Source organism: Salvelinus alpinus, chromosome 5, assembly GCF_045679555.1.
Source record: "Salvelinus alpinus chromosome 5, SLU_Salpinus.1, whole genome shotgun sequence".
NCBI classification, from domain to species: Eukaryota; Metazoa; Chordata; class Actinopteri; order Salmoniformes; family Salmonidae; genus Salvelinus; species Salvelinus alpinus.
In genome coordinates, this window is record NC_092090.1 from 29264951 (window position 1) to 29828876 (window position 563926).

The 563926-nt window shown below is 43.2% G+C and overlaps 16 protein-coding genes, 4 long non-coding RNA genes and 8 other non-coding genes across 58 annotated transcripts in view; 10 read left to right on the forward strand and 18 right to left on the reverse strand.

Moving 5' to 3' along the window:
* The window catches only part of LOC139575860 (enhancer of mRNA-decapping protein 3-like), a 25153-nt gene extending 3396 nt beyond the window's left edge, over positions 1-21757 (reverse strand). The window contains exons 1-7 of the mRNA XM_071401236.1: positions 21629-21757; positions 19279-19453; positions 18830-19023; positions 12621-12989; positions 6128-6281; positions 1305-1522; positions 1-58 (exon numbers count right to left, since the gene is read on the reverse strand). The exon at positions 1-58 is cut by the window's left edge and continues 3396 nt beyond it. Coding sequence (XP_071257337.1) covers positions 1-58; positions 1305-1522; positions 6128-6281; positions 12621-12989; positions 18830-19023; positions 19279-19442 — 1157 coding nt within the window. The 5' untranslated portion in view covers positions 19443-19453; positions 21629-21757. The remainder of the gene's footprint in view (positions 59-1304; positions 1523-6127; positions 6282-12620; positions 12990-18829; positions 19024-19278; positions 19454-21628) is intronic.
* On the reverse strand, positions 1598-6114 carry LOC139575862 (uncharacterized). Its single transcript, XR_011675021.1, has 2 exons — positions 4692-6114; positions 1598-3215 (listed from the first exon to the last, which is right to left on the reverse strand). It is a non-coding gene; the product is annotated as an uncharacterized lncRNA (long non-coding RNA).
* Positions 21758-22111: 354 nt separating the features above from the next.
* On the reverse strand, positions 22112-26090 carry LOC139575863 (cytochrome P450 1A1-like). Its single transcript, XM_071401242.1, has 7 exons — positions 25954-26090; positions 24506-25378; positions 24276-24402; positions 24071-24160; positions 23768-23891; positions 23554-23640; positions 22112-23418 (listed from the first exon to the last, which is right to left on the reverse strand). Exons 2-7 carry the CDS (start codon positions 25343-25345, stop codon positions 23118-23120), a joined length of 1569 nt encoding a protein of 522 aa, XP_071257343.1. The 5' UTR covers positions 25346-25378; positions 25954-26090; the 3' UTR covers positions 22112-23117.
* A 5332-nt stretch (positions 26091-31422) lies between these two features.
* Positions 31423-39876, forward strand: LOC139575865 (uncharacterized). The gene is made up of 5 exons (XR_011675023.1): positions 31423-32367; positions 37139-37204; positions 38054-38112; positions 38252-38370; positions 38874-39876. It is a non-coding gene; the product is annotated as an uncharacterized lncRNA (long non-coding RNA).
* Positions 32537-35560, reverse strand: LOC139575864 (uncharacterized). The gene is made up of 2 exons (XR_011675022.1): positions 35411-35560; positions 32537-35267 (listed from the first exon to the last, which is right to left on the reverse strand). It is a non-coding gene; the product is annotated as an uncharacterized lncRNA (long non-coding RNA).
* A 17709-nt stretch (positions 39877-57585) lies between the features above and the next one.
* LOC139575866 (collagen and calcium-binding EGF domain-containing protein 1-like) lies at positions 57586-78353 on the reverse strand. Its single transcript, XM_071401244.1, has 11 exons — positions 77999-78353; positions 76700-76780; positions 61908-61960; positions 61422-61553; positions 61083-61220; positions 60703-60836; positions 60374-60494; positions 60080-60219; positions 59870-59905; positions 59614-59649; positions 57586-59405 (listed from the first exon to the last, which is right to left on the reverse strand). Exons 1-11 carry the CDS (start codon positions 78118-78120, stop codon positions 59217-59219), a joined length of 1182 nt encoding a protein of 393 aa, XP_071257345.1. The 5' UTR covers positions 78121-78353; the 3' UTR covers positions 57586-59216.
* Positions 78354-81014: 2661 nt separating this feature from the next.
* Positions 81015-87284, reverse strand: LOC139575867 (uncharacterized). The gene is made up of 2 exons (XR_011675024.1): positions 84936-87284; positions 81015-83831 (listed from the first exon to the last, which is right to left on the reverse strand). It is a non-coding gene; the product is annotated as an uncharacterized lncRNA (long non-coding RNA).
* Positions 87285-89651: 2367 nt separating this feature from the next.
* On the reverse strand, positions 89652-118966 carry LOC139575869 (switch-associated protein 70-like). The gene is made up of 12 exons (XM_071401248.1): positions 118588-118966; positions 116992-117132; positions 115010-115183; positions 114641-114868; positions 114228-114374; positions 112731-112839; positions 112334-112515; positions 93587-93694; positions 93076-93242; positions 90912-91110; positions 90383-90479; positions 89652-90218 (listed from the first exon to the last, which is right to left on the reverse strand). The coding sequence occupies exons 1-12, from the start codon at positions 118684-118686 to the stop codon at positions 90100-90102; spliced, it is 1770 nt and encodes a 589-aa protein (XP_071257349.1). The 5' UTR covers positions 118687-118966; the 3' UTR covers positions 89652-90099.
* A 313-nt stretch (positions 118967-119279) lies between these two features.
* LOC139575868 (wee1-like protein kinase 1-A) lies at positions 119280-124525 on the reverse strand. Of its 5 annotated transcripts, none has more exons than XR_011675026.1 (10): positions 123473-124525; positions 122983-123200; positions 122407-122473; positions 122121-122293; positions 121738-122006; positions 121556-121645; positions 121362-121447; positions 121113-121280; positions 120741-120857; positions 119280-120418 (listed from the first exon to the last, which is right to left on the reverse strand). XR_011675026.1 is itself a non-coding variant. In XM_071401246.1 (10 exons), exons 1-10 carry the CDS (start codon positions 123935-123937, stop codon positions 120361-120363), a joined length of 1740 nt encoding a protein of 579 aa, XP_071257347.1. In that variant the 5' UTR covers positions 123938-124525; the 3' UTR covers positions 119280-120360. The 5 variants fall into 5 exon arrangements, 3 of the variants coding, with proteins under 3 accessions (XP_071257347.1, XP_071257346.1, XP_071257348.1); XM_071401246.1 differs by having other exon boundaries at positions 120741-120886; XM_071401245.1 differs by having other exon boundaries at positions 119280-120514; positions 120741-120886; positions 123473-124523.
* Positions 124526-128965: 4440 nt separating this feature from the next.
* On the reverse strand, positions 128966-143141 carry LOC139575872 (zinc finger protein 143-like). Of its 8 annotated transcripts, none has more exons than XM_071401256.1 (16): positions 142716-143141; positions 141778-141890; positions 141559-141648; positions 141231-141314; positions 140952-141077; positions 140270-140463; positions 140082-140147; positions 139893-140006; positions 139697-139772; positions 139334-139459; positions 138963-139142; positions 138623-138850; positions 137703-137836; positions 131083-131238; positions 130715-130849; positions 128966-129448 (listed from the first exon to the last, which is right to left on the reverse strand). In XM_071401256.1, exons 2-16 carry the CDS (start codon positions 141881-141883, stop codon positions 129368-129370), a joined length of 1896 nt encoding a protein of 631 aa, XP_071257357.1. In that variant the 5' UTR covers positions 141884-141890; positions 142716-143141; the 3' UTR covers positions 128966-129367. The 8 variants fall into 8 exon arrangements, with proteins under 8 accessions (XP_071257357.1, XP_071257354.1, XP_071257359.1 ...); XM_071401253.1 differs by having other exon boundaries at positions 141231-141326; positions 142716-143140; XM_071401258.1 differs by having other exon boundaries at positions 130715-130816; positions 142716-143139.
* Positions 143142-143620: 479 nt separating this feature from the next.
* Positions 143621-160148, reverse strand: LOC139575870 (importin-7). The gene is made up of 24 exons (XM_071401249.1): positions 159948-160148; positions 156792-156873; positions 152939-153092; positions 152655-152813; positions 152358-152514; positions 151895-151984; positions 151618-151712; positions 151178-151262; positions 150783-151017; positions 150525-150601; positions 149372-149488; positions 149066-149155; positions 148659-148824; positions 148341-148501; positions 148000-148128; positions 147322-147388; positions 147021-147146; positions 146821-146918; positions 146625-146720; positions 146262-146482; positions 145928-146136; positions 145368-145574; positions 144810-144926; positions 143621-144680 (listed from the first exon to the last, which is right to left on the reverse strand). The coding sequence occupies exons 1-24, from the start codon at positions 160029-160031 to the stop codon at positions 144580-144582; spliced, it is 3123 nt and encodes a 1040-aa protein (XP_071257350.1). The 5' UTR covers positions 160032-160148; the 3' UTR covers positions 143621-144579.
* On the reverse strand, positions 145062-145207 carry LOC139577387 (small nucleolar RNA SNORD15). Its single transcript, XR_011675278.1, has one exon. It is a non-coding gene; the product is annotated as a small nucleolar RNA SNORD15 (small nucleolar RNA).
* LOC139577389 (small nucleolar RNA SNORA23) lies at positions 149690-149867 on the reverse strand. Its single transcript, XR_011675280.1, has one exon. It is a non-coding gene; the product is annotated as a small nucleolar RNA SNORA23 (small nucleolar RNA).
* Positions 160149-160526: 378 nt separating the features above from the next.
* LOC139575874 (transmembrane protein 41B-like) lies at positions 160527-173516 on the forward strand. The gene is made up of 7 exons (XM_071401259.1): positions 160527-160844; positions 161701-161818; positions 162385-162513; positions 166940-167033; positions 167161-167265; positions 167455-167593; positions 168925-173516. Exons 1-7 carry the CDS (start codon positions 160742-160744, stop codon positions 169092-169094), a joined length of 858 nt encoding a protein of 285 aa, XP_071257360.1. The 5' UTR covers positions 160527-160741; the 3' UTR covers positions 169095-173516.
* Positions 173517-173726: 210 nt separating this feature from the next.
* Positions 173727-242404, forward strand: LOC139575875 (DENN domain-containing protein 5A-like). Of its 4 annotated transcripts, XM_071401260.1 has the most exons (24): positions 173727-173999; positions 215634-215702; positions 216635-216744; positions 216901-217600; positions 221130-221317; positions 222651-222965; positions 224262-224477; positions 224709-224943; positions 225654-225804; positions 225944-226037; positions 227375-227506; positions 227789-227941; positions 228082-228169; positions 228251-228335; positions 228543-228614; positions 232679-232807; positions 233500-233621; positions 233861-234006; positions 234113-234231; positions 235983-236164; positions 236500-236582; positions 236821-236944; positions 237064-237232; positions 240839-242404. In XM_071401260.1, exons 1-24 carry the CDS (start codon positions 173900-173902, stop codon positions 241020-241022), a joined length of 3966 nt encoding a protein of 1321 aa, XP_071257361.1. In that variant the 5' UTR covers positions 173727-173899; the 3' UTR covers positions 241023-242404. The 4 variants fall into 4 exon arrangements, with proteins under 4 accessions (XP_071257361.1, XP_071257362.1, XP_071257363.1 ...); XM_071401261.1 differs by lacking the exon at positions 215634-215702; XM_071401262.1 differs by lacking the exon at positions 228543-228614 and having other exon boundaries at positions 173728-173999.
* LOC139577374 (U7 small nuclear RNA) lies at positions 187301-187355 on the reverse strand. Its single transcript, XR_011675265.1, has one exon. It is a non-coding gene; the product is annotated as a U7 small nuclear RNA (small nuclear RNA).
* Positions 191280-191334, reverse strand: LOC139577375 (U7 small nuclear RNA). Its single transcript, XR_011675266.1, has one exon. It is a non-coding gene; the product is annotated as a U7 small nuclear RNA (small nuclear RNA).
* On the reverse strand, positions 195261-195315 carry LOC139577376 (U7 small nuclear RNA). Its single transcript, XR_011675267.1, has one exon. It is a non-coding gene; the product is annotated as a U7 small nuclear RNA (small nuclear RNA).
* On the reverse strand, positions 199227-199281 carry LOC139577377 (U7 small nuclear RNA). Its single transcript, XR_011675268.1, has one exon. It is a non-coding gene; the product is annotated as a U7 small nuclear RNA (small nuclear RNA).
* LOC139577378 (U7 small nuclear RNA) lies at positions 203206-203260 on the reverse strand. The gene has a single exon (XR_011675269.1). It is a non-coding gene; the product is annotated as a U7 small nuclear RNA (small nuclear RNA).
* Positions 207183-207237, reverse strand: LOC139577379 (U7 small nuclear RNA). The gene has a single exon (XR_011675270.1). It is a non-coding gene; the product is annotated as a U7 small nuclear RNA (small nuclear RNA).
* Positions 242405-242806: 402 nt separating the features above from the next.
* LOC139575877 (SIN3-HDAC complex-associated factor-like) lies at positions 242807-248027 on the forward strand. 2 transcript variants are annotated; one of them, XM_071401264.1, is made up of 6 exons: positions 242807-242993; positions 244233-244377; positions 244760-244859; positions 244966-245080; positions 245285-245429; positions 245575-248027. In XM_071401264.1, exons 2-6 carry the CDS (start codon positions 244250-244252, stop codon positions 245765-245767), a joined length of 681 nt encoding a protein of 226 aa, XP_071257365.1. In that variant the 5' UTR covers positions 242807-242993; positions 244233-244249; the 3' UTR covers positions 245768-248027. The 2 variants fall into 2 exon arrangements, with proteins under 2 accessions (XP_071257365.1, XP_071257366.1); XM_071401265.1 differs by lacking the exon at positions 242807-242993 and adding an exon at positions 243034-243267.
* A 1874-nt stretch (positions 248028-249901) lies between these two features.
* Positions 249902-271709, forward strand: scube2 (signal peptide, CUB domain, EGF-like 2). Of its 3 annotated transcripts, none has more exons than XM_071401267.1 (23): positions 249902-250092; positions 250662-250778; positions 251042-251167; positions 251469-251603; positions 254015-254140; positions 254253-254369; positions 255127-255216; positions 255837-255953; positions 257136-257258; positions 258852-258968; positions 259261-259383; positions 259782-259898; positions 260172-260261; positions 260473-260595; positions 261587-261757; positions 262121-262324; positions 267309-267479; positions 268255-268422; positions 268716-268877; positions 269039-269236; positions 269690-269842; positions 270052-270131; positions 270321-271709. In XM_071401267.1, the coding sequence occupies exons 1-23, from the start codon at positions 250005-250007 to the stop codon at positions 270465-270467; spliced, it is 3063 nt and encodes a 1020-aa protein (XP_071257368.1). In that variant the 5' UTR covers positions 249902-250004; the 3' UTR covers positions 270468-271709. The 3 variants fall into 3 exon arrangements, with proteins under 3 accessions (XP_071257368.1, XP_071257367.1, XP_071257370.1); XM_071401266.1 differs by having other exon boundaries at positions 249903-250092; positions 262118-262324; XM_071401269.1 differs by lacking the exons at positions 259782-259898; positions 260172-260261; positions 260473-260595; positions 261587-261757 and having other exon boundaries at positions 249903-250092; positions 262118-262324.
* Positions 271710-272516: 807 nt separating this feature from the next.
* Positions 272517-276854, forward strand: LOC139575880 (transmembrane protein 9B-like). Its single transcript, XM_071401276.1, has 5 exons — positions 272517-273320; positions 273649-273740; positions 274112-274220; positions 274930-275061; positions 275345-276854. Exons 1-5 carry the CDS (start codon positions 273093-273095, stop codon positions 275498-275500), a joined length of 717 nt encoding a protein of 238 aa, XP_071257377.1. The 5' UTR covers positions 272517-273092; the 3' UTR covers positions 275501-276854.
* Positions 276855-277108: 254 nt separating this feature from the next.
* LOC139575879 (DENN domain-containing protein 2B-like) lies at positions 277109-354593 on the forward strand. Of its 6 annotated transcripts, none has more exons than XM_071401270.1 (21): positions 277109-278358; positions 298946-299044; positions 308837-310135; positions 312688-312839; positions 323770-323888; positions 324386-324604; positions 325034-325130; positions 325293-325337; positions 325733-325768; positions 326299-326483; positions 329195-329304; positions 329755-329824; positions 331161-331238; positions 337487-337627; positions 337790-337938; positions 347146-347323; positions 350782-350823; positions 350949-351060; positions 351494-351733; positions 353243-353329; positions 354020-354593. In XM_071401270.1, exons 1-21 carry the CDS (start codon positions 278336-278338, stop codon positions 354052-354054), a joined length of 3516 nt encoding a protein of 1171 aa, XP_071257371.1. In that variant the 5' UTR covers positions 277109-278335; the 3' UTR covers positions 354055-354593. The 6 variants fall into 6 exon arrangements, with proteins under 6 accessions (XP_071257371.1, XP_071257374.1, XP_071257372.1 ...); XM_071401273.1 differs by having other exon boundaries at positions 277109-277470; XM_071401272.1 differs by lacking the exon at positions 277109-278358 and adding an exon at positions 284020-284191.
* A 2281-nt stretch (positions 354594-356874) lies between these two features.
* Positions 356875-380252, forward strand: LOC139575881 (tripartite motif-containing protein 66-like). 5 transcript variants are annotated; one of them, XM_071401279.1, is made up of 18 exons: positions 356875-357139; positions 366243-366359; positions 367259-367472; positions 369821-369950; positions 370245-370361; positions 370678-370792; positions 371096-371242; positions 371422-371539; positions 371694-372520; positions 374398-374613; positions 375257-375407; positions 375885-375963; positions 376061-376250; positions 376497-377434; positions 377688-377820; positions 378004-378078; positions 378179-378331; positions 378546-380252. In XM_071401279.1, the coding sequence occupies exons 2-18, from the start codon at positions 366258-366260 to the stop codon at positions 378780-378782; spliced, it is 3942 nt and encodes a 1313-aa protein (XP_071257380.1). In that variant the 5' UTR covers positions 356875-357139; positions 366243-366257; the 3' UTR covers positions 378783-380252. The 5 variants fall into 5 exon arrangements, with proteins under 5 accessions (XP_071257380.1, XP_071257381.1, XP_071257379.1 ...); XM_071401280.1 differs by having other exon boundaries at positions 356876-357139; positions 366246-366359; XM_071401278.1 differs by lacking the exon at positions 356875-357139 and adding an exon at positions 357645-357929.
* A 6833-nt stretch (positions 380253-387085) lies between these two features.
* Positions 387086-394902, forward strand: LOC139575882 (ras-related and estrogen-regulated growth inhibitor-like protein). 2 transcript variants are annotated; one of them, XM_071401283.1, is made up of 5 exons: positions 387086-387252; positions 387973-388029; positions 388683-388756; positions 391426-391574; positions 392493-394902. In XM_071401283.1, exons 1-5 carry the CDS (start codon positions 387201-387203, stop codon positions 392785-392787), a joined length of 627 nt encoding a protein of 208 aa, XP_071257384.1. In that variant the 5' UTR covers positions 387086-387200; the 3' UTR covers positions 392788-394902. The 2 variants fall into 2 exon arrangements, with proteins under 2 accessions (XP_071257384.1, XP_071257385.1); XM_071401284.1 differs by lacking the exon at positions 387973-388029.
* Positions 394903-395699: 797 nt separating this feature from the next.
* On the forward strand, positions 395700-434070 carry LOC139575024 (serine/threonine-protein kinase 33-like). Of its 4 annotated transcripts, none has more exons than XM_071399937.1 (14): positions 395700-395834; positions 419383-419439; positions 421917-422061; positions 422584-422697; positions 422832-422936; positions 423084-423222; positions 425718-425803; positions 426648-426735; positions 426825-426900; positions 428399-428511; positions 428698-428783; positions 428976-429359; positions 429727-429825; positions 432968-434070. In XM_071399937.1, exons 3-14 carry the CDS (start codon positions 421939-421941, stop codon positions 433193-433195), a joined length of 1641 nt encoding a protein of 546 aa, XP_071256038.1. In that variant the 5' UTR covers positions 395700-395834; positions 419383-419439; positions 421917-421938; the 3' UTR covers positions 433196-434070. The 4 variants fall into 4 exon arrangements, with proteins under 4 accessions (XP_071256038.1, XP_071256037.1, XP_071256039.1 ...); XM_071399936.1 differs by having other exon boundaries at positions 432978-434070; XM_071399938.1 differs by having other exon boundaries at positions 419383-419435.
* The last annotated feature ends 129856 nt before the right edge of the window (positions 434071-563926 follow it).

Consider the following 563926-nt stretch of genomic DNA (forward strand, 5'->3'; position numbering starts at 1 on the left):
CCGTTCTCATGGCAGTCCAGACAGTTGATGACCAGGTCCACTGGGCTGACCGGCAGGTCTGGGAGGAGAGAGAGGGACAGAGATCAGGGTTTGAACTGAAAGCTTCTGAGTAGCTAGACCTCCAGCAGAGGGCAACATCGTTTCAGTGTACCGCTGTTAAAAGCAGACAAGCAGCACAGATTTTAGTGTCTAGCTAATTTTGCCTTATGTGTCTAACTATAGTGAATGGAAATATAAATGCAACATGTAAAGTGTTGGTCCCATGTTTCATGAGCTGAAAAAAAAGATTCCAGAAATGTTCCATATGCAAAAAAGCTTATTTATCTCAAATTTTGAGCACACATTTGTTTACATCCCCGTTAGATTGCATTTCTCCTTTGCCAAGAAAATCCATCCACCTGACAGGTGTGGCATATCAAGAAGCTTATTAAACAGCATGATCATTACACAGCTGCACCTTGTGCTGGGGACAATAAAAGGCCACTAAAATGTTGTCACACAACACAATGCCACAGATGTCAAGTTGAGGGAATGTGCTATTGGCATGCTCACTGCAGGAATGTCCACCAGAGCTGTTAACAGAGAATGTAATGTTAATCTCTCTACTATAAACTGCCTCAAATATGTTTTAGTGAATCTGGCATGTGGACGAGTTGTTTGCTGATGTCAACGTTGTAAACAGAATGCTTCATGGTGGCGGTGGGCTTATGATATGGGCAGACATAAGCTACGGACAACGAACACAACAGCATTTTATCGATGGCAATTGGAATGTCCAGAGTTACCGTGACAAGATACTGAGTCCCATTGTCGTGCCATTCATCCGCCGCCATCACCTCATGTTTCAGCATGATAATGCACAGTCCCATGTCCCAAGGATCTGTACACAATTCCTGGAAGCTGAAAATGCCCCACTTCTTCCATGGCCTGCATACCAGACAGGTCACCCATGTTTGGGATGCTCCGGACCAGTCATATGAAATCCATAGATTAGGGCCTAATGAAGTTATTTCAATGAACTGATTGATTTATATAAACTGAAAAATCTTTTAAATTGTTGCATGTTGTATTTATATATTTGTTCAGTATACAAGAGGGAAGTGTCTACTCTAGATTAGAAAACAATGGTCTTTTTATACAGCTCATGCTAACAAAAGAACACACTACAAGGAAGTCGATTCACCATCTTCACAATCTACAGTCCATTTACCTTTCCATCTACAGTCTCATCACATCTAATGATTTCAAAAGCTGATAATATCTGTGAACAGAGAACAAATCTGTTAGTCAGGATAAGTCGGTACCTTTGATGCTGGCCACCTGCTTGCCGCTGGTCTTGCTGTAGAGGGCGAGCTCGTTGGTGATGGACTCCTGCATCTTGACGAAGTTGGGAAGGAAGAGGATGACCTCCACCTCGTGGTTGGCCAGGTGCCGTCCACAGCTGATGCCCTGGGCCCCCTGGACATGGGGGCCACACAGCAGGGCCACCGTGGGACGCTGGTGATTATTCTTAGGTGTCAGCCTGGGGACATCCAAGAGACATATGTGATTTGTTTGTTGTCTTAATTTGATTTCTCTTATAATTCTTATATTCTTAATACAAATTGTACAAGCCAAGGCCTGGGATATGCGATTACTGGTGGATTAGACAAACTTTATTGTCCTCATTGAGATAATTAATTGTGCAGAATACAATCATGACTGATCTGAACATCATGATCTGCAGTTTCCACACACAGCAAACAAAGGAGCATTATCATCACCTCAGGACTGCATGGGTAATACACTGGTTGTTGTGCAAGGGTTTCCCTTTCTTATAAAAACACAACTCTTCAACTACAGCATAAAAACCAGAGGAAGCCTTTATCTGCAATCATTGTAATCAAGGTCAGTGGAGCATTGTGTCCTATGTCGATCATAAACACCTCACACGTTCAATAGGCTGCTACACCTTTCCATGCAAAGTATTGGCTTTTCTGTCATGATTAACTGCTAAAGCCACTGTCTATTCATCATAAATATGGCGTTTGCATTGACTCCTTCACACGCACAAAGACAAAAGCCTTAAGCAGAGGGGAAATTGGAAGATTCACAGCCTGTCAGACATTCTTGACTTAACAGGGAGAATGATTTTTAAATACACTAGATGACAAACAGGGGGGCGCTGTTTTGAAGCCACCGCGCTTCCATTTTGATGCTCCCCAACCATTGTAAATTTAAAAAAAATGTAATGTCTTTGCAACTCTGCCTAGAAGGCCAGCATCCCCGAGTCGCCACTTCACTGTTGACGTTGAGCCTGGTGTTTTGAGGGTACTATTTTTGCTCTAGGGAACTCAACTAGTCTAAAGGCGGGCAGTTTTATTGCTTCTTTAATCAGAACAACAGTTTTCAGCTGTGCTAACATAATTGCAAAAGGGTTTTCTAATGATTAATTAGCCTTTTAAAATTATAAACTTGGATTAGCTAACACAACGTGCCATTGGAACACAGGAGTGATGGTTGCTGATAATGGGCCTCTGTAGGCCAATGTAGTATTCCATAAAAAATCTGCCGTTTCCAGCTACAATAGTCATTTACAACATTAACAATGTCTACACTGTATTTCTGATCAACTTGATGTTATTTTAATGGACAACATTTTTTGCTTTTCTTTCAAAAACAAGGACATTTCTAAGTGACCCCACACTTTTGAATATCCAGGAAAACAGAAGTTAAGTAAATAATTCTAAAACCATTCCAAAAATACAATAATGATGCCAATTTGCTAGATAAAGAATGCACAAATATTGTTTCTCACACAAGTTTATTGTTGCCCACACAAACATCCCTTATTTATATATGTTTGGTTGTAGGCCCAACTCTTTCAACAACATTTCTGAGTACATTTCTGAGTACTCCATAGGTTTTCACTTCCCGGGAATGACCAATTCTGACAAAACGGATAGCTCAGGTCCTTCCCTGCTCAAAGCTGTGCTAACTGCATCCTGTGTCGCATGTCGACGTCTCCTCAAAGTTGTAGCAGGTCATCCGTTGTTGGTGGTGGCACTTCAGGGAGTCTTGGATCATCTGATCTCAGTATCATTCCCCTTGGTAGCCCCAATCAAGAGCCCAGTGTTCTCAACACTGCTCTCTGAAGTTCTGGGCTGTAGTCCTGTGCAGTTTTCAATGTGTAGACACTCCACCTTCAAGACTTGTTATTGTAGAGTCTCCTTTAGCTGAATGATAGAATAATATTTGGTGAGTATTTTGTCTATGGATTTTCATTACCATCAGTACATAACTGTAGCGTGCAACTACAGGCTACAAAACTCTAGATCATCTTTACTCCACACACAAAAACACCTACAATGCCCTCCCTCGCCCTCCCTTCAGCAAATCAGACCATAACTATATCCTCCTGCTTCCTGCTTAAAATATTTTTTGCAAGACCTGCCACATCCAACGAGCGTCAGAGCCGGTGTAGTAGGATTCGATCTTCGTCCTGTATTGACAATTTACCTGTTTGATGATTCGCCAGAGGGCGTAGAGGGATTTCTTATAAACTTCAGGGTTAGTGTACCGCTCCTGGAAAGCGGCAGCTCTAGCCTTTAGCTCAGTGCGGATGTTGCCTGTAATCCTTGGCTTCTAGCTGGATATGTACGTACAGTCACTGTGGGGACGTCATCATCAATGCACTTAATGAAGCCGGTGACTGATGTGGTAAACTCCTCAATGTCATCGGATGAGTCCCGGAACCTATTCCAGTCCAAAGTGCTGGCGAAACAGTCCTGTAGCTTAGCATCCGCTTCATCTGTGCACTTTTGTACTGAGCGGCCTCTGTGCACTGGTACTTCGTGTTTGAGTTCTTGCATGTCAGCAGGAATCAGGAGGATAGAGTTATGATCAGATTTGACAAATGGAAGGCGAGGAAGAGCTTTGTATGCGTCTTGGTGTCTGGAGTAAATGGTGATTTCGAGTTTTGCGCCTCTAGTTGCACATGTGATTGGTAGAAATGAGGTAAGATGGCAACTCCCATCCTCGGGGGCCTGATTGGTTTCACACTTTCCTCCAGCCCTATAATAATCACACCGGATTCAACAAATTGTATTCTAAAATAAGGACCATGATTAGTTGATTATTGGAGTCAGTTGAGTCAGCTGGGGTTGGGGCAAAAGTGTGTCACCAATCAAGACCCCGAGGACTGGAGTTGCCCAACCCTGACCTAGATAGACAACCAATAAAACATTTCCTATCAATCCCAATTTGAAATATGATTTGACCATTTCACAACTATGAAAGAATTGCCTTTGATAACCATCAATCTTAGATATTCAGAGTAAATACATTAATTGGAGAAGTAGGCTATTAGACAGAATGAGGACTTCATGTTTCCAGTCATTTCATGTAATGTCATGTTACAGTCTTATACACTCAATACATGTGTATATTTTGGGCTGTCTGTTTACATCTCAGCCAGACAGCTCAAACGGGAAATAACATAGTAACATCTCTATGTAGTAGGATAATGTTGGACTATAATGTCATCAATAATCAAAGTAAATCCTGCGCAGTTCATTTTCCTAAACAGCTTAGCTAGATAGATGCATAGCATTAAAATATGTTACTTTGTTATTACTGTTCTTAGCTAGCTAGGGGAAACAAAATTATGGAACAGACATGGTCAAAAATATTTAGCTAAAGTCTATGCTTACCGATCTGATTCTGCTCCAATACTCAACAATGGTGGGGCTGGAAACAGGCTTGCTAGGTGTTGATGTCGATTTATTCCTTTCATGACTTAAAAATTATATTTCAGGTTCAAAGATATTTTTGAGAGCTTTGACGTCAAGCAATGAAGTCCAGTTCAGATAGAACAGCCAACAGGAGACAAAACTAGCTAGTTTTAGATTGTTGTGTTGTACAACAGCTGACTAAAGACAGGGCATTCAGATCAAGAAGAAGAGACGTGAAGTTGACACCGTTTCGTCAGTGAATCTTGGAAAATCCAGCCGACGACATGACAGGTTCTAAAACTAGACCCTTCAGATCAAACAAACCGTTGCATTGTGTCTCAACTTGTGTATCTGAAATGAACTTTATGATCATGGCTACTCCGTGCCAGTAGAGTAGTGTGTGAAATAGCTAGCTAGCTAATATCACAGCGTGACTTTCAGACCACAGAAATATAACACAAGGTCAAGTGACGTTATACACATAAATTAGGTAGCTAGTTAGGACTAACTAGTGAAGCTAAATGTTATATTCAAATGAAAAAATAAAAAATGTCAAGGTCAGCAAATAAGCTGCACAAGCTAATACAAACTATTGGATGTGTGGCTTGACAACAATCAAAACAAGCAAACCAAAATAAACACTTGCATACATATTTACAACTAAATATCAAAACCATAATTTCACTTTATATCTAGAAAGATGTATTATCTACCTAGCAATGTCTTACATTTTCAGCAGAAAAAATGCAAACTGTGTCAGTTTTAAATCGCTTCAGCTCTCATTGTTCTCTCCACTAAGTGAACGCAAATCCGAGGTTTACTCTAGTCTTGGCCCGGGCTCTATCATTTTTCCTTTTCTCCTTCAGGCAGGCTAAAGGTGCAATATTGATATGATTGCATCACATTGGATGACCACTAGCGACTTATTCAAGCTTTTGAAAAAATAAAAATAAAATCCATTCATTCCTATGGAGGATTGCTTCTTCTGAGGACAGCCAATATGTCCGACCGGTGGCTTCAAAACCTCTCATCGGCCAATACATAGCATCCGGAATCCAGAGTTTAATTGATCAGTGCCTTACAGGGAGGTTAATTGCCTGTTTAAAACACCTTACTACAGTATATCACCACGGCAACAATACAAGAAACTATGAAAAATTGACAAAAATAGGAGGACAAAGGCATGTTCGTATAACCCTGGGTCGTGTTCATTAGGGCACACCGTAGCAAAACGCCTTGGAACTGAAAACAAAAACGAACACTTCTTATCGGGCAAGTTCAGATATTGTAGTACCTCCCCATTTCGAACCATTTTCTTTAGTTTCGTGCCTATTGAACACAACTCTGGTATCAATAAAGCCTGTTGCATGTGATGTGATGTTACCACAGTAGAGGACGCCCACCCAGCCACTCACCGGTTGGGGCCCCCCAGTAGAGTGAGGGCCATCTGGCTGGCACACACACCAGTCATCTCCAGCCTCCGCTCCAGAGACAGGCCATGCCGCTCCGCTGAGGCCAGAAGACACTTGTGAAGCTCGTAGGACACACTGGGGACAACCAGGCCAGAGTCTACAGTCAGAGGAGCGAGAGAGACAACAGGGGAAAATAAACATGTATTAGTTGTTATTGTGCTAGATTATAATATATGTAGCTATGAGAAGAGAGAGATTGGAAGTTTTAAAAAAGTTCCAGATTTTCCCCAAAAATATATGGAAATGGTACTAAAAATAGAACTGAAACGCAGTGTGACTAGACATAATCAAAAGGAACTACATGGCCTATTTCACCAACAGCATGAACTTTCATGATGAGGACACACGTATATACACACACACACACACACACACACACAGGAACTCAACGAGTAGAAGTTCTTGAATAAGCAGAACATCCCCTCACGCGAGGAGCCAGTTCCCTTGGGAAAGCCTCTTCCCTTGACCTGATCTCTTTCCAATCACGGAGGGAAGATTCCCTCCTTCCTCTCTCATTTGTCACTGTTGTCCGCCGCAACAAAGAGAGTGTCATATTTTGTAAAGGGCTGCCAAACATGAGGATGCAAACTGAACTGCCTCTCCTAGCTATCCCCTGCGGTCTTCTGGAGGGGCTGGGTTCACACGCTCCAGCTCATCCCTGCTGAGCTCCCTCAGCATCCCCATAACCAGAGCTTTTGGCTGAGAAAGACAACGGCGGCAGCCCCCCGGTCTCACACACACTACCGCCACACCTCACAGAGGACTCCACCAAAACATAAGGGTACCATGACAAAGGGGAAACTTGAAAACAGGTGGTTAAATGTGTACTTGTTGGTACACCCATGTGCCAATGAAGATGGCTAGTGTATGTGGGAGTGTTGCAGCTTGACTTCTTGAGTGAATACTCAGTTCCAGGACCACCCACACACACACACTCATTCAAGGTTTTTCTTTATTTGTACTATTTTCTACATTGTAGAATAATAGTGGAGATATCAAAACTATGAATTAGCAAACATTTCTAAAAACCTGTTTTTGCTTTGTCATTGTGGGGTATTGTGTGTAGACTGATGAGGGGAAAAATATATTTGATCCGTTTTAGAATAAGGCTGTAACGTAACAAAATGTGGAAAAAGTCAGTTTACATACACCTTAGCCAAATATATTTGAACTCAGTTTCTCACAATTCCTGACATTTAATCCCAGTAAAAACACTGTCTTAGGTCAGTTAGGATCACCACTTTATATTAAGAATGTGAAATGTCAGAATAATAGTAGAGAGAATTATTCATTTCAGCTTTTATTTCTTTCATCACATTCCCAGTGGGTCAGAACTTTACATACAATCAATTAGTATTTGGTAGCATTGCCTTTTAAATTGTTTAACTTGGGTCAAACGTTTCAGGTAGCCTTCCAACAATAAGTTGGGTGAATTTTGGCCCATTCCTCCTGGCAGAGCTGGTGTAACTGAGTCAGGTTTGTAGGCCTCCTTGCTCACACATGCTTTTTCAGTTCTGCCCACAAATGTTCTATAGGATTGAGGTCAGGGCTTTGTGATGACCACTCCAATACCTTGACTTTGTTGTCCTTAAGCCATTTTGCCACAACTTTGGAAATATGCGTGGGGTCATTGTCCATTTGGAAGACCCATTTGCGACCAAGCTTTAACTTCCTGACTGATGTCTTGAGATGTTGCTTCAATATATCCACATAATTTCCTTCATCATGATGCCATCTATTTTGTGAAGTGCGCCAGTCCCTCCTGCAGCAAAGCACCCGCACAACATGATGCTCCCACCCCTGTGCTTCACGGTTGGGATGGTGTTCTTCAGCTTGTAAGCCTCCCCCTTTTTCCTCCAAACATGATGGTCATTATGGCCAAACAGTTGTATTTTTGTTTCATCAGACCAAAGGACATTTCTCCAAAAGGTACTATCTTTGTCCCCATGTGCAGTTGCAAACCGTAGTCTGGTATTTTTATGGCAGTTTTGGAGCCGTGGCTTCTTCCTTGCTGAACAGCCTTTCAGGTTATGTCGATATAGGACTCGTTTTACTGTGGAAATAGATACTTTTGTACCTGTTTCCTCCAGCATCTTCACAACGTCCTTTGCTGTTGTTCTGGGATTGATTTGCACTTTCCCACCAAAGTACGTTCATCTCTAGGAGACAGAACGCGTCTCCTTCCTGAGCGGTATGATGGCTGCGTGGTCCCATGGTGTTTAAACTTGCGTACTATTGTTTGTACAGATGAACGTGGTACCTTCAGGCGTGTGGAAATTGCTCCCAAGGATGAACCAGACGTGTGGAGGTTTACAAAAAATTTGAGGTATTGGGCTGATTTCTTTTGATTTTCCCATGATGTCAAGCAAAGAGGCACTGAGTTTGAAGGTAGGCCTTGAAATACATCCACAGGTACACCTCCAACTGACTCAAATTATGTCAATTAGCCTGTTAGAAACTTCTAACGCCGTGACATCATTTTCTGGAATTTTCCAAGCTGTTTAAAGGCACAATCAACTTAGTATGTAAACTTCTGACCCACTGGAATTGTGATACAGGGAATTATAAGTGAAATAATCTGTCTGTAAACAATTGTTGGAAAAATTACTTGTGTCATGCACAAAGTAGATGTCCTAACCGGCTTGCAAAAACTACAGTTTGTTTACAATAAATTTGTGGAGTGGTTGAAAAACAAGTTTTAATGACTCCAATCTAAGTGTATGTAAACTTCCGACTTCAACTGTATATCTATCTCTCTACTCCTCAGGTCTGTGTGTCAACACAGTAGAGGATATCTCGGAAAGACCAGCCCAGGGAACATGGTTCCTAGGTACTGCCACAACCATGTCATTGTTCTGGTAGATGCTCACGGAACCCTTTAAAGAGCCCTGTGCTAATCTCTACCTTTAGCCCATGGCACATTAGACTAGAGAGCAATCAAAGACTAGCTGGAGGGGCTGCGCGGCTCAATATCCCTTTGATAGTGAAGCAGGTAAGACCTTAACAGGCTGTTCCAAAGCGCTGGCCTGGCATTTGAGTGCTCAGCATGGCCTCCCTCCTCATGTATTATGTGCATGCAGGCACGCATGCAGCTATCAGAAACACACAGGCATATCACTCAAGGCAGAACACACGCAGTGTGACATGCAAGTAAACACACACCTGCAAACAGCAGATAGATGGATGTCGTGCCTGGGTGAAATTAACCTTATCTCTTCCCTGTTCGTATCTCCACATCCCTCCCACTGTTCCAGTACAAGGACAGGTAATATGTTACAGTTTGGTGGGAGAAACCCAGTCTACTCTGCTGCACCGTTCCTCGGACAATCACGTGAGCGATAAGCACACAGCAAAGTTAACTGCTCCTTGTCATGCAACCTGCCACTGAGGAGAGGGAAAGGGAGAGGTGGGAGTTGCACTATGATCTAATTGCTTTTTGACCATCCCCCCAGCTAGGTGTGTTTGTAAGAAATTCCCCTGCTACAGCCCCCCACCCCGATCCTGTGTACTCTCTCACACACACACGCACAATGCTCAACCTGCTCAACTGGGTAGCCAGGAGCACGCAGCGGCAGTAAAATAAAGTTAAGTTGAGCGATTTGGCAGGTCATGTTTCGGAGGACGCACGACTCGACCTTCGCCTCTCCCGAGCCCGTTGGGGAGTTGCAGCGATGAGACAAGATTGAAATTGGGGAGAAAAAATGTAAATAAAAGTTCCATTTGCTCTCATGCCACTGGACCAGGGGAATCAATAGTTGTGAATAACACTTGTCCTCAGCTCTCGCTCCCTCTTCTGTCACTCTCTCCATCAAAGGTAGTTTACAGGGCAGTGATTTGATTTGTTCTGTGGCTTTAATGTGTTTACAGTGAAGAGATTTGAGTACATGTGTAGCAGTGGATGCTGCTGAGGGGAGGAAGGCTCATAATAATGGCTGGAATGGAGCAAACAGAATGTGTTCGATGTTGTTGATACCTTTCCACTTTTTCGATTCCAGCCATTACCACGTGCCCGTCCTCCCCAATTAAGGTGCCAACGTGTAGATGAGGAGTGGTTTAACACACATAGGAATTAGCAAAGGAGAGTAGACCTGTGCCTTTTCCACCGAAACGGAATAATAAGGCCAATGATGCACCACATAATAGCCCTTACAGACTTGTCTACGTGCAGACAGACAATATGTTATCCCAACGCCAAACATTTGTTTTCCTAGCCCCTTTTCTGTTGTCTCATGTTGTTGATTTAAATGTTTACAGTGGATAGGAATGGATTCAGGTGAGAGCAGCCTGGAGTAGGGTAAGGGTTTGTTCCACATGTAGTGTGGTTGCATCCCAAATGGCACCCTATTCCCTATGGGCCCTTAGCAAAAGTAGTGCACTATATAGGGAATGGGGTGCCATTTGAGTGGTAATCTGTGTGTGACTATGAGAGGTGCTGTTTATGTAAAGCTCAGAGCGGTCTGATAATTACAAGGTACAGAGGATGGGGCTTAGCATGACAGCATTCAGGCAGAGGTAGCAGACCTGCCCAGCCCGTTCGGTAAAAAGAGAAAAGCGTCCACATTCAGCTCCCAGTTCTCAGCACCAGGGGCAAGGCTTTTAATGGCCGCCTGGCCCGCATTGTCATCATAGTCACCGCACTGCTGCCGCCATGATAACGCTGGCTGGTGGCCATGTTAGGCTACTTAGAAAAAAGTGCCAATGTCATAACCCTTTCTAAGAACTGTTGCAAATTTCACATACCTGTATGTCGGTACAGTATGTACTGTAGTGTAGCGGGCTATTTGAGGCTAGGGCTCACATTCATGTAGTGAGTCATTTCATGTAGTGATTTAAGTTATCCAGCGAGGTGTATCAGTGTAGTATCTTTGTCTGGGAGTATTTAGTCAGCTGGCAACAGAAGCACAACACTCCTATCTCCATGGGTGCAGAGAATGCATTCTATGACTAATAACGGTGGTATTGGCATCGCTATCCTTTTTCCCTAATGAGAGAGCGAGCATGTGCGTGTGTGTGTGTGAGCGTGTGTGTTCTTGTGTTCCACTTAGACCTATATCACTTTAGGCCAACACCAGAAACCAGATTTGACTGGTACTGATCCCCTATCCCTACAGAGTAGTGATTGGTCCAGCAGAGCCAGAGTGATAGGTGTTGCTCTTCTTGTCACACCTTGGAATCCAGGCCAGGGGCCTAGCATAGTGTGCCATTCACTTATCTCCTGTATGAAACCAATTATGTAACACACTTATAAAGAGTGTTGTTGAGGTGTGGGAGAGCGGCTCCTCTTCCCAGAGACGGACTGGGACTGCATGGTGTGGTGGGGCAGTGAGCTCAAAGCTCAAAAGTCACCTGCTGCCTCAATCAAAAGAGTAACCAGAGTTGGATCCCAGCCAGCCCAGCACATTGCGGAAGTGGGAGGTGGCCCTCTCTGGCCAATAGGAGACAGTCAAACCCACACCCAGCAAAGCGTTTCAGTGTTGCGTCAAAGAAGCACAAGAGGTAGGCCTACATTAGACCCACACTGTCACTCTGAGAACTTATACTATTTCTGTCTAAAGTCAACACTGACATGGAGGGGGAATTCAACTAGTTTCCAAAGTAAACACTACAATCATTTTCACCGGTCCGCAAGACACGCATGCAACAGAAAACATCCTGAGGGTAGAACTTGTTGTGTCGGTCATCAATTCTTTTAATTTTCACCAGATACAGAGAGTCAAAAAATATATATTTTTAATGGTAATTCCCCATTCTCTGGTTGAATGGGTCACCAATCTACAGAGGTTTTCCCATCTTTGAGCTACATGAAAAACATTTGAGTATCTTAAAGGAGAGAAAAACAAACAAGAGTCTGTATGGACAGAGAAGAATAGCTCATTAGAGCTGTGTGTGTGTGTACGGTGGGTGTGTCACTCCTTAGGGAGAAGCCAGCAGTGATTACTGAGAGGGAGAGGCTCAGCCTCTTCACCGCACGCTGCACACGGGCTGGGCTGTGACCGGAACCTATATCTCTCCCCCATCACATCTCCAGCCTGATGGGCTTCACTGAGAATACCGACACTGTTGTAATTCCTCACAGTTGCGTCCTATTAGTTTTTTTGTTTTTTTTCTTGCTTGTTGGTTTAAGGCCTATTTTAGAGCTGTACACAATGTCCTGTCTCTCCACTAGTCTGGCTCGCTTAGCCAAACCAATGGGTCTACTGTAGCCTCAATAGATCCAGTGGCTGAGGTGAGAGACACTCAGGGCCTAAGGGCACTGGCAGGCAGGCCTCTGGAAGTGAATGTGTGATGACAGATGTGAATGGAGAGTGCTCTATCTGTCTAACCCTCAGGGCAGCAGGTAAGTGGATGTGTGATATATATGTGAATGGAGGAGGGTGCTCTCTCTCTCTCTGTGAATGAATCCAATGGAGGGTGTTGTGTTCTCTCTCTCTCTTACCAGTGCAGTACTCCTTGCCCCCGTGTTGTGGGACCGTGATCTGCCGGTAGACGACTGGTTTGACCTCCAGGATGTTCTCGTCGTGACGGTAACGTGTGGGTGTACCGCGTTCGCCACCGGGCGTACCACGGGAACGTGCCCCATTGCAATCTGTGCCGTCAATCTGCGAGAACACGGCTGCCTTGTCGAACAGTGCCAGGTTCGCCTCAAAGTCAAAGTCTGTGTCCAGACCCTCGTCCATGTCAGCACCAAAACACTCGTCGTCCCTGAGCCTCATCTGCCCTCCACCTCCTCCTACTCCGTTCTTCACTCCGTTCTTCTTCGGCGTGGCCTGGTTTGGCCCTCGGTTACTAGATGATGCTGGAGGACCTGAAGAACATAAATCAAGACATTAGAAGGACGATTTATTCCGATTTCTTTTTACAGTACATATATTTATCTAACCTTTATTTAACTAGGCAAGTCAGTTAAGAACAAATTCTTATTTACAATGACGGCCTAGGAACAGTGGGTTAACTGCCTTGTTCAGGGGCAGAACGACAGATGTTAACCTTGTCAGCTCAGAGATTCAATGTAGCAACCTTTCGGTTACTGGCCCAACGCTCTAACCACCAGGCTACCTGCCACCCCTATAGCCTGACTAGCAATTATGGTGCACAAGCCCAAAATCCCAGTTAAGAGGGTAATATTTCAGACTGGAGACCATTAATCTCTGTCAGGACTCCAGTTTGCTCTCTATGGCGTCCTCAATACTGATCTTATCCTATGGCTGTATCAGGAGCCACAGTTATATAACAAGCAACATCAATAGCACATTAATAACACAGGCTAGTAGTTTTCTATCAACACACAATCCTCAACACACAACGTTTAGATACATGCATGGCGCACTAACAAATCAAAAAGAACCAACTGGAACAAAAAATAACTGGAAAAACCGGGTGTTCAACCCTCACCGTGATGAGGTCTCACGCTAACCTAGAGAGAAAGAGAGAGGCACAGCCGCACGCAAGTGTCACTTTGACAGCTAGGTACTTTAGGCTATCACGCAAGATACACACCAAGACTCTCAGTCAAGTCACGTACACACTACTGTTGTCACAATGGCGTTGTCACCCGATCACACCGACTGATCTGAGACCTGCTACTATATCAATGTGTTTGACAATGGAGGGGAGTGAGGGACTGCTTAAAAAAAAAATCTGTTCATATGTGTGCATTAGCTTTTCAACATAGGCAAACATTTTACAATGATGTATAATTACCTACAGTATAATTACCTACAGGTCTATTGTAAATCTCAGTGAATCAGATGCCTGAATGCACTGGGCAATGCTCCAAGTCAAGCAGAGAATAATGAACACCAAGTTAGTACTAGTGTCTGATAGAATTGATGTGAAAATGTGGAGAGGTGTAAGAATATTAGGTTCAATAAAGGCTGAGATATTTGAACAAAACATGAACTTGAGCCATGTGAAAAATCATTGACTGAAACTACACGGTGAACTACATTTCAAAGAATGATTAAACATGACCCATATTTAAGTTACACACATTACAAGCAAATGTTGGCAAATACTCTTACAGAAAAATGAATCACTATGACACCGCTGAGATAAACACACAGGAGCTAAACTGGAGTGAGTGACAGCGTGTGAGGCTTGTCAACATGTTGCTGTGTTGTGTGGAGGGAAATGTGTTCACATGCAAGGTAAGAAGACTGACAAAAGGAAAACAATGTCAGCCGCAACAACTCCCTCTGTGTGTGTGTGACAGTCCAATTTTTGTATTTAACCTTTATTTAACTAGGCAAGTCAGTTAAGAACAAATTCTTATTTTCAATGACGGCCTAGGAACAGTGGGTTAACTGCCTTGTTCAGGGGCAGAACGACAGATTTTTACCTTGTCAGCTCGGGGATTCAATCTTGCAACCTTTTGGTTACTGGCCCAACGCTCTAACCATTAGGCTACCTGCCGCCCCAATCAAGAACAGGAAGGAAGAGCTTTACTGTACACTTAATGTATGTACCAGGGGCACAGGAAAAACAAAGGACTAAGCTGATAGCATGTATAGGAACATTTTTATATGCAAAAACTAAATTAAAAAGCTATTTTTCCCCCCAATTATACTCTTAACAAGGTCTGTTTGGATCCAAGATAATCCACTCGATTTGCAGAGGACTATGCATCCTTCATTTCATTCCTACATTCCCATCCTAAATCTCCCAGCAAGATTAATGTCAGATAATTAGAAATCATTTGTATAGCCCATGATCTTGTATAAGTAGTCCGTAACCCCACCTCCCTTTCGTTCTATGGCCCCCTGCTAAGGGGCTGTTTAGGGGCATGGCATTGCGTGTGAAAGGGTCAGCCCAACCCTTGCCACTCAGCACTTTGGTCTCATGCAATTTGTGCATTAGCTCCCTTGGCTGTTGGCCCAAGAATCTGGAGATTAAAATAAAAAATCCAAAAGGTAAACAGTGCTTCCACAATTGATATGGCCTGGCCCCTTCCAAGCGCACTGCCACTGGGACAACATGGCTTCCTGTGTGGGGGGGTCCTGTGCTGAGCAGGAGAGAGGGAGGGAGAGGAGACGGAGAACAGAAGGGCACTAAGGCACGTAAGCCAGGCCTTGCATAACCTCCTCTTTAGGAGCAGACACAGCGAGGGGGGAATGTTTATTGATCTTAGTCACACACGTATTGTAAAGAGGAACTTTGGTACAAGCCTTTAGCACGCTATGGGAATCTGGGGAAGTCACAGCATTGCAAACAGTGCCTGGCTGCTTCCACGCTCAGTAAGTAGTAACCTGGTGACACCATAGACTAGAGGAAAGGACACCGGTTCACCAGACAGACAGAAATAAACTAGACTGATTAAGCAGACTACTACGTAGTAGTTATTTTAAAAGGGTTGCTGCTTTATGGGTTGTGGTTATTATACCTGGCAGAAATGATTAAAAAAGTATTCTCATAGTACATCAGAGGTTAATAATTTACTAAAACATGTGCCAAAACACTGCAGAGATTTGTGTGTCTGATAAACAGAAATAACAGAGCAGGGACCAAACAAAAGAAACAGAAGCCCTTAATGTATGAACATGCCGGTCAGGTAAAACATTGTGTAACCTTTCCCTTCCTACCCACAGAGCCTAGGTGTCTCTCAGAAAAGACAAGTGCATAAATGCTACTATGATCAAAAACAGAAAAAATGCCAGGTGAAGCAATGTGTTGGCTTGGCTTCAATGACTGCTGACAAACTGTGCAGAGCCTAGAGATTAGGGAGTGGATTTACATGTGACACTGATACTTGTAGTTTCACATTTCCTCCTGTCACTGAATAAGGAAAAGATCAACAATGAGAACTTTCTGCTCTATAATCACAGTCAGATAGCGGGAAATATGTTCATGACTGTGCTTAAACTGTCTTATGTAAACATGTCATAATTGAGAAATAGCCTCGTTCCCAATGTGACAATGTGTTGAGTGTACTTTCTAAATGGGACTAACTGTTGACACCAAATTCAATGAGTAAACACATGAAGGGGCTAAATACAGTGCAGGTCAAATGTATTAGCCTACATCTAGCACTCATAAGCAACAGAGGCAGAGATAAAAAGTTATGTAGTCATTGAGTGTGATGGTTAAATAAAAAGGTTAAATAAATGGTGTAAGATTCTAATGCAATACATAGCGCATTCAGAAAGTACTCAGACCCCTTAACTTTTCCCACATTTTGTTACGTTACTAGGGCTGTGGCGGTCACGAAATTTCATCAACCAGTGATTGTCAAGCAAGTAACTGGTCGGTCTCATGGTAATTGACCATTAATTAAACACATTTGGCATCTCCTGGCTTCCACCCACAGCCTACAAGCCACCAATGCAGACCTTTGGAACATCTATATTACAAAAGGTCTAATAAATTCATGTAATATAGCATACACCATCACAATAAATATATTATTTATTTTAGACAGGTCTAAAGAAGCATGATATGAAGAAAATGTAGTCTATTTCAGAAGAACAGAATAGCACACTGAGTTGTCCTTATGTTAGGCCTTGATCTGGCTATGCCAAATAGCTGTGGACTACACTAGTTAATTTAGCAACTAGATTTGCTTAGAATTCTGTGGCATTATTTTATAGTATGAAGAATACAATTGAACAAAGTATAAATATAAATATTTTCTCCAAACAATTTGAGGGAGTGCGCACATGCAGTTATTCTGTGTTGAGCGGTTAACAAAGCAATAGTTATTCCTATATGCTTAATTTAGAGTTATTAAATGTAACTTTAGTTGTTCTACAAACGTTGGGCTATATGTTTAGATTTTTAATACATTGTAAGACTGCATGATGCGACAAGGAGTAGGCATAACGAACAGCAAAAGCACGAGCCTATGTCAATCTACTATCCCCCATAGTACAAAAGTCAACCTATTCTATTCTGTGTGAGAAATAAATATAGTAAGCGAGTCTATAGGCCTAGCATACAGAAAGCTGATGGGATCCTCCTCTTTTAAGTAGAGGCCATCACTCTGTTTTCTCACGCAATTGCATAGCCTATCAAAATGTTGCGCAACATGAGCTCATGGCCTCTAATGAAGTGTTTGATTGGATTTTCGAATACATTTGCATCGATGTCAGAGTGATTAGAGGGACAATAAAGTGCTGAGTACCAGGTAGTTAGCAAGTTTGGTAGGCTACTAATGACCATCAGCAGCATTAGAGCTTGGAGAAGCCTAATTACCATGACTCGTGAACGTCGGTGTGACGGTAATACGGTCACCGCAACAGCCATATATGTTACAGCCTTATTCTAAAATGGATAACATAATTTGTTTTCATCATCAATCTACACACAATACCCCATAACGACAAAGCAAAAACTATTTTTTTGCACATTATAAATAAAAAACTGAAATATACCATTTACATAAGTATTCAGACCCTTTACTCACCGATTACCAATTACAGCCTCAAGTCTTCTTGGGTATGACGCTACAAGCTTGGTACACCTGTATTTGGGGAGTTTCTTCCATTCTTCTCTGCAGATCCTCTAAAGCTCTGTCAGGTTGGATGGGGAGCATTGCTGCACAGCTATTTTCAGGTCTCTCCAGTGATGTTTGATCGGGTTCAAGTCCAGGCTCTGGCTGGGCCATTCAAGAACATTCAGAGACTTGTCTCGAAGCCACTCCTGCGTTGTCTTGGCTGTGTGCTTAGGGTCGTTGGAAGGTGAACATGCACCCCAGTCTGAGGTCCTGAGTGCTCTGGAGCAGGTTTTCTTCCAAGATTTGTCTGTACTTTGCTCTGTTCATCTTTTCCTCAATCCTGACTAGTCTCCCAGTCACTGACGCGGAAAAACATGCTTCACCGTAGGGATGGTGCCAGGTTTCCTCTAGAAGTGACGATTGAAATTCAGGCCAAAGAGTTCACTCTTGGTTTCTTCAGGCCAGAGAGTTTTGTTTCTCATGGTCTGAGTCCTTTATGTGCCTTTTGGCAAACTCCTAGCGGGCTGTCATGTGCCTTTTACTGAGGAGTGGCTTCCGTCTGGCCACTCTACCATAAAGGCCTGATTGGTGGAGTGCTGCAGAGATGGTTGTCCTTCTGGAGGTTTCTCCCATCTCCACAGAGGAACTCTGGAGCTCTATCAGAGTGACCATCGGGCTCTTGGTCACCTCCCTGACCAAGGCCCTTCACCGATTGCTCAGTTTAGACGGTGGGGAGATCAATGGAAACAGGATGCACCGGAGCTCAATTTCGAGTCTCATAGCAAAGGGTCTGAATACTTAAAAAAAGGTATCTGTTTTTTATTTTTAATACATTTGCAAAAATTTCTAAAAACCTGTTTTTGCTTTGGCATTATGGGGTATTGTGTCTAGATTGATGAGGAAAATTTTGATTTTAATACATTTTATAATAAGGCTGTAACGTAACAAAATGTGTAAAAAGTCAAGGGGTATGAATACTTTCCAATTGCACTGTACATAAGAAGGCAGGCTGTGGCCATTGTAGAACACACTGAAGAAGCCCATGGCCTATTCAAATGCACTCAGTGTGGCTTCTGGAGAACTGCTGATAGAAGATGGTGTTCCACTACCACTGTATAAAAAGTCCCCCAGTACCTGAATGTTACCTGGTTGCAAGGCATCGGGGCCTTGCAACCAGTTTGAAAAATAAAACTCCCAAACTAGTCCTCTCATCTCACCTTTGCGTAAAATGGTAATAGGAGCGGTGGTGGAATGGGTGTTGTTGGCAGGGTAACCACCTCTGCTATTCTGACCACTCTGCCCTGAAGATTTGACGCCTGGATCAGACAAGACCCCCTGTCCAGCACTGGCTCTGCTGCCACCACTTTGAGTTTGGATATCCAGGAATTTGAGCTCTTTGATGTCCATAGCACTGCACAGAATGTACACATTTACATGTTAGACATGTTAACAGCAAATTGCTTAAAACAAATAAGTAGGCCCCTATGTATAGTGAAATAACTAGAGCAATGCACATAATGTAACTAGTATGTCTGTAGCCTGAGTCTCAGATCTGTTTGTGCCGTCTTGCCAAATGCCATCTCCTATGTCATTGTCACCGCAAATTATTTCCTGAAATCTGTGACGCAGGCTAATCTTTCTGTACTTCACCATGTGAAAGCCTTACCTGAAGGTGACCTCAGGGACAGGGCACCTGACCCCATTGTGGAAAGGTTGTCTAAGAGAGATGGTCTGACTAGTCTGGTCCACAGATGACACTTCTCCCTGGTACATGCCCAGGGTTGGTCCACAGTTTATTGACACCAGACTGCCCAACCAGTCTGCAGCCATTCTCTCTGGATCTAGGCATATATGGAAGACAGAAAACAACTTCACAAATACGTCACAGCTTTCTGATCAATGTGACATTTATGGTGTAAAACTGTTCTGTTTGAGCTACAAAACAAGTTGGATGATATGTATAAAGTGAAAGCAGAGGGAGCCTTTGTCAGATCTAGGAAGAAGTGGCTAGAGGGTGAACAAAATGAATCTTATTTTTTCAGGTTAGAAAAATACCACTCTAAAAAGAATACAATTCAACAATTAAATATTAATCTATCTAAATTAATCTAACTTTAGTTGCAACTTCTACAGGAATTTATATAGTTCTAAGTATTGTGAGGATTCTTCAACTCTTTTCTTTGACTCTCTGGGGGATGTGAAATTAATTGGGGAGGCTGAGAGGGAACAGTGTGATGACCCTATTATAGTTGAAGAGATCATTTATTCTAATGAACACCTTCAAAATAATTAGTCTCCTGGGATTGATGGTATATCTGCTGAGGTTTACAAAACTTTTTCTCAACAGTTGGCCCCATTTCTGTTGGAGGTCTTTTCTGAAAGCATTACAAATAATTCTCTCTCTCCCAGTTTGACTCAAGGTCTGATTACATTAATACCTAAGCCCAAAAAAGACTTACTACTACTCAATAATTGGCATCCAATCTGTCTGCTCAATTATGACTACAAAATATTAGCCTCTATACTTGCAAAAAGAATGAAGGAAGTATTGGACTCAATTAAAGAAGAGACCCAATCTGGCTTCATGAGGAATAGACATATCTAATAATATCCGACTGGTGTTAGACCTTATTGACCATTCTGATTTAATCTTCGAAGATCGTTTTATTGTCGTCTTAGACTTTTAGAAAGCCTTTGATATAGTGGAACTGAGTTTATATTTCTCGCCCTTGAGAAATTTTGTTTTGGGGAAATATTTTGTAATACTATTATTACTCTTTATATGAATAAGAACAGTTCAATTAAATTAAAGCATGGCACTTCTCCTAGATTTGAAAAGAGGAATTAGGCAAGGTTGCCCAATTTCACCTTACCTCTTCCTGCTTGCAACCCAACTTCTTACAAGAGCTGTTAAACCAGCAATATAAAAGGGATCTCTATTGCTGATAGAGATATTATCATAAGTCAACTTGCAGATGACAGAACCCTCTTTTTGAAAGATGCTGACCAGATTCCTAGAGCAGTCGACGTGATAAATATATTTTCCAAAGCATCTGGTCTTTGCCTAAACCTTAATAAGTGTGAATTGTTTGCTGTTAAAGTCTGTGTGATACCCTCTATACGCAATATTCCAGTCAAGGAAAAAGTAACATACCTTGGGATTACCATATCTAAGGATCAACAGGAAATATGCTCATTACATTTTAAACCTATTATTGAGAAAAAAAGAAAAGAAACTTGAACCATTGGTTGCAGAGGGATTTATCCTTGAAAGCTCCGAGTATTGCTTTCTAAAGCTGAAGGTATCGCCAGACTTTCTTATGCAGCCCAGTCCCTATATCTTGACAACAAAATAGGTAAAGCGGTTGACCAGGTGCTTTTCAACTTCATCTGGAAAAATCGTACACATTATATTAGGAAATCTGTCGTTATGAACTCATATGAATATGGTGGTCTCAATTGTTTTGATTTTACTACTTTTGAATAATACTTTTAAAGTAAATTGGGCACAAAAAAATTACAACTATCGGTGTAAAACAGTCTAAGGACTTAGTTACAGGTCTAAAATATGAGTTCCATTGGCTATACAATTGGCTAACAGCGGGGGTTAACCACAGCCCTTTGTAAATTACTACTAGCTACCTAACGTTAACTGGCTACTCACTCATCACTTACCTACTCTGGCAATTACGTCGTTAGCTAGCTAACTAGGAAACAAGCTGGCAATGTAGCTGTCAAATACCCTAGTTAGCCATCACTGTGTTAAATCGGTATCTAGTTAGCTAACCAAATAACGCAACTAGCTAGCTGTTCCATTCGAAAAGATGGCTAGCTAACGCTACCTAGCTAACTAAATAGCTAGCTACTGCCAAATTGCTGTGAACGCTAACGTTAACTAGATAACGTTAGCGTAGCTAAATCAGAGATCATGGCTAACGTCGGTTATTAATATATGCATCCTCTCCACCCTTTTGTTATTCATTAAACACTGTCAGGTAAAATTAAAAATTATATACCTTGTTTTTGTGTATGATATAGTTTTTTTGTGATGAGTTTGCTAACAACACTTTCTGAACTCGAAGAATTTGTGTTGTTTCCTGGTCACAACGTCACTTCCTTCGCTTTCCCCACCTGCGTTCATTGATTGTTTATGCAGGGGGCACCAATGAGGCCACATGATAAAAAGTTAAGGCATTATTTACAATGCCAACAAAGGTTGTTTTAAATCATTGCACCAATGGCAAGTTTATAGCTTATTTACTCATGAAAACGTGCTCAGTTTGTGTGCTGATTGTTTTGTAGTAGAAGTCCAAGTCTTGTACACAGGTAAGTGATGATATCCAACCCTATCTTATCTAGTAGTGTTACAGATTTACTCTGATCAGCCAAATACCGACGTCCTCTCCTAATGATTGGCCTGTGCATATTAGCTTGTGAATGCATGCATGGGTTGCCAATGAGATAGGCCAACACACTCAAGAAAAGAGAGCACAAGTTCATTGATTTTCAGCTTTTATTTCAGTAGCTACCTAGATAGCTACCAACAACACAATGCATCGTGTATACAGTTGGGGTTTTAGTTTACAAGAGTCCTTCGTTACATTATAAAATGTTGACATTTATAACACAGTCAGTAATACATACGTATTTTGGTATCCTGATAGTCATACAAAGCCACCACAATATATACACATTTTAGGCACATTTCAAAAAAGGACTTTCCAAAATACATCTAGGCTTAAAAATGTACACAAACAATCAATCACATGTTGGTGGGATACAAATGTCCACATTTCACTGATTTATTCAGTGGAATAAAAATATCTAGCTTAGAATTGGGAGGATACATCCATTCAACTCTGTCTGTGACCACCTGAACAATAACTCAAAAGTACGAGAACAGGCACTTTATCATGTAGATTGTAACATTTTTGCCTCAAAATTCTGTAGCAAAAAATTATACCCAAACATGGAACTAAAAAACAATGCCCTTTAAAACCCCACCATGGGTTTATGTGTATGTTTTATAGATTGATCCTCTTTAAAGCGATCTGATACAGTATATGAGCTGTGATCAAGGCAAGAGGAGCAGTAAAACACGATGACGTAGACAAAAAGGCAGCTAAACAGCTATAGTCTCTCCTGATATCTCCTGAAGCAACACCTGACAAACTCTAGTAGGCCCTGTGGTATGCTGGTCATAGAAACTAATCAACTCTATGAGTTTGTGAAGGTCCTTTATCCAATACAACACTTGTTTGGAATCCCCCTACATACCATTTCAGATTATAATTTTATCGATTTCAAATTGTCTACAATTTGACTCAGTTTTCCTTCACTGTTAATTCTCCTATGAATCAAAAGAGGTGTCAAGCCCAGTCTTTCCTAGAGAGAAAATGTACCCTCTGGCTTTTAAATCTGAACTCAGCTCATGCCATCAAGTATGTAGGGCTAACTATAAATCAGTTATTGTGATGTTGAGAATCATAAATGTGACCATAGCCCTCACTCCTCCTGCCCCCATGGCCGCAGGCTAGCCTTCAGCTGACAGCGCTTGTGCTTCATGGTGAGGCCGTACTCTGGGGTCATGTCCAGTGGGTGCCCAGGTTTCTCCTGGAAGCGCAGCCTTTGGAGCAGGATAGCCAAGAAGAGGTAGACCTCGTTGCGACCGATGGCCTCACCGATGCAGCGGCGCTTGCCCATGCCAAATACGAGCACCTTCTCCCCCTCCAGCTTGTTAAGTTCTGTGCCATCAGCACTCAGGAAACGGTCAGGGTTGAATAAAGAAGGCTCCTTCCACAGCTCCCTGAAGAGCACAGAGGTAACAATTTACATTAGGTTTGTGTTATACCTGTGTAGTAACACGGTAATTACTACAGTAACAACACTGTTGTTGCATAGTAATAGGGTTGAGAAGTTTTAGTTTAAAAATACTACTCACGGGTCATGGTTGACCTGCCACTGGTTGATAAAGACACAGGTGTCCTTGGGAATGAAGTAGCCATTGAGGGATGTATCCTTGATCGTGCTAAAAAAATATTGACAATACCAGTCAGACCATGCCATATGTGTCTATAATGTGTAACTGATATTGTAAATGTCTGTTTGGCTAATATTGTAAATTTGTGTTTTGAGCAGGTGCAAGTGCAACTCACCAGTGTGGGATGGTGAACGGCAGGAAGGAAGAGTGCCGGAAGATCTCCAGGATGAAGGCTTCCAGCAGAGGTAAGTTGGTTTTGTCTGAGAGACGGGGAGTGCGATTCATTCCCACCTTTTCCGCTGTTGGAAGGACAATAGAGAACATTGGATATCAAAAAAGAATGGGATGGGTAGTGACAGGTCAGTAATCATGACTCCATAGAATTACATATAGAACTGATTTATAGGATCTCTCTGTGGATGACTAATTTAATTTAGGGAACAGAACTATCGTTTAAAACCAGCAAGGTTCAACTTACTCAGTTCCTGATACAGTCTTTCCTGGATCTCTGGGTAAGCCACAAGGTACACAACAGCCCATGACAGAGCTGTGCTGATGGTGTCAAAACCTTGAGAGGGAGACAGAAGCCGCATTGCATAATTAAAACATCTTACAAATGTAAAATGTTTTCAATGATATGGAGTGACTCAGCATAACTGTTGCGTTATTTTTACTCAACTCACCTGCCCCAAACAGATCATTGACAATGCCCACAATCTTCTCATCAGAAACCTGGATGTTGGCGTTCTCATCTAGTTTCCTGTCCTCACAGTGGTCAATGAGGGAGTCAGTGATGTCACGGATGTTGTCCTGAAAACAGAACAATGTACAATCAGTATCACAGACAACAAATAGATCAAACATGGAATGAAACATGTAACATTTTTGAAACATGATGCAATGTATTATTTACCTTGTCATAGCTTTCATAGTGCTCACTGACAATCTTCTGCACAAAGGTGTTGAAACGGTCATTGATATCCATAAACCTTTTCATGGTGCGGTTGGGCAGGTAACGAAGGATGGGAATGAAGTCTGCAGGGTTGCCGCTGCCCACCACCTGTCCAAACTCATCACTCAAGTTCACCAAGCCCAACAGCTCCTGGTCATCATGGCTGTAGCGCCGGCCGAAGCACATTCCACAGATGACGTTGGCCACCGATACGACAATATGGCGGAAGGGGTCAAAGCTGCCACTGACATCCATGACGGAGGTCAGCTGTTTTACCAAGTACTCTCCCTCCTTGCAGACGTGCTCCTCCAGGGCACAGGAGTACTCTGGGGTCGATCCCTCCAGGGTGGCGAAAGAACGGAGGGCGCTCATAGCTAGCTTGCGGCGGGCGCGCCACACCCCAGCCTTGTCGGTGCTGAAGGCCAAGCTCTTGCCGTCGTTGATGAACTTGAAGCTGTATAGATCGGGCCTCCCGGCGAAGTCTTCCCCTTGCTTGATAAGAGCCTGGCGGACTGTCTCGCTGCCACTCAGAACAACCACAGGCCGCATCCCTATTTGGATCTGGAAGACTGAGCCGTAGCGCTCGCTCATGGCAGTCAGGCTGAGGTGAGGGTTGTTGTGCACCTCCAGCACATTCCCGATGATGGGCAGGGGCTTTGGTCCTGGGAGCCGTTTTAGTCCCTCTGGGATCTCTGTGTGCTTGTACTTCATGAGCATGTACACCAGGCATAGTGATACTATGGCAACCAGCCCCTCAGACACAGAGACTGAGCCGATAATGGGTAGTATCATGAGAACCATTTTTATATGTTTTTTTAGTGGCTTCTGCACAATCTGTAAGGAGAGGTACATGTTTTAGTGATTAATAGTGAGCGAGAAATATACTCCAGCTGAGTAATGAACATTGCTCGAAAACATTGTTCAAAAATTGCATTGGGGTAATTACGCACGAGTGATCCCATACTGACTGCATGCTTTACGCATACAGGCCCATGTACTTTACGCATGTTGCACTCACACTTTTCACGCTTTTGCAAGCCACCCTACTCTACCAGTCTTGTACCATTAAACATAGGCTACATAAAAGGCTGTATAGTATAAAAAATGTTTTAAAGCCCTTAACTGTTACATTGCCTACACGTACGTAGATTTTTTTCGAATAGATTATACTAAAAAGAAGACTCAAGAATAAATGGTACAAGATAACAGTATATAATGCATTTTGTAGCTTGTTATATTGTAAAAAATAAACTTTAAAAAACAGTACTACTATTATGTGCAAACTAGTTAATAAATGTTATTTTGACACTTCATTCACAACAAAAAGACACCTGCTATTCCAACATACGTTTACTTGTTCTTAAGTTAAATGTAAATATATTACATGCAAAATTTGTCATTTTTATTACCTTCCGTTATGAGCCAAATGAGCCGTCTTGCAGGAAGATCGAAGAAGTTTGCAGGTGAGGTTATATTTATAGAAAGCTTTTTCTCTTGCTATAAGAGAACTCCGTTTCTCAGTACTTAAAAGTAAGAATGGGAATTTCTTTTATAGAGCGCTTCTCAGCTCCATTGGCTGATGTCTGAGTGACGTAACCTATCTCCCTCTCTTGGCTTGCCAGCAGCAGCGGCTGTCTGAAGGAGAGGTGTAATAAAATATCAAGCGGAAACATCAATGAGTAGTGTATATATATATATATACAGTTGAAGTCGGAAGTTTACATACACTTAGGTTGGAGTCATTAAAACTCGTTTTTCAACCTCTCCACAAATTTCTTGTTAACAAACTATAGTTTTGGCAAGTCGGTTAAGGCATCTACTTTGTGCATGACACAAGTAATTTTTCCGAAAATTGTTTACAAACAGATTATTTGATTTATAATTCACTGTATCACAATTCCAGTGGGTCAGAAGTGTACATACACTAAATTGACTGTGCTTTTAAACAGCTTGAACAATTCCAGAAAATTATGTCATGGTTTTAGAAGCTTCTGATAGGCTAATTTACATAATTTGAGTCAATTGGAGGTGTACCTGTGGATGTATTTCAAGGTCTACCTTCAAACTCAGTGCCTCTTTGCTTGACATCATGGGAAAATCAAAAGAAATCAGCCCAAGACCTCAGAAAAGAAATTGGAGACCTCCACAAGTCTGGCTCATCCTTGGAAGCAATTTCCAAATGCCTGAAGGTACTATGTTCATCTTTACAAACAATAGTACAGAAGTATAAACACCATGGGACCACGCAGCCGTCATACCGCTCAGGAAGGAGACGCATTCTGTCTCCTAGAGATGAACGTACTTTGGTGCGAAAAGTGCAAATCAATCCCAGAACAACAGCAAAGGACCTTGTGAAGATGCTGGAGGAAACAGGTACAAAAGTATCTATTTCCACAGTAAAACGAGTCCTATATCGACATAACCTGAAAGGCCGCTCAGCAAGGAAGAAGCCACTGCTCCAAAACCGCATAAAAAAGCCAGACTACGGTTTGCAACTGCACATGGGGACAAAGATCATACTTTTTGGAGAAATGTCCTCTGTTCTGATGAAACAAAAATAGAACTGTTTGGCCATAATGACCATCGTTATGTTTGGAGGATAAAGGAGGAGGCTTGCAAGCTGAAGAACACCATCCTAAACGTGAATCACGGTTGTGGCAGCATCATGTTGTGTGGGTGCTTTGCTGCAGGAGGGACTGGTGCACTTCACAAAATAGATGGCATCATGAGGAAAGAAAATTATGTGGATATATTGAAGCAACATCTCAAGACATCAGTCAGGAAGTTAAAGCTTGTTCACAAATGGGTCTTCCAAATGGACAATGACCCCAAGCATACTTCCAAAGTTTTGGCAAAATGGCTTAAGGACAACAAAGTCAAGGTATTGGAGTGGCCATCACAAAGCCCTGACCTCAATCCCATAGAAAATGTGTGTGCAGAACTGAAAAAGCATGTGCGAGCAAGGAGGCCTACAAACCTGACTCAGTTACACTAGCTCTGTCAGGAGGAATGGGCCAAAATTCACCAAACTTATTGTGGGAAGCTTGTGGAAGGCTACCCGAAACGTTTGAAACAAGTTAAACAATTTAAAGGCAATGCTACCAAATACTAATTGAGTGTATGTAAAATTCTGACCCACTGGGAATGTGATGAAAGAAATAAAAGCTGAAATTAATAATTCTCTCTACTATTATTCTGACATTTCACATTCTTAAAATAAAGTGGTGATCCTAACTGACCTAAGACAGGGAATGTTTACTAGGTTTAAATGTCAGGAATTGTGAAAAACTGAGTTTAAATGTATTTGGCTGAGGTGTATGTAAACTTCCGACTTCAACTGTATATATATATATATATAATGTAAGCTTGCCTTTACTATAAAAAGAAACGTCTAAGGAGTAAGATATTTTTTTCTATGAGTGCATGCTTTCTCTGATATATCAGTGATGGGCCCTATTGAAAAAATATATACATACAATTTCATATAGTTTGTTATAAAAACATTTTAGAATGTCTAACCATAGAGAAATTCAATAGACTGCATGTTTAATTCTCGAACAAGTCATTCTCAGTAGGCTATTCCACGTTCATATGACTTTAAAACATGTATTTTTATTTTTACATTCTTAGATTTGATTTTAGGTTTATATCAGAATGATTGGATGAGAATCTTTTCAGATGTTCATTAGCCTGTTGGAGGGAGTTATAAAACACACTATACAGAAGAAGCCAGTCAGGTAAGAGGAATACAGGACCCATTGATTTGTGGAATGATCACCAATGATATTTGCAATTGAAGTAGAGCATGTTAAATGTGTTATTGTGTAATAACAATACAATAATACAATCAGCCTAACTTTTAATCATAATATATCATCATAATCATTAGCACAACCATGTAGATGTAGACCTATAATCACTATCATACCTATTCATCATACTACACATCTTACTTATAATGTTATAGATGTGGTAATTATATTTGTTTTTTTTGTTTTATTTATTTGTTTAGGTCTAAATATTTATATGTATTTTATTTGTTATTTTTTTCATTAATGTTAGGGTATTGGGCCTAATATTGCAGGCTATGGTAGGCAGTAGGCTAATAAGCCATATTGAAAAAAGGCAATTCATCCACTCCTTATCAACATGTTATGAACTATTTATCTTAAAAGTATATGGAACATATGAATGAAAACAATTATATAAAGCACATTGTATAAGGATGACAGTACTTTGGGCCTGATCCAAATATTTATTCTCAATGATCTATTGAACATGAACTCTTCCACAACTAATTTAAGGACACAAGCTTAATCACTTTGGGCCCACAATATTTTCAAAAATAAATTTACCATCAGTGTCTAATCTGTTTCCAGTGGTATTCCTTTTTACATGTTATTATTAGCAAACATCAACATTTCCTCTTTAAATACTTGTTACATAAATTAATTAACAGGACATTGTTACGCATTAGTTATTAAGTCATAAACCCTTTGGCAATCTTTCCTTTAGGCCTACTCATTGCAACAGATTTCGATAGCGTGCAAAGGTGTAGCCTATCCCAAGCGGGAGAACGTACAGCCCCGAAGTACTTTTAATCAAGAGACTCATCTTTGACAGTTTGTTAAATCTCACTCAACCTGTCAACAGTATAACGGTGGTGCATATAAGGACAATGGGAAGACGTGTGTGTCTTATTAACTTATAGGACACAAATGTAGCCTACCTATCAAGTATGTCATGGAGGATAAAACATTCGATTGTGATAAGAGACTATATTGTCTTGTCTGCTTGTGTAAGCTATCCAAAGTGTTTGACTTCGGATCCCTGTTTGATCAATATCCCAATTGGAACTTACTCAAAGGTAAGTTATATGTATTAAGACCTAGAATAGAGTCTTCTAGACCTCAGCATCTACAACACACCATTCTGAACGGAGTCTGTTTTGAAACAAGTCGTGATAAAAACTGGCAAATGCCATCGCGTGCGTGTACCTGTTAGCACTCGAGTTAAAGATTGGCCAAGTTGCGTGAGAGCGTTTTGGCCAAGCCCTCGCCTCCCCCAGCCCTTGGTTAAGGATGCTGGGGTGTGGGGGTGGGGGAGTATTCTGTCAGCACTGCAGGGGTGAAAGGGTGAATGAGTTCATTACCCTTACAGTCTCTCTTCTTTTAGGAAATGTACATCCTATTCCAGATAGCCCACTGACAGTGAATATATATCGACTCTGCACAGCAATACGAGGGATTTCCAACATAGTTGGACCATGGACTGAAACATTCTCAGCGGTAATGAGCCTATCGACTGAAAAGGACCTATATAGATTGCATATAAGCACCATTGATATAGAACGCTTTATGGTTATGGACAACATGCACACAATCTGTTCTTCAGAATTAAATTATCTAATTTCAACAACGTATGTTGGATGCATATACGACTTTCCTGTTAACCAGCATCATATTAGGCTGGCTGTTAGCCAATATGCTTTGATTGATAAACAAAACTTGTTGCTGAGAAATCTCACTCGACTAAATCCTAACTTACTATCCACGTGCGTAATTAGACATTTAACCAAATCTCCTATCAGTGCAGGATTTACGCGCAGACATGCGTTTTTATGCACGCATATCTCTATCATTGGGGCCACAATGACCTGTCCACATACAAATAAACACGCTGAAATGGTTTACCATTGGCTTGTAGGCATACGCCATAGAAAAGGCAAGGATGTTTTAATTAAGTTTTTATTGAAGACAATTATGGTTAATTAGGATATATTTTAAGCATTCACTGATCTCTTTGTTGTTTTATTTTAGTTGTTTTCTATATCATAATTTTCAACAGGTAAATGGCTTTATATTAATTGTCTTTTGTCTACTTGACAATATGCCTCTGTATTTTGTCTTGCGGTATGCCTGTATTTCAACTTCCAAGACCTAATGTGTTAAACATTCGGTTCGGGGTTAACTGTAGGACTGTATTATTCACAATGAGTTAACTTTATTGCTCAATTTAAATAATTAGCATAATTCAACTTGAAGATATCTCAAGACATTTAAGTGCACATTTCAGTGTACGAATGTGTGGCTATTAGACAGCGTCGCCGTTAGTTTCCTAAATAGTTAAACATTTGGATGATCATTCCTGGAATCCTGGATTACAACTAGTAGGCAACCCAAAATGTGCAGACTTTGAGGAAAGTGAAGTGTCACTCCAAAGCCAAGATAAAAGACGCCAACGTGTAATTGAAATTGTGAAAAACAATAGACTAATTTGCCACTGCTTGAGGCATATGAACACTATAATAATATAGAGAGACGCTCTTAATCGCTTTTTTCCCCCCGAGATAGGCCTACACACCGTATTATTGCCATGGTCAATATGATGGATAATGCCAGTCGCTGGGCTTTCGCCCACCCGCCGCCCGCCTGTGCGCCTCAGCGCTACCTCCCTGCTCCTGCAGTTCGCGTGAGAAAGCGGAGCTCCCGCACGGAGGGGTGGGCTTGGTCTTCGGGACAATCCTAAATCTGCTTGGTCAGTCACGCGAAGGCAGCAGCCCCTGGAAAGACACAAGGGTCTTAAACGCTGCAGAACAAAGAGCGCAGGACGTGAGACTTTTTCTTGGTCACGGAGGTGCACATATTCGCGCGCTATAGCTTCTGTAAATGCGAGGATCTTGGGCTTTGGAGTCATGCGATCTACCACTCAGGCTTCACGCAGGCATGTAACTGGCTGGCTGAAGTCAACTGCCTAAATCCACCAAATACCAATTGACTTGCATAGTCACGGTAATGTCAACCATGGCAGGTACCTTCGCGTATGAACTTGGAAACCATTTTATGACATTTCGAAGAGCTGCTTAAAAACAAAGTAAAGTTCTCCAAATGAGATTGTTCACTGGTACAGCATGACACAGTCCAAGGCTGATTTATTAAGCATAAACATAAAGTATATAATCACACTAAGCATTACGCACAGCGTTGTGAGAGGAGAGGGAGACGATAGCGTGAGAGGCCATGGGACGGACATTCCATACAGGTCCAGCATTTAACGTAAACATCAGGATCACACTCGTTTGAAATAGGCTTCTGTTCATATGGCTATGGTCTAACACGCCACTCCCTGCTCAGCATTAGTGACTTGCTCAATGACCTCCAACAGTTTGTATGACCTCTCGTTGCAACGCAGGTTCGGTTATCTAACAATCACAGTTGCAAATACATGGAATTAAATTCAAATATATTTTTTTGGGTCACATACACATATTTATGTTATTGCGGTTGTAGCGAGATGCTTGTGTTCCTAGCTCCAACAGTGCAGTAGTATCTAACAATTCACAACAATACACATAAATCTAAAAGTAAAATAATGGAATTAAGAAATATATAAATATTCGATCAAGCAATGTCGGAGTGGCATTGACTAAAATACAGTAGAATATAATACAGTATATCCTGTACATATGAGATGAGTAAAGCAGTATGTAAACATTATTTAAACATTATTAAAGTGACTAGTGTTCTATTATTAAAGTGGCCAGTGATTCCAAGTCTATAGGGCAGCCATTGAGGACAATAACGTGACAAATATCAATAGGAAATGTTCAAGTAGTCTGTTATTTAGTCACGTTAGGGTCACACACATACATCCATGATGTCCATTTACAGAGCTCACATCATAACCAAAACACTGTTTAGCCCACAGCAAATTGAAATTCCCTTGAAGAATCTCCCTTTCTGAGTAATGACTGTAAAGGCAGCTGAAGTCTTCAGTCCTTTGGCACGCAACAACCAAACACCTGTCACACACCTTCAAACCAGGTATGTGTGTGTGTGAGTGTGAGGGAATTTTTCGTGAGTGGGTTTGCATCTGTGTGAGGGCGTGTTGTTGTGTGTGCATGAGGGCAGGAGTTTGTTATTGAGGAGGTCAACTAACCCCTGTACATAGACTGGTAGTTAGAGCAATTAACCACTCAGGTGACAGGTCAGATTGGTGCACTCATCTCTGTCTTTTATTCTAGTCTGACAGAACAGACAGAACAGTCTGTGCTACCAGAGGATTGGAAGTGTCTTCTTTGAACTCTCAGGAAAATAAAACATGCATGAACAGAGTCAGGAGAGAGCGACAATATCACCATTGTTCATACACGCAATGCCAAAGCACACAACACTTATTTATTAACATGTTATTACTGTTTATACTATGTTATTACTGTGTTTTATTACCATGTTATTACTGTGTTATTACCACTTGTTATTACCAATTCTATTGAGTAATGTTAACCATTAGGGCAGTACTTCAAATTTATTTATAAAGCCCTTCTTACATCAGCTGATATCTCAAAGTGCTGTACAGAAACCCAGCCTAAAACCCCAAACAGCAAGCAATGCAGGTGTAGAAGCACGGTGGCTAGGAAAAACTCCCTAGAAAGGCCAGAACCTAGGAAGAAACCTAGAGAGGAACCAGGCTATGAGGGGTGGCCAGTCCTCTTCTGGCTGTGCCGGGTGGAGATTATAACAGAACATGGCCAAGATGTTCAAATGTTCATAGATGACCAGCAGGGTCAAATAATAATCATCACAGTGGTTGTCGTGGGTGCAACGGGTCAGCACCTCGGGAGCAAATGTCAGTTGGCTTTTCATACCCGATCATTCAGAGTATCTCTACCGCTCCTGCTGTCTCTAGAGAGTTGAAAACAGCAGGTCTGGGACAGGTAGCACGTCCGGTGAACAGGTCAGGGTTCCATAGCCGCAGGCAGAACAGTTGAAACTGGAGCAGCAGCACGGCTAGGTGGACTGGGGACAGTAAGGAGTCATCAGGCCAGGTAGTCCTGAGGCATGGTCCTAGGGCTCAGGTCCTCCGAGAGAGAGAAAGAAAGAATTAGAGAGAGCATACTTAAATTCACACAGGACACCGGATAAGACAGGAGAAATACTCCAGATATAACAAACTGACCCTAGCCCCCCGACACATAAACTACTGCACCATAAATACTGGAGGCTGAGACAGGAGGGGTCGGGAGACACTGTGGCCCCGTCCGACGACGCCCGTACTTGTTACCCTGAAAAAGCTAACGACATCTCCTACTATGCAGATGTTTTAGGTTTTAGGGACGATCATCTGGGTTTGCCTCCGTCTTTCCTTTTGACTTGAAGATAGCCCAAACCCTAAGAAGGAAGAATGTGTAGTCTTTTTAAGTGCAGGGAGTGATGCATTGATCAGTGTGAAATCAGCCGTGTGGCTAAGTTGGTAGAGCATGGCACTTGCAACGCAAGAGTTGTGGGTTCAATTCCCCTGGGGACCAATGCAAAAAAATAAAAAACAAGTACAAAAAATGTATGCACTTACTACTGTAAGTCACTCTCGTTAAACTAGGACAACCATCTCAGTAACAGGTGCAATAAGTAGAAATACTAACAGATTGGATTAGTTCATGAAAATGTATGTTATTAATCAACACAGTAGCATAAGATTAATCAACCAATAAATGTGCATGCCAAAACACAGACATTGAAACAAACAATTCTGAAAAATCAACCTGCAATACAGCATGCTGGGAAATATGATAATGATGGGTGTGGTTTTGAGTGTTTTACTCCTCACAGATAGAAATGACATAATCACACTTAACTCTGTTTATTCATACCAACACAGGGTTCTTTTACACCACTGAGTGTTGAATGTAACTCCTGAATCCACTCGAAATGTTACACTGAAAAATCAACACTAGGTAAAACTGGCCAATTTGCTGTGTACCATACTATACATTGCTGGTTCACTCATACTCCCTTCTATTCTCCTACTTTCTGCTCAATAAATTCACAGAAAATACTCATTTGAAAACCAGAAATCATGGCAAAGATATCAACTATGTCAGTACTGTATATGTAAAATGATTAAGGGAATACCAGATACAGTACATGCATAAATATTCCCATATACAGTTAAAACTATTCTCACAGCTATCTTTTAAAACTTAGCTGATTACTCAAACTCCTGATGTTAAAGTTTAAACTCTGAGGTAAACATTATTGCTCAGGCACAATTTAAAATAAAGATAGAAAAAATACAATAAAATAGCTTCTACAGATTCAGAAGGGTTCTATGTAGAACACTTCTTGCTTTCCAAAGAATCACCAAAGAACCCTTTCTTCCAAAATCGGCTCTTAGGATGAAAACTGTTCTAGGTTGAACTCTTTGCCTAACAAAGAACTCTTCTCTTCCAAAAAGGGTTCATTCTTCAGATAAAAAGGGTTCTTGGTAGAACCCTATCCATCTACAAATAACCCCTTTGGAACTTTTTTTCTAAGAATTTAGGTCATGACACTACTCATGAATGTGTGACTGTGACCTCATACAAACCCCCTCTGGCTTGAGTAAGTCAACACGCAATCACTTACACTATACACAAACTGTAATTGAGCAACATTCTGTCTCGCTCGCTCCCGCGACCGGCTCGAAGTGCACACACAGGAATGCTGGGGTTCGGAACAGGGAGAGGAGGGGTCCGGTCCCCATATTGTATCACCTTCCCCTCACTGATTGGTGTGAACACCACATTAGTAACTGAGCGAACAGTCCCGGTCTCTCTTTGTCCATAAGCAAGCCAAAGTTAAAAATACTCACCGGGAAAAACAATAGTTGCGTGCGGAAATATCTCGGTCATCCATCTTTCTGTCACGCACGAAGCTGCCATGCGCCTTTTTTACGCTGAGTCAAACTGGGAGCGAAAAAATAAGAGGACATATCATAAAGAAATGAAAATATGAAACGCGTGTACAAAGACAAACATACAACCACATAATGAAAGAAGATATGGATATGCTTGACACGCAAAACGAGCCATGCGTGAAACAAATTAACCTCGTCTGCCCCGCTCCAATTCTCTCAGCGGGCTTCGCAGGCTACAGAGCGGGTTGACAGCACATTTACGGGTTAATCATTGTGCCACAGACCCGGCATTGCGTGCAGACTGTGTTTGCTCTGGCTGTGCCAAGGGTCGCGAGGTTGTGTACAGAGAGAGCAGGGGAGGCATCAGCCAACCTCGCGGGTCACCCCTTTTATCAAAACAGTCACCGACCGTTTTTTGGGAAGCACGCTACTGTTGTGTAAATAGAAAAGTTTGCAGAGATTGGCCAGACTCAAATGTGGATTTCTTCTATAGAAACTAGTGCATCACAATGCATATTTCAATCCGTGTTTGGCCATAAAACAAACTGACATTAAAAATTGACCAGAACATCGTAAGATATTGAAGTAGGCCTACAGAAAGATCTCCCTACATTCTTCAATTGTGTTTCATTGTGTTTTTTGTATAAATAGCAAAAAAAAGGGATATTTCTAATAAACAAATAGATTAACTAATGTTAGAAGCACAAATGCTCAATATGCCTAATATTTGTAGTATTAGGCCTACACTTTAAGTGTTAATATTTGTCAAGGTCTCTGACATGTGCAGATTTACTCTCACAAAAAAATGCATTCTTGCTTTGCCAAAAGAGTGATACTACAGAGACAGGATGGTCAAAACAAGCTGTTGTCTGAGTTGTTTCATCTTGTGTGCATTCTGTTAGTCTGTGGGACGGTGTGTGGAAGAGAGAGTGTTGTGTTGTGGCCAGGCATCTATCTGCACCATGCAGTGTTTTTCTTGGACAGCACAGAAGACTTATCCCCAGGGCCCTGTTGAGTAATGGACTGAACCCGGTTCAAGCACAACAATACCTTTCACCCTACTGAGACAGGATGTCTGACACCACTGGCTACTGAATGGGTGGATGTGTGCGAGCAGCCTACACACTCATACACGTGTGTTATCACTGCAATGACTGTTGGGTGACTCGCAATGTTGTTGTAGATTAATCTCTGCACCCACAACCAAATAAGTCACGAGAGACTAGGTCTAGCTCTACTTGTCAAAGGGATCAATCAGTAATGATGTGTGCTATGGAACATTTCCTATAGCAAGAGGCAGCGGTATCAAAGTGACGAAGTCCATCATTAAGGCCATCATCACGCAGTCAGTCTTCTGAGTCATTGCATGTGGTTTAATAGTATTGTGTATTGTGTCAGAACCCCTGACATCCGTTATACTGTGGCTGGGGCTGCAGCTTTCCTCTATGGGTCCCCCAACACCAGCTCTGAGGATGTGACCACAGGGTGAGCAGCTATAGATTGCAGTAACGTTAGATATAGGAGGAGTCCTGACAATAGTCCTGACTGTTATCATCAGTAATATGAGTTTATTGTTTTACTGATTCTTTTCTAACTTCACACAAACGTTTTGTGATAGTTTTTCACTGCTTTCCGGTTACCGCTTGTAAAATTCAACACTCATTTTGCCCCTCACTCACACCTCTCGGTTTCATATGTTTCTGATCCAAAGTTTTCTCATAACCGCTGTGGTTTGTGGTCCTTCGCTCGACTTACTCCGTATAACTTGTTGTGAACAAACAAGGTATAACAGCACGCAATATGTTTATAGGTTCAGCTTTAGCATTCATTGAACTTAAATTCCATTTAAATTTACCATTGTAACCCATGTAAATGTGACACACACACATCATGACATCACATCTTCTTTTCCACATTTAGCCTTTGTAGGAGGCGCAATGTGGGAGATCTGTGTGTGAGGATGTAAGAGGGAAATTAACTGAAAAGGTAAATATCTTCTTTGCGTGAGGAGGCCTGGTCTCTCAGGTACTACCCACCATATGTAGTGCTGAAAGTCATTGTGTGCTAAGGCTTTATCTTTTAATCAGTTGTGTTCACCATCAGTTAATTGTTTGTGCATGCCAAGACTCAGACACATTGGATTCATTACACGCAGAGGGAAAATAGAAGCTTGATGACCTGATAGGTGCTAATGCTGTGTGTGATTACTACAAAGCTACACACGTCTGGACAATCATGTGGTTTACTTGGGAAGGGTTTCTGTGACAATATTCCTGATCTCAACTGATCACGTGCATGTTGGGTCGGCACTTTCTTTTTTTCTTTCTGTGTATGCTCAGATTATTATAATTTTTTTGCATAATTGTGTGAGAGAAAAAATGATTGGGAGAGAGACAAAGAGAGAGATAAAGACAGAGAGAGATTGTGAGAGAGAGTGATGTTGACTGCAGTGCAGTCGCTGTCCTGCCTGTGCTGTGTGAAGGAGAAGCTATAATCCGGTGGCCTGTGAGCCTCTACTGCCCCACACAGCAGGAGATTAAAGATGCTGGCTGTGATAAGGAACCACTAAGGAGACACAGCACCGCAGATCACGACCTCTGGGGGTACCATGCCACAAGGCCAATGGTACACATGGCGATGGAGCAATATCCTGCCTTTACTGAGTGTTTGTGTGTGTGTGTGTGTTTATGTATGGTAGCTGATGTATGTATGTGTATGCGTGTGAGAGGGAGGGAGTGACAGTCAGGAAGTGAGAAACAGATAGACTCCCTGCTTTGGTGTGCTTGTGTATGCCCATGGGTGTTACCTGTCCTGAATAAACAACTGTCCCCGCAGGGCCCTGGTGTTCCCCATCCACCCACCCCACCTCAGCTCTCTGACTCAGGGGCTACAAGGCAAGCATCCCAAACAGAAAAACAACCTCCACCTCCTCCTCCTCCAGTAGCTTATACAGTAACATATACAGGGAGGCAACGTTATGTTTGTCTGTCTAACTAACTGCTTGGCACCATCCCCTCACTTTACCCCCTGCAGGCCTCCTGCTCCTGAGAGGAGATGAATACACTCAGTCAAACCAGTGTTCTCTGTCCTGGCCCTGTATCAACCCGCTGAAGAATGGCAGCAAATCAGTAGTTTGATTATGTAAAGTAAAAGTAAGTATTGTTGTTATGTTTAGTTAGTTAACGACTGACTGAGGGATGGGCCGTATGGAGGAACATGATAGGTGCAGGGCAGAGCGTACCCCTTTATAATGGTTACAGGGCAGAGTAAACCCCCTTTAAATACACTGTAGTATAGATATGTGATTAGGTATCTATTGTGATGGAGTAGAAAGCCCCTGGACTCTCAGTTCTCAGATGTTGCCTTCCAGTGTCCCATCAAACTGGGCTACAAATCAATCTGCCAACAGCCCTATTACTTTGTCTGTCAGGTGTGAACAGTTTATTCCCATTTGATTCTCAGCCAGCTCCCAACCGCCACCTACCAAATAAAAGCAGCTGTAATTATAACACTTGCAAAAAAATAAATGCCCATGTGCTACTGTTCAGCCTCAGCTTGCCTGGGGATAATGTGACATTTGTTTTTGCTTTCTTCTCTCTCTCTCTTCCCACCCTCTCTCCCTTTACCCCCCCCCCCCCCCTCTCTCTCTCTCCAGCCACAGGAGGGGCATGCATGGTACGCAGGCACGTAGTAGTGTTAAATCCTGCATGCAGGACAAGATGGTACAGGAGATAAGGGCAGGAAATATCAGAGTGGCATGCACAGACATACCCCTCTCTGTTCTCAGTGTTCTCTGCTTGTTTTCGCTTTTGTCAGATTTTATGAGGGTTGCCAGATTGGAGTAAAATGCTGATTTTGCATTTTTTTTGGTGGTATTGATGAAGGTATTTGATTGGGGAATGGGGATACATTTTCATGATGGCAAATTAATTCATCAATAAATGTGGGGAAACAGAAGACCTGCAAAAAAAATCTATTTGGTTTAAATTCCCCTGGTGCAACTGCATGGTATTTCCAACTATAACGAGTCTGGACTATGATCAATTAACCCATATTAATGCAGTTAAACAGGTTCATGTAAAATAATGAATTATGTTGGCTTACACTTATGGCACTTCCAAGGCCGTTTCATGATGATTATTATGGTCGTGTTAATCATGTAGGCTATTGTAACACGACATATGCCAGCATTGTAGGCCTATTGCCTCTGCTCAGAGATTTCACTCAGATTTCACTCTCATCCGCTACATTGGTGGCAGCGTTGGGATCACATCCAACTCTTGTCTACTTATGTGATCTAGCAGTGGGAAGCATTCTGTTTTTCAACATTGTGTTGGGTGTAATTACATTGATATATCTAGTGAACAATGGATAAGCAACAATGGGTGTGACGGATAGAAGTAGTCACTACAGGTGTGATCAAGCCTTACATCACAGTTGCCTGAAGCTGAATGATAAGTGCTCTGCTCTGACCAGTTATTCAGAAGAACATCCTCTGTGACTGTCTCATTTACCAGTGTGGACCCAAAACAAACACATTCTACACATTCACAAAGGACCTGTTTAAATTGTTACTACAACCATGGTGTTCTGTTGTTACTGAAGCATATACGTCTAATAACCTGACAATGATCCACATCATATGGGTAGACAAATAATGTAAGTGTGTTATACTTTTTTTAGGATGCAAACCAATAATATGAATCACTGTTGATCCATCCTGTTCTGATCTAATGAGATGGATGTAGGATTTTCTACGGCCTAGAATCGAGGCCTTTTCCAGTCATGAAGGACAAAGCTAGGCCCCTCTTGGTTCTCATTGGCGAAGACTGAAGTCAAGTTAGGGCAGTTGTGGAAAAAGTACCCAATTGTCACACTTGAGTAAAAGTAGTGGTGGATGGAGAGAAGAGTGGTGGGGGGAGAAGAAAGGGGTAGAGGGAGAGAAGAGTGGTGGAGGGAGAGGAGAGGGATGGAAGGAGAGGAGAGTGGTCAAGGGAGAAGAGAGTGGTGGAGGGAAAGGAGAGTGATGGAGGGAGAGGAGAGTGGTGGAGGGAGAGTGGTGGAGGGAGAGCAGAGTGGTCAAGGGAGAGGAGAGTGGTGGAGGGAGAGGAGAGTGGTCAAGGGAGAGGATAGTGTTGGAGGGAGAGGAGAGTGGTCAAGGGAGAGGATAGTGTTGGAGGGAGAGGAGAGTGGTCAAGGGAGAGGAGAGTGGTGGAGGGAGAGGATAATGTTGGAGGGAGAGGAGAGGAGAGTGTTGGAGGGAGAGGATAGTGTTGGAGGGAGAGGAGAGTGGTCAAGGGAGAGGAGAGTGGTGGAGGGAGAGGAGAGTGGTCAAGGGAGAGGAGAGTGGTGGAGGGAGAGGATAGTGTTGGAGGGGGAGGAGAGGAGAGTGGTGGAGGGAGAGGATAGTGTTGGAGGGAGAGGAGAGTGGTCAAGGGAGAGGAGAGTGGTGGAGGGAGAGGAGAGTGGTCAAGGGAGAGGAGAGTGGTGGAGGGAGAGGAGAGTGGTCAAGGGAGAGGAGAGTGGTGGAGGGAGAGGAGAGTGGTCAAGGGAGATGATAGTGTTGGAGGGAGAGGAGAGTGGTCAAGGGAGAGGATAGTGTTGGAGGGAGAGGAGAGTGGTCAAGGGAGAGGAGAGTGGTGGAGGGAGAGGATAGTGTTGGAGGGAGAGGAGAGGAGAGTGTTGGAGGGAGAGGATAGTGTTGGAGGGAGAGGAGAGTGGTCAAGGGAGAGGAGAGTGGTGGAGGGAGAGGAGAGTGGTCAAGGGAGAGGAGAGTGGTGGAGGGAGAGGATAGTGTTGGAGGGGGAGGAGAGGAGAGTGGTGGAGGGAGAGGATAGTGTTGGAGGGAGAGGAGAGTGGTCAAGGGAGAGGAGAGTGGTGGAGGGAGAGGAGAGTGGTCAAGGGAGAGGAGAGTGGTGGAGGGAGAGGAGAGTGGTCAAGGGAGAGGATAGTGTTGGAGGGAGAGGAGAGTGGTCAAGGGGGAGGAGAGTGGTCAAGGGAGAGGAGAGTGGTGGAGGGAGAGGAGAGTGGTCAAGGGAGAGGAGAGTGGTGGAGGGAGAGGATAGTGTTGGAGGGGGAGGAGAGGAGAGTGGTGGAGGGAGAGGATAGTGTTGGAGGGAGAGGAGAGTGGTCAAGGGAGAGGATAGTGTTGGAGGGAGAGGAGAGTGGTGGAGGGAGAGGAGAGTGGTCAAGGGAGAGGAGAGTGGTGAAAGGAGAGGAGAGTGGTCAAGGGAGAGGATAGTGGTGGAGGGAGAGGAGAGTGGTCAAGGGAGAGGAGAGTGGTGAAAGGAGAGGAGACAGGAGGAAGAAAGATAAGAAGATGAAACACATGCATTGGTGGGAAACTGACAATATCCATCTCTCCCCTTGTTAACTTCATGTGGACCAGCTTGTTTAGTGTATACAGGGAGGGAGAAAGAGAGAGAGAGAGAGAGAGTGAGTAAATGGACAGGTATGCTACATTACATGATGATTCCTCTAGCATGAGTAATAGCCAGGACAATGACTAACACTGCCATTGAACAGTCCACAAAATAATGCTTAGCTGTGACTAATGTTAAGCTGTGGTATACGGTAGCCCATAAAAGAGATGGAAGTGAGTTAAATTATAGTGATTATGATGATAATAATAATCAAGCGATTCCGATGTGATACAGGACTTGTGGATTTCCAGGTTAGGAGGAGGGATACAAGAGGCGATCAGTATTTCAGCTGATACCGCCTTCTTGTTATTTGTTTCTACTTTGAATATTACAGCATCAGGTGTAGTAGTAATGGGCGATTCCCAAAATATTTTTGGTATCTCAGATTGTTTTGGCAATACTCAGTAACTATTTGGGAGGACGGATGTAAAACATGCTTTCTGCATTTGTATCACAAACCATTTTCTTGAAAATCATGATGAAATTGGCAATTTTAGGCCCTCTAAGCTCAAGACCAAGATATTGTCTGTATTATGTACTGTACAGTTCACAGATCATAGGGTCTTACAGGAGGCATGTATAGGTCTAAAAAGGGCCTGAAATGGCCACTTTCATCATGATTTTCTAAAAATGGTTTGTGATATAAATGTAAAAAGTATTTCAAACATCCTTCCTCCCAAATAAGTTTTTATGTGAGAATTGCCAGAACAATCTGAGAAGAACCAAAAATATTTTCTGCTCCCGCTGGCATGGAATCGCCCTAAAATGGTTTTACAGGATGTAATGCAACACAATCCCCCATTAAACGTATGGTACCTTGACTTATGTCAGTGTTTCTTACTGTCATCTGCAGAAACTCAATGATGTTTCATGCCTTCAGGCTTGTAAATCATACCTGACACATAGTACAGAAATGCTCCTGATATGCACCATTTTGTCTGTGTTATGCTCTTTTGTCAATGTAGTTACTCAGACTTGGAATGTGTGTGGTCTGTGTTCCAATTTACAAGTGCTTCAAAGTCAGTACTGACTAAACAACCTCAGGGAGACTCCCATTCACTGAAGAGGCTAACTTACTACGGTGGTTGGGTTCATCTCAGGGACAGGGAATTGTGTGAAGCTACAAGTTCATGTTCATGTCCAGCAGATAGGAGAGAAGAGAGAGGGAAGAGGCTGACAAGCTTTAGATAGTGTTTACTGTGTTCAGAATTGCTCCACACGCCCCTCCCTACCTCCTTTTCCCTACCTCTCTCTCTCTACCTCTCTCTCTGTCACCCTCTCTCTTTGTCACCCTCTCTCTCTCTCTCACACACACACACGCACACATGCACACACGCACGCATGCACACGCATGCATGCACACACGCACACACAGACACACACACACACACATAAACACACACTCACAAACGTACCAACCCACACACACCATTGCCTGCTTAAAGCTTGCCTGCAACCCAGGAACGTGCTGTCTTGAGCGAGCATCTTGGAGCTGCTTCTTACGCCACTGTATCACCTATCCATCATTACACGTACCTCAGAGGGCAGGAGAGTGCATGTGAGGGAGAGAGAGACGGAAAGAGAGAGAGAGGGAAGAAGGGTGCATGTTCAGGGGGAGAGAATGTGTTTAAGTGTGTGTGTTTCCAAGAAATATCAGATAAAGATCTCCTATATTGTGTGACGCTTCATTGATCTCAATGCAACCTGAGATAGCCTCCACATCAGGATGAAGTGGAAGTGCTCGTGAATTCTGGAAATGTATCTCAGATGAAAGTCAACATGAAAGGTTTACAGTCACTCACATAGAAGCTTCTGACATTTTTCTAAGTGTGTGTGTGAATCAATGTTGTTTCCACGTCATTTCAACCAAAAAAGATCTATCTGATGATGTTGAATCATCGTGGAAAACTGATTGAATTTGAAAAAAGTCAGCAAAGTAAGGGAATTTCATCTTTTTTTCACCCAACTTTTAACTTAAATCCAAAGACCTGGTGAATTTGACAACTCAAAGTGAAGTTGACAAACTAGACGTTGAACAATTCCCTGTCCCTGTGCCCATTGGGAGGCTTGTTCTTTGGTTGGTCTATTGCCATCGGTCTATTCCCATAGTCTATAACATTTGAGCATCTCTGCTTAACGAGCAGCTCTGAATAATATACTGTATATATTTTAGAAAGGTGTTATTTATTGCCCATGCTCGCCCATTTATAATTGGCATAGTGGATGACTCCTTGATGTTTGATTGGACCTGCATTATGGCTGGTTGTTTCATGGCATCTTAACAGATTTTCTGGCTGTGTTTGCAGGTGCTTGTGAAACCCCCATTCACCTGAGTCCCAGGTGTGTGTGTGATCCACCGCACAAAGTTATGTAACCTAGCTATGTGTACTGAGAGAGGAAGACTCAGTGAAAATACTTGGGAACGTCGCAGCAGCACTCACAGACTTTAATTACATCCTCTAGTGTCTTTGTCACTGGGTCTTTTATGAGCACAGCAGGTTTGTGTTGTCACTACTACTATTATTATTCAGGGTGGAGTGGTTGAGTTTCTTCTTTATGAGTGTACTGTATTTTCTTAGACTCCCTACTCCTCCTTCCCTCCTTCCCTCCCTCTCTCACAGGAGGTTGGTAGCACCTTAATTGGGGAGGACGGGCACTGGGAATGGCTGGAGCGGAATGGGTGGAAAGGTATCAACAACATCAAACACAAAGTTTCCATGTATTTGATGCCATTCCATTCGCTCCGTTCCAGCCATTATAATGAGCCGTCCTCCCCTCAGCAGCCTCCACTGACCTCTGTCTATGTCAATCGTTATGTCAACCCCTTTATGAAATAGCTAAATGCCACAGATCACACCAACATCTTGAGACAAAATGTTTCTCTGTTGCTAAACCATTAAACATTTGACAGAGCTTCAGTTTGATGAGTGTGTATTTATTTACTTTTTTTGCCAGGAGGGAAGTGAAATTCCCAGATCAAAATAGTGAGGAAATGTCCCAATGTCCCCAGGGGGTTTAGTTATATCAAAGAGAGACTAGATGAAACGCCACCAGAGGCTGTTGTCCTGCCAACATTTCCATGATGGCTAATAAATCAAAATGCCTTTCAACTGTCTCTCAATAATTTTTATGTGAGCTTTGCTGTTCTCCCTGAGCCTGATCCCCACCTCACCTCCAGTCTCCATGCACCTGCTGATAGACGTCACACTCCAAACACACAGAAGGGAAAACAGATTTACCAACAAGCTTCAATAGAGGACCGACTACACACACTGTTGTTGGAGGCTCTGTTTTCCTCCTCTGTTTTCACCTCTAGCTTTTATCTGGCTGTTGTTTTCCTTCTCGCTCACTGGTTCATGTGCTCCATTGACATCACAGCAGCAACTTATGTGTTAGTTTTACCCAAACAATCTGCAAGTTGTGTTTTCTTTCAAGTACTAGAAACAATAAATGACTGATGTGTACTGCACAGAGTGACCTTTTATTGTCCCCAGCACAAGGTGCACCTGTGTAATGATCATGCTGTTTAATCAGCTTCTTGATATGCCACACCTGTCAGGTGGATGGATTATCTTGGCAAAGGAGAAATGCTAACAGCGATTTAACAAATTTGTGCACAACATTTTAGAGAAATAAGCTTTTTGTGCATATGGAAAATTACTGGGATATCTTATATCATCTCATGAAACATGGGAGGAACACTTTACACGTTGCGTTTATATTTTCGTTCAGTGTATATTCAAGTATTAGAAACAATAAATGACTGATGTGTATCATGTGTGTCCTGATGGCAGCATCAACAGGCTCTGTGTTAGGAAGGCCAGCGGTTGACATGTGTTTTGACTGCCTGAGTTTATCTGCTAGTTGGCCTGGGCTGCTGTGCTGTTTGAACAGGGCGACTGAACGGAGAGACACTCAAAATGCCTGCCGCTCAGCCCTCGGCCATAATTCAATTACACTGAGCGGGGCCCGGCAGTGGGAGCCAAGGGGATAATACACACATCCAGCTCCATTTAAACACCCCTGGCCTGCACGAATCATTATGACCCAGTCTGCTGGAATGTGAACACACACAAACACACAGACGCCCGCCCGCCCGCGCCCGCCCGCCCGCCCACACACACACACACACACACACACACACACACACACACACACACACACACACACACACACACACACACACACACACACACACACACACACACACACACACACACACACACACACACACACACACACACACACACACACACACACACACACACACACACACACACACACACACAGAGAGAGAGAGAGAGAACAGGGGCAACTATGAATGGCACCAGCTGCATCATAAAGCTTATTCAGTATAAAGAGGGGCCCTGTGATAGTATGACTGCTCACAATCAAAGGCAGTGCCTGAACAGGGACATATGGTTGATCTTTTTATTTTTTATTTTAGGCCCTTGGCGGTCCCTCTCTCTCTCTGGCCTACTCCTGTCCTGTCAAAGCCAGACGTCTGTTTTGGTGGGAGTATTTAATAACCCCACTGCTCTCCTATCAACCTGTTGGTTAACAGGCCCTATTTGTATTATTGGTCAGATCGGCATACCAAGCCCTTGCAACTTGTGAGTATGACATTAGCTAATACAAGCCTCCCTGGCTGGCACAGTGGCATGCCAGGCAGGGGCACAACAGGCTTCTGGTGTGACACAGTCTGCAGGGTGTGGCAGAGTCTCTGTGTGACACAGTCTGGAGATTCTTCAAAGTAGCCACCCTTTGCCTTGATGACAGCTTTGCACACTCTTGGTATTCCTCTCAACCAGCTTCAAAAGGTAGTCACCTGGAATGCATTTCAATTAACAGGTGTACCTTGTTAAAAGTTAATTTGTGGAATTTCTTGCCTTCTTAATATGTTTGAGCCATTCAGTTGTGTTGTGTCAAGGTAGGGTGGGTATACAGAAGATAGCCCTGTTTGGTAAAATACCAAGTGCATATTATGTCAAGAACAGCTCAAATAAACAAAGAGAAACGACAGTCCACATTACTTTAAGAGATGAAGGTTATTCAATCCGGAACATTTCAAGAACGGAACGTTTTTTCAAGTGCAGTCGCAAAAACCATCAAGCGCTATGATGAAACTGGCTCTCATGAGGACCGCCACATGAAAGGAAGACCCAGAGTTCTCGATGGTGCAGCTGTAGAACTTTTTAAGGACCTGAGGACCCATGCCAAATCTTTTCAGTCACCTGAGGAGGAATAGGCGTTTTCATGTCCTCTTCACGACTGTCTTGGTGTGTTTGGACCATGATGGTTTGTTGGTGATGTGGACACCAATAGTGTCTGCGGTGTCTGCGGTGTGTGATAGAGCTTTCCTTTCTCAATTATATCACCGGATCAAGAGCCTGGACACATAATGAACTTGGCTAACCTCATTTAGAGGCATCACCTCACATCAACTCTGCACTATACCCTCAAACAGCCCTCTCCACTTCTGTCTGATTGGTTGGATAAGGATTGGTTCATTAGTGGTTCTCAGGCATGTCACCACTGCCTGTCATTCTCCTGACTGTGGCTTGACCCTAAAGTATCTTCCATTTTATATGACAGGTGCTGGAATTGTGTGAGCTCTATTGACAGTACAGGAAAGTGGGGTAAATTGAGCCATTATTTGCATTCAGCATCACTCTGTCAATGGAAATATTGTATTCTTTGGATGCTTTTACACAGGCAGACCAATTATGATCTTTTTCCACATTAGATCTTTTCTCATCAGTTCTTTTTCAGGGCTTATCTGATTGGGGGAAAAAACAATTAGTGAAAAAAAGATCAGAATTGGCATGCCTGTGTAAACGCAGCCATACTACCAAAGATATCTACATACACTGAACAAAAATATAAACACAACATTCAACAATTTCAAAGATTTTACTGAGTTCATATAAGGAAATCAGTCAATTGAAATAAATTAATTAGGAACGTGGATCAGTCAGTATCTGGTGTGACCACCATTTGCCTCATGCAGCGCGACACATCTCCTTCGCATACAGTTGATCAGGCTATTGATTGTGGCCTGTGGAATGTTGTTCCACTCCTCTTCAGTGGTTGTGCAAAGTTCCTGGTTATTGGCGGGAACTTGAACCCGCTTTGGTACACGTCAATCCAGAGCATCCCAAACACGCTCAATGGGTGACATGTCTGGTGAGTATGCAGGCAATGGAAGAACTGGGACATTTTCAGTTTCCAGGAACTGTGTATAGATCCTTGCGACATGGGGCCGTGCATGATCATGCTGAAACATGAGGTGATGGCAGCGGATGAATGGGACAACAATGGGCCTCAGGACCTCGTCATTGTATCTCTGTGCATTCAAATTGCCACCGATAAAATGCAATTGTGTTCGTTTCCGTAGTTTATGCCTGCCCACAGCATAAACCCACCACCACCATGGGGCACTCTGTTCACAACGTTGACATCAGCAAACCGCTCGCCCACATGACGCTATACACGCTGTCTGCCATCTGCCCGGTACAGTTGAAACCAGGATTCATCCGTGAAGAGTGGACATCAAAGGTGAGCATTTGCCCACTGAAGTCGGATACGACTTCAAACTGCAGTCAGGCCAAGACCCTGGAGAGGACGCAGATGAGCTTCCCTGAGACGGTTTCTGACAGTTTGTGTAGAAATTCTTCGGTTGTAAAAACCCACATTTTCAGCAGCTGTCCAGGTGGCTGTCCCTCAGATGATACCGCAGGTGAAGATGCCGGATGTGGAGGTTCTGGGCTGGCATGGCTACAGGTGGTCTGCAGTTGTGAGGCCGGTTGGATGTAGGGCCAAATTCTCTCAAACAACGTTGGAGGCAGCTTATGGTAGAGAAATTAACATTACATTCTCTGGCAACAGCTCTAGTGGTCATTCCTGCAGTCAGCATGCTAATTGCACGCTCCTTCTAAACTTCAGACATCTGTGGCATTGTATTATGTGACAAAACTGCACAGTGACCTTTTATTGTCCCCAGCACAAGGTGCACCTGTGTAATGATCATGCTGTTTAATCAGCTTCTTGATATGCCACACCTGTCAGGTGGATGGATTATCTTGGCAAAGGAGAAATGCTAACAGCGATTTAACAAATTTGTGCACAACATTTTAGAGAAATAAGCTTTTTGTGCATATGGAAAATTACTGGGATATCTTATATCATCTCATGAAACATGGGAGGAACACTTTACACGTTGCGTTTATATTTTCGTTCAGTGTATATTCAAGTATTAGAAACAATAAATGACTGATGTGTATCATGTGTGTCCTGATGGCAGCATCAACAGGCTCTGTGTTAGGAAGGCCAGCGGTTGACATGTGTTTTGACTGCCTGAGTTTATCTGCTAGTTGGCCTGGGCTGCTGTGCTGTTTGAACAGAGCGACTGAACGGAGAGACACTCAAAATGCCTGCCGCTCAGCCCTCGGCCATAATTCAATTACACTGAGCGGGGCCCGGCAGTGGGAGCCAAGGGGATAATACACACATCCAGCTCCATTTAAACACCCCTGGCCTGCATGAATCATTATGACCCAGTCTGCTGGAGCGTGAACACACACACACGCACGCACGCACGCACACACGCACGCACACACACACACTCACACTCAGAGAACAGGGGTAACTATGAATGGCACCAGTTGCATTATAAAAAGCTTATTTGGTATAAAGAGGGGCCCTGTGACGGTATGACTGCATCAAGAGCCTGGAAACACCATGAATTTGGCTAACCTCATTTAGTGGCATAGATAGTGGTTCTCAGGCATGTCACCACTGCATGTCATTCACCTGACTGTGGCTTGGCCCAAAAATAACAACAATTTTTTATGACAGGTGCTGGAATTGTGTGAGCTCTATTGACAGTACGGGAGAGTGGGGTAAGTTGAGTCATTTTCTACATTTAGCATCACTCTGTCAATGGAAATATAGTATTATTTGGCTGCTTATACACAGACAGCCCAATTCTGATATTGGTCTTTTGACCAATCACATTAGATCTTTTCACATTAGCTCTTTTTCAGAGCTTATCTGATTGGTCAAAATACCAATTAGTGAAAAAATATCAGAATTGGCTTGTCTGTGTAAATGCAACGATACTAACAAAGATATCTACATATTTTTCAGGATGTTGTGTATCCCTGGAAGTAATCAGAATTCATGTAAACATTAACATTTTGAAAACATAGCTTGTCCAAAAGAAAGTTGTCTCTTCGCACAAATTTCTGTACTGAATGAAATATTACTGCTACCTTTTTAAAACCATGTATATCTTTAATTCCCAAACACAATTCATCACAATCACTTATTTGTCTTTGAATCATTTTAAGCATCTTTTAACACCTAAAAAACACTTAGTACTTTTTAAACACTTTTAACATAGGCCAGGTCCTGTTGTTGTCTCATATCCCAGTGATAATGCCTTGCATTATGACTGGGAAGAAAACACTTCAATTTACTCAGCCTCCCATTGGCTCAACCATTAGCTCAACTTACCCCATGACCATCAGCCCAACTCATCCCAAGTCAAACTTTATTTGCCCACACAGCTACAAGGATGCTAGTTTTAGGACCTCATATATAAGCTGATAGAGAGCCAAGTTGATGCATAGAACAATATGAAATGTTCTACTTTGGTCGAAATACAAGCATTGTGAAACCTCTAACACGAAAAATTCATTTGACTTGGTGACAATCTGTTTTTTGGACCTAACTTTCTTACCACTTTTTGCATGTGGTTTCTTCCTTCACAGACTCCATGAAATGATGACCTCTTTCTAAATATTTGGTCAAACGTTTCCTAGAAACCAGGGTGGGTCGACTTCCCTCTTTGGCTCAACTTACCCCTCGCTCCCCTACATGTTACAACTTGTGTTCCTTATATTGAATGTCAGGACAGTAAGGGGATACTCATCAAAGTGCTTATTTATATTAGGCTACAGTACCACTATTTAACCCATGGAAATTCACCTCTTATTTAGTGAAATTAGCGCATTCATGTAAAGGACGAAGTGTAGAGGCCTAGGCTACTGCAGATCAGCAACAGCTGTGTAATATAATATGAAATGGACAACTTGTGTGATGTTGACCTTTTGTTCGTGGAGACTACTTGTTTGATATGTCAAGGCTAATTCTTTCACTAATACGGTGTGTTTGTTTTTCACAATTAGACATAACCTGTCTACTTCATGACGGTGTTTAGTGTTACATAACCTGGGCTAGGCTATTCATGAAAAATGAATTTATTCAAAAATATATCACAAGTAGGCCTATGCCTGTGCTTCAGAATCTAGTCCAGAGGCATATGGACCACAGCAGCATATGTTCAACATGGTGACTGCACAAAGAGCAACAACAGCGCAGTGAAGGACAGCCTATTATTACCTGTCACGATCAATAGGTTGTTTGCGGGCCCATGAGAAGGTGGGAAGAAAAAAGAAAGTCGTAAAAATGCCGCCGCCAAAGGCCAGGTTGAGAGGTCGTAGGGAATGAAATGATAAAGCAGTTGTCCTCACGCAAGCCAAGCAATTTCGGAACCAGAGGCAACACACTTTTCCTAAAAACTGAGATGCCCCAGACCTGTCCGGCCGGTTCCTGGTTCTTGGCTGCAAATGTGCATGCGAACAGCTTGTCAATGACAGAGGAAGCCGAGGTGTAGAGAAGAAGGGCCCGGGGCTAGGGGAGTTTACACAACGCCTTAACATTTATCCGCCCTCTCTGATTTTTCTATCCGACCTAACATAACGATGGCAATAAAGCGCAACCTTCCTGTGAAAATATTCAATGGTTCTTGGCCCTGATCCCTCTTTCCCATAGCCTACACCCTTGACAGATTAGATATATTCTGTTGCTGCTATTGTTCTTTTGACAAGAGTAGCTGGCATGTAGAATTAAAGATTGGATTGCAAATGCATAATTTAGCATACATTGTATATAATGCATACTGTATAGGCCTACAATCATGTTTTTGTCACCCTATAATAATTATTTCTGATGAATTCTGATTACCTCCGCTGTCAATTTGTAAGGCCTGCTGCATGGGTATAGTCATAAGCCCACAATGTCCTCAGTTTGGGGTCATACAGCAGTTTATTTAATGAAGTAATAAGTAGCCTACTGTGTTATAAAAAGACAGACATATAGGCAGACAAGGCCGATTCATTAACCAACTTCAACATCTGTCTCCATCCAACACAACCTACTTATCATGAAACATTGTCCTTATTCAAACTTAAAATTTGACTTCCTAGGTCATTGTCAAGTGTAGCCATTCACAGACACCTAATGATGACAGACGACCAAGGTGACATAGACCTACATGTAGTGTGTACAGGTATAACAGACCCTTGACTCATTCACTAAACCTGTACAGGTAGGTCTCAGGCTTACAGTCCCTTCAATAGAGTGACAGTAGTACTATTGGAAGGGGTGTGGCAAGAGGAGGAGGGATTCAGCTTCAGAGAGCGAGCTGTGCTGTTTTCAGCCGGAGGCATGTATCTCAGATTTAAGAATGAGTTAGCGTGTCAAGATAGCGTGTCTCGCTACAGACCACGCCTGCACCTGTCAGGTGTTCAGTGGCATGCCTATGTTTCGTGCGGGAACTCTTGTGTGTACTGTGTGTGCGTGAGAGAGAGCATGTCTGTCTGTGTGTGCTTGTGTGTACTCTCTCTCTCTCATTTGCTGCACACAGCTGCATACCCAAGCAGTGATGGACACCTGTGATTTACCTACAGATGTAGGATCTTAATTTGATCACCTTGTTGCAGGAGAACTTTCCTGCAATGCAGGAAATATAAAACATGTAGTGAATTTGAGGTTCAGAAAGGCTTCTGAAGTTTGTAATGTCTACGAAAAATGTACCAACCCCTACAAAAATGTCCATTAATTATAATCCACATAATAATTCACATTTCCTGTTGTAGCAAACTAGCTCAAATTATGATCCAACATCTGTAATGTCTCCAATGGCTGTGCAGCCCTGGAAACACCTAAATATTGACAGAGTCATGTAGCACCTCAGTGGCTGAGCCGCGCTGAGGAGCTCTCTTCTTCCTCTATACCTCTACACACAGGTTGGGGCTGGTTATGTAAACAACACAGAGAGGAAGAGCAGGTTTAGTATCATCTCAGAGCATCTCTCTTCCCTACCTGAGACACACAGGGGAAGAGTTGATACACGGGGCAGACAGACCAAGACTAAGGTCATTATAACAGAGGTCATTATAACAGACTTTTTGACTTTGGACATTTCTCTTCATCATCTCTAACCACTAATTAGCAAGGGGTAGATCTGTGGACAGATGAAAGATGGCCGGTAGTTGTATTTGCTCTATGCCGGCTTTCATTCACATTGGCAACAACACAATACTCAGGGCCAGGGTTTTGTACTGACCACATGAACCAACCTGGTCTCGGAGCATTTCATATTATTCTGTACGTAAATCCGAGACACTCCTTTTAGTATGATATGTTACATTTTGCTGTATTAATTTGTGTATGTCCATCATCCATTTGTATGATATGTTATGAATTACGTTGTTGTGGCTAATGTTAGCTAGGTGGCTAATGTTAACGTTAGTTAGCTGGCTAACGTTAGCTAGGCTAGGGGTTAAGGTTTAGGGTTAAGGTTAGGGGAAGGGTTAGGGGAAAGTTAGCTAACATGCTAAGTAGTTGAAAAGTAGCAAAAAAGTAGTACATAGTTGAAAAGTTGCTTAAATGCTAAAGTTGTCGGTGATGAGATTCGAACAAGCAAACCTTTGGGTTCCTAGATGTTCACGTAATAAGCCTACCTATCTACCCTGACCAAACACCCTCCTTTTGTTTTTACCTCTTTTCATTTTTACATTAACCATACCAAATGTAACTTATCAGACTAATTTGAGTGTTCCGGATTTATGTTTACTATGGCGGCATGAACTGAACAGGGAAACTCTGGACTCTGAGTTGAGTTGAACTGGGCTGCTTAGTGTTATGACCACTGACAACTTGCTGACATAAAAGCCGCTGGCATGCATTCAGTTAGCCCTTCTCCCTGGCTGAATACAGTTACTTTACCCATGGAGCACATCAAACAATGTCAGAAATCCAGACCTTTCAGGTAGCCAGCTCCACCTGCCAAGATAAAAAAGCCCCTTGGATGATGTCAACGCAGAAATGACAGATGACAACAAGATAACCAGCATATTTGAGTTTCTCTTTTGAGGAATGAACAGAGAGGATGTTAGCTATGCTGTTGGAATGCCAGGTGCCGTGTCTATTCCTGACTACAAGGCCACTGTGGGAATATAATTAAATATAACACTTTCATAGACCTCTATCTATCTGGGTATGTCCAAACCTGCATCAGTGACCTCACTGCCTGGCCTGATGTCAGAGCCCTCTGCCTAGGCATGTGTTACGTGCCTTTGGTCACACAAACACACACGTACTTGAACATGGACAAGACGTGTGTCTGGGTGGGCATGGCGTGTCAGAGAGAGAATAACTCTCCTATCTGAGGCTACCTGGAGAGCATTTCTGAAACAGCTTTATCTGCCACATCTTGGTGCTGAACTGCAGCTGCCAGTGAATAGCTAGGGTTAGGGTGGCAACAACCTCGCCCAGTAGTGCAACAATGGTGGAGGTGCCGCATTGAAATAAAACTTTCAACATATAATAAATAGAAATGTTATCATTCTAAATATTTGAAATATACAATTTCTCTAAAAGTCATTGACTTATGAGTGGTAGATGAAATGTATAGGAAGGAAAATATAATTGTATAGTTGGTATACTGCAGACCTACGGAGATAGAGAGGTAAGTACAGATTGTGGTACATCTTTCCTTTCTCGTCAGTATAATGACATTGTGCACAGTAGAGGGAACTTCTAAAGCCTAGACATAATGTTCATTAAACATCTCCTGTATATGGCAGCGGTAGGGTAGATAAGGGTTAGTACGGTATGCACATGTACATCTGAAGTGCACTTTGTTGACCCATAATAAACTCAGTTGAACTCCTCACTGCTGTCATCTACAGGCCAAAAGGGGAAAATACATTACAATTGCATGACAAGCAGTGAAGGAAATGAGATAATCTCTCACTCCCTCTCTCTTTTCTCTCTGACATAGTTCTTAAATGGTTTCATGTTGTTTTTCCTGATCTTTGTTGCCTAGCGACGTCTTTACTGTGAGCCGTGGCTGCACGGCAGGGGGGCGGAGCTGGTAGATGAGAGGCTTGGAGGCTTGTCACGCACGCACGCATGCTCACGCGCACACATGCACACACATAGCCTTCCACCTGTGCTATCACCACCAGAGAGCTGACAAGTGTACAACGTGTCTGGATCAAAGAGACCAGAAAGGAGTCGGTGTTCTTTACCACAGAACAAACATGATGTGCAGGGGATTTTCCCAGGCTGAACAGAACATACTTTTAACTCATCCATGTGGACTCTCATCACAGGCTAAGTTAGGGAATGAGTTGAGACTTGATGACACAGGGGGTCTGTAATTACCAATCCAGGTGTCTTTGCCAAAGCATTTGAACCCTGACCTCTGATACCTACACCACTCATAATTACACTGAACCTCACTATGGTTCACCATCTTTACCTGCCAAGCCTGAGACACATCATGTGTTACGTATTATGTACAAATGATTTACTCTGTGTCTTATAGTGGTGTTAGTAACACACAGCTCGTTAGGTGATGCTGAACCCCATCTGTGACTTAGCTCCCTCTGCTGGAGATGACTCAGTACATCTGGAGAGAGAATACCTGCAGAGACAAGTGCTAATAGACTTACTGAAAGGCAGGAAAGCAGACAGACAAACAAATAGTCTGGAGTTGTTCCCATGAGTGATTATAACTGGCTGTAGTGTGTAGACCCTGAGGAATAGAAACCTGCATCCTCAACCAGGGCCAAGCAGCTGGTCTTTTCCCTTTAATTCATAACATTTTTAACTAATGTTTTGCTACTTTTGATTGTCTACAGTCCACACTCTTGGTATTTGTAATTTAATGGTGCATATCATTTGTGATTAGCAATGTTTCCAAGCCCTGCAGTGCTCTAAAATCTTGACTTCATTAGGGAAAATGCTGGTGTGTACAATATACAGTTGAAGTCGGAAGTTTACATACAGTAAACAGCCAAATATATTTAAACTCAGTTTCTCACAATTCTTGACATTTAATCCTTGTAAAAATTCCCTGTCTTAGGTCAGTTAGGATCACCACTTTATTTTAAGAATGTGAAATGTCAGAATAATAGTAGAGAGAATGATTTATTTCAGCTTTTATTTCTTTCATCACATTCCCAGTGGGTCAGAATTTTACATACACTCAATTAGTATTTGGTAGCATTGCCTTTTAAATTGTTTAACTTGGGTCAAACGTTTCGGGTAGCCTTCCACAAGCTCCCACAATAAGTTGGGTGAATCTTGGCATATTCCTCCTGATAGAGCTGGTGTAACTGAGTCAGGTTTGTAGGCCTCCTTGCTCGCCTCCTTGCTCGCACACGCTTTCAGTTCTGCACACATTTTCTATACGATTGAGATCAGGGCTTTGTGATGGCCACTCCAATACCTTGACTTTGTTGTCCTTAAGCCATTTTGCCACAACTTTGGAAGAATACTTGGGGTCATTGTCCATTTGGAAGACCCATTTGCGACCAAGCTTTAACTTCCTGACTGATGTCTTGAGATGTTGCTTCAATATATCCACATAATTTTCCTTATGAAGCCATCTATTTTGTGAAGTGCACCAGTCCCTCCTGCAGCAAAGCACCCCCACAACATGATTCTCCCACCCTGGTGCTTCACGGTTGGGATGGTGTTCTTCGGCTTCCAAGCATCCCCCTTTTTCCTCCAAACATAACGATGGTCATTATGGCCAAACAGTTGTATTTTTGTTTCATCAGACCAGAGGACATTTCTCCAAAAAGTACCATCTTTGTCCCCATGTGCAGTTGCAAACTGTAGTCAAACCGTAACCGTAGCTTTTTTATGGCAGTTTTGGAGCCGTGGCTTCTTCCTTGCTGAGCGGCCTTTCAGGTTATGTCGATATAGGACTCGTTTTACTGTGGCTATAGATACTTTTGTATCTGTTTCCTCCAGCATCTTCACAATGTCCTTTGCTGTTGTTCTGGGATTGATTTGCATTTTTCGCACCAAAGTGTGCTCATCTCTAGGAGACAGAACGTGTCTCCTTCCTGAGCGGTATGACGGCTGCGTGGTCCCATGGTGTTTATACTTGCGTACTATTGTTTGTACAGATGAACGTGGTACCTTCAGGCGTGTGTAAATTGCTCCCAAAGATAAACCAGACTTGTGGAGGTCTACAATTTTTTTGTGGAGGTCTTTGATGATTTATTTTGATTTTCCCATGATGTCAAACAAAGAGGCACTGAGTTTGAAGGTAGGCCTTGAAATACATCCACAGGTACACCTCCGATTGACTAAAAGGATGTCAATTAGCCTATCAGAAGCTTCTAAAGCCATTACATAATTTTCTGGAATTTTCCAAGCTGTTTAAAGGCACAGTCAACTTAGTGTATGTAAACTTCTGACCCACTGGAATTGTGATACAGTGAATTATAAGTGAAATAATCTGTCTGTAAACAATTGTAGGAAAAATTACTTGTGTCATGCACAAAGTAGATGTCCTAACCGACTTGCCAAAACTATCGTTTGAAAAACGAGTTTTAATGACTCCAACCTAAGTGTATGTAAACTTCCAACTTCAACTGTACATACTTACACACAAGCAGAGGCACACATGATGCTTTAGAAGGTTATCTAAGGTGTAGATCAATAGCTAGCATTAAGAGAGCCCACTCCACACCATATATGTACCTATCTTGAGTAGGAAAGTTCAACACTAACGACAACAAAAAATAGTATGTTTACCAACACTCATATCCAAAGAACTTTCTGAAACTTTCAAATGGTTCCTTTTTTATTTACACTAAATAAACAAAAGTATGTATCCCCTTCAAATTAGTGGATTCTGCTATTTCAGCCATACCCGTTGCTGACAGGTGCAATCTCCATCGACAAACCGTCATAGAGTGCCACCTTTCCAACAGGTCAGTTCGTCAAATTTCTGCCCTGCTAGAACTTCCCTGGTCAACTGTAAGTGCTGTTATTGTGAAGTGGAAACGTCTAGGAGCAACAACGGCTCAGCCGCAAAGTGGTAGGCCACACAAGCTCACAGAATGGGGCCGCAGAGTGCTGAAGTGCCTAGCGCGTAAAAATCGTCTGTCTTCGGTTGCAACACTCACTACTAAGTTCCAAACATCCAGTGGAAACACGATCTCTGGAGTGATGAATCACGCTTCACCATCAGGCAGTCCGAAGGACGAATCTGGGTTTGGCGGATGCCAGGAGAACGCCACCTGCCCAAATGCATAGTGCCAACTGTAAAGTTTGATGGAGGAGGAATAATGGTCTGGGGCTGCTTGTCATGGTTCGGGCTAGGCCCCTTAGTTCCAGTGAAGGGAAATCTAAACACTACAGCATACAATGACATTCTAGACGATGCTGTGCTTCCAACAATGCCCCTGTGCACAAAGTGAGGTCCATACAGAAATGGTTTGTCGAGATCGGTGTGGAAGAACATGACCGTCCTGCACAGAGCCCTGACCTCAACCTCATTTAACATCTTTGGGATGAATTGGAACGCCGAATTGCGAGCCAGGCCTAATCGCCCGACCGCACTAATGCTCTTGTGGCTGAATGGATACAAGTTCTCGCAGCAATGTTCCAACATGTAGTGGAAAGCCTTTCCAGAAAAATGGAGGCTGTTATAACAGCAAAGCGGGTCTAACCCCATATTAATGCCCATGATTTTGGAATGAGATGGTGGATGAGCAGGTATCCACATACTTTTGCTAATGTAGTATATGTACTGAATCTCTAAAGATGCTTCAGATATTCTGTAGTGTAGTGGCAGCAGTATAAAAGCTGTTGAGTTGGGTTGTTGCATGGACAGGTGCAGTCTGGGGCCTGAGTCTGGTTCTAGGCCCTGCAGGGCAGGTAAGCAGTGTCAGGCAGCGACCGACCGGCGTCTCCTCTCCTCGGACTGTACAGATTTGACAGGAACAGGAAGAGATGCAGACGATAAAGCCCCTGCTGTGTTTGAAGCTGTTCAGCTCAGAGCCCACAAAGACACAGTCACACAGGGCTACAACCATCACCCCCCTGTGCCTCGCACGCAAAGGCATAACCCCTCTCCTCAGTCAGACCAGACCAGGCCAGGCTAGAAGGAAACATCAAGGCGGCAAGGCAAAGCTTGCAGTGGTTTGGTTTGGAGGGTCAGTGGTTCCATTTTTGCCATTCTCTCTCTCTCTCTCTCTCTCCGTTTGTTTATAGTCTATGTCTCTGACAGGAGAGAGCTGATCAGAGGTCTCCTCACCTCATACAGTCCTATTTGGGTTTTAGAGACAAGGTTTCACTGGAGGAAAGGAGTCAGTTCAGTCAGTTCAATGTCTCTGCTTTACAAGACCCAGTTGATTAATTAGTTCCCTTTGGCTTATCGTTTTGAGTGACAGTTGCCGTGGGCAGGGTTATGGAGGTCAGGTATTGAGCATGAGCTCTCCTTGTCCGGAGCCCCACTCTCCGAACCCTGTCTCTCCGCTGGAGTGGGGCGGGTTGTCTAAGGAGAGGCCCCGCCTCTTCCCAAACACTTGCTCCTGCAGCTCGATGATGTCAATGCGAATGTCGGCCATCATGACCAGGAGGAAGTCAAAGGAGCCGGGAGGTCCCTGGCGAAAGATAAGGAGGCTTTAATATCTCTGTCCACACATCAGTCAATTAGATTTCAACCTGTAAGGCATGTTGCATGCTTTAGGGTGGATTTATTGTATGCTTGGAATCTGATACTACATAGAATAGATCAACAAGATGACAATGATGATAATGCATTTAAAAATACTTCAAAGCCTAGCTGGCAAATATAGAAAGCAGACTTACTGGTAGACCTCTGGGACCAGGAGTTCCCCTGTCACCCTAAAGAGAAAAAAACATCCAGAAACGTCCAGTTACATACTTCCAACGTTCACACAGGCTTCTGGAATGTTGCATAAGAGTCGGAGTAGGGTGAAAAGTGTTGCTGTTAGTGTTCCAGTTAACAGCTTTGAAAAGTTTACAGGATAGTTTAAACACATACAGTACACACACACGCATGTACTAAACACCCACAGACACATGGATATACTGTTATACTGACCTTCAGTCCATCTCTGCCTGGTGCGCCAGGAGGTCCCTGTTGGAAAAAGGAGAGACAGAAATATGGTTTTAAATGTTTTTAGCGGGAGCTACAGCTCCTCTCATGCAACATTTATTGTAATGATGTATCTCTGCAGCTATGGATGTGTTGAGGTCTGCTTGGACTAATAGGCCCAACAGCATGTTATCCGGGAAGCAATAATAAGATTACCACAGCTCCTCTGCGACCCCTCTTGATGTGCTCCAGGTCAGGCTCGGGGCCCATAGGGCCAATGTCTCCCCGTGGCCCCTGGGGGCCGGTCAGGCCTCTCTCTCCAGGCTCTCCCTTCTCCCCCGGCACTCCTGATTGGCCTGGGATCCAAGAATAAAGGGATGTAAGAGGAACCAAGGAGATAACCTGAATGTCAGCCAACAAACAGCTGACATAGGCAGTAAACAGAGAGATACAGAGAGAGAGAGAAAGATTGAGTTAGAAAGATTCAGAGAAAGAGCAGACAACTCTTACCTGGGACCCCACGGGATCCTGGAGAGCCAGGAGGACCAGGGAGGGCGGGGGTGTCAGGACCTTTCCCCAACCTCCCAGCAGACGGCTTATCACTGCCGTTAGCCAGGCCAGGAGACAACACCTATACACACACAGGTACACACACAGGTAGTATAGTACAACAACCTGTCTCACTGTAGTCTGAATTTGGTCAGACTTCCATTGTGAGACATCAAGTCTGGCGAGGCTAGTTTACAGTTAGTGTATCTCTGATTAGTGTATCTCTGTGTTTGTATGGAACACCAGTGTAAGTAAGACGTGCAGTAGTTAGTGTTGTGATGTAGATGTACCTGGTTAGGTGACTGAGTGCTGCCCAGCCTCAGTTTGAGCTGCAGCAGGCTGTTCCTCATGTTGACAAAGTCCTGACAGGTGAGGGAGCAGGAGCCAGCACTCATCAGGGTGTCAGACTTCCCTGACGAGCTCACTGACAGAAAGACAAAGAGACTCTCAGAGAGACAGGCTTGTCACAGAGTAAGTAACACTACAGAATAAGTAACACAAAAACAAAGTCTAGTAGTCTATGTTCACCCTCTCAAACACATGTACAGTACTGTACCCTCAGGCTGAAGACACACAGGAAGGTACTAGTGAGCTAAGCCCAGAGGTAGTGTAGCTGCGGTAGCCAGCCTCATGTAGACAGTAGGAGTATAGTAGTATACTCAACACCCACGGTTGTGACTGGGTATACAGGAGTGCTTGTCCGGTGCCAGGATGTAACCCCTGCGACAGCGACACAGGAAGCTGCCCACGGTGTTCTCGCAGTCGTGATCACAGACACTGCCGTCGGACTCCACACACTCATCGATGTCTGTGGTGTGGGAGACACAACACCAGCTGTTACTTTACACCTGATTAAGGCTGCATTTAGGCTGATCTAATCGGAGAGAGGGAGAAAGAGCGGTTGCTCTGATGCAGGATGTTAAATTAAGATTTATACAAAAGAAGACTGATTGGCTGATAAACAGGCTGATAAAAGGCTGATTGGCAGATAAACAGGTAGTGGACTTACCTAAACAGTAGGTCTGGTGGTTTCGATGCCTCTCTCGATCAAAGCGGTATCCGGGGTAACAGGTGCAGACAACCCGTCCAAAGTTGTCGGTGCACTGCTGTTCACAGGGGGAGCCAGAACACACATCCACATCTGGAGCAGAGAGAGGAGGGATTGGTTCCTCAATAGGGACATGCACAGATAGGATCTTACATGCAAAGCTAACAGCTCAATAATAATAATTATTATTGGATGTCCAATAATATTCCTCAAGGGTATTCCTGTGTAATGTTGCCCTCTATTGGTCATGGTGTATCATTGTACAGGATTGCCAATTTATGGAATGACATGCTATTTCACTTTTGAAACAATTTGCAGTTCAGTAATGGGTTAATTTGGCGTTGTAATGTGCATTCTGTCTGTGTACAGGTGCCCAGGTGTAATTACAGGCACTGAGTAAAGTATCTGACTTGGGGTGAGTAGAACTGCTGTATTTTTTAAACCTACTTTCAGGTATGCACTGGCCCATCACGAACCTGAAGCCCTCACAGCATTTCCTCCTGTGGATAAACACACAGACAGACAGTAGCATGAGCCAATAATTCATTTCCCAGCTGCTGTATCCTTCCCTTCACATACTGAACGGATCTACACAGCCACTAAATGTGAAACACCAGAGATACTGTATACAATGACGAGATGGTCTTGTCTCCACCCTAAGAATGGGAGTCGTAGTCCCAAAGGCGGGAAGGCAGGCAGTCTGCTTTTCTCTCTGCTTATCAGTCTGCTAATCGTGGACAGATTTTGACAGGAGTAAACCCTCTCGCTTCGCCTCTTCCTCTCTGGTAACACACAGCCTGTCAATTGTCTTTAGGACCAAAGCTCCTCATTAGCACCAGATCCCTTACCTCCATCCCCACTTCCTAGCAGCACTAGCCTAGATGGTCAAGAGACAGCTGAACAAAGAGCATCATCCTCACACACAGCAAACCAAAACACCACATGTTACAGGCATTAGGGATGGAACTGTGGAATATTAAACAATGGAAAGGGATATTGGAACACTCATAGAATCACAGAACCCAAATAACACAGACCCTAGACGAGGAGGGGACGCACGCATGCACGCACACACGCAACTCCTGCCCCGAAACCTGCACGCTCTTGATGGAGGGAATTTAGCATGGTACCTCACTGAAGGTCCCTCAAGACGACAACTTGCTTTTATTCTTCTCCAACCTCCATGCAACATAACCCTAAATCACTCCTCTAAGAACCTCCCCCACTCCCTCTTCTGAATGATAAATAACTTACAAAACTATGAGCCTGGCCAGGACCTGATTAAAGCCACATGACGGACTGGAGCTTTAATCTGTGGCTCATAGTTGTGTTGTGTTGTGATGGAGAGAGCTGGGGATGGGATGGGACAGTACTGGGGGGCTGCTAGGGGGCTCTGGCCAGGGGCCTGAAGGACATCTCTCTCCGGGCCTGCCACCTCCTGTCCCTCCAGTCAGTGTGCCAGCAGAGGAGAGGGCCAGGCTGGGCTAATGGACAGCAGATGTGGGCCCTGTCTGTCTGTCTGTCTGTCTGGGCTGAAGATGTACAGCCAGCAAGGGGAGGCTATGGCTGGCAGCCTCTGGTCTCTCTGAGTGTCCACTCACAACATCAACACACAACCTCTGCTCTCAGTGTCCACTGCTCTACTCCAAACATCAACAGACTACCTGTCAGTCACACAGAGACCTGACCCCACACTGCCCCTGATCTGATCTGGGACCTGCAAAAAAAAGAAAGAAAGCCTTTTGTGAGCTAACTTGACTCCCCCTCCCCCCCTTTTCTAGCTCTGACTTTGCTGATAGCTACTTTATTGAGGAGAAATGTACTTACTATGAATGAGATACGTGGTTGTCCCACCTAGCTATCTTAAGATGAATGTACTAACTGTAAGTTGCTCTGGATAAGAGCGTCTACTAAATGACTAAAATGTCAAATGAAATGCTAGAGGTGTCTCTGATTGATAATACATGCTCTTTAGTGGTCTGTATAAACTGCTCAAGTTATTAGTTACACAGTGTGATGACCTGTCTGTTGATGTTTGGGAATGTAGGGGTCTCTGTTGATTAACACTATTCTCGGATCTAAAAGGGAAAAGACCAAATCACTAAAGCTACATCACTGTCCTCCACAGTGAGATGACCGCTTCTCATGCTCCCCCGCGTGCATGTGTGCATGTGTGTGCGTGCGTGTGTGTGTGTCTGAGGCCCAGAGCAGTCAGTAATTGGGTGCATCTTGTTCATGACAGGAAACAAGGGCAGGGGTTATTAGTGAGAGTGATGTGTGACACTGACAGGACTGTTAAACACAGCCTTGAGGAGGAGAGCTCCCAGGCCAGTCTCTTCCTTCAGTTCTCTGCACTCTTCACAATACAGACAAACATCAAGGTCAGGTGACTAACAAAGTTAGCAGAGTACACTCTTAGAAAAAAAAGGTGCTATCTAGAACCTTAAAGAGTTTTCTGCTGTCCCCGTAGGAGAACCCTTCGAACCCTTTTTGGTTTCATGTAGAACCCTTCCAACAGAGGGTTCTACCTGGAACCAAAAAGTGCTCTACCTGGAACCAAAAAGGGTTATCCTATGGGGACTGCCAAAGAACCCTTTTGGGACACTTTTTTCTAAGAGAGTATCTTTCTCTACACCCAGATTATCAACACTGATGGTCGGATTCTATGGTATTTTCTTGCCCATTCGATTCTTCTGTGTTTCTACATTCTGCATCAACATGCCCTTTGCAAGCATGTTGTCTGATTAAGTTTCTTCAGAAGATGAGTGGAGTCCCTGTGTCACCCTGATGGTATTCCTGCTGTTAGACACTGCTTCTCTTGAGGTCTGTCTGCACAAGGTCTGTCTGACCATGCAAGTCACCCAGCTACGAGTCCGTCTTAGGAGTACCATTCCTAGACATCCCTGTCCCTGTGCTCCCCCTGGTCCTCCTTTGTGCTGGTGGTGACCCAGTGACTACCTGTAGAGAGAGGAACGTACCGAGAGCCCACACAGGCTCTACACTACACGGCTGCTGCCAAAAACAGCACAGAGACGCTGGAGGAATAGCAAGACAGGATCCAGAGTACAGGCCAGAGCAGGATCACTTTACACTCCAGATTATGTACTTTAGCAAGGTTCTCCCTCCAGGGAGGAGAGCTCAATGTTATTGTTTTCCATCCAGGCTGGCGTGATTTATTTGTGCGTTCGCGGCAGGAATGCGCTACAAAGACTGGATATTCATTATAGACTCCCCCAAGAATGCACTACAAAGACTGGATATTCATTATAGACCCCCCCAACTGTCTGCAGCCTGGACAGACAGCACTGAGGTTACACAGAGACAGCAGAGCAGAGACCAATCTGGAAGGATGCTTTCCATAAACCAGACTTAAGTCACTATGTATTATCAGTTCCACTCACTCAGTACAGGATTGCTCCCTGGACCTCAGATAGTTTTCCTGTTATCGATATGGGGAAGATAGCGAAGAGGGACAATAGTATCATTAGGTGTCTTGTGACGCAACGTTATGTATCATATTTACTCTATCAACTCCCAAACTCATCAGAGAGAGAGAGGAAAGATGACTTAAGGGGGTTGTTATGGCGATGGAGGAGGAAACGTAGCGAGGAGGAAATGAGACAGGGAGATGTTGACAAGTCGAGGAGAGGAGGAGGATGGAGGGAGAGAGAGAAGGAGAGAAGAAAGAGAGATGTAGCTTTTGTGTCATTTGTGCTTGATGGTCCTTCATGTGGTGCTCTGTGAGTCAGAAACACAGGATGTGGACCTCGGTGGTCACGGACCCCTCGACACTTCAGGACAGGAGAGACAGTGTCTGTGTGTGTTTCTGCTCTTACATATCTGTCATGTTGATGTCTTTGTGTGGGTGTGTGTGTGCTGTGTGCTTTGCAGTTTTTTAATAAATGTTATCCTGTTTATAAGTCTGCCTCTCTGTGTATGGATGATAGTCTGTCTCCGTCTTTGTGTTTAAATAAAAACGTCAGTCCTGTGTGTATAATCGATTAGGGTGTTAGTTTTAAGAGGGTCTATTGTTTTCTCTGTGTTTCCTCATACAGCAGGGTGTTAGGCTGTTATATAAAGGTGTGTGTGGGTATGTACGGGTGTTAGTGTATAAGTGTTTTGTTCTTGTGCCGTGTGAGTATACACGTGAAGGTGTTAGTGTGCTGAGATGTGAGCACGTCCTCTCTCTGTTTATTTATTCTGTCAGCACACGTCCAGCCTGCGGTCTCTCTGGGGACACATCAGAGTGGGGCAGGCTGTTAGTCAGACAGTGGATGCTTTCACTGAGAGCACAGGAGGTCTGCACCACTTCCACAAGCACAGCCACGTTACAGTTCCCAAACAGCACCAACATTCCTCTGTCACCTCAAACCCACCTCCTACCGCGTCTGTCTTCACAGGGCCTCACTCCATCACCAATGCCTGTTCTAAAACAGCCTATCCCTATTCCCACGGCTGACCTGGTGACACATCAACCATAATGGCTGGAACCGTGCTAGGAAGGACAATGTGAAAATAATATATCAGAGCCAGCCCAGCACAGTATGGTTCGTGTCTGCACGGTAGTGTGAAAAGGGTAAAACACCCCTCATAAAGCCATAGCCAGTTAATGTTGGGCCAGAGAGTGACACAAATCCTCCCCTCTCTCGCCCCCTATCCCTCTCTGTCACTCTCCCTCTCTCCTTCTCTTTTATGACGCCTCTCATTACAGGCCCTAAAGCTCCCAGGTCTATTCCCAGTGCCAGCGCCTACCCTCGGTTCCCCCCAGGCAATATGAAGGGCCGCTGGCCTCTGTGGCCCTGGGGTCAAGCCAGGGCCGTGTGTCACCCCAGGAATGTGCCATCTCTGACCCTTCTGAGCCTCTCACAACCTCTCAACAAAGACATGTGACCTGGCCTGGAGCCTTACCTGACGACAGAGAGAGAGGAAGAACGGGAGGGAGGGAGGGAGGGAGGGAGGGAAGGAAGGAAGGAAGGAAGGAAGGAAGGAAGGAAGGAAGGAAGGAAGGAAGGAAGGAAGGAAGGAAGGAAGGAAGGAAGGAAGGAAGGAAGGAAGGAAGGAAGGAAGGAAGGAAGGAAGGAAGGAAGGAAGGAAGGAAGGAAGGAAGGAGGGAGGGAGGGAGGGAAGGAGGGAGGGAGGGAGGGAGGGAGAGGGTGTGGAGGAAGAGAGAGAGAGGGAAAGGGAGGGAAAGGAAGAAACAGGGGTAAAGGGAGATAGAGGGAGAGTGACAGCAAGAGAAAGAATGGACCCTATGAGGACAATAAAGGGCCTAAGAGAGAGATGAGGTCCAGATTACAGGTAATGTAGTGAGAGCAGCCAGTAACTGAGAAGGGAGTCTAAAGCCAAACGAATGATCAAATCAAATCAAACTTTATTTGTCACATGCGCCGAATATAACAAGATATAACAGACTTTACTGTGAAATGCTTACTTACAAGCCCTTAACCAACAGTGCAGTTCAAGAAGAAGAAAATATTTACCAAGTACTTTTTAATAAAAAGTAACACAATGATGGATCTGTCTTAATGACGTGTCTGTGAGTGCTCTACTGCCAGGGAAGGAAACCAGGCTACAGACTGGTATATTTTAAGGATTCTACACTGAGATCACACAAAAGTCCTTAACCAGGGCTTAAGTTTATGGACTGATAAGACATGAAAGTCTTCCAGAACCTTCCAGGAGTCAGAGGGACTGTAACTCCTCAACTTTACCACTGCAAACTTCCTTTATTTCATATCTCCTTTTTCATTCCTGCATCCCCCCCTTTTCCAATTCTGTGATATAAAAACATTTACTGTCTATACAGTACACAGCTGCTTCTCTGTGCTGTACTTCAAACAACATGCTGACGATGCCATTACAGACTTTAATCACCTAGTGGAACAGTAATGAATAACAGGCATTGTGTTTGTACAGAGCGCTGTTCAGGTGAATGTTAATTTGAAAAATATGTACAATGATTACTTGATATTTACTGTGGTCCAACAATAATACCGATCTACACAAATGATTAGACCTTACCATTAAAGACAGGAAGTGAACCTCAGGCCTTGTAAAAAAGCGTTTTGTGAGAAACAGAGAAATGGATAATATTTCCCCAGTAATGAAACAGTATTGCGGCAGTACTCAGAACAGTGTTGCATTGCTAAGAGAGACACTTATGTCAACTTCAAGTGTGAGACAAATTAAACAGTTTCATTTTCCCACAGCTTGATTGCCATTCAAAACACACTGAGGAAGAAATGCCAAATATAAAAAGTATACTAGTTAGAATAGGACACCCCATGGAATTCTTAGATGTAATGTAAACAATGTGTGATAGATCCCAGTTTCACTATGTGTTTAGGGTGAATAAGCTGTCCTGATGTACTCTTGTCAAGAGAAGACATGTCTCTGTGAACCTTTTATAACCTAAGCTTGTACCATTGGGTGGAAGTGGTGAGATATTTCTCTCATCATTCCGTGGCTAACGTGCTGGTTGCTGTGGTGTAGTGAGTCTGATGAGGCCTTGGCTGAAGATAGTAACCCTGTCAGAACCTTAGTGGAGCACAGTGTGGGGTTCAGACCTGACTGGATATATACAGTGGGGAGAACAAGTATTGGATACACTGTCGATTTTGCAGGTTTTCCTACTTACAAAGCATGTAGAGGTCTGTAATTTTTTATCATAGGTACACTTCAACTGTGAGAGACGGAATCTAAAACAAAAATCCAGAAAATCACATTGTATGATTTTTAAGTAATTCATTTGCATTTTATTGCATGACATAAGTATTTGATCACCTACCAACCAGTAAGAATTCCGGCTCTCACAGACCTGTTAGTTTTTCTTTAAGAAGCCCTCCTGTTCTCCACTCATTACCTGTATTAACTGCACCTGTTTGAACTCGTTACCTGTATAAAAGACACCTGTCCACACACTCAATCAAACAGACTCCAACCTCTCCACAATGGCCAAGACCAGAGAGCTGTGTAAGGACATCAGGGATAAAATTGTAGACCTGCACAAGGCTGGGATGGGCTACAGGACAATAGGCAAGCAGCTTGGTGAGAAGGCAACAACTGTTGGCGCAATTATTAGAAAATGGAAGAAGTTCAAGATGACGGTCAATCACCCTCGGTCTGGGGCTCCATGCAAGATCTCACCTCGTGGGGCTTCAATGATCATGAGGAAGGTGAGGGATCAGCCCAGAACTACACGGCAGGACCTGGTCAATGACCTGAAGAGAGCTGGGACCACAGTCTCAAAGAAAACCATTAGTAACACACTACGCCGTCATGGATTAAAATCCTGCAGCGCACGCAAGGTCCCCCTGCTCAGGCCAGCGCATGTCCAGGCCCGTCTGAAGTTTGCCAATGACCATCTGGATGATCCAGAGGAGGAATGGGAGAAGGTCATGTGGTCTGATGAGACAAAAATAGAGCTTTTTGGTCTAAACTTCACTCGCCGTGTTTGGAGGAAGAAGAAGGATGAGTACAACCCCAAGAACACCATCCCAACCGTGAAGCATGGAGGTGGAAACATCATTCTTTGGGGATGCTTTTCTGCAAAGGGGACAGGACGACTGCACCGTATTGAGGGGAGGATGGATGGGGCCATGTATCGCGAGATCTTGGCCAACAACCTCCTTCCCTCAGTAAGAGCATTGAAGATGGGTCGTGGCTGGGTCTTCCAGCATGACAACGACCCGAAACACACAGCCAGGGCAACTAAGGAGTGGCTCCGTAAGAAGCATCTCAAGGTCCTGGAGTGGCCTAGCCAGTCTCCAGACATGAACCCAATAGAAAATCTTTGGAGGGAGCTGAAAGTCCGTATTGCCCAGCGACAGCCCCGAAACCTGAAGGATCTGGAGAAGGTCTGTATGGAGGAGTGGGCCAAAATCCCTGCTGCAGTGTGCAAACCTAGTCAAGAACTACAGGAAACGTATGATCTCCGTAATTGCAAACAAAGGTTTACCAAATATTAAGTTCTGCTTTTCTGATGTATCAAATACTTATGTCAGGCAATAAAATGCAAATTAATTACTTAAAAATCATACAATGTGATTTTCTGGATTTTTGTTTTAGATTCAGTTTCTCACAGTTGAAGTGTACCTATGATAAAAAATTACAGACCTCTACATGCTTTGTAAGTAGGAAAACCTGCAAAATCGGCAGTGTATCAAATACTTGTTCTCCCCACTGTATATATACAGTATACACATACACACACACACACAAGCATCTGGTCCTCGTTACTGCTTTGGAGCCTGTTGCTCCGGACCTAAATCACTTCGTCTCTGCCTATTCTTCACTATGTGTTTCCTGACATGACTCGTTTTAGCACCTAAACTCTCAGTTGATTGTTGATCACCTTAGTGTCAGTGATTGACTGTGATTGACTGACAGACAGGGCTTACCAGGGTAGGTATGATGTATGTGTTATAGTCACATGTTTTATGGCTTGTAAGGGGAGACCTCTCAGTGCCCTGGACAGCGAATCACAGGGGGGCTTAGTAGAGTTCAGCTCTGCACCCCAGCCACACACACACACACACACACACACACACACACACACACACACACACACACACACACACACACACACACACACACACACACACACACACACACACACACACACACACACACACACACACACACACACACACACACACACACACACACATTTGTGGACGTTGCAGGCCTGCTTCCTCTAACTTGCTTTAATGATAAAACCAGAGCACAAAAGAGAGACAGGACTGTGAGAGCTTGGTTCAGTATGTTCTGATTCTCTCCGCCCCCCTCTCTCCTTTCTTGCTCTCCTTTCTCCTCCCTCGCTCCTGTGCTGCCTCCCTCTTTATTCTTCCATGGTGAGCTCAGGGGCCGTGGGATAGGATGGTTTCCAGTCCTGACAGCAGGCAGCCACGTGTACTACAACTATGTTGTTAGAGAGAGCGAAAGAAAGAGAGAGAGAGAGAGAGAGAGAGAGAGAGAGAGAGAGAGAGAGAGAGAGAGAGAGAGAGAGAGAGAGAGAGAGAGAGAGAGAGAGAGAGAGAGAGAGAGAGAGAGAGAGAGAGAGAGAGAGAGAGAGAGAGAGAGAGAGAGAGAGAGAGAGAGAGAGAGAGTGGTACCACCACTTCAACTGGACTACGGGGCACCAATTGCAGCAGAATACAGAGGTTCATAAAAGCCAGAGCTCTAACCTATAGAGCTTCCCGCCCTCCTGTGATTTCCCCTTCCTGGTTCTTTTTATACACCTTGATGTGGTTTTCCAGGCAAGCCTTGGAAAACCTTTTCCCCTCCCTCACTCTCCTCCTTCTCTCATCCTGTTCACCTTGCCATGCGTGTCACAGACTTGTTTACAGCTGGCCCCACCATGGCCTGTCGACATGTAGGGACTGTAGGGGGGAGCAGAGCGGTGAGGGATTGAGTATGGAGAACACAGAGGGAACACTACAGAGGTGAGAACCAAGGCTAATGCAGTAACACTCAGGAGGTAGTAGCTACGTAGTACATACTGCATGCACTCCAGGCATCTCCTGCACTATCAGCTGTCAGAGCCTAGGACACATGCATACACGCAAACTCAACTGACACACACATTATCACTCACTACGTACTCTTTAACACCAGGGAGGACACACACATTATCACTCACTATGTACTCTTTTACACCAGGGAGGACACACACATTATCACTCACTATGTACTCTTTAACACCAGGGAGGACACACACATTATCACTCACTATGTACTCTTTAACACCAGGGAGGACACACACATTGCACTCAGAGAAAGAGGAAAGGAGAGGAGACGAGGGGAATGCAGCCAGTGTGAGTAGCCTGAGTGTTGTTCATCCTGGCCTGGAGGTCCCAGTCAGACTCTCCATCTCTCTGCTCAGTTATCTCAGGGTTTAATGGCTGAAACTCTACACATCTCTCCGAGGGACAATGACACCCGAAACCCTCTCCCTGGCGTCATTATCAGCCCCCATCCCTGAGGAGTGAGTCATGTGTGAGGAGGCCTGAGCCTGGACTCTCTCTCCCTGTCAAATCTTCAGCCTTCCAAACGAAGGCAAAGTCACAGTTAAAAGAGAAAAGCTGTGTCGTGTGGACGTGCAGATTGTGACCAGGCATGGAGCGGAGTCTGTCTTACTAATGAACACAGACCGCTTGAAAGCCAAGAGGTTGACACACAGGGGAAAGGGGATGCTCAGACTTGGCATTTCAAATCAAATCAAATTGTATTTGTCACATACACATGGTTAGCAGATGTTAATGCAAGTGTAGCGAAATGCTTGTGCTTTTAGTTCCGACAATGCAGTAATATCCAACGAGTAATCTAACCTAACAATTTCACAACAACTACCTCATACACACAAGTGTAAAGGAATGAATAAGAATATGTACATACATTTTTTTATGAATGAGTGATGGTATAGAATAGCATAGGCAAGATGCAGTAGATGGTATAGAGTACAGTATATATATATATGAGATGAGTAATGTAGGGTATGTAAACATTAAATGAAGTGGCATTGTTTAAAGTGGCTAGTGATACATTTATTACATACATTTTTCCATTATTAAAGTGGCTGGAGTTGAGTCAGTATGTTGGCAGCAGCCACTCAATGTTAGTGATGGCTGTTTAACAATCTGATGGCCTTGAGATAGAAGCTGTTTTTCAGTCTCTCGGTCCCTGCTTTGATGCACCTGTACTGACCTCGCCTTCTGAATGATACAGGCAGTGGCTCGGGTGGTTGTTGTCCTTGATGATCTTTTTGGCCTTCCTGTGACATCGGGTGGTGTAGGTGTCCTGGAGGTCAAGTAGTTTGCCCCCGGTGATGCATTGTGCAGACCTCACTACGCTCTGGAGAGCCTTACGGTTATGGGCGGAGCAGTTGCTGTACCAGGCGGTGATACAGCCCGACAGGATGCTCTCGATTGTGCATCTGTAAAAGTTTGTGAGTGTTTTTGGTGATAAGCCGATTTTCTTCAGCCTCCTGAGGTTGAAGAGGCGCTGCTGCGCCTTCTTCACCACGCTGTCTGTGTGGGTGGACCATTTCAGTTTGTCCGTGATGTGTACGCCGACGAACTTAAAACTTTCTACCCTCTCCACTACTGTCCCGTCGATGTGGATAGGGGTGTGCTCCCTCTGCTGTTTCCTGAAGTCCACGATCATCTCCTTTGTTTTGTTGACGTTGAGTGTGAGGTTATTTTCCTGACACCACACTCCGAGGGCCCTCACCTCCTTCCTGTAGGCCGTCTCGTCGTTGTTGGTAATCAAGCCTACCACTGTAGTGTCGTCTGCAAACTTGATGATTGAGTTGGAGGCGTGCATGGCCATGCAGTCGTGGGTGAACAGGGAGTACAGGAGAGGGCTGAGAACGCACCCTTGTGGGGCCCCAGTGTTGAGGATCAGCGGGGTGGAGATGTTGTTACCTACCCTCACCACCTGGGGGCAGCCCGTCAGGAAGTCCAGGACCCAGTTGCACAGGGCGGGGTCGAGACCTAGGGTCTCGAGCTTGATGACGAGTTTGGAGGGTACTATGGTGTTAAATGCTGAGCTGTAGTCGATGAACAGCATTCTCACATAGGTATTCCTCTTGTCCAGATGGGTTAGGGTAGTGTGCAGTGTGATTGCGTCGTCTGTGGACCTATTGGGGCGGTAAGCAAATTGGAGTGGGTCTAGGGTGTCAGGTAGTGTGGAGGTGATATGGTCCTTGACTAGTCTCTCAAAGCACTTCATGATGACGGAAGTGAGTGCTACGGGGCGGTAGTCATTTAGCTCAGTTACCTTAACTTTCTTGGGAACAGGAACAATGGTGGCCCTCTTGAAGCATGTGGGAACAGCAGACTGGGATAAGGATTGATTGAATATGTCCGTAAACACACTAGCCAGCTGGTCTGCGCATGCTCTGAGGACGCGGCTGGGGATGCCGCCTGGGCCTGCAGCCTTGCGAGGGTTGACACGTTTAAATGTTTTACTCACCTCGGCTACAGTGAAGGAGAGCCCACAGGTTTTGGTAGTGGGCCGTGTCAGTGGCACTGTATTGTCCTCAAAGCGAGCAAAGAAATTGTTTAGTCTGTCTGGGAGCAAGACATCCTGGTCTGCGACGGGGCTGGTTTTCCTTTTATAGTCTGTGATTGACTGTAGACCCTGCCACATACCTCTCGTGTCTGAGCCGTTGAATTGCGACTCTACTTTGTCTCTCTACTGACGCTTAGCTTCTTTGATTGCCTTGCGGAGGGAATAGCTACACTGTTTGTATTCGGTCATGTTTCCGGTCACCTTGCCCTGATTAAAAGCAGTGGTTCGCGCTCAGTTTTGCGCGAATGCTGCCATCAATCCACGGTTTCTGGTTTGGGAATGTTTTAATAGACGCTGTGGGTACGACATCGCCGATGCACTTGCTAATAAACCCGCTCACCAAATCAGCGTATTCATCAATGTTGTTGTTCGACGCAGTGCGGAACATATCCCAGTCCACGTGATTGAAGCAATCTTGAAGCGTGGAATCCGATTGGTCGGACCAGCGTTGGACAGACCTGAGCGCGGGAGCTGCCTGTTTTAGTTTCTGTCTATAGGCTGGGAGCAACAAAATGGAGTAGTGGTCAGCTTTTCCCGAAAGGAGGGCGGGGGAGGGCCTTATATGCGTCGCGGAAGTTAGAATAACAATGATCTAGGGTTTTGCCAGCCCTGGTTGCGCAATCGATATGCTGATAGAATTTAGGGAGCCTTGTTTTCAGATTAGCCTTATTAAAATCCCCAGCTACAATAAATGCAGCCTCAGGATATGTGGTTTCCAGTTTACATAGAGTCAAATGAAGTTCTTTCAGGGCCGTCGATGTGTCTGCTTGGGGGGGAATATACACGACTGTGATTATGATCGAAGAGAATTATCTTGGTAGATAATGCGGTTGGCATTTGATTGTGAGGAATTCTAAGTCAGGTGAACAGAAGGACTTGAGTTCCTGTATGTTGTTATGATCACACCACGTCTCGTTAATCATAAGGCATACACCCCCGCCCTTCTTCTTACCAGAAAGATGTGTGTTGCTGTCGGCGCGATGCGTGAAGAAACCAGCTGGCTGTACCGACTCCGATAGCGTGTCTCGAGTGAGCCATGTTTCCGTGAAACAAAGAACGTTATAGTCTCTGATGTCTCTCTGGAATGCAACCCTTGCTCGGATTTCGTCTACCTTGTTGTCAAGAGACTGGACACTAGCGAGTAGTATGCTCGGGAGCGGTGCACGATGTGCCCGTCTACGAAGCCTGACCAGAAGACCGCTCCGTCTGCCCCTTCTACGGCGTCGTTGTTTTGGGTCGCCGGCTGGGATCCGGTCCATTGTCCAGGGTGGTGGGCAAAACAGAGGATCCGCTTCGGGAAAGTCGTATTCCTGGTCGTAATGTTGGTGAGTTGACGTTGCTCTTATATCCAATAGTTCCTCCCGACTGTATGTAATAAAACCTAAGATTACCTGGGGTAACAATGTAAGAAATAACACATAAAAAAACAAAATACTGCATAGTTTCCTAGGAACGCGAAGCGAGGTGGCCATCTCTGTCGGCGCCTGAAGTCACAACAGTTCACTTCAGAGTATCCCCACTCAGGCCCAGACATGACAAGATGGATGGGACATTTAGAAAAAACTGTCATGTTCATAAGTGATTCAAGACAGAAATGATCATATCATGTTCACCAGCAAGAACATTTCACTGATGCCAATGCAGCCCAAAGCCGTTTTGACAAATTCGGTAGATATGTCTGGAAGCAAACTAGAGAAACATTAACAGTAACCACATTGTCATCCACAGTTTCTATGTGAGTAAAGTCATACCGTATAGAAAAAAATCTCAGGAAGTGGAAACATGAAGTTTTGGTACAATTTTATAAATGCCGACAGATCATTTGTTCATTCGACATGTTGGGATCTTTTTGTGTCTGTAAAATGTATTATGCGAGAAATGGAGGTGGAAACGCCTTGTGCAAATACTGATATAATAACCATCATATCGAAGTAAACTTGGAGTCACATGATGATATGGTGTGTGGTCCATGTAGTTTATTAGGCTACAGAGGAAATAAGTTTTGATGAACTTCACAGGTTGATGAAAGTCCACTGTGATGAGCTTGATGCTCCTTTCCAATAAATATTGATGGTCTTATTCTGGTGACATTATGATCTTTGATTGACTGTCGTTTGACAACAAAAATTCCTCCTCTCATCAATAACAATCTCATTATGTAGACTAAGCTACCCAGTACCCGCACAGCCTAGCTGCACTGTATCTGCGAGCTGTTGGCTAGAGCGTATGTGCCAAGACCAGAGTATGCACATTTGCTATTTAACACAACAGTTTGTGACAAAACAATGGGTAAAGTTGAAAATGTGATGGAAACACATTGAACTTTAGATTTTTATTTGGTATATGAAAACTTAACCTGACCACATATTCTGACCAGTGAGTGAGTGTGAGTGTGAGTGTGAGTGTGTGTGTGTGTTGTTGTGTCTACATTCCGTATGGTAGATGGGATTTTTTTTTGGAACGAACCACCCTATTTCGTCTCTTCACTATATCGGCATCGAACACATCGCCCTCCCTAGGAGAGTGGGTGACCTTGACAATTTATTGTTAAAATGAGGGGCCATCTGGATCTTTCATTTAAAGGCCCTCGCTCCCTTCAGTCTCAACATAGAGTTTGATCTGAAGCCATTCCTGTGATTGTGTTTTTGTTATCCATTGTAAATAAAGTGTTTGTAGGCCTATATGATGTAGCCTAATTGTATCTATGATCGTATGTTATCCATTCATGCTTTTTTATATGTTCTATTGATATTTCAAAATTGACCAATGAAATCATGCCCCACCCGGCCATGATTACAGACACCTGTGTGTGTTCTTTGAAACTATATAAATTAGTGACCCGAAGTGTTTGTCATTAAACCCTGATGAAGACAGCTTGGCTTCCGAAACGTTGCTATTAAATTATTGCATCTGAGCTCCTAGAGCAGCGTTCCCCAAACGTGGTCCTGGGAACCCCAAGGGGTGCACGTTTTGGTTTTTGCCATAGCACTCCACAGCTGATTCAAATGATCAAAGCTTGATGATTAGTTGATTATTTGAATCAGCTGTGTAGTGCTGAGGCTAAAACCAAAATGTGCACCCCTTGGGGTCCAGAGGACCACGTTTTGGAAAGCCTGTCCTGGAGTGTGCGGCTCTCATTTTCTATTTAAAGGATGGGACACTCTTACCTGAGACAGGTGCCATCCGTGCCCCTTGCTGTAATACAGGGGTACTCCACTGTCACTACCTTGTTTTCCGGACACTCCTCCCTTTACAAAGCCACGAGAAAGGAGACAAGAGAGATAAGTGTATTGGTAACAATGTTGTTACTATAGTAATAGGAGTGGTATTAAAGAGAAAGTCACTCAATTAAATTGGCAGTTATTTCATAATGGAAATTCCCTTTCAAAGCAGTTCCCAAGCATTATGGCTACTGTAGTACATAATGCTACAATACATAATCACAATTCTATGGCAGAAACGATTGTATGTGAAGCAGTAAGAACATTTCAAAATGAAAGTAATAAAGAAAACTGATTGTGCCATGCAGTGGCCAGCATATGATTGCAAGAGAAACGTTTGTTAAATAACCCTGCAAAGAGGTGCATTTATCATCAGGCTTTGGATGATTTAAAGCAGGTGTGTAGTGCTAATGCAAAAACAAAAATGTGCACCCCCTCTGGGTCGCCAGGACCACGATTAAGAAACACAATAACTCGTTTGAAAATACAGATGTCTGTCACAAAGACATTTTCTTGGAAAAGTAAAGTAAAATAATATCATGAAATCGTTTACAACTGGAATGCTGAACTAAGAGGTAATAGCACATAATTCAATGATCATTTCTGAGCAAAATTAGATGCTCCAAAGATCTTCTGGTCTATATTTTGCCCACTTCATTCAAACTATTGTATGTAGGCTATGAACTGCCTCTCCCTGGTCCAGGCCTCTCTATGTGCACATGAATAACCTATGTCACGTTATGGGCAGAATTTACAGTTGGCATTGAGTGATTCCGATAACTACTCCTCTATATTTGCGTGATCTCATTCAATATTCCAATCACATCACAACCGCCTTTTACTTGCGGACGCACGGATCATTGGGTAGGTAGGCATGATGAGTTGAGCAACGTGGTGGTCTATCTTTGACTGATTGTCAACGTTTTTCACAATCAAAGTATTGTTTTTATTGTTTCTCACACATCACACATAAATATTAAATGCAGTTACTTTTCGGTCTAAATAGCACACTCATCACCATGTCCAACCGGATAGCAAGTTACCGGACAGTTTTATAGAACACTGACGAACCCTCTCTGGATCAAGTGGGGAAATACATCATATTATTGAGATTATCCCTACCAATCCTTCATTTGAATGTGCATGCACTTTTCGTAAGCTTTGATCAGGTGTCCTATATTTTATAGGAAATAACAGACTGATATCTACAACGTTCCCTCCCAAATGCGCGGACTACCAACTTACCCTGAAGTGAGCACTGCAAATCTTGTTTTTATTAAAGAACTGGCACCACAATCCCAAATAAAAACAACGCAGATGGCACCAAATGGTAAGAGTGTTGCAGCGCAAAGCTGACCCATGTCCATGGCGAGCTCCGTGACAGCCTTGTTTATATTTTCTTGATGCCTCGAAAACGAAGACTGTGCACTACTGCAAAACAGCTATATGTTTTAATTTATCAATGTCGCACATGAACTGATTTTAAGCTAACAGAAATCATAATTATACTCAGAGGTCAAACACGTGAGACCCTGCACATTAATTACTACACTCAAATCTTCCTCGCGGCACTGTCGCGGCACTGAGTCCTGTCCCAACTGTTGCGCACTGAATCAGACCCCCTCGAGCGAGTTTATAGACATGCGCCGTGATGAGCGCGATTCCTCTCACTAATCCCCAGCGGAATTACATTCCTGTATTCCTGTTTTTTTTTTAAACTGACTGACGAAAAGGAAACATTTAAGACACAGTTGAAAATACCTCTGTCGTCCTCTTGAGCGAACTCTCATCCAGAATAATTTCTCTAATTCCACATGCGTCTTTCTCTCATCCTCTCCTCCCTACACATTAGTGCATTAATTTAATTTGATTTAGGAAATACATATGTGGGGGAAGAGGTCAATTTTCTATGTAAAGAGCAGAACCAATTTAGAGGAAATCGTTTGACTGATTGTTTCTTATTCTCCTCTCACCCTCTCTTTCATCAAGGACAAGCTGTAGCATAACACATTTACTGATTCCTGAAATTAACTTTCCCATTTAAATTCACCCCATAAATTGTTGATATAGGCCCACTCTTTAATCAATGTCCAGAAGATTATTGTTTTGACTTTTTACTAATGTTCATCTGCATGTCATATGCACTATTGGCATACTGAAATTATTTGAAGTCCAATAAAGTCTTAGAAACATTATATCTTTTTTTATCATAATCGAGAAAAATACAAGCCTGTATTTGTCAAATATTTCTGTAATTCTAAATCAAAGCTGAATTAACAAGATAACTCTTCAGTTGCTCAGTCCCTAAAGCTGCCACTGTTTCCTAATTCGATTTTATTGCTTTAAATTCAATCATCCTAAAACAGAGAAGCTGTTGTCACTGAAGGAACTTTGTAGGGGACATCTTTAATATGTTTACACAACACAAGCTACTTTATTATTTTCAGATTCAATGAGAAAAATATATAATCACACATTTAAATGACCATTGGACACATTTGATTGCTCGTTAAGTAAATCTTCAACTGTTGACATTCCCTTGACAAATAATTTAGGAGATGCAATGCAATATTACCATATTTGTCTGTATGATGGAAATGTTGTGCTTCATAATTTTTTTGTGCTGCAGTACTAGGATTGTTCTGGAATCTGGACAGTTTGCAAGGAGAGTGACTTGCATAGTTGAGCTCTGTCTCTGAAGAGGGTAAGGGTTAACCACACTGACAGGGCAAAGCAGACCACCAGTCACCCCAGTGGTCAGCCTAAAGTGCCAATGGTCAGTCAGTGTCAGTGGTGATGTTATGTAATGCTGTGTTCAGTTGACTTCTGTCCAGCCTCTCTGTATCTTTTCCTCTAGTGGATTTGTTGGCCACCAGTCAATTGCAACAGATGGTTTTATTCACCACAAACGAATCTGTCCTTCAGACTCCCCTCCCACTTGCCTAACGCACTGAATGAAACTGCTTCCCTAGTCTCCTTTTGTTACGTTCCCACTAGAATCAAATAAATGTATAAAATATATAAAGAAGCATTATTAAAGAACCGCAGAGAAAAGCGATGGTATAAACTGCAGTCTCTAGTTCATTATAATGACCACAGAGCCCATGCCTACTCATGTTCCCATGGAATGGAGCTCCTCTCTTGGTTTACTTTGGTTTTGGGTTTTATTTGGTGTTTGTCTATCTGCGTATATTGAAACCAGTATAAATGTGTTTTTCATTTCAGGCTGGGGCCACATACACAGCAGTGTTTTTAGCTTACTGTCATATCTTCTGCGTGAAACAGTCCAGTCCTGAAATGTACTGTCTGCAGTAAGAGATAATACTTTGACAATATCCCAGCTAGACCCTCTGTTTCTTTAATAATGGTTCTCTGACTGTTGTAAGGAATGTATGTCTTCCCTAGTCCTCTAGTTCATGGTTCCACATCACCAGAAAAAGAACACTGACGAACCCTCTCTGGATCAAGTGGGGAAATACATCATATTATTGAGATGGACCTCTTTCCACAGTCACTTTAGACAGCTATTTCAGTAACCTATTTGATGTATACTTGTTTCTGCCATTTATACACTGCTGTAGCAACAGCTCCATCCAGAACTGTCATAGGATGAAATACAGCAGTTGAGATGTGTGAAGCAAGCAGGGCCTGGGCTGGAGGCTGGTCCCCCCTTTGTCTTGTATTGGTTGCAGTAACACATAGCAGTCTGTTTATCTATTTGTATTGTGTCTGTGTCACCTTAGAAACCCTCAAAGATAGTTTTCTCATGACTCCATTACAGCAGTAAACGCCTGACAGATCAGACACAATATCACAGAGGTGATTTATCACATCTGGATGTTAAAAACAAATAAATAATGGAAATATGCTTTTCTCACATATTAAGAGTTCCTTATGTAAACTAATGGGGAATTATTTGTAGGCGTTGGCAAAACATTTTTTTTTACCTGGACAAACTTTGGACAAATGTTTTTCTTTTGTTTTCAGATAAATCTGTATTTTATAAGACTGTCTGTCTGTACTGTACAGAAGCAATAAGAATGTCTCAACCTCTCAAACTGAGCTGACTGACAGCAGAAAGATTTTTACATGGTTCTTTATTGGGCCTCATTGTTACCTTTATGCATGACCTGAGGTTGAGGTACCATACGTACTTCATTTCTCATGTGTCCTTTACAGCAGGGTTGTCCAAACTCAGTCCTGGGGCCCTGTAAGGGGTGCGTACTGGCGGCAGAGAAGTCAGGCGCAGGAAAGCAAAAACTGTGTTGCAACGGCGCAGTTTAATAATAAAAATCACCGTAAACAGAACAATCAATACAATGGGTACAAAACCAGTCGCACACCAGAAAATAACGTGTACAAGCACTTACAATAAACAATTCCGGACAAGGACATGGGGGAACAGAGGGTTAAATACACAACATGTAATGATGGAATTGAAACCAGTTGTGTGGGAAGACAAAACAAAACAAATGGAAAATTAAAAATGGATCAATGATGGCTAGAAGACGGGCGGCGCCGACCGCCGAACGCCGCCCGAACAAGGAGAGGAACCAACTTTGGCGGAAGTTGTGACAGGCCCCCCTGAGTGCACATTTTTGTTTTTGTCCTAGCACTACACAGCTGATTCAAATAATCAACTCATCATCAAGCTTTGATTATTTGAATGAGCTGTGAAAAGCTAGGTCAAAAAACAAAACGTGCACCCAGGCTGAGTTCAGGAAACCCTGCTTTACAGCACTGGGACAAGGCAAGTGTAACGTTCGTCGTTAAGGGTAGACCAAGGTGCAGCGTGATTTAGGTTCATCATACTTTATTTAAATGTGAACCAGCAAAAAAACAATAAACAACACCACGAACGAAAAGCTTCGTCGTGCAAAATACAAGATCCCACAATTGAAGGTGGGAAAGAGGGCTGCCTAAGTATGATCCCCAATCAGAAACAACGATAGACAGCTGCCTCTGATTGGGAACCATACTAGGCCAACAAAGAAAAAGAAAACATAGATATACAAAAACTAGAGTACCCACCCTAGTCACACCCTGACCTAACCAAAATATAGAGAATAAACAGGGATCTCTAAGGTCAGGAAGTGACAGCAAGGACTTGTAAAAGAACAGGGGCATCAACTCCAGTTGTTTAATGAAATTCAAACTGCAAAAACTCTCGTGTTGATTTTCTGCTTCTAATAATGTCCAGAGGGTTGATCCTGCTGCCAGTGGAACTGATTTCTTTAGTACGATTTACCGATTTTGTCACATCTGCAACGCCCTCTACTACTCATCCTGTGTCTCCTTGACCTGCCGCCACTCTCCTAGTACTCTCCCTCTCTCTCTCTCTCTCTGTGTGTTACTTCATCCCAGTCTCCTCATCTGAGTCTGCTCTTGGGTTGCCCGGTTCCACTCCGCATAACAGATTCACAGACTTTTCCTCCCTCGTCCTGCTGTTTTTCAGCCCCATGACTCCCAGCTGTGTCTCCAGGCCTCCAGGTTCCTAACAGTAATTTATTGACACGTCTCCTCTGCACGTGTATGGAGCTTGATAGGGGTCCTAAGTTAATTTCCATGCAGCCAAAAACCTGTTCATGTGATGAAATGCATGTTATTCTTGGCATACTAGAAGAGGAATGACACTAAGTCACTCTGCTGTTGGTCCCTGTTACGGTTTTGGGTACACTGTGATCTGGATGTGGTTATCATCCAGAAATGTCCATGCTATCATAAAAGAGAGAGGGTCTAATGGTTCACTTAGATGACCCACACCATACCACCCTTTTGGTACGACTGGGGCTACACCAGCTCTCTCTCTCTCTGTGTTTGTGTGCACGTGCTTGTGCGCCATGTTCCTCCATGTTCCTCTGATTTATTAGATGTTGGAGGCTTTCAACTTTTGAGGAGGCTGGAGAGGACAGTTCCCCTGCTCCCACAGGTGCAGCCAGCAGCCGGCCCAGAGACAGAATTGAACAGAGCCAAGCCTCCCAGCAGGCGGTGGAAGAGCTTTGACACGATTAAGACATCTGGAACCCAAGAACCCTGCCTAGCCATCTGCTGATGTGGATCATGATCGATCCTACACTCAGGCCCAGGCAGCAGGATGTAGAGAATATACATACTGTAACAGACTGGAAGTGGTTAAGAGCAGGGAGTGGACTACACATCAAATGGAATGAGGTGATTAAAACAAGCCACTCAGAGAAGAGAAGGGAGACTTGAGAGGGAGACTGGGAGAGGGACCGGTGCTGAACCTACAGTACAGTAGCACCGTGGCCTGGCTGACTGCCTGGCCGGTTGGCTGGCTGGTGCTGAGGTCTCACTTTGTGTGTGTGCAGTGACCAGTTGGGTTTAATCGAGCAGTGAGACGGCTATGTCTGGAATGCCTCTCGACACGGCCGTGACCCTCAGGGACGACCAGGAGATTAATGTTCTCTACTTCTCCTCTGGTTCCTACCTCAGACTGGGAGAGAGACAGAGCCTCAGAATTGGAGATGGACCAGCCACTGACTTCACACACTTATAGTAACTCACTGGTTACTAAAGAGAGCGGCTGTGGAGCACTAAACCAGGAGTATGGGGATGGAGTATACTACGTTCTTATGTCCACACTAGCAAACCACTTAGAATGTATTGGGCATTCCTTTTAAGTAGTGTGGTCGTGTGGATATTGGGATGTGCAGTATGATGGGACACATTGCTCAGACACTGTAGATAAGACAGAAAACAATAGCAAGCAATTTAAACCAGATTTTAAAAATTCTCTCCCCAGAGTTTAAAGAGCGAAGCGAGAGCAGAACATAGGCAGGGAGGCAATACTGAACCCCCCCACTTAAAACTACTTCTGGCCTATTCTAATTGATGTTCCACTGAAGAAGAGAACCGAATGGAAAAATACAGACAAATGTCCCTGGTGGAGCTTAAGTTTTGAATTAAGTACCTCTGAAAAGATAATGTGAACCTCTTGCCAATTAACCAGTGTGATGTGCTGTACCTACCGCAGCTGAGCTGGGACAAACATTCCCGTTCCCATAGTCACAGGGATGCTGGTGGTGGCGGAGCAGGACTTGAAGTAGTGGAACACTCACTATGACAGAGAAAGAGAGAATTCACATCATGTCATTTGCATTAAAGGAAATAGTTTAGCATCCTAACTCAGTTTGGAGGTAACATAGTCCCAGAGGGAATGGAAGTGTGTGTTAGTGTGTGTGTGGTGCAATTTCTCCTGAGACGAGCAGTTTAGCGGCTGGCCTGAAGCCAAGTCCTGCTCCGTTTTAATTCAATGGAGAGGAGTAGGGAGCGTCCTTCGCCCCAGGATCATAGCCTAATCAGATGTACCATACAATCTCTGCCCCCCCACCCCTCTTTCTCTCTGGCTGCAACAGGAATGACATATACAGACAATCAACCACTCTAGCTCTGTGATCAATGTTGACATTATCAAATGACCTTAATGAAACAAGCCCTGCAGCTACTTTTCCCTCTGCGATACTAGCTCAGCCTATCAGATATACCCTCTGTGCTCCTAATGCTGTTGAACCAGAGAAATCTGTGGTCAATAAAGTTAATTTCTTTATGTAGCTACTAAGGGCCCCAGTGGCCTACAGGTCATGTGTTGAAGGTCTGAAAGGGGCATGGAGGCCTTGACTTAGTTATGTGCTCAGTGATATAAATGAATACCAAACAAATTGGACCGCAGGCTACAAATAAACCCTACAGTCTTTAACAGCAGATTTATTATATAGGAAGAGTAGGCAATCTTGAAATGGGTGCGAAGCGAATGTTTTAAACTGTAAATGTACTGTTAAGCAGAAGCAGATGGTGACAGTGGGGGGGGGGGGGGGGACGACGACTCAGAGAGTAGGCCTAAAATCACCCTGTGTAAATGTTTGGTTTTACTATTTCATTCTTGTAAAATACCCATTTGGAATTTGAGTAGGTCTTGATTGTGGAAGCAGTGGCAGTGTATAAGAAGCTATATCGCAATGGTGGTTGTCGTTAGTTCAAAACTATCTGGCTAATAGTCCTGCAATTTAAGCATTATACCACGTTAGCATGGGACCAAATGACTTGGGATTCCACAATATGGTTTTCTCAATGACTGTGGGTTCTGTGTGTGTGGTTGAGTTGTAGGGGGTGCTGAAGCATTAAAGTCTCAGCAGTGAGAATTATTGATGTAGAAGGACATTACCTAAGACATGACAGGTTCGTCTTTCTCCACCCCAGTGTATGACTGATCACAGTCCCCCTTTGAAAGATCCAGATTAAGAACAAATACCCTCTGGTCTGAAATGAGATGTTTGAGAAAATCAGGAACGAAGATCAGGGAGGAGACAAACAAAGGATCTGGCATGGCTCTGTCAAACAGAGACGCCATTCACACATGTGGAGTTGGAGTTAGGAGAATGTACTGCAGCTTGGGCTCACATAAACAACCTGGTCAATGTTGTTTCCCTTATGGCAGCCAGCTGTGTGGCGTTCTGCTCTCCTCCAGGCAGCTCCACAGCGTCAATGCTCACAATCTTTCTTCCCCTCCCCTCCTATGGTCATTGCTCTCTCTTCCTGTGCATCACATTCTGGGCTGGATCGCTGCCCCCTAACGACATCACTGTCACATAATCATATGACTCTCATTATATGTTTACTCTCTGTGTTTGGTCTCATTTATTTATTTTGTCTTGCATGGGAACAAAGCTGAGGTGACGCACTCTGAGAGTTAAGGAGGAAGAGAGGCTTTTCTCGGAAGAGAGGCTTTGGAGTGCAAGCAAAAGGAGTCAGTACCAAGACACACAGAACTGAGAATCTATAATGGTCGTTATGGGATACAGTCATCGCTGTACGTGGCAACTATGGTCTTGGTTCAGCAAGGGAAACAGTACTTGTACACTCAGCTAAACAGCTAGCGATACTACATCTGGTACATGTGTAGGACACAGCAACATGCTGGGAGAGGAGAACCACAGACCCATTACCACAGAACCTGGTCTGGCTCTTATCACCCAGAACGCAGGTTGATGACACTGATAAAGAGTGATGAGAGCCATCAGATGCATCATGCCCATAGTGAGGGGGGGGGTGATAAGTGATGCCGCCATTAACAATGTCTACACTGTATTTCGGATCAATTTTATGTTATTTTAATGGACAAAAAAATTGCTTTTCTTTCTAAAACAAGGACATTTCTAAGTGACCCCAAACTTTTGAGCGGTAGTGTACGTCTCCATAGCCTTGGTCTCCGGACCTGACAGTGAATACAGCCTTCCCCGGGGTGGTGTAGTGCCCGGGAGAAGGTCGATCCCGCAGTCATAGGGTCGATGTGAGGGAAGCGAAGTGGCCCGGGCCTTGCTGAAAACCTCCCGGAGGTCCTGGTACTCCGCGGGAACGGCGGAGAGGTCAGAGGCTTCTTCCGAGCCCACAGGAAGACGTCCCGGGGCAGGCTGCGCCGACTTCAGGCAATGGGTGTAGCAGCACGGGCTCCAACCCACGATAGCACCAGCAGTCCAGTTGATAAGGGGATTGTGTTGCTGGACCAAAGAAAACCCCAATAAAACATGAACCTGAGGAGACTTGATGAGCATGAACTACATTGACTCACTGTGGTTCCCTGACACTCGCAGGTTGATAGGAGTAGTATTGTGGGTGACTCTGCCTATAGAACGCCTATCCAGCGCACTAACGTCCATGGGAATGGAGAGGGGCTGAGTGGGGATGCCCAACTCTGACACCAGGGAAGCGTCCATGAAACTCTCATCGGCCCCAGAGTCAATGAGAACCCGGAGAGATTTCGACTGGTTGCCCAACAGCGGGATGGCATGGAGAGGGGCGTGAGTAAGGGGAATAGAAAAATTCTCCATATGGCCCACCAGAGTACTCGTACCTACTGATGAGCCTGGTCTTTTAATGGACAGGTAGACACGTAATGACCGGTAGTCCCGCAATACAGACAACTCTTGGTGTTAAATCTGCGTAAATGTTCGGCTGGAGACAGCCTAGCTCTGCCGAGTTGCATCGGCTCCGGAAGAGGCGAGTCGGCAGCCCGCAGAGACTCTCGGGGGAATTAGAGTAACCTCGGATTCTCTCGGGAACGTAGACGCCGGGGACTTCCTGGATTCCTCGGAGGCAAGTTGGGAGCCTTGGGCGATCGAGTGGGACCGGAATCAGACCTCCTCTCCCTCCTACGTTCCTGTAGCCGCCAATCAATTCGGATGGTCAAGGCGATGAGCGAGTCAAGATCCGTAGGCAGCTCCCGGGCTGCAAGCTCGTATTTAACCTAAACCGATAATCCATGAAGGAACGTGTCGAACTGGGATTCCGGGTTCCAGGCACTCTCGGCAGCCAACGTGCGGAAATCAACCGCATAGTCCTCCACACTGCGGGAGCCTTGACAAAGCTGGAGTAACTTCCGGAGATAGAGAGACTACTGGAAACTGGAGATAGAGAGACTAAGGAACTTCTTGTGGTGGAGGAGGAGAGAGAGAAGGGAAAGAGGGAAGGGGGGATGAGGAGGAGGAGTGAGATGGGAGGAGAAGGAGGAGGACAATGGGTGGCAGATGAGAGAGACTAAGTTTTTGGGGAGGAGGAGAGGAAAGAAGAAGAGGAGTAAAAGGGAAGTAGAAGAGAGGGAGGAGGAGTGGCACTGGGCCATTTGTCAGAGCTAGTAAACAGGAAGTGGTGGATGGAATGCTCAGTGTTGAGGGTTGTGGCTTAAGAGTTGGCAGACACCCTTATTGACAGTGTTACTCAGGACAATCCAGGACACCAAGAAACGACCTTCCAGGATTTGAAGTCATTCCTGTTAAAATTCCTCCTTTAACAGTTCTCAAAAGCCTCATTCTCAACTCATATAATTCTCCTTCTCAAAGACAAAACACGTATTTAATTTGACAGAGAGTAGCGCCTAACTGAACGTGGCTTTGGATAATAGCGTCTGCTAAATGTTTAAAATGTAAATGCAGTATGAGTCAAACTGGTTATTTTCATACCTCAACCAACCTTCTACTGGTAGACTGTAGATGAGGTGTGGAGCCTGGTGTTTTCAAGTCTCAGAGTCTCAAGTCTGTCAGTGAGGATGGAAGTCACTTCACATACCTACAAAACAGCAGATTTCTCCACGATGAAATAAGACAGTTGAATGGAAAAATATATATTCAGCACAGAAAAAAGGCTGGAAAGCCCAATTACTGGAGTAACAACAAGAGAGATAGCTACAATAGAATCACATTTGTCTCATGTGTTTTTGTTTAAGCCTGCCCAGCTCTTTGTTTACATGGAGAGGCACTCTGAACTGGGTTGGTCTGGAACAATTCTGTCTGGGAGTCTTTGATGGATTGTGTTGCTTCAGTTATGCTTACTTGTATTTCTGTTGTTCAAAGGGCTTAGTTATATTAAGATGTTTAATCCTTGAGTCTTTCCTGAAGAGAATACTGAAGAGGGAGAAACCATGTTTTATGAAAATGATTTACTGTGTGTATCATGCTGCAGCATGGCTGTCGTGACAGTGTGATGGGGTTGTTGTGATGTTTACATGTTTGCTTGGCGTGTTTCTCCATCCTGACAGACAGGCCTGTGGTTCCACACTCCAAGCGGTCAGGTCTCCTGTCTCCTCCCATCGACATGGCTTTGATCTGCAGCCGCCCAGGCCGAGCCCTCTGACCAGACCGCTCTGTGAAGGCAGCTCACTGCGCAACCCGAGCAGGGTGGACGAGAGTGCGGGTCCGGGCATGAGGGGGTGCGCCCGTGCTGTAGCATTTATTAATCATCATAATTGTTTGTCCAAGCTCTCATAAAGGAAAAGGGCTGGTAGAAGTCTGCACAGATCTCCTCATACTCCAACTTAGTCACGACTGACTGTTGTTCTACAAAGTCTAGAAGACCTAGACCTACAGTAGTGAGCTCCAGATGTGAGGAGAACATGCTCTCCCTCTCTCACACACACACAGGACTTAGCAAATCAAAAGCAGGATTTGGCCCCCAAAAAACTGAAAATCAGATTGCATTTGTTTCGACATGACACAAAGTAGGACGTTATTGTAATGAAAACCACAGGTTTATGAATGGGGGGGGGGGGGGGGATGTCACTATCAGTCTCACATGGTTGGGGTGGTTTGGTCAGGCTGGCTCAGAGAGAGAGAGCTGGACCTCAGCCTGCCAGGACAGATTCAGACAAACAGATGGCCAAGCCAGCTCTTTGAAGCTCTGCAGAACATCCATTACAGAAATCTGCAGCGCTAGGCTGAGATGTAGTGTAGAGTGGAATTAAACAGGACCTAGGGCCCCAAGAGAGAGAAAATGGATCCCAGCCCAGGGCCCTGGTTCCCCCAGAGAGAATAGAACCCAGCTCAGAGTCCGCAGAGAAACACTAGATCCTAGCAGTTCCATCCCTGCAGTCAGATCTCATGAGTTCTCACTGCACCAACATTCATCATTACACACACGAGCACAGAGGTCAGCTCACACTTGCATATGTTTGGTTAAATTTAACTTTACCTGACTACAATACAAGGGGAACTATAGCTATGGGCTCAAGCGGTTCAAGGTATCTACAGTAACTCCCAGCTCACCACAGTATAATATTACTGTGAGTTACAGCAGAGCCGTAAACAGATGCTTTAACTCATGAAACCACAAGAGGGCATCGGCCAAGTCTTTCATAGGAATATTACTGAAGGTTCCACAGTTCCCACAGGCAAACCAGGAAATTACATTTTAAATGGTTAGATTGAAAAAAAAATTATGAAATGTATCAAATATATAAATCAAGGCTGAGCATATCAAACCCAGAGTCATATATACATGCCATATTTATTTTTTGGATATAGTATATCTAACCTACCCCCGCCCGTTCACTACTCGCCTATTCTAACATATAATTCTCACATCCCTCATCCAATAAAACAGACAGCAACAGTATAAAGAAATGTCTTTAAATATATTTTATAAGCATTTTAAATATAAAACATCTTATTACTTTGATCTTATTACTTTCTCATGACATTATTTAAAAAAAAGTTGAACATATTATTCATTGAATATCTACAGCTCTATTTCCTGGTTAAAGACTTATCAGACTACAGAATGGCGAAACACTTGGAATGTCAAAGCATTGGCACATTAGTAGGGTTTCAAAATTCCAGATATCCCAGTTAGAAGATTCCCAGAATTAGGAGAAAATAAGCAGGAAATCCAGAATCCAGCAATCAGGATTTCAGGAAATGCTGGACATTTTGGGAAAGTTTCAGGAATTTTGCAACCGTACACATTAGTTAATTCTCAACAACAATAAGACAACAGTATCCTGATGCTACACGATCACAGTAAGATGTCTGGACCATCAGGTAAGAAGCACCATCTCTAGTCTACTGGGCTGACTGGTTGTGGTTCTTCCTCTCCTGCCAGGACTTCTTCCTCAGGTCCAGCTCAGTGTCTGTGAAGGCTGCTGGGCCCCAGTTAGTCATCCTCTGTGGTCCTTTATCGCCTTCACAGACAGAAGGAGAAAGAAAACATCACAGACTGTATTGAAACAATAGAACAAAGACATCAATAGCATTGTAATATGAGTATGGAGAGGAGAACAGAACATGAACATGCAGTGGAGGACATTCTACTATGGTGATGTTGGCCTCTCTCATTCTTACTTACCTGGCTGGATGAGATGGACCAGTCCCTCATGCTTGGCCACCTTGTCTTTCCAGCTCTTGGTCTTATTAGCTGCCTGCTCCAATTTCATTCTCACCTCCTGTAACACAAACACACACTTCCTTTAAGTAATAAATAAGTTATGCTGTTGCTGTTGTCTCCTTGAAGTGGAGACAGTTCTCAGTGAAATCACCACTAGATGGTAACAGAGTGCAAGGAGAGACCTCTATGATGGTTTTGTGTTGTGTCAACAATTGACAGAGGAGTAATTCGAGAAGAAGCCACGTTTGGTGCCAGGGACGGACTGTCTGTTTCAGGCAGCCTTCCACTGACTCAACACTATCTTCAGCTGAATAAAGACCAGTAGTTGCTCACAGACATATAGGTCAAAAGGAAGTACTTACTGCCAAATTTGTTTTAATCTTGTTTATGAAATGTCCCGGCAACACCTTACTTTAAGTGAAGTGTTAATAGGGGACATGGTCCCTACTAACAGCCATATTGAAACACAGACAGGGTGTTGTTCTCTGACCTCGTACTGCTCCAGCGCTCCATGCCTCTCTCTCTCAAGACTCTCCAGCTGCAAATTGGCTGCCTGCAGGGCCATCTCCTTGGCCAGCCGCTCGCTCTCCAGCTCCTGCTTCTCAGCCTGGGTCTGGGAGATGGCTCTCTGCTGCTGCAGGTGGATTTGCTCCAGCTCCGCTCGCTTGGCTGACTCCTCCTCCAGAAGCCTGTGTACATGCAGAAACAGACACACCACATGAACCAATCACAGACACACTCAAACAAATGCTGGGTGCAGAAGCCTGAGAATGTGAACGTTAACATCTATACACAGCCTACTGATACACTGTTTTTGTGCGAAGTGGTGTACCACATGGCACCCTTTTCCCTATTTAGTGTACTACCTTTAACCAGTGCACGTACACTGAGTGTACAAAACATTAGAAACACCTGCTCTTTCCATGACATAGACTGACCAGGTGAATCCAGGTGAAAGCTAGGATCCCTTTGTCATGACTGACCACGAGAATCCAAATAGGTCAGATCAGGTTTACAATGAATAACTCAGACCCCATTTCACCCGTAGAGGGGGGAGGAAAGAACTAGTGGGGATTGACACTCACGTCCTGTTGTAAATCAAGGGAGAAGATCCAGGCTTGTGCTCTCCAAATTCACCAAAGGAATGTGCTTTGTCTCAACAGACCTTTTCCCACTGAAACTCTAACACGTTAAAAAGTGAATACTGGAACAATATTTCTAACGTAGAACGTGTCATTTTGTTTGTTGTTTTGTGATGTCATTAAAAATGTTATGAAGGAAATACTGTAACTTGGAAAGTATACATACCACATGGATGAAGTTCCCATACTATGTGTTGTGCATGTAATATGGAAAATGATTAGTGTTTTTTTGTTAAAGAGAGGGATGTGATTTGAAAAGTTATAAGAGATAATTGTTTTCCAAAACATTGCACAGTGAGTAATCACCACCCCAGAGTGAGGTCAGGGAGCGTGCCTGCCTGCCAGAACCGCCCCTTTCCAGCAAAAGGTATAAATGATGGGTTAAGAAAAAAACACATTGAACCAGAAAAAGTGTGAAGCAGCAACTACATGTTTAAAATGGTTTGAACTTTGAATCTCAACACGAGGTGGAGACGATAAACTCACCTCCAGGACAATCACTGGTACGGCTGTTTAGCTGTCCTAAGTAAAGTATCTTCGAAAGAGAATTTAAGTAGGACCATCCTGTTACTCTGCTCAAACCATCGTTTTACGTTACTCTCATCACCACACCGGGAAACCATTGATACGGCTGGCTAGCCCATCTTCAAAGAAGTATCTTCAAGAGTGAATGGAAGAAAAATCAACTCTGTAGTTCTGTTCAGGACTACACGACAAGTCCCCGGATACCGGACAACTACGAAGAAGGACAACAGTAGAAGAGTTGTTGGAATCATTTTGGACAATCAGAACCTTACAAGCGTGCCGTGAAACACCCTTTCCAAGTCTGCCCCGTTCACCGAGAGATCCCCGGCGAACCCAGGCATTTCACGTAAATACATTCATGATGTCTTGCTCAAAGCGGGCGGCGGTTCGTGTGCAAAGTATATGGTTATTGTAGGTGAGAGTAGTTTCTGAATGTGGCAGTGTTAAGTGTCTCTGTCCCTCTCTCTCCATCTCTTCTTTAACAAGCATCCATGTTGTTGTCATTCCGCTAGGGATCTGTTTTCAGCGTATTACGTCTCCAGTCAATAACCGGTGCAGAGTGTGTGTGTGTGTGTTGATCTTGTGTTCCCATTTAATTAGCTAGTAAATAAATAATTAAACCAATTTGTGTAGTACTGAATCATAATTAAGGCTCGGGTTTTCGCTGATGCAAGGAGGTTACGACTGCTCAGAATGATGATATGATACGAGGTTATGATTAATAAGTTGACTGTTTATAGATATGATAGGTAAAGACCTTTTAGAGTTTAATTCAGGAGATGGTAACGCTTTAAAGAACCACTCTCGTGGTGCCCCAGATCCTAATTAGTTAATTGTTACATGATTAATTTAATTGTGTAACAATTAAACATAGTTAGTTAATTAGATAAATATGAGGGCAAAAGGGGAAGCAATTCAATATTAGAAAGGTGTTCCTAATGTCTTGTACACTCAGTCTGTGAGTGTCAAGTGTGTGTTGCGTCTAACCTGGTCTGTAGTTTGCGCATGGTCTCCTCATCCTGCCTGGCCTCTCTCTCATCCTCTAGTGCATCCTCCAGGCGGTGGTACATGTCCTCCAGCTCCCTGACACGCTGCAGGTACTGCTTCAACTCACTGGACTTCTGGGCCACCTGCTCCTCCATCTGCTGACGTACCTGACAGGGGACAATGGACACACACAGGTTGATATGATAATCTGGACACAGACATGAATGCACACACACACACACACACGTGCACACACACCACCACAGTACAAAGTAGCATGTGGTGTGCATATGACAATCAATTCTGTTTAGTGTAGATTTTGCCAGATAACTCCATAAATAATACTCATACTGTGAGTAATAGTAATACTAATAGTAATAACACTTTGTTATTCATCAAACGCAATGATTCAAAGTCATGAGAGAAGTCTTGCTGAGCAATACGTTGTTGCAGTGATTCTGAGTATGCACTTCCTGGAACAGAGCTAGAGTGTAGCTTTGTGGTTGGTTACCATTTTCTCTCTCTCCAGGTCCGTTCTGTAGCGGTCCTGCAGGTCAGCCTGGGTCTGTTTTCTCCTCTGCTCCTCCAGAGTCGCTGTGGCCGCTGCCTCCTCCAGTTTCTGTCAGGAGCCAAGGGAGAGGAAGCCTTAACACTAGAAAATCCTGCTCCCCCTCGAGGCAATGACGAGAATTTTGGACGTCAACATTCTAATTGTCTAATAAATAAATTTTATACATTTTCTATCGCAAAAATAATCCTTTGGTTGTGTTTACGAAGGTATTAGGTAACATTATAATATGAAAGAAAATGTATTTCAAAGAGCAAAATAGCATTTTCATTAATTTATGTAACTGTAGTCTACCAACAAAAAGCCACTAAATCACATTATTAATTCACTAAGGGCAGGTCTTAAAGGGACACTGCAGTCAAAAACGGGATTTTCTTGTTTTGTTAATGATACTTCCACACTATGAGGTTGAAAGCATTTCAATGGCAAAAGGAGGCCCAAGGAAATAAATTATAAAAAATATATTTGGAGTTATTTTCATGAAATAAACACAGTAGCTGTTTTCGAATACTCATACCTACCGCACTAACTTACCGCACTATAATTGACGTAAATTGAGTATATAGTATGCTTATTGGTCATAGTTTGGATTTAGTTAGTATACCGAAAGTTCCCGGATGTCGTACTAAATTCGCCAAAATACAAAGTACACAATCAGTGGACACTATTGCCGTGCTTTTAGGGCCCATAACGAAATTCTTCAGGAAATGGTCGTGGCTTCACAACGTTTCAGATTTGAAGAAAATTGTGGAATATATGCAGCCGAAATCCGACGAGAGCGGATACAAATTCATTGCTTTAACTAACTTTGACAAATGTTAAGAAAATGTTGAGCAATGTAATAAAGTAATTACCTTTCAAATAAGTTACACGTTATGTTGGTCGACAATTTGTTAGCTACGCTTTCCTTATGAACCGCATAGCATTACAGCAGTAAGTACCGGTATGTTAGCTAGTTACGTAACGTTAGTTGGCTACTAATACATCAAACTTGCTAGGCAGTTTATTAACTATCTGCTATCTAAATAACTACCTAACATTTATTGACTTGATTATTCAAATAATTCTTAGCTAAGTGGTATAGTCGTGGCGCGTTAATTCTGGCTATCTACTCCAATTTCAGAACACTGAGTGTGCCAGAGTACAGAATAACTGATGAATTTACAAACGCTCAACACCCTTTGAATATGGTCGGTGTCCGTAAACGTCGTAATTTAAAAAAATAACTTTATTAAATTGTTGCCAGCAGCACAGTTACAGTCACCAATGCTATGGACAACATAAAAACAGCCTAACCAGCTCTGCTAGGGCGAGTAAAATGGTCAGAGTGGGGTGTTCTCTTATGTCTGGAAATAGCTAGCCAACGTTAGCTTGGGTGCTTGACTGCCATTGGCGTTGAATGCTCGATCAACCCTACTCATTGGCCAGAATGTCTGTTAGTAAATTCAGAGCGCACACTGGACAATCTGACAACGCTCTGGATTTACGAACGCCCAGAGCACACTCTGGCACTCCAGATTGAGTTTACGAACACACCCAAAATCGTAAAATGTCTAGCTAGTCATTTGTTATGCTAACAAGCTAGCAAGAGGTTGCATAGCCACAGCATCAACTTCCGGTAGACAGGAGAAGCGCTAGTACTCAACTGAAACGTTTGTTTACAGTATACTAAAATGATATGTAGTATGTAGTATATACTCATTAAGTATGTATACAGTATGTTAGTATGGGTATTCGAACAAAGATAGTGATTTATTAGACAGAGTCATGATTTACAAAAGAACATTAAAAAGACTGCATGGGGGCTTTAAGGAACATTATGAATTCAAGAAAATGCATTTCAAAATAACAGAATGGCATATTTTGAGTTTAAATATATTACTGTGGTTTGAGTGTTGCGCATGTAATCGCAGTAAATCTGCCAATTTTTTTACATTTTGAAATCAAGCTCAAGGGGTCATTTTTAAGAGTTGTTTAACAAGGATATATGATTTAGAAACTGCAGAATCTGCTCCTCCTGATACATATATAGACATCAAAACGTCTTACCTGCTTGTGACTCTGTAGGAGAATTTTAATAAGTCACTTTTTGGTTCTCCTTCCCCTGCCTCTGTGTAAATATGTATTACTATCACTACGCTGCTGTTCATTAATTATTGATTGCCATTACCATAAGTATTTATCCATTTATGCTGCTACTGGTCATTATTACTCCTGTTGACATGAATATATTACCATTAGTATATTACAGTAAGTATTTATATATTCCTGCTACCGGTCACTTTTCAGCCCTGCCATACTGCCCCTGAGTGGCGCAGCGGTCTAAGGCACTGCATCTCAGTGCAAGAGGCGTCACTACAGTCCCTGGTTCAAATCCAGGCTGTATAACATCTGGCCGTGATTGGGAATCCCATAGGGTGGCGCCCAATTCGCCCGGGTTTGGCCTGGGTAGGCTGTATTTGGATTTAAGAATTTGTTCTTAACTGACTTGCCTAGTTATATAAAGGTTAAAATAATAAATGTACAGTACTGTGAAAAAGTTTTAGTGTGAAAAAATGTGAAAAAGTGTGAAAAAATGCTGTCAAGTAAAAATGCTTTCAAAAATAGACATGTTAATCGATTATATTTATCAATTAACAAAATGCAAAGTGAGTGAACAGAAGAAAAATGTGCATCAAATCAATATTTGCAAGAAAAGCTAGACTAGAATAGCTTGCTGGACATACATTATCTTTGCATTTCTTATACAGTGGGGAGAACAAGTATTTGATACACTGACGATTTTGCAGGTTTTCCTACTTACAAAGCATGTAGAGGTCTGTAATTTTTATCATAGGTACACTTCAACTGTGAGAGAAGGAATCTAAAACAAAAATCCAGAAAATCACATTGTATGATTTTTAAGTAATTAATTTGCATTTTATTGCATGACATAAGTATTTGATACATCAGAAAAGCAGAACTTAATATTTGGTACAGAAACCTTAGTTTGTAATTACAGAGATCATACGTTTCCTGTAGTTCTTGACCAGGTTTGCACACACTGCAGCAGGGATTTTGGCCCACTCCTCCATACAGACCTTCTCCAGATCCTTCAGGTTTCGGGGCTGTCGCTGGGCAATACGGACTTTCGGCTCCCTCCAAAGATTTTCTATTGGGTTCAGGTCTGGAGACTGGCTAGGCCACTCCAGGACCTTGAGATGCTTCTTACGGAGCCACTCCTTAGTTGCCCTGGCTGTGTGTTTCGGGTCGTTGTCATGCTGGAAGACCCAGCCACGACCCATCTTCAATGCTCTTACTGAGGGAAGGAGGTTGTTGGTCAAGATCTCGCGATACATGGCCCCGTCCATCCTCCCCTCAATACGGTGCAGTCGTCCTGTCCCCTTTGCAGAAAAGCATCCCCAAAGAATGATGTTTCCACCTCCATGCTTCACGGTTGGGATGGTGTTCTTGGGGTTGTACTCATCCTTCTATTCCTCCAAACACGGCGAGTGGAGTTTAGAGCAAAAAGCTCTATTTTTGTCTCATCAGACCACATGACCTTCTCCCATTCCTCCTCTGGATCATCCAGATGGTCATTGGCAAACTTCAGACGGGCCTGGACATGCGCTGGCTTGAGCAGGGGGACCTTGCGTGCGCTGCAGGATTTTAATCCATGACGGCGTAGTGTGTTACTAATGGTTTTCTTTGAGACTGTGGTCCCAGCTCTCTTCAGGTCATTGACCAGGTCCTGCCGTGTAGTTCTGGGCTGATCCCTCACATTCCTCATGATCATTGATGCCCCACGAGGTGAGATCTTGCATGGAGCCCCAGACCGAGGGTGATTGACCGTCATCTTGAACTTCTTCCATTTTCTAATAATTGTGCCAACAGTTGTTGCCTTCTCACCAAGCTGCTTGCCTATTGTCCTGTAGCCCATCCCAGCCTTGTACAGGTCTACAATTTATCCCTGATGTCCTTACACAGCTCTCTGGTCTTGGCCATTGTGGAGAGGTTGGAGTCTGTTTGATTGAGTGTGTGGACAGGTGTCTTTTATACAGGTAACGAGTTCAAACAGGTGCAGTTAATACAGGTAATGAGTGGAGAACAGGAGGGCTTCTTAAAGAAAAACTAACAGGTCTGTGAGAGCCGGAATTCTTACTGGTTGGTAGGTGATCAAATACTTATGTCATGCAATAAAATGCAAATTAATTACTTAAAAATCATACAATGTGATTTTCTGGATTTTTGTTTTAGATTCCGTCTCTCACAGTTGAAGTGTACCTATGATAAAAATGACAGACCTCTACATGCTTTGTAAGTAGGAAAACCTGCAAAATCGGCAGTGTATCAAATACTTGTTCTCCCCACTGTACCAATAGACTATTCAAAGAGGGATGCAAGCCCTTGTAGCCGGAATGTTAAATACAGCAGCCAATAGAACTCAGGTAGGCTATAGCAGTTACTTATTCCGAGCCATAACCATTCAATCTTCATGAAGAGAAGTGAAAGCCGTGTGCATCTAATTCAAGTCCTATATTATTCAAGGAGGACATTAGAATGATGACGATAAGGACTATGAAACGTATTTTATTTAACTATTGAAAAAGAGGAAGAAATGAAGCAACAATAGAGAGAGAAAGAGGAGGTAGGCTAATAACATTAGGGGAAATATTATGAAAGGTAGGCCTATATACACTGCTCAAAAAAATAAAGGGAACACTTAAACAACACAATGTAACTCCAAGTCAATCACACTTCTGTGAAATCAAACTGTCCACTTAGGAAGCAACACTGATTGACTTGGAGTTACATTGTGTTGTTTAAGTGTTCCCTTTATTTTTTTGAGCAGTGTATATAGGCCTACCTTTCATAATATTTGCCCTAATGTTATTAGCCTACCTCCTCTTTCTCTCTATTGTTGCTTCATTTCTTCCTCTTTTTCAATAGTTAAATAAAATACGTTTCATAGTCCTTATCGTCATCATTCTAATGTCCTCCTTGAATAACCAAACTCTGTTCGGTTTGGCGATGGGTCAGTCATGGTGTGGGGTGGCATTTCTTTGTGGGGCCGCACAGCCCTCCATGTGCTCGCCAGAGGTAGCCTGACTGCCATTAGGTACCGAGATGAGATCCTCAGACCCCTTGTGAGACCATATGCTGACACATGCACATTTGTGGCCTGCTGGAGGTCATTTTGCAGGGCTCTGGCAGTGCACCTCCTTGCACAAAGGCGGAGGTAGCGGTCCTGCTGCTGGGTTGTTGCCCTCCTACGGCCTCCTCCACGTCTCCTGATGTACTGGCCTGTCTCCTGGTAGCGCCTCCATGCTCTGGACACTACGCTGACAGACACAGCAAACCTTTTTGCCACAGCTCGCATTGATGTGCTATCCTGGATGAACTGCACTACCTGAGCCACTTGTGTGGGTTGTAGACTCAGTCTCATGCTACCACTAGAGTGAGAGCACCGCCAGCATTCAAAAGTGACCAAAACATCAGCCAGGAAGCATAGGAACTGAGAAGTGGTCTGTGGTCACCACCTGCAGAATCACTCCTTTTTTGGGGGTGTCTTGCTAATTGCCTATAATTTCCACCTTTTGTCTATTCCATTTGCACAACAGCATGTGAAATGTATTGTCAATCAGTGTTGCTTCCTAAGTGGACAGTTTGATTTCACAGAAGTGTGATTGACTTGGAGTTACATTGTGTTGTTTAAGTGTTCCCTTTATTTTTTTGAGCAGTGTATATATATCAGCCTACAAATTATACAAATAAGCTCTATTAAATTTCAAAATGTATAACTTTGTAACTTTGTAGGCCACATGTGCTGCACCAGAATTGTATGTTCTCGCCCTGCTTTATCATATTTTGAACGATGTGCGTAAATCCAGTCCATAAAATCCAGTACAGTAATACAGTTCACACTCAAAAAGATTAGCCTAGCAGAGCTGGTTTAATTTATTTACCCAAGAGAGCATACAGTGCCTTTGGAAAATATTCAGACCCCTTGACTTTTTTCACAATTTGTTAGGTTACAGCCTTATTCTAAAATGGATTAAATAATTTTTCCCCCTCATTAATCTACACCCCATAATGACAAAGCAAAAACAGGTTTTTAGACATTTTTGCTAATTGATATACAAAGAAAACCTGAAATATCACATTTACATAAGTATTCAGACCCTTTACTCAGTACTTTGTTGAAGCGCCTTTGGCAGAAATTACAGCTTCGGGTCTTATTGGGTTTGACGCTACAAGCTTGGCATACCTGTATTTGGGGAGTTTCTCCCATTCTTCTCTGCAGATCCTCTAAAGCTCTGTCAGGCTGGATGGGGAGCATCGCTGCACAGCTATTTTCAGGTCTCTTCAGAGATGTTCAAATCGGGTTGAAGTCCGGGCTCTGGCCGGGACACTCAAGGACATTCAGAGACTTGTCCTGAAGCCACTCCTGCGTTGTCTTGGGGTCATTGTCCTGAACCTTTACCCCAGACTGCGTTCCTGTGCGCTCTGGAGCAGGTTTTCATCAAGGATCTCTCTGTACTTTGCTCTGTTCATCTTTGCCTCAATCCTGACTAGTCTCCCAGTCCCTGCCGCTGAAAAACATCCCCACAGCATGATGCTGCCACCACCATGCTTCATCGTAGGGATGCTGCCAGGTTTCCTCCAGACGTGACACTTGGCATTCAGGCCAAAGAGTTCAATCTTGGTTTCAACAGACCAGAGAATATTGTTTCTCATGGTCTGAGAGTGTTTAGGTGCCTTTTGGCAAACTCCAAGCGGGCTGTCGTGTGCCTTTTACTGAGGAGTGGCTTCCGTCTGGCCACTACCATAAAGGCCTGATTGTTGGAGAGTTGCAGAAATGGTTGACCTTCTGGAAAGTTCTCCCATCTCCACAGAGGAATTCTAGAGCTCTGTCAGAGTTACCATCGGGTTCTTGGTCATCTCCCTGACCAAGGCCCTTTTCCCCCAATTGCTCAGTTTGGCCGGGCGGCCAGCTCTAGGAATAGTCTTGGTGGTTCCAAACTTCTTCCATTTAAGAATGATGGTCACTGTGTTCTTGGGGACTTTCAATGCTGCAGAAATGTTTTGGTACACTTCCTCAGATCTGTGCCTCGACACAATCCTGTGTCTGTATGTGTATGTAAACTTCTGACCCACTGGGAATGTGATGAAAGAAATAAAAGCTGAAACAAATCATTCTCTCTACTATTATTTTGACATTTCACATTCTTAAAATAAAGTGGTGATCCTAACTGACCTAAGACAGGGATTTTTTTACTAGGATTAAATGTTAGGAATTGTGAAAAACTGAGTTTAAATGTATTTGGCTAAGGTGTATGTAAACTTCCGAATTCAACTGTACATATAAATATATGGATGAATGTTTATTGGTCAATAAAGGCCATGTTGTTTTAGATACTAGTCTGGAAAATATTGCATTGAGAGACCTTTGTCCATAGACGCCACATATCAAGTTTCGTGTAGATCGGTCATTCGTTACCAGAAGAGTAGTATTTTTCACAAAATTCAAAATGGCAGAAAATCCATCATGGCGGACCTTATGTGTCCTTAAGGCAAAATTGTTCCTTGTGAGGAAAGGGACCTATGTAGCGAATTTTATGACTTTAGGTCAAACGGGGTGAGGTGCGTGACCTTCCAAAATTAGCATTTTCTATCTGTTGTTAGAGCCACCATCTGGCCAATCAGTGTACTTTTGTAAATGCCGAATCTCTATAGCAAGGCGCATCATTCACCCAAGTTGTCAAAATCGGGCCAATGCTGTCTGAGATATCGCATCTGACTTACGTATGAACATACAAACGTACTAACGGACGGAGACAGATCCACAGTACCCTCCCCGATTTCATCGTGGGGGACAATGATCTGTTTCTGAAATTCATAAACATTTCTAACATAATATGCTTTATTCACTGCATTTGGGAATTAAGGTAAGTTCTCTACAAGTTTTACACTAGTTAAACTTGGGTCAAAGTTAAGCATGAGACTTCACGGTATGGTGTTCATTAATGAGGAACTGAAACTCCTCTGGGAATAACAGAAACCACAGCCCCCCATAACCCCCTCCCCCAGGCAATACTATGAGAGCATCTGAGCCATGTGACAAATAACAAATAAACCTTCACTAAACAAATTGTATATCAAAACAGCAATACTTAACTGTAAACATAAAATGTATATTTGTATACATGTACAAAAATATATAATAAAAGGGTATGGGAGAAAGCAAGTGGAGAGAGAGAACGAGAGAGAGCAGTCTGGGAGAGATAGCGAGAGAGAGAGATAGCGCGAGAGAGAGATGGCGTGCGAGAGATACAGAGAGTGCGAAAGCGAGAGATAGCGCGAAAGCGAGAGATAGCGCGAGAGAGAGAGATAGCGCGAGAGAGATAGCAAGAGAGAGATAGCAAGAGAGAGATAGCAAGAGAGAGATAGCAAGAGAGAGATAGCGAGAGATAGCGAGATAGATAGATAGAGATAGAGAGATATATAGACAGAGAGAGAGATAGCGAGAGAGAGAGAGAGAGAGAGAGAGATAGCGAGAGAGAGAGAGATAGAGAGATAGCGAGAGAGAGAGAGATAGAGATAGCGAGAGAGATAGAGATAGCGAGAGAGAGATAGAGAGAGAGAGAGAGAGAGATAGAGACCAGAGGAAGATAGAGAGATAGAGAGATACCGAGAGAGAGATAACGAGAGAGATAGCGAGAGAGCTGGCGAGAGATCACGAGAGATAGCAAGAGAGAGATAACGAGAGAGATAACGAGAGAGATCGTGAGAGATCGCGCGAGAGAGATAACGAGACAGAGATAGCGAGAGATAGATAGAGATAGAGAGAGAAATATAGAGAGATAGAGAGAGACCAGAGGAAGATAGAGAGATAGAGAGAGGTATAAATAGAGAGATAGATAGAGAGATAGAGAGAGAGATGTCGAGAGAGATAGCGAGAGAGAGAGATAGCGAGAGAGAGAGATAGCGAGAGAGATAGATAGCGAGAGAGATAGATAGCGAGAGAGATAGATAGCGAGAGAGATAGATAGCGAGAGAGATAGATAGAGAGATAGAGAGATATAGATAGAGAGATAGCGAGAGAGAGAGAGATAGCGAGAGAGAGAGCGTAAGAGAGATAGCGAGAGAGATAGAGAGAGAGACTGATAGATAGAGAGAGAGATGGATAGAGAGATAGAGAGAGATAGAGACCAGAGGAAGATAGAGAGATATAAATAGAGAGAGATAGATAGAGATAGCGAGAGAGAGAGAGAGAGCGAGAGATAGCAAGAGAGAGATAGCGAGAGAGATAGCGTAAGAGAGATAGCGAAAGAGAGATAGCGAAAGAGAGATAGCGAAAGAGAGATAGCGAGAGAGAGATAGATAGCGAGAGAGAGATAGATAGCGAGAGAGAGATAGATAGCGAGAGAGAGATAGATAGCGAGAGAGAGATAGATAGCGAGAGAGAGATAGATAGCGAGAGAGAGATAGATAGCGAGAGAGAGAGATAGCGAGAGAGAGAGATAGCGAGAGAGAGAGATAGATAGCGAGAGAGATAGATAGCGAGAGAGAGAGATAGCGAGAGATAGATCGAGATATAGATCGAGAGAGATAGAGAGAGATAGCGAGAGAGAGAGATGGCGAGAGAGAGAGATAGCGAGAGAGAGATAGCGAGAGAGAGAGATAGCGAGAGAGAAATAACGAGAGATAAAGAGAGAGAGAGAGAGAGATATATAGATAGAGAGAGATAGCGAGATAGATAGAGAGATAGAGAGAGAGAGATATAGATAGAGAGAGATAGCGAGAGAGAGAGAGATAGATATAGAGAGATAGAGAGAGAGGTTTTCCTTGACTCAGGAAAGGGAGGCTGGGTAAGCGCTGACCTTTCATTCTGTCCATTATAATTGAATGCAGTAAAGAGTAGAGACAGAATTCCACCATATAATCAGCCTATTTTCTTTAACAGTCACACCTCCTTCACACAGCCACTGGACTTTTCCATCAAGTGCTTTCACCACAGACTTGAGAAACCGTGAAGCATTTTACAAATACTGTAACAGGCTCATTATAATATATTTTGTACATTCAGGAGTAGGCTACCTGTAAAATGACATCATGGATCATGTTAACTGAGGTCAGCCGACAACTGGTAGTATAATTCCCAAACTACTATAATAACCCTACAATGTAACTACTACAATCACCCCTGATGAGCCATGAACGTGTCCGTTTTAGTCTGGGTTGTCTCAGCTGGGAAAGTGGAAGAATGTGTGACAGGTCTGTGTAAAATGCTTGGGAACAGGCCTGGATGAGGACAGAACCTGTAGCTTTAACCATAGTATACAATCAACATTCTTAGTGTTAATTCTTAAGGGGCTACAGCCCTAAGGCAGAACAGTTAACTGTCATTTACAGCAGACAAACAGAGGACAATAAAGTGTGATTAGTAACAGGGAGAGGTGTGAGGATTCCCTGAGAGGGCAGGTCAGTTTCTGTGGGGGTCATAGTTCTGAATGAAAGGGGGTTTGACACTCTGAATAACATTTTAATGACAAGTGGTGTGAAGCTACATAGTAATTATGTGAGAGAGCGAGCGAGAGAGAGACAGAGGGTCTGCTATATAAATGGATGGAAAGTGGTGTTTGGGGAAACACACACATTGTAAAATCCATGCACACAAACAACAAGTGTGGGGTTAAAATTGGCAAAAAACGCACAGACTTCTTTCCACAGGGCCGTGGATTGAGACAGGGATGCAGCTTGATGCCCACATTCTTCAACATATACTGTATATCAACAAATTGTCGAGGGCACTAGAACATTCTGCAGCACCCGACCTCACCTACTAGAATTTGAGTCAAATGTCTACTGTTTGCTGATGTGGTTCTTCTGTCCCCAACCAAAGAGAGCCTACAGCAGCACATTGATCTTCTACACATATTCTGTCAGACCAGGGCCCTGTCAGTGAATCTCATTAAGACAAAAATAATGGTGTTCCAAAAATGGTCCAGTTGCGCAAATCACAAATCAAATTCCATTTAGACACCATTGCCCTAGAGCACAGAAAAAACTATACCTACCTCAGGCTAAACATCAGCACCACAGGTAACTTCCACAAAGCTGTGAACGATCTGAGAGCCAAGGCAAGAAGGGCCTTTACGCCATCAAAAGGAACATAAAATTAAATATCCCAATTAGGATCTGTCGAAAAATTATTGAATCAGTTATAGAACCCATTGTCCTTTATAGTTGTGAGGTCTTGGGTCCACTCACCAATCAATAATTCACAAAATGGCACAAACACCAAATGTACAAATTCAAACACTAAATAATGCATGCAGAGCAGAATTAGGACAATACCTGCAAATGATCAAGATCCAGAATAGAGTCGTTAAATTCTAGGACCACCTAAAAGGAAGCGATTCCAAAACCTTTCATAACAAAGCCATCATCTACAGAGAGATGAACCTAGAGAAGAGTCCCCTCTAGGGATTGGCATGAGAAATAAAGTACTTGAGTACTTGAACTGACATCAATAATTGATCTTTAACCAGAGATCACATTTTTTCTAATACAGTAAAACTATTTGATCAAAAAAGACAATGTTCATTTGTCTTGACTCCAGTGTTCCATTTGTACATGTGCATTTGCAGGACACAAAAAAACAAAAAGCAAACCAAGCATTGCACAGTTCTGCTCCTGAAATTCCCTTTGCCCTCCTTGTCCCACAAATTCTCAATGGACTGATTGACTCAAGTAGGACAACATGTGTTCCAACATTGAGCTGCAGTTTTGGAATAATTGCGTCATTTTCCATTTAGGGTTGTCACTCGTTACTATGCTATATCGTAAAAATTAATGAAACCCAATATTATCTTTTTGCTCTTCATCTTTACAATTTTACCACTTTTTCGTGATATCCAATTGGTAGTTAGTCTTGTCCCATCACTGCAACTCCTGTACGGACTCGGGAGAGGTAAAGGTCGAGAGCCATGCATCCTCCAAAACACAACCCTGTCAAGCTGCACTGCTTCTTAACACACTGCTCGCTTAACCCGGAAGCCAGCCTCACCAATGTGTCGGAGGAAACACGACAGGAGTCGCTAGAGCGCAATAGGACAAGGACATCCCGGCCGGCCAAACCCTCCCCTAACCCGGACGACGCTGGGCCAATTGTGCGCTGCCTGTGGTGGAAATTACAACATTATGTTATTCACATTACTCCATATTAGAATGTATTCTTATATATTAGCACTTTCACACTCTGTCTATTGTTCTGAGAGGAGCCTCTGAAGCTTAATGCTGACAGTTGATTTACGATGCCTTGATGATAAAACCTAAAGACTGCAAGCCATAATTAGTGTCTGTGTGAAATGTTGGCCTGTATGCCAGGGACAGGCAAAACCTCCCTCCAGTTTATTTCTCCCACATCGCAGATGAACACTGGACTTCATAATTTTAGGGAAGGACCTATTGTCCTATGTTGCATTAGTATTTCTGTATAATATCAGGCATCAAGGTAAGACCCAGTACTAGAAACCCCTGCCCAGACCCTCAGGAGGCATCTCACCGTGTACGCCGGATGGCCATCGACGACACGGGGAGAAGGGGTGGGCCTGGAAATAGAAGACAAAGGGCTGTGAGACACAGGCTTAATTTTAGACACATGGAATGTGGGATGAATACAAAGGGTATGGGGCAATAGAAGGCGAACAGCAGAGGGGCTAATGATCTTGGAGATGGGGAAAGGGCCGATAAACCGGGGGGACAGTTTGCAAGACTCCACCCAGAGGGGCAGATCCCGGCTGGACAGCTATACCTACTGCCCGAGACGATACCGGGGAGCTGGGTTCCGATGGTGATCCGCTTGTTGGCGATACCTGGAGGTGGTCTTGAGGAGGGCCTACCGGGCTCTCCTCCAGGTACAACAACAGCGGCGGACAAACATCTGGGCAGAATGTATGCCGACCTCCTCTTCCTGCTCAGGGAAGAGTGGGGACTGATACCCCAGGGAACACTCAAAGGAAGATAGGCCTGTGGCAGAGCAGGGAAGGGTGTTGCGGGCGTATTCGACCCACACAAGCTGCTGGCTCCAGGTGGTGGGGTTGGCAGAGACCAGGCAGTGCAGGGTACCGGGTGGCAGGCAAGACTGGAGGTGTGCTCACTTCAGGACCACGGAGCGGACGGCGTCAGGAACAAACATCTGGGGTTCGGCTGGGAACGCTGCGCCTCATGGACCTGCTTCCCTATTCCGTAGCTGAGTACCGTTGCCAGGCATGAAGTGGGAAGGATGGTCTCGGGTTTGAAGGGGTTTTAAACCAAGGCCTCATACCTTTTAAAGGGTTAATAAATTGTTTTATGATAAACTGTAAGGTCTCCTCTGTCTGTGTGTGTGTGTTAACACTTGTTTTGAGTGTTATGCCCTTCAGACAGTATCAGAAGGCGGAAACCGTCTACGCTTATACTCCTCCTGTTTGGGCCCCACCGTGGCTATCTGAGGTTCTGAGAACACAAGGCTGCCGCAGGCCTGATGAAAACAGTCACCTGTCAGAAAATGCTTAGACTTTTAATTGCTGACAAGATGGTTGCTGCTGTCAGGGGGAGGTTAGATTTATTAAAATGCTGTTGCCAGGGAAAGTCACGCAAGGAGGACTGGTGAGGCTATATGAGTTGCAGGATGTCTTAGACACTTTGCAGAACCTGGGGAGAGCTATCATATACTGTACTCTGTACCAACTTCTGCCTACAATTGTATTACTAAAGGATCATTTTAATCCTTAAACAAATAGTCTGTGTTTCCTTTCTACTACCAATATATACGTTTGATAATTATATAGACCTGATCATCTGTAGAAGAAATTGACCAACAGGTTCCGGGGCTATAGCGGCGAGACAGTGCATCTGGCTAGACATTCTTGGATCCCGGCCGGTATGAGAGGGAGAAGTTGAACCGTGTGAACAGCAGTGCCCATCTGGCTTGCCTGGAGTTGAGGCGATTGGCGGTGCGGAAATACTCCAGGTTCTTGTGGTCAGTCCACACGATGAACGGATGTTCCGCCCCCTCCAGCCAGTGCCTCCATTCCTCCAACGCCATCTTCCCCACGAGGTCAAGGGCAGAACGCTGGGACAGGACAGCCCCCACTCCGACATCCAAAGCATCGGCCTCCACCACAAACTGACGAGATGGGTCAGGCTGAACCAGGATGGGACCTGTGGTGAAGCGATGTTTGAGGTCCTGGAACGCCCGGTCAGCAGCTGGAGACCACGTAAATGGAGCCTTGGGTGAGGTTCGTGCTGACAGGGGGGAAGCCAGGGTGCTGTAACCCCGGATAAAGCGTCAATAGAAGTTGGCGAACCCCAGGAAACGTTGCAGCTGCACCCTGGACGTAGGCTGAGGCCAATCCATCACTGCTCTCGCCTTCCCGGGATCCATCTGGACACTCCCAGCAGAGATGATGTAACCCAGAAAGGGGATGATGGAGCGATGGAACTCGCACTTCTCTGCCTTCACAAACAGCTAATTCTCCAGAAGGCGTTGAAGGACCTGCTGGACATGGAGCACGTGTTCTTGAGGGGAGCGGGAGAAGACGAGGATGTCATCAATGTAGACGAAGACGAACCGGTTCATCATGTCGCGGAGGACATCATTCACCAGAGCCTGGAACACAGCAGGGGGCGTTGGCCAAAGGGCATGACCAGATACTCGTAGTGGCCACTGGTTGTGTTGATGGCGGTCTTCCAATCGTCCCCCTCTCGTATCCGCACCAGGTGATACGCTTTCCGTAAATCCAGCTTGGAAAACAGTGGCCCCCTGTAACGGCTCGAAGGCCGAGGAGATGAGTGGTAGCGGGTAACGGTTCTTAACTGTAATGTCATTCAGTCCACAGTAGTCAATGCACTGGCACAGGGTCTTGTCCTTTTTCTCCATGAAGAAGAATGGAAGAGCGGAAGTGACGTGGCCTGGGCCTTGCTGAACACCTCCCGGAGGTAATGGTACTCCGTGGGAATAGCGGAGAGATCCAGGGCACCTTCCGAGCCCCCAGAAAGACGTCACGGAGCAGGTTGTGCTGACTTCAGGCAATGGGCGTGGCAGAACGGGCTCGTTGGAGCCAGGAGAATCCCAATACCACGTGAATCAGAGGGGACTTGATGAGCAGGAACTGGATAGCCTCGCTGTGGTTCCCCAACATCCGTAGGTTGATGGGAGTGGTGTTGTGGGTGACTCGGCCTATAGAGCACCCGTCCAGTGCTCTAACATCCATGGGAATGGAGAGGGGCTGAGGGGGGATGTTCAGCTCGGACGCCAGGGTAGCGTCCAAAAAACTCTCGTCGGCCCCAGAGTCAATGAGAAACTGTGAGATTTGGACTGGTCTCCCCACAGCAGAATGACATGAAAAGGGGTGCGAGTAGGGGAAGCAGGAACATTTTCCATATGGCCCACCAGAGTACTTGTTCCTACCGGTGAGATTGGTTTCTTTAACGGACAAGAGGACACAACATGACCAAGAGTCTAACAATACAGACAACTCTTCATGTCAATCCTGTATTGCCATTCCGCTGGCGATAGCCCAGCTCTGCCTAGTGGCATAGGCTCAAGAAGCGGTGACTCAGCCGTCTTCGGCAGCCCTATGGCCGGCTGTTGTTCCCACACAGCAGTAGCCAAGGTGAGAGCCCTCCCGGACATCAGCGTGATGAGGTAGGCTATCTTGGATCGATCCGAGGGGAAGGAGGAGGGCTGAAGCTCGAAGACGAGGGCACACTGAGCTAGGAACGCCCGACAGGTGCTCGGTTCTCCATTGAAGCGTTCCGGAGGAGATAAGCGGGGCTCCCGAGAAGGTGGAGTTACCGATGAGTCGCTGCGGAGCTGTGGGGTTACCACCGTGGTATGCGGCCTCCCAGACAACTCGAGGAATTCGTACTATCAGATATCAAGGTAAGACCCAGATGCAGACCGTGTCGAAGTAACAATATAGCAACAGGGGCAAAGGTACAGGACGGCAGGCAGGCTCAGGTCAGGCAGAGGTCGGTAATCCAGAGGTGGAGCAAAGGTACAGAATGGCAGGCAGGCTCAGGCAGAGTGGTCAGGTGGATGGGTACAGAGTCAGGACAGGCAAGGGTCAAAAACCAAGAGGACGAGAAAAGAGACTGAGGAAAAGCAGGAGCTGACACAAAAACGCTGGTTGGTTGACAAACAAGACGAACAGGCAACAGACAAACAGAGAACACAGGTATAAATACACAGGGGATATTGGGGAAGATGGGCGACACCTGGAGGGGGGTGGAGACAATCACAAAGACAGGTGAAACAAATCAGGGTGTGACATATAAACAAGTAGTAAATGACCTAGAGACAGAAACCTGGCGCAATGTACATTTTGCTGTCTGTTGCTTGATAGCACAATGTACCTTTGTATAATTCTACACATCTGTTGTTTGTCATGAACATTCAGGAGAATGTACTTTGCTATAAAGAGCTACAACCCAAATCTGTTTGTTGGGCTCTCAGCGATCACTTAACACCATGCCCAAACCAGACACGCTCGTGCGTCAGCCTGCGCCATCGTGCACAAATTGATTTTGTCCCCCCACACCAAACGCGATCACGACACGCAGGTTGAAATATCAAAACAAACTCTGAACCAATTATATTAATTTGGGGACAGGTCGAAAAGCATGAAACAATTATGGAAATTTAGCTAGCCAGCTTGCCGTTGCTAGCTAATTTGTCCTGGGATATAAACGTTGAGTTGTTATTTTACCTGAAATGCACAAGGTCCTCTACTCCGACAAATAATCCACACATAAAATGGACAACCGAATCGTTTCTAGTCATCTCTCCTCCTTCCAGGCTTTTTCTTCTTTGGACTTTATATGGTGATTGGCATCTAACTTTCATAATAAGGTGTATTACCACAACCGACCGACCGACCTCAGTTCATCTTTCAATCACCCACATGTGTATAACCAATGAGGAGATGGCACGTGGGTATATGCTTCTAAAAGCCAATGAGCAGGACTTGCATTGCGTTCGTCGTCACAAATAGAAGCAAATTCTATTTTAGCGCTTGGCAAAGCAGAGGCTCGTTGGCGCGCGCGAGCAGTGTGGGTGCAATGACTGAATAAAATGTATGTGTACATTTATTTTGCAACGCGGTTTGGGTAGCGTGTAACTTAAGGGTGGTCATTGACCAACTCCATTATTGAAATAATTAATAATCAAGTTTGTTTGTTTTTAAGAAATCTAAAAGTCTCTCTCCTTTGAATCAGAAACGACACGCCTCATGGGTCTCCCGGTCACGGCCGGCTGCGACACAGCCCGGGCTCGAACCCGGATCTGTAGTGACGCCTCTAGCACTGCGATGCAGTGCTTCAAACCGCTGCGCCACTCAGGAGGCCCATTTGGTCTTCATTAAAGGTTAGGCATTTCAAATGATCACTGTTCCAGACATGAGATGCGAATCACTTCGCAATATTCTGTTATATTTTATTCTGTTATATTACATCATGTTTTTTTACTATAAAATAGGTGTCGAGTGTAATAAGGGTTCAGGAAATAAGAGCATCTTAATTAACAAAACAAGGATATGCCATTGCACAGCCATACCTTTTTGAAGATTGTGTTCGACGATATAATATAACTAGTTGTTATTACAGTGTCAATAAATTAATCTTAAATGGCACTTGTTTTTTTATTGACTGAATATATATGAGGCAATTTAGCAATTAGGATTTGTTATCTGTAACATTCTGATAAATTAGGCATTGTTGCTCACTGTTGGTATATACTGTAGATAAATACGCACCTATTTTTTCCAGTGCCACCCTTGTTCTAAAAATAGCTTATTTTGTTTTGAGTACTCCCCCAAAAAATCATGAGAGTACTCGAACAGTCAAAGAAGGTCAAATTCCCATCCCTAGTCCCCTCAGCAAGCTGGTCCTGGGGTTCTGTTCACAAACACCAACAGACCCCACAGAACCCCAGGACAGAAACACAACCGGAGAAAATAAAAATATAATTACTTGACACACTGAAAAGAACTAAACAAAAAAGAAAGCAAACTTGAATGCTATTTGGCCCTAAACAGACAGTACACAGTGGCAGAATATCTGACCACTGTGACTGAACCAAAATTAAGGAAAGCTTTGACTTCCGACTCAGTGAGCATAGCCTTGCTATTGAGAGGCCGCTGTAGGCAGACCTGGCTCTCGAGAGAAGACAGGCTATGTGCAGATTGCCCACAAAAATAGATGGAAAGTGAGCTGCATGTATGTATGACCATATTAGAGACACATATTTCCCTCAGATTACACAGACCAACAAAAAATTCAAAAACAAATGAAATTTGGATCAACTCCCATATATATTAGGTGAAATACCACTGTGTGCCATCACAGCAGCATTATTTGTGTCCTGTTGCCACAAGAAAATGACAACCAGTGAAGCACAAAAACCATTGTAAATACAACCCGTATTTATGTTTATTTACTTTCCCTTTTGTACTTCAACTATTTGCACATTGTTATAACACTGTACATAGCCAACATTTGAAATGTATCTATTATTTCACTGTTAATTTCTGATGTTTTATTTCACTTTTGTTTATTATCTATTTCACTTGCTTTGGCAATGTAAACATATGTTTCCTATGCCAATAAATCCTTTTGAATTAAAAGAGAGGAGAGAGAGAGTGACAGAGAAATAGACAGTACCTTCCTCATGGACTCCAGTTGTCTATGCTTGTTTTCATTGGCTATCTGCAGCAGCCTCATCCTCTCCTCCAGCTCCCCCTGCTCGGCCTGCTGTTTCTGCCGGAGTTCCCTGCGCCGCAGCCTGGCCTCAAGGTGCGGAGAGGGCAGGCCCAACCTCAGCAGCTGGATGCATGTTTGGATGGCTGGGAGGGGAAGTGAGGAGAGGAGAGTCAGATAAAGAAAGGCTGGCTGCTTTATCTACTGCAGCGCCCCCACACCCTGATAAACACACAGCTGGGACAGAGCAATGTGAGAACAAGTCCCTCTGAGATTTAAAAATAAACCCTAATGTGGTGAGATAAAAGCTGTGCTGTTTACAGAATCTGTTAAGATGGTGGTGAGGGATTGGTCACTTTACCTTGAATCCATTCTTGTTTCCTCTTCTTATCCGATGCACTGATCTCAAAGCTTTTGTCACTGCACTTGACTATAAAGAGGCATTTCTTCCCCTCCTTGTCTGGTAGAGACTGCAGAGAGAACAAGACGTCACACACTCACTGCACACTTCCTTGTGTCGATCCCATTAACCCTCTAGAGTTTGATGAAACATTGAATTTGTGACTCATTTCAGGAAACTAGGCGTATGTTGCATGTCACTACTTCACAGGTGAGCCATTTGAACGAAAACTTTTTTTAAAAATCAAAATGCGTTTTTTGGCAGAAATGCCTTCTGGAACATGTGAACTTTCATGTGCCTTAATAACAAAGTTGTGGGCCTCCCGAGTGGCACAGTGGTCTAAGGCACTGCATCGCAGTGCTAGCTGTGCCACTAGAGATTCTGGGTTCGAATCTAGGCTCTGTCGCAGCCGGCTGCGACCGGGAGACCCGTGGGGCGGCACACAATTGGCCCAGCGTCGTACGGGTTCGGGGAGGGTTTGGCTGGCAGGGGTATCATTGTTCAATCGCGCACTAGCAACTCCTGTGGCGGGCTGGGCGCAGTGCACGCTGACACGGTCGCCAGGGGTACGGTGTTTCCTTCGAAACATTGGTGCGGCTAGCTTCCGGGTTAAGTGGGCATTGTGTCAAGAAGCAGTGAGGCTTGGTTGGGTTGTGTTTCGGAGGACGCACGGCTCTCTACCTTCGCCTCTCCCGAGTCCGTAAGAGAGTTGCAGCGTTGAGACAAGACTAACTACCAAATGGATACCACAATATTGGGGAGAAAAAGAGGTAAAAACTAAAATAATAACATTATTTAAAAAAATAACAAACTTGTATGCCATCTGTAAATACTAATAAAATTGTTAAATTACGAGCCTAGTTGGTTTAGCCACAGAAAAAGAGAGAAACGTTCCCGCTAGCCATGATTGGCTGAGATAATGGTTGGGCTGGACATGCTGAGAGATGAGTTCGGATTGGTCTGCCATGTAGCACGATTCTGTCTATAACATGAGCTGGTCAGTATGTGTAGGTAATCCTTTCTAGTCAAACTGCAAAGGTGTTGCTCTCCACTTTGTGGAGGACCGAGTTTTGAAATCAGTGGAATGCGGACGCTACAGACGTTTGTGAAAATAGTGTTTTTTCGGCATGTATCATGGTCTGACAAACACCGCTCTAGCCCTGCCAACTTTCAACATAGAAGCGGAAGAGCGATATCGGTGGATGCGGTGGATTGAGACGTAGCCCATGCAAAAAAAACAGATATCTCTAACTTAAACAGATAGATTTTGATGAGGATTGTTTTATTATTTTAATTACATTTACATGGGGCCACGGAAATTGTAGGCTATGGGTTAACAATGCCAAAGGAAGCTGGTTAACAAAGGTGGGCTAGCATGCATTCCAACGCTCCACACAATTTATTTAGTAGTTAAATGATAGCATAAAAGTGACCAATGGAATAATACATTGTTATTACCTCCACACAACAGTTGTGGTCCAGCAAAATTTCTCCCTTCTTGTCAGTGAGGTCCTCACTCACATAGTATGACATAGAGTTTGGTCCAAGCACAAACCAGCGCTCTGTCCAATTTTTCCTTTTGTGGCCTTTTTTCATCATGTAGCCCTTCAGGAAAAAATACATGAATCTGTCACTCTCAAGATTGTAATATCTTATCTATATCTATGTTATTGTTACCACCAGCAGAGGTCTGACAGAGGTCAGTGTAGAGTAGACAGTCACTGTGTCCTAAATGGCACCCTATTCCCTATTTAGTGCAGTACTTTTGAACAGAGCCCTATGAGTTCTGGTTAAAAGTATTGCACTACACAGGGAATATGGTCCCATTTGGGATGCATAAAGTGTAGTGAGAGAGGGTACCGCAGGCGAACCTGTCTGAGAACATCCAGTATGAGCTCCTGGAAGACCTCAGAGATGCCCATGGACAGGGTCTGGCGGTTCATGCCCTTACTGAAGTGGCCCATGCCAACCAGCTCTATCAGCTCCCAGGCACTCAGGCATTGCTGCTTCCTGTTCAACATGAGCTTGTAATCATCAAACATCTCCTGATTCCAAATGCCTCCCATGGCCTCCATCAGCTTCCGCAGGAAGTACTCAATCTGGAGGGGGGAGGAGAGGAGGAGAGGACACAGTGAGTCAGTCCTGTGGTATGAATGGGAATCATTTTAACTGAAAGAGCATAATTACAGCTAAACAAATAAGATATGTATGTGTATTAAAGGTGTTGTCTTGTCTCTCACTTCCTCTGTGATGATAACCAGTGGGTACCCGTCTTCAGACAGGAAGTTGAAGATGCACCAGACCATGAAGGCATCATCGTTGGAGATGAGAAGATGGCTCATGTTGATGTTTTTCTTGAAACACAGTGTCCAGCACACATTGTTGAACTCCAGTATGTCAAAGTTATCCCTGACCTGTAATTAACATAAACAAAGCCAACATTTACACAAAACAGAACAACTTCCCTATTTTTCTTCAACATACTGTAAGTAAGGGCAATAAGATTAGAAAGGGTCAGTAGTAGCCTAATATTTCTCTGCCCTACGTTTTAGCCCACAGGATGTGAAGTACAAACAATGTTCTTCGTCTCTTCATTTTAATTCAAGTCAGATTCCGGAAGAGAAAGGCAAGGAAATAGCCCCCAAGTACAAATAGCGCTAGGACTAAAGCAGTTTACTAATTGACATCAGTGTTGGTGTTATTGCTATGGAAACAGTTGGCAAGCCTTGCAAGTCTACAGATGTGGGCTATATCTGATGGTCTGCCAACTAGAGAACTGAGGACAAAAACTTTGAAGATCACTTCTTGCTTTATCACTGGTGTTTACAAAGTAAGTGCATTCATTACCAATGGCTGACTGCTTGAATATTAAGAAGGATATGAGTAATTATTATCTCTCCCCGATGCCAATAGATGGGCCTTTGAAATCTCCTTCCCATGCACTACAAAAGTCATAATAAAACTCCTTGTATGCAATTTGTTTTTATCTCACTCGAGTTGTGTTCTGATTATGAGTCGGTCTCTATAAATTTGCTATCACAAAAAGGGTCCCCGGCCACAAAAAAGTTTGAGAACCCACAACAAGGTGTTTACCAATCAGATTGTGAAGCTTTTCTAGAAAACAGACTCAGCAAAAACCAAAGACTCTGCATCATGCAATCATCATGTTGTGGAATCTATCTATAGTAGTGTGCGTGTTAACCCTTCACTTCTAAATGCAATGTATGACACAGGAGGAAATGTGAGTAGCTGATGTAAGCTTAATGGACGTTTGTTTTGAAACGAAGGCTATATTTTCTTGCACACATTGCAGTAATTTTCAGCACACATGGTTTTTTCTTTCGATAACTCACAATGGTGGGTCTCACACCTCCTTAATGGCTGTGAAACAGAAAGATTCTGCCACTCACACAGTAGACCTACCATAAATGGCAGCCTTGTTCAAGGTCAAACAGATCCTGCTTGCTCAATTTATTTCTCAAAAACCAATACATTTTAATATGGGTGACATGCATAATATGGGTGACATGCATATCTTAGAGACTAAGATAAATACTGAAAATAGCAATAACACTCATCATATTATGAGCAAGGAAAGTTATATACAGAAAAGCATTGCCTTAAACAATGTTTCTAAAGGCACACATAAAACACTTCCCATTAAGTCTTATCATCCACTATGGGGATGCGGCACTCCAGAGTTACACCTCATGCTGAGGGATCTGTCAACCTAGGGGCTATGTACATTCTAGTGGTTCTATTTCTATGGACCCAACATCCCAGAGCCCTCCACTAACAGACCCACTGAGGTGAGGAGACAGGATGACGCAGGTGCTCAGAAGCCTGAGTGCAATGTCGGTTTGACATTTTACTGCATTGTTAGGAGCTCGTAACATTCACATTTCGCTGCACTCGCTACAACATCTTTTAAACTATGATAAGATCTAATCAACTTTTATTTAAAGTCTGCCAACTCCTTGTAAATGTATTTATTTTATTTCAGTCAGTTAAGAAGAAATTCATATTTTACAATGATGGCCTACACTGGCCAAACCCTCCCCGGTTGTGATACAGCCCAGGATCAAACCAGGTTCTGTAGTGACGCCTCTAGCACTGATTAGCAGTGCCTTAGACCGCTGCACCACTTTGCATGACAATGAGCAATGGAGTTGGAAAGAGCACAAACAAATCTTGGACCAGGCTAGTTGCTCTTACTGCTCACCTTGTCCAGTATGAATCTATTGAGGTAGGGCATGTAGCCCTGGTTGGACACAGGGCCCTCATCGTCATCCTTAAAGTGCTGCTCCAGGGCCACTGGGTCATGGGGTATCTTCATCACAGTGCACAGGTTATGAGAGAGCACCTGTAGAGCCACAGTCAGATCATGCAGTCAGGAAAACCATTGCCGTCATAGTAATATCATTCACCAGGTACTTCCCCCCAATGCTCAGAAGCATTTTATACAGGCTATGCACAATGAGCCTGGGGGAGAGGTTACTGTCATACTGTTGGTATTCACTGGGCATAGTAGAGATGATGTTACAGTATTATTGGGGTGTTCAATGGATATCAAAAAGATTCCTCATACAAGTGGGCATCATGCTCCCATTAACACAATTATATGGTTATTTTTCAAAAGGACCTCTGTTTAGTCTAAGATCACATTGACATGCATGACTAAGCATGTGTTGCTGTCAGTTCAAGCATCACTTCTGTTCCTTCCTGGAAACATTTACAAAAAGTGTGTTGAAAAGGTCCCTGTTGAGATGTAGAGTGAAGTAAATATATCAAAATAAATCTTATATTTATAAACAAGCCACTCATGAACATCTATAATCTAGACAAACGGAACAGACTGGACTGTCTGAAAAATAATATTAACAAAGGATGGTTGACAACATTTCCGGGCAAGTTCACTATGCAGTGTTGTGATAGCTCAGGTGGAATTTAGGTGCTGAATGAAAGGTGAAGACATATTTTCCAGACATCGAAAATACTTATTTTCTGGATGTCGAAAGTATGTATATACGTCTATGATTGGTTCAGATTTGGTCCGGTCCGGTCCAAAAATCAACGTCCTTGGAAGTTGAAATCAAGACCGGTCTGGACTGCACCCCAAAAAAACACCAACAAAATACAGTCAATCCAGACAGCACCAAAAAACGGACCAAAAAAAGAAATCCAAAAGACGTTGAGGTCGGTAAATGCTGAGTGTTGTGTCTTCATCAGAGCCTGGCTGGTACACAGACCACCACAGACCCAGACAGGAAAACAATACCTACCCTTCCAAAGCAGTGCCCCTTGCCTTTTAAAATCTCAACACTCTTACATTAGATTCTGTCCAAATTACTAAATATCGTGTGTAAAGCAAGATTATCATCAAGGCATGCATGTCCCACATTCATGGGTATCTGTCAATCAACAATGGTTATTTCCATAGAACCATTGTTATTCCTGTTTTTATGCGAAAAAGTTACACACATGAGTAAGAGAAAATACTGATATAAGCAGAAACTGAGTAGCCTGTGAGCTGAGGGACAGCAGAAATGTCTTTACTTTGCTGTCGATTTTGCCGACTGAATTATCACTTGGCAGCTGACACAAAATTCACTTATGTGAGGGAAGCGAAGCAGCACATAATAGTATAGTGTACACTTAATTCAAAATAAGATCTCAGATACATTGTCAAATCTTTTTTTATCCTACTGATCAGAACTTTTTGTTTGTGTCTGATATTCGGATGGGCAATATGAGATTTATTTTTTTACTTCATTATGGAATAATACTGTAGGCCTACTAGCTACGATTTAAAGCTTACCTTAAGCTGTGATTTGGACACTTTCCCACTTTGATCCACGTCCAAGGCTGTGAATGCGTGCCATATTGACTTCAGAAGTTCATCCCGTAGTAGTCCCATGTTCGTAGCCCCTGGTGCGCTCGATGTCAAAGTAAAACTGCAATTTTTTCAGACACTGATATATACAGTCACGTGATCGAGTGTCGCAGCAGGAAAATGAGACTGCATCACCCGCTATCTGGTGTATGGTAGATAGCCAGATAGCGCATAGTTGTCAAACGCGTTGCGCTTTCATTAGTATTCAATTGTGAAGAGTAAACGGTTAATAGACCACAAACAGCTTCATAAAAACATGTCCCAACAATAAACAAACCTATGTTGCATAGTGGTACAGACGATCAACTTTACAATAAACTACATTATAAAAGTTTGTATAACCTGAAAGACCACCATCTCTCATTTACCTGTTTTCATTAGATAACTAGTCCATCACACAGACTATCCATGTGTAGTCCCAGTTTTTTGTTATTTTAGAGCAACATTCATCAACAAACATTTGACAGTTCCAAGGTATCCATATTATCGGGAGTGAATCTATTGAACTTGGAACAAGTAACATGAAACCAATAGCTGTCAAAATTATCTACATGCATAATATACATCATAGTAAAACATGAGAAAATGTAAATGAGTCAATAATGCTACAGTTCTGATGAGTTTGAACAGAAGAAAATACTGACTTTACTAAAACAATTGATCAGCGGCTCCGTGCATCACATATAAAATAAATGACACCGGGGCTTGACAGAATGATCTACTTTGACCAACTGCATCACACACACAATTGGATGACCCATCATGAAAAATGTACATTAGTAAAACATCTTAAACAGTGTACACAACTCAATACAAAATGAACTTCAGATAGGAAATGTATTGCAGATGCAACACATTGAAATTCCATGTTTTACAGAAGAGACTGATTACTGATATTCTAAACATGTGAATGGAACTAACAAATTCACTGAACTCCACTAAAGTTCAAGACAAACCAACATATATAGCAGCAGTATGCATTTTTACATTTAGCAGACGCTCTTAACCAGAGCGACTTACAGTAAGTAGTGAGTGCATACATTTTCATACTTTATCGTACTGGTCACCCGTGGGAATCGAACCCACAACCCTGGCATTGCAAGCGCCATGCACTACCAAATGAGCCAAACAGTTTGCATAAGGCAAGTTCAAAGTGCTCATTGAATCATTCCTAGTCAATGATCCAGTTCCACTACCTGAAATCAGGTATAATAGACTGTAAAGTGCAAATTTGTATCACACCATCCCAAACCCTCACACTGGCAACAGAATGTTCTAGCATGCTCCCACATTCCATTACAAACAAAAATCAGCTATGTTATTTAATACCAATTGACAGAACATGCCATGCTTGGGAAGATAACAACCCTTTCACTCTTTAGAATCAAATAAATTTGGTCCATTGTTTTACTAACCCTTTCCAAGTACCAAACAGTAAGAACTATAATAGTCGGTTTGTACACTCTGAAGCCCATCTCTCCATGTCTGCCTAGGGAGGCCTTCCCAGTTCACTGTCGAGTGCAACCAGGGTTGTTTTCATTTGCGCACAAGGTAGCAAGAAATTTTGTAACAGAAAACAAGCATTTCTAATTGGACAATTTCATGTAGTCCCTCTGTTTTGGCCTGGTTTTTCCCCCCATGTCGTGCCTAGTGAATATGACCCAGTCTGATACCCATTTGGGTTGGCAGTTGGCCCGCTCAGTAGATGGTCAGGCTGACTGAGCGGTTCATCTTCTTGCCGATGAGCCTGGAGCTCCTGCTGGACCGAAGGGTGGAGCGTGTCAGGACCCTATCAGAGATCAGAACCTTCTCCTCTGCAGCTACTTTGGCCTGCTGGGCCTTTTTCAGCTCCCTGCACGAGGACAAGCACATTGGCTTCTCTAACATTCATAAATACCAAGAAAATAGTAATTACATCTGAAATGGATTCCTGAATCATTAAAGAATAGGTAGCATAATGTAATTTTTCACAAAATGAACACTATGTTGTAGTATTCTCCCTAACATTCATACTTACAATATGATAAGTGAAAAAAGAATGAAAGCCTTGAGCCATGACATATGAAGAGGGTACGTACTTCTGCAGTAGCGCATTTTTGAACTTCTCTGCGTTGAGTTCCACACGGAGCTGGTCAGCGCTCATGCGGGAGGCAGTGAGGAGGACGGGGTGCTTGGTGAGGGAAGAGGCAGACGGCCTACTGGCAGGGTCAGGGTGGATAATTAACTGCAGCACACAGAATTCATTAATACCACTAATTAAACATTATTACTACTGCCAGTCCTGCACACAAACCACCATTACATAATGAAGCACCGCATCCAACATGGCACCATAAACCCTTTATAGTGCACTACTTTTGACCAGGTCCCATAGGGCTCAGGTCAAATATGCGCACTATGTAGGGAAAGTGTACCATTTGGAAAGCACACCTGGTCATTTCTAGTCATACCTTCAGTAAACTTGGGAATTCCTGTGAAAGCACTTGAGGTATCGCAGGTAGTTTTCCTTGTCTGTCATGCCACTTGTCACCATTAGTTGGGAGTGGTTCAGCTCCTGAGGCACTGACCACAGTCAGTGCTAGGGCAAAAATATCTGCCCTGGTGAGGTTTCTGTAGTCCTGAAAAACACATTGGTCCAATACATGATTTTGGATCATTTAACAAATGAGGTGGGTTGGGGGGAGGAGTTATCCAATTACCTCTTGTAAGACTTCATTGACCAGGTACCTGCTGTCCCCTTCTTCAACTTGAGGATTGTCCATTCTGGTCACATGGCCAAGATCACCTGGGGGAAAAATACAAAAACAGAATCCAGCTGCCTGGTCAACAAGTACACTCAATTATGAGCTTGTTCCATTTGCATGATATATATATATATTTTTTTAAATAGTACCTATTTTGTAAACAACATTTCTATTTGGTCCTTCCTCATCGTCAAATTCATCGACACACACCACAGTCTTCCGGGATAAGAAGATGTTGCCTGAGAAAAGTAAAGCACGGCAAGCGTTAAATCATAAATATTCTAAATGATTTCAATGGCGTAGCTGTATCCAAAACTCTGCAGCTACTTACTTGGCTTGATGTCCATGTGAACCAAAGAGGTGGAGTGAATGTACTTCAGTCCACGGGCCACCTGAAGGAGAAGGTCCTTGAGGTCCAGCTCAGAGAAGAAGCGCATGGTTCTGTAGTTCTCTGTGACCACGTCTGCCAGTGTGCCGCCGTTACAGTACTCATTCTGTATGAGCATGTGGTCGTCCTCTGACCAAGCAGAGTAGTACCTCACCACATGGGGGTGCTGTCCCAAGACCGCGTGGGCATACACCTCCCGGAGTGCATTCTGTCTGCGGAAAACAGAACACAAGATTAGCACAAAAATGGCATGGCATTAAGTTCAATGAGTCATTTAAATTTACACTTGGATTGTCAGCTTTTCAAAATCCATGGGATTCTCTTACTCGTCTACAGATCCAGCGAGGGGCTTCTTTGAGCGTTTGATGGCATAGATGCAGCCATCGAGTCTTTTCACACATTTGAAGACAGGGCCAAACTCCCCAGATCCTATCTTCTCCAGCTCATGAAACTCTGTGGCATATCTTGATATCATGTTGCTATCCAGAAGAGTCATTCTCTGCAAGAAAAGGACAGAGTTGCTTAGACACTTATCTAAAGTACAATTTCAGTTTGTGTGTGTGTGGGGGGTGGTGGGGTAATAAAAGTATAATTGTGATTACAAAAATATACCTTTGATAGTGGAATGATGTCCTCTTCACACTCTGCATCACTGGCTTCCATGTCCTCTCCACATGAGCTTTAGAGATAAAGGAAAGTATACAAAATGTGTTATATATCATTCCAACCACTGGAGGGCAGACAATCCCTACAAGTGTACATTGTGAGTGTAACCATGTGGCTTTGGGTTGCTGCCAACAAGCATGCAATAGTCAACAGATTAATTGCACACTAGATCTAGAAGCATGTCTGAATCTATTGTCAACTAAGAATAGGCCATGCTCCATTTACACCGACAGAAATACGAATCTCCCCATTCTAAGATGCTTCTTTTTTTTTGTATAACAGTAACTTGAGTTGTGGCACGGTAGTAAAATGTGATCTACTTTACAACACTAACTGCAATTACTTTTGAGTTTTATAAAATGGTTCTGACAAACAAGAGTTCCACAACTACCTTAGGATAGGGGAGAGTATAAAGAGGAAATGGAGTTTGTTTTAGGTCAGTAGAAACTGAAGTCCCAGTCCCACAAAATCCCAATGTAACACCGGGTAAATAATGACATCAGTACAATGTGCTTCTCTTACTCATTCCTGTGTGATCTCTTTCTGTTGTTCCTTTGTAACATTGCTGTCTGGATCAGTAATGAGTCAGGGGTGAATGGATTGATGTTGATCATCGGTGCCTGTCTACTCCTGCTGTCTGTGTGTGGTCTTCCTGTTGAGTCCCCATTCATGTAGACACCTACTCCTACCCGGCAGACTGTGGATCCTGTGGTCACCGCCCTGGCTCTGGACAACAAACTCTGAAAGAGAAAACAAAACATTGCATTAGATAAGAATAACGTGTATGGTTGATCAATGATTCAGGGAAAACTATGCCATTGCCTGTAACAAATGTTAAAATAATCAAACTATTCTTCAGTCTTCTCAAGTTCAAACATGTTGGAAGACAGAAATAGTCATCTTGCACAGTGGCTGGTTATCTCTGGCTGAAAACTTTAAGTTAATTTGATCTTACATTGTGGATCTGATAAAATAATTTGAGAACAATAACTTGTTACTGTAGTTAACCCACCTTAGGTGTGTGGGGGACATCAAATAGTCGGAGTTTTCTGAAGGTTTTATGGGGCGGTGTGTCGGGACAATCGGGAATGGGAGAGCTTCCATCCTCCTGATTGTCGGAAAACTCCAGGGACGAGCTGTTGTAGAAGGGCCGGGACCCTTTTCTCGGAGAAGGGGACCCCCTCATCAAGTCAGTCCCTGGTGATTTTAGGGGGAAAAGACATCCAAATCCATCACCCCAATGTTCAACGCGATCCTCCGCGGTAGATGTCTTCATGGTGCCGTTACAGACGTATTGATTTAAATTGGAGTTGTGTCTCAGCGATTGCACTGGGGAGTCCATTTCGGCAAGACTCGACTCGGCTCCAATGCTGTTGTTGCCATCGTCCTCTCCGTCACTCTGGTTGAAGTCCAGTCTTTGTCGAATAGGTCCCATCTTCCGGGACGTACCGACGAACAGTCGGCAACTGAAACTCATCACTTCCCAGAAGCAGTAACGTTGGCTATAGCGTAAAAGTGGCTAGCTAACTAAACACCGCTAGCCAAATCTTTTTCAAATTATCCCGAGTAGCTTGACATCCGTGTGCCCATGGCACTACAATCTTGAGTCCATTTGTAATCCAAAATGTAATCCAAATGGCTAAATAAATTAGCTAACGTTCGCTCACTAGCCTTGCAAATACGTTAAAGAGGTTAGCTAGCTACAGTAGCACGGTAACCCGTTAGCTTCGTTCCATGAGGAGCAGAACAGCTACTGGCAAACGAACGATATATTATGCTGAGCGCTTATTTTCTACAAAAAACTATAATTCATTTAGTACTTGTGTCTAGCTGTCAAAATACTCCAGTCTACTGTTTGTTTAACTGAAATATTGTCACAGCTTGTCCTGCTCCGCTTCCCGCGACCGTTGGCAGAATTATTCCAACCTAAATTTCTTCCACTCTTCAGCCAATGAGAACACATTCCTGAATTTTGAAACCTGGGGTTACTTCCTTCGACGCAAAGTTTTACGTCACTAAATGGATATTTGACAGACGTCACTTTGGCGCGAATTGAATCCTTGGATCTTTTTTTTTAACCTTTGAGGCTTTTAATTAATTTGTCCGCATCATTAGTCCTCATTGTACTGTACTGTAATTTTTTATTTCACCAGGTAAGCTAGTTGAGAACAAGTTCTCATTTACAACTACGACCTGGCCAAGATAAAGCAAATCAGTGCGACACAAACAACAACACAGAGTTCCACATGGAATAAACAAGCATACAGTCAATAACACAATAGAAAAAAAGTCTATATACAGTGTGTGCAAATGGCGTGAGAGGGTAGGCAATAAATAGGCCATAGTAGCGAAGTAATTACAATTTAGCAGATTAACACTGGAGTGATAGATGATGATGTGCAAGTAGAGATACTGGTGTGCAAAGAGCAGAAAAGTAAATAAAAACAATATGGGGATGAGGTAGGTAGATTGTGTGGGCTATTTACAGATGGACTATGTACAGCTGCAGCGATCGGTTAGCTGCTCAGATAGCGGATGTTTAAAGTTAGTGAGGGAAATATAAGTCTTCAGCTTCAGCGATTTTTGCAGTTCATTCCAGTCCCTGGCAGCAGAGAACTGGAAGGAAAGGTGGCCAAAAGGAGGTGTTGGCTTTGGGAATGACCAGTGAGATATACCTGCTGGAGCGCGTGCTACGGGTGGGTGTTGTTATCGTGACCAGTGAGCTGAGGCGGAGCTTTACCTAGCAAAGACTTATAGATGATCTGGAGCCAGTGGGTCTGGCGACAAATATGTAGCGGGGGCCAGCCGACTAGAGCATACAGGTCGTAGTGGTGGGTGGTATAAGGGGCTTTGGTAACAAAACGCATGGCACTGTGATAGACTGCATCCAATTTTCTGAGTAGAGTATTGGAAGCTATTTTGTAGATGACATCGCCGAGGTCGAGGATAGGTAGGATAGTCAGTTTTACTAGGGTAAGTTTGGCGGCGTGAGGGAAGGAGGCTTTGTTGCGAAATAGAAAGACGATTCTAGATTTGATTTTGGATTGGAGATGCTTAATGTGAGTCTGGAAGGAGAGTATACAGTCTAGCCAGACACCTAGGTATTTGTAGTTGTCCACATATTCTAGGTCAGAACCGTCCAGAGTAGTGATGCTAGTCGGCAGGCGGGTGCGGGCAGCGAACGGTTGAAAAGCATGCATTTGGTTTTACTAGCGTTTAAGAGCAGTTGGAGGTCACGGGAGGAGTGTTGTATGGCATTGAAGCTCGTTTGGAGGTTAGTTGTCCAAAGAACAACTAACCTCCAAAGTGTCCAAAGAAAGGCCAGATGTATACAAAATGTTGTCGTCTGCGTAGAGGTGGATCAGGGAATCACCCGCAGCAAGAGCGACATCGTTGATATATACAGAGAAAAGAGTCGGCCCGAGAATTGAACCCTGTGGTTCCCCCATAGAGACTGCCAGAGGTCCGGACAACAGGCCCTCCGATTTGACACACTTAACTTTGTCTGCGAAGTAGTTGGTGAACAAGGCGAGGCAGACATTTGAGATACCAAGGCTATTGAGTCTGCTGATAAAAATACAGTGATTGACAGAGTCGAATGCCTTGGCCAGGTCGATGAAGATGGCTGCACAGTACTATCTTTTATCGATGGCGGTTATGATATCATTTAGTACCTTGAGCGTGGCTGAGGTGCACCGATGACCAGCTCAGAAACCAGATGGCACAGCGGAGAAGGTACGGTGGGATTCGAAATGGTTAGTGATCTGTTTATTAACTTGGCTTTCGAAGACTTTAGAAAGGCAGGGAAGGATGGATATAGGTCTATAACAGTTTGGGTCTAGAGTGTCTCCCCCTTTGAAGAGGGAGATGACCGCGGCAGCTTTCCAATCTTTGGGGATCTCGGACGATACGAAAGAGAGGTTGAACAGACTGGTAATAGGAGTTGCAACAATGGCGGTGGATCATTTTAGAAAGAGAGGGTCCAGATTGTCTAGCCCAGCTGATTTGTACGGGTCCAGGTTTTGCAGCACTTTCAGAACATCTGCTATCTGGATTTCGTTGAAGGAGAAGCTGGGGAGGCTCTGGGGGTGCGGAGTAGCTGTGGGGGGTGCGGAGCTGTTGGCCGGGGTTGGGGTAGCCAGGAGGAAAGCATGGCCAGCCGTACAGAAATGCTTATTGAAATGTTCAATTATCGTAGATTTATCGGTGGTGACCGTGTTACCTAGCCTCAGTGCAATGGGCAGCTGGGAGGAGGTGCTCTTATTCTCCAAGGACTTTACAGTGTCCCACAACTTTTTGGAGTTAGCTACAGGTTGCAAATTTCTGTTTGAAAAAGCTAGCCTTTGCTTTCCTGACTGACTGCGTCTATTAGTTCCTGACTGACTGCGTGTATTAGTTCCTGACTTCCCTGAACAGTTGCATATCGCAGGGACTATTCGATGCTATTGCAGTCCGCCACAGGATGTTTTTGTGCTGGTCAAGAGCAGTCAGGTCTGGAGTGAACCAAGGGCTATATCTGTTCTTAGTTCTACATTTTTTGAAAGGGGCATGCTTATTTAAGATGGTGAGGAAATTACTTTAAAAAAACGACCAGACATTCTCGACTGACGGGATGAGGTCAATATCCTTCCTAGATACCTGAGCCAGGTTGATTAGAAAGGCCTGCTTGCAGAAGTGTTTTAGGGAGCGTTTGACAGTTATGAGGGGTGGTCGTTTGACCGCGGACCCATAGCGGATGCAGGCAATGAGGCAGTGATCGCTGAGATCCTGATTGAAAACAGCAGAGGTGTATTTGTAGGGCAAGTTGGTCAGGATAATATCTATGAGGGTGCCCATGTTTATGGATTTAGGGTTGTACCTGGTGGGTTCCTTGATCATTTGTGTGAGATTGAGGGAATTTTAGCTTAATTCATTGCACTTGATCATATCAAATCAAAGTTTAGTCACGTGCGCTGAATACAACAGGTTCCCAGTCGCCTTCTCCGGGTCCTGACCAGGCATCCAGCTCTTTGTCCTCTGTACCTGCGTCGCTTCCTCTTGCAAATAACGGAGATGTCGGTCATTCACCTTACAGTGAAATGCTTACTTACAGGCTCTAACCAATAGTGCAAAAAAGCTATTAGGTGAACAATAGGTAGGTAAAGAAAGAAAGAAAACAGTAAAAAGACAGGCTATATACAGTAGCGAGGCTACATACAGACACTGGTTAGTCAGGCTGATTGAGGTAGTGTGTACATGTAGATATGGTTAAAGTGACTATGCATATATGATGAACAGAGAGTAGCAGTAGCGTAAAAGAGGGGTTGGTGGGTGGTCGGACACAATACAGATAGCCCGGTTAGCCAATGTGCGGGAGCACTGGTTGGTCGGCCCAATTGAGGTAGTATGTACATGAATGTATAGTTAAAGTGACTATGCATATATGATAAACAGAGAGTAGCAGCAGCGTAAAAAGAGGGTTTGGGGGGGGGCGAGAGAACAGTCTATGACTGGGGTGGCTGGGGTCTTCCACTGACACCGCCTGGTGTAGAGGTCCTGGATGGCATGCAGCTTAGCTCCAGTGATGTCCTGGGCCGTATGCCGAGCAATTGCCGTACGCCGAGCAACAGGCCAAGCAATTGCCGTACCAGGCAGTGATGCAATTTCTATGTTGATAGAAATGTTATCTTGCCGGTGCAGCGTATATCTCGCTAGCTGAATATACATGTCGTCATTCAGCCACGATTCCGTGAGACATAGGATATTACAGTTTTTGATGTCCCGTTGGTAGGATATTCGTGATCGTACCTCATCTAATTTATTGTCCAATGATTCCACGTTGGCGAGTAGTATTGACGGTAACGGCAGCTTTCCCAGTCGCCTTCTCCGGGTCCTGACCAGGCATCCGGCTCTTTGTCCTCTGTACCTGCGTCGCTTCCTCTTGCAAATAACGGAGATGTCGGTCCTGTGGGGTGTTTGGAGAATGTCTTGTGCGTCGTCTTTGTTGTAGAAAAAATCTTTGTCTAATCCGAGGTGAGTGATCGCGGTCCTGATATCCAGAAGCTCTTTTTTGCTGTAAGATACAGTTGCAGAAACATGATGTACAAAATAAGTTACAAATAACTTTTAAAAAAAACACATAATAGCATAATTGGTTGGGCACCCGTAAAACTGCTGCCATTTCTTCCGGCGCCATTTTATAACCTCAGCTAATCTTATAGCATTCACAATAGACATTGATCATTTCTGAAATTGCTTCTTGGTATATCATTCAATTATTTACACAAAAAGCCAATATGCCCAAAAATCTTAAATTGATAAGAATTGTCTAACTGCTCATATAGTAGTATGAGTTGACGTAAAGATGTGGTAGACATTTTAAGCACTTGCTATAAACAAATACCATACTGGGTCTTACACATACAAATAAATTCAATACTTAACAATATCCTGTTTCAATAGTAATCAAGTAGATTTCAGATGATAAATCTACAACATTATCACAAAAACAATTAGTGCAAATATATAGAATTGTACTGCTTTATTTAACAACCAATGTGTATCCATTATTTGTACATATTCAAAGTTAAAATATATGCTGGATTCAAAACATTGGCTATTTACTGTATATACACAGAATACAATATTCACACATGGAAAAATGGTACCAAAAGTCCAAAAACACATTACATTTCTTAATCTCATTCATGCAGCAACACACATCTTACTCGAGAAAGTAATGGATGTTTCAGCATTACAGACTCTTTGTGCAGCCATATCAAAATGTCTATTTACAAATCTTAATAAAGAATTCCATGTTTGATTTAAGAACAATACCCTTAAGTCAGAAAACTGTAGAATTTGTATAGAACAGTTGTTCTCATCAAATATTTCAATAGAAGTCATAGTACTGAAAGGCTTATCTTATCTAATCATCCAATCCCATCTCTCCTTGTTGTATTCTTGATGCTATCCTGATGGCTTCTTCGAGTGAAGGTTGTTCACTGAGCTAAGAAACAGAAAGGTTGAAATCACACACTGAGAAAACAATATTATTTACGCAAGATTGATGGTCTGATCAGGTGTAAGTAACATAATACAACATCTCGTCATTAGTGTGAGAGGAAAATACTTTTATTGTATCAAATGTTTTTTTTATGCAACAGAATAGAGGGTTCTTATAACTATTGTCTGTGTGAACTGAAAGTGGGCCTCTGGGAGATAACACTGACAGGATATTTACAATGTCTTTTGGGTGATAAAACCTGAAGAGACCACAATCTGGAGCATGAGTTAATGTTTCTGTTCTATATGGAACCAGGGAGAGATGACCCCAGGGCAAGATCTTGGTCTCTACACAAAGATAACTGTTTTTACAGCAGATACTGTCTGCTGTGAATTCTAAGTATCTTTCATACAAATCTTTACCTTGTGACCCATTCCATACATCTGTTGTTCGTCATGTAGACTGAAAGGGGTGTGTCTTGGCTATAAAATACCTTAGTACTTTTGTCTCGGGGCTCTCAACGAATTCGTCAACCAGCCATCATTATTGTAGAGCACTCAATCGATTCACTTATATATATATATATGTGTGTGTTGTATTGACCTGCTCCCTTATAAGTGAATAAAGATTTAGTTTAAGTATAACTCTGACTTGTGTGATAAGTTTGTCTCTCCTCATTTGATAGTAAAGAAATTAACCACATGAGACACTCTAGTTAAAAAATTAAGGCTCCTCCCATTGCAGTAAACAGTAGCTCATGTAGGCGTCAAAGGGAAGCAAACCTACATAGCAGACTGACTGGATGGAGTCTACAGGGATGAGTCAAGGCTAACCTTATTTACTTAAAACACCTTGTATTAACATCACAATGGAAGGACTGATGTGATCGTTGAAAACAAATAAATACCAACACACTGAATGTTTTTGTTTCTATTTAGCAATGGATTTGTCAGGAATAGACAGGAGAGGCGCAGAGTTCCTAAAACACGTGTACCTCAAGACTGAATATGACCCTTAATGATGGTCAATACAAAAATAGGCCTAATCTCAGATTCACACTGCTGTAGGCCAGCTCAGTGACTACAATATAATGCACTGTACTTCTTTGTAAGGCTGTGAGTTAGGCTAACAAACAGCTGTTTGTTAAAGCTACTGCAGTGTCATTTGAACGTGTTATGCTTCTCAGCATCCAATGGGAATATATTGTGTGGCCTGCTTGTCTCTATATGTTGCAATATTTGGTGTTTTGTGTCAGAGGGAGTCCCCTACCTGGACAGCGATCTGTGTGCCGTTTGAGGTGGCTAACAGAGTGACAGGGTGAACCCCCTCCTCTGTCTGCATGCCCTGAAAGGAGGCCAAATCAATGGCCACCTGGGGGGGAAGAGGTCCAGCATGTATTAAGACCTAAAGTCCAAAACGCATCACAAGTGACAATGATTAGTATGTCTGAAAGGGGGGTTTTGCCCATTAAGTGGAAAGTAGACAGTTCTATTGGTGTTTGCTGTGGGTGCGTTGATAGAAATAGAATCACTAGTCATCATTCTAGTTCTGTCACTGTTAAGGTATCGAACAGAACTAAACACAGGGACACATTTGGGGATTTCAGATCATGGTGGTAAAGTTTTAGTAAAACTCACCTGCTCTTCTGTACCATCTACTGCTACCATGGTGACTGAATGTGTTCCATCTACATTAAGCATTCCATGGGAAGGAACCGTGAAGGTGGTGCCATCACTGGTTACCATGGTAATTGTGTTTCCCAACGCCTGCATGTCAGCCTGGGAGATACTGACCTGGGAATGAAAAGCATGTAACATTTTATCATACACTATATAACTTACCATTTGCCCTCTATGAAATATTGTACAGCTAAACAAAGCGGTCTTCTGTGGGATGCATTGGAGTCAACATGGGCCAGTATCCTTGTGGAACGCTTTCGACACCTTGTACAGTCCAAGGGGGGGGGGGTTGAAACTCAATATTAGGAAGGTGTTCTTAATGTTGTGTACACTTAATGTATAACATTTGTATGTGACAACTATTTAAGATGCATACTTTCAGTTTTTCCAAACTCACTTCACTCGCGCATAAGAGGGAGGCTTGCAGTACTGGCACATGCGCAGACCAAATACAATGCTGGAACGCTGATTGAACTGTTTACATGTCCTTCTAATTGGAAAGATTGCTCAGAAAACCAGGTGTTTTAACTTCTTATGGCTGCAGGGGCAGTATTGAGTAGCTTGGATGAAAGGTGCCCAGAGGTGCCCATAGTAAACTGCCTGCTCCTCAGTCCCAGTTGCTAATATATGCATATTATTATTAGTATTGGATAGAAAACACAATGAAGTTTCTAAAACTGTTTGAATGATGTCTGTGAGTATAACAGAACTCATATGGCAGGCAAAAACCTGAGAAGAAATCCAAACATGAAGTTGGAAATCTGAGGTTGGTCGATTTTCAACCAAGCCCCTATTGAATACACAGTGGGATATGGATGAGTTTGCACTTCCTACGGCTTCCACTAGATGTCAACAGTCTGTAGAACCTTGTCTGATGCCTCTACTGTGAAGTGGGGCCGAAGAAGACAGGAATTAGTCAGGTCTATCATGACCTGACCATGCTCTGACCATGAGAGGGAGCTCTGTTCCATCGCACATCTGAAGTCAATGTAATTCTCCGGTTGGAACGTTACTGAAGATTTATGTAAAAAACATTCTAAAGATTGATTCAATACATCGTTTGACATGTTTCTACTGACTGTTATGGAACTTTTTGACATTTCGTCTGCTTTTAGTGAACGCGCTTCCTGACTTCTGACTGACTTTTCCTAACAAAAATAGCTATTTGGACATAAATGATGGACATTACCGAACAAAACAAACATTTCTTGTGGAAGTGGGAGTGCATTCCGACGAAGATCAGCAAAGTGAAGATTTATAATGCTTTTTATGAGTTTTGTTGACTGCACAATTTGGCAGGTAACTGTATGGCTTCCTTTTTTGGTTGAACGCTGCTCTCAGATTATTGAACATTGTGCTTTTGCCGTAAAGCTTTTTGAAATCTGACACAGCGGTTGCATTAAGAACAAGTGTATCTTTAAATCTATGTAAAACATGTATCTTTCATCAAAGTTTATGATGAGTATTTATGTTATTTGACGTGGCTCTGCAATTTCTCCGGATATTTTGGAGGCATTTCTGAACATGGCGCCAATGTAAACTGAGGTTTTTGGATATAAATATGAAGTTTATCGAACAAAACATATGTATTGTGTAACATTAAGTCCTATGAGTGTCATCTGATGAAGATCATCAAAGGTTAGTGATTAATTTTATCTCTATTTCTGCTTTTTGTGACTCCTGTCTTTGGCTGGAAAAATTACTGTGTTTTTCTGTGATTTTGCGGTGACCTAACAATCGTTTGTGGTGCTTTCGCTGTAAAGTCTATTTGAAATCGGACACTTTGGTGGGATTAACAACAAGATTACCTTTAAAATGGTATAAGATACATGTATGTTTGAGGAATTTTAATAATGAGATTTCTGTTAGAATTTGGCGCCCTGCACTTTCACTGGCTGTTGTCATATCATCCCGTTAACGGGATTGCAGCCATAAGAAGTTAATCGGCATATGCTTACTTCGATTATGATCATATACCGATTAAGATAAGCATAGTTAGGGGTTTACACGACTAATGCCATACTTGGCCCTCTGTCATAATCAGTTTCATATTTAATTATTAGTGTGCATGTAAAACATCCTCAGTGTATGGTGCCATGGGTAAAGAGGTGTAACGATGTAGGGGGATAAATGGGGTTGTTGAGACATTAATTAAGTTTAGTATTTGCTAACCTGTTGGGTAGTGAAGTGTGTTCAAACACACATCCTTTAGTGGGGTGCAGGGCCGAAAAAACTAGGTAGAAAATAAATACAGCCTGCACCCGGATAAACTCTACCACACACCTTTATTCACAAACAACGTTTCCATCCTTTAAGCCATTTCCTGTGAATGCCATCTGATTCATTTATTATTATGAGAACTACTGTTTGGTATCAACATATGTTTTGTCTACCTGATATAAATGTCTACACAGTTATAATATTCAATCAATAAATAAATACAGTGCCTTTGTTAAGTATTCAGACATCTTGATTTTTTACCCTACTGTTACGTTACAGCCTTATTCTAAAATTGATTTTTTTTAAATCCTCAGCAATCTACACACAATTCCCCATAATGACAAAGCGAAAACGGGTTTAGAAATGTTTGCACATTTATTAAAAATAACAGAAATAGCTTATTTACATAAGTATTCAGACCCTTTGCTAGGAGACTCAAAAATGAGCTCAGGTGCATCATGTTTCTACAACTTTATTGGAGTCCAACTGTGGAAAATTAAATTGATTGGACATGATTTGGAAAGGCACACACCTGTCTATATAACGTTCCACAGTTGACAATGCACGTCAGAGCAAAAACCAAGGCATGAGGTCGAAGGAATTGTCCGTAGAACTCCGAGACAGGATTGTGTCAAGCCACAGATCTGGGGAAGGGTACCTAAACATTTCTGCAGCATTGAAGGTCCCAAAGAACACAGCGTTCTCCATCATTCTTAAATGGATTAAGTTTGGAACCACCAAGACTCTTCCTGAGCAATCGGGGGAGAAGGGCCTCGGTCAGGGAGGTGACCAATAACCCGATGGTCACTCTGACAGAGCTCTAGAGTTCCTCAGTGGAGATGGGAGAACCTTCCAGAAGGACAACCATCTCTGCAGCACTCCACCAATTAGGCCTTTATGGTAAAGTGGCCAGACGGAAGCCACTCCTCATTAAAAGGTACAAGACAGCCTGCTTGGAGTTTGCCAAAAGGCACCTAAAGGACTCTCAGACCATGAGAAAGATTCTCTGGTCTGATTAAAATCAAGATTTAATTCTTAGACCTGAATGCCATGCATCACATCTGGAGGAAACCTGGCACCATCCCTATGGTAAAGCATGGTGTTGGCAGCATCATGCTGTGGGGATGTTTTCAGCGGCAGGGACTGGGAAACTAGTCAGGATCGAGGCAAAGGTGAACCGAGCAAAGTACAGAGATCCTTGATGAAAACATGCTCCAGGGCTGCCGAGTGGCGCACTGCATCTCAGTGCTAGAGGCATCATTACAGACCCTGGTTCGTTTCCAGGCTATATCACAACCGGCCGTGATTGGGAGTCGTATAGGGTGGCTCACAATTGGCCCAGCGCCGTCCGGGTTAGGGTTAGGCCAGGGTAGGCTGTCATTGTAAATAATAATTTGTTCTTAACTTAACTTGAGTGGCCCAGCCAAAACCCGGACTTGAACCCGCCGATCACACATCTCTGGGGAGACCTGAAAATCGCTGTGCAGCAACACCTCATCCAACCTGACAGAGCTTGAGAGGATCTGCAGAGAAGAATGAGAGAAACTCCCCAAATACAGGTGTGCCAAGCTTGTAGCATCATACTTAAGACTCGAGGCTGTAATCGCTGCCAAAGGTGCTTCAACAAAGTACTGAGTAATGGGTCTGAATACTTATGAAAACGTATATTTCAGTTGTCTAAAAACGAGTATTTGCTTTTATTGTGTGTAGATTGATGAAAATAAACTATAATCCATTTTAGATTAAGGCTGTAATGTAACAAAATGTGGAAAAATTTAAGGGGTCTGAATACTTTCTGTATTTCACCTTTATTTAACCAGGTAGGCCAGTTGAGAACAAATTCAAATTTACAACTGCGACCTGGCCAAGATAAAGATAAAAACAACAGAGTTACACATGGGATAAACAAACGTACAGTCAATAACACAATAGAAAAATCTATGTACAGTGTGTGCAAATGAAGTAAGTTTAGGGAGGTAAGGCAAAAAATAGGCCATAGTGGCGAAATAATTACAATTTAGCATTAACACTGGAGTGATACATGTGCAGATGATGATGTGCAAGTAGAGATACTGGGGTGCAAAAGAGCAAAAAAATAAATAATGGGGATGAGGTAGTTGGGTGTGCTATTTACAGATGGGCTGTGTACAGGTACAGTGATCGATCGGTAAGCTGCTCTGACAGCTGATGCTTAAAGTTAGAGAGGGAGATATAAGACTCCAGCTTCAGTGATTTTTTCAATTCATTCCAGTCATTGGCAGCAGAGAACTGGAAGGAAAGGCGGCCAAAGGAGGTGTTGGCTTTGGGGATGACCAGTGAAATATACCTGCTGGAGCCCGTGCTACGGGTGGGCGTTGCTATGGTGACCAGTGAGCTGAGATACGACGGGGCTTTACCTAGCAAAGACTTATAGATGACCTGGAGCCAGTGGGTTTGGCGACAAACATGTAGTGAGGGCCAGCCAATTGTTTACAGACAGATTATTTCACTGTATCACACTTCCAGTTGGTCAGATGTTTACATACACAAAGTAGACTGTGCCTTTAAACAGCTTGGAAAATTCCAGAAAATTATATCATGGCTTTAGAAGCTTCTGATAGGCTAATTGACATAATTTGAGTCAATTGGAGGTGTACCTGTGGATGTATTTCAAAGCCTACCTTCAAACTCAGTGCCTCTTTGCTTGACATCATGGGAAAATCAAAGGAAATCAGCCAAGACCACAGATTAAAAAAATTGTAGACCTCCACAAGTTTGGTTCATCCTTGGGAGCAGTTTCCAAATGCCTGAAGGTACCACGTTCGTCTGTACAAACAATAGCACGCAAGTATAAACACCATGGGACCACGCAGCCGCCATAACCACCATAACAAAGCCAGACTAAGGTTTGCAACTGCACATGGGGACAAAGATCGTACTTTTTGGAGAAATGTCTTCTGGTTCGATGAAACAAAAATAGAACTGTTTGGCCATGATGACCATCGTTATGTTTGGAGGAAAAAGGGGGAGGCTTGCAAGCCGAAGAACACCATTCTAACCGTGAATTACGGTTGTGGCAGCATCATGTTGTGGGGGTGCTTTGCTGCAGGAGGGACTGGTGCACTTCACAAAATAGATGGCATCATGAGGATATATGGAAGTAACATCTCAAGACATCAGTCAGGAAGTTAAAGCTTGGTCGCAAATGGGTCTTCCAAATGGACAATGACCCCAAGCATTCTTCCAAAGTTGTGGCAAAATGGCTTAAGGACAACAAAGTCAAAGTGTTGGAGTGGCCATCACAAAGCCCTGACCTCAATCCTATAGAGAATTTGTGGGCAGAACTGAAAAAGCCTTTGCGAGCAAGGAGGCCTACAAACCTGACTCGGTTACACCAGCTCTGTCAGGAGGAATGGGCCAAAATTCACCCAACTTATTGTGGGAAGCTTGTGGAAGGGTACCCGAAACATTTGACCCAAGTTAAACAATTTAAAGGCAATGCTACCAAATACTAATTGAGTGTATGTAAACTTCTGACCCACTGGGAATGTGATGAAATAAATAAAAGCTGAAATAAATCATTCTCTCTACTATTATTCTGACATTTCACATTCTTAAATAAAGTAGTGATCCTAACAGACCTAAGACAGGGAATTTTTACTAGGATTAAATGTCAGGAATTGTGAAAAACTGAGTTTAAATGTATTTGGCTAAGGTATGTAAACTTCTGACTTCAACTGTATATGGGGCTTTGGTGACAAAACGGATGGCACTGTGATAGCAAATTGGATGCAGTCTGAGTAGAGCGTTGGAGGCTATTTTGTAAATTACGTCGCTAAAGTCAAGGATAATTTGGATAGTCAGTTTTACGAGGGTATGTTTGACAGCATGAGTGAAGGAGGCTTTGTTGTGAAATAGGAAGCCGATTCTAGATTTAATTTTGGATTTGAGATGCTTAATATGAGTCTGGAAGGAGAGTTTACAGTCTAACCAGACACCTAGGTATTTGTAGTTGTCCACATATTCTAAGTCAAAACCATCCAGAGTAGTGATGCTAGACGGGTGGAGGCAGCAATCGGTTGAAGAGCATGCAATTCGTTTTACTAGCATTTAAAAGCAGTTGGAAGCCGCGGAAGGAGTGTTGTATGGCATTGAAGCTCGTTTGGAGGTTTGTTAACACAGTGTCCAAAGAATGGCCAGATGTATACAGAATGCTGTATATATACCCACACACATACATCATATATAAAAATCTCCTTTCAACTTATATGTATAGACTGCTCTAATTGATGCTCGTCCTATGGCTATAAATATGGGTGTGGTACACTTCAAGTGAAATTATTAAATGAATGTGCAGACACCATTTATTTTAAACTAACCTGTTGGGTTCCATCTGGGTGTGTTATGAGCTGCACATGCTGCTGACCAATGGCCTCAGTCATCTGTTCCGAACAGGACTCCTCCTCCTCCTCCTCAACCGGGGCAAAATTCACTGAGGGATCATCGATGGCCTCTGAATCACATGGAATAACAACAATGACATTTCTCAATAATTGTCTCGTGACTCAGTCATTACTCTGGTTGCAGTCCTGATAAGGGCATAAAAGCAGTCAGTGATTCACCGTGAGTCAACCTTTAAACTCTGAGGTATACGTCAGATTTTAGAGGTAATCTACAGGTAACTGCCAAAATAAAGCAAACGCTTGAGTAAATTAGGGGTACAAAGTATATTGAAAGCAGGTTCTTCCACACAGGTGTGGTTCCTGAGTTAATTAAGCAATTAAAAAACATCCCAGCATTCTTAGGGTCATGTATAAAATTCCCAGTTACCCATTATTTTGGCTACCATGGCTAGAAGAAATCTCAGTTTATCTGAAAGAGGGATCTACAAGGAGCATCGATCAACTCAATCGAACACTTATGGGAGATTCTGGAGTGGGCCTGAGACAGCGTTTTCCACTACCTTCAACAAAACACAAAATTATGGAATTTCTCATGGAAGAAAGGTGTCACATCCCTCAAATAGAGTTCCAGACACTTGTATGCCAAGGCGCATTTAAGCGGTTCTGGCGACCCAACATCCTATTACGACACTATGTTGGCGTTTCCTTTGTTTTGGCAGTTACCTGTATGTTTATGGTTATTAGGTCACCACTAGTTACACCTTGGTACACATAGGTTGGGTTCTTTTTTTTTTTTTCTCCTCCCCAAAAAACAGGTGACGAACGACAAATAAGATGAAGTCATCCATTGATGACTAATACATCTGTGTAAGGTGGTGTTGACTTCCAAGCCTGACCTGTAGGGGGTTCGTAGTAGGCCTCCTGCTCTTCCTCAATGGGCTCTGTGACGTTATGCGCTGTGCGTTTGTGCATGGCCAGGGTGGAGATCTGCTTGTAGGTCTTCCCACAGTGGTTGCAGTTGTAGGGCTTGCATGGTGTGTGGACAACGTGGTGTTTGTAAAGGCTGGAGTACTCTGTGAACCGCTTGTCACAGCCTGGGACTGTGCAAACGTAAGGCTTCTCTCCTGTAAATATATCCCCTTCATTAATCACACTGTAAAAGTCCACACTACAAAAAGGACTGAATAATGTTGTTGTGTGACTTTTAACATAAAGAGAAACAGAAGGACTATATACCTGTGTGGATCCTCACGTGGTTCTTATAGTTGGTGGCACTGGCGAAGGCTCGCCCACAGCCAGGCTCTGCACAATAGTAAGGCCGCTCCCCTGTGTGTGTGCGAATGTGCACCTTCCTGATGTTAGAGGTAGTAAACGATCTCCCGCACCCCTCAAACGGGCACATGAATGGCTTCTCGCCTACAGTACAGAGGGGATGATGAGCTTGTTCAAGACCTCTTCAAGTTCATGGATGAGATAATTTATAAACAGCATGATCAAATGATTTCTAATCCAAATCCGAGGACAAAAATAAAAACTAGTTGTACACTGTAGATTGCATATGTAGGGATAAGACTAGGTATAAGTCTGACTTTGGACAAGTTTTGTACCTGTGTGGGTTCTGATGTGCTTTTGGAGGTCACCTGACGTCTTGAACGACTTTGCACAGTGCACTTCCTGGCAGCGATAAGGCTTCTCACCAGTATGTGTCCTGATGTGGCTTTTCAGGCCATACCCTTTTGGGGAAAAAACACATTTTGCTGAGTTGGAAACACGTGCTGTACGTTTAATGGATCACAGTCACACTGACCAACATTGTTCAGATAATGAGTGAGGAATTGTTCAAACTGAGGAAACTGATATCTCCTTAGCCATTTCAACAACAAGGTTACTATGACATATGCCTAGAGCACCTCAGCTTCATATCGCAAAGGTTTTATGACCTTTGCATTAGTCTGAAGGTCGTTTATTACCTGTAGCAAACTTCTTTCCACACCCCAGGTGATCACACAGATATGGCCGGTCACCTGTGTGGTACCTCTCATGTACCTGCAGAGGGCAGAAAAGAGCAAATCACACAAGATTAACAGATGTCATTTGGACCAATTGAATCTGATTCATTCTACATTCAAGATCCCAAGTCATTTTCAGGGAGTGAGTGTGCTTTACCTTCAGATGGTGTGCTGTTGTGTAGAGTTTCCCACAGCCCTCATAGTCACAGCGGAAAGATTTCTCTGTAGGCTGCTCCCTAGAACTACGACCACTCTGCCTTTGAAGCACAATCTGAAAGAAATATGTATCCAATGTACACTGGTGGTAAATATGATATGACATAGATAAACATGAGAAGTATAGTACCTGCATCTGCACACCACAATCTTGCTCAGCTCTCATCAGTACGGAGTTGACATCATCAGCTTCCACCTGAGAAAACAAAAGGAGGTAATAACCAGTGACCATTTTACCTCAAACAGATAAGGTATTTGAAAATTGCATATAATGCTGAGTCGATGAGCTGTTAAGATACAATGTCAAAAGCAAACTACCTTAGCGGTGTATTGTTCCAGCACGTTGATGGTCTCTTGGTCGAGGGTTCCATCAGCGTTCAGGTCTGACACTGTTCCATCTGCCTGGATGGCCAGGATGGTGTTGGTCTGAGGCATCTGTACTGTGTGCTGGATGTAAGCTGTGGTGCCATCCTCCAGCTGAACAGCCTGCAGGGTATTCTGGTCATAGGTATCTGTGAGGGAGTTTCAGTGAAGTTTAATACTCTATGGCAAAAAGTTGTTTTATTTTATTTACCCATCCAAATTTCTCCCGAAAAAAATGAAACACTGGGTAAAAACACATTTACAAAAGGATTACAGCAATCTTAAAAATATGCAATATGCAGAAATTACTCTGCCATTTCCTAGTTGCTATTTATTTTTTATTTTTTAAGTTTGCTTAATTTCAGTTTGTGACAAAACAAGCAATGTAGAGAATCATTGTACCATCTAAATCTCTGAAATATATCGTCTGTTTGATGCATGTGTACAAAACCGAAAGTAAAAGATGCAAAAACTAAACTTAAGATCGGGGAGCATAGAAATAGCGCACATAGAACCGATTTACCACTTATTAGACTTGCTTTCAATTAGAATGACAGATCTATGACTCGCATTTCTATGTGAATTTGGTCAGGTCGCCCAAAAGGTTACATGTCACAGCTTTAAGATTGAGACAAACCTTTTGGTGTGTGGATGTAAGCGGTTGTGCCATCTTCCAGCTGCACAGCTTGACCATCCTCAAGTCTCAGACCATCTCCTCCAATTACATCACACAAAGGGGATCCTGTCCACCTGTTGGCCTCCTCTGATAAGTAAAAATGGGGAAATATTGATAATTATATTAATTTCCCCATTACAATACAGTTTAATCTTAAAGTGGATAGTGTCATGAATAAGCAAAATATGAATGATTCATTACAACACAGCAATAATTAACATTGCTAAGAGGAAAACAGACCTGCTCTTGGCATTGATACATGTTGGACATATGCAGTAGATCCATCCTCCAGCTGAATGACCTGTCCATCCATGAACTTTCCATCTGAAATGGAGACTGCACTCTTCAATCAGACTGCTCTCATCAAATAATGGACTAAATCATGCTAATAATCAATAGAAAGAAGAAATCTGTCACGACTTGGCCAAGCAAGGTTATCAACTCTTTCTACATGGTCAGACCGTTTGGGGGGTTACTTTATGGGGCAGTGTTCACTGTTAGTCAAGCCAATACCTTCATGGCCACTTTCCATTACTGTATGTTTGGAGATGATTGACATTTGAGTTACCTTTAGGGTTGTGCTGTATGTAAGCTGTAGAGCCATCTGCAAGGGTCACAGCCTGCAAACTCACAGTGTCCATGTCCATCTGATCGCCATCTATTGAACAAAAAAATGACACAAGGGGGGAAAAAACTGGCTCTAGATGTACAACAGCATGTGTAAGTAACCTTTTCCTTCGCTGGAAACTTGGCTGAATCCCCACCAATAAATGGAAAGTGAACTTACCTGAAACAGTCTCTGCCAAACAGAGAGTGACCTGCTGAGTGTCTCCACCTGCAATTTGGAACTCTGCAATGCCCTGGGAGTCCCGGTTAATCTGAGCCAAAAGCATTGTTGCTCTGTCCAGACGAACACACACACACATTATATTCACTGTATGTGGCGCTGCAGTCAGTCACTTTCCATACAACTATTGTAGTCTGATGCACAATGGAAATTTATGGATGCGACTAGACCCACTTTATACAATTAGGTAGCAGTGTCTGTTGCATTACTAGATCTGATATGTACACTAATAAAAAACAAACTTCCAGCTGACATGTTGTACAACAGCATAGATTCAAACAGTTCATGTTGTTGCCAAGTTGGATGGAACTTGATAGTAAAGTCAACAGTGCAGCTTCAGCTAGCTATGTCAGACAACGTTACCGTATCAAATATGAATGTGATTGTATGGGATATTTGTTACCTATACCTAGGTAGCTATAGGTAACGAACTAAATCTGACAGAAACGTTAGCTGAGAACAGTTTTTTTTTTTAACGATTAACGTTAACTAACCGACACTGTGATCATTTCACTAACGTTAGCTAAGTTAGCTAGCTAGTTTGTCATTCATGTATCTACTAGCTAACAATGTGGAGAAAATTTAAGTTATTTAGCTAAAGAAACAGTCAATGGGGAAATCGAGTTTATAAATTAGCCTCTTAAACGAACTGCTAACGTTAACTAGTTAGTGTGAAGAGCGCGGACAAATAATTTGTTAGTGCTAATTAGCATGTGGGCTAGCGAATAATACATGTTTTTAGACAATACATGATTTAAACTATGGTTTAATTGAGTATATTTATCATAGCAAACGCCGAGGACAGCTATCCCCTTCCGTCTCCCAAACTGGATATGGCTGTTGAAAGGCACACTGGGTAAAACCACATTTATACAAACCTCTAAAATTTCCAACAATTCATTCGGTTCGACCACCATGCATCAGGGCAGGAAATGTTCTCCTGTTCGCGCACCCCGGAACATGTACAAAGATAGCATTTGCCCCGACATGATCTGTATGATTGGCAAATATTTCAGTCGCGCAAGCTACTAGTAATCTCATTGGTTCAAAGTCCTTTCAATCATTGGTTGATGACCTCCCCTTTCCACTCATTTTTCTCATTCTGATTTTGGGGTACGTTCCATACGCCATTCTGGCTCACAAATGCGACCGCTTAATTAACTTTGCACGTAAATTCCAGCGGTTTAAAAAAAATATTTCACTTCACCTATGTTATTATACTTCATATTCGTGCTGGTCGTTCAGCACAAGAAACAAATAAAGAATCCTAAAAAACGTTTTCGAAGTTGGACACAGCCATTTTGGAACCGCAAAGCCTCATGGTAGCCTAAAGTCGAGCGAGGTAATGTGGGCAATGCAGTTGAATCAAACTCAAGGGTATTTGTAATGCATTTTATATACATTGACATTAGCCAGCAGTGTCTGTTAAATGAAACTACCCAGATCCAGGAAAACGGTATGCAGTTTGAAGCAAGTTTATGGCCACGTTCTAGTTCGTCTATATCGTGCTGCGCAGTATGCAGTTATATCGGTTACTGATAATGTAGACACTGTAAAGCTCTACTAGTGGGAGTGATCAACGCTAGCCAAGGAGGACAGGACACCCTTCGAACCCGTAGTAGCAAATTAACTAGAATTATAATTAGCTGGCAGCATAGTTCTAAATAGATTACATATCACCTGATATGACAGAGTATACAGACAATCACTCAAATATACGCTCCAAATCAAATGACTGAGTGCACAACTGTGTAGCTGTTAGTAAACAGTCAAATGCATGCAATCCAACTTAACTTTTTTTAATATGTTGGTGTGTGTGTGTGTATATATATGGTTCATCCATACACCAACCAGATGCTTGAGACCTTCTCGATCAAGTCCAATTGTACATGCTTCAATGAAGTATCCAATTGACTTTCAGTGCTCACAACACCTCTTGTATCGAAACTGAACACCAAGAGCATTCTCTTTTTTTAGGAATCAAGAATGTTTCCATTTTAGCAGCAAAGTGATGCCACTCATTATTCTACACCGTAACCAAAGTTACAGCAGTTTGTGTTTTAAATGGTCTTAATTGATTTAAAAATTGCAGTCTGATACAGAAGGCTAGGAGACCTGAACAATATGAAAGTGCTAGTCATTAATTTACAGAGATTAGGCATCACATAGTGCTATGAAGTATCCAATATGCTACATATGAATACACTAGACACCTTACAAATGCCTCTGGTTGTTTTTGCAAGGCTACTTAAAAATCAAGAACCTTGGCTTGTATATACACACATAACAAACATGAGAATTTGTTAATGCAGAAAATAACGTAGACAACACTACTGCCAGAGGTATAATCCTATCACGCACAGCCTTTTGGCCAAAACAGTGAAAATGATTAAACATTTAGTCCCGTTATCAATTTCAAATTTTTAAGCCCTCCCGTTTTGTTTAAGTGGAAAAAAAAAAAGGAAGTCCCCGTCCTAGTATCCTCCACATTGGATCCCAGAAGACAATGTTGTTTAGAGCTTCTTTTTTCTCTTGCTTCAAGCTCAAGTTCTTGGTTTGTTTTCCCAGCCATTTGTTGCATTTGGTTGTCTTCCCACTTCTTCTGGTGCTATTTCCAATTTGATAGTCAGATTGAAGAGTCAGTGAGAAGAACCAGTTCTGGAACCACTACTTATGGGAACAACACAAGCTTTTTTCACTTCACTACAATCAGTCAGAGTAATAAAAGGGAGAAGGGATGACTCAATTCATTCCTGGAGCGTTGCCTCCAAAGTTGAAATTAGTTGGCACCACTTCTGGCACTGTGAACTTGTATCCGCCGTGCTTCTCGATCATTTTGGATTCTAGAATGACGAAAATAGGGCAATTATACAACAGGCCAAACATGGAAAGTGTTTATTTCCTATGAAATTAAAACAATTAAATAAAAATTAACAGCTGTCTAATTGTATGACGGGGAAACATTTACTTACCATGTGCTGCCCGTCTCTGGTCTGCAAGTGTGCCAATGTCATGCAGGTGTTTTCCTTGTTCCTCATCAAGGGTTTGTGTGAGTGCCTGGTACCATGCTGGGTCACGGGTCTGAATATCTGAGTTGGAGAAATACAGGTACGTTTTTTCCTCCCCTTTTAGGTACGAATTACACTTACCGGTAAGCATAAAAAATGCAACATATTGCATTCATATCTTCAATACCGAGATCTTGTTTGTATTGTGTATTTAAACCTTCTCAGACAAATGCCTCGATGTCTTCAACTTAAGAACACGCTGCTGTGGGGAACTGAACCCAGAGACACAGAACGTGACCCTGACCCAGTGACCACAGACAGACAGAGTCCCGTTCCGACTCGTCATCGTATCATCACTGAAGAGCTTGTACTAATAATGCACTGTAAATAACAGGCCTCACAAATATGTTTCGTAATATTATTGATTGAGCGTAAACACTTATTCACTGTTTATATCAAATTTGTGTCCTTAACTTGACAACCCATCACTAGCTTTGTGTGCCTGAAAGGTGGTCTCCTTACTCTGTAGTATGGCCTTGAAGATCTGGTATTCATCCACCAGGTTGTCTTCATCATCTACAGCTGTAGTGTAGCCCTCCAGTGCAGTCTCCTCTGCGTCGTCCTCATCCCAGTCCTCATCATCCCCATCCTCTCCTGCATGCTTGGCCAGCATCTCCAAGTACTCCTGGCCCTCCTCATCAATGTCATCCTCATCACTGCCCAGCTCGACTGAGGAAAGGCACAATGGATGCAATTATTACTGATCAATCTACTAACACAACTCAAACAATCTACCATTGAAGTGCTCCTTGCAGCTGTATCTGATCTATTTACTATAGTAGGAAGATTAAAATAGGTGAGTGACAATGGGACAGCACAAATTTCAGAGGATAGCACAAATTTGGGGTGGCAGGTAGCCTAGTGGTTAGAGTGTTGGGCCAGTAACCGATCGAATCCCCAAGCTGACAAGATAAAAATCTGTCGTTCTGCTGCTGAACAAGGCAGTTAACCCACTGTTCCTTGTAAATAAGAATTTGTTTTTAACTGACTTGCCTAGTAAAAAAATAAATAGAATGCAGTACCATTCTCCTCATCCTCCTCTCCATCTTCATCATCATCTTCATCCTCATTCTCGTTCTCTGCTTGACAGGCGTAGGCCCTCTTGAGGCCGTTGAAGAGCAGGATGGCTGCGGGAAGCAGTTGGCCGGCCACCTGGTTGACAGCCTGGGGCCTCTGCTCCAGGTCAATGAGAGCACACAGGCCAAGCACGCAGATCTTCCTATCGTGGAGCCTGGGGGATAACATAAAATATCTTACTGCACATGTTTTCTCTATTTGATATCAAACTATATGGGGGACCAGAGAAACCAGACGAGCTGTAAATATATTAAACATGAGCATCTTTCATGGTCTTACCCCAGGAAGCAGTCAACGTCTTTGAGCCACTGGGAGATGAAGTGGTTGGTGATGGGCTCAGTGTTGTTTGGGAAGCGCAGGTTCTCCAGTGTGTTGAGCAGCAGAGGAGGGCTGTAGTACAGGGCTGCGATGGCCACTTGCAGACACATGGTCCTCAGCTCACTGGTCTTCACCTCCCTCGTCAGCCTCTCCAGCGCAGCCGCCACAAACAAGGGAACAACCTGCAGGAGCGGCAAAGAAAGTCAAAGGTGAATGTATAGTACAGTGCTTCTCAAAAGCAGTTACTTTGATATTCAACAAGCTTAAATAAGATTGAATACAGTCATAGCCATACAAGATTTAGTGTAGAAGCCAGACGCTTACCTGATCAATTCCGCGCCCTTTGCACTGCAGAATAACCACCTCCAACAGCTTGGCTGCATGACACTCTGGATCCTCACCTGGATCGCCAGTCAGAACCTGCATGGACAACAGATTATCAACCTGTTCACACCAGCAAAAATATACACCACCAATATAATGTGTGAACACATTGCACAGCGGCTGTTAATTACTGTACCTTCTTGCACATGCTGTAGATTATCTCCAGGTATTTAGTGTCAGACAGCAGAGTGTCTGTGTCAACCGTGACGTAGTTGTGAAGGAGAGGCATCATGTCTGAAATAGAGTCACATTCCCCATTTAATATAGTCTGTGTCTATATAATAGTCAAATCACCATAACAGGCAGTTGAGACTAGCAGGTTGGTGAGCAGTATACCTGTGAAGTAGTCAAAGCCATCCTGCTGGAAGACCTCGAACACCAAGGGGAGGAGCTGCCACATCTGTTGGGACACCTGCTGGCAGGTCAGGCTGTGTGCCAGAGACAGGATCTCCTCGTAGAACTCTGAAAATCAACACACACACAGGCTGGGTGTCAGACAGAGGTAAATATAGGACAACCCCCACAGAGTGAGGCAGTCACGTAAATTACTCTAGGCACCTCACCCACTTGCGCGTGTCAGAGAGACGGGAGGACCCGGTTTGAATGTGGTGGGACAGGAAGAGCAAGGGAGACTTACCCAGGACGTGCTGCTGCAAGACGGTGCCAATCACCTGCAGACATATACCCTCCAGCTGCTGGGTGATCTAAAACAGAAACCACATTCATTTAGTTAGTGCACTGGAACACACACGCACAGAGATTCACCATGAACATACATGTGGTGCTGCAAGAGTATATTTAATTATTTCATTGTGCAAGTAATTTCCAGAAAACCAAATGCCTGTGGGTAGGCACATTGATAAAAACAACATCACAAGTCAACAGCTGATCGCTTTACTTTACACAGTCAACGACCATGAGTAGTATACCAAGAAGACATATCTAACTGTTGACCAACATTTGCTGGTTTGGCTGGTTCCAAGTTCCACGGGTCCTGTGCGTCGGCGGACGTACGGGCAGAGAGCCACAGTGCTATTTCTAGAGGCATTAGCCTGCAAGGCACTTTGAAGAGAGAACAGCGTGTGTTTCCAGGAGCTGGTGGGCAGCTGGAAGTGTGTTGGCAGGCAGCACTATGACTTTAGCTGGGAGGGAAGCTGCTGTACTAAGTTGGTGTTTGGTTGAATGGCTGTAAGTAAATATGCCTTGTCCGAACCAGAATGGCCAATAGGGCAGGAGCCCATATCCTGTTTCTGTAGCGTGAGACAGCTTGATGTACAAGTAGACCCCCCGGACAGGACGCCATGGCTGTACTCACCTCTTTGTGGTCCTCCACCACACTGAGCAGTGTGTCGATAGTGTTGAGGATGCCCATGGCTGTCACCGCCTTGTCGTCCCCTCCCTCCTCGTCAGGCCCCGTCTGGATGACCTGGTTGAAGGTCATCGCCTGAGGAGAGATGGGAATAACAGCCATAAGTGGGTTTCCCTGAGAGCAGGGTCTTTAAAACCAGACCAACATGGAACTAGGAGAGATGGTAATTGGACCTTATTTCCTCTCTCCATGGCTGACAAACGGAACCATAAACGGATCAAAGGAAGACGACTTCCTGCGCAGGGCCTTTTTATGAGTCAGGTACTGAGCGCACACACACTCCTCACCAAGTGCTGTGTCATCTCCACGGCGATGGGCGTGACCTCTTCGCTGTACTCGCAGATCATCTTCTGGATCACGTTAGTGAGGTCATCGTTCTCCGTTTCACGCACAATGTGCAGGAGGGCCTGCATCACAGGCCGGATGAAGGGAGTGATATACTCTTTGGCTAGGAAAGAGGAAAAACATGACAGAGGAGCACTTAGTGATAATCAGCTATATCATTTGGATCCAAGAAGAACATAAGTATTAATGTTATACAGCAAAGACTCCATATACGCTAATGGTGTGTTTCTGAGTCTGACAGTGGAGAGATAGCTAGCTACCTTTCTCCTGGTTGCTGATGAGGACCTGCAGGGCGATGGCTGCCTCCACTTTAACAGGCATCTCGTTGTCGTTGATCAGGCAGAGGCGGGTCAGCTCCAGGGCTGTCTGCAGGTTCTGGTCACTCTTAAACTTGACCTCACAGAAGTAATGCAGGACCCAACAGGCCTATGGGGAAACACCAGAACAAATTGGCTATACTTTTGCTGAATTCTCCTAAATCTAGAATTTCTATCTAGAACTATCAAGATGTGAAGAGTTGAAAAGCCACTGCAATGAGGGAAAGCAGAACTTGCAGAAAGCACTGGTGTTTTACCAAATCATTGTCATTAATATTCTTGATACACATGCTCTCCCCTTCTCCCCACTGGAGCCCTGGGCCAGAATGATCTGGCAACGTGACACTTACTCTGGCTCTCATATAGCCCAGCTCACTGCGGAACAGAGTGAAGACGTGGTTCTGCAGCATGAACTCCATCTGGTCTTTATAGACTTTTTTCTGTTTGGGGGGAGAGGAAGAAAAATGCTTTTTTGTTAACCATGAATTTCATTAATATATTTGACTGCCACGTGGGATCCATAAAGTAAACTTAAGTAATAAAACAAATTGGCAAAATAGTTACATGCAGAGTCAGCTACCTCATCTGATGAGTATGTGGTCAGACCAAAGGTCAACTAGAAAAGAGGAGATAGCAGATGGTGTTGGGTTAATCACCTTGAGCAGGATTTCAGCCAGAGAGCCAATCATGTGCAGCGCTCCGTCCTTCTTCCTGGGGTCAGAGGTGGGCTCAGTGAGGATCTGATAACAGAAGCCCATGGTCTTCTGAAGAACCTAGAGAATAAAGAAATGCATTCAGTCAAATGTGCTGCTTCTCTGTGTATCCTGGATAACTGCTTCACATTAACATCAAGCACCTTTGATATGTCCCAAATGGCACACTAATCCATGTATAGTGCACTACTTTTGACCAAAGTCCATGGGTTAGTGCACTATGTAGGGAATAGGGTGCCATTTGAGATGCAGAACAGGAGAGTTTGTGGGAGAGTATGGAGGCTGGCCCGTGGTGAGGAGTCAGAGACGTCACAGGTCAGTACTATGATCTCCAGTGGCTCTATGGCTGCAGGTGTGGAGTGAGCACCGCCGCACAGACTGTAAGACACAGCCAGACGGCAGCACGTAACATGGACAGGCACCACACACCCTGTTCACCCACAGCCAAAACGGAATAGAACTACCTCCATGCTAAAACAACACCATACATTTAGAACAGAAAGAAAGCCGTAATACGCAACACATCTGACTAAGGAGCTACAGCAACTAAAGTAGTGCTTTCTTCCAGCTATGCTCCTTTGTTTTCCAGTGTTCTCCTGGCTGGACTCATCCACAGACCAGTTCCAACAGCTCTGTACTGTTGCTGGAGCAACAGGGCGCTAATGAGAGCCACAACAGGGCCGGGCAGGAAGGAGGCGTGGGCCATAAATAAGGGCAGGAGTGAGGCCAGTAAAAAAAAAAAAACAGGCACTTGGCCATAGAGCATCCCAATGGCACCCATTCCCAATATAGTGCACTTCTTTTGACCTGGGCTCTGGAAAAGAAAAAAGTAGTGCACTATATAGGGAATAGGGTAATATAGTGCACTTCTTTTGACCTGGGCTCTGGGAAAAGAAAAAAGTAGTGCACTATATAGGGAATAGGGTAATATAGTGCACTTCTTTTGACCTGGGCTCTGGGGGGGAAATAGAAAAAAGTAGTGCACTATACAGGGAATAGGGTGCCATTTGGGATGGAACCATGATCACATCATGGCCGGCTGTTGACCGTGCCAGGACCAGGAGGACTCAGCTTGCAAATCAGAACCACAACTCACTTCTTTCCTCTTGTTGCAGGAGGTGAAGAGCAGGGTCTGGGCAGCCGTGGTGGGAGAGATGAAATCCTCGAACACATCTGAGACGGGACAGAGTCAGCAGATCAGATGGCACATTGCATTGGTTTGTTAGAGTAGCTTTACACAGTTAAATCTTTTAACTGATCACTTCCAGGCAGTCACTGATTCCAGGACATTCCTTTAGGATGACTAACACCACGGAATATTTCTCTGAATTCCAAAAACAAGAATGGCGCTTACCAAACTTCATGCGAATGTACTCGTATGGGTCCTCCTCCCACAACTCCTGGTCACTGTCCGTGTAGCACATGAGGGGGAAAACCACATCCTGAATGATGCCCTGGATATGTGGCTTCAGGTTCTTCCAGGTGACAGCGTGTGCGATTCCCTGGTTAATATAGTTGAGTGTCTGCTGGAGGACTCTGGGAGCCACGTATTGCTTCTCCTTATACTGATATAAGACCTTCAGCAGCACCTACAGACAGACAGGCAAATCAGTTCCCTCTGGTTGAGATCAGACTCCCATGCAGACAGACACAGCTGAAAGGCAACCTTCTGTCCCTCAGTCAATCACAGAGTCATGCATCACACATCTTTCAGCTCAGACAAAGCCAAGAGCGGCCTTGGCCTCTCACCTGTTGTGCTGCCACTGCGTATCCCTTGAGGAAGAGATCGGCAAACTCTGTGTACTCTTTGGTAGTGTTGCCTGGGCTGCCATACCTGGGAGGGGTTTAAAGATGCTTTCACAGGTTAATATACACTGCACCAAAAAATAAACGCAATATAGTCTTATAGTCTTGGTCCCATGTTTCATGAGCTGAAATTAAAGATCCCAGACATTATCCATACGCACAAAAAGATTATCCAATTTTGTGCACACATTTGTTTACATCCCTGTTAGTGAGCATTTCTCCTTTGCCAACATAATCCATCCACCAGACATGTAATGATAAGTGACATCATTAAGGGATTATCACTTTCACCTGGTCAGTCTCATGGAAAGAGCAGGTGTAATGTTTTGTACACTCAGTGTAGAATCAGTGACAGTGTGCTGGGGTGGGTTGAGTAGGCTTACCTCTCGAAGAGCCTGGCCAGGATGTGGAGGGCCCACTTCTTACACTTCCACCAGGGCAGCTCAGGTCTCTCGTCCTCATCCACCTGCAAGGTCTCCTGTGAGGCACAGACGGGGAAGGGAAAAATAAATATATAAAATAAAAATCAGCTTTGTTTCAACTAGCAGCAATAAAATAAAGCAAACAAACTACAGCTAATCTGTTTGGGAGCTACTTGATTTGCATAGTCAACCTATTTGTGCTCCCCTCCTTGCCCTACCACAGTAAATCTGCCCTCACCGGAGGCACGTCTCTGTCCACCACTGTCTTCAGGATCTCCATCCACTCCGTCAGGTTCTGTCGGTTGATCAGCTCCAGGGGGAGGTTATACTGTGGACAGAGAAAAGGAGAAATCCCGTCTATTCAATTCAAAAAGCTTTGTCGTCGTTCCAATGGACATTAGACAGCAGAGCAATCTGGCATGCTGAGGGGGGACAGGTCTTGCCCAGTGGCCCACATGACAGTGGCATCACAGCCAGCAGAAGAAGCAGCCCACATGGACCAGATGGTCCTCAGCCCTCCCCCAGGACAATCATAATCGACCCATCTCCAAAACCAGTATTATGGAAGAAGTAGCTAAATAACTGGAAACTACAGCTATACATCCACATTTAGACAAATACCCTACACTCCCTATACAATCAGACTAATATATACACTTAACTTCTAAGAAGGTGAGCGTGAAGGATGTGGTCAGTAGTACCTGGAAGAGGGCGTAGAGGATCTTGAAGATCTGTTTTTGCACCAGGACAGACTCACTGGAGGGGTCAGGGAGCAGCTGGATGAAGCGGTCCTTCAGCATGGGCATGAAGATCTGCATGGCTGCCACCAGAGGACTGCGCTCGTCCGGCTTCTTGTACCTGTCAAACACACAATCAGAAACATCAACCACCCGAATACATAGCAGACAGCTCTATAATACGGTCTCTGTCCCAAATGCACCCCATTCCCTAAATGGTTGGGACACAAACATGGTCACTCTAAAACAAGGAGTCCTTACTCATAGTTTTTAACCAGCTGGTAGAGGCAGAGCAGGATTCCCAGCCAGCCGGCGCTGTTATCTGACTGCAGGTAGAAGCCAATCTTGTCCACGATGGCTGTCCACTTGCCGGGGTAGTCGTGTTTAATCATGTGGTGGATGCATGTTGTCAGCTGCACTCTGAAAGGTTAAAGAGAGCGGAGAAAGGTTGGAAGACAATTTGGTTGATCCGAGCTACCTCTACCCCTATCCCCCCTCTGCCGACTCTGTGCAGTGAGCTGAGCAGCCACAGGGTGGTCGGTTACCTGATGCGCTCGGGGGAGTGGATGATGGCCTCCACGATGTTGTCACGGATGAACTGCCTGTCCTCCTCTGGGATGTTATTGACAGGCGTCTCCGTGCTGGTGCCGTCCCCCTCGCTCCAGTGCTGGGTCACCATGTTCTTTAGGTAGATCACCCCTAGGGAAGAGAGAGGTGGATCATCAACTGACTGAACATAAAACAGGCTTCTTAGAGATCCTATTAAAAATGGATTACATACAGTGCATTCGGAAAGTATTCAGACCCTTTAACTTTTTCCACTTTGTTACGCCAGCCTTATTCCAAAATGGAGGAAATAGTCCCCCCCCCCTCAAAATACACCATAATGACAAATTTAATGTTTTTTTTTTTTTTTTTTTTAAGTATAGAAATTTTGGCACATTATTTACAAACAAACTGAAATATCACATTTACATAAGAATTCAGACCCTTTACGCAGTACTTTGTTGATGCACCTTTGGCAGCGATTACAGCCTTGAGTCTTATTTGGTATGACGCGACAAGCTTGGCACACCTGTATTTGGGGAGTTTCTCCCATTCTTCTCTGCAGATCCTCTCAAGCTCTGTCAGTTTGGATGGGGAGCGTCGATGCACAGCTATTGTCTGGTCTCAAAGAGTTCAATCTTGGTTTCATCAGACCAGAGAATCTTATGTTGCTCATGGTCTGGGAGTCCTTTTGGCAAACTCCAAGCGGGCGGCCTTGTGCCTTTTACTGATGAGTGGCTTCCGTCTGGCCAAGCTACCATAAAGGAGTGCTGCAGAGATGGTTGTCCTTCTGGAAGGTTCTCCCATCTCCACAGAGGAACTCTAGAGCTCTGTCAGAGTGACTAACGGGTTCTTGGTCACCTCCCTGACCAAGGCCCTTCTCCCCCGATTGTTCAGTTTGGATGGGCGGCCAGCTCTAGAAAGAGTCTTGGTGGTTCCAAGCTTCTTCCATTTAAGAATGATGGAGGCCACTGTGTTCTTGGGGACCTTCAATGCTGCAGAAATGTTTTGGTACCCTTCCCCAGATCTGTGCCTCGACACAATCCTGTCTCGCAGCTCTACGGACAAGTCCTTTGACCTCATGGCTTGGATTTTGCTCTGACATGCACTGTCAACTGTGGGGCCGTATATACAGGTGTGTGCCTTTCCAAATCATGTCCAATCAATTGAATTTACCACAGGTGGACTGCAATCAAGTTGTATAAACATCTCAAGGATGATCAATGGAAACAGGATGCACCCGAGCTCAATTTCGAGTCTCATTGCAAAGGGTCCGAATATTTATGTAAATAAGTTTTATAAAATTGCATACATTTCTAAAAGCCTGTTTTCGCTTTGTCATTATGGGGTATTGTGTGTAGATTGCTGAGGATTTTTATTTTATTTAATGCATTTTAGAATAAGGCTGTTACATAACAAAATGTGGAAACGGGAGGGGTCTGAATACTTCCGAATGCACTGTATGTAATTCTAAGGCAGGCTTAATGTACAGCTGGTATTCCACCCACTTAGATTTAATTCATGCAAATTGTATGGTATTGAAGTAAAATCTGCTTTGATCATGAGGTTTAAATTGAACACTTCCAATTCCTATGGAATTGCAGCTGGTTAAAGTGGCACAATATTCTCCACGTCTCTTTAAAATCACTTTACATCAGGGAGATCTCTAAATTGTTAGAGTCAGTGTGACATTGGGAGGTGTGAAAGAGTCCATCAGCCTAGATAGCAGCAGCAGATCTCATGACCAGCACATTCACTGTGACTCTTCTCATGTGCTCAGGCTGAGAGGGAGTAGCAGTCGGCCGGGGGAGTAAGAGGAGTGCTTTCACACCTCTCCTCTCAGTCCCAACACACTAGCATGGCCCTGTTCATTAGCACTCCCCAGCCAAGCAAGGAGTCACTCAAATATTCATCCTTCCTCTGCGCCCTGAAATGACAGCAGAAATTACCATCTTCAACTGATAAAATCAGAGCAGAGCAGCAGAAAGAGGCCTAATTCCTTGAGTGAGTCATAGAACAGAGGTGTAAAAGTGTAATTTAGTTATGGGTTTGCAATAGTTCCCCCTCTCGTGTTGTAGCTCAGACAGTGAGTCTGAATTTGGAGTACGGGTGTGAATTGTTCTACAGAGCCACAATAGAGCGTCTGAGGTCAGTGGCTCGCAGGCAGGGTGAGGCGGTGGATAGGGGGTCAGACAGACTGCTGACACAGATGTGATTGCCGTGCTGCTGGCTGGGAAGTCATAATCCTGCCAGTCAGTACTGACACAGCAAGATTCAACATCCCTCTAGCCCACACATGGAGGCAGGGAATAGATGATTCCTGAAATTGCAAATAATGCAATTGCCTATAATATCAGTGTGACAGGTTTGAACAAACCATGACAAAAAAATATATATTATCTGTCATAAGCAGGAGGGCTTTTGTCCTCAATAGGAGAGGAACCAGGGTCTGATCTCACTGCCTTTATGGGAACCCCAGGCATTTGCCTGCTAGCTGGTGACGGAATCACTTAGCTCCTCCCTTTGCGTGTCAGATTACAGCAAATGAGCCTCATTACCACGGCACTTAGGGCCAAAGTGCTGACTGTAAAGTTCCTGTGGCTCTCCTGGGGAGAGGTGCCAAGCCAACTTTTAAGCATCTTTTACCCAATGGCATGCCAGATATGATCTATCCCGTGCCACCACTGCAGCTGCATTAACTTAATGCAATCGGTCTGAATCGGAGTCAGGTGCAGCAGGGCTCTATTGCAGGACAAATAGCACAGTCACAAGAAGGATCCCGTCCCGTGTGGCTCAGTTGGTAGAGCATGGCGCTTGCAACGCCAGGGTTGTGGGTTCATTCCCCACGGGGGGACCAGGATGAATATGTATGAACTTTCCAATTTGTAAGTCGCTCTGGATAAGAGCGTCAGCTAAATGACTTAAATGTAAATGTAAGGATAGCATTCCTGCTCAACACACCAGTTCCTGGAGGTTTGTTTAGAAATATCCAGGTCATCTGTTTGACAAGAGGCACACAGATTAGCACCCAATGCATAAGGCAGGATGGGCTGCTGCCACGTAAGACTTTCCTCCAGGCAGTCACATTACTATTGTGTTGTTGAAGCAAACTACAATGTAGAACTGACAAAGTTGCAAGATTGAACATGATACTATGGGTGAGCACAATTTAATATAATAGTGTGGAGGCTAGCAACAGGTTGAAAATGACAGGCTCTGTCTGGCAGCCACCTGAGGACTGCAAACTTTTAAAATTAAATGAAAGTAAAATGAGCCACTGATCAAGAGCAGATCGTCCTACCATATAACTGCACATCATTACCATAGAGGCATGTGTGACACATGGACAGGCTATGAACGGTCCCTCACACAGAGCATCTCAAACATGTGGAATGTTATTTTATAATAAAGGCAGCTGTATCAATGACTAGACAGACTGTCCAGACCGAGAAACTATAATTTCACTAGAGCTCCCTAGCAGACTAAAAGTGTGAAATGTCAATGCCATAGGACAGGATAAAATAAGCTGCAAAGGTGCATAATAAAGATTGCATCATATACAACAAAAACACCTTTCTTCTCTTTCTATCATGTGTGTATCTTGGTGAACAAATGTACAAGTTCATGGGAAATTGGTCAGTCTTCACAATATGACTGGTGTCATCAGTGTGGGAGCTGTGGTAGTCAGGGCAGGGGTCATCTTTGAGAAAGCGTACTCAGTTCATTTGAGCTACAGTTGTAGATACTCTTCTCACCTTTCAGTTCCGGTGAATTTCCATCTGCAAGAGAGCCCAGAAGCCCGCCCCACAGTATCATAATAATAACAACATCTACCCATCCTCTGAAACTCACCTGCTTGTCTGACGGGCAAATCTAACTGATCAGACATGGTGACTTGCAGCAGAGCAGACACAAAATTCACCTGGGTGTGACCCTGTTAATGAAAGCAGGAAAGGATGCATGAATATCAAACACTGATGTGTATTTGACCTACATATCAGCAAAACAAACAGTGTATAACATATTAACAAGAACCATGTGTCTGTCTTACTAACTGCAGATAAAAAACAAAAATGAAAAGCAAGAGAATTTTGCCATTTTACCTGGGTATGATCACTGTGCCTGCCTTGTTTATTTGGATGTATATGCTTTATTCATTTGGATGTATAGGTTTAAATGGCTGAAATTAAACTATTCGCAATGAGGGATAATACAGAGTGTCCAGTTTTTAGGGAATTGCTATAAGTCTACCATGTACTATTTGCAAGTAAGAAAAAGTGTGGCATGGCATTCCTTTTGATTCCTTGCCAAGCAAATGACATGACAATGCTGCAAAAGTTTGTGTCTAGGGTCAGTCTGTTATATCTGGAGTGATGACTCCTTGCAGTCCCCAGTCCACCTGGTCATGCTGCTGCTCCAGTTTCAACTGTTCTGCCTGCGGCTATGGAACCCTGACCTGTTCACCGGACATGCTACTTTGTCCCAAACCTGCTGTTTCCAACTCTCTCTACCACACCTGCTGTCTCTAACTCTGAATGACCGGCTATGAAAAGCCAACTGACATTTACTCCTGAAGTGCTGACCTGTTGCACCCCGTACAACCACTGTGATTATTCTTATTTGGCCTTACAGGTCATCTATGAACGTTTGATCATCTTGACCATGTACTGTTATAATCGCCACCTGGCACAGCCAGAAGAGGACTGGCCACCCCTCAGAGCCTGGTTCCTCTCTAGGTTTCTTCCTTTCTAGGGAGTTATTCCTAGCCACCATGCTTCTTCATCTGCATTGCTTGCTGTTTGGGGTTTTAGGCTTTGTTTCTGTATAGCACTTTGTGACATTGGCTGATGTAAAAAGAGCTTTATAAATACATTTGATTGATTGATGACAGTAATGCCATATAACCATTATATTGAGGCATGGAGCTCCATTAGCTGTAGCTAATACAAATACAGCTACTTAAGGATGCCAAGACACCAAAACCTTGATGCAACAGATACATTATATTATGTAACCCCCCCACAAAAACACACATCAAAGGAATGCAGACCCCCACAAGGCCTGCCCGGGCCCTGGCCAACATCCAGGCTGTCATTTGAGACTGCAGCATCTGCATCAAACAGTGAGTGTCACCTCTCCCTATTCTCTAGACACAAACTAATAATGTTAAAACTTAAGATATCCAGTATACACAACAGTGCAGCATACTTTTTCCAGAATCACTTATCACATAAAAGTGAATGAAAATGGGTCTCAATGCTTTGCCCCACCCATCCTTACATCACTTGCTATATTAAGTGAATACTGTTCAGGCATAACTGCTTCAGATGAGTCAAACGTAAGCAAGGAAAAATAGCCTCCTCCCCTCCTTTCCCTATAGATAACAATGCACTACGAGACCTCTCCCTGGTTACAACACATGACTCAGATCAAACAACCCTACTGCACATTCTTGTTCTGTGGATAAAAATGATTGGCTTCGTATATTCTGTTGTCACGAAAAACAAAACAACTACATCAGATTGTTGAGTGAAGAAGTTCATGTACATTTTATTTTTGAGCCTTGCTAGGCCTACTCTTATCAAACTCATGTTAGCTAACAATACGTTCGAGTTGATTATACACAATATGTACATATCACAGACATAACAACTTGACTTAAAGTTCACTCAAACCCCAGATACTCGACAACACCGTACATATATTGTTCTAAGGATAGCATAGCCGATAACAGACCAGAGTATACTTGACAATTGCCCAATTGAGACTTCTTCCTAATAGCTAACGTTAGCTTTTCACGTCGCGAGCGAAACATGGCTAACTATGTGACCATGAAAGAATTCACGCCGTCCGTATATGTTAGTCATCTATGGCACGTCTACATTTTACATGAAAAGTCGACATCTAGACAATGATAATAGGCCATGTTGCACATAACCTTATCAAATAAAATAGCTAGCATTAGCGAAAGAATATGCGGACAGTTCATCGAATGACTCAATATAATTGATGTTACGCTAGCCGCAAAAGGTTGCTAACGTAGCGCTAGCCAGCGAACATTCACTTTTCCCTTTGGCTTTCACAAATGACGTACAAACAAAACGTTTGCCCCGTTACTACACCCTTTATTAAATGCGTAGTTATTATTAATAATTGCCATTCTTTACTTTGTATCTTGCACGTTAACTAGCGTTCGATAAATCAGACCTACCTAGCTAGTTAGCTACGTTCTTGAAAGGCAAAACCAGCAAGCTAAATAATAATCTAACATTAGCTACTCCCATATTAGACATACATTTATATTGATAGTCAAGCTTTTATCGTCATACTTTCTTAACTAACGTTACACCTGTCAATTCGTCCGATTGGTGACATTTTGAATGGCCAACTAGTTTAGTTAGTTATCTAAATTCAACGGGCTAGCTAGTTAGCACTACTGCTGTACAGGGCAATGTCAGCAGTATAAAAAAACACCTTGACACGTGAGCCACTTAGCCAATTTCCTATCACAGATTTTCAAACTTTTAGCAAACGCTAGCTACATTCGTATACTAGATCGCATGATTTAGTTAGTTTAGACAAAACTGGTATTAATGGCATAATTTGTCTTTCCAACGATTCAAACGTGATACATCAACTAGGCCAAAACCAAGCATCGTCCAACAAGCCTTTTTACTGCGTAGCTAGCAGCTAATTATCAAGGAAGCTAATGCTAACTTCCCGCACGTTTTTAAAGAACCAGCTGCGGATACGCGGGGTGGATTCGCTTGGAGTTGTCGATCTTGATGTTAAAATATAATTCGAAACTTTGACATTACACCCGTAACGGCAAAAGTCTGATATGTTTCGGTGAATACATATGTCGAAGAGAATTTTTGATCTGTCAAAGTTCTGGACTGACTCTGGACTCCCATAGCCACAAGCTAGGAGGACTCCATTCCATCTTTGATGTGTGACACAACAGAAGAGGCCCGATCCGCGCCACAACCACCACCATCACAAGTTTACCTCGTTCAGCTGTCTCTCCGCGGCCTCACGCAAGTTTGGGTCCATGGTACCCCGAAGGGCCTCGATCAATACGTTAGGATCCATAGCTAAATCTGGTATGGCTCGGATTCAGTATTTCTGTGGTCTATGAATTCCCAGTCAATGCGCACATGGACGCACGGCTCTTCAGTTACCGGCGCGAAAGGAAGAAGTGAATGAAGTACCCGGATAGATCAGCGCCAAATTTCTCCAACACGAACATCCGCTTCGAACTATTGCACTCTAGGAGTTGTAGTTTTACATGTGTGATATCGCTCTCACACTGTCTTACAGTCAGTAAATAAAGACACTGCTGATAATGTGAACAAAATATTATGAAAATGGAAAGCATGTCATAGCAGTTGGCTAGTAGATTTGAAGTTTTCAGCACCATCTTTCATGATGATTTGGATGACATCATAACATCAGAGTACAACCAACATCTATCTAGATGTTGTACTCAAAACCTAGTCACATAAATGAAAGCTACTAATATTACTGCTACTGTAAAAACGACAATAATATACTATATAAACACAAAACTCTGTGCTGCTGTAACATTGTTTTGGAAATGCAGGGTGCCCCATGGTGGCACTGTGGGGAAAAGGTAGAGAAACAAACTCAGAAAAGGTGAAAGGTTGTGGGAATGTGTCAATTTGCTAGTCGCCGGTTGGCAAAGTGGTCTCTCGTCTCTTACTTTCAACTTTGACAGAAGTCCGGTGTATTACACCCGAGGTCGGTGTAGCTAGATCGATATCTTAATTTAATAAGCGGACATGGCCAAGAAACGAAGAGAAAGACGAGAGGCCGATAGTGTTTCGTCAGTAACGTTACACGAGGAACCGAAGACAAAATTTAACGAGGCACAAACCCTCAAAGGTATGTATAGCTAACGTTAGATAACGAAGTTGCTATACCGGCTAACTGGCTAGTATAGCTAGCTAATTTACTTGTGTTCTTCTAATTGATTAGCTAACGTTAAGATACATTACATGATGTGGTAAATGTCTCGTTAAATAATGTTGCTAGCCGGCTTGATAACCAGCCAGATGATTGTGAAATGCGGATATGCTGTTGTCAGTCAGCGTTAGCTAACTCACAGCTGATTATCAAGAATTAGAAGTTGCTTGCTTTCAAGGCTGGAGGTGGTATGACGGAGTTGAAGCACAGACAAAATGGGTTAGTTACCAGTATCTTTGGTTGAAATTCACATGATCAGGTTAGTAACTTAGTAGCTTGCTATCTATCCAGCCACTGTCAGGGGCCATACCCAGTTTGACATTAAGTTACTAATGTTAATCAGTGTCAATGACAGAACTACTTGGATGAAGTCAGGAAAATATTAGTAGGCTAACCATGTAATGTTATTCTTATATAGATGGAGCAACACAATTATCATGACAGGATGTTACACAATACACACTTTATTTTTATTTATTTAACCTTTTTATTTAAATAAACAGATACGCTTGGAGTCATGTGATAACATAGGCAGATGTATTCTAACTTTGATGAGGAACATATGTAGTCAGTTTCAAGGATTATATATCTTGAATGGTTTGACTACATAGCATGCTTCATGTACTCTGGGGAAATCAACCAGGAACTAGAACAACAAGTGAAGCAAGACATTACATGAGGCTTACTGCTGTTGTTACAGAAGAATAGAGGCTTATCAAGATATTTATAATTTGCTGACTGTGTGTGCGCTATATAACTACTCCCCTCTCCACAGAGACTCAATACACTGGAGGGGGCTCAGCTCGCATGTCTCTCCTCATCCTGCTGTCTATCTTCACCTGCGCTGCTTCTGTCATGTACCTAGTGTACAGGAATTTCCCAGAGCTCAACGAGTAATTGTTCTTTGCATTTATCTTTCCAGCAAGCCGACCCATGTAGAAAGAGTTACTTTTGTACAACATTTGTAACTTTTGTGAAACAGTCTACCAAATGGCATTCACCAGCCAAGTTAAATAATTTTATTCAAATGGTTCTCATCATTAGCTGTGATAACCGTTGATGGATTATTTTATGGAGCAAAAATGGATATGATTTTATAACGGAGCATTTTCTCAATTCAAACATTCCCCTGCAACTAGCCATCCGAGTTTAGAAGACACCTGGGACGTCCGAATAGAGAACAAAGAAAGTATCACCATGTAAAGGCTGTTCGGAAATCTGACTATTACAGATAAATAGGAGCCTGTTATCAATGATTATCACAGCTAATGATGAGAACCATTTGATTTAAATTGTCTACAGCCTAGTATGTCACACTCCAATAGAGACGGTCACGTTTTAATTTCTCTGTTTCTGTAAGTGTCAAAGCCCTTGCACACAGATTCACACACATTTGTATTTCATTTGTATCCACAACATTGTATGATGGTGAATTGATATCCACGTTTTTTCATTTCAGTGATGAGAGGGCTACTATTAAAATCCCCAAAGATATGGATGATGCTAAAGCCTTGGGCACTGTACTTTCCAAATATAAGGACACCTACTACACCCAAGTGTTAGTAGCCTACTTTACCACCTATATCTTGTATCCTTTTGGGTAGTAAATGTATTGCAAAGTTGTTAACTTTTGGAGGATTGAGTTACATACTTATTAGCTGTTTCAACATGCATCATGTCTGTGAGGCCCCCTATGTGGGTCAGCAGAGGAGAGTGACAGACTGGGAAGTGGACCAAGACAGGCTGTTACTCTGTGATGGGCTTGTTGATTGCATCATCCCTAATCTCCCCTACCTGGCTCTCGCATGCTCGGTCTCCCTCTCTCATTCATTATTTCCTTTGAATAAAGCAGCCAGCCAAGGCCATAGTAAAGGCATGGGCTTGCCTCTGGATAATGAATGGAGAAGTAGGAGGTGGGGGTACAGTGGGCTTTGATCCTTGAGTATTAATTCAGGCAATTCTTGTGTGTTCACAACAACCACAGAGTGCAGTACATTTTCCTTCATTTTATGACAGGAGACGACAGATTAAATCAGACATGGACATGCAGTTAAACTTACAGTTCAACTTTATCAGTACAGTAGGTTCTAAGGACTTCGTTTCCACCCACAGCTATTTGCAATAGAAACTCTGTTCCAGCTTTGTCAATTGCACTTCAGACAGACATTACGGGCAGATAGAATTATCCGCTATAAAAGAGGAGAAAAACATGGTCCGATGCATGTTATGGTCCCACCTCATATGTAAACATTATCCATCTTCAGAGCACATTTTATGAAGAATATGAATAAACACTGCACAGTATGAACTATGAATACAAATGCAGTATCATGCCTGATGTTTCCTACCCTGCTTCTTCTGCTAGTTTGCCTAATCTCTTTCCGCTCCACTGTCTTGGCACATATTAATGCATAGTGTCTGTGCGCTGGCCAGCATGTGCTAACAGCACAAGGACTGGACCAGCTGACCAGGCCCCATCCACTGTCTGATGTGTTGCCTTGTAGTTTTACTGGTAAATAAATGTTTGATATCCTGTCTGAGAAATATTTTGCCAACAACATGTGTTGTCTTGTAGTTTTACTGGTAATGTTGCTGACCTTTACCATGTTGTGGGCAAAGCATTTCTCAGACAGGATATCAAACATTTATTTACCAGTAAAACTACAAGGCAATACATCCCAGACAGTGGCTGGGGCCTGGTCAGCTGGTCCAGTCCTTGTGCTAACAGCACATACTGGCCAGAGCACAGACACTATGCATTAATATGTTCCTAGAGAGTGGAGGGGAAAGAGATTAAGTAAACTAGCGGAAGAAGACATGAGACCGCATTTGTATTCATAGTTCATACTTGGCAGTGTTAATTCATATTCATCAAAATAAATGTGCTCTGAATATGGATGATGTTTACATATGAGGTGGTACTATAACATGCATCGGACCATGTTTTTCTCCTCTTTTATAGCGGATACTTCTGCACAAATTAGTCCTGCAGCCAGATCTATAATAAACTGGCACTGTATGCTACTACAGTGGAGTATATCTTAACTATACTGAACAAAAATAGAAACGCAACATTTAAAGTGTTGGTCACCTGTTGTATGAGCTGAAATAAAAGATCCCAGAAATGTTCCATATGCACAAAAATCTTATTTCTCTCATTTTGTGCACAAATTTGTTTACATCCCTGTTAGTGAGCATTTCTCCTTTGCCAAGATAATCCATCCACCTGACAGGTGTGGCATCAAGAATCTGATTAACAGCATGATCAATACACAGGTGAACCTTGTGCTGGGGACAATAAAAGGTCACTCTAAAATATGTAGTTTTGTCACACAACCCAATGCCACAGATGTCTCAAGTTGAGGGAGCATGCAATTGGCATGCTGACTGTAGCAATGTCTACCAGAGCTGTTGCCAGAGAATTGAATGTTAATTTCTTTACCTTAAGCTGCCTCCAATGTCATTTTAGAGAATTTGTCAGTACGTCCAACCGGCCTCCCAACCGCAGACCATATGTAACCACGCCAGCCCAGGACCTCCACACCCGGGTTCTTCACCTGCGGGATCATCTGAGACCAGCCACCCGGATAGCTGATGAAACAGTGGCTTTGCACAACAGAATCATTTCTGCACAAACTGTCAGAAACCGTCTCAGGGAAGCTCATCTGCGTGCTTGTCGTTCTCACCAGGGTCTTGACCTGACTGCAGTTCGTGTTGTAACCGACTTCAGTGGACAAATGCTCACATTCGAGGGCCACTGGCATGCTGGAGAAGGGTGCTCTTCACGGTTGACTCCCAGTTTCAACTGTACTGGGCAGATGGCAGACAGCATGTATGGCGTCGTGTGGCCGAGCGGTTTCCTGATGTCAACGTTGTGAACAGAGTGCCCCATGGTAGCGGTGAGGTTATGCTATGGGCAGGCATAAACTACGGAAAACAAAAACAATTACATTTTATTGATGGCAATTTGAATGCACAGAGATAGATACCGTGACGAGATCCAGAGACCCATTGTCGTGCCATTCATCTGCCGCCACCACCTTATGTTTCAGCATGATAATGCACGGCCCCATGTCGCAAGGATCTGTACACAATTCCTGGAATTTGAAAATGTGCCAGTTCTTCCATGGCCTGCATACTCACCAGATACAGTGGGGCAAAAAAGTATTTAGTCAGCCACCAATTGTGCAAGTTCTCCCACTTAAAAAGATGAGAGAGGCCTGTAATTTTCATCATAGGTACACTTCAACTATGACAGACAGAATGAGAGGAAAAAATCCAGAAAATCACATTGTAGGATTTTTAATGAATTTATTTGCAAATTATGGTGGAAAATAAGTATTTGGTCACCTACAAACAAGCAAGATTTCTGGCTCTCACAGACCTGTAACTTCTTTAAGAGGCTCCTCTGTCCTCCACTCGTTACCTGTATTAATGGCACCTGTTTGAACTTGTTATCAGTATAAAAGACACCTGTCCACAACCTCAAACAGTCACACTCCAAACTCCACTATGGCCAAGACCAAAGAGCTGTCAAAGGATACCAGAAACAAAATTGTAGACCTGCACCAGGCTGGGAAGACTGAATCTGCAATAGGTAAGCAGCTTGGTTTGAAGAAATCAACTGTGGGAGCAATTATTAGGAAATGGAAGACATACAAGACCACTGATAATCTCCCTCGATCTGGGGCTCCACGCAAGATCTCACCCCGTGGGGTCAAAATGATCACAAGAACGGTGAGCAAAAATCCAAGAACCACACGGGGGGACCTAGTGAATGACCTGCAGAGAGCTGGGACCAAAGTAACAAAGCCTACCATCAGTAACACACTACGCCGCCAGGGACTCAAATCCTGCAGTGCCAGACGTGTCCCCCTGCTAAAGCCAGTACATGTCCAGGCCCGTCTGAAGTTTGCTAGAGAGCATTTGGATGATCCAGAAGAAGATTGGGAGAATGTCATATGGTCAGATGAAACCAAAAGAGAACTTTTTGGTAAAAACTCAACTCGTCGTGTTTGGAGGACAAAGAATGCTGAGTTGCATCCAAAGAATACCATACCTACTGTGAAGCATGGGGGTGGAAACATCATGCTTTGGGGCTGTTTTTCTGCAAAGGGACCAGGACGACTGATCCGTGTAAAGGAAAGAATGAATGGGGCCATGTATCGTGAGATTTTGAGTGAAAACCTCCTTCCATCAGCAAGGGCATTGAAGATGAAACGTGGCTGGGTCTTTCAGCATGACAATGATCCCAAACACACCGCCCGGGCAATGAAGGAGTGGCTTCGTAAGAAGCATTTCAAGGTCCTGGAGTGGCCTAGCCAGTCTCCAGATCTCAACCCCATAGAAAATCTTTGGAGGGAGTTGAAAGTCCGTGTTGCCCAGCAACAGCCCCAAAACATCACTGCTCTAGAGGAGATCTGCATGGAGGAATGGGCCAAAATACCAGCAACAGTGTGTGAAAACCTTGTGAAGACTTACAGAAAACGTTTGACCTCTGTCATTGCCAACAAAGGGTATATAACAAAGTATTGAGATAAACTTTTGTTATTGACCAAATACTTATTTTCCACCATAATTTGCAAATAAATTTATGAAAAATCCTACAATGTGATTTTCTGGATTTTTTTCTTCTCATTTTGTCTGTCATAGTTGAAGTGTACCTATGATGAAAATTACAGGCCTCTCATCTTTTTAAGTGGGAGAACTTGCACAATTGGTGGCTGACTAAATACTTTTTTGCCCCACTGTATGTCACCCATTGTGCATGTTTGGGATGCTCTGGATTTAAGTGTACGACAGCATGTTCCAGTTCCTGCCAATATCCAGCAACTTCACACAGTCATTGAAGAGGAGTGGGACAACATTCCTCAGGCCACAAAATATTATAAATTGTTGCATCTTGAGTTTTTATATTTTTGTTTAGTGTATTTTTGTGACTGCATCCACAAGTGTGTGCACATACTGCTGTGTGTTCAACCCTTGAGCTGTATTCCTTGACGCTACTGACTCAGCCTCCAGACATTTGCGATCCCTGGATCCATCTTCCTCAGTATCCTGTCTGGTTATCTCTACCCCTTCCCCCTGGCTCTTTTCCTCGTCTGCCTGGTGAGTATACTATGGACAAAAGGAGAACTATGACTAATAATAGTGGTGACATTTACAAAATGTACTTTTACTCTGTAAACCAGACTCGGTTTACAAAATGTACTGCCTCTGTCACTGTGTTTTCCAGTGCTCTGGCCTGGGGGCTTCCTTCTGCTTCATGCTATCTTATCTAGTGGGGCGACCAGTGGTCTACAGATACTTGACAGAGAGAGTCCAGAAATGGTCCCAGCAGGTAAGACCTTTTGGAAGGAAAAACAGGTTATTTGGTACGTGAACAGTGTAGGAAGTTGTTGATATGAGAGTACAAGCAAACTTTTAACAATTTAGTAACACCCACAGAACAGTGGAGTCTTAGTAGGGGGCTAGTAGCCTCCAAGCCTTTCTGTGAATGACAGGTTCTGCTATCTGTTTTCAATTGCAGGTTGACAAGCACAGAGATCATCTCATCAATTACATCATATTTCTGAGGATCACTCCCTTTCTCCCCAACTGGTTCATCAACATCACCTCACCCATCATCAATGTGCCTTTGGGGTTCTTCTTCCTTGGTACTTTCTTTGGTAAGGCTAAGATATATCAAACTCCAGTATTTCCTTCTCAGTAGAAAACAGTGTTGATAGTGCTGCATTGTCTTTATTGCTGAGCTATTTTTGAATCTCTCATACCATTTAATACAGTGGTCACCAAACTTTTCTGAGTCAAGATCACTTTCGCAGTCAAAAAGCATGCTGAGATCTACTGCTCAGAATTCTTTTTTTACGTTAACCTCACACAAACAGTTTTGTAGGAATGAGGTTTGGGCAGTAGGCCTAATACATTATCACAGCATATTGGCTATATGCTTGGCCTGCCACTTGTTTATCTCAGACCAAATTATACTTCAAAACTCGAGCTTTGATAACAAAACAGATTAGTTGGTTTCGCACTTGTGAGGCACTGTGGAGCATGAATTTAAATAATTCGCTTTTTGATTTTACTGGACTGATGGTACCTGCGTCTGATGGTCAACGAGGTCAAATCACGATGTCGTTGATCTTCAGCTCGAAAAGTCGGAGCTCTAGAAAGATGCCAGAGTTTCCGAGTTGGATGACCGGTCAAAACGATTTTTCCCAACCGCCTCTTACGGTCCCTGCTCTCTCCTTCCTTTCCTCCGGTGAGACTGACCAGAGAGAGGGGACACGGTCTTCCACCTAAGGGCGAAACTCGAGTCACACCGCATCTGCCTCATGCACAAATTCATGTTGTTCCTATGACCAGAGAATGTGAAATATTCCTTGATATTAAAATCGACACGACGAGCTGCTAATAAAAATAAAACGCAGAGCTATCGATACTTGGCTACTCATTCATTGCAGCTGAGCCCAGTTTTGTAATAGTGTTGAATAAAAACAGTGACAGTGCTGAATATAAACTTAAACATGAACTCACTCATAAAAACAGCAGCTCTTTGCTGTATTCATTGACAGTCTCTGTGGTCATGGTTTTAAAAGTTAGTAAATCTTACATAGGCTAGTAGCCTATTAAACTTGGCTGTAGCCAGGGTTATGGAACTCTGCAGCCACGGTGATTTGAGCTATCCGATTGGGCAGCGCTGTAGGTGCACTCGATTTTGTCTCATATTTGCCGGTCGGCCGAGTAGACGGAGTTTGTCTCTTCAGACAAAATGGTTAAAAATGAACACTTTGCTTACCCGGTGCGCAGGGCTTTTGAATCAAGTGCATCTACGGTCAACAGCTCAACACGATATTAAAAAAAGGAGCGCAAGCCTTTATAGTTCGCTGGCTTTTCGACAGAAATATTTGGTGATTGACTAGGAATGCCTTAGCTATGTGTTGTGTGTCTTACAATACTGACATCCTCCCTTATCTCTGACCTTATCTCTGACTGTCAGGAGTGGCCCCACCGTCCTTTGTGGCGATCAACGCTGGTACAACACTGTATAAACTGACGACAGCTGGGGAGGCAGTGTCCTGGAACTCTCTGATTGTGCTAGGTGTCCTGGCCATACTCTCTATCCTGCCTGTTTGCTTCCAGAAGAAACTGCAGCAGAAGATGGAGTAGGCACGAGACAACTCATCTGCCTGCCTGATCCCCCAGCCCATCCCTTGGCTCAGGAATGGTACACCCCGCTCTCACTCACATAGTCCTGTCTGTTGCTGTCCCACACACCTGCTGAGGTTGCTGTGGAAACATTGCTTTTGGCCCAACCCTGACTCCTGTGTCCAAAACATGTGGTGGTGGCCACCTCAACTTTGTGCTCTACAAAGGACTAACTGGCCTCTGCTCATCTTCGGGTTTGTTCTCCCATTTTTGTTAAATGTTGTTTGCCTGTAAAACGATTTAAGAAAGGATACAGAAAACATCAGGCATCTGTCTTTAATATTGTTTTAATCACAATGGTTCTCACAAGTTCAAGCTACACTTCCCTCCTTTGTATGTCTTGAACCATGTTTTGAATTGATTTAATCTCTTAACCTGTGTGATATGGGTGACGTCAGTTCAGTGTTTTTGATTTTCACAAAATTTTAGGACTATTGTTATGACTGTTTTATACACTGGTTAGAATGTGAGCATATTAAATAACTTAGAATGTTCTTTCATTTGAAGATATTGTTAACACACCACCCTAAAATGATCTGTGTGCCATCAATGTTGACATGAAAAATATGCATATGAACACATAGTAAGATAAATATGAATCTCTTGATGCTTTTGTTGGGCCTATCAGTAAACATATGAAACGGCATATCAAGTATTGAAAACTAGTGTTTTGTATAATCTTATTTTATATTTGTTCTACTAATGGTGCTGAGACTCCCTCTCTGCCTGTGTGCTCTCCCTCGTGTGTGTCACCAGTCCAAATGTTCTGCCAGTTGAGAAATGCAGTAGTGGATGACCCAGCTGTGCCCTTTGCAAAGCTACCAATTAGATTTTTGGTTGTTCATGCTTTTCCCAGGTGTTAGTGATTTCACACTGCTACTTCATGTTCAGTGCCTTCAGAAAGTAGTCACAATTGTTGACTTTTTCAAAATTTTGTTGTGTTAAAAGGTGGGATTAAAATGGATTTAATTGTAATATTTTTGTCAATGATCTACACAAAATACTCTGTCAAAGTGGAAGAAAAATTCTAACATTTGTAAAAATAAAACACTAATATACGCTACATGACCAAAAGTATGTGGACATCTGCTCGTCGAAGATCTCATTCCAAAATCAAGGGCGTTAATATGGAGTTGGTCCCCCCCTTTGCTGCAGTCGGTGTTCCAATTCATCCCAAAGGTGGTTAATGGGGTTGAGGTCAGGGCTCTGTGCAGGCCAGTCAAGTTCTTCCACACCGATCGTGACAAATAATTTCTTTATGAACCTCGCTTTGTGCACAGGGGCATTGTCATGCTAAAACAAGAAAGGACTTTCCCCACACTGTTGCCACAAAGTTGGAGGCATAGAATTGTCTAGAATGTCATTGTATGTCGTAGTGTTTAGATTTCCCTTCACTGGAACTAAGGGACCTAGCCCGAACCATGGAAAACAGCCCCAGACCATTATTCCTCCTCCACCAAACTTACAGTTGCATTGGGGCAGGTAACTTCTCCTGACATCCGCCAAACCCATCTGTCGGACTGTCAGATGTAGAAGCGTGATTGATCACTTCAGTGTATGCGTTTCCAGTGCTCCAGAGTACAATGGCGGCGAGCTTTAAGTGAAAACTAACTAGGCATCTCAGAAACATTAAATGTTGTCTTGGTTAGCAACTCCCGTGTATATTTGGCGTTGTGTTTAAGGTTATTGTCCTGCTGAAAGATGAATTTGTCTCCCAGTGTCTGTTGGAAAACAGACTGAACAAGGTTTTCCTATAGGATTTTACCTATGCTTTACTCTATTCCGTTTCTTTTGATCATAAACTCCCTAGTCCTTGCTAATGACAAGCATACCCATAACATGATGCAGCCATGTTGAAAATATGAAGTGGTACTCAGCGATGATGTTGGATTTGTCCCAAACATAATGCTTTTTATCCAGGACATAACGTTAATTTCTTTGCCACATTTTTTTAGTAGTTTTACGTTCGTGCCTTATTGCAAACAGGATACATGTTTTAGAATATTTTATTCTGTATAGGTTTCCCGCTTTTCACTCTGTCAATTAGGTTACTATTGTGGAGTAACTACAATGTTGTTGATCCATCTCAGTTTTCCCTTATCATAGCCATTAAACTCATGGTGAAATCCCTGAGCGTTTTCCTTCCTTCCTTTACACCATCCAAAGTGTAAGAACTTTACCATGCTCAAAGGGATTCAACGTCTTTTTATTTTTAATTTTTTTTAACACATCTACCTACCAATAGATGCCCTTTGTGAGGCATTGGAAAACCTCCCTGGGCTTTGTGGTTGAATCTGCATTTGAAATTCACTCCTCGATTCAGGGACCTTACAATTATATGTATGTGTGGGGTACAGAGTTGAGGTAGTCATAAAAAAATCATGTTAAACACTATTATTGCACACAGAGTGAGTCCATGCAACTTATTGTGACTTGTTGAGCACATCTTTACTCCTGAACTTATTTAGGTTTGCCATAACAAAGGTGTTGAATACTTATTGACTCAAGACTATTCAGCTTTTCATTTTTTATTCGTTTGTAAACATTTCTAAAAACATAATTCCACTTTGACATGATGGGGTATTTTATGAAGGGCAGTGACAAAAAATCTAAATAGAATACATTTTAAATTCAGGCTGTAACACAAGAAAATGTGAAAAAGAGTCAAGGGGTGTGAATACTTTCTTAAGGCACTGTATATATTTCTTAGAATCCAACCTGTATGTATCTGTTGGTGTGATGCCTAATTTGTACTATAGTTTGGGTGCTTTGATGTGATTGGAGTGATTTTTACTTAGACTTACCTGATGTCATTATATGAATTCTCTGCTGCTGTGAAACCTTCTGGTTGTATCTAGAGGTTGATGCAGTGAATGTGCACTTGGGCAGTCTTACTGTTGATGTTTCTTCAAAGTCCATGTCTCAAGCACTGTCCACTCTTCTGCATCTGAGATCACTCATTATTTATGAAAATTGATTTATATTGATTTATATATTTGGATTATTAATGGTCTTACTTGGATCAGCGTTTTAATCCACTAAAGAAACCCTTTCTGAGCATGAGAAAATACATCTCATTTGTTAGTATTTAATTACCTGAATTAATTTGTGTGGCCACTTAGCATATCTAAGGCTGTGTTTACACAGGCAGCCTAATTCATTTTTTTTCTCTCACACTAATTGTTTTTTTTGACCAGTCACATCAGATCTTTTCTAGGAGCTGATCTGATTGGTCAAAAGACCAATTGCTTATAAAATAGATCAGAATTAGGCTGCCTGTATAAAAGCAGGCTAAGTGCTTCATATTTATATGTAATGGCCACTTTGGCTGTGTTGACACAGGCAGCCCAATTCTGATCCTTTTTTTTTTTTTACCACTAATTGGTGTTTTGACCGCTCAGCTCTTTTGCCAATAATTGGTCAAAAGATCATAACTGTTCTGCCTGTGTAAACACAGCCCTACTGTATCCAAATCCTGCTGTAACCCATCAATTTCATGACCTGTTTCATGTGATTTAGTTGTGCTTATTACTATCACATTATTATTTGTTCACCCAATTTGATATCAGAAGTAATTTTGGGAAATTCATTGACATATATTTGCAATAACTGTTTAAAAGTCCCCAGTAGTTTTATCCAATTTTTAAAGATCACTGCAATATTAGGGTGTTACACATGTTTCTTATTACAACTTTCCAACATTTGTTGATTTTCATGCAGAGAATATTGAGAATATCTGCGCTGGCTTGGATGATTCTTGGTGTGTTTCCATTCATTACATTTGTGATCTTTACAGTATTAAGTTGTGCAAACTGATAATATATTGCAATATGACCTGTGTTTGTAAATTATATAAATTCTTGTACATCTTTTTGTCCAAGCTAATGAATGTTGGTTTATTATTAACATGTTTATTTTGAAATCATAAAAAATATTCTGTACTTTTTTTCTCACTGTCTGGTAAATGATTGGAATATGAGAATGTGAATCTAATGGCAAAGTTCTGCATGTTTTTACCGTCACTTTTCACCACATGGTGGAGCTCTTTGTACATGTCTACAGAGTTCAACCCCACAGTTGTTTTGACTTATTTGACTTTAACTATTTATCAAGTAGGACAACATTTTTCTTATGATTTAATGAAATATATTCAAAATTGTGCATCAGATAACGTTTATTTTACATGTTTTTCCTGTTTCTGACACCTACTTCTCCTTATCTGTGCCTTGAATACTCAAATAGAATACCTATTACTGTATGTGCATTACAACTATGGTATTACATGTGTATTACATGAATACAATTGTTCAGGCTAAAATTGTGAAATTAAAGTTTGCATTCAGTTGTACACTGGATGGTCTTGGCTACAGTGGAGTAAGAATACTATGGCTCAGGTTCATTATATGTGCAATAAGGCCTATTTAATGCTTCATTTCTATAGCATTATTATTATAAAGGAGAGCATTTTACAAGAGAAATAGTTAACTCAGGAAATGAAGGGTTAAGTGCATAACGTAATCTGTAAGGAGTTCGCACATGCTCAGTGTGATCCCTCTACGCAGAGGTAATGCAAGGGTTTGAGAAGATCTGAGACCGATGAAAACAGCTGTACTTGAAGACCCATAATGCATTTCGGCTGGCATTCTGTTCTGATTTTCAGGCTTTGCAGTACATCCACAATGGCTGCGCGAAATCACTACGCGATCCTTTAATATGCACCCAACTGAAAAAGCAGAGGAAAAGGGTACAACGGGACCAGTCTCAAAATGACCACCGGCTTCAGCTCGAATTCATGTCGATTCGCAGATTATTTTGTTATCTGCGGACTTGACACTGAAAGCGGGCTTGAACCAGATGAACTGTCAGGTAAGTGTCGGGTACGGGCTGGTGGACCAATAAGAATAATTCTGCATGGTTTATAATGTCTTTCCTAGCTTATTTTTCTTTTATATAGATTTTAGAGTACAATATTATATTAATGTTTAAACAATAAAAACATGACAGTTTATTTATAATGAGGTTGAAAACGGGTAATACTGTGTACATCAATAAGTAGGACGGCACATCAGTGTTGTTCATAGAAGTTACTATAGTCTACTTTTCCATTTTATGTTATAACGTTACGTTAAGTCGTTTAGAATGGATTATTCCAATAAATGTTGTTAGCTTGAAATGCTCGAGAACTGTAGGCCGTCGATGTTCCATAGCCCAGCTGTAATTAAAGACAACGAAAAACTGTTCATGGATTAATCTCCTCCTGAGTATAGCCAGCACTCATTAAGTGGTCAAAAGCATGACAGACACACATTTACATACGTAGATCAGTGACATTGATTGGCTGTTTCAGACCTCACCAGAATAAGACATATTTCTATTTCTACAATTTGTAAATAATAGGGATGTTTCCCCTATCAGTAGTAAATTGATATTACCATACTGTCAATGGTAATTACACATGTATAAACAAGCATATATATACAAGCAGGCTAGGCCAAAAATAGCTACATCGAAGAAGCACATATGATTTCTTAGTTGTTTATCACATCTGAACGATTTGATTGATTCTCCACTGCCTTCTTACACATTTACCCTCAGTGATAGATTTAAATTAATTGATCAATGCATGGCAGAAAGCAGAGTGCAGAAAACAGAGTGAAACTGGGGGTATCAAGGACCATAAGGTTCTCCCTGGGGGGGCAGAACGCTGAATATGACAGGATGATGTCATTATTAGACTGAGAGGCCTGCTGTTTCTTGGGAGTGCCATGGGTCTGGGGGAGATGAAGATGGTATGATACAAAAAGCAGTTGTGTATGTTGGGGGGGGAGAGAAAGTGAACTCTTCCTGAGCTCAGGGTGGTGGGATAGTTGTGTATGAGTTTGAAAAGAAGTGAAACTGGTGTGGGTGTACCTGAAGATGCTGATCTTCGTTTTCTTGTCAACAACAATCATTTTTAGGGAAGGAACTTTATTTTTCTTGGTAGCCTAAGGTCTAAGGATATGTAAGTATGTGCATTTCCCTAAACTCAACTGTTACTTTACAATCAAGTTTTCTTCTGTAACATCACCTCCTGTTTATGAATATGTACAAATCAGAACAATCATTTATTATACTGCAGAGACATTTTTGTTAGTCTCGCAGGTGGTCTCAATCATGAATCAGCACAATTTTATTTTTTGTGTGTGTGTGTGTTGCTTATCATGAAGGGGCATTTTTTTGAAGGAGGGATGGACATATCTTTAGATAACACACGCACAAGATCTCTCTTATGCAAATTTACTTAACACATCTGATGAGATAAATTATTAACAGTATTTTTTAAAAGCTTGTCGCAAAGACACGTTTCCTTCCTCTCAGTGTAAAAGTGGAAGTAGAATCTTTTACAGAAATCAGTCAAAGATGTGTTCACTTCTCTGTTGTTTATCTTGAGAGAATTATGCTATTCAGATTCTTATCATGATTGTCTCCTCTCCTCGAGTACCTGCCTCTCTAATGAGATAGAGACCAGCTGGTGAAAGTAAAAGGAGGATTCCTGGAAGCATATCATTCAAAACATATTCTACATAAAACACACAGAGGTGTTCATCAGGAGATTGCATGTCATTCAGTAATTCGTCAATCTAGGAAGAGTGAATTAGACAAATAATGGTGGTCCTCTGACCAGAGATTAGACTGTAGAAGACTAGAGGTTATCCTGTAGGTTCCATACTTGGCCTTCATGTTTTCTCCTGCAGTGACTCACTCAGACAATGGAAAGCCTTTTTGGGGGCTAAGGGTGCTGTTGGCTGAGTTGATATGGGATGAGGAATTTGTCCTCTTTGCCATTCCATGCATAGTTCCAGGGCCATGAGTGCACTGCTGAGACTTGTACCACGGTTTGGTGTAATGGTACGATAGGCTCTTATTAGACATGCTTGTTACAGACCGTTTCCTGAGTCTGCCAGCCACATCTAAAGGAATTAAAGCTGTTGGCCTGTCAGATATCTCAAGCTGTGTGTTTTATGTAGAATATATTTTGAATGATATGCTTCCAGGATTCCTCCTCTTGTAAGATTGGATCAGCGAATAGGAAGTGACTGCATGCCTGGCGGGGATTCTGAATAGTGAAGACTGCCTAGGGCCAGACCCTGATGTAATCTTCCTCATTGTGGTCAAGGATCAACGGGGTAGGTTATAATGGTTAGCAAAAAAGCTAAAAAAGCAGGAGGGAAAATGTGATGTATTTTAATCCTCTCTGATTAGACAAGATGCTCCATCTTGTCTAATCAGAGAGGATTAAAATACATCACATTTTCCCTCCTGCTTTTTTAGCTAGATCTTACTAGCTGACAAAAAACGCTATTACAATGTTACTGCAATGTCGTAGCAAGCAGACAATACACTAGCAATGTTGTGAGTGTACAACTCTATGGGGTGTTGCCACGTCACTGAGACATTGTATGAATGTCTGTGAAAAGTTAATCCCTGTGAGTATATTTGTGAATCTCCTCCAGCTGTACACACAAGGCTGTTAGCGTTGGCCTTCCTAAACCTCTGATGTGGTGAGGTGTCGTGATTGACTAGTGAGTGAGAGTAGATAAGGTGTCTAAGCTTCCTACAGCCTGGCCTCTGTTCTGCTGCTCACCGACTGACTGCAGAGACTGGCTCGTGACAGAGAGTGTGGACACGTACAATGCTGCCCCTCTGAAAGCTTTACAGTTTATTTCTGGATCAATTGCTCACCACAAATTGTGATTTTTCAACCATCTCTCTGGGCCTTAAAGTCACTCTCCCCTGACCTCTACTTCCCATCTCATCTCCCTACTAGTCCACTGTCATGGTCTGCAAACAAATATACCATTCGCACATTTCCACTGAAGATTTACTTCACTGTTTTACCAAAAAGGCTCAGACTTTTCTGTTTCCATCTACGCAAGCTGGCCCCCGGGTCTCACTGGGCATAGCTCTTGCAGACCTTCTCTGACTTGGGGCCAAGCCCAGGGTATTTTTCATTTTAATTTACATAACAATGGCTACTGTGGCCTTTTAACACCTTCTCACAAGGCAACTGTCTTGATGATGCAGAGGTTGTTGGTTCTGCTCGTTACAAATCTTTAGTGTCACATTCCTGATGGAAACACATAAGTCTCATTGGAAAAGCACCTCTCCCTCTCTCTACAGTAGATATCCATGGAGTATGTATCCTCTTAGGGAGTATGTATCCTCTTCGAGAAACAAGGCCTTTAGATGGTTACATGAATGCTTTCTCATGCAGCTATTTTGGTATCTCTTGATAACGCCCTCCACCACAACTATACTCTGTGGAGATACTGCAAGCAGTACGGTTCCTGCCGTGTGCAGGCTATGTGTTCTCGGTATGAACTTCCTGCTGCCCCTCTCGTTCTCAGGCTGCTGAGACCCAGTTAGCGCTAGCAGAGCTGCTTCATATACGGTAGCAGCGGTGAGTGGAGGAGCTCTTCTTCTCCCTGGCAGACTGAAGGACTCACGTGCACACAGCAAATAGACAGCCCAGTGCAAGCTGCTCTCACTGACCAATCAAAGGAGATTATGGGTGTCATGTGTTTAGTGGACTGAGCAAGCTTCAAGCTGCAGTCTCTATGCAATTCGTCTGTGCTGTGGTGAGTGTGTCGACTAAAGGTGTCCGCATGCTTTTCAGCCGAAACACCTCGGAAGAGTTTGTGCATATATCATGACAACATTTTGTGACGTTTTTGTTTGTATTTGACACCCGTAAGGCTTTTTTTGGCTGTTCGGGCACACAACATTTTTACTTGAGGGAAGCCGAAGTCGGTAGCCAAAGTCTACGCCCCTTCGTCGGTGATTGGTCAACAGTAGGGATTCTTCAATAAAGTCTTTGTTGTCATTCAATGAGCGACGACTTGTTTTCATGCACATTTTTCATTGAGAAACACTGCACCAAACATCTTAGTTGGATGTAAAATTGTGCGGCTAACATCTCCTCGGCAAAAACGTCAAAACGAATGACAGATTTCTTGAGTTATTTTAGATTAATTCGGACTATTTTGACGAAGTGTAGACTTGCTACAGCTTCTCAAAATGGACAAACTATTGCCGCTTTTTTCTTGTTTTTCAAGTGTTTTTTTATGGGAGTATGCGAGCACACTCGTTCAGTTCGGCTAGCCAAGTTTGGCTAGGCACTAACCTGATTGAAGCATGCTGACACCTTAAGAAACATTAAGAAACACAATTAAGGTAGTGTGGTCCATGATGCAGGCTCAGTTATCACCCCTCAAAATCTGCTGGGATGTTTGTTGGAGAAAGAGGGGCTTGTCCATACGCTGATCTGGCAGTTTCACTTCAGGTGAGCAGAAGCCTTGTGAAATCATAAGAAACCCCACAATTCATGTCACTTGTGAACACAAGCTGATTTATCAGTTTTACAGAGTTGTTTGAGTCACACTGGTCTTTCCATGGCTTGTGTTCTGACTCAAACGGTAAAGTCAGGCAGTCAGGATGGATGGGGCTTTCCAGATAGCCCTTTCTCTGATCACCACCAATGATAGGAGGAGGTTTTAGTGGTGAATTGAACAGCTTTGCCTAACTGACAGCTGTCACTCACCCTGTCCTTCTCAGGCAGTTTTCTGTAATGTGAATAGAGGCTACACTGTACAGTATGTTTGTATTGGTTCACAGAGCCCATATATCCGTACAGGAAACCTCCGTCATCTTTCTCCAAGACACTGTCCCTTATTGGGTTACACCACCAGGACTTAAAACAGATGTGTCCTTTAGAGGGTTATTTGTCTTAAGTACCGGAACAGGAGTCCGCCTGGAGATATAGGCCTAGCAATGTTCTGTAACAGTTGGACCCCAACACTGTATCACTGTACTGACTATGTTCTATTATAAGAGTTCAAGCCCCCATAATGAGCAGACATTGTGACTTGCCTGAGGACATCCATGTTAGAGGAGAATGATTCGAGTGTCTCTAAAGGAAGTATAAAACATGTCTTCCAATGTAGAAATTGAAAAAGCTGTCAGAAAAAAAGCATATTTCACTTTCATAAAGGGGCTCTGACTGTCAACGTGTTGACGTTAGGAATATGGGGACTGAGGGTAGAAATGATAAGTCCTGAGGTGAATGAGGATGAGCTGTCTGTCTCAGAATGTCTCTGTGCTGTGACCAGTGCATGATTAGCCCCTCTAGATTATGAGCTCTGACAGGGGAACAGAAACCCACTCTCTCTCTATCCACTGCCTAAACATGGCCTGAAGCTTTCCTCTGTAGAGCACTGCATTTCCTTGTGTCCCCCCCACAAAGAGACAAGATAGTCATCGGCCCCCTCTCCCATTTTATCTTTGATTTTTAATCGATTTTTGTGCACAAAGCTTCTTAAGACTGTTTTTTTTTGTTTTTTTCATGGAACTCCCTTTGTCCTCTTCTTTTCGTTTCAATATTCGCCAGCAGCATACCACCCTGCATACCACTGCTGGCTTGCTTCTGAAGCTAAGCAGGGTTGGTCCTGGTCAGTCCCTGGATGGGAGACCAGGTGCTGCTGGAAGTGGTGTTGGAGGGCCAGTAGGAGGCACTCTTTCCTCTGGTCTAAACAAAGATCCCAATGCCCCAGAGCAGTGATTGGGGACACTGCTCTGTGTAGGGTGCCGTCTTTCGGATGGGACGTTAAACGGGTGTCCTGACTCTCTGAGGTCATTAAAGATCCCATGGCACTTATCGTAAGAGTAGGGGTGTTAACCCCGGTGTCCTGGCTAAATTCCCAATCTGGCCTTCAACCATCACGGTCACCTAATAATCCCCAGTTTACAATTGGCTCATTCATCCCCCTCCTCTCCCCTGTAACTATTCCCCAGGTCGTTGCTGCAAATGAGAACGTGTTCTCAGTCAACTTACCTGGTAAAATAACGGTAAAAAAAATAATAATTAATAAAAAATAAAAAAATATGCTGAAGTTATTATGGTCCAAAGCTGTGTGATCTCCAGTAAGTACTCTTCATATCCAATAAGACAGACTAGTAATTATTAAATGTGATCCGTTCCAAGGCAACATGGACAGAGGTCTCATAATTTTTTGCCGTGTCACGATCACAATATATATATTTTTAAACGATTTAACTAATCAGCTAATATCTCTCTCCATCAGTATGCCATGCACATGCTATAATCTTTTCATGACACTGACTTTGCCATCAGGGGGCAGTTATATCACTCGCTGCAGCAGCCAAAACGTGGCAAACTTGATGACAAAACCCTCCTTTATGCGACAGTGTTGGGGTGCAGGGTGAGACTAGATTAGCATATGTATTAGGGGCCAGGCTGACGTGATTGGCTGGCTACAATTTGGTCCTGCTGAGTACATGGGGACAGGCAGCTGACACAACCCACCCACACACACTCACTCTGAGCGCCCCCCCCCCCCCCCGCACTATTCAAATGCTAACATCCCTTGAGTTTCCCAGACACCCCCTCTCTTTAATCTCTCAGTTAATGACATCACTATAAAGCCTCCCGCACATGCTCAGTGTTTGTCTGCACTCATATTCACTGCCTATTAATAATTCATAGGTGTGTTAAAGGAGCTCAAGTCCTAAGGAAGTTTCCTCAGGCATCTTACAGTGTCTAACTAAATAGTGTTTAAGCAAATCTGTAACCCTGTGGAATTGAATAATGACTGTTGAGTGTGTTATACACATGGAAGTATAATTCAATAGGGGAAACAAGTGTGGGTGCCCTTAAAAATTTCGGATGGCCCAGCTGGATCTCTCCTTTCTGTACTTTTATGTAATTCAAAATCACTTTTCGACTCGAGAAGTTGATACTGAGAAGAAGCCAAGCCATCCTTTATTGAGCAATACACATAATACTTCTCTATATTCTGAGATTATAAAAGGCAGATTTCTACACTGAACAAAACTATTTACGCAATATGTAAAGTGTTGGTCCCATATTTGATGAGCTGAAATAAAGGATCCCAGAAATGTTCCATACACTCAAAAAGCTTATTTCTCTCAAATGTTGTGCACACATTTGTTTACATCCCTGTTAGTGAGCATTTCTCATTTGCCAAGATAATCCATCCACCTGACAGGAGTGGCATATCAAGAAGCTGATTAAACAGCATGATCATTACACAGGTGCACCTTGTGCTGGGGACAATAAATGGCCACTCTAAAATGTGTAGTTTTGTCACACAACACAATGCCACAGATGTCCAAATTTTTTGAAGGAGCGTGCAATTGGCATGCTGACTGCAGGAATGTCCACCAGAGCTGTTGCCAGAGAATTGAATGTTAATTTCTCTACCATAAGCCACCTCCAACGTCCATTTAGAAAATTTGGCAGTACATCCAACTGGCTTCACAATCGCAGACCATGTGTATGGCGTTGTGTGGGCGAGCGGTTTGCTGATGTCAATGTTGTGAACAGAGTGTCCCGTGGTGGTGGGGTTATGGTATGGGCAGGCAGGCATAAGCTACGGACAACAAGCATTTTTTATCAATAGCAATTTGAATGCACAAAAATACCATGACGAGATCCTGAGGCCCATTGTGAGGCCTGTTTTTATTTAAGGTATCTGTGACCAACAGATGCATATCTGCATTCCCAGTCATGTGAAATTCATAGATTGGGGCCTAATGAATTTATTTCAATTGACTGATTTCTTCATATGAACTGTAACTCAGTAAAATCTTGGAAAGTGTTGCATGTTGGGTTTATATTTTTGTTCAGAATACAGTATATATACATTCACTATGGGGTGTGCATGGTCCAAACATGCCTTGAGACCTCTCTGCAGTTCCTGACTCTGGATGTCAAAGCTCAAGTCATACAGAACTTAAATAAATCCTTCGCATAAGGAAATCTGCCTTTAAATCCCAGGCAGAGTTCATGACTGGAGAAAAGCTTGTAGAATAAGCTAACTCTGCCCTCTCAGCACCCTGAGGTTCTCTCTATCTCCTCTGCTCCGCTCTGTGGAAACAGGAAGCCTTTCTTATAAAGGGGGTTAAGACGGCTGCACGGCAGAGGAGCAGATAGCGTTTTTACGAAAGCGATGATGTAGACTGACTCCCTCATTACCTCTTAGCCTGTCTGTCCATTTGATCTTAGCTCTGCTTCAGCTCTGCTGCTGAGGAGGCAGTCTGCCATGAAGAAAGGCTCATGCTGCTTCTGTTGAAAGGAAATGGAGACAATTCATTTTCAACATTGGTCACAGCCAGAGGTAAGCTGTGGCCAGGCCATGTTGAGTCACATGATCTGGATACTCCTCTGTTTGACAGGGAAAAGCAATGATTGGCTGCCACTGGGGAGCTGCTTCCTCAACAGACTATACTGGAAAGAGTTCAGTCTTTCATAAAGTTAGAGAAAACATGCTTTCAGTCCTACTCATCCTTTGGACTTGTCTCCCTTTGCCATTAAGCAAGATTTTTATAGAGTGTGTGAGTTGGTTCAGTGAAAAAGAGCACATTACCCATGTCTCCTTTACGACAAGTCCGAGAAGGTCATTCTGTACATGTCACCCCTGGTTACAGTGTCCATACAGTACATTTCTCTGTGGAAGCTACAAACCCTGAAAGCACTACCAGCAGCCAGACTGGAAATGCCAGATGAGAATGACAGTCTTTTCTGTTCACCCCCAGATAATGTTACGAAAAAGCCTAGCAAGACACTAGATAGTGTTTAGGGGCAGAGGATTCTTTCACGTTGCCACTAACTTTAACTGAATGCTACATTAATCTGTTCTTACACTGAACAAAAATATAAACGCAACATGTGAAGTGTTGCTCCCATGTTTCATGAGCTGAAATAAAAGATCCCATAAATTTCTCTAAAATTTTGTGCACAAATTTGTTTACATTCCTGTTAGTGAGCGTTTCTCCTTTGCCTACATTATCCATCCACCTGACAGGTGTGGAATATCAAGAAGCTGATTAAACAGCATGATCATTACACAGGTGCACCTTTAGCCGGGGACAATAAAAGGCCACTCTAAAATGAGCAGTTTTGTCACACAACACAATGCCACAGATATCTCAAGTTTTGAGGGAGTGTGCAATTGGCATGCTGACAGCAGGAATATTCACCAGAGCTGTTGCCAGAGAATTGAATATTCATTTCTCTACCATAACCCCCATCCAACGTTGTTTTAGAGATTTGATTAAACCACTAGATCCTCTACCCCTATCCCATTAATCTCTGCTCTGTCATGTTTTCTTATACAGCCGCCTTGTGGACATATTGCGCTGTGAGACGAGGCTGCTGGCCTCCCTCATCTTCATGTCAGTGTGACGTCTGATGTGGTGTAGTAATACCCCATAGGATAATCCATTGTCCTGAGAGGTGGGTTTGCTCTCATGCTCAAGAACATGGTGTCGTGTCGTGCACTTGATTGAGTTCAACGGCACGCCGGGTGGGTGGAGTTTGCGCTAAGGACCAATGGAATCGCTGCTAAAATTCAAACCCCATCCATCTGGCGGTCGCAGCAAGTTAAACCAAGCACCTTCTCTCCGGATGAAAGATGGGAACGCTCATGCCCATGGTGCTGGGGGATATGGATATAGTACTTGTCCTTAGAAGGCAGTAGTGTCTGTCTTCTTCCTCTGTTACTTGTTTATGCACTTTCTCAGAAGTGTGCAGGTTTTTTGTTATCACGACCGTGTGTTAATGCTGTGGTGCAGCGTTGGGCATTTGTGTGTGGAATCCCAACAGGCCCAGTTAATGGAGTAGAAAAACACTCATGGGAGGGAGGCCTTGCTCTGAAGGCTGTGAATAACATGAAAATAAGCTGTGTGAATGAGCCAAATGGCCCATAGCTTTGCTGCCTTTTTGGCTGGGCTCACTTAGTGAGAAGGTCATGGTGTCTTTGCTGCGATCGTTTTTTGATATGTTAGCGATGTCCGCATGAACATTCAGCTGTGATGATGACGAGCTGAGCATTCTGATATCTGAGGCATGAGGCATCCCTCTATCGCTGCTCTCCTGAGTCATTACATCCTCAGCTCAGTTGGCCGTGATGGCACCAGGCATGGTATGTAGGTTGAGCACAGGAGAGGGTCTGTTCTGGAGGCAGTCCTTGGCAAGCAGGACTAGAGAGAGAGAGCAGAGAGTCCAATGGTGGCAAGCTTTACACCACTCCAGCCGACGCTTTGTATTGTGTATGGTGACCTTGGGCTTGTGTGCGGCTGCTCTGCCATGGAAACCCATTTCATGAAGCTCCCGACGAACAGTTATTGTGCTGACATTGCTTCCAGAGTCAGTTTGGAACTCGGTAGTGAGTGTTGCAACTGAGGACAGTGGCCTACTACTTGTGACTTTGGGTAGTCCATGGATGAGACCAGTACTAAGTCCATGGATGAGCATGTGTACTAAGCATGTGTACAAAGCGCACTTTAAAATGTTATTTTTTGCCATCATTGTAAGCCTGCCACACACACACTAAAATATACATTTATTAAACATAAGAAAGAGTGTGAGTTTTTGTCACAACCCAGCTCGTAGGAAGTGACAAAGAGCTCCTATAGAACCAGGGCACAAATAATAATAATATAATAATAATCAATAATTTTGCTCTTTATTTAGCCATCTTACATATAAAACCTTATTTGTTCATCAAAAATTGTGAATAACTCACCACAGGTTAATGAGCAGGCTGTGCTTGAAAGGATGCACATAACTCTGCAATGTTGGGTTATATTAGAGAGAGTCTCAGTTTTAAATCATTTTTCACACACAGTCTGTGCCTGTATTTAGTTTTCATGCTAGTGAGGGCCGAGAATCCACTCTCACATAGGTACATGGTTGCATAGGACATCAGTGTCGTAACAGCGCAAGAAATCTGGCAGTGGCTTCTGATTAAATAACATTTTCACAGAACCGCTTGTTGCAATTTCAATGAGGCTCTCTTGTTCAGATATCGGTAAGTGGACTGGAGGCAGGGCATGAAAGGGATAACGAATCCAGTTGTTTGTGTCATCCGTTTCGGGAAAGTATCTGCGTAATTGCACACCCAACTCATTCAGGTGCTTCGCTATATCACATTTGACATTGTTCGTAAGCTTGAGTTAATTTGCACACAAAAAATCATACAATGCTTGAAAGACCTGTGTGTTGTCCTTGTTAATCCAGACAGACAAGAGCTCTAACTTCTTAATCATAGCCTCAATTTTGTCCCGCACATTGAGTATAGTTGAGAGAGTCCCTGTAATACTAGATTCAGATTATTCAGGCGAGAAGAAACATCACCCAGATAGGCCAGTCGTGTGAGAAACTCGTCATCATGCAAGTGGTGAGACAAGTGAAAATTATGGTCAGTAAAGAAAACTTTAAGATCGTCTCTCAATTTAAAAAAACGTGTCAATACTTTTCCCCTTGATAACCAGCGCACTTCTGTATGTTGTAAAATCGTTACATGGTCGCTGCCCATATCATTGCATAGTGTAGAAAATACACATCAGGTACACCTCCAATTGACTCAAATTATGTCAATTAGCCTATCAGAAGCTTCTAAAGCCATGACATCATTTTCTGGAATTTTCCAAGCTGTTTAAAGGCACAGTCTACTTTGTGTATGTAAACGTCTGACCAACTGGAATTGTGATACAGTGAATATAAGTGAAGTACTCTTTCTGTAAACAATTGTTGGAAAAATGACTTGTGTCATGCACAAAGTAGATGTCCTAACCGACTTGCCAAAACTATAGTTGTTAACAAGAAATTTGTGGAGTGGTTGAAAAACCAGTTTTAATGACTCCAACCTAAGTGTATGTAAACTTCTGACTTCAACTCTAAGACGCTTCTAGCCCCTTCTTATTAGTGGTATCTGTTGCTTTTATACATGTCTTACTACTGAAAAGTCGTCTTAATTCTCACTCAAAAAACTCCTGGGGCTTATTTTTCCAAATTGGCATGTTTTGTTTCTAAATGTCTGCGCAAGAGTGAAGGTTTCATTGAGTTTATTTATTTTTATTTAAAAATGCATTTATTTATTTAAATTGATTGATTTCCTTATATGATCTGTAGCTCAGTAAAATCATAGAAATTGTTGCGTGTTTCATTTATATTTTTGTCCAGTATTATTAGTTGCTTCATCATTTTGCTTCATATTGTTGGCATACTCTCCCTCCCCTAGTTGTGTGCATCGGTCGGGTTATTTTAACCTAATTTGCATATGACACACCCACACCATGTAACATGGACAACCATGACCCATGTTCCTATGTGTTATGTAGGCATGCCACCCTGATGCCACATTGAGGTAGGGAAATTAGCTACTTTTGTATTTGTTTAGTAGGTTTAAAAAAAAAAAAATAATAATTAAAAATGTTTTTTATTATATATATATTTATTTTTTTGTAACATTTTTTTGTGTGGATGATTTTGGGATCACTCTTTATACTGTGAAATAATACATATTAATTTTGGCTGTGTCCAGTGTTCCTGCAACTTTGTGGTCTACTGTATTGAACAAGTCCACCCTCACACACATTTTTGAGAGCGGTCCCCTTTTCCAGATGTGTTGCATTGTGGGTGTGAAATGGCCGCATACAATAATACATTTCTGAATAGTGTACATTGAATTCCATGAAATCCTTGAATGTGAACAATAGTACATTTTGATAACTTTTATATAGACAGCCAACATAGTAAATAGACTACCATGACCCATGTTCCTATGCCACCCTTAGTGCTATAATCAAGTAGTGTCAGTAAAGTACATACTTTCATGATGTGAAGTAGAAGACCATAATGAAAGTTTGATGAAAATGTTTTGTTTTTACCTGTTCTTCAGAGAAATGCAATGCTCTGAAGATGCTGTTCCAATTAACTGACAATGGAAGAATAAGGAGTAGAGGGCATGAAGCAGTCAAAATGACGACCTCTTAGTTTTTGTGCAGTACTAAGTACTAATTCCATGGATGAGCATGTGTACTAAGCCTGCTGGCAGAGAAATAATGAATTCAGTGGCCCATGGCAGTGGCTTTTAACACCAACAAATGCATGTTAAACAAGAGTGTTAATTGATACCTTTTTTCTTGGCTATTAGGGGCCCTGCCTTAGACAGTATTCGGCAGTAACTACATAACAAGGAAAACCAGGCTAAACAGTAATTTACACAGTGATGTATAGGCCTAGTGTTTTGAGGTGCATTACAGAGACTACTGACTTCTGTATCATATTCTCTTTAACATAGTTGTGGGGCTTCCTCACTGAGGAAACCTACTGGACAAATAGTAAAATAGCAAATTTTCCATACCTTTTAGGAAATGATGATATGGACTCTATTTGGCATGTACGTTTCTCGGTCATGGGTGGCACACACTGGGATATGGGGGAGGGGAGTGGGTGGGGTAAATGCATTGTCCTATTTTCCCCCACATGATAACGCTGAAGAGACACACACGAAGGTACAGACACATGCATACATTGTGATATTGTTGTATGGTGGTATTAAACATGTTGTATTGTAGATATGTATTGGTGTAATAATGTTATATGATGTACTTTTGTATCTTTTGTTGTATATGTAATGTAAGTGTTTTTATATAGTTTTGGACCCCAGGAAGAGGGATACCTAATAAGTAATACTGACCTGGCTGACACAGAGAGGAAGGGGCCAGTGCTTTCTGAACTGACCCTGACTCATTGTGACTTTGGCTATTCCATGGATGAGACCAGTACCGTGTGTGAGTAGGCATGTGTACCTGGCCTACTGGTAGAGAAATAATGAATTCAGTGACCTGTGACAGTGTCTTTTAAACACCCACAAATGCTTGTTAAACAAGTGTTAATTGATCACTTTTTTCTTGGCTACTGCCTTGTACAGTATTCAGAGCTAACTACATATCACTGAAAACCAGCCATAACACTAACTTACATAGTGATGTATAGGCCTAGTGTTTTGTGGTGCATTATATATGCTACTAATGTTCACATCATATTTTCAGTATTTATTCTTTAACCTTTCTAGGACACACGTTCCGCTAGCGGAACCCCCCCCCCAACATTCCGCTGAAAAGGCGAAATTCAAAAATATTTTTGAAATATGTAACTTTCACACATTAACAAGTCCAATACAGCAAATGAAAGACAAACATCTTGTTAATCTACCCATCATGTCCGATTTTTAAAATGTTTTACAGCGAAAACACAATAATAATTTACAAGTTAACATTTCTAATAAAATGTAGTAAAAATTCTAAATAATAAACAATTCAAACAATAAGCAATCAATCAACTTAAGTTAATGAAATGAGAAACTAACAAAAGACTAAAAAGAAATGCAGTCAATAAACAAAAACAGGTAACAATCAAACAGGTAACAATCATCAGGTTCCTAAACTTTTTATAATCAAATCAAATCAAAGCGCACTTTAAAATGTTATTTTTTGCCATCATTGTAAGCCTGCCACACACACACTAAAATATACATTTATTAAACATAAGAAAGAGTGTGAGTTTTTGTCACAACCCAGCTCGTAGGAAGTGACAAAGAGCTCCTATAGAACCAGGGCACAAATAATAATAATATAATAATAATCAATCATTTTGCTCTTTATTTAGCCATCTTACATATAAAACCTTATTTGTTCATCAAAAATTGTGAATAACTCACCACAGGTTAATGAGCAGGCTGTGCTTGAAAGGATGCACATAACTCTGCAATGTTGGGTTATATTAGAGAGAGTCTCAGTTTTAAATCATTTTTCACACACAGTCTGTGCCTGTATTTAGTTTTCATGCTAGTGAGGGCCGAGAATCCACTCTCACATAGGTACATGGTTGCATAGGACATCAGTGTCGTAACAGCGCAAGAAATCTGGCAGTGGCTTCTGATTAAATAACATTTTCACAGAACCGCTTGTTGCAATTTCGATGAGGCTCTCTTGTTCAGATATCGGTAAGTGGACTGGAGGCAGGGCATGAAAGGGATAACGAATCCAGTTGTTTGTGTCATCCGTTTCGGGAAAGTATCTGCGTAATTGCACACCCAACTCATTCAGGTGCTTCGCTATATCACATTTGACATTGTTCGTAAGCTTGAGTTAATTTGCACACAAAAAATCATACAATGCTTGAAAGACCTGTGTGTTGTCCTTGTTAATCCAGACAGACAAGAGCTCTAACTTCTTAATCATAGCCTCAATTTTGTCCCGCACATTGAGTATAGTTGAGAGAGTCCCTGTAATACTAGATTCAGATTATTCAGGCGAGAAGAAACATCACCCAGATAGGCCAGTCGTGTGAGAAACTCGTCATCATGCAAGTGGTGAGACAAGTGAAAATTATGGTCAGTAAAGAAAACTTTAAGATCGTCTCTCAATTTAAAAAAACGTGTCAATACTTTTCCCCTTGATAACCAGCGCACTTCTGTATGTTGTAAAATCGTTACATGGTCGCTGCCCATATCATTGCATAGTGTAGAAAATACACATCAGGTACACCTCCAATTGACTCAAATTATGTCAATTAGCCTATCAGAAGCTTCTAAAGCCATGACATCATTTTCTGGAATTTTTCAAGCTGTTTAAAGGCACAGTCTACTTTGTGTATGTAAACGTCTGACCAACTGGAATTGTGATACAGTGAATATAAGTGAAGTACTCTGTCTGTAAACAATTGTTGGAAAAATGACTTGTGTCATGCACAAAGTAGATGTCCTAACCGACTTGCCAAAACTATAGTTGTTAACAAGAAATTTGTGGAGTGGTTGAAAAACCAGTTTTAATGACTCCAACCTAAGTGTATGTAAACTTCTGACTTCAACTCTAAGACGCTTCTAGCCCCTTCTTATTAATGGTATCTGTTGCTTTTATACATGTCTTACTACTGAAAAGTCGTCTTAATTCTCACTCAAAAAACTCCTGGGGCTTATTTTTCCAAATTGGCATGTTTTGTTTCTAAATGTCTGCGCAAGAGTGAAGGTTTCATTGAGTTTATTTATTTTTATTTAAAAATGCATTTATTTATTTAAATTGATTGATTTCCTTATATGATCTGTAGCTCAGTAAAATCATAGAAATTGTTGCGTGTTTCATTTATATTTTTGTCCAGTATTATTAGTTGCTTCATCATTTTGCTTCATATTGTTGGCATACTCTCCCTCCCCTAGTTGTGTGCATCGTCGGGTTATTTTAACCTAATTTGCATATGACACACCCACACCATGTAACATGGACAACCATGACCCATGTTCCTATGTGTTATGTAGGCATGCCACCCTGATGCCACATTGAGGTAGGGAAATTAGCTACTTTTGTATTTGTTTAGTAGGTTTAAAAAAAAATAAAAAAATTTAAAAATGTTTTTTATTATATATATATTTATTTTTTTGTAACATTTTTTTGTGTGGATGATTTTGGGATCACTCTTTATACTGTGAAATAATACTTATTAATTTTGGCTGTGTCCAGTGTTCCTGCAACTTTGTGGTCTACTGTATTGAACAAGTCCACCCTCACACACATTTTTGAGAGCGGTCCCCTTTTCCAGATGTGTTGCATTGTGGGTGTGAAATGGCCGCATACAATAATACATTTCTGAATAGTGTACATTGAATTCCATGAAATCCTTGAATGTGAACAATAGTACATTTTGATAACTTTTATATAGACAGCCAACATAGTAAATAGACTACCATGACCCATGTTCCTATGCCACCCTTAGTGCTATAATCAAGTAGTGTCAGTAAAGTACATACTTTCATGATGTGAAGTAGAAGACCATAATGAAAGTTTGATGAAAATGTTTTGTTTTTACCTGTTCTTCAGAGAAATGCAATGCTCTGAAGATGCTGTTCCAATTAACTGACAATGGAAGAATAAGGAGTAGAGGGCATGAAGCAGTCAAAATGACGACCTCTTAGTTTTTGTGCAGTACTAAGTACTAATTCCATGGATGAGCATGTGTACTAAGCCTGCTGGCAGAGAAATAATGAATTCAGTGGCCCATGGCAGTGGCTTTTAACTCCAACAAATGCATGTTAAACAAGAGTGCTAATTGATACCTTTTTTCTTGGCTATTAGGGGCCCTGCCTTAGACAGTATTCGGCAGTAACTACATAACAAGGAAAACCAGGCTAAACAGTAATTTACACAGTGATGTATAGGCCTAGTGTTTTGAGGTGCATTACAGAGACTACTGACTTCTGTATCATATTCTCTTTAACATAGTTGTGGGGCTTCCTCACTGAGGAAACCTACTGGACAAATAGTAAAATAGCAAATTTTCCATACCTTTTAGGAAATGATGATATGGACTCTATTTGGCATGTACGTTTCTCGGTCATGGGTGGCACACACTGGGATATGGGGGAGGGGAGTGGGTGGGGTAAATGCATTGTCCTATTTTCCCCCACATGATAACGCTGAAGAGACACACACGAAGGTACAGACACATGCATACATTGTGATATTGTTGTATGGTGGTATTAAACATGTTGTATTGTAGATATGTATTGGTGTAATAATGTTATATGATGTACTTTTGTATCTTTTGTTGTATATGTAATGTAAGTGTTTTTATATAGTTTTGGACCCCAGGAAGAGGGATACCTAATAAGTAATACTGACCTGGCTGACACAGAGAGGAAGGGGCCAGTGCTTTCTGAACTGACCCTGACTCATTGTGACTTTGGCTATTCCATGGATGAGACCAGTACCGTGTGTGAGTAGGCATGTGTACCTGGCCTACTGGTAGAGAAATAATGAATTCAGTGACCTGTGACAGTGTCTTTTAAACACCCACAAATGCTTGTTAAACAAGTGTTAATTGATCACTTTTTTCTTGGCTACTGCCTTGTACAGTATTCAGAGCTAACTACATATCACTGAAAACCAGCCATAACACTAACTTACATAGTGATGTATAGGCCTAGTGTTTTGTGGTGCATTATATATGCTACTAATGTTCACATCATATTTTCAGTATTTATTCTTTAACCTTTCTAGGACACACGTTCCGCTAGCGGAACCCCCCCCCAACATTCCGCTGAAAAGGCGAAATTCAAAAATATTTTTGAAATATGTAACTTTCACACATTAACAAGTCCAATACAGCAAATGAAAGACAAACATCTTGTTAATCTACCCATCATGTCCAATTTTTAAAATGTTTTACAGCGAAAACACAATAATAATTTACAAGTTAACATTTCTAATAAAATGTAGTAAAAATTCTAAATAATAAACAATTCAAACAATAAGCAATGAATCAACTTAAGTTAATGAAATGAGAAACTAACAAAAGACTAAAAAGAAATGCAGTCAATAAACAAAAACAGGTAACAATCAAACAGGTAACAATCATCAGGTTCCTAAACTTTTTATAATCAAATCAAATCAAAGCGCACTTTAAAATGTTATTTTTTGCCATCATTGTAAGCCTGCCACACACACACTAAAATATACATTTATTAAACATAAGAAAGAGTGTGAGTTTTTGTCACAACCCAGCTCGTAGGAAGTGACAAAGAGCTCCTATAGAACCAGGGCACAAATAATAATAATATAATAATAATCAATCATTTTGCTCTTTATTTAGCCATCTTACATATAAAACCTTATTTGTTCATCAAAAATTGTGAATAACTCACCACAGGTTAATGAGCAGGCTGTGCTTGAAAGGATGCACATAACTCTGCAATGTTGGGTTATATTAGAGAGAGTCTCAGTTTTAAATCATTTTTCACACACAGTCTGTGCCTGTATTTAGTTTTCATGCTAGTGAGGGCCGAGAATCCACTCTCACATAGGTACATGGTTGCATAGGACATCAGTGTCGTAACAGCGCAAGAAATCTGGCAGTGGCTTCTGATTAAATAACATTTTCACAGAACCGCTTGTTGCAATTTCGATGAGGCTCTCTTGTTCAGATATCGGTAAGTGGACTGGAGGCAGGGCATGAAAGGGATAACGAATCCAGTTGTTTGTGTCATCCGTTTCGGGAAAGTATCTGCGTAATTGCACACCCAACTCATTCAGGTGCTTCGCTATATCACATTTGACATTGTTCGTAAGCTTGAGTTAATTTGCACACAAAAAATCATACAATGCTTGAAAGACCTGTGTGTTGTCCTTGTTAATCCAGACAGACAAGAGCTCTAACTTCTTAATCATAGCCTCAATTTTGTCCCGCACATTGAGTATAGTTGAGAGAGTCCCTGTAATACTAGATTCAGATTATTCAGGCGAGAAGAAACATCACCCAGATAGGCCAGTCGTGTGAGAAACTCGTCATCATGCAAGTGGTGAGACAAGTGAAAATTATGGTCAGTAAAGAAAACTTTAAGATCGTCTCTCAATTTAAAAAAACGTGTCAATACTTTTCCCCTTGATAACCAGCGCACTTCTGTATGTTGTAAAATCGTTACATGGTCGCTGCCCATATCATTGCATAGTGTAGAAAATACACATCAGGTACACCTCCAATTGACTCAAATTATGTCAATTAGCCTATCAGAAGCTTCTAAAGCCATGACATCATTTTCTGGAATTTTCCAAGCTGTTTAAAGGCACAGTCTACTTTGTGTATGTAAACGTCTGACCAACTGGAATTGTGATACAGTGAATATAAGTGAAGTACTCTGTCTGTAAACAATTGTTGGAAAAATGACTTGTGTCATGCACAAAGTAGATGTCCTAACCGACTTGCCAAAACTATAGTTGTTAACAAGAAATTTGTGGAGTGGTTGAAAAACCAGTTTTAATGACTCCAACCTAAGTGTATGTAAACTTCTGACTTCAACTCTAAGACGCTTCTAGCCCCTTCTTATTAATGGTATCTGTTGCTTTTATACATGTCTTACTACTGAAAAGTCGTCTTAATTCTCACTCAAAAAACTCCTGGGGCTTATTTTTCCAAATTGGCATGTTTTGTTTCTAAATGTCTGCGCAAGAGTGAAGGTTTCATTGAGTTTATTTATTTTTATTTAAAAATGCATTTATTTATTTAAATTGATTGATTTCCTTATATGATCTGTAGCTCAGTAAAATCATAGAAATTGTTGCGTGTTTCATTTATATTTTTGTCCAGTATTATTAGTTGCTTCATCATTTTGCTTCATATTGTTGGCATACTCTCCCTCCCCTAGTTGTGTGCATCGGTCGGGTTATTTTAACCTAATTTGCATATGACACACCCACACCATGTAACATGGACAACCATGACCCATGTTCCTATGTGTTATGTAGGCATGCCACCCTGATGCCACATTGAGGTAGGGAAATTAGCTACTTTTGTATTTGTTTAGTAGGTTTAAAAAAAAAAAAAAAAAAAATTAAAAATGTTTTTTATTATATATATATTTATTTTTTTGTAACATTTTTTTGTGTGGATGATTTTGGGATCACTCTTTATACTGTGAAATAATACATATTAATTTTGGCTGTGTCCAGTGTTCCTGCAACTTTGTGGTCTACTGTATTGAACAAGTCCACCCTCACACACATTTTTGAGAGCGGTCCCCTTTTCCAGATGTGTTGCATTGTGGGTGTGAAATGGCCGCATACAATAATACATTTCTGAATAGTGTACATTGAATTCCATGAAATCCTTGAATGTGAACAATAGTACATTTTGATAACTTTTATATAGACAGCCAACATAGTAAATAGACTACCATGACCCATGTTCCTATGCCACCCTTAGTGCTATAATCAAGTAGTGTCAGTAAAGTACATACTTTCATGATGTGAAGTAGAAGACCATAATGAAAGTTTGATGAAAATGTTTTGTTTTTACCTGTTCTTCAGAGAAATGCAATGCTCTGAAGATGCTGTTCCAATTAACTGACAATGGAAGAATAAGGAGTAGAGGGCATGAAGCAGTCAAAATGACGACCTCTTAGTTTTTGTGCAGTACTAAGTACTAATTCCATGGATGAGCATGTGTACTAAGCCTGCTGGCAGAGAAATAATGAATTCAGTGGCCCATGGCAGTGGCTTTTAACACCAACAAATGCATGTTAAACAAGAGTGTTAATTGATACCTTTTTTCTTGGCTATTAGGGGCCCTGCCTTAGACAGTATTCGGCAGTAACTACATAACAAGGAAAACCAGGCTAAACAGTAATTTACACAGTGATGTATAGGCCTAGTGTTTTGAGGTGCATTACAGAGACTACTGACTTCTGTATCATATTCTCTTTAACATAGTTGTGGGGCTTCCTCACTGAGGAAACCTACTGGACAAATAGTAAAATAGCAAATTTTCCATACCTTTTAGGAAATGATGATATGGACTCTATTTGGCATGTACGTTTCTCGGTCATGGGTGGCACACACTGGGATATGGGGGAGGGGAGTGGGTGGGGTAAATGCATTGTCCTATTTTCCCCCACATGATAACGCTGAAGAGACACACACGAAGGTACAGACACATGCATACATTGTGATATTGTTGTATGGTGGTATTAAACATGTTGTATTGTAGATATGTATTGGTGTAATAATGTTATATGATGTACTTTTGTATCTTTTGTTGTATATGTAATGTAAGTGTTTTTATATAGTTTTGGACCCCAGGAAGAGGGATACCTAATAAGTAATACTGACCTGGCTGACACAGAGAGGAAGGGGCCAGTGCTTTCTGAACTGACCCTGACTCATTGTGACTTTGGCTATTCCATGGATGAGACCAGTACCGTGTGTGAGTAGGCATGTGTACCTGGCCTACTGGTAGAGAAATAATGAATTCAGTGACCTGTGACAGTGTCTTTTAAACACCCACAAATGCTTGTTAAACAAGTGTTAATTGATCACTTTTTTCTTGGCTACTGCCTTGTACAGTATTCAGAGCTAACTACATATCACTGAAAACCAGCCATAACACTAACTTACATAGTGATGTATAGGCCTAGTGTTTTGTGGTGCATTATATATGCTACTAATGTTCACATCATATTTTCAGTATTTATTCTTTAACCTTTCTAGGACACACGTTCCGCTAGCGGAACCCCCCCCCAACATTCCGCTGAAAAGGCGAAATTCAAAAATATTTTTGAAATATGTAACTTTCACACATTAACAAGTCCAATACAGCAAATGAAAGACAAACATCTTGTTAATCTACCCATCATGTCCGATTTTTAAAATGTTTTACAGCGAAAACACAATAATAATTTACAAGTTAACATTTCTAATAAAATGTAGTAAAAATTCTAAATAATAAACAATTCAAACAATAAGCAATCAATCAACTTAAGTTAATGAAATGAGAAACTAACAAAAGACTAAAAAGAAATGCAGTCAATAAACAAAAACAGGTAACAATCAAACAGGTAACAATCATCAGGTTCCTAAACTTTTTATAATCAAATCAAATCAAAGCGCACTTTAAAATGTTATTTTTTGCCATCATTGTAAGCCTGCCACACACACACTAAAATATACATTTATTAAACATAAGAAAGAGTGTGAGTTTTTGTCACAACCCAGCTCGTAGGAAGTGACAAAGAGCTCCTATAGAACCAGGGCACAAATAATAATAATATAATAATAATCAATCATTTTGCTCTTTATTTAGCCATCTTACATATAAAACCTTATTTGTTCATCAAAAATTGTGAATAACTCACCACAGGTTAATGAGCAGGCTGTGCTTGAAAGGATGCACATAACTCTGCAATGTTGGGTTATATTAGAGAGAGTCTCAGTTTTAAATCATTTTTCACACACAGTCTGTGCCTGTATTTAGTTTTCATGCTAGTGAGGGCCGAGAATCCACTCTCACATAGGTACATGGTTGCATAGGACATCAGTGTCGTAACAGCGCAAGAAATCTGGCAGTGGCTTCTGATTAAATAACATTTTCACAGAACCGCTTGTTGCAATTTCGATGAGGCTCTCTTGTTCAGATATCGGTAAGTGGACTGGAGGCAGGGCATGAAAGGGATAACGAATCCAGTTGTTTGTGTCATCCGTTTCGGGAAAGTATCTGCGTAATTGCACACCCAACTCATTCAGGTGCTTCGCTATATCACATTTGACATTGTTCGTAAGCTTGAGTTAATTTGCACACAAAAAATCATACAATGCTTGAAAGACCTGTGTGTTGTCCTTGTTAATCCAGACAGACAAGAGCTCTAACTTCTTAATCATAGCCTCAATTTTGTCCCGCACATTGAGTATAGTTGAGAGAGTCCCTGTAATACTAGATTCAGATTATTCAGGCGAGAAGAAACATCACCCAGATAGGCCAGTCGTGTGAGAAACTCGTCATCATGCAAGTGGTGAGACAAGTGAAAATTATGGTCAGTAAAGAAAACTTTAAGATCGTCTCTCAATTTAAAAAAACGTGTCAATACTTTTCCCCTTGATAACCAGCGCACTTCTGTATGTTGTAAAATCGTTACATGGTCGCTGCCCATATCATTGCATAGTGTAGAAAATACACATCAGGTACACCTCCAATTGACTCAAATTATGTCAATTAGCCTATCAGAAGCTTCTAAAGCCATGACATCATTTTCTGGAATTTTTCAAGCTGTTTAAAGGCACAGTCTACTTTGTGTATGTAAACGTCTGACCAACTGGAATTGTGATACAGTGAATATAAGTGAAGTACTCTGTCTGTAAACAATTGTTGGAAAAATGACTTGTGTCATGCACAAAGTAGATGTCCTAACCGACTTGCCAAAACTATAGTTGTTAACAAGAAATTTGTGGAGTGGTTGAAAAACCAGTTTTAATGACTCCAACCTAAGTGTATGTAAACTTCTGACTTCAACTCTAAGACGCTTCTAGCCCCTTCTTATTAATGGTATCTGTTGCTTTTATACATGTCTTACTACTGAAAAGTCGTCTTAATTCTCACTCAAAAAACTCCTGGGGCTTATTTTTCCAAATTGGCATGTTTTGTTTCTAAATGTCTGCGCAAGAGTGAAGGTTTCATTGAGTTTATTTATTTTTATTTAAAAATGCATTTATTTATTTAAATTGATTGATTTCCTTATATGATCTGTAGCTCAGTAAAATCATAGAAATTGTTGCGTGTTTCATTTATATTTTTGTCCAGTATTATTAGTTGCTTCATCATTTTGCTTCATATTGTTGGCATACTCTCCCTCCCCTAGTTGTGTGCATCGGTCGGGTTATTTTAACCTAATTTGCATATGACACACCCACACCATGTAACATGGACAACCATGACCCATGTTCCTATGTGTTATGTAGGCATGCCACCCTGATGCCACATTGAGGTAGGGAAATTAGCTACTTTTGTATTTGTTTAGTAGGTTTAAAAAACAAAAATATTTTTTAAAAATGTTTTTTATTATATATATATTTATTTTTTTGTGTGGATGATTTTGGGATCACTCTTTATACTGTGAAATAATACTTGTTAATTTTGGCTGTGTCCAGTGTTCCTGCAACTTTGTGGTCTACTGTATTGAACAAGTCCACCCTCACACACATTTTTGAGAGCGGTCCCCTTTTCCAGATGTGTTGCATTGTGGGTGTGAAATGGCCGCATACAATAATACATTTCTGAATAGTGTACATTGAATTCCATGAAATCCTTGAATGTGAACAATAGTACATTTTGATAACTTTTATATAGACAGCCAACATAGTAAATAGACTACCATGACCTATGTTCCTATGCCACCCTTAGTGCTATAATCAAGTAGTGTCAGTAAAGTACATACTTTCATGATGTGAAGTAGAAGACCATAATGAAAGTTTGATGAAAATGTTTTGTTTTTACCTGTTCTTCAGAGAAATGCAATGCTCTGAAGATGCTGTTCCAATTAACTGACAATGGAAGAATAAGGAGTAGAGGGCATGAAGCAGTCAAAATGACGACCTCTTAGTTTTTGTGCAGTACTAAGTACTAATTCCATGGATGAGCATGTGTACTAAGCCTGCTGGCAGAGAAATAATGAATTCAGTGGCCCATGGCAGTGGCTTTTAACACCAACAAATGCATGTTAAACAAGAGTGTTAATTGATACCTTTTTTCTTGGCTATTAGGGGCCCTGCCTTAGACAGTATTCGGCAGTAACTACATAACAAGGAAAACCAGGCTAAACAGTAATTTACACAGTGATGTATAGGCCTAGTGTTTTGAGGTGCATTACAGAGACTACTGACTTCTGTATCATATTCTCTTTAACATAGTTGTGGGGCTTCCTCACTGAGGAAACCTACTGGACAAATAGTAAAATAGCAAATTTTCCATACCTTTTAGGAAATGATGATATGGACTCTATTTGGCATGTACGTTTCTCGGTCATGGGTGGCACACACTGGGATATGGGGGAGGGGAGTGGGTGGGGTAAATGCATTGTCCTATTTTCCCCCACATGATAACGCTGAAGAGACACACACGAAGGTACAGACACATGCATACATTGTGATATTGTTGTATGGTGGTATTAAACATGTTGTATTGTAGATATGTATTGGTGTAATAATGTTATATGATGTACTTTTGTATCTTTTGTTGTATATGTAATGTAAGTGTTTTTATATAGTTTTGGACCCCAGGAAGAGGGATACCTAATAAGTAATACTGACCTGGCTGACACAGAGAGGAAGGGGCCAGTGCTTTCTGAACTGACCCTGACTCATTGTGACTTTGGCTATTCCATGGATGAGACCAGTACCGTGTGTGAGTAGGCATGTGTACCTGGCCTACTGGTAGAGAAATAATGAATTCAGTGACCTGTGACAGTGTCTTTTAAACACCCACAAATGCTTGTTAAACAAGTGTTAATTGATCACTTTTTTCTTGGCTACTGCCTTGTACAGTATTCAGAGCTAACTACATATCACTGAAAACCAGCCATAACACTAACTTACATAGTGATGTATAGGCCTAGTGTTTTGTGGTGCATTATATATGCTACTAATGTTCACATCATATTTTCAGTATTTATTCTTTAACCTTTCTAGGACACACGTTCCGCTAGCGGAACCCCCCCCCAACATTCCGCTGAAAAGGCGAAATTCAAAAATATTTTTGAAATATGTAACTTTCACACATTAACAAGTCCAATACAGCAAATGAAAGACAAACATCTTGTTAATCTACCCATCATGTCCGATTTTTAAAATGTTTTACAGCGAAAACACAATAATAATTTACAAGTTAACATTTCTAATAAAATGTAGTAAAAATTCTAAATAATAAACAATTCAAACAATAAGCAATCAATCAACTTAAGTTAATGAAATGAGAAACTAACAAAAGACTAAAAAGAAATGCAGTCAATAAACAAAAACAGGTAACAATCAAACAGGTAACAATCATCAGGTTCCTAAACTTTTTATAATCAAATCAAATCAAAGCGCACTTTAAAATGTTATTTTTTGCCATCATTGTAAGCCTGCCACACACACACTAAAATATACATTTATTAAACATAAGAAAGAGTGTGAGTTTTTGTCACAACCCAGCTCGTAGGAAGTGACAAAGAGCTCCTATAGAACCAGGGCACAAATAATAATAATATAATAATAATCAATCATTTTGCTCTTTATTTAGCCATCTTACATATAAAACCTTATTTGTTCATCAAAAATTGTGAATAACTCACCACAGGTTAATGAGCAGGCTGTGCTTGAAAGGATGCACATAACTCTGCAATGTTGGGTTATATTAGAGAGAGTCTCAGTTTTAAATCATTTTTCACACACAGTCTGTGCCTGTATTTAGTTTTCATGCTAGTGAGGGCCGAGAATCCACTCTCACATAGGTACATGGTTGCATAGGACATCAGTGTCGTAACAGCGCAAGAAATCTGGCAGTGGCTTCTGATTAAATAACATTTTCACAGAACCGCTTGTTGCAATTTCGATGAGGCTCTCTTGTTCAGATATCGGTAAGTGGACTGGAGGCAGGGCATGAAAGGGATAACGAATCCAGTTGTTTGTGTCATCCGTTTCGGGAAAGTATCTGCGTAATTGCACACCCAACTCATTCAGGTGCTTCGCTATATCACATTTGACATTGTTCGTAAGCTTGAGTTAATTTGCACACAAAAAATCATACAATGCTTGAAAGACCTGTGTGTTGTCCTTGTTAATCCAGACAGACAAGAGCTCTAACTTCTTAATCATAGCCTCAATTTTGTCCCGCACATTGAGTATAGTTGAGAGAGTCCCTGTAATACTAGATTCAGATTATTCAGGCGAGAAGAAACATCACCCAGATAGGCCAGTCGTGTGAGAAACTCGTCATCATGCAAGTGGTGAGACAAGTGAAAATTATGGTCAGTAAAGAAAACTTTAAGATCGTCTCTCAATTTAAAAAAACGTGTCAATACTTTTCCCCTTGATAACCAGCGCACTTCTGTATGTTGTAAAATCGTTACATGGTCGCTGCCCATATCATTGCATAGTGTAGAAAATACACATCAGGTACACCTCCAATTGACTCAAATTATGTCAATTAGCCTATCAGAAGCTTCTAAAGCCATGACATCATTTTCTGGAATTTTTCAAGCTGTTTAAAGGCACAGTCTACTTTGTGTATGTAAACGTCTGACCAACTGGAATTGTGATACAGTGAATATAAGTGAAGTACTCTGTCTGTAAACAATTGTTGGAAAAATGACTTGTGTCATGCACAAAGTAGATGTCCTAACCGACTTGCCAAAACTATAGTTGTTAACAAGAAATTTGTGGAGTGGTTGAAAAACCAGTTTTAATGACTCCAACCTAAGTGTATGTAAACTTCTGACTTCAACTCTAAGACGCTTCTAGCCCCTTCTTATTAATGGTATCTGTTGCTTTTATACATGTCTTACTACTGAAAAGTCGTCTTAATTCTCACTCAAAAAACTCCTGGGGCTTATTTTTCCAAATTGGCATGTTTTGTTTCTAAATGTCTGCGCAAGAGTGAAGGTTTCATTGAGTTTATTTATTTTTATTTAAAAATGCATTTATTTATTTAAATTGATTGATTTCCTTATATGATCTGTAGCTCAGTAAAATCATAGAAATTGTTGCGTGTTTCATTTATATTTTTGTCCAGTATTATTAGTTGCTTCATCATTTTGCTTCATATTGTTGGCATACTCTCCCTCCCCTAGTTGTGTGCATCGGTCGGGTTATTTTAACCTAATTTGCATATGACACACCCACACCATGTAACATGGACAACCATGACCCATGTTCCTATGTGTTATGTAGGCATGCCACCCTGATGCCACATTGAGGTAGGGAAATTAGCTACTTTTGTATTTGTTTAGTAGGTTTAAAAAAAAAAAATATAAATTAAAAATGTTTTTTATTATATATATATTTATTTTTTTGTAACATTTTTTTGTGTGGATGATTTTGGGATCACTCTTTATACTGTGAAATAATACATATTAATTTTGGCTGTGTCCAGTGTTCCTGCAACTTTGTGGTCTACTGTATTGAACAAGTCCACCCTCACACACATTTTTGAGAGCGGTCCCCTTTTCCAGATGTGTTGCATTGTGGGTGTGAAATGGCCGCATACAATAATACATTTCTGAATAGTGTACATTGAATTCCATGAAATCCTTGAATGTGAACAATAGTACATTTTGATAACTTTTATATAGACAGCCAACATAGTAAATAGACTACCATGACCCATGTTCCTATGCCACCCTTAGTGCTATAATCAAGTAGTGTCAGTAAAGTACATACTTTCATGATGTGAAGTAGAAGACCATAATGAAAGTTTGATGAAAATGTTTTGTTTTTACCTGTTCTTCAGAGAAATGCAATGCTCTGAAGATGCTGTTCCAATTAACTGACAATGGAAGAATAAGGAGTAGAGGGCATGAAGCAGTCAAAATGACGACCTCTTAGTTTTTGTGCAGTACTAAGTACTAATTCCATGGATGAGCATGTGTACTAAGCCTGCTGGCAGAGAAATAATGAATTCAGTGGCCCATGGCAGTGGCTTTTAACACCAACAAATGCATGTTAAACAAGAGTGTTAATTGATACCTTTTTTCTTGGCTATTAGGGGCCCTGCCTTAGACAGTATTCGGCAGTAACTACATAACAAGGAAAACCAGGCTAAACAGTAATTTACACAGTGATGTATAGGCCTAGTGTTTTGAGGTGCATTACAGAGACTACTGACTTCTGTATCATATTCTCTTTAACATAGTTGTGGGGCTTCCTCACTGAGGAAACCTACTGGACAAATAGTAAAATAGCAAATTTTCCATACCTTTTAGGAAATTATGATATGGACTCTATTTGGCATGTACGTTTCTCGGTCATGGGTGGCACACACTGGGATATGGGGGAGGGGAGTGGGTGGGGTAAATGCATTGTCCTATTTTCCCCCACATGATAACGCTGAAGAGACACACACGAAGGTACAGACACATGCATACATTGTGATATTGTTGTATGGTGGTATTAAACATGTTGTATTGTAGATATGTATTGGTGTAATAATGTTATATGATGTACTTTTGTATCTTTTGTTGTATATGTAATGTAAGTGTTTTTATATAGTTTTGGACCCCAGGAAGAGGGATACCTAATAAGTAATACTGACCTGGCTGACACAGAGAGGAAGGGGCCAGTGCTTTCTGAACTGACCCTGACTCATTGTGACTTTGGCTATTCCATGGATGAGACCAGTACCGTGTGTGAGTAGGCATGTGTACCTGGCCTACTGGTAGAGAAATAATGAATTCAGTGACCTGTGACAGTGTCTTTTAAACACCCACAAATGCTTGTTAAACAAGTGTTAATTGATCACTTTTTTCTTGGCTACTGCCTTGTACAGTATTCAGAGCTAACTACATATCACTGAAAACCAGCCATAACACTAACTTACATAGTGATGTATAGGCCTAGTGTTTTGTGGTGCATTATATATGCTACTAATGTTCACATCATATTTTCAGTATTTATTCTTTAACCTTTCTAGGACACACGTTCCGCTAGCGGAACCCCCCCCCAACATTCCGCTGAAAAGGCGAAATTCAAAAATATTTTTGAAATATGTAACTTTCACACATTAACAAGTCCAATACAGCAAATGAAAGACAAACATCTTGTTAATCTACCCATCATGTCCGATTTTTAAAATGTTTTACAGCGAAAACACAATAATAATTTACAAGTTAACATTTCTAATAAAATGTAGTAAAAATTCTAAATAATAAACAATTCAAACAATAAGCAATCAATCAACTTAAGTTAATGAAATGAGAAACTAACAAAAGACTAAAAAGAAATGCAGTCAATAAACAAAAACAGGTAACAATCAAACAGGTAACAATCATCAGGTTCCTAAACTTTTTATAATCAAATCAAATCAAAGCGCACTTTAAAATGTTATTTTTTGCCATCATTGTAAGCCTGCCACACACACACTAAAATATACATTTATTAAACATAAGAAAGAGTGTGAGTTTTTGTCACAACCCAGCTCGTAGGAAGTGACAAAGAGCTCCTATAGAACCAGGGCACAAATAATAATAATATAATAATAATCAATCATTTTGCTCTTTATTTAGCCATCTTACATATAAAACCTTATTTGTTCATCAAAAATTGTGAATAACTCACCACAGGTTAATGAGCAGGCTGTGCTTGAAAGGATGCACATAACTCTGCAATGTTGGGTTATATTAGAGAGAGTCTCAGTTTTAAATCATTTTTCACACACAGTCTGTGCCTGTATTTAGTTTTCATGCTAGTGAGGGCCGAGAATCCACTCTCACATAGGTACATGGTTGCATAGGACATCAGTGTCGTAACAGCGCAAGAAATCTGGCAGTGGCTTCTGATTAAATAACATTTTCACAGAACCGCTTGTTGCAATTTCGATGAGGCTCTCTTGTTCAGATATCGGTAAGTGGACTGGAGGCAGGGCATGAAAGGGATAACGAATCCAGTTGTTTGTGTCATCCGTTTCGGGAAAGTATCTGCGTAATTGCACACCCAACTCATTCAGGTGCTTCGCTATATCACATTTGACATTGTTCGTAAGCTTGAGTTAATTTGCACACAAAAAATCATACAATGCTTGAAAGACCTGTGTGTTGTCCTTGTTAATCCAGACAGACAAGAGCTCTAACTTCTTAATCATAGCCTCAATTTTGTCCCGCACATTGAGTATAGTTGAGAGAGTCCCTGTAATACTAGATTCAGATTATTCAGGCGAGAAGAAACATCACCCAGATAGGCCAGTCGTGTGAGAAACTCGTCATCATGCAAGTGGTGAGACAAGTGAAAATTATGGTCAGTAAAGAAAACTTTAAGATCGTCTCTCAATTTAAAAAAACGTGTCAATACTTTTCCCCTTGATAACCAGCGCACTTCTGTATGTTGTAAAATCGTTACATGGTCGCTGCCCATATCATTGCATAGTGTAGAAAATACACATCAGGTACACCTCCAATTGACTCAAATTATGTCAATTAGCCTATCAGAAGCTTCTAAAGCCATGACATCATTTTCTGGAATTTTTCAAGCTGTTTAAAGGCACAGTCTACTTTGTGTATGTAAACGTCTGACCAACTGGAATTGTGATACAGTGAATATAAGTGAAGTACTCTGTCTGTAAACAATTGTTGGAAAAATGACTTGTGTCATGCACAAAGTAGATGTCCTAACCGACTTGCCAAAACTATAGTTGTTAACAAGAAATTTGTGGAGTGGTTGAAAAACCAGTTTTAATGACTCCAACCTAAGTGTATGTAAACTTCTGACTTCAACTCTAAGACGCTTCTAGCCCCTTCTTATTAATGGTATCTGTTGCTTTTATACATGTCTTACTACTGAAAAGTCGTCTTAATTCTCACTCAAAAAACTCCTGGGGCTTATTTTTCCAAATTGGCATGTTTTGTTTCTAAATGTCTGCGCAAGAGTGAAGGTTTCATTGAGTTTATTTATTTTTATTTAAAAATGCATTTATTTATTTAAATTGATTGATTTCCTTATATGATCTGTAGCTCAGTAAAATCATAGAAATTGTTGCGTGTTTCATTTATATTTTTGTCCAGTATTATTAGTTGCTTCATCATTTTGCTTCATATTGTTGGCATACTCTCCCTCCCCTAGTTGTGTGCATCGTCGGGTTATTTTAACCTAATTTGCATATGACACACCCACACCATGTAACATGGACAACCATGACCCATGTTCCTATGTGTTATGTAGGCATGCCACCCTGATGCCACATTGAGGTAGGGAAATTAGCTACTTTTGTATTTGTTTAGTAGGTTTAAAAAAAAAATTATTTTTTAAAAATGTTTTTTATTATATATATATTTATTTTTTTGTAACATTTTTTTGTGTGGATGATTTTGGGATCACTCTTTATACTGTGAAATAATACTTGTTAATTTTGGCTGTGTCCAGTGTTCCTGCAACTTTGTGGTCTACTGTATTGAACAAGTCCACCCTCACACACATTTTTGAGAGCGGTCCCCTTTTCCAGATGTGTTGCATTGTGGGTGTGAAATGGCCGCATACAATAATACATTTCTGAATAGTGTACATTGAATTCCATGAAATCCTTGAATGTGAACAATAGTACATTTTGATAACTTTTATATAGACAGCCAACATAGTAAATAGACTACCATGACCCATGTTCCTATGCCACCCTTAGTGCTATAATCAAGTAGTGTCAGTAAAGTACATACTTTCATGATGTGAAGTAGAAGACCATAATGAAAGTTTGATGAAAATGTTTTGTTTTTACCTGTTCTTCAGAGAAATGCAATGCTCTGAAGATGCTGTTCCAATTAACTGACAATTGAAGAATAAGGAGTAGAGGGCATGAAGCAGTCAAAATGACGACCTCTTAGTTTTTGTGCAGTACTAAGTACTAATTCCATGGATGAGCATGTGTACTAAGCCTGCTGGCAGAGAAATAATGAATTCAGTGGCCCATGGCAGTGGCTTTTAACTCCAACAAATGCATGTTAAACAAGAGTGCTAATTGATACCTTTTTTCTTGGCTATTAGGGGCCCTGCCTTAGACAGTATTCGGCAGTAACTACATAACAAGGAAAACCAGGCTAAACAGTAATTTACACAGTGATGTATAGGCCTAGTGTTTTGAGGTGCATTACAGAGACTACTGACTTCTGTATCATATTCTCTTTAACATAGTTGTGGGGCTTCCTCACTGAGGAAACCTACTGGACAAATAGTAAAATAGCAAATTTTCCATACCTTTTAGGAAATGATGATATGGACTCTATTTGGCATGTACGTTTCTCGGTCATGGGTGGCACACACTGGGATATGGGGGAGGGGAGTGGGTGGGGTAAATGCATTGTCCTATTTTCCCCCACATGATAACGCTGAAGAGACACACACGAAGGTACAGACACATGCATACATTGTGATATTGTTGTATGGTGGTATTAAACATGTTGTATTGTAGATATGTATTGGTGTAATAATGTTATATGATGTACTTTTGTATCTTTTGTTGTATATGTAATGTAAGTGTTTTTATATAGTTTTGGACCCCAGGAAGAGGGATACCTAATAAGTAATACTGACCTGGCTGACACAGAGAGGAAGGGGCCAGTGCTTTCTGAACTGACCCTGACTCATTGTGACTTTGGCTATTCCATGGATGAGACCAGTACCGTGTGTGAGTAGGCATGTGTACCTGGCCTACTGGTAGAGAAATAATGAATTCAGTGACCTGTGACAGTGTCTTTTAAACACCCACAAATGCTTGTTAAACAAGTGTTAATTGATCACTTTTTTCTTGGCTACTGCCTTGTACAGTATTCAGAGCTAACTACATATCACTGAAAACCAGCCATAACACTAACTTACATAGTGATGTATAGGCCTAGTGTTTTGTGGTGCATTATATATGCTACTAATGTTCACATCATATTTTCAGTATTTATTCTTTAACCTTTCTAGGACACACGTTCCGCTAGCGGAACCCCCCCCCAACATTCCGCTGAAAAGGCGAAATTCAAAAATATTTTTGAAATATGTAACTTTCACACATTAACAAGTCCAATACAGCAAATGAAAGACAAACATCTTGTTAATCTACCCATCATGTCCGATTTTTAAAATGTTTTACAGCGAAAACACAATAATAATTTACAAGTTAACATTTCTAATAAAATGTAGTAAAAATTCTAAATAATAAACAATTCAAACAATAAGCAATGAATCAACTTAAGTTAATGAAATGAGAAACTAACAAAAGACTAAAAAGAAATGCAGTCAATAAACAAAAACAGGTAACAATCAAACAGGTAACAATCATCAGGTTCCTAAACTTTTTATAATCAAATCAAATCAAAGCGCACTTTAAAATGTTATTTTTTGCCATCATTGTAAGCCTGCCACACACACACTAAAATATACATTTATTAAACATAAGAAAGAGTGTGAGTTTTTGTCACAACCCAGCTCGTAGGAAGTGACAAAGAGCTCCTATAGAACCAGGGCACAAATAATAATAATATAATAATAATCAATCATTTTGCTCTTTATTTAGCCATCTTACATATAAAACCTTATTTGTTCATCAAAAATTGTGAATAACTCACCACAGGTTAATGAGCAGGCTGTGCTTGAAAGGATGCACATAACTCTGCAATGTTGGGTTATATTAGAGAGAGTCTCAGTTTTAAATCATTTTTCACACACAGTCTGTGCCTGTATTTAGTTTTCATGCTAGTGAGGGCCGAGAATCCACTCTCACATAGGTACATGGTTGCATAGGACATCAGTGTCGTAACAGCGCAAGAAATCTGGCAGTGGCTTCTGATTAAATAACATTTTCACAGAACCGCTTGTTGCAATTTCGATGAGGCTCTCTTGTTCAGATATCGGTAAGTGGACTGGAGGCAGGGCATGAAAGGGATAACGAATCCAGTTGTTTGTGTCATCCGTTTCGGGAAAGTATCTGCGTAATTGCACACCCAACTCATTCAGGTGCTTCGCTATATCACATTTGACATTGTTCGTAAGCTTGAGTTAATTTGCACACAAAAAATCATACAATGCTTGAAAGACCTGTGTGTTGTCCTTGTTAATCCAGACAGACAAGAGCTCTAACTTCTTAATCATAGCCTCAATTTTGTCCCGCACATTGAGTATAGTTGAGAGAGTCCCTGTAATACTAGATTCAGATTATTCAGGCGAGAAGAAACATCACCCAGATAGGCCAGTCGTGTGAGAAACTCGTCATCATGCAAGTGGTGAGACAAGTGAAAATTATGGTCAGTAAAGAAAACTTTAAGATCGTCTCTCAATTTAAAAAAACGTGTCAATACTTTTCCCCTTGATAACCAGCGCACTTCTGTATGTTGTAAAATCGTTACATGGTCGCTGCCCATATCATTGCATAGTGTAGAAAATACACAAGAGCTCAGGGGCCTTGCTGTAACAAAGGTAACCATTTTCACTGTAGTGTCCAAAACATCTTTCAAGCTGTCAGGCATTCCTTTGGCAGCAAGAGCCTCTCGTGGATGCTGCAGTGTACCCAAGTGACGTCGGGAGCAACTCCTTGTACGCGTGTTACCACTCCACTATGTCTCCCTGTCATGACTTTTGCGCCATCAGTACAGATACCAACATATCTTGACCATCAAAGTCCATTTGATGTCACAAAGCTGTCCAGTCATTTAAAAATGTCCTCTCCAGTTGTCCTGGTTTCCAGTGGTGTACAGAAGAGGATGTCTTCCTAAATTGACCCCCCATAAACGTAACAGAAATATACCAGGAGCTGTGCCAGGCCCGACACGTCTGTTGACTCTTCCAGCTATAACACATAGAATTCAATGGCTTGTATGCGAAGCAGTAATTGTTTCAAAACATCTCCTGCCATGTCACTGATGCGTTGTGAAACGGTGTTGTTTGATGAAGACATTTTCTGTATAGTTTTCTTGGCCTTTTCCCCCAGCATTGTCCCAGCCATATCTGCGGCAGCAGGAAGAATTAAGTCCTCCACAATAGTATGGGGCTTGCCTGTCCTAACCACTCGGTAGCTCACCATATACAGTTGAAGTCGGAAGTTTACATACACCTTAGCCAAATACATTTAAACTCAGTTTTTTCACAATTCCTGACATTTAATCCTAGTAAAAATTCCCTGTCTTAGGTCAGTTAGGATCACCACTTTATTTTAAGAATGTGAAATGTCAGAATAATAGTAGAGAGAATGATTTATTTCAGCTTTTATTTCTTTCATCACATTCCCAGTGGGTCATAAGTTTACATACACTCAATTAGTATTTGGTAGCATTGCCTTGAAATTGTTTAACTTGTGTCAAACATTCCGGGTAGCCTTCCACAAGCTTCCCACAGAAGTTGGGTGAATTTTGTCCCATTCCTCCTGACAGAGCTGGTTTAACTGAGTCAGGTTTGTAGGCCTCCTTGCTCGCACACGCCTTTTCGATTCTGCCCACAAATTTTCTATAGGATGAGGTCAGGGCTTTGTGATGGCCACTCCAATACCTTGACTTTGTTGTCCTTAAGCCATTTTGCCACAACTTTGGAAGTATGCTTGGGGTCATTGTCTATTTGGAAGACTCATTTGCGACCAAGCTTTAACTTCCTGACTGATGTCTTGAGATGTTGCTTCAATATATCCACATAATTTCCTGCCTCATGATGCCATCTATTTTGTGAAATATACCAATCCCTCCTGCAGCAAAGCACCCCAACAACATGATGCTGCCACCCCCGTGCTTCACAGTTGGGATGGTGTACTTCAGCTTGCAAGCCTCCCCCTTTTTCCTCCAAACATAACGATGGTCATTATGGCCAAACAGTTCTATATTTTTGTTTCATCAGACCAGAGGACATTTCTCCAAAAAGTACAATCTTTGTCCCCATGTGCAGTTGCAAACCGTAGTCTAGCTTTTTTTATGGCAGTTTTGGAGCAGTGGCTTCTTCCTTGCTGAGCGGCCTTTCAGGTTATATCAATATAGGACTCGTTTTACTGTGGATATAGATACTTTTGTACCTGCTTCCTCCAGCATCTTCACAGGGTCCTTTGCTGTTGTTCTGAGATTGATTTGCACTTTTCGCACCAAAGTGTGCTCATCTCTAGGAGACAGAACGTGTCTCCTTCCTGAGCGGTATGACGGCTGCGTGGTCCCATGGTGTTTATACTTTTGTAAGTCGCTCTGGATAAGAGCGTCTGCTAAATGACTTAAATGTAAATGTAAATGTATACTTGGTACTATTGTTTGTACAGATGAACGTGGTACCTTCAGGCGTTTGGAAATTGCTCCCAAGGATGAGCCAGACTTGTGGAGGTCTACCATTTTTTTGTTGTTGTGGTCTTGGCTGATTTCTTTTGATTTTCCCATGATGTCAAGCAAAGAGGCACTGAGTTTGAAGGTAGGCCTTGAAATACATCCACAGGTACACCTCCAATTGACTCAAATTATGTCAATTAGCCTATCAGAAGCTTCTAAAGCCATGACATAATTTTCTGGAATATTCCAAGCTGTTTAAAGGCACAGTCTACTTTGTGTATGTAAACGTCTGACCAACTGGAAGTGTGATACAGTGAATATAAGTGAAGTACTCTGTCTGTAAACAATTGTTGGAAAAATGACTTGTGTCATGCACAAAGTAGATGTCCTAACCGACGTGCCAAAACTATAGTTTGTTAACAAGAAATTTGTGGAGTGGTTGAAAAACCAGTTTTAATGACTCCAACCTAAGTGTATGTAAACTTCTGACTTCAACTCTTCTAGCCCCTTCTTATTAGTGGTATCTGTTGCTTTTATACATGTCTTACTACTGAAAAGTCATCTTAATTCTCACTCAAAAAACTCCTGTGGCTTATTTTTCAAATTGGCATGTTTTGTTTCTAAATGTCTGCGCAAGACTGAAGGTTTCATTGAGTTGTGATATTGTACTTTTGCAGGTATAACACACTGTGGCTGAGGAAAGGCACTACTCCCAATATAAGTGAACCCCAAATCAATGTAGTTCTCATCATATTTGCACCTCTTTGATGGTCCAACGTCCCTGTCTGTTTAAAAAAAGAAAAAAGTGAATCACATAATTCTTTAGTGTACCCCTGACGCAGTTTAGGAATACCTGGTCATGTGTAATGGTTGACGGTATGTTTGTGTCTTTATGTTGGGGGAGGGTAAGGGGTGGGGTCTGGCAGTTTCTGGCTGGAGGTGGCAATTGTGGTTGGTCACTTCTGTATCCAGGGTTGGTGCTGGTATTGGGGCTAGGACCAGGAAGAACTGGGTTGGTGTTGGGGCTGGGTTGGAAATTGTGCTGATATCAGGGCTGGAAAACCAGGGGTTAGGTGCTGGGTTTGGTGCTGGGACTGTGGCCCTGGGAGAAAGAACAACTCGGAACGAGGAACTGAGGGGAGCAAGGACAACCTGAGGAGCAAGCAGACACACAAGGGAGCCCTAGACCCAAAGGTCAATGGTAGTACTTCCCTGTCGCCTGCTCGCTGTGGGTGAAGCTGCTGGTTTAACAAAGGTTAGCCATGTATTGGCAAAAATGTCCAAGTCAAGAAAGCTTACCAGCAGTCAGCGGCACTTGTCGCACTGGTAGCCTATTCACTGGTGCTTTTCAAAGCCTATGTCAGATACTCCAGTGAGTGTAATTGGCTCAAAGTTAGAAGTTGAGATAGAAGATACTCTCCTCTTTTCTACTGTAGGTATGTAATTTATTTATTCTGTTGTTGCTAGCGACATTCATAAAAACATTGGGGGAAAAAATATGTATTTTTGTCTGACCCCCGGTTGAATAACAGAGACATCAACACTTACCTTTAGACATCTGAATCACAGCAAAGACGCACAGTGAAATAAAATAGGGTGAGCATTAGCATTTATTTTCCCTCATCATCATCACAAACCACGTTTCCATCCACTGTTTTTATGCGAGTAAAGTCATACCGTATAAAAATAATCATGACACCTGTGATGGATACACAAGGTTTTGGTAAGATTTTATAAATGGTGTCAGATAATTTGTTGGTTTGACATGGTGGTATCTTTCTGTGTCTGTAAAATTAATTATGCACAAAATGGCGGTGGAAATGCCTTTATCTGCAAATATTGATTTAATAACCATCATATCGAAGTAAACTTGGGTTTACTTCGATATGATGTCACGCAATGACATGTGTGTGTCACGCAATGACATGGTGTGTGATCCTCCCACGACAGCTCGGGAAAGCATGCAGTTTATTAGGCTACAGATGAAATAAATAATGATGAACTTCACAGGGTGGTGAAAGTGCATGGTATGAGCTTGATACTCCTTTACAATAAATGTTGAGGGTCTTATTCTGGTGACATGATGAATGATACTTGACTACCATTTTGATAAATACAAACATTCTTGCTCTTATCCATAATAATCTCATCATATAGACTAGCCTCCCTGCACAGTCTACCCACACTGTATCTGTGAGCTGTTGGATAGAGTGTACATGTCAAAACCAGAGTAGACACATTTTTGTATTTAACACAATCGTTTTTTGTGACAAAACTATAGGTAGAGTTGAAAATGTGATGGAAACACATTGAACATCAGATTTTTATTCCGTACATAAAAACTTAAGCGAAAAAGTACATTTTGTGTGCACTACATCATCAAGCATTGATTTTGATCAGTTTGGTGGAAACACACAACTGGTGGGAAAATGTGCATGTTCTATTTATGCAGATTTTAGAATATTCACATGAAAATCTGTCACCAACTGGATGGAAACCTAGCTAGTGATTCTTCAGCTTAGTTCAGCTGTCACTAAATTCCAGCTAAAATAAGCAGAATAACATTGTCAAGCAGACACACAATGAATCAATCACATTACTCAGTACTCAGGAAAAAAGGACTTATTTTCCACAGCATCATCAATAATCTGATGTACTGTGTGTCATCACTGGATCACCCCACTGTAGGTGAGTGGGTGAGGAAAATGATGGGTTAGGCCAGACAGGTTTACCCATCAGACCAATCAGAAATGGTCCTATTTGTGGGTTATCACAGAGAGGAAGTTAGAAATCTGATGGGTTAGAGAGGAAGGTCTAGGAGAGGCTCTGGATTGGACTGGATCTCCTGACTCATGGAAGACAAGAGAGGGCACGTCATACGTCCCACGCAGCCACAGGCTCCCTCAGCTCTAAAATGTGGTGTATAATGTGTGTGACAGCCGGACTGGAGGAGGACTGGACCCTAGCCATGGCACAGGGAGAGAGATGCAGACCTAGGTTTTCTCTCTCCTTCTCTGTGTCTAAATCAGGATAACACTGAATGAATCAGCAGACTGACACCTGTGCGATAGCAGGTGTGCTATAAACTCCCCAGGGATGGAGACCATTTACTTTGGCTGACTATTGGCCCTTGCTAAGATATCAGTATAATAATAATATAATCAAAACATATTGGCCCTTGCAAACAGCAGTCAGTATAATCAAAACATATCATTTAAGTATTTGACAGAGATGTGGGGGGGGCTTCCTCTTTGAGGAAGCCTATTAGACTAATACTAATAGAAGCAAGTATTCCATATTTACTGTGATGTCAAGATAATCTCTATACTTGGCATGTAGGTTTTCTCAGTCATGGGTGGCAGACATTGGGGCGTATGGGGGAGGGGAGGGGCGTGGTATATGCAAATTGTACTGTACAATAACATCCATCCCCCAGGTTTATCTATCTTTGTGGACAGTGTAGGAAGGAACACAGGGACCAGTCTAGAGAGTCTTATTATGATCTCCCACTGACTGTCTTAGGATACACATGATCTACCGACTTCTACCCCTGTCAATCAAGAACATGTTTGTTCATAGCTTTGACTAGAGAAAGACAAAGGCAACAGTATAGAATGGAGACAGTTTATTATTGATGTTTGAGCTGCCAGGCCTTTTTCAAGACAAGACTCAATGGGACAATCCACTGTTATGACCATACAGGGAAGACAGTGTGTCATTCATTACTTTGACTTACACCGGAGCACATATTTCTTAATACTTTCAGAAGAACTTATTGTTTAACAAATACTTTCTTTGTTCAGTACCCTTGTCTCTTTTTTATAGCCCTGTGTCTACCACATTCCACTTGTTCTGAAACACTACAGTTAATGTGTGTTTTTTTGGATCGTCCACAATCCTCTCAGGTGTTTTTAAATGATCTCATTTAAGTTACACTGGGTTGCTTCCTTCAGAACCAGCACAGGCCTGATCATATTCCCTCATGTATTATAACACACAGATACAGCTCTTCAAGTGTGTTCACTGTAATACCATAATCCACAGCATAGCACTGACAACAGGGATTAATCATGGGTTTTGGAAAGGAGAGGAGAGCACTGCATTGCTACAGCAACACACATCATTCTCTGACAACACACCCAGCTGGTTTAGACAGAATCTTAACAGAAACCTAAACCTGACAGAAACACTGTGCCTCCATACGACACATGAAGAGGATGTGTTGTTCCCTCAGTGTTTCTCACATATAGGAGAACACTGTCAGAACCCTTCTGTCCTGAGTAACTCCTGCTGTGTATGCACATATTGAGAAGTGATGCGGTACTCAGCGGTAGCCATGTGATTAATTACTGTTGTTTTATCTGTTGTGTAGCTTTATGCCAGTATATAGAGGCTACTAAATTCAGAGATGGGGCCAGAGGATTGGCGAGTGCAGATGAAGGTAACCCCCACCAGCCCCCCTCCTCAGAATAACCTCACCTCCGCTTGCTCCTTTATCCTGACACGCCCTTGTTTCACAGCACTCTCCTTTTGTTGATTTGTAATGTTTCTGAGAACTCAGTTCTGTACAGGTGAGGGGAACTCTGCAAGCACTTTTCCTTCTGTCCTTCCTCCCTCTTTCCACCCTTCCCGGTCCTCCCTCTCTCCTCCTACTCCTTCTTCTTCTTCTTCCTCCTCCTCCTCCTCCTGCTCTACCTTCACCTCCTCTTTTGGAAGCTAGCTACTGAACAACAAGCCAATCTGTTTGACAATCACTGCGTCTCTACCTCTCACACACCCAGTTCTACCTACATGTACCAGCGCTGGTGTTGCTTGGCCAATGTGTTCTCTCCCCTTCCACTCTGAATGACTTATCAATCATGTCTTGGTGTGTGCATCACTTCTGCTTTCACTGTGGATCTGAATCAATTTAATTTGTGTTGGTTTGTTTGATTGATTGATTGTTTTGCGGGTTGCTTTGCCTGTATTGCCATAAAAGCTGTCACTTTACTGGTAATTCTATATGTAGATGTTTGTTTTCTTATAAGCAACAAGCATTGTCTTTTTCTGAATAGATTTATACAAGCAAAACCCAATACATAGTATTACTATCTGACTATTTGACCTCTTTGGCAGCGGTTACTTTCCTTCACTGGCCCAGTACAGGATGCTGTTGACAGCTTTACATGATGCAATACAGCCTTTCTCTCCAGACCACTGTGCTCACTTCCTATTTCTTGTGAGGAGGGTTGTCTTGTGCCTCAAGTCTGCTTCTGATTGGGCCTCTGCATACTTTTGTGCTTCTGTTGCTCTTTGGGCCCTGAGTCCTGATTTTTTTGCTCTCTTTTTTCTTCTGTCTTTTTCTCTGTCCCTCTATTTCTTCCTCTCTTTCAGGTGAGAATTTTGAGCAGAGTCCACTGCGGAGAACCTTTAAGTCCAAAGTTCTAGCGCACTACCCAGAGAATGTGGAGTGGAGTCCCTTTGACCAGGATGCCGTTGGCATGGTAAGGGAACTGCGGAATGTGTAACTAACACAAAGTGTATTTTATTTGAAGCTACACCCATTTCTGTTTCCAGGGTTTACATCTGTATGTCATTATGGATTAGGACCTGTATTGTTTAGCTGACCGACTAACCTGATCTATTACCTCCTCTCTCAGCTGTGTATGCCAAAGGGTCTGGCCTTCCGTACGCAGGCAGACACACGCGAGCCTCAGTTCCACTCCTTCATCATCACGCGGGAGGACGGCTCGCGGACGTACGGCTTTGCCCTCACTTTCTACGAGGAGGTGACAAGCAAGCAGATCTGCAGCGCCATGCAGACCCTGTACCACATGCACAATGCTGAACAATACGACATCCTGCACACCCCCACCACCCCGCGGTGCCCCGAGGACCAGCGCCACCTCCATCCCCACCCTCTCAACCCCCACCCCCAACACACGCTTCTCCCCACGCCCTCCATCTCCCGGCTGCAGCGCTTCAACTCCTACGACATCAGCCGCGACACGCTCTACGTGTCCAAGTGCATCTGCCTCATCGCGCCCATGGCCTTCCCCCAGGCCTGCAGGAAGGTGCTCCAGCAGCTCCACCAGGCCGTCTCCTCCCCCCAGCCCCCACCCCTCCCCTTGGAGAGCTACGTCTACAACATCCTGTACGAGGTGCCCCTGCCTCCCGCTGGGCGCTCCCTGAAGTTCTCGGGGGTGTATGGGCCAGTGGTGTGCCAGAGGCCCAGCACGGCAGAGCTGCCTCTCTTTGACTTCCCTATCAGCCAGGTGTTTGAGCTGCTGGGGGTGGAGAACGTCCTCCAGCTGTTTACCTGCGCCCTGTTGGAGATCCAGATCCTGCTCTACTCACAGCGTAAGTCCTTACTTAGGCTCTTTCTCTCTGATCTGCTGAACTTCCTGTGGTTTTCTGTCTATTGTCCCCATCGCTTTTAGAAGGGATTTGTTATTTCTACAGAAATACTGACATTTTAGAAGAAATCAGAAATAACAGTTGTGGTTAGGATCTTCGGTATGTTCATTGGAACTATTATCCAGGCAGATTAAATAAACTATCCTGTGATTCCATTAAAGGCCCAGTGCAGTCAACAACTCAATTTCCCAGTGTTTTATATATATTTCCATACTATGAGTTTGTATTAATACTGTGAAATGGTAAAAATGATAATGGACTTTTAGTGTGAGAGCTGTTTGAAAAGACCGCCTGAAATGTATGCATGTTTTGGTTGGATGGAGTTTTGGCCTTCCATAGTGACATCACCATGTGCTAAATTTGTTAATAGACCAATAAAATTAGAGTTCCAAACCACTCTGCCAATAACAGATAACAGCTAGTTTTCCCCTCCCTACCCAGACAGTCCTAGCAAAATTCTTGCTTGAGACATTGCCCTTTGCTAAGAAGCTATTTTTATATATATATTCTTTAACCATTTTAATTTGAAACAATCACAGTAAGGTACAACATTGTTACCCAGGAGTTATTTGATATTGAGATAAAAACGGCTGCATTGGACCTTTAAAGAAAGCTGTGTTCTTCCCAGCTTGTGTAAATGTTAATTTCTCCTCATGGGCTCTCAGCTCAGGCCTAGCTTGTGTGCGTGTGTGTGTGCGTGTGCGTGTGCGTGTGTGTGTGTGTGTGTGTGTGTGTGTGTGTGCGAACAAAATGTTGACCAGCTGGGGACATTTTGTTAGTCCCCACAAGGTCAAATGCTATTTCTAGGGGGTTTAGGGTTAAGGTTAGAATTAGTGTTAGGGTTAGAATTAAGTTAAATATTAAGGTTAGGAGCTAGGGTTAGTTGTAGGGTTAGGGTTAGGATAAAGTTTAGGTTTTTGGGTTAGGGTTAGGGTTAGGGTTAAGGTTAAGGTTAGGGTTAGGGTAAGAGTACGGGTTAGGATTAGGGTTAGGGTTAGGGGTTAGGGAAAATAGGATTTTGAATGGGACTGAATTGTATGTCCCCACAAGGTTAGCTGTACAAGACTGTTTGTGTGTGTGTGTGTGTGTGTGTGTGTGTGTGTGTGTGTGTGTGTGTGTGTGTGTGTGTGTGTGTGTGTGTGTGTGTGTGTGTGTGTGTGTGTGTGTGTGTGTGTGTGTGTGTGTGTGTGTGTGTGTGTGTGTGTGCTGGTGTGAGTTGCTGGGGTAAACAGGCTGTTTTGCAGCAGCAGTGTGTGTGCTGTGAAGGGCTGTCTCTGGTGGCTGTGATCAGGCCTTTGTTTCCCCCTTCTCATGTTCAACCCCAGGCCCACACTGAGAGAGATTGACAGTGAATATGGACACATTCAAGAGGACCTTTTTGGGAGGAATGGGAAATATTTAGATATCACACAGGGCATTTAGCACATTTAAAAATTAGATCTACAGAATTGATAGAAACAGGTCTTCCACTATGTGTGAAAAGAAACAGCATTATACATAATAAATCAGCTTCAATCAGGAATTGTTTTGTTCAGAGACCAATGTTGGAGGTTTTGAAAAGCAATTCAGCATTATACAGAATGGCGTATTCCTCCTCCATGGAAGCACACTGGGATTGACTTTGATCAGAGTCAGTGGCGTGCAGCAGGAAGATTGTTTCAGGATTGGGGAACTGGCGTGTTGATAGGATCCATTACGGAGACAGGGAAAAGGCAAATTGTTTATAAAACGCCAGGGGCTAGAGGAGCAATGCTGTGGTGTTGCTAGGCAACCCTTGCAGGAGGATAAGGAGGAGGACGCAGTCAGTGATGCAGGGTAAAGATGATTGGTTGGAGATGACATCATCCCTTTTTTTCTCCAGAAGGCTCATTGCAGAATGTGTGCTGAGGAGTGTTTTCTAGAGTGTGAACCTGTGAGCTTTCCACTGAGCAGGGACAGGGTGTTGTTAGTTAAAACTGCATAGGCTGAGGCAAGTGATCCCCCATACTAAAAATTAGCTGACTGGAGAGTGTCTGTTCTAAAAATAGAGGCATAATTCATAACTCAGATACATAGGCCCTGCCCTGGCCTGTGTCTTTCCCACATACAGTACATTAATCCTCCTTGAAACGAGCATCTGCTGCTGTTTTTCCCATCTCTCCAAGTAGATCAATGGAAGCTTGCCATTTCCCCTGCCGGGCCTGCATGTTAGTAGTCCGTATATAGAGCTCTCATTCTGTTAGCACTCAACCACTCAAATAGGCTCCGATAACCTTATTCGTCTTGGAAAGTCCTTGTGGAAAGCAGTGTAACAGAGGGGAGGACAAGTGGAGGACTACACCAACACTGAAGCTCATTAGATCAGCCCCAGTTGAATATCTGATGAATGACCCTATTTAATAGTGTGTTTTCTCTTAGACTAGATTAGCTGTTGGCAAGGCCTGTGTGTGTGTGATAATGTGGTGCGGTTTGTGTGTTTGTGTGTGTGCACGCATTTTGGTGTTTGTGTGTGTGTATACTATCATGTGTTTGGTTGTGCGTGAGCGCACTTCCTTGCATTTGCGTTTGTGTGTGTGTGTGTGTGTGTGTGTGTGTGTGTGTGTGTGTGTGTGTGTGTGTGTGTGTGTGTGTGTGTGTGTGTGTGTGTGTGTGTGTGTGTGTGTGTGTGTGCGTGTGTGTGCGTGTGTCTGTCTGTCTGTCTGTCTGTTTGTGGTTTTTCTCAGGAAGGTGGTATCATGCTCTTAAAAGGCCTGTTGTTGTTCACCAGGCAAGGTCAGAGCACCAGCAGACAGGCTAGATTAGTATTCCTGTCTCTGAGTCCCTTGCCCAGGTCCTGGGAGAGGTGGCCCAACCAGGGGAAGACCCAGCCTGGGAGAGGGCCTGTTCTGGGGGGAGAGAGCCTGTTCTGGGGGGAGAGAGGAGAGGGGAGAGGTTCTGTTCTGGGGGAAGAGAAGAGAGGGGAGAGGGCCTGTTCTGGGGGAGAGAGGAGAGGTGGAGAAGGCTTGTTCTGGGGGGAGAGAGGAGAGGGGAGAGGGCCTGTTCTGGGGAGAGAGAGGAGAGGGGGAGGGCCTGTTCTGGGGAGAGAGAGGAGATGGCAGAGGGCCTGTTCTGGGGGAAGAGAGAAGAGGGCCTGTTCTGGGGGGAGAGGGGAGAGGGCCTGTTCTGTGGAGAGAGGAGAGGGGAGAGGGCCTGTTCTGGGGGGAGAACAGGGGAGAACAGAAGGCCAAATGAAGAACTAGTAGTTATTTTGGCAGTAGAACAGCAAAGACAGAGCTGCTACTGAATATAGACTTGTTGTGAATGATAGAGAAGGAATGTAGATAAACAGGACTGGATGGAAGTTTACATGGATGCCAAACACTTGACTTGGAGTGGACTGTTTAACCCTGTACATTACAATACATTGCATACTGTAGGTGTCAAAACAATTAGCCTTTGTGACCATATAAAACCAGTCAGTTTGTGACTCTCTCCTCTGTTGTTTGTGTGACAGACTACCAGAGGCTGATGACTGTGGCGGAGAGCATCACAGCCTTAATGTTCCCTTTCCAGTGGCAGCATGTCTATGTGCCCATCCTGCCCGCCTCACTGCTGCACTTCCTGGATGCCCCAGTGCCCTACCTGATGGGCCTGCACTCCAACGGAGAGGGTGACCGCACAAAACTAGAGCTGCCTCAGGAGGTAACCTATACACTCATGGACCTATGCACGCATGTTTGCACACACACACATACGCACAGCTACTCACATACACACACACGCGCACACACAAATCGAAATAGATATTTTTTAGGTTTATGCATGTAATTGTTTCTCTAGGGTTGTTTATCTTTTTCATTTCTCTCCTTTCTGTCCTCTCCCATCCTCCCTATTCCTTCTCTCCAAAAGGCATTTTTGATTGGAAACATTCAGCTCTAGCTGAAATCATTTAGTTGGATTCCCTCAGCCCAGCCCTCTTTAAATGCAGCCTGTCAGAGCAATAACAAGTCATTTCTAATCAGATTGCAATGCGTGAATCTTGTTTGTGCTGAGAATACTAACAACGACTTCCCTCTGGACACTCCTGCCAACCCCATCTCCATCTACTGTCTGATACACCCAACAAAGTGACGGCATGAAATTGGCTAATCTGTAGAGAGAATCACAGGGCCTTACAACACAGATTACAAACCATCCCTCGTTCCCTAGCTCTCCAGGCTTGTTTTTGTCCTTCGTTTTGATTAACAGTCGTTTTTCCACCAAATTTACACAAAGGAGGTGAATTTTTTATCAATTTACTTATATGATTGATTAATTACTTAGATAACCCATTCATAAATGCTAAATGGTTATCATTAAACATTATTCATGCTTAATGATTTTTCTTAAATAAAATGGGTTTGTGTTTACTTCTTAATAATGTTCTCAACGGGTAGAGTGTGTCCTTTGTGAGGACAAACAGCCCTCATTAACCATGTTGTAGCTTACCCATGCTTTTACAGTTGATCAAAACACGTTGCTTTGCTACTGTACACAGCAATTCTGCTAAGGGCCCTTCAACATAGAGCCTGGAGGAAGGGTGCTGTGTGTGCAACAAGCTTTTACACATCTGGAGCCGGTCCAATGGAAAGAGCTATGACGAATAAAAAGCCTGAGAATTTGTGAATTGAGGACCTAAGTCAATCTCAATATTGCCTTATTCATCCATTTCTATATTTAAATCCTAATACTCTTAAGATGAAAAGCAGCAGATCAACAATGGAGGGCTGATCTTATTCAAAAGAGTAGTTTATCCCATTCAGAATATCTGTTGATATTATATTACTGTCTTCAGTTAATGTCTTGAAGTCATCCACATCTTTTCTCACTATGCCTCAATTGGTACTGCTCTGCGTTAAGCCACCTAGTGGAGCGAAGTGGGAATGGTTCTGCTATAACAAGAACATAACTATCACTCAGTTTGCATCTCTCTGGTGTTCTCTGTTTCACCGACATGTTTACAATGAAAGCTAAATAAGACCGCCTGTCATTCCAGGCCAACTTGTGTTTCGTGGACATCGACAACCACTTCATTGAGCTGCCAGAGGACCTCCCTCTGTTCCCCAACAAGCTAGAGTTCATCCAGGAGATCTCCGAGGTGCTGTTGTCCTTCGGTGTGTCTCCGGAGGGGAACCCGCTGCACAGCCAGGGCCAGGCCAAACACCGGGGCTTCCGCTCCACCGACATGGTTACGGACAGACGCAACGGCAACCTGGCCAGCTCCCCCCTCAACTCCTACCTGCTGAGGGAGAACAAGACCATCGCTAGACTGCAGGCCCTGGTCAAGAGGACTGGGGTCAGCCTGGAGAAGGTGAGAGCAGGTCATCTGTCACCTGTCATCCGTTTGACTGGAACATATTATTCTAGATAGAAAGTCTGCATATACACTGAGTCCTAATGTTTGGTATACTCAGTGTAAATTCATGCAGAATAATACTGCCTGTCTGTCACACTCTTTTGAAAATGACTAAGGGTGGGAAAGGCAGTCTATGAGCTGCCCATGTAAGCTGCTGCCGGCTAGCTCTGAGTGTGCTGTGCTCAGCCCTGGTGACGGAGGAAGTCTGCTACATTGCCATCAACAGAAAATTGTCGCTCATACAGAACCTAATTGCCATCTGGTTTGAACACGACACAGAGGGCCGTTGGTAATAGATGGTAATGTTTCAGCAGAATCACATTACAGACCAGTGAATGAATGAATTAGCTTTTAACTACAGAGAGGTCTCCAACTCTCCATATCTGTAGGAGCCCATAGTAAGCAGCTTATGGACTAGTAGGGGCTAGCATTAGCTTTCTCTGAAGAGATTGCCTGCTCTGATAGTCTGCTTTTAGCTCCTCATTTTGTTGGTAAGGCTTCAGGTAGGGTCATTGTGGCCATGTCCCACATTAAGGTAACCACCTGATTTAGGGTCAGTGGTGTAGAGCGATGAATTAGAGGAGGGCTCAGTGGGTCACATCCCTGCCATCTGATCTGGGCTTCGTAGCCATTACTCATCTTCAAGTCTATGCGGACATGTATAGGCGACTCATTCACTGTGTCCTTTTGTCCTGCTCTTGCATGTTGAGATCTGCAACTGTGTCACACTTTGATTGTAACAGAGGAATGCATGTGTTTTCATTTTTTTTTGTCAATAAATCAAAACGTCTCAGACTTCTTCCCCCATGCCCCTATCAGTGCTCCAGCAGCCTGAGCTAACATGGAGATAAGAAACCCATACCCTCTATGGCAGGAGTAGGCAACTAGATTCAGCCGCGGGGCCGATTTATATCACAGCGGATGGTCGGGGGGCCGGAACATAATTCAAATCATTTGAACACTGCAAATTGACCACATCTAAGCCCAAACATTGATTGGATTTGATAATAACAATAATTTCATACCTTGATTACACGATCACATATGTATATATTTTTAATTTGTGAGAATATTGGTGATTTTACAGTTATTTTCTTACCAACCCCCGCCGGCCGCCTGTTGTCGACCCCTGCTCTATGGCTTTCTTAACTTCTGTCGTCAAACCCCTCTTTTTCTTCTTCTTTTTCACTTTATTTTTCTGTGCTGTGTTTTCCTGAGCCGCTGTGTTTCCTCCCCCTCTCCCTCTTCCAGCTGGATGTGAGGGAGGATGCCAGCAGCAACAAGGACCTGAAGGTGCAGTGTGATGAGGAGGAGCTGAAGATGCACCAGCTCAACATCCAGGTGCGAGAGGTCTTCGCCAACCGCTTCACCCAGATGTTCGCCGACTACGAGGTGTTTGTCATCCAGCCCAACCAGGACAAGGAGTCCTGGTTCAGCAACAGGGACCAGATGCAGAACTTTGACAAGGTGAGATCAGGGACTGGATTCCCTATATAGGAGCCTATATAGGGGCCCTAGGGCTATGGTCAAAAGTAGAGCACTATATAGGGAATAGGGTGCCATTTGGGACGCTGTCCCACTCAAGACTCTGAAGCATTCATTTGAGTGGAAGTCTTCAATGCTCTTTAAAGCTTTTCATATTAATTGACCCCCAGGAGTCCTCACTTCATTTTGTGATGTGATTCTTGTCGATTCCAGGCCTCCTTCCTCTCTGACCAGCCTGAGCCCTACCTGCCGTTCCTGTCCCGTTTCCTGGAGACTCAGATGTTCGCCTCCTTCATCGATAGTAAGATCCTTTGCCATGATGACGAGGACAAGGAACACACGTTGAGGGTGTTTGACTCCCGCGTGGACAAAATCCGCATGCTGAACGTGCGCATGCCCACCCTGCGCACCTCCATGTACCAGACGTGCACCAATATCGACGAGGCGGGTAAGAAAAGAGGAAACCCATTTTCACACCTATACTATTAAGAGATCATTGTCTCAGATGGTGCAAGATACTTGTATGTTTTCAAGACACACATGGGAACAGTCAGTAACACCTGGAATAATTCATGTCAAAATGGATTTAGCGGTTGAATTTTTTCTTCTAACTATAAATTCCTCTCTGTAATTGTATGATTCATTGCATGCATACCAGTTATGTACTAACCTAATACATTACGCCGTTATCTACACAGTTGTAATAGTCTTAACTACGTATGTAGCTTGCTGTCATTGGTGCTGATGATGTTGAGTGTTGGGTCAGGTTAGGGATGCATAATTCAAATAAATTTGCAAACATTCCCAGTTTTTCCAGAAATCCAGTTTGGAAGATTCCCGGAATCAGAAGGGAATAAGCAGGAAATCATGAATCCTCCAAACAGGACTTCTGGAAAACCTGACAATTTTGATAAGATTAAAGGAATTTTGCAACCCTAGTTCAGGTGATGATAACTCACAGCATGGAGGTGTGGCGGTGAGGAGTCAGAGATGAGATGTGGAGTGGTGAATCTATGTGACTACTCAGTGCTATGACTCATAGGCACTCACAGAGTGGCTTAACAATGACATAAGACTGTTAAATCCTCCATGACGGTTGGTACTAATGGATCTGCTGTGACAGTACCTCATCCTCCTCCCCTCTCTGTGTCACCCCAGAGAAGGCCATAGAGATGCGGGTGGTTAAGATCGACCACACGGCCCTGCATCCCCACCTGCTGGATATGAAGATTGGCCAGGGTCGCTACGAACACGGCTTCTTCCCCCGGCTGCAGTCTGACGTGCTCTCCACTGGACCCGTCAGCAACAAGTGAGGATCACACCTCCACAAGAGAGACTGATTTACATACTTTGATTGATAATACTTTAAAAATATGTTTGTTTTGTCTCTATCTTTGCTATTTGGCTTTCGTGTCTTTCTAAGTGAAGTTGTTTTGTTTGTATGTTAGATGGGCGAAGAGGAGTGCTCCAGCACAGTGGAGGAGGAAGGACAGACAGAAACAACACGCTGAACACCTTTACCTGGACAACGACCAGAGAGAGGTGAGAGGACATCAAGCAGCCCTAGAAAAACGGGATTAACATTCCCAAACCATATTCGCATGGATTTTGTCTTTCTGTTTTTGTGTTATCGTTAGTTTCTTGTCGATTTCTTCCTCACTCTTCTTCATGGCTTGCGGTATTCACTTCTAAATATCTAACGTCTGGAACGATTGAATTAAAGTCTTGTTTGTCCATTTTTCTCTGTTACTCTCCCTCAATTATTTCCTCTTGACCTAACCTCTCTTTCTGTTTCTGTCTCCCTCACATCTACCTACTGTATTTCTCTCTCTCTCTCTCTCTCTCTCTCTCTCTCTCTCTCTCTCTCTCTCTCTCTCTCTCTCTCTCTCTCTCTCTCTCTCTCTCTCTCTCTCTCTCTCTCTCTCTCTCTCTCTCTCTCTCTCTCTCTCTCTCTCTCTCTCTCTCTCTCTCTCTCTCTCTCTCTCTCTCTCTCTCTCTCTCTCTCTCTCTCTCTCTCTCTCTCTCTCTCTCTCTCTCTCTCTCTCTCTCTCTCTCTCTCTCTCTCTCTCTCTCTCTCTCTCTCTCTCTCTCTCTCTCTCTCTCTCTCTCTCTCTCTCTCTCTCTCTCTCTCTCTCTCACACACACACACACACACACACACACACACACACACACGCTCCCAGCATGTGGAGTGTCTGTTCCCGGAGCTGCAGCTGTTTCTAGACTACTACTGGCTCTCGCAGTCCTTCAGGCCCTGTCTAAAGTCTGTGACTGTGGATGTGGTATGTGTTGGCAGTGGGTGGGGCCTGAGCCTCACACCACGTCCACATGGCCCCTCCCCCCATGTGGTCCTCACTCCCTCCTCCTCCTAACATCACAGCTTTACCTGATACTCCAGATCACTTTCCAGGGTTTCTTCTCAGGTTTAGGGTTTCACTTTAGGGTGCACTTAACTCCACATTAAGAAAACAATATTTAGATTGATTTGACAGAATCCCAGAAAACACATGGCACTGACACGCCTCCCAGGATGGATGTTGAGGTCAGAAAGTTAAAAGACAGAAACACATCGTCCATCATGAAATGACCTCAGTACAGGCAGCTCAGCTCATTATACAACTGACTCAGAGCTCCTCCCTCTCCCTCCTCTGGAATGATCAATCCCTCACTGTAGTAGTTACCAGAAATCTATCCACTGTATGCACTGTATACGTTCTGTGGTTGGTTGCCAAGTGGTGTGACCCTCTGTGTTTATGTGATGATGAACATTGAGCCAGATTGATTACTCTCCCTTGGTGTATAGCCTACTCTTAGGCCACTCCACGTGTGTCCTCTCTGACCCTGTCCTGTCTGACCCTGTCCTCTCTGTCTCATTACAGAAATACATCCAGGAGGCCAGGAACCTGGGCACTACCATCCGGCAGCCCAAGCTGTCCAACCTCTCCCCTTCCGTCATCGCTCAGACCAACTGGAAGTTTGTGGAGGGTCTGCTGAAGGAGTGCAGGAATAAGGTACAGTAACTACCAGTCTTCCTACATCTCACTCTTACACAGACATATTACGACTGTAATAACCATTGCAGTAGACTATTGCAGTAGACAATCCCATGGATATTGAGATACGACACCTTCAGTGAGTCTCCATTAGTTTCAATGTCACTCAGAAGTATTCTGATGTCAATGACCATTGCAGTAGCCTATTACTTGGATATTGAGATCCAGCACCTCTAGTGTCAACCATCTGGCCTCCAGAGATGGTAATCTCCCTGTACGGTGATGTGTGTGTCCCTCCAGACCAAGCGCATGCTGGTTGAGAAGATGGGCAGGGAGGCGGTGGAGCTGGGTCATGGGGAGGTCAGCATTACAGGCGTGGAGGAGAACACACTTATCGCCTCCCTTTGTGACCTGCTGGAGAGGATCTGGAGCCACGGGCTGCAGGTCAAACAGGTCAGCACATACACACACACACACACACACACAAGTATTATTTAAAAACAGTATATATACACACACTAACACACATGTATGCATTTAGGTGCATTCAATGCGCATTCATTCATTCCCGCATCTCCATCTTCATCTGCCAGGGTAAATCTGCCTTGTGGTCCCACCTCCTCCACTATCAGGAGAGCAAAGAGAAGACGGATGCAGCACCGGCCGGTTTGGGTCCCCCAGGTAAGCCACTCGTTGAATCCTGAAATGTGATAAATGGATGGTGATGTAAAGGCACATCCCTCTCTCTCCTCCCCACATCAGGTCTCATTCACGACACAGAGAGACGCAAGTCTGACGCTGGCACTGCCTTGGCCCCTCTCAAGGTATCCCTGATCAGGGACATGAGGTGAGTCTCCTCATCCATTCACCAGGTCTACCACAGTATCAGTATCAGTGTCTTCAGATGCTCTACCTACCGTATATACACTATTTGTCAAGTATCCTCCTGAATATAAATTTAAAGTCATATGGTCTTGAAATGATGGATGGTTATAAGGGGAATGTTGCAAGTGATACTATACTATTCTGCCTGTGTTGATTGTCCCTTCTGTAGTGGCAGAAGCGGTTCAAATGTATGCCTTCGTACCTCTACGTACTTCTTTGAAAATGACAATTTCGAATCAAGGTGAGATAATGATTGATTGATCATACCTCAGAATGCAATGATTTCAAAGTGTTTTCACTGCCATCTTGTGGCCCACTGACGAAAAACACTTTCAGTCAAGACAGAATATTATCAATGATTCAAGACCATATGTAGTGGAAAAATACTGACATCAGCCTCATAGCCATGCATCTCAAGCTTTGCAGCAGGCATAAACACTTGATTACCAGCTATGATTAAAAAATATATATAATATTTGTATATATACACACTGTACAGCGTATACTGAAAGCTTAGCCTTCCATCTTTGTGTTCTATTTGATCAGACTTGACCTACAGTCCTCATGGTCTTCATGTCTGGCCCCTCATGTCTGGTCCAAATGCTATACCAACATGTAAATATTGGTGGGGCAAACTCCCCCAAATGTATTTAGATGCATGCCAGCAAAACCACTACACAACACAACACTAAACAATACATGAATTGTGCTATAAAACGGTGACAAACGGTGCCCACAAACTGTTAGGGCCAACATAAAGCTGTCCCAACAGCAGAGCTTTCTTTTCAGCACCATGGAGTGTATCCTTACCACTGCTACACCTGGCTATCAGCAGAGACTTGTCTGGCAGCGACACAGTTCATTCAGTCACATTTACTGCCTTTAAAAACACCATAGCTGATATGGCTGACTTTCTTAAACAAATGTGGTTTTACTGACAATTGAGATGTACAAACTATGGCATAAGGTGACGACGAGCGGATAAGAGGCAATCTGTAATTTCGATGAAGACATTAATGAGTGAGCTAGGACGGATGTAGTCAATATAGCTTTTTTGTTCTGCACTTTTGAAATGTACAGTGACAGAATTTAGAACATGGGCTGTTCTTACAGTATTCTCCCTGTACACCAAGTCAGAACCGTAGGATAAATAAAGGGGGCCTATAAGCAGACAATGAAAGCTCTTACAATATTCAATGATTATATTTCTCTTAAACAGGCTATAGGCTACATGTGCACCACCAAGTCAGAACAGTAGGCTAAGTTATGAGGGGGAAAGTCAAATACATTTAAACTCACTTTTCCCCAATTCCTGACATTTAATCATAGTAAAAATTCCCTGTCTTAGGTCAGTTAGGATCACCACTTTATTTTATGAATGTGAAATGTCAGAATAATAGTAGAGAGAATGATTTGTTTCAGCTTTTATTTATTTCATCACATTCCCAGTCGGTCAGAAATGTACATACACTCGATTCGTTTTTGGTAGCATTGCCTTTAAATTGTTTAACTTGGGCCAAACGTTTCGGGTAGCCTTCCGCAAGCTTCCCACAATAAGTTGGGTGAATTTTGGCCCATTCCTCCTGACAGAGCTGGTTTAACTGAGTCAGGTTTGTAGGCCTCCTTGCTCGCACACGCTTTTTCAGTTCTGCCCACAAATTTTCTATAGGATGAGGTCAGGGCTTTGTGATGGCCACTCCGATACCTTGGCTTTGTTGTCCTTAAGCCATTTTGCCACAACTTTGGAAGTATGCTTGGGGTCATTGTTCATTTGGAAGACCCATTTACGACCAAGCTTTAACTTCCTGACGGATGTCTTGAGATGTTGCTTCAATATATACACATAATTGTCCTGCCTCATGATGCCATCTATTTTGTGAAATGCACCAATCCCTCCTGCAGCAAAGCACCCCCACAACATGATGCTGCCACCCCCGTGTTTCACGGTTGGGATGGTGTTCTTCGGTTTGCAAGCCTCCCCCTTTTTTCTCCAAATATAACGATGGTCATTATGGCCAAACAGTTCAATTTTTGTTTCATCAGACCAGAGGACATTTCTCCAAAAAGTACGATCCTTGTCCCCATGTGCAGTTGCAAACCGTAGTCTGGCTTTTTTATGGCGGTTTTGGAGCAGTGGCTTCTTCCTTGCTGAGCGGCCTTTCAGGTTATGTCGATATAGGACTTGTTTTACTGTGGGTATAGATACTTTGTACCTGTTTCTTCCAGCATCTTCACAAGGTCCTTTGCTGTTGTTCTGGGATTGATTTGCACTTTTCGCACCAAAGTATGTTCATCTCTAGGAGACAGAACGCGTCTCCATCCTGAGCGGTATGACGGCTGCGTGGTCCCATGGTGTTTATACTTGCGTACTATTGTTTGTACAGATGAACATGGTACCTTCAGGCATTTATAAATTGCTCCCAATGATGAACCAGACTTGTGGAGGTCTACAATTTTTTTTCTGAGGTCTTGGCTGGTTTCTTTTGATTTTCCCATGATGTCAAGCAAAGAGGCACTGAGTTTGAAGGTAGGCCTTGAAATACATCCACAGGTACACCTCCAATTGACTCAAATGATGTCAATTAGCCTATCAGAAGCTTCTATCGCCATGACATCATTTTCTGGAATTTTCCAAGCTGTTTAAAGGCACAGTCAACTTAGTGTATGTAAACGTCTGACCCACTGGAATTGTGATACACTGAATTATAAGTGAAATAATCTGTCTGTAAACAATTGTTGGACAAATTACTTGTGTCATGCACAAAGTAGATGTCCTAACCGACTTGTCAAAACTATAGTTTGTTAACAAGAAATTTGTGGAGTGGTTGAAAAACGAGTTTTAATGACTCCAACCTAAGTGCATGTCAACTTCTGACTTCAACTGTATATACTTGTTATTTTTTTATTTGTTTTATTTAGCTAAACAGGTGGGGCTCAAAACAGGTGGGTCTCTGTTCTGAAACACTACCACACTAGTTCATTTAGCAGACACTTTTATCCACACTAGTTAATTTAGTAGACACTTTTATCCACACTAGTTCATTTAAAAGACACTTTTATCCACACTAGTTCATTTAGCAGACACTGTTACCCACAGTAGTGCTCAGCCAGGCTGAGAGGAATCCTGAAGTAGGCGATAGTTTATGGGATGCATTGTGTGTTAAGGCAGTCAGACCACTGTCATGTCTACAGTGCACCACAACCAGTGGTGTTGAGTCATGCAGGACGTCATTCCTGGTGTGGTGTGAAGGAGGTGGTAAAGAGAGCTGGGCTGATCTGTGTGACAGCATGTTACTTCCAGCCTGATTCCCCTGCAGACCAAGCCAGGGAGAGGGGGGTCTGGCTCAGGGCAATACCAGGCAGCTGTTTATTTCTTATTTAGGCAAGTCAGTTAAGAACAAATTCTTATTTACAATGACGGCCTACCCATGGCTGTGCTGTAGTCTTGTAGAAGTCTACTCTGATCACACATCTGCACAGACACACATGTCATGTTTTCTTTCCAAGGATCCAGAATTTTCCATTGGTGCTTTTCTTTTGTGCGTTGTCACATTGATATACGAGCACATTTTAATCGATAAATATTTATATTTGGGTAACTTTACTTTAAATGGACAATAAAGGTTGACCAGGTTGCTTCATTCTACATATCAACATTTCATATTTACCTTGCTGTGCTCTTTATTATTTGACATTTTTCTTATTTCTATTCTACAGGAGGTGGATTCCTGTAGTTAGTCTGCAGATTGCAGATAACCATTGTTTTTCTTACAATACCATTCATGCAATAACAATCTGCATTGTGAATGTTGATATGGGGGACAGAGGGGAGTGGGGGAAATTGGGTTAATTCGTGAGAGTGAGGGGAGGGGGGAAAGGAGGGATGAGAGAGGAGGAGGGGTGCATGGGGAGCACTTATAGCGCAGACAGTGCAGTGCTTACTGGCAGAGGTGGAGTGGAAGGGAATGTGTCTGGACACGGAGGGCATGATAGTGGCTGGGAGCGATGACAGGAGACTGGCTTAAACACCAGGGAGTCTGGGGCTGGCCAAGGCTCCTTCCTGGCTGGGCTGGCTACCCCCCTCTCAGCACTGCATACTCTGGAATCTAGAACCGTGGTGAAAACAACATACAGCAGAGGTCTATCACCTTGTTCAGAGGTGTATATATATCATATATTAGGTTTGTGGTTTCGTGCTCACCTTGGCCATCTCTGAAAGGATGACTGTTTGTATATGTGTGTATATGTGCATTTGTGTGTGTTTTTCTCCTGTGACCTCTGTGCTGTGTACTATATCTTCCGTAGACACATCCAGAACATTGGGGAGATCAAGACAGACGTGGGCAAGGCCAGGGCCTGGGTGAGGCTCTCCATGGAGAAGAAACTGCTGTCTAGGCACCTCAAAAAGCTGCTGTCTGACCATGAACTTACAAAGTGAGCAAAACAACAAGGACCTAGTATACAACTGGCAAATCAAGCTAAACACAAAATGTGTAATTTTTGTAAGAGCCTCTGCTTCAGTAATTAGGATAATACCCCATTCCCTTTAAGTCAGTCTCCTCATAAATCCTCACAAATTTATATTGGAATGTCCCACTCAGTCTCACACACATGAATCAACCTGATGTCTGAAAACTATGCATGTATAATATATGAGCTCTTTTGACAGATCCAAACGTCATAGTACAATCACCTATTAAACATTTACAATGTTTTTTATAATTGATGAGACGGTGGTGAAGTGGGTCACGTTCAGGCTGATTCATTATGGCGGTATTGTGGTCCCGTGTGGCTCAGTTGGTAGAGCATGGCGCTTGCAACGCTAGGGTTGTGGGTTCATTCCCCACGGGGGGACCAGGATGAATATGTATGAACTTTCCAATTTGTAAGTCGCTCTGGATAAGAGCGTCTGCTAAATGACTTAAAATGTAAATGTAAAATGTATTGCATTGTGACTGTTCCATTACCGTTCTCCAGTTGTTTATCAAGGAAAACACATTCATCAGCTACTGATTCAGCCTTTTAGGCTCCAGAATGTTATTGTTCAATCTATAATCATTACATCATATGAAATGCTAAACTGATTTTTTGTGTGATTTTTTTTGTTGCTTTTGTTTCTTTTGTAGGAAACTATACAAGCGTTATGCTTTTCTGCGTTGTGACGATGAGAAAGAGCAGTTCCTGTACCACCTCCTCTCCTTCAACGCTGTGGACTACTTCTGTTTCACCAATGTCTTCACCACCATCAGTGAGTGCCAGCAAATACCATACAACCTGGCCACGACACTGAACACTATGTAACCAGAAGCTGGGTAGACTTAATTAGATTAGAGTAATATATGAATTAGACTTATTTCCTGGCTAAACCGTTTTCCTGGATTTGAGATGCATACTGAGAAATATATTGAAGACAGAGGTAGCTCTTCTTGTGACCATACTGTACTTGACTGAGTGATTTCAGGTTTCCCTCTCTTCTCTGTCCCACAGTGATCCCATACCACGTGCTGGTGATTCCCAGTAAGAAACTAGGAGGCTCCATGTTCACAGCCAACCCCTGGGTGTGTGTGTCTGGGGAGCTGGCTGAGACCGGGGTGCTCCAGGTCCCCAAGCACACTCAGGAGATCACCTTTGAGGTTGGTGCTCCCCTCAAGGTTGAATATTCCTGGTATTTTGATAATAATATCAATATATATTCACCTTAACATGACTTTTGCTCTTTGCCTTCTCTCTCTGTCACAGTGCCAGAACCTGGGCAAGCTGACTACAGTGCAGATGGGCCATGATAACTCAGGTCTTTACGCCAAGTGGCTTGTGGAGTATGTTATGGTCCGGAATGAGATCACAGGTCATGCTTACAAGTGAGTGAAATATTTGGTAGCAGCTGCCTTATGCTGGAGATTTCAGTGGCATCTACTCACAAGAAAGACCCTGTTGAAGCTTTGGCTAACTGTTATGTTGCTATATTATATACACTGCTCAAAAAAATAAAGGGAACACAAAAATAACACATCCTAGATCTGAATGAATGAAATATTCTTGTTAAATACTTTTTTCTTTACATAGTTGAATGTGCTGACAACAAAATCACACAAAAATTATCAATGGAAATCAAATTTATCAACCCATGGAGGTCTGGATTTGGAGTCACACTCAAAACTAAAGTGGAAAACCACACTACAGGCTGATCCAACTTTGATGTAATGTCCTTAAAACAAGTCAAAATGAGGCTCAGTAGTGTGTGTGGCCTCCACGTGCCTGTATGACCTCCCTACAACGCCTGGGCATGCTCCTGATGAGGTGGCGGATGGTCTCCTGAGGGATCTCCTCCCAGACCTGGACTAAAGCATCCGCCAACTCCTGGACAGTCTGTGGTGCAACGTGGCGTTGGTGGATGGAGCGAGACATGATGTCCCAGATGTGCTCAATTGGATTCAGGTCTGGGGAACGGGCGGGCCAGTCCATAGCATCAATGCCACATGAGGTCTAGCATTGTCTTGCGTTAGGAGGAACCCAGGGCCAACCGCACCAGCATATGGTCTCACAAGGGGTCTGAGGATCTCATCTCGGTACCTAATGGCAGTCAGGCTACCTCTGGCGAGCACATGGAGGGCTGTGCGGCCCCCCAAAGAAATGCCACCCCACACCATGACTGACCCACCGCCAAACCGGTCATGCTGGAGGATGTTGCAGGCAGCAGAACGTTCTCCACGGCGTCTCCAGACTCTGTCACGTCTGTCACATGTGCTCAGTGTGAACCTGCTTTCATCTGTGAAGAGCACAGGGCGCCAGTGGCGAATTTGCCAATCTTGGTGTTCTCTGGCAAATGCCAAACGTCCTGCACGGTGTTGGGCTGTAAGCACAACCCCCACCTGTGGACGTCGGGCCCTCATACCATCCTCATGGAGTCTGTTTCTGACCGTTTGAGCAGACACATGGCAGTGCTCCTCCTGCTCCTCCTTGCACAAAGGCGGAGGTAGCGGTCCTGCTGCTGGGTTGTTGCCCTCCTACGGCCTCCTCCACATCTCCTGATGTACTGGCCTGTCTCCTGGTAGCGCCTCCATGCTCTGGACACTACGCTGACAGACACAGCAAACCTTCTTGCCACAGCTCGCATTGATGTGCCATCCTGGATGAGCTGCACTACCTGAGCCACTTGTGTGGGTTGTAGACTCCGTCTCATGCTACCACTAGAGTGAAAGCACCGCCAGCATTCAAAAGTGACCAAAACATCAGCCAGGAAGCATAGGAACTGAGAAGTGGTCTTGGGTCACCACCTGCAGAACCACTCCTTTATTGGGGGTGTCTTGCTAATTGCCTATAATTTCCACCTGTTGTCTATTCCATTTGCACAACAGCATGTGAAATTTATTGTCAATCAGTGTTGCTTCCTAAATGGACAGTTTGATTTCACAGAAGTGTGATTGACTTGGAGTTACATTGTGTTGTTTAAGTGTTCCCTTTATTTTTTTGAGCAGTGTATATATATATATTTTGTGTGTGTGTGTGTGTGTGTGTGTGTGTGTGTGTGTGTGTGTGTGTGTGTGTGTGTGTGTGTGTGTGTGTGTGTGTGTGTGTGTGTGTGTGTGTGTGTGTGTGTGTGTGTGTGTAGGTTCCCGTGTGGCCGGTGGCTGGGGAAGGGGGTGGACGATGGCAGTCTGGAGAGGGTCCTGGTGGGAGAGCTAGTGACACCGAACTCAGAGAATGAGGACAGAATGTGTCGCACGCCCCCCATGCAGCAGTCCCCTGGAATGATGAGGAGGTTCGTCACCATCTCACCAAACAGCAAACCAAGTGAGTGACCATTCAAATACACTGCAAAAATCGTCATCAATAATAACCAATAATCTTCACCAAGGGACTACACACACAGCCCCAAATGTTGCTCTCCCGTTCGTCTGCAGTTCTTTCACCGTGGTGTGTTTCAGGGACCACCCTCTCTGGCTGATGTCGGACTGAAAAAAATTCTGCGTGATTCTACATGTAGAATCGGTTTGCAAATTACGGCCGGCACTCTGTTAAGAGGTGCTAAGTACTCTCGACTGGCAAACGCTACCGGTGTGTCACTTTTGAGGGTCTTGTGTCTGCTGGCATGGACTGATTTTGTCCGACTCTTTCCCATCATCCAGAGTTGAACACTAGTCAGATCCAAGAAGGAGTGGGAGAGGCCATCAATGGGATAGTGAAGCACTTCCACAAGCCAGAGAAGGAGGTGAGAGACACAACCCCCCACCACATTGTCTATTATTCATCACAGTGAAGGAGACAGTGGGTCCTCTGTTTGTACACTGTCTGTACACTGCATGCAACACTGATCATAGTCTCACTCACATGTGTTCCGATTGAACAGTTTCCAGTTTCATATGCAACAACTGATGTGTTGGACCAGGGTACTTTGAAAGTAGACAACATCAGTCACACTTTTTCTTTCCCTGTCTGTTTTTCTATAGAGGGGCAGTCTGACCCTTCTGCTGTGTGGAGAGTATGGTCTAGTCTGGGCTTTAGAGCAGGTGTTCCAGCATGGCTTCAAATCCCCACGCCTCTTTAAGAATGTCTTCATCTGGGACTTCTTAGGTAAAGCCTCCAATACACGACCATTACACCTGAATATATAGTATACAGTATCTTCCATGCCATGCTATTGGATGAGGGTGCGCTTATCAATGTCTTTTGTCTGTGATTTCTCATTATAGAAAAGTCACAGATGTACTTTGAGAGTGCTGAGCAGAGGGCGGTGACTCCAGATGAGAACTGGCAAACCAGAGTACGCCACTTCTGCCGCTTCATGCGGGCCATCAACAGCACATCTAGGAACATAGGCAAGGATGGGAAGTTCCAGATGCTGGTGTGTCTGGGTGCCAGGTAATATCTCCTCTGTAGCCTCACAAACACACTCAGAACAACAGCTACCATCAGGAACATTTGAATGGGAATTCATTGTACAGCACTAAATGTCCTGGTCAAAAGGGCAAATTAGATTGCTTGAGATGTTTTACATGACATCTTCAATTCAACTGAAAGAGAGGTGTTTTCATTATCTCTCTAATAGCAGCTAGGGTTGCAAAGGATCGGAAACTTTCCGGTAAATGTCCGTAATTTTTCAGGACATTTTCCATGGGAAGTTAAGCCCTGGAATTTGGGGAATTTAGCTTAAATTCATCAAAAAAGTTAGCTTATAACAGTGAACCTGTTCTAGGTTAGCAATTCTAGGTCTTGGGGCATATTTTGGTTAAACTATCCCCAATTCAATGGAATTGCAACCCTCTGCATAAAGATTGCATTCTTCCATCACATGTGCAGTGCACTCTTCCATCACATGTACAGCTGATTCTCAAGATATTGCACACTAATGAGATGCTATTGAGCCCACACTACTACACTTCCTTGTCTGAGCCAAGGACTACATGTTTTCTGGTAAGTTTTGATTACAATACTGGGTTGGATGAATATATGTAATATGACATCCATGATTTGTTGTTAACTAGTAAATAGTAGCCTACAGCAAAGTGTGTTTAAATCATTTCTAACTTGTTAACAATTTCTGCTAGTTAGTTTTTGCTACCATGTGGGTTTTAGCTTGCTTGAGCCTGCTAACTGAGGAGTGTTAATTCACCTGTTTCCATACATGTTTCATTTTAAAACATGTATCTTACAAAATAGTTGTTTAATCTAACTGCTTAACTATTTATCTGTACATGGAATTGTATTCAGGTTTTTTTTACTAATTTTTTTCTCATCTTTACAGGAAAATGCCACTGATGTGTGGAGACATTTCACTGCAGCTAATGTAGAAGGAAAAGCTGTGTACATGTGCAAATACTGTGCCAAATCAAATGTGAAGAATGCAACAAAGATGCAGAATCATCTGGCCAAGTGCATAAAGTTCCCTCAGCGCTCACAACAAGCAACCTCTGACAAAAGTCCCTCTACTTCTATTCGAGGTGAAAATGATGAATCAGACACCTTATCAATAGCAACAGCTCATGGTCCTCCTGGAATCAGAAGTTTTTTTGACTCAATGGAGGAACGTAGTCAGAGAAGTGCCAAGGAAATGGTTAGGTATGTGAAGGGTCATCAAGTTATAGCAGCAATCTACCTCACCAATCAAAGTGAGAAGATTAAGAGCACCACATTGAAGCTGCCCAGCAACACCATTTGGGGTGGTGTTGTCATCATGCTTGACAGTCTCTTGGAGGGGAAAGAGTCTCTTCAAGAAATGGCCATATCACAGTCTGCCCATATGGACAGCCCCATCAAGAGGATCCTACTGGATGATGTATTTTGGGAGAGAGTGGTAAGCGACCTGAAACTCCTGAAACCTATAGCTGTAGCCATTGCACGGATTGAGGGAGACAATGCCATCCTGTCTGATGTTCAGACTCTGCTTGCAGATGTAAGAGAATAAATCCGTACTGCCCTGCCCATTTCACTGTTGCTCCAAGCAGAGGAAACTGCAGTTCTGAAATATATCAGAAAGCGTGAAGACTTTTGCCTGAAGCCCATACACGCCACAGCGTACATGTTGGACCCCAAGTATCCTGGCAAGAGCATCCTGTCTGGTGCAGAGATCAACAAGTCTTATGGTGTCAACACTACTGTGTCTCGCCACCTTGGCCTGGATGAGGGCAAGGTTCTTGGCAGTCTGGCGAAGTACACTTCCAAGCAAGGGCTTTGGGATGGAGATGCAATATGGCAGTCGTGCCAACATATCTCATCAGCCACCTGGTGATAGGGACTTTGTGGATCTGAGGCTCTTTCCCCTGTTGCCGCCATGATCCTCCAAATCCCACCAACATCAGCCGCCTCAGAGCGCAACTGGTCCTTGTTTGGGAACACACACACCGAAGCCCGCAACAGACTGACCAATACAAGGGCTGAAAAATTGGGGTGTCATCCGGTCAAATTTTTGGCTTTTTGAGCCTGACAACGAGCCATCCTCAACAAGGTAAAAAAGTGACAGTGAAGATGAGACCTCGGAGTCTGATGTTCACGAAGTGGACATTGAGGAGGTCCTGGGAGAAGACATGGAAGCCTGAGAGGAAGATAACCAAAGCTTTAGTTTCTAGACTATAATTTTACAGATGTATGTTGAAAACGTTTTTGGAAGATGAGATGGATCATTGGGGATCATTCAATATTCCCTTTCTTTTGTTGTTCAGTAAAATCATCCCATGTGAAGAGTCAACTCATTTAATTGAAGTTAAATTCGTAACTAAATTGTTTTTTTTATTTCTATTGGAAGGATTTAATCATTTGCAATTATGTCTACTTATGATAAGGTAAAAGGTCTATGTTTCTGTCTCCATATGACATGTCTCCAACATCTCCATTTAAATGGTATTATTATTAATTTGCATATATTTCAGTTAATTCCCATATATTCCTGTTAATTCCCACAGAAAGTTTCCACCTCTGAATATTCCCCAAAATGTGCAACCCTAATAGCAGCACAGCATTTATCACTGTGATAACAGAGTGGGCGGCTTTGTCCTCTTTTGTAGTGCTAGGGTGATCCCTCCCCGCCTCCTGCTTCAGTTATTCTCCCTCACACTGTGTGTCTGCCTATCCTGTTGGGCATTGTATGAGTGTGTGTGTGTATTTGTGGAGGTTGTATACATAGAAATACAATAATTTTTTTATGGTTGTATAGTTAAGCAATAAAGCACGAGGGGGTGTGGTATATGGCCAATATATCACAGCTAAGGGCTGTTCTTATGCACGACGCAAAGCGGAGTGCGTGGATATTTTATTTATTTAACCAGGCAAGTCAGTTAACAACAAATTGTTATTTAGAATGACAGCCTACCCCGGACAATGCTGGGCCAATTGTGCACCACCCTATGGGACTCCCAATCACGGCCGGATGTGATACAGCCTGGATTCAAACCAGGGACTGCTTGTACCTCTTGCACTGAGATGCAGTGCCTTCGACCGCTGAGCCACTCGGGATACAGCCCTTAGCCGTGGTATATTAGCCATATACCATAAACTCCCGAGGTGCCTTATTGCTATTATAAACTGGTTGTCAACGTAATTAGAGCAGTAAAAATAAATGTTTTGTCATACAGCTGTCAACCAATTAGCATTCAGGGCTCTAACCACCCAGTTTATAATCCCACCTTAAGCTTCCACACACTAGTTAAAAACATACAATATATATCCTACCTGTTATGACACCTCAGACTTCCTCTTTCTCTCTCTCAACCCTTTGTGGCAGAACAGGGCTTGGTACTATAGCTCAAATGCACCTGCCACTTCAATGAAATACCTTCTCTTTGTTCTTTGTCAGAAATCTTTTTAAGTAGCACATAGCGAGACCAGACATGCCTAAATGCAACGTAAATAATACCTCAGTCATAACCAAGCTTGAGCTCTTCCTATCCTGTCTTTTAGCAGGTATGAGGATTTACTAAAAAAGTTCCCTGAAGTCAGTCTGGTAAACTTCCTATTTCTCTCTGCTCTTCCTAGGGACCATTTGTTACACCACTGGATCGCTCTCCTCGCAGACTGTCCAATCACAGTCCAAATGTACGAAAACACAGCACTGATAAAGGACCGCTCATTGGTAAATTCTCTGATCAGAGTGCTACAGACTTTGCAGGAGTTCAACATTACCCTAGAAGCTTCACTTGTCAAAGGGATCGGTATCTAGGCCCTCCTTCGTTCACACCAATTGGACCTGACTAAGGAAGACTGTTAGGGACCACTAAAGAACAATTTAACCTTTTTATGCAGGAAGAGACTTGAACAATTAAGGGACGATTTCTGGCTTATATTAAAGCTACTGTTACATTTGCCATATATTAAGTGCAATGAGCCTTTCAAAATGTGTTGTTATTTTTATCCTCAACAATGTTGCTGTTAGACGTTAAGAATATGTTTTCTATTACGATCCGTGACTTTCACTTTGTTGAAGAAGATAACCCACCTGTTGTATACTACTTTATTGAAAGCTAAATATTTTCATTGTTATTGTGAACTGCTGACAATGGCTATATTCTAAAAAGGAAAACAAGGAACAAAAACTGTTAATATATTTTCAGAGAAGAACAGTATTATTTTGATATGTCTGTCAAGTTGCTTGCTCTGTTCTAATTCTAACTGTCATAATGCAGAGCTTGAAGCAAATGATGCAGAAGTATGCTTTATAAGTATGAATATGACATGGTATAGATGTTTGTGTAGGGTGGAAAACTGATTCATCTAAATCAATATGACAATGTGTAAGTTTGGATCAATCCCACTGGAAGTACCGTAGTATGCAACTATTTTATATGGAATAAGAGGCTCCTGGCTCCCCCTGTGAATAAGATAATGTAGCGTATGCTAGTGATGCACAATATGTATTCAGTTGGAGAAGTATCACTATACGGCCATGTCAGTGCTTCACACTTGACACACAACTCTTCAACAGTACAGTACTCATCATAACCATGGCTTGGTAGAAAGTGAGTCATTTATAAAATGACAGCCTTCGTGTAAATACCTCTAACCAGTGCATCCTTCTTTCCAACAACTTCTCATTATTCCTCACCTGTTCTGCCCATTCCTGGCAGGTTTACAACATCATGTCTGTTCAGTAGTGAAAATTGTATGAGCTGATTGCCACTTAAATTAATAATGAGTGGTACATATGGTTGCTATAAAAGGCCAGATTCAAAATAGAGCAAACAATTCTCCTCTGAACTGTTGGTGTTTCTGCTATGCAATTTAATCCACATCACACAAAAAAATCTAACCAAGATCTAGATGAGAATCATTGGACCTCCTCCATTTACTGTGCAGCATATGATGATGAATAACAACAGCAGTCTGATAGAAGTAGGTGTGAAGGATGTCTTTCCTGTGCCAACGTCTGAATTGTGTTGGTTGTACTATTCCATTTACAATCGACATGAGCATCTTGGGAGATATATTTTTGTTTTTCAATACTGTTGTAAATTTATTGGCATAGCCGTATAATGTAGTGTTTACTAAGTGAGGAAATGTGTACAGTGTAAAAAAATAAATAAAGAATACAATTACAGAAATGCATTAATATGGATATGTTTTTTGTATTTTTATTAAAGGATTATAACTGACTGGAATGGGTACACTATAAATTGCTATATGGTTATTGGTATTGTAAATGCTCCCATATATTCCCCATATGAACTGTAGAGCAAAAATAACAGAACTGTACCTAGCAGAGAAATCAAACACTGATATCAACACTTGTAACAACAACATTTGCTGGTTTTAAAATGTAAACAAACTCTTCGCGCCATTTCAAATAATTATTTGTTATTGTCCATTCATACGTTGATGATACGATGCTTGCTGGGACATGGAGTCTAATAAGGTGTTGATTACATAGGATAAGACGGAAAGCATTTCCACACACTACTACTCCCAGAATCCCATATTGTTAAATACCATGCATAGTGTGCGCCAATTGGTTGAAATTGTTTTCAAACGGACACGTTACACTCCTAATATGGTGTTTCTACGATGGAAGGCTTTATGTTCATGTTTTTGTATGCTAATGTCATTCTAATACCCAGCTGTATGCAGCAGCAGCAGTAGTAGTAAGGCATGCGCAGTGTGTAAAAAGACAACGGTGAAGATTCAAAGTTTTTGTTCGGTAAGTCCACTGTTATTTACCCTTTACGCAATTTGCAATTAGAAATTAACGCAAATGCTAATGTTTTACATATCTTACATTTAATTTTAGTCTGTTGCGTGCGAACTATATCTGCAAGGGGGTCATTGTAACAATGGGAGAGCATGGATATGGAGCGTGGCGTGGTAGCTAGCTAACGTTAGCAGGCTAGCTAACAACAATAGTCAGATTGCTATTTGGCGCTCTCAGTGGGCCAACGTTTGAATTTAAAGGGAAGGAAACGATATAAAGTATTGTGCGTGTTAAATCTTACAACTATTTCATTTGAAATTATAAAACAAGCCAGTGTCGCTCAAATCACTTTTTTATGTCGCATTTGTTTTTTATGACTTCGTCCGCTTTTTGTTTCTTCCGTGAAAGGAGTTCTCCTTCCCCGCTTTTTGTTTCGGATTCCCCAAGTAACTGAGAATCACTTTCCCGACGGGAACATATCAGTTGTAAACACAGTTAATCAAAAGGACAATAAGAAAAGCATAGTTAATGTATTACCAGCGACCCACTGTTCTAATTTGTCGAGTATTTGTAGTAGCCAAGTTAGCCAGCGATGGCGTCATTACTAGCGGGGTTTGCCAGATGCTGCCATTCTATTTTGTTTGATTGCTTGCAAGTAACAATGATCGTTTTGGCAATATACCGTTGGTGTATTGTAATCTAATAAATGGAATAGCTAGCTTGCAATGGTTGGCTAGATTTAGTTGTGAGTCTGTGCTTAAAAACCATTCGAACAATTTCATCCTTTGGTTCCTGTCCCGCGAGCTTTGTTTAAAAATAGTCTCCTCCTGTCAGGAAACAAAAAAGCGAGATGGGAGTCGCAGCCTATAAGGTTAATTGTGTATGCATAATAACGGGGACGTCTAGCAGATCTATCACCGGTGGCTAAGTGATTGTCATTCATTTGTATAGTAGCTTGCAAGATTGATGAAAGGTGTATCTAAATGCACAAAAAAGTTTATATTTATTTATTTGCTCCGTATTGCTTTTTTGTGTAGTTAAAATAGGCCAATCGTCAATAAATATGAGAAAGCTTGTCTCGGAGTGAAGTTATATCATGGATCGCTGAAATTGTAGAATAAGACTTCTAACTGGAAATAATGTAATTCCACCAGGGGAAAGCATTACAGCAGTAACGTTACAGTGCTATTACTATTCTGCATTTAATGGGTGGCATTCTTTGGTAATCTATTTGTTCTTTCTCTGTAGGTTTCCCATTGATCATCATGTTTGGTTTTCACAAGTCGAAAATATATCGCAGCCATGAAGGATGTTGCATTTGCAAAACCAAGTCCTCCAGTTCACGCTTTACTGACAGCAGCAGATACGAAGAAACCTTCAGGCTATGTTTTGGGTAAGCTTTAAGTGTTAATGACATAACATTGCATTCATCAAATACTTCCTTTTCAGGGAGTATTAAACACTACACACTTTTATTTCTGTATTGTATATTGTAATTCATGTTAATGCAGAGTTTGCACCAGTGATTGTATGCCATAAAAGGTCAAACAAGTGATGGTCAACAGATTGAATTGGGAAGATATTATTAACTAGTCTAGGACTGATTCTAGGATGGCTTACCTTGTTTTTTTGCTGTCTGAAGGACAGTGATGCTAAATTTGCAGTGCTTTATATTTAAGTTAATGTTATGTCTGTTATGTAATGATGTTTACTGATTTGCTTGAGGTGTATTGTTTATTGTGCTTGTGTTTTCATTTCCTTGATTATTTATCAAGGTTGTCAGAGGATCGTGTGGGAGACATCTGCAATGCCTGTGTGCTGTTAGTAAAAAGATGGAAAAAACTGCCAAAAGGCTCTAAGAAGAACTGGAACCATGTATGCATCATCTTGTTATTTTAGTTCAATGAGGATTCACTGTGATTTTTCATGTAATTGATGCTGTGTGGAAGTTGAGTGATTGACATGTATTATATGACATTAGGTTGTAGATGCAAGAGCTGGGCCTGGCTTCAAGCTAACCAAACCCAAGAAGATGAAGAGCAGTGATGGGAAGAAGAAAAACAAACTGAAGAGGCTTCAAAAATTCAAAAGACAAAGTAGGTCACTTGTCTTGTTAAATCAACAAAATGATAGTATATATACACCTTCAACATTTTTAAACCACTAGGTTTTACTGCATAAGTCTTTGTTTCACTTTTGTCATTAGGCCCTACTTGGAAGATCCAGGTAGACATGCAGATGTTGCCTGTAAATCATTTACCATGAGAGAATGCCACAAATTGTCCTGTTTGTCCTTTCAGACTCTGATGCCCACAGCACGACCTCAAGCATGTCTCCATCCCAGTCCCCCAGCTACGAGTCAGATGACGGCTCAGACATTGAGTCCAAACAGAGGCGCCCCACTCCTTCTGTCTTTTCCTTCCTGGACCGTTCTTACTGGAAAAGGTATGTCAATGAAGTATATGAAATTGTAGTCTGTCTGGAAAATCTAAGTTTATAATTTAGTACTGTAGTTTATCTGGGACAATTCTGAAGAAATTTAGTTTTTAGGACAAACTATTGAATGGATACTTCATCCTCTTCCCTGTAGGCAAAAGGTGTGCTGTGGGATTGTCTACAAAGGGCGTTTTGGTGAGGTGATGATTGACCCACGTCTCTTCAAGCCCTGCTGCAGCTCCAAGAAGCAGGAGACGTTGGTTCCCATGCAGGACACGCACCTTCCCCTTCCCACCATTCACCCCCCACCTCTCCTGCTACCAGAGGCCCTGAAAGAGGACTGGTGATGGCTCTTGAGCACCCCCTTGGGGTGTCAATTGCACCACAAGTTGTCTCCAGTGGCAGACTACCCCCAAAACCATTCCTTATTAGTTCACTGCATTTAGACTGCTAAATGATTTTCTTTTTTTTGCTTTGATATGTGTTTTTTATACGTGAACTTTCTTATCTTTTTTTAAGAAAACCAAAAAGAACCAAAAAAAATGTTTTTATAAAGGCATTAGTTGTACTATTTATAGGATGAGGAGGCAGAATTATATTTGGCCTTGAAGGGCACACTATCCAGGTCTGATTAATTTGGTTTGCAACATTTAAAGCTTATTTTCTGTGTTACGGTTACCAGCGTTTGTGTATATATTATGTTCCTTTTGCCAGCACCCAGTCTTTTTTTATTTCTTTTTACAGCTGTCTAATTGGCAATGAAGTGTTCATGTGCTGATATGCAAGACTCCACCAGCTAGATAAAAAAAACAGCTTATTTGCATTGATGGCATGGACATTAAGTGTTTTCTTATACTTATGTTCCCCTGACACTCAAGCAGAATAATTTGATTTATAGCATCTTAATATATAAAGGGTTATGGGCTATGAGAGTATTTTGGGGGGTCTTCAGTGAGTTTATACATTATGAATGGCCTTTTAAATGTATACATGCATGCATTGTCTCACTCTCCCACACATGCATGGTTTGGCAAGAGCTGAGTAGTATTGTACATTGTCGGATTTGTAAACACTCCGTACTATGAGCTTATCCATTGCTTTTCCAGCAATTTCATGCAAGTGAATCACGGTAGATTGAGTTAGACCAAGCATGCAGAACTCATCTCTGTCTTGGAATGAAAACCAGCAATTATTTATTTGTAGTCTTCCGTGAACTGAAAATGCACATTTTATAACCATATGTTGAAGTGTTCTTGTATATACACTTGTGAGTGTTTTGGCTATGAGAACTATTTTAAATTACAGGATTGACAACTCATATTTTTAAATCACTAAATGTGTACAGATGTGAAAATATTTAGATTGAGGCATACTTTTATGGCATCACTTGTAACTTATTAATTGGCCAATAAGTGGCTAGCCTAATCCCCAAGTTTGTCACAACACTTCAGGGTGCTGTGTTTGGTAAGGCACAATGCAGCAAAGATTTTGCAACTGATTATGAAAATTAGCGTTGTGGTGTTGGACAACTTCTGACAGTAACACAGTTTGTGCCTGCTGATTACCACCCATATCTTTGTCCTATGAGATGAGTTGAAGGCCAAAGCAATACTTACACTATTAATGTTCTGTGTTTGTTGGCATCTTGATATTCTGTTATTGAACGTGTGTTTTATATTTTTTGTTTTGTTCATCTACAGAAAGCAAATCAAAGCTGAGACTATGCAGACATTTTGAATGTGAGAAATTACCTAAATGTTAAAGGAGCAACGTTTGTAAGTCCATCTCTGCCTCGTAGCAAATAGTTTTTTCAGCGTTTCATTTTTTTTTAAGCGATATTTCATATTTAGAATGAAACTTTGCCTCAAGGGACAACATACGTTTATGGTTAATGGTCGAGTCAAACCAATAAGATGTGTACCTCTGTTAAATAATGCACAGTTTTGCAGTAAGTGGCATGAATTTTTATCAGTTTGTTGTCAGACATGCAGACAGGTAGCCTGAGTGCCAGTCTGTCTGTTCCGTCATGCCAACTTCTTGTTACTCTTTGTCATGCCAAACATTGTATGGGTTGACAATGATATTAATGGCGTTTGCAAGAGCACAAACAGATCTGGCACCTGGCTAGTAGACAGGGTATCCTGTTGTGCAAAGTTATTTATTTGCTGTAACTGAACTTCATCACATTAGACTGGTTTGTGTCAATATACTGTTAGTTGAGTGTTGAAAATCTTTCTGTGATTCTTAAATAATGTCATTTAAAGGAGAGCTGCTGCTTCCTTTTATCAAGATGGAAATTCTAAACTGTTTTTGTATATAGGGAAATGCCTATTTTATTGGTGTTTGCATGGTACATTTGATCATATGAGGTGTGCCTTATAAGAATGAACGTTCCTTTTACATTATGAAATTCAATCTGTAATGTCATTTAATATTTATTTATTTCAAATCCATTTGTAAAACTGATGCTGTTAATTGAACCGTTAGGACCTTCAAGTCATTTTCATTCTGTGCACTTCTTTCGATTTTGTTATGTTTTTGTCTATATTGTTATTCTGTATCTCAACAACTACATTAGTTCTGTCTTGTAATAAAACATAAAATATCCTTTTTGGGTCTGCGTGATCTCATTTCAACCGCTAGATGGTACTCAAACCTTAACACTCGTTCAGTCATCGTAGAGATTGGAGAGAGGGTTGGTTTAAATTAAAGCAATGAATAATGCATTTTATGAGTTGCACTTGACCGACTTTTTTCACTAGTTCAGTATAATAGCTCACAACTATACTATTTTAATTTCGTCGCCAGTACTCTTAGGAAGTGACATCTGAGAAATGCCAACCCACCTTGTGAAAGTACGGCTAGCGCCTCACACGGGAGCAGTGCGCAGAATCAATGATCACAGGTAGGCCTACGAGGCACAGAATGTCTGTTGCCCAAACCTCTCATTTTCATTCGGATAATCGAATATTGAGCGGGTAATGCGCTCAATATTCGATTTTGCCCCTGATGTTGAACACTCAAAGGCGCCTAAAGTAGCTCGCATGAAGGCTTCTTCAATATAAAGCCGCATCACGTCATGCTAACCTAGACGGAAGGTACCAGCATCAATTAATAGGAAGCTCCACGCAAATAATTTACTTTCATTTTAACTCAGAGGTCCCGAGATTCCGACATGACATGACGCAGCAGAAATCCATGTTCCAATGTCGATTGCCTATTCAATGTCTCATTCATCTCATGTCGGAAACTCGGAAAAATCCGACTTGCTTAAACCATGTTCGGAACTCGGAAATGTAAGATTTGCCAACTCGTTGTATAAGGATGATCCCGAGTTTCGCACTTGGGAAGTATCAGTATCAACCAATAGTAAGCTCTAAGCAAATAACTTACGTTAATTTTAAATAACTTACGTTTATTTTAACTCGGAGGTTCCTAGTTCCGACAAGCACATGAACGCGTCATACTCGTTGTAGAAAGATGATACCCTAGTTTCCCAAATGAGAGGTATCTCATTATCAACCTATAGTAAGCTCTACGCAAATAAATTACATTGATTTTAACTCGGAGGTCCCGAGTTTCCGACATGATTTGAACGCTGCAAAAGCCTAGGCCTAGATCTTATGTGAAATTTATATTCACTTGGATACAGAGGAGCGCGATTCAACGCAGCTTTGCGTGCGCTCCTATTTCAACAAAACGAGTTTTAGACAACAGACGGATTTCAAAGGATGGCACTTTGATCGCCGACAAAGACTCTAGACAAGTCTGGAGCAGTCAAGTGTGAAATACAATGGGATAATTTATGGCCACCATTATTTCGAGGATTGGGCATTCAGAGATGCCCGCTTTATACAACAGGAGGATGAAAAAGAACATAGAACAGGGCACGGTGCAGATTTGCGGAGTTACATTTATTTTACAAAGTCAGGCTTTTAAGGAATATTTCGGGAACCACTCTTTTCGTCCAGCCAGAAGAGAGACACATTTCCTAGGCCTACTTAAAATACTTTAGGCTATAATTTGATGGTTATAAAATCAGTTATACAGCCTTATCTAATATTCTCAATTGCTTCTGTTTTCAGTACTCTCTCTCTCTCTCTCTCTCTCTCTCTCTCTCTCTCTCTCTCTCTCTCTCTCTCTCTCTCTCTCCCTCTCTCTAAATTCAAGTAAAGGGCTTTATTGGCATAGGAAACATTTTTACATTGCCAAACCAAGTGTAATATATAATAAACACAAGTGAAATAAACAATCAGAACTCAATAGTAAGCATTACACTCACAAAAGTTTAAAAATAATAGAGACACTATCTCTCTCTCTCTCTCTCTCTCTCTCTCTCTCTCTCTCTCTCTCTCTCTCTCTCTCTCTCTCTCTCTCTCTCTCTCTCTCTCTCTCACCCAGACACACTCACACACACGCACACGCGCGCACACACACACACACACACACACACACACACTCCTTTCTCTTTCCAGAGCCACTCGTGAAGCCGACTGACAGGCTAGAATGAGGCGGACACTTGGTCAAGACTTCAGTGCAAACGCATCCTTTTAAGGACACCTCCAAAACTTGGATCATATCACCATGGGAGCTATTTGTATTGCCATGGACTTTTGTTTGTTTTTGCTCTTGTTAAATACTCGCCAAATCGCCGCTCTTCTAGAGAATCCAGGTGCGTTGTATGAGTTTCAAAGGCTGTTTTATGCACTTTTTATAAGAGTGTTTGCGCTCATGTTGTTGTTGTTTTCAAATGATGTATAGTTTCCAACTACTTGGCAGACTTTATTTTGTTTTACATTATTATACTTTGCCCACTCAGTTTTGGCTTCAATTGTAAAAATTGGAACTTGATGAAACTCTTTTGTCTGTTTGCTTTTTTAATGAAGTCCTACATTTTAACCTACCTACTAACTTGTTTTCAGGTAAAAGGAATAACAAATGTACCGATGATAAGGAATGGGTCCTGACTTGTATTTTTTCTTAACTTTAACACTTTTGAGAATAATGGATCAGGTTCAATCGGATCAATGTTTTGTTAACTTTAGTACTCAGAACCTGGCGAATTAGACTTTTACCTATTTAACTGAAATTATTCAGTGTTGAATTGAATATTGGGGATTTAATGAGGACCACATTAATCCCATAATCCTAATGTACATGACTAAAATACAGATTTTTGAGATTCATAACGAAATGTTGTTCTGGTAACATTTTATGCCATAATGTGGATTTCAAATCCAGATGCATGCGCAGAAGGAAGTGATGGCTGTCACATTGATGCTATTTGTCAAAATACCCAAGCCTCTTACAAGTGCACGTGTAAAGTAGGCTTTAAAGGCGACGGTAAACATTGTGAAGGTAATTATCTCCTCTGTAATTCCTTGTTTCTTTCATCACTCATGTTTGTATTGGGATCATATGAGACACATTTGAATTCTTTGGACCAATAGTTCCTTGGATTACCAAGACAAGTTTCAATGACATTTTGATTATATATCATATACCTTGGCATAATGCATTACTTTTTATTTAAATGATGTGGCCCATTGTTTGAAATTACCCTTTTCCATTAAATGCTCAAATGGCAAACATTCATCAATCTCGATTTGACTCCCTTTTAGACATTGATGAATGCGATATCGAGTACAATGGTGGCTGTGTACACGAATGTAACAACATACCAGGCAATTATCGTTGCACTTGCCATGATGGATTCAATTTAGCGCACGATGGACATAATTGTCTAGGTAAGATACATTTCAGACTACAAGGTAAACAACATTTGATGTATTGAGTGTCTGACAATCATTTCGCAGATATAACTTTAGGCCTATACGGTGAATTAAGATGGCATTAAAAGTGTATGATTTCAATAGGGAATTCGTTTCTATTCTGCTAAGGCCATTGAACAATGTGTGACAGCCAGGTAAATAGAGATTTGTTGTAATATTTCTTTATAGTTTTCATGAAGACTTAGCCTAGGAATTCATGAACATTCATCCAGTTATTTCATTGTTCTGAGAAGTCATGTCCTGGCTCTGCCTGCAGATGTGGACGAGTGTGTCTTCAACAATGGAGGGTGCCAGTATACATGTGTCAACACCATGGGGAGTTATGAGTGCCGCTGCAAAGAGGGCTTCTTCCTCAGTGACAACCAGCACACATGTATCCACCGCTCTGTGGGTGAGTACCCCTGGAATACCTGCCCTGTGATGGCTTCCAACTCTCCTTCCCACCTTCAAATGTGTGTATGTACAGTATGTGTCTCTCTGTGTCTGTCTGTGTGTGTGTGCGTGTGTGTATGCATGCATGTCTGTTGTGTCTCAGTCCATGCATGTTTCTGTATGTTTGTGTCTCAGTCTATGTGTGTGTGTGTGTGTGCGTCCTTATGTGTGTTTGTGTGATTGTGTGTGTGCATCCCTATGTGTGTGTGTATGTGTGTTTGTGTTAAGGTAGGCTACTAAGCCGTGTCAGGGGCATAGCAGAGAATTATGGAGCTAATTCTCGAATGGTCACATACAAGAGTGTGATTGACAGCACAATGATGGATGACAGCTGTTAAATCGGTCCCCTCTCTGTGGCATTATCTAGAGCAGTCGGGCTCCAAAGGGCCCATGCTATGGGAAAAGGAGCCCCGTGTCCCAGAGAACAAAACAAGTTAATAACTGCAACACTTGGGCTTTTGTGGCCTGTGTCTTACATTAGAATAAAGCTCTCACAAGTATTGTTGTTTTATTCTCACTAAATTCAACGAAGAGATCCAAAGGCTTTTAAACACTTACATTGGGTTTCCCTTGGAAAAGTTACTAATCCTACCAGCACATCCACTCAGCCGTTGCAGCATAAGTTTAAAGGAGCTGCTCTCTACAGTGACCTGGGAGAAGGCCAATGATGGTATTAGGATAGAAGATAATAGTGTGATTCTGAATCCCATACACACTGAGTGTACAAAACATTATGGATATCTGCTCTATCCATGACATACCATGACATAGATTGACTAGGTGAATCCAGGTGAAAGCTATTATCCCTTATTGATGTCACTTGTTAAATCCACTTCAATCAGTGTAGATGAAGGGGAAGAGACAGGTTAAAGAAGGATTTTTAAGCCTTTAGACAATTGAGACATGGATTGTGTATGTGTGCCATTCAGAGTGTGAATGGGCAAGACAAGCTATTTAAAAGCCAACAAGCCAACTTGACACAACTATGGGAAGCATTGGAGTCAACATGGGCCAGCATCGCTGTGGAACGCTTTCAAAACCATGTAGAGTCCATGCCCTGATTAATTGAATCTGTTCTTAGGGCAAGGGGGGGGGGGGGGTTGCAACTTAACATTGAAGGTGTCCTTAATGTTTTCTAAACTCAGTGTATAAAGTATATGAATATGTAGAATGACCACGGTAAAATCTGATTAAATAAAGTACTTATCTGGGTGTCCACTCAAAGTGTAGGTTCTTAGCTTTGTTTCTGCTTGCCTTCAGGGAAAAGCTCTCTCGCTCTGCCAGTGGGCTTTACTCTTTATCCTTTCCCAGCCACTTGGTTTTCTTTCCCCTCTCTTTTTGACATGGCTTGAAAAAGCCCAGTCCATTTGGAGTTGCACATTTGAGGGGTCCACTGCACTTGCATGTCAGCTGAATGCATCAGCCCTCTCTAGGAAGTGTTATTGTTGGGCCATGCTCCAAAGGGTTGTGGCAGATTTCTAGTCAGGGGGCTTCAATAATATATCATCAGACATCATTGGTGTTGTGCAGTGTCAGTTGTTTTGCCTCTGTATTTCATTACCATGTACTATATGTGTTACGAATCCCTTTGGCCCGACAATCTAGGGGGGATGGTCATGGGACCCGTAACATAACTCATGCAAATTATAGTAGTGACAAAGTAAGAGTGAGAACGAAATAACCACGACAACTAATATCTACCGTCAAACACTCAGGGTTTATTTACAAACACACGGTAATGGGGGGAGCAGGAAAATGGGCTGAGCTGGACCCAAAGAAAGAAATAATAAGTATCCACAAACACCCCTAAGCTAGACTAGCCTACTTCACCAACAGCTAACTAACTAACCAAAAATACAGTGGGTGGTCCGCCCAGTTCTAACTAGTGTATTTAACAAAGTTTACCTACGGGTAGTGTATGCCCATGGGCGACCTGTCTGGTTACCCCCTTTTCCCACCATCAACCAAACACTCAAACACCATAACCAAAAACAATACTCACAGGTGGGGACAAAGTGACATGTAGATGCTAAACCACACAATGGATCTACAGACATATGGCATTGACAGAGAGATTGAGCTCCAGAGAAAACTACTGACAGGGTTTTTAAACCAAGGGAAAGGGAATGTGATTGGGTAGGAGAAAGGGAGCAGGTGTCTTCTGATTAGCGACTGATTGAGGAATGATGATTGTCACCTGTGAGTAGGGGAGAAGGAGAGAACAGAAATACACACAGGATACACACAGAATACTTGTATCCGTAACAATATGTAACAGCATGTGAATACACTGTTGTTAGTAGTGTAATTACAGTGTTATTACACAGGTATAGGAGCAACCTAATGTAAAGTGTTACCTCTCTTTCCCAGAGGGCCTTAGCTGTATGAATAAGGAGCATGGCTGTGCTCACATCTGCAAGGAGACACCCAAGGGAGGAGTGGCCTGCGAGTGCCGCCCAGGATTCGAGCTGGCCAAGAACCAAAGAGGCTGCATCTGTATGTGTGAAGTTTTGTGATTGATCGTTTAGCCAGGTCAACCAAGAGTTTTGTTTAGATAACACATGAGTTGAACTTTGGAATTGACCCAAGTTTTGTGTTATTGGCCTAGTGACCTGTAACCATGGTAACGGGGGCTGCCAGCACACCTGCGAGGACATGGAGCAGGGGCCCATCTGCAGGTGTCATGTGAGGTACACCCTGCACCCTGACGGCAGGTCCTGTGTAGGTAAGAGCAGACCAACCACATCCAGGCCTACTTACATACCTGGTACTTAGCTGTAAGCATCTCTACGTATAGCAAACCAGATTACCTAGTCAATAATGGTGAAATGGACTGGATCCTTCTAGATATTTCCATCTGTACACTTCTTCATTCTCCTCCTTTTTGCTACTCTCACCCACTGAAACTCACCTGTTTAAATTATCACATATTGAGCCTGTGGATGAAAAGGCAATCCTTTTGAGGAGCCTGCCATCCTTCCTGATAGCGAGTGTTTATTTCTTCCATTTGCACATGGTGGATATGATAAGCATCAGCCGTCAGATAGGAAGGAGACGTACGGTAGGCCTGTGGGTAGTATCTGTTTCTCCCGCGGCGCTACTGTGTGTGTGGGGTCCAGGATTATCACTGAGTTGTCTCCAGCTCCATCTCACAGTTCCATCTCCTGCCTTATCTGCTACACGCATAGACAGCCAAACTGCATGCCTTAGGTGTAAACATGCTGCTGGTTACAGAGAGGAACACAGAAAAACATCCAGGGGAGGTAGACTACACTTACAGACCGCCAAGGTGTGCACTGGGCAATTCAGCTACTGTGCATCAGCAAACAGAACAGAACAGGAGGCAACTTGGTGCAAACCATTTTCTTAAATGTTGACCTGTGTTTATTTTAGTTATACTAAAATACCGTGTATGTATCTACGTGTATTCTGTTGGTTAGGTTACTGACTGTTACTCACGTCACCCACTGTCTGTATTACAGAGCGGGACGAGACAACTACTGAGAGCTCTGATCACAACGCCACGTCCTTCACTGAGGTGGACAAACGTGTCAAGCGCAGACTGCTCATGGGTAATAATTGTATAATTGCACAAATTCCACTGTTATTACCCATTGTTACTTACACACTAAAATAACAAAACCAAACAGACTCAGCTACTGAGAGGATTCTGTCAGTTGGACTATTTGAATGACTTTAGTTACCATGGGTTATGCTGCCAGGAATCAGCCAGGTGTTTTTCAGAGGGGAGAAGAGCAAGGCCCAGTAAACCAAGGCATTCCACAGGCTTTAGAACAAACTGTCAAATGACTATGGACCCTCACTTTCTCACCGCCCGATTCCTCCCCTGAAAAATATGCTTTTGTGACAGTGTGGTACATTTCACATGTTTTCCTTCCGTTTAGGATGGGGATGGCGTTGGGTTGCCCAATGTATAGCACTGTCAGTCATGGTGTGCTGTGTCAATGTTCACACCTAGTAAAACACTGTATGTATGTGACTGGGTTGCTAGCTCACTGTCTAGGACTACTGCTGTTGTTTACTCAATGTCTGTTGGTAGGGTTAAAAACCAGACTTTGGCAATAGCTCTATAACGACAGTACATGATGTATAGGCATTTTATAACCCTTCATTCAGTATAGTACATAACAGCAGCATGTTGACATTGAATCTATTCACGCTGGCCTTTCAGAGAACTGTGCGGTGAATAACGGGGGGTGTGACTCCACGTGTAAGGACACATCCACGGGCGTACGCTGCAGCTGCCCTGTGGGCTTCACTCTGCAGCCTGACGGGAAGACGTGCAAAGGTCAGACCAACCGTCCACCAAGAACCTCAACTCCATCTCTATGTCTGAGTTCCAAATGGCACTCTATTCCCTATTTAGTGCTCTACTTTTGACCTGGGCCCATAGGGCTCTGGTCAAAAGTAATGCACTTTATAGGGAATATGTGCCATTTTGGAGGCAGGCCATCTTCATCTCCATCTCTTATTATTCAGTTCAATGTACTCTTATTTAACAAGCTTCACATCTCCCCTCCATAGGTATTTGGACAGTGAAGCTAACATTTTTCATTTGGCTCTATACCCCAGCATTTTGGATTTGAGATCAAATGTTTCATATGAGGCTACAGGTTTATGTATCAAATTTCCTCCATGTGAATAATTCATAAGTATTTGGACGAATTCACTTATAGTGTATAAAAGTAGTCAACAGTTTATTATTTGGTCCCATATTCCTTGCACGCAATGACTACATCAAGCTTGTGCCTTTACAAACTCGTTGGATGCGTTTGCAGTTTGTTTTGGTTGTGTTAGTGTTATATTTTGCCCAACAGGAACTGAATGGGTGAATGATGACTGGAGTAATTTTCTTTCTAAGTGAGTAGATAATATGTTTCTGAATACTAAATTAATCTTGTTAATGCCAGGATTAAGAAAAATCATGAAAGAATTATGAATAATGATGAGTGAGATCGTTCTTTCTGCCTCTGTAACCTTCTCACTCATCATTATTCACGAATCATCCATAATCGTGGTAGCATCCATGTAGAATGTAGAAGTGTTCAGAAACGTCTTCTATTCTTACTTACAATAAAAGTGACTCCAAAATGGCAGAAGACATTATTCACCATTCAGTTCCTATTGGGCAAAACATAACCCAAAACACAGCCAAAACAAACTGCAAAACTTGATGTAGTCATTGCGTGCAAGGAATATGGGACCAAATGCTAACCTTTTGACAACTTTAACACACTAAAAGTGATATACTTATGACTTCTTTAAATGGGGGGACTAGATACATAAAGTGCTTTCATTTCTAAATGGTTAAACAGATATGTATCGAAATATCCTCAAATAAAGCTGACATTATGTACCGTCTCCTAAGTATAGAGACACATTTTTAAAAATTGCTTCTCTGTCTAAATATATATGGAGGGGAGTGTATGTCTGTCTGAATAATAACAGTTTTATAATTTGTCTCTCACAGACATTAATGAGTGTGAGCTGCACAACAGCGGTTGCGACCACTTCTGCAGGAACACCATCGGCAGCTTTGAGTGTAACTGCTGGAAGGGCTTCAAGCTGCTTACTGACGAGCACTCCTGTCAGGGTAGGCCTCTTCTCTTCACTCTCCTGTCAGGGTAGGCCTCTTCTCTTCACTCTCCAGTCAGGGTAGGCCTCTTCTCTTCACTCTCCTGTCAGGGTAGGCCTCTTCTCTTCACTCTCCTGTCAGGGTAGGCCTCTTCTCTTCACGCTCCTGTCAGGGTAGGATTCTTCTCTTCACTCTCCTGTCAGGGTAGGCCTCTTCTCTTCACTCTCCTGTCAGGGTAGGCCTCTTCTCTTCACGCTCCTGTCAGGGTAGGATTCTTCTCTTCACGCTCCTGTCAGGGTAGGCCTCTTCTCTTCACGCTCCTGTCAGGGTAAGCCTCTTATCTTCACTCTCCTGTCAGGGTAGGCCTCTTCTCTTCACTCTCCTGTCAGGGTAGGCCTCTTCTCTTCACTCTCCTGTCAGGGTAGGCCTCTTCTCTTCACTCTCCTGTCAGGGTAGGCCTCTTCTCTTCACGCTCCTGTCAGGGTAGTTTTCTTCTCTTCACTCTCCTGTCAGGGTAGGCCTCTTCTCTTCACTCTCCTGTCAGGGTAGGCCTCTTCTCTTCACGCTCCTGTCAGGGTAGGATTCTTCTCTTCACGCTCCTGTCAGGGTAGGCCTCTTCTCTTCACGCTCCTGTCAGGGTAGGCCTCTTCTCTTCACTCTCCTGTCAGGGTAGGCCTCTTCTCTTCACTCTCCTGTCAGGGTAGGCCTCTTCTCTTCACTCTCCTGTCAGGGTAGGCCTCTTCTCTTCACGCTCCAGTCAGGGTAGGCCTCTTCTCTTCACGCTCCTGTCAGGGTAGGCCTCTTCTCTTCACGCTCCTGTCAGGGTAGGCCTCTTCTCTTCACTCTCCAGTCAGGGTAGGCCTCTTCTTTTCACTCTCTTGTCAGGGTAGGCCTCTTCTCTTCACGCTCCTGTCAGGGTAGGCCTCTTCTCTTCACTCTCCCGTCAGGGTAGGCCTCTTCTCTTCACTCTCCTGTCAGGGTAGGCCTCTTCTCTTCACGCTCCTGTCAGGGTAGCGCTCTTCTCTTCACTCTCCTGTCAGGGTAGGCCTCTTCTCTTCACGCTCCTGTCAGGGTAGGCCTCTTCACTTCACGCTCATGTCAGGGTAGGCCTCTTCTCTTCACTCGCCTGTCAGGGTAGACCTCTTCTCTTCAGTCTCCAGCCAGGGTAGGCCTCTTCTTTTCACTCTCTGGTCAGGGTAGGCCTCTTCTCTTCACACTCCTGTCAGGGTAGGCCTCTTCTCTTCACTCTCCTGCCTGTCTAACCTACATCTCGGGAAGGGGCTGGGACAGCACAGTATACTGGGCTGTTGTTCTGTGTAGGTGCTGCTGGAAGATAAGACTATGAGAGTGGGAGGCTGAACGGTTTGCCAGTATTGACTCGAAGGATTCCTCTGTAGATCCTTAACATGTGCTAGTTTAAAGCTTAACGTTTAGTACAAACTGATTTCATCTCTCTGATACAACTCGTCATTAAGATACTGCTGTCTCTAAAATTAACTATCAAAAACAATGCCACAATTCATCACCTAGTGATACCATGCTGTACCATTTAAAACCCCAATTTCTACTACCTTAAATTGAAAAAGAATATCCCTCTGCTTTTAATGACAGATATAGACGAGTGTTATTTCGAAAGGACATGTGGTCACACGTGTGTGAACTCCCCTGGTGGTTTTGAGTGTGTTTGCAACAAAGGGTACACCCTGTATGGACTGGCCCACTGCGGAGGTAAGACTATAAGATTAATGCTTATGGGGTATTATACTAATGGTATGGGGAAAGGGCTTTGACACCATTCTGAATAGTTCATGTGTGGAATTTATATAAACTAATGTGTATAGGGTATTATGCTTATGGTGAAAGGGCTTTGGTACCATCTACACCATTTCACACCATTCTGAATTGTTCATTGTGGTGTTTTTAGTCGTTTTTGCTGAAAAAAGAATGGATGCTTTGTGAATGAAGTGAGGTGAGAGATTCTGCGAATAACATATGGATGTTTTCCCTGCTTTCTTCTCAGACATAAATGAGTGCAGTGTGAACAACGGAGGTTGTGAGCAGGGTTGTGAGAACACCATGGGTGGGTTTGAGTGCCACTGCCACCCTGGTTATAAGCTACACTGGAACAAAAAGGATTGTATCGGTAAGACAGTGCCCCTTCAGGCCTGGGGGGCTCTAGAAGGTTTGGGGTGTGTTGTGATAAACGGATGAGTTTTTGGTCAACTGTTTTGACATAAAATCAGTGGTTGTGTACCACATGTATGTTTTGAAACTTTTGGGGACTAAAAACAGGAGATACTTTGAGTTATTTCCTTCTCTTTCTCTTTACTGCTCTGTTTTTCTCTCTGGCCTTTGGTTTAAAACCTGGGACAAAAGTAGAATAAAGGCAAGTGCTGCTGTTCCCATTTTCTTCTTCTCCTTGGATAGGTTTCACTCTGTTCCCACAACTTCTCACAACTTCTACCCTCCTCCGTCTGTCTGTCTTTCTACCACGGCCCAAGTCTGCACTTTACCTGTGAGTTTGTTATGGTTTCCATCTAGAGGCAGAGGGTTTCCCAGCAACAAAGCCCCCCTCTAAACCGACCTTAAACTGCAGCAGGCAGGAGGGAGGTGACCGCTGCTACCTGACCTGCCAGTCCCAGGTCCACATCACCAGTGGTGAGTTATCAGTTACTACTACTACTACTATTGGTCTGCATCCCAAATGGCACCCTATTCCCTTTATATTACACAACTTTTGTCCAGGGCCCACATGGCTCTGGTCAAGGGTAGTGCCCTATACAGGAAATATATATTTGGGACACAAATTGAGTTACTACTACTACAGTCTCATGTACCAGCACCCGTCTGTTTGCTTTTGGCGACCAGGCCTTTTGTGGCTCTGCCTTTTGTCTTTGGTGGCCTGTCTCATGCCCCTGTGTGCGTTTACAGGGACGGAGGATTCTTATACAGTGACCTGTGGAATGCCTCTGCCCTGCTTGGCTGGAGCACAAAGGAATGGAAGTGGCTCATATTGCTTGGGCAAGTACACACCATCATAGATCTGCATCAGTCTCTGTCACTCTAGCCTGACCTAAACAACCAGAAACACAACATATAAAGGCAAAACATCAACTTCATACCAAATCAAGTCTTCAGTATTCGCATTTAGATTTATAGACATACGGAAGTCAAGGGATTTTTCCTTTTTATCAAAGGTTAACAATGTGCTATTATTTCCTTTGTACCGTAGGACCAGAAATGTCAAGTGTCCTGCGAATTAAGACCACAGCCACTTTTAAGTCTGGCACAGGAAAGTGCAACTTGAAACGTAGTCAAGAGAGACTGAAGGAGAGCCTGAACGCAGCTCACTCAGGTACAGAGGTTTCTAACAAGTCCAACAGCTCCTCATTCATTAAAACAATGCAGATTAACCTGGCACTGCCTACATTTCATGCAACAAACTTGATAACAGGAACCAGACCTCAAGGCTGCTTAGATTGTAGTAAACTGAGAGTGAGCTAAATATGAAAGAAATACGTGGGGGGTAGTAGTGCGGTCTGAAATGTTTTCAATGTCTCAGCACTGCACATTGGCTGGCATTGACAGGGGAAAACAAAATTAGCCATAGCATGCCTTTCAGTTGGGCCCTACCCAGCTATCAATCAAACGGACTTCCGATTGTTGGATAAAATATTTTCTACAATGGGTTCCGGCATGGTGTTCAAATAAAAAGGGAGCTTTTCCCAGTCTCCTCTCGTCATCCCCCTGTCCAAAAGCAACAAAAAGAGCAGGGGGAAAAGAGTGCATGTTTAACAGGATACACAGAGAAGTCACTGCTTTTTAAAGAATGATTAGAAACATCAGAACTTGAACAGTGCTAGAGGCATCACTACAGACCCTGGTTTGATCCCGGACTGTATCACAACCAGCCGTGATCGGGAGTCCAATAGGGCGGTGCACAATTGGCCCAGCGTTGTCCGGGTTAGGGGAGGGTTTGGCCGGTGTAGGCCGTCATTGTAAAATAAGAATTTGTTCTTAACTAACTTGCCTAGTTAAATAAAGGTTAAATAAAAAATAAAAACACACAAAGGATATAATATCCTTAGATTTAAGTGTTGTGACATTGCAATTAAGTTTTATCCTCACTCTACCTGCTACAGTTAACCAGTTATAGACCATATAGTTATTCAGTAACGTGTGTGTGTGTGTGTGTTTGTCTCCATGCATGCATGTGTGTGTGTGTGTTTGTCTCCGTGCATGCATGTGTGTGTGTGTGTTTGTCTCCGTGCATGCATGTGTGTTTGTCTCCGTGCATGCATGTGTGAGTGCGTGTCCATGTCCTGTGTGGCTGGTCGTGTCCACAGACAGCAGGTCCCCCTTCACGGAGAACGTCCAGTTCAGTTATGTGCGCTTGCGCTGCAGCTCGTCTGGCCACCGGATGCGGAGCCGCCACGGCAGGAAGGCGGGTTACGAGGAGGAAGGCTCCACCATCACGGCTGAGTTTGAGTTGGATGTGAACCTAGAGGAGGTAACAGGTTGGTCTCTCTGCCCTGCCCTGCTGTGACCCCAGTCCTCTGGCTGACACTCTGCTTCTCTCTCTGCTCTTGCTTTTCGTCAATTAACAAGCCAAACATGTTAAAGTATCTCCTGTTTTGACGTGGCGTTTTGCGGTGGTGGGATCTTTGGGGAAAGTGTAGGTTTGGAGGTTTCCCTTGTATACTGAGGGAGCAAGTGGTTGATCAAATGTTCTGGTGTCTGTGTGTTGGAATGGATATGTACACAAGTGTGTGTGTCTGTCTATTTTAGTACCGGTATGTGTGTGTGGTTTTGTTTGCGTGTGTATTGTGGTCTCATTGCGTTGCGATGACAGTTTTGGTATCTGGTGTTTCTCTCAGCAGAGAGCTGTGACCTGGGCTGTGTGCGCCGGCGCTCAGAGAAGAGGCTGAGGAAGACTATCCGTACCCTGAGGAAGTCCATCCACCGGGAGCAGTTCCACCTCCACTTCGCTGGCTCTAACTACGAGCTGGCCAAGAGGCTGGCCCGGCCGGTGGACCTGCCGGAACACTGTGGGAAAGGGCAGGTACTGGTGGACAGGAAGTGTGGTGAGTGAGCATCTTGAGTGTTCTGAGTATCATAAGATATAGGTATAAATGTATGTATAAAATAAGTATCATCTTGAGCATCTACCTGTATCTGTTTCTGCCTGTATCTGAGCCACCCCTGGAGCCAAGCCCTGGCTCCCACACAGAGCAGCTCATAGTCAAAGCCATGCCAGCAAGATATATTTAGACAGGTTGGTTTATTGATTGGATTTGGAGCAGGTGTCGGCCAGATGACTGCCATATTTGGGTGCCGACATGCTGTAATGAGCTAGTATGGGGAGTGCTTGCTCGGCTCGCACGGAGAAAAGAGAGCCTGTTGTTGGCTGGCTTGCAGAGCGAGGAGATCTACCAGCATCTCCGTGGGATAAAGTGCAACAGAAGGTGTGATGGCAGCCGCTAGCTTTTGCTGTTGTTGCCACTGGTCCTATTTCGTTTTACAGCCATAATGGAGGAAAAGTACATGAGCTTTAATGACACCCTGTCAACATCAGCAGTGGAAAGGAGGCTGGCATGTGTTTTCTCTGGCGGAGGGGAGCAGAGAGCTGCGTGCCCCCAGTTCAGGGCCTCACAGTAAGCATAGTAAGCCCACTGCCTGCTGCTGCATTCTGCCTGCCTGTCTCAGTGTGGTCAGTAGAAGAGAGTCAGTTTTCTGTCCACCGTTAACTCTGTAATGATTGGTCGTCTACCTCTAGAGCCCCTGTCTGAATCTGATCCAAGCCACCATATTTAAGGGGTCTGAAGACTATTGTAGACCGACCTCTCAAAGCTGTTGTAGCCTGCCTCTGTCTTGATCCAGAGCTCTCCTCTCTTACCCCCGTCCTTATTGAGATTGAGTAGGTGAGGATGGAGGGAGTTGAGTGGGTAAGGATGGAGGGGGTTGAGTGGGTAAGGATGGAGGGGGTTGAGTGGGTGAGGATGGAGGGGGTTGAGTGGGTGAGGATGGAGGGTGTTGAGTGGGTGAGGATGGAGGGGGTTGAGTGGGTGAGGATGGAGGGAGTTGAGTGGGTGAGGATGGAGGGGGTTGAGTGGGAGAGGATGGAGGGGGTTGAGTGGGTGAGGATGGAGGGGGTTGAGTGGGTGAGGATGGAGGGGGTTGAGTGTGTGAGGATGGAGGGGGTTGAGTGGGTGAGGATGGAGGGGGTTGAGTGGGTGAGGATGGAGGGAGTTGAGTGGGTGAGGATGGAGGGGGTTGAGTGGGTGAGGAGGGAGGGGGTTGAGTGGGGGAAGGATGGTGTTTGATCCATTCTGGTTCATAGAGCTTTTTAAGAATAAAGACTGCCCATAGCTGGTGAAATGTATTGATTTTCACACAAGAGGGAAATAGTATAACAGTTTTACAAACCAAGCATCCCTTAATCCAAGGTATCCCCAGCGAAGTGAACTCTCGCTGGTGTCTGTTTTTCTCTGCCTCCAAATAACAGGAGACTAACATTTTGTGCTGGATTCAAATGACCCTTAGCTGTTGATTTTGCTTTGTAGCTTTGTTGCTTGTTGTTTTTGTGTTTCATATGACTTACCTCATAAGTAAATCTTAAGTATTAAAACAAAAAATAACTCAGAAGAGTAAAGTTACCAGAGTGTAGGATTCCCACACTGCAGTTAGTTTCAGATGATCATTAAGCAGACCAGTGGACAGGCAGGGGTGTAGACATGTCATTTGGAAGGGGGGCTGAAAGGGAGCCGTAACCCCCAGCTCTATAAAGCTATATTTTTCCCTCCACCCCTGGCTAAGCTCACTAAGTGCAGTGTAACCCTTTCAGTTTGCCCACTCCATTGTAAATCCAGTTGGGGCTCGTTCTCACTGCTTCAGTGGGGAGAGAAATCCTCCAAACAACATGGCCTCAGCCTCACTAGTACTGAGAGAAAGCAATGCCTTCTTATTCCTCACTCATAAAATATCTAGCGCTCTTTCTCTCAAACCAAATTGTGAACGTTATGAATCTCATGATATAGTACCCGGCCTTATTCCAATAAACCAACTGGTGAAATATCTCATATGTTTAATCAGAGTTTTTTTTCCATTCTAAAAACTCAGCAAAAAAAAGAAACGTCCTCTCTGTCAACTGCGTTTATTTTCAGCAAACTTAACATGTGTAAATATTTGTATGAACCTAAAAAGATTCAACAACTGAGACATAAACTGAACAAGTTCCACAGACATGTGACTAACAGAAATGGAATAATGTGTCCCTGAACAAAGGGGGGGTCAAAATCAAAAGTAACAGTCAGTATCTGGTGTGGCCACCAGCTGCATTAAGTACTGCAGTGCATCTCCTCCTCATGGACTGCACCAGATTTGCCAGTTCTTGCTGTGAGATGTTACCCCACTCTTCCACAAAGGCACCTGAAAGTTCCCAGACATTTCTGGTGAATGGCCTTAGCCCTCACCCTCCGATCCAACAGGTCCCAGACGTACTCTTAGGGATTGAGATCCGGGCTCTTCGCTGGCCATGGCAGAACACTGACATTCCTGTCTTGCAGGAAATCACGCACAGAACGAGCAGTATGGCTGGTGGCATTGTGATGCTGGAGGGTCATGTCAGGATGAGCCTGCAGGAAGGGTACCATATGAGGGAGGAGGTTGTCTTCCCTGTTATGCACAGCATTGAGATTGCCTGCAATGACAATAAGCTCAGTCCGATGATGCTATGACACACCACCCCAGACCATGATGGATCCTCCACCTCCAAATCGATCCCGCTCCAGAGTACAGGCCTCGGTGTAACGCTCATTCCTTCAACGATAAACGCGAATCCGACCATCACCCCTGGTAAGACAAAACCGCGACTCGTCAGTGAAGAGCACTTTTTGCCAGTCCTGTCGGGTCCAGCGACGGTGGGTTTGTGCTCATAGGCGACGTTGTTGCCGGTGATGTCTGGTGAGGACCTACCTTACAACAGGCCTACAAGCCCTCAGTCCAGCCTCTCTCAGCCAATTGCAGACAGTCTGAGCACTGATGGAGGGATTGTGCGTTCCTGGTGTAACTCTGGCAGTTGTTGTTGCCATCCTGTACCTGTCCCGCAGGTGTGATGTTCGGATGTACCGATCCTGTGCAGGTGTTGTTACACGTGGTCTGCCATTGCGAGGACGATCAGCTTTCCGTCCTGTCTCCCTTAGCGCTGTCTTAGGCATCTCACAGTACGGACATTGCAATTAATTGCCCTGGCCACATCTGCAGTCCTCATGCCTCCTTGCAGCATGCCTAAGGCATGTTCACGCAGATGAGCAGGGAACCTGAGCATCTTTATTTTGGTGTTTTTCAGAGTCAGTAGAAAGGCCTCTTTAGTGTCCTAAGTTTTCATAACTGTGACCTTAATTGCCTACCGTCTGTAAGCTGTTAGTGTGTTAATGTCTGTTCCACAGGTGCATGTTCATTAATTGTTTATGGTTCATTGAACAAGCATGGGAAACAGTGTTTAAACCGTTTACAATGAAGATCTGTGAAGTTATTTGTATTGTTACAAATTATCTTTGAAAGACAGGGTCCTGAAAAAGGGACGTTTCTTTTTTTGCTGAGTTTAAATCATTCATGACTGATCAACAACAACATTTGCATTTCCGTATGCCTCAACCCAGTATAAGAATCAGCTGTATGTTGGACTTTAGTTTCAGACCACTTAATGGGGCAGAATGACTGTATTACTATGAAAAACAATAATAGCCAACAGCAAAACTTGCCAGTGTGTAGTGTCTGAAACCCTGTGTACGAGTATTCTCCTGATCTCTTTTACGTAAAATAGTGCATGTTCGTTTTAACATTGGAGATGATTAGGAAGTGCTGTTTATTCAAGCTGGGAGTTTGAGTGCTTATATCCCCCCTCAGTCAGGGCCACTCTGCATGACCCCAGCCACTAAACTGCTGCGGAGAATTGACTTCAGCCACACCATGGGAATTAATTAGCATCAGCTGTTTGGGCCTCTGCTTGATAGGCGCAAGAAGGGATTGGGGCAGGCAGAATGGGTGGATTCAGAACTCTGACCCCTTTTATTGGGTTCAGCTCCTTACTATTGTGATACCATAGTGTTTGCCTATGTCATCAAATACTTGAATAGAGGTGAAAGGTCTTTTAAACCTCTTTGGGGCCATCAATTCGAGAACTCTATAGAATTGCCTCTGCATTTGAAAGGCTTCAAGTTTTTTTTCTCTCTCACTCTTCTCTTCTCTCGCTCTCTGCATCAAATAAAAGCTGGTGGAGACAATGCGACGGTGGCTCCTCATGGTCATTCAGGATAAACAAAAGGCAGAAAAAATGAACTGCTCTTGAGAGAATGACATTTTCTTTCTCTTAAGGAAAATCAAGTTGCTGAGGCACATATAATGGATGTGCGTTAAAGGCTTTGTGTGTTCCTCATTAACTCATTATGGCTGGTTCTCTACTGAAAGCTCTTCTTACTTAGATTTTCCTGAGGGATATTTTTTTATGAAAATGCAAAATGATTTCACTTCACTGCTCTCTGTTCAGAGAGATGATTAGATGTAATTTCCCCCTTTAAGAAGTTCTTGACATCACCAGACACACACAATAATTCAAACATAAATTAGAGACGTTGTTCTACAAAGTAAAACATTAAAAGGGGGAAATGAAAGCTGATGGTGTGCATCCCTGTAATCAGGCTTTGCACGCTCTTGTGAGATAACAGACAAACACTCATTTTGACTGGCTCTGTGTGTGCTTTGGTAGAGGTGAGGGTGCTTAGGATGGTATGTAGAGTTCTTTCCCCAATGCACACCGGTGTTATGTGAAGTGTAAGAACTTGTTTGATGTGGGACACAAAGGCATCTGGAGAGCAGCTCAGTGCTCTTATGTCTTTATTTGTGCATAGCTGCAGCAGGTCGATTTGCAATGCCTTTTTAACAGCTTAACACTGGGCTTCTTGTGGTGGGCTTGAATGCCTGTGTGTGTGTGTGTGTGTGTGTGTGTGTGTGTTTGTGTAGCGTCCCTATTATCTAGCCAATCTGCCTCATTCTTCTACCTTTTGCTAGTGAGCTGCACTGTTGGAACGTACTATGACAGGGATCAGGGAAGATGTGTTCTGTGTCCAGCTGGAATGTACCAAGATGAAGAGGGGAAGAATTCTTGCGAGGCCTGCCCAGGGCCAGAGGTGAGAGGAAGCCCCAGGTCGGTTGGTGCGCGGAATATCTCTGAGTGTGGAGGTAAGGCTCAAGAGTTGAGGATATGAGTAATCATGTATCTCCTAACTGTGTACAAGACATGAGATATGAGTCACCTTGGATACTTACTTACTCAACCATCATAATCATAAAGATAACTGCAGCAAAATACACTGAGCTCCTTCAAAGACCTTGGCATAGTTTTCCCTCATGGTTTGATATTTTTTTTTTTTTAAGTGATCTTAAAACTAGTCTCCCAGTCAGAATCACATCCTGTTATGAGTATATATGAAATACACAGGAAGGAGTGATACCCTGATCAAAATCTCCCCACAGGCAGATGTTCTGCTTTGTATAAAGTCGTGTAAGCCTCGGAACATTCAAGCCCTGTTTGAATTAAACAGCCACACCCTGCCCCTGCCCACTCCTGAATAAAGAGAAGAAGGGGCCACCATGTTTTCACCCCCCCAAACACTGTTATCACAGCCAATTTGTGGCTAAGCCACAGATCCCATCTCCTGCTTTCCCCACCAATAGACTAAACAAAAAAGAGCTATGGGGAGAGAGAGTTTGTTAAAGTCAGTCAGGAGATATGAGAGAGGTTGTTCCATGGTAGATAATGTCCTTGCGTTACATCACTCCACTGACATCTGCTCTCCTGGCCTTAGTCTTATTGTGGTAGAGTGCTCGTCTTTAAGTCGCTCTGGATAAGAGTGTCTGTCTGCTAAATGACCACATGTACGATGGGAATGTTGCTTTGAGCAGACTGAGTGAAACAAGTGTCCCTCTGACCAGTCCTCTGTTGTTGTTTTCCCAGGTCAATGTCCCCCTGGTCAGTTCTCCCATGATGGCTTCATCCCTTGCCTGCCCTGTCCCCTGGGTACCTACCAGCCAGAGGTGGGGCGCACTTCTTGTTTCCACTGTGGAGGAAACCTGGTCACCAAACACAATGGTGCCGTGTCCTTCCAGGAGTGTGAGACCAAAGGTGAGGGGTCAGCTTATCCATCCCATGTAGTTCTGCCTATAAAGTCTGGGTGTGAGTCCCAAATGACACCCTATTCCCTACCTAATGTATAACTTTGTCCAGAGCCCTATGGACCCTGGTCAAAAGTAGTGCACTATATAGGGAATAGGGTGGCATTTGGAAGACACACTGGATCTTTAAGGGAACTCCCCTGCAGTTTCTGTTTTATGGAAATATACTACATTGGTTTATGCTGGAGTATGTTGGTGTTTGAGAGGTGCTGAACCGTGGTACACTCCATTCTGCTCCTGTAGTCCAGTGTTCACCGGGACATTACTACAACACCAGCACACACCGCTGTATCCGTTGTCCCATGGGGACTTATCAGATGGAGTTTGGTCAGAATTACTGCATCTCCTGCCCAGGAAATACCACCACTGACTTTGACGGCTCCACCAACATCATGCAGTGCAAAAGTATGTATGTTCACACAAGAGTTGTCTGTGTGTACGTGCATGTGTATGTATTTGTGTGTTCAAATATTGTTCCTGTCCTGCTTTGGGATGCTACTGTAGATAATTAGCGTCGCAGCACCAAGGCAGCGTAAACTATTTGACACTATCCTGTCACCTCACAGACAGACACTGTGGGGGAGAGATGGGAGATTTCACTGGCTACATCGAGTCTCCCAACTACCCAGGAAACTACCCAGCCAACATCGAGTGCACCTGGACCATCAACCCACCGCCCAAGCGCAGAATCCTCATCGTGGTCCCGGAGATCTTCCTCCCCATTGAGGATGAGTGTGGAGACTACCTGGTCATGAGAAAGAGCTGTGAGTGTTTGTTTTTCTGTGTGTGCGTGCATGCATGAGTCTGTCTGTCTGTGTGTGTCGTGTTGGAGGTTAGAGCTTGTTAGGTGACTGGGTGTTATCAGGGTACTACAGTATTAATGTGATTTCACTGCAGGTTACCAGATGTTGGTGGCAGTGTTGGTAGGAGGTTCTGCATAATAGCATAGCACCTCTCAGAGATCATGGGGGTTACTATGGGCTTCTAATAGACCATTAGATCTTGCCACTTTACATTTAAGTCATTTAGCAGACGCTCTTATCCAGAGCGACTAAGTTCATACATATTCATCCTGGTCCCCCCGTGGGGAATGAACCCACAACCCTGGCGTTGCAAGCGCCATGCTCTACCAACTGAGCCACACGGGACCACTTTCAGAGTAATGAATGGCACTAGTGTTTGATTTGTCATAATGTGACCATTTCCTCAATTCACAGCTCTCTCCAACTCTGTGACGACCTATGAGACCTGCCAGACCTATGAACGGCCTATTGCCTTCACCTCCCGCTCCAAGAGGCTGTGGATACAGTTTAAATCGAATGAAGGGAACAGTGGAAAGGGCTTCCAAGTCCCTTATGTGACCTATGATGGTAAGAGACATCCTTATTGGTGGAAATATTGACATTTAAATCACACATGCTTAAAAACAATGGATCAAGTGTCTGTGAAATGTAATTTAATTTGGAATTTTAAGTCTGGATAGGTCTACATAATACCACAAAAGTATCACCTACTTCCAATTGCACAAATAATATAGAAATATACTCTTGGGTATGTTTATATATGATATATGTTTCAGAGGACTACCAGGAACTCATCGAAGATATAGTCAGAGATGGAAGATTATATGCCTCTGAAAATCACCAAGAAATTCTCAAGGTAAAGATTTCATGTATTTCCTGTGGAAAAAGCTTTTGTCTGACATATACTACCCTCTTGTGGACACAATAAGAAATTCAGGATGCAAACTTCACTTGAGCACCAACGTAAAAATGTCAGATGATTGTTGGCTCTGTCTCAGATTGAACTCTAACCTGTACTAATTGTTGGTTTACATTCTCTTCTCAGGACAAGAAGCTTATGAAGGCACTGTTTGATGTATTGGCCCACCCACAGAACTTCTTCAACTACACAGCACAGGAGTCAAGAGAAATGTTCCCCAAATCCTTCATCCGATTTCTACGTTCTAAAGTCTTGAGATTCCTTCGCCCTTAAGAAGGCACTATCATCAAGTTGCTTTGTGGATATCTCAGAAACCGCTTCTACCAGTTAATCCCTAGAAAAGAGTCCTTTACTTCTCCTGTCTGTACAGAGACTGACTGAGTCTAGAGTTGACTAAGAGAGATGGACTCGGACACTTTCCTCAAATGGACTTCAATTGGACCTTCTGGGAATAGGTGGGTAGTGGACTGTCATGGTGGAGACAAGTGGCAGCTCCCGCTATCACATCTGGTCTACATTCTAGAGCTAAGTTTTTTGTACTTCGATACCACATCTAACTCTGATACTTTCATACACTCCTGTGTGTGAACATTGCAACATTTAGACAGACTTTGTCTTTTCCTTTTGATTTGAAACTTTCAGTCTCAGGAATAAAGCTTGAAGTGGTAAGCTGATTTGATTGTTAGCATTTAAATTCATGAAAGCTTCGATTTGCATACTGGTGTAACAACAACATCTTGAAAATAATTATGGTTAATGGAACTTTCACCAATAGCATTGAAAGCGGATGAGAAAAGACTCTTGATTATGTATAAAAAGTTACCTGAGGTTTATGCTAAATGTCAACCACATAGATAGTGTATACTTATAACATACATTATTAAAGTCATGTTTCACATTTAGATCAGAATTGTTGACAGAAATATGCCTGAATATGAGAAAAGAATATAGCACAAATGTGACCTTATGGTGGGAACTTTAAAGCACTACAAAGAATGTAGTGATACCACAAAATAAAATAGCCTAATGAATGTATTGTATATTGTGTAAAAAGTATTAGATGAAAATGTTAACGTATTGTAGTTAACTGCATTCCTGACACGTGTGCAGTATCAACACATCCCTTCACAACCTGTATTTTTGCTGTCCTGAAAACATGGTTGTACTTTAAAAATGACTGGACAGTGAATACTCCATGCCACTGAGCTTTGAGTGAACAACAAATGCCCATGGATCAAGACTAGCTCTTCACTATGATCATTCAAACAGCTACCAAAGACTACTTTTCACTACTCATAGAAGTGAGATTATTGACTGGTGTGACTAGAAATATAGAGCAATATGAGGGGGATCAAGTGAGATTATACATTCCAGATATGGAATGAGAGGTTTGTGAAATAGAATTGCTCTATTCACTTATGACTTAGCAAATAAATGTATGTCTATATTTTTATGTTTGTACATATAATATGTTTTAAATAAAGCGAATAAACATAATATTGTGCTTTTGCTTTACTTCTTTTACTTTCTGATATGCTATTTTCAATATAAGCAACAACAATGTCCAAATCAAAATAATACATTAATTATGTCGTTTTTTATATAGGCTCTATAACATGAGTTATTGTGTTATAATTGTTTTTGCTCTTGAATTAAACAAAAAATTGCCTGCCACACTGTCACCTATTGTGATTACTTAAAATTCACATTGATTATATTTTCAGCACTGTATCAGAGGCATTGGGAAATCAGAGACACTGTAAGAAAACAGAAGGGTTAATGCGATCAGGCGTCCCTGGGATGACCCTACCCTAAATGTACCCTAGTCTCGCGTTGCCATACCTCCAAAATCACGTCGTTGTCACGGGAAGCGTGGTTCGCGACGAACCTTATCCCGTACCAACGATTTGCATAACTAAACCAATACCACAGCCTGTCGTTTCCAATCGGAACAAATAACAAATAAGTAATAGTGGGGAGAACAAGCAAGGAGTTGGGTATAGCCAAGCACGAGTTAGGGAGATCCTATTGGCCTCTGCATATTTCCGTTAGGGAACGTGCGTGTGCAATAACTCAATTCGCCTTTGCACTCCTAAACGTGGTTTCTTACAACTTTGGCAATGGGTAAAGTCTGCATAACATATTTTTAGTTTGGGAACACAAACTGTATTGATATAAAATGTTTAATCGATGAGAAAATGTGCAGAATGCCGGCCAGAGAGCTTCCATATTAGTGGAAACGCCAAGCTGATGCTTCACGTTTATACATCCGGTGAAATCTTACCTTTATTTAACTAGGCAAGTCAGTAAATAACAAATTCTTATTTTCAATGACGGCCTAGGAACAGTGGGTTAACTGCCTTGTACAACATACCTTATTATCGGCGTTTATCCGACGTTTATCCAACAACCATACGACGAACCATGGCGGAGTTAGAGCCTACAAAAAGACGCCATTACTATTTATCTTTATAAAGTTAACATTTTAAAAGGTTAGGGCAGGTTCAGGGCGACACATTTTTACCTTGTCAGTTCGGGATATTCGATCTAGCTATCTTTCGGTTGCTAGTCCAGCGCTCTAACCACTAGAATACCTGACTCCCCGGCTATCTGCCATAACCTTTTAAAATGTTAACTTTATAAAGACAAATAGTAATGGCGTCTTTTTGTAGGCTCTAACTCCGCCATGGTTCGTCGTATGGTTTTTGGAAAAACGCCAAAAAATAAGGTATGTTGTAAACACAGGTTTAGGAGATTTTATACGCTTTGTTCTATGAGATTATCTAAAATTCCGGATTCCGGATAGCACGGACCCTTACAGAAAGGCCATCATTGCTATATGTTTTTGTTCCGACAAGTTGTTTACCTGGGGAATACTATTTACGCGTACAGGAAGAGATGTCATACCGTTGTCAGCTGACCAGTCGAAGGAAATGTTTGATGCTAGCAGAAGAATTGTTGTCAGTTAAAAAAAACGTGTATCTGATTTCAGTATATCGTTTCTCCAGTTTCTTAGTAGCTTGTATTCTGGTACTTCAACATAGAAAAATGATGTCGAGCGTTGCCTTCAAGCTGCTCTCTCTTGTTGGTTTGTTATTGATGTCAACACAGACGACGGATGCGAAGGTAGACTCTGTTGTTGTTCACATGACTGTCATCTGCTTTAAATACATAAAAACAATTTAAATTGACATTGTTTAATGCTAGGTGTTGAGTCAGCTGGCTAGTTACTGTAGTTAGCTAGCTAGCCAGGCTATTATGTCCTTTCTTGTGACGACAGTCAATGGATAAGTTAGTTAACTAGCTAGCTGGTAACCTGCTCTGTACAGTTACAGTAAATGTGATTATTCCACTGGCTTATTTTAGAAGGCAGGCAGCTAGTTATATCACCATTTATGGCATTAAATGTTCTCTGATATCACAGCCTGAACATTTCCCCCTCCTTTTCCCATAGAATTCAGAGGATATCCGGTGTAAATGTACCTGCCCACCGTACAGAGACATCGATGGACAGATCTACAAACAAAATGTATCTCTAAAGGATTGGTATGTTGTGTTGTCATGATGTCATTTAAAGATGATTACATATGGTCGCGTTCCACTGGTTAGACGTTGCCAGATCTTACAACGTCCGAATGGGTATTTTACCTATCAGCTAACCACACTATATGTTATAACAATCTGTCAATCGATGACAGTCTATGATGTGGCATGCAACCATTTGGTTGATGCATGCAGTGGAACGAGACCACTCTCTGAGGTGTGGTGAGTGTATGGGTTGTCTGATGGATTAGGCTAACTGTAATTTTACACTGTCATATGAATGATCTCAAATCATATTTGGAAAACTGTTACAGACTTCAACCTCACTGTGCTTTCAAAGACATATTTTGATTTAATTGTATATTTGTTTTCAGTAACTGCCTTCATGTTGTGGAGCCAATGCCAGTTGATGGAAAGGATGTGGAGGCGTACTGTCTGCGTTGTGAATGCAAATATGAGGAGAGGAGTTCTGGAACTATCAAGGTAAGTCTGGGAAATCTACCGACCAGCTAGCCGCACATGTGCCGTTGCTATCCTGCCATGTGGTAAAGCAGAGAGGAGATGATTCTTCATACTTTCATGTGGATATTTTTGCTTAAATTGCCAACGGCAGAAGGACAACAGGCAAAGTAGGTTCAAATAAAATTTTATTCAACGTTCCTGACACACAGGAGACATTACGATTTTGGCGATGGGATATCACGCAACGATGTTGCCCAAGTGGGATAGCATCGGCGCATGTGCTCTGCTACTAACCAGTCAACTCTGTCTATTACTGTGGAGCTGAAATGGAGTCAATGGGTTGCAGGCAGCCAAGGCCTAATGGGTTAATGAGTTTGACTGCTGAACAACTAATCAAATTGTCACCCGTACTATTTACATTGACCCCACCCTTTGTTTTTCCACTGCTGCTACTCACTGTTTATTATCTATGCATAGTCATTTTACAAATTACCTAGACTAACCTGTCCCCCCTGCACATTGACTCGGTACCCCCTGTATATAGCCTCGTTATTGTCATGTACATGTTACTTTTTTATTTGATTTAGTAAATATTTTATGAACTCTTTTTCTTGAACTGCATTGTTGGTTAAGTGCTTGTAAGTAAGCATTTCACGGTGAGGTCTAACTGTTGTATTTGGCACACGTGACAAATAAAATGTTAATTTGATTTGTGTCCACTGTGTTCCAGGTGACTATCATAATCTACCTTTCCATCCTGGGCCTGCTGTTCCTCTATATGGTGTACCTGACCCTGCTGGAGCCCATGCTGAAGAGGAGGCTCTTTGGACACTCACAGCTTCAGAATGATGATGATGTCGGGGTATGTGTTCATGTTGCCCATCCCAGCTATAGTGGTGGCCTTTAAGTCAAAGCAGTTGTTGTAGCTGTGACATTTTTGTTGTTTGATTGTGGATCTCGTATTGTGTGACTTGTTGGGGCAATGTATGTGGTGATGTTTTCAGATTTCTTTCATGCTGTAAATTGATTTGATGAATAGCTCGTAGAGAATTGTGTTTGGAAATGTTTCTAAAAAAAGGTAAACTCTAGCTTGTCACAATTTCACTGTCCTCCTCACTGTAATGTCTGTTTCTCTTTGGGTTCAGGACCAGCAGCCTTTTGCCAACGCCCACAACGTATTGTCTCGTTCGGCCTCTCGCCCCAACATGCTGAACAAAGTGGAGCACGCTCAGCAGCGCTGGCGGAGGCAGGTCCAGGAACAGAGGAAGTCTGTGTTTGACCGCCACGTGGTGCTCAGCTAAACCCATCCCCAGGAAACAAAAACCCGGGGTGAAGCAAAAAATGTTACTGTGACTGGGTGTTCCCTCTTTTTTCTTTCTTTTTTTTTCTTCTATTTTGTCTGATTCTTTCCCCAACTTCCAAGCTTCATCCTTATTGGTGATTTGTTCCTCACTGGACCTGTATTTCATGAAAGGTGATCATATAGCTCTATGTATTCAGGAGGTGATCATAAAGGGTCTCTACATCAGTAGGTTGAAGTGGGGTGTTGCATTTGAGACCTTTGGCTTAAGATAATGCTAGTGTCTGTATGACTTTGTATACTTTCTGATTTAATAATACTAATAGAAAGTTAGATGTTAGTTTGTTGCCCCCCCCCCCCCCCCCTACAAAAAAAAATGGATGATGTGTGCCATTTTGCACAAGCTGATGATAATCTTTGGCTTCTGATAAAGTAGAAACAATGGGTGACACTATGCACTCTTTTACAGTAATATTGGTAGCTTCTGATAACAGTAATGTTGGCCAAGTCACCAATGAAATTAGGTGAGACATTTGAGGGTAGAGTAAATAACAAACAAAAAAATAATCATACCAAAATTAATCACTCAAACTAATGAAAACGTTTACAATAAATGTAACATCTGCTACCTAAACTACAGAAGATGGGAATGAGTTGGAAACAGTAAAAATGTGTAGCATCAGTCTCTTGTCAAAAAGCATGGTTTTTAAGAAGTGATGTATAAACTTATTTACAACCTTTTACCCTGAACAACAGTTGATGTACAGATGTATGCATTTCGTGGTGTGAACACTCCTGTATCATGTTCTCCTGTAAGTATAATGTAGCATTTGGGAGACATTTTGACTGTTAACCTATCATCCGATGGTACATTTAATGTAAACATTAGTCCTCTCCTTTGAATATATGTGTGTGTTACTGTAGTCAGAGCCCTCAGCTGTCACTGTCTAGAGTAGATGTACACCATCTCTGCACCTTGCCTGTTTTGTTTTCAGCTTCTACTCCTCTCCATTTAGATACATTTGACATGAATCACACATTTATGAGATCCACCATTATTCAAACTTTAAATAACTGTCATTGTCGTATGTTAGACAGTATTGATGCCACCATCTGTCTTTTACACTGATGTAAAACATTTTTTAATGATCATTTGGGATAGCTTGGGTGGTTGTAAAGTGGGTAGAAAATTCTACTGTTGGGTGACCTAATGAAAGTGTTAACTCTTATCTGTGATAACATCACATTTGAAATACATTTCTGTAATATTTATAATGCTTTTGTTTAATGCTGATAATGTCAAATTCCTGGACCATCCTCCAGGAGTCGTGCTTCAACATAAAAGGTAAAATACATTAGCCAAAATTGATGATCGCATTGATAGGCGCACAAAAACATATTGCACTAATGCAGACATTGATAGGCGCACAAAATGGCAGGTATACTATACCATCGGAGTTCTATCAATATGATCATTTTAGTACAGGGCTTTGCTATGCATAGGGCGATAAACAGCAATGCTACAACTGATGAGAAATGTCAATAACCAATGCATTTAAATTGTATTAATGCATTAAAAATCCATCATTCATAATATAGCCAAGAGGGAACGAAATCTGAACGAAAATAATCAGGCTATTTCGTAAGTTCACCATTGAACAATAGAACACGGAGTAAAATTACAGGATAAGTTTGCAAAAATGAATTTATCTCTAATGACAGTATGTTGATATCATACAAGACAATAGTGATCATTTATTTACTTTTCAATGACTTGTGCAGAGCTGCCGTCATCGTTTCCTGTTCTCCCCTTTTATTTTTTTGTATGCATGCAGTCCGTTATCCAGAAAAAAAGTAGGCTACACTCGGTGCAGAAAATTCAGATTTAAGGATACTCGGCAAAAGAGCTACATTTGCGTTGTCAAAGAATGGATTGTTGAAAAATACTCCAATAAGTGCATAAAGGATACGGTAAGGAGCGTTTTCCTTTTAATTTGTTCATACAGTAAATCCATATATTGTAGTTTTAACTTAATATAATGCATTAACTGTTTTATGAAACTGATTCTTGCATTTTCTGTTTTATGAAACTTGCGTGGTCAATAATGCAGAAAATCATAAAAAATTGCCACAAAAAGGTTGCGATTTTTTTATGAGAGTGACTTGCTGGTTTGAATTAATAACCTATGACCAACAACAGTTTCCCCAAAATTGTTTTATTCAATACAGTACTGTAACCTCAAACTCAAGTGCTGTACTGTGAACATAAACTAGGGGGCGCCTTAAGGCCTTTTATAGGAACTACCCTAAGTACCCAATCTGGCATCTTAACTGAAATAATATATGAATCTTTTGTACCATTCTTACTTTTTGAATATCAGTCAATATGGGAGGATTTGGGTGAATTTGTTTTTTTTCTTTGCAGTATGCTTTTATTGAAGTATTAAAATGTTGCTTCATGCGTGGGGGAATGCAGGCTTCTAGACGAAAGTAAAAGTATTAGAACTACTCTTTCACCTGAAACTCTTTCAAACTGAATTATTGCATGTCCAAGCAAAAACAATACTCCAAGGTACTTCCTTTTAATAGGACCCATCCTGTGTTTTAAGGGCCAGGCTCTTATCTGTCCCTCTTTGGTTAATGACAGACGGAGAGGGTCTGTCTCCTCAATCCCCTCTTCAGTGCCTCAGTGTCAGACAGTGGGAATCATTTCAAGGCTCATAGAGGCTGCATCCCTGCAGGAGAAGCTTCAGTCAGAACCTTCCCAAGGTCTGCCTGACCATGGTCAGACTAACATTATGGCTGCTGTCTGGAAAAACCTTTCAATGCCACTGAAATGCAAGATAATAGAGTGTATAGGTAGGTCCTTGTTGAGCAGTTACTCTCTGTGCTTGAAATTGATGATGGGCTATTTGGTATGATTTATTCCTGTCTATAACAGTACAATGATTTCCTATGTTTAGAATATGAATTATTAGACATCTCTTGAGTAAATACTGTGGTTAAGGAGGGGCCCATTCTCAGAATAGAAATCTCTTTCATAAGGGAGAATAACTACTTCCATGCATGTGTTTATCCTGTAATTCTTAAAGGCCCAATGGAGCTGTTTTTATATCAATATCAAATAATTTCTGAGTAACAATTAAGTACCTTACTGTAATATTTTTCCATTAAAATGGGCAAAAATAGTTTTTATCAAAAAAATTATCGAGCTAGAATTTTGCTTGGACTGTCTGGGAGTGGTCTGAGTGGGGAAGGGAAAACTTAAAACTAGCTGTTATTGGCAGAGAGGTTTGGAACTCTCTTTGTTATTGGTCTATTAAGTAATTTACCGCCTGGTGATGACACCAGGTAAGCCAAAACTCTCACCCATGCAAACAGGCTGTTTAGAAGGTCCTGTGTAGATTGTATTTTCAACCACCAATTATCAGGAAATAACACTGATCAAATGTTTTCACACTTTTGCAGTATTAGTTTCATCAGCTGTTATACAATATGATACAAAACACAGGTTTAACTAAATGTTGACTGCACTGGGCCTTTAAAAAAGCATCTGGAGCAAGAATTAAGACAATGTGCAGGACATTCCTCTACTTTCAGTATGTGAGGCTGACAGCTATAATACCATTAACACATTGAACTAATCAGGATGAAGGCTAATGTGACTGGAGGCTGCCAATTTCCTCCCTGATAACAAATACGGCACAGGATCGTGTCCTGAAGTGTTTGCCCAATTCCAACAGTGCTGCAAAACATAGGTGGGTGTTTATTAGAAATAAAAAATAAATCCCATGTGCGGTAGTGACTTTAGATCTGTGGAGATGTGTATTATTTGTACATGGGGACAGCAGTGGCAGATCTTTTAAAAGTCTCATGGCAGCCTTTGGTAACAGCGTTCTCCATGGGTCACAGATTCCAAATGGACTCCATATGGAGAGAACAGTCAATAGGGGCCATAGTGATGCCTGAGGCTGTAGCACCTATTACAAGTATGCATAACAAACACTAACACACACAGAATAGCTTACATGCCTCTAGTAGCTTTCCTTGTGACAACAAAAAGTTCTGATTTTTGTCCATTTTGAGATATTTCTCAGCAACAGAATGAGATCGAATCATATTATTGCCCTATGATGCTAAGGGATAAAATAAGATGGATACGATTACATTATGATACTAGATGAACCACTGAAAAGTCTACAGGCCCTGAAGCTTATTTTGATGCAAATTGGTACTTTAGGTGGAGAGGAAGTATATATAGTGTGAGTCTTGTCATCTCTTCATTGCTGTAGGCCTTAGGGCAGTAGTATTGGATAGACATCATCAACATGAGAGGACTCGACTGCTGAAGTTTAAAGGGTGCCTCATGACCTGTCTTGAAATTGAATATGTTGTTCCTAAAAAAAACATCTTTATGTTAAAACAAGTAGTTTAGACTTGCGATTCAATCAGACCCTATGCTGTTAGGCTGCTTGGAGGCTTTCGTATGCGACTGGCCCATCCTCATTTCCATAACTCCCTTGACCCGCTGGCCCTTGGCTATTTAAAATCTCCAGATGCCAGAGGAGAGGCTCTCACAGGAATATTTTGTGGTAAGGGTGTGGTGAAAGCTCAACAGTGTACTGGAGAGGGTTACTGTCAAATTTCAGAGGCTTTTGTGGATTCACTGAACATGACCGATGGATCCTACGCAAGGTACATTGGACCTGTAACGAGTCCAAAAAACACTGGCCTGGTCGTATGTTTTTTCCCTTTGCCTGAATGGTTTTAGCAGGTGTAAAAGGTGGAGAGTTGTAGACCTCAGGGAGATGATTTTAAAACAGATTTATGCCATCAAAACTGTGGACAAATTCCTGAGCCCGAGCAATGAAAAAGGTTGCATTCTTTTGTGAAAGTAGCCATATAAAAACAATAACAGTCTCTCTTTAAGTAGTGCTTATTTATGATTGGACTGTATTTGATTTTCTCATGTTACACTCACAGAGAAGCAGCGTAATGTATTGCTTTCATTGTACAGAAGAAACCCTGAAGACCCGACTTCTCGACACCACAGTGGATTCCAGGAGGTTGTTCTTCGTTGTGCATCCATGCTACTGGATCCAGCCTTTCCCAGTATGAAACAGCACTAGTACCTCTGCTAATTTGAAGCACAAAGCTGTCAAGAGTCCACTCAGTACTCTCTATACTTTATGAGGCTTTGACATGTCTGAGAGACAACTACACTGAACAAAAATATAAACGCAACATGTAACGTGTTGGTCCCATGTTTCATGAGCTGAAATAAAAGATCCCAGAAATGTTCGATACACACAAAAAGCTTATTTCTCTCAAATTTTGGGCACAAATTTCTTAAATCCCTGTTAGTGAGCATTTCTCCTTTTGCCAAGATAATCTATCCACCTGACAGGTGTGGCATATCAAGAAGTTGATTAAACAGCATGATCATTACACAGGTGCACCTTGTGCTAGGGACAATGAAAGTCCACTCAAAAATGTGCAGTTTTGTCACACAACACAATGCCATAGATGTCTCATGTTTTGAGGGAGTGTGCAATTGGAATGCTGACTGCAGGAATGTCTACATGAGCTGTTGCCAAATAATTGAATGTTCATTTTTTTATCATAAGCCACCTTCAACATCATTTAAGATAATTTGGCAGTACATCCAACTGGCCTCACAACCACAGACCACGTGTATGGCGTCGTGTGAGCGAGCGGTTTGCTGATGTCAACGTTATGAACAGAGTGCCCCATGGTGGTGGGGTTATGGTATGGGCATGCATAAGCCACGGACAACGAACACAATTGCATTTTATCGATGGCAACTTGAATGCACAGAGATACCGTGACGAGATCCTGAGGCCCATTGTGAGGCACATTTGTTTTTAAAGGTATCTGTGACCAACAGATGCATATCTGTATTCACAGATGTGAAATCCATAGATTAGGGCCTAATGAATGTATTTCAATTGACTGATTTCTTTATATGAACTGTAACTCAGTAAAATCTTAGACATTTTTACATGTTGCGTTTATATTTTTGTTCAGTATAGTTAGATCTTAGAGTACAACGACATACTGACAAAGCTGTGGACTTCCTGGAGACATGTTATGGGACATGAGTCGGATGTCTGCATCTTACGACTTCCTCCGTTCCTCAGTCAGTAGAATGAAAGGATGCTCCGGGGGGGCTGTATGAAATAGTGCACACTGAGAGTAAAATATATGATACATACTGTAGTTGGAGACTTGGTAGAACTGTGGTGTGGATTCTATTCATGACAGGTAGATCGACTCCACATTTTGAATCAACGTTGTTTCCACATAATTTCAACAAAATTTGGATTTGAAAAAAGTAATCAATGTAAGGGAATTTCGTCTATTTTTCACCCAACTTTGAACCTAAATCTAATGACATGGCACCATTTTTTGTTGATTTCACGCAGAATTCACATTAGTTGACAACTCAACGAAATGTAAATCAAAACTAGATATTGAACTGATGTCTGTGCCCAGTGGAATGGCTTTAGATTTGATCTCTCCCCCATCTATGTTTCTACTGCTGATGCTCAGAGGGTTTGATGAGAGAATTGGTTTATGGGTAAGCTGTAAACTGACATTTGTTTGTGATGATTAGGCATTGCATTATAGAGTAGATATGAAAGACAGGCTTTATAATTACCATTTCAGTCTTTTGCATCCTTTCCTGTGAAAGGGGACATTGATTCTTGATTGTAGACTTCGTGCCAATTGTTTTGGATAGAAATGTTCAGTTCTTTTTCAAATTCTGCTGTGGCCCAATAGCTGTTCCCTTAACCAGAGCAAGGTTGAGTGGACTCGTGTGTTGACTCATGCATGTTTCCAATACTTTGAATTCATGTGGCTTGTTTGTATTTTTTCATGTTTTTCTTAAGTGCATCGAAAATGTTCCAGAAATCAGTAGCGTAAAGGTAGGGCACATATTGTTTACGGACTATATACATATTGTTTACCGACCAAATTTTTCTTTGATGACAAAGAACAAAAATCGCAAAAATCGCAACAATTACAACAATGTAACAATGTAAAGGCTGTTTTGCTTGGAGGTAACCTACACTTAAGAAAGTGAAAAACAGACACAACTTTGGGTATGGTGATCTTCATAGCAGGCATCCTCCCCCTTGGGTATTGTTTTGTCTGGACTCAGACTGCAGTGTTGTTTCTCAACATGCATGTGTGCTCTGGGAAGCTTAATGTTGGGAGAGCAGAGCATGAGGTTTAAGCCTGTCTAGAGCCCACTTATATAAAACCAACCAGAGAGCGACAGGATCCACACTGCAGTCCAACAACAAGGAATCACATCTGCTAATATGTACATGGATTCTGGCAACTGTCCTCAGTGAACATGTGTTCACTGTTTTGAATATCTGAATTATTACTTTGGGATATGTCTCCAACCAGTATAATGTCCTAGTATAATTACATATAATGTCAAAAAAACATTTAATGGATCTTGTTAATAGTTTTGTCAAATAAGTGTTTTGTTAACTTGTTTTTTGTTAAGTATTATGTTAATTGATAACAGTCTATACTCCTAATTTTAAAGATATGTATGACTGTTGGGACTAATCATGGCAACTGTCTTCCAACTCATTAGCTGTGTGTTCGTCATTCAGTTTGACCTGAAATTATGTCTTTGACAAACCCTTCCCTCTGGAGATAGCCTCATCATCAAGCCCTTGAGGCTGTTCATAATTACACGATTTCACTAATTGACACAGGTCTTTAAAGGTTCAACCTTGACTTTATCTTCTGAGATGTGTTTTGACATCTTATCTATCTCCTGGATAAATAGCGGATTCATTCTCCATCTCTGAGTACCATTCTGTAGTTGAAACGTGTGTAGGCCTATTGATTATGTTCTTGTTACATTGTGATTTTGCTAGTTTGTGTTATAAATAGTTGGATACACCAAAACCATACAATTACACAGAAATCTTCTCTAATTGTTTCCCTGAGAGAATATCCACGCTGAGTTGAGTAGTTATTCATTCCATAACTAAACATAGTGTTCTCTCGTAGCTGTTATTGATTAATACATTTCTCTCTCCAAATGTGGGAATATACTGTACTGGCTCATCATGCTGTACACTTTATATGTTGTAATAGTCACTTGTTGACTTTAGTTTCCAACTCGAAGACTTTCTTACCCCTCTGGCATGTGTGTATTTGAGACCACTCTAGCGTTGTCTTGTGCACTCCCAACTGTCACTCTCTTTATATGCTGTTAGAAGGCTAGGAAGAGAGTGTCAAAAAGATCCAAATGGAATGTGGACCACATGATAATGATGTCCTGAGGATAATTCCAGAGCCTATCTGACTCTCTTGGTCATTCCTATGAAATATACTGTTGAATAGACAAAGAACTGCTGCAAGTTTATGCGTGGGATAGAGGAAAGGGGCCAGATCCATTGAAGTGGGGGGCAAACAACCCATCTCCATGGAAACTAGTCCAGCCCTCGCCTCTCCAGAGGAGTTCTCAAAGAGGGAGGGATTTGGTTGGAAAGACATGACTCGTAGTTCAGTGGGAAAGCTGCAGCTATCCGGCAAAACGAAACGTTTTATTTTTTTGCTACAATTTATCTAACGTGATTGATATTTGCTGGCCTTTTTTGGGGGAAAAATGGCTGTGGAAATGAGGCGCTACTCTGAGGTAAAGCTGGTCGTCATTTGATTTTTTTTTTTTTTTTTTTTACATGATTGGGGATAGTTTATAAAGGGTTAACGAGGTTAACGAGCTAGTTGCAGCAAAAGTATCTGAATGCTGTACAGACAGAGTTCGGAAAGCGCAAATTCATCTCGTGGTTATATGCGACTGTATCAATTGACAAACCTAAAGTATAGCCTACAATAAATATTTCGCTGAAGTGATTTTAGTGATTTTACCGTATTTGGTAACGTAACAGTTTTGGGGATGTACCACGTTAACGTTATCCTTGTTGTTAGCGTTACATCCCCACTTGAGCTCTTTCAAGTAGATAATGTGAATGACAAAATAATTAAATTAAATCGGACTGAGTGAGTTGAGGCTAAATAAATTATGCCAAACTAAAGTTTACATTGTGGAGTACGAGATCATTTTTTTCAATTCAAAAGAGGGACTGTAAACTCACTTGGGTTCTTGAGAGCTACGGATAATTTAGCTACAAACGTTCTGAGATTACATCCGCCTCAGATTTACTAATGCTGTTGAGTGAGAATATCCATAATCATAGCCTATTATGTCCTCTAATGTGGATCATATTTTTTCTCTCTGAGGGGCATCTCTCTGTTAGATTCAGTTTAGCCAGACCTTTTTCCCCCAGGGGTACCTCCTGCTATCACTATCACTGCGACTAGGCAGACCCTGCAGCTGCAAGCTCTTTTTCTTGAACATTTCCCGAACAGACTGTCTATTGTGCATGTCTAACAATGACCTTTCCTTCTCACTGGACTGGATTGTCAGCAGCAAGATTGGGAGGCCCCTCTGTTCTCTGGCCAGGGCTTGCATAACAGGGGCGAGGGTGGGATGTCACCAGATGCTTTTTAGGCTGGCATTATCAGACAATGTGTATGATATTATACACACACCCAGTTATTGGGTAAGACTGGTAGGCTATATGTATGCTGCTATGCCCAGTGCCCACACATCACCCATAATAGAAACCCATTGTCTAGTGGAGCCACACAGCTTTAGGGTGCCTTTTCACAATTTTATTTACTGGTATCTAAATGGCATGCTGGGCATACTATTAGCCTATAAGCCATATATCAAATCAAATCAATTTGATTTATATAACCCTTCTTACATCAGCTGATATCTCAAAGTGCTGTACAGAAACCCAGCCTAAAACCCCAAACAGCAAGCAATGCAGGTGTAGAAGCACGGTGGCTAGGAAAAACTCCCTAGAAAGGCCAAAACCTAGGAAGAAACCTAGAGAGGAACCAGGCTATGAGGGGTGGCCAGTTCTCTTCTGGCTGTGCCGGGTGGAGATTATAACAGAACATGGCCAAGATGTTCAAATGTTCATAGATGACCAGCATGGTCAAATAATAATAATAATCACAGTAGTTGTCAAGGGTGCAGCAAGTCAGCACCTCGGGAGTAAATGTCAGTTGGCTTTTCATAGCCGATCATTAAGAGTATCTCTACCGCTCCTGCGGTCTCTAGAGAGTTGAAAACAGCAGGTCTGGGACAGGTAGCACGTCCGGTGAACAGGTCAGGGTTCCATAGCCGCAGGCAGAACAGTTGAAACTGGAGCAGCAGTACGGCCAGGTGGACTGGGGACAGCAAGGAGTCATCATGCCAGGTAGTCCTGAGGCATGGTCCTAGGGCTCAGGTCCTCCGAGAGAGAGAAAGAAAGAGAGAATTAGAGAGAGCATACTTAAATTCACACAGGACACCGGATAAGACAGGAGAAGTACTCCAGATATAACAAACTGACCCTAGCCCCCCGACACATAAACTACTGCAGCATAAATACTGGAGGCTGAGACAGGAGGGGTCAGGAGACAATGATCACTATCCTGTTAAAGCTGTTGGAATTCAATGTCAGTTTGCCAACCTTGATGATGAGTTGTAGATCTGTGTTGATCTCTCAGTGGTTTAAGATTCATGGGGAAATCATGTGATACACTGTGACCAGGATCTGAGTGGAATATAGCTCACAGAGAATGACTGTATTGGATGTCACAGTTAAACCTCATAATTTGACTGGGTCTAGGCTATACATGCAGCAGTGGATAATCCAGCCACAAGTTTGCCCCACAAGTGTAAAAAGTTGTGTCAGTTCTTTTATCATAGCCTTGTTAAAGGTTAATGGTGCATCACTTTTATGCAGTGCCTTCAATGTGCCGCATCTTCCTCCCGGTCCTCCCTTTTCTACTCCATTTCATCTCAGCCATTTGCATTTTAGGTCCATAGCAGGAATAAAGATGGCAAGACATAGGGCCATCTATGGTTTTGGAATGGAAGCGTGGTAGTTCAACCAGTGTATGGATCCTAGGTAGTCATGTAGCTAAGCTTAGTTCGTAACTTGGCAAAAATTGTCGCACAATACACATTATGGAGTGATTCAAGTTTAACATTTTTATTGTCAAGTGCACAAGTACAGTGAAATGCCTTTTCTTGCAAGCTCTTTCCCAACAATGCACTAATTAATATCAGTAGTACTATAAAAAATTATAGTATTGACACTGATTCACAGGTATTCTGTGTTATCCTTTCTGCTCACCACCCAGCCTTTGTAACTAAGATCCTGTACAGTAGTCTGTCACTTCCTGTTACTTCTTGTTTTTGTTTTGAATGACGGAGACCTTTGATTTACTTTTGGGTGTAGTGCAATCTACTCCCTCTGTTCAAGCAGATGGGGAATGCTGTCCCTTTTCAAATGTCACCAATCTCATTCTCTCTTTGGAGTTTGGCATTACAAATACTGAGTGTTTGCACAACCTTTCATAGACATTCTTAAACCTGTCGAATGGCATATTCAAAATGGTTTGGGCATGGCATTCTTTCAGGCTCACTTGCCATGTAAAGGCTATTGGTAAGTTAAACTGCCTGTGACCAGAAGTAAGTGCTGGGAGGCTGGCACTCAGGCTCCACCTTGACGTGTAGTCACTATCTCACCCTGGATTACATACCATTTGCCTTACTATACATTATATCTTCCTGTTTTGATCATGCAAAGGTGCCTTAAAAGGAATGATATTCAGATGTATTTTCTCTGCTTCTCCTTTGATAGCTCACCTTACACATTTCTGTAATCCATCTATCTTTTACATAGGATATACACTCAGTGGCCTGTTTATTAGGTATCTAGTATTGGGTCGGACCACCTTTGCCTCCAGAACAGCCTGAATTCTTCGTGGCATGGAAACATTGCTCAAATGCTATCAAGGGACCTAACGTGTGCTAGGAAAACATTCCCCACATCATTACACCACCACCAACAGCCTGTACTGTTGACACCAGGTAGGATGGGGTCATGGACTTACGCCAAATCCTGACTCTGCCATCAGCATGACGCAACTGGAATCGGGATTCTTCGGACCAGGCAATGTTTTTCCACTCTTTAATTGTCCAGTGTTGTTGATCACGTGTCCACTGGAGCCGCTTCTTCTTGTTTTTAGCTGATAGGAGTGGAACCTGGTGTGGTCGTCTGCTGCAATAGCCCATCTGTGACAAGGACTGACGAGTTGTTCATTCCCGAGATGCCGTTCTGCACACCACTATTGTACTGCATCGTTATTTGCCTGTTTGTAGCGTGCCTGTTAGCGTGCACGATTCTTGCCATTCCCCTTCCACCTCTCATCAACAAGTTGTTATTGCCCACAGGACTGCCGCTGACTGGATGTTTTTGGTTTGTTGCACAATTATCGGTAAACCCTAGACACTGTCGTGCGTGAAAAGCCCAGGAGGCCGGCCATTTCTGAGATACTGGAGCCGACGCACCTGGTACCGACGATCATACCACGCACAAAGTTGCTTAGGTCATCAGTTTTTCCCATTTTAACGTTCAATCGATCGGTAACTGAATGCCTCGATTCCTGTCTGCCTGCTTTGTATAGCAAGCCATGGCCACGTGACTCACTGTCAGTAGGAGTGAGCTGTTTTTGTAAATGGGGTGGTGTACTTAATAAGCTGGCCACGGAGTGTAGGCAGTCATAAGGGTTCAGTCAGATCCCCTCTCATCCCTCAGATTCATGATCCATAAATTAACCCTCTTCCATATCAGAGTAAGGGAGAACAGTGACTCGTAAGGCAGTGGAGGCACACAAAATGTCTTGTCCTCCTTTCCTTCTTTCATTGGAACTTAAAGCCTGTGTGTCAGAAGTCAGCCCAGTGACATATATCCTACATCCCAGGTCCCTGCAGCAGCTCAAATGGACATAAGCCTGTTTTCCACATGCCAGCTCCGACAGCTGTGCATGCTCATATCCAGGTTGCCCAGAACACTTTTCCCCAGCTTTCCAAAAAGGGCATATCTGCCATTAGTATTGCCTTGAAGATAAAAGGGAACTGTAAACAGCTGAACTATGGAGAGAAAAGAGGAATGAAAAAGACTGAAAGAATTGGTTCCATCTGGCGCATTGAGTCAGAGAGCTACGGTGGCAGGGACTTGTGGTTATTGTGTAGGGAGTGTGCAGCTGCCATGAACAGTGTCAACCTGGGGTGCCCCTGCCCATAAAGAGGCGAATGGAGCTCTGTGGGATGGATATTTAAGGGGCCCGACAGTGCTCAGCAAACAGCCGCCCACTCGACGAAAAGATGTCCACTGGACCATTCTTTAGAAAATTTGGCACTGAAAGTTAAAAGGAGACAAAAGCCAGCCTCTTGCGGCCTATGTGTTAGAGCGAGGCAGAGAGGAGATTTGTATGGACTGTTAATTAGGAATGGAGTTCTCATCCAGGTGGAAGGTCTTTTATAATGCTTTCATGTTAACGGAGTCGTTATCCATAGTCATTCTCCTCAACCTAAACACATGCTTGGTCCATGACGACAGGCACATACACCACATGAACAGTTCCAATGTGTCTCCACCATGTAAAAGGTTTATGAGGACCATATGATGTTATGCTAGGGACTGAGTGTCTGGAGTGGCTCCTCCTTCCCCTCTACCATGGTATTTACCCAGTAATTCAACCTCCAGACTCACATCTGATGTCGGACTTCCAACAGCAGTCCCAAAACCTCTTTCCTCGCTGAGAACGCACGGGAGAAAAATGAAATGGTCTTTTGAAGAGGAAAAATAATGCCTGTGGATACATGGGCCCATACACTCCTCATGTCCTCTGGTGAGTTGTGACGTCTGGAAAGAGGTTTCAGAGGTTTTACTCTGCTTTCCCTGGCTGGCTCATGGCTGTAAGTGAGCTCAGCTCAACAGTAGTTTGAAAACCTTGGAGTATGCTGATCAGCAGAAATGGTCGGGAGGACATGTCTGCCAGAGAGGCCGAGACAGAGGTGTAGTAGCAGACTGGAGAACAAAATTAGAACAATGCTTCTATTTCTGGAAGCCATTGTGTCTGTTGTTATTACTTGATTTCCACCAGAGACGTGGTGGTGCTGGATGGAAATTACACCAAGCCAAGGCTACTCCTCCGGAGGTTCATTTAAGTTCATCCATTGTGATGACAAACACTAAATAACAACTTACTGTTATCATCACAGCCCAAACCATGAAAAGTGCTGTGTTCACCAAATCACATTGACATCTCATATTCGGTATGTAACTGCCAGGTGTTGATGAGCAAAGATGCATAGTTGAGTGTCTAAGAATCTTTATTGGATGATAAAGAAGCTCTTATCATTGAAGCCAGGTGCTCCGAGCTCCCGCCCCTCTCCTGTTCATCCACCCTTTAAAACATAGTCTAATTTGTTGAATACCAGGCCTGATGGACAGGACAAATATTAGCACATTCCTCTATGTGATGGGCTGGCCTGTGGGCCTGTTGACCTGTCAAGGCTGACAAGGCCATGGACCTAATGGCTTCACTATGAGATGAAACATTCCACAGCTCATGCACGTCACACACACGCACACCCACATGCGAACACATACACACAAACTAGCGGGAGTAGCTTTGTATAGTATTTGTGTGTTTCGGTTACCCGATAAAGGGCTTACTTTTTAACCATGAGTTTTCCCATTCAAGGACATGTTGAAAACAAAGAGCTCTTCTGTTCCACCCCAAACTGTCTCAGGAACACACACAGACTTGCCTCCTCAACAAGCAAGCATAGTTTGTGATCTAATGGTATAGTAAGGACATAGAAACTGGACATGTAGTAACTGATATTATCTAGCCTCATGATTTCCCCCCATAATGGATATGCCTTTTGCTGTAGAATATGGTATGGCTACGACACAACAGGACAGGTATGAGTTAGTGGTTTGGATGGCAGATACTGTAAGTCATGTAGACAGTTTGGGAAAGAGTAAATGTCTTAGAATTTTTTTTGCCTTCTGTCTGGGGATCTAACTGTAACTGGTTCTGAGGAACCTGACGAGAATAAACATATACCTTGAACATTGTTGTTGATAGATAGGCCTGTTTATTTTTTACTCATGATTCAGAGAGATCATATCACAGGATAGTTATTTGTATTCCTTGTAATTACTGTGGAACAATATTACTTGCTCAATCAGTGTTTATCTAGTGCACATCCCAAATGTAGGTAAAACAAGGAACTAATCTCCTTTGATGTGGAGTGTTTTCCATCAATCTATCTGTTTTTCCACCTCGTGTCCTGTAGTTCAAACAGAATACTGTATGCATTATGTATGAGCCTCAGTCATGCAGGGTCAGGGTTAACCTGCAGTTCACTTCTGGTTGTCTGTGGACCCCTGGGTGGGGTCAGAGTGGGTGTAAATCTGCCTGATGTCATCCTGCCTGCTGTCATTCCCCATATGGCACCCTATTTCCTATAGTGAACTACGTTAGACCAGGACCCATAAGGCTCTGGTCAAAGGTAGTGCACTATGTAGGGAATAGGGTGCTATTTGGGATTTAGACAATGTAAATGCAGCATGACTCGACTAGAATGCAGAGGTGGGAGGACAGACAGCCTGTTGAAATGACAGTTGTTAGCTCTCTTTTGTCATAATTCCAGGCTGTGTCTTGTTCATAACGTTCGCTGAATGTTAAGTCAATACTCAAATTACATGTAAATATCTGACAGGTAGGTGCATTCCTGCATAGGTAGTTAACCCTTGTGGGTCAAACAAAGCTGACGTCACACCCAGTGATGCAGTGGTGAGAAAATAGGTGGATAAACTCTGATCGCCTGTCTGTGAAAAAAGTAACGCCTACTTTCAAAGCATTTTTCTGCAAAAGGTGAGTAAACTGTCAAGCTAAAATAAAGTGTGTTTACTTGTGTTTACCCTCCACTACACCACTGGTCTCATCTGAGCATCTCTTCCTTGACATTTATAAATTACTGAAAATATAAGTTTAGTATGCAGTGTTCTTAAATCTCATATACCAAGTGCCAGCAGTCAGTATTTTCATAATATGTGTGCAATGCTTGATAATGTGTGTGATGTTAACAGAGAGGGGTGACCTGAGGGTGACCTGAACATTGACTGGTTAGCATCTAGCTGTCCTCTCAAGATGAATCTTCTAACTGTGACTAATGCCTGTAATATGACCCAGGTTATCACTCAACCAGCTAGAGTGCATACCAAAAGTGTTGGATCTGTGACATCCACTTGTACTGATCATATCATTACTAATGCTGCAGAGCTTTGCTCCAAAGCAATATCAGATTCCATTTTCTGTAGTGACCATAACATTGTGATAATAACAAGGAAAGACAAAGTGCCAAAGGTTGGGCCAAAAGTAATTAATAAGAGATCATACAAAATGTTTTCTCAGGACTCTTGCTGAAGATGTTAAAAATGTATGTTGGTCTGATGTTTTGAACAGAGGCCCATTGCCAAGTAAAGCCCCCCTGCCCAACAACCCCGACGAAGCTGGGCCAATTGTGCACCGCCCTATGGGGGGGTCCCGGTTGGTTGTCCCGGCCAGTTGTGACATAGCCTGGGATCGAAACAGGAGGCCTATAGCTTGTTTTTTAATGTGAAGAGATGGTATCAGTCTCTTTAAAATATATTTTTTTAACCTATATTTAACTAGGCAAGTCAGTTAAGAACAAATTCTTATTTTCAATGACGGCCTAGGAACAGTGGGTTAACTGCGTTGTTCAGGGGCAGAACGGCAGATTTGTACCTTGTCAGCTGGGGGATTTGAACTTGCAACCTTTCGGTTACTAGCCCAATGCTCTAACCGCTAGGCTACCCTGCCATCTCCACAAAGTCAGCTGGTTAACACCTTTCTGTTTACTCCCCAAAGCTCCATCTTGGACTTCTCTGACCCAAATCTCTCCATTGTTGTGAACTTGTGAAGTAGGTTGTGCATATAACCTATATCACTACACTTTTAGAAAAAAGGGTTCCAAAAGGGTTCTTTGGCTGTCCCCATAGGATTACTCTTTTAGGTTCCAGGTAGAACTCTTTTAGGTTCCATGTAGAACCCTCTGTGGAAAGGGTCCTTCATAAAGGGTTATTCAAAGGGTTCTCTTATGGGGACAGCCGAAAAAAAAATGTGGGTTCTAGATAGGACCTTTTTCTCTAAGAGTGTAGTCACGGGTGCCACATGGTAAATATTGGCTGATTGCACATAGAGTATGAGAAAGGTGCTGAGACATTGCTACAGTGAAAGTTCACCAATTCACTTGTTGCCCTCAACTTGGCTTCTTTGTAATTACATGCTGAAACCTGCCTACTGTTCTTGCATTGCACAAGTAGCCTGTTAAAGGGCATTTATTTAACAATCACTGCCATTTCCTTGTCATTACAAAGTGTTCCAGATACACTGAGTGTACAAAACATTAGGAAAACCTTCCTAATATTGACTTGCACCCCTTTTTGCCCTCAGAACAGCCTCAATTCACCGGGGCATGGACTCTACAAGGTGTTGAAAGTGTTCCACAGGGATGCTGGCCCGTTTTGACTCCAATGCTTCCCACTGTTGTGTCAAGTTGGCTGGATGTCCTTTGGGTGGTGGACCATTCTTGATACACACGGGAAACGGTTGAGCGTTAAAAACCCAGCAGCGTTGCAGTTCTTGACACACTCAGACCACCTACTACCGTACCCCGTTCAATGGCACTTAAATATTTTGTCTTACCCATTCACCCTCTGAATGGCACACATATACAATCCATGTATACATTGTCTCAAGGCTTTAAAATCCTTCTTTAACCTGTCTCCTCCCCTTCATCTACACTGATTGAAGTGGATTTAACAGGTGACATCAATAAGGGATCATAGCTTTCACTTGGATTCATCTGGTCAGTCTGTCATGGAAAGAGCAGGTGTTACTAATGTGTTGTACACTCAATGTAGGTATAGGCAGTAAGCCTCATATTTGGAAACTGTACTGATCTGAAGTACTTCCAAAATTGATACCTAGACCTATAAAGAATCCTGGGGTACTCTACATTTGTTTTGATAGAACCATTAGGATTAACTGAGACACTTTTCAAATGTGTTTTTAATTGCTGTGGTTTATCAGTATGCCTGTCTTGATAAGTTTTCCTTTTTTCTAAGCATACTGTATTTGCTTTCCAGATGTTACAATTAAAAGTGTTTTTACGCGCAGCCAACAGTATTTTTATAGCTGTGCATCTTTCAATAAGTCAAGGATTTTTTTTCTTCCATCAAGCTGTAGCAGGTATTTAAAAGAAATAGCGTAATTTTCAGACATCTGATATTCTGTCCAAATTTCATCAAATATTTAATGTGCTTCAGTTGTGGTTGGTGAAGTTTAAACTGAGGGAGGAGGATTATAATTTTTTATGAGCATTGCCATATTTCTATTACAGCGTATTGGATAACTGTCATTCATATTCCATTCACCCAGCTCAATGTACCATCGATAGGTTTAGGCTACTACATGATACTCAAATACTCTCTACTCCCATCATGAGGTTGCTACAACCTAGCCTATGAATTAGAGTTTACAACATAGGTCACAGGTCGAGAGATAAATGTGAGTAATCATGGTGACAGTGACACATTCAATAACGCCTTGCACACTCTTGCTTGCATCTTGCTGATCTAGGGTGTAATCATTAGTCCAACAGTTGCAAACGAGAGTTTCTATTGGACAAATTCATGTATGTTTATCCCCGTTCCGTTTGCTTCAGTTTTATGAAATGTTTTTCTACAGAATCAGCTGTCTGTGACCATGCAAAAAAAACTTCATATCATAACTGCTAACTGCTACACACAGCCTATATCATTGTCACCATATTAGTTAACGTCTCATAGTCAACATAGCTACTAAAACTAAGGTGTTTAGTAAACCCGCTACAATCATGCAGTACAGTGTACAGTCAGCAAGCACTTTAGCAGTTACACCGGTGGGCCCAGGTGGCAATAAATTAATAAAACCAAAAGCTTATCTTGACATGGAAGAGTTCGAGGGTTGGATAGCCATAGCCAGCTAGCTAACATAGCATCCCTATATGTTTGAGCCGGGTGTTTGAGTAGACCAAACTAGCTAGCTGCATTCACAAGCTAAGTGAAATTGAAAAAAATGCAACTAAATCTCTCTCTTTCTCTTGCTTCTTCATTTTTAAAGAATTGATTTGTTCAAAACTGTTTAACTATTGTCTTCCTCTCTCTTTATGTCAACTACCTACCAGATTTTATGCACTGCAGTGCTAGCTAGCTGTAGCTTATGCTTTCAGTACTTGATTTATTCTCTGATCCTTTGATTGGGTGAACAACATGTCAGTTCATGCTTCAAGAGTTCTGATAGGCTGGACGACGTCCTCCGGAAGTTGTCATAATTACTGTGTAAGTCTATGGAAGGGGGTGAGAACCATGAGCCTCCTAGGTTTTGTATTGAAGTCAATGTACCCAGAGGAGGACGGAAACTTGTTGTCCTTCGGCTACATAATGGTGCTACTCTACAGAGTGCTGTTGAGGCTACTGTGGACCTTCATTGCAATTCAGTGTGTTTTAATAAATTATTTGGAGATGTGAATATGTTTAGTATAGTTTTATCTAAAAAGGATAACTTTTTTAAATGTTTCATTATTTTTATGAAATTCACTGAAGATGATGGTCCTCCCCTTTCTCCTCTGAGGAGCCTCCACGGATGTGCTTTCATGTTCTGTTTTTGTCACATGCCTTTTAATGTTGATGACTGTAGTAAGTGAAAGCATGTACAGATGAAACTCCAGTATACCTTTGGGTACTTATGGTTGTGTGCACAGAAATAAATACAGACCAGAGCCTATGGCTGTGTTTGAGTGTAGCCTAATCACCATCACTGTACTCCAAGGCTCACATTCTGAATACCTTGGCTTTCCCTGCCTGCAGAAGATCCGAATGAACCAAAACAACTGCAGTTGTTAGGATCTGTCAGGATATTCTGGCAATTCCCTGTGCTGCTGGATCAAAATGAAGACGTATGCTCTGTCCTCTCAGTCCACTAAAACAGGAAATAGATGACAGCAGGAATGCCTTCTCTCCTCATCTGTCTCTATAGGGCTCAGTGCCGTCTCCTCATCTGTCTCTATAGGGCTCAGTGCCGTCTCTCCTCATCTGTCTCTATAGGGATCAGTGCCGTCTCTCTCCTCATCTGTCTCTATAGGGCTCAGTGCCGTCTCTCCTCATCTGTCTCTATAGGGCTCAGTGCCGTCTCTCCTCATCTGTCTCTATAGGGCTCAGTGCCGTCTCTCCTCATCTGTCTCTATAGGGCTCAGTGCCGTCTCTCTCCTCATCTGTCTCTATAGGGCTCAGTGCCGTCTCTCCTCATCTGTCTCTATAGGGCTCAGTGCCGTCTCTCTCCTCATCTGTCTCTATAGGGCTCAGTGCCGTCTCTCTCCTCATCTGTCTCTATAGGGCTCAGTGCCGTCTCTCCTCATCTGTCTCTATAGGGCTCAGTGCCGTCTCTCTCCTCATCTGTCTCTATAGGGCTCAGTGCCGTCTCTCTCCTCATCTGTCTCTATAGGGCTCAGTGCCGTCTCTCCTCATCTGTCTCTATAGGGCTCAGTGCCGTCTCTCCTCATCTGTCTCTATAGGGCTCAGTGCCGTCTCTCCTCATCTGTCTCTATAGGGCTCAGTGCCGTCTCTCTCCTCATCTGTCTCTATAGGGCTCAGTGCCGTCTCTCCTCATCTGTCTCTATAGGGCTCAGTGCCGTCTCTCTCCTCATCTGTCTCTATAGGGCTCAGTGCCGTCTCTCCTCATCTGTCTCTATAGGGCTCAGTGCCGTCTCTCTCCTCATCTGTCTCTATAGGGCTCAGTGCCGTCTCTCCTCATCTGTCTCTATAGGGCTCAGTGCCGTCTCTCCTCATCTGTCTCTATAGGGCTCAGTGCCGTCTCTCTCCTCATCTGTCTCTATAGGGCTCAGTGCCGTCTCTCCTCATCTGTCTCTATAGGGCTCAGTGCCGTCTCTCTCATCTGTCTCTATAGGGCTCAGTGCCGTCTCTCCTCATCTGTCTATAGGACTCAGCTCCATTAGGGCTACTGCTGCTTCATATAACTACTTCCTTTAAACAAACAGCTTCTGACCAGAGCCCAGCACCCTCCCTCCTATACACCTCTGATCTCTCTGGATTTTCTATTGACCTCCATAGAAACCAAAACACTTTGTAAGAGGGGTTGTGTCAGTGCTGAGACTGTATTTTAGATGAGAGTGGCATTTGAAGGGGGGAAATTGTGCAGGGACATGTGGGCATCCAGGGACTGTTTATGGTGAAATGACGGCGTGGTCATTTATTTTTACGTCATTTAGCAGACGCTCTTATCCAGAGAGACTTACAGTAGGGAGTGCACACATTTTCATACTTTTTTGGTACTGGTTCCCTGTGGGAATCAAACTCCCAACCCCGGCGTAATAAGCACCATGCTCTACTAACTGAGCCACACGTGATCACGGGTTACTAACACGGGTTCCTCTGGGTGCTGATGTCTGCCATGTCATGGACACCACAGAATGTGTGGCGTTATAGAGAAGCGTTGAAGAAACAACACATTTGATCTGAACATCCATTTCAACACAATAATACATGAATATATAATAAAGATGTTTTGGTGAAATGATGATAATGGCAATGATATGAACTACATTATCAGGCAGAGAAATATGCAAGACTAGAAGTCATTACCCTTTGATTGAATATAATGTTGATCAGAGTAGTGTAAATGTGATGGCCCGTTTGGCTCACATGCCGACTAGACCAAGCATGCGCGTGCGCCCGCCATTGAAATATCAACATGAACTCTGAACCAGCTATATTAATTTGGGGAAAGGTCGAAACACAAGAAACATTCATGGACATTTAGCTCGCTAGCTTGATGTTGCTAGCTAATTTGTCCTCGGATACAAACATTGGGTTTTATTTTACCTGAAATGCACAAGGTACTTCTTTTCTGTATCTTTGTAGAATTTTGACCCATTTTGAGTCTCTACTACGACAGTTAATCCACAGATGAAAGGGGAAACATGGTTAGTTTCTAGTAATCTCTTCTCTCTTCTTCTTTTTCTGTGGACTTTATATGACGGTTGGCAACCAACTTTAAGGTGCATTAACACCACCAACTGGAATGGAGTGTGGACCTCAGTTCATCTTTCAATCACCCACGCGGGTATATGCTCCTAAAAACCAATGAGGAGATGGGAGTTTTATTTTAGCGCCTGGCTACGCAGACGCCTGTTGAAGCACTCGAGCAGTTAGAATGAAATGATTGAATAACATGTATGTGTAAATGTATTTTGCAACGCTTGCACACGTAACGCGGGCGATGTGGTCATCATGTCAGTCAGATCAGAGAAACATGTCTCTCTCTCTGTTTAGCCTGAGTCCTCAGAGCCTTCATCAGCACACAAACTACAAGCCCCTAAAAGTAAAATCTGCAGTAAAACACAGCAAGGCTTTTTTTTCTAGCCCTCTTGGTGAACACGTTCATGGGAAGAGAGCAAGTCTGTTAATCTTGGCTGCTCTAGTCAAGCAGAGACGGATACAAACACACATTCCAATCAGAAGGGGATGGAGTGTCTCCTCTCTTTAGTTGGCTCTGCTTTGTTTGCAATTACTGGCTATTCTTGCCCACTTCAATCTCAAACAGCGATTTTAAGGGTGCACCGTAATTACAATTTAGAGATCGTGCTCTGTAATTTCTTTAATTCTACCTTTTAAAGTTTTGTGCTCTCTAAATTGATGGGAAAACAATGGAGTGAGATTGAAGGTTTCTTTTAAACAAGCCCAGATCTTCTGTCCAACTGGCCTGAATGATTCAGAAATATTTCTGCCGTTTCTGTGACAACCAAAGACATTTGTCTTCTGTTGTAAGACTTCAGGGACCATTCTCGTTTGGAGCGGTGACCTCATGATTACTGTATTTCCATTAATTTGTATGAGAAGAGAGAGAAAGAGGTGCTGGATTAACAGAGCAGAGCCTAGAGCACAGATGAGTCCCTCACACAGCACAGCCCTTTCTCTCCTTGGTTGTTGTACTTTATGCTCTGGTGTTTACTCACACTGTTAGGAATCCAGTGAAGTCATCCATCTGATATCTGATATGGCACTCCCATGGCTGAGATTAAGCTCCATATTTGTCATGGTTTTGGCCAAATATGCACAGAGCACATTGACCCACTTACACTCTCAAGGTCTCAAATTCAAGTGTGAGTGTTTTGGGTAATGCTTTATTTCACATAACTAATTTTCTTATTACTGCAATATATTAACAGTAAGTAATGAATTGTTGTGATTTATAAACAACATGTACACTGCTACAAGTATACCCTCACCCAAACAATCACAAAGACTTCAATCTGTTGGATGCTGATGTATTGTCCATGTTACGGCTGGGGAGTTTCATGTGTTGTATCCTGTCTGTCTATCAGGCGAGTGGGCGGTCCGAGGGTGACGATGACTGCCAACAAAAGTTCCAAGGCTGCACCCCGAGCAAGAGGGGCTAATGTGCCCCGGGACATCCCCGACAGGTCAGTTACATCCCCACCAGCCTCTAAGCCAGGGGGAGGGACAGGGTGGAGGGAAAGGAGATGGCTCTCAACATGCACTATGATGTCAGTAATAACCAGTGCAGGTGCTCATATCCTTTATTGCCTCAGTCAGGACATTTTCTTCAGGTAGTAAAGCTATTTTTGTAAATCTGTACCGTGGGATCCCATTATGTGTCTGTGTTGAGTGATACACTGCATGCAGTAGGTGACATGGCTCATCAACCCACAGCTGTTAGCGTTACGCAATTATTAATAAGGAAGTACTGATTGTATTCTGCAGTATTCTGTCTGCCTTTTCTCTAGAGCAACAGGGATAGGACTAGTAGTATCTGCTTTTGTAAGCCATCCTCTACATTCTGGAATAGGGCCCCATTCAACAATAAACTCTTTGTGGTCTGAGCAGAGGCTTGTTTGAGTTACCATGTTGAGAGATGACATCTTCCTCCTGGAACAGAGAAACAAACAGGGCTCGTAATGAAAGTGCTGGCGATAGACTGTTCTGTTTTGTGATCAGTCTTTCCCTTCAACACTATATATACACACACTGTGTCCACTGAAACTAGGCTTAGAGTGAAGATTTAAGATCTACGGGAACTGGCATCAACTGGCATGGAATGCTTACATCGGACTCACAGGGGTGCAACTGCAAGCCTTCACCATCTGCTACTTGGTGTGTAGTCTGTCAGAATGTTAGTTTACCAAGTGCTACATGTCCTTGTATAACACAGCAGTCAGTGGCTATGGCTCTGACATGTTTTAGTTGGATCTCTTATGTGAATAACCTTGAGAAAGGCTGCCAGTTGGAAGCTAGCTACAGCCCTGGCTGGTACATTCACCCAGTGTGAAAACACCATAGCCTGTGAGGAGTTTAAACATGACTACCACTGACAGATATATTTTTTAAGATACATAGATTTTGTGCTGAGTAGTTGTTTTTCTGTTACCTCACCATGTCTCCTGAGTTAGCACCTTTTTTTCTAAGAGTGTATCTATCTAGAACCTAAAAAGGTTATTCTGCTGTCGCTATAGGAGAACCCTTTGAAGAACCCTTTTTGGTTCCATGTAGGACCCTTTCCACAGAGTGTTCTACATGAAACCCAAAAGGGTTCTACTTGGAACCAAAAAGTGTTCTCCCTGGAACCAGAAAGGGTTCTCCTATGGGGACACCCGAAGAACCCTTTTGGAACCTTTTATTTTAAGAGTGTAGTTAGCCCTGGTCTCTTTATGATAATCTACTCAGGTTACATCAAGTGTTTGAATCTAATAACTGTACCCCATCGCTCATCTAACAACCCCATTCGAGATAAAGACAGTTCTCTAGAAACAATAACACTCCCTATCTCTGTTACCATCAACACTCACACATTATGTTTGTAGCGTTTTGACTTATTAAAAATTGCACAAAGTTAAGATGATTTAAGAGAAGAAACTGTCATTTATACACAGAGAGAGCACAGTTATATACTTGCCCCCAACTTCCCACAAGTCTCTACCCCCCCCCCCCCCCCCCCAAAAAAAAGAATGATTCTGTCGGTAAATCACTTGGCAGGAAAGAACATCGCTCATCTAACAACCCCATTCGAGATAAAGACAGTTCTCTAGAAACAATAACACTCCCTATCTCTGTTACCATCAACACTCACACATTATGTTTGTAGCGTTTTGACTTATTAAAAATTGCACAAAGTTAAGATGATTTAAGAGAAGAAACTGTCATTTATACACAGAGAGAGCACAGTTATATACTTGCCCCCAACTTCCCACAAGTCTCTACCCCCCCCCCCCCCCCCCCCCCCAAAAAAAAGAATGATTCTGTCGGTAAATCACTTGGCAGGAAAGAATTCTGCGAATACAACTTCTCATAAGATCTGGGAGGGGTGCAGCAGGGCTTTGATGGGCACTTCTTTTAATAGAAAAGATTATTGCTGAGAAAATAAATTAAGTCACTGGAAAGCTGGATATAAATCTATAAAAAGGTAGGGCCTCCCGGGTGGCGCAGTGGTCTAGGGCACTGCATCGCAGCGCTAGCTGTGCCACCAGAGTCTCTGGGTTCGCGCCCAGGCTCTGTCGCAGCCGGCCGCGACCGGGGGGTCCGTGGGGCGACGCACAATTGGCCTAGCGTCGTCCGGGTTAGGGAGGGTTTGGCCGGTAGGGATATCCTTGTCTCATCGCGCTCCAGCGACTCCTGTGGCGGGCCGGGCGCAGTGCGCGCTAACCAAGGGGGGCGGGTGCACGGTGTTTCCTCCGACACATTGGTGCGGCTGGCTTCCGGGTTGGAGGCGCGCTGTGTTAAGAAGCAGTGCGGCTTGGTTGGGTTGTGCTTCGGAGGACGCATGACTTTGGACCTTCGTCTCTCCCGAGCCCGTACGGGAGTTGTAGCGATGAGACAAGATAGTAATTACTAGCGATTGGATACCACGAAAATTAGGGAGAAAAGGGGGTAAAATTTATTTCAAAAAAAAAATATATATATATATATAAAAAGGTAAAAGGCAATGAAATAAAACACATTTATGAAAGGAAGAGGGAGTGTGTCTTGAGGGTGAAGCTCAAAGTGAAATGGAGCGGATGTTAATGGCTTCTCTTTTTTCTTTTTGAAAATCTATCTATTTATCTGGGTTACTGGAAGCCCTCCTGTTGTGGCCCGGTCTATCAACAGAACAGGAAGTGACCTGTGGTTGATATGATGTGCCCTGGCTGGAGGACAGTGGGTCCAGGACCCAGAAGCCAGGCCGTAATTGGCACCCAGCTCAGTACATGTGTGGCCGCCACAGTTGAAGCTGCCCAGCGCCAGAGCCAGGCTTGTTTTAACAGGCCCAGTCCTGACCACCAGAACACCCCCACAGACCCCAACCACAACGCAGCTATCCGTACTGGAGAATTCTGCACTTGATGTTTTCCTTTTGTGTGAAAAGGAACTTACAGGGGCTTAATACTGCAGTCAAACCAGCTTTTTATGACTCCTGGAGTAATCTTGGCCAAGGCGTGCCTAAGGGGGTATTTTTGAATGTGCGCTGTTATTCCACCGGCTGATTGCACTTAAATTTGGGTATAATGGTCTGATGGCTGGATATGGGGTGTTTGAATCGATATATTACACAGGGTCTGTTGCTATTTGAAATACATCTACAGTGATTTTACACTGGGGCAGTTTTGACTATCACAATGTAATGGCTGCTGCTAGGTCAAACAAGAACCAGACTGAATTTAGACTAAACTAAAATATAAATGCAACAATTTCAACGATTTTACTGAGTTATAGTTCATATAAGGAAATCAGTCAATTGAAATTATTTTTTTAGGTCCTAATCTATGGATGAAGTGTTGAAGTAACAATGTTTATTGCAACAACAGGGGCAGGCAAATTACAGGTCAAGGCATGCAGGGATCGATACTCCAGAATAGTGGCAAAGGCACAGGACTGCAGGCAGGCTCAGGGTCAGGTCAGGCAGGGGTCGATAATCCAGAGTAGTGGCAAAGACCCAGGACGGAAGGCAAGCTCAGGGTCAAGGGCAGACTGCGTAGTCGGGCAGGCGGGCTCAGAGACAGGACAAGCAAGGGACAAAACCAGGGGGGCAAGAAAAAGCAAGACTGGGGAAAAGCAGGAGCTGAGAAAACCGCTGGTTGACTTGACAAACAAGATGAACTGGCAACAGACAAACAGAGAACACAGGTATATATACACAGGGGATAATGGGGAAGATGGGCGACACCTGGAGGGGGGTGGAGACAATCACAATGACAGGTGAAACAGATCAGGGCGTGACAATTGTTACTAGTGAGATTCCAGCAACCAATCATATTATATTATATTGTGATATGTTTAAAAGCTTACAGCTATTACAAATCATCTGTCAGAAGCTGCATGACGAGCAGTTTATTTTGAGCCAATCAAAACTCAATATTCTCTCTTAGTCCCTCTCCTAACCTCACGCTCTATACCAGTGGGCTCCAACATGTTGAAAAGGAGCTAGAATGGAACATGAAGAGCTACCACCATTCTATGGAAGAAAAACTATGTTTCAAATCGAAGTGAGAAGTTGTACAAAACTGAACTAAAAAGACAGAACCAGATATTAACACTTACTTATCTATCCAAACGTACTGTGAAGGGGTTGAGGGAAAGATTGACCCTGGGATTTGGTTAGGTTTAATAAGGAGAACGAGCCGCTAGCGATTAGACTAGCTAAGCTATTGCTAGCGTTTTGTGCGTGTTCATACTGAACCTAGCATATGCACTAGCCGTTAACATTTAGGCTAGCTCAGCTATCGATCAATTGAAATAGCAAACATTAGTGATCGTGCTAATCCTGCATGGCGAACTATTTTAGTTTTCATACTTTTATAAAATGTGATTAGCTATTATCATAATCCATGTTGGTACACAGTTATGTTTTAGATGACTTTATAAGAAATGGTGTATAGGTGTAAGCACTAGTACTTTCCATTTGCCCAGGCTAGTCTATTGTTCAGTCCACCTGGTGCTGTAGTTGTGTAAAGTCCTTTGCATTGCTCAGGCTAGATTATTGTTTAGTTCACTTGAGCCTGGTGCTGTAGTTAAAGTGTAAAGTATTTTGACTCCGTTTTATTTTATTATTCCTGTAAGAGATTAAAGCTAAGAGCTATATTAATGTTTATTTGAAAGGTACTCATGTTATATATATTGTGTGATCCTGTTTGTAAAACAGCCGCCCGAATCCAGGACATCCATGAGAAAATTAGCATGCAAAGAGGTATTTTTCCTTTTCCTTGGAGGACACGGAATTTGCACAGCAATACAACGGTCTGGTAGGACTCTTTGTTGCAAGACAGCATTGCACCATACACTGCAGTGGGACTGTCATAAGCATATGCCACATTTAAACACCTTACAGTGTTTTTTGATATGCAGTCACTCACATTTGATTCCATCTCATAGTGGTTTATAAGTCAGTATTTGTGAACTGGGTTGTGTTTTTCTGTGGATTCGGATGTGGAGGTCTTGGGCTGGCATGGTTGCACGTGGTCTGCAGGTGTGAGGTTGGTTGGACTTACTACCAAATTCTCTAAAATTATGTTGGAGGTGGCTTATGGCAGAGAAATTAACATTACAGTATCTGGCAACAGCTCTTGTGGACATTCCTAGTCAGCATGCCAAATGCACACTCCCTCATAATATCTGTGGCATTGTGTTGTGTGACAAAACTACACATTTTAGAGTGGCCTTTTATTTCCCCCAACACAAGGTGTAATGATCATGCTGTTTAATCAGCTTCTTGATATGCTACACCTGTCAGGTGGATGGATTAAATTGGCAAAGTAGAAGTGCTCACTGACAGAGATGTAAACAAATTTGTACACAAATGTGAGAGAAATAAGCTTTTTGTGCATATGGAACATTTCTGGGATCTTTTATTTCTGCTCATGAAACATGGGACCAACACTTTACATGTTGCGTTTATATTTTTTGTTCAGTATATAATGTGCATTTGGCGCAATACTGTGGATATATACCATACAGTTTGATTTAAAGGCCATTAGCAATAATGTTTCCCCAGCAGGAGCTTATTGTTGAACATTGATCCATCAAAATGCTTTCTAGATATATTCTTATAAATTAATGTGGCAAATCAAAACTACATGTAAATTAATTACAGAACTGATCAATGGGGTTCAACCTTGAGAATGTTGGTTACTAAAACTCAACCGTCCTCTTGCTATTTTCACCCTTGTTTGGTCTTTATCCATTTGCTTTCCCTTGAAACCATATCGCATATGTTTCCATTTTAGACACACTGGATAATTGGACGTAACTTTGGACTTTTACCACAGTCAACTGGAACGTGATCTAGCTAGCACTATTCTGTAAAACGATGATGTATGAATAGCTTCATCCAGGATACTGCTCATTATGGTCCTGGACTAGACTTAAACCGTGTCCAGGAAACTTAACCTATGAGTCCAGCCTCTGGACTGGGTTTAATGAGAGAACCCTGAGTCCAAACCAGGCATGTGGGGCCAGTTTCACTCCCCTCTACCTCATTATGAGAAACCAAGCAGTTTCAACTGGAGAAGTTAGATACAGTAGTCCCTTAGAGATCATCTGTAGTGATCTGGTTCTCATACATACCGTACTGTCTATGGCATTGTTCCTACATGCTGATTGATGGTATGGGTTAATCTGTCAAGTTCCACGGGTTAACTCACTTACCAGGAGCCATTTTAGTGGAGTATCATACACTGTCTTCAGAAAGTATTCACACCCCTTGACTTTTTCCAAATTTTGGTGTGTTACTGCCTGAATTTAAAATGTATTACATTTAGATTTGTTTTTGTCACTGGCCTACACACAATACCCCATAATGTCAAAGTGGATTGATCTTTTCAGAAATGTTTACAAATTAATTAATAATGAAAATCTGAAATATCTTGAGTCAATAAGTATTCAACCCCTTTGTTATGGCTAGCTTACAGTAATAAGTTCAGGAGTAAAAATGCACTTAATAAGTTGCATTTTTAATGACTACCTCATCTCTGTACCCCACACATACAATTATTTGTAAGGTCCCTCAGTCAAGCAGTGAATTTCAAACAGATTCAACCACTAAGACCAGGGAGGTTTTCCAATGCTTCGCAAAATAAGGGCACCTATTGGTACTTGGGACAAATAAAAAAGCAGACATTGAATATCCTTTTGCGCATGGTAAAGTTATTAATTAGACCTTGGATGGTGTATCAATACACCCAGGCACTACAAAGATACAGGCGTCCTTCCTAAACTCTATTACCGGAGAGGAAGGAAACCGCTCAGGGATTTCACCAACTTTAAAACAGTTACAGAGTTTTAATGGCTGTGATAGGAGAAAACTGAGGATGGTTACTCCACAAAACAAACCTAATTTACAGAGTGAAAAGAAGGAAGCCTGTACAGAATAAAAATATTCCAAAACATGCATCCTGTTTGCAACAAGGCACTAAAAATAATACTGCAAAAAATGTGGCAAAGCAATTACCTTTTTGCCCTGAATACATATTATGTTTCGGTCAAATCCAACACAACACATTGCTGAGTACCACTCTCCATACTTTCAAGCATAGTGGTGGCTGCATCATGTTATGGGTATGCTTGTAATCGTTCCGGACTGGGACGTTTTTCAGGATAAAAAAGAAACGGAGTGGAGCTTAAGTACAAGCAAAATCCTAGAGGAAAACCTGGTTTAGTCTGCTTTCCGTCAGACACTGAGAGATTAATTCACCTTTCAGCAGGACAACAACCTAAAACACAAGGCCAAATCTACACTGGAGTTACTTACCAAGAAGACCGTGAATGTTCCTGAGTGGCCAAGTTACAGTTTTGACTTAAATTTACTTGAAAATCTATGGCAACACCTGAAAATGGTTGTCTAGCAATGATCAACAACCAGTTTGACAGAGCTTGAAGAATTTTGGAAATAATAATGTGCAAATGTTGCATAATCCAAGTGTAATCGCTGCTAAAGGTGCTTCTACAAAGTATTGACTCAGAGTTGTGAATACTTATGTAAATTAGATATTTCTGCATTTCATTTTCATACATTCGCATAAATGTCTAAAAATATGTTTTCACTTTGTCATTATGGGGTATTATGGGTGAGAAAAAACATCTATGTAATCCATTTGGAATTCAGGCTGTAACACAACAAAATGTGGAATAAGTCAAGGGGTATGAATACTTTCTGAAGGCACTGTAATTGAAAGGCTTATTCTCCCTCATATTGTTATTTGTTCTATAATAGGCCTACCCTACACTCTTAGAACCCTTTCCACAGAGAGTACTACATGGAACCCAAAAAGGTTTTACCTGGAACCAAAAAGGTTCTACCTGGCACCGAAAAGGGTTCTCCTATGGGACAGCTGAAGAACCCCGTTTTCTAAGAGTGTATGTTTAGTATGGGAAATTGAAATCTTTTGACCTTCATAGGTCATAGGTCCCGTGTGGCTCAGTTGGTAGAGCATGGCGCTTGCAACGCCAGGGTTGTGGGTTCAATTCCCACGGGGGGACCAGGATGAATATGTATGAACTTTCCAATTTGTAAGTCGCTCTGGATAAGAGCGTCTGCTAAATGACTTAAATGTAAATGTAAATAGGTCTATAGTTCAGTAATGCTATTGAACTGGCTCCATTTACCTTCATATGTGTACAGTTCAGTAATGCTATTGAACTGGCTCCATTTACCTTCATATGTGTACAGTTCAGTAATGCTATTGAACTGGCTCCATTTACCTTCATATGTGTACAGTTCAGTAATGCTATTGAACTGGCTACATTTACCTTCATATGTGTACAGTTCAGTAATGCTATTGAACTGGCTCCATTTAATTTATTATATTTACGTTATGGCTTAATCAAGCTTTAAAGGGCATTCTTTAGTTAATACTTAACTTTTCCTATCTTGCTGCTTTCTTCACTTCTTTGGGCTGTAACTATAATGACAAAACCTTTCCTGCTTTCCAAACAGACTGTAGGGGCCTAAGTATAGGTGTGTTCTGTCAACTCTACTGGATTTGAACCCGTAATGCTTGTTTAGAATTTAGAATGTACAATTTGAATTGTTTGAGTAGGAGGCAGGCAACTTGGACAAAGCAGTTTGTCAGGAGGAGTTAGGTCACTGACACAGTGAGTCAGAGTCAGACAGTCGGTGATCAGGTGATCAGGTGCTGTACAGCTCTCTCCCCAGTAGTCCCCACCCTCGTGTGAAAGACAGAGCCCAGAGGTGTGAAGAGATCTGTCCCAACCTGCACCTTGGATCACAGCCATCACTTCCTCCCAGCCCAGCTCAGCTCACACTTGTTATTCTAACCGTTGCTAGCTGTGACATCAGATCCCCACCACCGCCTTGGGTTTCGCAAGCCTCAGTCAGGAGCCAAGTTCAGAAAGTTCCCAAAGTCTTCTGAGTCGGGTAGAAACGGAAGAGTCAGAGATGGGTGAGAAAGAGTGTGTTTCTCTCTGTGAAAAGCCCAAATGAGGTCAGCAGCAGGGTGTTTAATCCACATTGCTCAGCATTGAGCAGCAGCAGCGTTGCGTCAGCGGCGGTGTGAGGTGAACAATGGACCAGTCTGTAATGAGCCAGGGGCCGGGCCGGTGTCCACTCTGTGAGGCTGTTAGCTGTTAGCATCAGGAAACACAGACAACTCTCCCAGGACTAGTGTGGTAAGCTGCTGATGAAGGTAAGACCTAAGAGCATCTCATCTGTCTCTCAGCGTGCTGTATTCCCATGGCTTTGTGTGTGGCGTCTACATACATTCTACTCAAATCATTTTAATTATGTGGAAAAATCCACGCATGCATTTTTACTGTTGATATGTATTTGCTTTGGCGTCGAACAGGGATCCCATACTGCCAAAGTTATATCACATTTTCCATTGGTTATTTTACATGAGTGGTCAAAGTTTTCATGTTGCCTATTATCTTAGAAATACATTCTGGCGTTGAAGGGTTTTCCTTTCTTTTCTTTCTTCTCTAAAGAGAGAGTTTTTCCCCCCTCTGTTGCCCTGTAAACTTTAGCTGCTATGATTAATCTTCCACTGGTAAGCTGAACACACCTGAGGTAACCACTGGTATTCCACGCCTAGTTTCTCTCAATGTGCAGTCAACAGTGTTGAGAGAAATTCACAGCAGCTCTCAGCGCCAGACTCTTCCGAGCTGTTTAGTGAGCTAAATTATTATTTTGGTATTTGGGAGCAAATAAAGTAACGTTATAAGGAATGGTATCATGATGTTTCTGACCCCCCCCCCCCTTACTCTCGTTCCAGGTGCCAGTCTGCGTCCCCACCCCCCATTCTCTCTGCCACACAGGGGCGGTGCCACGCCCCGCTCAGAGACAGCGAGGACAACAGGCAGCACGTCAGATACGTCAAAACAGACGGCAGACTCTTGGGCCGGGCCGGCTGGAGCAGCAAGACCGCTAGCCTCTGCAGTGGAGCCTCCCTCTCCTGTGACTTACTGTCCCAGAGCCGACTTACCAAGTCCAAGAGCATTAGCTGCCTGGACAACAAGCTCTCCATCTACAAGCCCTCTGGTGGGGCTCCGGTGGGTCAGGAGACCCAGGGGGGCCAGGAGGAGCAGAAAGAGAACCAGAAACAGGAGGACCTTCCTGGGGGAGGTGGACTGAGTGGTGGTCCCCTGAGCTGGAGCACCCTCTCCCTGGGACCTTCATCCAACCACAGCCACAAGCGCACCCTCTCTCTCAGCCGCCCCGTGTCAGGGACATCCTCTGTGGCCATCCGTAAGAAGATCTCAGAATGGGAGTGCAGGAGGGTGGCTCTGCCTAGGATGAGCCTGTGTCTGGAGAAGAGGCCTGTAGGTGAGCGTGTGGGCGGCAGCGAGGGCTGCCCCAGCCTCCTCCCCTCACCTTGCAGTGAGAAGACCTTTGACTTCAAGAGCATCCGGAGGATGAGTACGGCTTTCTCAGAGTGCTCCTACCCAGAGACGGAGGAAGAGGAGGCAGCCTCAGACAGGGAGTGTCAGGGCCGCTTCCAGAAGAGGCCAGGAAAGACAGACTCCTCTGCGTTATTCCTGAGCTCCCTGTCTGCTCGGAAGGAAACGTCTGCTGTACTCAATCGGATACAAAAGATTGAGAAGGTGCTGAAGGAGAGCCCCAGCCAGCCACCGCGGTATCTTAGTAACTGCTATGCACCAGACAAAATGAGACAGAAGTGTTTTATGATAGGTGGGGTCGAGGACTTGGACAGTAGGGGCACCAGTAAACGCAGCAGTATATGTTCCGTGGCCACAGAACCAGACGCCCTGCCAGCCTCTGATAAACTCTCCAGACAGAGGTTCAGTGTGAGCTCAACCCGGTCAGAGACCGAGAGCCCAGAGTCCCCCTGTCAACAGACCCCGGAGGGCATGCCAGTCAACCCCCTGCCCAAACCTAAACGCACCTTTGAGTACGACGCCAACCGCAACCACAAGGGAATGTCGCCAATCAACGGACTACCTCCTGGCAGTGCCTCTGAGGAGTCACCACCCCTGCTGCCCACCACTTCAGCACCCAACATGACGCGAAATCTGTCAAAGGACGGGAGCTCCCCCAAGAGACTCCAGGACAGGTGAGAATAGTCACGTCACCTCTAGACGTGTACGCTCTTAGATAAAGGGGTTTGTAATAGGTTATCCAGCTGTCCCCATAGGAGAACCCGTTTTGGTTCCAGTTAGAACCCTGTTTGGTTCCGTCTAGAGCCCTCTGTAGAAAGGGTTCTTTCTACCTGGAACCAAAAGTGTTCTACCTGCAACCAAAAAGGGTTATTCAAAGTGTTCTCCTATGAGGACAGCCAAAGAACTCTTTAAGGTTCTAAATAGCACACTCTGTTCTAAGTGTAGTCTTTTATTGTTATGGCATGTGTCAGTAAGTCCACGGTTCAGTGAACTGATGTTTTGTGTTGTGCTTAGTGCATTCTCAGACAGTAAAAACATGTGTATCTTATCCCCCGGCCCTTCCTCCCCCTCAGAATCAGCCCTGCTGATCAAACAACATGGCGAACAGGAGATGCTGATTTATGTAGCTGCAAAACAAAACATGGGTCCTGCAGGCTGCAGTAAAAACAGAGAGGCAGTCAATTTGTTTAGTTCCTTTCTGAGAGTTGCACTTGAACGGCTAGAACATTTATTTGTCTTGGATTTGTAAATGTCTCTAGCATGTCCTGAGAATGTTTTTAGGGAGGTAAGGATCATAGACCAAGCGTTTACTTTGTTGGTGTTCAAGTGTATTAAATGATTGGCCTTTTGTCTGGCTCTGGCTGTAGTCAGATAGACAGTAGAGCGGCCTCGCTCACTTCGTAGTGATGCTGCTAACTGAATTGGTTCCACCAAGTCTGCCTCTGTTCAGCGTTTGATAATAAGCAGATAAACATTGAATCTGCTGTTAATTTTCTTAAGGCCTCAATGTTTTCCTGCATTAGAAAGACAGTATTTTTGGCTTCATATGAAGAGGATCGCATTGTTCTATTGATATTGTTCATGGCTTTTGTTTTTTCTAATTTGATTTGTCTAGAATGTTGCCATTGAAAAGGAATATGTTAAATTCAGTTTCTGCTGTTTTTCCAGTGTTATTTTGTAAGAATTGAACAAACATCAAGTAGCCTAATTGCAATACAAACTTATTGCAAATGTCAACTACATTAGACAGGGCATTGTGTATCTTAGTATAAGGCCAGGTAACAAAATCTGCTGTCCGTGAGAAACAAAGTATTACTGTAAATAGGTCTATAACACAGTGCACTGTAATAATGGTTGATATAGAACATCCTTAAATATCACTGCTCAGCTCCAGCCAAACTGTTCATGTCCAAGACCATCAATTGTTCTATCCTTGAAATCCAACAGCTTTTCAACAACGTTCCAAGTCACTCTTACATCAAAATAGGACTGTGTTCTTCTTCTATCATGCCTGTTATTTAGCAAAGGCCTACAGTGTATTGTCTTGCCAGTGGACACCCCAAGGTTCCCAGTGTGCCTCCTCATCCTTCTTCATTATGTTGCTATAGAGCTGTGCAGTACAGGCAGCTATTAGCCTGTTATGTCTTTCTGGAACACTTGATATTGTTTATTACCCTCATTCTTTATCCCCCTTAAAATTGCCTTCAGAGCACAACTTGTTTAGGCCAATGACTGAGGGCAGGGCCTTGCCAGATCCGCTTGATGAGCGGGGAGGAAGAGATCCTTTAATGTCCCTGACTTGGAGTCAGTGTTTAACATTCCTGCGGCAGAGGCAATTTCAGAGCATGTTTAAAAGCCATGAGCCGTCAATGGAGCAGGACAGCAGGATAGCAGGCGTGATCTCACTGATCTAATGGAGGGACTCTCCCCCTGTCCTGAGCATTCAGAGTCCAGACACACACAAGCTGTCATGCTGTGTACATACGTACAGTACACAGAACTCCAGAAAATGTTTGGGTCGGTGGTAAATAAACAGGAATTTACTTTGTGATTGGAGCACATGTTGCTGTCAGCATAATTAGATTAGAGGTGCTCTGAACCAGTGTTACAGGTCTCTGTCTCTCTGTCTCTCTGTCTCTCTGTCTGTTTAATTGGCAGCTTCATAGAGGGATGAGGCATATTTTGGTCTCATTGGAACAGTGGCTTTCATCCTCTCAGGTGGTCCTCGTTGATTGTAATCGGCCAGTAGAGTATGTCAGGATGGAATGAACCAGACCCTCTGGACTGCAGCCCTCCGCTTTTTTCATCCTCCCTCCCTGTTTCTTGTTTCTTCCCATCTTTCCCGCCCTCCCGTCCGCTGTCCACCCTCTTTTCCCCTCTCTCTTCCTCTTCCTCTCTCTCTTTCTGACTCTCACTCTCTCTCTCTCGCTCTCTCTGACTCGTTCTCTCTGACTCTCTCTCTCTCTGACTCTCTCTCTCTGACTCGCTCTCTCTCTGACTCGCTCTCTCTCTGACTCTCTCTCTCTCTGACTCTCTCTCTCCCTCTCTCTCTGACTCTCTCCCTCTCTGACTCTCTCTCTCTCTCTCTCTGACTCTCTCCCTCTCTGACTCTCTCTCTCTCTCTCTCTCTCTCTCTCTCTCTCTCTCTCTCTCTCTCTCTCTCTCTCTCTCTCTCTCTCTCTCTCTCTCTCTCTCTCTCTCTCTCTCTCTCTCTCTCTCTCTCCAGGGAGTCATGTGAGTTGGAGGATGCTGCCAGCCTGGCCTCCTCGTACCCGTCCTCTCACACAGAGAATGGCACTGTTTCCACAGAGACTCGCAGCAGCAGCCGGCCCAGCTCCAAAAACACTTTAGAGGAGAACGCCTATGAGGACATAGTGGGTAAGCATGGTGCTGTGTCTAGATACCTGAGGATAACTCAGCCTGACCTGCAACACTTACTGATGCATTGTAATTCAGTGAATAACCAGGATTGTTGAAAGCCAAACTCTGTTAGTAACTGCTGATGCAAGCAGTAATTCCAAAATCCTTTCACACACTTGGTAGATTTCTAGAGAGGTCTGATTGTTGGCCACTCTCTCATATCCTCACACTCTCAGCTGCCAAGTAGACTGGATTGTCTTTATTCTGAAGGATGGCATGAAGATGTGTGCTGCTTTCTGGTTTCACCATCAACTCCTAATTGTTATGGACTGATAACAAGTATTTCTTTATATGCTATAAACTCTGTGTGTCTGTCTCCAGACAATGGTTATGTGGGAGCCAGCAACAACAGATGGGTTATATAATGCTAGCTGGCCTTCCCCTGGTTAAAAGGAATTTGACAGTCATGGTGTACATTTATACCCCATCTGCTTTCTATTGGACAATCCCAAATAGTTGACTGAAAAACTCTCAGGGATTTTCAAAAATCAATGCTAGATTTACACTTAATAGTTCTGCTTTATGTTTATTCAGCACTGTATGGTTATGTAAAGAAAATATGATCATCACTCACTCTTCATTATCAGGCCATTCCTTGAGACAAAGAATGGCACTCCTCCGTTTACTGGATTAAATTGTAAGATAACTCTGTGGCTTGGGAAAATGTCAACTTGATATGCCTCAGCTAAAGCCCAGACCTAGCACTAAAGCTAATTTCACATAAATCAAGTGTTCGACAGTCTCACAAAAAATTGTTTTCACAAAATTTGGGGAATATCTATCCTCTAACAAGGACTTTTGACCTGCTGATAGGTTTAGTAACATGGAAAACTACAATATCACGGTATAAGCAAGACCAACTCTAATTTCTCTGTATTGAGGGTGACAAAGTACAATTGTATGCCAAATTCCTTTCCAGTAGTAAACGTCCTGAGGACTGTGGACAGTGAAAAGGCTGGTTCTCCTGAGGTGCTTCATTGGCAGCGATGTCTGTCACGTCTCACCCGGCCCTTCTCGGCCCCTCCACTATAAATTTCCTTCCTGCTCATCAGGCTTGAATGTGAGACCCAGTAAAAGAATGGGGGCTGACATGTTTTTAGTTGAAAATTAGAGATTGAGTGTTGGTTGATATATGTTTGTAGCCTTTGAGAATTTTTTTTGCAAGCACATGGGTCAAATTAAGACTGTAATGGCCACATTTCTCCCTCATACATGGTTGACTCTCTTCCTCTATTCGTCCTCTATGGCGTTTTATTCAGTCTCTGAAGATGACCAATGGTTCCAGGCAGAGCATGAATCGGTGGCCGCGAGAGGACCCTGGGGACCTTCATGCGTACCCCAAAAAAGAGTCCATTGTTCGCCGGTCGAACACCTCGAGTATGGGATCGGCGATGCGGTCGAAGGCATTTTGGCTGAATGATGATTAGTTACAGAGAAATACATTGCCTCTGTGAGCTGTCCCTCCCCAGTAATCCTGGCTGCTCCAGTCTGAAACGGTCTCCACCACCGCTAAGCAGCGGTTTACAGGTCAGATGTTCCGTTGGAGGCAGCAGCCACAGCAATGGGAGATAAGCCATGTTCTAGTCCCTCTCCGCTCGTATTTCAACGTGTAGCAGCCCAGACACTTTGGACTCAGACACACACAGCCCTTCTCGAAGCATTTAATCAACTATGTGAGGAGATCATAGCTGTCTGAGGCAGTAGCCCACTAACAATGAGTACATTAAATAAAGACTCTTCTCAAAATCAAATCAAATTTAATTTGCCACATGCGCTGGATACAACTGATGTAGACTTTACCGTGAAATGCTTGCTTACGAGCCCTTCCCATCATTTCAGAATAAAAAAAAAATTATACAAATAGTAACACGAAGAATAAAATAAAATACACAAGAATGGAGCTATATACAGGAAGTACCAGTACCAGATCAATGTGCAGAGGTATGTGGTATTTGAGGTAGATATGTACCTGAAGGCAGGGTAAAGTGACTAGTCATCATGATAGATAATAAGAAGCAGCAGCATATGATGTGTGTGTGCGTGTGTGTGTGTGTGTGTGTGTGAATGTGTGTGGGTTTTGTGTTGGAGGGTATATGAGTGAGTGTGTGTGTGTGCGTATGTGAATGTGTGTAGGCTTTGTGTTGGAGTGTATATGAGTGTGTGTGTGTGCGTATGTAAATGTGTGTGGGTTTTGTGTATATGAGTGAGTGTATGTATATGGTCTGCGTATATATAGTCTAGTGAGTGTGAATATGGTGTCTATATATAGTCTAGTGAGTGTGAATATGGTGTGTACATATAGTCTAGTGAGTGTGTATATGGTGTGTATATATAGTCTAGTGAGTGTGTATATGGTGTGCGTATATATAGTCTAGTGAGTGTACGTAGGGTCAGTGCAAGATAGAGTCAGTGCAGATAGTTTGGGTACCATTAATTTACTACATATATAGCAGTCTGGCTATTTAGCAGTCTTATGGTTTGGGGGTAGAAGCTGTCTCGGAGGCCGTTGGTTCGAGAGCTGATTCCCCAGTACGTTTGCCGGATGGCAGCAGTATGGTTTGGGAGTCTTTGGCAATTTTTTGGGCCTTCCTCTGACGCCACCTGATATAGAGGTCCTGGATGGCAGGGAGCTCGGCCCCTGTGATGTACTGGGCTGTCCGCACCCCGCTCTGTAGCGCTTTGAGGTCAAGGGCAATGCATTTGCCATACCAAACGTTGATGCAGCCAGTCAAGATGCTCTCAATATTACATCTGTAGAACATTTTGAAGATTTGAGGGCCAATGACAAATCTTTTCAGCCTCCTGAGGGGGAAGAGTTGCTGCCATGCCCTCTTCACGACTGTGCGGGTGTCTGGGAGCCATGTTAAGTCCTTAGTGGACGCCAAGGAACTAGAAGCTCTCGACCCGCTCCACAACAGCCCTGTCAACATGGATAGTGGCGGGCTCTCCCCTATTTCCCTTATAGTCCACGATCAGCTCCTTGGTCTTACTGATGTTGTTGTCCTGGCACCACACTGCTAAGTCTCTGACCTCCTTCCTGTAGGCTGTCTCATCGTCGTCCATGATCAGGCCTACCACTGTCGTGTCATCAGCAAACTTGGTGATGGTGTTGAAGTTGTCCGTGACCATGCAGTCGTGGGTGACAGGGAGTGCAGGAGGGAACTAAGCACACACCCCTGAGGGGCCCCGGGGTTGAGGGTCAGCCTAAGTCCAGGATCCAGTTGCAGAGGGAGGGGTTCAGTCCCAGGGTCCCTAGCTTGGTGATGAGCTTGGAGGCGACTATGGTGTTGAACGCTGAGCTGTAGTCTATGAACAGCATTCTCACATAGTTATTTTCCCTCCTGTCCAGGTGGAAGAGGGCAGTGTGAAGTGCAATTGTGATTGCTTCATCTGTGGATCTGTCAGGGGTGTATGCAAATTGGAGTGGGTGTAGGGTGTCTGGGATGATGGTGTTGATGTTTGTCATGACCAGCCTTTCAAAGCACTTCTTAATTACAGGTCTGAGTGCTACAGGGCGATAGTCATTTAGGCAGATTACATTGGAGCTCTTGGGAATAGGGACAATGGTGGCAGTTTGAAATATTTGGGGATTACAGACTGGGACAAGGAGAGATTGAAAATGTCTGTGAAGACACTTGCCAGCTGGTCTGCACATGCTTTGAGAACATGCCCTGGTATTCCGGCCTTGTGATTGCATTCCACCTTCCTCCTATATTGTCCTTTTGCATGTTTGATGTCTTGTCGGAGGTCGGAGGGGCTTTCTTTGTTGTGTCCCGTCCCTCGTAAGCAGTAGCTCTAGCCTTTAGCCCAGCGTGGATATTGCCTGTAATCCATAGTTTTTGGTTTTGATACGTTCTTATAGTCTATGTACTTATTGATGAAGCCTGTGACTGTTGTGGTAAACTCCTCAATGCTAACGGTTAAATCCCGGAACATATTCCAGTCTGTACTAGAAAAACAGTCTTATAGCCTCCCGTCTTCTTCATCCAACAACTTCCGTATTCAGTGCATCACTGGTACTTCCTGTTTGAGCTTTTGTTTGTAAACACGAAGCAGGATAATGGAGTCATGGTCAGATTTGCCAAAGGGAGGATGAGGGAGGGCCTTGTATGCATTTCTGTAGGTAGCAAAAAAGTGGTCCATAGTTTTAGTGCCATTAGTGGCACAGGAGACGTGTTGGTTTGAGTTTGAGTTTATTTTATTTTTACAGGGACAGTGCACATTAATCAACGTTTCAGTAAAAGTGCCGGTTTTAGCCAGTCGGCTAATTTCCAACCGCAGTCCTTGGGCAGGTTATTAAAAACAATTACAATATAGACAATCATTGAGCAGTGAGCACACACAGAGCAACATAGGACAAGCAAGACGTAGCATACAGACAGAGCAACATAGAACAAAAAGCAGCAAGACAAAATTCATAAAAGCAACAAAGTGTTTCAACACCTCACAAGCTACAGACAACAGACAACATGGAAAGCGGCAATACACAGCAAGGGATTATGTTCACAAATCTGATTGACCTTTAGCCATGTCTTCATGCATTTTGTGAAAGTGTGATATGTGGTGCAGTTATGTGTGTCTGATGGCAGTGTATTCCAGACATGGGAAGCTCTCACAGAGAAAGCGGATTTAGGTGCTTTTCCTTAAGGGAACTATACAGTCACCTCTCATGGCAGACCTTGTGGATCTGCTGCCATATGTTTGTGTTTTCTGTTTAACAAAAATACTGAGTGGAGGGGGAACCAGGCCATTTAGGATCTTGAATACAAGACATGCGTCGGTGTATTGCACAAGATTTTCCCAACTCAGGAGCTCATGCTTTCTGAGGATGTAACAGTGATGATGGCTATTGGGCTTCCTATCAAGCACTTTGAGAGCCTGTTTGTAGACAGACTGAATAGGTTTAAATGTTGTACAGCAAGCGTGGGCCCAACTAGTCAAGCATTATGTTAAGTGGGGGAGTATCATAGATTTGAAGTACAGTTTTGCTACCTCTGTAGTCAAACAATTTCGTATAAATCGGAAATTAGCTGGGTTAAATTTGGTTATTTGAATTACCTTTTTCACATGCTTTTTAAAAGAGAGGTTGGAATTAAGTATAATGCCAAGGTACTTAAAATCAGATACTACCTGGAGCTTCTCCCATGACACATAGACATCTGGCTCAGAAGCATCTGTTGCCCTCTTTGTGAAGAACATGCAAACAGTTTTTTTTCACATTGAGATGCAAACACGAGTCACTGAGCCACTTTGTAACCTGGACCAGTACAGTAGTGAGTCCTTGTGCAGCTTGTTGTTTGCTCTTTGCATGCACATATATCACTGTATCATCTGCATACATTTGAACTTCAGACCCAGTACAGACAGATGGCAGATCATTAATGTACAGGCTGAACAGGAGGGGCCCCAGTATTGACCCTTGGGGCACGCCCACATCATAGCTAAGAGTTGGCGACAGCTCATTGCTCACTCTGACACACTGAGTTCTGCCTTCAAGGTATGATTTCATCCATCTCAAGGCATCGGGGGAAAGTTGAACTTGAACAATTTTGTGATGAGAATCTCATGGTTAACAGTATCAAAAGCCTTCCTTAGGTCCAGAAACACAGCCCCAACAACGCCCCCTTTGTCCATCTTGGACTTCACATTTTCCAGAAGAAAGCAGTTGGCCGTTTCTGTGGAGTGTTTCGCTCTGAAGCCAAACTGCATGGAGTGTAATGTGAAGGGGCTGTTGTTGAGGTGGGCAATCAGTTGTTCTGCTACATACTTTTCAACAACCTTTGACACCACAGGTAGTATACTAATAGGCCTGTAGTTACTCACGTCAGCAGGATCGCCTGATTTAAAGATGGCCGGTTTTTGGCCGACTTCCATACCCTTGGAAACACCCCGAGACCAATAGATGTGTTGGTGACCTTAGTAATGGGGCCAATGAGTGACTCTTTGTAGTTTTTAAGAAAGGTAATGTCCAGCCCAAACACATCTTTGGCTTTAGAGTTCTTTAGTGAGCTAAGTGAGGTAGGATGGTAGAAGTGAGGTAGGATGGTTTTAATTCTCCACCCAACCACTTGTTTGTTTATGGCCCCATACAGTTAGGTGAGTGCCAGAGTGTTGTTGGCTTGTGGATGGATGTAGACAGCTGTGATAATTACAGATGAGAACTCTCTTGGTAGATAAAAGGGTCTGCAGCTTACTGTGAGGTATTCTATATCAGGTGAGCAAAAGCTAGATATTTCCTTCACACTGGAAGCAGCACACCAGTTGTTATTTATGAAAAAAACACACTCCTCCTTTTGACTTCCCCGAAGCTGCCGTCCGATCCTGCCACTGCATGGAGAATCCACTGAGTACTACGTGCATAGTGCCATCATCCAGCCATGTTTCAGTAAGACATAATATTGCAGCTTTTCAAGTCTCTCTGATAGGAGACTCTCAAATGAATTCTTGAGTGACTGGACATTTGCCAATATTCACTGGTTTCTAATTCTGAAGCCAGTGAAGTCAGTCTGAAGTCAGTGTCTTTGTATTTTTTTGTACCATCATTTTTGAAATGCAAGAGAAAGGCATGTATTATTCCAGCCACGGTGTAATTTTGATTTTGGCCACTAGATGGCAGCAGTGTATTGACAAATTTTAGACTGATCCAATGAACCATTGCATTTTGTCCAAAATGTTGTATCAAGACTAATTTGTTCATTAATCACTTTTCATGTTCAAAATTGTGCACTCTCCTCAAACAATAGCATGGCATTCTTTCACTGTAATAGCTACTGTGAATTGGACAGTGCAGTTAGATTAACAAGAATTTAAGCTTTCTGCCAATAGCAGATATGTCTACACACACCTTAGCCAAATACATTTAAACTCCGTTTTTCACAATTCCTGACATGTAATCTTAGTAAAACTTCCCTGTCTTAGGTCAGTTAGGATCACCACTTTATTTTAAGAATGTAAAATGTCAGAATAATAGTAGAGAGAATTATTTATTTAAGCTTTTATTTCTTTCATCACATTCCCAGTGGGTCAGAAGTTTACATACACTCAATTAGTATTTGGTAGCGTTGCCTTTAAATTGGTATTTGGTAGCATTGCCTTTAAACTTGTGTCAAACGTTTCGGGTAGCCTTCCACAAGCTTCCCACAATAAGTTGGGTGAATTTTGGCACATTCCTCCTGACAGAGCTGGTGTAACTGAGTCAGGTTTGTAGGCCTCCTTGCTGACAAATTTTCTATAGGGTTGAGGTCAGGGCTTTGTGATGGCCACTCCAATACATTGACTTTGTTGTCCTTATGCCATTTTGCCACAACCTTAGAACAATGCTTGGGGTCATTGTCCATTTGGAAGACCCATTTGCGACCAAGCTTTAACTTCCTGACTGATGTCTTGAGATGTTGCTTCAATATATCCACATAATTTTCTTGCCTCATGATGCCATCTATTTCGTGAAATGCACCATTTGCAGTCCCTCCTGCAGCAAAGCACCCCCACAACATGATGCTGCCACCCCCGTGCTTCACGGTTGGGATGGTGTTCTTTGGCTTGCAAGCCTCTCCCTTTTTCTTCCAAACATAACAATAGTCATTATGGCCAAACAGTTCTATTTTTGTTTCATCAGACCAGAGGACATTTCTCCAAAAAGTACGATCTTTGTCCCCATGTGCAGTTGCAAACCATAGTCTGGCTTTTTTATGGCGGTTTTGGAGCAGTGGATTCTTCCTTGCTGAGCAGCCTTTCAGGTTATGTCGATATAGGACTCGTTTTACTGTGGATATAGATACTTTTGTACCGGTTTCCTACAGCATCTTCACAAGGTCCTTTGCTGTTGTTCTGGGATTGATTTGCACTTCTCACACCAAAGTACGTTCATCTCTAGGAGACAGAACGCGTCTCCATCCTGAGCGGTATGACGGCTGCGTGGTCCCATGGTGTTTATACTTGCATACTATTGTTTGTACAGATTAATGTGGTACCTTCAGGCGTTTGGAAATTGCTCCCAAGGATGAACCAGACTTGTGGAGGTCTACAAATTGTTTTCTGAGGTCTTGGCTGATTTCTTTTGATTTTCCCAAGATGTCAAGTAAAGAGGCACTGAGTTTTAAGGTAGGCCTTGAAATACATCCACAGGTACACCTGCAATTGACCCACAAACTTCTGACCCACTGGAATTGTGATATAGTGAATTATAAGTGAAATAATCTGTCTGTAAACAATTGTTGGAAAAATTACTTGTCATGCACAAAGTAGATGTCCTAACCGACTTGCCAAAACTATAGTTTGTTAACAAGCAATTTGCTGAGTGGTTGAAAAACAAGTTTTTCCAACCTAAGTGTATTCTAAACTTCCGACTTCAACTGTATGTCCTGGGAAATGTTCTTGTTACTTACAACCTCATGCTAATCGCATTAGCTTACGTTAGATCAACCGTCCGTGGACAGGACACCGATCCCTAAGAAGATTTATGATATAAATGGTTATATTATGACAAGCTATAGTTTGATTAGCGTAGTGCCACTGGGAATAGGTTTCCCGTCTGGTGAATCAGGTTCTGTACTCAACAGTGACTCAGCAGTAATGGATTATGTCTGCGTCATCAACCCCAAGCTGAACTGAGTCTCTCTAACATCATTATAACCAGTGGTGGTGGTGAGGTAAGATGGCCTCCCTGGCCTGTCTGTCTGAGCCAGATTATCTCTGCTCTAACACTGCATGGGAATCTGCTGACTGGAATAATTATGCTTTGTTTTGTCTATGTAATCATACATTTCACATAGATTTATGAATTGCTGATGAATACAGTATGGCATTTCTCTTTAATTTACAGTTGAATGTATACTGTAGGTTTTTAGCATTTTTGAGGTATGAGTGTTAAACAATTTAGATTCCAAAAATACTATATATATCTCCCAACAAATTTGGCCCATGTGGTCACAAGCCTTCTCTGAAGGATGTACACTGTACAGTTCCAGCATGGTTTGTGGTGCCACCAAACGTTTAGACAGATCTCAAGCCCGTTTTGGTCCCCTGAACATCTCTGTTTATTACATGAATGACTGGTGCCACTGTAGCAGCCACTCGATGGCGAGGGACATTCTGTCCATAGCCCTTTTATGGGGTAATCCTATCCTGACATTGTGTAGATAGTCTGTCCTCTGTCTCGCTCTAGAGAGAGCCTATTGTGTAAACAGATGCAGAGTCACAGTGTGGGTGCAGCCAGGTCAGGAGAGGTGTGCCTACTCTGTGTGTGTGTGTGTGTGTGTGTGTGTGTGTGTGTGTGTGTGTGTGTGTGTGTGTGTGTGTGTGTGTGTGTGTTTGGATGTGAGTAACCACAGCAGTTGATTAGTACCCTCCAGTGCGTCAGAAGCCATGGAGACATATCATCATCCCAGCAGGCTGTCATTACTCTGCTTCAGTGGAATGGGATCCAGAGCACTGAGACGTCAGTCAGTCCAGCCCTAGAGCTGGGCCATACAGGCAAACATCCATATTACAATAGTTAGAATAGTTTATAACAATGTGCATGCACCACAGTATATTTTTTATATTACCCTTATAACTACTACTAGTAGTTTGATGGTTGTGGCCATCAATTGTCCCATTAACAATCACCCATATTAGTAAACTTATTTCATTTCAAACTTCACATTTCTCTGGTATACGCTACTTATCGTAATGAACAATATCAGCAAACTGCCTGCGATTAGTGATCGGTATGGTCAGTCTCAATTTACAGTTTATGGTCCCAGTTATACCCAGGCTTGTTATTGTATTCATCAGCTCTGATAATACATAGGGAGGGAAGAGGGAAAAGCCCAGTCTGACTGGAATTTAATTTTCAGTATGACATGGCAGAATGCTCTGATGATCTCACTAAGATGGTTCATAAATAGGCAATAAATGATGAACCCCTTTTAACAAAACAGATACCTTTAACAGATACATTTAGCACAGTTTAACGTTGGCCTTCAAGGTGTTCCTCCGTTTATATGATTCTCTTCCATCATTGAGATGCTGAAGTGTAGATTTAGTGTAGTGCTCGTCTTTCACTGCAAGTCTTTCCCTCATGTGTTTCCATCTGGCTCTGTTTCCCTTTTTAGTGCAGTTCCTTCTTTTTCTCACAACCTTTTCAGACCCAGCTGAAATGCTATTCTCAGAGCACGTCTGGATGGACATGGGCAGGGGTGTTATACAAGTTTTTATACACGCTGGCTGGCCTTTTTCCAAGTGACATCAGTGAAAGCAGTGCTGTGTGAGATTGCCGTCCGTGTGCAGTGGGAAAACCCAAAACTCTTTGGGCAACACCTCTGAAATGTTGAGTGAACATTTCTACATCAACAGTCTCATTGAAAGGATGTGAGAATGAAGTTCAGTGATACCTGAGAGGAAGAGGAGGAGGATGTCCCGCTCCTCTCCTCCCCTTCTCCTCCCGCAGCAGACAGCCTGCATACTCCGGCCGTGACTCACCACTAGCAGCCCAGTGTCCGGGAGTCTCGGCACAGTGCAGTCGGTCAGGGGCCAGCGGGGCCGCCGGGGCCCTGGGCCAACAGTAACTGTTTAAAGAGACAGTACATTTGGGCATTGTAGCAGCCAGTTGAGAGTGACCTTTAACCTGGCCCCTGCATGACTTATTTCAACTAGCCTACCTGGTTAAATAAAGGTGAAATAAAAAAATAAAAAATTTGATCTGAGCTACACCACTGGGAGCCTCTCTCCTGCCCCCCAACTCCCTCTCCTGCCCCCCGTCATCTCACACAGACTCTGGCCTGAAGCCCCTGTGGCTTTGTCTTGTCTAGTCAAATACCTTCCTTCTCCCTGAACCTTAACAGATCCTTCTGAACAGCTGCTGCTGTTATCTAAGACCTTAATCTGTTTTCTTAATGTTGTCACACAGAGAAGGAGAACCCGTACGAGGACGTGGACCTGAAGAGGAGGAGTTTGGGTCGGAAGAACCGCTTTGTACCGGAAAGCAACCGGACCTGGACCTCCCAGAAACTCAACTCACCTCCTCAGGTAACCCAGCTAGCTAGCAGAACTGAGGTATTTTCCTGCAGTAAAACTCTGCCTCAGACTGGAGTAAGATCTCTGAAACCTGGACAGGATCCTCCAATAATCTTATTTCACAGCTAGATTTCTCATTATTTGCGCTACAGAAGCCTTTTGATATGTTGAAACCTGGTGGAGTTCCAGTAAAATACTGTCAGTCTGCCTGGAAATGTAGGTTTGGCTCTGCTGCTTTAATATGGATGGGCACTGTCTCGTCGTAGGAAAGATGATTTAGAATTTCCTTGTGTTCAACTGGGAATGAGGTCACTGTGCGGTGAGGAAAATATATTGTATTATTGGGTACGATTACTTATTGTCATGACAAAAACCTCAGTCAATCCCAGACCAAACCAAGGTCCATTGCGTCATCCTATGGGCCCTGGTCAGAAATAGTGCACTATAAAGGGAATAGGTTGCCATCTGGGACACTGCCTCAGTATTGTCCTCTCTCTCCCCCTCCACAGCTGCCCTCTAAGCCCAGTAGCCAGTCCCTGCGCCTCTCTGGTCCCACAGACAAGAAGAGTCACCGGGCATCCCGCCTGTCCAAGCGACACAGCCATGATGACATGCTGCTGCTGCCGCCCCAGCTGGGGGTCTCTCCCTCCCCCTGCTGCCTGCTGGATGACAGCCTGAGCAGCGCCAGCGACACCCTGGCCTCCCGTAGGCACCGGAGGATCCCCAAGGTACAATATAAAACACTCCAGGCTGTAGGAATGAACCTGTTCTCTCCATGAGGATCTCCTCAAGGACTATTCTATTCTTGCAAGCCATGTATCTACGGGGCCATGCATCTACCTGGAAGGCAAAATGAAGATGGATTTGCTATAGACTATACAAATGTTATTCTTTTGAATAATTCCTAAATGCACTGGGATGGAAACTCTTTGTTGATTCTGTTCATACTTTGTTTTAAACACAAGCCATATCCCAGGGATAGTTCTGGACATACAGAGAGAGAGAGAGAGCACTGAGAAGGATTTTATGTCTATCTCTTCCTCCTCCCACACACTGAATGGAGCCAACTTTGAAGAGTTTCACCACAGGAGATCAGATAGTCCTCTACTGTAGGTTGTACACACACTGAGCTTCCCCTTTCCTCTCACTGTTTACAGATTGTCCAGAGAATCAACTCCATTTACTCTACCAAGAGAGGGAAGAAGAGGTTGAAGAAGCTGTCCTTGTCTAATATTGAGACGGCATCTCTGAGAGGTACATAGGGGCTCCTCCCTTCCTTCTCTCCATCCACTGTCTGGATCAGGGAGTAAATATTTGTGTCTCCCCCAGTCATCTCATCTGTATGGCATAAACATAGTTGTAGAGTTGACCCCTGACCCTAAACAAACCTTTTTTCTCTCTCCGATCTGTTTACAGATGACAACAGCGAGAGCGAGAGCGACTCTGATGACAGGTTCAAAGGTGAGAGGTCACAGTATGCAGTTGAAGCTCAGTCCCTGGAGAACAATGGTGCACTTGGTCTATAGCTGTCTGTTTCTGCACAGACAGAGGATTTGTCCCACTCACAGCAGATACAACAAGCGCACGTCTCTGTTTTGACAAGTCGGTGTTTGGAACGAGACATCGATCAAGTGACTTGTGACTAAAGGGATCACAGAAATGTAACTGAAAGGCAAAATGAAGATGTCATGGATGTGCTATAGACTATACAACTGTCATTCTTTCAAATAAATACTAAATGCACTATGTTCGAACTCTTTGCTGATTCTGTTCATACTCTGTTTTAAACACAAGCCATCTGTGATGACAGTTATGGTGAACTATAAGGTTTGTATTTCTCTCTAATCTGTGTTTAGGTTGTTATGTGTTGGACTGTGTGAGGATAAACATGTGTGAGTATAGAGGTTTAATCAGTGTGTTGAAACCCAGCTAACGTTTTAAATCCGGTTAAGTTTTGGTTCCCAGAATGCTTTTGGTAGGTTAGAGATAACAATCATTTAACCTCCATTTGTTTGGTTTTCAAAGCATTTTGTGATTTTTTAAAAATCATCCCAGGAACCGCCTGGCAACTTTTCAGGGGTCCTTGAATGTTTGATTTCCTTTTACATCGTAACATGGTTTTGGAAACATCATGCTTGACTAAATATGTTCCAATAATGTTTGGATAACATTCTCTCATTATGTTCTCTCTCAACCTAAGGGGAATCCAATGGTAACATTTCATTAGTTATGGGAATGTGTCTTGTTAGCTGGGAAGTGGATGTTGGACTGTAAGCTCTTTGTCAGTCTTCATGGCTTGTAGTGCACTATTTGCTGTGATTGGTGTCAGTTGTGTATACACAGTGTTTGGGATATGCATTTTGTCAATACAACCCTGTGCTGAAGATTGAACTGTCCATATCCCTCTCTCTTCTCTCCCCAGCCCACACCCAGAGGCTGTTGAAGCTGCAGTCAATGCTGCGGAGGGCCCCTAGCTACCGCACACTGGAGCTGCAGCTGATTGAGTGGCAGGAGAGGGAGCTGTTTGAGTACTTTGTGGTGGTGTCCCTCAAGAAGAAGCCCACCAAAAGCTCCTTCTTTCCCGAAGTCACCTACCAGTTCCCCAAGGTAAGGGAACAACCAAACTGTATTCTGGACCCTCGGGCCCCTTGGTCATGGGTCAGACAGCAGTGTCAAGTCCCTTAAGTGAGAGAAAAGATTTAAACAGGAAGGGGTCCTGGTAAATAACTGTTTCTTCTGAGACATTACTCACTGGACCTACAGAAATATGTATGCTGAGATCTGTGATATATGGAGGTCGGAGACCCTTACCAATGTTGTTTGCATGTTGAAATAGAATTGAAAGTGGCTCATTTTCATACAGAACAATATTGATTTTGGCGGTCAAAAACGTCTGTGTTATCTAATCTACTTTTAGTAGCCATTATGGCCACATTAGTCCAGCACATACAGTTCCTTCAGAAAGTATTCATACCCCTTGACTTATTCACATTTTGTTGTGTTAAAGCCTGAATTCAAAATTAATAATAAATAAAAAATACCACTCATCTACACACAATACCCCATAATGACAAAGTGAAAACAGGTTTTTAGAAATTTTAGCACATAAAAAAAGCAAATACAGAAATATCAAATTTACATAAGTATTCATACCCCTGAGTCAGTACATGTTATAATCACTTTTGGCAGCGATTACAGCTAAGTCTTTCTGGGTAAGTCTACTAAGAGCTTTGCACACCTGGATTGTACAATATTTGCATATTATTTTTTTAATTCTTCAAGCTCTGTCAAGTTAGTTGTTGATCATTTATAGATAGCCATTTTCAAGTCTTGCCATAGATTTTCAAGCTGATTTAAGTCAAAACTGTAACTAAGCCACTCAGGAACATTCAATGTTGTCTTGGTTAGCAACTCCAGTGTATATTTGGCCTTGTGTTTTAGGTTATTGTCCTGCTGAAAGGTGAATTTGTCTCCCAGTATCTGTTGGAAAGCAGACTGAACCAGGTTTTCCTCTAGGATTTTGATTGTGCTTAGTTCTATTTAGTTTATTTTTGATTTTTTTTAAACCCTGTGCAGTCCTTGCCGATGATAATTCTACCCATAACATGATGCAACCACCATGCTTGAAAATATAAAGAGTGGTACTCAGTGATGTGTTGTGTTGGATTTGCCCCAAACATAACACTTTGTATTCAGGACATGAAGTTAATTTCTTTGTCACATGTTTTGCAGTTTTTCTTTAGTGCTTTATTGCAAACAGGATGCATGTTTTGGAAGATTTTTATTCTGTTAAGGCTTCCTTATTTTCATTTCGTCATTTAGGTTAGTATTGTGGAGTAACTACAGTGTTGTTGATCCATTCTCAGTTTTCTCCTATCACAGCCATTAAACTCTGTAACTGTTTTAAAGTCACAATTGACCTCATGGTGAAATCCCTGAGTGGTTTCCTTCCTCTCCGGCAACTGAGTTAGGAAGGACTGTAGTGACTGGGTGTATTGATACACCATCCGAAGTGTAATGTCTGTTTAATTTTTTTACCCATCTACCAATTAGTGCCCTTCTCTACGAGGCATTGGAAAACATCTCTGGTCTTTGTGGTTGAATCTGTGTTTGAAATTCACTGCTTGACTGAAGGACCTTAGATATAATTGTATGTGTGTGTCACGTTCTGACCATAGTTCCTTTTTTATGTCTTTGTTTTGGTTTGGTCAGGGCGTGAGTTGGGGTGGGCATTCTATGTTGTTTTTCTATGTTTTCCAATTCTGTGTTTGGCCTGGTATGGTTCTCAATCAGAGGCAGCTGTCGATCGTTGTCTCTGATTGAGAATCATACTTAGGTAGCCTGTTTTCCACATTTTGGTTGTGGGTGATTGTTTTCTGTTTTGTGCATATTCCTTACAGAACTGTTTCGTTTTCGTTCTCGCTCTTTATTATTTTTGTCATTTCAGTGTTCAGTTTATTTTGTTTATTAAAATGAACACTTACCACGCTGCACCTTGGTCCTCTTCTCCTTCACCAGACGAAAGCCGTTACAGTGTGTGGGTACAGAGATGAGGAAGTCATTAAAAAATTATGTTAAACGCAATTTTTGTCCATGCAACTTTATGTGAGTTGTTAAGCACATTTTTACTCATGAACTTGTTTTTGCTTACCATAACGAAAGGTTTGAATATTTATTGACTCAAGACATTTCAGCTTTTAATTTTTTTTTTATTAGTAAATGTTTCTAAAAAATATAATACCGCTTTGACATTATGAGGTATTGTGTGTAGGCCAGTGACACAAAATCTAAATGTAATACATTTTAAATTCAGGCTGTAACACAACAAAATGTGGGAAAAAGTCCAGGGGTGTGAATACTTTCTGAAGCCATTGTTGATGCAGATATTTCTGAAGAGTAGGGCCATGGCCGTAACATACGGGTTGAGGGAGTTTTCGGAGTTTATTGACAGTAAGTGGTGTAACCAGGAAACGGTTTCTATGGTAGTTAAGTGTTTACTTACTCAAAGATCTCTTTTTAAGTTATTTAAGATTTGGTTCAGTGATAGAATCCTCTGGGAGATATCGGTATGTTGGTTCTCTGCCAGAGAAAAGCCTGACCCAATGACGTCGGGGGGAGAGGGGGTAGAGAGGGGGTTGGGGGTGATAAGGGGAGGAGGCGCTGACCCTGTGTGGGAGAATGCTTAGGCTGGTCATTTATTCTTACTGTAGGGGACATTTTTGGGGACCCTGTAAAGAGGACAGACTTAGTAGACTGTAAGCGTCTGGGTCTGTTTCTGACTGAGACGTTTCTTGTTCCTTTCTCATCTCGTCTCACAGCTAGAGAGGCCCACCAAGCTGATGAGGGAGGCAGAGCAGAGACTCAAAGCCATCCCCCAGTTCTGCTTTCCAGATGCCAAGGACTGGACCCCAGTGTCTGAATACAGCAGGTACAGTACAGATTACTATACAACCCCACTGCATCACAGAGGAAAGCTCACCACCACACTGTTGGCCTATTAGTCCCATTCCTTGCCTGAACCAGATGGGTACTAATCAGTTGTGATGCACAAGTGTTCCATATATAGATTAAGGTTAAAAAACGAACAAATCGATAGTATGATTAGATATCAACGAGTAAAATTAGGAAGAAAACACAAAAATGTAATGCCATTATCTTCATGAAATCCTGGTAGATTCTTACTCTCACTCCTGCTCCTGACAACGTGGGTCCCTAAAACAGTCTTCTCTCTCCGCCACAGAGACTGTGCTACTTCACCAACCCTAAAGTGTGAATGAGATCCAACACTACGTTTCCTTTGATCACTGTTCAATCTCTACAATCTGTATGCTGGTTTGACTATAACAGAGACTGTGTGTGTGTGTGTGTGTCGGTACAGTGAGACCTTCTCGTTCATGTTGACTGGAGAGGATGGCAGCAGGAGGTTTGGGTACTGCAGGCGTCTGCTGGTAAGCAAGCCACCATTAGTTCACTGGTCCCTGTTCTGTTCACACCCTGCTGAGCCAGCCCTGTTTGTTTTGACAAGGTTTTTTTCTTTCCTGTGGGACCATTGAGGTGTTATTGCATCACCAAACTGGGTGTGAATAGGAGAGAAAGTAAATAAAGTGAATTTGAATGTCTGTATGTAACAAAGCTTGGTCGTTTTTGCCTTTCAAAACGGTCGGGATGAATCTTAGTAAAACTGGACTCCTTCTGTTTCATGAGAGTTTCTCAGGAGAAGAATGCCGAAAAACAAACCATGAAATGTCTAAGTTTGTCATTGTAGAGCACAACCCGCCTGTAAGGGTTTCTAGTCATTTGATGTTTTATGACGAGCCCACAGTTCAGAAAGTATGGCTGTGTGGGATGTTGTGCTTGCTGTGATTTTTTTTAATGTCACTGTTATGCCCAAGAATGTGTACATTCACAAAGCGTGTATGTTTTGTAGGGTTTGTCAGTGTGTTTTAATAGCCTACTGTATTTGTGTGTCGCGTAGACCGAGATGGGGGCCATTCTTAAACTCAGTTCTGACTGTTACTTGACTGTATTGAGCTCAGTAGTTGCTGACATTAAGTAGCTGTAGATCAGACGACTCCTGATGCTGTGAGAGAGGTGAGTTTCCTCCTCTCCGGTAACCCAGCTCCTTCCTTCCCTGGTGGAAGTCTAAGGAGTTGGCATGAACAACACATTCCTAAGGACTTTAACCAAGTTCCACATGCTTGATTTAATCATCCATTTGGAGAAAGCAGAGGAGAAAATTGCATACCTAATATGGACAAGTGGATCGGGATTTCTTTATATGTATGCATGTGTTAATTTGTGTGTGCGTGTGTGTGTGTGTGTGTGCACGTGTGTGTGTGTGCACGTGCAGATGTGTGTGTGTTAGGAGATGGATAGATCCAGGAGGCCTGGTTGGCTCCAGAGTAGATTGGTCTGTGATTGTTTAGTGTGGAGGGTAGAGGTGATCATTAACTGTGTAGAGACTGCAGCACCTGTGTTTAGTTTACAATGGGAAGCTTCAGTCTCTCCAGATTAAATACGTCCACCTCCAGCAACTGAAAGACCAGATTTATAAATATTTGTTCAACCACAGCTGATTGTGAACTAACCTGGTACTTTATCTGAATAAAAGAAAGTACAGTTTGTGTGTAGGATAGTGTTTCAGTATATTCTCATTGATGTTGCATTATAAACCTAACCAAGTATCTTATGTTAGTATCTATTGCCACATTACTGTCTGTGTTACCTTACAAGCCTCTCTTCCCCAGTGACTGACGAGACTCTTAATTTGTGCCCTTGTTCCAGCCGAGTGGGAAAGGGCCTCGCCTTCCTGAGGTGTACTGCGTCATCAGCCGACTGGGCTGTTTCCACCTGTTCTCCAAGGTGAGTTCATGCTTACACACACACACACGCACACGCACACGCACACGCACACGCACACGCACGCACGCACGCACGCACGCACGCACGCACGCACGCACGCGCGCGCGCACCCTAGTGTAGCCATCATCACAGTTACCTGTCTCTGAGCCGAGCCGAGGCCACTGTTCCCAGGAATGAACTAGTTGAGGCTGTGCCAGCATTTCCACTCAAAGGCATCCTGTCCAGCATAAACCTTATTTTCTGCTTTTTCCACTCTCTGATTTCCCAGTTCAATTGTTTCCTTCACTTGTTCCTGAGTTGAGCTAACATGAAACAGAGTGCTCATTGTGTTTAAGTACTCCATGCCTTATCTGCCTCCTCATGAATCCTCTATGAACAGTGTATTTGAAGTGAATAAGGCCTGTGTTAATGGAAACAATTAAGAGGTAGTAGACATATCTAATGAATGAAAATAACTTTTTATTACTGTGTCGTGAGTACTAAAATGTGCCAAGAAACTGTCAGTCAGTTTCATTTCATATTAATTTAAGGCCAAAAGGATGCATAAATACAATAGATTGTTTCTGTCTTGTGACAGCACAGGCACCTCAACAGTGAGGGTGGAACAGCCCTCATACAGGTGGGGGTGTAGGTTTCAGAAGGCACCATTTTGAGGGCTTGAGACCTGCGTAGGTGAGAGAGGAAATGTTTTCCACGGAGTTTGAAGTGCTTTTCTAGTTAAGGCGAGAAAGATGGGAGTGTTTGATTTCACCGGGAACAGAGGGTGTGTGGGGAGTGGAGGGGATATCATATGACTCTGAATGTGAGTGTGTCTCTCCAACAAACTTTCCAGACAGTAGTAGGCAGGTCTGACACAGACAGACACATGGGCATATTGGGTGGGATTTTCCTTTGCTATTTTCCATATACAGTGGGGAGAACAAGTATTTGATACACTGACGATTTTGCAGGTTTTCCTACTTACAAAGCATGTAGAGGTCTGTAATTTTTATCATAGGCACACTTCAACTGTGAGAGACGGAATCTAAAACAAAAATCCAGAAAATCACATTGTATGATTTTCAAGTAATTAATTCACATTTTTTTGCATGACATAAGTATTTGATCACCTACCAAGCAGTAAGAATTCCGGCTCTCACAGACCTGTTCGTTTTTCTTTAAGAAGCCCTCCTGTTCTTCACTCATTACCTGTATTAACTGCGCCTGTTTGAACTCGTTACCTGTATAAAAGACACCTGTCCACACACTCAATCAAACAGACTCCAACCTCTCCACAATGGCCAAGACCAGAGAGCTGTGTAAGGACATCAGGGATACAATTGTAGACCTGCACAAGGCTGGGATGGGCTACAGGACAATAGGCAAGCAGCTTGGTGAGAAGGCAACAACTGTTGGCGCAATTATTAGAAAATGGAAGAAATTGAAGATGACGGTCAATCACCCTCGGTCTGGGGCTCCATGCAAGATCTCACCTCGTGGGGCATCAATGATCATGAGGAAGGTGAGGGATCAGCCCAGAACTACACGGCAGGACCTGGTCAGTGACCTGAAGAGAGCTGGGACCACAGTCTCAAAGAAAACTATTAGTAACACACTACGCCGTCATGGATTAAAATCCTGCAGCGCACGCAAGGTCCCCCTGCTCAAGCCAGCGCATGTCCAGGCCCGTCTGAAGTTTGCCAATGACCATCTGGATGATCCAGAGGAGGAATGGGAGAAGGTCATGTGGTCTGATGAGACAAAAATAGAGCTTTTTGGTCTAAACTCCACTCGCCGTGTTTGGAGGAAGAAGAAGGATGAGTACAACCACAAGAACACCATCCCAACCGTGAAGCATGGAGGTGGAAACATCATTCTTTGGGGATGCTTTTCTGCAAAGGGGACAGAACGACTGCACCGTATTGAGGGGAGGATGGATGGGGCCATGTATCGCGAGATCTTGGCTAACAACCTCCTTCCCTCAGTAAGAGCATTGAAGATGGGTTGTGGCTGGGTCTTCCAGCATGACAACGACCCGAAACACACAGCCAGGGCAACTAAGGAGTGGCTCCGTAAGAAGCATCTCAAGGTCCTGGAGTGGCCTAGCCGGTCTCCAGACCTGAACCCAATAGAAAATCTTTGGAGGGAGCTGAAAGTCCGTATTGCCCAGCGACAGCCCCGAAACCTGAAGGATCTGGAGAAGGTCTGTATGGAGGAGTGGGCCAAAATCCCTGCTGCAGTGTGTGCCAACCTGGTCAAGAACTACAGGAAACGTATGATCTCTGTAATTGCAAACAAAGGTTTCTGTATTATTAGCTTGTTTTAACCACTCCTATATAAATGGTAGATTATCAGACACGCAACAAGAAGGTCTGATATCATTATTACTGAAACAGGACCCAAGTTGTATATATAAAGATCCAGTCCATTTAAAAAAATTGGAGACCTCTTACACTTCAGTGTTGTGATGCAAAAATCCTAGCAAAATGCTTGGCACGTAGGATAAAAAAAGTTTTGTCAGATATTATTCATCCTAATCAGACAGGTTTTTTACATGGACGATACATTGGAGATAATATAAGGCAAGTACTGGAAACAATAGAACATTATGAAATATCGGGGACACCAGGCCTGGTTTTCATAGCTGATTTTGAAAAGGCTTTTGATAAAGTACGACTGGAGTTTATATATAAATGCCTAGAATATTTCAATTTTGGGGAATCTCTTATAAAATGGGTTAAAATTATGTATAGTAACCCTAGGTGTAAAATAGTAAATAATGGCTACATCTCAGAAAGTTTTAAACTATCTAGAGGAGTAAAACAAGGTTGTCCACTATCGGCATATCTATTTATTATTGCCATCAAAATGTTAGCTGTTAAAATTAGATCAAACATTAATATTAAGGGATTAGAAATCCGTGGCTTAAAAACTAAGGTGTACGCTGATGATTCATGTTTTCTTTTAAAACCACAACTAGAGTCTCTCCATGGCCTCTTAGAGGATCTAGATACCTTTGCTATCCTCTCTGGATTAAAACCAAATTATGATAAATGTACCATATTACGTATTGGATCACTAAAAAATACACATTTTACATTGCCATGTAGTTTACCAATTAAATGGTCTGACGGAGATGTGGACATACTCGGTATAAAAATCCCAAAAGAAAGAAATGATCTCACTCCAATAAATTTTTATAGAAAGTTAGCAAAAATAGATAAGATCTTGCTACCATGGAAAGGAAAATACCTGTCTATTTGTGGAAAAATCACCCTGATTAACTCTTTAGTCATATCACAGTTTACCTATTTGCTTATGGTTTTGCCTACACCTAGTGACCTGCTTTTTAAATTTATATGAACAAAAAATATTCCATTTTATTTGGAACGGCAAGCCAGATAAAATTAAAAGGGCCTATTTATATAACGAATATGAATTCAGAGGGCAGAAATTATTAAATATTAAAGCATTAGACCTCTCACTAAAGGCATCAATCATACAAAAGTTATACTTAAATCCAAACTGGTTCTCTAGTAAATTGGTACGAATGTCTCATCCTATGTTCAAGAAGGGCCTTTTCCCCTTTATTCAGATTACACCTGCTCACTTTCGGTTGTTAGAAAAGGAAATAATCTCCAAAATATCTTTATTTTTTAAACAAGCCTTAGAAAGTTGGTTGCAATTTCAGTTTAATCCACCTGAAAGGACGGAACAAATAGTACAACAAATATTGTGGTTAAATTCAAATATAGTAATTGATTTAAAAAAAAACTGTATTTATCAAAGAACTGTTTAAAAAAAGGTATAATTTTTGTGAATGATATCATAAATAGGACTGGTGGAGTTATGTCACACATGCAGCTAACACAGACATATGGAAATGTCTGCTCTACCCAAAATTACAACCAATTAATTGCAGCATTACCACAAAAATGGAAGAGGCAAGTAGAAGGGGAAAAAGTAAGGAACTTGTATGTCGGTCCTATATTAAAGAACATAAATGGTTAAAGAAAAGTGTGATAAATAAAAACATATACCAATTTCATTTAAGGACCAAAAAACGGACAGCTGTGCCATTATAAATTGCAAAATAGTTGGGAAGAGATTTTCGATGTACCCATTCCATGGCACATGGTTTATGAATTGATACGCAAAACAACGCCGGATTTAAAAATTTGAATTTTTCAATTTAAATTACTGTACAAAATTCTTGCATCTAATAGAATGTTATATATATGGGGGATACAATCTTCCCAGCTCTGCAGATTCTGCTGTGAGGAGGCAGAGTCATTAGATCATTTATTTTTGGTATTGTCCATATGTAGCTCGTTTTTGGTCACAGGTCCAGGAATGGCTGAAGAATTGCAACATTTGCCTAGAACTAACGCTGCAGATAGCAATACTGGGGGATTTGAAAAGCCATAGTCAATCAATCAATAATATAATAATTATTTTAGCAAAAATGTTTATTTTTAATTTACAATCTGTAGAAGCTATGAGAATAGGAAGGTTCAAATATTTTGTGAAGCATCAGAGCACAGTTGAAAAATATATGGCAAATAAAAATCTGAAATGGATGATGTTGGAAGATAGATGGGAGGGGTTGAATGGAGCTGAAGGGTGGGACTAATAACAAGATAAACAATGTAGGGCATACGGGATCTGTGAAATGTGTATAGGTGCGGAGCTTTTGTGAAATAGCACAGTTACAAGTGGAAATAAAACTGGATGGACAACAGAAATAGAGGAAGGACTAAGAACAAACAAGAGAGAACTATTATAAAGTAGACTGTGTCTGTAAAATGGGTATAAGATGTATAAATTGAAGGTGAAAGCAGAAGTGTTTATCAGTTTACTCCAATTGGGGGATCGGTGGTAGGGTTGCGGGGAATAATAATAAAGGTATATTCTTTTAAAAAGTATGTATGTCTATATAGGTATGTGTATGTGTATATGTATGCATGCGTGTATGGATATATATATTTACCCCCAAAAATATGGGGGATTGGAAATGATGCAGACAATTACATTGGAAGCAACATTCTTTCCGCAATATTAAGCTGATCCACCCCTAAAAAAAAAAAGAAAAAAAAAGGTTTCTGTACCAAATATTAAGTTCTGCTTTTCTGATGTATCAAATACTTATGTCAGGCAATAAAATGCAAAAATTACTTAAAAATCATACAATGTGATTTTCTGGATTTTTGTTTTAGATTCCGTCTCTCACAGTTGAAGTGTACCTAAAAATTACAGACCTCTACATGCTTTGTAAGTAGGAAAACCTGCAAAATCGGCAGTGTATCATACTTCTTCTCCCCACTGTATATCAGACAGCCACAGATTGAAATTCATACTATTTGTCAAAAGGGGGAAAGGTAGCCTGGTTCCAGACAATAGCAAGAGCTTTACTTCAGACAGCAACACGCTACCATTTACATTTACTGGCTGTACAGACTGAATGTACTTGGTCTTGGTCTATTACTAGACTCTCAATCTACATCCCGAGTGAAACCTTATTCCCTATTTAGTGCACTACTTTTGACCACAGTCCATAAGGCACTATATAGGGAATTTGGGACTTTCTGTTTGAAATGTTGAGTGTTGTGTCTGCAGTATGGTCTAACTCTCAACCCCCTGTCCTGTTCTGTGTGGTCTAACTCTCAACCCCCTGTCCTGTGCTGTGTGGTCTAACTCTCAACCTCCTGTCCTGTGCAGTGTGGTCTAACTCTCAACCCCCTGTCCTGTGCTGTGTGGTCTAACTCTCAACCCCCTGTCCTGTGCTGTGTGGTCTAACTCTCAACCCCCTGTCCTGTGCTGTGTGGTCTAACTCTCAACCTCCTGTCCTGTGCAGTGTGGTCTAACTCTCAACCTCCTGTCCTGTGCAGTGTGGTCTAACTCTCAACCTCCTGTCCTGTGCAGTGTGGTCTAACTCTCAACCTCCTGTCCTGTGCTGTGTGGTCTAACTCTCAACCCCCTGTCCTGTGCTGTGTGGTCTAACTCTCAACCCCCTGTCCTGTGCTGTGTGGTCTAACTCTCAACCTCCTGTCCTGTGCTGTGTGGTCTAACTCTCAACCCCCTGTCCTGTGCTGTGTGGTCTAACTCTCAACCTCCTGTCCTGTGCTGTGTGGTCTAACTCTCAACCCCCTGTCCTGTGCTGTGTGGTCTAACTCTCAACCCCCTGTCCTGTGCTGTGTGGTCTAACTCTCAACCTCCTGTCCTGTGCTGTGTGGTCTAACTCTCAACCTCCTGTCCTGTGCTGTGTGTAGATCCTGGATGAGGTGGAGAGGCGGAGGGGGATCTCTGCAGCCCTGGTCTACCCCTTCATGAGGAGTCTGATGGAGTCACCCTTCCCAGCGCCGGGGAAGACCATCAAAGTCAAGACCTTCCTGCCTGGAGCAGGGAATGAGGTTGGAGAAACATCAGCCCATGGTTACTAAGGTTCCATCAAAGAAGGATGATGCATGAAGATAATGCGATGTATGCTTAATTGAGCATGACCTGTGATCTCTGCAAATGTATGACTGGTTGTGACCCCAGGTTGTGACCCCTAGTGGTGTTCTCCTCCCCAGGTCATTGAGCTGAACCGGCCCATGGACTCCAGACTGGAGCATGTAGACTTTGACAGTCTCTTCAGCTGCCTGAGCGTGCGTCAGGTGGTGCAGGTCTTCGCCTCCCTGCTGCTGGAGCGCAGAGTCATCTTTGTGGCTGATAAACTCAGGTGAGCGTCAAGACTCTTATTGTTAGTAACCCTTCTAGTAATAAGTAAAGATGGAGAGAGAACTGAATCACCTTCTCATGGGAAGCTGTCCCTGACTAATGGTCATGCCCTGTTAGAGGCAGGCGGGGGTTGTTGAAACTTGTAGTTGTTAGATGATGGTTACTTGTGCCAAGTGAAATGCTCAATAATACCTTTAGATGCAGTGTTTTGTTAAGGTAGTTCTGAAATGCTAAGGGCTGTTGTCATTGTTAGATAATGATTGAAACTACAGTATTTACAGAGAAATCTAATACGTAGAGCTCTCAACGCCTGCTCATATTGTAGTGTAAGGTTATTGCCCGACAAAGATCTTAACCCTCCGACATTAGGCTATAAATAGTAAAAATAGTTCCTAGAATACTTCATCCTTGTCACACATGGTGGCTAGGAGTGAGATCAATTACTGTCTAGGATTACGGTGTATGTTAGCAAAAATGTCCCTCAGTTATCTCTGAAGTCCACTGTCTTTTTCTGCAGTGAATTCACCTATTCTAACCCCATTACAATAACATCTGCCTTACATGAGAGGGATTTTATCTCATGCTCTTGTACATTTTCCCTTTTCTGTTTACATTCACACAGAGATCTGACTTTTCTCAGACCCACAACATTGCTGAGCTCAGGGATCCTCTATCTGTATATTTCTGGACATGTACAGACTGACTATGATACTGACTATGATATCATAACACTGTTTCACATATCTTGGTGCATTTCCTCTCACAGAGATGACATATCCTGAACTTTAAAGAAGGACTAACTTCGAAGAGAGAATTTACATGTATAACAGTTCCAATAGTGGGGATTGCCCTGCCGCTCTGCCAGTGCACTCTGGCTCAACCTAACTGTTGATGGCAGATTGAATTCCTCAGTCGAGCTGCTTGCCATTCACCCAATCTGCACAGCAAATAGCAGCCTTCTACTGTGGGTTTGTCAGTTGGTGCTTAACGGGTTTAGCACACGGGAACAGGGTTAGAGCTGTTAAATTAATTCTCCCTGCATGTACTCACAACTGATGTGGTTCCAGAAGTGGGTCATCTTTGCCGGGGGCCACTGTCCAACCCCGGCAGGCAGGGTGGGGTGGGGTGGGGCCGATAACATTGAGCTAGGGATCTCCAAGGAGCCAGAGTCCCACCAGGCAGGCACAGCAATCTGCCCCTGGCTATAGGACAGCACTCTGGGCTGAGGGGCTCTGTTAGAGGGGGGCAGGTTTGTGTTGAATGGTAATCTCTACATATCAGAGGACAGTTTAAACAAACATCAGTGGGGCAGTGACTGTGAGGGGAAGGAATGTACTTCCTGTGTGCAGCGACTCTCCCCTCTGATCTATGGCTTCACTGTCACTGTGTGACTGATGGCGCCATGTTCACTCCCTGGTCCCTGCCTGGCCTGTTTACGACAGCCCTCTCTCCACCCAGGGGGACTCAGAGAAAGCTGTTTTTGTCGTCACTCTGCTGTTTGAGACAATGACTCCCGGGTTCATGTCAGTTTGCACATCACCCAAAGATTGTTAATCAGTCACCCATTTCTAAGGGCTCATGTGAACAGCAGTAAGGACTTGAGAGCAGTATCGAATAGTCTGTGTCTGAGGTACTGTTAGTGAACAACACTGAAAATCAGCACCATGAGTCTTTACAGACTACAGTACTACAGACTACAGTACTACAGACTACAGTACTACAGACTACAGTACTACAGACTACAGTACTACAGACTACAGTACTACAGACTACAGTACTACAGACTACAGTACTACAGACTACAGTACTACAGACTACAGTACTACAGACTACAGTACTACAGACTACAGCCCTGCTCAATGTTAGAACTTCATTGAAAACCATATGCTATTACTTAATAAAACCTGCTTTGTATCAACACAATGACATACTTCACCATTCAGGTCTTATTCAGGTTCTGAATAAAGGCAAACAATATGTTTTCATTGTGGAATAGCGTCACAAAACCAACCAGTCCTTTCTGTGTGTGTCTAACTGGACTTAGTCTCCAGGACTCACACCCAGAACCACAATAGATGGAGCTCTAGCTGCCAGAGTGCCCCAGAACACGGACCAGACCCCCTGTGTCTCAGTTCCCATTGAAAACAGGATTCAAGGAGCCACTCTGGGCGTCATTGGGCCATGTTGGGGAGAAGGGAGAGACCCTCCACTGACTTCACTGGTAAAAGGGTCTGATCCCGTGGGAGACAGAGAACGCAATTCAATCCCAGAAATCCCTTCCAACACAACATGATGTATGTCTGGGTGTAATCTATATCCAATAGGAGAAGGATCTGAGGGAGGGAAAACACCAAACAGGCCATGTTAGGGAATGTGTCTCCACTGGGTTGTACTGTGGTAAGATTTGATATAAAAGTATTGTTTTTAAACCAACCCTTAGCCATGGTATATTGGCCATATACCACCACCCCTCTGGCCTTATGCTAAGACAGAGGTTGGCAGAATGGCTGTACTGACTTCAAACGAGTCCCAAGACGCTTGTGGGGGTTGTAGAGCAAAATGGAGAACACCATCATGTTCGTGAGAGTCTCATCTTTCCACAGAGGGGTTTGTAGGCCAAACCGTTCGGACACTACAGACGATTTTGTAAGAAGACCGATTTTTATGATGTCTCATGGTCTGAAAACCCCCCGCTCTAGCTCTGTCACCTTTCATTGCAGATGCGGAAGTGCGACATAGACGGATGCAGTGGATCCAATGCAAAACAACAGATATCTCTAGCTTGAACTGACTATTTTGTATGTTTTTTATTAGTATTATCATGCTAATTTGATTATGCTAATTAGACATAGGCCTTAGGTTTTTTTAATGTTTATCTGACTCCATTTGATATTATGGTAAAATCATGTGCAATGAAGTATTATGTGTTTAGCCGACTAAGATCAAGAAATGGTCATGAGAAGCGAATATGCTATTATTTATTTACTTAAAAAATGTATGAAATGACATACAAGGCATGAAGCTTAAGTTACAAGGCATTACTGAGCCTTAGGCATTGTCTTGGGCCATTTGCCTTGCGGCGAGTAAATTAGGGCCGAGCCTACGGGGTTACATGGACTGTTGCATTAACTCTTTATTTGTACTGTAGGCTGTGTATGACTTGTTTAAGAGGTCACAACGGGTCGTTTGCCTACAGCAAGCGTCTTTGTACGTATAGAAATGCTTTATATCAGACATGTTGCTGCTTATCTGTGACATCAAACAGCCAGACAGACAGTTACTCAGAACTGATGATGATTAACCAGCAAATGGCTGCTGTAAAACCAACTTTGATGCCTAATTACATAAATTCATCATCGGTTACATCAGACTGTAATTGCTTAACCAGATTTACCTGAAGGCTCTGTGCTGGGATTGCTGCAGTGCTCATAATGTTTGCCAGGTCGCAATTGTAAATGAGAACGTGTTCTCAATTTGCCTACCTGGTTAAATAAAGGTGAAATAAAAAAATAAAATGTAAACATCATCTTCCAGTTATTATGGGTCTAGGACAGAGAAGGGTTACCACCACAGAGAGAGTGTTGGCTTGTTTGATCTGCCTCTCTGTGGCTCTAAATGGGCGGGTCTCAACTTTTTCCCTGCCATTCCTCCATTGTTAGGGCTTGCCTGTGGGCTAGGTTCAAAATATACAGGTTAAGACAAGAGGATTCTAATATCCCATAACTCTTTGCAATTCATGTGACCAGCGTTGCTAGTTAGCAACGGCGCTAGTAGATATCAATGGAGCTGTTTCCATGAATTTGTTTATTTTCTAACGCTTCTGTATAGATTTACTTTGTTGTCTTAACCTTCCCATCTTCAACCTAGCCTGTGGGTGTAGAGGGGATTGAATCACTTCTCTTTTTTTAGCCAATCTGAGAACATGGAGGTCGTTTCCGATTACTGAAGTGCTTTAATAAGTCAATGTTTCTATTGTATTTGATGAGAGGACCACAGTAGAAGAGACAGGGGATTGGGAGGAAGGTAGTGTGTGTATGAGTGTGAGAAAGATGGAGGGTAAGAGAGGGAGAAACAGGGAGAAAGAAAGAGCGGGGGTGCAGAGGGAGAGCAAAATACCACCTTCTCATGGTCATGGTGAATTAATCAGGCTCTTGTTTTCTGAGGGGGAGAAGGAAGGCTGCTTTCTGTACCTCGGTTCCCCTTACACCGCTCACTGTAACATCAGAAAACTTCAAACTAACACATGGTAGTCACCAGATGTTTTGCATTTTTATTAGTTTAAAATCCTCCTTTCAAACCCCATTCATAATTTTCTTCTACCACCTGTTGAAATGACTGGGGTTTGCATTAGATTCAGGAAGAGCCCATTGCTCCAGACTCCAGCAGCAGCAGCCGTATAATATGGTGTATGTCTGTAACCCCAGTCTGTTAAAGTGAGCCACTGTAGGTAGCTACAGTGTACCACTCTAATCTGGGAACAAGCTGTACAGTTTATTTAGTCCCTTATTACTCCTGAACACTTGTATCACACTGAGCAATGCTGGCACTGCACCAAACAACCTACAACAACTTAACACTTTCCCTGTGTGTATTTCTAATGCCCAAAGGTGGAGTGGATGAACACAGTGGAAACATACTGTGTGTAAAATATTTCTGTGAGACTGAAGAGGGAAACTCAGAAGATGGAAACCAGAGGCCAAGCATCTGACTTTCCCATTATTATTATTATTATTATTATATATACACACACACTGCAATGCTGCCCACAAGAAGCATTGGAATCAATAGGCTTGAATAGGACCATGTGTAGGGTTGCTCAAGGGAAGCCTGGTCTTACTGTTCAACAGCTTCCGCTACAACTGTTCATACCAGGGAGTCCAAGCCTAGGCCGTGATGGGGACTTGAGATCCTTATGGAGAGGAAGTGGGGAAAAGACATTGGAGCTCTATGTGAATACTAAACATTCTACTAGATGCACCAATGAGCAGTATGCACACACTCATTCATCATTCTCACCATTGCTTAATTTGAGCCGGATCCTAATAAAAGCGATCAAAGTTAATTCGTCATGTGAAAAAGTAGATTTTCAGCACAGGCCTGATATTCGAGTTGTTTCAGGTTGGGCCGGCCTGGGTTTAGGTTTGCACAACATTGCAACCTATGTTTGAGACCAACGCGTGGCCGTTGCTGTGTGAGAAGCACGCCTGTATCTCTCACAGAACTAGAATGAGATTCACTTTCTATGATCTCTCTGCTCTGCAACTCTCATCTCTCCAGCGTTGCACTTCATAATTTATTTCCTCATAGAATCATAGCTGCGCGAAGGGTTCTGGAGGAGATGCAAAACCTGATACATTTAAATACATTTGCTAAAGTTATAGAATTACTGCTGTCTGTTCAGAAAGAAATGAAATAATTCAGAGTAGCCTAGTACACCATGAGAAAGCCTGTAATTTAGCCACAGAAGATCAGTATCTTATTTTAACAAATTATCTAGCTATGGATTGTGTGTAGCCAATAACAAGGCATAGCCTAAATCTGTCAGTGAACAGCATGCAGATAAATCAGGCAGTATTTCAAATACAATCGTGGGAAAACATAGGGTGGAAAGCAAATGGCTCCTGCTGGAAAGAGAAGACACTAATGTGTTTGCTGTAGGCTACCAACATTTTTGATCAACTTCCAAATATTTTTCAAATATTTTTTTACAAAGTAAAACGAGAGAGAGTGAGGCTTTTGGCACGAATCACCAGCCAGTAAGCTGCACACCATGGGTGAGTCAGTGAAACTGGAAGGCATTTTTAGGACTATCATTTCCTCTTCATATTGTAACCTACAATATGTGTGTCTCCACACACCTATGCCTAGACTATTGATGGATTCAAGAAAGGTTGTTTTTATTGATCTCAGTGTGTCAGTGTCAAAGTATACTGTCATTTTGACCATTTGTACGGTATTAAAAAAGATTCTGCCAAAGTCTCCAGTCATGTAAAATGATGCAGAATTGCATGAAATGCATTCATAAAAGGCATTTTTTTCCCGCAGACCTTAGGCTACTAAAACTTTTATCAATTTGTGCAACTTCTGTAAGTGCCTCTGCTCTACTTCTCTATGCCACTACGCAAATGCAATAATCTGCATGCAGTGCTTTATTAAAGGGGATTTTTCTCTCATGCGTTCCAGTACATCAGAGCTCCCCAGCTTACCCCCCTCTCGCACTAACTTTTTTGTTCCGGCACCTCCCGATTTACAAATGAAGCACTGATTCTCACCCAGAAAAATATGTATGTGCTTCAGTATGATGAGCTGTTAGTCAACAGCTGTACTGATGCTCCTGCCAGGGCCTGTGTTTGTCCTGGGCTGAAATGGGCCCGTCTGAGATTGTGGACAGTGCTGCTGACACTGGGACTCTCCATCCTGCACCTGTGAGTCTGGCAGAGTAAGCCTCTCTATCCTGAGAGTTTCCTGGGAATCTGCATGGTCAGCCACAGACAGACCGAGGACAACCATTCCTGATCTGACATGCTTATATAACCCCAAATGCAATATATCACAAAGCAAAGTTAGGATCCTCTAAACTTAAGTGGATGGTTATGCGGATATGGTTTTGTTATGACCTGGTCTGTAAAGGTCTGCCATTCCTTTCCACTTTAGATTGCGTCCCAAATAGCACCCTTTTCCCTATGTAGTGCACTATTGCCCATATTGGCTCTGGTCAAACGTTGTGCAATATTTAAGGAATAGAGTGCCATTTGGCACGCACCCTTAGAGAGTTGACTGGCAGCTCTGGGCAGAGATGGTGTTTTTATTGCAAGTTCATCATTTCCCATGAGTGTTTCCCTCAGGACTGAGTGTGTAAGTGATACTCATGGTATCAGTCCTCTGCAGCGCTAGCTCTGTCTTGCCTGTGGCTGAGGTTCTGAGAGCTGTGCCCCATCCCTCCCTGTTGGAACAGGTCAAATCCCGGAGACTGGATCTCTTCAAAAGGATCAGCTCCTTCTGCAAATAAAACTCAGACAGTGAAACTGAGACTGCTTTCTGCTCTATGTTATGATGGGTGAATAAGAAACCTGAACAGACCATGGGTCTGCAGTTGTTGAGCCATGTAGATACTGGTCTCGCTTTACAGTGTTCATTAACTATAATAACTTGCCATTTTACTCATAGCTCTATTTACAGTAACAAGATAAAGGTTCCGTCAAGGAGAGGCTGTATGCACATCAATATTGACGTTGTGATAGAGCGTGGACACTTATACGTAGTAAGAGTACTGTGTGTTTGGTAGGATGTGCCCTCTGCTGTTGAAGAGAACAACTATGGACAACATTCCTTATTAACAGTGCATTCATCTTCAGTGGAGGGTTTGATCCCCACTGATTTAGAGTTGTGGTATCTGTGTGTTTCTGATGGGCCTCATGGTTTATTTCCCCTCGCTATCTGTGTGTACATGGACTGTATGGAGTGCAGGGGGACAGAGGGGAGGAGGGTCGGCCACTGTCAACAAGCTTGGGACCGTGAGAAAGACGACATACTGTTTGTGATTTTGTGTTAAGCCACAGCTGTCAAAATTCACCAGCGGTAAGGGTGCTGTTTTGGGTAATATCAGACGGATTCAAGATCTTGTTAAACTATTGTAACACACCCAACCCATCTCTGAGGGTGAGGGAGTGGACCTACTGTGTGTGTTGCCACAGTGGCAGTGCCTAGTGTAATCAGCCTGTCACAGATGTTTATAGAGCAGGTATTAGCTGTGGGCTGTGTAGTTCAGGGTGTTACACTGTCAGTGGAAGAGGTGGAAACATAACAGATTAAAGCTTTTGAATGGTTGCCATTGGTGAACCTGTCTGCCTGTCTGCTGCTCCCAGTGGTGTAAAGTACTTAAGTAAAAATACTTGAAGGTACTACTTAAGTCGTTTTTTCGTTTTTTCTGTACTTTACTATTTATATTTTGGACAACTTTTACTTCACTACATTCCTAAAGAAAATAATGTACTTTTTCCTCCATACATTTTCCCTGACACCCAAAAGTACTCATTACATTTTGAATGCTTAGCAGGATAGGAAAATGGTCCAATACACACACTTATCAAGAGAACAACCCTGGTCATCCCTACTGTCTCTGATCTGGTGGACTCACTGAACACATGCTTCGTTTATAAATGATGTGTTGGAGTGTGCCCCTGGCTATCCGTAAATAAAATGTAAAAACTAAAATGCCTTCTGGTTTGCTTAATATAAGCAAATGTGAAACTATTTATACTTTTGATACTTAATTACTTAAGTATATTTAAAACCAAATACTTTTAGACTTTTACCCAAGTAGTATTTTCCAGGGTGACGTTCATTTTTACTTGAGTCATTTTCTATTAAGGCATCTTTACTTTTACCCAAGTATGACATTTGGGTATTTTTCCCGCTACTGGCTGCTCCAATGTGAAGTCTTGTACAGACCTCTCTCTCCTGGCAGCTGAGTGTCAGGAGGAGTGATTTCTTTCTGCTCTATCCTTTCCTGTCTTTTTCTTCTTTTCTTCTTTGTTGGAGAGAAAGAACAGCCTGTTGAGAATGGATTTCAGATTGTCCCTTAGACCAACTGGAGGAAGGAACGCGGTGTTAAGCCAGGGTACATAGCCGCACTGGTTCGCCTCACATATACAAAAGTAATTGTTTCAAGGAAAAGAGGATCAGGTTGTTGTTTGGTTTGGACGTTGGAAAGACTGGTTCACTTATGACGTTAAGCAATACGCTCTCATTTGGCTCTCTTCTTGATATTAGAGGCAGATAATGATGAACTTTAAACAAATCTCAATAAGCTTTTATTCTGTATTTTATAGAGGAACATGAGTCCACATCTTTGTTGCATCTGTTTGCCGTTCTTTGTCCGCTGCTGGCTGCTGTTTTAGGAGTGTTCAGAGTTTACTTCAAAACACAATCCACCACTCCCTTTCAAAGGTCAGGATAAAGTGTGCAATCTGATGGAAAATCTGGCATCCCCATGTTTTCCCCTGAAAATATTCATATCTGGTTTTGCTGATGGACCCCCTGCAGTTCTGTGTTGTGAGTGTAAAGGTGAGTGATGTTGTCTGTCTCCCTCCCCGGTAGTACCCTGTCCAGCTGTATCTGATGTTGACTGTCCCCATAGAGATCTTAAAATGATTAGATATAGTGATTCTATATGTAATTCTATGGATGTCTGTCTCCCTCTCTGCAGTACCCTGTCCAGCTGTATGCATGCGGTGGTGGCTCTGCTCTATCCCTTCTCCTGGCAGCACACCTTCATCCCCGTCCTGCCTGCCTCCATGGTGGACATCGTCTGCTGCCCAACACCCTTCCTGGTGGGGCTCCTGTCCAGCTCACTGCCCAAACTCAAAGACCTGCCTGTGGAAGAGGTTGGTACTTCATTTTCTCCATCTCTCTCTCTCTAGCTTTTCATCTTTGTCTCCCACTGTCTTGCTTTTCTTAGACCAGGTTTAATGTAATGGCTCTATTAATTTCCTCCTCATTCTGCGCCTCTGATTTTGTTAGCTTGAGGCTACAGATTAGAGGCTATTCCACTGTCACATTCCATCTCTCTGTTAGACATTGGGCTGGGGAGTGGCCTTCCTGTTACTGGTCAGCAGTAAAACGCCCACAACAACCTACAGTATATTACACAGTCAATTACCCTGCTTGTTTTCATTAAACATTTACCCAATGAGGGACTTATATTTCTGGAGAGAATTGCGTAGGTATGTTGATCCTCTTGGCTGATTGGTGCAGCCATGGGACAGATTCAGAAGCATCCGGATATACAGTAACTGGGACATCTCACGAGACAGCTATCATGGTGCTCCTCCCAACCTCCCTCAGAGACCCAGGACCACCCCTGGGTTCAGGATGAAACCACACTCTCATGATGACTGTCACAGGCATTCTTTAAAAGAATGCTGGACCTTCCAGTGATTCAGAGCAATTTTACCCTCAAACGTTTTTTTTTAACGTTTATTCATTCAAGCACTCATACCAGAAATCGTTCTAAATCAGTCTCATGTTAAAGTCACAGTCACACATTGAGAAATAGCATTGTGTTTTCGAAAGATCGGGTCAAACTTGAATTCTCTGAGCGCTGAGTGTAATATGACCCGTTTCCTCTGTTTTGCTGCCATGGACACTGTAGGCTCCCAGTATTGAGTATTAGAATTCAAGCCATGAGCTTCCTAGTATTGAGCTGTCAGAGTCCACACACGGTGTGAGGCCTGCTATAATTGCCTGTTCAGAGCTGTCCAGCAGTCTCGCTGTGGTCAAAGCCTGACAGGACGTTGACCTGCAGCAGTTTTGTCACCAATTACAGAGGGAGGAGGGAAAGAAGACGTGTCTGCTTCTCTGCTCTCCCAGCTGGACTGTTCTGTTCTGTTCTGCAGCATTCTTGGAACGGTGCACTGATTTGCCAAGGCAGAGTGGAAAGAGGTGGAAATCACTTGAATCGATCCTTGTTAAAGTAGCAACTTCTCCTCCAGCCTCAACGTGCTGTAGTGTGGCTGACCCTGACCTAAACCCCCCAGTGAATGTGGCCTTGGCAGTTGGCAGCTGCTGCAGCCTGCAGGGCCCATGCCAGGGCAGCCTCAGACCTCAGCTCTGGGGTCCTGGCCCCAGTAGGGAGGGAGAGAGGGAGGTTCTGGCTCTCAATAAAAGCCTGGCAGGAGAAGCCATCAGGCCTCTTAAAGCCCAGCTCTCTGCTATTAACACAGTTAGTCCGAGTCAGCAGCATCTGCCCTCAGCCCATGGTATGAGTGAAAAGACCATCTTACCCTGTCTGTCATATTTAACACAAGGCTTTTAATGGCCTGTCAACAGTATATGTTGTCTGTTTACATCTGTCTTGATGTTACTGATCAACTCAATAAAAATTCCCCAAGTATGTTTTGCTGCTTTTAAAGATCTCGTTTTAACACTGGTATAACACTTCCAACTTCTGGAAGAGCTTGTCTTTCTCTTGATGGAGAGTTTGATTTATTTGTAGAGGGCATTGGTATTCACTTTAAGCCACTGTATGCACATGGAGGAAGCCTGGATTTGATTGAAGATTCCTAAATGTGATCGACCACCTTGATTCTGTCTTATGTAGCAACATTTTAAATTGTGTTTTTTTACATTGGATAAAGTAGAGCCTCTGCGGTAGAAAATGGTATATCATACACTCCAGTTGTGGTACAATGGGAAAGTAATTCTGCTTGAAAGTCGATAAACTTGTATCCCCACTTTTGAGAAAATGGCCATTGAATGTTTTGGTACACCTACTGGAGAGCTCTCCTTTGTCTATACCCATTCAGCATTGTTCACACCCTCTTAATCCTTAACCGCACCCATCTCTTTAAGGATTCACATGTAAGGCCATGTGCTAAACAGAGTGACTAGTTTAGTAAACAACCAAAGATTTCATGACTAAAAGTGATAAAAGTAGTAGCCTACACAAAAATAATTTACCTCCAGGTAAAAATACACTTTATATAGTCCTTGGCCTATATCCTAATCTGACTTTGGTGCAGGTCATGTTGTTCTTCTGGTAAACACACACATGCGCAGGATACAAAAGGTGTAAACGGTACAGTGAAATGGTTACTTGCATAGTAGCAATATCAAAAACAGAAAGTGTCTAGATAAAAATATTTTAGAATTATTAGATGACACTTACGCGACACACTTGTCTAAATTGATGGGTCATGTGAAGGAAATGCTATAACCACCCCCCAGCCACATCTAGCTAAGTGGATGGGTCACTATTGTCTAGAAATACAATAGATGGCCGCAATCACCCCCAGACACACCTGGCTAGCTTGATGGGTCATGTAATCATCTGGTGAAGTGGAGTCCTTTGTTTAGACATGTAGCTATCTAGCTAAACAATGAACCGGAATAATCCCAACTCATACTACTACCAATACAAACATTCTCATAGCCTTAGTATGAATCTGCAGGTAGCTTAAGCTAACCAACAAGGTTCAATGTTAGCTAGCTAACATTAGGCTATAACTAGTAGTGCAAATGGTTTTGTGATTCAAATAATATTACTATACCTATCATACAAGTAACGTTAGATAGCGAGCCCGCAAGCTAACTCTCGCTAGCTAGCGAACAGTATGCTTTAACTTGCAATGAAAACGAATTTCTGACAAAATTAGAAATGTATAATATCTGAAGATGTAGCTAGATTCTTACTTGTATACATGGATGAACGCTTCACGGCAGACTGGAACCATTTAACTCTGTTTTGTTTGTAGGTACATATTGTTTGGCCAGTATTGTGTCAAGTCACTCCGGTTCACACGGTAAACTACTTTCGGCCTGTGCAGAAAGTAGCCCATCACTTTTTCCAACTGATCTGTTGATAGCTCCCGCTAAATTCAGGGCATCAATGTTGTTGAGAAAAGTAGCATAACTTTTGCAGTTCTCGATGGCTAACCTTATATCTTTCAAAAACGGTGAGGTAGAAAGGACTATCAACACATCCTGAACAGCTGAAGTTAGAGACAGAAGCATGCTACACGTCAGACCAATCCAAACTCATCTCTCGGCATGTCCAGCCCATCCATTATATCAGCCAATCATGGCTAGCAGGATGGCTCCCGTGGCTAAACCAACTAGGCTCGTAATTTAACAATTTTATTTGTATTTACAGATGGAATACAAGTTTGTTATTAAGGCACATGAAAGTTCACATGTTCCAGAAGGCATTTCTGCCCAAAAACAAATTTTGATAAACAATGAATGTTTATGTTCAAATGCCTCTCCTGTCAAGTAGTGACGTGCGACATACGCCTAGTTTCCTGAAATGAGTCACAAATATGTGACTTGTTTGTTTCCTTTGCAGGCTTTGATGGTGGACCTGGGAACTGACCGCTTCCTCAGACAGGTTGGTCTCAATTCTCCAGTACCTCACCGTAACAAAGACCAGAACGTTTATTGTAATATAATATGGACTAATCTTTTGATATTCTTGTTTATTGTCGCTAATTAAATTGTTATGCGTGTGTATAGATGGATGATGAGGCCTCGCTGTTGCCACGGAAACTCCAGTCTGCTCTTGAGCTAACTCTGGAGCAGAGGAATGACATCATCAATCAGGACTCTGACAGCGAGTCAGACGAAGGTGAACGAGGGACACATCATCACTCTCTACTAAACCAGATGTTACGAGTGTAAATTAGGACAACAGAGCACTGGCCATGTTTCAACCCTGTGAACAAGAACATGTACAGCACATGTCTGGGAGCAATACACTGTCTGTGGAGTGATGAGAACTCCTGGAATGGGTGATTCACCTCACTGAATTGAAGGTTACTGGTGTTCAGAACCTAGTGTTTGTTTAATGTTACGTATGAATACACAATATCAGTCAAACATCAACTCTAAATAACTCTTGTGTCATTCCCACAAATGTTATAGGCCCTACTTGATTCTCAAGCACAATTCTCAAGCATGTAGTTTGTGTTGCTTCTTTCTAGATGTATTGAACATGTATTAAGTGTGTTTCAGTTTCAGCATCATAATACTAACCTATCCTGTTTCGTCTGTTTCTGTAGAGTGTAACTCCTTGAACAGCCTGGTGTCAGAGGCCTTCATCCGTTTCTTTCTGGAAACCATCGGCCACTACTCCCTGTTCCTCACCCAGAGCGAGCGAGGAGAACGCAGTTTCCAGCGCGAGGCCTTCCGCAAGTCTGTGGCCTCCAAGAGCATCCGTCGCTTCCTGGGGGTCTTCATGGAGTCCCAGATGTTTGCGGGGTTCATCCAAGACCGGGAGCTGCGGAAATGCCGGGCCAAAGGTAGAGCAAACTTACAATGACCCTGTTAATCCACCCTACACAACAGTCTGTAATATGGTCCTGTCTACTTGTTAAGAGATAATAACGTTATGTGTGTCCTGTCCTCTTAAAATGGATTCATTGTAGTTCATCATAATACAAATAATATGTAAACTGTAATGATTGGTAGAAATGCTCTTTAGAGGTAGGCTCTGCCACCCCTCACTTTTCTGCCAATGTAGTCCAAAATCCCTAATGGGATCTTCTCAATCCCATGCTGGTACGGCCCTCTCGTTGACAGCGGTTCTAGCTGGGTATTCAGTGCCATCTCCTGGCCACATAGTGAAGGGTATTTCACCCCATACCAAAACATGCTTTCTCTGATATACTGCACTGTAACATTACCTCACAATATAATATTAATAATGTAATAATGTTAATAATTACCAGTGGTGGAAAAAGTACCCAATTGTCATACTTGAGTAAAACTATAGATACCTTAATAGAAAGTTACTCAACTAAAAGTAAAAGTCACCCAGTAAAATACTACTTGAGTAAAAGTCTAAAAGTATTTGGTTCTAAAAAATACTTAAGTATCAAAAGTAAATGTAATTGCTAAAATATACTTAAGTATCAAAAGTAAAAGTATAAATCATTTTAAATTCCTTCTATTAAGCAAAGCAGGCAGCACCATTTTCTTGTTTTTAAAATGTATGGATAGCCCTGGGCACACTCCAACACTCAGGTATCATTACAGATAGCCCTGGGCACACTCCAACACTCAGATATCATTACAGATAGCCCTGGGCACACTCCAACACTCAGATAGCATTACAGATAGCCCTGGGCACACTCCAACACTCAGATATCATTACAGATAGCCCTGGGCACACTCCAACACTCAGATATCATTACAGATAGCCCTGGGCACATTCCAACACTCAGATATCATTACAGATAGCCCTGGGCACACTCCAACACTCAGATATCATTACAGATAGCCCTGGGCACACTCCAACACTCAGATATCATTACAGATAGCCCTGGGCACACTCCAACACTCAGATATCATTACAGATAGCCCTGGGCACACTCCAACACTCAGATATCATTACAGATAGCCCTGGGCACACTCCAACACTCAGATATCATTACAGATAGCCCTGGGCACACTCCAACACTCAGACATCATTTATAAAAGATGCATTTGTGTTTAGTGAGTCCAGATCAGAGGCAGAAGGGATGACCTTGTGTTGTCTTGATAAGTGTGTGGATTTGACCATGTTCCTGTCCTGCTAAGCATTCAAAATGTAACAAGTACTTTTGGATGTCAGGTAAAATGTATGGAGTAAAAAGTACATTATTTTCTTTAGGAATGTAGTGAAGTAAAAGTAGTCAACAATATAAATAGTAAAGTACAGATACCCCAAAAAACTACTTAAGTAGTACTGTAAAGTATTTTTACTTAAGTACTTTACACCACTGGTAATTACCTAATGTTATTCTGTCATTCTGTTGTGTTTCTGTCAGGACTCTTTGAGCAGAGGGTGGAGCAGTACCTGGAAGAGCTACCAGACACAGAGCAGAGTGGAGTGAACAAGTTCCTCAAAGGGCTAGGTGAGTTCTCAAATAAAATAGAATCTGCACTTAAAACAAATATTTCCCCTCAACAGACCTTACCTGTCCACTTTACCACTGGGAAAAATTGTAACCTGGCTTAAAATGTAGGATGATACAAAGTTTTGTTCTAAAAGAAGCCTATTCACATTTGGCCATGATGTAGTAATGAGCACCATGTTGTCCAGGGTTCCCCAACTGGTGGAATTTGAAATAGATTTTTTATTGTTGGACATAAAAGACTGTAAAAACACCAGCAAATCAGCTACAAGTGATTTTAATTTTGGAAATACATTCCAAACTATTCCCATGCATTATAAAGATATATATGTTATCGTATACAAATATAAACAAGGTTCAAAATTATTATGTTTTAGTCAAATATTATATATGTTTGGGCTTTTTGCGGTCAATCTGCAGTCTACAATTTATTTATAATTATGTTCCGGCCACCTAATCATCCGCTCAAGAAAAAATCAGCCGCGGCTGAATGTAGTTGATGATCCCTGATGTAGTCTAAAACTGGGATTCCATCCGAGGCACTATATCATTTCCCTGACAATCACGGAGATCACACTCACAGTAAACACTGCAGATATCGGCTCAATTGGAAAATTTAATTGAAGTGTGTTAAAAAAAAAATGACGTGACGTGAATAGTTCTTACTTGCATTTTGTTTGTGTCTTTTAGGAAGTAAAATGAAGTTTCTTCACAAAAAGAACTGAGGAAACCTGCTACTTAATAACCAAATACCGGAGCATGAAAGCTTGTTCTACTGCAAACAGAAGATCTGATACACCCAAAACCCTGTATTTTATTGACTTATTCACTTGTTTGTCTATCAAAAACATCAATGAAATGTCAATATGTTGTACATATTTCACTGTAAACTGGCTGTGATACCCTCCAATGTAGCTTGATTGTTAGGTGTCTGGTACCTTAATTATGAGGCTAGTTACAGTAGGACGGTACAGAGTGAATGTGCCTTTGTTTCTGATTAACCACTGACATTAAAGCATGCTTGAGAAGAACATGATCAGACTGAGTGAGTGAATGCATGCTGATGTATGGTGGATGTACAGTTACTATGTTTTGTAGTTTAGATCATCGTTGTCCTGTCTTTTTGCTGAATGAGAGCTGTAAATTCCACACCTGGTTGGGAGGATTTGTACATGCTTTAACACATGAATAAAGTGATTGTAAATGTTTAAAACATGCATTGCTTTGTAAAATTCAGTAATTAAACACAAAAGACTTCAAATGATTGGATTCTTTGAACTTTTTTATGTGTTACTGTTCTGAAGAAACAGAACTTCATCAGCACTTACAGGAAGCGAGGTCGGTGAACAAGATCATTGTTCCTCTTTAGGTGGAACCCAGGTGGCTCTGTACAGACAGGGAGGTTGGTTCACACATTTTAAAGAAGTCAAACACTCAAAACAGATTTGAGTGCTGCAAGTTGACAGTAAGCTTCCAAGTCAGCAGAGCTGATAAAAGCATGGCAGTGACAGCCACTGGAGTGATGTGTGAGGACATAATTAGGTTACTGGCAGCATGTGGTAGCTATGTGTGCCTTTTGGGATTCCACCCCACCAACTACACAGTTGGGTGCTGTGGGGGACTTGTCATTGAGTTGTCAGACATGACGTCTAGTGATTTTAGACATTTTGGCAATGAATGAAACAACAATCTGGAATTGAATAATGTGAGTAACTTGTCGATTTCGGGTGTCTATAAATGCATTGCTGGGTCATATTTATAATGAGAGTAATATTATATTACAGTCAATACTAGCCCAGAACATGTGTACAGAGATGAAACTGTCACTGAGTGTGTATTTGGGTAGCTGACCAGTGTACAGGAAGGCCATTCAGTGAACAAGACCATGTTTACGTTCTAGCTCTATCCGACGAAGACAACCGAGGAACGGAGGGTGTCAGGATGAGACAATAGTCTCAGGACTAACAGGTTAGGTATACAGTGCATTCGGAAAGTATTCAGACCCCTTGACTTTTTCCACAATTTGTTACGTTAAAGCCTTCTAAAATGTATCAAAGATGTTTTCTCATAAATCTACACACAATACCCCATAATGACAAAGCATCAAAAAGGTTTTAGACATTTTTGAAAATCTATTTAAAAAAATAAAATAAAATAAAACTTATTTGCATAAGTATTCAGACCCTTTGCTATGAGACTTGAAATTGAGCCTCAGGTGCATCTTGTTTCCATTGATCATCTTTGAGATGTTTCTACAACTTGATTGGAGTCCACTTGTGGTAAATTAAATTGATTGGACATGATTTGGAAAGGCACACACCTGTCTATGTAAGGTCCGACAGTTGACAGTGCATGTAAGAGCAAAAACTAAGCCATGAGGTCGAAGGAATTGTTCGTAGAGCTCCAAGACAGGATTGTGTCGAGGCACAGATCTGGGGAAGGGTACCAAAACATTTCTGCAGCTTTGGAAGGTTCCCAAGAACACAGTGGCCTCCATTATTCTTAGCTGGCCGCCCGGCCGAACTGAGCAATCGGGGGAGAAGGGCCTGGGTCAGAGAGGTGACCAAGAACCTGATGTTCACTCTGACAGAGCTCTAGAGTTCCTTTGTGTAGATGGTAGAACCTTCCAGAAGGACAACTATCTCTGCAGCACTCCACCAATCAGGCCAGATGGAAGCCACTCCTCAGTAAAAGGCACATTACAGCCTGCTTGGAGTTTGCCAAAAGGCACCTAAAGCACTCTCAGACCATGAGAAACAAGATTCTTTGGTCTGATGAAACCAAGACTGAACTCTTTGGCCTGAATGCCAAGCGTCACGTCTGGAGGAAACCTGGCACCATCCCTACGGTGAAGCATGGTGGTGGCAGCACCATGCTGTGGGGATGTTTTTCAGCGGCAGGGACTGGGAGACTAGTCAGGATCAACGCAAAGATGAACGGAGCAAAGTACAGAGATATCCTTGATGAAAACCTGCTCCAGAGCGCTCAGGACCTCAGAATGGGGTGAAGGTTCACCTTCCAACAGGACAATGACCATACGCACACAGCCAAGACAATGCAGGAGTGGCTTCGGGACAAGTTTCTGAATGTCCTTGAGTGGCCCAGCCAGAGCCTGAACTTGAACCCGATTGAACATCTCTGGAGAGACATGAAAATAGCTGTGCAGCCCATCCAACCTAACGGAGCACAACTGTATTTTTGTGGCGTCAAACCCAAGGAGGCTGTAATTGCTGCCAAAGGTGCTTCAACAAAGTACTGAGTAAAGGGTCTGAATACTTTTTAAAATCTTTAATACATTTGCAAATATTTCCAAAAACTGTTTTGCTTTGTCATTATGTGGTATTGTGTGAATATTGATCAGGAAAAAAAACTATTGAATTCATTTTAGAATAAGGCTGTATCGTAACAAAATGTGGAAAAAGTCAAGGGGTCTGAATACTTTCTGAATGCACTGTACACTATCTAAACCAGTGGTTATTAAAATCAATCTGGGTTACAGTGTGATACACTAACAGGGAGACAATAACGGGGCAAGTTTACACATACTTTCATTGGCTTCTGCATTAAAAGGTATTGTATCACCATTGGATCTGTGATGGTGCATATCATCTGTCAGATGTTCTGTGTTGAGCTGTGGGATGGCAGAGCAAAGACGGTCAGCTGAAAAATACCCGAAAAAACGATTGGGATGCAGTTATACATTAGACCAAAATAAGGGTATCCCTCACCATACGCCCATGCCCGTGGATGACGTGCCCGATGCCTTCTAGTTTCGGTATTTATGGTGGGCTAGGATGAATAACGGGTTGGGTAAGTTAAATATTATTAAAACAATAGTTTACCTGTACTGTCCTATCGTGATACTGTCCTGTCATGGTATGATGCTTGCACTGAGTTACCAGGCAAGCACAACTGGCTTTTACGGTGGAACATTAAACATATCGACAGCATATTTTAAGCTTGAATAGATAGGCGAAATAGGCTAGTCATAATGTTACCGTCATAAAATGAATGTGAAATGTATGTGTTTGGGAAGATATTTGTACAAAAATGCATTATGACAATAAGATTAACCGAAGATCAAATGTGTTTGTGTGTGTGTGTGTGTGTGTAGGGGGGGGGGGGGGGGGGGGGGGGGGGGGGTGATGATGTGAGATTTCAGATGGGAAGTACCGTTTTTCCCGAAGAAATTAACGCATGTAAGTCTCACGATCAAACACGAGACTTTGTAACTCCAAAATATTTGAGCTGGACAAAAGAGCGACATCCAATGGATGGAGAGGGGATAGCCTGCCTTATACGGTGATGATCAGGTTAAGGTAAAAAACTCGAGCTTTGGTCATACTTGACTTGTGACAGCCCTTCACTATAATAGGATAGGCCTAGGTGAGTATATTCTGTATCGTATCGCAGTGAATATACCAGTAGCCTACAGTCCATTTCAAATTCGTAAACATGGTCATAATAATAATGTAGCACGTCCTAGTACACTACGTGCGCACTGACACTGAAAGCAATTGTCATCACATAACGGTAGTTGATATTGTCTGACTCTGAACCTTGCGGACGCACTGCCAAAGCGAAAGTTATTGCGTTTGAGGTATGTTATGAGCAACTATTGTGTTTTGTATCTTAAAAACGATATTGTAATGCATGATTTTTTGGACAGCTTAAATACATGCGTAAATAATCGAATGAATTTAGGTGCGGCTCTGTTGACTATTGAGTAGCTCAAATTATGCGCATCCTCCGATACTGTATGCGAGCCAAGAATTCAGCAATGTCATTTAAACAACAAATCGATACCAGTTAGGTTACCATTATATTTAGATTACAACAGGGAATGCGTCAGTATAATTAGACTAGATTGTTACACAATCTATCTGTCTAATTTTAAAGTCATTGATTCACCTGCTCCTTGTCTATCATGATGAAAATCAGATATTTGCACATAGCCTACTGGAATGATAGCCCAGCCATGTATCATAACTTGTTTTACTTTTAACAACTTGATATTTTACAGAAAATGGTTGAAACAACAGCAACCACGTTTGCATTCATTGATCAGGCTCAATACACAATTGATATACATGATGACAATGACAGGTTATCAATGAGTGACATTGACCTCTGTTAAGTGTCAGTGTGGCCGATCTGTATAAAATAGGGCAATAATACAATAATTTCCCCACACATTGATTCCATATTGGGAGGTTTAAAAGATAATTATGCAATTTCATAAAAAGAGAAATGCCCTGGAATTCATACCTGCAAATCCACATATTATAGCTTATTGCCATCAGAAACATGAACAAGCTGGGAAGTGTGTAGTCCCCCGAGCATACAGGGCCTCCCGAGTGGCACAGCGGTCTAAGGTACTGCATCGCAGTGCAAGAGGCGTCACAACAGACCCGCGTTCGATCCCGGGCTGTATTACAACCGTCCGTGATCGGGTGTCCCATAGGGCGGCGCACAATTGGCCCAGCGTTGTCCGGGTTAGGGGAGAGTTTGGACGGGTGGGGCTTTACAAGTAGGCCGTCATTGTAAATAAGAATTTGTTCTTAACTGACTTGCCTAGTTAAATAAAGGTTAAATAAAACAAAAATAATAATACTTCCAGGGAGGTGTTAGTGAAACACAGGCACTGCTATAAAGCTGTTATTGACAGACAGCCAGGGAGTGATGCTCACATTCCTTCTCACAGGAAAAGCATATCAGCTCTCAGAGAGCCCCCTCAACACTCATCATCACTCAATAGACAAGACCCAATACATGGATGGTGCATCATGATTAGGGGTCATAATGTAAAGAAAAGTAGCCTAAACACATGCAGATACAGACAGTGCCTTCAGAAAGTGTTAACACTCCTTGACTTTTTCCTAATTGTTTTGTGTTACAGCCTGAATTGAAAATGGATCACATTTAGATTTTTTTTGTCAGTAGCCTACACATAATACCTTATAATGTGAAAGTGGAATTATGGTTTTAGAAATTTTTACAAATTAATAAAAAATGAAAAGATGGAATGTATTGAGTCAATAAGTATTCAACCCCTTTGTTATGGCAAACCTAAATAAGTTCAGGAGGAAAAATGTGTTTAATAAGTCACATAATAAGTTGCATGATTTCTTAATGACTACCTCATCTCTGTACCCCCACACATACAATTATCTGTAAGGTCCTTCAGTCGAGCAGTGAATTTCAAACACAGATTCAACCACAAAGACCAGGGAGGTTTTTCAATGCCTCGCAAAGAAGGGCACCTGTTGGTAGATGGGTATTAAAACTAAACAGACATTAAATATCCCTTTGAGCATGGTGAAGTTATTAATTACACTTTGGATGGTGTATCAACACACCTAGTCACTACAATAATACAGGCGTCCTTCCTAACTCAGTTGCTGGAGAGGAAGGAAACCGCTCAGGGATTTCACCATGAAGTCAATGGTGACTTTAAAACAGTTACTGAGTTTATTGGCTACGATAAGAGAGAACTGAGGATGGATCAACAACATTGATTCAGGACATAAAGTTAATTGCATTCCCAAATGTTTTGCATTATTACTTTATTGCCTTGTTGCAAACAGGATGCATGTTTTTGAATATTATTATTCTGTAAAGGCTTCCTTCTTTTCACTCTGTAATTTAGGTTAGTATTGTGGAGTAACTACAAAATGTTATGTTTGGGGCAAATCCAATACAACACATTACTGAGTACCACTGTCCATATTTCAAGCATAGTGGTGGCTGCATCACGTTACGGGTATGCTTGTAATTGTTAAGGACTGGGGATACAAAAGAAATAGACCAAAAGGCAAAATCCTAGAGGAAAACCTGGTTCAGTCTGCTTTACACCATACACTGGGAGATTAATTCACCTTTCAGCAGGATAATAACCTAAAACACAAGGCTACACTGGAGTTGCTTACCAAGAAGACAGTGAATGTTCTTGAGTGGCCAAGTTACAGTTTTTTGACTGAAATCTACTTGAAAGTCTTTGGCAACACCTGAAAATGGTTGCCTAGCAATGATCAACAACCCATTTGACAGAGCTTAAAGAATTTTAAAAAGAGTCATGGGGAAATATTGCCCAATCCAGTGTGGAAAACTCTTAGAGACTTACCCAGAAAGCCTCACAGCTGTAATCACTGCTAAATGTGCTTCTACAAAGTATTGACTCAGGGGTGTGAATTATTATGTTAATTAGATATTTATGTATTTCATTTTCAATACATTTGCAAAATATTCTAAAAACATGTTTTCACTTTGTCATTATGGGGTATTGTGTGTAGATGGATGAGAGAAAAAAATCTATTTAATCCATTTTGAATTCAGACTGTAACACAACAAAATGTGGAATAAGTCAAGGGGTATGAATTCTTTCTGAAGGCACTGTATCACTGTGTACATGGATTCACTATGCCTGATTTTGAACAGAGGACCACAAGAGTACCTTCAGTGATGAGAGTGCTCAAATGATTTAAATTATGCATATCTTTTATGATTTTTTTATATGCTATTATCATTAATTCAATACGGATACATCTGTACCACAAGGCAGATTCCAAGGAAGAGTATTGAACACATTTTTCTCCTGTAGGCTATGTAATGAGTTATGGACTTAAATACACTTTAAATGGGTTGCTGTGAATTTGACAGTAGCGTACAGGCAGCTCGGTGGCAAGTATTGTTCTGTATTTCATATTACAGTATTATACTGTATTATTACAGTATTATACTGTAATATACAGTATCAAAGCAAGTAATGTGTAATGACACACAGTACAATACCGTAAAATGTACTGTAAAAAGAATACTGTAAAAAAGTAATGCTACCGTAATCAACAAATAATGAATGAATGGATGAATGAAATTAATTGAGGGAGGGGTTTGTATTTCACAGTATTATACAGTAATTACAAGAGATTGCAAACAGGTTGGCTGCTAGGTAAAGTGTTTACACATTACAGTATATTCATGAATATTTTGTGTTTTATATCACTTGCACTTCTAGAGGCCTTAACAAAGGCTTCCAAACTGGCAGCGACTACAGGGCCAAACAGACCAAAAGGACATGGCAAAATGCTCAACCATTTAAGGTTTTGGACTTGCTGCCACTCCAATCTGTCCCCTATACAAATTGATGGGGCACTATAAGGACTTAAATTAGTACAGCCTTCTCACTCATGTGTGCAACCAATATAGCCTATGACAAGGCATACCTCAAAATACACTACATCACCAAAAGTATGTGAACAGAGGGCGAACAATAATAATTTGATGAATCCATTTAACTGATGTGAATGCATATTTTTGATATCAGTGATGATGATACAGTATTCATCTCTCAGTGTTCATATGAAAGCCTATTGTTACTACATAATGAGAAGGTATTTATCTACAGTTACAGTTTAAGTTGGAAGTTTACACACACCTTAGCCAAATACATTTAAACTCAGTTTTTCACTATTCCTGACATTTAATCTTAGTAAAAGTTCTTTGTTTGAGGTCAGTTAGAATCACCACTTTATTTTAAGAATGTGAAATGTCAGAATAATAGTAGAGAGAATGATTTATTTCAGCCTTTATTAGTTTCATCACATTCCCAGTGGGTCAGAAGTTTACAGACACTCAATTAGTATTTGGTAACATTGCCTTTAAATTGTTTAACTTGGGTCAAATGTTTCGGGTAGCTTTCCACAAGCTTCCCACAATAAATTGGGTGAATTGTGGCCCATTCCTCCTGACAGAGCTGGTGTAACCGAGTCAGGTTTGTAGGCCTGCTTGCTTGCACATGCTTTTTCAGTTCTGCCCATACATTTTCTATAGGATTGAGGTCAGGGCTTTATGATGGCCACTCCAATACCTTGACTTTGTTGTCCTTAAGCCATTTTGCCACAACTTTGGAAGAATGCTTGGGGTCATTGTCCATTTGAAAGACCCATTTGCGACCAAGCTTTAACTTCCTTACTGATGTCTTGAGATGTTGCTTCAATATATCCACATCATTTTCCTCCCTCATGATGCCATCTATTTTGTGAAGTGCACCAGTCCCTCCTGCAGCAAGCACTTCCACAACATGATGCTGCCACCCCTGTGCTTCACGGTTGGGATGTTGTTCTTCGGCTTGCAAGCTTCCCCCTTTTTCCTCCAAACATAACGATGGTCATTATGGCCAAACAGTTCTATTTTTGTTTCATCAGACCAGAGGACACTTCTCCAAAAAGTACGATCTTTGTCCCCATGTGCAGTTGCAAACTGTAGTCTGGCTTTTTTATGGCGGTTTTGGAGCAGTGGCTTCTTCCTTGCTGAGCAGCCTTTCAGGTTATGTCGATATAGGACTCGTTTTACTGTGGATATAGATACTTTTGTACCTGTTTCCTCCAGCATCTTCACAAGGTCCTTTGCTGTTCTGGGATTGATTTGCACTTTTCGCACCAAAGTACGTTCATCTCTGGGAGATAGAACGCGTCTCCTTCCTGAGCGGTATGACGGCTGCGTGGTCCCATGGTGTTTATACTTGCGTACTATTGTTTGTACAGATGAACGTGGTACCTTCAGACTTTTGGAAATTGCTCCCAAGGATGAACCAGACTTGTGGAGGTCTACAATGTTTTTTTCTGAGGTCTTGTCTGATTTCTTTTGATTTTCCCATGACGTCAAGCAAAGAGGCACTGAGTTTGAAGGTAGGCCTTGAAATACATCCCTCAGAAGCTTCTAAAGCCATGACATAATTTTCTGGAATTTTCCAAGCTGTTTAAAGGCACAGTCAACTTAGTGTATGTAAACTTCTGACCCACTGGAATTGTGATACAGTGAGTTATAAGTGAAATACTCTGTAAACAATTGTTGGAAAAATGACTTGTGTCATGCACAAAGTAGATGTCCTAACCGACTTTCCAAAACTATAGTTTGTTAACAAGAAATTTGTGGAGTGGTTAAAAAACTAGTTTTAATGACTCCAACCTAAGTGTATGTTAACTTCCGACTGTATATATACCACAGCAGGTTGGTGGCGCCTTAATTGGGGAGGACAGGCTCATGGTGGAATTAAGTGGAATGGTATCAAATACATCAAACACATGTTTTCCATGTGTTTGATGCCATTACATTCACTTCGTTTCAGCCATCATTATGAGCCGTCCTCCCCTCATCAGCCTCCATTGATATATACACTACATGACCAAAAGTATATGGACACCTGCTCGTCGAACATCTCATTCCAAAATCATGGGCATTAATATGGAGTTGGTCCCCCCTGTTCTGCTATAACTGCCTCCACTCTTTTGGGAAGGCTTTACACTAGATGTTGGAACATTGCTGCGGGGTCTTGCTTCCATTCAGCCACAAAAGTCCAATTTGTAAGTCGCTCTGGATAAGAGCGTCTGCTAAATGACTTAAATGTAAATGTAAATGTAAGAGCGTTAGTGAGGTCGAACACTGATGTTGGGTGATTAGGCCTGGCTCGCATTCAGCGTTCCAATTCTTCCCAAAGGTGTTCGATGGGGTTGAGGTCAGCCAGTCAAGTTTTTCCACACCGATCGAGACAAACCATTTCTGTATGGACCTCACTTTGTGCACAGGGGCATTGTCATGCTTAAACAAGAAAGGGCCTTCCCAAACTGTTGCGACAAAGTTGGAAGCAAAGAATCGTCTAGAACGTCATTGTATGCTGTAGCGTTAAGATTTCCTTTCACTGGAAATAAGGGGCCTAGCCCGAACCATGAAAAACAACCCCAGACCATTATTCCTCCTCCACCAAACTTTACATTTGGCACTATGCATTCAGGCAGGTAGCATTCTCCTGGCATCCGCCAAACCTGGACTGCCAGATGGTGAAGCATGATTCATCACTTCAGAGAATGCGTTTCCACTGCTCCAGAGTCCAATGGCGTCGAGCTTTACCCCACTCCAGCCTGCATTGCGCATGGTGATCTTAGGCTTGTGTGCGGCTGCTCGTCGTTGGAAACCCATTTCATGAAGCTCCCTACAAACAGTTATTATGCTGACATTGCTTCCAGAGGCAGTTTGTAACTCGGTAGTAAGTGTTGCAACCGAGGACAGATGATTTTTATGCGCTGCGCGCTTCAGCATCAGCTGTCCCGTTCTGTGAGCTTATGTGGCCTACCACTTCGCGGCTGTGCCATTGTTGCTCCTAGACCTTTCCAATTCACAAAACAGCCCTTACAGTTGAACGGGGCAGCTCTAGCAGGGCAGAAATTTGACGAACTGACGGACTTGTTGGAAAGGTGGCATCCTATGACAGTGCCTCGTTTAAAGTCACTGAGCTTTTCAGTAAGGCCATTCTACTGCCAATGTTTGTCTATGGAGATTGCATGGCTGTGTGCTCGGTTTTATACACCTCACAGCAAAGGGTGTGGCTGAAATAGCCAAATCCACCAATTTGAAGGGGAGACCACATACTTTTGTATTTATATTGTATGTTAATGAGCCAGAAACAACAATACCATTCACCCACTAGTGGTCAAAAGGTTTTTGGTGCTCCAAAGATATGGTACTGTTTTCTGTAGGGTGCAATTACAGTACCATTAGAAATACAGCAGTTCTTTCCCCACCCACAACATTTTCCCACAATGCACCATCATTTACAGTATGCTGCAGTAAAACGTTTCAGAGTATTGATAATACCCAAAATGACCTTATAATTTACAGTTTTCCATTACAGTGTACAGTACAGGGAGTGATTGAGGAGTTTGGCCAGAGAAGTCATGAATATTTACAGTCACTATGTAGATAATTGTCTGATCAGGGAAGTGACATTGGAGTGGTTTTTCACTTGGATCCCATCACCTCAGTGTTAATGGATGTTACATAGGTGTGCTTTCAGGGGAGACATCACCAGTGAAGTTTCTATTATTGTGACATCTCTAGAGATGTCATGCTTTCAGGCTGCCTTTTATACAGCACCAACCTCACTTAGCAGGGCAGGAGAGCTGTCCCTCACAGAGAGGTATAGTGCTAACACCTTTCTGGTTTAAAAGCAAAATGGGGAGTTTGAAAGGGGAGGAGGGGGGTTTAAAAAGCAGGAGAGCTGAGTGAACAAGAGGCGGGGTCCGCTAGGTTTGACTAATTGTGTTTTAAAGTGGGTCTTTGAGCACACAATGGGGAATGGGATGGTTTTTAGCTCCCCTGTGAAGCACCAGAGGATGAGAAAGTTGTCAGATTTGTAGGTCAGGCTGCAGGGCTTGGTGTTAGGCAGACTCAGAGCAGCAGCAATGATGGTGTTTTGATCTTGATTTCGCATAGTGAGGGTGTCTTACTACTCTTTTCCACAACTCTTTCAGCATTACAGCAACGGGAGGAGTCATATCTCCCTTCTAATAGTGTCACTTTTTGCTGATGCATTTTAAGACAGTTACAACATGATCCTCCTCTCTAGTACTGTATATGGATTGTCTATCCAGCCACAAAGTTAGTTTTGTTTCCTTGCAGTGTGCCATTCCTTCTCTTCTGCAATACTGTAATAAAGATAAAGCAGGAGTGCTTCCTACTCTCATCTGGTGCTCATCAGAGCCTGACCCGGTTATGGTGTGCTACGTGAGCATGTATGGCTCCAAAGGGACCTGTCCCCTCCTTGTGCTGATACAGGGATGCAGAAGGAGGTCACCAGCAGCCCACCACAACCCAGCCCACCACAGCCCATCCCATCCCAGCCTGCTCCACTCCCGTTTGCAGTGCTTACAATTCCCTCCAACATTGTAGGTCATTCGGCCTCTCCTTCCATTTTGGGAAGGGCTTCCGGGGATATTTCGCCCTAGAAAAAAAATAATTATCGTATCTCCCTAATTCCCAATTATTATGCACAGGCTTATTTAAGAAAAAGGATTATGTTTTTTTGTGTGTTAGAGAGGATGGATTTGAATTTGACACTCCTCTCCTTCTGTTCTGTGAGGAGTCCTACACACAGATGAACCAGGCGAGGAGAGGAGAGGAGAGCTCAGCACGCAGGCTGTCATGTAAGCCGTATTCTCTGGGGCCACCTCTCGGTGCATGCTGCTTCCTGCCGCAGGTAAAAGCTTCAGTGTGAGTGCTGCTGTGCTGTGTGTGAGCGTCAGACTGTGCTGTCCTCTCCCTCCGATAGCGAGAGCAGCTCTGCTGGGTACCAGCTCTACCGTTCACTAGAGGACACATTACCCCAGTGCTGACATGGAGAAGGTAAGGCGTTCTTTCAACGTTCTATTAACATTCCTATGACACGGCTGACACAGATTACCTCAACTCTCTTTTTCCCCACAAGCAGATTTTCTATTCTACTTTTGTTTGTGCCTCTGTGTGTAGAGGCAATTGCAGAAATAGAATGAATGTAAATGCATGGACTTATTATTTGCTGTCTTAGCCCGAGGGTATTCAGACTCTCTCAAGTCTTTGATGTGCTTCAGTGTATTTCTAACAAAGTGAATATGAATATTTTTCCAAATAACTCTGAGGGGGATAATGTTAACTGTTAACTGTAATGTGAGGAGGATGAAAAGATACACAACACGTTCTGAAAGAAGAAAGGATCATCCTGTGCAATTGGCATGACTTCAGTATGACCTGTTTTCTTATATTGTTGCAGCTGTATTTTGATATGTGCTACTAGCTGTCTTTAAGCTGCATTAAAAGGGAAATGAATCAGCTGGTTGGGCAGCTTGTGTCTGTGACTCTCAACATGGCTTCATTTTGAGGAACTTGATGGAATGCATCTGACATTCTCTGGGAATAGCTCAGAATGTGTGAGCATCGACACAAGTAACCGCTCTGAGGAGTGTGATTTAGCCCAAAGTACAGAGGGAGGTAACACAAATACTTCTGACATATGTCACCCCATCTTTATATCAGACGACCTTGTTGTTTTGTGTGTGTGCTTGTGTGCGTGCGTGCTTGGTGTGTGTCAATACATGACAGGTCTTCTCTTGTCTGTGGCAGCGTTGCGCAGAGTGCCCAGAGCCCAGGCTAGCCCAGAGCCTGTGTACATTCTGCAACAAGTGGCTGTGCTACCAGTGCACAGACATGCACCAGCACCAGAAAGCCTCCCCTCAGTGCTCAGACCTGCACAAACACCAGAAGCCCACTAACCAATGGGCCGACCTGCACCAGAGGGACCAGATAGCCCCCAGCTCTCTGCCTCCACCCGAACCAGGCAAGCATCTCTCTCTCCCAGACAGGTTCTCCCATCCCTCACTGCCTCTCCAGTCTCCACATCCGGGTGTCTCTGGCCGGTTGGGTGGAGATGGGCTTCGTTTCCCCGGGGTCGTCATCAGACCTGTTTGGGTTTCTTTGTTTCAACTTTTTCCCATGTTTGTTTGTTAATCATGTCTCAGTAGGAATGATTGTGATGAATTATGCATGTAGCCTGTAATGGTTGGTGGTACAGTAATGGTTCCTCCACAATTCATTTTATCATGTGGCCCACATTCAGAAAGTGAACACTCTGAGAATGATACTATTTTTGTAGCAGCAGTGTGATATTATTCGTGGATGCTGAAAAGTACGTTTCTAGGGCTCTACTCTTGGATGCTAAAAGGCGAAGTCATACTGTAACTCTGTGATCACATCTCACCTCTATTGCCACCTCTAAGTGTTGCTGTCTTAGTGTGTTAGTGTTTTGTTTTTGTGTTTTGGTGAGAACATCAGTTTGAAGTGTTGCGGGTGAGAAAGCGTAGCTCTGCAGGCAGGATGTGGTCACTCAGCTCTTAGCACTGGGGCTGTGCTACGCAGTGCACAATAGGCCTTGTGGAGAGCATTGTGCAAAAGGCACTGCTCATTGGAGTGGTGTGTCCAGCAGAGTGCAGTAGGGTTGTGTTCAGCAGATAGCTATGTTCAGCTGAGACTTTAGTCAGGCTCTGTGGGCCTGTGTGCAGCAGTTTGCATATGAACTGGGATGTGATCTTTATGTTATAGGGTTGTGTTGAGCGCTGTACTGTTCTGTTGAGTCAGTGTTTAGTTGACTGTACTAACTAGGGCCATGCTTAGCTGTGTGTGTGTGTGTGTGTGTGTGTGTGTGTGTGTGTGTGTGTGTGTGTGTGTGTGTGTGTGTGTGTGTGTGTGTGTGTGTGTGTGTGTGTGTGTGTGTGTGTGTGTGTGTGTGTGTGTGTGTGTGTGTACAGCAGCAGTACTGTGTATTGTTGGGGGCTGTGTTTACTCATTGTGACCCTGTGGTCTCTCTATCACGTTGTGATCTGTTTCCTGCCCCTTCTGGTTTTTGTGTGTTTGTGTGTGCGTTTGTGCCTGCGTGTGTGTCTGTGACTGTGGGAAATCCTTCTGCATCACCCCAGAGTATAGACATAGGACCAACTTTAATGTGTACAGTGGATAGCCATCTGAACATCACCCAGTCTTCTCAGTCAACCCCTCATAACAATGCTTAGGCCTGCTCCGAGTGCAGTGCACACAGTTTCATGACACAATCATTACCCAAGAGGGGAAATAAACACCAGCATCAGGATACAACAATTGGTTGTTATTGTTCTCAAAAGTCAATTAAAGGCTTCAGTCAATTTGGGTCCAGTTTTGAAGTAAATTAACTAATGCCACATGGTGATTGCTTGGACTCCGTCCCAAATTATACCCTATTCTTACATAGTGCACTACTTTTGGCCAGAGCCCTATAGGGAACAGGTGCTATTTGGGATATAACCTTAGTGTGAGGAAGTGATAACTTTGGGCAGGAAGTCTCATATATGCTACATAAGAATCACATTTCCAGCTATTTATACAGATCATTTGCATAGAGTAGGAACTCTCATTACATTGCAAATCAAATGACTAATGCTGCATTTATTTTTAAAACATGGCCGTTTATGCATGCGCACATGAAAGTAATTTGTTCTCTAGCAGCATTTGTTACTGTCTACATCCTGCGGTGTGAAGGTTTTGTTTGATTCTTCAAAAGCCAACCGAACAAAGTTATTAATCTAGATTGGCACTGGTCTTTCATTTCTCCGATCAAAGACCTTCTCTCTCTGCCCTATTTTCCATCTGTTTACCCATTCTTTAAGCCCAGAAATATTTACTAGATTTAAAGGATGCCATATTTCCCCAACCTAAAATAGTTTTGGAATGATGATGATACTGAATGACTGTTAACTTGAGGCCAATATCAGATTCAATGTATTTTCCAACTCTAAAATAGAGTAGAGTGAGATTGCAGATAACATTTGAAACTAAATTAAACAAGACTCAACAGGAAACATTCAGCGAAATAGTAGTTTGTCTTGTAGATTGATTTAAAAATAGAATAAAACGTTGATGTACATAAACTGTGTGCTGCCAGACATGAATGTTATGCAGTTGCTCTTTAGTAGGCCACTTTTGTTTACATGATGTGTCTTTGAACATTTGTTTGCATGATATATCTTTGTGCATTTAGCAAATAAATGTACAGCACCAATTCCTCCCAATACCTTTAGCTGTAGTGTGAATTGCTTGTTTAGTCCTTCTCTGTGGTAATGCTATGCTTCTCTCCCCCCTCCCCCCTCTGCCCGGCAGGCCCTGGCTCGTGTGGCCGCCCCCTCCTCATGTGCCACTCTCACAGACAGGAGCCCTTGGAGCTCTTCTGTGAGTCCTGTGACCTCATGTGCTGCAGCAGCTGTCACCTGTCCGCCCACAAGAACCACAGGTCAGTCCTTAGACACGGCACAAGGGCATTACAGTGAGGGGCTAACAGCAGGTTAAAAACCTCTTGCATTGTGTCTGGTGCATATCTTCAACCTACCTAATTCTAATTCAGTCCATATGATACATTGCCCTGTTGCCTGTGATTTTGCAGTGCATTAGTGGTCCCAAAAGTCCCTAACGTCATACAGTAACTAGCCCTCAAGGAGATGCTTTAAATGAAAGGGTGTAAAGTGGTGAGGTTAAGTGGTGTTTTTATTGTATTATTTGACCCACTGTGATATCTGTTTGTCCTCAGGTTGGTGCACATTGGGAAGGCCCTGCAGGACCAACAGTGGCAGTTTGAGAGCCTGATGGCTCAGGTGGAGGAGAGGAGGTCTGCAGTGGAGAGCACAGCCAAACAGATAGAGGACAGGTAAGCTCCGCGTGTACAATACATTACAGACAGATGTGTAGAATGAGCAAGAGTATACACTGATCTCATAAAGCAAGTGTAAAGCCAACAGCTGGTGGTCTCAGAAACCTGGCTCAAATTTACCAGAGCAATGTTGATGACATGTATATGTCCTCTCAAAGATCATATACAATACACTCTCCAACTCTGAATGAAATACCCATCTAACATTTGAAAAGCATCCAAGTGCAATAAAGCACTTATACACCACAATCCATCAACTGTTTTGGTTTCTCTGTCAGTAATCAGAATGTCATTTTCTCTGTGTTCCTCTCAGGCTGCACGGTGTAAAGGTCACGCAGAGGAAGGCTGAGAACCAGATTAAAATGGCAAAGATGATTATGATGAATGAGCTGAACAAACGGGCTAACCTATTAATAGAGCAACTGGAGGTAATGACTCTCTCTCTCTCTCCCCTCAGTCTCTATGTTTCCAGGAGCATTCATCTCCAGTGTCTAGCTGACCATGAATGTACATGTTCCCAATCAGGAGCGCTCCCAACATTATCTAATCAGTTCCGACCGTTCGCAATGGAGAGGCAATAATGATCTGTCAAAAAAGCAGGGATCTTAGGAATGAAATCCGGCGAAAAACAAGCCATTGATTAGCCCCTCTCTTTCCATCTGTAATTCACTCTCTCTGTACCAGCAATTACACGTGAGCATGTTTCTGTCTGCCTCTGTGTGTGTGTGTAGAAGATCTCAGAGGACTTCCAGCGGCGTCTGGAGGACCAGCTGCAGGGGGCGATAGAGATGTGCAGCCAGCTGGACCACGTGCAGAACTTCATCAGCTGGGCAACGGCCCACCACCTCAAGAACCCACTGCTCTTCAGCAGGGAGCTGGTAGGTCTGAAGGGACAGAAGGGTGGGCTTGCGGGTCAAACACAAGACCATTATTTTGCCACTTGTAAAATGCAAGGCCATTTTCTAGTCTCATTTTAAAAAAGAGAAAGAAAACATTTTTGGAGTTGATTATGATAAAAGGTCATTTGGGCTTTTACATTACGCCTGTCCTCCTTTAGATTTCTCTCCAGATGCAGCGCCTGCTTGAACCCCCACTTCACTCAGACGCCTGGCTCCCTGTGAAAATCAAGTTCAACTGGGATGCCAGCTACTGGACTAAGCAGATCTCAACTTTGGGTAAACTAAGGCTTAAAGGACTTGGCTACAGTAGCTTGGCTGCAGTGACTGGTTGTAAACTGGTAGTATGTAATTTTTGAAAGTGTTGCATTTAATGCCTTCCTACTGGAGACCTGGACTTATTCCTAAACTACAAGTATCTCTGTTGTTCTAGGTCAGCTCACTGCTGAGGGGGGAAATCGCTCCTACTCTGAGGGCGTGGCCTTCCCCAGCATCCTGAGGCCCCAGCCTATCACCTGCTTGTCCCTGCCATCTGTGTGCCATGGAGGGCGGGAGCAGAGCTGTGCCTTCCAGGCCTGCTGTCAGCCCCAGATGTGCTGCCTCCACTGCATACCGCCACAGCCAGCTGTGCAGCTGGACAAGACCCAGCGGGAACCCTACTCCGCCAGGTGTGCCCAGTCCACCCTCAGCTCTCCCTCACTGGCTCTGCACCAGAGTCAGCTGCTGAGGTGCTGGGGCCCTGACAGTCCTCCAGGTCCACCAGCTGTGGTGCCCTCCTCCATGCAGCGTCCCCAACAGCAAGAGCATCTCCCGGCTGCTGACCCAGGCCTGCTCAGCTCCAGCTCCAACAGTAGAGGTCTTGGACTTCAGCCCCCAGCCACAGCCCTCTACCAGCCTCAGATTCAGCTGCTTCCCGAAACTCATGCACAGCCAGCCACAGATGGGGCCAGGGAAGGCCAGGGCCAGCAGGCCAGCAGAGAGAGAGAGCAGACTCCTGGGCAGCCAGCTGTGGACAGAGAGGTGTTGACAGAGCAGATCCAGGAGGGGAGCAGGGAGAAGACACATGTACAGACAGGGGTGGACAGAGAGGTGCTGACAGACGGGATCCAGCAGCAGCAGCAGCAGCAACAGCAACAGCAGCAGCTCCTGTCTCCCCTAGTGGCCGAACTGGCAGTGGAGCAGCAGGAGGAAGAGCAGCAGGAGGAAGAGCAGCAGGAGGCCAGGACTACACAGCCATCCAAAGACTGCAGAGATGGCATGGTGAGTTGACCAAAGCACACTATAATGAACATTGTTTCTTCACATCAGAGATGCTTAAACCATATCCTCTTAGTAAAGCTGTCCATGTTTGCTCAGCGATAGTGCACTTTTGGCCTACGTTGGAGTTCCCCCATTGTTGTCTGTTGACCAGAGAGTTGTATAGGTCCCACAACCTCATTTCGCTTTAACTCTGTTGACTCCCCAGTGGTCACACTTGTCCCTCCTCATTCTCTATGGCCTTATAGACCTCACCACACACTCTGAGCTCAGAGGTGTCAAAACACACAGTCTTGCTCACAAACACCTCTCAGACTCACAGTAACACACATGCCTCAGCCCTGCTTCGCTTCTGGCAATGCACACATACACGCACACACAAACCACAGGTCACACACCTGTCCTGAGGAGAATAGTGCAAGGTACAGCCATTGTTTCACTTCGGTTGTGCATTATGGCAGAATAAAAAGCCAATGGGTTGAGGGCAGGCTGGATACAGTAAATTGGTTTCATGGTGTTATAATTGAAGCTCAAAGCACATTGTACCGCAGGGAGCTTCGCATGATTGCAAGTCTTAAAACCCAGGCTGACAGCAGTATTTCCTGTCTCAATATCTACATACAGCGGATATTGAAAGAATTCTGGCAATAACTTTGTTTACGCCAAATGATCAGTCACAGTGGTTGACAGCTGCCCTGAAAACAGATGGTGCTACAGAAACCTGAGGTGCTTCCATTTGAAGAAGGAACTATGCTTAAGAAAGAGGCACACTAACACAATCAAAGCACCAGCTATGCTGAAATATATTTTAAAAAACTAAAAAAAGATTATACTGTTTACCCTTGGTACCAGGGATTGAGCAACCGAATGATCACCGATCAAAAATGTTCCTCCTGCATGATTACAACAACAGAGGCACATGATTTCCGCCTTGCCAAGACACAGTGAGTGAAAGAGAGAAGAAAATGCGCTTGGGCGCAGCCACATACATACTTAACCTGGTAATAATGAGACACTTGGGGAATTGGTGGAGCTGGCAGGTTGATTTCAGCTCTGGGTACACTTCTCTCAGATACATCCCTGTCTTCTGTCTCGCTCCCTCTTCCTCTAGAAGAGGATTATAGCTTTTTTCTCCACATTTAGACTCCTTCACACCTCTCCTCGGGGCGCGGATCAGGTAAGTGTTTTAACCGAGTGGTAATTATGAGCACATGCTCTGTGTCAGCTGGTCTAAATCTCCATGGTGTGTGGCACGCTGTGAGAAATAAGACAGAGAAAAAAAGGGAGGGAAGGAGAGGTGAGAGGAAGAGGAGGGGTGAGAGGAAGAGGAGGGGTGCTGAGACACAGGCTAGTGCTCGAGCTTTGTCAGGCGTATGGCTGCATTAGCACAGAGACACAGTTGCTGGGGGCTTTTTGGAAAACTCACATTAGTGAAATGATGACGAGAGGGGAAGGCCAATGGAGGAGAGACAGAAAGAGAGTCTAATCTGTGATGTGCTAATGCCGCTTATTCAAAGGAGCCTAGCTAACGCACTTCTGATGGTGGATTTACATACGATAATTGGTGTTGTAACTAAGCCCTTCATTATCAGTAGAATGACGGTGTTGTGAGCAGTTGTGTGGGCCATCTCTCGCTGAAATGAATGGGCTTTGTAGCGATTGCGTTGTTTTTAATCAGACAGGCAGGGCTCACAGAATGGATTCTGAGTGGCGTCCTTAGTGCGTGTGGTACTGAAGGTTGTTCCGCCACACACCTCCCACCACCGCACTGTCTCTCTGTTGCTATGACATGAATAGATGCACCTGTGTTGTATGATGCTCAGTCAGCAACAGTAGAGTGTGCTGAGGCGGTCTGCCTCCGTGTTTCTGTGTTCTGACAGAGATCCACTTCATTGGAGATGTCTGTGACGACCCATGGGTTTAGTGTTGATGCTCAGAGCAGCAGGCCCAGCTCACTGTGTGGGAGGAAGAGTCGATCCCAGAGCATCCCACCAGAACTGGCAGGCCCCTCCAGCAGCCCCTCCACAGACAGGCCCCTGGGGGCCACCCACAGCCTAGCAACAGCAGCCGTGGAAAGGGGACGCATGGCAGACCAGGTAACCTATTACTAAACAGAGACCTGCTGCCATAGAGATCCTATAATTAATGTAATTCTATACAAAGAAAATAACATTGTAAAAGAAAACAATATTCCAAATACTGTATCTATTACAATATGTCAGTTATTTTAAGGTGCAGTCTCAGCAGTTTTGGATTTGATTTTAAAGGGATACATATAAATGTGGTAGAAAGGTTTGGCAGTCAGACTTAAAACCTTGTTCTTGTTACACACATGGCAATGTAAATTCTTTGCAGAGGGTAAAAGACATTACCAAAAAACAGAACTGATGCAGCAATGAGTCCATTTGCTTTTTTTGCAAACAAATTGGACAAAGTTGCTAGTGTTGCTGTTTAAAGGTACATTTAACAAAATTACCTTTTTTGGGTCAATCAGATTCCAGGTTTTTGGCAGCAAAGCCTTTTCTTGTTTTTGTCTCTGCAGTTGACTTTGTAGCATGATGTAGTACAATACCCATAATGTTTTGTAACGATATCTGGTTTATCTTACTAAACACATTCCTAAAGCTAACACTAAGGTGTCCCTTCTCCTTATTCTTACAGACTTTGGATGTAAAATATGGTTGGTGTCTGTGCTTGATACAGTAGTTGATGTTGATTATGACTGATTCCCTCCCTCAGCAGGGTTTCATGGATCTCAGGCGGAGGGGGTTGTCTTCTGATGGAGTGATACGATCTGTGGCCTCCTTGGAGAGATCCTTAGCCACTCCTCCCTCCAGAGGCCAGCCCAGCCTACGCCTGTCGCCTTTGACCATCTACAAGACAGAGCCTGGTACTGAGCCACTTAACTTCCAAATATTATACATTTATCATTTATTTATTATTATACAATATACATTTCTCAGATGATTTATTTATTTCTGTATACACTGTACACTGCAATTCATATCTAGCTGGCAATATTGTACACCATGGCAATAATAAACAACACATCTCTCTCTCTCTCTGTCTCTCTCTCTCTCTCTCTCTCTCTCTCTCTCTCTCTCTCTCTCTCTCTCTCTCTCTCTCTCTCTCTCTCTCTCTCTCTATCTATATATATATATATATATATATATATATATATATATATATATATATATATTTATAACTGTAGATAAATATGTTCTGATTATGTAGTAACAATATGCTCTCATATGAACATATGACCACTGAGAGATGTATACAGTATCATCATCACTAATATCCAAATTCTGCTTTCACATCAGTTAAATGGATTCATCAAATGATTATTCTTTCTCCTGTTTACCAGATTATGTCTATGCATATGATGAGACTGGGCATGACGTCAAAGGAAAATGCAGAATACCAAGAAAGACTACAGACAACAGGTATGTTCTATTTAAACATCACAATAATCTTCAAAAAATTGTTTAAGGGGAAAAGCTAAAGTTATGTTGCTTCACCACTTCCCTCTTCATACATCAGTGACAGAGAGGTACAGAAGGAATCTGGGAGTTCCAGTTCCAAGGTTCCAGTGGTGTGTTTGGAAAGGCTGAAGATCCTGGTGTCTCGGATCCCACCACAGGGGCGGCGACAGAGTGACCCTCTGCCAGACACCGCAACAGAAAGGACAGGACCTGTTCCACAGAGGGGATGGGAGGACAAGATGACTGAGGTAGGCTCCACTAAAACGCCGTGAACTCTCTTCTCTTCCAGAAAGTCTATGATGTCAGATTATACTCATTTCATAACCACAATAAACATTTTGTCTGAACTAGTTTTGTCCAGCAGCTGGTTCTTATAAGCAGCAGCAATTAGCCCAGAGAAGAGGCTAGGTCTGAACTAAATTGCAATGTGTTTCAGATCAGGGTATAATACTACTGGCATGTTCTAAATGTCCAACTCTGTACTTTGTCTACAGGGAATATCAAAAGAAGCCAAGGTCGCAACGGTCAGCCCGTCTCTGGATAAACAATACTCAGAGAGACACACTATCAATCAATCTCTCCCACCTCCAGTAATCAATGATTGGCCTGAGCATGGAAGAGACAGTCCTCACAAAGAGCTCACACTGCAAGTACCCGCCACTGATCTTGTATCACCCCCACCTTTCTCTGCACCTGACCTTGACTCTGACTCAGATCCCAGGTCAATCTCAGAAACTGTTTCTGACCCTGAACTGGACTCGGACCCACAACCAGAATCAGATCCCCAGCAAGAGTCTGATCCACCAGCTGAGTCTGCATCGGAGGCTGATCTGGAATCAGTTGCTGATGAGGAATCTCCTGATGAGGCTGCTACAGAATCAGAACCTAGTTTGGAATCAGAACCTAGTGTGGAATCAGAACCTAGAGTGGAATCAGAAGGTAGTGAAGAATCAGAGAATGGTTTAGAATCAGAGAATGGTGAAGACCTGGATGCTGATGCGGAATCAGAGGCTGATATGGAATCAGACCTCCAACCTGACCCTGGCTCAGACCCCCGTTTTCCATCTGAAACACGTCCGGGATTAGATTCTGACCTGGAATCAGACTGTGCACAACCCCCTGAATCACAAGTGTCTGCAGAATCTGGACCAGATCTGGAATCGGAGCCAGACTCAGTCCCTGACCCAGCCTCTATCAGTCCTGACCCAGGAGTGGAGTCCCGTCCAGCCCAGAGGGCTCTGCCTGCAGACCCTGGTCCACAGATGCATTGCGAAGAAGCCGAGCAGGTCATGCCTGGGGCAGAGACCATGGAGATGGAGAGTGAAGACTTCTGTGCCGTGTGTCTGATCGGAGGAGACCTTCTGTGCTGTGACCGCTGTCCCAAAGTCTTCCACCTGTCCTGCCATGTGCCCGCTCTCCTCAGCTTCCCCACGTAAGTCATCTCACCGCCATAAGTCATAGACTGTGTCCCAAATGGCATCCGATTCCCTATATAATGCATTACTTTTGACCAGGGCTCATAGGGCTCATTGGGCTCATAGGGCTCTGGTCAAAAGTAATGCACTATACAGAGAATAGGGGGCCATTTGGGACACCTCACTTCTCTCATCCATCAGTCTTGTCTACACTACTGCTCTGTGGTTGAGGATAACCAATGTCTGCCTCTGTGTCCTCTCCTACTTCAGGGGTGACTGGGTGTGTACCTTCTGCAGAGATATCCAGCAGCCAGAGGTGGAGTATGACTGTGAGAACCAGAGGCTGGCTGCAGAATGTTCAGGAAAGCCATTGCCTCATGTGCTCTCTGCTTGTGACCAGAGAGTAAGTATTATTCTTCATTATGAAAATTTGAATCAACTGACACTGGACTCAACATATTACTGGTAATGACCAGTCAGTAGTGTCAAGGAGGGCTCAATGTATTCTGTAAGTGGGGTTTCACACCTACTAGTTACAGTAAATGTTATTTATCGTAATAAATCAATGTTGTCCCCCCCTCTGTAGAAATGTGAGAGGTTGACTCTGTTGATCTGCAGCAACATGCTAAGTGCTCCCTTCCATGAGCCGGTCAGTCCACTGGTAAGTGATCCCAATCTTATTCTTAATCAGCATGTTAGTATTCACAATACTCCGCAAAAACACAGTGATCTGGTTTAATAAAACGTGTTTTGAAACCTAGGCTCGCCACTACTACCAGATAATCAAAAGGCCCATGGATCTGTCTGTGATCAGGGCCAAACTCAGCAAGAGGAGCACTCACCACTACTATTCACCTGAGGAGTTTGTGGCTGATGTCTCCCTCATGTTCAGGAACTGTGCAAAGTTCAATTATGTAAGTGATATAGATTAATAATAATATTCTAGTGATAGAGGTTAAACTGTATATATTGACCACTCTTTCAGTGCTGTATTGCAAATGCATATTTTATTGTATCATTTACATTATTAAATGTCCCACAATGCAATTGTAAGTACTGATCCGGGTCACAGTAGTAAAACCTGAGATGAGCTGTGTTTAATTTCTGGTTTCTCTGTCTGTCCTCCAGCCGGACTCAGAGGTGGCCCAAGCAGGTCGCAGCCTGGAGACGTTTTTCAGCTCCAGACTCAGGGAGGTGTTCCCAGACAGGGCCTTCCCTGCAGCCGAGGAGGACTCCGACAGCGATGAGTACGACGAGGTGTACAGAGCAGCTGAGGGAGGCTTCCCCTGGCCAGAGAAGAGAGAGCAGTGCCACAGGAAGAGGAAGAGGAGGCACTCTCTCAACTGGAGGAAGCATACCTTCTAGTTGTAGGCAGTGGGGCAGAGCCTATCACTGGCTATTTTGAAGGACAGTATGACATGATATTGCACTGGACGTTTCCATCCAAGAGAGGAAGCTGAGTTTTTATGAAGGGATTGTATGTACATATTTACATTTTGAGAATTGTACTTCTTCATTATAAAGGTTATCTGCTCTTAATTTGGCCTGATATTTGTGTCAAATATTATTGTATAACTATAATCTGACATACATCTTTATACTTATTATGCCTTTATAAACTGCGTTTCTGGTATTTGTTTTTTGTTCCAGATATATTTGGAGATTCTACTTATATATGTAGATTCTCCATCATATATACAGCAAAACCTATAAGGTCAGTATTAATAAATGGTAAACATATTTATAAATGTTAAACTCTACATTATCTTGTTTTATATATTAATATTGAGTGTTTTTAGTGGCTAAATGATTGCAGGCAATTAGTAAATACAGACTATTAATGTTAATATTTCTGTCTTTCATTTTTTATATATATATATATATATATATATATATATATATATATATATATATATATATATATATATATATATATATATATATATATATATGTGTCTCTGTCCTATATGCACTTAAAGTACAGTATAGAACGTTATGTACGGCCTACCTTTTTTTACGGTAATGATTTGAGTGACTGGCAGAGGGCGCCCTATCTTCAGCAGCAATGACTGAGCACAAAGGAAAAGGTTAAGTTCATATTGAACCAAGGGGGCTATTCAAAGAAGATTAAGATAAATATAAAAATGAACATACCTTTAGTTGAAATTGCCACAATAGTATTGCAAGGCACATATGCTTTAGATTTGCATTTATTAAATCCTAATGAAATTATACTTCATTAGTATAAGGCCAGTGTTAGTAATGATTATTTCTCAGGCTTAATGGGAGTGGGAGGTATTTGATCCAGTGTGAATAAGTAGAAAGACCTGGCGAAGTTAAGAGTGACTTAAGAGGAATGTCATGTTATTTCAACTTTCTGTAGTTTCTATGTAGAATGTACATGTTAGTTTTTCATTTATGTAAAATGGCTGCTGCAATACGGTAGAGCTGGCTGTATTTTTTTAAAGGTTGCTGCAAAATAATAGCTTAAATTAACTGTCAGATCAAGCTAAGTTTGCTATTTGAATTAACAAACGGACTTAAAACGATTGTAGGTATTTTTTCTCTGTAGTATTTCATTTGGACTTTTCAATATGGAATATCTCTGCTTCCATCTCTAATATTGAATCCTAAAAGCTACAAAGACCCTCTCAGAGTTAGCTGGTATCAAGAAATGTCCATTTAATAAAGAATAGTTGAAAAGAAAAGTGCTGTATTTGAAACGGTCCTTGCTATTCTTCTACGTTTCATTTTGATTCCTCATTTCTATTCTGTCTGAAGTTATTTTATGGGGTAATGGAAATAATAAATGTCTATCTTTAGCTGACAAAGGCATGTTTTGTATCAACGTAGTCTTCTTGCTAGTTACTACCTAAAATATATGTAATAAGCTTAAAGGTATGCTGAGTCATTTCCTGAGTTTCTGGGGGATTTGACAGAATGGGGTTGTGATTAGTTGCCAACAGTCAAGTGTCAGTCAGTGTCCCACCTCTTCTCCATATGGGCGGTGTTGCTGTGGACTTGACAATATGCAGGATGTGTTGCCAGAGTATCAGTGGGTATTAATGCAGACGACTTCTCAGGATTGTGAGTTTGTTCAAATATTTAATTTACATGAAGACATGAAAGAAAAATAATCTCCTAAAATAACGACATTTATGTTGATGTAAGCTATTTCACAACTTCTTTCATCTTCCTTTATTTACAGCAGCTAGTCATATCCAAGAAAGATAACATGCCTTACTAAATATTTAATGGAGATAAAAAGTGTTTAAAAGTTGCCTTGTCAGCCTACCATGCAAACTTTCCTCAAAGCCCCGATTCTCTGTTTGTCCAAGACTTTTCCTACATAAAAGTAATTTTCTCTTAATGAGTTAGAACATTATGCGTTGCCTGGAACCCTTCAAATCGTTCACTTTGAGTGTAGTCTTCCATTAAAGGTGATTCACAGGGTCCTTATGGTTGCTTATGGTTGAGGGCAGTGAATGATGTATGATTAATCCTGGCTCCCTTTGAAAACCTCCGGCTAGCCCCGACCAATTTTCTAATTCAATTATCCTCGAAAGTCTTGATTGAAACATCATGCAGACATTAAAGCATTCCACATTGAAATGTTTCACTAAAGGCATAATAATAACAGAGCAGCCTGGTGTATTTGTGGTGGATGCAGTGCCGGCTCTAGCCTTTTGGGGGTCCTAAGCAAAATATGGTTGGTTTTACAACAAATTTCCTGAAATTCTACACATTTTGAAAAAGGGTGGAATTTTTTATTTTTTATTTTGAGGCTAATTTCCTGCAATTCTACACATTTTGCCATGACTTATACCATGTTAATATGATATCTGAGTGAGAGTGACTAACAAAATCAATTGAGGCCCCCTGGGCATGTGCTATGCGTGTCCTGTCGGTAATTCGACCATGATTATGATAAGATATACTTTATTAGTCCATGCAAGATGGAAATTAGTCTTCTGCTTTTATCCAACCTGAAATTACAAGAGAAAAACTGCTGATGCACAACCAAATTCTGAAATTGCACCTTGTGTTTTATACTATTCTAACTCTCAACTGTAAGTTGAAACCCCGACTGAGTTCCTAAAATTATTTATATTTTATTTTTAAAATGTGGATTGGGGGTCCCCTAGCGGTCGTGGGGCCTTAAGCGGTTGCTTATGTCGATTATATCTAGGGCCGACCCTGGCTGGACTGTATAATGAGCCTGATTCTGTGAGTGGTGAGCAGTGAGAAGCAGTGCTGTCTTGACTGTGGGATAGCTAGCAGCAGACTGGTGGGTCTTCGCATCACAGAGAGGGGAGTGGTCTTTTTGGACATTTCCATCATTGACCGTAACTCATTTTCTCTCGAGATGCAATCATGGCAGCCTATTAATAATGATAGGATCATCTTAATGTGGGCGAGTCTGGAAAATACTTTAGCAGAGTTGTGAGCCATGGAAGTCACAAGAAGCAACAAGATGATAAAACACACTGTAGTCTTGGCAAAACAATCTCATATTATACTAACCACCATCATTAAGTATTAACTAAAGAATACGATCTATGCTCCTTTCATACTCTCTCTAACCATACGTTTGAATTTTTTTATCAAGGAAAAGCATGATGGATTTAATGGATTTGCATGTCCAATGAAATACCTTTTTGGACTCTCAATCCATGTAGTTAGGCCAAAGAGGTGTCTTTCAAAAGTTAAGAAATCCTAAGCCCCAAATTCAAATGACAAATGCAAACTAGAAATTGAATTTCAGCAAGGCATGAACTGAGGAGCATTTCAAACGTGCCAACTTTAGCACCTAGAGGCAGACCAGCAGAGATGAATTTGTATCAAAAGACCTCTCACATATTCCTGTGAAAAGATTTACTGGATCAAGAGTGAATTCCTTGCCCCTCCAAGCGGTTACAGTTCTCCTTTGATGAAAGGAACCAAGCTGGGTTACTTGTTCCATCCCAAGAGATGATATCATCTTTCCTTCCTGAGAGAAACACACATTTGCTCTCAGTAAATCTTATTATTCCAGTGAATCCTGCCCCACCACCCCACGGATGCGTTCCAAATGGCATCCTATTTCCTACATAGTGTACTACTTTTGACCAGAGCCATACGAGTCATGGTCAAAAGAAGTGCACTATACAGGGAATTGGGTGCCATTTGGGATGCACACTCTCACTCCAATAGACTCATTCTGGTTCATCTCTACAGACAGTATCCTGATGAGTCTTAAATCAGATCAGAGTGCTGTCTGGGAGAATTCCCTCAATACCTGCAGGATTAAGACGCTGATTGTCTGCCTGCTGTCCTGACAATGCTGGAGGGTGATGCTGCTCCCAGGAGGTTCTCATGAAGACAGACATGATGTAATCACTCTGCCTGCAGCGTTTAAACCTCTCTTTACCCTGGAAATGCTGCTCTGCTGCTGGCCCCTGTCTCATGTCAAGAGCACACATCACTTCTTTCTTAACATTACCAATAAAGGATAACATTTTTGCGGGACTAGTGGTGTTTTTTCCACGTTTTTCTGCTAGTAAATATAATGTGATTACTACTCAACTTCAGGGGAATGGTGTAGCTCATAAAAGTTCCAGACCTTATGAACTACCTCCTTACTTTATTTGGTATTGTGATGCCTGTTTTTGATTAGCCACACATATGGGAGCAGGGGTTTATTTTAATAGGTAAATCGGCAGCATTGCTTTTAAGGGGAACCCCAGTCAATCAGTGGTAAGTGTTTTGTATGTAGTGAAGTCAAATATTATTGTTGAATAACAATAGTTCGACCCCCTCGATGCGTTCGGGGTAATAGTCCAAAGTGGCAGTTTGAGATCAGTTCATGGCTGTTTCTTGAGAGAAGATGGTATGAAAAGCGATTGCCTGTCTGACAACATGAGGGATTTCTGGCTGTAGGTTACAAGTCTCCTATGACTGTGGATTGATACACTTCCACAAGTCCAGAGCCATTAGGATATGGTAGGGCCCAAACTGCAGTCTAGGGACTGTGGATCTGAAAGACAGAAATAATACACTAAATACTGTTGTTGAGGGACAGTCGTCTTCATTTGCGTGTTTTCAAGAATACCACTCTCTTGTTGTTATCTCATGAGAGCTCTTAGATAATAGCTGGTACAGTATATAAAACATGGCCTACTAAGTGACAAGGGCATTGTTGTTACCTGTTTTTACTCCATCCACCATTATAGGCATTCCCCCAGCCGTTTTGTTCTGTGTCTTGTATTCTACCTGATTCTACCTGATCCTCCTCTAATAAAAGGTAGTTGCGTAACACAGCATCACATCTTCCAGTCTAGCTGTTTATTGTCACTCTCACACCATAAAGTGCTGGCTTCATTGATTGTCATAATGTGATGTAGTCTGTATTGAATTTGTCCAATGTGTCTTTTTTTCTGTACAGTGTTCAGTCTTGTCTCCCCGCTGTGCTTCCCTCAGTGAAGATTATTGATTTGATTCTACTCATGGAACAATCAGGCCACAATATGCTGCATCATTTTTGGTCCTGGGCACATTTTAAGCCTTTTATTCCTGGGGTCTGCGACCTTTCAGTTAACAGACGTAAAATGAAACATAACAAGATAATTATGCGACACCCCTGTGAACTTTAGTCAACAATGACAGCGGTAGACATGGGAAAAAAACAGCCAGTGTAAAAAAATAAAATAAATGAAAGGACTTTTTGACTAGTGAAGCAGTCCATGAAATTGAAGTTTGAAGAATTGAATGACTTTCTTTGTTCTTTTTGAACTGTGGGGGGAAAAAGGGAAAGTGGATTGTTGTACCTCCCTTTCAAAGGTACTGAACCCTGCAATCAAACCATGCCTCATACGTTGGACATATGTTGGCATTTAATGCTGTGCAGTTGGAGCTTATGTGTTAGCCATGGTAATTGGGAGGTATCAGCGGTATTAACTGTTTCTGGTCTCCCTAAAGCCCTGTCTATCCCCACAGCACTGCAGATGTTCAGCAGCTTACATAGTGTGTACCCAGAGGCCAAGGACAAACCCTAGATAGGTGGGACTGTAGACTGGCACAGTGAATGTGAAAGAGCCATATAGAAAGCATCAAGGTTTTGTCTTTTTAGATGTCTGCATTGTAAATTGCGGTCAAATATATTACCCTTTTCTGCCATGTCCTGAGGGGGGAAAACAATAAATGAAAGAAATCAAATTATCTGGAAAACATATTAACTTTGTTAAGTTATATCGAGTGCCATTTCTCCCCGTAGCAACGATTAAAACATTCCCAAACCAGAAACCATGGATAGATGGCAGCATTCGTGTGAAACTGAAAGCGCAAACCACTGCTTTTAACCGGGGCAAGGTGACCGGAAACATGACCGAATACAAACAGTGTAGCTATTCCCTCCGCAAGGCAATCAAACAAGCTAAGTGCCAGTATAGAGACAAAGTAGAGTCGCAATTCAACAGCTCAGACACAAGAGGTATGTGGCAGGGTCTACAGTCAATCACGGATTACAAAAAGAAAACCAGCCCCGTCGCGGACCAGGATGTCTTGCTCCCAGACAGACTAAATAACTTTTTTGCTCGCTTTGAGGACAATACAGTGCCACTGACACGGCCCGCTACCAAAACCTGCGGGCTCTCCTTCACTGCAGCCTTGCAGGCCCAGACGGCATTCCCAGCCGCGTCCTCAGAGCATGCGCAGACCAGCTGGCTGGTGTGTTTAAGGACATATTCAATCAATCCTTATCCCAGTCTGCTGTTCCCACATGCTTCAAGAGGGCCACCATTGTTCCTGTTCCCAAGAAAGCTAAGGTAACTGAGCTAAACGACTACCGCCCCGTAGCACTCACTTCCGTCATCATGAAGTGCTTTGAGAGACTAGTCAAGGACCATATCACCTCCACCCTACCTGACACCCTAGACCCACTCCAATTTGCTTACCGACCCAATAGGTCCACAGACGACGCAATCGCAACCACACTGCACACTGCCCTAACCCATCTGGACAAGAGGAATACCTATGTGAGAATGCTGTTCATCGACTACAGCTCAGCATTTAACACCATAGTACCCTCCAAACTCGTCATCAAGCTCGAGACACTGGGTCTCGACCCCGCCCTGTGCAACTGGGTCCTGGACTTCCTGACGGGCCGCCCCCAGGTGGTGAGGGTAGGTAACAACATCTCCACCCCGCTGATCCTCAACACTGGGGCCCCACAAGGGTGTGTTCTGAGCCCTCTCCTGTACTCCCTGTTCACCCACGACTGCGTGGCCATGCAACTCAATCATCAAGTTTGCGGACGACACTACAGTGGTAGGCTTGATTACCAACAACGACGAGACGACCTACAGGGAGGAGGTGAGGGCCCTCGGAGTGTGGTGTCAGGAAAATAACCTCACACTCAACGTCAACAAAACAAAGGAGATGATTGTGGACTTCAGGAAACAGCAGAGGGAGCACCCCCCTATCCACATCGACGGGACAGTAGTGGAGAAGGTGGAAAGTTTTAAGTTCCTCGGTGTACACATCACGGACAAACTGAATTGGTCCACCCACACAGACAGCGTTGTGAAGAAGGCGCAGCAGCGCCTCTTCAACCTCAGGAGGCTGAAGAAATTCGGCTTGTCACCAAAAGCACTCACAAACTTCTACAGATGCACAATCGAGAGCATCCTGTCGGGCTATATCACCGCCTGGTACGGCAACTGCTCCGCCCACAACCGTAAGGCTCTCCAGAGGGTAGTGAGGTCTGCACAACGCTTCACCGGGGGCAAACTACCTGCCCTCCAGGACACCTACACCACCCGATATCACAGGAAGGCCATAAAGATCATCAAGGACAACAACCACCCGAGCCACTGCCTGTTCACCCCGCTATCATCCAGAAGGCGAGGTCAGTACAGGTGCATCAAAGCAGGGACCGAGAGACGGAAAAACAGCTTCTATCTCAAGGCCATCAGACTGTTAAACAGCCACCACTAACATTTAGTGGCCGCTGCCAACATACTGACTCAACTCCAGCCACTTTAATAATGTGAATTGATGGAAATTATGTAAAAATGTATCACTAGCCACTTTAAACAATGCCACTTAATATAATGTTTACATACCCTACATTACTCATCTCATATGTATATGTATATACTGTACTCTATATCATCTACTGCATCTTGCCATCTTTATGTAATACATGTATCACTAACCACTTTAAACTATGCCACTTTATGTTTATATACCCTACATTACTCATCTCATATGTATAGACTGTACTCTATACCATCTACTGCATCTTGCCTATGCCGTTCTGTACCATCACTCATTCATATATCTTTATGTACATATTCTTTATCCCTTTACACTTGTGTGTATAAAGTAGTAGTTGTGGAATTGTTAGGTTAGATTACTTGTTGGTTATTACTGCATTGTCGGAACTAGAAGCACAAGCATTTCGCTACACTCGCATTAACATCTGCTAAACATGTGTATGTGACAAATAAATTTGATTTGATTTGATTTGATACTATTATTGTTTTAACTGGAAAGGAGCAAGAGAGATTCTTAAGGTATTCAGTGTTGTGGTGACCTCTGTGTAATCCAACTTGGCACTCTCCTCATTGGGTGGGAGGGGACATGAAACATTGTGTATGTTTTCTTTTTTTCCACAGGCATCTGTTGTGGCTGAGCAGTTCTTACAAGCACAGTTCTAATCCTGATACCGCCTAACGTACATGACAGCAGAAAGAAAGAGAGCTCAGGTAGTCCTTCTCAGCAGCTCACCTCCAGTCTGCAGACATGAATGACATCAAGTTGGCTCTGCTGGGCAGCGAGGGAGCAGGGAAATCAGGTAAGTGTCTGAATGAATAATGTATGTGTTTGCATCATTAAGTATTTCTTTAACTGTCTGGTTTCTTGTGTTTGACTGTAGAGGCTTGCAAGGTCTCCAAAATGAACAGAATAATTGAACTGCTTATTTCTATGCTTTGCATACGAACGTGTAATTTCCCTCACTGTAAACAGTGTAACATTGTACAGTGTAGCCGTGACCAGGGGGAAATGATCACCTAGACAGATAGATAGAGATCGCTGCATGAGCTCCAAGCACAATGTTTTTAGATCATAACTCTAGAAGAGTAATGAAGTTGCCATATTTTTGTAAGGATTTGGAGAGAGGAAATTAAGATTGATGGTTGGAACATGCATCTAATTGATGAGGAATTATTTTTCTTGTAAGGCAGGGGAAAGTGCGATCCCTCAGGCTAACTGGAACAGGTTCAACCAAGGTCTCTTGAGAGAGAGAAATGATACTGTGGTAGAAACTAATAAAAGTAGATGCAGGAGAAAGCCCACTGCAGTGTTCAATCCACATGGAGGGGAGAGTGGAGAAGTGCAGAATAGGAAAACAGCACGACTGAACAGCCCTGTTTTAGCTTACCAAACAACTGTTCAGGGTTCCACTACTAAGACCAAAGTATCCAAGCCTAAATTCAACTATTTGTTGTTTATGTTTTTGTTTCCTGTATATTAATAAGCCTGTCTTACCCATGTCACATTTCTCCCTCTCCAGCTGTTCTGGTAAGGTTCCTGACAAAACGTTTCATTGGAGAGTATGCTTCCAACGCCAGTGAGTACACAGATTTCTCACTAATATTTAATGTAGGGTAGTAATGTTTTTACAATGTCATATAGATATGCTCGCAGTTACAGTCTGTTGCTACTGGCTGTTCACCAATGTCATCAACTTAGGGAGTAAAACGTTTTATTACTTTATTACCCCTGGGAGTCTGACATGAAACACACATACTGCACAGTATAAGATCCACCAGGAAGTTAAGTATAGTTCACACAGGCATTTTAATTGTGAGTGAATTTTAAGTAATAATTTACTGATTTGACTATTCAAATGATTCTTCAAGTTCACATATAGTATGTGTTAAGACATGTTTTGGTTTAATGTGATATGCTTTGCCGAGGGTAACTTATACTTTCTTAATGAACTCATTGGCATGATGACTTGTTCCCATTAGTCATCGCTTGTTTAACATGCTGGAAGATGGCTGCATTTAATGTTCCAGTTTACACAGGGGTATATGACTTCAGACCTTTCTTTTAAATGAATTAACTGAGTCTACTTCATCAGAACAATCATGGCCTGGATGTTTGAGGCTTACAGTAATCATTATTTCATGGGAGAAGTCTGTACATGACTATTTACATCAGATTTGAACTATTGCACATTTCCTATTACAATAAGTATGCTTTGAACTTGTGTTACAGACTCCTTATACCGTAAAAGGCTCTCCATCGAAGGAAGACTGTTACACTTGGAAGTATTTGATCCGTGTTCACAGGTATCTGATCTGTTCCCTGCATTTATTCATATATTTTTTAGCTCATGCCTAACATAGTAGTGTCTAATGGCATGGGAAATAGATTGTATGTTGTGTTCTGATGTGATTTATGATATTCCCCTGCAGCTCAGAACACACTGTACACAATGATCAGCCCTTGGAAAGCTGAGACAGGCAGCACTAGAACATGTTGACTGCTTATGCAGCCGCATATGGTACCCTTTATTCCCAAATGTTGGGTTTTATTATGATTCCCCCAGGCTCAGGTAACAGGATGTGCCTTGTCTTCATCTATTCACTTTTTAGGGTCTGTGTGAGTGGTACTGTGCAGCAGGGGTACCCAAACTTTTTCACTCAGGGCCCCCCTTCCAGCATTGGGGAACATCCCACGCCGCCCCCCCCCCCCTGCATGCACGTGCCACGTCTATTTCTATGGGCACAAGCACTGTTCATGACAAACTGTTCACACCCCTCTTGTTGGTGGAGAGAATTCTGCAGGTTTAAAGCTTATTTCCTGCAATTCTATACATTTTGCCATGTCTAATGTGTATTCGTGATATTTGAGTGACAAAAAAATTACAACAATATCTATGGGTTAAAAAAACGAAATAAAAAAATGTTAGTTGATCTGGACATTTCTGACAAGTCATAAATAGCTCTCTAAGGTATGCAATGACTAACATGACAAGAGGAACTGATGATGCGCTACCCAATTTCGAAATGGCACCTTGTGCATTCTACTATTACAACTTTCAAGAGTAAGTTTAAAGCCAGACTGAGTTCCCCCCCTGCCGACCCCGGGACGCGCCCCACAGTTTGGGAACTACTGCTGTACAGTACATGTCTTTCTCTGGTCTATTTCCTGTTTTATGGAACAAAAGAAGTCATGCACTGTTGACATGTCTTTGACTTGCCCCGAATCCCCCTTTCCCCAAAACATGTGTACTGTAAATATTGGACTATAAATCGTGCCTTAATAATACATATGTTCAAATGTTTATTCTGTTCTACTGAACCATTTATTTTATGTTCGTGTTCTTATCTTTTATTTCTCATTGTTGAGAAGGAACCTGTAAGTAAGCATTTCGTTGGATGGTGTATACCATTTGTATCCCTTACATACGACTAATAAAACTTGAAACTATAATTTCTAAGTGTAAGTGCTATCCAGAATCGTTTGGACATCCCTACCCTAAACCCTAACCTTAACCCCTACCTTAACCCCTACCCTTACCCATAACCATAACCTTTACCTAACCATTTTAAATGTCAACTTCAATGGTGTAGGGGATGTCAGATATCATGGACCAATTTGTAAGCTCCTGTGGCAAGTCTTTTTCAAGTTGACAAGATGGCGCCGACAGACACGGTTGCCCCGTTTTTAGGTCAAAGACAACTTTGTATATGCATTTCGCTGCACCTGTCATAACGCCTGCAAGTCTGTGTACGCAACCAATAAACGTTGATATGATTTAAACACAAGCTTGTACTCAACAGCTTCACTTCCCATTACTTTTCTCATATTCCATAGTTCTCTGAGGGGTGAGGCTACCTAATAAAATGGACCTCTATTAAATAGTTTAAAGGTTTTGCACAGTTACCTTATTTCCTGTAAAGACCGACGCTGGAGATGAGAAGCAGGTACAGGGAGTCAACATTTAATCGGGAACAGACAGGTAACACAACAGGAACAGCGTCAGCACACGGGTAAACAACAAGGAGGGGGTAATGCTGGGGAGCCTGGCACCTTTGAGCGCCAGGGAGGGGGAGCGGGAGCAGGCGTGACAGTACCCCCTCTCTGGGGGCGCCACCCGGCGTCCCACCTGCCCGAGCCTGACAGGCCAGCCGAGGCACAGGTGCTGGACAAGCCGGCTGGGCGTAAACTCCCGACGAACCGGCAGAGGCATGGGAGCCTGGCATGCCGGCTGAGGCATAGAAGCCCGACGATCCAGCTGGGGCGTGAAAGCCTGTCGATCCCGCTGAGGCGTGGGAGCCTGATGATCCTGCGGAGGCGTAGCAGCCTGACGTAAAAACCTGACGATCCGGCTGAGGCCCGACGTGGGATGGGTGCCTTCCGAGCCAACCAGGGCAAGAACCTGTCGAGCCAGCTAGGGCATGGCAGCACGATGAGCTGGCTTGGGCACCCCCAGTTCCATCAATGGCCGGCCCACCAATCGGAATGCCAGCACTCCCCGATGCTTTGTATTATGGCTTCAACATTCTGTGAAGACCGACGCTGGAGATGAGATGCAGGTACGGGGAATCAACATTTAATCAGGAACAGACAGGTAACACAACAGGAGCAGCGTCAGCATACGGGTAAACAACGACAAACGACAATTAATGCTGAAGCAGGGAACAGAGCGGGGAACCAGACAGATATAGGGGAGGTAATGACAGAGGTGATTGAGTCCTGATGAGTCGAATAATCGCTGATGCGCGTGATGGGGGGGAAGGCAGGTGTGCGTAATGATGGTGGCAGGAGTGCGTAATGCTGGGGAGCCTGGCGCCTTTGAGCACCAGGCAGGCGTGACAATTTTCCATGTAAAATAGCCTTTGAGTGAAAACATCGTTCATAATATTTTTTCCATTAGTTTCCATAAGTTAGGTAAGATGTGTGAGGATGTGTTTGTGATCTGTTGTCCACCCCCTGTCCCCTGCCCTGTCAGAGTGGAGAGAGCAGATGTATCCTGGAAGAGCCGGTGGAGTGGGCCGATGGATTTATCGTGGTGTACAACATCAGTGACCGAACGTCCTTCCTCAACGCCCAAAACATCCTATGTCAGATCAAAGAAGCCCGCGGAGAGAGCTGCAAGGGGTGAGTGACTGTGACCTGTGACCCAGTGCCTGATGCCTACCAGAGGGAAGGGATTGGGCTTTGATGAATTAATGATTCCCATTCCTGGACAGACGTTTAGGCTAACAGGGGGGCACACACCAGTTAAAGTGACAGATTCCAACATGATTTTAACATTGTTGTATCATAGAGAAAATAGAAGTCAAAGTGAACACAAAAGGCAGCTGTCTGTGATAGAAGTGTAGGCTTTTCCTTCTTGATAAACATGTTTTGTAGGATTTACAACCTCATGGCTCGACTTAGTTAATTATATGAGTAAATTATTTCTCATGCTCAATTGAATTTGCCCCAGAATGACTTGTATTCAATTTTCTCAGAGGCGTTAATTAAAACATGATTAAATACTAGAGGAACTATTGGGATTCCACTGGACATTTGTTACAGGACTTTAAGTGAAAGTAGTTTGCAGCCAGTCGACTGCCGCTGTGTGGAAGCGTGAGCTGGGACAGCTTGAGATGATAAAGACTCACATATGGCTCACAAAATGACATGGGTGGTCAGACCTAATTTGTGTAGCGGGATTTTACTTCAGCCGGGTCCTGATGGTTTGACACTCCATGAAATAGATGTGAAGCAGAAGTCACCCTCACTGTATATCAAAAGAGCACTTTGGGCGAGGGCCTGTCTGCATTATATAAACTCTCTGAAACTTCACTGAAGCCACCACTTGGCCTACTTGGTTCGTTTTCCTTTGATACCGTGGGCTGCTTCAGTAAACATGTCAGTAGTTTACACAGCCTTACTAATTCAGATGAATGTGATGAACGTCAGATGAAGTTCGTGATGAGTCAGCAGAAACACATATTTTGATTAAGTTTATGATCATTTTAAGGAAAGTTTAAGGGAGGTTTTTGACCCTGGTGTGCTTGTTTGGGACAGAGAGATGGACAAGATGGATATCCCAATCTGCCTGGTGGGGAACAAGCAGGACCTGTGCCACGCCCGTCAGGTGTTTGAAGAGGAAGGCTGTGCCTTGGCTCAGGAGCACAGATGCCACTTCCAGGAGGTGTCTGCAGCAGAGGACTATCTGGAGATATCCAACCTCTTCACCAAGCTCATCCGCCACGTCATGGATCACCTGAAGTACCGGGCCGACCGCCGCCGCTACAGTGGCTCTAAGTCCATGGCCAAGCTCATCAACAATGTCTTCGGTAAGAGGAGGAAATCTGTCTGAAGGTGGGGGTGCTCATGTGGACGTTGATGGGATGTTTGATTGGGATGACTTGTGTTTATATGTTGTGGACGCCTGGGTTGTTGATTCTGATGAACACTTCTTGTGATAGGGACAGGGACAGCTCTGTAAGTTTGAATGACATACGTCATAGTCCAGACTTTACAGTGGTGAAAAAAGTACTCAAATGTCATACTTGAGTAGAAGTGAAGATACCTTAATAGAAAAGTAAAAGTGAAAGTCACCCAGTAAAATAACACTTGAGTAAAAGTCTAAAAGTATTTGGTTTTAAACATACTTAAGTATCAAAGGTAAAGGAATTAATAATTAAAAATGCCTTATATTATGCAAACCAGATGGCACAATTGGTATATCTTTTTTATTTACGGATAGCCAGAGGCACACTCCAACACTCAGACATTAATTTACAAATGAAGCATTTGTGTTTAGTTGGTCCGCCAGATCAGAAGCAGTAGAGATGACAAGGATGTTCTCTTGATAAGTGTGTGAATTGGACCATTTTCCTGTCAAAATGTGACGAGTACTTTTGGGTATCAGAGAAAATGTATGAGTAAAAAGTAAAAAGTACATTATTTTCTTTAGGAATGTAGTAAAGTAAAAGAAAAAGTAGTCAAAAATATAAATAGTAAAGTGAAGTACAGATACCCCCAAAAACGACTTAAGTAGTACTTTAAAGTATTTTTACTTAAGTACTTTACACCATTGAGACTTTATCTGTAGCCCCTGTTTACTGTTGATTGTGTAACATCTATGTATTTAGCAACGGCTGACCCTATTTAGTGTCATGTAATCAAATAATTGTTCTCTTTTTTCAAGAAGTCACTTTGCCATTCAGATCTTCTTACATTTTTATTTTTCCCTCTTGATATTCTAAATCCCATGTTGCCAGTAGAGTATCCTTCAACGCTTAAGTTCCTTTCTTAATTCCAAACTATTTAAAGGAAAATTACTTTCCAAAAGTAGTTTTATGTTTCTAAGAGCACAATATATTTGAGTTTGCATCAAGGAATATGCACCAATGTCTTAATGTAAATTCCACCTCTCAGAGGGGACAGTAATAAGGTGAGAATTATGGGTAAATTGCCTCACTAACAACATCTTATGGCATATGACTTCACATAAATCCTATTGAATTTCTGCTGTGGCAGTATTACATGGGCTGTTTCTAATTTTAAGCTGTAACAATGGGTAAAATTGCTTTTCCGTGGACAGGAATGTAAGCAGCTAGTATATTCATTCCCTACATAGTAGTAAAGGAATGTGCAGCAATTTTTTTTGCATGTACATATTCTGTTGATTTCCTGTATTCAATGTGTTTGCTGATGTATTACAACTTTGGATAGTACGAGCAAATGTCTGTGATTGTGCTATGCATAAAAACAAACGTTCCCTCTCATTCTTGTTTCTAGTTGAAAATTACCCACTGGGCACAGATGTCAATTCAATGTTTATTCCACGTTGGTTCAACGTGATTCAACCAGTGTGTACCCAGTGGGTGATTATGCCTGGTGTGGACCAACTTGCAATTAAAGAGCTATTTGGGGGTATTGTGTGAATTATTAAATGAACTAAATAATGTCCCATTTGTATAATGTGGTTTAAAGTCAATGATTCAGCTACGCTCCAATAGTTTGTTCTGGTGAAACACCTTTCTTTTTTTCATCCAATAATTTGGTTGAATAGTGCTTTGAATATGAATCGAATGCAAAACAACCCACAATTAGCATACCAGTCATTGCTTTGGAGTCTCATTAAAACTATGTGCCGACTGTTGGTAGGATAATGTGTATACAACCCAGCTCAGACCTGCAAGGCTTAACTGCTGTGCTTGGATTTCAGTCTAGTGATTGTTATCTTTGCAAAGGAGCAGAAACATTGATTTAACTCAGCTTGTAGTGTCTTTAAATGTCTGTCAAATGTCTGTCTTTAGCATGTCTGTCCAAAATGTTATCCCTAAGTTTGAAATGCTTTTTTAGTTTGGCTCAGTTCTTAATAAGGAATTTAATATCACAATAATGTTTTATGTCTTTTCCATTCTGTTGTATTTAGAAAATGTGGTCATATGTTGATAGACAATAAAATTGCAAAAGTATATTATACAAGCATCACTCTTTCAAATGTGCAACCATAATTAATGTTTACAATGGACAGTCCAAGAACTGGCAAGATGCCCAAACAGTGGAAGCTATTAAAGTGGGGGACTCAAAGGAGCTCTGGAATCTAATAACGCTTACAATGTGTTTGATGATCTTGCCTTTACTTTTAAGATTAATTAAAAGTTGTTGTCATGCTACAGTAACAGGGATTGCATTTTGTCAAAAATAATGTTGCTGTCATCTTCATAAACTGCCAACTTGGCATTTAGGTAGGTCTAAAAATGTGTACTGCAAGGAGGTCCAAATACCACTGTTTATCACATTTAAACTGTATCGTTCCCTCCTAAAGCTGATAATTGGAAATATGACTTTTTGAATTTTACAGAAATGGAATTGTAACATTAGGTACAAAATAATAATAAACATATTGACGGCAATCATTTTCTATATCACTTTTCTCCACTAGATGGGGACTAATCACCATGTAGGCAGATAGGCCACCCTGTGAAGTTTGCATACGTAAACCATAGTGCTATTCAGTTTGACTTACCATAGTCATAGACGTATTCTTATCTTCATGAAATGTGTGAAAATAAATAGGTTAACTATTCAAAACATTCCAATGTATGACAATTTGTATACCGTAACAGCAATACATGAATTATGTATTTCTATTAGAATATACATTTCCTTTAGCAGAGCATTCAAATCAAGTGTTGCTGTTGGGGTAGAGAATATTATATGACGCCAGATTTTCATTGCGCTTTTTTGTCCCTGTTTAGTACCCGTAGTACACCACCTTTCGCATCACGCAAGAAAAGTTTGGGAAAGTGGCTCTTGCGATGTCACTTGATTCCTGGTTGCTAAAGAGACTGTAACGTTGGATGAATACAATAACGGATCTCACCGTTACCCTCAACAAACAAACATAAGGTAAATGCATGTTAATAGATTAATAGGATTTAAATGAGTTAGCTATGTTTCAATGAAAAGTAGGTAGTTTGCGTACTTCTCGCTGTTGCCATGGCAACACACGCAAAAGCAGCAGTGTGTTTTGTTTTGTCTAGCCTCTGCAGTTTTTTTTGCTGATGACTAACGTTAGGTAGTCTTCATTAATATTGTGTAATTATGTAGCTATATATTACGTTTTGTGGCGGTGGCTACATATAATTTAATTAATTCGAGATTAACGTTAATCTAGTTCAGGGATGGGCAACTCCAGTCCTTGGGGGCTGGTGTGCCGGTGTCACATTTTTTCCTAGCAAATAGAGCTGATTAGACTAATTGCATGCTAAACTGAAGATCATGATTAGTTAATTTTTGGAGTCAGGTGTGTTAGCAGGTGCTGGGACGAATGTGTGACACCAATCCGTCCCCCGAGGACTGGATTTGCCCATCCCTGATGTAGTTAATGATTATTTTGAGGAGTCCTGTATTACTAACGTTAGCTCTATTTCATCAGTGAACTGTGTGTGGAAAAAAAGTTACCTAACTAATAGGCCTAAAACTATTTTCCCAACATATATTGTAGGTAAGTAGTCAGTGGTGTAAAGTATTTAAGTAAAAATACTTTAAAGTACTACTTAAATCGTTTTTTTGCTATCTGTACTTTACTATTTATATTTTTGACTACTTTTACTTGACTACATTCATAAAGAAAATAATGTACTTTTTACTCCATACATTTTCCCTGACACACAAAAGTACTCGTTACATTTTGAATGCTTAGCAGGACAGGAAAATGCTCCAATTCACACACTTATTAAGAGAACATCTCTACTGGGACTCACTAAACACAAATGCTTCATTTGTAAATTATGTCTGAGTGTTGGAGTGTGCCAGCCTGTGGCTATCTGTAGATTAAAAAAAATAAGAAAATAAAAGAACATTGTGCTGCTTGGTTTGCATAATATAAGCAATTTTATTTATACTTTTCATTTTGATACTTAAGTATATTTATAACCAAATACATTTAGACTTTTACTCAAGTAGTATTTTACTGGGTGACTTTTTTACTTGAGTCATTTCCTATTAAGGTATCTTTACTCAAGTATGAAAATTGGGTACTTCTTCCACCACTGTAAGTAGAAAACTAGCTATCTGACTTCATTTGCAGACAGAAAGCTGTTAAAAGGAATCCTTCAAACTCCATTCAATCAGTGCATTGAATGTTTTTAAACATCACACACATTAAAACACTACTATGCAGGTTTCATGCCAGATAATTATATTTAGCAGGAACAGGTCATAGAAAGTTAATTGCTGCTTGTATGAGGTTGAAATAATTGTGTTTCAAGCAGCTGGGTATTGGCTCCTCCTGCAATAATGCCTTTCTTGGTTAAGAATGTAATGTTCTTGTTTCATGGCTTCCTCTAATGACACGTTTGAATAGGCTAGGCCCATATAATTAGAACAGTAATGGTAATTTAATAAGATCTCTATGACTAGGCCTACCAGTCTAAGATAAACTGCGGTGGGCCGAAAAGCATGAAGTTGATCGATCCCCGTCAAGGGAGGCGCTGATTTCTTTTTTTTGTATATCATACAGTCTTATGACTATAAAATGTGTTGGCACCTTAAATTCTTGCAGAAATGTTTTATGAAGACTGAAATATGATCAAAATCTGTTTTTTGAGTGCACTTGAAATATGCAGCATGCAATGTGAATTGTCTTGATCGTATGAAGAGGTAACTCTGTTGATCGCTTAGCCAATTTATTGAAAGCTAGTCAATGTTAGTCTGACTAGCCTAGCCAGCTATTGTAAATGTCAATTTGCCTGCTCAGGAAGCTAGTGTTTCATGAGCTATCTGTCAGTGAATTGACATTTTGAATCATGTTTTGGCATGGTTATGTCTCATTTCAAGTAACTATCGGCAGGCGTAGGCCTTTACACTTGTACGGGTTGAAAATGGCAGATTTGGACACTGATAAGTGGCTGTACTGTAATTTGCTATACATTACTTCAGAGCTCAGGTTTTCCACTTCACAGCTTTGCATGGGTTTTGACTGACAGCCGTTCTGTTTTGAGCCCCGAGCGTGACAAGAATTTGCCCCTATCCCTCCCACTGATTGGGCAACTTTTGCAAATGTTTTGTTGTCTGAGTGAGGAAAATGCTGTAAATTACAAGGACTCTATTTACTTTGAAAGATAAGACGTTGAGGATTATAATAAATACAGCTTTGATGTCATATAAGCAAGCCAAACACCCGCAAGTCCAAATGTGCACTTCACGTTTCCATATCATAAAACTCATGTCATATACAGAGTCAATATTTATGATCACTGTTTGATGTACAGTTAGAAGATGACATGGTGTTATACAGTTGAAGTCAGAAGTTTACATACACCTTAGCCAAATACATTTAAACTCAGTTTTTCACAATTCCTGGCATTTAATCCTAGTAAAAAGTCCCTGTTTTAGGTCAGTTAGGATCACCACTTTATTTTAAGAATGTGAAATATCAGAATAATAGTAGATAGAATGATTTATTTCAGCTTTCATCACATTCCCAGTGGGTCAGAAGTTTACATGCATTCAATTAGTATTTGGTAGCATTGCCTTTAAATTGTTTAACTTGGGTCAAACGTTTTGGGTAGCCTTCCACAAGCTTCCCACAATAAGTTGGGTGAATTTTGGCTCATTCCTTCTGACAGAGCTGGTGTAACTGAGTCTGGTTTGTAGGCCTCCTTGCTCGCACAAATTTTTTCAGTTCTGCTCACACATTTTCTATAGGATTGAGGTCAGGGCTTTGTGATGGCCACTCCAATACCTTGACTTTGTTGTCCTTAAGCCATTTTGCCCAAACTTTGGAAATATGCTTGGGGTCATTGTCCACTTGGAAGACCAATTTGCGACCAAGCTTTAACTTCCTAACTGATGTCTTGAGATGTTGCTAATATTGTTGCTAATATATCCACATAATTTTCCTCCCTCATGATGCCATCTATTTTGTGAAGTGCACCAGTCCCTCCTGCAGCAAAGCACCCCCACAACATGATGCTGCCACTCCCGTGCTTCACGGTTGGGATGGTGTTCTTCGGCTTGCAAGCATCCCCCTTTTTCCTCCAAACATAACGATGGTCATTATGGCCAAACAGTTCTATTTTTGTTTCATCAGACCAGAGGACATTTCTCCAAAAAGTACGATCTTTGTCCCCATGTGCAGTTGCAAACTGTAGTCTGGCTTTTTTATGGCGGATTTGGTGCAATGGCTTCTTCCTTGCTGAGCAGCCTTTCAGGTTATGTCAATATAGGACTCATTTTACTGTGGATATAGATACTTTTGTACCTGTTTCCTCCAGCATATTCACAAGGTCCTTTGCTGTTGTTCTGGGATTGATTTGCACTTTCCGCACCAAAGTACGTTCATCTCTAGGAGACAGAACGAGTCTCATTCCTGAGCTGTAAGACAGCTGCGTGGTCCCATGGTGTTTATACTTGCGTACTATTGTTTGTACAGATGAACGTGGTACCTTCAATATTTTGGAAATTGCTCCCAAGGATGAACCAGACTTGTGGAGGTCTACAATTTTTTTTTCTGTGGTCTTGTCTGATTTCTTTTGATTTTCCCATGATGTCAAGCAAAGAGGCACAGATTTTGAAGGTAGGCCTTGAAATACATCCACAGGTACACCTCCAATTGACTCAAATGATGTCAATTAGCCTATCAGAAGCTTCTAAAGCATTGACATTTTCTGGAATTTTCCAAGCTGTTTAAAGGCACAGTCAACTTAGTGTATGTAAACTTCTGACTCAGTGAATTGATACAGTGAATTATAAGGGAAATAATCAGTCTGTAAACAATTGTTGGAAAAATTACTTGTGTCATGCACAAAGTAGATGTACTAACCGACTTGCCAAAACAATAGTTTGTTAACAAGAAATTTGTGGAGTGGTTGAAAAACGAGTTTTAATGACTCCAACCTAAGTGTATGTAAACTTCCGACTTCAACTGTACCTTGGCTTGTCTTGAACAGAAAAAGCCTATATTTGTTGTATTGTGAAGAAAGTTTACAGCGGCTCACGCATCTAAATGCACTTACGACTCCATTCTATTCGCACCAAAATTACCATCTGCTTCTCTGAATTGCCTTGAGAAAGCGTAAAGCGTAAATCATAGTCTACTGATGCTGAGATACTATAGTCCAGTGCCCTTTGTGACATAGCTACATGGCTCTGAGACCACCACCCGCTGGAAACGCACAGCCTGATCGAGCACCTCCCTCCCCACAATTCTCAACCAACGCGGCTCTGTTACGCGTCCTCTATTCATTTGAATGTGTTGACAGTTAGAGAAATAGCTTGAGCTGCACTGAGAAGTCAAAAAGTATGAAAGCCAATGGTCCAATATTCTAGGACACTGCTGTGCATACGCATATGCATTTTGGACTATGATAAACACAACACTGTAAGATCATATTTTATCATTTTGCTAGTCATGTTGGCGACACGCTTTCAAATGATGCCCACCCGACCCAGGTTGCTATTTATAATGGACTCTTTTTGGATTGCATAAACAACAGTAATTGTGTGAAGGCGAGGATGCAGGGCTGTGTTCCAAACAAAACAACTAAAAGTGATCTTGCTCTAGTTCCTCATCGGCACAGCTAGGAGAGCTCAAAATAGCACCTTTGTAGTTGACTCTTCTTTGAGTCATAAAAGTTCATTGAAATTACTTAGGGACTGTGCACACTTTGGAGAGCTGTGTGGCAACATATAGATGTTGCACCTAACCCAACTTTTCCAATAATATTTTTATGTTACGGAATGTATCCAAAGTATTTTCAGATTTTGTTATAAACAAATGTGGCGGAAAGTACAGTAAATGTAAAATGCACATAAAATCAAGTTTTATGTTTGGATTCAGTCTTGTCAGGTAAACTGTTGTCCTCACCTTTAATCATAATTTTCCCATAATCCCCAAACTGTTCCCTTTTCATTGCTACCATGGTTATGCATATGCTTTCCATGTTTCTTCTGTAAGAAACATTTCAATTTAGCCCTATCCATATAGGCCAAATCTCATGAGTGTAAGGGTTAAAGAAACATTCAGTCAAATCATTTGCATAAACCCCAAAAAGTATAGATAGAAATGTATGTTAGAATGGTTTATAAACTACAGCTGCATATTAGCCAACGTGACATATCCTACACATAGACTATACCTTGCAATACAATCTTCTCTAAAAACAGCTGGGCAAAATGTATACAATGTGCTCTGCAATAAGATGACCACAGTTTGATTCTAAATCAGATGAGTTCTCAAATGTCAGCAGCTGCCCAATGCCATGGTCGGCACGCATAATGTTGAATGCATTTTAATATGAGGTGTGGAGAATGATAAAGAGTCTGCAGGATTATAGAAAAAGCAGTCAATATTTGAGTTTCAAATGCTAAATGTCCAGTGAGTTTTAATAGATTTAGGTGGTTTAAATGATTACTTTTCTACTAACCTTCAAAGTTGACGGTGCCAAATTCTTGCCAATCCATTATTCTACTACTAAATATGCATGTTTTCCATAGTGTACCTGTCATGCCTATACATTAGAACAAAGAACATCACATTTAGTGTTTCACCATTTTGAGTACAAAGACAAATAGTGAAGATGTCTCAGGCAGTATTTGAAGTATCTGTCATCAACACAGATACCCCCCCCCCCCCAAACTGCAGTAGGATGGTTCTCCTCACAGGTGAATGACTCAGCTGAGCCCATGCTTGGTGAATAGCACTTGGTTGATCACTGGGACCAGGACAAAGGAGAGGAGACATGAATGAATCAAAGAAATCATCACAGCAGAAGATTGTAGTTTAGGACCTAGAAAATAACATCCTGACAGCCAATTTTTTTTTAAACAATAACTGGGCTACTAGGGTAAGGATAGAGAAATGATAATAACTGGGCTACTAGGGTAAGGATAGAGAAATGACAATAACTAGCCTACTAGGGTAAGGATAGAGAAATGACAACAACTGGGCTACTAGGGTAAGGATAGAGAAATGACAATAACTGGGCTACTAGGGTAAGGATAGAGAAATGATAATAACTGGGCTACTAGGGTAAGGATAGAGAAATGACAATAACTGGGCTACTAGGGTAAGGATAGAGAAATGACAATAACTGGGCTACTAGGGTAAGGATAGAGAAATGACAATAACTGGGCTACTAGGGTAAGGATAGAGAAATGACAATAACTAGGCTACTAGGGTAAGGATAGAGAAATGACAATAACTAGGCTACTAGGGTAAGGATAGAGAAATGACAATAACTAGGCTACTAGGGTAAGGATAGAGAAATGACAATAACTGGGCTACTAGGGTAAGGATAGAGAAATGACAATAACTGGGCTACTAGGGTAAGGATAGAGAAATGACAATAACTGGGCTACTAGGGTAAGGATAGAGAAATGACAATAACTGGGCTACTAGGGTAAGGATAGAGAAATGACTAACTAGGCTACTAGGGTAAGGATAGAGAAATGACAATAACTGGGCTACTAGGGTAAGGATAGAGAAATGACAATAACTAGGCTACTAGGGTAAGGATAGAGAAATGACAATAACTAGCCTACTAGGGTAAGGATAGAGAAATGACAATAACTAGCCTACTAGGGTAAGGATAGAGAAATGACAATAACTGGGCTACTAGGGTAAGGATAGAGAAATGACAATAACTAGGCTACTAGGGTAAGGATAGAGAAATGACAATAACTGGGCTACTAGGGTAAGGATAGAGAAATGACAATAACTGGGCTACTAGGGTAAGGATAGAGAAATGACAATAACTGGGCTACTAGGGTAAGGATAGAGAAATGACTAACTAGGCTACTAGGGTAAGGATAGAGAAATGACAATAACTAGGCTACTAGGGTAAGGATAGAGAAATGACAATAACTAGGCTACTAGGGTAAGGATAGAGGCAGGGTGCTCTGCATCCTATTCCAACTAGGCCTATTGACAGGGATAATGTAGTCTCAAAATCCCAACCCTAGGCAACACGGTGACTCTTTTGGCATAGAGGAACTACGTCACTGCCTACGTCTATAAGGGTAGAAAAAATATCTGTGGACTCTCCCAACAGGGAGAGGCAGACATGCCAGAACGCTGCGGATGTTGATGCAAACTAGCCACTTGTGAAATGCACTCCATAAAAAACATCCGTGATCTTCATCTTGCTAGCTACTAATTCGTTTTTTGTTGAAGTGGATAAACTAGTGACGTAGTTCCTCTGTCAAAAACGTCCATCCTTGAAACCAGACCCAAGTCACCCAACCCTAGGATCGGGTTTACAAGCATTTCTTTTTTTGTCAGCATGAATGCCTTGTATTAGCTTTACAATACTTGTTATATATAGATTTTTGTAGTCTTAAATTATTACTAATAATGATAGCTAAAGCGCCCTGTCCCAGAATGGCATGCTAGTGATAAAGCTACAGTATCTGCTGCTGCCAGCTAGCAACATGTCTGCTTATTTTAGCTCGCTAGCTACATTGCTAAGGTTACTGCGTTCTAAGTAAAGTTGGGAGTTATTTTACATTAATGGTATCATGTTTCTATAACTAAATAGATTACAAATATTAAAAAGACTTGATAGCAGTTTGTCGGGCTGAGATCTCTCGAGCTGTCGCCAGCTGTGTTTATGTATCTTAGGTACAGAGAACATGATTGGCAGACGTGATCAGCAGAGATGGTACCTGGATAGTAAGAGTTTTGATTGATTTACTGTTTAGTACTTGGCAGCGTTTGCCTGTCCAGCTAGCGAACATACAAGTATGTATTTTGAAAACAATTGCAAGAATTAACATGGCCAACAAACAGAAATGTGTTCATATGAAATATGCAAAATATAAAAAAACATCTCCTCCCTCGTCAGAAAGCGATCATCTCCAAAACTAAAGCAGATCCGATGCTTCGGCCCACCACCTACAGAGGATAGTGCTGTCCAGAGTCGTACTGTATATAGAGAGTTGGGCCAATGCATGCGGTTTCTGTCTGAACGTTCAGCAAGCGTAACTTTCTCTTCCATAGCCGCTGTTAAGTGACAATTGACACGTCCGCATTGTGCTGTTCATTTCTAATAGTTTTTAAAACCAATGAAGATGTGCAGTGAAAGCATACTGTGTATGCAATTTGTTGACACCGCAACACAGTACGGACTTCCCGAATGCTAATCAATAAAAATTTCAGTTAAATTCACTGCTCTGTTTGACTTGTTTACAGCGGGTCATGACGTAGGAAATTGTCAGAGTCTCTCTTGTATTGGTCACCAATTTTCAGAATAAAGGTGCTAACATGGCGTCCGTTCCAAAACCTGGCCCAACTCTCTTAATATATGGCACTGGTGCTGTCCATAGGGTAAATACATTTGAATTAAATTACAGACCCCTTTATTTAAAGGGGGAGATCAAGCTGATCCTAACTGTTATAGGGCTATTTCTATTTTGCCCCGTTTATCAAAAGTGTTGGAAAAACTTGTCAATGATCAACTGACTGGCTTTCTTGATGTCTATAGTATTCTCTCGGGTATGCAATCTGGTTTCCGCTCAGGTTATGGATGTTTCACTGCAACCTTAAAGGTCCTCAATGATGTCACCATTGCCCTTGATTCTAAGCAATATTGTGTTTCTATTTGTATTGACTTGGCCAAAGCTTTTGATACGGTAGACCATTCCATTCTTGTGGGCCGGCTAAGGAGTATTGGTGTCTGGGGGTCTTTGGGCTGGTTTGCTAACTACCTCTCTCAAAGAGGGCAGTGTATGAAGTTAGAAAATCTGCTGTCTCAGCCACTGCCTGTCACCAAGGGAGTACCCCCAGGCTCGATCCTAGGCCCCACGCTCTTCTCAATTTACATCAACAACAGCTCAGGCAGTAGGAAGCTCTCATCCATTTATATGAAGATGATAGTTTTATACTCAGCTGGCCCCTCCCCGGATTCTGTGTTAAATGCTCTACAACAAAGCTTTCTTAGTGTTGATCAAGCTTTCTCTACCCGTAACCTTATTCTGAACACCTCCAAAACAAAGGTCATGTGGTTTGGTAAGAAGAATGCCCCTCTTCCTACAGGTATTATTATTACCTCTGAGGGTTTAGAGCTTGAGGTAGTCCCCTTATACAAGTACTTAGGAGTATGGCTAGACGGTGCACTGTCCTTCTCTCAGCACATATCAAAGCTGCAGGCTAAAGTTAAATCTAGACTTGGTTTCCTCTATCGTAATCGCTCCTCTTTCACCCCAGCTGCCAAACTAACCCTGATTCAGATGACCATCCTACCCATGCTAGATTACGGAGACATAATTTACAGATCGGCAGGTAAGGGTGCTCTCGAGCAGCTAGATGTTCTTTACCAATAGGCCATCAGATTTGCCACCAATGCTCCTTATAGGGCACATCACTGCACTCTATACTCCTCTGTAAACTGGTCATCTCTGTATACCTGTCGCAAGACCCACTGGTTGATGCTTATTTATAAAACCCTCTTAGGCCTCACTCCCCCTATCTGAGATATCTACTGCAGCCCTTATCCTCCACATACAACACCCGTTCTGCCAGTCACATTCTGTTAAAGGTCCCCAAAGCACGAACGCATCACTGGGTCGCTCCACTATTCAGTTCGCTGCAGCTAGCGACTGAAACGAGCTGCAACAAACACTCAAACAGGACAGTTTTATCTCTTCATTCAAAGACTCATTCATGGACACTCTTTTACTGACAGAGGTGGCTGCTTTGTGTGATGTGTTGTTGTCTCTACCTTCTTGCCCTTTATGTTGTTGTCTTTGCCCAATAATGTTTGTATCATTTTTTGTGCTGCTACCATGTTGTGTTGCTACCATGCTGTGTTGTCATGTGTTTCTGCCTTGCTATGTTGTTATCTTAGGTCTCTCTTTATGTAGTGTTGTGTTGTCTCTTGTTGTGATGTGTGTTTTGTCCTAATATTTATATATATATATATTTTTTTTTAATCCCAGGCCCCCGTCCCAGCAGGAGGCTTTTTGCCTTTTGGTAGGCCGTCATTGTAAATAAGAATTTGTTCTTAACTGACTTGCGTAGTTAAATAAAGGTTAAATAAAATGTAAAAATACCATGAGACATCCATGTCTTTATTATAATTGTTTTCACCTTTATTTAACCAGGTAGGCCAGTTGAGAACAAGTTCTCATTTACAACTCCGACCTGGCCAAGATAAAGCAAAGCAGTGCGACAAAAAACAGCAACACAGAGTTACACATGAGATAAACAAAAGTACAGTCAATAACAATAGAAACAATTCATCACTGGAAAAGATAAACAGTTGAGATTTGATATCATTTAAAAGCTTACAAACAGGGTTGTCAAACTATTTTATAATTTCTGGTAAAAAAAAAACTGAAATAAAATAAATGTTAACTTTTTAATGTCAATTATCTAAAAACACATATGTTCACATATGGTGTAGCTAAGCCCCTATTTTACATCATCTAAGGTTTTGGTGTTGTGCCCGCCATCGGTTGAGACACAACTTGCTCTTGAATACAGGGTGGGTGTAATGTTTTGGCAGATAAATGTACTACAATGGGAATATATTTTAAATTTCAACTCTCAAATGGTACCACAAAGATTGCTGGTGGTCCACACGTCAGAGAATGTTTACTTGAATGGGAATATGTTTACAATTTTACTGTCAATCGTCCATAGGAAACCTATTGAAATCCTATAGATTTAGAATAAAAATGACCATTTAAGTTGACATTCGACAGTGGGTGGACCGGCGGTCATGTTTGTGATTAGTAATTGAAGTTAAAATTTAAATGACTTTTAATTTCACTGGTGTACCAGCCAAATTGCAATGGTATGAAGGATTAGGTCCATTCTATGAATTATATTTCTAAGATTGAAATGACACCCACCCTGTATTCAAGAGCATATTGTGTTTCAACCAATGGCGGGCACAACACAATCAACTCAGATGATGTGAAGTAGGGTCTAAGCGAACACATGCAAATATACAACAACAACAAAAAATTGGAGTTTATGCAGTTTTAGGTAATTGACGTTAAATGCCTAAACATGACATGATTTTTATTAAACATTACTTCTTGAAAAAAATAAAATTGTTTGAGAACCCTGTTTGTAAGCTTTTAAATGCCATTTATCTTTTCCAGTGATGAAGACATGGATGTCTCATGGTATGGTGGGGTATACAAAATGGGTCAACTTTGAGTACCTTTTTATTTCCTGAATTCGGGTCAAAAAAGTAACTTTTTGACCACTTCCATGGGCAAACAGTATGGAAAGTTTTTGTTTAAATCAAAAGGAGATTTTTTGGGAAGTCCGGGGTGACGAGTACCGGGTGCGAACATAGCGCATCCTTCAGGGCCTGGAACGCTGCCTCTGTGTCCTCCGTCCATTGCACCGTCTGGGGTAGTGGTGCCTTCGTTAAGTCTTTGAAGGGTGAAGCTATTGTGGCAAAGTTAGGTACAAATCTACTGTAGTACCCTGCTAACCCCAGGAATTACTTCACTTGCCTCTTGGTTCGGGGGACCGGCCATCCCCTAATGGCAGCGATTTTTATTTATTTATTTTCTTGGGGTTTCACATTTCTCCTCCCGATCTGATAGCCCAGGTACTCCACCTCAGCGTAGCCCAGCTTGCACTTGTGGAGTTTGCGGTCAGACCTGCATCCCTTAGCGCATCAACCATGGCCTGTAACCTACAAAGATGTGACTCCCAACTGTCACTGTGCACAATTATGTCATCTAGATAAGCAGCTGCGTACTCACTGTGCGGCCGCAGGACGCGGTCCATGAGTTGCTGAAAGGTCGCTGGTTCCCCGTGGAGCCCGAAAGGCAGAACCTGGTAGTGGTATAGCCCCCCCCCCTGGGGTGGAGAAGGCAGTCTTCTCCCAGGAGGCTGCTGCCAGTGGCACCTGCCAGTACCCCTTCGTCAGGTCCAAGGTGCTGACATATCTCGCCATCCCCAAGCAGTCGATCAGTTCGTCCACCCGGGGCATGGGGTAGGCATTGAACTTACTGACCTTGTTCAGGCCCCGGAAGTCATTACAGAAGTGGACGGTTCCGTCCGGTTTCGGAACCAGCACTATGGGGCTAGACCTCTCACTGTGTGACTCCTCCAGTACCCCCATTTCTAGCATCGTCGTCACTTCCCGCTGGACCGCCACCCTCCGGGCTTCTGGTATCCGGTATGGCCGTTTACGCGCTTTTCTCCCGGATGGGTGTGGATATGATGTTCCACGAGATCTGTGTGCCCCGGCACCTCGGAGAACACGGCCATATTCCGCTGGACCAACTCTCTGAGCTCTTGTCGTTGGGTTGGGCTGAGGTCTTCCCCCATTGCAACTTCAACCAAGGGCGGGCCCTGCTGTGGCCGGGTCCACGTTACGCACAGAGCCTCACGTGCGTGCCATTTATTCAGTAAGTTCACATGGTAAAGCTGGAGGGGTTTTCTCCGCCCCGGTTGGTGGACCTTATAGTTGACGTCGCCTACCCGCTCAACGATGTCGTAGGGCCCATGCCACGTAGCCAGGAATGTATTCTCCGTTGTAGGGATCAGCACCAAGACCTTCTCACCTGGTTGGAACTCTCGTGGTTGGGCACCCCGGTTGTAGACATGCTCCTGGGCACGTTGCGCCTGGGCCATGGGCTCTCTCACCACTGGCCAAATCGCCGTCATCCTCTCCCTCATCTCCTCCACATGTTCTACTACGCTGTGAAGGGGGGTCGGCTGCTCTTCCCAGACCTCCTTGGCTAGGTCCAGCAGCCAGCGGGGCCGACAACCATACAGGAGCTCAAAGGGGGAGAACCCTGTGGATGCTTGGAGTACCTTGCGCACTGAAAACATCAGGTCGGGAAGCAGCTGGTCCCAGTTCCTCCCGTCTCTCTCGATGACCTTCTTCAGCATCTGTTTTAGGGTCTTATTGAAGCGTTTCACCAGCCCGTCCATTTGTGGATGGTACACACTGGTCCTCACCTGTTTTATTCGTAACAGATTGCAGACATCCTTCATCACACGAGACATGAACGCGGTGCCCTGGTCTGTCAGGATTTCCCGCGGAATACCCACCCTGCTAAATAAATGGAAGAGCTCCCGTGCGGTACCTTTTGCTGCCGCCGTGTGTAGCGGGAATTCCTCAGGATACCGGGTGGCGAAATCCATGATTACCAGGATGTGTTGGTGTCCCCTCGCGGTCTTCACCAACGGACCCACCAGATCCATTGCCACCCGCTCGAATGGCACTCCTATAATGGGCAAGGGAACCAAAGGGTTTCTATAATGCACCCTCGGAGCTGTGATCTGGCACTCAGGGAAACTACGGCAGAAATCCTCCACGGCGCGCTTGACTCCGGGCCAGTGGAACCGGTTCTCGATCCGCTCCCTGGTTTTCTCCATCCCCAGGTGTATCCCAAGCATGTGGGTGTGGGCAAGCTGCAACACAGTCCTAACATACTGGCTGGGTATGAGTAACAAGTCTTTTGTCTCCCCATTATGCTTTACTACCTGATACAATAAATTATGCTTGATTGCGAAGTGGGGGTAGCGCCAATCACTTACCCCAGGTAACAGTTCGCCATCCACTGGAGATTGGGGTCTTCTAACTGGGCCGTTCTGGAGATTGGGGTCTTCTAACTGGGCCGTCCTGAACTGACCCGTGAGGATTCCTGTGTCGGGAGGTCCGTCTAGGGCCTCCACCTCCATAAAGGGGAGCCTGAGGTCTTCCTTGCACGGTTGCTCGCTTGCCGGAGCGGGGTCGTCTCCCTCCTCCGAGTTCGACTCGGGCCCAGTGGACACCTCTCGTGGCGGGGGTTGGGTTGCACAGACCACCATCCTTTTTCCTTTTCTTCCTACCTCCTGTGTGCGCCTCCCCAGGTCCCTCCTCCACAGTGCCTGGAAGAGAGGGCAGTCTCGACCGAGGAGAATGGACACATCTTGGCCATGTTCTGTTATAATCTCCACCCGGCACAGCCAGAAGAGGACTGGCTACCCCTCATAGCCTGGTTCCTCTCTAGGTTTCTTCCTAGGTTCTGGCCTTTCTAGGGAGTTTTTCCTAGCCACCGTGCTTCTACACCTGCTTTGCTTGCTGTTTGGGGTTTTAGGCTGGGTTTCTGTACAGCACTTTGAGATATCAGCTGATGTAAGAAGAGCTTTATAAATAAATTTGATTTTGATTTACACAGAACACTGTCATCACTTCGTCCCCCGGTTCCTCCTTCCCCTCTCGTGTGAGCCACTGTGGGTGGGCCAGGGTCACCATGCTGCCGGAGTCCAGCAGAGCGCTGGTGTCGATGCCATCGATTCGTACAGGAACCATCGAAGGGGCCGTCTCGGTGTGTGCCCAACAGGAGGTGACTTAACTCGCCATCCGGGTTACACCAGAGCTGGGGGATGCGGAGGGCATGGCCTCTTCCTGGCTCCACGCCCCGGCTCACCGCACTCATAGGAGCGTCTCTGATCTGGGTCCATCAGCCGCCGATGTCGTCGGTTTGGGTCACCCTCCCGATTCACAGCCTCAGCTGGTTCTGTACGGACACCCTTCAGCCCCTCGCCTCTCTTTGTGTTGTTCGTCCCCTCACCACGTCTCCGCTCGGGCCCCTCTCAGCAGGTCCTGGGTGTTCTGGTGAATTTCTACCGTGGTCAGCAATTCCTCCAGGCTCTGGGGGTTCTGCATGCTCACCGTCTTCTTCATCTCGTATGGCATGGCCCGAAGGTATTTATCCAGGACAAGCTTGTCGAGCATCGGGAGGGACGGTACTTCCGTCAATAGCCAGCCCTTGGTCAGACGCACCAGGTCGCTCATCTGAGCACGGTCAGGAAAGGGTGGGGTCAAAGTCCCAGTCATGGACCAGTTGTGCACAGTGTGCGAGATTGAACCCATAACGGCTCAGGATCTCCCGTTTGAGTCCCTCATAATTCGCAGCCTGGTCAGCATTCAAATCAAAGTAGGTCTTCTGGGCCTTCCCAGAGAGGTAGGGTGCCAAAAGGGTGGGGCTTGGGCCATCCTTCCCTCTGTGCCGTCCTCTCGAAGGTGCACAAATACGACTCCATATCATCTTCCTTCCTTAACTGAACCAGGAACCCAGACTCCTGAGCCCACCCAACCTTCAACTACCAGTCTGCGGTTTTGTTGGTGCTGCTCCTCCAGTGCTTGCTCCTGGAGTGCCTGTTGCTTCTGCTGGCTGAGGATGAACTGATCCACCAGCTCCTCCATGGTAATCTCCGTACGCTCGACCCCACGGCACCCAAAGCTACTGAGATGCTCGCATTCTCCACCATATGTGGTAAACCGTGGGGTGTTGGGTTGAGCATGCAGAGATTGACACTGAGACAGGGAGGTTTTAGTCTGCAAAAACAACTTTATTAAGACAGAAAATAAATATAACAAAGAAAATCACTTAGGTTTGGCTCGGTCCTTGTTCTCTACTTCTGCTCGCTGTCGGCCTCTCCCCGTTCTCTCTCGCGGTGTCAGTGTTCCTTTTATTTTGCCTCCACGGCTGGTTGGCATTTTCCCCTAATTGCCTCCACTTGGAGCTGTCCGTGTCGGGGTGCCCAGCTCCCGTATTCCCAGCAGAGGGAGCCAACGTCGCCTCACGTACCTCCCCTCTATTACCATCCCCCGGGGTAGACCTCCTGGGATACCACAACACATACAGTGATAATGATAGACCTGGATGGCGTTGTCCGATTTGCTGTGACTACAAAACAGTCCAGTATAGCAACTTAAGTCCAGTAGAGGACTGTCTGTGACACAGTACAGCACATAGCCTAGTTCTTCTAATGTATGGTTTAATGAAATGCACCAACATGATATCAGACACCCTTTGATAAGATCACCATCCTTGCAGGTGAGTATATCCCCCCCGAAGTCTTCAGAAAGCGAACTAATTAATTTCCACTTTGTTATTGTCCTTTGATTCCTATTGCATGGATAGTTTGAGGCCTTCTGGCATCTTTTCTTGCTTAAAAATTATGAATGACTGAAGTTTAAACTTGGCTATTAGGCCGAGTTGGTGTTTTGCTAAGATTCCTTTGCAGTGTTTACATTCTGAGATGTTTCTCTTTGAGATGTCATTTGAGAATCTGTGGAATATATCCTTTTCAAGATGCCTTCTTTGGTTCCTATTGCTTGGGCTAGTGTTATACAGAAGTTAGCCAATAAAACCATTAAGAATTGCTTTAGAATTTGTTGAGCCTTATCTGCTAGCAACATGTAGAGTCCTCTGTGCATGCAAGGCAAATTGATTTTTAGGTTCCCCTGAGTAAAGCATGTGCCACTGGCCTCTGGACACGTACAGTTGTTTGTCACTGGCCTACATAATGGCAAAGTGGAATAACCCCTATAATGGCAAAGTGGAATAATGTTTAAAAAATATATATGTTTACAAATTAATAAAAAATGGAAAGCTGAAATATATTGTGTCAATAAGTATTCAACCCCTTTGTTATGGCAAGCCTAAATTATCTAAGTCACGTAATAAGTTGCATGGACTCACTCTGTGTGCAATAATAGTCATTCTAAAATCATGTTGAGCACTGTCTCATCTCTGTACCCCACACATACAATTATCTGTAAGGTCCTTCAGTCGAGCAGGGAATTTCAAACACAGATTCAACCACAAAGACCAGGCAGGTTTTCCAATGCCTTTCAAAGAAAGGCACCAATTGGTAGATAAAAATAAAAAAATCATTTATTAAAAAAAGCAGACATTGAATATCCTTTTGAGCATGGTAAAGTTATCAATTACACTTTGGATGGTGTATCAATACACCCAGTCACTACAAAGATACAGGCATCCTTCCTAACTCAGTTGCTGGAGAGGAAGGAAACCGGATTTCACCTTGAGGCCAATGGTGACTTTAAAACAGTTACAGACAAGGTGCAAATCAAATTTGGGGGTGGTCTCTAAATAATGCAAATTCAACCATTCTCCTATTTGTTTGAAATGTAGTGGTAAATCTGTTTTACAGTGGTAAATATTAAAATATAAGCTTCCAAATGAAACAAACACCCCCACCTCTCTGTCATGGTTTAAACCAATATACACTGCTCAAAAAAATAAAGGGAACACTTAAACAACACAATGTAACTCCAAGTCAATCACACTTCTGTGAAATCAAACTGTCCACTTAGGAAGCAACACCGATTGACAATAAATTTCACATGCTGTTGTGCAAATGGAATAGACAACAGGTGGAAATTATAGGCAATTAGCAAGACACCCCCAATAAAGGAGTGGTTCTGCAGGTGGTGACCACAGACCACTTCTCAGTTCCTATGCTTCCTGGCTGATGTTTTGGTCACTTTTGAATGCTGGCGGTGCTTTCACTCTAGTGGTAGCATGAGACGGAGTCTACAACCCACACAAGTGGCTCAGGTAGTGCAGCTCATCCAGGATGGCACATCAATGCGAGCTGTGGCAAGAAGGTTTGCTGTGTCTGTCAGCGTAGTGTCCAGAGCATGGAGGCGCTACCAGGAGACAGGCCAGTACATCAGGAGACGTGGAGGAGGCCGTAGGAGGGCAACAACCCAGCAGCAGGACCGCTACCTCCGCCTTTGTGCAAGGAGGAGCAGGAGGAGCACTGCCAGAGCCCTGCAAAATGACCTCCAGCAGGCCACAAATGTGCATGTGTCTGCTCAAACGGTCAGAAACAGACTCCATGAGGGTGGTATGAGGGCCCGACGTCCACAGGTGGGGGTTGTGCTTACAACCCAACACCGTGCAGGACGTTTGGCATTTGCCAGAGAACACCAAGATTGGCAAATTCGCCACTGGCGCCCTGTGCTCTTCACAGATGAAAGCAGGTTCACACTGAGCACATGTGACAGACGTGACAGAGTCTGGAGACGCCGTGGAGAACGTTCTGCTTCCTGCAACATCCTCCAGCATGACCCTTTTGGCGGTGGGTCAGTCATGGTGTGGGGTGGCATTTCTTTGGGGGCCGCACAGCCCTCCATGTGCTCGCCAGAGGTAGCCTGACTGCCATTAGGTACCGAGATGAGATCCTCAGACCCCTTGTGAGACCATATGCTGGTGCGGTTGGCCCTGGGTTCCTCCTAATGCAAGACAATGCTAGACCTCATGTGGCTGGAGTGTGTCAGCAGTTCCTGCAAGAGGAAGGTATTGATGCTATGGACTGGCCCGCCCGTTCCCCAGACCTGAATCCAATTGAGCACATCTGGGACATCATGTCTCGCTCCATCCACCAACGCCACGTTGCACCACAGACTGTCCAGGAGTTGGCGGATGCTTTAGTCCAGGTCTGGGAGGAGATGCCTCAGGAGACCATCCGCCACCTCATCAGGAGCATGCCCAGGCGTTGTAGGGAGGTCATACAGGCACGTGGAGGCCACACACACTACTGAGCCTCATTTTGACTTGTTTTAAGGACATTACATCGAAGTTGGATCAGCCTGTAGTGTGGTTTTCCACTTTAATTTTGAGTGTGACTCCAAATCCAGACCTCCATGGGTTGATAAATTTGATTTCCATTGATAATTTTTGTGTGATTTTGTTGTCAGCACATTCAACTATGTAAAGAAAAAATTATTTAATAAGAATATTTCATTCATTCAGATCTAGGATGTGTTATTTTAGTGTTCCCTTTATTTTTTTGAGCAGTGTATTTCTGTGCTTGGCACTGTCCACTCAGTACTGCTGTATTTCGGCCTTAGCTGAGCTCCTTTACGCATAGATTTTCCTTGGTGCTTCCTAATTTTCGCCATTTGTTTTCCAATGCGTCCTTGATTTAATAAATGACCTATTCCTTTATTCCAATGCATAAGATCTTTCCATTGATTTTATCATTGTTTGCTTTTATCAGTCAGCTGTTTAGAGCGCTCATTGTGTTGTTTTTCAGGTCCGCGCGGGTACTGGTGTTCTCCGTACCATCCGTGGCCAAAACTATTTGACCATTTATTTAGCTTTTATTTTCTATCATTATTTGTTTTCTTTCCTGGAACAGCTGATGGTCGACAATATCACTAGCCTACAGCTAGACTCCAATCTAGCCAACAAAAAGGCTGGCTATACGTTAATGACAGGTGACTCGGTTAGAAGCATTCAATTTTGCAAGGGCATAGGCCTACAACTGTCTTCACGGTGAAACATAATGAAATGTTACATAGGCATACTTAGAGTGCATTTTCAGAGATCTCCAAGATTCATGATTCTATACAGGCTTCAATGTTCTAATTCAATTGTTTTAAATGCTTAATAATGACAACACTGTCATTAATGTAAGGAAAGAAAGATGGTGTTTTATGTCACACAATCTGAAGACTCCAAGCATTAACTGGGGCTCCCGAGTGGCACAGCGGTCTAAAGCACTGCATCTCAGTGCTTGAGGCGTCACTCAAGACACCCTGGTTCAAATCCAGGCTGTATCACAACCGGCCGTGATTGGGAGTCCCATAATTGGCCTAGCATCGTGCGGGTTTGGCCGGTGTAGGCCGTCATTGTAAATAAGAATTTGTTCTTAACCTTTATTTAACTAGGCAAGTCAGTGATTTTTTTTTTTTACATTTACATTTAAATCATGAAATCATGTAAAACATGTTTTGATTCAACTCATGTATAATATTGAATGTAGGCTACCTGAGTATATTCATGTGTGTAAAATTGCCTAGGCATAGAGGGTAGGCTACAAGCAGTGGTATGGTCCTAGTGGAGGGTAAATGTAAGTAAACATTGTTTACCCACATTTTTCAGAAAAATGCATTGTATAGGCAGTATAACTTTAAAAAATGTAATTATACCTTGACCGGCAGTCAGTTTACCCACATTCTTTTTACCACTACATCACTGGCTACTGGTAGGCCTCTTTGAAGATTCATGGTAATACACATTGTAACATATTCTAGTAAGTTGTGTGTGTGTTAGGGTGACCATCCCGTTTTCCCCGGGACCGTTTCGGCCCCATTTCAGGTGTCCCGACTTTTCATGTTACAAAAAAGGTCAATTTGTCAGCAAGACGCATCAATTAATGCTGAATGTCATTAGGCCCACTGTTTGGTGTTCTATAACAGATGTCTATTTCCCTTCATCAAATGGCAAGAGTATACATGCAGTTTTAATGCTGGAATTATTTTGGAGTGGACAAACATGCACAGGCAGCCTTCTTTTTGAAGTTATTTGTTTGACAATCAGATTCAAATATTATGACTGGTTGTGTTCATGACACATTTTAAAAGATAATTCATTTTTACAGTTTAAGTGACGTCTTTATTATTAGGCCCATACTATTTTTTTGGAGACCCCCGAATGTCATGATGTAATTCACACTGGTTACAGAGCTTAATGGCTGTGATAGGAGAGAACTGAGGATGGATCAACAACATTGTTGTTACTCCACAATACAAACGTAATTGACAGAGTGAAAAGAATGAAGCCTTTACAGAAAAAAACATTCCAATACATGCATCCTGTTTGCAATAAGGCACTGAAGTAATACTGTTAAAATGTGGAAAAGCCATTAACTTTCTTCCCTGAATACAAAGTGTTATGTTTCAGGCAAATCCAATCCAATACATTACTAAGTACCACTCTCCATATTTTCAAGCATAGTGGTGGCTGTATCATGTTATGGGTATGCTTGTAATCGTTAAGGACTGAATGAGTTTTTCAGGATAAAAAATAAATGAAATGGAGCTAAGCACAGGCAAAATCCTAGAGGAAAACCTGGTTCAGTCAGCTTTCCACTAGACACTGGTAGATGAATTCACCTTTCAGCAGGACAATAACCTAAAACAAAAGGACAAATCTACACTAGAGTTGTTTACCAAGAAGGCAGGGAATGTTTCTGATTGTCCCGATTTAGTTTTCACTTAAATCTGCTTTAAAATCTATGGCAAGACTTGAAAATGGCTGTCTAGCAATGATCAACAACCAATTTGACAGAGCTTGAAGAATGTTGAAAATAAATAATGTGCAAATATAGTACAATCCAGGTGTGCAACGCTCTTAGACTTACCCAGAAAGACTCACAGCAGACTTACCCAGAAAGACTCACAGCAGACTTACCCAGAAAGACTCACAGCAGACTTACCCAGAAAGACTCACAGCAGACTTACCCAGAAAGACTCACAGCAGACTTACCCAGAAAGACTCACAGCAGACTTACCCAGAAAGACTCACAGCAGACTTACCCAGAAAGACTCACAGCAGACTTACCCAGAAAGACTCACAGCAGACTTACCCAGAAAGACTCACAGCTGTAATCGCTGCCAAAGGTAATTCTAACATGAATTGACTCAGGGATATATATACTGTATTTCATTTTCAATAAATTAGCTAAAATTTCTTAAAACATGTTTTCACTTTGTCATTACGGGGTATTGTGTGTAGATGGGTGAAAGAATCTATTGAAAATCTATTGAATACATTTTGAATTCAGCCTGTAACACAACAAAATGTGGAATAAGTCAAGGGGTGTGAATAGTTTCTGAAGGCACTGTATCAGACATGACCTGAGAAGACAAAAGGAATTATTGGAAGGCCCACTAAGTGGCTTGTTTACAGGGTGCTACATACTTATGGCTGCAGAGTGGAGGAACTAAAGGCACCTTACATTTCTTTCAAGTGCCCATCAATTGAAGCTGTCAGGTAATTCAGAATGATGGATACGATTTTAAGCAGATATTGGATGTCTGAATGTTCAGCTTGGCAAAGACAGGGCTATAGTTCCTTCAGTTCAGACTGATTGCTCTGCCAGGCACAGTTCTCAACAATAAACACACTCAGCACAGATACTGTACTGCACAAAGGCATACCTTTTTAGAGGAAGTCAATTGTAACCAAGGAGAGCTTGTGACCGACTCAAGACTATTCTTTTTTTTATTAACCTAAAATGTCCTTAGTTTGAAAGTCTCATGGCATTGACAAAGAACATGTGATTTTGCTCATCAATCAGTTAAATCTGTCTATATAATGTTATTCATCCCATAATTTAGTGAACTAGACTGCCTCAGCATTGTCATTCTAGACATGCAAAGCCTTCCCTCATCAGGTAATGTAATTCCATGCTTCATTAGTACTGTGAAGTTTATCATTTGTCATCAAAGCCAGCTGTCAATAAATAATTAAGTTGCAGATGAGAAGAATGAAATATTTTGGCTGAAGGAAGGAAGATTGCTGTCTACATTTTAATTGCATACACACATTTTGTGTGTGTGTCCAAGGTTTTAATTAGCTGTGATGTGGCTACAAAGCAGCACCTGTTCATAGTCTGCCTACTTTTTGAGCTCTACTTTCACCTTCAACAAACATCATTATTTAGCATATTTACACCTATAGAAGAAAACATTTAGGCTAATGATTATATAGCAAATGGGCAGACAGTTCAGGCACTGCTCCCCTTTCATCTGAATGAAAAAGAATAGGAGCCTAACGGCAAACCTGCCATTTTTTGGGGACCAATGTCTTGTTTATTACAGTGTAATAATTGTGGAAGAATCAAAACTATAGATTTTATTTAGGCCTACACCTTTCCGTTGCCACACAGACCATGAAAGTGCGATGGCAGTGCATGTCGAAGACAGAAGAAAGAGATGGAGGGGCTGGAGAGCGAGATAGAGGAGACCTCTATCTGGTCCAGAATTATCTTCGTGTACAGGCATCATTCCAATGTCACATTTTTTATTTGCATTCCAAGCTGAAACACTGCAGCTCCCTTGCAGTCAAGGGAAACAATGTGCATTTCCATCCACAAACAATCAGTAAATAAACTCTAATGGGGTTCTGACAGAATGTCATCAATCGATCCCTCTGCTTTTTCAATCCTCTCAAACATAACTATCTGCCATAATTACTTTCTCCTGAGATCTGGCGAGCATGAGGAAGCATGTGGTTCCTGTCTGGTAGGATAGCCTACATGTTAATATATTCTACTGTATCTCTGTGTGTGAACCAAGCCTATGATGATGCTGTTTTAGAAGGTGGTGGAGACCAACCTCTATTCAGTCTGTTAGGCTAGTACACTAGTAAAAAGGTGCACACAAAGCAGGATATCAATCACATCGGAAATGATGTAAGAAGTTTGTTTCCCCCATTCAAAACCCCATTTCTAATAGGCTAACTTGTAATGTGCTCTTTGCTATTGCATCTTTATTACTCCTGTTTACATGTATATTACCATAAGTATTTATATATTCCCACTACCAGTCACTTTTTATGTATAAACCCACCTCAACCATTCTAGCACATTGAAAAAGGTACTTGCACTGACCAGTGTATATACCTGCATTCTCGTGTTTCTTTAACACATCGTGTGATTTAAATTTGTACATTTTATTATCTATAATATTATTATCACTGCATTGTTGGTAAAGAGCTCTCAAGGTAAGAATTTCACTGTACTGTTTTACACCTGTTGTATCCTGTGTACGTGGCGAATAAACTTAGAAACATGAAACTTAGAAACATATTTGACGTGTAAAATAAATCAGTGATGATTAAATGTGTATTATAACAGCATAAGCCTATTTTTTGTGTTCAGGTCTGATGGGCTGTGAGAAGCAGTAAACATGGAACACTTTGAGGCTGCTCCAGGTTGGTAAGTACAGTCTGCGTTGTCTTGTTGTCATTCACGTACATGCTAGGCCTATGCAATACATGGCACTTTTGCTGCCGCTGATTCATTGAAGGAAGAAAGCTGCTAACGCAAAAATGTAGTTTGTCTAACTCATCTTTTTTTGCCTCTAAATATGTAATTTGGGGCTTCATAAGTGCCAATAGTGTTTCAGTGAGCTGTTGATTAGTTTTGAGTGCAGTCGTGCCTCTTCTGTCTATACCATTCGTCATGCTAATTCACATTTTAATTAATGTCCGTCAAGCCCTATGGTTAAAGCAATATTCACAGGCTTGACTACCCCATTAGAGGCTTTAGTACTGAGTAATACATGTATATGGTTTGTTCAGATTCTCAAATCCACAGCAAGCGCAGTAATTCTGATATTTTGGAAATGCTTACAATCAAATTCAATTATATGTGGGCCTATCTTTTATGGAGCCGTTATGGCAGCTCTTACTGATAGATCTAACGCATGTTCTCAATTTAGCCAGACTGTACAGTACATTCTGTTCAATCAGTCTGAAAGCTGACATATCACTCATTTAAGGTTTCTTTTAGAATCCATTACAGTAATATCCTTCTCATGAGACTATTAGCAGATCACTCAAACATGATTGGGAGATTGGCTAAACCAAGAATGTGATAGTACTGTAAGGCCCCTCTGGCTTAAAGCAATCCAAGACCTGTGGATCTGTAGTGACCCATTTTAAGGTCAGACGTCTCCCTGACCTGACCCTGATATCTAATTTCCTCCCCACTGGGCTGGCTGGCAGGCGGGCACACCCTCCCTAAGGCACCTGCAGAGCAAGACGCCGGTCCTTCCCTGTGATACACTCATCACATGCCTCCCTCTCCCACAAATGAGCTGTGATTGAGGTGATTGGGATTTCCAGAGGCTGTCACAATGGTTTTGACTAGCAAATAGACGGGTGGTAATGGGAGAGACAGGCCTGTTATGAGAGCCCTGTCAGGGATAAGATAATGCGTCAGAGTGAAGAGGTTAAAGACACCGCTTCCCTGTTAATAATTAATTGGTGTCCGTGTGGCGGATCCACTCCAACGCTCCCAGTCATCACTTGATAATTGCTTTACATTTAATTTGGCTTTGGAGAGCATTTTTCAAGCGAAGTAAATTGTGCTTAGTGTTAATAATATGAACCCGTCTTCAGACACCGGTTTGGTCAGAAACCAATGGTGAATAGACAAAGGTAGGCAAAGTGTGCCAATTTGAACGCTGGAGATGGTGTCTCCATTTCTAAGTAGTTTATCTTAAACACTAATTTACATTGTCGTTTGACAGGGGGAAATATATCTATGGTTCTGTGATTTAACAAAGAAGATAATTGTTACCATTATCAAAAGTAAATTTGGGAATAATCAATTTTTTCAGTTGTATCATAGAATGACTAATTAGGGGATTCATAATACTATTACTTTTACCTGGGATGGATTAAAAGAGTAGGCCTATTATTGTACACCACAGTAACTCACTTCTATAACGTATTAGAATGCTATCATGTGAAATGAAAAGTCTGAATAGGCATCTTATTGCGTACTATAAGGGGGAAACGGAATGAACCCTTTACTTTTCTCAATGTCAAGTGTCTCACCTAAGCATTTCCCAACTTTAATCCTCTTAATAAAAAAAAATCTGCCAGGTGCTCTTTAGCATTTTGGGGTTCTGTGTTGCGGCAGCTTGCTCTGGTCTAAACAGTGGGGGAGAAAGAATCTGAGTTACCTTAAGTAGCAGAGCTGTCGCCACAGTGACAGTGTCAGGCCTCCTACTGAGGCGCCCTCCAACTGACTGGCTCCTAAGGTCATGTAAGTTAAACTGCCCAGGTGTATCTGTGTGCAATTAAGTGCTAGACATAAGAGAACCAGCAGACGTCACGTCAGACTCCGGCCCCAGAGGACAGGAGTTGCCCATCCCTGACCTATATAGTGATTAGGGCTGGCACAATTACTGCATAACCAACAGTTATGGATGAAGATTGTAATTTTAAATAAAATAACAGTTTACGTTTATTTGATACTTTTTTTGTGTGTGGCACGAACAGCTGAACATGGATTCTTAACAATGTGATGAAAATGTGTTGCTCCTTGCTGAAACAAGCAAAGAGTTGTAGCAAACAAGTCTTTGGTTGCCTAGGCAATGCCCCCTCCCTGCAGCAGCAGCACGGCAACACATGCAGTCAGGAGAGGAGGAGAACACTATTGGAACGGTGACCACTGTCATTTGGCTGACCAATAACTGTCACCCAAAATTCCATGACTGTCACAGTCCCAATAATGATGTTAAATAACAGTTGGACATCAACTGAGCAAAATCCTATTTCTGCTGAAATAATCCTGTAAAAATGTACATTGTTGTATGATTGTTAGCTGTAGTGTGATTAGACTGTATGCCTGGATGCACCCAGAAGGGGTAATGTGTGCTCGTGTGTGTGCGCTTCACCCAGCTATAAAGCTCCTCATCTGTAGATGACACCATCAGATGTTTGTGGAGCTGGCATGAAAATGGCTTCTCAGTGGAACACTGCCCGTGTGAGCAGTGCAGAGAGGAAGGTGCCCCACACCCGTATGGAGGATGAGGCTGACCTCCAGGTAGGTAGAGACCACATCCATGTTTATTCCCAGTTTCCCCCCACCGCCCTGGGGCACTAGTACCACCCTCTACCCCTCCCCGGCTGACCTCTATACTGCCTCCATCTGCACCAGTTTGCTCCTGATTCCACCCCCTCTCGGTGCTTCGGATGCTCTCTTTGCCAAATCTGCAGCAGGCAGTGCTCAGCCTTGCATGCGCAGAGATAATGATCAAGTTAATTAGACCTGAGATTGAATGAACTGCGGCAGCAACTTAATCATTTGTAACTTGATTAGAAATACTATATTCTGCAACTCCAGAGACTGGCAAACTTTCCTTATTTGAGTGCTCGAAAATTAAGGTCCACTTTAGGATTCAGGTCTTGAGATAATGTTGCAATAGAAGCAGGGAAATAAATCCGAGCTCGTATACTCAAACAAGCCCATAAGCTGAGGGTACATTTCCTTGTGAATGGTTTTACTGAGTTGACAGAGCAGATGTGAGTTGCCTTTCTGTTAATGGTTCCTCTGTTATCCCCATAGCAAATATACTCATTTGGGAGGAAATTAGGTCAAGGTAGCTTTGGTGTCGTCTGTGAAGCCACCCACAACGAGACAAGGAAGAAATGGGCTATTAAGAAGGTGAACAAAGAGAAGGTGAGTGCATTAGTGTTTCCCATGGGCAGCTTGTTGACTGCTGTGTTGAAAAGAGACACTCTAAAGTCAGTCTAATGGCTACTAGAACAGCCCCACACCTCAGTGCACTCACTCAGCTTCTTCCCTCCATGCAGGCTGGAAGTTCAGGTGTTAAACTGTTGGAACGGGAAGTGAGCATCCTGAAACGTGTGAACCATGCACACATAATACATCTGGAGGAAGTCTTTGAAACACAAAAGGTAAGGGATGCTTTCTTAGAAGTAATGGAGTCAATATCTCAGTAGTGTGCGTGCAGACGATTGCGTAAGCACCATGAATGAGAGCGAGGCCGGTCAGATCTATTTGTGGGGGCCATTATCAGTCTGTGTGCTGTGCTTTGTGTCCAGAGGATGTATCTGGTTACTGAGCTGTGTGAGGGAGGGGAGCTGAAGGAGCTCCTTCAGAAGAACACACGCTTCACAGAGGAGGAGACCAAGCACATCATCAACAGCCTGGCTGAGGCCATCGTCTACCTGCATAAGAAGGGTGATATGACTGACTAAAGTTATAGGTTTCACACCGTTACAAGGCTCTACATTTGAACATTTTACACTGTGAAACTGTATTTCAAGCAACAATAAAGGGTAAGAGGCAGAATATCAGACTATGCCTTCTTTGACCTTTATGAAACATAACAAACTAATCTAGGTGCACTGATTAAATCATTCCAACATTAATGCAAACAGTACAGACAATGTGTTGTATGAGTAAATTGTGTGCGGGGACGATGTTCAAATTGGTGATATCACGGTCACATCGTACTCAAACGAGTCAAATTGGTGATATCACGGTCACATTGTACTCAAACGAGTCAAATTGGTGATATCACGGTCACATCGTACTCAAACGAGTCAAATTGGTGATATCACGGTCACATCGTACTCAAACGAGTCAAATTGGTGATATCACGGTCACATCGTACTCAAACGAGTCAAATTGCTTTGGCCTCATTGACGTGTGATAATCAGGGAGATGATACCACGTTATGGCTCCCAGTCATTATAGAACCTGGCTTATTCTAATAATGAGATAATAATGAACAACTGCCAGGCAAAAATGGTAGCCCTTTTAATTGAGTCTGAGGGGTTTATTTGAAGATGCTGCTTTTCCCCCCTCCTGATGGTGAAATCTCTAGTTAGAGGTAATTTAGGACGTTGCTTGGCAATGAGACACCATTACATGGGGCTAATGACTCATTTACAACGAGCTGGGGAGGAATACAGATTAATAGGTGTGTTTTCACACTAAGAGTCCCTCTGCGCTGTCGTGCCGCACTTCTATGGCGACTAATGATACCAGTGGGGATGTGATGCTAAAGGTTAGCAGTGACTGTCACAGGTAGTGCCTTAAAGGGCAATTCCACCACTTTTCAACCACATTTTCATTGTCTCCAGCTCAATAGCAGTGTGTACATATATGAAAACGGTGCACCACTACGTTTTGTAGAAAGAAATATAAACGTGCTGTTTTCAGATATGTACACACTGGTTTGGTGCTGGAGATGATGAATATGGGGTAAAAAAGTGGAGGAATTGTTCTTTAACCATATATAAGCAGCATGCACATTCATTACTTCTTGAAAAGGAAATATGACAAATTGTTTAGTAAAGACATTGATATGATACATTTATTTTGCATAGAACGATTCATTTGGTCCCATGGAATATTACTATGAATTTTGTGAACCATTTGTTCATTGTACTATTAGTTCTTCACCATGCTGTTGTTACTATATAGATATAGAGGTTCATCCACTGTTGCGCACCCCGGAGTCTTTTTATTCAGTCCATATCTTCCTGAGCTCAATCTACATGAACATTCGAGGAGAGGAAACAATATATTAGAGGTCAGAATGCTCCGCCCCCCTCACAAAATCACTTTAACAGAGTCGAACTTTAAGACTCCAGGGGAGAGAACTTCTCAAACTAATATGTGTGCAGACACTTTATTTTCCATCCCATCAAGTCAATCTAGCAGCAGCATCTAATCTAACCTTTATAACTCTCTCAAACGTCTCCGAATCCTCCGCTCAATTCTGCACATCTCTTGTAATGACCACTGATACTTTGTGGCTCACCATTTTTAAAAGGAGGCTGATATCTAGAGATTTGTCATAGGGATTGCTTGAATTTAGTAACGCGCTCATGGTTTTCCTGAGGATAAAGTAGCTGTTCTTGTCACAATCTCTGGGACTTCAGCTGGGGCAGAACCCCTCTCTTTCTCAGTAAATCAAACTCATTCCCAGTGGAATGCTCGATGACATCCATGATTGATTAAGGTTGTGGAGATGTCACCTGTTGAAAACAAGGCAACACTAAACATATCGTTCCCCACGAATGATGCAGGGATTTCATGTGTCCTACTTATATCAGTACACTCGTAAAACTTCTATTAGATCAAATATGCCACACACAGCAAAAAAAAACATTCAATTTATTGTCACCAAATTTGACACGAATTGCAAAAAAAGTATATCTCCCTCACTAACTTTAAGCATCAGCTGTAAGAGCAGCTTATCGATCATTGCACCTGTACACAGCCCATCTGTAAATAGCCCACCCAACTACCTCATCCCCATATTGTTATTTATTTATTTTTGCTCCTTTGCACCCCAGTATCTCTACTTGCACATTCATCTTCTGCACATCTATCACTCCAGTGTTTAATTGCTAAATTGTAATTATTTCGCCACTATGGCCTATTTATTGTCTTACCTCCCTAATCTTACTACATTTGCACACACTGTATAAAGATTTTTCTATTGTGTTATTGACTGTATGTTTGTTTATTCCATGTGTAACTCTGTGTTGTTTGTGTCGCACTGCTTTGCTTCATCTTGGCCAGGTCGCAGTTGTAAATGAGAACTTCTTCTCAACTGGCCTACCTGCCATCGTACTTGTCCTCTCTGCTAAAGACCTTTTGAAAGCCATTATGGTTGGTTCTTCTCATAGTAAAGGTGGTGTTCTTTTTTTGTATTTCAGACATAGTTCACCGAGACCTGAAACTGGAAAACATTCTAGTGAAGAGCTATCATCATGGTGTTGATAATGACATGATCAATATCAAGGTGAGACGGCGACACAAACTGGAAGACTTTCACTGCCGTTTCTCATCCAGCCAGTCTCTGCAGGGACTTAAGGACAGGCTCCTGATGTGTTTTTCTTTTCTTTCTCCCACTCCCCCTAAATGGTTTTAAATGCTACCTCATTATGACAGACCCCCTTTTGGTTCCCCTTTATATCACGCCGTACAGAAGGGTGAATCAAGAGCATCTTTTAAGACAAATTACCGCCTGGGCCCAGCATGTTGTGTGCATTGACGGAGCGCAGGTTAAAGCAGATACCTGGAGCGCGGGCTCAAACAAGGCAGGGCGGCAGCATAAATCACACACACACTGCTGAAAGACAGCGTTGTTCTGGCACGGTATAAAAGGCTTTTATCTGTAAGGAGGAGGTCATCTCTCCTGGATATTTTCTCCTGTTGTATTTCTCATTAACTTAATCATTATGATTTTCCCCTCACTATTGTCATTGGTTGCACTAATTGCACTGTTTGTCTACATAACCTGGTTCAAGTATTCATGACATTACCCTGAAGAAGGCAAAGTGATGCCAAACGTTGGTAAATACCCAATAAATTACTGGGAGTTTATACATGGAGTGCGACTTTCTTTATTTTGATAGTTTATAGTATTTGTCCTGACTGCCATTATTTACTAGATGAGACCATACAGCATGTACAGCTCATATTTGTTATTCATCTAACATAGAGAGACCCAGTTATTGTTGCTCTTCAAGTAAACCTTGTTTTGTCTGATAAATAACAGCAACAAGAAAGGATTTGATATGAGATGGATACATGCTGTAGGCCTGCGTGTGTATCAGTGTCTGCTGTCTGCTCTCTCCTCCCAGGTGACAGACTTTGGGTTGTCAGTGAAGAAGGGGGGTGTTGGCAGTGAGAACATGCTGAAAGCCACCTGTGGGACTCCTATCTACATGGGTAAGACTGACACGCTCAGCTCCTACACACAAAGATCACATCATATTAGAGTAGTCCTGTTAAAACCAGTCCTCTCCTCTCTGTTTCAGCTCCTGAGGTGATCAATGCTCATGAGTACAGTCAGCAGTGTGATGTGTGGAGTATTGGGGTCATCATGTACATGCTGTAAGCAATGCACCCACCCATCCCTCCTTTATCACTGCCTGTCTTTCTGGTCTGTCTGTGTCTCTCCCTCTCACTGTAGCAGCTTTTCCTATACTGTGTACAGTTAGCCCAGTGACTGATCAACTAGTAGTATATATTTTTTTCTAGTAGTATAGTTGTCACTGACAGGGCTGTGTGACTGACAGGGCTGTCTCCCTGTAGGCTGTGTGACTGACAGGACTGCCTCCCCGTAGCCTTTGTGACTGACAGGACTGCCTCCCCGTAGCCTTTGTGACTGACAGGACTGCCTCCCCGTAGCCTTTGTGACTGACAGGACTGCCTCCCCGTAGCCTTTGTGACTGACAGGACTGCCTCCCCGTAGCCTTTGTGACTGACAGGACTGCCTCCCCGTAGCCTTTGTGACTGACAGGACTGCCTCCCCGTAGCCTTTGTGACTGACAGGACTGCCTCCCCGTAGCCTTTGTGACTGACAGGACTGCCTCCCCGTAGCCTTTGTGACTGACAGGGCTGCCTCCCCGTAGCCTTTGTGACTGACAGGGCTGCCTCCCCGTAGCCTTTGTGACTGACAGGGCTGCCTCCCCGTAGCCTTTGTGACTGACAGGGCTGCCTCCCCGTAGCCTTTGTGACTGACAGGACTGCCTCCCCGTAGCCTTTGTCACTGACAGGGCTGTGTGACTGACAGGGCTGTCTCCCTGTAGGCTGTGTGACTGACAGGGCTGCCTCCCCGTAGCCTTTGTGACTGACAGGACTGCCTCCCCGTAGCCTTTGTGACTGACAGGACTGCCTCCCTGTAGGTTGTGTGACTGACAGGACTGCCTCCCCGTAGCCTTTGTGACTGACAGGACTGCCTCCTCGTAGCCTTTGTGACTGACAGGGCTGCCTCCCCGTAGCCTTTGTGACTGACAGGACTGCCTCCCCGTAGCCTTTGTGACTGACAGGACTGCCTCCCCGTAGCCTTTGTGACTGACAGGACTGCCTCCCCGTAGCCTTTGTGACTGACAGGACTGCCTCCCCGTAGCCTTTGTGACTGACAGGACTGCCTCCCCGTAGGCTGTGTGACTGACAGGACTGCCTCCCCGTAGCCTTTGTGACTGACAGGACTGCCTCCCCGTAGCCTTTGTGACTGACAGGACTGCCTCCCCGTAGCCTTTGTGACTGACAGGACTGCCTCCCCGTAGCCTTTGTGACTGACAGGACTGCCTCCCCGTAGCCTTTGTGACTGACAGGACTGCCTCCCCGTAGCCTTTGTGACTGACAGGACTGCCTCCCCGTAGCCTTTGTGACTGACAGGACTGCCTCCCCGTAGCCTTTGTGACTGACAGGACTGCCTCCCCGTAGCCTTTGTGACTGACAGGACTGCCTCCCCGTAGGCTGTGTGACTGACAGGACTGCCTCCCCGTAGCCTTTGTGACTGACAGGACTGCCTCCCCGTAGCCTTTGTGACTGACAGGACTGCCTCCCCGTAGCCTTTGTGACTGACAGGACTGCCTCCCTGTAGGTTGTGTGGGGAACCTCCATTTATCGCCACCTCTGAGGAAAGACTCTTTGAGATGATCAAGAAGGGAGAACTCCACTTTGTCGGACCCGTCTGGGACTCTATCAGTGATGCAGGTGACATACAGTAGTACTGCTTCTCAACCTCTCTGACTTCTATTTGTAACATCTCTGGTGATATGGAACTCTAAGGACACATGGTACTTGACCACATCCAGGTTGAGCTGACAGGTCCTTCTTACAATGGTTATTATTACATGACTTTAACATAGCGTACTGACTATCACATTTTTATCTCACCAGCCAAAAAAGTGTTGAGTTGCCTCCTGAAAGTTGATCCCGCCCATCGCATCACAGCCAATGAGCTGCTGGATAACCCCTGGATCACGGTAAGGGGCTGATCCACCCAGCTACATTTCACATTAACAATAATGAGTACAGGAAGGACTCTCTCTGGTATTGCTGCATGATGGGGTTGGGAATTGGTATCTCACAGCCTGGTTTATGGGGTTTATTGCAGTGTGGTGATATTAACCCTTTAGAGGGGGTCTAACATTAGTTAGTGGTACTGTGTCTTACAGGGTGACACCAACACTCTGGCCACACCCACCAACGTGCTGGAGATGATGCGTCTGTTCCGGGATGACCCGGAGGAGGTGGAGAGTGAGGAGGAGAGCGAGGTGGTCAGTGACGTGCTGAACGAGCTCTCTCTCAGCTGCTCCCAGGACAGCCTGACTCTGGAACCCAGGGCAACACTGGAGGACGGGGCAGGATCAGAGCATACAGTAACACTGGAACCTAGGGTTAGGCCTGAGAACAGGGCAGGGATGGAGGGTGTGGCCAGGCTGGAGGACCAGGTAAGGCCGGAGCCCAGGGTGGCCTCAGCATGCAGGAACATTGCTGAGCTCAGCTATGAGGGAGACACAGACAGTAGCAGCAGCAAACCCACCACCCCCACCAAACAGGTACTGTAGTATGCAAAGTTACCACATATACTGTACACACAACTCAGTCACGCCATGAGACTCATCATGACCTGCCACTTCATAGGTGTTAGGTTCAAAATAACCTATTTCACTAAACCCACCATGACTCAAGCTCTGGTTTAAAATTAGTCTTCTTGGCAAGTGAGCTGTTTCAGTTACACACTGGTATACGATCGTCCATTTCCCTTCCACTTCCACCTCAATTAGCTTATGTGGTAATGATCTTGTTTTTGACTAAAGACTATCTCTCTGTTGCGTAGCTATACTTAAAGCATGGGAGTTATCAGGCTCTCTACAATATTTAGGGTTATTCAACCCCCCCTGATATCTCTGTAATCCACTGCAGAGACAGAAGAAGAAGGTTGCTGCCTCATCGTCCAATGGACTGAAAACCAACAGCTCTGCTGTGAAGGTCTGCAACTCACTCAGTCCCCCCACTTCACAGGTCAGTCATTTAGCAGTCTGTCTGCAAAGTCCTCTTCTTACAACACTGGGAATTAGGCTGCCATTAGATATTTGTTTTTTGACAGTTTAGACAATCGTTTTTTTTCTGATATTGATGCAATAAAGATGATTGCAACTTTTCATCGTGCAAAAAATGGTTTGAATTTGTCACACGGGCCATTGATTCATGTATTTTATATTAAGCCAAGCTGAATCTCTATTTGTCTTCACAAAACAGCCTGGAATGTATAAGATCTGATTCAAAATGGGTTGACTTGTTAAAGAAAATGCTTTTAGTTTGTTTTAAAGGCCCCCACCAGCGGGCAATGCCACCCCTATTTCGACGTAATTCCTGTCTTGTAGCGGAAATTGTTGTTTAGGTTCCACCTCCGAAGAATAACACAGGCTGCTAATACATATTCATGATTTGGGGCTGGGAACATTGTGGTGATTTCCACGGAGTGGAGTAAAACAACAAGCAGGGTGCTGATGACTGTCAGTGTAGCTAGCTAGCATGCTAACTTTATCTAGCTAGCTAATGTTATCTGTTGTTCAAAAGATTAGCCAGCTAGGCTATGGCTGGTTCTGGAGCTGGATTTGTCATAAGCATGTAGGGCAGGGATGGGCAACTTTGAGGGTGTGGACCACAAAAAATCTGAACTCATCATGAGGGGCCGTAGTTGCTCGCTGGTTTTTATACTCGCATCCATAAAGCAAGTTTGCTTAAATTAAGCACATTTTGCCATGGAGCGGAGAGAAGATTTCGCAATTTTTTAACTAATTTCATGCAATTCTACTCATTTTGCCATGGAGCGGAGAGAAGATTTTGCAATTTTATAACTAATTTCATGCAATTCTACTCATTTTGCCATGGAGCGGAGAGAAGATTTTGCAATTTTATAACTAATTTCATGCAATTCTACTCATTTTGCCATGGAGCGGAGAGAAAGATTAGCTCTTTTACGGATAATTTCCTGCTATTGTACACATTTTGCCGTAGGGTAGAGAGATGTTTGCAGTTTTTAATATGATATCTAAGTGAGACCGCTGGCCGCTAAGCTAACTTAGCAATCACGTTTTTTTGTTTTTTTTGTTTGCTGACATGGGCTAATTGACTGACTATCACTAGCTAGGTTTCCATCCAATTGGAGACAGATTTTCACGTGAATATTCTAGAATGCGTATTAAGAAAATATGTACATTTTACCAGCGGTGGTATGTTTCCATCAAATGGAGTTGTTTCAGATAAATGATGACATAGTGGTCACAAAATATACTTTTTCATTAAAGTTTTTATGTACCGAATAAAAATCTAAAGTTTGACGTGTTTCCATCTGATTTCCAACTCTACCAATACTTTTGTCACAAAAACTGTTGCGTTAAATAGCAAATGTGCCTACTCTGGGCTTGGCACCTGCGCTCAAGCCAACAGCTCGCAGGTACAGTGTGGGGAGGCTGTGCGAGTTGTCTAGATTTGGTTTATTAGGATCCCCATTAGCTACTGCACATGCAGCAGCTACTCTTCCTGGGGTCCACATAAAAATTAAATGCATGACAAAGTACAGAACAGTATTAGACAAGAACAACATAAGATATTACATTAAATTCAAATAAATACAAATAAAATAAGACTTTTATATATATATAGTAAAGACACCAAGAGACAACTAAAATCCTATCTAGTATAAAAAATAATAGTGTCTAGTCTACATGATGAGATTATTATGGAGAAGAGCGAGAATAGTTTATTTTTCAAATGGCAATCAAGCATTGATCATCATGTAGCCTAATAAACTGCAAGGTTTCCCGAGTCGTAATGGGAGGACTACACACCATATCATCGGGTGAATCCAAATTGACTTCGATATGATGGTTATATCAATATTTAGGTATACGGGCCGCCATTTCTCGAATAATCAATTTTACCAAAACAAAAAGATCCCATCAGGTCGAACGAACAAATTATCTGTCAGCATTTATAAATTGCACTGAAACCTCCTGTTTTCATCACAGCTGCCTTGATATTTTGTATTTTTTTTTCTCCCCAATTTTGATCTTGTCTCATCGTTGCGACTCCCCAACGGGCTCGGGAAGCGAAGGTCGTGTCATGCGTCCTCCGAAACATGACCCGTCAAACCGCGCTTCTTAACACCTGCTCGCTTAATCCGGAAGCTAGCTGTACCAATGTGTCGGAGGAAAAAACGTTCAACTGACGACTGAAGTCAGCCTGCAGGTGTCCGGCCCACCACAAGGAGTCGAAGAGCACGATGAGACGAGTAGAACCCCAGTAGTGATGCCGCAACATTGCAAGGCAGTGCCTTGGACCGCTGTGCCACTCAGGAGGCCCCTAATGATTTATTTCTATACAATATGACTTAACTCGCATAAAAACTGTGGATGGAAACGTGGTTACTGACTGACATAACAAGAAAAATTATCTGCTGATGCACAACCAAATTGTGAAATCGTACCTTGTGTATTCTACTGTTCCGAGGGCCTTCAAACTGCGGGCCGCCAGTTGCCCATCCCTGATGTAGGGATACTTCGCCACAGATGGATAGGGGAAACAAGTTACTTTGACTTTGTCATCTATTGTTATCTCCAGTTTTGGCGTCTTCCATAAATTATCTATTATATTTTTCAGCTCAGTCGGAACTCGCAAACTTTGCAGGTGTTTATGATTAATAAACAATGCCATGCTGGTAGGTGGTACCATTCAACTAAAACTTAGCCCTGAATCGAAATATTGGCTAAAAAGAATGTGCATGTCATTTCATAGGAAAAGACACGTCATTGGCACGAATTTGCACGAAGTGGGCAATTTGGGTTTGTCACATCAAGCCCAAATATATTATACTTTGACCTAAAACAATGAATTATTGACTTCAATCGTTGTGCAACACCATGAGTAAGCTATGGCAATTGTTTTTCAGCTCAGAAAAGTGGATTTCTTCTAGTATGGGTGTTTTAATGCTTTTTGGCCATCATGTTGGTGCTGTTGATATTCACTCACCACTAGATGGTGACAGATTTACCTAGAAGGTGAGTCGAGCTAGTGACAGATCCAGTAGATGTTGTTCTGTAGAGGTGAACCTGTTGTGTTGGCCTTGTGTGAGATGAATGTGAGTATCTTATCTTTGCAGTCCCATACAGGTGGCAAACTCTCCAGGCAGTCGAGTGCAAATCGTCTCAGCCCACAGGACAAGAGCGAGACCCGCCCAACCTCTTCCCCAGTGGGGCCAGCTCCCAAACCAGCGGCCGGTCCAGGGAAGGCAGAGGCCCACAAACCCCCCCACACCCCCTCTGGCTCTAGGCCTGGGAGCCGCTCCCCACGACCACCTCTCTGCAGCAGGCATAAGAAGAGCTCCTAGGCACCAGCAGCAGAGTCCCCATCCCCACGGGCGCGGCGTGCCAAAGGAGAGGAACCCAGTCAGAGCTGTACTCTTGGGGGTGGCAGGCCTGCTAGACACATGACCTGTTGGTATTCATCTATACACTGTGTGGCACACACCAGCCCTGAACTGAATGAATAGTCTCTCACACACCCACTGTGATGTTGTTTAAGAATGGCCAGTAGACAGATGCTGAAGATAGGTTTGTCAGTAGCATCAGCTTGAATGCATTCAGAGGGTAAACCAGCATGCTGTGGAATCAGGAGAGCAAATAATTGACCTAGCAATAATTTCACAGTAAAGCACCTGATTCCTGTTGTTCAAACTATCCCTGTTGTGTCCCCACTGACCTATCTTAGGCTACCTGTCGTTTCTGTTATGCTTAGTTACATACTTTGTCTGCATTTTCCATATCAAACTCACCGACAGTCGGAGTCGTTTCAAAATACACTCATTAAAAAGTAGATGGGGAAACTCAAAGGGAGTGTTCATCTCTCTTATTTATTCCGTTGGGCATAATTCATGATTTATTAGTGGTACACTGGGTTGTGTAGCTGTTAGTGTTTTCTATGTACTGTAAAAGTATACTATTTCTTTCAGTATCCTAACGGGCAAATTTGTTATGAAAGATCTTCAAAGTGCTTTGTTTTTCCCCACAAATGTCATTAACATAAAAATAGTCCAACATTCATTAGTAGTCAGTGGCGACCAGGGGCTCAAGCTTGTCTGCTGTTTATTCTTTTCATTGAGCTGTTTTTAGGATGATTTAAGGATGATTGCCAAGCATTATGAGAAGAAGCTAATGTACAGAAACTCCATTATTTTGTGTTCAATAAACATAATCAGAAATGTGATTTATTTTTTTGTGATTCTGTGATAACTTTTCCATTATTCTGTTTTGATCTCTCACTTTTTCTAAAATAAAATCAAAATGCAGTTGACCCTCTTTGGGTCCATACAGACCGCCAGTGGCACACAGGCTGGTTACGCACCATCAAAACGCAGGGGATTGGGACTGAGGGCAACCATGGCTCTAATCTCGTTTGGGAGGCCATTGAAAGCAGCAGGAGCTACTTTGAGGGCTCTGCCATTCAAGCACAGGTCTTTCTGTTGTAGAGAGAATAATCCCCAGCATAGATACAACATTAAAGTAGTCAAGCAGAACCCACAGAGGCTGTATTTCAAATCCACCCATTTGCATCTTGAAGTGAATGTGTGCAGACAGTGGAGCACGGATTGAGCAGAGGCTTTCTCTGTGTGTATGTGTGTGGTGGTTGGATTAGCTCTTTTGAAGTGAAGCACATGGCACATTTTTCCTTTTGGGTGATTGGTTCACGGCCTTTAAACTGTGTAAATAGCTCCCTTTTATCAAAGGCTGCCAGTGCTTTGTCCAGGTAGGCATGCTTGCCTTTCCTGGCCTGGTGGATGGAGCCTAGTTTTGATACACAACTTTCAAAATAAAATAGAAAATGCTTTATGGGAGCACAGAGTGAATGACAAATTAAATATATTTTATAGTATTCACTGAGTATACCAAACATTAAGAACACCTTCCTAATATTGAGTTGGAGGGGCATGGACTCCACAAGGTGTCGGAAGCGTTCCACAGGGATGCTGGCCCATGTTGACTCCAATGCTTCCCACAGTTGTTAAATTGGCTGGATGTTCTTTGGGTGGTGGACCATTCTTCATACACACAGGAAACTGTTGAGGGTGAAAAACCCAGCAGCGTTGCAGTTCTTGACACAAACCGGTGCGCGTGGCACCTACTACCATACCTCATTCAAAGGCATTTAAATGTTTTGTCTTGCCCATTCACCCTCTGAATGGCACACATACACAATCCATGTCTCAGGGCTTAAAAATCATTTAACCTATACCTGAAGTGATTTTAACAAGTGACATCAAGGGATCATAGCTTTCATCTGGTCATTGTGTCTTGGAAAGAGCAGGTGTCCTTAATGTTTTGTATACTCAGTCTATATTATCAATAAAAATGAAGGGCAAAAGGAAATGGGAAAACACCAAACTGTAATAATGTGGGATTACATTTGCAATTTACTTGATACTACTTATGTAAGCACCAGATGGAGCTGTAGTGGATTCCAGAGTTAATTTCTAGAGTTGACAGGTGGGCGCTGGCTAGAATGGCCTGCTATCTGGTTTCATGTGTGAATGCAGCTGTATACGTGTGTGATTGATTGAGCCATTTAAATAATTATGATGGTGTATGTAAGTTGTCAGTGATGAATAACTGCATGTTTGCTGTGATGTCTCGATGATTCATTTAAGGAAAATAGCATGTTGAAAGGGACATTTTCGCCCAGCATAATCCACTGATCTGAGAAAAAAAGCATTGAAGATAACAATGATTCATTCAGTTTGTAAACCCCTCCTCCCTTTAGACCCGTGAACTGAATTTGCATAAGGTCTGTTTAGACAACCTCCTGTATGGCTAATGCGTTGTCAGAGGCAGAGATGGGATTTCAGCGTATGGTCCTCATTTTCTTGTGCCAGACTTTTAATTCATTATAGAGGGGAAAAAATCTCCAAATTGAATTGGGGAAGTGGAATGTGACCTGCAGTAAGTGTGTGCATCTACAGACCTCAGGGAAGAAGACATTTAAAGAGATTGAATGTCTTCATATGCAGCTAGGTCATATGCTTTGACATTCGCAGTATTGTCCATTTATGTATTAAAAAAGCAAACAAATGTCCGCCAGATTTTTTTCTTGATGCACCAAACTTCTATCAGATTTTGCAGAAGTACAGAGAGGGAGAAGGAGAGTGCACAGAACAAGCAGCGCGGTATGGGGGCTAGGTTAGGGGCGTGAGTTTGCGACAAGGCATGGAGGCAAAGGAAATTAGAAATTCGGCGGGATGGAACCAGGGATGCGCCCTCTGCCCCCATCTCCAGTGGTGCTCCTGACAGATGGGAGCAGGGGGAGGGTGCGAGCAGCCTCCCGAGTTGGGAGATTAAAACACTGCAGCCCCTTTTGCAGCCTGGAGAGAGTGTGTCACTGTGGAAGGGTGGGGTGAGGAGATGGCACCTGTGGTGAGACTCTTGGGGGGTGCAGGACCGCTAATGTCAAAGGAGGAGAGGATGCATCCCTCCCCTGGCCCCCCCTCTGCTGGAACCCCTTTTATTCACTGCCAGGCAGAGATGAGGGTGGAGGGGGGTGGGGGCTGCATCTCAATAACCTTAATAGAGCTCCCTTTAATTAATCAGCTCATCTGCAGAGACCCGATACCTGCAGCTGAGCCCCCCATCCACTCCCCAACACATCCTCCCTCACACCACACCTCTCTGCTGCCGTGACTTTGTGCTAATGAGGTAACGCAGCTACAATGTCATGGAAACATTTCAGAGACGTTATCTGTAGGAGCTCATCACACATGCTGAGGTCCCTGATCCCCTTCAATGTTTGCATCTGTGTGTGTGTGAGTCCTCCCTTGCTGTGCTACAATGCAACCATTTTACCAAAACAAACATATTCAAAATGATAAAGGAGGAGGGGAAACCATGATGTCACAGCAGTGGGTTGGATTTCTAAAGAAGAAGAAAGGCGTAAAAACCACACCTCAAGTAAACATTTGAGACAGATGGCAATTTCAAAGCAAGCCTCATCAATCTTTGTTGACACTATTCCTTTTTTAAACTACTCTTATTTGGGATATTTGCAATTATAATACATATGCTCATTTGAATATCAAATTAATTAGTGAACACACTAGAGTAAATGCCTTTTTTATAAGTCGTTGTTAAAAGTGAGAAATTCTCGATAACGGTTGGATGGTGTGTTAATTTACAGTGATATCTAATCCCAAGTTACAGCACATAAAAGGCATTACTATACATATTTTAATGGGGAGGTGGTTGTTTTCCAAACAATTTTCTGCTAGAGTACATTTTTAATTTATTCCTATTTAATTTATTGGTCTCTGCATATCCACTCAGTAAAACTAATCAACAGCATGTATGGGCCCCTCTTAAAGTCACAGCTCTCTCTGGCAGCCAGCCTCTGATCAGGATAAACCCTTCATTTCAAAAGTTCTTTCCATTTCTGCAAAGAGCAGGCTGGGTAAAATACCCTCTCTACATTCAGTCAACCAGGATGATACCATCTCCAAGGAGACTGTTCGATTCTCACAGACAACCTTTTAATAATTGAAAAAAAAGTCAGAAAATGAAAAATGTGCCCAGCCTTGAATGATCCGAAATATTTCAATTTCTGCGGGTACTGACCGTCGCCACCGCTGTCAGAATGTCATCGGCTAAGGACAGAGCCTCTGCCTCTCCTCAAACTCCTCTGCCCTTGAGTTGGCTTTTTTACGGTGCTTTGGCAATCATTTAACACAGTGTGACTGGAGTTCTTATCACCTCCACTGTACGCTCCAAATACCTATCGACCCATTGACACACGGCGAAGAGGGACCTGCACAACCTTACACATGGAAATGATTTCAATTAATTACCATTCCCCCTAGAGGTGGCAGAGCGGGGGTGAGACAAAGGACCCAAACAAGGAGCATTTCTCTGGCGTAATGTGCACCATGTGTAATGAGCGGCGGAATGGTCATTTGACACATTTCTGCAAGTATGAATCAATTTATTTAGAGCACGTAATTCTGTAGTCACCTCGGCGGCATCGTGGTTTGGCAATGCATTGAGAGGGTGTATTACTAAAGTGGGTCTTCAGTTTCCTCCCTGTAGCCCCGGCTGACCGCAGGAGTGCCTGGAAAGCAGGGAGATAGCGAAATGGAGTGTGCCAGATGCAATCAGTCATATCATAGGAAAATCGCCTCCATCACCTTCAGTGTAATTGGAACATTCATTACAGTCCAGTAAAAACGCAAGGCACCATTAGATGTACGCTTTAGGAGTGGATTCCTGGAGAATGAGAGACTTTCGGGGTCTCGATACGGGGTCACAGTCAAGTAAATAATAGGAATTGTTCCTGCGAGGCTCAGAAAACCACTAGGCCCCTGGTTACGCACCAAAACACAACCTGGCACAGCAGAGGGGAAGAAATTCAATTATCGGACAGAAAATAAGATGCCCCTTGTGCCCCTCAGTACAACAAGAACAACAATCAGAACAGTCTCCTATCCAATATCTCACTTGGAGATTCACACGTGGTCATTCTTGTTAATGTCACGTGTCTTCTACATTTGTCAAGTACCTGACAGTATTTTCTCAAAAGTTGAAGAATTGGTAGATTTCAGTCAATGTACTGTAGGATGCAGCTGATGGGACTTCTTTATTGATTGCTTCTGTCACATAATTTTCAGAGATCTATTCTGTAAAAAACACTGATATTATTTGCAAACCCGGTAAGGTACAGGGTATGGATTATGTGTGCAATGTTTAACATGTATCATTATTTTAAGTAGCCACCTCTGTCCTCATGGCCTTAGTGTCAACTGTGAGGATAAACATTCTACTGCCACCAGGGGGACCAAGCCCTAGCCACAGCCTTGTCCCCAATGCTACAGTTTGGAGCCATTGTAGTATTTTGTTATTCCTTGTTTTATGTTGTACTTGTTTGTAATGTTTTCCAACGGGTCTAGAGGGAAATTTGTCACTGTAAACCATGCTGAAAATAAAACAAAAACATTTGGTCGATCAAAGGAAGAATATTTAATATGTTTAAGTTTGAAAATTGACTTATTATTTATGTTCTGAGGGCTGTTTTTAGGAAACTTTGTTGTAAACAAAACAGGCAGAAGAAGAATAGAGTGTAAATAAGAGTGTATACAGGAATTCTACTCAGAGTAAGCCTAAAGTCACTTCCAGATATCATCATTTTACATTCTCTTTGTGAGGTATAAACACCCTAACAACAAATCCACCCGTTTATAGTATCTCTAGCCAACTCTCACTAATGACTGTTTTGGGGGGTAAAATTCATCTGCATTAAATATGAATAAAAAGGCATGATGAAATAATTAGGCAATGCCTTTCATGTAACATACACACACTATGAAGGGCTTGTGACTTATTTGAACTAAAAAACCTTTGCTCTGTCCAAATTGACCCTCAATTCCAAAAGTATGTGTAATTACCATAGCAATTAAGAGCACTAAATGACTACTAAAGGCATTTGGGTTAAACAAATATTTATATTCCCCCACAAATTTCTTTGCTATAAAGTGGGTGAAAATGTATGATTCTTCGACGAGCTGGTATGTATTCAGTGTAGTTATGTAGCTAGTGGTGCAGGTGCTCCATACAGTAAGATCCTCCTGGTCCTTCCCTGAGCCCATTCATTTCCTCTGGGATGACTGAAGCTAGGGCTCAGTCACAGGAAATATGGCCTGCTGTGCTCTACCCCAGTCCTCTCTCTATATACCCCAGCCCTCTCTCTCTATATCCATCCCTCTCTCTACCCCAGTCATCTCTCTATATACCCCAGTCCTCTCTCTCTCTCTATCCATCCCTCTCTCTACCCCAGTCCTCTCTCTATATACCCTAGTCCTCTCTCTCTCTATCCCATCCCTCTCTCTACCCCAGTCCTCTCTCTATATACCCCAGTCCTCTCTCTCTCTATCCCATCCCTCTCTCTACCCCAGTCCTCTCTCTCTCTATCCCATCCCTCTCTCTACCCCAGTCCTCTCTCTATATACCCCAGCCCTCTCTCTCTCTACTTCATTCCTCTCTCGCTATACCCCACCTCTCTCTCTCTACCCCAGCCCTCCCTATCTCTCTACCCCAGTCATCTCTCTCTCTCTCTCTACCCCAGGCCTCTCTCTCTACCCCAAACCTCTCACCCCTCTTTACACCCCAGTCCTCTCTTTATACCCCAGCACTCTCCCTCTACCCCAGCCCTCTCTTTATACCCCAGCCCTCTCTTTATACCCCAGGCCTCTCTCTCTACCCCAGCCCTCTCTCTCTACCCCATCCCTCTCTCTACCCCAGTCCTCTCTCTATACCCAGTCCTCTCTCTCTACCCCAGTCCTCTCTTTATACCCCAGTCCTCTCTCTCTACCCCAGCCCTCTCTTTATACCCTAGTCCTCTCTCTCTACCCCAGTCCTCTCTTTATACCCCGGGCCTCTCTCTCTACCCCAGCCCTCTCTTTATACCCCATCCCTCTCTCTCTACCCCAGTCCTCTCTTTATCCCCCATCCCTCATTCTCTACCCCAGTCCTCACTCTATTTACCCCATCCCTCTCTCTCTCTACTTCCGGTCACAACTTGCAGACTTGTTTACGTGCTGCTGTGCATTTTGTTGCTAGCCTTACTTTGCTACCTGACAACTTTACGGTTTTTACTTTTTAATTACCGTTTATATTTTTAGATTTCCCTCCCTCAACTTTTTCACTCCGGACGCTTTATCTGGACATGGTTCGTCAGGACCTCCACAAGCCGAAGCTAAGTAGTAACATTAACATGATGCCTTCTAATTGCAGTCACTGTACTCATAATATACAGGAGAACGATCGCCTTACGGCGAGGATAGCTGTGCTACAAGCCCAGCTTCAGACGCAATCGTTAGGCAAGGGTTATTTCAGTGTAGGAAAGGATGAAACAGCGTCTGTGCCACCAGTAAGTACAGATAGTAGTATAAATCCACTCGCATGGTTCCTGCAGCCGGACAACTTTCTCATGGCTTCTGGAGGGAAATGCTGTAGGAATGCTCAACCAGTGTCGCTCATTGTCGACATAAACTTTCAACCGGTTCTCCCCATTAAGCAGCGAGTCGGAGTCAGAGGCCGAGCCTTCTCTGGTCTCCACTCCTCCCGTTACGGGATCTGAGACGCCGAAGCCTCACACCATTAGCTCTGACAAATTGAAAACCCTAGTCATTGGCGACTCCATTACCCGCAGTATTAGACTTAAAACGAATCATCCAGCGATCATACACTGTTTACCAGGGGGGCAGGGCTACCGACGTTAAGGCTAATCTGAAGATGGTGCTGGCTAAAGCTAAAACTGGCGAGTGTAGAGAGTATAGAGATATTGTTATCCACGTCGGCACCAACGATGTTAGGATGAAACAGTCAGAGGTCACCAAGCGCAACATAGCTTCAGCGTGTAAATCAGCTAGAAAGATGTGTCGGCATCGAGTAATTATCTCTGGCCCCCTCCCAGTTAGGGGGAGTGATGAGCTCTACAGCAGTCTCACAACTCAATCGCTGGTTGAAAACTGTTTTCTGCCCCTCCCAAAAGATAGAATTTGTAGATAATTGGCCCTCTTTCTGGGACTCACCCACAAACAGGACCAAGACTGGCCTGTTGAGGAGTGACGTACTTCATCCTAGCTGGAGGGGTACTCTTATCTTATCTACGAACATAGACAGGGCTCTAACTTTCCTAGCTCCACAATGAAATAGGGTGCAGGCCAGGCAGCAGGCTGTTAGCCAGCCTGCCAGCTTAGTGGAGTCTGCCACTAGCACAGTCAGTGTAGTCAGCTCAGCTATCCCCATTGAGACCGTGTCTGTGCCTCAACCTAGGTTGGGCAAAACTAAACATGGCGGTGTTCGCCTTAGCAATCTCACTAGAATAAAGACCTCCTCCATTCCTGCCATTATTGAAAGAGATTGTGATATCTCACATCTCAAAATAGGGCTACTTAATTAATGTTAGATCCCTCACTTCCAAGTCAGTTATAGTCAATGAACTAATCACTGATCATAATCTTGATGTGATTGGCCTGATCAAGGGAAACACTCAAGTGTTTTAGTACTATATCTTTTGACACAATGATGAAAATAATCATGGCCTCTAAACCTTCAAGCTGCATACTGGACCCTATTCCAACTTAACTACTGAAAGAGCTGCTTCCTGTGCTTGGCCCTCCTATGTTGATGTCACGATCGTCGTCAGGGAAATGACCGGACCCAGGTGCAGCATGGTGAGCGTACATTTGTTTTATTGATAAATGTCGCCAACAAATCAAAGAACAAGGAAACGACCGCGAAGCTTACTTTGGCTATAATGCCACTAACAAAGACAACTACCCACAAATACAAAAGGAAAAACAGCTGCCTAAGTGTGATTCCTAATCAGAGACAATGATAGACAGCTGTCCCTGATTGAGAACCATACCCGGCCAAAACATAGAAACAAAGAACATAGAGTTTCCCACCCGAGTCACACCCTGACCAACCAAACATAGAGAATAAAAAGATCTCTACGGTCAGGGCGTGACAGTACCTCCCCCCAAAGGTGCGGACTCCGGCCGCAAACGTGACACTATAGGGGAGGGTCCGGGTGGGCATCTACTTTGGTGGCGGCTCCGGTGCGGGACGCAGACCCCGCTCCACCTCTGGCTCCCCCCACTTTGGTGGCGCCTCTGGTGCGGGGACCCTCGTCGCCGACCCCAGACTGGGGACCCTCGCCGCAGGCCCCGGACTGGGGACCCTCGTCGCAGGCCCCGGACTGGGGACCCTCGCCGCAGGCCCCGGACTGGGGACCCTCTCCGCAGGCCCCGGACTGGGGACCCTCTCCGCAGGCCCCGGATTGGGGACCCTCTCTGCAGGCCCCGGACTGGGGACCCTCTCCGCAGGCCCCGGACTGGGGACCCTCGCCGCAGGCCACGGACTGGGGACCCTCGTCGCCGGAGACCACGGACTGGGGACCGTCGCCGGAGGCTCCGGACTGGAGACCGTCGCCAGATGCTCCGGACTGGAGACAGTCGCCAGAGGCTCCGGATTGGAGACCGTCGCTGCAGGCTCCGGACTCACCAGGCTGGGGAGACCTACTGGAGGCCTGGTTCTGGAAGCAGGCACAGGACTCACCAGGCTGGGGAGACATACTGGAGTCCTGGTCCATGGAGCAGGCACAGGTCGAACCGGGCTGTGGGGGAGCACTGGAGATCTGGTGCTTAAAGCTGGCACCACTCGTCCTGGCTGAATGCCCACTTTGGCCCGGCACGTGCGGAGTGCAGGCACAGAGACAGTGGGCGGAGAGACAGTGCGCAGAGCCGGCGCAGGATACCCTGGACCGAAGAGGCGCACCGGAGACCAGGAGTGCTCTGCTGGCACAATCCATCCTGGCTGGATACCCCCTCTAGCACGACACATGCGGAGAGCTGGCTCAGAGCGCACCGGGCTGTGAACGTGCACTGGAGACACCGCCAACCGCCCCGTGTGCCCCCCCTATTTTTTGGGGGAGTGGCCTCCCGGTCTCCCTTGCCAGCCGTGACCCTGTGTAACGCTGGTCCCCTCTTCTCTCTGCTTCCGCATTCCTCGCTGCCTCTGCCTGCTTCCACGGCAGGCTCTCGTGTCCTGACATCACCTCCTCCCAGGTCCATGATGTTTTCCACTCTGTCTGCCCCTCCTGGCCACGCTGCTTGGTCCGCTTGTGGTGGGTAGTTCTGTCACGATCTTCGTCAGGGAAATGACCGGACCAAGGTGCAGCATGGTGAGCGTACATTTCTTTTATTGATAAATGTCGCCAACAAATCAAAGAACAAGGAAACGACCGTGAAGCTTACTTTGGCTATAATGCCACTAACAAAGACAACTACCCACAAATACAAAAGGAAAAAAGGCTGCCTAAGTGTGATTCCCAATCAGAGACAACGATAGGCAGCTGTCCCTGATTGAGAACATAGAGTTTCCCACCCGAGTCACACCCTGACCAACCAAACATAGAGAATCAAAAGATCTCTACGGTCAGGGCGTGACAGTTGAACATAATAAACGTCTCTCTATCCACCGGATGTGTACCAAACTCACTAAAAGTGGCAGTAATAAAGCCTCTCTTGAAAAAGTCAAACCTTGACCCAGAAAATATAAAAACAACTATGGGCCTATATCGAATCTCCCATTCCTCTCAAAATAAATTGAAAAAGCTGTTGCGCAGCAACTCACTGCCTTCCCGAAGACAAACAATGTATACAAAATGCTTCAGTCTGGTTTTAGACCCCATCATAGAACTGAGACTGCACTTGTGAAGGTGGTAAATTACCTTTTAATGGCGTCAGACCGAGGCTCTGCATCTGTCCTCGTGCTCCTAGATCTTAGTGCTGCTTTTGATACCATCGATCACCACATTCTTTTGGAGAGATTGGAAACCCAAATTGGTCTACACGGACAAGTTCTGGCCTGGTGTAGATCTTATCTGTCGGAAAGATATCAGTTTGTCTCTGTGTATGGTTTGTCCTCTGACAAATCAACTGTAAATTTCGGTGTTCCTCAAGGTTCCGTTTTAGGACCACTATTGTTTTCACTATATATTTTACCTCTTGGGGATGTCATTCGAAAAAATAATGTTAACTTTCACTGCTATGCGGATGACACACAGCTGTACATTTCAGTGAAACATGGTGAAGCCCCAAAATTGCCCTCGCTGGAAGCCTGTGTTTCAGACAAGGAAGTGGATGGCTGCAAACTTTCTACTTTTAAACTCGGACAAAACAGAGATGCTTGTTCTAGGTCCCAAGAAACAAAGAGATCTTCTGTTGAATCTGACAATTAATCTTGATGGTTATACAGTCGTCTCAAATCTAACTGTGAAGGACCTCGGCGTTACTCTGGACCCTGATCTCTCTTTTGACGAACATATCAAGACTGTTTCAAGGACAGCTTTTTTCCATCTACGTAACATTGCAAAAATCAGAAATGTTCTGTCCAAAAATTATGCAGAAAAATGTATCCATTCTTTTGTTACTTCTAGGTTAGACTACTGCAATGCTCTACTTTCCGGCTACCTGGATAAAGCACTAAATAAACTTCAGTTAGTGCTAAATACGGCTGCTAGAATACTGACTAGAACTAAAAAATTTGATCATATTACTCCAGTGCTAGCCTCCCTACACTGGCTTCCTGTTAAGGCAAGGGCTGATTTCAAGGTTTTACTGCTAACCTGCAAAGCATTACATGGGCTTGCTCCTACCTATCTTTCCGAGTTGGTCCTGCCGTACATACCTACACGTACGCTACGGTCACAAGACGCAGGCCTCCTAATTGTCCCTAGAATTTCTAAGCAAACAGCTGGAGGCAGGGCTTTCTCCTATAGAGATCCATTTTTATGGAATGGTCTGCCTACCCATGTGAGAGACACAGACTCGGTCTCAACCTTTTAGTCTTTACTGAAGTCTTTACTGAAGAGTTCTCCTGTCTTATCCGGTGTCCTGTGTGAATTTAAGTATGCTCTCTCCAATTCTCTCTTTCTCTCTTTCTTTCTCTCTCTCGGAGGAACTGAGCCCTAGGACTATGCCTCAGGACTACCTGGCATGATGACTCCTTGCTGTCCCCAGTCCACCTGGCCGTGCTCCTGCTCCAGTTTCAACTGTTCTGCCTGCGGCTATGGAACCCTGACCTGTTCACCGGACGTGCTACCTGTCCCAGACCTGCTGTTTTCAACTCTCTAGAGACAGCAGGAGCGGTAGAGATACTCTCAATGATCGGCTATGAAAAGCCAACTGACATTTACTCCTGAGGTGCTGACCTGTTGCACCCTCGACAACTACTGTGATTATTATTATTTGACCATGCTGGTCATCTATGAACATTTGAACATCTTGGCCATGTTCTGTTATAATCTCCACCCGGCACAGCCATAAGAGGACTGGCCAACCCTCATAGCCTGGTTCCTCTCTAGGTTTCTTCCTAGGTTTTGGCCTTTCTAGGGAGTTTTTCCTAGCCACCGTGCTTCTACACCTGCATTGCTTGCTGTTTGGGGTTTTAGGCTGGGTTTCTGTACAGCACTTTTAGATATCAGCTGATGTAAGAAGGGCTATATAAATACATTTGATTTGATTTGATTCCTCTCTCTCTCTATTCCCTATCTCTCCCTCTTCCCGAGCGCTCTCTTTATACCCCATCCCTCACTCTCTACCCAAGTCCTCTCTCTATATACCCCATCTCTCTCTCTCTACAGTATTCCTCTCTCTCTATTCCCTATCTCTCCCTCTACCCCAGCCCTCTCTTTATACCCCATCCCTCTCTCTCTACCCCAGCCCTCTCTTTATACCCCAGCCCCCTCTCTCTCTACTTCAGTCCTCTCTCTCTCTCTACCCCAGTCCTCTCTCTCTCTCTCTCTCTCTCTCTACTCCAGTCCTCTCTCTCTACCCCAGCCCTCCCTCTCTCTTCCCCAGCCCTTCCTCTCTCTCTCTCTCTCTACCCCAGCCCTCCCTCTCTCCACCCTAGCCCTCCCTCTCTCCACCCCAGCCCTCCCTCTCTCTGCCCCAGCCCTCTCTCTCTCTTTCTCTCTCTCTATCTACCCCAGCTCTCTCTCTCTCCATACCCCAGTCTTCTCTCTACCCCAGTCCTCTCTCTCTCTACCCCAGCCCTCTCTCTATCTCTTTCTACCCCAGCCCTCTCTCTCTCTCTACCCCAGTCCTCTCTCTACCCGGTCCTCTCTCTACCTCAGCCCTCTTTCTCTCTCTACCCCAGCCCTCTCTCTATCTCTCTCTACCCCAGCCCTCTCTCTCTCTACCCCGGTCCTCTCTCTACCCCAGCCCTCTCTCTCTTTCTCTCTACCCCAGCCCTCTCTCTATCTCTCTCTACCCCAGCCCTCTCTCTCTCTACCCCGGTCCTCTCTCTACCCCAGCCCTCTCTCTCTTTCTCTCTGCCCCAGGCCACTATCTCTCTCTACCTCAACCCTCTCTCTCTCTACCTCAGCCCTCTCTCTCTCCACCCCTGTCCTCTCTCTACCCCAGCCCTCTATCTCTCTCTACCTCAACCCTCTCTCTCTCTACCTCAGCCCTCTCTCTCTCCACCCCTGTCCTCTCTCTACCCCAGCCCTCTATCTCTCTACCTCAGCCCTCTCTCTCTCTACCTCAGCCCTCTCTCTCTCTCCCTCAACCCTCTCTCTCTCTACCTCAGCCCTCTCTCTCTCCACCCCTGTCCTCTCTCTACCCCAGCCCTCTCTCTCTCTACCTCAGCCCTCTCTCTCTCTACCCCAGCCCTCTATCTCTCTACCTCAGCCCTCTCTCTCTCTACCTCAGCCCTCTCTCTCTCTACCTCAACCCTCTCTCTCTCTACCTCAGCCCTCTCTCTCTCCACCCCTGTCCTCTCTCTACCCCAGCCCTCTCTCTCTCTACCTCAGCCCTCTCTCTCTCTACCTCAGCCCTCTCTCTCTTTCTCTCTACCCCTGTCCTCTCTTTACCTCAGCCCTCTCTCTCTCTCTCGACCCCGGCCCTCTCACACCACTCAGCGGCCAGTGTGATTGGACTTCTCACTCTCTGCTGCTCCACATTATTGGCCATTATCCCGCTGTGGTCCATGTGTAGGGTGGCACTGGTGTGGTGATGGAGAGGCGACAGGAAGGACCTCTACTGCAATAACGTATTATTAGCTTTTTCACAGCTCCCCTGGGCTGGATTTACACTGGATATCCACAGACCTCTGAGGGCAGCCCACTGTCACAACAGCACTATCCACCACCCGAGCAACGTCCAGATACACACCCACACCGATGCAAGCGCACGCACACACCAAATCAGACGGAACATTGTGACTTTTTATTCACAGATTCTCATGCCTCTTTCCAATTAGCCCTAGCAGTGCTGAAGTGCTGGTGTGGAATGGTATTATTGTATAGCCTCTATTGTTCAGAAACCATCAAACACATTTTCTCCTGTCATTACTTTATGTTCGTAAGCTGTTCTTCGGGAGAATAGAATAGAACAAGTATCGCCATGCAGAGCACACTGTTACCTGCTGTGCACGACAATGCATCACATCACATCACGTGTACATTGGATTGGAAACAGAGTGGCACTTCTAGCATTAGAGCTATTTTCTGTCAATGCGCTTGTCCTTTGTAATGTTAACCATGTCCCATGTGACTGCTACCGTGTGTCCCTGTCCCTGTCCCTGTCCCTGTCCCTGGACAATAACGTTGGCCAGGCTCAATTAAAGAGACATTTTGCTGACATGCAGATTGCCTCTACTCAATCTTTTTATGTAAAACATTGATATGCCAGTCACTTATGGATGGATGAACTTTGGGAGAATCAATAGTATTGATGAATCATAGATCATACAAGCCAACAAGACTGGCATTATTACAATGAATTCATTGCATGGGGAAAGTCAACATTCAACTGTAATCATAATCAGACAAAGTGAGTTATGCACAATCAATAGCACAGCTATTATAATAGAGCTTGTCTTTGTGGTGTAGGCACATTCAAACAGACTGCACTGTGTGTGTGTGTGTGTGTGTGTGTGTGTGTGTGTGTGTGTGTGTGTGTGTGTGTGTGTGTGTGTGTGTGTGTGTGTGTGTGTGTGTGTGTGGTGTGTGGTGTGTGTGTGTGTGTGAGTTTAGTCTTGCATCTTTACATTCATTTATCATATAACACACAGCGCCACAGTGTACACAAACTCAGTCGGCTTATGCATTACTATGAATGATAGGTCGATCAACATGAAAAGAGAGTGCATCACTCTTGCAGAAATGTCCCATAGCATACAATAGCTGGGTGACAGTCTACCATAAAATAGTGTGAACTAGCCTTTTAAACTACAGGGTATTTCAGCACTGCAGGAAGAGAGAAAGATACATTTGTCCTCTCATCGTCAGAGACAGTAATCACCCAGGATGTAAGGTAACATTCTAACAGCACAACAGGACCATTCTGAACCCTGATGGAACTTCTCTACACCTCCATGAGTATGAAAGACAAAAAAGCACCCCGCAGAAGCATTACAATATTGGAACCTTTGGCAGTGCCCCATTTTGTAGTGAAACATATTAGAAGGGGATTGTCTGGAGAGGAGCACAATATCGCTGTGAAATCCGAGGAGACAATGGCATTTGATTGTGTCCTTTGGTGAACCCTGGGATATTGGCTGGATTGCAGTTTTTTTTTACCTGAGCAGCAGTGGCTACTCTGTCTCTGCTTCACTATCTGTTGGCGCTCCTCTGGAATGGCACAAGGCAAAATCAATAACCACAATGATTAGAGAGAGACTTTTCTGGACAGAGTTGTGTTTTTTCTGTGAGGAACTATTGATAAGATATTATCCCTGTTGCCAAAGATAATTCAAACAGAATATTACAGCACAAAATACAAAGGTGCTGGAACAACTGAAATATAGGTGACACTGCACTGAAACTCCAATGCTATGAATTAAATCATTCAAATATTTACACCATAAATCAGCATTCGTGTAGCCTGTACTTCCTATGAACTACACTCAAACAGTGTTATGTTTGAATCTGCTCATGGTAAAGAAATGTATGTCAAAGAAAAAATGGTAAATGAAATCATTCAATTCTGACAAAGCCCCACATTCCCGAGAGCCCCTCAGAGCCCCTAGGGTGACAGATGAGGCCTGGTTCAGTGCGTGTGAGCACAGCACTCAGACAGTCATTTGTAGGCCTGTTGGGGGTCGAGGGCACAAAGAGACAGAGAGAAACTCCATATTAGGATGAGCACAAACAGTAATCCTCTAATTCAGTCCGGTTATGTCACTCAGTTGACATGAACCAAGAGTATTGGACAGAGAGAAGGAGAAAGCGAAAGAAAGGGAGAGATGGACAGAGGGAAAGTGAGAGACATGAAGAGATGAGAGATGGATAGACACTCCCCCCACTTATTGAACCCCACTGCCCCTGGTCTGCATTAATGGTGTCCGTCAGACCAGTGAATGTCATCGGCTTTTACCATCTGTCATCTATTAGTCCAGCTGACCTAAGGACAGACATGGATCCACCCCGTCCCAGGCCTGTTCCACTCCCTTCCATATGTACTGTATGGTGCTTCTCAAGCCCACCAGATCAGCTGGCAGCTCATCACTCTCTTCACCATGTGGTTTCCTCTCTCTCTCTCCCCAGTGGTTTGTCTTAGCAGAGATGGGCACTCAGGCCTACGCCAGCCAGCCATTGAAAGACTGACTGGTAACCCCATCATCACTCCACCCGCATATACAGTATGATGTCAAGCCCTAAAATAGAACACAGGACTAATTGTGCACATGAAAAACATTATGCAACTGTGAAGTATGGGGAAGGTTTTGACATTTTCCCTCTCCAGTTTGAAATGCAATTAGAGCCGAAAGATCAAACATTCTAACAGATCTACTTTCAGACATTTACATTTGTAAGTTTAGCAACCAACGTGATCATTTGAATACCAGCAGTCACTTTACCTCATTACAGATAATAGCCCTATCGCATGAGTTGTTCTCAGAGCTTTGAACTGAAGGAAGTGACACCCTCCTCCTCTCTTCAGCTCTAACTGAGCGAACAGTGAAACAGCTCAAATGTCTCCGCTAACTTGTAGTACACGTGTGTGTGTGTATTTTCCAGTTCAAATTCCAAAGTTTTTTTAATCTTGATGTGAGGTAAATGTGAGCTAAATCTTCTATGCAACTATAGTTAAAAAATGCTTGTTTGCTTTCCACTTGATGGGTTTTAGGAGAAAACGCTGTGATGCTTGGAAGCGTTTTGGCTTCTTCTCCACCCGGTGCAGCCGAGTGTTGGCACTGTCTCTGTGCACATCCACAAGATCCCAGTTTGATCAATCGCCTAAAATCGCTCCACTCAAAAGAGAGATTTAAGACCACTTTCATCATGAAAGGCCCTTATAAGATGAGCAGAATATACCTGCATCGAAGGTTTTCCTTTTGCTGAGCATGCTGTACAAAACTGGGACAATTTTTGCGATGATACACAAACTCACCATCTTGTGCAAGAAAAATAGATAAGTCTGCTCCAAACTTGTCTGATTTCCCCTCCCTGGCTTTCATGTGATTTCAAGTTGGAGTGAAAATATCATCCTTATTTGCTCTTCCCCCATGAAATCCATGGCAGCCTTTGTAATAAAAAGCATTGCACTTTGAATCATTCAGTCTAATGAATTCCTTCAGAATGAGATGGCCTCTGTCATCTTCATTTTTGCCTTGTTAGGGCCCATTCTCCACCATGGGGCAGGATTTTTTTATTTTATTTTACCTTTATTTAACTAGGCAAGTCAGTTATGAACAAATTCTTATTTTCAATGACGGCCTAGGAACAGTGGGTTAACTGCCTGTTCAGGGGCAGAACAACAGATTTGTACCCAGTCAGGTCAGGGATTTGAACTTGCAACCTTTCAGTTACTAGTCCAACGATGCGTGAGCGACTGGGGTCAGACACTGTCATTTGTGCCCAGTGAAAAAAAAACTATGAAAACCTAGGGCTAGGTGAAAACAATGTACAAGGGCGTTGGCCTCACTTTGAAACTGGTAGAAATGACAAAGCCAGCAGGTAAAGCCATTACCGTGAGAAGTGTCATTATGGTAAGCCTGAGCAACATGGTCCAGACTACACACCCTGACACCCTCTCCATTCAGTTACATTTGAGTCATTTAGCAGCCGCTCTTATACAGACCAACTTACAGGACCAATTAGGTACATATGCCTTGCTCAAGGGCGCATCAACAGATTTGTTTTACCTAGTTGGCTCTGGGATTTAAACCAGCAAACTTTTGGTTACTGACCCAACACCCAACACTCAACACCTTAACACTTGGCTCCCTGCCACCATTCCTTTCCTACCCTCTCTCCTCTTGCTTTTCCTCTCTCCTTCTCACTCTATGCATCTTACTCCTCTCATCCCCTCCTCTGCCATATTTCTCCATGCGACTGCTCAGGCTGTTTGCCTCCACTGTTCAGCAGTGCAGTACAGTGTGACTTTAGAGGCTTCCCTCCCTCCCTTCCTTCACTGTAATGGAATGCATATTTCCTTTGGTGTGAAAGTGGGTACTAATGAATAGCTCAACCTGGGTCCTGTCCTGTCCTCCAGTCTTCTGTCTTTCATTGAATGCTCTTTGTTGATTAGACATAATTGAGGCGACTCAGAGAGACACAGGGCCAGCTCTCAGTACCTTCCTCCAGCGCAGTCGGCACAGATGAAAAAGCCCATCTAGGCGCCCGATGTGGGGGGTCAGCACAAATCAGATCCCAGGCTTTCTTGTGTCTGGTAGCCGACACTTTTAAATGTTAATGGGGGGGGGGGGGGGCAAAGACGAAATGGGTCTGAAAATGCTAATTGTCCCTAATTCATGTAAATAGGTTTTCTAATGGAGGAATTAAGCATTTTAAATACGCAATTGGAGGCAATCAGTCCTTTCATTTGGTGGGGCGGCACAGGTGTAGTGGATTGAAATTAATCTTTCACACAGGGCTGGCTCATTTGTCACTTGGCTGTGACCAGGCAGGGATGACAGAGAGACAGGGACTCAGAGTGGGCTGTGTGTGAGCAGGCAGGGATGACAGAGAGACGGGGACTCAGAGTGGGCTGTGTGTGAGCAGGCAGGGACAACAGAGAGACGGGGACTCAGAGTGGGCTGTGTGTGAGCAGGCAGGGATGACAGAGAGACGGGGACTCAGAGTGGGCTGTGTGTGAGCAGGCAGGGATGACAGAGAGACGAGGACTCAGAGTGGGCTGTGTGTGAGCAGGCAGGGATGACAGAGAGACGGGGACTCAGAGTGGGCTGTGTGTGAGCAGGCAGGGATGACAGGGAGACGAGGACTCAGAGTGGGCTGTGTGTGAGCAGGCAGGGATGACAGAGAGACGAGGACTCAGAGTGGGCTGTGTGTGAGCAGGCAGGGATGACAGAGAGACGGGGACTCTGAGTTTTTTTATTTATTTTTTATTTCACCTTTATTTAACCAGGTAGGCCAGTTGAAAACAAGTTCTCATTTACACCTGCGACCTGTCCAAGATAAAGCAAAGCAGTGCGACAAAAAGCAATAACACAGAGTTACACATAGGATAAACAAAAGTACAGTCAATAACACTATAGAAAAATCTATATACAGTGTGTGCAAATGGAGTGAGGAGGTAAGGCAATAAATAGGCCATAGTAGCGAAGTAATTACAATTTAGCAAATTAACACTGGAGGGATAGATGTGCAGATGATGATGCGCAAGTAGAAATACTGGTGTGCAAAAGAGCAAAAAAGTTAATAAAGACAATATTGGGATGAGGTAGGTAGTTGGATGGGATAGTTACAGATGGACTATGTACAGCTGCAGCAATCGGTAAGCTGCTCAGATAGCTGATGCTTAAAGTTAGTGAGGGAGATATAAGTCTCCAACTTCAGCAATTTTTGCAATTTGTTCTAGTCATTGGTAGCAGAAAACTGGAAGGAAAGGCGGCCAAAGGAGGTGTTGGCTTTGGGGATGACCAGTGAGATATACCTGCTGGAGCGCGTGCTACAGGTGGGTGTTGTTATGGTGACCAGTGAGCTGAGATAAGGCGGAGCTTTACCTAGCAAAGACTTATAGATGATCTGGAGCCAGTGGGTCTGGCGACAAATACTATGTAGCGAGGGCCAGCCGACAAGCGCATACAGGTCACAGTGGTGGGTGGTATATGGGGCTTTGGTGACAAAACTGATGGCACTGTGATAGACTGCATCCAGTTTGCTGAGTAGAGTGTTGGAGGCTATTTTGTAAATTACATCGCCGAAGTCGAGGATCGGTAGCATAGTCAGTTTTAAGAGGGTATGTTAGGCAGTGGGAGTGAAGGAGGCTTTGTTGCAAAATAGGAAGCCGATGCTAGATTTCATTTTGGATTTGAGATGCTTAATATGAGTCTGGAAGGAGAGTTTACAGTCTAGCCAGACACCTAGGTATTTGTAGTTGTCCACATATTCTAAGTCAGAACCGTCCAGAGTAGTGATGCTAGTCGGGCGGGCGGGTGCGGGCAGCGATCGGTTGAAGAGCATGCATTTAGTTTTACTAGCATTTAAGAGCAGTTAGAGGCCACAGAAGAAGTGTTGTATGGCATTGAAGAACGTTTGGAGGTTTGTTAGCACAGTATCCAAAGAAGGGCCAGATGTATACAGAAAGGTGTCGTCTGCGTAGAGGGGAATCAAGGAATCACCCGCAGCAAGAGCGACATCATTGATATACAGTTGAAGTCTGAAGTTTACATACACTTAGGTTGGAGTCATTAAAACCAATTTTTCAACCACTCCACAAATTTCTTGTTAACAAACTATAGTTTTAGCAAGTCGGTTAGGACATCTACTTGGTGAACGACACAAGTCATTTTTCCAATAATTGTTTACAGACTGATTATTTCCCTTATAATTCACTGTATCACAATTCCAGTGGGTCAGAAGTGTACGTACACTAAGTTGACTGTGCCTTTAAACAGCTTGTAAAATTCCAGAAAATGATGTCATGGCTTTAGAAGCTTCTGACTCATTTGAGTCAATTGGAGGTGTACCTGTGGATGTATTTCAAGGCCTACCTTCAAACTCAGTGCCTCTTTGCTTGACATCATGGGAAAATCAAAATAAATCAGACAAGACCTCATAAAAAAAATTGTAGACCTCCACAAGTCTGGTTCATCCTTGGGAGCAATTTCCAAACGGCTGAAGGTACCACGTTCATCTGTACAAACAATAGTACACAAGTATAAACACCATGGGACCACGCAGCCGTCGAACTCCTCAGGACGAGTCCTACATCGACATAACCTGAAAGGCTGCTCAACAAGGAAGAAGCCACTGCTCCAAAACTGCCATAAAAATCCCAGACTACAGTTTGAAACTGCACATGGGGACAAAGATCATACTGTTTGGAGAAATGTCCTCTGGTCTGATGAAACAAAAATAGAACTGTTTGGCCATAATGACCATCGTTATGTTTAGAGGAAAAGGGGGGAAGCTTGCAAGCCGAAGAACACCATCCCAACCGTGAAGCACGGGGGTGGCAGCATCATGTTGTGGGGGTGCTTTGCTGCAGGAGGGACTGGTGCACTTCACAAAATAGATGGCATCATGAGGGAGGAAAATTATGTGGATATATTGAAGCAACATCTCAAGACATCAGTCAGGAAGTTAAAGCTTGGTCGCAAATGGGTCTTCCAAGTGGACAATGACCCCAAGCATACTTCCAAAGTTGTGGCAAAATGGCTTAACATTTCTCAACCACCCATCCCGGATCCGGGATAATTGTCATCAGCAACGCTGAATAGCATAGCGCCACAGTCAAATAATATTACTAAAAATATTTATAATCATGAAATCACAAGTGAAATATACCAAAACACAGCGTAGCTTGTTGTTAATCCACCTATGGTGTCAGATTTTGAAAATATATTTTACAGCGAAAGAAATCCAAGCTTTTGTGAGTGTAGTTTTCAATGCTACATCAGCTAACCCCAAATTAGCATAGTCACGAAAGCATGAAAAACAATAAAATTAATCGCTTACCTTAGATAATCTTCAGACGTTTCCACTCACGAGACTCCCAGTTACACAACAAATCTTCTTTTTGTTCGATAAATATTACTTTTATCACAAAAAAACGCCATTTGGGTTGTGCGTCATGAAGAAAAAAACGACAGCCTCATTCAGGTCCTGAAAAGAAGACGGAAATTTCCAAACGTATCAGATTACAAAATATTTATAAAAATATTTATAATCATGCAATCACAAGTGAAATATACCAAAACACAGCTTAGCTTGTTGTTAATCCACCTATCGTGTCAGATTTTGAAAATATATTTTACAGCGAAAGAAATCCAAGCTTTTGTGAGTGTAGCTTTCTATGCTACATTAGCTTAGCTTTATATTAGCTTGGTTAGCTTGGTCACGAAAGTAAGAAAAGCAATCAAATTAATCGCTTACCTTTGATAATCTTCGGGTGGTTCCACTCACGAGACTCCCAGTTACACAACAAATTTTATTTTTGTTCGATAAATATTACTTTTATATCCAAATACCTCCGTTTGTTTGGTGCGTTATGCTCCGAAATCCACCGGAAAGAGCGGTCACGAAAACGCATACGAAAATGCCAAATAATATCCATAATGTCCACAGAAACATGTCAAACGTTTTTTCTAATCAATCCTCAGGGTGATGATGATTTGTACGGGTCCAGGTTTTGCAGCTCTTTCAGAAATCTGCTATCTGGATTTGGGTGAAGGAGAAGCTGGGGAGGCTTGGGCAAGTAGCTGCAGGGGGTGCGGAGCTTTTGCCCGGGAAGAAAGCATGGCCAGCCGTAGAGAAATGCTTATTGAAATTCTCGATTATCGTGGATTTATCGGTGGTGACAGTGTTTCCTAGCCTCAGTGTAGTGGGCAGCTGGGAGGAGGTGCTCTTATTCTCCATGGACTTTACAGTGTCCCAGAACTTTTTGGAGTTAGAGCTACAGGATGCAAATATCTGTTTGAAAAAGCTAGCCTTTGCTTTCCTAACTGACTGTGTGTATTGGTTCCTGACTTCCCTGAAAAGTTGCATATCGCGGGGACAATTCAATGGTAGTGCAGTACGCCACAGGATGTTTTTGTGCTGGTTGAGGGCCGTCAGGTCTGGAGTGAACCAAGGACTATATCTGTTCTTTTTTCTACATTTTTTGATAGGGGCATGCTTATTTAAGATGGTGAGGAAATTACTTTTAAAGAACAACCAGGCACCCTCTACTGATGGGATGAGGTCAATATCCTTCCAGGATACCCGGGCCAGGCCGATTAGAAAGGCCTGCTTGCAGAAGTGTTTTAGTGAGCGTTTGACAGTGTTGAGGGGTGGTCGTTTGACCGCGGACCCATAACGCATGCAAGCAATGAGGCAGTGATCGCTGATATCCTGATTGAAAACAGCAGAGGTGTATTTGGAGGGCAAGTTGGTCAGGATGATATCTATTGGGGTGCCCATGTTTACGGATTTAGAGTTGTATCTGTTCGGTTCCTTGATCATTTGTGTGAGATTGAGGGCATCTACCTTAGATTGTAGGACGGCCGGGGTGTTAAGCATATCCCAGTTTAGGTCACCTAACAGAACAAACTCTGAAGATAGATGGGGGGCAATCAATTCACATATGGTGTCCAGGCACAGCTGGGAGCTGAGGGGGGTCTATAACAGGCGGCAACAGTGAGAGACTTATTTCTGTAGAGACAATTTTTTTTAATTAGAAGCTCGAACTGTTTGGGCATAGACCTGAAAAGTATGACAGAACTTTGCAGGCTATCTCTGCAGTAGATTGCAACTTCTCCCCCAGAGAGAAGTTCTATCTTGACAGAAAATGTTGTAGTTTGGGATGAAAATCTCAGAATTTTTGGTGGCCTTACTATGCCATGATTCAGACATGGCAAGGACATCAGGATTGGCAGAGTGTGCTAAAGCAGTGAGTAAAACAAACTTAGGGAGGAGGCTTCTGATGTTAACATGCATGAAACCAAGGCTTTTACGGTTACAGAGGTTAAGAAATGAGAGCGCCTGGGGACACACAGGGCCTGGGTTAACCTCTACATCACCCGAGGAACAGAGGAGTAGGATGAGGGTACGGCTAAAGGCTATCAAAACTGGTCGTCTAGTGCATTTGGGGACAGAAAATAAAAGGAGCAGATTTCTGGGCGTGGTAGAATAGATTCACGGCATAATGTACAGATGGTAGGGTGAGGGTACAGTGGAGATAAACCTAGGCATTGAGTGACGATAAGAGAGGTTGCATCTCTGGAGTCACTAGTTATGCTTGGTGAGGTCACCCCATGTGTGGGAGGTGGGACAAAAGAGATATCTGAGGCATGTTGAGTTGGGCTAGGGGCTCAGCAGTAAAATAAAACAATGATAAGTACCCTAAACAACAGTATACAAGGCATATTGACATTAGAGAGAGACATAAAGCGAGGCATAAAGCAATCACAGGTGTTGATTGGGAGAGCTAGCTAAGACAACAACGGGTAAGACAGCAACAGCTAATTAGCTAAGACAACAACAACAGGTAAAATGGCGATGAATGAACAGAGAGGGTCAGCTAACTACACACAGGGCCTCAGTTCGAGGCTGGGGACGACAAATAAACAAAATAAACAAAATGGAGTTCCGTGATTAATGAACAGTCCAGCAGGCATCAGCTATGTAGCCAGGGGATCATAGGGTCCAGTGAACAGTAATAGATGAAACAGGGAAGTCGTTACTATGCTAGCAAGCGGGAGACACAGCGTTCATGAACTTAGCAGGCCGGGGCTAGCAGAAGCGTCTTCACCGACGTCCGCCAAAGGCCAGTTGAGGGCACATGGGACGGAATTACGTCGGCAGACCAGTCGTGATGGATCGGCGGCTCCGTTTCGACAAAGGGTCCATGCCAATTGGCAAAAGAGGTATTGTAGCTGGAGTAATTTCGTTTGCTAGCCGGCAGATGCGCCTGGCTCGAGGCTAATTGGTGCTAGCTTTGGGACAAGGGCGTTAGCCACTATAGCCACCCGGTAGCAGTTAGCTAGTTGCGATGATCCGATGCAAAGGTCCAGAGCTTACAGCAGGAATCCGGCGATGTAGTGGCTTTTAGTCGTGTTAGTGAAGAGTCCGGGAGTCATCAGCTGTGTAGCCGAGTGATCATAGGGTCCACTGAGCAGGAGATGGAGGAGATGGGCAGGAGATGGGCCTGGCTCAAAGGGTAGCTTCGGGGCTGGGCCACTCGGTAGCAGCTAGCTAGCTGTGATAATCTGGAGTAATTGTCCAGTAATGAAGTAATCTGGAGTAATGGTGGAGAAAAGCAGTCCGATATGCTCAGGGTTGATATCGCACTGTGCAGACTGGCGGGTATTATCCAGGGTAAAAATGGCTGGTGTCTGAGCTAGAGGTAAAGGCCGCTAGCAGTGGCTAACAATGACTAAATAGCTTGTAGCTAATTAGCTGGTTAGCATCTGATGGCTAGCTCCTGATGGAGGTTCTAGCTATAAAGTCTAAAAATAGCAGATCCGTATCACATTGGGTAAGGCGGGTTGCCGGAAGGTATATTTAATTTAAAAATGGAAAAAGAGATTGAAATATATTGAAATATATACAAAAAAATACGAAAAATTACAAAATTTACATGGGACAACGACAAACACGTCTGCACTGCTACGCCATCTTGGATTCAAGAGTGGGATGTGTGTGAGCAGGCATGCTCAGGAAAGCCTCTGGATAACCTCTCATTGTATGTAAGGTATGTATGGAAAGGTATGAATAGGACGATTAACCAGAATGTTCTCAAAACTACTTATCTTCAATAAATGTTATGTTCATGATGCTGATGTCATGCAGGTGTCAGGCTTTAGGTTAATAGGTAGAGTGTCCATGGATGGGCATAGACCAACATTGTGTTGGTAACACTGGTCTTCACTCATGGTCCTGAGGAATGGACAGCATCTCGCACTGAAATGTGCACTCAAGACAATAACAAATATTCCACACATTAAAACAATGATTCATTTATATAACTACTGTAAATAACGTAACATCACAGTATAGCTCATTGTGTTGTGATGGGACTGGAATGGAGAAGAGGGCACACAGACAAACACTCACTATCACCCATAGATGCCACAGAGACTAACAAGGGGAATGGTCTGGGAATAGAATCCTCCTGACTTATTACTCTGATCATCTCAAACAGACAACAGAGCACGAGGTCATGTTCCACCATGTAGTAACACGGTGTAGCAACAAGGCCAGAGAGCGACAGACACAGCACAGACATGGCATAGGGGGTATGAATCAAATGTGGGAGAATGACTTATTAGTCAATATGAGGCGGATACTGTGGCTTTTAGGGTACTGTGAGAGAGAGAGAGAGAGAGAGAGAGAGAGAGAGGGCGGGGAGGGGGACGGGGGACGGGGCAGCCCTCACTAATGAATGAGACAAGAAAAACCTTGTTTAAAAGGACAAATCAGATCAGAAGATTTCCAACCCATTAGGCGCTACTCACCGGGAATGATAATAATGATAAAAGACGGTTAGGCCTCTGGACTTCTGATAGAAAACAGTGTTGTCTTGGGAGAAAAGCTTTTCCTGGAGGAGAATCAAAGAGCAGTTCATTTTCACTCTGACCTTCAGGGCTCCAGGCAGCCAGACAAGGGCACAAACAGATTGAGAATTAATTGGTGCAATTAACATTTTGTGATTATAAGGGCTCCAGATCAATACGCTATGCAAATAGCAGTATTGATGTGCTGCAGAAACCTTGTTAATTGTGTTAGGCGAACAAACAAGCCCCTGTGTTACTATTCCATAATGGAACAGGAGGCACGGACGGGCTCAAACTGCTGACCACTTTAGATGCATGAGGACGTACAGCACTCTACTCTTCTCTCCCCACACCCTCCATTCCACCCCCAACCCTCCACTCCTCTCCACCCCTCCATTCCACCCCCAACCCTCCACTCCTCTCCACTCCTCTCAAGACGCTTAAGGAAAGTTGCAGAGTTTGATAGTCTTGTTTGCTTTTAAGTTGTCCTTTTAGTGGGCCTTTGAAGAGGCCCTGCTTGAAGAGAAGAGTGTGGATGCCGCTGCTTCTCTGTTGCTGTGATCTCTCCAGTAGCCTGCTCTCATTTCAGGTTGTGGCAGATTACACAAATGGCCCTCTCCCTGGTTTCTTTGACTGTTTGTTTCAGTACAGGGGAGCAGGGATGGTCATGCGAAACACAATTGAAACGCTCAACGCAGACAGCCATTCTAATGAATTAGTTTCAGCTTTATTGCTATGGACTGGATTTTCCACTCTCGTTATTAAACCGCGTTGAAAATGCACTTTCATTTCAGATAAGTACCAGTAATCCTGTTTGCGGTGCGCAGTAGATGAAGTTAAATATAATTTAAGCAGAAACGGAAACTGGTGGAACAATGTAATCACTGAAAGTGAGATTGAAGTGATGCTATTATTGTTATCATTATTATTATTTTCATTATTAGAGCTTACTGCAGTGTAGAGAGCAGGGATGGTGATGGCAGGTAGCATCGGTGAGGGGAAGAGAAAACCCACTCGACCCAATAGCTATCAGAGAGATCCAATAAATCATAGCTCACTCAGCACCAGGCTTTTTCATATTGCCCATCTCACTGTTTGTCCCTGTGACAATGGCTTGCAAATGACATTCTAGGGCTTACTGCCTACAGCCTACTGGAAATTCACACATCCACAAAGAGCTGTGCACATTCCAGAAAGTAAAGTACCATAGTAAAGCGCTACTGTTAATTACATGGGGTTAATAAGACAAGGGAGCAGTTAGAATGGCCTTAGCGGTACAGTGTAGCCGTAGCATTAGCCATGGCCGTGGTGTAATGCTCGCTTTTGTCTTCTACCCACATAGGAGTGCTGCCCACATTTGCTAAGGACTCTGGGAACAAAAAGAGAACTCCCTGGTGACAGTATGGCAGAGTCGTGATAAAAAGGTGCAAATATTAATCCTGCACTGCTTTATTTTAGTCACGGCTTTTAACAAATAGAAATTATGAATATTAAAGGAGAATTACAGAGCAGTGTTGAATAATTTAACACTCCACCCCATTCATTAGGATGGAAAATTAGGTTCTCAACACAAAGATTACAGGTAATGTCATAAAATGGAACAATTGACATGTTATTAGCCATTTGTTAGCATGTTAATTGCCCTTAATTCTTTTCATTTCTGGGCCGTGCTCATTGAAAGCATTAGCATTAATCCCCTGGTGATGAAGTTAGTGTTAGGAATGGGAAGCACTCGAAGCAAGTACAGGTAGGGAAGAGAGTGGACACGACATTTCACACCCATGTTTATTAGACCATGCAGCTAGTCTTACTATTGATGTACTATGTGTTCTTTTATGACAGATATGCAGATATATGGTCATGCGTTTCCTATACAGGTGAATATGTCTCCTATGCAGTCCTTTTCTCTGTGGCATAATTGATCTAGATATTGTATCTAGCAAGTACATTGGACACAAAAGTAGCCTAATACAGGACCAACTTATACATAGGCCTATCATCTGCATGACAAATAGCAAATTCTTGCCCATAGTACTTTCCTCCTTATCTATTTGACAGTATAGATCCACAAATTGCATAACAAATGGGATCATTTGAAAGTAATGGGATCATTTGAAATATGTGCCCGGTATCTTTGGTCATGATTGGACGCAGAGTGTGCATCCAAAATGGCATCCTATTCTCTGTTCAGTGCACTACTTTTGGCCAGGGCCCTATGGCTTGACCATATGGGCCCAGGTCAAAAGTAGTGCACTATATAGGGAATAGGGTGCCATTTTGGACACCCACTGAACTCCTGCCAGAGTTTGACCCTGTGGTCCCATCGTCATAAAGAATCCATTCACAGAGTAGGGGTCCTCCTGATAAACTTCCCTCCCTACTGGATCAATCCATGGCTGCAGTCAGGAATCCACAAATCACCACTCAATAAATCAGCAAACACATGGGGATGCAGACCAATCCACATGTAAACAGCAGTGTCGGGCAGCAACATGGACTGTGTGGTTAAAGTATTTACACTAATGTTGAACGAAACTGGCTAGACAAGAAAACAAGCATCCTGCTTCATATGATGGTAATGATGATGATAATGATATTACAGTAATGATGGACAAAAAGTAATTATATAGCAACAACAGCTGATTGTTGAGAATTGCTACTAATAATAGTACTATTATCACTACCACTACTATCACTGATTATACAGTGGGGCAAAAAAGTATTTAGTCAGCCACCAATTGTGCAAGTTCTCCCACTTAAAAAGATGAGAGAGGCCTGTAATTTTCATCATAGGTACACTTCAACTATGACAGACAAAATGAGAAATAAAAATCCAGAAAATCACATTGTAGGATTTTTAATTAATTAATTTGCAAATTATGGTGGAAAATAAGTATTTGGTCAATAACAAAAGTTTATCTCAATACTTTGTTATATACCCTTTGTTGGCAATGACAGAGGTCAAACGTTTTCTGTAAGTCTTCACAAGGTTTTCACACACTGTTGCTGGTATTTTGGCCCATTCCTCCATGCAGATCTCCTCTAGAGCAGTGATGTTTTGGGGCTGTTGCTGGGAAACACAGACTTTCAACTCCCTTTCAAAGATTTTCTATGGGGTTGAGATCTGGAGACTGGCTAGGCCACTCCAGGACCTTGAAATGCTTCTTACGAAGCCACTCCTTCGTTGCCCGGGCGGTGTGTTTGGGATCATTGTCATGCTGAAAGACCCAGCCACGTTTCATCTTCAATGCCCTTGCTGATGGAAGGAGGTTTTCACTCAAAATCTCACGATACATGGCCCCATTCATTCTTTCCTTTACACGGATCAGTCGTCCTAGTGCCTTTGCAGTAAAACAGCCCCAAAGCATGATGTTTCCACCCCCATGCTTCACAGTAGGTATGGTGTTCTTTGGATGCAACTCAGCATTCTTTGTCCTCCAAACACGACGAGTTGAGTTTTTACCAAAAAGTTATCTTTTGGTTTCATCTGACCATATGACATTCTCCCAATCTTCTTCTGGATAATCCAAATGCTCTCTAGCAAACTTCAGACGGGCCTGGACATGTACTGGCTTTAGCAGGGGGACACGTCTGGCACTGCAGCATTTGAGTCCCTGGCGGCGTAGTGTGTTACTGATGGTAGGCTTTGTTACTTTGGTCTCAGCTCTCTGCAGGTCATTCACTAGGTCCCCCCGTGTGGTTCTGGGATTTTTTCTCACCGTTCTTGTGATCATTTTGACCCCACGGGGTGAGATCTTGCGTGGAGCCCCAGATCGAGGGAGATTATCAGTGGTCTTGTATGTCTTCCATTTCCTAATAATTGCTCCCACAGTTGATTTCTTCAAACCAAGCTGCTTACCTATTGCAGATTCAGTCTTCCCAGCCTGGTGCAGGTCTACAATTTTGTTTCTGGTGTCCTTTGACAGCTCTTTGGTCTTGGCCATAGTGGAGTTTGGAGTTTGACTGTTTGAGGTTGTGGACAGGTGTCTTTTATACTGATAACAAGTTCAAACAGGTGCCATTAATACAGGTAACGAGTGGAGGACAGAGGAGCCTCTTAAAGAAGAAGTTACAGGTCTGTGAGAGCCAGAAATCTTGCTTGTTTGTAGGTGACCAAATACTTATTTTCCACCATAATTTGCAAATAAATTCATTAAAAATCCTACAATGTGATTTTCTGGATTTTTTTCTCATTTTGTCTGTCACAGTTGAAGTGTACCTATGATGAAAATTACAGGCCTCTTTCATCTTTTTAAGTGGGAGAACTTGCACAATTGGTGGCTGACTAAATACTTTTTTGCCCCACTGTGTATATATATATGACCAATGAGAGTAGTAATAGTACCAAGGCTACCAACAACAAACAAGCACTCATGTCCATCTTTTGTCAGACCGTAGAAAGCAGGTGAAAAAATACACAATGGGATTGCCTTTTCAGCCGTGGCTCAAAAAGACCTTGTCAAGATTGATGTCTTCCCTGTAGCTCTTGAAGTCTCTAGTTAATAGTAGGGGAAGACTCTTGAAATTAGAATCCACTTCTTGCTAAAAGCACCAGGCGTGAATTGAGGACATTAGAGAAAAAACAGAAAGGTCCATGTCATTTCTATAGGGTGGTGAGACACCGGGAGAGGAGAATAGCCAATCTGTGCGGTGTAATGGATATGTCAAGAGTTTCTAAATCATAGGTGTCCAGGGCAGATAGACAAGAAAGCCAAACATAATGGCATCCTTCAGAGAGAAAGAGAGAGAAGAGGAGAGAGGGTGGGAGACAAACCAAAACGTTCAAACAGATGCAAGACTGAGAGAAGGTCATGGAGTATAGGGTTTACATTTGGACTCAAATTTAAATAATATGAACTGTTTATTATTTTCCTGTATGCTGTTACTTACTATTACCTCCCTGGCATATTGGCTTGTGAGCACTATGGAAATGAAGTAACGCTACTTTGCTTAACAATAACACACTGACTTTGAATCCTCTTACTTAAGGTTTGATTGCTTCTTGACGGTGGTTTTAAATGAATTGTGTTGAGGAGTGATAAAGAGCTTATTGTCAGGAATAAAAGCCCAGAGCAGTGAAGAAAAGCTACACATGGCCAGACGATACAGGCTATTACGGTGAGGGAATGGTGTCCTTGACTGCCAGGACGGCTTAGAATTTTATTTCATCTTGTTTTGCCGGCTGCTGACAATGATGCGTGACTCTGGCACTGGTGGAAGAGGGCAAACATGAGAGCCATTTTAGATCTCATTTACGTGTGTGTGTGTGTCTGTGTGAGCCTTGTGTATTAGCAAGCGTGTATATGTGTGTTGGTTGCATTGAGTGAGATGTGTGTGTGTGTGTGTACGTGCACGTGTGTGTACCACACTCAGACTGACCTCTAGAAGTCTCACGCACCTAAGCCCTAAACTTTATGTAAATGACCACCGTGGAGGACTGAGGGACTCTGGGAATTGTTGTTTGTCTGCCTTGTAGAGAGGACGGTTGAGTTGTAATGGCTCTCCAGTGGGTTCAGAATGTGGACGTTGTGTTCCTCAGCAGTTTGAGGCCGTCCCTTTGTGCTGTCTCCATGTTAGTTTGGTTGGCTGCTTGATTTGAGGCTAGCACATAGTGCGTTTAGAGGTTATCATTGGTTTTGTCAAGGTGAGTCAGTGCCTTGATTGTTTACAGGCTCAACCCTGGGCAGATGTCTGGACTGGCTGGAGCCCCAGGGAGAAGCTCCTCTCCGCTGGGTTCATCCTCTCTGTAGGCAGACCTCCGTCAGAGGGGATTCACACCAGATATAAATGATTACACCACCATAAACGAAGGCTGAGTTAATTGGTCTTTTAGGAATAAGAAATAAATATCCATTCAAGGGGAAAAAAAGAAAGTCTGTGATGAAAACCTCACAGAGTGAGACAGTAAGTTTGTTAAGGGCAGCATCCCAATGAATTATGCAGAGATACAAAACAAAAGGGAAGAAAACACCCAGTCTGAATTTGTCTCTGAGTCAGGCATGCCAAAAGCCTTTACTCTTTAAGTAAAGTATATGTCCAATAATTATCATGTCATCCTGCGTGTTTTCAAGCATACAGGAAATAATGATCCTGCTCCAAAAAAAGCACCCCAGACATCCTTTTCAAAGAGATTCGGCCAGAGCCTTTCTTCCTCATAAACACATTGAGGAGCAATCTGTAGGATTAGAGGACATTGCAGAGATGATTTTGGTGCTGAAGAGGTCCACATGACCAGGATCCCCCAGTGTCCTGCTAAAGTCCTCTTAGCTGCAGCCTCGGCCACAGACAGACTCAGACATTCCAACCAACCCCCCAGCTGCAATCACAGCTCCAGCCCCTCTCCTATGAAGCCTCATCATCATCCACCTCCCCAGCAGCAACACCACCAGCAGCCCCAGTCTAAACCCCAGCCCTGTCCCCAGTCTCCAACCCTCCCTGTCTGCACCCGGCTGGAACTTTATTTAATGAGTGAAGTTTGGTGCTGGATATGTGGGGGTCCCACACCAGGCTAGGAGAAGCAGCAGAGGGAAAGCTTTCATAAAGCATGGGCGAACAAATGGGATTTAACACACAAGAGGCTCTGATGGCCTATTAATTCTGCTTTGGCTTGCTTCCAGAATGAGACAGCCTCTCTCCTAATACATGGCTAATTTCTATCAGAGGTACCAGGAGACTTTTTCTTTCCTGGGCAGGATGCATCCGCATAACTTTAATGGATTCATTCAAGGGCTACGGCACGGAGACATTGATTAGACTGCCTCAGAGGCCCTGCTGCTAGTCGCCTGACATAGGCAGCAAATGAAATGTGACCTCCGGTAAACAGGCCTGAACCACCCAGCCCCAGCATAATCCATTAGCTCAGAACCTTTCCCAATCCCATTTCATTAATGAAGTGATTTGAAAAGGGGGCTGCTGCAATTACCAATTTCTGAAACTGAAAATTCTGGAATTCTAGCAACAAGAGAAAAATCGAACACATAATGAAGGGTAAAAGATAGGTTGTTGAAATCCTTGAAGATGGGGTGGATATTCCAGCATTAAAACAGGATGATCCAGCCGTAAACACATGCAGATGTGGAAGAATGAATGTGGCGGCTTGAGGAAAATGGCCCACTAAAGGACCTTTTTTGGGCTGGATAACCAAAATATTTGTCAGCAGGAGAAAAGTCAATTTATTCATAATTTGCCAAAGTCAAGCAATGACAGCAGGGGAGAGAGAGTTAATCAATTTGCAGTGAAATGAAAAGCAGAGAGTAAAAATGCTATCCACTTTTGTCTGATGCATTGGGGATTTAACAGTAGGACCATTCTGTCCATGCTACATTTACAGGGTTACAGAACTTAATCAGAAAGCTCTTCAAATCTGGTCTTTGAGATTCACATACAGTCCACCCCCTGTCCTTTTTAACCGCCATCCTTTTCCTCAGCAGGTTCTGTTGTTTATACTACCACCATTTATTTCCCTTGAAAAAAGCTTCACCTTCCTCCTCAATGTCAAAAGATAGACAATCACAGCATCACTGTAGGTGTATATGTATATGTAACATCACTTCTTTTTCTAATATCATTCATTTATTCATTTTCAATTAATAATTTATAATGCGACACACAGTTGTATGCAAATGAACAATTTAATTTTAATTAGGTTTTAATGACCAAACAAAGAATTAGTACCCGGTGTGGTGTGTGCATGTAATTTGCTCAGGAATGAATTTCAGAGCTTTGTTCAATGTTTGGGTAGAGCACATCACTGGTAATTCCACTGGCTGAGTCCACCTTATGCTATAGCTGATTACATGTATAGGAAGACATTTGATAGTCATAAGTCAAAAACATTGACACATTTTTCCTATTGTACTAGGTCAGTTTGTAACAAATGCTGTGCTGAAGAAATAGCAGTGACCATTACAACCAGCGTGAACATAACAATCATGTGGCAAAATAGAGGCCCTGCACACTTTGAATTAGTCACATCACTGTTCCAGACAATGGAAAAGTCCACTAGCAGCAATGTCCTACACATTCTAACGATTCCCATTGCTCTGGGAGGAAAGGCAGGCGGAGGGCTTGATGCCGCTGGACCCAAATGGCATTTGATAATGGCTTTTTTCAGCAAACCCAAAAGACATTGTTAAGATTTACATTTTCAAATATGTGCTGACCTTTTTCCCCTCCTCTCCTCTGTTCGCTTGTCATCAGGCCTGTAATTGAATCAATATATTTCCTGATCAGCCCAGAGATTGAATAAGGTCACAGGAAGCCATGTGTGGACATTAAAAATCATTATTCTACTCAAATTGAGCAGAGATGGCATAGACCATTCAGGGTTCAAAATGAAATTCTATTAGAGTCTATTACACTTTTACAATTATAGAGACGTTCCAATATTACAACGGGAAATGAAGTCATAATAAAAAGCCCAGGGGTGTATTACAAAGAAATGTCCGTGCTATTTTTTTCTGACTTTGAGTCCCTTATTGAAATGATGAAGAGAACTTGGTGACTTTCCGGTCACTGATAAGTGACCTTGGTCATGAAAAATAGAGGAGTCTTTCAGTATAGCTCCATTTTCCTATTTCAAGTTATGTCTATACTCCCCTTGGCTATACCAGTTGCAGGCAAAGTTTCCTTCCTCCACAACGTGTTGTAATAATAGTGTGTCTACCTTTAAATCGATTATCCTTACAGGCACGTTTTCAGACAAGTGTTATTAGCTGCAAAAAACTATTATGGCTTTTACTTACATTGAATTATACATAAAACATTTTTGCTGAGAAATGGTTCCTGCAGTACCTTATGCACTGTTCTGAATGGCAAAACAGGCTAATTGAAATTCCAAATGGAATCGTGCATTTGGAGGACAATGACTAAATCCTGTTACCACATCATTCCAGCAAAAATAAAAGGGAAAATTAAATATATCACACTATTAACTGAGAACTTTCAGTTTTAAACTCTGGCAAATAATGTCCATCTATCAAAGCAGGAATTAGATAAAATTCCATTTTTAATTGGCTTAGTTATGGAAATTAATAACACTTATCAGCAATCAACTTATCAACTCTGCACGCACGGAGAAGAGAGACACAGAGAGAGAGAGAGAGAGAGAGAGGGAGAGAGAGAGGGTGTGTGAGAGAGAGAGTGTGCGAGAGGGCGAGAGAGAGAGAGCAAGAGAGAGAGAAATCTGCAAAGCAAAGCGAGAGAAAACTGTTCCTTCCAGCTTAACATTTATGACGATCAGTCTACTAGTGCCATTTAGTTTACATGTTCATAAATGAGCACTGGGTCTGTCTTCCTCAAATGGGAAAATCTGTCTTGTGTCACATGGGGAGGATGACCTGTGTCTGGACTGTAACATACATCTGCTAATGTGGAGGAAGATGCTCGCCTCGCCTCCTCAGTTGTCATGCTGATGTTTCACACTAACTACAGCCCCTCTGGTCAATTAGGTGTGATGGCTACAATGTCTGCAGTGTTCCTACGCTCCTTAAACCCCAGTCAAATGACAGCGAACAGGGAAATTCGAGCGACTTGGAATCGTTGCCGGGCATTGCAGCCATTATCGCCGGGTGAAAATGGGCTTTCATCTCAGGTGGAACAGAGTCATTGATAGACTACATCTCCGCTGTGAACCGGCCCAGTTAAAGTCTGCATAAAGAGAGGGATGCTAATGAAATAGACCATTTATACCTTCAGTTCCACCCTCACCACTCCACATTTCTGGAGCATTAAACATCCAAGTGGAACGTTTATGAAACACGTAATGACAATCTAAATCAGTGGGCTGCTCCAATCTTCGAGGATTAGTGGTTTTGATGTAGTTCAATACGTGAAGGCATACTTGTCGCGTTATTAACAGCTTCAGAAGTCGTCCCTGAAGAAGCGGGCGGGGGGAGGGAACTCTCTCTGCTACAGTACTCCACAGATCTCAGCTAGCAAATTAGGGCCTGTGATAATCTATTCAGGATGAAAAAAAGGGAGCGGGAGATACTTGGCCTGTCAGATCTGTCAGGTAGAAGAATGGAGGGTTATTTCATGTCTCCTTAGTGGATTTTTTACTTTAAGGGTTTCTTTTCTTGTCTCCTCTGTAAAACTCAGTGCACCACTTCCTCTGCAAGGCCCATATTAACCAGCCCAGTACAAAAGCAGTGGGATGACAACAATCGTGGCAAGTTTATAGCTAGGTTCATGCTAAATAAACTTGCTGCTTGGTGGCAAGCCATTATACAGTACATGTTACAACCAGTTAACCACACCAAGAGCATCTGAGAAGGGTCTTATTAACCCCATAGCTCCCATCCCACCCAGACATCAGGGGCAGTGTATTCACTTCCACCCTGTATACAAGATGTTACTAATCCACAGCTGCCATCTGTCTGAGACACTGAAGCCTGTGGGCTCTAACAGCTCTCAGACCAGCACTGGTGCCTGCCCTCCCCAAAGACCCCAGTCACCTGTCCACACATGCACCATTAACTGAAAGCAGAGCTCCAGTGTGGGTATATTATCAGCATGTCAGAGGATAGGCTCTCAGAATGCATTAGCAGGTGACTGGCAGGCATGCAGGGGGACTAAGGTCACTGCCTCGGCTGCCTCTGGGGACCCAAGGAGGTCAATCATATCATATCACTTCACCCACACTGTTACTGTGGAGATGGTGCAGACAGTTAGGCTACTATTCCTCCGTCACTCCAGCACCAGCAGCCCATCCATACGGAAACACTAAGGTGTCTTGACTGGGATGCTAAGCCTGGCTGAGGCCCTCTTCTCCCCAGCTTAGCAGGCTGGCCCTCTCCCTCTCCCCCAGGTTTGTTGGGGGCCCGACGGTGATGAATGTATTTTCCGTTGTGCGGAGCCCCCTGTACTGCTACAGCAATGCCAGATGGAATGAAAAACAGATTAAGGAAGCAGGCAGCCGGCACTGTGAGGATGTTTGGCTGGTGGCTATTGAGTTATCGGCCGTTTTCACACTTAATGAAACAACTTATAGCGCTGCAGCTTACTAAATATCCCCCAGTCGCTGGGCAGCGCAACAGAGCTGCCAGGGCTGAGAAGTCGACATTAGATTTTAATTAAAAACAAACAAACAAATTACCAAAAGAAAGTGGAAGGAAATGTAACTCTCCATCCAAGCACAGGGAACTTTGAACTCTTCAGGTCACTTTTACAAATCCACAATGAACTGTGGCACCATCTGAGTTAACATGGTTGAGGAAATGACAGGGTAGCCTACACACCCACATGAAAAAATACTATAGTATTCTATGGTTAAATACTATAGTATTCAATGTAATGTTTTTGCAAACTTTACTGTAGTATTCACTATAGTTTTGCAGACATGCCTGTAGTATACTGTAGTATTTACAGTTTACTATAGTATAAATACTGCAGTAAGAAAAAAATGGTAGTATATACTAACTATAGTCGTTACATATTCAATCGATCCCTATCCTAGTCCGCTGTCCCCACATGCTTCACGATGCCAACCATTGTTCCTGTTCCCAAGAAAGCCAAGGTAACTGAACTAAATGACTATCGCCTTGTAGCACTCACTTCTGTCATCATGAAGTGCTTTGAGAGACTAGTCAAGGATCATATCACCTCCACCCTACCTGTCACCCTAGACCCACTTCAATTTACTTACTGCCCCAGTAGGTCCACAGACGATGCAATCGCCATCACACTGCACACTGCCCTATCCCATCTATACAAGAGGAATAGCTATGTAAGAATGATGTTCATTGACTACAGCTCAGCATTCAACACCATAGTATCCTCCAAACTCATCATTAAGTTTGAGTCCCTGGGTCTTGACCCTGCCCTGTGCAACTGGGTCCTGGACTTCCTGACGGTAGGAAACAACATCTCCAGTCCGCTGATCCTCAACACTGGGGCCCCACAAGGGTGCGTTCTCAGCCCCCTCCTGTACTCCCTGTTCACTCACGACTGCGTGGCCATGCACCCGTCCAACTTAATCATCAAATTTGCAGACGACACAACAGTGGTAGGCTTGACTACCAACAACGACGAGACAGCCTACAGGGAGGAGGTGAGGGCCCTCAGAGTGTGGTGTCAGGAAAATAACCTCTCACTCAATGTCAGAAAAACAAAAGAGATGATCGTGGACTTCAGGAAAAATTGACGGGACAGCAGTGGAGAAGGTGGAAAGTTTTAAGTTCCTCTGTGTACATATCACCGACAAACTAAAATGGTCCAGGCACACAGACAGTGTGGTGAAGAATGCGCAACAGAACCTCTTCAACCTCAGGAGGCTGAAAAAATGTGGCTTGTCACCGAAAACCCTCACGATCTTTTACAGGTGCACAATCGAGAGCATCCTGTCGGGCTGTATCACCGCCTGGTACGGCAACTGCACCGCCCACAACCACAGGGCACTCCAGAGGGCGGTGCAGTCTGCACAACGCATCACCGGGGGCAAACTACCTGCCCTCCAGGACACCTTCAACAAAAAAAAGATAATCAAGGACAATAACCACCCGAGCCACTGCCTGTTCACCCCGCTTCCATCCAGAAGGTGAGGTCAGTAGAGGTGCATCAAAGCTGGGACAGAAAGATTGAAAAACAGCTTCTATCTCAAGGCCATCAGATTGTTAAACAGCCATCACTAGCACAGAGAGGCAGCTGCCTACTTAGACTTAATATCATTGGCCTCTTTAATAAATGGAATACTAGTCACTTTAATAACGCCACTTTAAGAATGTTTACGTATCTCGCTTTACTTATCCCATATGTATATACTGTATACTGTATCTTACACTATCTATTGCATCTTACCCGCTCTGTCACTGCTCGTCCATATATTTTATATTCTTATCCCATTCCTTTACTAGATTGTGTGTATTAGGTTTTGTTGTGGAATTGTTGATATTACCTGTTAGATGCTGCGGCACTGTCGGATCTAGAAGCATAAGCATTTCGCTACACTCACAATAACATCTGCTAACCATGTGTATGTGATCAATAAAATGTGATTTGATTTACTGTAGTGTTTTTGTGGACTGTAGTATACTGTAGTGTTTTTTCAGACATTACTGTAGTAATTACTATAGTGTTTTTGTTTTATTATCTTTGCTTTGACATAGCAGTTGGAGCTTTGTCCTTGAGAAAACCTACTGGCCAAAATACTCAAAAGCAAATTTTCCATAACCTGTATGTAGGTAGATCAGAGGTCTGAACAGACAGTTCAGAACTTCTACTCTTTTTATGACATGTATGGAACACACTATATGGTCTATACTTGGCATGTACGTTTCTCACTTATGGGTGGCACAAACTGGGATATGGGGGAGGGGAATGGGCAGCGTATATGCAAACGTGTACTTTAGTATATACTATAGTAATTACTGTAGTATTTTTGAGGACATTACTATAGTAATTACTGTAGTGTTTTTGCAAACATTACTGTAGTATTTACTGTAGCGTTTTTGTGGTCTGTAGTATACTGTAGTATTTACCATAGTATTCTACAGTATACTACACCATTCTATAGTAAGTACTACACATGATCGTGGTATACTACAGTGTGTAGTATAGTATTCTACAGTATACTACAGTTTACTTCAGAATTCTATAGTAAGTACTGTACTGTAGTATTCTATAGTAAACTATAGTATTTTTTCATGTGGGGACACACATACAGTACATCAAAAGAACTCATCAAAAGGCGGAACACTGGATATCAGAAGACAGTCAGGAGAAAGAGAATGAGAAGATTAGAGTCAATCAAAGTGAATGCAGCGTCTACATCAACAAACACGTTCCACAAACCCAGCAATTAAGACTATACCACTGTCTCTGATGTATGATTTGATAATCAACCTAATCTCTTTAACCTTCACTGCAGGGCACTTATCATGAGCACATCAGATTGCTTTTGAAAATCATATTGAGACGGGGCAAGAAATAATTTGCCTTCCCTTTTGTTCATGCGAATTTCAATGGATCTTTATTTTCAAGGCTACACGTGTCCTTTCAGGTGTAAATGGTTGTGTGAGATGTCCTATCATGGTTGCTGTGTTCTCTGGAGATGCTAGATCTTTAAATAGAACTAGAATCAGCCAGGCAGCTCATTATGCCCCTCTCTGTTTATAATGATGTTTCCAGAAATCTATCCATCGCTCCACTTTGTAATTAAACTTCCCCAGAATTGCTGGGTTCAACAGTTTCTCCTCGTACAGGCCAACTCCTTATCGTTGCTTTAATTTTCCCTGTGCCTCCAGCACAGCACATCCAGCTTTGAAGGCTATCCTCTCCTCTCAGGGGGGGAAGAAAGTTTGTTTTAGCAGTATCGGTTTTAAACAGGACCTTTATAGACATTCTGTACTAACACTTATGGACTTTTATCATTGAAATAGATATGTATTATAGGAACAAGAGCATTAACATTTGTGCTCTCTCATCACTTTGTGAAAAAAGACAAATGATGTCAGAGTGGAGGCGGTGTAACAGCTGCAGTAGGGGCTGCTGGCCTCCTATCCAGGCAGCCAAACCAATGTAGACCATAGCTTCCCGGGGCCCTTCCTCCTAACAGCCTCCTTCTCCCTCTGGATTCTTGCTCCTCCAACTGCACACATTGCCTGCCTTGTTCCTTTCATTTGAGTTTGACCCCTGCTTTCCTTACTTCCGAGTGGGCTTCATTAAATGCCTCTCTGGCTCTTTCACAGCCCTCTCTCTCCCTCACTAAGTGGGAGAAACGTTACAAAAGGAAAGCTTCCAATGCGCAATTCTCAGTGGAGAGGGTGACCCCAACATTAGGGAGAAAAAGAACCTGAGGATAATAGCAAATGAAGCCAGGGGCCGCATTAATGGGTAGACACTAGCTCGCCAAGTTCTGGGAGCTGCTTAAACTGACAGACGTGTATATTAATACTCAGCACTTTTATTGAGAGTAGTAAGAAATATGAATATTCATCCTCATTTATATTTCAAGGCATTTCCATTCCTGCGGGGGCAGGGCTAGGTTTTGACCAATTTCCATCCCCATTACGGAAATGACAGCTCTCACTCCTGGGCCCTGACAGAGGTCTGCCCAATGCACAAGAGGTCCTGCAAGGAGGGAGCTTGCGCCCGTTCCCAGCTGTCCACAAACAGAGGAAAATATCCAATGGAATCTGTGAGAATTTTTAATCACACAAAGGGCCTGCTAATTAGGCAGCTGATGGGGCATGGAGAGCACAAGGACGAATTCTTTAAACAAAGGACTGGAAACTTTAGGAGCCTTAATTACTCGGGCAAAGAGTTCATTCCAGAACTGGAGAGCACATCATTCCACTAATGAGACCAAGTGGCAGCACATATTAGTGAGAAATAATGTGGAAAGTTCAATTATATTGTGCTTTTGGAGCCTTTCCCCCCTTCTGTTGCCTGCTTCTTATGCACACACATGTAAGACAAAGCCCAGGCCAGGGGAGGAAGGAGGCAGTGGGTGGAGGACACGGAATCGCTGGCACCACGACTTCGTTCTTCCCGTGTAGCTTGGCAAGCTTGATCGTCTTAATTGCCCATTAGAATGTTCTCCTGTTTGAAAATGAATATCATTGTGGCCCCCGGATTTGGCCTTCGCTGGAGAAAGTCTTATTGCAATTTTGTCATTCAATACCGCGTGTCTAGAATTCTAAACACACAATTGACCACTAATTTGCAGTAACTGGACACCAGCAAAATTATGAAAGAAGAAGCAGAAACAGACTTAATCACCCTGCCCTCATTACTGAGAGGTACAATTATCTTCTATCTTTTTCCTTTCAACATGAACAAATATCCTTTATTAAAACTAAACACATATACATGGCCCAGTCTCTTGGTTACCAGGAACCATGAAAAACAAATCACCAAACTCCAAACGGCTGTCATGGATTCAGGCCTCTAGGAAGACATTGCTGATGGAGTCACAGACCAAGGATCAAAGTTCCTCTCACAGTAAGGCCTTTGCTGGGCCAATACAGTGTTGACGGTTGAAATGATATGGCAATTATACTTACATTATAACCAGTGTAATAAAGAAAATACAAGAACCACAAATGAAAGCTACCATGTCAACCATGCTGCTACTATGGATCTGTTTCCCATGTTTTGTACTGGGGCAGAAGTCAGTTGGAGGAAAAAGTGATGCCCATGTTTTTACAGGCCTCAGATGAGGTTATTATCTTAGTGTGTTATGAGAGAAGTTGGTGGGAAACATTAGGCCCGCAACCCAGCTAATAACATTAGTTACAATGTTTAACTCTGCTGAAACCAAGTGTTTCACAACAATGTTGTGGTAAATAATGGAGAATTACAATCAAATAACGGGCCACTGAAAGGGTCATTTATGCATCTTTCACCTGCGTAAAAGATTGCGTTAAAAATTCTAATGCCCCACGTCAGGAGGTGCCTACATACCAATTACAGCATGCAGGAAGCAAATTCCCCGTGAAATAAAACAGCTAATGGGAAATAGAGTGCGGCAGGAAGGCAGGCAGGAGCATTCCTCTCTGCTAGCTTAACTAGCACCAGGGGGAGAGTCAGGCAGGGAGAACCAGTGAGAGACCACAGCTGGACATAACCTACTGTAGCGCGGTGGGGCCTAATGCACCATCTCTAATGAGATGGAGGTAGATGTGTCAGCCCTCAGAGACAACCTGATCACCACACTCATGGTCAGGCTCTTCACTTACATTACATTTCTTTATAATGAAATATAGACGTAGGCCTACTATATATATATATATTTCTCACAATTCTTAAGCTATCCATTAGGCTCTGTATCAGAGCACTCACAGTGAGTGCAGTGCAGTGGAAGTCCAATATATTCCATACTTGACTGTAACATGCAGTATGAAGTCTATTTTTACTATGGTCCTTACGTACAGTATATCCTTTTACAACATGTGCATCAGACATGAAAATACACTCACCCTAATGTGCATGTATTCTAAGGACAAAACACGTAATATAACAGGGAGCTCGCCAGTTAAACCAATGCATTAAAAAGTTTATGTTTGAGACCACTGCTTCTACTAAGTACTGCCTCCCTCCTACTGAGAAAAAATAAGCCCTTAGCTGGAAACTATCTGACATTTCGAAGATGAGTCACTAATGTGTATGCTCTTCTGGAGCCCGTTCCACCAGCTCCTCACACTGTCTAGGTTAAACGCATATGAGCTGCGTTCACAGGCCCTCGTTCCAGCTTAAGATACTGTATGTTGGGAAATTAGGAAGAGCTTGACCGTGTCCTCCTCTATACCCATCGCCTGCCTCCCCAGACGTCCTAACCCAGGAGAGTAGACTGACCTCAGAGTTAGGGAATCTATCGATTTCCTCCCCGGCTGCTGTCTTCCTCGTTGTGTTTGTTTCTTCTCGCCTATCGCACTCATTTTATTTCCAGGGAACAGGATCAATAGAGACGCGTCTGTACTTGCTTGTTTCCAACTTTATGAAAACACATAAAGTTTCACACCCTTAAGCACATCAGCGGATCTGCATCATTTCTCCAGTGTTTCAAATAATTTGGGTTCAAATGATTGACAAGTGTAATTGTGCGTGAGGGCTGCTGTAGAGAGAGACAGGCTGACTCTTCATATGTATATTTGTAGAGCAGTCTTCAGGGCTGTCAGGAACTAGGCAAAATATCTCCACTATATCGATATCGACCTTTCTAACTTTCCATTTTTTAAGAAGTCACTTAAATGTGAATGGAAGACTTTAAATAGTTTCTACCTGGAGACTTTCTTAACTGTGTCTCTCTGGGACTTAGCATGAATACCAATCCTCCTATATAATACCACAGAATTTGAGTTATGTCCACAATTTAGGATCATAACTTCATAATTAGGCAGCTTAAAACATTGTTAAATGTCAATTGACTGGTGCTTTATCAAATCTATCCACACAGGGTAGACAAAAGCCCTTATTTTGTCCCAGTTATTAAATAGAATCAGTTTAAAAAGACAGTACTGACATTGCATACATGAATACAATTTTACCATATGTGATAAAAGCAGGAAAGAGGAAGTTTAAAAAACCTCACTGTATAATTTCACATTAGAGACAGGACTCTAATGACGTTGGTCATCAAGATGTTGATAACAGGTGCGCACCAAAGTTACGTTTCAGACCTGTATATAGCAGTTTTAAAACTTGCAAGTAGGCAAGTATGAGGACAGCTTACTGTAGGCTCACACACACTCCACGTTTTGCTGATGTGCAGAGTGGTCTGAGAGAGTTGACCAACATGACTCCCCAATTATGAACTGGTCACTCCTCTGTGAAGCAAGTGGTACACAGACACATTATGTCTGTGCTGGTTAACTATAATAAGACAATTTGAGAGCTTGGTACTATAAGGTTCTATCTGCATTTTTGTCAAAATGTAGTTATTGTCATAGCCTTGTTCTGTTCAATGTTCTCTACCTGTATAGTACATGAAATACCCACAATTCATGTTAAGTTCAAAAGAATACAATAAAAAATTGCTGACACCATTCAAACCAATGTGGGTTTGGAACTTTAAAGTAAATTGTCTCAGGATCATATTTTTTTGCATTAGGAACCTTATAGTCTCAAGCTCTCAAATTGCTAGATACATAACTACAAGGGCTCAATAGCCTCCATACAGTAACATGAAGTCCTGTGTATTAAGAAGTTTTCTGTTTATGGAGCCTTCATCCTCCCAACCAACTGTTCCACCATCCCTTGCTGGATACACAATGCTGAGACACCCTTTTCGCCGCAGAGGGTGCTACGCGTTGAATTAAAGGGGCCTGATTGATAAGGAGGTTGAAGGCAAATCTGCTCCCACTAATTGTCTTTCAAATGCCCTCATTAATCAAAGCGGAGCGGGCCGTGTGACGGGCAGCCCTGTCAGCCGCTGTGCTCCAGCTTCTCCTCTGGCCGCTCACCTCCCAGCGTGAGGCCCGCTCCCTTCCCTTCCCCTCCGTCACGCGCCGCCATCCGAGGAGCATGGGCCGTCCGTCCGCCGCACACCTGCCTTCTGCCAGACAGGATCTGACCGCCCCCTGCCATCGTGGCGGCCCCAGAGACCAATTTAGCAGCCACTTAATGATTCATGGCTTCAAGTGGGGGAAATGAGGGCAGCATATGATAACAGGAATAAACACATTTAATTAGCTCCTCGTATACATTATTTATTTATTTACCTGCACCCTGATTCATTTATATATTGTGTGTTTGTGTTGCAGGGTTTTTTGTTATTCACAGCATCTGGTGGGAGCCTTTGTTGTGCGCTTTAGAGTGCCCTTTCTCCACATCCCTGGTCTGGGGGCTGGCTGTGTAACTCCTGTGTGTATCTGGGGACCCACATAAAGGGCCCGGGGGGGAGGGGGGCAAGCAGGAGGGTGGAGTCATGAGGGATTTGGCAATCCCCTACAATGAAATGGCTGGGATTATTAGACTTTAAAATATACAGTTCCCTGCGCACTAAGTAGCCTTATTTGTGAATTGTCTGACAGGTAGCTACTCCCCCGGTTTTCTTTGAGCACTTCTTTGAGCACGGGGCATACATTTTCATGGAGGCGCTAATCAAAGCTGAGCTGTGGCAAACGGTGGAGCCGCAGCCAGCCCAATCAGAGACGGACCTGGCTCTCTTCCATAAGGAACGCTGATGACAACTCTTACCCCGGCATCTGCCATCACACCCTCGCCAGTTTGTCTTCTCACACACACTCATCAGCAGCTCACAGGGATCTCACTCAATAGAGAAGCACCCACTGAATATGAAACCATCGGTGAGCTAGAGTAACAAGTTTCGCCCTTACCCAAACTACTATGGTGCAGCTGTAACAGGGTTGGTTATGTTTCCACGTGCCACTGCAGAAATATGCATTTACATATTTACAATGTGTACGAGTTCACTATGTACATTTCCTGATGTATATACAGTACCAGTAAAAAGTTTGAACATACCTACTCATTCAAGGGGTTTTCTTTATTTTTACTATTTTCTACATTGTAGAATAAACTATGAAATAACACATATGGAATCATGTAGTAACCAAAAAAGTTTAAACAAATCAAAATATATGTTATATTTGAGATTCTTCAAAGTAGCCGCCGTTTGCCTTGATGACAGCTTTGCACACTCTTGGCATTCTCTCAACCAGCTTTATGAGGTAGTCACCTGGAATGCATTTCAATTAACAGGTGTGCCTTGTTAATAGTTAATTTGGGGAATTTTTTTCATTCTTAATGCATTTGAGCCAATCAGTTGTGTTGTGACAAGACAGGGGTGTTATACAGAAAATCGCCCTATTTGGTAAAAGAACAAGTCCATATTATAGCAAGAACAGCTCAAATAAGCAAAGAGAAATGACAGTCTATCATTACTTTAAGACATGGTCAGTCAATATGGAACATTTCGAGACTTTCTTCAAGTGCAGTTGCATAAACCATTAAGTGCTATGATGAAGCTGGCTCTCATGAGGACCGCCACAGGAAAGGAAGACCCATAGTTACCTCTGCTGCAGAGGATAAGTTCATTAGAGTTATCTGCACCTCAGATTGCAGCCCAAATAAATGCTTCACAGAGTTCAAGTAACAGACACATCTCAACATCAACTGTTCAGAGGAGACTGCGTGAATCAGGCCTTCATGGTCGAATTGCTGCAAAGAAACTTTCTTGGGCCAAGAAACACGAGCAATGAACATTAGACTGGTGGAAATCTGTCCTTTGGTCTGATGAGTCCAAATGTATGATTTTTGGTTCCAACCGCCATGTCTTTGTGAGATGCAGAGTAGGTGAACGGATGATCTCCGTATGTGTGGTTCCCACCGTGAAGCATGGAGAAGGTGGTGTGATGGTGCTTTGCTGGTGACGTTGTCAGTGATTTGTTTTTAATTCAAGGCACACTTAACCAGCATGGCTACCACAGAATTCTGCAGCAATACGCCATCCCATCTGGTTTGCGCCTAGTGGGACTATCATTTGTTTTTCAACAGGACGATGACCCAACACACCTCCAGACTGTGTAATGGCTATTTGACCAAGAAGGAGAGTGATGGAGTGCTGCATCAGATTACCTGGCCTCCACAATCACCCTACCTCAACCTAATTGAGATGGTTTGGGATGAGTTGGACCACAAGGTGAAGGAAAAGCAGCCAACAAGTGCTCGGCATATGTGGGAACTCCTTCGAGACTGTTGGAAAAGCATTCCAGGTGAAGCTGGTTGAGAGGATGCCAAGAGTGTGCAAAGCTGTCATCAAGGCAAAGGGTGGTTACTTTGAAGAATCACAAATATAAAATATATTTGGATTTGTTTAACACTTTTTTGGTTACTACATGACTCCATATTTGTTATTTCATAGTTTTGATGTCTTAACTATTATTCTACAATGTAGAAAATAGTAAACATAAAGAAAAACCCTGGAATGAGTGGGTGTGTACAAACTTTTGACTGGTAGTGTATGTGTACGGTACCTGTTAGATAATTGCTGTAGGAGTGAGTTAGCTAGCATGCTCTAAATGTAATGGTCGCGTTAGCTCCCTGCTAATACACATTTGTTGTTACGGATTTATTCATCTACAGCCATCAACAACATCAAGCCTTGCTCAACTAATGTGTCTCCTATCTATTATCAGGTACTTACACATGTTGTATTTTGTCATATGTTTGTCATTGCTGTCATTGTTTATTGCAAAGCCCAGTCTGATAATTCTATGCAAGAGAGTTAACGATCGCATATGTTACGCGGCCATAGGAGAGTAAACATGATAATACTTTGGATATGAAAATAAAATGACAATATAATGCACTCAATCTACTATAGAGATAAACATTAGTTTGGTTTCTACTGATTCTGTTGTTTTTCTCCTGGAACACAGTAAGAGAGAGAGAGAGAGAGAGAGAGAGAGAGAGAGAGAGAGAGAGAGAGAGAGAGAGAGAGAGAGAGAGAGAGAGAGAGAGAGAGAGAGAGAGAGAGAGAGAGAGAGAGAGAGAGAGAGAGAGAGAGAGAGAGAGAGAGAGAGAGAGAGAGAGAGAGAGAGAGAGAGAGAGAGAGAGAGAGAGAGAGAGAGAGAGATGAGGGAGAATCTTATCACTGACATCCTCTTAATTACCCAATCTGGAGGAGATAAACAATCATTTCCTCCACTGCCGCAAATTAAAAATGTTGAGTGGTTAACAAGCTCAGAAACACTGAGCTGTCCACACACACAGCCAGAGAGAAGAGACCTATTGTCTTATCCAGGATTCCACTCCAGACTGTAGCACTTGTGTGAAGTGAAATCAGTGAGATTGTGTGGGTGTGATGAGTATGGGTGAGGAGGTAAGGAAAGGGGTGAGGAGGTAAGTTAGGGCAGGGTCCAGTACTGTGAGACACAGAGACCCCCTCTGTTCCCCTCTCTGTCCCCTCTCCCTCTAATCCCTGGCTGCTGAAGACCTCCAGACTCCCTCCTCTCATAATGACACGGCTATCAAACCCAATTGCTGTGGCTCAGACCCAAGGCAGTGCATTAAACCCCTTAGAGTCTGATTGCTTCTCCAGAGTCAAGTGGCTGTGTCCTCCTTGTCATTCCCCTGGCCGCCACACCACCATTGCTGCTGCTACTGCTGAGGAGATCCACTAATGTCCAGCTGACCCATTCTGCATCCCAAATGGCACCCTATTTCCTACATAGTACACTACTTTTGACCAAAGCCCTATGGCCCTGGTCAAAGGTAGTGTGCACTGTATAGGTAATAGGTTACAATTTGGGACGCAAAACTACCCCCCCACCCCATTCACACTGACCCAACAACACACAGCCAGACTTAAATGGAGTGGACATCCACTGTGACATCTGTTTTCATCATTGTTTTTGTGACAAACATCAAAGTAAGCCCACCCATCCCCTTATCAAACAGTTTGGAGAACAACATACATGTTTGTTAGTCATTTATTAGAAATTTTCCATAAACAAATATTACAGTAACAGTTTATTGACACATTCACAGTGCTGCCCATTGACCATTTCCCCAAAATGTGTTACTTGTGAGTGTACTCTTTATTCAAATCATAATATGCCTCCAGGCAGCCATAGCAGGAGAGTGCTGTAAAGGCTGTTTTTACAGTAATGGTTTTGAGTGCAGGGCAAATGGGAACTTCCAACTCCACTGCTAACTCACAGTCACAGTCAGGGTGCTTGTGTTGTATGTGTGCACAAAACAGAGTGTGAATGACAGAGAGCGAATATCTGCAACTGTTGGTTTGTCAGCGTGAGTTTATGTGTGTTTTGTGCGTGTGTGCCTATGTGTGTGTGTGTGTGTGTGTGTGGGCGTGCATACGCTTGTATGTGTATGTGTGTGTCTAAGATGGAGCGCTGTGCCAGAGTTTGGGCGGAGGGTGAATAACTACAGTGCTTACAGTGTAATCATGGTTCCCGTCTGGGCGGCTGCAGCGCTGCAGTACACAGGACCCTGCAGACTGAGATCTATGGTGATGAACGGCAGGCGCTGAGGAGCCCACTGCACCTGGATATTTATTAACACTGGCCTGACAGTAATGAGGCCTGAACAGGTGGGCTGGGACACACACATCACAGAGTTAGATGCCGTCCACCAGGAGGCGGTGGAAGAGATGGCGGTGCAGAGTGGAAGAGGTTCAGATCACCCTGCAGGTATACAGAGCACCACAGAGACCTGAGGCTCCACTCCCACTCATCACCACACTGACTGGGAAAACTGAACATCATTTTTTTTGCTTTACAGTTTACGTTACAACCTGGTGCAATTCAACAAATGTCCAGATGGATGATCATTGGAGTACAAATAACAAGCAATATTAATAGTAGAATAGATTTTCCTTTAGCATGTAATACTGTATGAGGCCATGTGAAATTACAACTGTTTTTGAAACATGTAAAGACTTAATAATGTCTATAAAGACTTGATTCCATGTTAGTATTACTTCAGTGTTATCAGTGGCATACATTAATGAGTATTGAGAAGGGAGAAGGGCTCTGCAGCATAGCAATACTGGTAACAACAGCACTGCCACAGCTTAGGTCAAAGATCAAAGGTCATTCTCAGACTCTAGTCAGGAGTCCCTGTGGAAAACAGACACCTCTAAACTTTCCTTCCCTGAGGGTATTTGAATGAGTAGGATTTGAATATTCTGAACACTTTACCGCCATGAAACAAATGGAGCAGCAAACAAAGCATCCAAAACATGAAACGCCTCCTGAATTCAAACACCAAAGCCACCCTCAAGTACACTTGCTCACAATGCAACATAAACAACTCTTTCCTAAGAGATAGAGATGGAGAATAGGGCTGGTTCTCAGCCCACGCAGTATGATCTACAGGAGTTAGAGCTGGGAGGCCTGGTCTCTGCAGAGATAGACTGGGTAGAGACTGTGAGCGCTCTGCTCTACTCTGCCTTGCTGTCTTATTAAGACCCATAGTGAGGTTGATAAGCCCTGTCACCTGACGCTGAACAGATGCACAGAACAAAGGGAAGGAGGAGGCCTCCGTCGGCCAAAGGTGCATCTGCGGGGGAGGAGAACCCTGAGCTGCCGCTACAGGGCTCTCTGAGCTGATGCTAGGCGATTGGCGCTCCCTCTCAACTATGGCGTGCAGAGCCTAATGGATAGGGAGAAGGTAGAGGTGGAGTGTGACTCCGTCCGACATCTTGTGTCAAAACCACCTCAGTGATGCGTCACCGTCGGATGTGAGTGACATGATTGGGGAAGCCTGGTGTCTCACAATGCCCATCCTAAATGGCACATGGAGAAATTCATTTAACTAATGTGAGTCAGCCGTATTCAGGATCCAGTCCGGTAATATAGAATAGAGGTGGCCAACTGTGAACAGAGGTGGTCAAGTGTAGTCTAAGCACAGGGGTTTGACATCATTGTGAGGGTTTCAGATGAACCTTGTGCCTCTTTTTGTTTCTCATCCTTTCTCACTCTTCCTCCCTCTCTCTACATTTGGAAACATAATGGCAAATACATAACCCCTTTCACATATATTTTCAACAACTTTCCTCTCATTTGCACTATCCGACTGTCGCTGTTACCTTTCTTATCCATGCTCTGTCTGTTTCTCTGTATCTCTCTCTCTCGGTCTCTCTCTCTCTTTTTCTCTCATTCTGTGTCTCCCTCACAGAGACATGGTGCAGGGTGTGGCAGGGCTGTAAGGCACTGGGCTGACTCACCTGTTTGCCTGTAGGGGAGTTACATGCTGACCACACCGGTCACGTCGCGTGTGCGAGCATTGCAAAATAAATGTACACATACATGTTATTTAATCATTGCACCCACACTGCTCATGCGCGCCAACGAGTATCTGCGTTGCCAAGTGCTAAAATAGAAGTCAGTTCTATTTGTGACGCTGAACGAGGTCCAAGTCCTGCCTCTCCTATCTCCTCATTGGTTTATAGAAGCATATACCCACGTGCCATCTCCTCATTGGTTATACCCACGTAGGTGATTGAAATATGAACTGAGGTTTTGTCGGTTGGTTGTGGTAATACACCTTATTATGAAAGTTAGATGCCAATCGCCATATAAAGTCCAAAGAAGAAAAAGCCTGGAAGGAGGAGAGATGACTAGAAACGATTCAGTTGACCATTTATGTGTGGATGAATTGTCGGAGTAGAGGATCTTGTGCATTTCAGGAAAAATAACAACTCAACGTTTATATCCTAGGACAAATTAGCTAGCAACAGCAAGCTAGCTAAATAGGACAAATTAGCTAGCAACTGCAAGCCATCTAGGTAAATTGGCATAAATGTTTAATGCTTTTCAACTTGTCCCCAAATTAATATAATTGGTTCAGAGTTTGTTTTGATATTTCAACCTGCGTGTCGTGATCGCGTTTGGTGTGGGGGGACAAAATCAATTTGCACACGATGGCGCACGCACGCGCGTGTCCGGTTTGGGCATGGTGTTAGATCACATCTGTAAGCTTCCTGCAGAGGCCCAATTCCCATGGAAGGCCCGACTCATTCCCTATTCAGCCCTATTCATCCAGCCCTTCATAATGTGTGACCTTGGGTCTACCAGAACAGGTCCGTGCCCTCAAAAACAGACATGAAACAATCACTACAGAGAAAAAGTTTAAAGTGAGTGAGTTTGAACTTTAGATAAACTATTCCAATTTACTGGCTATGAGCACATCCACTGAACACAATAAAGATGTTTTAGACAGGTCTAATTCCAACATTTGGGGGAAACTGAAGCTTTTTGTTAATCTGTGGAGATGTGTATCTCGTTCATGCAATTTAAGCTCGCCCTGAAAAAGAACATTCATCAAGGAATATCTATCATCCAGGGCCAATAAACTGAAACACAAAACAGAATGCAGGATAAAATTGGAAATGCCGAAGCGTACATGGATTAAAATGATAATGTTCAACATGCTTCACACACCAGTAAAAGGTTTTTCTTTTCTTTTGTGGTAAGGGTTCCGTTTCTAGCCTTCCAGTCAAACCTGTCACAGGCACAGACAATAGCCCTTTATTCATCTATCCCCTACACAGGGCCCACACAGTAACACAATGAGGGCAGATCTCCAATCTGAAGAGAACAGCAGCTCCCTTTAACAGAGCCTGTGTCTGGGCCTAATCTGGTCAACTCTGGTAAACGCTGCTCAACACTCCAGATGGGGGGAATTAGCTGCCTCAGACAGAGCAGAAAGGCCTTAAACCCGGAGATACCTCTGAGATTAATTAGCTTTAAACTTGAGATATTATTATAGAATTCTATATTACAACAGGCATAGCCATGTGTCCAACTCCCTTCCTCAGATACAGGGGCAGATTGGGATGAAAATTCAGCCCTGGCATTTTAGCCACACCAGCCAACATCACTGGGCGCCACTCTGTGCTTCTCCTTGTGCTCCTCTGTTGTCACACTGTCTGTTTGTCTTTCACTCCTAAGTGTTAATTGCTATTACATATAGAGCCAACATATTAAGGAACTGGCAATACATCCGTGTCTCTCTGTTTTCTTCCTACCTCCAATGCACTCATCTCTGAGCTGTCTCTGCTAAGCCTAGCATCCTTTCCCACAGCACTGGTACCAGAATACCAGGGGACCACACTGCCTGAATGAATAAACACATGTATTAGATAAAGAAGAAAGATGACTGAATAAATGCCTAATAGATAACCATTGGCTCATCAAAGCAAAACCACTTATATTGCAAATATACTGTAAGTGCCTGGCTTTCATACACACCCCCCCCCCATATTATAGAGCCAAAATATTAAACCTGGCAGTACATGTGTCAGTGTGTCTCTCTCTTTCTTCTTCCTACCTCCACTGCACTTAACTACTGCAGCAGCAGCTGAGCTGTCTGTGCTACTAAGCCTAGCATCACTGGGACCAGACGACCAGACGACCATACACTGACCTTTAACAGAGGATCATTTAGCTATTATTATGCATTAATTCAGGGTTCCATTGTTATACATGACTTGTATGAAATAAAAAGCAGTAGCACTGTATTTAATGTCTTATAGATGGCTGTTGGCTTATGTCTTATAAAAGCCAATCAAGCGACTTTTTGGCTATTGCAAGTTACTACCTGTCATATGCGTTCCCCCGAATACCTCCTTCATTAATTAGGCCTAAGTGTTAATCAGCCTACTATTTCATACGATATACAGCCAAAGTATGAACAGGAAGCAGCAGGATACATCAGTGTCAGTGTGTTTATCTTTCTCTGTTTTCTCCCTGCCTCAACTGAATTGTCTTCTGCAGCAGCAGCTGATCTGTCGCTGCTAAGCATAGTCATTTCTCAGCACAGACTCAGCCAATAAGAAAACCGGGCCGGCCCATCTTGGTAGGGGGGGCCCGGCCATTGCCCACTGATCAAGCAAATGCTCAAATATATTATGACCACAACAGGGAAATTGCACAAAAATATAAAAATATAAAAAAACTTAACAGAACCATGGGCCACTGACTGTGTCCATGATACATTTATTTGGGACCAGCCCACCCAACAAAAAGATGGTTTAGCCCATCTGGCATTTGCCAGAATTGCCAGATGGCCAATCCGCCCATGCTCAGACAGTTCTGTAGCATAGTCCAGGCGGGTTGCAGGATGGAGAGCAGAGGAGAGGTCCTTAGCAGGCCCTACTGTGTTCCATAATACATGTTGGCCTCATCCCCACTCTGACAGCACTTAAAGAACGTACAGCGATTTGAGTGACAAAGATCTCATCTATTTTTCAGCTGCGACTCACAGCTCCTGCAGGAGGAGAGCTGGGGTGGTGAGAGAGGAGGGGAGGGTGGAGGTGGTGGGAGGGTGGAGGTGTTGGGTGTAGGGGTGGAGCGAGTGACAATTAGAAATGTGTTGTTGGACAACAGCCTTGGACTCACTCACAAATTAGCTCAACCCTGCGCTTGCAGCACGAGCAGAAGAGTCTCTGTGTGTGAGCTGGAGTTTTAATGAGTTCTGTTCACACAGTCTCTCCATGGCCCCCGCTCGCTGGAGGTTGCCTATTTTTACTCTGCCTTACAAATCTATGTGTCAGAGTATATGTGTAGGATAAACCTTCCAATTTACGGAAGATGAGGAATACATACCCAGAAATGATCCAAACCTTTCGAGGGGAAAAAATAGACAATCTCCAGCCAGTATGAAATTTATATCAAATCATATGAGTCCTTTACTGAAAATGACCTGCAGCAAACACACTGCTCAGAAGCTGCATCTCTCTCCCTGTCTCTGTGTCTGAGAGCTTAGATTCTGAGTCCACCGATCACACTGTATGGTTCTCTGGAGATGAATTTCATTTGATGTGATTTAAAGATGCATTATTAAAAATACTTTCAAGCACTTTCAACATCCGGCTAACATGTACAATATAAGCCTGGCATGTTATAGAATTGTATTGAGCAACTGTCAAATGAATTTGCCTAATGCAGAGTCAAAGTGCACTCTGTCAGTAGTAATTGCCCACTTGCAAGCTGTTTGTCAGTCTCTCTTTGTTGCGTCACACAGAGTGGGATCTCAGCTTTAAATTAATGCTTTGCATGCCATTTGCCCATGTAATATTTTTTGACAGTGCCGCACAGCATGTTATGCTTCACTCTAAAAAAAGTCATCCAGCTAGACAAGCCATTAATGCAGCATTAATGCAAACTTTTAAGCCCCATCAAACAGGCCCTCCAATATTGGCCTCTATTTTGGAGGGGTGATTCCTGGTGCTCACTAGGACACACTAAACAGACTAGAGAGGCTAGAGAGGCTCAGCACAGCCAGCAGCATATGGTGAGAGGCGTGTCAGCGGCCTGGCTGTCCAGGATATGTGCTCTCTCCTCTCTCATAGACGCCAGCACTATTGATTTCTATAGGGCTTTTAATTTAAGGCACTTCACTTCAGGCTGGGGCAGGTCTGTGAATGGGCTGGCTGCATATTCAGCCGTTAATACTATCAGGTCCAATTAAAAATGCATGAGGCCTCGGATGTGCAGATAGGGCCCTCTAACAGGCCTGTATTACTCATTAGATAATAAGGATTGATAAAAGTTACAGGGCACAACGCTAAAAATGCATCTATCGATTAGCCAGCACCTCAATAATGAAAGCGTCGGCCCGCGGGACGAAAGCCATGGATCATTTTGACAAAGGGCCCTCAGATCATGGATGAGACAGAGTGGGGACAATTAATCCCTTCGAGCCTCCGACTCACAAATAAAGTAGTTGCAGCTCATTACTGGCTGACCTTGCTAAACAGTCTTGAGAGCACAGGTGACCTTCCACCACTTGGGGGGGAAAAATTGTGTTTTCAGCTTTGGGGGGTGGGGGTGAAGGCCTGTGTAGAGAAAGGAGGGTAACCTTGTCTGACTGACTCTAACAGGACAGGGTAAGGGTAACAGGAGCATTTACAACCAACTACACAGAAGGCGTGCATGACACCAGGGCACAGATTATAATACTGCTCTATGTAGAGCCCGCCACTCTCCTTTTAAGTAGCCATACAGGGTCTCTTGCTACAAAGCATCATGTTGTCCTATGGTGTAATGGCAATACTTTGAGTAGGGGGATGAGGAAAAGCCCACAGTGTGTAGAGTGATGTTAGACACTGTTGTACTGGAGCCTACTTCAGAACAGAGGGGGAGCCAGAGAGCACCAGCGGTGAGGTGTATGAGATACGAGCTGTGGATTTTATGGAGACAAACAGAAGTCATTATGCAGTTCCAAGGCTTCTCAGCATATCTTCATTTACCATGTCACCATAGCTCATCATCTGGCTTCCCCACCTGCACACAGCCTGGGCACACAGCCTGGGTCTGCCTGGCCACACACAATCAGAGTGATGACTAAGTACATAGGCCTATCTTGCCTATTAATCTGGGCACCCAGCTGTGCTGTGCAGGTGAGCGGGAGGCTGGCCTATCTCTCCAGGCTTTCCCCAGGTCCACAAGGGACGCAAACAGGTGTGGTATCACTCGCCATGTTTGGATTTCAGTGGGAGCTCTGGGTCGTTTCGGGGGAAGGCGATCACACCAGATACATGGCCAGAGAGTTAGTGTTTTTGAGTTGCTACTCTTCGGAGCTAACTGCCACACCTCCTACAGAGACAGGCAGAGACATAAAGGTTCACACAAAAACACAACGACAACAAAAACACGGACACGTGTGCACTACACACGCACGTACACTGGTATGTGAAAGTACTGCACAGTGCCACACAGCCTGTTACCTGAGCATTAGCACAGAGCAGCTCCCCATAGTGGCTGCATAGTCTCAGTCACCATTCTGAAACCAGAGAGAGAGAGAGGTAGCAAGAGATAGAAAGAGAGAGAGAGAACGAGAGAAAGAGTGAGAGAGAGAATATTATCTCCTGCAGCACAGTCTTAATTAATCCATCACTAGCTGATCTCCTATTCATACTGCTACTATGATGATATACTATACAATACAGTGATATCGTAAGGTTTTAAAGATTAACTAGAAGCATCAAGGTGTATTACCTCCTCTGTCACAATACAACTACTGCTTTTGTATAAAAATGCTATTATTGTACTCCAACATTCATAATCCATTAAAAAGAGACCTACTGGACATATTGGATGTAAAATAATTTAGAGAACTTTAAAGAATGCATAGAACATTTACATTTTATTAAGACCAGTATTCAATATATCACTGAAAACCATCACTGAAAACCAAACCAGGCAATCCAATTCATAGAAAATGTATGCATATTAATAGAATAGAATAGAAAATCCTATTACTCTTTGGATCTCTGTGTGAAACGCATATATTGTGCGGGTGTGAGAGGCGACGGGGAGGAGACCTGTTAATGAAGGGGCCTGATTAACATTTGTTAAAACTCCGTGAAGTTCTGAAATGCTAAAGGTCAGTTCACTGTTCTGACATGGGGAGATGAAAACCTTCTACTTTTTGGGGAATGTCATGATTTGAATTAAGATTGTCAGATTGGCTGTAAGCTCGTATCGCAGCGCAGGCGTCTTGTATGACCTTTTCAGGGAATTGTCATTTTCTGCCCCTGTGATGCCACCATGGCTCAGTGGTGGAGAGGCCCCTCTTCTCCTGCCGTGTAATTTGTCCTGGGTGTTACCGTTCACACTGCACTACTCCCAGCCAGTCGTCTAGACGCCAATGTATCTACAGACCAGCAGGCTGCAACTGGAGAATAAGGAGAAAGAGCCGGCTCAGGGATCCACTCCATGCTCTGTAGCAGACAGGAGGGCCTCTCTCTCCCACTGGCTCCTGTGTGCTGCTGCTTACTGCAGCTTCTGTCCAGGACTGAACAATCCCAAGGCCTGCGTGTTAGGAGCACTCACTGATCTCAAGTATATGCAGTGCCTTCGGAAAGTACTCAGACCCCTTGACTTTTTCCACATTTTGTTACGTTATAGCCTTATTCTAAAATATATCAAATAAAAATAAAAACTCAGCAATCTACACACAATACCCCGTAATGACTAAGCAATAACAGGTTTTTAGACATTTTTGAACCACCCCCAGAAATAACCTTAACTTTTACTGCCTCAGAAACCCGGATCCGGGAGCACCCCCCACCCCCCACACACTGATTAGCATAGATAGCATAGCTTCAGAAGTAGATAGTAGCATCTAAATATCATTAAATCACAAGTCCAAGACACCAGATGAAAGATACAGATCTTGTGAATAAAGCCACCATTTCAGATTTTTAAAATGTTTTACAGGGAAGACAAAATATGTAAATCTATTAGCTAAACACGTTAGCAAAATACACCACTATTCTAACTCCATCAGTTTCTTACTCCTTCAGGTGCTATCACCAATTCGGCTCAACTAAGATATTGATAGCCAATAACCTATAAAAAAAACCATCAGATGACAGTCTGATAACATATTCATGGTATAGGATAGTTTTTGTTAGAAAAAAGTGCATATTTCAGGTAGAAATCACAGTTTACAATTGCACCGACCATCACAAATCCACTAGAATTACTAGATAGAGCAACGTGTATGACCAATTTACTCATCATAAAACATTTCATAAAAATAGACAAAGCATAGCAATGGAAAGACCCAGTTCTTGTGATTTCAGACCATATTTCAGATTTTCTAAGCGTTTTTCAGCGAAAACACAATAAATCGATAAGTTAGCATACTACATGTTCCAACGTTACCAGAGCATCGATTCCAGCCAAAGAGCGCTATAACGTAACCACCGCCAAAAGATATTAATTTTTTCACTAACCTTCTCAGAATTCTTCCGATGACACTCCTGTAACATCATTTTACAACATACATATACAGTTTGTTCGAAAAGGTGCATATTTAGCCATACAAAACCGTGGTTACACAATGAAAATACTAGGAAATCAAGCCTCAATATGTCTGACGTCATCTATCAGAGTGATCTAGTTTAATTAAAAGCTAATCATATACTTGACTAAAAAATACAGGGTTGACAGGAATCGAAAGACAAATTAGTTCTTAATGCAACCGCTGATTTACATTTTTAAAATTATCCTTACTTTTCAATACAGGGTTGGCCAAGTGAAGCTATACCAAACAAAATGGCGATATATACGTTTAAAATATTTCGACAGAAACACGGTTTATCATATTAAATATTGCTTACTTTGAGCTGATCTTCCATCATATTCTTGGGCAATGTATCCTTTCTATGTTATAAACGTCTTTTGGTCGATAGATGTCCTCTGTCCTTCGAAATGTCCACTAACAACGACCGAGACCGCGAAACGTTCCCAAAGCTAGAAAGTGCACGACAAATAAATTCCTCAGAATCGCACTAAACGGATATAAATTGCTATAAAACGGTTAAAATTCACTACCTTATGATGTTTTTAACAACTATAACGACTGAAAACATGACCGGAGAAATACTGCTGGTTAGAAAACGATTTGGAACGAGGCAGGTCCGATGGCCTTCACGCTTGAGGCGCACGTTGAGAAAGAGGGGTCTCTGTACATTTTTGTCATTTATAATGGCTCTGAACGTCCCATAGACTTCATTGAAAACGTGATGACGTACAGACACCCAGAGGAAGACGTAGGTAGTGTCGGTTTCTTCATAGCATTCACTGTGGCCTTATAAACAGACCCCAGATCAGAGGTAAAAATTTCTGAAATCTGAACCCTGTCATGAAAAGTGCTGTAGAAATTGTTCTGTACCACTCAGAGACAAAATTTCAACTCCTATAGAAACTATAGACTGTTTTCTATCCAATAATAACAATAATATGCATATTGTACGATCAAGAATTGAGTACGAGGCAGTTTAATTTGGAAATGTAAAAAAAAAAATAATGCTAACAGCTCCCCCTATTGACAAAAGGTTAATTACATAAGTACTCAGACCCTTTGCTATTAACCTCAAAATTGAGCTCAGGTGCATCCTGTTTCCATTGATCATCCTTGAGATGTTTCTACAACTTGATTGGAGTCCACCTGTGGTAAATTCAATTGATTTGACATGATTTGGAAAGGCACACACCTGTCTATATAAGGTCCCACAGTTGACAGTGCATGTCAGCGCAAAATCCAAGCCATGAGGTCAAAGGAATTGTCCGTAGAGCTCCGAGACAGGATTGTGTTGAGGCACAAATCTGGGGAAGGGTACCAAAAAATGTCTGCAGCATTGACGGTCCCCAAGAACACAGTGGCCTCCATCATTCTTAAATGAAGTTTGTAACCACCAAGACTCTTCCTAGAGCTGACCGCCCGGCCAAACTGAGCAATCGGGGGAGAAGGGCCTTGGTCAGGGAGAAGACCAAGAACCCGATGGTCACTCTGAAAGAGCTCCAGAGTTCCTCTGTGGAGATGGGAGAACCTTCCAGAAGGACAACCATCTCTGCAGCACTCCACCAATCAGGCCTTTATGATAGTGGCCAGATGGAAGTCACTCCTCAGTAAAAGGCACATGACAGCCCACTTGGAGTTTGCCAAAAGGCACCAAGATAATCTCAGACAATGAGAAACAAGATTCTCTGGTTTGATGAAACCAAGATTGAACACTTTGCCTGAATGCCAACCGTCACGTCTGGAGGAAACCTGGCACCATCCCTACGGTGAAGTATGGTGGTGGCAGCACCATGCTGTGGGATTTTTCCCAGCTGCAGTTACTGGGAGACTAGTCAGGATCGAAGGAAAGAAGATCGGAGCAAAGTACAGAGAGATCCTTGATGAAAACCTGGTTCACCCGCTCAGGACCTCAGACTGGGGCGAAAGTTCACCTTCCAACAGGACAACAACCCAAAGCACACAGCCAAGACTTACTTTGAGGAAAGCCATAGTGTCTATGTATGTGGATGACTCAACACTATACATGTCATACCCCACAAGACATGCCACAAGAGGTCTCTTCACAGTCCCCGAGTCCAGAACAGACTATGGAAGGCGCACAGTACTACATAGAGCCATGACTACATGGAACTCTATTCCACATCAAGTAACTCATGCAAGCAGTAAAATTAGATTTAAAAAACAGATTAAAGAACACCTTATGGAACAGCGGGGACTGTGAAGCAACACAAACATAGGCATAGACACATGCATACACACACACACACACGATAACATACGCACTACACACACACTTCCACATAGATTTGTACTGTATATATGTGGTAGTGGTGGAGTAGGGGCCTGAGGGCACACAGTGTGTTGTGAAATTTGTGAATGTGTTTTAAAAAATTTATAAACTGCCTTAATTTTTGCTTGACCCCAGGAAGAGTAGCTGCTAATGGGGATCCATAATAAATACAAATACAAAAAGACAACGCAGGAGTGGCTTTGGGACAAGTCTCTGAATGTCCTAGAGTCGCGCAGCCAGAGCCAGGACTTGAACCTGATCGAACATCTCTGGAGAGACCTGAAAATAGCTGTGCAGCAACGCTCCCCGTCCATCCTGACAGAGCTTGAGAGGCTCTACAGAGAGGAATGGGAGAAACTCCCCAAATACAGGTGTGCCAAGCTTGTAGTGTCATACCCAAGAAGACTCAAGGCTGTAATCGCTGCTAAAGGTGCTTCAACAAAGTACTGAGTAAAGGGACTGAATACTTACGTCAATGTAATATTTTTTTATTTCTACAAACCTGTTTTTGCTTCGTCATTATGGGGTATTGTGTGTAGATTGATGAGGATTAAAAAATATATATATTAGAATAAGGCTGTAACGTAACAAAATGTGGAAAAAGTCAAGGGGTCTGAATAATTTTCGAATGCACTATATGATCGACGCTAACGATAGAAGTAGTGCTGCGTACTTCTATTCCAACAGAGCAATGGAGCAAAGAAGCCTGTAGAGCAGTGGAAACGAAATTCAAAGTTGTAGAACACTTTAAATTGAACACTGCAGAGCTCTAGTATACAGGTAGCTTGCAAGAAAACATTGACTGCACACAGACCAAGAATAATGTGCATATTTAGATCAGAAAAACAGCTTGTAATTAGTTTTATAGTGGTAAATAAACAGGAAGGAAGGGTCATGGCCTTAAAACTACATCCACTAATAATTACAGCAGGGATTCCATACTAGCCAATGAGGTGTGTGCAGTGGTGAGGTGAATACACAGCACAAACATTGACTTTGGTTCTACTTTTCTCAGCTTCGTGCAGCATGGCGTGATATGCCTCATAGTGAGGACCTACAGTCAAAGGTGAGGACGTAGCTCTCAGGCCTGTTCTAAGTCAGTGATGGCCGTGCAGCATGGCATTCCTCCAGCTGACGTGGCACATCAGCAAGAACTGCCCTTTTATAGCTAATTATCTGCCCTGCGGTCGTCATCTGGTTATCAGGCTCGTCATTGGCTGCCGCTCCGCTCAACCTGGCAATTCTTGTGTCACTAGTCCATGTTTCTGTAATTAAAATCTGTCATCCAGAACCACAGCCCTTCTCAACTCTAAATCCTCCCATCAGATGGCACCACTCAGATAAACTGCCCTGAGCTAGGGATGCGTGTGTGTGCGTGCATGCACGTGTGTGTGTGTATGTGTGTGTGTGTGTGTGTATGCATGCCCGTGAAACTCAGAAGAGAGAGGCAGTAAAATACATTTAAGATATCCTTTCAAAATGAGGAAATTGCCTGAAGTTCTTGGCCTTGAAAACTTCCATTAGAAGTCTATAGACAAACCAGTAGATGAATTGGTAGATTAATCAATTGATGGCTAAATGTAATCAACCCTGAGAGATTAAATTGATTAACAACCCTTGAAAAACATTTTTAAAATGTAACTGTTTCTTTCTTCATGTCTGTCTGGCACATTAAATGCAGCTGGGTCTACAGGTACCCTAGTGGAGGCACAGGACTGTTTGGAGCCTGCAGAAAGAGCTGTGATGGTGCATCACGTTCACAGTGTTTTATCAGCGACATGAACAGCAGATCCAGATAGCAGCAGTGAGGGGAGTGAAAGGCACTTGATGTTTTTAATGATGTCGAACATTTGCTCAGGGCTGTCGCTGCAGGAGAGCAGCTCCTCCGTTCTGTTCCTACCAGGCTGGCCTTCCGAATGGGGGGGATGAAAATCTTTGGAAATTAATTAGAAGCAAATCCCTTCTCGCTGCTGAAGTGTGGCATTTAAGGCATTGTCCTTGGTACTCGTATAACACCACCTTTCAGTGTCGACCTCTCTCCTCTCCGCCGGTTGGCTAATGCAGCCTAATCCACATATGCAATCACTCCAGCCCCTGTTTTCTAGCAGCAGCCACTTCTAATTGCCTGGCATTATTAGGTACTTTACTTGTACATTTGCAGAGGAAGAACATAGCTCTTCTGCATCCAAGCATTAAATTACCAAATGTCCCTTAATTCCCAACAAACGTCACTCTGTGTCTTTCTCTATACGCTCTCCCCCTTTAGTGTTTTCAGCTCCATGGGATGATTTAAGTATACATCTTTTTTTTTTCAAAGCATGTCCAATAATTTATTCAAAAAGGGAATAAAACGAATCAATACAGACAAGTTGATGGTAAATATTCTGACAACAAAAGTATCGCATTTACAACGAAGTGCATTTAACATGTCAATAGGGCTGTGGGACTCAGTGAATCCATCAATAATTCAAGGTTGTAGGATATATTCCATTCAATATCCATTATTACATTCAGTTTAAATACTGCACGAGCCCTCACTCTAAACAGCAGGAGTATGAGTTGCATTAACTTCTATACAGCAGATAAACGATTACAACAGACTGAACACCAATAGAAGTTTTCACTGCCAGGCCAGGTCTGTCGCACAACTCTGAGTTCCCTTTCAGAGGCATATCACACTTGTTTACCAGATTATTAAGGAGAGATGAATTTAGGATGGTTTTATTTTACGTTTGAAATTCAAACACAGAAACATCAACATCAGAGAAGTAACCCTGGAACAGAGAGTCTCCCTTCCCTGCTGGAGCTCAGCTTCCAACAACAATGTCTGGATTTTTTAAAGAAAAAAAGAACTAAAAACATAACAAAACAACAACAGGAACAGCAACAAAGGACATTGTCAGAAATCAACTTGCATTTATTTTCCCCTTTGTTGGATGGAATGTAATAACATTGCCTTATTGTGTTTCATGTGTGACGCGTTTCATTTGGAGTGCCAGCGCTGTCAGTGGGCTGTGAACAGGAGGATTTCATCAGCCCTATTTTTACCCAGCTACCCCCTCTCCATCTCCTCTCCCACCCTAACTAGGCCAGCAGGCCTGCCACTTTGAGTACACGCAGCACAGCCCAGATAAATGAAATGCAGATGATTGGTAAAATGATATGATACACAAAAGCAAGTGTCATGATCCTGTTGTGTTCCCTTGTTCCCCCTTCAGTGTCTTGTGGCACGCTGCCTAGGGCCGGGCTGCCTGCGTCCAGACTCCAGTCCCATGTATACATGCCTGGCTGTACGCTCGTTAATGCCACGTGTTCCTGTGATGGTGGCCGTCTGGCTGACAGACATAGGGACGGGCGTGGTGGCCCCAGCTGTGTGGGCCTTTTAATAGAGCCAGATCACACTCACAGACATGAAGGCAGACCAGCAGTCAACAACTCTACAGGCAGTACAGACAGACAGGGTAGGCCCAACATGAGACAGAGAGACACAGAGGGTGAATGAGAGAGAGAGAGGAGTGAGGGTTAAAGAGTGACTATCACAACGTGAAAGAGAGAGAGGAGAGAGAGAGAGAGAGACTATCTTCCTTTCCCTCAGGCCAGTATCTGAGTCGCGTATTAGGTCACTTAGATATTTACATTTGAGGGATTTAAAGCTGAGATCCTTCACTAATAGCTGAGCAGTAGTAGCAGCAGCAGCAAGGGCCTGGGGGGCTCATTTCTGCCTTGATGCTAATGCAGAGCCATCACATGAGCCTTAACCCCTCTATAAATAAGTGTAATTTGGTAATTAAGTAAACGACTCGCAGTACTGAAGCAAAGCCTCCATTAGATCAAAGATGCTCTCTTCCTCCGTCGCTTTTTGGAATTTAAATGATGACACCTAAACTATTCATTTGAATACAAGCTGACTCTAGCGAGGTTTCCACATTTGATTGAGGCCATGGATAGAATCAAACAGATCTGATGAAATGATTATCTACATTGGCTCTCCATCTGTGGCTATAGCTTTTCTAAATACATTCTTCCTGGCCTTTATCTCTGAAGCCTTATTCAGATACACCATTCATTTTCCTGAGTAAGACCAAGACAACGTCGGGACTCCCTTGAAGCCAGACACAGATACAAGTAGGGGCTATGTCGTTACCACGAGGACCCTTCACTCCAGATCAAAACAGCAATAATTCCACTACCTTTGATTTCCATTCATATCCGGGCTACTTCAGGCAGTGTATCAGAAAGACAAATATCCCTTGTGACCTATTATTTCCCTGAACTAGAAATGAAAGGAAGTTAATTGAGCTACAGAGCTCGACTTTTCTTTGGGGGAATCAAATAATATTTTATACATTCTCAATTATCTTGAACCTGAGCTATAAAGATGGCCTATATAACCTCGGCCCTGCACAGAATTAAGAGGAGTAAAGATCAGCAATTAGGCCTCCATCCATCCACTCTTTGTTGGCACTCCAGCATCAGGCAGCCATCAGGAGAGAGACAGAGAGAAGTGGGTCTGGAAACATGCAAAAGCTCTTTACGTAAAAACAGGAGGAAACTCTCTGGATGAAAATGTCTAAATACATAAATGAATAAATAAACAAGACGAAGTGTGGGCACGGTTCTCATTTTGTGGCTTGGATGCTGTCTTGTCGTATGGCACTTAAAAGCAAGGGGGCTGGTGTAGGGGGAGGTTGAGATGTTTACTCTAATGGATGCCATAATGAATGCATACAGAGCAGTGCTCTGGCTCCGATAGGGGGCCCTGTGCCAGCATAGCTTTAAAGGAGCTAGCTCTGTCTGCTGCTGCTGCCTGACGCCCTGGGCGCTTGGCATGGACACTTCTCCCCAATCTCCCGGCACACACAGAACCAGCGGTGAGGACCAGGAGATAACCGGCCGTGAAATCTCTCATCACATGCCTCTGATTGCCTGTCCACAATTTAATGTTTTTAAACCCTCAACCTCAAACGCAGTAAATAAAACATGATTCCTAAGACCCCCCTCTCTTTCCTCGAAAGGCCCTGTTTATTGAAGACGTCTGTCAAAAAGTTGCTGCAATGTTCCCTTGTCTCCCTCTGCAAGCCCTAAGCCTCTACGAGAGAAGGGGAGGAGTACACATGTATAATGGTGCTGGATCATCATCAAGTATCTGATTGTCTGGCTATTTCTTGAAATAAATTAAAAGGCCTTATCCTCATCAAAACAGTATGTAGGTGTGCCTGTTGTTTATGTTTGTGTACATGCCTGTGTGTGTGTGTGTGTGTGTGTGTGTGTGTGTGTGTGTGTGTGTGTGTGTGTGTGTGTGTGTGTGTGTGTGTGTGTGTGTGTGTGTGTGTGTGTGTGTGTGTGTGTGTGTGTGTGTGTGTGTGTGTGTGTGTGTGTGTGTGTGTGTGTGTGTGTGTGTGTGTGTGTGTGTCTGTGTGTGTGTGTGTCTGTGTGTGTGTGCGCGTGTGTTCAATTTGAATCATGCAGAGCCTGTCAGTGGCTTCTCAAATTGCAGGGCTGATGAAATTGACTTGCAGTTATTTAAAAGAAGTTGTAATCCATATGAAAAGGCTGTGATATAATCCATTTAAAGTCTTATTCCTCTCAGTAATAACACTGAGTAACAAAACATGTATCAAAGCTAGTGATTTAGTAATTATCTTAATTTAACATTACTGCAATTCAGTTCGGATTAATTGGAGTCTTATCTGCACAGAGCGGCAGGTCACTCACCTCAATACACCACAATGTGTTTAATCTTAATCATCAGCCACCAACCAACTCAGCCGTGACCCGCAGTGACAAGGCAAGATTATTTTCAGATGCATAAAATCAGCAACATAAACACCCAATCACACTGAAGTCACCAATTATTACATTACCTTTAATTGGTTCCCCAAGATAAAAGTTTACAGTGAGGTGAGCCAGTAAAATGTGTGTCTCTACTCGCTACACTGGGCACAGGGCCTCTCTCTGTGACACAGATAATGGCAACAGGAAAGCCTTCAAAACCATTTGAGAAGTTAATAAACACTGTAAAAACAAATGCCACATGGCATAAGTATTTTGGTGAGATCCCACTGTAATAAAACCGACACCATGATCCTCTCACCCTCAACACCCCCTGGGAGAAAGAAACGAAGCCTGGTGCACATCCAAGCTTGATACAGTCTGCACATTTTCCCCAGCGTAGAAGAAGTTGAGTTCATTTATGAGAGATGCTAAGTGTGCCCCCTAATGAGTAAGCAGGCTTTAGGCTGCACCCCCCCATAATAATACCCCCACAGCTCCATGACTCAGCCAGCTCTGACAGCACTTTGTATCTCCTTGTACCTGGACTATCTGACATCTGACACCAGATAAATCACAGGGCTTCTAGAAACAACACAGAGAGACAGAGCGAGAGAGAGGGGGAGTCTGAGAGATATAAAGGGAGAGAGGAAGGGCCTAGGGAGGAAGTCAGAAGGAGGAATGGACATTTTAGAAGTTTCCTCATTATAACCGCACTGCCTTTGTTACAGTGCTTGATATATACCATGATCAAAACATTTCTGATACCCTAACTACTCTACACTGAGTGTACAAAACATTAAGAACATCTGCTCTTTCCATGACATAGACTGACCAGGTGAATCCAGGTGAAAGCTATGATCACTTGTTAAATCCACTTCAATCAGTGTAGATGAAGGGGAGGAGAAAGGTTAAAGAATGATGTTTAAGCCTTGAGACAATTGAGACATGGATTGTGTATGTGTGCCATTCAGAGGGTGAGTGGGCTTCAAGCTCAACACAACAGTTTCCCGCGTGTATCAAGAATGGTCCACCACCCAAAGGACATCCAGCCAAAATGGGGGGGGGGGGGGGGCGCAGCTCAATATTAGGAAGGTGTTCCTAATGTTTAGTATACTCAGTGTATGTACTGGTTACATGTAATACTAAAGTTAACAATATACAGTACGCCAAGCATTAATCATACTCCCAAGTGGTGCAGTGGTCTATGACATTGCATCTCAGTGCTTGAGGCGTCACTACAGACAACCTGGTTCAAATCCAGACTGTATCACAACTGGCCGTGATTGGGAGTCCCATAGGGACACAATTGGCCCAGCGTCATCCAAGGTTGGCCGGTGTAGGACGTCATTGTAAATAAGATTTGTTTCTTAACTGACTTGCCTAGTTAAATAAAGGTAAAACATTTTAAAATAACTTCATTAATGGTAAATAGATTCCTCATATATACGGCAAGTGAGTAAATAGAACAGAATAGAGTCCTTATCATGTATATCTGAGACAGGATCAACTATTTTCAAGGCCACCAGAAGCCTGCCTGTCTGCTCTATGAGGTGGCTAAAATGCATGAGGGCCTATCCTCACACTCACTTTTGAAGAATAATTGATTCCTCCACATGTCGATTCACTTCAGAGGAGCACAGAAATGACTTGTTTTGACATGGGTTTAGAACTCACTCAGTCATGGCCTTGGTCTGTCTCACATACATACACACGTACACATGTAAATCCCCACACACGTTCTGCAGAATATATGTTCATGTCTGATGCCTTCAGAGGGTGTTTTCTGTCTCTGTGAGTCTAATTTGCAGATATCTGCGTGTTTTGGGGCTCCTGGGGCCAAGCATTCCATGTCTTTTGGGGGAGGGGGAGGTTGTTGCGTCAACTGGCCCTTTCGGGACGGGAGGAGGCGCAGATAAGATCGGCGGTGGGAAGTGGTGAGCCAGACCGTTTGTTCTCCTTGGCCGTCTCTCATGTTGCGCCGCTGATTGGGAGGAAAGCTAAAATTGCTTTCACCGGGGCCACGGCTCACTCCAGCAGTAGGCAATGATAACTAACAATGCCCCCAGGACCTAGTTAAAGCTGCATCACATGCACTGGAAAAGCCCTTTAATGTGGCAGCGTTAGGAGGCTGTCAGCTGGTTGGTGGGGAAAACAGACTTGAACACGTCGAGGATTATGAAAACATTTGTTACACTCACTTTAAAAAACATATATAATCAAGAAGGAATGTTTCATTTTGCTTCCCACAGCCCTACCATTAAGCAATAAAGGTTTTAAAGATGATTAAAGAAAGGGTGTGTATGCATTCGCTGTCTCTGTATTTCTCTCTCTCTCCTGGTTTGAGAGGTTTAGTTTAGGTCCTATATAACGTCATATATAAAGATGCAGGGTGAGGGTATGATGAAAGAGTTGTTCTTGTGTACTCTGGGTATAATTCACACACTGTTCACACTGCACCAACTTTTTACCAACATGTATAATAAAACCGGGCCACACTATCAGCTGGTATGAGAAACACATTGTGGCTCTAACAGTGACAAGACTATTTTGTCCTGAGAAGCATACTGCAAAGTGAGAAAAACCCACAGCTCAAGCAAGAGGCCAGATAAAACCAGTGTTTTCATATTAGTGCACATTTTACCTTGATGTTGACTCAATAGAAAAGAGAAGCCTGTTACTCCCTTTTATTTATTTTATTTATTTCACCTTTATTTAACCAGGTAGGCAAATTGAGAACACGTTCTCATTTACAATTGCGACCTGGCCAAGATAAAGCAAAGCAGTTCGATACATACAACAACACATAGTTACACATGGAGTAAAACAAACATACAGTCAATAATACAGTGAAAAATAAGTCTATATACAATGTGAGCAAGTGAGGTGAGATAAGGGAGGTGAAGGCAAACAAAATATATATAAAAATAAATAAAAATAGAAAAAGGCCATGGTGGCGAAGTAAATACAATATAGCAAGTAAAAAAAACACTGGAATGGTTGGTTTGCAGTGGAAGAAAGTGCAAAGTAGAGATAGAGATAATGGGGTGCAAAGGAGCAAAAATAAATAAATGAATACAGTAGGTAAAGAGGTAGTTGTTTGGGATAAATTATAGATGGGCTATGTACAGGTGCAGTAATCTATGAGCTGCTCTGACAGCTGGTGCTTAAAGCTAGTGAGGGAGATAAGTGTTTCCAGTTTCAGAGATTTTTGTAGTTTGTTCCAGTCATTGGCAGCAGAGAACTGGAAGGAGAGGCGGCCAAAGGAGGAATTGGTTTTGGGGGTGACCAGAGAGATATACCTGCTGGAGCGCGTGCTACAGGTGGGTGCTGCTATGGTGACCAGCGAGCTGAGATAAGGGGGGACTTTACCTAGCAGGGTCTTGTAGATGACCTGGAGCCAGTGGGTTTGGCGACGAGTATGAAGCGAGGGCCAGCCAACGAGAGTGTACAGGTCGCAGTGGTGGGTAGTGTAAGGGGCTTTGGTGACAAAACGGATGGCACTGTGGTAGACTGCATCCAATTTATTGAGTAGGGTATTGGAGGCTATTTTGTAAATGACATCACCGAAGTCGAGGATTGGTAGGATGGTCAGTTTTACAAGGGTATGTTTGGCAGCATGAGTGAAGGATGCTTTGTTGCGGAATAGGAAGCTAATTCTAGATTTAACTTTGGATTGGAGATGTTTGATGTGAGTCTGGAAGGAGAGTTTACAGTCTAACCAGACACCTAGGTATTTGTAGTTGTCCACATATTCTAAGTCAAAGCCGTCTAGAGTAGTGATGTTGGACAGGCGGGCAGGTGCAGGCAGCGATCGGTTGAAGAGCATGCATTTAGTTTTACTTGTATTTAAGAGCAATTGGAGGCCACGGAAGGAGAGTTGTATGGCATTGAAGCTCGCCTGGAGGGTTGTTAACACAGTGTCAAAAGAAGGGCCAGAAGTATACAGAATAGTGTCATCTGCGTAGAGGTGGATCAGAGACTCACCAGCAGCAAGAGCGACATCATTGATGTATACAGAGAAGAGAGTCGGTCCAAGAATTGAACCCTGTGGCACCCCCATAGAGACTGCCAGAGGCCCGGACAACAGACCCTCCGATTTGACACACTGAACTCTATCAGAGAAGTAGTTGGTGAACCAGGTGAGGCAATCATTAGAGAAACCAAGGCTGTCGAGTCTGCCGATAAGAATACGGTGATTGACAGAGTCAAAAGCCTTGGCCAGGTCAATGAATACAGCTGCACAGTATTGTTTCCTATCGATGGCGGTTACGATATCGTTTATGACCTTGAGCGTGGCTGAGGTGCACCCATGACCAGCTCTGAAACCAGATTGCATAGCGGAGAAGGTATGGTGGGATTCGAAATGGTCGGTAATCTGTTTGTTAACTTGGCTTTCGAAGACCTTAGAAAGGCAGGGTAGGATAGATATGGGTCTGTAGCTGTTTGGGTCAAGAGTGTCCCCCCCTTTGAAGAGGGGGATAACCGCAGCTGCTTTCCAATCTTTGGGAATCTCAGACGACACGAAAGAGAGGTTGAAGAGGCTAGTAATAGGGGTGGCAACAATTTCAGCAGATAGTTTTAGAAAGAAAGGGTCCAGATTATCTAGCCCGGCTGATTTGTAAGGGTCCAGATTTTGCAGCTCTTTCAGAACATCAGCTGACTGTATTTGGGAGAAAGAGAAATGGGAAAGGCTTGGGCGAGTTGCTGTGGGGGGTGCAGTGCTGTTGACCGGGGAAGGGGTAGCCAGGTGGAAAGCATGACCAGCCGTAGAAAAATGCTTATTGAAATTCTCAATTATAGTGGATTTGTCGGTGGTGACAGTGTTTCCTATCTTCAGTGCAGTTGGAAGCTGGGAGGAGGTGTTCTTATTCTCCATGGACTTTACAGTGTCCCAGAACTTTTTGGAGTTTGTGTTGCAGGAAGCAAATTTCTGCTTGAAAAAGCTAGCCTTGGCTTTTCTAACTGCCTGTGTATATTGGTTCCTAGCTTCCCTGAAAAGTTGCATATCACGGGGGCTGTTCGATGCTAATGCAGAACGCCATAGGATATTTTTCTGTTGGTTAAGGGCAGTCAGGTCAGGAGAGAACCAAGGGCTATATCTGTTCCTGGTTCTAAATTTCTTGAATGGGGCATGCTTATTCAAGATGGTGAGGAAGGCATTTAAAAAAAATATCCAGGCATCCTCTACTGACGGGATAAGATCAATATCCTTCCAGGATACCTCGGCCAGGTCGATTAGAAAGGCCTGCTCGCTGAAGTGTTTCAGGGAGCGTTTGACAGTGATGAGTGGAGGTCGTTTGACCGCTGACCCATTACGGATGCAGGCAATGAGGCAGTGATCGCTGAGATCTTGGTTGAAAACAGCAGAGGTGTATTTGGAGGGCAAGTTGGTTAGGATGATATCTATGAGGGTACCCGTGTTTACGGAATTGGGGTGGTACCTGGTAGGTTCATTGATAATTTGTGTGAGATTGAGGGCATCAAGCTTAGATTGTAGGATGGCTGGGGTGTTAAGCATGTTCCAATTTAGGTCGCCTAGCAGCACGAGCTCTGAAGATAGATGGGGGGCAATCAGTTCACATATGGTGTCCAGAGCACAGCTGGGGGCAGAGGGTGGTCTATAGCAGGCGGCAACGGTGAGAGACTTGTTTTTAGAGAGGTGGATTTTTAAAAGTAGAAGTTCAAATTGTTTGGGAACAGACCTGGATAGTAAAACAGAACTCTGCAGGCAATCTTTGCAGTAGATTGCAACACCGCCCCCTTTGGCCGTTCTATCTTGTCTGAAAATATTGTAATTAGGGATGAAAATGTCAGAATTTTTGGTGGTCTTCCTAAGCCAGGATTCAGACACGGCTAAAACATCCGGGTTGGCAGAGTGTGCTAAAGCAGTGAACAAAACAAACTTAGGGAGGAGGCTTCTAATGTTAACATGCATGAAACCAAGGCTATTACGGTTACAGAAGTCATCAAAAGAGAGCGCCTGGGGAATAGGAGTGGAGCTAGGTACTGCAGGGCCTGGGTTCACCTCTACATCACCAGAGGAACAGAGGAGGAGTAGGATAAGGGTACGGCTAAAAGCTATGAGAATTGGTCGTCTAGAATGACTAGAACAGAGAGTAAAAGGAAGTTTCTGGGGGCGATAAAATAGCTTCAAGGAATAATGTACAGACAAAGGTATGGCAGGATGTGAATACAGTGGAGGTAAACCTAGGTATTGAGTGATGATGAGAGAGATATTGTCTCTAGAAACATCATTGAAACCAGGTGATGTCATCGCATATGTGGGTGGTGGAACTGAGAGGTTGGATATGGTATAGTGAACAGGGCTAGAGGCTCTACAGTGAAATAAGCCAATAAACACTAACCAGAACAGCAATGGACAAGGCATATTTACATTAAGGAGAGGCATGCTTAATCGAGTGATCATAAGGGTCCAGTGAGTAGAGGTTGGTTGGGGTCACGGCGATCCAGACAGCTGGCCGGGTAGATGGCTATCAGTAGCAAGATAGCATAGGATGGAAGTCTATTTTTAGACACCTCGTGCGTTTCCGTCGGTAGATTAGTGGGGTTCCGTGTGGTAGAGGGGATCAATCCAATTGGCAAAATAGTTATAGTGACCCAAGAAAAATTGTCCGATATACTTATTCAGATAGCAGCCGATAAGACAGCTAACGATTAGCGGGCCCCAGATGAGCGTTCAGGTAACGTTGCGACGGAGGTGCCAGTTGGATAACTCCCTCGGGCAGATAATGTCGGCAGTCAGTCGTGAAGGCCCGATGGGGCTCCGCATCTGCAGCAACAACAACAAAAAAAAACGGGTCCGGATAGGTGACTGTAGCCCAGGAGTGGCTGATGGAACTCCTCAGCTGGCTAGCTCCGGAATAATTTAAGTTTGCTCCGGGATCGACGTAAGCCAATAGTCACACGGTTTGCAGCTAGCTAGCTGTGAAATCAAGGTGCAAACGTCCAGAGCCTGCGGCTGAAATCCGGGGACACTGAGAAAAATAGTCCCGGTATGCTCCGGTCCGAGTCGCGTTGCACAAAAGTGCCGATAGATTATCGAGCTAAAGGAATAGCTGAAGACCACAAACGTGGGCAGCTGAAACACCAACGCTAGCCAGCAAACCGGCTAACTTCTAGGCAGCTTCAGATCAGCTACTGGCTAGCTTCTAGTTAGCTTCTGGCTAGCCTCTGGCTAGCTTCCACTGTGGATTTTCAGATTTGAGGTAAATAATACTATTCTTTTGTAATTTGTGAGGCGGGTTGCAGGAAAGCTTTTGTAGTTGAGTTCTTGGATAATAAAATATATAAAGATATGCGAAGAAAGGTGTAAATATATATATATACAGGACACGACAAGACGAGGACAAAACTCCCTGAGCAGCCTTCATCCGTGGTTCCTTTACAGCCTTAAATAGTATACTATAGTAGAATAGAAACACAGCTCACAGTAAGGCCCTGTACTCCGAAAACACGGGATATTTGGAGAAATCGTACTACACCACAACAGATCCTGTTCTTCGTGTTATGGTGGTTGGAGTTCTATATTAACAGCTGTCTTTCTCCCTCTCTTTCTGTCTTTTCTCAGCTTTCTCCCCAAAACATAATGTTTACAAGCTCGTCTGATAATGAAATAACATTGTTGCTTTTGTGAAAATATGGGAAATGGGGTGGCAATACGCCAATTGTGGGTGTTGGAAGATGTTATTTTTTCCCCAGACCTGCCTGTACCAAGCAATTACAGGGGAACATGCAAATTGGAAATGTAGAGTTCATTATAAATCTCATCATTCACTTTGATAGCGCGGGATAATTAAAAGAAAAAGCAGCTGTGAATCCACTCAGTGCATACTGCCAGCCTGTTTACAGCAGGGAAATAATGATAAAGCATGTTTGTTTTGCTTGTGTGTTTTCTCCTCATCAGTGTGCATGTAGAAGGAGAGGGTGTGGAGTGAAAACATAGCGTCTCCTACGGATACACACATTCCCCATTGACTGAAGCATAACTCAAATCACTCAACAAATGAAACACCCTTTTCTCGCCTAATGCCCTCTCCCCTCCATTTGGTGATGCTCTCAGAAGGTACAAGAGGAGTTCTTATCCATTTAATACATGCTCAGAGAATATCCTGTCAAATATAGATTTGAATCAATAGCACTCTGGAGTGGCTCGTTAAACTTAAATCAGCTTGGAAGTGGTGCATGCCTGCCTCACAGCTGCTGTCATTAGCCATCGTCCTGGAGATTACTGGAGAAACGTCCTTGTGTGAGCAGATCCTCCACTCTACCTGAGGAGAGAAGCAGAGCGGCCAGTGATAGCCAGCCCAGCAACACCTCCCCTAGCCAGATGGAACAGTCTTCAGATAGGGGAGACGAGCAGAGGAGTGCCTGGGTGTATAGCTTGGTTCAACATGCTGACAAAAGCTTGACTGACAACTGTCCATCTGAAAAACAAATAATTTACTAGTTCAACTAGACTGATTTTTTTTTAAACATATGCCTTGCCTGATAACTTTAAGCCTCTTCCATTGTCGGTGTAACTGTATGATAATCCATGATACCCATACTGTCACGTTCTGACCTTAGTTCCTTTTGTATGTCTTTATTTTAGTTTGGTCAGAGCGTGAGTTGGGGTGGGCATTCTATGTTGTTTTTCTATGTTTTGTTCTGTTGTTCTATTTCTATGTGTTTGGTCTAGTATGGTTCTCAATCAGAGGCAGGTGTTAGTCGTTGTCTCTGATTGGGAGCCATATTTAGGTAGCCTGTTTTCCTTTGTGTTTTGTGGGTGGTTGTTTCCTGTGTCTGTACCTGCACCATACTGTTTCGGTTGTTTGTATTTTTTGTTAAGTGTTCTATTGATTTATTAAATTTCTCATTATGGACACTTACCACGCTGCACATTGGTCCGATCCTTGCTACTCCTCTTCAGATGAAGAGGAAATCCGTTACACATACGGTAATCATACCTAAAGTACCTGTCTCTACTCACAAGCATGTATATAGGAGTGGGGGTGTAAGAAGCTGGCTCAGGGGGCTGTGGGTGGCGAGCACCGGCAGGAGGGAACGGGTTAACTCCGACAGGAACAATAATGAGAGCGCAGTGAGACGTGTGAGGTAATTAGTCAGTGGGCTCTCCAATATTTACCCAGTTAATTATTTGTGAGTTTTACTCATGTCTTCCCTTCAGACGGCTGCCTCTGTTGTTTTTTCCACACCATTTGTCACCGTCCAGCTCTCCCGGGCTACACTTTTCTCATCGCTCTAGGTTTTTTTTCTCTCTCTGATCTCTGGTCTATGGCAGGGGAGTGGCATTTGGGTGAACTCTTGTCAGTGAAGGTGTTAGACTGCTGTCCCTGGACGTGCGAGGTCAACCATGATTATTTATTCATCCTTCTGTTGGTCCGCCATGGGGGAGAGATGTGAAAACCCTGGTACGTGGCTCGTCAGAGAGGCAGAGGTGGAGGGCACAGAGAGGGGAGATGAGAGTTCAGCATCCTGAAGAGAGCATGACTTAAAGAGCTAGTGGCTGGAGGATGCTGAAAGCTGGGTGAATGGTGAGTGGAGGCTGGAGGAAAGGGGGATACCTAGTCAGTTGTCCAACTGAATGTATTCAATTGAAATGTGTCTTCCGCATTTAACCCAACCCCTCTGAATCAGAGAGGTGTGGGGGGCTGCCTTAATCGACATCCACATCTTCAGTGCCCGGGGAACAGTGTGTTAACTGCCTTGCTCAGGGGCAGAACGACAGATTTTTACCTTGTCAGCTCGGGGATTTGATCCGGCAACCTTTCAGTTACTGGCCCAACGCTCTAACCACTAGGCTACCTGCCACCCCTTATGGGTGGAGACTGGTTGAATGGTGGGTGGAGAGTGGGTAGAGGCTGGAGGAGGCTAGGTGGAGGCTGGGTGGAGACTGGATGAAGGGGGGCTGGAGGGTGTGTGAAGGCTGGGTGGAGACTGGGTGGAGGGTGGGTGGAGGAGGCTGGGTGGGTGGAGACTGGGTGGAGGGTAGGTGGAGGAGGCTGGGTGGAGACTGGGTGGAAGGTGGGTGAAGGGTGGAGGGTGTGTGAAGGCTGGATGGAGCATGGGTGGAGGATGCTGGGTAGTGGCTGGGTGGAGGCTGGGTGGAGACTGGGTGAAGGGTGGGTGGAGGTTGGAGGAGGCTGGGTGAAGGGTGAGTGGAGGCTGGGTGAAGGGTGAGTGGAGGCTGGGTGAAGAGTGGGTGGAGGCTGAGTGGAGGGTGGGTGGAGGGTGGGTGAAGGGTTCATGACTGGAACAGTGACAGAGGGTCATAGCGCTCTGGCCCTCTTTCCTGTCTGTGTCAAGGACCCCCCCTCCTGATGTGGAGGAGACTTCGTTGTATGTAGAAGATGATCTATTTACCTCTAAAGTCTGACAGTCATAGAGAGGTGATAATCAGCTAGAGAACCACGAAACAAACTCTATATTACACAATAGCTATCCAATCTAATGGACACAATGTTGCTGCTGCAGCCGCTGTGGGGGAAAATGAACAAAATATATACCTTCCACCGGCAATGTTTAATTAATGCTTCATACATGAGGAGGAAATAGGTTCTGTCCAATGTGTGGGGTAGGCAGGGGCAGAGGGAATAGGTTCTGTCCAATGTGTGGGGTAGGCAGAGGCAGAGGGAATAGGTTCTGTCCAATGTGTGGGGTAGGCAGGGGCAGAGGGAATAGGTTCTGTCCAATGTGTGGGGTAGGCAGGGGCAGAGGGAATAGGTTCTGTCCAATGTGTGGGGTAGGCAGAGGCAGAGGGAATAGGTTCTGTCCAATGTGTGGGGTAGGCAGGGGCAGAGGGAATAGGTTCTGTCCAATGTGTGGGGTAGGCAGAGGCAGAGGGAATAGGTTCTGTCCAATGTGTGGGGTAGGCAGAGGCAGAGGGAATAGGTTCTGTCCAATGTGTGGGGTAGGCAGAGGCAGAGGGAATAGGTTCTGTCCAATGTGTGGGGTAGGCAGAGGCAGAGGGAATAGGTTCTGTCCAATGTGTGGGGTAGGCAGAGGCAGAGGGAATAGGTTCTGTCCAATGTGTGGGGTAGGCAGAGGGAATAGGTTCTGTCCAATGTGTGGGGTAGGCAGAGGCAGAGGGAATAGGTTCTGTCCAATGTGTGGGGTAGGCAGAGGCAGAGGGAATAGGTTCTGTCCAATGTGTGGGGTAGGCAGAGGCAGAGGGAATAGGTTCTGTCCAATGTGTGGGGTAGGCAGAGGCAGAGGGAATAGGTTCTGTCCAATGTGTGGGGTAGGCAGGGGCAGAGGGAATAGGTTCTGTCCAATGTGTGGGGTAGGCAGGGGCAGAGGGAATAGTGGGTGGGGGGGTTGAAAGGGAGACAAAATTATTTCATTATGACACGACAGCAATAATATTACAGTACTGCGTGTGCAATGCTCTTATCTGTGGAACAAATGAGCTCTCCCCCCAGAGAGAGAGGAGGCTGCAGTGTGAGGCCCGAGGTAGCTAGGCCTGCATTACTCTTCCCTGCAAAGCTACTGTAGCTACCTTTTTAATATTCTCATTCACAGCACATGCAATTATTTTGAAAATACATTTAAAAATGGTGCCTCTTGGGTCAGGTAAATGACTTCCTTGTTTTTATTGAGAAGACAAGGTGTTTATTAGCGGCCTCGTTGCCTTATTTCAGGAGGTTTCTGAGTTTGAGTAATTGTCCAATTAGATGTAATTTCAGGATCGGTGCTAACCCAGGCGATTGTACTGTAGGAATAAGACCACCACCGGGACTCACATTAATGAATTCCACTGAGACCTGTCTACCTTTAAGAAAAGAGAGAGCTTGTCTGCTTCTGTTTCGCGTTCCCAAATCTTTTTAACGAGGCATTATAACTGGGATTTACAAGTGAGACCAGCCTTTCCTTCTCTCCCTCCCCCTCTTCTTCCCTATTCCATTTCTCTCCATCCTCCACTGTAGAACAAAAATAATTTATCATTCATGTAATTTCAGTTCTCTGAGAAATTGCCTCTTATTGAAACAGAAAGGTTACCTTAATTGTTATGTAGCTCAGCTATTTATGCTCTGGTATAAAATGCACGTGTTCCGCTTCACAGAAAGGTCACCTATTACAACCCCAGTAACTTTTTTCTCTTGTTGGCCACTTCACACTGTGAGATGGAACAAGGTGTCAGAAGAAGGCCCTAGACGATAGCAGCTGTAGTGTCCTATCTGACGCGCTGAACTTCCTCTCTTCCTCCTTCTCTCTCCCTACATCTCTCTCCATCTCTCCCTGTCTCTCCGCGTTTTCCTGTCTGTCCCTCTGCCATTGTGTTTGCTGGTAAAGTGGACATACACTCCCTACTAGCCTCAGCACTGTGTACACAGACCATGTTTCTACTAGCCCCAGCACTGTGTACATAGACAAGGTTTCTACTAGTATCAGCACTGTGTACATAGACAAGGTTTACTACTAGCCTCAGCACTATGTACACAGACCAGGTTTCTACTAGCCTCAGCAATGTGTACACAGACCAGGTTTCTACTAGCCTCAGCAATGTGTACACAGACCAGGTTTATACTAGCCTCAGCACTGTGTACACAGACCAGGTTTATACTAGCCTCAGCACTGTGTACACAGTCAAGGTTTCTACTAGCATCAGCACTACGTACACAGACCAGGTTTCTAATAGCCTCAGCACCGTGTACACAGACCAGGTTTCTAGTAGCCTCCGTACTGTGTACATCGACCAGGTTTCGACTAGAATCAGCACTGTGTACACAGACCAGGTTTCTACTAGCCTCAGCACTGTGTACACAGTCCAGGTTTCCACTAACATCAGCTCTGTGTACACAGACCAGGTTTCTACTAGCCTCAGCATTGTGTACATAGTCCACGTTTACTACTAGCCTCAACACTGTGTACACAGACCAGGTTTCTACTATCCTCAGCACTGTGTACATAGACCAGGTTTCCACTAGCCTCAGCATTGTGTACATAGACCAGGTTTCTACTAGCCTCAGCACTGTGTACACAGACCAGGTTTCTGCTAGCCTCAGCATTGTGTACATAGACCACGTTTACTACTAGCCTCAACACTGTGTACACAGACCAGGTTTCTACTATCCTCAGCACTGTGTACATAGACCAGGTTTCCACTAGCCTCAGCACTGTGTACATAGACCCGGTTTCTACTAGCCTCAGCACTGTGTACACAGACCAGGTTTCTGCTAGCCTCAGCATTGTGTACATAGACCAGGTTTACTACTAGCCTCAACACTGTGTAGACAGATCAGGTTTCTACTAGCATCAGCACTGTGTACACAGACCAGGTTTCTACTAGCCTCAGCACTGTGTACATAGACCAGATTTCTACTAGCCTCAGCACTGTGTAGATAGACCAGGTTTATTGACAAGGGACTATGAGCTAGCTTTGATCCTACAGTTACTGGCCAGTCACGTGACCCAACGTGTCCAGTGATTAATCAACAGACGTGTGCTGAAATTACTCTGAGCTACATGGCAGGCGCAACAGAGGGAGAAGGTATAGAGACACATTAGGGAGAGATAAAGAACAAGAGAGAGAGAACGAGCGAGAGAGAGAGAGAGAGAGAGGGAGAAAAAGAGAGCGAGAGAAGCAGGAAGCATTGTTTGGGGAGGACCTGTAATTACCTTTAGGCCTGCATGTTGTGGATGAAGAATTAATGAGGTAAGGTGCTGTGATGTTTAAACCCCTGGACAACATCCTCCCTCCTGTGTTTACAGGTCTTTTCTTTCTGGACAAATAATAGGAGTTGTGTTGTTTCTTTTAAAAAATTCAACACACTGCATAATGTACAAAGGTCTGGCACGGAAGCTCAAGGTATAGGAAGGTAAAAGAAGAAGAGTTGGACCCAAACATGTGTGTACATTGCTTTGGTAAAAGTTAGTACAAAGTTAAGCAGTGGATTCTATAGACTAAGGGGTTATAACATACAGGTTGAGCTGTTGTCATTAGGTCCTGTGTGAGATTGATTTTGCATAGCACCAACTGACTGACACTCATGGCAGAGCAAGCTTATGGAACCCTGGACCGGACCCAATCCAGGCCCACCCTGATGCAGTCCAGTCAGGAAAGATTTGGCTGTAAATGCACACAGTTTCATGAAAGGGGGAGAGGATTTCAACTATCTTACATATAACATGGGTTCATGTGGGGGTTACATCACCCTCCCTCCTCTTCCTCCTCCTCATCACTTCTCACATTAGTACCTCTCGCCATCTGCCACCACCACCACTACCAACACCAACAACACCACCGCCATCACCACCACCACCAACAACACCACCACCACCAACACAGCCATCACCACCACCAACACCACAGCCATCACCACCAACACCACAGCCATCACCACCACCACCAACAACAACAACACCACCACCACAGCCATCACCACCACCACCACCAACAACAACACCACCACCACCACAGCCATCATCACCACCAACACGACCACCACCACTACCACCAACACCACCACCACCAACAACAACAACACCACCAACAACAACAACAACAACAACAACAACACCACCACATACACCACAGCCATCACCACCACCACCACCAACACCGCCACCACAACCACCACAGCCATCCCCTTCACTGCCATCGACACCACCACCCACCTCTCATCTTCACACTAAACCATGTCCTTCTGCCAGGCTTAAGTCTCAATGTTTCCATCAGAAATAAACCTTCAAATGATCCCTGAATGTGGAGCCACCATGTAACCACAACCATCAGGAGACTCTACTTTGATAGGGACTGACATCTGAAAGGGAGAGGAATTCAAAACAAAATCAGGAATCCTGATCCAGCTAAAAAATGTGCTGTTGGGAAAGACGCTTTGGCTAAGACTTTGTGTGACATGATGATTGTGAGCCGGCTTCAAATTCCTAATGAATATGGATGGAACTGTTTATGCTCTTGGAAAATAATTAAGCACGTTCCGAGGTAAATATCTTCACAAACAATATGCACTGGAATGCTCCTGGCAGAGTATATATCAATTGTTTTGTGGGGGAATAGTATATTTATTTCAAATGTGTGGGCTTGGACCTTCAGTTCATACTGTGTTAAAAAGGATTATCTAGGTCTGATTTCAAATTGAATAGGTGAGAATTTATTTTGAGGTGCTCAATACCTCATACAAATAAGTCCCCCTATAATCCAATCCCACCCCTACCCAGGAAAAAAGATGAAGTAAAATCTCATTATATTGTCCCTTTATGTTGGCATGTCTCCCACACATAAACAATCTTCTGAATTCAACCCTGGATTGTTTACTCACAGCTCTTGGATGGATGAATATGTAAGTGGAGCACATATAATATTTCATTAATGTATTAAATCAGGTACAGAAATGCATCTCAGAGCATTAATTCATTTGGAAAACCTCCATCCCATGTCTTCTTTACTGCACCTGCAACATTGGATTCATGGTGATTGAATATTGTGGTATGGAATTAGATTGCGTTGTGTGTCTCCGGCTAATAATTCCAGATGGAATAGCTCCTCACGCAGCTTGACATGACGCCCTCTGATAGAAATATGGAAGCAAGGAGAGAGAACATTTGGGTTGCTTGGGTACCATTCAGCAGCTACAGGAGCACAATGAATCTAGTTTAGCTAAACCTTGGGACAGGTTAGAGGAAGCACAGAGAGAGAGGTATGGGCCTGTCCTAGGAAGTGTCCTCTGTAGTAGTAGTGAGTGGTGTTGCTGGTCTCAGGGTACTCTGCTCTGTGCTGTGTGCTGAACGGGTGTGAGGAGGTGTCCTGTTTAAGGGGTTGATTAATGGCAAAGGAGGATAAGACCTCTCAGCACTGAGACGGTAGTTTATTCTTAGTGAGGCACACTTCAGTTGGCTAAAGAACCCACCTGGGGCGCACCACGCACCCCTCTTCCTGCCCCCATCCCAAATTATACCAGCCACTGTCACTACTACCCCGCTGAGGGAAAGTAATCATCTTTGCTTAAAGCCTGCATCAAAATGGTTAAGATGGCGATCAATTTTCACAAGTCCATCAGCCTGGGCCTCATTATCTATAAAAACCATTCACAGTGATTGATCCGGCTACCAGTGGCTGGTATTGATAAATAATTAAAAAGCTCTCTGTTTAATTTGGGGATAAGGACTAGGATGGTGGGGGGGGGTGGACAGCAGGCAGTTAGTTCCCTGTTTGGTGTAATGAGGCCTGCCTCCCTGCTGTGTGAGGCCGAGTCTGTGCTCCCCTCCCCAGCACCACACTGTCCCAGTGGAGACTCAGCCAGCTGGATTTGTCTGCCATATTCACAAAAATCAATGCAATCAGGCTTGAAAGAAAATCAATAAGATGTGTCCATTTATGCTTCAGAGTGTAGGAAAGGAGCCTTAGGAGGGCCAGGCCTGCCAAACCAACACTAGAGGTTTAATAAGACTACTTTCATAAACGTCCCCCTCTACTTTTGCTGGATCTGTGTGTGAGAGCGTCGGGGGGGATTCCAATTCAGTTTTTCTTCGTCACACGTCTCCTTTATCATGATTCTTTTGAGATATAGAATTATCCTCATGGTCATGATCAACGTGAGGCTCTAGAAAACAGAAATCGTGTGGAGGACAGCATAATGCTTTGATTAACAATCTGTATCTATCAAGACAGAGGTCATCCTGAAATACTGGGCTCACTTTCTTCTGTTTGCCGTTCTGCTGTCTGTCTCCTGTTTTCTAGGGAAGGACTCTGCTGTTCAGTGCTACGGCCCTCATTTAAAAAAACAGATGGAATCAATTCATGTGACTTTGGCTGGAATCATCCAGTCAGCTCATGAGTCACAGGGCTTGCATAGCTGCTGCATACAGTAGGGGGAACTAACTAACACACAACACCACACTGACACAGTAAATCCCCCTGTCTGCCTGACTCCAGACCCAGCCAGTTAACACGATGGCAGGCTGGGGGTCCTGCCCCCCTGATCCCACTACAGACAGCTCTGGAGGTGTGATATGAGACTGGCAGGCCTCTGTCCGTGTCCGGTACCCATCCCACACACAACCTCTGATAACGCAGCATGTCAGTCATGGGCTCGCACCTCCGCTGAACAGTGTGAGCACTGTACATTAAGACAAAGAAAGGTTGTCTCTGACACAGGGTGGCTAAACCAGGTGAAGGCAGGCAGCACCATACAGACCACATCCCAGGGGTGACAAAATGTGACATTTAATGTTGAAATAATTTTACTCATTCTTCATAGAAAAATAGAATATTGCACTGCGTCACACTTTTTAATGTTGATATCCGTCTAATTGATGACTTTGTGTCACATCAATCCATTATGCATATTTTAGCATGGATCAACTCCAACATTAACATAATCACTCATTTGATATTCTGTATGGTATGACACTCCAGTGAGAGGCAGGCAGAGCCCCAGCCTCAGAGGGAGGGAGAGTCACCCAGTAGCTGGCTAACACATGTCACGTCCTCTCACACACATCCCGTCACACACATCCCCTAGCATATACAGTATCTCTGATGGGCCTGATATTAACATGTCAGCTCCTTATTCGTTTAACGCTGATGCTGGGAGTCCAGTGAACACTTTGTGTCACTGAGGTAGAGCGTATTAATAAACATCTAACAGACACACACACGCACACATACACACACACACTGACTGGAAGGTAAAGGGTATACAGCAAAGCCGCCTGCTCAGACGCTGCCGTTTGCAATCACTAAGCAGCTTTAGTGTCTCCTACCACAGTCCTGATTTAAAATTCATAAATGCTAATCCTTCATAATTTACAGTTTAAAAAGCAGCCCTGCTCGCAGGCCCTGTGGCCACAGCTCTGTCAGAGTAATTATACCAAGGAGCTGGGAATGGACTACTAGCAGACACTTTCAACAGTCAAGGAAATCCACCTCACTGGCACCAGACCCAATTACCTCAAATAACTAAACAGATTAGCAAGTCATTTTCCAGTTCAATCTGGACATAGTGGCCAAATCGCCGCGTTACATAGTCAGGTGGGTAAACAGCTTTAAAGTTGGGGCTTGCCTGGTTCTTACTAAGTGGACGATCTGCCAAGTAATTTTATTAGCCATTTTATTTAATATGAAGCTCGGGCGATTGTCTTTTACAAGGTGACCAGACTCTCTCTAGCGTCACGGGGGATTTGCTGCTCTTACTCATATTCGGTGACATCATACTATGTGTCTGCATGCAAGCCGTGTCTGGGAGGATGGCTTTGTAAGGGAATATGACCAACACATTTCTCTTTGTCCTTGTGAGGGGAATATACATTGGTTCAGATGGAGATAATGTGTGATTCTTTCAACCAAGGTCACTAATAGAACCCATTTTCCAAATGGCCTGGTTTTCCAGTAACAGCCCGTGATAGTTCCACAACACTGTTGAATCATATATAGAAGGACCCTGTTTTACATGCAGTGGCTCTCAGTTCTAAATGGTCCAATATCCTTATAAATGCATAATTTAGTATCTCAAGTATTGATTCATCTTTCATCATGATATAAAGTTTGAATTATAGTGAGATGGAGGTGGAGTCGGGAAATATTCATTTGTGAGAATAATTCCAATAACCAAGGGAGATTACTTTTTCTCTTCAGAGCAAGCCAATGTCCATTCCACATCCAATATCCCACAGCCAATGTTATACAACATCAAAGGCTGTTGTTGATGCTGTATGAGGATCTGTTGTGCTCGCTACAATAGACAGTATAAGATATGTGCCAAAAGGCAGTACATTAGATATGTAAACACCACATTTTAGTAGGAATGCCAGACAAAAACATTAACAATGATATAAAAAAATATATATTGCGCTACGGGAAAATATGCCTTGCAAGAATTTCAATATGAGCGGGGAGATGATTCAAGATTATTCTTAAAGTCATACTCCTACTGTAGCCAGGCTGAAACTCCTATCACTGTACTCAGTCAATGAAGATCTGAGCTCCATCAATCATTCCATACACACACAACAAATGCAGTACATGGCCTGTATTCATAAAGCATTTAATAGCAGGAGTGCTGATCTGGGATCAGGTCCCCCCCTGTCCATATAATCTTATTCATTATAATCTAAAAGGCAAAACTGTCCCTAGATCAGCATTCCTACTCTGAGACGCCCAGGTCCTTTCCTTGGCAGAGACAAAAAAAAGGAAAACCCAGGTCTATGTCTCCCTTATGAGCAGAGCTAGAGGAAGTGGCCGGTGTACCTGAAGAGGCCTGAATCCTGATCACTTCATCAGCCTGACACTCGTCTCTGAGTGGAACAATCAGGATTCTATTAGAGCGGATTAGGACTGGAGCGCCTGACCTCCTGTCACAAATCCAGCCTTTAAAAGTTTATCTCCACTCTGTCACAATCACCACACCACACAGCAGCACCTATCCCTTATAGTCACCTCCTCTTTCAGTAATAGAGAAAATGGCGTTTTGGGGGTTCACATACTTGTATGTGGTATACTCTGTTACATGAAAGCTATCTATTGCTACCTACATGTGTCACTGTAGGTGTCCTACGGCCTGCCTACAGAGGCTATACACTGAGTATATCAAACGTTAGGAACACCTTCCCAATATTGAGCTGCATTCCCCCCTTTTTCCCTCAGAATAGTCTCTTTTGACCTCCCAGCCCTCCCCTCTAGCCACCCTCTCTGTTCACCTCCCTAGCCCTTCCCTAGCCCCTGTCTCTGTTCACCTCCCAGCCCTCTCCACAAGCCACTATCTCTGTTCACCTCCCCAGCCCTCCGAACTAGCCACTGTCTCTGGTGACCTCCCCAGCCCTTCTCTATAGCCACTGTCTCTGTTCACCTCCCCAGCCCTCCCCACTAGCCACTGTCTCTGTTCACCTCCCTAGCCCTTCCATAGCCACTGTCTCTGTTCATCTCCCCAGCCCTCTCCACTAGCCACTGTCTCTGTTCACCTCCCCAGCCCTCCCCACTAGCCACTGTCTCTGTTCACCTCCCTAGCCCTTCCATAGCCACTGTCTCTGTTCATCTACCCAGCCCTCACCACTAGTCACTGTCTCTGTTCACCTCCCCAGCCCTCTCCACTAGCCACGGTCTCTGTTCACCTCCCTAGCCCTTCCAGCCCTCCCCACTAGCCACTGTCTCTGTTCACCTCCCTAGCCCTTCCAGCCCTCCCCACTAGCCACTGTCTCTGTTCATCTCCCTAGCCCTTCCAGCCCTCCCCACTAGCCACGGTCTCTGTTCACCTCCCTAGCCCTTCCAGACCTCCCCACTAGCCACGGTCTCTGTTCACCTCCCTAGCCCTTCCAGACCTCCCCACTAGCCACGGTCTCTGTTCACCTCCCTAGCCCTTCCAGACCTCCCCACTAGCCACGGTCTCTGTTCACCTCCCTAGCCCTTCCAGCCCTCCCCACTAGCCACGGTCTCTGTTCACCTCCCTAGCCCTTCCAGCCCTCCCCACTAGCCACTGTCTCTGTTCACCTCCCCAGCCCTCTCCACTAGCCACGGTCTCTGTTCACCTCCCTAGCCCTTCCAGCCCTCCCCACTAGCCACTGTCTCTGTTCACCTCCCTAGCCCTTCCAGACCTCCCCACTAGCCTCCATCACAATGCATCCCTGTAATAAACTTAAACCACCTTTAAAATCAGCTCGCCCACAGATCCCCAATCCATCAATTCCACATTCATAAAAACACTTTTTTGTTTCCTCCCTGTTCAATGAGAGAGATGACAGGGCATGTAAACTACCGCTCAGAGAATATGAGGAGACATGGTGGGTATATGAGACAAATAATGAGACAACACAGGAAGTCCAGTCTTCAACAGGGTTTGAAATGACCGGCTAACACTTTAATTACATATCAGAGACGCACAATATGCCTGATATAAGAGATGATACACTGTACCTATAACATGGGTTTCAGCAATCTGACATTGTTACAGAACAACCATCACACGAATATCAAATTGTAATTTTGTTTACAGCTATTTTCTTTGTTTTATTTTCTGTGCAATGCTCAAGCTATCTGTGTTCTAACATGCAATCTCAGTGTGACAACACACACATACAGATATCTCTCCAAAACACATTATGGCCTCTAATGCGGCAGGTTTGCTGTGCAGCAATTTCCCAACCAAATAGCTCACTGAGTGATAGTGGTTTCATTATTACACAACCAAATGAAGTGCAACAAGCCTCCCTGTACTTTCCAGGGCTGTTCATAAAATAGATATTTCACCTGTTTTAATTTAGGTGTTCAACAAAGAGACAGAGAGATGGAAAGAGAGAAAGAGAGAGGAGGGAGGGAGAGAGAGAGAGAAAGAGAGAACGATGGAGAGAGAAAAAAGAGAGAACGAGGGAGAGAGAAATAAAGGTGTACAGAGTAAGGTGTAGAGTGTAGAGAGTGAGAAATACAGAGAAAGGGAAACGGAAGAGAACTTCAGTGGATGTTCATTTTTTACTTACTTTAGCTGTGTGCTGAGGTCTGATGTCTGTGTAGTTCAATTATGAGAAATACAATCTAATTAAAAAAACAATACAGATTTTTTTTAAATCCCCCAGGCATGGGTCTTATATATTCCAGCTGGAAGCAACACAATATTCGAAGTTACTTTTATTTTTCTAACCCACAACAATGGCCAGAGTAAAATTCAAATCTAATCCGAGCTCTCACCAGTCTTTATGACCTGAGATTTATGGAGTGGTGGTGGGTATTATATTGTCTGTGGGCTGCCAGGGAAAACAGTGTGAGGAGGGAGATGTTGGTGTTTGGAAACTCACCAGAGAGGATCAGGTTACTGCTCTGGTCGTCTCAACTATCTGACAAACCCTGGGTGTGAATACACACATACCACCCAAATCACCAGCCAACACTCACTATGTGGTACTGCTAGCTATGAGGCCATGTCCCCCCACACACAACACGTTAGCACACAGAGTATTCTGCAAAGAAAAGTCCAAAATCAAAACTCTATAATGTTGTGCGTTTCCTCCATTTTGACCCTTTTCAAACATGTTCTATTTCCTGTACATGTCCTGTGTCATGACAAAGAGGCATTGAAGTAACTAGGGCAGCACCCCAAATGGTACCTTATTCTCTATATACTGTAGTTGCGCTACCTTTGACCAGGGCCCATAGGACTACATATACAGTTGAAGTCGGAAGTTTACATACACCTTAGCCAAATACATTTAATCTCAGTTTTTCACAATTCCTAATATTTAATCCTAGTAAAAATTCCCTGTCTTAGGTCAGTTAGGATCACCACTTTATTTTAAGAATGTGAAATGTCAGAATAATAGTTGAGAGAATGATTTATTTCAGCTTTTATTTCTTTCATCACATTCCCAGTGGGTCAGAAGTGTACATACACTCAATTAGTATTTGGTAGCATTGCCTTAAACAATTTAAACTTGTGTCAAACGTTTCGGGTAGCCTACCACAAGCTTCCCACAATAAGTTGGGTGAATTTTGGCCCATTCCTCCTGACAGAGCTGGTGTAACTGAGTCAGGTTTGTAGGCCTCCTTGCTCGCACACGCTTTTTCAGTTCTGCCCACAAATTGTCTATAGGCTTGAGGTCAGGGCTTTGCGATGGTGTAACGGCTCTCATTGGTGGTAGAAAGAGTAGACCAAGGCGCAGCGTGGAAAGTGTTCATGATTTTAATACCAAAAAAAACCTCAAACAAAATAACAAAATAGAAAACGAAAACGCACAGTTCTGTCAGGCAACAGTAACTAAACAGAAAACAAGATCCCACAAACTCAGGTGGAAAACAGGCTGCCTAAGTATGATCCCCAATCAGATACAACGATAGACAGCTACCTCTGATTGGGAACCACACTCGGCCAAAAACAAAGAAACAGAAAACATAGAATTTCCCACCCGAGTCACACCCTGACCGAACCAAACATAGAGAAAAATAAGGATCTCTAAGGTCAGGGCGTGACAGATGGCCACTCCAATACCTTGACTTTGTTGTCCTTAAGTCATTTTGCCACAACTTTAGAAGTATGCTTGGGGTCATTGTCGATTTGGAAGACCTATTTGCGACCAAGCTTTAACTTCCCGACTGATGTCTTGAGATGTTGCTTCAGTATATCCACATAATTCTCCTTCCTCATGATGCCATCTATTTTGTGAAGTGCACCAGTCCCTCCTGCAGCAAAGCACCCCCACAACATGATGCTGCCACCCCCGTGCTTCACGGTTGGGATGGTGTTCTTCGGCTTCCAAGCCTCCCCCTTTTTCCTCCAAACATAACGACGGTCATTATGGCCAAACAGTTCTATTTTTGTTTCATCAGACCAGAGGACATTTCTCCAAAAAGTACGATCTTTGTTCCCATGTGCAGTTGCAAACCGTCGTCTGTCTTTTTTATGGCGGTTTTGGAGCAGTGGCTTCTTCCTTGCTGAGCGGTCTTTCAGGTTATGTTGATATAGGACTGTGGATATAGATACTTTTGTACCTGTTTCCTCCAGCATCTTCACAAGGTCCTTTGCTGTTGTTCTGGGATTGATTTGCACTTTTCGCACCAAAGTATGTTCATCTCTAGGAGACAGAACGTGTCGCCTTCCTGAGTGGTATGACGGCTGTGTGGTCCCATGGTGTTTATACTTGCGTACTATTGTTTGTACAGATGAACGTGGTACCTTCAGGCGTTTGGAAATTGCTCCCATGGATGAACCAGAGTACAATTTTTGTGGAGGTCTACAATCAGGTCTTGGCTGATTTCTTTTGATTTTCCCATGATGTCAAGCAAAGAGGCACTGAGTTTGAAGGTAGACCTTGAAATACATCCACAGGTACACTTCCAGTTGACTAAAATTATGTCAAATAGCCTATCAGAAGCTTCTAAAGCCATGCCATCATTTTCTGGAATTTTCCAAGCTGTTTAAAGGCACAGTCAACTTAGTGTATGTAAACTTCTGACCCACTGGAATTGTGATACAGTGAATTATAAGTGAAATAATTGTTGGAAAAATGACTTGTGTCATGCACAAAGTAGATGTCCTAACCGACTTGCCAAAACTATAGTTTGTTAACTAGAAATTTGTGGAGTGGTTGAAAAACGAGTTTTAATGACTCTAACCTAAGTGTATGTAAACTTCCAACTTAAACTGTATGTAGGACTATATAGGGAATAGGGTGATGGTTATGTAAGGACCAGACCCATCTGTATGTTGTTTCCACAGTAACCAATGGAGCGGTATGAGGAAGAAGAAGAAAAAGAAGAAGAAAAAGAAAAAGAAGGTGTGCAAGGTAATGAAGATAGAACCCAAGACAGCTAAAACCGGTCCCTGTCCCTCCTCCTCCTTCTCTTCCCCCCCCTGATTCATTGTGTCTCTTGTGAATCTGTAATCGACCCCTCGGTAATAGAAAAAGGGGAAATTGAGATTAATTTCAATAAAAGCGATTGGTTCTTGTTGTGTAGACAATACGAGCTACGTTCATGTTTGCACAACACTCTCGTCCCAGGCTCAGATGAATGCAGTCTAACTATCTTGCCTGTGAAGACCTCTCTCTCTCTCTCTCTCTCTCTCTCTCTCTCTCTCTCTCTCTCTCTCTCTCTCTCTCTCTCTCTCTCTCTCTCTCTCTCTCTCTCTCTCTCTCTCTCTCTCTCTCTCTCTCTCTCTCTCTCTCTCTCTCTCTCTCTCTCTCTCGGTGCATGCTGGGTGTTTTTGGAGTCTGAGTGTTTAGTGTGGAAAGCTCTATCCTAACTAACTTTCTTGATTCTTTTCTTTACATGTTATTTTCTATGGTGGAGGGTTAATGCAATATTTGTTTTTGGCGGTATCCAAAGTTTTTTTTTCAAAGTTAGGGTGGAAGAGGACAGAGTAACTTTCCTGGGGGTTGGAAGGTGTAGTGTGCGCAATGGCTTCTCAGCCTAGCGCGGAGGAGACGCTGTCTATACAGCATGGATTCAGGTGTGTTCCTGAGAACGGAGTTAAGGTGGAGGAGGTTCTGCTCGCGGTCGGTGAACAGGTAGGAGCTGAGTTTATACATTCTGCTTCTAGAATGAACAAAGCTGTGGTTGTGTTCATGAAAAGGGCTAATTTGGTCGGTAGGCTAATTGCTAGCGGAATATTTGTAAGGGATGTGTTGGTGTCAATTTCACCTCTCTCTACCCCTTCAACAAGAGTTGTAGTGGCAAATTTGCCTCCGTTTATCACGGATGATCAAATTAGGAAAGAGCTGAGTCGTTTTGGTAAGTTTGCTAGCGGTTTCCGTGTACTGTCAGCAGGGTTTCAGGCAGATGCCGTTAAACACGTTGTTTCGTTCCGGAGGCAAGTGTTTATGTTTCTGAACAACAACGAGCAACAGCTAAATGTGCACTTTAAAGTGAGACATGGGGAGGGGCTCTATGCAGGTTTTGCCAGCACAGATAGTCTACGGTGTTTTGAATGTGGGGATTTGGGGCACAAGAGTTTTGCGTGCCCACATAAAGGCCGTAGACAAGGTGAGGATACAAGCGCAAATGGGGGAAATCGAGGTCAAAATGCAGGGGGTAAGGAGATGCAGACAGCAGAGGCTGGGCCTAGTCAGTCTAGAGATGGTGGTGTAGATGAGGCTGGGCCTAGTCAGGCTAGAGATGGTAGGGTAGTGGAGGCTGGGTCTAGTCAGGCTAGAGATGGTGGAGAAGCAGAGGCTGGGTCTAGTCAGGCTAGAGATGGTGGGGTAGCTGAGGCTGGGCCTAGTTATGCTATGGAGGGTGATGTAGAGGGTGCTGGGTCTAGGCAGGCTATGGATGGTGGTATAGCAGAGGCTGAGTCTAGTCAAGCTATGGATGGTGGGGTAGCTGAGGCTGGCCCAAGTCATGCTATGGAGGGTGGTGTAGATGATGCTGGGCCGAGTCATGCTATGGAGGGTGGTGCAGATGATGCTGGGCCGAGTCATGCTATGGAGGGTGGTGTAGATGATACTGGGTCTAGTCAGGTTATTCTAGTGGATGAGGAGAGTATAGTGGGGAAGTGTAAGAGATTAGGGGGGGAGGAGGAGGGTGTCAAGAGGAAAAGGAAAAAGGGTGTGGACAAAGGCACCATGGAAATGTTGCCTGTTGCTGTGGGTGAGGCCCTAACCAGAGAGAAAGGGCAGGTGGTCAGGGTGGGAGATAGAGAAGAGGAGGAAAGTGAGTCTGAGGAAGAGGATGAGGAGTTATTTTTTTCAGACTCCTCTTCAATTGGCCCGGAGCTGACAGCCAGTCAACCAGAGGGGTCTAAGTACACGTTGAGAGAACTGACAAGGTTCCTGAATGAGACTAAGGGGAAAAAAGTTAATCTTGAGGCTTTTTTTCCTGATTCTAGAAAGTTTGTAAGATCAGTACAACATGCTATGAGAAATGAGGGGCATGGTGTCCTCTCACCCAAGAAACGGTTTAGGTTGAGGAAGTGGGTCACAACAGTGCGTAAAGGTTTACCTTCAGACACTGTTTAAATGTTTAATTTCTTACTGACACTGGGGCTTTTTGAGCTTTCCTATTGGTCTATTTCTCTGCTGGCTTTTCTCCCACTTCTTATGGAGACTCTTCGGGTAGGCTCGCTTAATATAAATGGTGCCAGAGATGCGGGAAAGAGGAGTGTGTTGGGTGAATATGTAAAACAAAAGAAAGTACAGGTGTTGTTTCTGCAGGAGACGCATAGTGATGTGGTGAATGAAGTTGATTGGGGGCTCTGGTGGAAAGGGGCAAGTGTGTTGAGCCATGGGACAAATCTTAGTGCAGGGGTGGCAGTCCTTTTTGCACCGGGTCTGGCTGTAAAAATTTGCTCCTCAAAGGAGGTGTGTAGGGGCAGGTTGCTTGTTGTTAAAGCAGAGATTAACAACATGGGTTTTGTCTTTATAAATGTGTATGCGCCTAACACAGGGAGAGAAAGAGGGGTTCTATTTGGGAGTCTTAGACAGGAACTCTCACAAGTAGCGCCTGAGGAGACGCTGGTGATCGGAGGTGACTGGAACTGTACAATGGATTTTACAAAAGACAGAAATGGGGAAGAGCCTCATTCAGTGTCAGTGGGAGTGTTAAGGGACATCTTTAATCAGTTTGACCTAGTGGATGTTTGGAGAACTAAACATCCAAACACAAGACAGTATACGTGGGTGAAGGTTTTTGGGGCTAGGGTGAGTGCAGCCCGACTTGATCGTTTTTACATGTCCAGGAATCAGAGCAATAGGCTGCTGGGTGCTACCATTCTCCCAGTGGGGTTTTCGGATCACCACATAACCATGGCTCGGCTGTCTATTTCACCAGGGCCCCGGCAGGCATCTTATTGGAAGTTCAATGTAAAGCTCTTACAAGATGCCACTTTTTGCTCAGGTTTCCAGACTTTTTGGGAAAGATGGGGGCAGCGAAGAGAGGAGTATGAGTCTCTGAGTCAATGGTGGGATGTGGGGAAAGTGCAAATTCGGCTTTTCTGTCAACAGTACACAGCTCTCTCATCCTCAGAGGCTAGGAGAGTATTGGGGGAACTAGAGCGGTGTATTAGTGAGATGGAGGTAGAGATGGTGGGGCAAGGCAATGTAGGACTCCAGGCTAACTTAGCCGAATTACGTAGGGACCTGGGTAGTTTTTTCCAGGTTAAAGCAAAGGGAGCACTTGTAAGAGCTAGGTTCTCCATGCTCAAGGAGATGGATGCTCCCAGCTCCTTCTTCTTTGGTTTGGAAAGACAGAGCAGTGAAGCCAAGGGTATGCATTGTCTACGGCTGTCTGATGGGCGGGTGACCTCTGTGGTGGGGGAGATGCGGGAGCGGACTGTGGAGTTTTATACTGAATTGTATAGGGCAGAAATGTGTGATCCTATGTGTGCTCAGGTCTTGTTCGCAGGACTCCCTAAGCTCTCTCGGGCACAGAGGGATGAAATGGACATTCCTCTGTTGTCACATGAACTGGCAGAGGCCGTAACCCAGATGTCCCCCGGTCGTGCACCCGGGGTCGATGGACTTCCAGTGGAGTTTTACAAAAAATTCTGGGGAACTATTGGACAGGATTTCTTTTGCGTGTTGCGTGAATGCGTCGAGGTAGGAGAGTTGCCGATGAGCTGCCGTCGGGCGGCACTGACTCTCCTGCCTAAAAAAGGGGACTTGTGTGAACTTAAGAACTGGAGGCCTGTGGCATTACTCTGTGCGGACTATAAGATATTTGCCAAGGTCCTCTCTAACAGACTGAAGTCCCATCTGGACTCTATAATACACAAGGACCAGACATATTGTGTACCGGGACGCTCAATCACGGACAACTTGTTCTTGATTAGGGACATGTTGGACTTGTCGAGAGGTTCTAATGTGAACTTTGGACTGGTCTCTTTAGATCAAGAGAAGGCTTTTGATAGAGTGGATCATGAGTATCTGTTTAATGTGATGTCTGTGTTTGGGTTTGGGAAGAGCTTTGTGAACTGTGTGAAGCTGTTGTATGCTGGGGCGTCATGTATGGTTAAGGTGGGAGGGGCGCTCAGTAGGCCTGTCTGGGTGAGACGGGGCATTAGACAAGGATGCCCTCTATCTGGGCAGCTGTACACACTAGCCATTGAGCCTTTTTTAGGACTGCTACGCAGGAGACTGCGGGGAGTGTGCTGGACAGGCATGGAGGTGGTGACAGGAATAGCAGTCTCAGCATATGCAGATTATGTTTCTGTGATGGTCAGGGATGGGCAAGATATGCAGGAACTAGAGACCAGTCTGAAGGTGTACGAGGGAGCTTCATCAGCTAAGGTAAACTGGGGAAAGAGCAAAGCTCTGTTATGTGGGGCATGGGGGGATAGGGCTCCTCCTCTGCTTCCAGGGGGTTTGCAGTGGGGTTGTGAAGGGCTTAAAGTGTTGGGGGTGTACCTGGGCTCGGAGAGGTGGGTCAGCAAGAACTGGGAGGGGCTGTCACAGGCAGTGGTGTCAAGACTGGCCAGGTGGAGGTGGCTCCTGTCCCAAGTGTCATATAGAGGGAGGGTGCTGATAATCAACAACCTGGTGGCATCTTCCTTGTGGCATAAACTGGCTGTCCTCAACCCCCCCGCCGGTCTGCTTGCAGACCTGCAACGCAAGCTGGTGGACTTCTTTTGGTCGGGCCATCACTGGCTGAAGGCAGCAGTGTTGTACATGACCGTCCACGAAGGAGGACAGGGCCTGGTGGAACTGGAGAGCAGGATGGCTGCTTTCCGGCTAAAGGCGGTGCAGAGACTGCTGTACCATACTGATGTTGGCTGGAGGGAACCAGCATGCGCGCTGCTGAGGAGAGCTGGCGGATTAGGGTTGGACCGGCAGCTGTTCCTCATGAAGCTGGAGAGGCTGAGTACAGCAGGTCTCTCAGAGTTTTACTCTGCGGTGCTGAGGGCCTGGCAGCTGCTAAGGCCCACACGAGAAGGGGGTGTGGAGCCTGGGCAGTGGGTGTGGGAGGAGCCTATTTTCCACAACCCAGCCATCCCTTTGAGATCGGTTCAGTCGGCCACCCTGCAGAGGCAACTGATGGCAGGGGGTTTACAAAGGCTAGGTGACCTGAGACTGCTGGGAGAGGAGGGGTGGAAAACCCCGGAGGTCTTGGCGCAACAAACAGGAATAACGTCTCTTAGGCTGCTGGAGAGATTCCTGGAGGAGGTCCAGGAGGCACTGTCTGAGCCGGTAAGGGGGGTGTTTGAGAGGCCAAAGGGAGAGGGGCCACCAATGTTTCCGCCACTGCAGGTGACGGCAGAGACTGGAGACTGGCAAGGGGGTCTGGAGGACTTGTTAGATTTTAACACTCCGAGCCTGGGGGAGTTTGAGGGGGTGGGAGGTAAAGCCCTCTACAACCTCTGCGTTAAGGTTAGGAACATTAGAAGCCTAACAGGAGTGAAGGCACATCAGTGGCAGGGGGTATGTGGGGCGGAGAGTATGGTGGGTTTTAGATGGAGGGCGCTCTACAAACCCCCAGTACCAAAGAGGTCAGGGGACCTCCAGTGGAGGGTTCTTCATGGAGCCCTGGCCACTAACAGCTGGTTGGCACGGGTTGATCCGGGAGTCGGACAGGGGTGTCCTTTCTGTCAAATGAAAGAAACTGTGATTCATGTGTTTTCTGTGTGCACCAGGTTAATGCCTTTAATGTCTCTGTTGGAATGTCTGTGTGAGAGGTTGGGGGTGGTTTTTGCTGTCGGGATGTTTATAATGGGATACAGGTATTCGAGTAAGGAGAAAGAAAAATGTGTTTTGTTGAATTTTCTGTTTGCTCAGGCAAAATTAGCTATTTGGCTAACAAGGAGAAACAGGGTCAAAGGTGGGGGGATAACAGACCCTTTACTACTGTTTAATGGGATGGTCTCTGCGCGCCTTAGGGTTGAGTTTGAGTTCTATAAACTGATCAAATGTGTGGAGATGTTTGAGGAGATATGGTGTGTTGGGGGGGCTGTCTGTATTGCTGGGGAAGATGTTTTGGATATACGGTTGTAGGAGAGGGTATTGTTTTTGTGTATGGTGATGGTGGTTTGTATCATGTGGTAGATGGAAAGGTGAGTATGGTACATGTATGCAGTACAGGATATATTTTTGTTTTTTTATTTTAGGGGGGGGTGAGTTTTAAATTAAATGAGAATGTTTCAATAAAGAAAGACAAAAAGTCAAAAAGTCTCTCTCTCTCTCTCTCTCTGGTTAATGTTGTCTCAGGTCTACAGCTATAGAGTGCCTGAAGATGCTCCTGCCGTCCTCTGTCAACTTTGATCACATGACTCCCAGCAGCACCCACTCTCTCAGCACATCAAAGTTACCTGGCTGCAGTGGAAATGTGATTGGGCTACGGTGTTTAAAATTAAGTATGGCACCATTTGGCACACAATCCAAAGCTGCACAGTGTGTTCCTCATAACTTCATTAGTCTATCTCTTTAGGAAGACAGACTTATTGCTGGCTTTAATTTACTGCTCCATAGTGAAGTGCAGCCTCTTTGATGATAACAGAGGGGAAAACGCAGTGATAAGATGGAATGAAGAACAGTGTGAGGCCGGTGTGTGGGAGCCAGTGGCGGTATAATTGGATGGAGGAACCCTGTTGCACAAAGCGTCCTTCTCTGAGAGCGCTAAGACATTATGAAAACCTCCCGCGTTGCTTCTAGTTGATTCAATTAATTTTTTTTTTTGCTAAACTGATGGAAATACTGCCTCTTTTCCAATAAAAGCTTTAGCACTGTGTGTCACGGCTTGCAGTCCTCAGGCCGGCGGAATTAATCGTGGATGGATTTCACCCCCGTAGCTCCAACATGGCCTCGGCGGGACAGACAGAAACCACCTTCTCCTCAGAAGCCCCGACCCGGGTGCCAGGGAGGGTCAAGTGCTCTCATTCAGTGGTTATGATTTCCCTCTCACGTGCCTGTTGCCAGGCCCTTTGTTCTGACCATGGTGTCCCGCGCTGACCACCACGGCTGAGTCAAAACATGGGCACAGAGAGTGGGCAGTGTAGCAGCAGAGGGGAGAGATTGAACAATGTGTCAGGCGCTTAAAATGAATTAAAGTGCAGCACAGGGCCATGGAAATGCCTCTTTGTGTGAGGCCCTAATCAGTTGGAAACAAGGGAGGGAGAGGAGGAAAAAAAAGCTTTCATTCCTGTAACTAATCATTTGCGGTTTCCCAATGCAGCCAGCCAGTGCCAAAGGCAGAGACTAATAAACTATGAGGCTGTGTAGATTTATAAATGATTAATTAAGGGAGCTCCCATGGGAGCTGCAACCGCTATAAGCAAAAATATTAATTAGTTGAGACGAGACTTAAACTAACAGGAAAACATTCCAACCATGTTGGAGAGAGCACAAGGGGCACAGCTTGTTGTGCTCTGGCTCGACAGAGAGGGCCCTTGTCACAGCAGCACTACAGGGGGCTGCCCTGGGTTCTGGAGGCAGAGAGATGAAGTGTCACATAGACGCACTGGTCCTCCACACTGCTCTGTGAGGAGGATATCACGGAGAGACGACTAGCTGAGGGAGCTGAGGTGTTCTTCACCACCTCAAGGAGCTACTACCCCACCTCCTCCACCCCACGTCCCCCTCGTCTCCCTGGTTCTCCATCCCGACGCCAGCCCTTCAGGGAGGCCTCTAAAGCCTTTATCCCCCTGCTCTTTTCATGAATGTCAAGATGTTGAGAGTAAAGTCCAGCAGATTAAACTAGAGGCGTTCAGTGTATCTTCCGTCTAATGAAAGAATTGGGTAATTACACTGTGGATCTTGATGATGTCACGCTGCTGGTCATGTTTGGCACACAGCACTCAGCCTCTTCCACTGTCCAACTCTCTCCACACCTCAGTTATGTATTACCTTAGCTGATATTATCTTACTGAGAGGGCCTTCCATATGAGGGGAGCTGTTACAAAAACCCTCTGGCAGTGTGCTGGTGCAATTACTACAGTGATGCTCCGTAGAGCCCATATCCAACTTTCCATGACCAATATCAGTTCTGATCTAATGAGGCTAACTGTGGATCCATCATACCCAGTCTCTGTCACCTGCAATGTCCTCAGCCAACCCACTGTTAGACGGCAGCAAAGTCAACCAATAAATCCTCTGGTGACTCTGACTATAGGCCCATACAGTCTTTAGTAGAACATTCTGTGTGTTCAGCTACAGTATGTTCTGGTCTTAGGCAAGTCAGTGGGTAGAAGATGCCACTCTCATTGTTAGACTAGTGGGCAAGGATGGGTTTCCAAGAAAGCAGCTGCTGAAAAATTAGCAAGAAAGAAAAAACGTCACTTTTTTGGCAGACGTGCAGAGCCCTGTATTAGGCTTCTTTGGAAATCCAATACTCTCCCATTTGAACAACACATCAAGTTACACTGACATCCCCTCCAGTCGGCATTCTGCTAGATAATGTGGTTAACCGCAACATGTTTCCATGTAGAACAGAAGAAAAACTAAATGAAAAATAACTTCAGAGATATTAATCATACTTTCCAGATTTGTTTTGGAAATTGGAGAGGAAAAAAAATAGGCAATAAAAATGGTCACCAAGCCAATACTGGGCAACAAGCATAAAATACAATTATGGAAATATGAAATTATTTGAAAAGCTCATGCATCCTTTAGACGGCTTTGTTGATGCAAGCCAAAATCATTGGAAGCATATAAACCCTAATGCCAACTCAAATATTATCACAGTCAGTAAAAATGTGATCAGTCCTGTGGGACAAATAATGCAAGCAATTTTTTTTATGAGAGGCTAGATAATCAAGGCACCTATCTAGCTTACAGAACATGGGAGTCCTGCTGGAGATCTGGCTATGTCTTTTCTGCAGAATCGATGGCTGAAAACCTCAAAATGTGAACCTCGACTTTGTTTTCATGTCCAGGTTAAAGAGTTGTGGCCTTCTCTGTTTTTCATGTTTTCACCATCCAGCATGCGGATGAAGAGAGTGGGAGATGAAGAATGAGGGCCGGGGCCCGGGCAGAGCCTTAAAGAAAGGCAGCAGAGGAGCCGCAGCAGACATTTATAAGCCCTCCTAATTGACTCACTGGAGGGCCAGGCTCCGGTGGCAGCAGAGAGGTGCTTCAGAAGCCAATGTTCTCGGTAACCAGTGCCGAGGAGGAATACATGTTTTTTTATATCTTAAATAAATATTTCATTAAACTGTCAATGGCACACAGGCAGGCGGTGCATGTGGCCCTTTCATGTCACTGTGGTGTTTGGGTGGGTAGGTGGGTGGGGGGTTTGGAAGTGCCACTGAAGACGGGCGGTAGCAAGGTTAAAAAGACCCCCGTCTGAATGAGAGGCTAAAATCTGTGCCCTTTTTCTATTAGGCTGGTTGAGTGTGCCCGGCAGGATCGTGGCGATGCTTGACAACAATTAGTGGTGTGGGTTTGAGAGGTGACAGGCCAGGCACTAGCCATCACACTCCTCCTGTCTCCCAGTGATCAGGCCCATCACAGGGCCATCGCTGCTCCTCCAGACAGGACTGATGTTCAAAGGTAACGTCCGCTGCTATAAAACAGTCAAGTCCTCATATTGTATTCAGGGCAATAATAGTAGCAGACACAGTAATGTCATCATACATGTCTTGGGCAATCTAGGAGGCTCGGGCATAACGTTCCTAACTCTTGCAATGCCAGTGTCTTTCAATTATGGCTAGGATGTACTTTTACATACAATAAATATATTGCACTGGTGTCTTTATTTCTAACGATACCCATTCGCTTACCAACTTTTATGATTAGAGGGAAGATTAGGACCACTGCTTTTAATTGTGACAGAAAGGGGTAGTGAGAATCACACGCAGACTGGCTGTGATATGAAACAGGCGATACGACACCCACAAACATAATCCTATTCATTCTCCACAACATCAACACTCAATCAAAGCTTCCAGGGGTTACAAGGGGGGGGAGATGGAGTCACTGCTTGAACAGTAGAACCAGATGAGATTCAACAGTTCCATGTACTAATTACCTGTGTACACGTATACAACGGGCCTTTTGTTACTGCTTTTTTAATGCCAACAGAACAAGCTATTTCTAATCTACTGGAATCTACCCGACAGAAGCAAGGAGACTAATATTAGTATTACCAATGTTACACCAGCACTCTTTTTTATCACGCTTTAGGTAGACTGTCAGGCTGCTGAAATTCATATTACACCTAGCCTTCAACCCATTTGTGGGGTCAACCCATCTTGATTGGACTGATGTTTTCCAAGGGCAGATGTTTTTTCTCCAGTATAGCGGTATATCTTTTATTGATAACACTCATAAAAGTTTTCAAAGCTGCTTTCGAAAGCTACAAATAATCAGAACTTGACTCAGTGAATTCTCCCAAACATATTGAACGAAGCTGATGTTTTTGCTACAGTATCTTGCGGCCAAGTTTCTTTTATTCATTTGGTAGAAGTCAGGGTGTATGGGTGTATCAAAGGGCTGTTAAATTGGTCCCTCTGTTGGCTCTCACAGCTGAATGTGTTAAATGTATTGCTGCAGCATTAATTGACTTCACCAATCTCCACACTGCTTTTCATTAAGTGAGAGGCTGGAGTGGGACGATGTAAGTCCTAAACAACTTCCTCCACTGAGCCAAAAGTGCACACTACACTGATTGTAAATGGTATATTTTTTCTTCAATTGTAGGTAGAACCAAATGACTTGAGGAACTAAAAACAAATCTAGGCAATAATTGAAATGTAGCATGAAATTACCCCATGCAAATAACCAGCAGCCATTACATGAACACATTCTCTCCCTCTTCCAGTAACAGAGACCTACACCCACACACAATAACACAGGTGTGAGCTTACACACACACACACACACACACACACACACACACACACACACACACACACACACACACACACACACACACACACACACACACACACACACACACACACACACACACACACACACACACACACACAATGGGGGAGAGACCTTTGAGGGTTTCACAACTGCACATTTATCCTCAAAATTAAAAATGGTGATTGATCCGTGGAATATTAACGGTCAGCAGTGTTTTTCATTAAGTTCTGAAGCGAGGCATACTGAAAGAACAAAGGGAACAGGAAGGGAAAAACAGAGCTTTATTTAATGTTGATCTGTATTGTGAATAACCCCGGAGAGAAATGTAAATACTACACTCCAATAATACAACAGCACACTAATCATATTTACAAACTATATTAAATCTGTCTATTGTGTTTGCCTTGCTAAGGATTGGCTCCCATGTAATTGTCATTGTAACCAATGTTGGCGGATGGGAAAATTTAACTGCAGTGATATAAGGTGACTGGTAGCCTTATTATTACTATATTATTACCCGGTATATGTTTATTAAAACAATTTATCATGCAGAACAGGACTGGGGGAATGGAAACATTAAATTATGCTCCACTCTGGCCGAAGAAATGACTTACAATAAAAGGAATGGTGGGAAGGCCTGGGCTGACACCAGAGAGGTGCGTAATAACCCACTGCTTCATTTCATTTGCCAATCATTTCCTGTTGGGCCCTCGCCATTAAACATAGATGTTGGGGATTATTGAAATATTTGAATATTATTGAAATGATTGAAATAGCCCGACGACAGCCAACATACCCTCTTAGTCAGGGGGTGTGTAGCTAGCTGCTTTTAATCTAACCTTTTGCTTTTGATCTTTAAAACACTTGCTGACGCCGGCTGCAGTAATATGTTGTGGTGTGTTTGTGCTGTTGGTTGGTTGGGGCCGTTATGAGAGGACAGATATCAGAGAGGTGAGGAGATGCTGGGATCTGAGGTCTTAGGAGAAAGAATCCCTTTGGTAAGTGTCTGGGAGGGGCCAGATTAGTCTGTCAAGCCTCTGTTCTAAAATGACTTTGAGGATATTGCTGCAGGGATGTCACAGAAGTTTAGGCAAGAAGTTACGTGTCCTGTACACTGTGTACAGCGCCCGTGATTCCCCCTGTGAGTGTGTTTCAGTGAGCAGGGCTGCTGTGTGCAGTGACTTGATGATTAGGCCATGCTCTATAGCTGGTCACTGGGACTAACACAGTAGAGAGAGAAGAGTAGGACATCGGCTTTTGTCAAGAGTGTGTGAAAGGCACATCCCTAAATATGTTTGCACTGGTGCCAGAGATCCTCACAAACTTCAACAAATACAACTTTACAGAACACATCAGCTAGACAACAGGACAAAGCACATATTTCCATTTAGTGTAATAGCTCCGTGGAATATGACTCCTTTCAGAGGTCTGATCATCAGCCTGTCTAGATAAAGACCCCCTGCACCTCATCCCATTGACAAGCATGCTTTGTGATTGGTTGGAAGGGCTGGTTTACTCAGACTATCACCATGAGCACAAAAAGCCCTGTGCTCCTGTGATCGATGCCCAGAGTAATTCATGCCTCCTCAAGCATTATATCCATCTCAAATTGGCCCATCTGTGCAGAATGTGTCCTTTAACTGTACATTGATTTGGGGAAAGAATTACAGACGTCTATGTATGTTTTTAAGCATTTACGTTTGTCATTCAGTCATGTTGTTATTGCAGCTTTCATGTAGAGTGTTAGCAGGTTAGATTAAGGCTGTTCATTTTATAAATCCCCTTTCTCCTTCCCTCTCCCCCTCTCTGACACCCCCCCCTCTCTCAGGAATGTAATGGTTTTTGTTTATGTTTTGTAAAGACAGAACATGGTCACGGCAATAACCAGCAGGTATTATGATGGGACCTGTTTAATGCTTTGCCTAACTGTCACGCCCTGGCCTTAGTTGTCTTTGTTTTCTTTATTATTTTAGTTAGGTCAGGGTGTGACATGGGGGATGTATGTGTTTTGTATTGTCTAGGGTTTTTTGTATGTTTATGGGGCAGTGTCTAGTCTAGGTGTATGTATGTCTATGGTTGCCTAGATTGGTTCTCAATTAGAGACAGCTGTCTATCGTTGTCTCTGATTGGGAACCATATTTAGGCAGCCATATTCATTAGGTAGTTCGTGGGTGATTGTCTATGTCTATGTTGCATGTTTGCACATTGTTTATATAGCTTCACGGTCGTTCGTTTGTTGTTTTGTTTAAGTGTTCTTCATTACGTCGCTTAAATAAATAGAAAATGTATTCACTTCACGCTGCGCCTTGGTCCTCCTCTCTTCAACCATACGACGAACGTGACAGAATCACCCACCAAAATCGGACCAAGCAGCGTGAAAGGAGGGAACAGCGCTTTGTGGAAGAATGGACATGGGAGGACGAGTTGGACGGCAAGGGACCCTGGGCAGAGCCAGGGGAATATCGCCGCCCCAAGGCAGAGCTGGAGGCAGCGAAAGCAGAGAGGCGGCGTTATGAGGAGCTAGCTCGGCAGCGTGATCTGGACTGTGTTACAACCTGGGAAGAGATAGACAGGTGGGCGATCGATCCAGAGAAAGTGCCGGAGCCCGCCTGGGATTCGCTGGAGCAGTGCGAGGAAGGTTACAGGATAATGGAGTTGGAGAAACGAGCACGACGGCGCGGTAGGAAGCCCGAGAGGAAACCCCAAAAATGTATTGGGGGGGGGGGAACACGGGGCGTGTGGCGAGTTCAGGTAGGAGACCTGCGCCAACTTCCCGTGCTTACCGTGAGGAGCCGAGGATGGAACCGAAGCCAGTCGGGTGGAGTTGGAGGTGAGCAGGGTGAGTGAAGCAGAGACTGTGAAGGATTTAATGGGGAAATTGGAGGAGAGAGAAATTAGGGATTTGCTGGTTTGGTGCATGAGGCACGACATCCGCCCGACGGAGCGTGTCGGGGATTTGATGTCACCTGAGTCAGCTCTCCATACTCGTCCTGAGGTGCGTGCTAGCCATCTGGTGAAGACTGTGCCAGCCTCACGCATTAGGCCTCCTGTGCGCCTCCCTAGCCCTGCACGTCCTGTGCCAGCTCAGCGCACCAGCTCTCCTGTGGCAGCCCCACGTACTAGATCTTCTGTTGCAGCCCCTCGTACCAGTCCTCCGGTGCCGGCGCCACGAACCAGGCCTCCAGTTCCAGCACCCCGCACTCCCCTTGAGGTGCGTGTCCCCAGCCCAGTACAACCAGTGCCAACACCACGCACCAGGCTTCCTGTGCGTCTCCAGAGCCCTGTACGCCCTGTTTATCCTCCCCGCACTAGCCCTGAGGTGCGTGTCCCCAGCCTGGTACCACCAGTTCCGGCACCACGCACCAGGTCTACAGTGCGCCTCGGCAAGCCTGAGTTGCCCGTCTGCCCAGCGTCATCTGAGCTGCCCGTCTGTCCAGTGCCGCCTGAGCTGCCTGTCTGTCCAGTGCCGCCTGAGCTGCCCGTCTGTCCAGCGCCGCCTGAGCTGCCCGTCTGTCCAGCGGCTGAGCCGCCCGTCTGTCCTGAGCCGTCTGAGCCGCCCGTCTGTCCTGAGCCGCTAGAGCCGCCCGTCAGTCAGGAGCTGCCAGAGCCGTCCGCCAGTCAGGAGCCGCCAGAGCTGTCCGCCAGTCAGGAGCCGTCAGAGCCGCCCGCCAGTCAGGAGCCGCCAGAGCCGCCCGCCAGTCAGGAGCCGCCAGAGCCGCCCGCCAGTCATGAGCCGCCCGCCAGTCATGAGCCGCCCGCCAGTCATGAGCCGCCCTTCAGTCATGAGCCGCCCTTCAGTCATGAGCCGCCCTTCAGTCATGAGCCGCCCTTCAGTCATGAGCCGCCCTTCAGTCATGAGCCGCCCTTCAGTCATGAGCCGCCCTTCAGTCATGAGCCGCCCATCAGTCATGAGCCGCCCATCAGTCATGAGCCGCCCATCAGTCATGAGCTCCCTCTCAGTCATGAGCTGCCCTTCAGTCATGAGCTGCCCTTCAGTCATGAGCTACCCCTCAGTCATGAGCTACCCCTCAGTCATGAGCTACCCCTCAGTCATGAGCTGCCTCTCAGTCATGAGCTGCCCCTCAGTCCGGAGCTGCCCCTCAGTCCGGAGCTGCCCCTCAGTCCAGAGGCGCCCCTCAGTCCAGTGGGGTCATTTAGGAGGGTCGCCGTTCCTAGGAGGCCACTAAAGCGGGGAATGACTATGGTGGAGTGGGGTCCACGTCCCCTACCCGAGCCGCCGCCGTAAGAAGGCCCACCCGGACCCTCCCCTTCTGTGTCAGGTTTTGCGGCCGGAGTCTGCACCTTTGGGGGGGGGGGGGGTACTGTCACGCCCTGGCCTTAGTTATCTTTGTTTTCTTTATTATTTTAGTTAGGTCAGGGTGTGACATGGGGGATGTATGTGTTTTGTATTGTCTAGGGTTTTTTGTATGTTTATGGGGCAGTGTCTAGTCTAGGTGTATGTATGTCTATGGTTGCCTAGATTGGTTCTCAATTAGAGACAGCTGTCTATCGTTGTCTCTGATTGGGAACCATATTTTGGCAGCCATATTCATTAGGTAGTTCGTGGGTGATTGTCTATGTCTATGTTGCATGTTTGCACATTGTTTATATAGCTTCATGGTCGTTCGTTTGTTGTTTTGTAGTTTTGTTTAAGTGTTCTTCATTACGTCGCTTAAATAAATAGAACATGTATTCACTTCACACTGCGCCTTGGTCCTCCTCTCTTCAACCATACGACGAACGTGACACTATCTATATTCCAAAACAGCCTGATCAAATGTGAGGTATGTGAATGTGAGAGTATTGTGTTGCGTTTTTGATTTCACTAGCTCCCAGTATACCTCAGCGTTCTCAGAAGGCCTCAGCCTTCTCAGAACAGTTTCCTTATTACACAGGACATGTAAATAAACGGATGCTACTATCTAATTCCTTAATAATTAAAAATTAAGCATGGGTCTGCACTCAGCATAACATCTCATCACGACTGCCTTTCCTGGCTCCAGCACTCTGGACGGTGCTACTCTCAGAACCAAACTCGCCCTTGCCCCTTTAAACACACCCAGGGCTGAAGGGTTCATTATTGAAGGGATTTTGTGCATACCAGGCAGTATTCAAAGTGCAACATATTGCTTCCCTCGTTATAGTATTGTATCAGGTTGTATTTTGAGCAATACAATCTCATTTCAGTAAACTGGTAGTTTAAAGGTCATGAATAGTCAAAATCATGTTTTTCATGAATTTGGATGATATTTGGATGAAGCCAGATCAAAGTATGATGATCGAGGTACTAAAAATGGCTTCTATATTGATAAAAGTTGATCATAAAGTTACTAGTCCCCTCCCCTGTGCCAAATTCAGAATGTGGGGTTATTAAGGGGATAGGGTGACATAACTCTCTCGTTTTAATACACCAATGGTAACATGATATTCTCTTATCTAATTTAAATAAGTACTGTCTTGTAACCAACATCGGAGAAGGCGTGTTTGCAGAAGGGCGTGGTTTATATAGCTAGATACTGTAGCTACTCTTCTGGTGGCCAGATTTTACTGTAGGGTGTCAGCAAATATAATTAAAACGTTACCTTATTCATCTATGGCAAAGATACTTATATGTTTCCCCTTTCATCTGTGTCTGGTGTTAGTAACTGGCTAGCTAGATCTTCAGCCAGCTTCGAACAAAAAGGGGGAAAGGTCGTTCAAAACTCTGACGCAGTTGTCATGTCAACACTTCCGTCAATGCTGCATCACAAGAGACATGCCAAACTGGAGATGTATATAAAAAAGAAGTGACATCATTGATGCAATTTCAATTTTGTTTGAGTTGCTTTGTGTATCACCAAATTAGCTTGAGAAGATTTTACTGCAACACTGCTCTCTTCAAAGACTCAGTCATGGACTCTCTTACTGACAGTTGTGGCTGCTTCGTGTGATGTATTGTTGTCTCTACCTTCTTGCCCTTTGTGCTGTTGTCTGTGCACAATAATGTTTGTACTATGTTTTGTGCTGCTACCATGTTGTGCTGCTGCCATGTTGTGTTGCTACCATGTTGTTGTCATGCTTTGTTGCCTCCATGCTGTGTTTTCATGTGTTGCTGCCATGCTATGTTGTCGTCTTAGGTTTCTCTTTATGTAGTGTTGTGGTGTCTCTCTTGTCGGGATGTGTGTTTTGTCCTATATTTTTATTTCATTTTTCATTTTTAATCCCAATCCCCGTCCCAGCAGGAGGCTTTTTGCCTTCTGGTAGGCCGTCATTGTAAACAATCATTTTTTTCTTATCTGACTTGCCTAGTTAAATAAAGGTTAAATAAAATACAAATAAAAAAGATGACAAATTCCATTTCTGTTGTAGGGAAATAACCTTCTAACCAACCTGAAGGACTGCAGATGGGATTTTGCAACTGAAGGACCTTGTAAACACATATGATACATGTATTTGTAATAGTGCTGAGCGATTAGTGCTTTTTGAAGTCGGTTCAGTTTTGGTTCGATTACTAAATGCGCTATACATTATGTGGGTTGAATGCTGTAACAACACAGAATAAAACAATTAATAAAAGTCTCATGATGGTAGTGAATTACTGCTTATCACTTATTAACCATCATTTGTTCACATTACTTTACTTTAATAAATATGTCAGTTGTGTATATAAGTCATTATCTTATCTCTATAGAGCTGCTGCCTATGCTGTAGAGATACCTTATCTCTATCCCTCTCGATCGTGCGTTCGTCTGTCTCTACTGTCTGACTCAGACCGGACAAGTAGGCTCACAATGGATTATGGTCATTGCAGTTAATTACCAGGTTTTCTCCGCTAAACTATGTAGAATATTGGCTTGTTGGAAACTACAACTCCATCCTACATCGCACAGTTCGGGCTTGATCTGATTTATTTCTAGAGAATCTGCGCATTTTTTTTTATTTTTTTTTATTTCACCTTTATTTAACCAGGTAGGCTAGTTGAGAACAAATTCTCATTTGCAACTGCGACCTGGCCAAGATAAAGCATAGCAGTGTGAACAGACAACACAGAGTTACACATGGAGTAAACAATAAACAAGTCAATAACATGGTAGAAAAAAAAGAGAATCTATATACAATGTGTGCAAAAGGCATGAGGTAGGCAATAAATCGAATAATTATAATTTAGCAGATTAACACTGGAGTGATAAATCATCAGATGATCATGTGCAAGAAGAGATACTGGTGTGCAAAAGAGCAGAAAAGTAAATAAATAAAAGCAGTATGGGGGGTGAGGTAGGTAAATTGGGTGGGTAGTTTACAGATGGACTATGTACAGCTGCAGCGATCGGTTAGCTGCTCGGATAGCAGATTTTTAAAGTTGTTGAGGGAGATAAAAGCATTGAGCTCACAGAAAAAAAAAATACGAAATGGAATTCAAATAATTGAACCGACGTTGGTCAATTAGTTGTTTTAAAAAACGATTAATCGCTCAGCACTAATTTGTAAACTGTCCTTTTGAGTTTGAATTTATGAATTTCAGGCTCTGATTGCAAAGGGTCTTGTAGGCATGTATGTAGAATGCACATCTACCTTTCATCACCAGTATTGTACAGCCAGATGAGTACCAGTGTTAAGTTAGACATATTATTTTGGATGACAACACTGTCAAAAGGTGGTCATAATCAGTCAGCCAATTAGATATAAGTGAGGTCACTGAGCTCCCTCCGCCCCTCCTCACACGAATGCCCGCCCCCTCGCCAGCTCACTGTCCCTCCTCCCTGTTCAAAGCCTCTTATTGCCACATTAATACAACTACCATAATTACCATGTCAATCACAAGTTATGCTTACTAATTACCCCTCAGAAAAGGACAATTTCAAGCAGCCAGTAGTTCCTTTAAAAACCCACTGAAAGGCAGGCTGACTGTACGGTAGGTTACTGAGAGAGAGAGAGAGAGAGAGAGAGAGAGAGAGAGAGAGAGAGAGAGAGAGAGAGAGAGAGAGAGAGAGAGAGAGAGAGAGAGAGAGAAAGAGAGAGAGACATTTTTTCAGGCCCACTCCGCATTAGTCAATCTGCTGTCCAGATGTCTTCCACAGGTGACAGCTGCAATAGCCTAACAAGCAAATTAATCACGGAGCTTTTGTGGCGCTTCATTCTAGGGAAACTAATTTCGCTTCATAAAAGGCTTCATCTCGTGTGAAAAATGACAAATTGCGGCCATGGCGTGATAGGGAGGACCAAGCAGCCGACTCTCATTTATGTCCCATGCCTGCGAGGTAGAGTGAAGTGGCAGAGGAAGGCAGAGAGAGAGAGACTAGAGAACTGTGCCACAACCAGGGAGCCAGTAATGAGGCCCAGCTCTGCCCCTGTGGGGTGAAGTTCTGACGGGCCTCACAGGTGGCGCGCCCAGATTAAAAACCCACCCTGGTTATGAAGGCTGGCCTTTGAAGGAGGGGAATATAGCTCTGTCAATCATGCATTTTCCTGAAAGGGACTGGGCATTTTGAAAGCCTGGCACAACAAGGGTGTGGTTTTAGGGGCTGTCTTTTGATTTTGGGTCCAGAGGACAAATGTCATTGTTTTTGATATGTGGAACAGTGTGGTGCGGAAGTGTGATGCCTGTTATTATTTTTTTACAAATTGAGAATGTTGATACATTGATAAAGCAATGTCACCATGTGTAATGTAGAGGCAAAATTACACTGAAAAAAACTAGAAATACTGTAAGGTAAGAGGAAGAGTAAGGAAAGAGGCTTAACTGAAAGAGGAATGTAGGAAAAGTAGGAAAAAGAAACTCTAAATGTTACAAATGATAGCTTTTCAGTATATCAAAAGAAAGTATGGGAAATTGAAAAATAACAATGACTACAGTGAGCAACAAAGCACACAACTTTTGGGTGTACAAGAAGCAGAAAGTTATTACTCTAAAAAAATTGATAAATCCTTGAAAGTCGTCCAACAAAAACTGCAATTATCATTGTTAAAGAGAAGAAGAAAGCATGGTGAGGGAAGAGGATTTACACTCCTTCACAAGAGAAGAACATTCTCTGTTTATTCCTCCTCATTTGTTGAAAGACATTCCGAGGTGACAGATGTCAGAAACAGCATAATTATCGTCGCTCTGTCTCCTTTCTGCTTCTCCGGCGTATTGTCATCCCAGTTCCAGTCTTTAAATCCTTGCTCCAAGCCACCGTCATTGTGTAAAAATGTAAAAATCACAATCTAGTGATTTGACCATGGCACAAGGACAGAGGTCTTCTAGATAATTGGCCATATCTTCACAAGGAGCGGATTCCTTGAGCTCAGGAAATAGTGTGGAGCTGTCTTGCAGTAGAATTAAAGAGGTTTTGGTTTATTCAATAACTCAATGCTGTAGTCTTCATCATACATTCTCTTATCTGCTTCGGTTGCTGTTCAAGCCGAATGACAAATGGAGCGGGACCAGTCGCTGCCTGTGTCTGTAAACACTTCAATCACCGCTATAGATTTTGTTTAATTTTCTATGTAATGAACATTGCAGGGTGCACCGACTCTTGCACTGATCTCCACCGGGGCGAAAGCAGTTATGGACAACAAACCTGAGTGATGGCTTCATTCTATTGAGCCTTAGCTGCCACAGGGACACAGATGCAGCGATGAGGACTCCGCCTCTGAGACTGAGATAGGGCCAACCTCTGACTCTCCAACGCAGTCGCAGCACCAGATACCTCTTATCAAGACAGGCTGTACTATACATCTTCCAGCAGAAGACCAGGAGTGAGGGGGACATGTACAGTGTGATAGGTGAAATGCTTAGTGCAGGTGACCGTTTTACATGTTTGAATGAAATATGGTTAGACCATGAGCGGACCTATTACTGCGCCCAAGGCAGTTAGTGTCAGGTATTTAGGCCATATATCAGCAGGGAGGGCTGCAGGACACCCAGTGATGTTATACAGGGGGTGAGAGAGGGACTCCAGGTGAGATGTGCGTCTGTCTGCCCGTGGCTCCATGCTCCATTCTCCAGGCTGTGCTGATTTCTGAGGGACTTGTGTACCAGGTGGGAGTCTGGAGTGTGGGAGGGACCACAGGTGAAAGGGGAGTTGAGGCTGGTCACACATTGCCTGGTCACACAGTGCGGTCAGGGCAAGGTACACTGACCTGGTCCTACAGAGCCAAAGTTGGGGTCACCGGTCACAATGGGATGAGAACATAAGAGCAGTCAGAGCCATTTCCAACATGACATCGTTTGACTACTGTCGAAAGGTCCAAGGATCTCCATTTCTACCATGTACTATATGTACTATCCGCAGTCATTTTGCTTTGATTAGTTGAACAGCTTTCTCTGCTTTGGTGCCTTGCCTCTTCTCTCCTGTTTGGAGAGGGGGGTTGCCCTGAGCTCTCCCCATCTTAATCAGAAATGAGATGCTGGATTAGGGAGTGTATCCATGGGGAGACCAAGGCACTGGGTGGTTGGGGGCTGAGGGGTGGGGTGGGGGGTAGTTGGGGAGGGGACAGGAAGTGGACTAGTGTCTGCTGCTAGATACCGTGGCAACACACCAAGGCGGACACCCAACCACCACTCCTCCCCTGGGGGCCAGGAAGCTAATTAGCTCTTAAAGCATTTATTTATCACAGATAAACTGTCAAACAATCTCACTGGCATATCCCCCATGGAAACAAGAACTACTCATTAGTTTGTTCAATTAATCTTGCTTTTCCCTCTTCAGTCTGGCCCCCCATGTGTACTCTGTCTGTTTTCAAAGTCGGTCCAATGAAGACTTTGGATGTCAGATGTCCATGCAGTACATTCACGTAGGTGCCTTAAATATACCTCTGTCATGCTGTAATAATGGGTTTAATGACCATACTAGATGTTTATGTTAGAGATAAATAAAAATACAGGTATTAGGGAATGAGATGTGGGTAGGTCTTGTGCGTATGATAGCATGTGAATGATTGAAACAAACACAAAAGGCTGAAAACAAATCACAGCTCAGTTTTGCATAATGAGGCAATGGAGGAGAAGCCAATCCTAAGAAATACAACCTCCGATCAAAAATGTGTTCTCATTTGACATTCCAATAGCCCTGAGAAGAAGCTGTCTGCATAGTTCTGTCACAGGTTGACTCAACTTAACTGAAGGAGTACTTGAGTGGATTCTCTTCATGGTTGGTTCCCATTATTAATTGTGCTCAGCTTTGTTCTCCAGTGGAAGGCAGTCATGAGCACAAGGCCTAAAGCCTTCAGCATGCTTTGGTTCAGCTGGCACCTAGCTCAGCTAGACTGACGAGTGTCCTAGCATATTAGCTTAAAGACCTTTGCTTGAAAAATGAGAAAAAAGTGGCGATAGTACTGTTTGTCCATCTTGAGATGCCATAGCTAGTAGCTGTTGATCAATCACCGACGAAGGGGCGTAGACTTCGGCTACCGACCTCGGCTTGCCTGGAGAAATTTTTTTTATGTGCACGAACAGCCCCCAAAAAACTTTACCAAAATCCAAAACGAACAAAAACTTCACCAAATGTTGTCATAATATATGCACAAACTGTTCCGAACTGTTTCGAATGGGAATCATGTGGACGCCTTAACCCACTACAGTCCTAGTGATTCATAATTGTCTTGATTCCAAACTGAGTTTGCTGATGTCTGTACATTTATGGATTGGTCAAAGTGACTTGCTAAGGTGCCGAGTCCCGCTCATAGTGTTTACTAATCATTGTGCTTACATTTTGGAGCTCAATATGATGTATAGTCTTTGTCCGTCACTACACTAGGATTTTAGCTTATTGGCCAAAATTGGTATTCTGTGTGATACATAACAAACACATCAAAGGATTTAATGACACTGCTACTTCTGTCTCAGTGGCTCATTGTTCATTAAAATCATTAAAAGTGCATTTACAGTTCAAGCACTGCTGGTTTTTGAATGTCACAGACATAATGGATTTGTTAAACTAACATTAAAGTTGTTAGAGTGCTTTGTTTAAGGTCAGACTCCTCCTGTCACTGGTGTTGCCTTCGATTCTTTGATTAAGGAAATGTCTACAACAGACTTATGGTGAGGTGCCATTCCTCTGTGACACATCCTGTCCTTAGACAAGCCAAGAATCCACAACACAATATACATCAATATTGGACGGGAGGCAAACTTCTCCACTGGGCTGCTGATGAATGCACAGAGCTTTGAGAAAGGGTTTGGGTTCCAGGGGTCTGAGTGCTTACGCCCCCAAGACAGCATCGCCCAGGCGCCAGGAAGGCAATATGCGGCCCATTCCATCACTCTAATTCACTCTCTACACATCCATATTTCATTCAGTCTCGGCCTTAATGAAAGCCATGGCAACTTCACTACCACTGTGTCTCAAAACACACAAGCTGAACACAAAATATCATGAAGAAGCACATTGGCCTTCATACAAAACAATATGAAAGGGAAACAGGCCCAGAAGTTGTGCAGAGGAGAGGGTAAAATAGCGGATGGGTGAGAGACAGAAAGTTAGAGGGGGGGAGATAGAGGAGTTCTGAAGGCCTGTGACTGACTAGGGAGGCCATCTGCCTGGAAGAGCCCTGGCTATCTCCCATTCCCAGTCCCCCCCTCCTCCAATCCCTATCCCCCACTGCACAGACAAGTGCCTGTTTATCCCAATGCCCTTCATATGACATTAGCACAGGTCTCATGTGCAATCCAGTTAACTTCCGCTGGCCTGAATATGCTATGATTTTAAGTAACGTTTCCTGTGTCTCTTTCCTCAGGAAACAAGCACAACATCCCCACTAAAAGGTTGCTGGGAGGCCCTGGTGACTGGGTGGTGGAGGGCTGTTACCTGGGCACATGCACAGCGTTTACACGACCCTGTCCTCCTGGACAACCCTCCCCTCCTTCCTGCCCCCTACAGCACTGGCAGGAAGAGCACCATGTCAACTCCCAGCAGGCACTGTAGGTCCAGGCTCGGGTTATTGAAAATCTGTGTACCTCCATTTTCCCATTTGTCTTACTAAGAGCGAAATGCTGATAGGCTCGGCTTAAACAATAATCCTTTATTGTCAGAGCTCTCCAATATTAAATCACAACCTTATGGGATCTTCACAAGTAATTTAGTGCAACAAAGTTCTTCACATCTCCCTCTATTTACTTTTGATCATTACCTAAGGAAGGAAAGTGCTATTTAAAATTGGAAAGGGAGCATTTATCCTGAGCTTTTATTCAGGAAATACTTTCAGAAGACAGATTAGAGAGCATTTATTTTGCTATAATTATGATTTGGATGACACCTAGAATTTACCCAGTAGCTCTATGAATGATTTACCACATCAAATATAACCGATCATTTAGACTTTGGCTTGTCTCATTTATTCTAGAACATTATCTCAATAAGCAATACTGCTAACCTTCCATCTCCAACAGTGATGCTGTACACTCATAATATTGGTACAGCAGGGGTCCTCCAACATACTGCCTAATCCAATCTTTGAATTTTGTCTCCGCAGAATAAACAATATCGGCCCTATAATTACTGTTAGTTGTGTAGATACAGGGATGAAAATAAATGTTTATGAGGAAATTAAACAAATATGTATAGCGCTTTGGAAATCAGACATACAAATCATGAGCAAGGAATCAATCCCGTCTTTGATAACCATCCTGAATGAAAGTTAAACCGTATTTCTCATTACAGACAGACATCTTCAAAAAGAGCAGGAATCTGTCAACAACCCAATCAAATACTGTATGTGGTGACCAAATGTTCTCTGTAAGAGAAAAAGACTGATTTTGTGAGTCCCCTGAGAGTAGTAGCCTACATGGTGAATATGGCATCAGTACAGTAGCGCTGAATGAGTTCAGCATTGGAAGTGCTGGAGGATGTAGGACCTTTTGATGTTTAGATCTAGTCTACAATCTATCTATAGCATCCATAAAGTAACCACATCATATGACTTATACATGCCCATATATTTTTCCTGGATAGAGTGAAATGGTGAGGCCTTTCCAAAAACATCAGGGTCACTGCTGGTTGTTGTTTCACTATGCACTACCAACCCCCAATGTCCAAGCTTGAGTCTCCTCTGCTCTGCTACAGGTAGCTAGCTCTCTCATTGGATATGCACCACCCCGACTGTGGAGCTTAACTGATTAACACAGCCAGTCACCAGATTAATTAGTCCCGTAAATTACGCCATCATTAGTCAATTGATTATTTCTAAATAATTACACTAAATGCATGGCATGAGGTGGGTGCAGTCGCTGTAAAATGGAGGACTGCTCTCACACACACTAATAAAGCTATTGGAAACATTTCAGTATTTCTACATAGGGACAAAACATTAGTTGGCTTGTGTTTTTTTCCACAACATCGGTTTTGCATAATGGAGCATTGGAGGAGAAGCCAAACCTAAACCAAAATACAAGGAAAACAACCTCAGATGACATTGTCTTCAGCAGTTCTCATTCTATTTGCTTTGCACTGAGCTATAGTACATGAATCCAGTCTGTCCTTCTAGGTCTATGGCTCTGAATTGGACTGTTATACAACCATTTCACATTGGCACATCCGTGATATACAAAACATCCCTTACCTGCACTCACTGAAACACACGTATCAAAGAGGCTTTTTGAATAAATGGTCTAAAAGCAAATACAAACTATCCAGATTAGTCTATTATCCTATTAGAGCCACTCAGAACAGTATGATACAGGGGAGATAAAGAACAGGCCAGGCCCATCATAGGACATTAAATGGGGGCGGGCAGGCAGACCCCCCCCCCCCCCCCCCCCCCCCCAACTGACCGCTTTCTGTTCTCAGAGAAACAGCAGACCAGAGCAGAGAAGAGACAGTCTGTGTCTGGGCTTAGAGAACGGGTCCTACAGGGTTCAGATGCGGCCTAGCTAGTGAACGCCACAACCTCTCCCTCTCTCTTGAATCAAACAAATAAACTGCTACCTAAGTCATATTTTTGTGTATGCAAGATGGAATTCAACATCAACAAAGCATATGCACGCACAAACAAATGATTCTGCTGGAAATGAAAAATAAATATTTCTATCCAGGTTATTAAAGGCAAACATTACAAATATTGAATATGATTTGTTCTCATCTTATCAAAGAGGCCTGGTTTTGTTGCACATCCAAAGGCAACTAGGGATTGATTCCCTGGCTTGACACCAGCACACAAAGCTTCAGAGGAAAGAGGCAGGCAGGAAGGCAGGGTGGCAGGCATGAACAAGCCACCCAAGATTACCAACAATCCTCTAGCCAGGACTGTGTGCTGTGGATGTATGTTTGCACAAAATGACTTTTCAAGCAGGGCTACATACGGCGTGCATCTCCTGGATACACCATGCTCTCACTTTGACTTACTACGCTTTGTTATGTTCTGACTTCACACAAGCAAATTGTCTCAAAGGGGATTTGGGGAGAAATGGTTAGTTAAGACAGGTAAAGACTAACGCACGATGACACTGTGTTTAATTAATTTGAACTCTCAATTTAAGGTAAAAGAAAGGAATGAAGAAAGGAATGAAAGAAGAAAGAGTGAAAGAAAAGCTTGCATATGAAGAAAGTAGAAAATGGGAAGACAAAATCCCATTCCAAATAGCCCCTAAAGCAGCCTCTTTAAAGAAGCAGTCTCAGCATTAAGGTAATCCCTTTGCAGATAAAGAAGTTATTTCCACTCATAATCAACATATACAGTAATGCATCATTTTCTACAGATAGCAAGAGCAGAATTAGTTCAAATTATTTTAAGTTTTTGTTAATTGCTTTTGGTGCCTGAAGCAGTTCACTGCAGTGGCTTGTGTCTGAGCACTGCTAAACTACTGCAAAGTTTACATTCGCCTGCATTAGCGGCCCCCTAATTCATGGACTTATCTCCCAGCTCTAAAGTAATGGTTTATGAAGCATTCAGGTCTTTATCTGTGTGTACACCTCCAATGTGATCGCGAGGCTAAATGATATTTCCGCTAACACTCATCCCTTAAATTAAAAAAAGCAGTGGGCATGCATTTCCGTGGACACAATCTAATACTCCCGATCCCAATGGGGCATTTACGGAGGGTTTTATAACTCTAATTATCTTCCACAATTACAGTATATCAACTTTTAGTGGCCCATTGTACTCCCGTAATACATCAAGTGGACAGGTGGCTCCACTATGTAGAGTATTGGTCTCGCATTGGCTAGCAAAGAAACACAAGTTCAGGAAGATGCAGTGCTCTATCCCTGGGTGATTATGAAGATGGCATATTGAGTTTTTAATAGAGTGGCACCAGGAGCATTGGAGCACATCCTTGCTTGTAATGCAATCGCAATGAGCCAGTGTGGCTTGACTAAGCCTCATTGTCAGTGTCGGAGAGAGAGGGCCATGTTGTGCTGTGCTGTGTGGGAAAACCAGCCTGGAATGAGGTTTTAGCATTTAAACACTCATTTCTCCCTGAGGAGAATGGTTTGGGGTATACAATTCCAGGTAAAGACTGGGTATAGTCTCCCATTACAGGTCGATTCTCTAGTTTTTAGAATAAGTCTGGTGCAGGCAGAAATATTTCAACATATATCCACATTGCAGGGGCAGGTTGGCAAACCTCCTGATGCGTGTGGCCTTGGGACAGCTTTTGGCCATTTCATGTCAGGATTGTATAGTAGGCTGAGGGGAAAGTATACAGTATCAGTTTGTTTTGTGGATGTTGGAGGGGCTGGAAACTAGTCCTGATCATATACAGTACCAAGCCTTCCGACACAGACAGACAGGGCCCCCACACCACAGCACCGGCCGCCTGCCGATGGCTGAGCCTCTGACAAAGCTGTTAATGTTCTGCAAAGAATGTGCAAATTGCAGAAACGAGTCCAAGTGTGGGCAGAAAACACTTCTGGTACTTAGAACCAGCGATGGAACAAATTTGGTCAAATTGGTAAAGTGCCCAAAGGGAGGAGGGAGATGTTCCACGGAAAACCAATTCCAAGCTTGGGTGAACTCGGGATTGTTTGGAAACTCTCCAATCTGGGGGCCTGCATTGAATTCCACGTCGGGCAGAAACTGAAGATTAGAATAAGGACCAGAAGAGCAGCAAAGGTACCACACAGGATGGTTCCTATAACGTTGCATTACAGTTAAACTGTAGAAGAAAACATACGCCTGTCACCAACAGCAACATTGTAAAAACATTACGATTGGTTGCGTGTAGACTCATTCAGTGGGCAGTAATGGGTGACGTAGATTTAGGTGCTGCTTTGTGGGGTCTGTTTGGAAAGCATCCTGTTTCCTGCTTTGATTTATTCCTGGTAGCACCAATTAAGCACAGCCCATTCCTGCAGGAGCTGAAGAGCTGCTGATGGATCTGTCATGGGATTGCATGATCAAAGAGAAAGAGAAAGAGAGAGGGAGAGAGAGAGAGCGAGAGAGGGCAAAATCTCATGCAATACCACATTTATCAGGGATTTAAGAGGCTTGTACTACATGGCGTAGCCACTGAAACAGTGCAGCTTAAATCATAAACAGCATAATGGAGACCTTAAAATAAAATGTTCCAACACCTTAACAAATTTCCAATGAATGAGCTCCCAAGATAATGTCAGTGAGACCTTGAAGCCTCCAAACATGCATTAACCCCCGGACCGCCTCAGTCCCCTCGGTCCAGCTCATAAGAGTCACTGAAACCAGATTCTGATTTATAAAATCATTAAATTCCTAGGTTGTGTCATATCCCTGCGGCATTTTCAAAGATGCATTTTTAAGCACTGATAAGCCAAAGAGCCATCTCAATGTGAGTCAAAATTGAAAGCATGTAAATTATTTGGCCGCATATCATGTTTTTTTCATAAGCTTAAAAATATAAAAACTCAGCAAAAAAAGAAACGTCCTCTCACTGTCAACTGCGTTTGTTTTCAGCAAACTTAACATGTGTAAATATTTGTATGAACGTAACAAGATTCAACAACTGAACTAAACTGAACAAGTTCCACAGACATGTGACTAACATAAATGGAATAATGTGTCCCTGAACAAAGGGGGGGTCAAAATTAACAGTCAGTATCTGGTGTGATCACCAGCTGCATTAAGTACTACAGTGCATCTCCTCCTCATGGACTGGACCAGATTCGCCAGTTCTTGCTGTGAGATGTTACCCCACTCTTCCACCAAGGCACCTGCAAGTTCCTGGACATTTCTGGGGGGAATGACCCTAGCCCTCACCCTCTGATCCAACAGGTCCCAGATGTGCTCATAGGGATTGAGATCCGGGCTCTTCGCTGGCCATCACTGACATTACTGTGTTGCAGGAAATCACGCACAGAACGAGCAGTATGGCTGGTGGCATTGTTATGCTGGAGGGTCATGTCAGGATGAGCCTGCAGGAAGGGTACCACAAGAGGGAGGAGGATGTCTTCCCTGTAATGCACAGAGTTGAGATTGCCTGCAATGACAACAAGCTCAGTCCGATGATGCTGTGACACACCGCCCCAGACCATGACGGACCCACCACCTCCAAATCGATCCCGCTCCAGAGTACAGGCCTCGATGTAACGCTCATTCCTTCGACGAAAAACGCAAATCCGACCATCACCCCTGGTGAGACAAAACCGCGGCTCGTCAGTGAAGAGCACTTTTTGCCAGTCCTGTCTGCTCCAGCAATGGTGGGTTTGTGCCCATAGGCGACGTTGTTGCCGGTGATGTCTGGTGAGGACCTGCCTTACAACAAGCCTACAAGCCCTCAGTCCAGCCTCTCTCAACCTATTGCGGACAGTCTGAGCACTGATGGAGAGATTGTTCGTTCCTGGTGTAACTCGGGCAGTTGTTGTTGCCATCCTGTACCTGTTCGGATGTACCGATCCTGTGCAGGTGTAGTTACACGTGGTCTGCCACTGCGAGGACGATCAGCTGTCCATCCTGTCTACCTGTAGCGCTTAGGCGTCTGACAGTACGGACATTGCAATTTATTGCCCTGGCCACATCTGCAGTCCTCATGTCTCCTTGCAGCATGACTAAGGCACGTTCACGCAGATGAGCAGGGACCCTGGGCGTCTTTCTTTTGGTGTTTTTCAGAGTCAGTAGAAAGGCCTCTTTAGTGTCCTAAGTTTTCATAACTGTGACCTTAATTGCCTACCGTCTGTAAGCTGGCAGTGTCTTAATGAACGTTCCATAGGTGCATGTTCATTAATTGTTTATGGTTCATTGAACAAGCATGGGAAACAGTGTTTAAACCCTTTACAATGTGAAGTTATTTGGATTTTTACGAATTATCTTTGAAAGACAGGGTCCTGAAAAAGGGACATTTCTTTTTTTGCTGAGTTTAGTATACACCAGGGCTGTCCAACCCTGTTCCTGGAGAGCTACCATCCTGTAGGTCTTCACTCCAACCCTCATCTAGCGAACCTGATTCTAATAATTAGCTGCTTGAAAATCTGAATCAGGTTGGTTACAACTGGGGTTGGAGTGAAAACCTACAGGAGGGTAGCTCTCTAGGAACAGGGTTGGACAGCCCTGGTATACACACTCCCCCATGAGGGTGTGTAGGCCACCAGGAGCCAGTGTAGAGGGACCGATTACTAAAGCCTGGTGATCTGTAATACTGCATTCTACCTTCCACTCTACCATCCCCATCAGGACTACAAAAAGGGGTTAATAGACACAGGGACAATGCACCATTCAAGACAATAACATCCTTATTCCTCCAATATTAAAGAACATCTTTAAAAAAAGTGATATGAAAAACCCTCAGACAACAGCAATAGCAATGCACAGACTACACTGTGTTGTATAGTGCTGTGCTGCAGGTTGAAGTTTGGAAAGGCAAACAAAAAGGTGAGGAGTATGAGGGAGATGTGGGGGCTGGGAGGGACACGTTAAAAATAAAGTGTGTGGGCCCTAGAGTTAGCATGCCACCCAACCTCCCTCCCCAACCTCTGTCCTGGTGCAGCTTGACTGAGACAGATGGGGAAGGTAAATCAAGGCAGCTGAGTGGAGAGCGCTGGTGACAGCGCATTAGGGCCCCTCTGAATGAACTGTCACAAGTGCACGGCGAAAGTAAAGTTGATCATACGTGGCCGCCGTCCTGTCAGACATCCTTAAGAGCAAATGGGGCCTAAGTGCAGCACAGCTCCGCCGAGGCTGAGATGACAGTTGGAGTCGGAGCAGAAAGGGGGCATCTATGCCCCATCCTCTCCTCCATCCCAGGGAGAGGAGAAGAGGACAATGAGGTGAGGAGGAGTGAGGAGGAGTGTGCCAGGATCTCTCTCACCCTGTACCCTGGCCCTCCCAGTAAAAGCATCTGACAAAGTGTCAGCCTACCACATCATCATCCATATCATTAAGGCCCAGGACCCAACTTTTATGCTGCTCTCGCAAACCTTCAAGGATCCGGACAAATTTTCCCCCAGCATGTGCATTTTCTTGCCAACACTGGAAAATCTAATTGGAAAAAGGTACTATTTTATTCATCAATATGATGGAGCTCTGAGTCAGAGTTGTCAGAGAGTGGCTCTAGGAGTGAAGCACTGCGTGCTACTGGAGACTGGAGAGAGGCAGCACTGGGGGAATACTGTACATTAAATTCCATCCAGCCCATGTAAATGCCACTATATGTAAGTCCTATACACACAAAGCAATTACAGCTACTTAAGAGAAGAGCTCAGCTACATTACAATGATGGCAGTGACTGATTATACAGCAGTTGGCAGATCTAACTCATCTAGTGGACCACCATAACGAATGCAGGATTAAATAACTGTAGAACATCAGTCTCGTAAACCCAACCCTGGGCAACAGCGACTCTTTTGGCATGGAGGAACTACGTCACTGCCAACGTCACTACCTACATTGTTATGAGTGCATTTCAGCAAGTGGCTAGTTTTCATCAACTACCTTCACTAAAACTACTGCAAAGGCTTTGGCTGCAAACTTTAGTTTTGAATCACAATTCATTGGGAGAGTTGTTTGTCTGAAGAGGACCGACCCCGGAACAGATTTTTACTCTTACTGACGTTGCCAAAAGAGTCCATCATTGAACTTAGACCCTAGTCACTGTTGCCTAGCATCGGGTTTTCAAGACTAGTACAACATGGAGGTCAAGCAGAACTCCATTTCAGATACAACAGAGGCCTTGTTACTCCCAAAACGTCATCCATCAGACTAGAAAACAACATAATGTACAGTAGGAATAATTATGCAGGTACAAGGCACTGTCCCTTTCTATCTTTTATGACTGAGTTCCAGGCCCCCAGTCAGTCAGTTAGACCAGGCAGCGATGGGGAACATGTTTACCTCACTCCAGTCCTTCACTCAGATGCTGCTCCTTGGTGTTTGTTACTTCACTCTTCCATTAGACAGTGTGTAGAGGCCCGTGCCCACTGTTTAGACTGGCTCTGAGGTGCTTCTAGCTGTAGGAGACTGGCCTCCCCCATCCTCTCAAACCCACACTCACTGGGTCCCCCATGGACCAGCACACCTTATTTCTGATGCAAAAGAGAACTTTCATAAGTGCCCCGCTGGAGATGAGAGAGAAACAAACAAAGAAATATCCAGACATAGACTGAACTTTGTTGTTCTCAAACAATTTGTTTGATGGGGGTTAGTGGGAAAATGGGCTGTTTTACAAACGGAATGCTTAGACACTTAAAAATGTACTAGATGTGTGTGTAACGCTTGCATATCCAATGTGAGATTATCATTAAGACATAAAAATGCATACATTTTCAGAAGCCATTTAGAATCCCTGTGAACACATCGCTTGTTGTATTTGGTGCCTCAAAAGATGACTTATGGTGTAATATACTGTAAGTACTAACCTATATGAGATGATTAAACTAAATAAACAGACTAACACCATTTTTTGTACAGTATATGATTGCACCCAATTTATTCTCAAACCACGGCGGACGACATCAGCCCCCTTAAGCTCCCAAATCCAGCTGATGCTAACTCAAAAAGGGCCTTATCTCCTCTGGCTTTCCACAGCAACACTCGGTGGATGGGCATCGACCCGGGTCTAACAGTGCGTCTGGACCATCACGGACAGCCATTAAGAGCAATTCAAGTGGACGGAGGGAGCGCTTGACAGGTCCAATCTCAGTGACAGATGTCATTATAACCTGTAAAATGTGATACTGGCACTTTAAGGTTATATCACCTTACCCCTCTGCTCTGGTAGTGCTAGGCCCATCTGCTGGCTCTATAATAAGGCTGGCCTCTTTGTTGTGGGTCTAACAGGCAATCTCTGCTCTGAGTCCTCCTGAAGAAAAGACTGACCATCCAGCCCTGAGTGCTTGATATACTAAAGCATAATGAACATCTCTGCTGAAGAGCTAGAGAGTAAAGACAAAGAGAACTGTTAGTGTGTAGATAAAGATGCTCTCAGACCAGGCCAACTTGTCTTCTTGGGTCTCACTTTTATTCAAATGGAGGGTTAGGAAGATCAAGGTTATTTCCTCTCAGAACCCCCTATCTTTGAGAGATACACTCACACGTTTATTAGATGCCAAACACTTGATGCACCACTCCATAGCCTGGGCCCTCCAAAGTCCTTGAAATGAGGAGCCGTTAAAACATTCTTTAACTTTCATCATTGCCACAGTTCAGATGACAATTATGGCAGCCCAGGTTTAATCGTAGCATCGGGTAGTTCATTTTCTCAATGTCAACATGAAGCCCTGTCAAAAATGAATTCCCTCTTTCTCTGGGCAGATAAGCAGGCTTCACTGCACCGGGCTCATTCAGAGGAAAAAAACTTGCCCGTCACAAGGCAGCGACTTGCATGTTTTCTTTTTTTTTCTTTTTTCTCTTTCCTCCCCCTCTTCTTTTTTCAGAAAGCCACCCAAGAAGAGATTAATCATGAAGGGAAAACTCAACTTCACCCTCTAGCTGCAGGTCACAGTTCTTATTTCGTGTGGAATTGGCTTTGGGAAAGCAGAAGGCCTGCCGGGGGGCAGGGACCTGATATGAGAGGAATTTGAGAATGAAGCAGAGGGGATTGATTAGCCCACTTCATATCCCACACTCCGTAAGCACACTCCAGCTGCAATCTAACACACCGCTGAGCTGAATAGACAAGAGAAATTGGATTCCTTCCTAATATTTAACCTTCAAGTCAGCTCTAACAGCTGTTGATGGGTTGCTCTCCCAGGTAGTTACAGGAGCACATTTTACACGGCGCATAAGAGAGAGAAAACCAGAGATGTGATGACTTTTCTAGAAGTTATTCAATTACATTGGTGCAAAGAGCTGGCATATCGTGGATACAGGACACCTGCAGATGACTAACTAACAAATTGATGCTCTAAATAATTATTCCCCTAGAAATGTGTGAACGTACGCAGGCTTGCATAAACACACACGCACGAGCACAGAAATGTCAGTACGTGTGCAATTAATACCAACAGTTAGGATAATGGACATATCTCATATTGCTGTAATGACCCTGGTTTATGTTCTTCGAATGGGCCCATTTTTAGACTTAGCACAATGCTTTAGAAAACATCTACTGTGGCATTCCAACAAATCATCACATTTCACTGACAGATGTCAGAACAAAGCATGATGGGATCTCGCTCCCTCACTCTTTAGTCTCAAGTGTAACTACTATTTGAGTCTGATTTCCAAAGGCATTTTACATGAATTTGACTTTGCCCAGATAGACTTACCTTATTCATATTTTGATTGATCAGCAGTGCTATTCGTAGGCACATTGACATATGGGGGACAACAATTGAAATCTAGTGACTTCATTTAAAGTCAAAAGAGATGCAGTCTATTCATATCCCCCATAACGTTCTCTATGGCAGCCTTTAGAATGTGTTGATGGGAGTGGAGGAGGTAATCATGCTCTTTTCTCAACTCATTAAGTCGAACAGTTTATTCCAAGCAAAGTGTTGCTCATTTGAATGGGCACAAGAGCGGATGTCTTATGATAATTTAGTGCTTAGAATTGCAGAATATTGAAACGGATTCATTAGTGGAGTCACACGTTTTAATATTAGCACCTTCTGTTCTATTACTGCAGTAATGCCTGAAGACATGGAGAGAGAGGCTCTCCTTCTCCTCAACCAACACTGCAGGCCACATAATCGGGGCAGGGGATGCAGTACTGCTCTAGGCCTGTGGCACAACATGGATATCCAGGCCACATGAAAAGAGTGAATTTTAAGTAAATTAGCTGTTAACTGACTTTTTGATTCCCCAAAATGAGTTTGTCGTTTCCATTTTAAAAGCATATTATAAGTGTGAGAAAGCAATTCAGTAAAGTGGTCTGGTACAAATCTATACTTAAATGAAGCATTACATTCAATTACAGTTCAGCTTGTATCTTTTCCTTTAGTTGATTTAACCAATGAATCATACTGAGATGTTCTTAATTCATTACAGCTTCTCTTCTCTATGTTTGTCAGTGTATGTCTGTGTACACGTGCATGGTAGAAAGAAAGAGAGGAGAGAGAGAGAGAGTGTTATCAAGGGGAAGAAATTGATAATGTTCTAAGTTCTGAAAATGAGATGTTGACAACGTGTTGCACAATTTATTTCCCTGCTTCACCTTTTAACAATGACTCTCACTATATCCATGACTTATTTCTACTGAGTATATCAAATAAATGCTAACTCTATCTTATAGAAACACTATTAAGGTTTTGCGAAGGAGGATGCTCATCCAGACATGAGCTGAGTGCATAACAGTAACAAAGCTAGTCCAACAAACAGTCCCCTTTTCCTGGAGTTTCGACAATGACTATCGAGCAAACACACAAACACCAACTCACTGGGGAGCCTGGGCACCAGAAAACTATCTCACAACACAAATTAATTGGAAAAAAAATATACTAATTCTGACATTCCCCAAAGAGAGTCTTTCATCTTATAAATAGTGGCTGCAGACTTGAGTATTTTTTGCTTAAGTAACACAGCCTAGCAGATGATGGGAGTCATTTCCCTCGGTCCCAGGGGCCCAGCATCACAAAGAACACTTGTTTAGCGACTCGCCGATTGGGTCCCAACACAGGCTGTGACTGTGCCCAACCTCACCTAGAAACCTGCTCTATTTGCATTCTACATCTCCAGACGCTCCGCGCCAGGCGCCTTCTGAGGGGATGCTACATCCCAGACATGGCATCAGAAACACACACATAAATTAATCTCTCTCCCCCATCTCCCCTTCCATCTTTGTCTGCTCCTCTCATCCCTCTCTCCCCCTCATTTGTCCCATGGCTTCCTTCCTCACATCACAGTTCACGTGGAGGAGAGACTCCGATTCAACTTTTAAGTTTCCTTGTTTAATTACTCTCTGTATTTCTATTTCCTCAGGCTGAAGTGTGAGCCATGCTATCCTCTTTTTAAGTCCTGAAACATACGTTTAATTGAGCGTTGGATATGTCGTTTTGAATAAAACAACAGTGTAAAATAAAGTTCACTTGAACTTACACTTGAACTCCCAGAGCTGCATCCATTCTATAAAACGTAGTGATGTTTTGAGTTGACTTTACGTGTGGTATCTTCGCTGATTCTTTGCTGAGGCGCTCTCTCAACCTAATTTCCCTGACACATTCATAGCACATGTTTTGGATCTGCTTGCATTGTTGTGTCGGTGGCCATGTAGACTGGAGTGGAACGGGGCCCAAAGAGAGGAAGAAAAACTGTGCCTCCCAATCTGCCCATCTGTGAGAGGGGAGAAGACACAGCGACACTCCACTGTCGACTCTTTAAACTTTGGCCCCCACCCTCGCCTCTCCTCATCTGTCCAGACAGTCACACTCCATGCTGGCACATCATTTACTATCGCTCCAAATGTCCTCATTAATTTATCGTCCCCAGTGAAACCTCATATACCAATCACTGACATTTATTTTATTTTTCTAATTAAATATAATTTTGAAGCTCTTTAAATCCAGCTTCATCCAAATACACTATCTAATTTTTTCATTTGCTTTTGTACATGATATAAGACATCAAGTCAATAATTTATTAAATTACTTTTCCCATTCATTTCCTTCTATCTATAATTGATCTCTTCAGTCGAAATTCTGTTGTTACTCTTACTCAGCCAGACTGAGGAGAGGCTGCGTGACATCACTGTGAACACTGAACTGCCAGCTCCCCTACTGCAGCCCCCCTCACACAGACACACTCCATTCTTCTGGACCTCTGTTCCTATGGCAGGGTTAGGGATGGGCCTGGGGCCTGGTTTTGACAGGGTGGTCAAATGCAAAGGAGCTACTCCTCTACCAATGTTACTCTTTAGGATATGAAAACACATTGGAAGACATCTTCTATAAACTCTGAGGTGTAAATATGGACAGTGGACCTTTGTGTAAAGCCAAACCTTGGACTCCAGGAAGAGTAGCTGCTGCTTTTTCAGTAGCTAATGGGGATCCTAATAAAATAAAATACTTTTTCAAGCATACTGCAAAATTCCTAAATGGACACATCATATTAGATACTTTCTCTCCTCTGATTTCACTGGTATTGTCATGCCAACGTATATAAATATGAATAAAGAGGGTTCAGTATTGATGTTGCTGCTAGACACTTTTATTAAGTGCTCCAATCCAAAAAAAGACACACAATTATCTACAGTTGAAGTCGGGAAGTTTACATACACTTAGGTTGGAGACATTAAAACTTGTTTTTCAACCACTCCACCAATTTCTTGTTAAGAAACTATAGTTTTGGCAAGTCGGTTAGGACATCTACTTTGTGCATGACACAAGTAATTTTTCCAACAATTGTTTACAGACAGATTATTTCACTTATAATTCACTGTATCACAATTCCAGTGGGTCAGAAGTTTACATACACTAAGTTGACTGTGCCTTTAAACAGCTTGGAAAATTCCAGAAAATTATGTCATGGCTTTAGAAGCTTCTAATAGGCTAATTGACATTATTTGAGTCAATTGTAGGTGTACCTGTGGATGTATTTCAAGGCCTACCTTCAAACTCAGTGCCTCTTTGCTTGACATCATGGGAAAATCAAAAGAAATCAGACAAGACCTCAGAAAAAAAATGGTCTGGTTCATCCTTGGGAGCAATTTCCAAACGGCTGAAGGTACCACGTTCATCTGTACCAACAATAGTATGCAAGTATAAACACCATGGGACGACGCAACCGTCATACCGCTCAGGAGGGAGACGCGTTCTGTCTCCTAGAGATGAACGTACCTTGGTGCGAAAAGTGCAAATCAATCCCAGAACAACAGCAAAGGACCTTGTGAAGATGCTGGAGGAAACAGGTACAAAAGTATCTATATCCACAGTAAAACGAGGCCTATATCGACATAACCTGAAAGGCCACTCAGCAAGGAAGAAGCCACTACTCCAAAACCGCCATAAAAAAGCCAGACTACGGTTTGCAACTGCACATGGGGACAAATATTGTACTTTTTGGAGAAGTGTCCTCTGTTCTGATGAAAAAAATATATAACTGTTTGGCCACCATAATAACCATCGTTATGTTTGGAGGAAAAAGGGGGAGGCTTGCAAGCCGAAGAACACCATCCCAACCGTGAAGCACGGGGGTGGCACCATCATGTTGTGGGGGTGCTTTGCTGCAGGAGGGACTGGTGCACTTCACAAAATAGATGGCATCATGAGGGAGGAAAATTATGTGGATATATTGAAGCAACATCTCAAGACATCAGTCAGGAAGTTAAAGCTTGAATGCAAATGGGTCTTCCAAATGGACAATGACCCAAAGCATACTTCCAAAGTTGTGGCAAAATGGCTTAAGGACAGCAAAGTCAAGGTATTGGAGTGGCCATCACAAAGCCCTGACCTCAATCCTATAGAACATTTGTGGGCAGAACTGAAAAAGCGTGTGCAGGCAAGGAGGCCTACAAACCTGACTCAGTTACACCAGCTCTGTCAGGAGGAATGGGCCAAAATTCACCCAACTTATTGTGGGAAGCTTGTGGAAGGCTACCCGAAACGTTTGACCCAAATTAAACAATTTAAAGACAATGCTACCAAATACTAATTGAGTGTATGTAAACTTCTGACCCACTGGGAATGTGATGAAAGAAATAAAAGCTGAAAGAAATAATTCTCTCAACTATTATTCTGACATTTGACATTCTTAAAATAAAGTGGTGATCCAAACTGACCTAAGACAGGGAATTTTTACTAGGATTAAATGTCAGGAATTGTGAAAAACTGAGTTTAAATGTATT

Coding starts and splice junctions, on each gene's coding strand:
- LOC139575863 (XM_071401242.1), bottom strand. CDS start 25,345: ATGGTTCTCATGATACTACCCATTATCGGCTCAGTCTCTGTGTCTGAG. Junction 24,403..24,505: donor ACTATGAAAGCTATGACAAG/GTAAATAATACA, acceptor TTCTGTTTTCAG/GACAACATCCGTGACATCAC. Junction 24,161..24,275: donor CAATGATCTGTTTGGGGCAG/GTGAGTTGAGTA, acceptor CTCCCTCTCAAG/GTTTTGACACCATCAGCACA.
- LOC139575866 (XM_071401244.1), bottom strand. CDS start 78,120: ATGGACATGGGTCAGCTTTGCGCTGCAACACTCTTACCATTTGGTGCC. Junction 60,220..60,373: donor AGGATCCCGTGGGGTCCCAG/GTAAGAGTTGTC, acceptor CTTGGATCCCAG/GCCAATCAGGAGTGCCGGGG. Junction 59,906..60,079: donor GGGGTCGCAGAGGAGCTGTG/GTAATCTTATTA, acceptor TTTTTCCAACAG/GGACCTCCTGGCGCACCAGG.
- LOC139575869 (XM_071401248.1), bottom strand. CDS start 118,686: ATGGGACTACTACGGGATGAACTTCTGAAGTCAATATGGCACGCATTC. Junction 93,695..112,333: donor AACTGGAGTCCATGAGGAAG/GTACTGTCTATT, acceptor GGCTCCTGACAG/AAACTGGAGGAGGCAGCGGC. Junction 91,111..93,075: donor ATGCGCAAACTACAGACCAG/GTTAGACGCAAC, acceptor GCATGTACACAG/GCTTCTGGAGGAGGAGTCAG.
- LOC139575868 (XM_071401245.1), bottom strand. CDS start 123,937: ATGAGTTTCAGTTGCCGACTGTTCGTCGGTACGTCCCGGAAGATGGGA. Junction 122,007..122,120: donor CTCGCTGGATCTGTAGACGA/GTAAGAGAATCC, acceptor TGTTTTCCGCAG/ACAGAATGCACTCCGGGAGG. Junction 121,448..121,555: donor AAATGTTGTTTACAAAATAG/GTACTATTTAAA, acceptor TTTTTCCCCCAG/GTGATCTTGGCCATGTGACC.
- LOC139575872 (XM_071401250.1), bottom strand. CDS start 141,916: ATGTGTGTGTGTGTTCGTCTGGACAGAGCAACAATGCTTTTGGCTCAG. Junction 140,464..140,951: donor TTACATCCACACACCAAAAG/GTTTGTCTCAAT, acceptor ACTCCCTCACAG/ATACCTATGACCAGAATACC. Junction 139,460..139,696: donor TGGAAAGAAGTTTGCTACAG/GTAATAAACGAC, acceptor TTTCCCCAAAAG/GGTATGGCCTGAAAAGCCAC.
- LOC139575870 (XM_071401249.1), bottom strand. CDS start 160,031: ATGGATCCTAACGTATTGATCGAGGCCCTTCGGGGTACCATGGACCCA. Junction 151,263..151,617: donor CTGGCCAGGCTCTTCGAGAG/GTAAGCCTACTC, acceptor AACCCCTCCCAG/GTATGGCAGCCCAGGCAACA. Junction 146,919..147,020: donor TGGCTTTGACTACTTCACAG/GTATACTGCTCA, acceptor ACTCTATTTCAG/ACATGATGCCTCTCCTTCAC.
- LOC139575874 (XM_071401259.1), top strand. CDS start 160,742: ATGGCCAAGAAACGAAGAGAAAGACGAGAGGCCGATAGTGTTTCGTCA. Junction 161,819..162,384: donor AATTTCCCAGAGCTCAACGA/GTAATTGTTCTT, acceptor TTTTCATTTCAG/TGATGAGAGGGCTACTATTA. Junction 167,266..167,454: donor TCCAGAAATGGTCCCAGCAG/GTAAGACCTTTT, acceptor TTTCAATTGCAG/GTTGACAAGCACAGAGATCA.
- LOC139575875 (XM_071401260.1), top strand. CDS start 173,900: ATGACCACCGGCTTCAGCTCGAATTCATGTCGATTCGCAGATTATTTT. Junction 228,170..228,250: donor GGCCGGTTTGGGTCCCCCAG/GTAAGCCACTCG, acceptor TCCCCACATCAG/GTCTCATTCACGACACAGAG. Junction 228,336..228,542: donor TCCCTGATCAGGGACATGAG/GTGAGTCTCCTC, acceptor TCCCTTCTGTAG/TGGCAGAAGCGGTTCAAATG.
- LOC139575877 (XM_071401264.1), top strand. CDS start 244,250: ATGTTTGGTTTTCACAAGTCGAAAATATATCGCAGCCATGAAGGATGT. Junction 244,860..244,965: donor CTAAGAAGAACTGGAACCAT/GTATGCATCATC, acceptor ATATGACATTAG/GTTGTAGATGCAAGAGCTGG. Junction 245,430..245,574: donor GACCGTTCTTACTGGAAAAG/GTATGTCAATGA, acceptor TCTTCCCTGTAG/GCAAAAGGTGTGCTGTGGGA.
- scube2 (XM_071401266.1), top strand. CDS start 250,005: ATGGGAGCTATTTGTATTGCCATGGACTTTTGTTTGTTTTTGCTCTTG. Junction 250,093..250,661: donor CGCTCTTCTAGAGAATCCAG/GTGCGTTGTATG, acceptor TTTCAAATCCAG/ATGCATGCGCAGAAGGAAGT. Junction 260,596..261,586: donor CCTGAACGCAGCTCACTCAG/GTACAGAGGTTT, acceptor TCGTGTCCACAG/ACAGCAGGTCCCCCTTCACG.
- LOC139575880 (XM_071401276.1), top strand. CDS start 273,093: ATGTCATACCGTTGTCAGCTGACCAGTCGAAGGAAATGTTTGATGCTA. Junction 273,321..273,648: donor CACAGACGACGGATGCGAAG/GTAGACTCTGTT, acceptor CTTTTCCCATAG/AATTCAGAGGATATCCGGTG. Junction 274,221..274,929: donor GGAGTTCTGGAACTATCAAG/GTAAGTCTGGGA, acceptor ACTGTGTTCCAG/GTGACTATCATAATCTACCT.
- LOC139575879 (XM_071401270.1), top strand. CDS start 278,336: ATGCAAGATAATAGAGTGTATAG. Junction 323,889..324,385: donor AACTCAACTCACCTCCTCAG/GTAACCCAGCTA, acceptor CCCCCTCCACAG/CTGCCCTCTAAGCCCAGTAG. Junction 324,605..325,033: donor GGCACCGGAGGATCCCCAAG/GTACAATATAAA, acceptor CACTGTTTACAG/ATTGTCCAGAGAATCAACTC.
- LOC139575881 (XM_071401279.1), top strand. CDS start 366,258: ATGAACCAGGCGAGGAGAGGAGAGGAGAGCTCAGCACGCAGGCTGTCA. Junction 369,951..370,244: donor TCCGCCCACAAGAACCACAG/GTCAGTCCTTAG, acceptor GTTTGTCCTCAG/GTTGGTGCACATTGGGAAGG. Junction 374,614..375,256: donor GGGGACGCATGGCAGACCAG/GTAACCTATTAC, acceptor TCCCTCCCTCAG/CAGGGTTTCATGGATCTCAG.
- LOC139575882 (XM_071401283.1), top strand. CDS start 387,201: ATGAATGACATCAAGTTGGCTCTGCTGGGCAGCGAGGGAGCAGGGAAA. Junction 387,253..387,972: donor CGAGGGAGCAGGGAAATCAG/GTAAGTGTCTGA, acceptor CTCCCTCTCCAG/CTGTTCTGGTAAGGTTCCTG. Junction 391,575..392,492: donor CGCGGAGAGAGCTGCAAGGG/GTGAGTGACTGT, acceptor TGTTTGGGACAG/AGAGATGGACAAGATGGATA.
- LOC139575024 (XM_071399936.1), top strand. CDS start 421,939: ATGACACCATCAGATGTTTGTGGAGCTGGCATGAAAATGGCTTCTCAG. Junction 423,223..425,717: donor CGTCTACCTGCATAAGAAGG/GTGATATGACTG, acceptor TTTGTATTTCAG/ACATAGTTCACCGAGACCTG. Junction 428,784..428,975: donor TGGATAACCCCTGGATCACG/GTAAGGGGCTGA, acceptor TGTGTCTTACAG/GGTGACACCAACACTCTGGC.